General features: G+C 47.6%; 5 protein-coding genes and 2 long non-coding RNA genes across 22 annotated transcripts; 2 read left to right on the top strand and 5 right to left on the bottom strand.

The window, feature by feature from the left end:
- Nucleotides 1–4,158: 4,158 nt before the first annotated feature.
- On the bottom strand, nt 4,159–292,769 carry PDE4B (phosphodiesterase 4B). Of its 8 annotated transcripts, XM_068140841.1 has the most exons (17): nt 292,703–292,769; nt 257,906–258,017; nt 256,590–256,825; nt 96,210–96,404; nt 93,932–93,968; nt 93,761–93,831; nt 89,275–89,324; nt 46,465–46,577; nt 22,874–22,967; nt 17,570–17,748; nt 16,245–16,343; nt 15,938–16,102; nt 14,860–14,959; nt 13,177–13,331; nt 12,958–13,080; nt 10,656–10,838; nt 4,159–6,466 (listed from the first exon to the last, which is right to left on the bottom strand). In XM_068140841.1, the coding sequence occupies exons 2-17, from the start codon at nt 257,948–257,950 to the stop codon at nt 6,101–6,103; spliced, it is 2,211 nt and encodes a 736-aa protein (XP_067996942.1). In that variant the 5' UTR covers nt 257,951–258,017; nt 292,703–292,769; the 3' UTR covers nt 4,159–6,100. The 8 variants fall into 8 exon arrangements, with proteins under 8 accessions (XP_067996942.1, XP_067996943.1, XP_067996950.1 ...); XM_068140842.1 differs by lacking the exons at nt 256,590–256,825; nt 257,906–258,017; nt 292,703–292,769 and adding an exon at nt 237,132–237,367; XM_068140849.1 differs by lacking the exons at nt 89,275–89,324; nt 256,590–256,825; nt 257,906–258,017; nt 292,703–292,769 and adding exons at nt 69,607–69,622; nt 237,132–237,309 and having other exon boundaries at nt 46,465–46,608.
- LOC137442302 (uncharacterized) lies at nt 124,470–147,828 on the top strand. Of its 2 annotated transcripts, none has more exons than XR_010987625.1 (3): nt 124,470–124,925; nt 143,984–144,412; nt 145,243–147,828. It is a non-coding gene; the product is annotated as an uncharacterized lncRNA (long non-coding RNA). The 2 variants fall into 2 exon arrangements; XR_010987626.1 differs by having other exon boundaries at nt 143,984–144,117; nt 145,243–147,826.
- A 16,340-nt stretch (nt 292,770–309,109) lies between the features above and the next one.
- Nucleotides 309,110–355,341, bottom strand: LEPR (leptin receptor). Its single transcript, XM_068140840.1, has 19 exons — nt 355,274–355,341; nt 347,611–347,669; nt 343,298–343,606; nt 342,270–342,387; nt 334,801–335,006; nt 334,285–334,430; nt 333,455–333,599; nt 330,629–330,925; nt 329,133–329,250; nt 323,359–323,558; nt 320,575–320,720; nt 320,222–320,378; nt 319,712–319,794; nt 317,366–317,582; nt 315,305–315,487; nt 314,301–314,396; nt 313,730–313,832; nt 312,959–313,034; nt 309,110–311,590 (listed from the first exon to the last, which is right to left on the bottom strand). The coding sequence occupies exons 1-19, from the start codon at nt 355,285–355,287 to the stop codon at nt 310,778–310,780; spliced, it is 3,486 nt and encodes a 1,161-aa protein (XP_067996941.1). The 5' UTR covers nt 355,288–355,341; the 3' UTR covers nt 309,110–310,777.
- Nucleotides 355,342–377,887: 22,546 nt separating this feature from the next.
- Nucleotides 377,888–384,010, bottom strand: LEPROT (leptin receptor overlapping transcript). Of its 3 annotated transcripts, XM_068140838.1 has the most exons (5): nt 383,944–384,010; nt 383,694–383,769; nt 382,772–382,958; nt 381,434–381,597; nt 377,888–378,358 (listed from the first exon to the last, which is right to left on the bottom strand). In XM_068140838.1, the coding sequence occupies exons 1-4, from the start codon at nt 383,957–383,959 to the stop codon at nt 381,481–381,483; spliced, it is 396 nt and encodes a 131-aa protein (XP_067996939.1). In that variant the 5' UTR covers nt 383,960–384,010; the 3' UTR covers nt 377,888–378,358; nt 381,434–381,480. The 3 variants fall into 3 exon arrangements, with proteins under 3 accessions (XP_067996939.1, XP_067996938.1, XP_067996940.1); XM_068140837.1 differs by having other exon boundaries at nt 377,888–381,597; XM_068140839.1 differs by lacking the exons at nt 377,888–378,358; nt 381,434–381,597 and adding an exon at nt 381,611–381,907.
- Nucleotides 384,011–385,699: 1,689 nt separating this feature from the next.
- Nucleotides 385,700–445,649, bottom strand: DNAJC6 (DnaJ heat shock protein family (Hsp40) member C6). Of its 3 annotated transcripts, XM_068140832.1 has the most exons (20): nt 445,237–445,649; nt 430,303–430,441; nt 414,667–414,817; nt 414,048–414,097; nt 413,813–413,961; nt 407,692–407,814; nt 405,600–405,733; nt 404,184–404,378; nt 403,689–403,806; nt 402,792–402,871; nt 402,414–402,607; nt 402,239–402,319; nt 399,480–399,926; nt 396,495–396,647; nt 394,672–394,740; nt 393,857–393,991; nt 392,068–392,328; nt 391,248–391,393; nt 389,009–389,185; nt 385,700–387,963 (listed from the first exon to the last, which is right to left on the bottom strand). In XM_068140832.1, the coding sequence occupies exons 2-20, from the start codon at nt 430,313–430,315 to the stop codon at nt 387,862–387,864; spliced, it is 2,778 nt and encodes a 925-aa protein (XP_067996933.1). In that variant the 5' UTR covers nt 430,316–430,441; nt 445,237–445,649; the 3' UTR covers nt 385,700–387,861. The 3 variants fall into 3 exon arrangements, with proteins under 3 accessions (XP_067996933.1, XP_067996932.1, XP_067996931.1); XM_068140831.1 differs by lacking the exon at nt 430,303–430,441; XM_068140830.1 differs by lacking the exon at nt 445,237–445,649 and having other exon boundaries at nt 430,303–430,501.
- Nucleotides 443,598–452,183, top strand: LOC137442299 (uncharacterized). 2 transcript variants are annotated; one of them, XR_010987623.1, is made up of 3 exons: nt 443,598–443,803; nt 444,864–445,001; nt 451,936–452,183. It is a non-coding gene; the product is annotated as an uncharacterized lncRNA (long non-coding RNA). The 2 variants fall into 2 exon arrangements; XR_010987624.1 differs by having other exon boundaries at nt 451,869–452,183.
- On the bottom strand, nt 447,871–466,587 carry AK4 (adenylate kinase 4). Of its 3 annotated transcripts, XM_068140833.1 has the most exons (5): nt 466,134–466,431; nt 455,786–455,905; nt 452,568–452,740; nt 451,577–451,695; nt 447,871–450,577 (listed from the first exon to the last, which is right to left on the bottom strand). In XM_068140833.1, the coding sequence occupies exons 1-5, from the start codon at nt 466,276–466,278 to the stop codon at nt 450,463–450,465; spliced, it is 672 nt and encodes a 223-aa protein (XP_067996934.1). In that variant the 5' UTR covers nt 466,279–466,431; the 3' UTR covers nt 447,871–450,462. The 3 variants fall into 3 exon arrangements, with proteins under 3 accessions (XP_067996934.1, XP_067996936.1, XP_067996935.1); XM_068140835.1 differs by lacking the exon at nt 451,577–451,695 and having other exon boundaries at nt 466,134–466,587; XM_068140834.1 differs by lacking the exon at nt 455,786–455,905 and having other exon boundaries at nt 466,134–466,430.
- Between the last annotated feature and the right edge of the window lie 855 nt (nt 466,588–467,442).

Raw genomic sequence — 467,442 nt, 5'->3', positions numbered from 1 at the left:
GCAGGACCCTTGTCCCCATGACCTAGGCAGCTACGAAGGGCTGGCGCTGCTCCCAGCACAGAGCAACCAGGATGAGCTGGTGGGAATCCCCCCTGCAAAACCAGCTCTGTTGCCTCAGTGGGACACTATGTCCTCAAGGTGTTTTCAGAAGAGGGTGGCCAGCAGGCCAAGGGGAGCTTCTCCCTACTTTGCCTAGTGGAGTACTGAGACTGGTCCTGGGCTCCCCAGTTCAAGGGAGGCTGGAAACTACTGGAGAGAGTCCATTGGAGGCTCCAAAGAAGCTGAGGGGCCTGGAGCATCACTGTGAGGAGGGAAGGCTGAGAGACCTGGGGCTGTTGAGCCTGCAGAAGAGCAGCCTGAGAGAGAGGGGATCTGATCAATGCTCAGCAAGAGATATAGGACCTGGGAGAAACAAGAGGATGGGGCCAGTCTCTTTCCAGTGGTTCCCAGTGACAGGACAAGGGGCAAAAGGCACAAAGTGGAACTCAAGAGGATCCATCTGAACAAGAAACTTGTTTGGTGTGAGGGTGCTGGAGCCCTGGAGCAGGCTGCCCAGAGAGGTTGTGGAGTCTACTCTGGATAGTTTCCAAACCCAGCTGGCCATTGTGATGCTGGGCAAGCTGCTGTGGGTGCCCCTGCTTTAGCAGAGGGTTTAACTGGATGATCCCCAGACGTCCCTTCCAACTCCCACCATGCTGGGATTCTGGATTCTCACTCAGCCACTGCTGAGTGAGAGGCTGTTGGTAAGATCCATCACCACTGTCAGCAGTAAGGAGGGGACAGCAGCTGCTCCCCCTCATCCCATGGCCCCAAGACTGGAGGTCCTGAACCACTCTGACTGTATTGAGGTCCTGCACCATTGACCCCACACAGAGATCCTCCTGGATCTGGGCTGCACAGCCCATTTGTGGTACAGTTAATGGTTGGACTTGATGATCTTCAAGGTCTCCTCCAAATCAAACAATGCTACCCCCTGTTGCATGTTGCACTCACACACCATGCTTGCACAGCTGGTTGCATACTGTAGTCGCACAGCTGGTTGCACACTGTAGTTGCAGACTTGGTTGCAAGCCCCAGTTGCAGAGCTGGGGGCCACCTCTCTCCAGAAAGCCATTTTCTGCACCCTGTTTTCCTGCAGGTTTTAATCTTCATCCTGCTTACCCACCCCCCAAATCTGAGGGGTGGTGATTTCCAGTCCCTCTGGACCTGCTGGTGTTTGCACCCATGGAGGACCACCAGCAGGCACCCATCAGCACCCAACAAGTGAGGAGGAAGCAGGAGCAAGGAGGGAGCACCACACTGACGTGCTTCTGACGCAGAAGGAAACCATGCAAACCCAAAACCTCCTGCAGTGCTGGGGGCCAGCAGAGTTTTGCATGTGAAGATGGTAAAGCAGAGCTGAGCCACATCCTCAGACTTGGTGTGGCCCTGGGCAGCCTGTTCTACTTGAAGACATCCCTGCTGAGTGCAGGGGGGTTGGGCAAGATGGCCTTTGAGGGTCCCTTCCCACTCAATGCAATCAGTGAATCCTGATCCTCTGAGGAAAGGGGAAAAACTGAGCCTGCAAGCACCTGCAAGTGGGATTTCCCAACCCCAAAATGGAAGGAAACCAGAAGGGATTTGGGTTTGTTTTGCAAGGTGGCTGCAAAAGGAGCATTTTCTCTGCTCTACTGAGAAGGAGAAGTGACAGGAGGCTGTTATTTCAGTGCTGGAGCAGCAGTGTTTGGATGAGAGGTGATGAAGCTGCTTCCTGGCAGAATTAGGTCATGGGAAGGGAAAGAAACAAAGCGAGCAAAGGCTGGCGGAGGGGAGGGGCACAGGGCAGAGCACCCTCTGCACCCGAGCACAATGCCTCCCTCTGGCCTGCCCCATGGGCTGTGGGGTTGGGGGTTCACCTACAGCTTCAGCTCTTTTCTGCCTGTCCTGGTTGGCCACTGTCTCCACCCAGAACTGTCAATGCTTTATTTGCCTGCTAACTCAATGTCAGCTGCCAAGCCCCAGGTAAGCTAAGGTTGAAGCCCCTTTCCATCTGGCCAGGAGGTGTTTGTGTGAAGGTGGAGGGTTCTGTTCAGCCTGGAGAGAAGGAGGCTGAGGGGAGACCTTCGGGCTCTCTACAGCTCCCTGAAAGGAGGTTGGAGCAAGGTGGGGGTCTTTCTCTTCTCCCAAGGAACAAGTGATAGGACAAGAGGAAATGTCCTCAAGCTGCCCCAGGGGAGGTTTAGGTTGAACATGAGGAACAATTTCTTTCTGCTGAGGACTGTCAAGGCCTGGCCTAGGCTGCCCAGGCGCCATGGTGGAATCTAGTGCTGGCCTCTCTCCCAAGAAGCTAAGAACAGGGTAAGAGAGAACGGCCTCAGGCTGCACGAGGGGAGATTCAGGTTGGATATTAGGAAGAATTTTTTTCCTGCAGAAGTGGTCAGGCAGTGGCTCAGGCTGCCCAGGGCAGTGGTGGAGTCTGCATCGCTGGAGAGGTTTCAAAGCCACGTTAGATGTGGTGCCGCCGAGGGCCATGGCTTAGCAGTGACCTGGCAGTGCTGGGTTAACAGTTGGACTCCAAGACCTGAAAGGTTGCCTCCAACCCAAACGACCCTGTGATCCCCTGATAACCCACAGCCAGGCTGGCGCAGGGGCCCTGCCATGCCCTCACCTCCCGCCGCCTGCCGGCAGGATGTTTTTTGACTCTGAAGTTGGTTGTTTTGGGTCAGGCTGAGACATGAAAGCGGTGTGGGAGGCGCGGTGCCGCCCTGCAGCAGGCACAGGCCTCGCTGCGGCCCGCGGCCATCACCTTCCTGTCTGCAGTGCCTTCCTGTCCTGACGCCCGCCCCAGGAAGGCCGAGGCCTCGCACCAGCCCTGCTCTTCCCGTTCGTAAGCTGCGGGCTCCAGCCGTCTGCTGGGCTTTGGCCATGGGAGGGGGCAGCTCTGCCCTGCCTCTGGGGACAGCTGGGTCCTACCTGCACCTGTGGTTGAGAAGCTGCTCTAGGTGAGCCTCCTCTGGTGGGGCGTTTGGAGAGCAGGTCCTGTGAGGAAAGGCTGAGGGAGCTGAGACTGGTTAGCCTAAAGAAGAGGAGGCTGAGGGGAGACCTCATTTCTCTCTACAGCTACCTGAAAGGAGGTTAGAGTAAGGCTGGGGCTGGCCTCTTCTCCCAAGTAGCTCACGACAGGGTAAGAGGAACTGGCTTCAAACTGCACCAGGGGAGGTTTAGGCCGGAGGTTAGGAACAATTTCTTTCCCACAAAAGTGGTCAGGCATCGGAACAGGCTGCCCAGGGAGGTGGTGGAGTCACCATCCCTGGAGGTGTTCAAGAAATGAGTAAGATGTGTCACTTTAGGACATGGTATTAATGGTCATGGAGGTGCTGGATAGAAGGTTGCACTTGATGATCTTAGAGGGGGGGGGGCGTTTTGTGATTCAGCGCTTCTAATCAATTCTTTGTTTCCTTCCAGGATGGAAGACTTGATGTGGCTCTGGGCAACCTGATCTAGTTGGAGGTGTCCCTTCTGATTGGAGTAGGGTTAGACAAGACGAGCTTGGAGAGTCCCTTCCAGCCTGATGCAGTCTATGAATCTGTGACATGCCAGCTCCCAATCTACTCAGCTACACATTGGGACTTCTGTGGTAAGCCATTTCATGCAATTCCTGCTCTTCCAGCAGAGCAAAAAGAATATTTTGAACCTCCATGAAGTGCACACACAGAACAACAAAAAAATGGAGCTCACATGTGGAGCACATTTGCAGACTTTCAAAACCTACCTGAATGTGTTCCTGTCTCACCTGCCCTAGGTGATTGCTTTGGCAAGGGGCAATCTCCAGAGGTCCCTTCCAACTCCTATTACTCTGTGATTTAGTGAAGTGAGGGTGTGAGACACCAAGAGGTTGCCTAGGGAGGTTGTGGATGGCCCCTCCCTGGAAGTGTTCAAGGCCACTTTGGATGAGGCCTTGAGCAACCTGCTCTAGGGGGTGGTGTCTCTGCCCATGGCAGGAGGGTTTGGAACTAGATGTTCTTTAAGGCCCCTAGAAACCCAAACCATTCTATGATTCTATGAATCTATGAATCCACAAATCTATGAATTTATGAATCCATGAATCTATGAATCCACAAATCCATGGATCCATGAATCTATGAATCACCTATGAATGAAGGAGCACAGAGCTGTGGGGGCAGGGTCATGCTTTCATTTATTCACTTCATATAAAAATCTCTTAAGAATGCATCTGAAACACAATATATAATAATAATTAATAATAATAATACTATAACATACATTGTGTGAAACTTTTTGTTGGAAACAATAAAATAACCACCCAGAACAACGCAGCGTTCAACAGACGTACGAACCCATGGAATCATGCACAACTGTGCTATTTGTCATTAACTAGTTAAAAGTCACAAAGTTTGGACCAAAAAAAATAGAAAAGAAAAGAAAGAAAAAAGAAGAAGGAAAATAAAAAAAACCAACAAAGTAAAAACAAAAAAATAGAAAAAGCTTGGAACAGTTATTTCACAAACTGAGGTTTGACACCGCTCATGATGCCGGACAAGCTTTGTCAAGAAGAAGGTTCACAGCACAATTTTTACATCAGTTCACTTTTTGTTTTTAAAGATATATATATTTTTACTTTTTTTTTTTTTTTCCCCCTTAGCTTTTCTGACAGAAATTCACATTGGTTTGTTCAGAAATTGGGAGGGTGACATTAAAAAACCAACCCTGCTGGTGGTGGGTTCTTTATTTTTGGGGGGTTCTTCCCTGTAAGGTTTTGAGCATTTCTTGCTGCCCTGCGGTCTCGTCTCTCTCACCCTGAAGATGAACCCCACCATGGGTGGTGACTGCCACTCAAAATGCCCTTCCTGGGTTGTGTCTGTTTCTTCAGCTATGTTCAGGTTTTGGTATTTTATCTCAATATAAAAGGTTAGGAGAAAAAAACAAAACAAAACAAAACAAAACAAAGGCAACTCTTATCCCAAGTTTTCTACACTGTTAACGTCGCCGCCGCCAGGCGATGCTAACTCATATAAATTAATAACTTACAAAACATTACAGTATGTACAGTAGGTAATAAATACACTGTTATAAACAGTAATGGAGGTGTTAGAGCTCGAGGCAGTGCAGGAGGAAGAGGAGGAGGAGGAAGGTGGACCTAAACCTAAGGAACAATAGGCAGGAGAAACACAAATTACCCGAGCGTGCAAATTCCACTGAGCCGAGGAGCTGCTGAGGTGGGGATGGGATGGGGGACGACGACACGAGCGTGTCACACGCTGCCTCACCACGCTGACTTCAGACAGGGAGCAAACTACCCTCTATCCTGCACACCACAGAAACAAAACCCCACAGAGGAGAGAAAACACTGGTGGTTATTCCTAGCAAGCAGGGATGGCATGAAGTGACCCAAAATGGGGAAGTGTTGAGAAGAACGATGGAAGCGATGCCGACCAGAGATGATGATTACAGGTGCAGTGACATGAACCAGAGGGTTTCCCTCCCACTGAGGCTGTCAAAAGTGAGTAACTGCAGTAAAGTGACAAGGTATTGCCCATGAAAAAAAGGAAGACTGCTTCTCATTAACAGGAAGAATCAAAAGAAGGTTGTCAGTCAACTCTCGGAGACACTTCTGTTGTACTAAACCCCGTGTAGAGAAATTTACGAGACTCCTGAAAAAAGGACATGAAAGTGTTTACAAAGAAGGCACACAGGTCTGCAGACAGGTGGTCGGGTGGACAGGTTGTACATGGAGAGTTGTTCATCAGTAGTTTCTATCAGTTTAAACCAGTACAAATTCCAAAACTAACAGTAGAAAAAAAAAAATCTCTCAGTTGTGTGTCGGCCACTGTTCAGTCACCACCCCCAAAGCCAGCTACAGGCCCACGCCACGCTCTCAGCGGGCTCGAACCTCAACTCAAATCACCTGTTAATTTCCTGAGCAATCGTCAAGCGTTCACCACTAACACCATCTTCAACCCTGACTCCAATCTCAAGTAGCTGGGAAGATCTGGCAGCCGGTGTCAGGACACAGGCCTCAGACCCAGGCTGCGGGTGAGCCTGCGAGACCGCCTGCAACGCTCACGAAGTGTTGAAAAGCCACTCACACGGGGACAGGACATTATGTGTCCACAGGAGATGTATCTTCTGTCACAATCTCTATGTTTGCCTCCCTCTGGGCATCCTCTTCCCCTGGGTCGGCCACACAGAGTGTCTTTGTATTGCTGAAGTAGCCGAGGCTCTCGCTGTCCTTCTCTGGCCCATCCGAATCCTCCTCCTCCAATGTCAGTTCAAACTGGAATTTCTCCATCAGGTTCTGACAGTCCCTGCCCCGCTCCTCAAGTGGAGGAGATGGGCTCTGAGGTATCATGCTCTGGTACCAGTTCCTGTTGTCCTCCAACGTGTCCAGGATGTCCTGGGCGTCAGGTTGCACCAGGTCAGCCCACGTCTCCCATAGCGGGTGGACAATATAGTCAATGAATCCCACCTGTGAAACACAGAAACAAACACACTTAGGAGAAAGGAATAGCCAGGAGCAGACAGGCTCTCAAAAGTTCTAATGCTATTAATTCATGGTTGTTACAAGTAAAACATGCTCCCAGACCAAGCCCCCAAGCCAGCACAGTCCAACTGCAGACATAAACATCTGATACCCAAATCTGCTCCCGCAATGTTGGGCTAGGCTGACATCACATCCAAAACCCAGTCTTGGACGGAAGTTTAACTAAAAAAGATAAGACAAGAGGAAATGGCCTCAAGTTGCACCACTAGAGGTTGAGATTGGACATGAGGAACAATTTCTTTCCCTAAAGGGTTGTCAACACCTGGAAGAGGCTGCCCAGGGCAGTGGTAGAGTCCCCATTCCTGGAAGGGTTTCAAAGCCATGTAGATGTGCTGAGGACTGTGGTTTAGTGGTGACCTGGCAGTGCTGGCTTAATGGTTGAACTTGGTGATCTTAAAAGTCTTTTCTAATCAAACCAATTCTATGAATCTATATCCAGTCTTGACTAGCAGCTCAAGCCCTGGCCCACAGAAGACAGGGTAAGTCATCACTCTGAAGACAGAACATTGCACCAAGGGGACCTTTTGGTGCAGAGAAGCATTTAGATGATCACTGCCTATACCGTAAGCACTGAGAACATTTGCTGTGTCCTAAGTGTATTTTACCAGGCTGTGTAGTTTGTACCAATTCTGAACTGTTTCATGGTCCTGCACCCTCAAAGTCCAACACTGTGTCCAGCCCTGGGGTCCCCACCACAAGATAGACCTGGACCTGCTGGAGTAGATCCAGAGGAGGCCACGAAAATGGAGCACCTCTCCTACAAAGACAGGTTGAAAGAATTGGGTCTGTTCAGCCTGGAGAAGAGAAGGCTCCAGGAAGACCACAGAGCAGCATTTCAGTATCTGAAGGGGACCACCAGGAATGCTTGTAAGGGACTTTTTAGAAGGGCCTGTAGTGATAGGACAAAAGGCAAACTGGAGCAGGGGAGATTTAGGCTGGACATCAGGAGGAAGTTCTTCACAATGAGGATGGTGAAATACTAGAACAGATTGTCCAGAGATGTGGCTGAGGACCCATCCCTGAAGGCATTCAAGATCAGACTTGATGGGGTCCTGAGCAGCCTGATCCAGTTGGAAGTATCCCTGCTGACTGCATGGGGGCTGCACAAGATCACCTTTGAGGGCTCCCTCCAACCCGATGCCATCTGTGAGTCTTGAAAGTTCAGCATTTCTCCTCTACTCTGCCAAAGCAGCCACCACATTCCTCTGTGGAGCCAGCCCAGACAGAGCTTTTCTTTCCTTTCAGTTTGTGTTGGAAAGAGGTCAGCTCATCCCAAGAAGCACTTCTCGTGCTCAGAGGTGGACAGCCCACTGCTGGGAGTGACGTGCCCATGGTGGAAACAGCGAGGGTTGTGGCCTAGCCCGTCAGCCTTTCCGCTGGCTGGCGCGTAAGCTCTCAGCTAAGTCGTTTTTCAATTGTCTGACTAAGAGGACGTACGTCCAGGATGGAGAAAACTAAATGGCCATAAAGAGGGTTGAAATTCTTCCTCCTTGGCTGAATGTGTCACTTCTCTGCTTGCTCTGCTGGACAGCATTTCAGCGTGGCAGGAAAATGGCTCTCATGAGGGGCCAGACTCAATGTGCAGATGTTTGCTTTGGAAATCACACATGGCCTCCTTCAGACACAACAGGATGTCAATAGAACCATTAACATTCAATTGTAACATACTGGGGAGGCAGCTGAAACAAAAAGGTGATGAAAATTTCCTGCGAGCACATGTTCCGGAGTGCTGTTAAAGTGAAAAATACTCTCATGGTGAGCTGATGACTTCTCCACCACCCAAAATGCTCAAGGGCTGCACAACACCGATGCTTGGAGATCAGTCACTCCATAACCACGTCAGCTCTTCTTTAAATAAACTTCCTAAATCATGGAATACCTGGCCAGATGGCTGAGCACTGAGCTTAAAATATTCTGATGTCTCTGGAGACTTTCAAGGGCTGCCTGGATGTGTTCATAGAATCACAGAATGGTTTGGGTTGGAAGGGTCCTTAAACATTATCTAGTTCCAAGTCCCCTGGCACTGGCAGGGACACCTTCCACTAGACCAGGTTGATCAAGGCCCCATCCATCTTGGCCTTGAACACCTCCAGGGAGGGGGCATGAACTCAATAATCTTTAGAGGTCCCTTCCAACACCACCATTCTGTCAGTCTGGTACTGTGTGATGTAAAGAGCCAACATCTACATGCAATGCTTACAGGACAAGAGGAAATAGCCTCAAGCAGCACCAGGGGACGTTTAGGTTGGATATTAGGAAGAGCTTCTTTCCTGCAAGAGTGGTCAGGCATTGGAACAGGCTGCCCAGAGAGGTGGTGGGGCCACCATCCCTGGAGGTGTTCAACAGATGAGTAAGGTGTGGCACTTTGGGAGATTGTGTAAGTGGCCATGAAGATGTTGGGTAGAAGGTTGGACTTGATGATCTTAGAGATCTTTTCCAACCTTAGTGATTCTGCGATTCAATGCTTCCAATCAATTCCTTGTTCCCCTTGAGGGTGGAGATCGAGGGTGGTCTGTTTGGCCATTGGGATTTCCATGGTAGCCATTTTGTGCCATTCCTGACCTTCCTGCGCAGCAGAAAGACCATTCTGAACCTCCATGAAGTGCACAAAACAAAAGAATTAACTGGAGCTCGCGTGTGGAGCACATGGACATTTGCTGGCCAAGCCTGGCTGAAGGACTCATTCCTTGTTAGGTTAACAAATCAGAGAGAATTTTCCAACAAAATCACCACGTGGTTGAGTGAATAATTTTGAAACCACTTGGCTTTGCCTAGAGGACATTTGGAAATAATTATCATCAATTTTGGTACTTATTCAAGCTGAAAAAGCCTTCATGAAGACTTGCTGGAGTCATTTGAAAACAACAATCAAGACACCATTAAAGACTGGAATATGTTTGGGCAGACAGAAATCACCGGCTTTGTTACAGCCTAACCCAGGGAAATTTTATGGCCTTTTTTCAACACAGGTCAGAACAAAAGCTGACCTTGAAATCATTTCATCTGTGAATCAGGAGAAGGGATGAACCACTTAATCTCCAAAAAAGACCCCGCACAGCCAGCTCCTTTTAAGGTTTGATCTGCTGGAGCAGGTCCAAAGAAGGGTAATGAAGCTGGTGAAGGGTCTTAAGAACAAGTCCCATGAGGAGCAGCTGAGGGAGCTGGGGTTCTTTAGTCTGGAGAAGAGGAGGATGAGAGAGACCTCATTGTTCCCTACAACTACCTGAAAGGAGGTTGGAGTGAGGTGGGTGTTGGCCTCTTCTCCCTAGAAACAAGCAATAGGATGAGAGGAAATGGCCTTAAGTTCCACCAAGGGAGATGCTGGACATTAGAAGAAACTTCTCCACAGGGTTGTCAAGCCCTGGAAGAGGCTCCCCAGGGAAGTGGTGAAATCATTGTCCCTGGAAGTATTAAAAAACCTTGTAGATGTGGTGCTGAGGGACATGATTTAAGGATGGACTTGGCACTGTTAGGTTAATGGTTGGACTCAATGATCTTGGAGGTCTCTTACAACTAAAACATTTCAATGACTCTACTGACTAAATATTTCTTTGAGTTCAGCAGCACACAGCAGCTCCACCAGCCCCCTAACTTAACCAGCCATATCATGCACTGGACAAGGTTGAACAATGAATCACATCTAGATTCTTCCAGCATCCTCAAGTGGATCTCAGCTTGGAGAAGTTCCTAACCCTGCAGCTTAATGGGGCTGGCACGGCTATAAATCTAACATGGGCTAGGATGTCAATGGGTTTTGGAGGTGCTAATTAAGGAAGCTGGAGGGTGTGAAGGCAGAGGAGGCCTGACAGAAGGAAGGGAGATCAAAATTGCACTTTTCAACCCTGGGGACCCAACTTGCTCTGGAAACTGGGACACCAAGAAGGCAAGAGAAGCAGGTGCTTGGAGGTGAGGAGACACCAAGGGGTACACAAAGGAGTCTGAGCAGCTTTGCCAGTCTAGATGAGGTACAGGCACAGCTGGATGTCAGGGCTGATCAGAAGAGCCCTCTGAACTGCTGTCTGCTTGCCTAATGGTGCTGGAGAGAGCAGCTGAAGTTTGTCTCCGCACTAACAGGAGCTTAGACTGCAGCGAAAAGCAGCTCCTGGCCAGTTACCTGTGATTTCTCCACCGATGCTGTGTGTTTGTCACACATGGGGCTGATTTCCATTCCTCTTTCCCTCTCCTTGTCTCCCTGCTGGAAGAACTCCTCCATGATCCGGTCCGTCCACTGCCGGTACAGCTCCAGAGACTTGGTGGGGTTGCTCAGGTCCGCACAGTGCACCATATTGCGGAGAACCTGCAATTAGAGTCATCAAAACTTCAGGGAAATCCAGTGGGAAAGGAAGGAGGTTTCAAGATGTAGCTGCATGCTCACTCTGGAACATTTCCCCACAAAACTCTTCAACTATGCAGCACAGAGTCATAGAATGTTTTGGGTTGGAACAGACCTCCAAGATCATTGAGTCCACCCATCCACTCAACACCACCATGGCCATTAAACCACGTCCCCAGGTGCTGTGTCCACAGGTTTCTTGAACACCTCCAGGGATGGTGACTCCACCACCTCCCTGGGCAGCCTGCTCCATTGCCTGACCACTCCTGCAGGAAAGAAATTCTTCCTAATCTCCAACCTAAACCTCCTCTGGCACATAAAAATATTCTAACATAAAACAATAACAACCCCTAGAAATATTGGCAACCCAACATCTCCATGGATGAGCCCAGCAGCTGCTGTCTGCTCCAGGAGCAAAATGTTCTGTACGTGTGTCAGACAATTCCATATTTGTAAGGGGGTGCAGTTGTGCTGATGTCAATGACATCATGCAGGGTTGTTTTTGCATGCAGGTGCTTCCCACCATTCACATTGCATTTCCATGCTCTCAGATGGTTAAATGCTCCTGCTTCATTCCATGAGACCCCACCTGGAGTTCTGGTGCCCCCTGACACAAGAAGGACATGGAAATATTGGAGCAGGTCCAGAGGAGGTCACAAAGATGACCAAGGGCTGGAGCACCTCCCCTGTGGCTGAAAGAGTTGGGGCTGTTCAGCCTGGAGAAAGGAAGGCTCCAGGGAGACCTTATAGCCACCTTCCAGTACCTGAAGGGGGACACAGGAATGCTAGGCAGGGACTTTTTACAAGGGCTTGTAGTGATCGAATGAGGGGCAATGGCTTTGAGCTGGAAGAGGGGGGATTGAGACTGGAGATCAGGAAGAAATTCTTTACACTGAGGGTGGTGAGATGCTGGAACAGGTTGCCCAGGGAGGTTGTGAATGACCCTGGAGGTGTGCAAGGACAGGCTGACTGAGGCCTTGAGCAACCTGGGCTAGTGGAAGGTGTCCCTGCCCATGGCAGGGGGGTTGGAACTGGATGGTCTTTAAGGTGCCTTCCAATCCAAACCATTCTGTGATTCTACACATGCCAGCAGCTGACTGGCTGTAGCTGCATTGATATAGACAGCAAGGAGGTGACCTGTTTTGACATCAGGAGTCTTAAATAAAAATGTTAAGGGGGTTTCTCCCAGGAGTCTGCTCTGAAGAAGGTGGCCAGGAGGGTGGAGAGAAGATCAGGATGTATCTTGTCCTACTAACTGCATAACCCTGTTCCAGTTTGCTTTTTGATTTCTGTAACTCAAGGATTAGATTACAGAGTGAACAGGTTGTACCTCACTCACTGCAGCTCAGCCTCCGAGTTGCATTAAACTCTTGCAACCTCACAATCCTGTAGCAACCTCACTGTGTTTCACCAAGAGGAGAAACACATGGGGGAAAGCAACAAACAAATTCAGGAGCCCTCAAAACCTCAGCCTCAGAGATGAAGGTCAGAGGGCTGTGTATGCTTGCAGCTTTGTGATGTTAACATCATCCCCTGTACCTAAAAGGTATGGGACCACCTTGTACCTTTTAAAAACAGATTGAGTTGGGTTGGATCTTTAAAGGTCATCTATTCCAACCCCCCTGCAGTCATCAGGGATATCTGCAACTAGAGCAGGTTGCTCACAGCCCCAAACAACATAAACTGGAAGGGTTTCTGGAATGGGGCATCTCTTACCTCTCTGGGCAACATGGGACAGGGTCCCACCTCCCTCATCATAAAAAACTTTCTCCCTTCTCTCCAGTCTGAATCTCCCTCTTTGAGTTCAAACCATCACCCCTTGTCCTGTCACAACAGGGTCTAATCAGCTTGCTGATCAGCCCCTTTAAGCACTGAAAGGCCATCAGAAGCCTTTCCTTCTCCAGGCTGAACAACCCCATCTCTCTCAGCCTTTCTTCATATGAGAGGTGTTGCAAATCACTGCTGAAAATTTAGGTCAGCAGCTTCTATTTATGGTCCCTGTAAATGCCACAGTGAAAACAGGACTGTGGCTTCCTCAGTCCTGAACAAAACACACAGAGTGCAGGAACCACAGCTGACCTACCTGTATTCTGTCTGTGTAGTTGTCGAGAAGGAGGACTCCTGAACTGGTCACCTTCTTGGTTTCCACCATAGTCTTCAGGTCAGCTAACAAGCTCATATGCTTGGACATATCTGTTGCCAATACCTTCAGAGAAGAGAAAACAGGATCTCAGTATGGACAACCAGACAGAGAAGCTGGGTTTTTGTTTAAAAAGAGGAGCAGCCTGTGTGCAGCTCATACCATGTCAATCACCATCTTCCTGAGTGTCTGACGCTGCTTCTTGGTCAGATTCTGGAAGATGTCACAGTGCTCCTCTTGAAGCAGTTTGAAGCCCACAGCCAGATGGTGGTTCTCCAAGACAGACTCATCATTGTACATCAGGGCTAGTTCGGAATCTAGCAAAGAAACACAGATATGTGACTCCATCAGGTGGGCTGACATAGAGAAACATAGAATTGTTTGGGTTGGAAAGCCCTCTGAGATCACTGAATCCAACCATAAATCCATCACTACCACCGCCATTAAACCATGTCCCAAAGTGCCAGGTCCACACGTTTCTTGACTCCACCACCTCCCTGGGCAGCCTGTTCCAATGCATGACCACTCCTGTAGCAAAGAAACTTGTCCCAATATCCAACCTAAACCTCACCTGGCACAATTTCAGGCCATCTCCTCTTGTACTGTCATCTGATACTAGGAAGAAGAGACCAACCCCCACCAGGCTCCAACCCCCTTTCAGGAAGCTGTAGAGAGCCAGAAGGTCTACCCTCAGCCTCCTTTTCCCCAGGCAGAACAACCCCAGTTCCCTCAAATGCTCCTCACCAGATCTTCTCTGTAGATCCTTCACTGCTTCATTGCCCTTCTCTGGACCTGCTCCAGCCCCTCAATGTCCTTCTTGGGGCAAGGGGCCCAAAACTGAATCCAGAACTCAAGGTGTGGCCTCAGCACTGCCCAGTACAGATGGGCAATCCTTTCCCTGCTCCTGCTGGTCACACTATTGCTGATCCAAGCCAGAATGCTGGTGGCCTTCTTGGTCACCTCAGCACACTGTAGGCTCATATTCAGTCACTGTCAAACAACACCCCCAGGTCTTTCTGTGCTGGGCAGTTCCCAACCACTCTGCCCCACACTTGGCACATTTATGGGGTTGTTGTAACCCATAACTTGGCTTTGTTAAGCATGATACAAATGACCTCAGCCCCTCAGTACAGCCTGGCCAGATCCCTCTGTAGAATCTTCCTACCCTCAAGCAGATCAACTCTCCCACCCAATTTAGTGTCATCATGGGCTTCAGAATCAGTGACAAGAGAAGAGCATGAATCCTCAAAACACTCCCCCAGAAAAAACAATGAAATATTTTGGAATCAAGACCAGTCCCAGCCTGTTGCAGAGCACAGTGTAAACCACAACATTCAGGTTTGTCGTTATCAATGGCATTACTTATCTTACAGTAAGGATGCAATTTGCAATCAGGAGTAGAAATAGGAGGAACAGTGACAGGTTTCAAGGGCTCTTTGCAAGTTCATAGATTCACAGAATGGTTTGTGTTAGAAAGGCCTTAAAGATCATCTAGTTCTTACCCCCCTGCCATGGGCAGGGGCACCTTCTACTAGCCTAGGTTGCTCAAGGCCTCCTCCAGCCTGGCCTTGAACACCTCCAGGGAGGGGGCATCCATAACCTCCCTGGGCAACCTGTGCCAGTGTCTCACACACCCTCACCATAAATTGTGCTGCAGCAGCTTCCTTTGTGAGGAATTTCACTTCATTTACTGCTTTATTGCAAATCACCCAACTGGTTTACTGCAGAATATTCTGAGAAACCAATGCAGGCACAACCTGCGACCTTGCTGTCACGGAAAATGCATTTCCATGAGTTGCCCAAGCTTGCAGCTGAAGTTATTACTGTATGAGAAGCAAAACTCACTTGTATTAATGAGAAATTGATTGGAGACCCCAGGGTGATCCACGTCATGGATTGCAGCTGCAAAAATGGCAGCAAGGATTTCCAAATCAGTGAAGACAGCCTAGGAAGGAGCAAAGGGATTTGTCAGAAACATTTTCTCCCTCAACAGTTTGGGAGGCTAATTTAGAGAAACAAACTCTGCTTTGTAAACTGCATTCTGAGGACAAGGCATTTATTCAGAGGCAATGTCTATGAGCAGTATGTGCTCTTTGAGATTGCAGACTCCCATCATGGTGGGGGTTGGAAGGAACCTCTGGGGATCATCCAGTCTAACCCTTTTACTAAAGCAGGGGCACCCTGAGCAGCTTGCCCAGCATCACAGTGGCCAGCTGGGTTTGGAAGCTCTCCAGAGAAGAGTCCACAACCTCCAGCACCCTCACACCAAAGAAGTTTCTCCTCCTGCTCACAGCCTCCTGGTTTCCAGTTTGTGCCCATTACTCCTTGATCTGTCCCTAGGCACCACTCAGAAAGGTCTGGTCCCATCCTCTTGCCCGCCATAGGTCCTCTAGACCTTGGAGATCTAAAGATGCCCTCTCAGGACACTCTCTTCCAGACTCAATAGCCCCAGGTCTCTCAGCCGTTCCTCCTCACAGAGGTGTTTCAGGCCCTTCAGTATCTTTGTAGCTTCCACTGGACTCTTTTCAGTAGTTCCCTGTCTCTCTTGAACTGGGGAGCCCAGAACTGGACCCAGTACTCCAGATGAGGCCTGCACCAGGGCAGAGTACAATGGGAGGAGAACCTCTCTCAAACTGCTGGTCACACTTTTCTCCGTGTACCCTGGGCGACTACTTGCCTTCTTACCCATGAGGGCACATTGGTGGCTCCAAATGAAAACACAAGATAACACAGAGACTCTACAGGCAAGGCTGCTGCTTGAACTTCTTCATGTTGATTTCCTTGGCAGTAAACGGAGCCCTCAGAAGAGCTAACAGCACTGTACTGGATACCAGCTCAGCTAGGTGTTTTCTCCTGTGTGCTCAGGGGTTCTGTGGTGCTTTCAAGCATGACAACTGCCCTTAGCTCAAACTAGCTAACTCACATCTAGTGCAGGAGTAGAGAGCAGAACATGGGTGGACTGGGCAACGTCAGCAGCATGGAGACTGTTGTGGTAAGCCACGTCCGAGTGGTAATGGTCTTCCAGCGTCATCATGTATGTCACGAACGTGTCTGATGAGATCTTGAAGGTTTTTAGCAGATCTCGCTCCTGAATAACAAATGACACAAGCACATCAGTAGAGATCAGGTAAGGATGGGCTGCTATAGAAGGTGACACACCAAACAATAGTGCAAACTTGAACAAGTGCTGTAAAAGGAAAGTCATCATATGTGAGCAGGAGAAGACGGACCTGAAATATGGCGTACATGATGCAGGTGAGCGGCCTGTTGTGGGAGTACCTTGCCACGTTGAAGATGTTGAGACCCCACTTATTCAGATCTTCCAGTTCCTTTGGAAAAGAGAAAAAGACAGCAGTTACATTTTATTCCAGACAGTTCTGCATCCCTGGAGGGATTTCCAAGTTGTGTGGAGGGCCATGGGTTAGTGGCAGTGCCTTAGCAGTAGCGAGTGGTGTGATGGTGAGCTGTAGGTGAGCAATTGGGCTTGATGATCATAGGATCACAGCATGTTAGGGGTTGGAAGGGACCTTCAAAGATCACCAAGACCAACCCCGCAGCCAGAGCAGGGCCATAGAATCTAGCACAGATCACACAGGAACACATCCAGATAGGTTTTGAAGGAAAACTCCACAACCCTAGGCAGTCTGTTCCAGTGCTTTGTGACCCTCACAGAGAAGAATTTCCTCCTCATGTTGAGGTGGAACTCCTGTGCTGTAGTTTATATTCATTACCCCTCCCAAAGGTCTCTTCCAACCTCAACAGTTCTATGTTTCTGTGATTTATCTCTTCCAGCTTGTCCTCTGCCCTTCCCCAAGCAGTTGAAAAGATGTAAATTTAATCTTCATCATTGTAATTATGTACTTAACAAATTACATGAACACAGAGTAACTATGAGGGGCTGAAGCCAAAGCACTTGTATGAGGAGATGACATTTCTCTGTGTGGCTGGGGAACGATTTGTGATGAGTGTTTCCAGGTTGCTCTGTGATAGAGACCAAGGCCCCACAACCAGTTTTCCAGGTACAGTATTGTTACAGATCTTTGATAATTATTTTACTCAGCCTTCACCACATTCAAACTCATTGAATGGTTTGGATTGGAAGGGACCTTAAAGATCGTCCAGTTCCAACCCCCCTGCCATGGGCAGGGACACCTTCCCCTAGCCCAGGTTGCTCAAGGCCTCCTCCAACCTGGCCTTGAACTCCTCCAGGGAGGGGGCATCCACAACCTCCCTGGGCAACCTGTGCCAGTGTCTCACCACCCTCATGGAGAAGAATTTCTTCCTCACTGCCAGTCTGAATCTCCCCTCCTCCAGCTTCAATCCATTCCCCCTCATCCTATCACTACGAGCCCTTGAAAGAAGTCCTCCCTCTCCTTCCTGTAACCCCTTTCAGGAATTTATGAACATAATATATCCTCTTGGGGTCTGATACCATTAACTACAGCATTTGGCATGGCTACACCACTTCAGGAATACGAATTCCAGTCCACCCAACCAGTCCAAGCTGTCTTCCAGGTAATACCAATTCTCCCAGAAGAGCAAGCAGCTGTCATACCTTGGCCAGATGGTCCTCCTTTTCTGTTTTCACACCAAACCGTGAGATGCTGGTGTTATTTAAGCTTGAACTGTGCATTAGTTTTTTCACTCCACTGATCTGTGTCATGAGCTGCTGCTTTTTCTTCTTCTCTCTGTCTTTCTGGGTGGGAGAAGGAATCTCCACATCATTCTGCTTGTCTGTAACAAATAAAGGTGAAATGAGTCAACATCATTTGTAGGATGAGCAGCCACCACAACCCTCCAAATCCAACCCTTGGCTTTGCTGATTGCATGGCACTGCACACCAGTTCAAACCCTTGTGCTTCTGCGGGGTCACAGAATGGTTTGGGTGGGAAGGGACCTTTAAGGTCATCTAGCTCCAGCCCCCCTTGCCATGGGCAGGGACTTCCACTAGACCATGGCCCAGTCCAATCTGGCCATGAACACCTCCAGGGAAGAGGTCTTCTCTTAATTTTGGGACCAAACTGAACCAAAATCCAAGCAGAACAGTCACACAACCTCTGTGTGCCCTCTGCAAAAACCTTCCCACTGAGCCCTGCTGGGGTATGAAGCACCACACTGCTTTCACTGCAGTCACTGTTAAGATGCATCACCTGGGACAGGGCACGTGTCCAGGAGCTACTTCTCCATGCCTGAAGGGCATGAAGTTCTGCTTATGGCTACATCTCAGTTGACTTTTATTACCTATTTTCAGGAAATTTAGATTAGACCTAAGGAAGAAATTCTTTCCAGTGAGGGTGGTGAAACACTGGAAGAGGTTGCCCAGGGAGGTTGTAACAAACTGGTGTCAGTGACTATTAGCAAAGATTTGCCCTTTACCAGTATGTCTAGAGAAATCCCCAGTGCACAGCCCAAACTCAGGGACAGCAAGAATGTTCCTGCATGTTAAGTAGGCACCTCATGGGGCACAAACATGGCTGTGGAGATGTGGCAGATAAATGTCTCCACACATCCTGCTGACTGCCTTTCCAACTGCTGCATTGGCTGCATTAAAACAGATACAGTAGCTCATTACTTTCATCCTACCCATTTTTGAATGAACTTTTATCAGAGGTCACTGCAACCTCCTTGTACCTTTGAATTTCTGAGGACCTCTGAAGTGCCCAGACATGGAGGCATTAGTTACTTTTGCCTTGGCTTAAATAAAAATATCTGAAATCAGAATTAGCAGCTTGCCTACAACACAGCAATTAAGGAAGAAGGCATTATTCACAGGCACAGTCGGGCTGACATCAGTGGGTGTTTCCCTAGTGTGTTTTTGCTGAACAACAGAAGGATTTTCCCCTCCGTAATCTCCTTAGCCATGACTAACGTGAAGGCAGCGTCAAAGGGACATTCTGGAGCAGAGAATATCTGATTTGTTAACTCATGGCCCTGTGGTGGTGGCAGTGGCAACATGCCTCACCCCTTAGGAAAGGGCATGTGCTGAAAGGTCAGAGAATCAGAGAACTGTAGAATTGTTTGGGCTGGAAAAGATCTCTAAGATCATCAAGTCCAACCATCAACCCAACACCACCATGGCCACTACACCATGACAAAAATTGCCATGTCCCCAGGTTTCTTGAATGCCTCCAGGGATGGTGACTCCACCACCTCCCTGGGCATCCTGTTCCACTGCCTGACCACTCTTGCAGGGAAGAAATTGTTCCTAATCTCCAACCTAAACCTCCCCTGGCACCATTTCAGACCATTTCCTTTCATTCTATTACCCAATACTAGAGAGAAGAGACCAATCCCCACCTCACTCCAACCTCCTGTCAGGGAGTTGTAGAGAGAGAATCATGATCCTTCCCATTTGTGTAATGTGGCCAGGGGTAAACCCACTGCTCTTTAGTTCTGTCCTTTATATGGATCTAAAGCTGGTGTCCTTGCTCTCACCGATCAAAATGTGACTGCAGGGCTGGTTTCTCTGCAGAGGACATTACTTCTTCCTGCCTTCGTCTGCTTAGTTAGTGAAGCCGTAGAATCCCAGAATCCCAGCATATTGGGGGTTGGAAGGGACGTCTGGAGATCATCCAGTCCAACCCCACTACTAAAGCAGGGGCACCCCCAGCAGCTTGCCCAGCATCACAATGCCCAGCTGGGTTTGGAAGCTCTCCAGAGACAGAGACTCCACAACATCTCTGGGCAGCCTCACAATATTTTTCCATCTATCCAGATGGAACCTCCTGGGTTCCAGTTTGTGCCCATTGCCTCTTGTCCTGTCACTGGGCACCACTGACAAGAGTCTGCCCCACTCTGTCCTCCTGCCCCCTACAGGCCCTTTAGCTCTGGCTGAGCATTGAACGGGTCCCCTCTCAGGCTGCTCTTCTGCAGGCTCAACAGCCCCAGGTCTGTCAGCTTTTCCTCCTCACAGAGATGCTCCAGGCTCCTTGTTCCTTTTGAACTGGGGAGCACAGAACTGTACTCAGTACTCCAGAGGTAGTCTCACTGGGTCATAGTAGAGGGAGAGAACCTTCCTCAATCTGCTGGCCACTCTTCTTCATGCACCCCAGGAAGTCAAGAGATTGAATGAAGTCACATGCTCTGGTTTTAATATCTGCAAGATATCTCCATTGTTAGGAGCTCAATAAATGTCCTATCCTTGCATTTCCTTTTGTTTCTTCAGCTTCCTTAGCTGTAGACTGAGTTTGTTTAATTTTGTGTTGATTTAATTTTAAACTGAGTTTTAGAGGGGGGAAAATAATTCACAGAAATGTAACTGCACAACTTTGCAAAAAGCTTCAGTGTCCTGTGAAAAACTTGGCTCATTTCTACTTCTTCTTCATGGGAGCAATCAAGTGACAATCTGGAGAGCCTGCATCACTCTGCATTGCAAGATGGCCTTACGTGGATGAGTGGCCCTCACAGCACAGTGAGGATGTCACCGCCACAGAGCATATGAGGAGCAGCAGAAGAGGAATGAACAAGACCATTATAAATATCTAAAGGACAGGAATCGAGAGGATGGGGCCAGACTCTTCTCAGTGGTGCCCAGTGACAGGACAAGGGGCAATGGGGACAAACTGGAACCTAGGAGGTTCCACCTGAACAGCAGGAGAAAAAAATCCATTGGTGTGAGGGTGCTGAGGCAGGCTGCCCAGAGAGGTTGTGGAGTCTCTTTGTCTGGAGAGTTTCCAAACCCAGCTGTGATCCTGGGCAACCTGCTGTGGGTGCCCCTGCTTTAGCAGGGGGGGTGGACTGGATGATCTCCAGAGGTCCCTTCCAACACCCACCATGCTGGGATACATGGAAGTGCAGTTATCTTACCCAAGCGCAGTACAGGGGATCACACAAAAACCATTAGCACCAGCTGATGAGTCCCTGCTGAGACACTCCAGAAACAGGAGAGTATTTATGGGGTTATAGCCTTCTGTGAGGTCCATTAGGTATCATATTGGGCACTTCTGCTGCAGGGCTTCCTGCTCCAGAGCCATATGCAAGAGCCACTGGCAAGAGCTGATGAGGCTTTGTGCAACCTGATCTAGTGGAAGGTGTCCCTGCCCATGGCAGAGAGGTTGCAACTAGATGATCTTTAAAGTCCCTTTCCAACCCAAAGCATTCTGTGATTCAATGAATCTATGAAAAACAAACACCCCAAAGATGCCCTGGTGATCACACTCCCTGGTATGCTGTGTATGGTCCAGGCTCCTCAGCTGCCTGCTAGGCAGCCTTCCTTCTCTTGCCTTGATTATTTTATGCCCTGGATGTCATGGTTAAGCTTAGCAACCAGAGAGGGCCAGTGAATTCCCACAAAGCAGCTACAGATTTCAATGGATTAGTAATGATGGGATGTGGCCTACATGCAGGCAGAGCTTCCAGCTGCAGCTGGCTATGGAAATGTCTTTAACATTCCTTCATGGGAATAACTATGTCACACAGGGAATGCCTTCTAGGTCATCTTCACTGCAGGGGATGAGTTCTCCCTGAGCTCCAGCATTCCACATTTGAAGCTGTTGGACTCAGAGGTATGTGGTGGCCTTGGGTTGATGGTTGGACTCCATGATCTTGGAGGTCTTTTCCAACTGAAACAATTCTATGACTCTATGTGTAGGAAGGTCCTGTGCTAAGCTTTGATTTATATATGCAAATGGTCACAAAGTTTAGAATTTAGAACGAGAATTAGGATGGTTGCTTGAAAACACAGAAAATGACATTTTCATAACAGGGACTGGAACCCCTCTGCTGTGAGGCCAGGCTGAGAAAGTTGGGGTTGTTCAGCCTGGAGAAGTCTCCAGGGAGACTTCCTGGTGGCCTTTCAGGACTTAAAGAAGCCAAGAAGAAAGCTTTGTCTTCATGAAGGATATGAAGGATTCATTCATGCAGTAGTCCTATGAGCTCAAACAAACCCCTAACATGTAAAATAGAGCAGAACTGGGAATTCTTAGCACAAAAAGGACATTAACCTCTTGGAGCAGGGCTAGAGGAGTCTACAAAAACGATCTGAGGGCTGGAACCACTTTTCTGTGAGGCCAGGCTGGAACTGCTGGGTTTATTCAGCCTGGAGAAGAAGAGACCCCAGGGAGACCTTCTAATGGCCTTTCAGTGCTTAAAGAGGTCAAAAAGAAAGCTGGGGACATACTTTTGAGCAGGGCCCCTTGTGACAGGACAAGGGGTGATGGTTTGAACTAAAAGAGGCTAGAGAGAAGGAAAAGATTTTTAATTGAGGGTAGTGACACCCTGTCCCAGGTTGCCCAGAGAGCTGGCAGATGCCCCATTCCTGGCGCATTTCAGGTCAGGTTGTTTGGGGCTCTGAGCAACCTGCTCTAGTTGCAGATGTCTCTGCTGACTGTAGGAAGTTGGGCAAGGTGACCTTTCAAAGTCCTTTCTAACTCAAACCAGTCTGTGATGCTATGAAAATACGCTCTTTATTCTAACTTGTAGAGCAAAAGGAGCAACCAGATAACATCTGAAATGTCTGGGCTGATCCTGCTTATCTGCAGCCTGTCTCTGAAGGGGGAGTCTGCAGCTGGCTGAGGCAGTAGTTGCAAAGAAGAGAGCATGCAGCTGGGCTCGTGTGACTTTGTCCTTTACGTAAGGTCAACACAAACCTCAAATATTGCATAACACAGCTACCAGGAGCTTCCCTCAGTCCACCACAGCAGCACAAGCTTTTGATCTGGAGCAGGCATTCTGTGGACAGCCTTATTCAGTCACTGTCTGATTTTCCTCCCCACATCCATTTTGAAAGTGAAAAATGGCAACATGTAAACGATTTTCTGCCGCAAAGGAAAACGGAGCACAACTATTCACTTGGTAGGTATTAGGCTGCTCTGAATCCTTCTCTTTGAGTCAACCAAAAGCTCGGGATGGGATTCCTTACCCAGGAAGGTGTTGGAAATGTACTCAGACACCTGGTTGCCGGAGCGGCTCATCTCGGAGAGGTGTGTCAGCTCCCGGTTCAGCATCCTCTTGAACTGGGAGGGGAAGAGCAGAGAGACAAAGATGGCATTTTTCTGAATGCTGTTCCATGCTCAGGCAGCTTTATCACCACAGACAGGATGTGAAAAAAAGCAGAATTCTGGAGACATTTGGAATGGAGTCAGTCACATGTGGTTTCATTTAGATACTGCTCAGCCACTAGCACAACCAGATATTTCTTTCCACTACCATTAAACTCTTTAAGGTTCATCTCCTCTAAAGATGCATTTTTACTTTTCACCGTCACAAATAAGAAGGCAACATCCCAGCTCCTCTCTCAGATACTTATATTGCTTTTTACATCCCCACATCCTGCAACCTTTTGTTCTCAATTGCCCAAGTTTGCTCCATTTTGAATTATGTAAGGAAAAGACAATTCCTTATGCCCAGAACAGAGGGGAAATATGCCATCCATCTAAAAATCTGGCAGAAAAAAACCATGTAGGATTTGACCATCCCCCCACCCCCCCCAGATACACACTCTATGAACCTTCCTGATTTCATTGCTGCATCATTTCATCCCAAGGAGAAAAGGAAAAATAAAAAGGGCACATACATGCACACCCCATGCACAGGACATGTTTTGTCTCTTAGCACACAGAAATAAGCATTTTAAAAACAAGTTTTTCTTGGGAGATGTTTTACCCAAGCAATACAGCACCAAAAAGAAGTAATTTATAAGCTTTAGCACCAAAACCAAACAAACAAACAAAAGGCAGCAATTTATAAGCCTTAGCACAAAATTTAAGTCATTTACAAATCTTAGCACAAAAATTAAGTAATTTATAAACCTTAGCAGAAAAATTAAGTCATTTATAAGCCTTAGCACAAAAACAAAGTCATGTAGCACGCACACACACCAAAGGAGTAATTTATAAGCCTCAGCACAAAAATGAAGTAATTTATAAACCTTCAGGATTGAAAACCCACCTTAATATAACCCCAAGATACAGACAGCAAATAGTTTGCTTCAGGCATTTTGGAAACCTCCACGCCACTGTTCTCTGCAAATCCTCACGGAGAAATCACCGGGCAAGCTCCTGGGACACACCGACACCCCCACCCCCCACCCCCCACCCCTTCCCTTGTCCAGAAAGGAACAAAAAAACCAAACAACCCCAAAACCCAGCCTTCCTCAAAGCCTGAGATCGCCCAAAGCCCAGCAGTTGCTAATCCTAGACAAAGCCAAGCCTGGCAAGAGCATCTTTGCAGAAGAGCTGCCCGTGGGTGTTATTTGCTGGCCGGAGTGAAGACTGCAAGCAGGGATTGCATGAAGAAACCAGAACTAATCCCAACGTGTCCTGCTCGGCTGGCTGGAAGCACTTATGAATTATGGATCCTCCTGCTTGCTTCGTTGGCTGAAGGGGGGACCCCTCTCTGCAGCAGCTTTGCTCAGCTGAGCTGCAGCGCACAAAAATGCTGCTGCTGCTGCTGCTATCGGAGGGGATGCCAGCTTCAGGAACACAGCCATCTTTTGATGGAGGAAGATTAAAATGGAGGAAGAAGCTCTGTGCATATTTAAATAAGGGGGGGGGGGGGGGGGGGAAGGCAGCAGGCTGGGTTTGGGTTTTTTTTGCCTTTTTTTTGTTTTAAATCCCTTGCTGCTTTGTTTTAACCCTTTCCACTGCAGAGACTGAGTGTTTTCGAAGCAAGAATTCATGGATGGCTTTTTAAAAGCCTCGGATTTCAATTTCTTCAGGGTGACCATAATTTTTTTTCCCCCTCCCCTTAAAGGGCAAAATGGAGCCATGGAGCAAAATATACCTTCACACAAAGTAGAACTATTTTTCAGGCATAAACCTTAAATCTGTAAATCAGCCTGCAATTCATGCTTTAGTTTTTTCTTACAAGAGCATATTTCAAGACTTAATCCTTGATTTGTGTCTCCAATAGAAATTAGGAAGCAGTTGCTGTTCTTTGAGCCAAGATTTAGTCCTTGATTTGTATTTGAAGCTGAAATTCAGAAGCTGTAGCTGTCCTTTAGGCCCAGATTTAATCCTTGGTTTGTGTTTTAAACTGAAATTAGGAAGCTGTAGCTGCCCTTTTAGCATCAAATCAGAAGGAGAGCTCCTTGTGCTATGAGTGTCACACAGATGCCAGTAAGGAACCACCACTCATGTCCAGCATCTACCCAGCCTTAAGATGTCCTTGGTGACTGCTGGCTGCAATATGCCAAAGGACAGCAGCCAGGGCTCCTAAAACCAAATGATCTCAATGGTCTCAAATGATTTTCTTCCTCCAGCAGCCTCATTTGGTGTGACATCATGGGGCTGGGAGGCACAGGGCATGGGGGGCAGCTTGTGCTGCATCACAGCCCTGTCCCAGCTGCAAGAGGTGATGGGCAGGGACCCGCAGAGCCCACATATGGCATGGTCCAGCCACTGCTCAGCACCAGCCAGGTGGGACTCCTGACTTCTGCTCAGCCTTCTGCCAGAAGAATCACACAGAGCAAATGAGGTTGTGAACCAACCTTCTTCTCTCCTTAAATTCATAATTATCAGAGGTGGAAACCTGATGTCACCTCACTTATACCACCTGTATGCACCAAAGATGGGTGCTACCTGCTTGGGCTCTGCCACCACCATCTCTGAAGTTTCCTCCTGCAGGAACCTGCCAGTGTGAATGTCACACAGCAAGGCCTCGTGCTCTGGCTTACTCAATCAGTTTAAATTTGGTCTCATGGAACACGGGCAGGATGGGAAGGATTCCATCTCAAGGGATATGGTCAGGAGACAGATGGGAAGGATGCCTTCTCATGGGATACAAGCAGAAGCAGGATGCAAAGGATGCTGGCTGCCCAGGAGGGCATCCCACAGCGCTGGGTCGTGGGCTAGGTCTCCACTGAACTTCATGCCAACCAAGAGAGACAAAAGCCTTTCTGACACTCCTAAGAGAACCCCTAGCAACAGGGAACGGGTGGCAGCGAGACTGAAAGGCAGGAGGAAAGCTGTGGGAGGAGGAGAGGAGAGGTCTGACCCACTCATTCCTCACAGTGACGTATTCCACTGGTCACGAGCAGCAGCCACCAACACGTGAGCACTCCCACAGCCTGAAAGTGAAGCATGTGCTGAAACATCTCCCTGGATCGAGGCCTTTATGCTTCCAAGGAAAACACCACCACCAGATGATCATGCAAAGAGCTTTTCAGCGAGGCTGAATCAGTCAGGTTCTCTATACAATTGCCCCTTTCAGACACATGATGCCAAGTGGAGGACAAACAGCTGTGGCAAAATGTCCTTCCCTCACAATTGGCTTCACAAAGTAGCAAGGGTGCCTGCTGCCTTGCCACAGAGGCACGAATCACTGACATGATCTGAAAATTATGCCAGGGGAGGCTTAAGTTCGATATGTCTTTCCTGCAAGAGTGGTCAGGCATTGGAACAGGCTGCCCAGGGAGGTGGTGGAGTCACCATCCCTGGAGGCGTTCAAGAAACCTGTGGACATAGCACCTGGGGACGTGGTTTAATGGCCATGGTGGTGTTGAGTGGATGGGTGGACTCAATGATCTTGGAGGTCTTTTCCACCACAAACTGTTCCACAATTCTGTGACCTATCTGAAGACATACATATATTTATTTTATGATACCTCTAACTGGTGGGTGTCAAGAAGACGGTGCTAAGTTTCTTTTCAGTGGTGTCCTGTGATAGGACAGGGAGCAACAGACACAAAATGGAACACAGAAAATTCCACCTCAACACAAGGGAAAACTTCTTTACTGTAAAGGTGACAGAGCCCTGGAGCAGGCTGCCAGAGGTTGTGAAGTCTCCTTCTCTGGAGACTTTAATCCCAAATCTGTCCTCATCACGTCTTCCAACCAGCCTTAATCTTGTTCGCTCCTCATCACCAACCTTTTATAGAGCAGACAGCAGCACTGCAGCACTGCTAAAAGGACTCTTAGGGCCAAACTCAGCCAAGACACCCACGGTGCTCTGAGAATACCCACATGCTTTGCAAAATTGATTGCACTTTACCATCTGAGTGATGCTGGCATCTAAGTAAGGGTTCACTTAACAGCCTGATGGCCTTTGAAGAACACCACAGAGTGAAGCATGCTGATGGTACAGACAATAATTGCCTCTTCACAGTGGGTATTTTGGGTGTATCCTGAGCTTCCCCTGACACCAAGTACTCTGTAGTGACACCACTTTCCCTGAACTGCTTTGCCCCTTGCCTTGGCGAGGGGTTGAAGCAGGAAGCCTATCACTGCCTCTCTGCACAGATCAATGACTGATGTCATCTGCAAACCTCTGTAACCATCCCTCTGTTAAATCGATCTGACAGCAAAGGGTAAAGCAACCAGATGGCAGGGCTAGCACTGAGAATGCCAACTGCTCTGCTGAGGAGCACACACAAGTGTGGCTGCTCTAAGAAGCTCGTGCACCAGCCCAGCATGGCTCTCAAGCTTGGCCATCATGAGAATGTTATTTGCATCATTAATAATCACCTCCCTGCCTTTGACAAGGGGAATGAGCACCGAGAACCTCACTGAACAGATGGGAACTGGGGTGGGCATAAGGCAACACATGTGCACATATGAAGATGCACAGGAGAGATGTCTTCCCAAACTCCCTGACCCAGAGCAAGCCCCCAAATCAGCACAGTCTAACTGCAGATACAACCTTCTGATACCCAAAGCTGCACCTATAATGTTGGATTAGGCTCACATCTTGTCCAAAACCAAAGCCTGGACGAAGCAGGAGCCACCAGGAAGCTCAGTGGTGGAGCTGCCCATCCCACCCCTGGCTGCAGGTGTGGTTTTAAATATTCCTGAGGATGGGGGAAGTCCTTCTGTACTTAGCACTGGGTGGCCACACCTCCAATATTTGGTTCAGTTTTGGGACCCTCACCCCAAAAGGACCTTGAGGGTCTGGAGTGGGCGCAGAGAAGGGCAAGGAAGCTAGCAAAGGGTCTACAGAACAGGTCTGGTGAGGAGCAGCTGAGGAAACTGGGGCTGTTCATCCTAGAGAAAAAGAGGCTGAGGAGAGACCTTCTGGATTCCTAAAAGTCCCTGAAAGAAGGTTGAAGTGAGGTGAGGGTCTGTCTCTTCTTCCAAGTAATAGAAGAGAAAATGCCAGGAATGTTTTGTTCACTGGAAGAGTGGTTAAGCCTTGGAAGTGTCTGCCCAGGGAATTAGTGGCATCATTCAAAAAATGTGTAGATGTGATGCTGAGGGACATGGTTCAGTGGTGGACTTAGCACTGCTGGGTAAAGGGTTGGACTCAATGATCTTAAAGGTCTCTTCCAACCGAAATGATTCTGTGATTTCACAATAACCCACAGCAAGAGTGGCCATTCCCGGAGGTGTTCGAGCTAACATTTGGACATGGCATTTTGGGACATGGGTTAATGGCCATCGTGTTGGTTTGACAGTTGGACTTAATGACCTTGGAGGTCTTTTCCAACCCTAATGATTCTATGAAAGTCAGGAAATGGGCCTGAGGTTCCCTCCTCTCTAACCCAAACTCAGATCACAGGACCTAACACATTCACGCAATAAGATGTCAAAGAGATAAAGCCCTGACTGAAACTGTTACTAACCAAAGACACATGATGGGAGAGTTGACCTTCCCAGTAAGTCACTGGGGTCTGAAACCATCTGGAGGGTTGTGTGAGAGAAAAAAAAATTAAGAAATCATCTCATCATGTGAAGCTTTCCTGTTTTGCAGGCTCTGAAGTCACTGCAGAAGTCATCTGAAGCAAATTAAGCCTCCCAGAAATTGAATCACTCTTTGATTACCAGCAGTGACCCTTTCCCATGAGCTCCATGGTAGAGGGAATCACATCTTCTTTCCAGCTTCCCAGTCGTGTGTGTGAGTGCTGATTTCCTTGATTACCACTGGGAAAGTTCACTCACAGTTCCTCTCTTCACTGCCCACGTTTTCCTCAGCACTTTTTCACAGAACCATAGAAATGTTGAGGTTGGAAGAGACTTCTGAGATCACCAAGGCCAACCGCTTGCCTACAGCTCACAATCCCACCACTGCTGATAAGCCACTGCCAGTCAACCACAGCCCTCAGCACCACATCCATGTGTCTTTCTTTTAAATACCTCCAGGGATAGGGACTGCACCACCTCCCTAGGCAGCCTGTTCCAGTGCCTGAGAACCCTTGCTGTGAAGAAATCTTTCCTAATATTCAACCTGAACCTGGCACAACTTGATGCTGTTTCCTCTTGTCCTGTCACTAGTTGCATGTGAGGAGACACCGAGCCCCCACCTGGCTCCAACCTGTTTTCAGGGAGTTGTAGAGAGCAATGAGATCTCCCCTCAGCATCCTTTTCTGAAGACTAAACACCACCAGATCCCTCAGCTGCTCCAGACCATCTTAGTTGCTCTTCTTTGGACATGCTTCAGCACCTGTGTCCTTCTTACCATGAGAGGCCTAAAACTGAACCTAGTATTCAAGGTGTGGCCTCACCAGTGCCAAGTAGAGTACAACTTCTGGACACACTATCCTTGATACAGGCCAGGATGCTGGTGGCCTTCTTGGCCACCGGAGCACACTGCTGGCTCATATTCAGATGGCCATCAATCCACACCCACACTGCCTGTTTCAGAAGCTAGAATTAAGCTTTTGCTTCCTCAGCTGCAGTAAGGGGCTGAGTGCTGGCTCTGCATCTACACCACATCTACAATGCATGGGAGATTGGTGTCAGCAACAGTGACTGCATGGGAGCTCCTTCAACCACTTAGCCGCTGGTCCTTCAGCCCATCCTAAGCAAAAGCTCTGCAGGCAAAGGTTGCTTGCCTCCATTTTCATCAGAGAATCACAGAATGGTTTGAGTTGTAAGAGATCTGAAAGATCACTCAATTCCATTTCCCCTGCCATGGGCATGGACACCTTCCACTAGAGCAGGCTGCTCAAAGCCTCATCCAACCTGGCCTGGAACACCTCCAAGGAGGCAGCATCCACAGCCTCCCTGGGCAACCTGTTCCAGTGTGCCACTACCCTCACTGTCAAGAATTTCTTCCTAATCTCTGGTTTAAATCTCCCCTCTTGCAGCTTCAATCCATTGCCTGTCATCCCATCACTACAAGCCCTTGTAAAAAGTCCCTCCCCAGCATTTCTGTAGCCCCTTCAGGGACTGGAAGGCTGCTCCCTGGAGCCTTCTCTAGGCTAATCAGCCCCAACTCTCTCAGCCTGTCCCCATAGGGGAGGTGCTCCAACCCTCTGATCTTCTTTGTAGCCCTCTTCTGGACCTACTCCAACAATGCAGAGTAGGAAATTTTTGCCTAACTTATGACAAGATTTGGCAGATTTAGGAGCCCAAGAATGCTGGAAGCATGCTGGCTTTGGGGCCACTGCCGGTGATACAGGGTGTAGTCCATGGGAGCATCCAGCCACACATGGGACATCTCCCTGGGCCTTCAGCATGGAAAATCCCACCCTTCTGGCTCTTTAGGACAGAAAAGCCTCCTCCTTTCCAAGGAAGGTTAGGGAAAGCCATGCAGAGGCACACAGAGTTCTCAGCATTTCCAACCCCACAGCAGCTCCAGCTATGGTCCTGCTGTTATTCCTGTTCCAGTTCCCCCTTGGAGCACAGCATCAGAGGTGTTCCTGCTGCTTTAGCGGGAGAAGAAAGACAGAAGGATGTATCTGCTGCTGATGTAAAGCCTTTGAAGTCGATTTCTACCAGCTGGGCTTCCCTCAGGCCAAGAGTCCTTATGCAAAGAGGCTGCTGAAAAAAAACAACTTGTAGTCATTTGCAGGAGCTGAGGGCAATTTCAAGATAAAAGAGCTGTTGAGATGCTGTGGGGCTCCAGCCTGGAGTAGCAAGGGAGAGTGGGGTCCCACCCCACACTTTGATGGAGGAAGAATCTCAGTGCAGATCTGCAGTGTGTAAAACTGTTTATAAACTCTGTTCCCGGTGATCCACCCTTCTGACGCAAACCTCACAACCCTCGCTCTGCCACTGCTCCTAGAAAGCCCCAGAACAAAAGGATTTGTGGTAGGAGGGTGACTTTCCCCTTTGATTTCCACCCCAAGGCAGCTGGGATGAATCCTGCTTAGTTTAATTGCCCCAGTAAATTACTCCTGGTCCAGAGGTGCAATTAAACTTTGGTGTAACTCCATTAATTTCAACAGCCTTAAGTACAGGTGACGGCAGGGGGGTGACCTGCTGGGAAGCAGCTCCAAGGAGAAGGACCTGGGAGTACTGGTGGATAACAAGTTCACCATCAGGCAGTGATGGGCCCTTGTGGGCAAGAAGGCAAATTGTCTCCCGGGGTGTATAAAGAGTGTGGCCAGTATGTTGAGGGAGGCTTTCTTTCCCCTCTACTTTTCCTTAGTGAGGCCATATCTGGAGTATTGAGTCCAGGTCTGGGCTCACCAGTTGAAGAGAGACAGGAAACTACTGGAGAGAGTCCAGTGGAGGCTGCAAAGATGCTGAGTGGCCTGGAGTATCTCTGTGAGGAGGAAAGGCTGAGAGACCTGGGGCTGTTGAGCCTGCAGCCTGAGAGGGCATCTGATCAACATTCAGCAAGAGCAAAAGGACCTGTGGGGGGCAAGAGGATGGGGCCAGACTCTTCTCAGTGGTGGCCAATGACAGAACAAGGGGCAATAGGCACAAACTGGAACCCAGGAGGTTCCATCTGGATAAGAGGAGAAATTTCTTTGGTGCAAGACTGCCAGAGCCTTGGAGCAGGCTGCCCAGAGAGTCTGTGGAGTCTCCTTGTCTGGAGAGCTTCCAAAGCCCCCTGGCCATTGTGATGCTGGGCAGGCTGCTGTGGGTGCCCCTGCTTTAGCAGAGGGGTTGAACTGGTTGGACTCCAGAGGTTCTTTCCAATTGCTACCATGCTGGGATTCTCATGGGAATAACTGGGTGGCCAGCAGTGGGAGGTGGGAAGAGCTGACACTCACCTGCCCACATGACAGAGCCAGAGCAAGAGACCAGCCGGAAATTATTTAGAAGCAGGAGGGAAATTACTCATGGGTGCATACGGCACCAGCTCGTGTGTAATGCTTTTGTCTAGACCTCTGGTCGCTGGAAGGGGATGGATGTGACGCTCATGGGCTGCTGCTGATTTAAAGAGAATGAGATTCATCTCACTGCCTGTTTGAGAAGGTGGAAGGAGTATCTGTGAATACCCATGTCTCGCTTCCTGACACGGATACCTCATTCCTGTGTGGCGCAGAGATGCCAAACTCTTCAGGCAGGCAAAATCCTTGGAACTGGGATTTTGCCTGAGCATAGGCAGAACGAGGTCAGTACCAAACCTGGACACCCCTTGCCTGCTCCCCTGACAGGCAGGGATGCAGAACTCTGGCACACAGAATGGGTCAAGTTGGAAAAGACCTTAAAAATAATCTAGTTGCAACCCCCTGCCATGGGCAGGGACACCTCCCACTAGATCAAGTTGCTCAAGGCCCCACCCAACCTGGCCTTGAACACCTCCAGGGATAGGGGCATCCATGACCTCCCTGGGCAGCCTGTTCCAGTGTCTCACCACCCTTATTCCAAAGATTTCTTCCTCATCTCCAGTCTAAATCTCCCCTCTTCCAGCTCAAACCACTGTCCCTTGTCCTATTGCAACAAGCCCTTGTAAAAAGTCCCTCCCCAGCTTCCTTGTAGGTCCCCTTCACTGAAGGCTATTTACCATTATTCTGTGGTTTTTTTCCCCCAAACTACATTTGGTAAACCTGCTGATCTTGGAGCACTGGAGTGTTTCTTTCATTGTTTCTTCAAGTGAAAAGAATCAAAGAGTTAAGAGCTTAGATTATATGAGCAATAACTCCACTTTTTCTGTGCTTTCATGATGTTACATCAGTTACAGAAAGGGCTGTGCCAAGAAATCTGCAGCTTTCCTTGTTACTTCATAATTTCTACTGACTTCCCTCTCTCAGCATTCACATGAAGGGTGATGGGAAGGTTTAAAGAAAAAAAAGCCCAACCACATTTCACACCAATCTAAATCTCCTTTTATAAAGGAGAAGGTCTGCAGACACATTTCAGTGTGTGAAGAACAGTGGAATGGGTGCACTACATCATTAGTGTGGCCAGCGGGAGCAGGGAAACAACTGTTCCCCTATACTGGGCACTGATGAGACCACACTTTGAATAATGGGTTTAGTTTTGGGCCCCTCACTATAAGAAGGACATTGAGGTGCTGGAGGGGGTCCAGAGAAGGGCAAAGAAGCTGAGGAAGAGTCTGGAGAACAGCAGCTGAGGGAACTGGGGTTGTTCAGCCTGGAGAAAAGGAGGCTGAGAGGAGACCTCATTGCTTGCTACAGCTCCCTGAGGAGAGGAGGTTGGAACCAGGTGGGCTTTGGTCTCTTCTCCCTCATATCAGTTGACAGGACAAAAGGAGATGGCCTGAAATTGTGCCAGGGGAGGTTTAGGTTGGAGATTAGGAAAAATTTCTTTCCTGCAAGAGTGGTCAGGGTCTGGAACAGGCTGTCCAGGGAGGTGGTGGAATCACCATCCCTGGAGGCGTTCAATAGATCTGTGGACATGATGCTTTGGGACATGGTGGTGTTGGGTTGATGGTTGGACTCAATGATCTTAGAGGGCTTTTCCACCAAAACAATTCTTTCAGTCATTAGAACACTCAAAATGCTCTGGCTTCCTAAAACAATCTAGTTTTTAATGGGTTAGAAACGGCTTTTAATGAGATACAAAGTACTGTTTGGTTTGGGGTGGGGTTTTTTGGTGTTTGTTTTTCCCTTCAGCTGGTTTTTCTTTTGCAAACCCGAAAGTAAATAGAATGTTATGAAATCTCCAATTTCACATCAAAGGGAAGCTGATTTATATATGTATGTTCAAAGGCAAGACTTTAAAGGAGCAACAACATGACCAACTTGTTGGCCTGACGTTATTAGAATAATTGGAAAATCCACAATGTAAATGTTGATAAACAAACAGCACACTGCCATAAATCAGCATGTGGCTGCTCATGAAAGCCAGGAGATATATCTGATGCAGACAGCCCAATATACAGATTTTACCCTGAAAGGTTTAGCATTTCTGAGTGCAGAACCTCCCTTGGGTGGGACCTATTTACACAACATGGGGCTTCAAAAATGATTTAGTGGAAGCTGGAGCCTTATCACCAGTACATTTCCAGCTTGTTTCCAGACAAATGAGACTTGAAATATGCAAATTGCAGTCAAATGGAGGAAAGGAGAAAGCTCCCCATCAGATCCTGCCCGAGGAAAGTGCAGAGAATTAGTGCTCCTTAGAAATAAGGCTGAATTTCCTCATCTCCAAGCAGGCTCGGGGCATGTTACACACTTGCTGAGAACTGGGAAGGCAGCAGAAAAATTCCCCTCCACCTGATATTGGGGAATTGGTATGGCCATAAAGAAACCACCCCCTCTACTTTCCTGAAAATGAATGTGCCATGTATTTCTAAGGTGTGCCTGCCTGAGTTTTTGTTGGCAGACAGAGAAAATCCCTGCCATGCCCTGCAGGGCCAATTCTACTTCCCACCTCCTCGACCACGCCACTCCTCCAGCATCTGCTACCAATGCACTCATCTTGGTGTACTCCACACCATTATGTGGTGGCCTTGGGTTAAGTTTACATTTGTTTGCATATCAGGATGGAGAGAGTTGAAGATTTCATGTGACAGAGCACACATCCTGTGTCTTCTTGGGTGGAAAAACCTTGGCAGCAGGGTATGAATCAGTCTGCAACTTGAACTGAAGCTTTGGGCTCCTTTGGAAGGGGCTCAGGCTGGTTTCTGTTTCATCCAAAATGCTCCTCCTGTATTTAAGTCTCTTATACCCAATTAACACAAGCAATTATATCTGAAGTCTCCATGTCAGCTTGCTAGACTTTGGGTGGATTTGATGGGTGATGAGAAGCTCAAAATGAGCCAGCAATGTGCAATCACAGCCCAGAGCCAGCACTGTACTGTGCTGATCCCCTGCAGAGTGGGCTTCAGTGGGAGGGAGGGGATTCTGCCTCTCTGCTCTGCTGAGACCCTACCTGCAGTGCTAGAGTCCTCGGCACAGAACAGACATGGACCTGTTCGAGTGGGGTCAGAGGAGACCACAGCAATGATGGGAAGGCTGGAAGTTGAGAGGCCAGGCTGAGGGTTGGGGTTGTTCAGCCTAAAGAAGAGAAGGCTCAAGGGAGACCTTAGAGCAGCCTTCCTGGATTTGAAAGGTATCTACAGAAGAGCTGGAGAGGGACTTTTGACAAAGGCATAGAGTGACAGGACAAGCAGTGATGGCTTCAAACTGGAAGTTGTATTTAGATCAGACATTAATAAAAAATTCTTCTCCACGAGGGTGGCAAGGCACTGGAACAGGCTGCCCAGAGCTGTGGAGGCTCCAAGCCTGGAAGTGTTCAAAGCCAGGTTGGATGAGGCCTTGAGCAACCTGGTCTCTAGGAATGTTTCTGCCCATGGATGGGAGATTGGAACTAGATGGTCTTCAAGATCCCTTCCAACCCAAACTATTCTATGATTGTAAGGTTTCCTCACCAGTAAGTACCAAATGCACACAGCAAGAGCTCCCAACCAGTATCTCATACCTGTGCTGCTGTTATTCTTGACGCAGACCAGAGCCCCGTCCATAAAACCAGGAACAAGCATGAACACTTGTTCTGCAAAATCATTTTTATGGAGTTTTACCAGATGGAAAAATGTTTGTCCTGTTAAACTGCAAAAGGAAAACTCAGGATGAGGAGATGAGCACCACCAGCCCAAGCTGAAGGCCAGGAAGCAGCAGCCAAATTGAAACCTAGAGCAGCTTGTTTGTTGACATCGAGTTGATTAAAAGAAAGCCCTGATGCAGCTGACAACATCTGTGGCCTCCAGAGCAGAGAGAGATGCAGAAAGGCTGCAGATCTCAGACCAAAATCTTCTGTCAGTCACACCCATGCAAACCACACTGCTAAAGCCTCCAGTGCTAGAGGAAGCAGAACGGCCATGTAAAGAGAAGGCCACAAACCAGAGAGCCTCCTCTGCTGCTCAGCCCTGCCAGGGTAGGCAGGGAGCAGGCAGGGAGCAGGCAGGGACATTCCTCTTCCTTCCTGCAGGACTCAGGGATTAATCTTAAGGAGACATGCCAGAATCATAGAATTGTTTTGGTTGGGAAAGATCTCCAAGATCAAGTCCAACCTAAGACCACCAGGGCCGTTAAACCATGTCCCTCAGTGCCATGTCCACAGGTTTCTTGAACACCTCCAGGGATGGTGACTCCCCCACCTCCCTGGGCAGCCTGTTCTAACACCTGACCACTCTTGCAGGTACTATTTTTTTTCCTAATCTCCAACCTACAGGTACCCTTATGCCATTTCAGGCCACTTTCTCTCATCCTATCAACTGATACGAGGGAGAAGAGACCAACCCCTACCTCACTCCAACCTCCTCTCAGGGAGCTGTAGAGAGCAATGAGGTCTCCCCTCAGTCTCTTCTTAGGGATGCAGGACATTTGGATCAATATGCCTGGATTACATTCTCAATCTTCAGCAAAAAAAAGCCAAGCAACAAAGAGGGCAGAGAAATTGTCACTTAATGAGAGAGCAGTGCAATTAAAGATGGGATTTTGCTAATCACATGAAGCAGCAATTTAAATATCATTTAAATTCAAGGCAGGCTTCTGCAGTCATCATTTAGGCAAATCCACCTGGGGTTTTACCTGAGTTGGAGAACAGGCTTTGGAAAATTCAAATTACTTTGTGCCCTGAGATGACTTTTCCAAGATGCCCACGAGGAGAAAAAGTCCTTAATCAACAAATTTTAATCAGCAGATTTTGCTTCTGAAAACACAGGTTAAAGAGTTAAGTACCAGGAGAAGTCAGTGTAGCTCTAGGATTCAGTAAGCCCCAAAATGAGGCAGTTGGTCCTGCCAAAATGACAATCACAGAGTCACAGAATGGTTTGGGGTTGGAAAAGACCTTAAAGACCATCTAGTTGCAACCTCTCCCACAGGCAGCGACACCTCCTACCACACCAGGTTTCTCAAAGACCCATCCGACCTTGCTCCGAACACTTCCAGGCATAAAGCCTCCAGGACTTCTCCAGACAACCTGTTCCAGTGCCTCACCACCTTCATAGGGAAGAATTTCTTCCTAAATCTAATCTAAATCCAGCTTCTTCCAGTTTGAAACCTAATGCAAGCATCAAAACCCTACGGAAGACACTAATGAATGTAAATACAATTCAATGAAAAATGCTTCTCACACAGAGATAGGCAAATGATTCCCAGAGGAACTTTTACGTAGCTTTAGCCCAGCTGAGCTACAGCAGCAGCAAGGTGAGGCCCTCCTGGTTTGTTTGCTTTGAACACAGAGCAAAGGCTCTAATCAGGGAGAATCTCTCTCTCCAAGAGCTCTGATGGATGAGCCTTCAAACCAACGTATCTCCACAACATCTTCTGGCTTTGATAACACAATGTCTTACAATTAAGTTGCACTTACTGCAAATAGCAGCAGCTGCCCCTTGAAACCTGCTGCTCTGCAGTGGGGTCAAGAAACAGGAGTTTGGGGTCAGGTTGTGCAAAACACCCTGGTTCCCAAAAATCAGGCACTGCTCCCAGGATCCCTAGTAGGTGGTAGAACAAGAAGAAATGGCTTGAAATTGCACCAGAAGAGGTTTAGGTTGGATATCAGGAACAATTTCTTTCCTGCAAGAGTGGTCAGGCACTGGAACAGGCTGCCCAGGGAGGTGCTGGTGTCACCATCCCTGGAGGTGTTAAAAAAATGTGTGGATAGCACTTTGGGACATGTTTTAATGGCCATGGTGGCGTTAGATTGATGATTGGACTTGATGATCTTGGAGATCATCCCAACCCAAACAACTCTGTGATTCTATGAAATCCTGCTCCCCTCAGTTCAGGTAGGACAGGGAACTGCTTGAACGAGTCCAGTGCAGAGCCACAAAAATGATTAAGATAGCGGAACATCTGCTTTATGGAGAGAGACTGAGGGAGCTGGGGGTCTTTAGCCTGGAGAAAATGAGACCAAGGGGTGACCTTATTCATGTTTATAAATATGTAAAGGCTGAGTTCTGAGAGGATGCAGCCAGGCTCTTCTCAGTGATGCCCAATGACAGGACAAGGGGCAATGGGTGGAAGCTGAGGCATAGGAAGTTCCATGGAAATATGAGGAAATTTTTTTTCACTGTGAAGGTGATGGAACACTGGAAGAGGCTGCCCAGGGGAGTTGTGGAGTCTTCCTCTCTGGAGACATTCAAAACCTGCCTAGATGCATTCCTGTGTGACCTGGTATAGGTGATCTTGCTCTGGCAGGGAGGTTGGACTAGATGATCTTTTGAGGTCCCTTCCAGCCCCTAACGTTCTGTGCCTTTGCTCTGAAACCCTTCAGAGTTTGCCCTCATCCTAAGAGATGCTCCTCCTCCGTGATGCCATGGGTCTCTAGCATTCTCACTTCACTTCCAGGGAGGTCACTGCTCCAAAGAGTTAGTCACTCTGTAGTCCTGCCCTCAAATCATGATTCATTTTGAACCTGCCTCTGAGCTATTATTTATTTAGGCCCCACCCTGATGTCTTATAACGTAAAAGTCTGAGAATGCAGAACTTTTAAACCCATCACAAGCAGAAGGGTTTAAAGGACATGATAGAAGGTCCTGGGCACCGCTGTGTCCCAGAGGATGCCAGCTGCCCAGAAAGACTCCTACAATCTATATAAAATCTATTTTATAACACCCCAAAGTGTTCATCTGTGGCTACCTCAATGTGCACCAGCAGCACCCATGGTGTGGGCTGTGGGATTTCCCTTGTGTGGGCTTTCCCCACCCATTTACCACAACAGTCCCAGAAAGATGAGAAAGCATCGACCAAAGTCACTGTGCTGTAAGAGGGTGTCTCAAATGGTAGCACCAGACCACAATACCAATACTTCCCACACACAGTAGTGCAGCTTTCTAAGAGTTAATCATTTTAATAATCTAAGATATCTGGAAACAGACAGCCCAGAGGGCTTGCAAGACCAAAGAAGCCCAGGTATAGCCCTACTATTCCACTCCAATCCTGTGATGGATGCAGTCAGGTGATTTACTTTAGAACCCAAAGAGCAAGGGAGGAGGAATAGGATGGATACAATGCATACAGAGACAGATACCCCAGTCACAGAATCTCAGAACAGTAGAGATCAAAAGAAACCTCTGGAGATCATCCAGTCCAACCCCTCTGCTAAAGCAGGGGCACCCACAGCAGCTTGTCCAGCATCACAATGGCCAGCTGGGTTTGGAATCTCTCCAGACAAGGAGACTCCACAACCTCTTTGGGCAGCCTGCTCCAGGGCTCCTGCACCCTCACACCGAACAAGTTTCTCCTTTTCTTCAGATGGAACCTCTTGGGTTCCAGTTTGTGCCCACTGCCACTTGCCCTGTCCCTGGGCATCACTGAGAAAAGTCTGGCTACATCCTCTTGTCCCCCACAGGTCCTTTAGCTCTTGTTGAGCATTGATCAGATCCCCTCTCAGGCTGCTCTTCTGCAGGCTCAGCAACCCCAGGTCTCTCAGCCTTTCCTCCTCACAAAGAGGCTCCAGGCCCCTCAGCATCTTTGTAGCCTCCACTGGACTCTCTCCAGTAGGTCTCTCTCTGTTTGGAACTGGTGAGCCCAGAACTGGACTCAGTACTCCAGAATGCCCTCAGTAGACTAGAGGGGCAGGAGAACCTCCCTTGATCCACTGGCTACACTCTTCTTCATACACCCCAGGAGACCATTTGCCTTTTTGTGCCCAAGAACACACTGCTTGCTCAAAAGCCCATTTATGAGAGCAATGAGAACTGATACACAGGAGCTAAGCTGGACCCAGCTTCCCAAGTCTTGAACACCCATGAAAAGCTTTGAGGGTTTTCAGAGTCTGAGTCACAGCCCCCATTCTCTTTCTCACCTAGCAGGCTTCACTTGAGCCTCACATTCACCACTGCCAAGTGTGTCTGCTAACCTGGCTTCCTGTATCAGGAGTAGCTTTGCCTAAAGAGACACAGGGCTCTGTCCTCTAGAACAAGGACATCCTCAACAGACATGAAAAGATAAAAGCAGGAGCGAATAGAACCACAGAATCGTTTTGGTTGGAAAAGCCCTCTAAGATCATTGAGTCTAATACCACCATGGCCATTCAACCATGTCCCCAGGTGCCATGTCCACAGGTTTTCTGAACAGCTCCAGGGATGGTGACTCCAACACCTCCCTGGGCAGCCTGTTCCAATGCCTGACCATTCTTGCAGCAAAGACATTGTTCCTAATCTCCAACCTAAACCTCCGCCGGCACAGTTTCAGGCCATGAACATTCCCAGTCTCAGCCAGAAAAAGCTCCTACCGCAGTTCTCAGCGCGCATAACGACCGTCTGGCGTCCTGCTCTGCAGCCGGCAGCTCCACGTCCAGCAAACAGTTAAGCACCGACGTCAAACCCTCCACCACGAGGCTTGCAGCTAGGGCTCCGCAGGGACCGACTCTGCAGGGACCTCCGTGGTGGAGCACCGCCAGGGGCTGCTCCGCCGCTCGGTGGCCGTTTCGCCTTTCCGCCAGGCGAGTCCCCTTGGCAGGGGGAACGGCGGCGTGCGGCCGGGGGAACCGCGAGCGGCGCAGCTCAGTGATTCATCCCAGCTTGTAAAAACAGGAGACGTGGAAGTCTCTTTGTCTGGCTGGCTGCTGCAGAGGCGAACAAGCCTCTCTTTGTGCGGCGCTCGGCTATTTTAAAGCACATTAAACAAAGGAAGTTACAGCAAAAGGCAAGAGAAAAGACTAAACAGCTCGGCACCACTCAAGGGAAACATCACGTAGGAATCATAGAAGGGGTTGGCTTGGAAGGGACCTTCAAGATTAGCTAATTGCAACCACCACCTCCTCCCCAGCCCTGCCATGGGCAGGGATACCTTCCACTAGACCAGGGTGCTTGAGGTGTTGCTCAGCTTGGTCTTGAACAGATACAGGGAGGGGGCATCCACAACAGAATCAGAGAATGCCAGGTTGGAAAGGACCCCAAGGATCATCTGGTCCAACCTTTCTAGGTGATGGTGTAGTTGAAATGAGCTGGCCCAGCACCCTGGCAAGCTGAGTCTCAAAAGTGACCAGTGTAGGAGAATATACTGCTTCACTTATATGCCCAACTGTTCTCATAGTGAAAAAATCCTTCTGCATTCCTATGGGAATCTCCCCAGAAGTAATTTGTCCCCATCATCCCTTCTCTTTACCATGGGACATCTTGTAGAAAGACAACCTCCATCCTCCTGGTAGCCTTCATGTTGCTGGTACATGGTAACAAGGTATCCTCTAAGCCTTCTCTTCTCAAGGCTGAACAAACCCAGACCGCTCAAGCCTTTCCTCATACAGCAAGAACCTCCCTGGGCAACCTGTTCCAGTGTCTCACCACCCTCACTGTAAAGAATTTCTTCCTGGTTTCCAGTCTAAGTCTCCCCTCTTACAGCTACAAGCCATTGCCCCTCATCTTATCACTACAAGCCACTGTAAAAAGTCCCTCCACAAGCAGTGGAGGTTTGTGCAGCCTGGCACATACGCTGTTGGCACTCGGCCCTGCACCGTGCTCGACCCCCAGTGTGGACCTCAGGAGTTTACATTAACGTCCAGATGTTTATTTAGTTGCTGTCTCCTAAAGGCTAGGTGTGGCCTTGCTCCTCTTTTCTGACCAAAATGCCCTTTGAAATACAAGCAAAATGAAATCACTTCTGTTTATCTTAGTGGCTTCTGGCTTGCAAGCAACCAAGATAGGAGCATGGAGCCCCACTGTAATACTGCACTGAGTTTCTGGCTGGAGAGGGCCTTGGGTGGCAAGAGCTAAGCTGTGTTACTCAGCTCCTGGAGTAAAGGAGACACCTTAAAGAGCTAAAATAAGGGAGTTTAAGGACTTACATATGGATTTTAAGGATATATGGAACTTAAGGGTATATGGAACTTCAGGTTGCCTGGGGAGGTGATGGAGTCACTATCCCTGGAAGTGTTCAAGGAACAAGTGGACATGGCATTTTGGGACATGGCTTGATGGCCATGGTGGGGTTGGGTTGAAGGTTGGACTCAATGATCTCAGAGGTCTTTTCCAACCCAAATAATTCCATGATTGTGTAAGGATTTATTTATACATGCTGGATGGGCAGAGCTGGCAGGGAAAGGTCCCACAGGGAACAATCCCTGGATTGCTGGACTTGATGTCCATAGAGGTCTTTTCCAACCTTAATGATTCTATGATTCTATGATCTGGGAAAAGAACTGGGTTTTGAAAGTTTCACCCTGACAACACTACTCAAAATTAGAACATCCCCACAGACCACTAATTACATTATCAGTCCATTTACTTGCTCAGTAGCCTGCACAAAGCTCTAAGCAAGCTCTGTGTTAAAGAGATGGAAAGGTGCTGCTTGGGTCCATTCAGAGACACCCATTTTAGGTGTGATCTGCCTCAGTCCTGCACGGACAAGCAGATAGCTCTTCAGAAATGATACATTCTCTCCAACACTCATTTCTATGTTATTAAGGTCCCATAAAAACTTGGAGCTGGCCAAGACCAGCATTTCAGCTGGGAAAAATACTTGCTCTTGTGATTCAGGGCATGCACTGAGCATGTCCTCCCCCACATCCCAAATGCTATAGTAGGTAAGAGAGCCGAGGGGGTCCTGATGTCTGCAGGAGAACTGAGGCTGAGGACAGCTGCCTAATGCCAAATGCAGCATTACAGGTCAGCCACCAAGAGAGAAAATGCCCCTTCTTTATCAGCAGGCTCACGACTCACAAATCCTGCCAAGACACTGAGCTGGAAGCTGGACACAGTGATAAAAGCAGGATGAAAAGGATACAGAATCACAGAACCAACAGTCAACCTAACACCTCCGTGGCCATTAAACCATGTCCCCAAGAGCCATGTCCACACATTTCTTGGATACCTCCAGGGATGGCGACTTCACCACTTCCCTGGGCAGCCTGTTCCAATTCGTGACCACTCTTCCAGTGAAGAAATTTTTCCTAATCTCCAACCTAAACCTCCCCTGGCACAATTTCAGGCCATCTCCTCTCATTCTATCAACTGATACTAGGGAGAAGAAACCAACTCTCACCTGGCTCCAACCTCCTTTCAGGGAGTTGTAGAGAGCCAGAAGGTCTCCCCTCAGCTTCTTTTTCTCCAGACTAAGCAATCCCAGTTCCCTCAGACACTCCTTTTAAGACCTCTCCAAACCTTTCACCAGCTTCATTGCCCTTCTCTGGACATGCTCCAACAACTCAGTGTCTTGGACTAGATGATCCCCAGAGGTTTCTTCCAAGCCCCACCACTCTGTGATGTATGTTAAATCATGTAAATAAGCATGGCCTACTGCTGCAGGCAGCACCAAGTGCCTGAAGAGCTTCCCAGGTAATGTTGTTCGGCTGCAGAGCCGCAGTGGCACAGCAAAAGGTTAGGATGATATTAGGAAAATCAATTCCCACCATACCAGCTGCATTTCCTGCAACCAGGTAGGTAACTGGAAAGTTCTGAGCACTGTGCATGGCCAGCTCTGCATCAGAAGCTTGCAGTTGGGTTCTGTGAGGGCTTCATGCTGGTTTGAGGATCCAGCACTGATCTGGGAATGCATCAAGGCTCAAGGAGACCTATGACATCACATCCAGGGAACAGAATTCCCCTCTTTGTGCCAGCCTGATGTCTGATCCCCACTGGTAGGACCGTAGGGTCCCGCTCTGGAAGCAGCAAACCCCTCCCTTGGCTCAGGCTGCTGCCAGAAAAACCTGGCTCAGTAGCTCAGGGTAAGATGAGCTGCTCATTTCCTCGCTTCTCCTGCAATTAACTCACACCTTCCAAAAAGTCTATGCACAGGTCTGAGCTGCTGCCTTCCCCAAACCATCAGCTCAATGCCAGGATGCCAGCTGGCACGGTGCTTGCCTCCCCCACCCAGAGATTCCTTTTTGGTGCAGGGCTTCTGAGAATGGCCCCACCAACACGTATGCGGCGAGATCCTCCTCCTCCCTCTCTCTGCCTGCTGTTGTTGCAACTCTGGATTTTCTAAACTACGTCTGTCAGGAAGGAGACAGGAAATTCGAGTCACACTTGCAACAGCTGTGCCATGCCTACTATCAGCCTCAACTGACGTAGTTTGGCTTGGGTGGCGTGGGGCCAGGAACTCAGGGAGAGTGGAGGTCAGGAAGATAGGTCATTGTTGATACTGCTCCAGCGTTGGGAGCATGCTGAGTCCGTTTGCTTTCTTCCTATCTCTGCTGGTTCTCTTTCCGTTTTTCTTTAATAACGTGGAGCCCCAGCATCCTGTTTTCAAAACATCTGACTGGCCTGCCATTTACCCCTGAAAAATTCAAATGCCTTTGGCCCAGGCAGGCAGCTGAATGGCGTGCTTGGTGAAAAAAATGACCAGTTCAGGACCTACTGGAAAGAGTCCAGCAGAGAGCCACTAAGAAGTTGAGGGGACTGGAATGTCTGCCTTAGGAGGAAAGGCTGAGAGCTGGGTCTGTCAGCCTGCAGAAGAGCAGCCTGAGAGGGGATCATCTCAATGCTCAGCAAGAGCTAAAGGGAAAGTGTCAGAAGGATGGAGCTAGACTCTTCGCAGTGGTGTCCATGATAAGGAGCAACAGGCACAAATTTCAACACGGGAGGTTCCACGTAAACACAAGGAAAAATTTCTTCCCTTTGAGGGCAGCAGCACTGGAATGGGCTGCCCTGAGAGGCTGCAGAGTTTCCTTCTCTGGAAAGATTCCAAAGCCACCTGGACATTGTGATTCTGGGTGATTTACTCTAGCAGGGGGATTGCAGTAGGTGATCTTCATAGGTCTGTGTTTCTGTGGCCGATGCAGCCTTCTCAAGACGCACATTTGCAACCCAGTGCCTCCTCAGCACTGCAAGATCACCCTGCAGACTGCACCTCTGCCACCAATACGTGAAAGCCACAAACCCCCAGATTAATTTGTGTCAGTATTTACTGCTGAAGAGGAAAGGGAAGCAATGTGTGAGGCTATTTCATGCTTTTCTTTCACGGCTGAGAACGATACTGGAAGTTGCCCCAAAACCATGCCGACAGCTCAGAAAGCGGTTGTGAAAGAACAAAGTTTCAGGAACCTTTTGCTCAACTCAGCTGTAAGCCATCTGCACGCAGAGATCACCGCTTTCAATTGCATCAATAAGCCATTTAGTCATTTTTTCACCTTCACAAATCCACATTTGGCACTCAGGAGACAACATAAAACAAGCTCAAGGGAAGGGTACCAACATCCACCTCGGAGTTAGAGTCTAAACCTTCCTCAACTTTCACCCTGCTTTCCCCTCAACACAAACACGTAAAAAAAAATTTATCTCTTTCTTGCAAGCTGGGGCTATAAAACTTTTTTATTGCTTCCTTTGCCCCTGCATGCTGTGGCGCTCACTACCAGAGGAGGAAGCTGAAACAACACGGCGCTTCTTCACCCAACTCTTTCTGGGAGATCAGGTTCAGCATTTCTGATTTCACTGATTTCCAATTAGCAAAACAATAACAACACTGGGTTCGTGCACTGCACAAAGTAATTACATGGGTTTGTGCTGCACAGCTCAGAAGTGGGTTTAACCACAACAACCAGGGTATGGATACGGTGGACACAGCCCTCTCACCCCAGAGATGGAGCAGCTCAGTCTGAGGCTGTCTGACCTACTCCATCCCACAAGACAGGGCTCTGAACCCTGCATAAAAGCCTGGGTACAGAAATTCGGCTTCCAAACAGCCAGGCAGAGAGCTGGGGAGGCGGGCAGCCTGTCCCGGAGGTGTGAAGGCTCTGCTGGCAGCCAAGCGGTGCCCGGGGCAGCGGCTGGGATCAGAGCTGGGGAGAAGGCCCCAGCCCCGGGGCAGGGAGAGTCCCCATCCAGCAGCAGCCACCCTGGGAGTGAAGGGCTGACTCGGCGAGATGCTGAAGCCGAATTTAGCAAGGATGCTGTGGCTCGGCAGGACACAGACGTGGAGTCCGGCTCCAGCACTGAGAGAGGAGGGGGCAGGAAGATCAGCTTCCAAAAGCTGCACAAAGTTGTTCAGAACTTGCTTTCCTCGCTGCTGCTTCTCAGCATGCTCCTGGGACCTTCTCCTTCCTCTGACTCTAAGCATAGCGTAAATTTCTGACCTTACACCTTACAGAAAAACTCCAAATTCCCCTTTTGGCTCAGAATGCAATAAAATCGCACAGAGACCAAGGGAGAGCAGCTCCCTCTTGGAGCTCATTCTTTATGCACTATCTCTGACTTCGCACCCTCACTCTGTGCTGGCAAGCGGTGCCGAGCCAGCCCCACCACATTAAAAACCAAAATTAAAGACTCCCCGAAAGACAAAAGAGCAATAAAACAACGTACCGCAAGGTTCCGCGTTTGCCATGATTACGGAAGGGCAGATTAATTGACTTGGGAAGCGATCATCTGCTAAACGCGGGTGTTTTTTCCCCAGTGCTACTGGGGAACTGGTTTTGAAGGGACCCGGCGCTAATCGAAGCCTCTTCTCCGAAAGGATCCCGGAGCAGCTTAGCTCGGGAGAAGGCTGGAAGCTGCTCTCCCGGAGAGGAGGCGGGCAGCAGGCTGCCTTCTCCCGCATCCCCCCGCAGCCCGGCTCACCTTGTTGGATGCCATCTCGCTGACAGAGCGGTAGGTCTGGATGGTCTCCAGCTGATCCAAACACCAGTCGAGCTCCTCCAAAGTCTCCATGGCCAGCTTCTGGTAGGGCTCCTCTGCGAAGAGGCAGACGGACATATAGTCGGGCTGGGGCGGCGGGAGCCTTTCCATCGCGGGGCCGCCCGCCCCGCCGCCAGCACCGCCGGAGGTACCGCACCGCTCCCTCATCATGCGCCCGCCGCTGCGCTCCCTTCGCCGCCGGCGAGCAAATCCCCGCCCGCCGCTGGCACCCGGCACTGCCCCGGCCCCGGCCCCGGCCCCGGCCCGCCCCGGCCCTGCCCCGCCCCGCGCAGGGGATGGGGGAACCGAGAGCCCCCCGGGAAGGGCCGCGGCAGCCTCAGAGGCAGCGGCCCCCCTGGCCCTGGCGGCGGCTGCTGCTGCGAGGGGCCTGCGGTACTGGTTCTGTGCCAGCCCCGCTCCCTGCGCCCCGCTGGAGCCTGCTCCCCGGGACGGTTCCTCAGTGCCAGCAGCTCAACTTCCCGCCCCTAGCTCCCCAGCAGTCCTGTGCCCCACCAGCTCTGGTCCCCACCAGCCCAGCTCCCCAACAACTGGGATCTCAACAGCCAAGCTGTTCACCAACTTCGATTCCCAACAGCCCAGCTGCCCACCAGCTCTGCTCCCCCACAGCCCCACTCCCCAGCTCCATCTGGTCCTACTCCCCAGCAGACCTGCTCCCCAACCTTGCCAGCCTCGTCCTGCTCCCCGCTAATACTCGTTCCCCAGCCCCACCTGTACTGCTCCCCAGCCCCACCTAGTCCTCCTCCCTAACCCCACCAAACCCTTCCTCCTTGCAGGACCCTGCTTCCCAACCCAGCCACTGCTACTCCCTGTCAGTCCTATCTCCCCAGCTCTGCTGATCGTGCTCCCCACCACCCATGACCCTCAAACTCCACCAACCCTGCATCCCAGTGGTCCCACACTCCGGTGCCATTTGCTGGTCCTCCTCAGTGGGGCCTTGCTCCCCACCAGCTCCTGCTTCTGCTCCCACTGAGCTCAGCTCCCGGACCCTGCCAGTAGCACAATGTGCTCCTGCGTGGCTCTCGGAGTCCAAGCTGAGGTTTACACAAGCGGATAGAGTGAATCATAAAATCTCCCCACGAATGTGGCTGCTTCTCCTCACACCAGTGACACTCGCTTACCCATCCATCTGTCAGCTCATGGTTCAGCGTTTCTCATGGCCCTGGCTGAGCAGGTAGCAGTGACATCACAACTCAGGATTGCTGCGACAGACGCTCAGCAAACTAGCTGCTGTGGAGCGCGTAGATGGGGTATGTGTGTGGCCCATATGTGTGGATGCTAATGTCCTCCCTAACAAAAGTGGGATGTGCTCCCCACAAGAGCTGCACCTAGTGCTGGTTATCTGCCTCCTCTTCAGCATTCAAGCATCAACATCATCAGTCAGTATGGAATAGAGTCACAGGGCCACAGAAACAGAATTGTTTTGGTTGGAAGAGACCTCGAAGATCATGGAGTCCAACCATTCTCTAACTCTACTGAGGCTGGTGCTAAACCATCTCCCTCAGCACCACATCTCTGCCTCTTTAAAACACCTCCAGGGATGGGGATTCAGCCACCTACTGGGGAGCCTGTTCCACTTCTTGGGAACCCTTTCAGGAAGAAGTTTCTTCTAATGTCCAACTTAAACCTCCTGTGATGCAACTTGAGGCCATTTCCTCTTGTCCTAGCACTTCTACTACAGAGGAGAAACGGACCCCCACATCACTCCAACCTCCTTTCAGGGAGCTGTAGATAGCCAGAAGGTCTTCCCTGAGTCTAATTTTCTCCAGACTAAGCAACTTCAGTTCCTTCAGTTGCTCCTCACAAGCCTTGTGCTCTAGACCCTCCACCAGCTTTGTTGCTCTACTCAATGTTTTGGCCTGGAAGGCACCTTAAAGATTATCTACTTCCAACCTCCCTGCTATGGACATGGACACTTCCTGCTAGACCAGGTTGCTCAAGACCCCATCCATCCTGGCTCTGAACATTTCCAGTGTTAGAGCCTCCACAACCTGTCTGGGCAATGTAGAGACTATATGTCCAGCATGTGAAGCTACTGGGCAGAAAATCAACACTGCCAAAGAGCAATTCAACAATAAACTCACAGGGAGCACTTGGAACAGACACATTTCAGACTCAATAATTATCTGAATCTTTGTGGCAGAGAATGTTCATGTTTTCTCTGTGCCTGCAGAGCAACATGGCAAGCAACCATATTCCCGCATACTTCTGTGATGCATACATCAAAAATCAGGTGGAAATGGCCAAAACCCACAGAACCTGGGCATGTTTTCCTTTCTAACACACTTACTCCCCACCAGCTGCTTTATCATGTGTGACCTGGCAGGGCTCAAATTCTTTGTAAAAGAAATTGTTTGCATGGATAAGGCTACCACTGGCTAGATCCTGATTCTAGGTGTAGGAAAACATCATCTCCTCAGACAAACCAAAGAGGAGCTGACCATATACTTCAGTAATGAATGGAGTTATTGTGACGTGTTCTCCTGCTCCAGGACTCTTCAGTAAGCAGGAGCAGGGCACACAAGCACAGTGTGAGCTACAAGTGCATTCCTGGAGCAGAAGGAATGTGGCACTAGACTAACTGAAGCCACTTGGGGATTTCCAGCCTTGCCCAGGGTTGGGGTTGTAGGACCTGGTGCCTCTATCACTTCACAGAATGATAAGAGTCATAAAGGTAGGAGAGTACCACTGAGATCATGGAGCCTAACCATTAACCCAGCACTGCAAGGTCACCACTAAACCATAGCCCTCAGCATCATATCTGCACAGCTTTAAAACCCCTCCAGGGATGGGGACTCCACATGAGCAGTGTGGCCTAGGCCTTAACAACCCTTTTAAGGTTGAAATTGTTCCTCATGCCCAACCTTAACCTCCCCATGGGGCAACTTGAGGCCGTTTCTCTCTGTACTACAGTTTGTTCCTTCAGACAGAAGGGACCAACCCCCACCTGGCTTCAACCTCTTTTCAGGGAGCTGTAAAGAGCCAGAAGTTCTCCCCTCACCCTCCTTTTCTCCAGGCTCAACAATCCCAGTTCCCTCAGCTACTCCTCACCAGACCTGTTGTCCAGACCCTTCACCAGATTTGTTGCCCTTCTCTGGACCTGCTCCACCACCTCAATGTCCTTCTTGCAGTGAGGTGCCCATAACTAAACCCAGTATTTGAGGTATGGCCTCACCAGTGCTGAATACAGGGGAATAATCCCTGCCCTGGTCCTGCTGGCCACAGGTCAAGTCTTCACCTCCAAAAGAACCTATGGGGGCAATGCACAACCAAGAAGACAAGTCTACACTTGATACTTAATTTTCCTCAGAGCTGAGGAAGTGTCCAGGCTATTTCCTTTCTTTGTAACGTGATTTTTGTGTAATGTAAAAGAAAACCAAGAACAAACCTCCAAAACCAAGGAAAGATTTTACATATGGAGAAAAACATGAATTAGGAAACTTCAGGGCAAGAAGTTTTGACACTGGCATCTCTAAAATCATGAAAATCTTAGTTTTCACAAGATGAGATAAATATACAATGAATAATACACTCCACATGTTTTCCAGAACTTTTAGCAGACTATAGTTGGACACTTGTGCCAAAGGAGCCTTCCCACCAGTGTCCTGCAGCCTCCTGCAGCCTATGGGCTCCATTTCAGTGAGGGATGGATGATCCCGTCAAGCTGGAGCTTGTATTACTCAGGTAAAATTGGGGCATTGGCACTTCCTTTGCCCTGTCCAACCATAACAGTTAGAGGACAATAGATTAACCATTTAAATAAAAACACTTTGATATTTACCACTTAAAATATCTCCACTTATTTCAGTGGCAAAGAGACAGCAAAGTGCTAATCAAGACTTCTTGCTAAGTATTATTTTAAGGGTAGAAAAGGTGACTTTTCCCCAGGTTCAAAATCTGTTTGGTGTCCAGCCTGAAAGAAGTAATTTTTGTATAAACCCACTGTCAGTTTTCTCTCAGAACTTGCTTCCTCTGACACCAGACCAGCCTTCATATTTCCACTGCCCTGCCCCACAGCCCCAGCTGGATCTTCAAACCCATGGAAAGAAGAGTCGTTCCCCATCCGTGGGCAGCTCCTCTAAAATTCCTAAATGTTTGTGGGATTTTTATTATTTTTTTACTAATCAAAACATCTTTTCACTCCTTTTCTTAAGGAAATGAGTCTTGTGAAATGCCTCCCTCCAGGTGTCTTCAAGTCTTGCTGCTTCTCCACCCTCCCTGCCCTCCGTCCTCAGTCATCTCTGAACATGCTGCAGGCTTTTAGATCAGGGTTTGCTTGACCACTAAGTACGTCAAAGCCACCACATTCCTACCAGTTTCAGGAAATTAGATAGCTGAGCAGGAGACAAGACACTATCCTCCTCAGCAGAAGGAACAGCCGAAGCTCAGCCCTTCTTGGAAACTCAATAACTGTCTCCTCAGCCACTTTCTAAGTCCCTAATGCAATGTTGTAAGATATTCAGCTCTCCAAAAATAAGTCAGAGTTAAAGCCAATTAGAATAGAATCATAGAATCACTTTGGTTGGAAAAGACCTTTATGATCATCAACTACAAACATTCTCTAACTCTCCCAAGTCTGGTGCTAAACCACGTCCCTCAGCACCACATCTACACAGCTTTTAAAACCTTCCAGGGATAGTGATTCAACCACCTCCCTGGGGAGCCTGTTCCAGTGTTTGAGAACGCTCTCTGAAAAAGTTTCCTCTCCTATCCAATGTAAACCTCCCCTGGTACAACCTGAGGCTATTTCCTCTCTTTCTATCACTTGTTACTAGGTAGACTGACCCCCACCTGGCTCCAACCTCTATTCAGGGAGTTGTAGAGAGCCTGAAGGTCTCCCCTTAGCTTCCTTTTCTCCAAGCTGAACAACCCCAGTTGCCTCAGCTGCTCCTCATAAGACTTGTGCTCTAGACCCTTCACCAGCTTCATTACCTTTCTCTGGACCTACTCCATCCCCTCAACATCCTTCTTCCAGAGAGGGCCAAAGAAGCTGCTCTTCTAAGAATGTAATTTCTGTGGGAATGATCTTAAAAGGGAAGAACATGGATTTTCTAACTGCCTCTATAGTCTGTCATGGATCTAGACCACATTAATCACATAAAAATTAACTGTGTTTTGATATAGGTAAAGGAAAACATTGTAGAAGAACCTGACACACAGAAGGAGCAGCTTGTCCCTTCCTGACACACTGTGCCTTGTACTCTACTCCCTGCTCCATGGTCCCCCAGTACCCAGTGTGGCCAGTGCTCTGTTTGATAAAGGAGGACACACAAGACCATGACATACTCTTGATGGCCAGTGACAAGATGCTTCATGATGCTTTGGTGCTGGCACAGCCTGCAGCAGCCTTTGTTTCTTCAGGAGTGGCCTGGGACACTGGCAGCAGGGCTGCAATGGTAGGGTTGAAATGGTAGGTCCATGGGAGGACCAAGAAAGGCAACAACTCTGTTCAAAGAAGGATAAAGAAGATGGTGAAGAGATCGGAGCACAGGTCTTGTAAGGAGCAACTGAGAGAACTGGGGTTGTTTCAGCCTGGAGAAGAGGAAGCTGAAGGGAGACTTTCTGGCTCTCTACAACTCCCTGAAAGGATGTTGGAGCCAGGTGAGGGTTGGTCTGTTCTCCCAAGAAACAAGGGGCAAGAGGAAATGGCCTCAAGCTGCCCCAGGGGAGGTTGAAGCTGGACATGAGGAGCAATTTCTTCCCCAAAATGGTTATCAAGGCCTGGCCCAGGCTGCCCAGGGCAGTGGTGAGTGCCCATCCCTGGAAGGGTTTCAGAGCCATGTAGATGTGGTGCTGAGGGCCATGGTTTAGTGGTGAGCTGGCAGTGCTGGGGTAATGGTTGGACTTGACGATCTGAAAGGTCTCTTCCAACCAAAACAATTCTGTGATTCTGTGGGAGAACAGAAGAACTCTATAAAAGCAAGGAGAAAGAAAACAGTGTCAGAGGAGAAGACCCATTAGGATTCTCTAGCTGAGTGGTACCTAGTGTCACTATGGAGATTCAAATAAACAGTAAACAGAAGTTTAGATGCTACATGACACCTGCTCTCCCTGGCTCCAACATGAGGATCCCACTGACATCAGGAGTGTGACATCCTCTGCCAGAAACACTCCTCAACCTTCTCCACACAGAGCCTTCGATAACCTTCCCGGCAGGGCCGATGCACGTGGTCGCTTACGGAAACAGCGCTGCCATTTCTGGGTCTGATCTTCTGCATCACCTTCAACAGGATCCTGTTTCAGTTTATATTTGGGTGTTGCATAACCAAGCCCTTACCAGTAAAATGCAAACTGACATTTCTGTCCTTTCCCCCTGTACCCCATGTGCAATCATGTCCAAGACAAAGAAGTGATGAACAAGAGGAGCTAGTTTCAGTTTTCCACACTTACATGGGCTTTGTGCATGGCTTTTGATGCTGCTGGCAGCCGAGCAGGAACTGAGGTGACATTTCATCACAAGACCTGATCTGCTGCCAGTCCATCAGAGGACAGCCTGGTCAAGCCCTCGGGAGCAGTACACTGTTTAGTATGTCTCTGTTGGCACTGAAGAAGCTCTAAGGTACTGAAATGTGATTGATTTCTGTGCCAGCATTTCGCAACAATGACATTTTGGGGTATTTTTTGCCACCTATTTCTTTTTCATCTCTGTAAGATGGTGGAACATCCAGTGTCTCTCCCTGCAGAAGTGACTTAAGAGCCCATAGAATCATAGAATTGTTTTGGTTAAAACAGTCTTCTAAGATGATCAAATCCAACAATCGACCCAGCACCACCATGGCCATTAAGCCATGTCCCAGAGTGCCATGTCCACAGGTTTCTTCAATACCTTCAGGGATGGTGCCTCCACCACCTCCCAGGGTAACCTATTCTAATGCCTGCTCCATTTTTAGATGCTGACTTGGTCCTGCTATCATTTTCTCACAGTGAGAGCTACTCATGGATGTGGATGTGAGGCTTGTTTTCTTCATGGAATACTTGAAAAGTGAAAGGTTTTGGAGATCATTCTCTTCTCTGGGAGAGATTCAGTGTAAGATCAACTACACAGATCATCAGAAAGTCCATGAAGCATTGAAGATGAGAATGAAGATTCGCAGAATGGTTTTGGTTGGAAGGGACCTTAAAGATCAACCCCTTGCCATAGGCAGGGGCACCTTCCACTAAACCAGGTTGCTCAATTCCTCATCGAACCTGGCCTTGAATAGACTAGAACAGAACATCTCCACTGGGGGAGCAGCCACGACCTCCCTGGACACCGTGTTTCAGACGTTAATTCTCCCAGGATGAGAGAAAATGGCTGCACCAGGGGGAGGTTTAGTTTGAATGTTAGGAGAAAGTTCTTCACTGAAAGAATGGTTAAGTGTTGGAACAGGCTGCCCAGGGAAGTGGTGGAACCACTATCCCTGAAAGTATTCAAAAAACATGTAGATGTGGTGCTTAGGGACATGGTTCAGTGGTGGACTTGGCAGTGGATTCAGTGACCTTGCAGGTCTATTCCAACCTGAATAATTCTATGATTCTGGAAGAGGGCTTAATATGAGGAACTCTCCCTGATGCTCCCTCACCAGCCCCATCTGTACCTGGCTTCTCTGCAGCCCCTTGCTGCTGCATGGTTCTCCCTCACTGCTGGCCAGGAGATCTGTGAGCATAAAGCCAACGTTATCTACAGCTGCAGTTGTGCTGCCTGGTTCCTCTCCTAACCCACAAACCGCTGTCCCCATCCTGTTACCCAAAGGCACCCAGCCCCCACTGAGGCAGCAAGGTGGAGTGCTGGGGCTGAGATCCTCAGCCCCAAGCTGTAGCACTGAGCAATGGCTTTGCCCTCAACTGACACAGGAGATGAACTGTGTCAGGAAGCATTTTGAAAGTAGCTCCAAAGGCCAAAAGTCAGAGGTTTTCTCTCTCCTGATTCCCTCATGACTCCTTCTTGCCACTCTAGTGCCTTTTAAATAAATACATCAGAATCTTGGAATTGTTTTGTTTGGAAAAGACCGTTAACCCAGCACTGCCAGGCCACCACTAAACCATGTCCCTCAGCACCACATCTCCATGGCTTTGAAACCCCTCCAGGGATGGGGACTTTACTACTTCCCTGGGCAGCCTGGGCCAGGCCTTGATAACCTTTTTGGGGAAAAAACTGTTCCTCATGTCCAACCTAAACTTCCCTTGGTGCATTCTTGGCCCATTTCTTCTTGTCCCTTGTTTCTTGGGAGAAGAGACTGACTCCCACCTGGCTCCAGCCTCCTTTCAGGGAGTTGTAGAGAGCCAGGAGGTCTCCCCTCAGCCTCCTCTTCTCCAGGCTGAACTACTCTAATTCCCTCAGCTGCTCATCACAAGACTTGTGTTCTAGACCCTTCACCAGCTTCATTGCCCTCCTCTGGATCTGCTCTAGCACCTCAATGTCCTTTTTGGAGTGAGGAACCCAAAAACTGAACCCAGTATTCATTAAGAATGAATTAAGTCAGAGCATGTCCTGCATCTGGCAGGAAGTGTAAAGGCTAAAGAGTCTTAGAAGTGGCCAAAACAGCCACCAGCTCCCACACAGGTTGGTTAAGAAAGCTGGAAAAGAACTGCAGCATATTCAACTGAATATTCCAGGTGCCACACAATGAAGTTCTCCATGATCTAGCAGGCTAGCTTGTGAACAGATTGACCAGTCTGGCAGGCCAGAAATACTGGATACAAATATTTGCAGACATCTTTATGATCTCTGCTCTCCTCAACTCTTAAAGGGACCGAATTATGAACTGAGTGGAGAAAGACTCTAATGGGGCAAAGAAAAGAATTTAGTAACTGCTATGGGCTTTGACTTCCCTACTTCAACACAGTCTGTTACACTCCACATGTGAGCCACTTGTTTATACCACCAGTAAGCCATCCTCTGGGTTATTTACTTCTAATTGCATCCTGGCTGCAATAAATTACAGCTCTTTATAATTACTTCTTCAACACTCGGGGCCATCCTTCCCACAAGCTCTCTGAGGTCAGCTCCAGCCTCCCTTGGTAGCAACAACTCCTCTAAGAGTCAAGGGACAGCCACCAAGTTACCAAAGTGCCCCTTTCCCAGGTATTCCAGTTGAGTTAATAAAAAACATTATCCCTCTTCTCTAACAACTCAGAGTCAGGATCAAATCTGCTCATTCAAAAGTGAAATCAATCAGAGCAGTTGCTCACTTTTGGCTTGGAAATGTTTTAATACTGTGTGTACAATGCGGCACTGAAATGGTCCCCTGAATGCTTAACCAACTGACAAAACACAATAAACCCTCAAGTGGGCAAACACTCCTAACAAATAAAAGATTAAAACTGAAGTGCTACTGAAGAAAATGCTTCCTAATCCCCACTGGTGGCAGGGAAACAAATGGTCAATAAGGAGGAGATTTGGTGAACTGAGCTTCCTGAGGACTCCTAGGTGAGCTGGGGCTTTGGAAGTCCTCATGTCCTTGTATGGGAAGGAGGAGATGTTTATCCTGGTGCAGGCACTGAAAGCGCTGCTTTAGGAAATGTCTGAGAGCAGGCTGCCAGGCTCCTCGCTTGAGAACAACACTAAGGGTGCAATCTTCAAGTGTCAAATGGTTTAAGATTCACCAGAGGGCTTTAAACCAACCCATTTTAAACTATAGAACAAATGATATTCATTATGGATTGTCACGCTTCTTGTCAGTATTAGAGATGACAAAAGAGATTAGAAGAGAAAGGAGATCCTCCAGTTAACCATGTGAATGACAGATCATCATTTTGTGAGATATCATCAATACATACTGAGGGCTTTGTTTCCATTTCTCAGTTCTTGACTGCTGATGCACAAGAGCTTAGATCTAAACCAGATGGTGGAAGCCCTCTCTGTGGGATTCTCACATACCATCTGATCCACAGAAGACAGATCCACCAGCTAAACTCATCTGCTTCGGGTAAGATGTTTGGTTTGAAATTGTGAGGCAGGTCAGAGGAAAAGAAAAGAAAGAGGAGAAGTAAAGAAAGCAGAGGCAGGAGGAGAAAGAAGGAAGAGAAGGAGGAGGAGGAGAATGAGGAAAAGGAGGAGAATGAGGAAAAGGAGGAAAAGGAGGAAAAGGAGGAAAAGAAGTAAGGGTGGACTGCATGGTTTCATAAGGTGCTTATGTGGTCATGGCTTAGCTAAGCCACCAGATGCAGACCACCAGAGGTGCTCCTTCCCATTCCCCCCCGAAAAGACCAGGACTGCTCTAACTGCAGTGAGTGTAGCTGGTTCCGTGCCCTGCAATAAGGCACAGGATGGTGGCCAGCATCATCCTCCAACCCTGGAGCACCTTCAGTCAAACAGGTTTATCAACACAGGATGTGCCAAGACTTGATGTAGCCAGGAGCTGTGCAGGCCCTTTGCCTCCCCTGATGTATCTGTGGTTGCTTACAGATTGTGTGGCCATGTTTACATATTTACCCCTGACAATGCTGAGTGAATAACTGACACCAGAGAATTTATTTAAGGCATCCTGCCAGCACGCTCCTGATGACCCAGGAGCTGTTTCCTTCCATTAAACCATTGTTTGAACAGAACTGACAAAGAGAGGGGAGAGAAATTGTTATGTAGAGGGAGTTTGGAAAGTCACAGGAAACAAAGCCAAAGGCACAGAGCAATGTGTGCTGGATGAGACCACAGCTAGAGTGTTGTGTCCAGTTCTGGGCTCCCCAGCTCAAGAGGGACAGGGATAGAGTGTCCAACAGAGGCTATTGGGGTGATGAAGGAACTGCAACATCTGTCTGACAAGGAAAGGCTGAATCATAGAATGGTCTGGGTTCGAAGGGACCTCCAAAGGTCATCTAGTCCATCCTCCTGTGCATTAAGCAGGGGCATCTTCAACTGGATCAGGCTGCCCAGAGCCCTGTCAAGCTTCACCTTGAATATCTCCAGGGATGAGGCCTCAACTACCTCCCGGGGCAACCTGTTCCAGTATTCCACCACCCTCATGCTAAAGAAACTGTTCCTAACATCCAATCTCAATCTGCTCTTCTCTAGCTTGAAGCCATTGCCCCTCATTCTATCACCACAGGCCTTTGTAAACAGTCTCTTTCCATCCTTATTGTAGGCCCTCTTCAGGTACTGGAAGGTTGTTATTAGGTTTCCCCAGCGCCTTCTCTTCTGCAGGCTGAGAGACTTGGGACAGTTTAGTCGGGAGAAGAGGTGGCTAAGAGGGGATTTTATGAATGTTTATAAATCACAGAATCATAGAACTGTTTTGGTTGGAAAAGTCCTATTAGCCCATTGAGTCCAACCATTGATATCTGAAGGGTGGGTGTCGAGAAGAAAGGGCCAGCCTCCTTTCAGTGGTGTCCTGTGGTAGGACAAGGGACAATGGATACAAACTGGAACACAGGAAATTCCACCTCAACAGGAGGAGAAGCTTCTTTGCTGTAGTAGTGCTAGCCTGGAGCAGGCTGCCCAGAGAAGCTGTGGGGTCTCCTTGTCTGGACACTTTTGAGACCCATCTAGATGTGTTCCTGTGCAGCCTTCCCTAGGTGATCCTGCTCTGGCAGGGGGGTTGGACTGAATGATCTCTGGAGGTCACTTCCAACGCTCACCATTCTATGATTCTATGACTGCAGCGATTCATTTAAACTCTGCAATGAAAATGCCCAAGTCTGACAGCACCATCCTACAAACATCAAGCACCGCAACCACCCTCCATCCCATAATTATAGGTTTCTTTTATAGATGCTCTGTATTTTTGCCAATATTCAAAGGGTCCAAGGACCAGATTTCTACTTTTTCATCCAAGCCCAAAAGCTAGCCATGTACCTAAAAGAAGGATTACTCCAAACACGACACATCCAGCAGAACCACAGAATGCATCAGGTTGGAAGGGACCCTCAAAGGCCATCCTGTCCAACCCCCTGTAGTCAGCAGGGATACCTCCAACCAGATCAGGTTGTCCAGGGCCACATCAAGTTCAACCTTGAATGTAGCCAGGGATGGGGCCACAACCACTGAAGCCCTGTACCCAAATGAGTTCCCTCTTGTAGAGGCTGATGGACACTGGGGTGGAATGACAGAGAGATCCAAAGCCATGGGAATGCTGGAGCGCTCCTGTGTGCTTCCCCTCCTCCCCAGCAGCTCAGCACTGCAGTGAAACTAATTATATCTCCTGCAAAGATAAGTGCAGATGTGCTAAGAAAGGCACAAAGCCCCAGCACCTGTGGAACAGGTGGAGCCAGTAGGCTCTTAAGCAACTCCCTGAACAAATGGACGATCCTGCCCTTCTCCCCCCTTCCCTGAGCATATTTTTGGGACTCCAGTTTGACCAGTAACTCCAGCTGGCCCCTCTCACATTTCTCACACCTGCAGCCTTACTGCATGCAGCCTCTCTGCAGTTTGTGAGGGAGGTGGGAGGATGAGCAAAAGGTTCTTGGGTCGCTCCACTACACTGCCAGGAGAGCTGTGGAGTAGGGCCAGGAGCTGCTGGAGCTCAGCTGGAGACAGGTAGGCTGCAGACAGTGTGGGCATGGGCACTGCATGCAGATGGACAGGGAGCAACGTGTCTCAAAGTAAAGCTTTTAGTACAAAGATATCTTGGAAATGGGGATTTTTTGTGTCAGGCAGCATTAGTGCGTCATACAATCACTGAATAGCTTTGGTAAGAAAAGACCTTTTAGATCATTGAGTCCAACCATTATCTAACTCTACTAAGGCTGGTGCCACATCCCTCAGCACCACATCTACACAGCTCTGAGGACAGGGATGAGGACTCCACCACTGCCCTGTGCAGCCTGGGCCAGGCCTTGACAACCCTTTGGGGAAAGAAATTGTTCTTCTTGTCCAACCTAAACCTCCCCTGGGGCAACTTGAGGCCACTTCCTCTTGTCCTGTCATTTGTTCCTTGGGAGAAGAGACCAACCCCCCACCTGGCTCCAGCCTCCTTTCAGAAGTTGTAAAGAGCAATGAGATCTCCCTCAGCCTCCTTTTCTCCAGGCTCTAAACAATGAAAAGTGGTGAGACGGGCCAGAGTAACAAAATCCCTGCAAAGAGAGACAATGGGATGTGCTGGCAAAGCCAGGGATGATGAACTGGAAAAGCGATGGCAAGGTGGCACTGGAGGAGTGCTGGTGAAAGGTCTAGAGAACAAGTCCTCTGAGGAGAAGCTGAGGGAACTGGGATTGTTCAGCCTGGAGAAAAGGAGGCTGAGAGGAGACCGCCTGGCTCTCTACTGTTCCCTGAATGGAGGTAGGAGTTAGGTGAGGGTTGGTCTCTTCTCTGTAGTATCAGGTGATAGAAGGAGACGAAATAGCCTGAAATTGTGCCAGGGGAGGTTTAGGTTGGACATGAGGAACAATTTCTTACCTGCAAGAGTGGTCAGGCATCAGAACAGGCTGCCCAAGGACCTGGTGGAGTCACCATCCCTGGAGGTGTTCAAGAAACCTGTGAATATGGCACTTTGGACATGGTTTAATGGCCATGGTGGTGTTGGGTTGTTGGTTGGAGTAAACGATCTTAGAGGTGTTTTCCAGTTGAGGCAATTTTACAGTAATGCAGACAAAATTTTCACAGAGGCTGAAGAGCAGCACAAACCATGGAGTCAGTTTGCAGAGGTGACAGAGGAAGAGAGGAGACAAAAAAAAAGCCAAAAAAAGAAGTGAAAGCGTTCTACTGCTGCTTGCGAAAAATGCCAGGAAATGAGCAAGATGCTGCTGCCAGGAATAACATTTGTGATACCAAAATGGTTCATCAAAGTGTTTGACATGCAAAACCAGGCCAAGATTTTGGGGGACTTTTTGCCCTTTTTTTGGGTGTATTTTTCTTTCAAAACGACCAGGAGCAGAAGAACTGAACTCTGGCGCTGCGCTGCCAAGGAGTCTGGCATTGCAAATTCCCTAATTAAAGACAGGTCCTTTCTGGGACGCGCCACTTCAGCTGCTGGGAAAACTAAGGTCCTAGGAAAATGGCTTCAGAACTTCTGGAGACACCAAGGCCGTGATTAAAACAAGAACGTTGGGGACACATCCAAGTTCAAACTGGAAGACTCCAGGGAGCAAGCAGAGATGCCTCATCAAGGAAAGGCTGGAGGACCGCAGAATGCCATATGAAAGGAGAAGGAAAAACCTCCTGCTTGTGGGCAATGACACAAACCCAAACCACATCACAGCCCCATACTGCAGCCACAGAATCACAGCATTGTTTCAGCTGGAAAAGACCTCTAAGATCATCGAGTCCAACCATCGACCCAACACCACCCTGGCCATTCAACCATGGCCCAAAGTCCCATATCCACGTTTCCTGAACACCCCCAGGGATAAGGACTCTACCACCTCCGTGAGCAGCCTGGGCTAGGCCTTGACAACCCTTCTGAGGCAGAAGTTATTTCTCATGTCCAACCTAAACCTCCCCTGGTACAGCTGGAGGTCATTTTGTCACCCTATTGGTTATTAATAGAGAAAAGAGACCCCCACCTGGCTCCAACCTCCTTTCAGGAAGTTGTAGAGCCAGAAGTTCTCCATTTCAGCCTCCCTGTGTCCAGGCTGAACAACCCCAGTTCCCTCAGCAGCTCCTCACCAGACCTGTGCTCCAGACCCTTTACCAGCTCAATTGCCTCCCTTAAAGTGATGCAAAGCCACAAGAAATAATCTCTTTAAGAGAAAGCTCCCACCCCAGCATCTAGACTAGTGACCAGTGACCCTGCCCTAGTGAGCAGTGAACCTCAAAGCTAACACACCCCAGACCTGCTGCACCATGCTCAAAGGCTCTGCTCCATCAACTAACACATTTCAGAAATGCAGCATCCTTCTGCTTCACTTTTCAACCCCATGTCTGAAAATGACTAAAAGCCATCCCAAGAAGAGGAGAAGCTACAGCTCATGTAACCACCAAAGAGGAGGTTTCCAGTGATGGGAGGAATGCCTGCAGCATGACTTGGCCACACCATGAAGTGCTGGAGATGTCTCCTCATCACTCAACTGCCATAGTAGCAGCGATGTTTCTGAGTCAACAGGCAAGGCACTCACTGGCTGACCACCGAGCCACCTGCGCTGTAACCCAAGCAAGGCCAAGAAGCAGTAACATGAGCCTGGAGAAATGTCAGCAGGGTGCTGCTGGAGGCTCATCTGAGCTATCTTTAGCCAGCTCAAACTTAATCGCCTTAAGCTCCCCGCACAGTCAGTGGAAAGTGGCTGGGACCTCCAAGGGGTGATCCTGGTCTATTCTCAGCACCACTGCTGTGATGGACTGAATCACCCCCAGCAGGTGCCTGCCCTTCTCCATCCTTAGGACGGAAGAGGGGAGATTGAGACTGGAAACTAGGAAGAAATTCTTTACCATGAGGGTGGTGAGACACTGGAACAGGTTGCTCAAGGAGGCTGTAGATTGCCCCTCTCTGGAGGTGTTCAGGGCCAAGATGGACAACACCTTGAGCAATCTGGTCTAGTGGGAGGTGTCCCTGCCCATGGAAGAGGGCTGGAACTAGATGATCTTTAAGGTCCCTTCCAACGTAAACTGTTCTGTGATTCTATGTCTCCTACACCTCTCTACCATAGTCACAGAAACTGAAAGGGATGTCCAGAGTTCACCTGCTCCAGCCTCCTACACACATCAGGACCATCCCCAGCTAATTATCAACATCAGCTCCAGTAGCTGTAGGGCACTGTTTGACACCCCACGCCTTTCCTGTCATCAACCACCAACTGCACATGCAGCCTTCATTACCATCCTTGGAGCCTGGTGGGTCCAGCAAGATCCAACCCTGTCAACAGTTCATCTATCTGGGCAATGTCACTTCACTTTCCATGTGGGAATGCTGTGGGAATGCTGTGGGAAATGGTGTCAAAGTGCTTGTTGCAGTTTGTGTAGTCACCCATGGAAGTCCATGACCATGCCCACAGGAGACTAGGGCTTTCAAGCCCAACTTGCTCTTGGCAAATCTGTGTCTATCAATCTCAATTTACTTTCTTGTCCATCATGTGTTTGGAAACTGACGCCAGTGGCAGGGACTAGTCCATAGCTCCCCAGAACATAAAATCATGGAATAGTTTGGGTTTGAAGGGACCTTAAAGATCATCTATCTCCAACCTCCTGTCATAGGCAAGAACACCTTTCACTAGACCAGGTTCCTCAAAGCCCCATCCCACCTGGCCTTGAACACCTCCAGTGAGGGGGCATCCACAACCTTTCTGAGTGACCTGCTCCAGTGTCTCACCACCCTCACAATGAATAATCTCTTCCTAATACTTAATCTAGGTCTCCCCTCTTTCAGTTCAAACTGTCACCCCTCATATTATTGCCACAATCCCTGATAAAGAGCCCCTCCCTGCTTTACCTTTCTCAAAGATGTCCCCTTATCCTGTTGTCACAGACCTTCCTAAGCACCACAGTTCTTCATGAATGACACACATTGGACCCTACAGTCACATCAGCCAGATTTTCCAGACTGAATTTTATCCAACACCATGGATTTGAACACATCTACCTCCTTGAGGTTGCTGTTAACCTACTGTTCTCTCATTGCTCTCCTTCCCAAGCAGGCTGGAGGGTGCTGGGGCCTGGGTAAAGGCTTTGTATGTGAAGATCGAGAACTCTCTCTGGTTTTGGACCCCTCATTCATTTGGCATCCTGGGTTAGGAACTGGCTGGAGGGGCGAGCCCAGAGAGTGGTGGTGAATGGTGCCACATACAGCTGGCAGCCAGTCACTAGTGGTGTCCCCCAGGGATCAGTGCTGGGCCCCAGCCTGTTCAATATCATTATTAATGATCTGGATGAGGGTATGGAGTCCATCATCAGTAGATTTGCAGATGACACCAAGCTGGGGGCAGGTGTTGATCTGTTAGAGGATAGGAGACCTCTGCAGAGGGACCTTAACAGACTGGACAGATGGGCAGAGCCCAACGGCATGAGATTTGACACATTTAAGTGCTGGGTTCTACACATTGGCCACAACAACCCCATGTAGTGCTACAGGCTGGGGTCCAGGTCAGTGTCTTGTCAGGATTTGTGAGTCATGGGCCTGCTAATAAAGAAGGGGCATTTTCTCTTTTGGTGGCCAACCTGTAATGCTGCAGTTGCCATTAGGCAGCTGTCCTCAGCCTCGCTTGTCCTGCAGGCACCAAGAGACTGTGTCCAGTTCTGGGACCCTCAGATCAGGAAAGATGTTGACTTGCTGGAATGTGTCCAGAGATGGGCAACAAAGCTGGTGAGGGGTTTGGACCACAAGCCCTATAAGGAGAGGCTGAAGGAGCTGGGGTTGCTTAGCCTGGAGAAGAGGAGGCTCACGGGAGACCTTCTTGCTGTCTACAACTACCTGAAGGGAGGTTGCAGCCAGGTGGGGGTTGGTCTCTTCTCCCAGGCAACCAGCACCAGAACAAGAGGACACAGTCTCAAGCTGCACCAGGGAAGGTTTAAGCTGGATGTTAGGAAGAAGTTCTTCATAGAAAGAGTTATTTGCCATTGGAATGGGCTGCCCAGGGAGGTGGTGGAGTCACCATCACTGGAGGTATTTAGGAAGAGACTGGATGGGGTGCTTGGTGCCATGGTTTAGTTGATTAGATAGTGTTGGATGATAGGTTGGACTCGCTGATCTCAGCAGTCTCTTCCAACCTGGTTAATTCTTCTATTCTATTCTATTCTATTCTATTCTATTCTATTCTATTCTATTCTATTCTATTCTATTCTATGAAGAACATTGAGGTGCTGGAGGTATTTAAAAGACACATGGATGTGGTCCTGAGGGACATGGTTTAGTGGTGGCAGCTTAGCAATAGTGGTGGGATTGTGAGCTGTAGGTGAGAGGTTGGCCTTGGTGATGTCAATGGTCTCTTCTAACCTCAGCAGTTCTATGGTTCTGTGACTCTATGAAAGAAAGACATGGAGTACTTCAGCCTTTCATGTACCAGTTATCACTAGGCTGTTTCTGAACTGTCCTTTCCTATTTCATACCCATGTTGGAATCTCCTTGCTAGTCACAGCTCCATCAGCCTTTGTTCTGCCCAACTTCACCCCACACACCCAAGCAGCACTTTTAGATCCCTCCCTTGTCACCAGCCCTTTGCACCCTTTGCCTGCTCTGCTTTTGCACTTGGGACTCCTTGAGAAGCTCCTTGCTTAACCAAGTTGCCTGCTGCTGAAATTCCTGATCTTCCTGCACAACAGGAAGGTTTGCTTCCAAGCACACAATAGGTTTTCTTCAAAAACCAGCCACTACTTAAGCTTAGTCTGTAATTTTTAGGTGGCTGAAGTCAGGTGAAATTAATCTCATGACAATGACAGTCTTGAGACCAAGCAGTAAATGGAAGCCCTCAAGAGTTTTTGCAGAGCCCTGGTGCTGGGCAGCCCATCCTCTCAGTCTTGCTTTGATGCAAATTCCTGCAACGCACCCCAAGGCAAGCAGCAAGAGATCAATCATGAGGACCCAGCCACCATTTTGAGGCAAAATGAAAAATCTCAAGGAAACTCACACCAGGAGGTCAGCCTGGAGCGAGGGCCAAGCCCTGATGAAGCCTCTTAAGGCAGAACTGGACAAACCTGTAAAAGTCCTGATTGTACCCACCAGTACATGTGTGCAGGCTGGTTGGGGTGGATCACCACCCAGGTCATGAGAATCAGGTCATCAAGGTCCCACATGGGCTGGCAGTTCACTGAGCAGACCACTGGCTGTTAGCAGTGACTAGGCAATTCCTTAGCAATTAGTCAAGCAGGGCGCCTGAAGTTTATTATCGCAGGAGCTGGATAAGTCACCAGGCGTTGTGGCAATAGCTGTGGGTGTCCACAAGCAGCACTGACCATCAGTCAGTCCTCTGATGTCAACTGTCCAGTGTCCCCTGGGTTGGGCAGCAGCATATGGAGAGTACCAAGAGCATCACTGCTTCTAGGAAAGGATGATGACATGGAGGAGGCAACCAAAAGCCAAGATATCTGCCTGGGACAATCTCGGCAGTTCAGCCTGGGTGTAGTCTCCAGCTGAGCACAAGCAGCTGAAACTCTGACCTAAAGGAGGCAGCTTGGGGGTAGAGCTACAGTTCTTCAGGGGCTGCTGATAGGAGACCCTCTGTATCCCACAGGCATCTTAGAAAAAGAAAGAAGGAAATGGGAAGAGGACACTAGTCAAGCATGGCCTTAGGAAGAACTGCATTAACCAAATGTTGCTCAGACATAAGGACCAGAGTGGCAGGAGGCATTTTTGCAGTGGAGTGCAGAAGACGCTTCATTGGTTGGAAAAGCCATTAACCCAGCAGCCTGGGCAGCCTGGGCCAGGCCTTGACAACCCTTTTGGGAAGAAATTGGTCCTTGTGTCCAACCTAAACCTCCCTTGGGGCAACTTGAGACTATCACTTATTCTTTGGGAAAAGAGACCAATCTTTACCGGGCTCCAACCTCCTTGCAGGAAGTTACAGTGAGCCAGAAGGTCTCCCCTCAGCTTCCTTTTATCCAGGCTGAACAATCCCAGTTCCCTCAGCTGCTCCTCACAAGACTTGTGCTCTAGACCTTTCACCAGCTTCACTGCTCTTCCCTGGACCTGCTCCAACACCTCAGGACCAAGAATCTTCATTCCTGCAGAATAAATAATACCAGCATGGCTCTTCATCTGAGATGGGAGCACTGGAAACCACTAGGAAACCACTAAGAAACCAAAGCCAGTCTCCTGACTGAAACTCAAGAGGTTCTCTTACCTTTCTGTTGTGGGTTTACCTGTGTCAGGTAGGCAGGCACTCTAAAAACAGCCAGGGAAACCTCAACTTGCAAACTGCTGCAGTATAAAGATGAAAGATGAAGATTCCCCAAGTCAACAACTGCACCTTTTGCATGACAATGAGGTGCAAAAATGAGGCATAAACACCAAGAACACCTCGAGGTGGTTGATAGAAGCTTCCCAGAGAGGTAATTTCTGATCTGAAGATAAGCTTAAAGGTTTAATCTGAAATGCTAACGAGCAAGGAAAGCCAGGGAAGTTCTGAAGGACTTGAGAGTGGAGATACCATCTCATCATCTCTCATTGTAGGGTGGGATGGAGTCTTTTGCCACAGGGCAGGCAGTCCCCAGTTTCTGCCGTACTTCCCCAGCCCCATGGAGGGAACAATGCAAGGTAGCTGCCACAAATCACAAGGGTTAAGTGACAGGGCTTTTACAGTGCCAAATGGAAGTAACAAAATGCAGGAAGCATCCTGTCAGATGTCACTTAGCAGCCACATCATGGGGGAATCTGGGAGTGGGATTTGCCTACATAGTAGGAATTCCTCAGCCCATGAGGAAGCAGAAATGGCAAGAGGGGCAGAATCTAATCTTGGCCTGGAATGAAGGGGAAAGATTGCTCAGCTCCAGCTTTATCTTGGGGAGCAAACACACACTTTGGCACTTCATTGTTTTACTGAGCAGCCTCTGCTCCTCCTTGTCCCATAGGATTCTTGCCTTAGGCACAAGATGGGAAAGAAAACATAGTGCAGGAGAGCACCTCTGCTACAGGGGGTCTAACAAAGCAAGTACAAAAGCCCCATCGTGTATTAGAGAGCTGCAAGGAGAAAAATGAAAATTGGTTCTCCTCCCCCTATACTCTGCCCTGGCTGAGGCCACAGCTGGAGTCCTGGGTCTAGTTCTGAGCTCCCCAGTTCGTGAAGGATGGGGACTTGCTGGAAGGCTACAAAGGTGCAGAGGGGACTGGAACATCTCTGTGATGAGGAAAGACTGAGAGAATTGGGGCTTTTTAGTCTGGAAAAGAGAAGACTGAGGGGGGAATCTCACCAAGGATGATCAATACTTCAATAGTGGGTGTCAGGAGGATGGAAAGAGGCTTTTTCTAGTGGTGCCCAGTGACAGGAGAAGGGGGAACAGGTATGAACTAGATTGTAAGTTCCATCTAAACATAAGGAAGAACTTCTTTAAGGGTGATGGAGCACTGGAACAGGCTGTCTAGAGAGGTGGTAGAGTCTTTATCTCTGGAGAGATTCAAAACTCACCAGGATGTGTTTATGTGTGACCCTGCCTTGGAAGGGAGGTTGGACTGGAAGATCTCCAGAGGTCCATTCCAATTCTCACCATGCTGGGATGCATAAAACTGCATTCCCAGGGCCTCCTTGACTGCAGCTACAAGGAAGCCCCTAACTTAGTCTGTTTGCATTGTGTTTTCTCTCTGAGCACATGGCAGGGATGGGAACAGCATGAGAACAGCACCAAAAACTCAGGAGATGATGATGATGATGAAATTACCCAGCTGTCCACTTAAGACCTACCTCTGCTCTGCAATGGATTATCTCATGTGGGTTGGCTCAGAGAAGGCTGCTGAGCTTCCACGTGCAGGGAAACCAACTTGGATCCTAGAAGCAACATCCTTGTGCTAACAAGGAGCTCCACCTATACTAATTAGCCCTGCCTTTCAACAGGCTTAATTAGGTGGGGCACCATCCTGGGCTGTTGTGGCGAGACAGCTTCCGGTTCTGAAGCTGGCTTGTGCCTGCACTGAGGACTTGGGCACTGTGCTACCTGGTGTCACACACAAGGGACCTGTGTGTTGGACTGGGGGCTCCTCCTGTGCCTTTAATTCAACTGGATTATAACCTGCAGATATTGAAACTTAGGGTCTAAACATTCTGTCAAGAGGGAAAATCCTTTGACTGTGGTGAAACAAATCCCAGAATCCCAGCATGGTGGATTGGAAGGGATCTCTGGAGATCATCCGGTCCAACCCCCCTGCTAAAGCAGAGGCACCCACAGCAGCTTGCCCAGCATCACAGTGGCCAGCTGGGTTTGGAAGCTCTCCAGAGGAGACTCCTCAACCTCTCTGGGCAGCCTGCTCCAACATTCTCACATGAAAGAAATTTCTCCTCATGATCAGGTGGAACCTCCTGGGTTCCAGTTTGTGCCCACTGCCACTTGTCCTGTCACTGGGCACCACTGAGGAGAGTCTGGCCCCATCCTCTTGTTCCCCACAGGTCCTTTATCTCTTGCTGATGATCAGATCCCTTCTCAGGCTGCTCTTCTGCAGGATCAACAGCCCCAGGTCTCTCAGCCTTTTCTCCTCACAGAGATACTCCAGGCCCCTCAGCATCTCTGTAGCCTCCACTGGGCTCTCTCCAGTAGTTCCCTGTCTCTCCTGGACTGGGAAGACCCGAACTGGACCCAATACTCCAGTTGTGGCCTCACCAGGGCAGAGTAGAGGAGAAGAACCTTGATCTGCTGGCCATGCTCTTCTCCATGCACCCTAAGAGACCACTGGCCTTCTTGGCCATGGGGGCCCATTGATGGGGAACTTGCCCACTAGCACTCCCAGGTCCTCCTCCATGGATCTGCTTCCCAGCAGGTGACCCCTCACCTGTACTGCTGCAGGGAGTTCTTCCTCCCCAGGTGCAGGACCCTACACTTGCCCTTGTTGAACTTCATGAGGTTCCCCTCTATTCATCTCTCCAGCCTGTCCAGATCTGGCTGAATGGCAGCACAGCCTGCCAGGGTGTCAGCCAGTCAAATACTGCAAATGGAAGAAGAACCTCAGGAACAAACCCTGGAAATCTGAAGCACAGTTCAGATCTGCCTGAAAAGCTCCACCTGGCCACTGGTATTAGATGTAAAGACAATCCTTTGGTCTTCCTGAGGAAAATTAATCAGATAATCTAAATGAGGGTCAGGGTCCCCATATGTCCCACAGCAATCATAGAATCATTTAGACTGGAAAAGTCCTTTAAAATGGAGTCCAACCATTAACCCAACACTACCAAGCCCACTGCTATATTATATCCCAGTGTAGAACAAGCTGCTGGTAAAACCTTAGACCTGCTCAAATCAGCTTCCTTGGCCCCTGGAAGGGTTTCAGTCTAACACCAGCTTGTCTTCTGCTTCCTCCCCATTTAATTTCCTTCAGGTCTTCAACAGGAAAGTTAAAATGTGGCTCCTGGAAGCATCCCAACCTGAATTAATGGGAATTCTTGAAGGCATGCATCAACCTTTGTGTCTGTACACCTTGGAAAGATGGGCACACAGCCCATGGGTTTAGTTTTATAGTTTTTTTTCATGGCTAAATGTAATTTCTTGAAAGCATTATCCTTTGGGATGGAAGCTAAAAAATCTGATTTGGTTTGGAATGTTAATCTGTGTTCCTACAACAGACATTTTACTACTAAAAGGGTAACAAAGACAACCTGGCTGCTCGACCTTAGCTGAACCTTCTGCCCTAATTTGACCTCTCAGAAGGAATGGCCGTGGCTGTCACCCCACAGCAGAAACCCAGAGATCTTGCTGAGCACAGCCACTCCAGTATGCTGCCTGTTGCAAAAAAAATGACCTGTTTGGACAGATTTGGTGCTCAAGTGAGACTCTGAGTAAGCCCTATCACCTGATCTGGAATTGTACCAGAGGACACTGTGGGAAGTCAGAGCATTGCTCATTTTAAGATCGTGGGCCTGTCAGGGAGCAGAACCAGCCCAAAGAGCTTCAGCAATCTGAAAGCACATGAATAATGTTGCTTCTTCATCCACAGAATCACAGAACTGTTTGGGTTGGAAAACACTTCTAAGATCATCAAGTCCAATCATCAACCAACATGACCATGGCCATTAAACCATGTCCAAAGTGCCACGGCCACAGGTTTATCGAACACCTCCAGGGATGGTGACTCCACCACTTCCCTGGGCAGCCTGTCACTCTCGCAGCAAAGAAATTGTTTCTCATCTCCAACCTAAACCTCCCCTGGCCCTATTTCAGGCCATTTCCTCTCATTCTATCGCCTGATACTACAGAGAAGAGACCAAACCCCACCTGGCTCCAACCTCCTTTCAGAGAGTTGTAGAGAGCAAAGAAGTCTCCCCTCAGCCGCCTCTCCTCCATGATCCTCCAGTTTTTGAAAAAGCAAACTGTGTTTGTGTTAAGCTAGTGCCAGCTCACTCCTCGAGCTTTCTGGATCCACTTCCCTCACATCCACACTCTCTAACTCTGAACATTCAGAGTGAGCCTCAAGTCACAAACCTAAAACTCTGCAGACCTACAGTAGGTGACAGCAGAGATAAAATATTCCCTTGTGCTAATCATCTGTATTAATCTAGCCCAGGGAACAATTTGAGCTGCTCATGGCAGTGACTCAGTCTGCTCTCTGTTTACCAAACCCTTTCAGAACGATCTGTTTAAAATCACCCAGCGAGTCCCACAGGGACAAAGGGTGGGGAGGAAGAGGGAGATGTCAGGATCCTACAAACCTCCATCACTTGTTTTGACAGCTTGTAATATTCCATATTAATCCTCTCACGTGCTGAGCTCCACTGTACCTCTGTGTCACCTTCATCACACCCCAGTCAACAGCTTTTTCAAAGGTGTGTTGGGGACACAGGGCAGAACTGGACCAAGTCTTCCTCAGCACTGCCAGGGATACAGCACCAGAGTCACTATGTGGTTGTCCATAGTCAGAAACAGGTAAGACAGAACACGAGATAAAATATATTTGTGGGGTCTTTTCTTCTACCTGGAGCATTTTAGCCAGGTGCTGATTAAACCTGGAGGTCTGAGCCCTGTAGGACTTAAATATGAGGCCTCAGTCCTGACCCAAATCAGACCCTGTTGCTAGAGCCAAGCAAATGGAGAGCCTCCCTGAAGGGGTAGATGGAGGATAAACCCAACAATGACAGGTAGGCTTGGAAGTGTAAGTGCTTGTCAAATCCTGGAGTCCCAGCATGGTAGGGGTTGGAAGGGACCTCTGGAAATCATCTGGTCCAACCCTCTGCTAAAGCAGAGGCACCCACAGCAGCTTGTCCAGCATCACTATGGCCAGGGGGCTTTGGAAGCTCTCAAGACATGGAGACTCTGCAACCTCTCTGGGCAGCCTGCTCCAGGGCTCCAGCACTCTCACACAAAACAAGTTTCTCCTCCCGCTCAGATGGAACCTTCTGGGTTCCAGTTTATGCCTATTGCCCCTTGTCCTGTCACTGGGCACCACTGACGAGAGTCTAGCCCCATTCTCTTGTCCCCCACAGGTCCTTCAGTTCTTGCTGAGCATTGATCAGCTCCCCTCTCAGGCTGCTCTTCTGCAGGCTCAACACCCCCTCTCAGCCTTTCCTCCTCACAGAAACGCTCCAGGCCCCTTAGTATCTTTGCAGCTTCCACTGGACTCTCTCCAGTAGTTCCCTGTCTCTCTTGAACTGGGAATCCCAGAACTGGACCCAGTACTCCCGATTTGGCCTCCCTAGGACAGAGTAGATGGGTAGAAGAATCTCTCTTGACCTTCTGGCCAGACTCTTCTTCATGCACCCCAGTAGGCCATTTGCCTCTTGGGCATGAAGGCCATCTTGTACTTTCCACCAGACTCCCTCCAGTAGCTCCCTGCCTCTCTTGAACTGGAGAGCCCAGAACTGGACCCAGTTCTCTAGCTATGGCTTCCCTAGGACAGAGTAGATGGGGAGGAGACAGACTCTTTCCAGTAGCTCCCTGTCTTGAACCGGAGAGCCCTGAAGTGGACCCAGTCCTCCAGAGGTACTGCCTACAGCCAACACAGGTAAGAGCAGCTTTTCACTCTCAGAAGACATTTAGTGAAGGTCCTCAAAATGTATTTCTTTAAGCACTTCAAACCAACTTCAAGGAAACCCAAATGTCAGCTCTCCTACAGGCACACTAATGATCAATCTTGGTTAAAATACCAGATTAAATGGGCATGGAGGTGGAAGTGCTCCTCACTGAAGGTCAAATATGGGTTGGCCTAATGGAGATGCGCCCCGTGATTACTTTTAAAGCTTTGAGTTTTATGCTGTGGCCACCTTTCGGAATCCCTCACATTTAGCAGCAGAACAGAAGCACCTTGGCCAAGGTCTTTGTGCTGCCATTCTCCAAAGCAATTAATTCTGTGAAAGAAGCTGAGTGAAATTCATCCCATTTCTGTGAAACATCTGATTTGCAGCTGCAGAGGACTTTCCATTTCAGGCAATTTGCAGGAAGAGGCATTCTAGCAGCAGGCTAAATTGACCACATTTGGCCACCTTACAAGGGCAGGCTCAGAATGAGCAGCTGCTGCTGCTGCAAAATGTGGTGGGGACATCATCCCCTCTTGAGTTTCAGTTTTTTGTTGTGTGCCGGGTCTCTCAAGTGTGAGAAACAGAGTTTTGGCTCTCACCTGGACTGTGTGTTCCCACTGCAAGTGGGTGGAAAGACTGAATTGTTTCAAGCAGTCCAGCTGAAACCCAGGAAGCTGCAAAGTTTGTGACATTTCAGTCACAGCAATGTTGGGAAATACCCTGACCAGAGAACTTGAATCAAGATGAAGGCCCAGTACTCTTAGCAGACTGGGATCTGGATGTGGACCATGTCCCATAAAATATTACTGCTAAAACAGAGACTACTCCAGCTAGGCTGGAAACTTGTGTCTGGATTTCTTCTCAAGAAGGACCTTGGGGAAGAAAGGGAGGAAAGTATTTCACAACTGTCCTACACCAGCCGGTCTGTTATGGATAAGTCCTGCACGTGTGCTTGCTGACCTGGGAATGGTGACTTGGAATTTTTGCCAGTAGGGTTGGCCCCATGCCCATAGGGGAACAGGCCCTGAAGAGCAGATGGTGATACCACATCATCCTGGGCTGTCCAGCACCAGTGTTAGTGCTCCCAGTGCTGATCCAATTGTCCTGCACGTGGGGAGGAACAATGCCCTGCAGCAGTACAGCTGAGGGGTAACCTGCTGGAAAGCAGCTCCACAGGGAAGGACCTGAGGCTGCTGGTGGACAAGTTCACCATCAGCCAGAAATGGGTCCTTGTGGCCAAGAAGGGTGCATGAAGAATGTGGTCAGCAGGTTGAGGGAAGTGCTCCCTGACCTCTACTCTGCCCTAGTGAGGCCACATCTGGAGTACTGGGTCCAGTCATTTCTGGGCTTCCCAGTTCAAGAGAGACAGCAAACTATTGGAAAGAGTCCAGAGGAGGCTACTAAAATGCTGAGGGGTCTGGAGCATCTCTGTGAGAAGGACAGGCTGAATGACCTGGGGCTGTTGAGCCTGAAAGGGGACTTTCTCAATGCTCAGCAAGAGCTAAAGACCTGTAGGGAGCAACAAAATGGGGCCAGACTCTTCTCAGAGGTGCCCAGTGACAGGACAAGAGGCAACGTGCACAAAGTGGAACCCAGGAGATTCCACCTGAACAGGAGGAGAAACTCTGGTGTGAGGGTGTTGGAACCCTGGAGCAGACTGCCCAGAGAGGTTGTGGAGTCTCCTCTGGCTTCCAAAACCAGCTGGGCATTGTGATCCTGGGCAAGTTGCTGTGGGTGCCTCTGCTTTAGCAGTGGGCTTGGACTGGATAACCTCCAGAGGTCCTTACCAAATCCCACCATGCTGAGATTCTGGGATTCTGTAAGAGCATGGCCACAATTTCAGGTCACTCCTCATAAAACTGGGAGAGAGAAAGAGTCAGGGAGGGAGGGAAGGGAGCAGGAGGACAGGCTGGCTTTTCCAGTTCTCAGAATATGCTGGTTTTCTGGAAAACACAGCAACTGCTCCAACCATGCCCTGCTTTGGTCACCCTCATAGCTGGTATTTAAGGAAAAATGCCTCACTTTTCACACGTGACATTTTAGAATCACCTTGGTCTGAAGTGCTAAGCTTGTCAAACCTCCCTTAAGACATGTTTGCACCATCAAAGGCTTGACTGGATTCAACCCCTTTGATATAAAAACCTGGGGATGTCTGGAATATGCTTGGAGAGGCCTGGCAAGCTGGACCCAAAGCTCTGAATCCCTGTGACCTGGAGCCTTTCTGGTGCAATGCAAAAAAAACCCCAAAACAACAAACAAAAAAAACCCAAAACTATTTCAGAAAGGTTTTTAAGAGCGAAGAGATGTGCTAGAGGAGTTTTCATACGCAGAGGTGTTCCATATCCCCTTGGGAAGGTGTCTCTATGACAGCAGGACATTTAGACCGAAGTGTCTACCTCAGGAAGTGTAGCTCTTAAAATGAAGTCAAAGCATCTAGTGCTGAGTAACAGCCACTGAGCAGCTCTTAGCAAACAGCAAACCACAGCATCTAACCTCAGGTCAGGCCACGCTCCTCTGCTGGCTGACCAAAGGCTGTTTGTCACTGGCCTTTGATGTGCACAGGGCTGGACATGAAATCGAAAGATACTCACTGTCCTATCAACACCCTGCTAGAGTCTGGAAGAGTTTTGAGGTTGTTTTTTTCCATTCTGAATTCCTAAAATTATTAAGTGCCTGAGCATACAACAAAGTCAATCAGTCAGAGATTTGGTTGGAAAAGAACTTTAAGATCATTGAGTCCAGCCATTCTCTAACTCTACCAAGTCTGGTGCTAAACCGTGTCCCTCAGCACTCCATCTCTGCCTCTTCTAAAATCCTCCAGGGATGGGCATCTGACCGCCTTCCTGGGCAGCCTGTTCCAGTCTTTGAGAGCCCTTCAAGCGAAGAAGTTTCTTTTCATGTTCTACCTGAACCTCCCATGGCGTAACTTGAGGCCATTTCCTCTCATCCTGTCACTTGTCCCTTGGGAGGAGACCAACCCCCACCTGGCTCCAACCTCTTTTCAGGGAGTTGTAGAGAACAAGGTCTGTCCTCAGTTATTACAAACATAACTAACAAAGACTCTCTTTCACCAAGCTCTCACAACGATCCAGCACTCAGGACTGTTGTGTGCAGCCTCTTCTTGCAAAGAACACAAGATGACAATAAAAGGTTTAATTATCTATTAGCATCACACTCTCCAGCAGTTACTCAGTGGTGTTGTGCTGACATCAGCAAGCACACCAAACTTCACTACAGGCACTTTTTTCAAGTCCATCAGGAGATGACAAGATCATAGAGTCATGGAATTGTTTCAGCTGGAAAGACCTCTAAGATCATTGAGTCCAACCATCAACCCAACACCACCATGGCCATCAAACCATGTCCAAAGTGCCATGTCCACAGGTTTCTTGAACACCTCCAGGGATAGTGACTCCACCACCTCCCTGGGCAGCCTGTCCCAATGCCTGACCACTCTTGCGGCAAAGACATTGTTCCTCATGTCCAACCTAACCCTCCCCTGGCCCTATTTCAGGCCCCTTCCTCTCATTCTATCACCTGATATGACAGAGAAGAGACCAAGCCCCACCTGACTCCAGCCCCCTTTCAGGGAGTTGCAGAAAGCAATAAAGTCTCCCCTCAGCCTCCCTTTCTCCAGGCTGAACAACCCCCATTCCCTCAGCTGCTCCTCACCAGGCCTCTTCTCCAGTCCCTTCACCAGCTTTGCTGCTCTTCTCTGGACATGCTCCAGAACCTCATAGGTTGTGATAATGAACCCAAAGAGTTTCATGGATTTACAGAACCATCAAATCATAGAATCATTTCAGCTGGAAAAGACCTTTAAGATCATCAAATCCAACCATTAACATTTCTGGGTGATTTAAACATTAAAGACAATCGACACATTCATTGTTCAGTTTAGAATCACCATTTAGAAACTGGTGGGTCCAAACTGTATCCCAGATGGCTGCAATTCCCCAGATGAATGGAGGGAAAAGTGCTCTGACAATTCTTTGCTCCCTCTTTTAATTCCACCTGGCTTACAGACCAATTTTAGAAGCTCTTCAAGTTTTAATCTACAATTGATAGCCTAGAATTGCAGAGTGAATTTTGGTGGGCAAAATGTCAGCTCTGCAGAGGACAACAGGTGAACTCAAATCCATCAAGGCCAGTGCTTGAACTTCTCTATATGCTCCTACAAATCTGAATCAGAGTTCCCATCAAGACTAATAAATACAGAACAGTCAAGGGGAATTCCTGCCCAGTGACACACAGATTTGGCTGCTGACAGTCAACACAGAATCACAGAATGGTAGGGATTGGAAGGGGCCTCTGGAGATGAGCAAGTCTAACCCCCCTGCCAAGGCAGGGTCACCTAGAGAAGGTCACACAAGGACACATCCAGAGGGTTTTTGAATGTCTCCAGAGATGGAGAATCCACCACCTCTGTGGGCAGGCCCTTCCATAGCTCCATCACCCTTAAGTTAAACAAGTTCCTCCTCAACATTGTCATGTTTAGATGGAACTTCTTGTGTTCAACACCCAGAGTCAGAAACACTCTGGGAAACACAGCAAGAAAGCAACTTACACTTGGAATCAGATCCTGCAGAGGGACAAAATTTGGACCATTGGGGCTGCCTGAGGACTGGCTGATGGCTGGGATCTGACTGAGGACAGGTTGATGGCTTTGGGAGCTCTGTGAGGACAGGCTGATGACTCTGGGATCTGCTCCAGGACAGGCTGATGGCTCTGGGAGCTCTGTGAGGACAGGCTGAAGGTTCTGGGAGCTGTGCAGGGCATTTCCCTGGGAAAGTGTGCACACAGATCCTTGGATGCAGCATCTCACACTCCCATGGCCAGCTGTGTCCAGGACACAATACTGCAGCAGTGAGCTCATCCTCGGGGGAGGAAGGAGAAACTTATCTATAGCTGCTGCAGGGCTGAGCTGATGGGTGCTTTCAGGAGTCTCTTCCAGTTCCCACTGGCTGGAAAATGTTGATGACATGGAAGCTGAAGGGGTTCAAGTAAATGGGACAATGAAGAACCCTACTCATCACTAAGGCATGCACAAACTGTGGCCCATGACCTAACAAAAAAAGTAGCTCAGCCTGCCAGAAGTTTGGTTTGGGTGGGTGGGGTTCTTTTGGTTGTTTTTAGTTGTTTTTTCTGTTCTTCTTCTTTTTCCTCAGATCAAGCACACATTTCTCAAGCTCATCTGGAACTGATTCAGTGCACTGAAGACTAAGATGTCTAAACCTCACCCACAGCCACTAATATCATTCTATGCAGGAAACAAAAGAAACACAGATTTTATCAACTCTGATATTAGCAACTGCAAAGTCTCATTGTCCTCACAGAGGCCTTAAGCAACCCAGGCTGAGTGGGAGCTGACTAAAGCAATATGGAGTTCTCAGGGCTTGACCTGGGCTTGAAGAGCAAAGTGAATACAGGGACATGATGGGAGCATGCCACCACCAAGATATCCTCACTGCCACCTTGGGTTTGTAGTTGTCTGGATCACTCAGAAAGAAATAAGCCATCAAGTGGAAGCTCTTTAATAACCTTTTGCTACTGAGGGAAGTGGGGTTGGTCAGCTTGGAAAGAAAGGAGGCTGAGGGGAGACCTTCTGGCTCTCTACAGCTCCCTGAAAGGAAGCTGGAGCCAGGTTGGGGTCCATCACTTTTCCCAAGGAGTAAGTAATAAGCTAAGAGGAAATGGCCTCAAGCTGCATCAGGGAGGTTGAGGTTGGACAGGAAGAACAATTTCTTCCCCAAAAGGCTTGTCAAGTCCTGGAGCAGGCTGCCCAGCACAGTGGTGGAATCCCCATCCCTGGAAGGATTGAAAAGCTGTGTAGATGTGAAGCTGAGAGACATGGTTTGACACCACATTTGGTTGGACTTGATGACCTTAAAGCATCTTAAAGGTCTTTCCCAAGCAAAATGATCCTATGATTCTATAACCTCTGCAACATTCAATGGTTTATCCTATGGAGCAGTGTGGTGTCACAAGTGAAATGACAACCTTGACACATAAAGCAGTGGCTTGGCTCCTCAAATGCTCTTCAAAACCACACTGCTGCTGTGCATTACAACATACCTGCTTATCTTGTCAAGGAAAAGGTGCAGCTCCACCTGGGTGAGGATGCCATCGCCACGTATCCTTAGGTTTTCAGCCTGCAGTCCCTTCGGAGCTTCTGTCTGCCAGCCAGAGCCATCCCTGACTCCAGGCAAGGAGAACTGCACAACGCAGAGCTGCCTTCAGCAAGGAGCAGGACAGCAGCTCCAGGAGGGAGGCATCTCCTTGGCTAATGAATGGATGTCTTGGTCAGCTCAGGAGAGCCCAGCCCAGCTCAGAAACACAGCAGAACAGCGTGAGTGCACGCGGGGAGTCCCACTGGCACTGCGGCCGCCCTCCCCACCACCGCAGATGGCAGCTGGGCCCCGGGGAATGACAGGCTCCTGATGGCAGCAGCACGTGTAGCATCTTCATGTGACATCCACAGGTGGGGTGGAGGGGGAAAACAGTTTTCCTGTGTTGCTATGGAGCCGTGATTAGCTTGTGTGTCTTCAGAGCCTGCCGAGGAGAACTGAAGGCTATTTTCTTATATAGATGTCATGAAATCAATCCTGGCAGCATTTCTGGAGTCAAAGGCTAAGCAGGTTTGCCTGAATACCTTCTGCTACTTGAGACACAAATAAATCTACCCGGGGCTGGGGGGACCTCAAGTTAGTGTTGCTTTTCAGCATGGCAAAAGAGATCACTTTTAGAGTTGCTTATGCTCACAGGAAGAGAACAAAAAAGGGTGTTAAATAAAACTCAGCAATTACCAGGGGAGAAAACTTAGAAAATGAAGCCTTAGAAAATGCAGCAGCAACAAAAAAAAGTACCCCACCCCCCTTGCTGCAAAGCTCCATGACTCCAGAAGAAAATTTTTTTTTGTTCCCCCCTTATTCTCTCCAAAGGCTGAAAGAAAACCTGATGTTCTCCTTTTAAAATGTGTCTGCCTCTAGGTCTTTGGCACAGGTTTGCTGATGGGAGGGCCTGCAATCTATTTAATGACTGCATTGACGTCAATAGCATAACTGAAATACTTACTAAGATGCATGAGTCCAACTTGCAGGGGGGGTGTGTTCCCAGGCAGGCGCAACACACGGAATGGACTCTGCTGAGGGAATGAACTACACCCAGAAAAAGCAGCAAGGAACAGCCCTGCTGGGGCTTGGGACAGCTACTGCTGCTTCTTCTCCAGGTGACTTTTTTAAAGTTCATTTTGACTTAAGGAATAGGGCTGACGGGATCTTAGAATAGAATTAACCAGGTTGGAAGAGACTGCTGAGATCAGCGAGTCCAACCTATCATCCAACACTATCTAATCAACTAAACCATAGCACCAAGCACCCCATCCAGTCTCTTCCTAAACACCTCCAGTGATGGTGACTCCACCACCTCCCTGGGCAGCCCATTCCAATGGCAAATAACTCTTTTCTGTGAAAAACTTCTTCCTAACATCCAGCTTAAACCTCCCCTGGTGCAGCTTGAGACTGTGTCCTCTTGTTTCGGTGCTGGTTGCCTGGGAGAAGAGAACAACCCCCACCTGGCTGCAACCTCCCTTCAGGTAGTTGTAGACAGCAAGAAGGTCTCCCCTGAGCCTCCTCTTCTCCAGGCTAAGCAATCCCAGCTCCCTCAGCCTCTCCTTATAGGGCTTGTGGTCCAAACCCCTCACCAGCTTTGTTGCCCATCTCTGGACACATTCCAGCAAGTCAACATCTTTCCTGATCTGAGGGTCCCAGAATTGGACACAGTCTCTTGGTGCCTGCAGGACAAGCGAGGCTGAGGACAGCTGCCTAATGGCAACTGCAGCATTACAGGTTGGCCACCAAAAGAGAAAATGCCCCTTCTTTATTAGCAGGCCCATGACTCACAAATCCTGACAAGACACTGACCTGGAAGCTGGGCAGGGTGATAAAAGCAGGGAAAAAAGGATATAGAATCATAGAATCATAGAATTCCTTGGGTGGGAAAAGCCCTCTAAGATCATAGAGTCCAACCATCAACCTAGCACCACCATGGCCACTAAAGTGCCATGTCCACAGGTTTCCTGAACACCACCAGGGATGGTGACTCCACCACCTCCCTGGGCAGCCTGTCCCAATGCCTGACCACTCTTACAGGAAAGGAATTGTTCTTAATATCCAACTTGTACCCACACTTTTCATTTCTCCAGGCAGTAAGAACCACTTCACCACTCACAGATTGCACCAGGTTGGAAAGGAAAGTCACATCAAGTCTGATCTTCAATGTCTCTACACTTGCACACATCCCTGGGCAACATATTCCAGGGTTTCACCATTCTCACTGTAAAGAACTTTCTCCTCATGTCCAGCTTAAATCTCCCCTGATTCAGTTTCAAACCACTGCCCCTCGCCCTACCACCACAAGCCTTTCTAAACAGTCCCTCCCAAGCATTGCTGGTGGTCCCCCTCAGATGTTGAAATGCAGCTCTAAGGTCTCCCCAGAGCCTTCTCTTCTCCTGGACAAATAACCCAAACTCTCTCAGCCTATTCTCATAGCAGAGGTGCTCCAGCCCTCTGATCATCTTTGTGCCTTCTCTAGAACTGCTCCAGCAGGTCTATTCAACAGGCTCAGCTCTACTTAATGATGTCACTGAGCTGACATCAAGCTGGCTTCTTCCACAGCTTTGTGTAGTTTCTAAATGATCTGCACTGGCCACATGGGCACTGGGATCAAGGCACCCTCAGCAGCTTTCCTGATGACACCAAGCTGTGTGGTGCTGTTGACATGCTAGAGGGAAGGGATCCAACAGAAGGATCTGGACAGGCTGGAGAGGTGGGCCAGTGCCAGCCTCACAAAGTTCAACAAAGCCAAGTGCAAGGTCCTGCATCTGGTTGGGGCAATCCCAAGCACACATAAAGGCTAGGTGAAGAATGGCTGGAAAGCAGCCCCGAGAAGGACTTGGGGTGCTGCTGGGTGGAAAGCTGGATGAAACAGCACTGAGCACTGCCAGATCAGAGCCAGCTGTGCCCTGGCTGATCCCCAGCAGCATGGGAAGCAGGGGCATGGAGAGGATTCTGCCCCTCTGCTGCACTCTGCTGAGACCCCACCTGCAGTGCTGGGGTCATCTCTGGAGTCCTTCACAGAAGAAGGATGTGGAACTGTTGGAGCAGGGCCAGAAAAGGCCATAAAGATGATCAGAGGGCTGGAGCACCTCCCCTATGAAGACAGACTGAGAGAGCTGAGGTTTTTCAGCCTGGAGAATAGAAGGCTCTGGGGAGACGTTAGAGGAGCCTTCCAGGATTTCAAGGCAGCTGCAGGAGAGCTGGAGAGGGACTTGTAACAAAGGCATGGAGTGACAGGACAAAGGATGATGGCTTCAAACTGGAAGAAGCTGGATTTAGATCAGACATCAGGAATAAATTCTTCCCCATGAGGGCGGTGAGGCACTGGAACAGGTTGCCCAGAGCTGTAGAGGCTCCAAGGCTGGAAGTGTTGAAAGCCTGGTTGGATGAGGCCTTGAGCACCCTGGTCTAGTAGGAGATTTCCCTGCCCATGTCAGGGGGGTGGAACTAGATGATCTTTAAGGTCCCTTCCAACCCAGACCAGTCTGTGATCCTACGATTACAGCATGCTTTAAAAATCTCACTTGTAGCTAATAACATCTCCAGGTGAGTCTCCAGCATGGCTGAATTCACTGTGCACAACCAGCTAGCTGAGACCTCAGCTGCCTGGTACCACACAGCTCCTCTTTCACACTCATTACAAGCCCAAACCACCATGTCTACTTGGCTTGTACATTCTGTCTCCAAACTAAAAGACTTTCAGCCAAACTCACAGCAGACCCAGAGCTTCAAAGTGAATCCTCTGTTTTATACATGCCCAGAGCCATTCTCCAGACGTCAAGAAGCAGCAGCAGCACGGTGCAAGCTCCATCCTAATTACTTGGGATTCACAGATATTTGTGGAGTTGGAGGGCTTGTTAACTCCTACCAAAAGCTCTCCTTAGCACAAGCAGCAGCATCAGCCAGCCTTTTGTTTATGCTTCATCCAACTGTTCGTGCACCGGGCTGCGTACATCTTACACCCACATAAGAAATGAAAGAGTCCAAGGGCTGAGTTCGTGTAAAGGCATGTGAGAAGTGCAGGCAAACGTGCAGATGGACAGGAAAGCAGAGGCTAAGGCACAAGCAAGAAAAACACCAACTCTTCACTCCCATCCCCAGAGAGCAATCTCAACACAGCTTGAATCCCATCAGCCCTCAAAAGCTGCTGTGGGACATATCCCAACACTCTGCACCCCCCTCTCCCCCCACCCAAAGCCTCGGGTTGCAAAGCAGATCAGCTGTGTTCCACAGCTAGGTAGGTCCTCCTGGGTAGGGACAGGCTGTAATTGCTCAGTGTTGGAAGTATCCAAGGGGCCTGCTCTTCAGATAGGTTTCTGCAAACCTCTCACAGCTGCAGCGCAACACTGTCTGACCCTTAACACCATGCTCAGCTCTTCTCAGCCACCAGGGACAGTTAAAGGCAGCAGACTCTCAAATGAACCAGTATGGAAAAATACTGTCCATCTGGGTACCAACCATCTGGCAGAAATGTGCCACCTCTCTCCTATCCCCCTGTTCATCTAAACAGACTTCTTGTTCCACGTCATGTCACAACTATAACGATAATCCCTGCAATGTGCTCTTGTGACCAAGAAGGCCAATGGTATCTCGGGGGGCATGAAGAAGAGTGTGGCCAGCAGGTCTAGGGAGGTTCTCCTCCCCCTCTACTCTGCCCTAGTTAGGCCACAGCTGGAACACAGTTCTGGGCTCCCCTGTTCAGTGGAGACTGGAAACTACTGGAGAAAGTTCAGCAGAGGCTACAGAGATGTGGAGGGGCCTGGAGCACCTCTGTGTGGAGGAAAGACTGAGAGACCTGGGGCTGTTGAACCTGCAGAAGAGCAGCCTGACAAGGGATCTGCTCAATGTTCAGCAAGAGCTAAAGGACCTGTGGGGGCAAGAGGATGGGGCCAGATTCTTGTCCTCACCCAGGGACAGGACAAGGGGAAATGGGCACAAAAAGGAACCCCAAAGGTTCAATCTGAACAAGAAGAGAAACTTCTTTGGTGTGAGGGTGCTGGAGCCCTGGAGCAGGCTGCCCAGAGAGGTTGTGGAGTCTCCTTGTCTGGAGAGCTTCCAAAACTGCCTGGCCATTGTGATCCTGGGCAAGCTGCTGGGGGTGCCCCTGCTTTAGCAGGGGGGTTGGACTGAATGGTCTTCAGAGGTCTCTTCCAACCCCCACCATGCTGGGACTGTGTGACTGCTGCAGTGCTTTCTCTACAAACTCTGTGATAGGATCTGGGGCTTCAGGTCCCGCATGGCCCACAGGTAACACCCAGGCTTTCACACATACATGGGAAAGGTGATGGCACAAAAAGAGACTGTGCTCATCCAGAAAAAAACATGAGGACCAGGTACACAACCACTGCCAAGCAGCAAGGGACAAGCCTTGCTATGCGGAATCTAACAAACAGCACTGCTTCTGTGCCGAGAGGAAGAATGTGATAAAAGATTAAGAAGTCCTGGGAAAAATACAAAGGAAACAAAACAGATGGAGAAAAGGTTACACCAAAATGGGTGGAAGAATGAGAGGCTTTGACTGAATGTGGCAGCCAGAGAGAGATGATTTAATTCAGAGGGGATTAGTAAAGTAAATAAATGTGGAGGAAGGAACGAGACTAAGCAGGAACCGCCAGGCTTGTCGCTGGTTAAAGACTTTATGAATTGAATTAATTGGGTAAGAACACAGACCTTCGAGTGATGGCAGAGGAGGGCAGGGCTGAAGGGAGAAAATAAGGTGCTGATGGATTCACTGAGCTCAAGGTAGCAAAAGGGTCAACGAAAATAGCTGTGACAGAGGCTCTGTTTTGACCTCAAAACCAAACCAAACCAAACCAAACCCAAACAAAAAACCCAAACAAAACAAAGCACACACACAAAGAAACATCAGAGGCACTTGTGTGACAGTATCCCTGCATCATGGCAATCCACAGAAGGCAGTTGGGTAGCACCCCTCAATCACCCTGGCCCTTCTGCTTTGGAACCTTCTGGTCTGGAGCATTCCCAGCTCGTTAAGGTTTATGCACTGTCTGCTATGGCTTCACATTTCCATGTTACGGTTTCTCAGCTAATTCATAAAAGCCATTCTGTTCGTTCCTGTGATCTGCTCTTATAACCAAATAACAGGAAAAACCTGCCAGATTTACTTAAGCTGATACCAAGGACAAAACACAGGATGTTCAATACATGTTCCTCTTCCTTTTATGGACCTGGTTAGAAGGTTAAGAAAGCTCTGAATCTCACAGAGACAACATTATGAGCTTTGAGAGCACTTTGTCCCACAAAATGCTGCCCACAATTTCTCACCCTTTCAGGAACATAAAAGCAAAAAAAGAATTTCATGATTTCCACACTGCTCAAGCATTTCACCACAGGCTCTGCAGAGAAGGACTTTGGAGTGCTGGTGGACAAGTTCCCCATGAGACAGCAATGGGCCTCTGTGGTCTCCTGACGGGTGCTTGGAACCTGGCCAGCAGGTCAAGGGAGGTTCTCCTGCCTCTCTACACTGCCCTAGAGAGGCCACGTCTGGAGTGCTGGGTCCTGCAGTTCAACAGAGACAGGAAACTACTGGAGAGAGGCCAGTGTGAGCTACAAGGATGCTGAGGGGCCCAGAGCATCTCTGTGAAGAGGAAAGCCTGAGAGACCTGGGGCTGAGGAGCCTGCAGAAGAGCAGCCTGAGAGGGCATCTCATCAATGCTCAGCAAGAGATAAAAGACATGTGTGGGGCAAGAGGATGGGGACAGATTCTTCTCAGTGGTGCCCAGGGACAGGACAAGGGGCAATGGGCACAAAGTGGAACCCAGGAGGTTATCTCTAAGCAGGAGGAGAAATTTCTTTGATGTGAAGGTGCTGGAGCAGTGGAGCAGGCTGCTCAGAGAGGCTGTGGAATCTCCTTGTCTGGAGAGCTTCCAAACCCAGCTGGCCACTGTGATGCTGGGCAAGCTGCTGTGGGTGCCCCTGCTTTAGCAGGGGGGTTGGACTAGATGATCTTTAGAGATCACTTCCAACCCTCACCATGCCGGGATTCTGTGATTCCATGTCCTTGGTGATGCAACATCTTGGGAGGACACAAGCAGCAGATTTGGCTCCTCTCAGTTTAAACCAACTGACAAATCCTGTAATTCCCAGCTGGAGTAAACAGCTGGCAGGTCTGACTTCCAGAGCAAATGCTGAGCGCAGTTTGTCTCCCTCCAGGCTAATTTCATTAACGTTTGCCAGTTCCCTTTAAACCCCCAGTCCTCTACTTTTCATAACAGGATATAAATCACTCCCCTCATGGCCAACTGAAAGGAGACACAGTGGAGGTGCTCCTGTTGGCTGTGGTAAATGCATGAATCAATGTGTGACATGAAATTCCACGCTTTGCCGACGAACCCACCTAGGGAACACAAACACATTTCATTCCCAAACGCAGTCTTTTATCTAGAGGGATGTAGCACAGCCCAGTCCCAATCAAAACATCACTGTTTCCTTCTCCAAAACTTTCAGGAAAAACACTCTGTGGCCCTTCAGACGCACAGGAGCTGTTGGCACTCAAGTGTGTTCTGAGAGGAAAAATCTCTCCTTCCTTTCAGAATTTCCAAATTAGAAATCACCAAGGGGAAAGAAAACCCTGCAAAGACTGGAAGGAAAAAGCCCCTGAAAATCCTTGCTGTCACTGCTTTTAAATGGAAACTTCCTTAGAAAGTAAAGGGAAGGGACTTTACCTCTGCACTGTCTAGAGCAAGGACTGTCTCCCTCCTCTCAGCATGGTGAGGCCACACTTCGAATACCAAGTGCAGTTTTGGACCCGTCACTCCAAGAAGGGCATCGAGGTGCTAGAGTGGGCCCAGAGAATGGCAATGAAACTGCTGAAGGGTCTGGAGAACAGGTCTGGTGAGCAGCAGCTGAACTGGGATTGTTAAGCCTGGAGAAAAGGAGGCTGAGGGGAGACCTTCTGGCTCTCTACAACTCCCTGAGAGAAGGCTGGAGCCAGGTGGGGGTTGGTCTTTTCTCCCAAGGAGCAAGTGATAGGAAACAGCCTCAAGATTCCCCATGGGGAGGTTTAGGTTGGACAAGAGGAACAATTTCTTCCCCAAAAGTGTTGTCACAGGTTGGCCCAGGCTGCCCAGGGCAGTGGTGGAGTCCCCATCCCTGGAGAGGTTTCACAGCCATGTAGATGTGGTACTGAGGGACATGGTTTAGTGGTGACCTGGCAGTGGTGGGTTAATGGTTGGACTTGATCTAGGAGGCCTCTTCCAACCAAAATGATTCTGTGACTCTATGATTTTATACTGAAAATGCATCTGGCAGGGCTCATTTCCACATTTGGCCAGTTTCCTTTTTCACAGAACAGGTAAGATGTCAATATCATTAATTTTAGATCTCTTCACTTATCCACATACAATCAGTAGAAGTGAAACATTAAGAGCTGTGAGTCAGGATCACAAGGGTAGAGATGCCAGAAGTTGGACTTGTCTTGGTTGCTTTCTCTTCTTCAACTTTGCTACTCTGTAATTATCTTTGTCAAAAAGGAAGCTGAAATTTTCATGTATTCAAGCATTAGAAGCTGGGGTCAGCTAAACACAGGCAGAGGCATGAAGTGCTGGAGAGCAGCCCTGAGAAGGACTTGGGATGCTGGTGGATGAAAAGCTGAACGTGAGCCAGCACTGAGTGCTGCCAGCCCAGAGCCAGCCCTGTGCTGGGCTGATCCACAGCCGCATGGGCAGCAGGGGCAGGGAGGGGATTCTGCCCCTCTACTCTGCTGAGACCCCACCTGCAGTGCTGGGGCCAGCTCTGGAGTCCGCAGCACAGCAGAGACATGGACCTATTGGAGTGCAGCCAGAGGAGGTCACAGCAATGATGGAAGGACTGGAAGCCCTCTGCTTTAAGACCAGGCTGAAAGAGTTGGGGTTGTTGAACCTGGAGAAGTGAAGGCTCCAGGGAGACCTTCAGGTGGCTTTTCAAAGTTTCAAGGGGCCATAAAGAAAGCTGGGGACAGACTTTTAAGCAGGGCCCCTTGTGACAGGACAAGGAGTCCTGGTTTGAACGAAAAGAGGGAGATTCAGATTAGAGAGAAGGAAGAAATGCTTGATACCGAGGATTGCGAGAGCCTGGCCCAGGTTTCCCAGAGAGGTAGGAGATGCCTCATCCCTGGAACCATTGCAGGTCAGGTTGTTTGGAGCTCTGAGTGACCTGCTCTAGTTGCAGCTGTCTCTGCTAACTGCAGGGGGGTTGGACTAGATGGACCTTTAAAGGTCCCTTGCAGCCCACACCAGTCTGTGATTTGATGGCTGCACAGGTATCCTAAGTATCTCTAAGTATTCCATCTCATGCTGGAAATGCTGTAGAAAAACATCCACAGTGCTCAGAAGTTGCAAGCCAGGCTTTTCACAGAAAGTGTTAAGCAAATTAACCTGAAAATTCCTGGAAGGGATTTCTCTCCTTGTTTGTAACTTCTGGAGCTTACATAAACAGATCTATGGAAAGCTTAGGAAATTTTCCATGATTTTTTCCAGCCCGGGCCACAAAATTAACGTCTTGTTAGGACGGATTTTTACATCAGGTTACGTGCTGCATTCCTGCTGGCCCTGACTCAATGCTGCTCACAGAGAGGGAGGGAAGGAGAAGGGAGTTGAAGATCATGATGTCCAATTTTCTTTCTGCATCAGAGGTTTCCACATCCTCTTAACAAGGTCTGAGGAACCAAATCTGGAAGCCTCCAGGACTGTCCCTGTCCCCAGACAGTAAATAATGCACAGTGTGAAAGGAAGTGATAGTTGGTTATCCAGCCTTCACACACTATAAAAATTAAGCTCTAATAGTCCCTCCTAGCACATAATGATTGGAAAGGCTGCAATTAAACCTTACAAATGGGCACTCCTCCAAATCTTATCTCCCTCTCTGAGGGAGGAACCTTTAATTTAGCGCAAGCAGGGCCAGCTCTGTTCCTGAAAGGGGTCCCACAAGCCTTCAGCACTGCATGGCTAAACCCAGGTGTAAAAATAAACTTAGAATCATAGAATCCTAGAAATGCTTTGGTTAAAAAAGACTTGCAAGATCACTGAGACCAGCCATTATCTAACTTTACCAAGTGTGTTGCTAAACCATGTCCCTCAGCACCATGTCTCTGTCTCTTTTAAACACCTCCAGGGACGGGGAGCTTGCTCCCTGGGAAGCCTGTTCCAGTATCTGAGAGGCCTTTCAGTGAAGAAGTTACTTTAAGTGTTCAACCCAAACCCCTCCTGGTGCAACTTGAGGCCTTTTCATCTCATTCTATCACTTGTTCCTAGGGAGAAGAGATTCACCCACACCTGGCTCCAGCCTCCTTCCATGGAGCTGTAGAGGGCAAGAAGGTCTCCCCTCGGCCTCCTTTTCCTCACTTGTCCTAACTACAGAGCAGGCTGCCTCTGTTCCCTCCTGTAGTGCCTCACCCTACTCTAACAGCCCCCTTCTCCCACCACAGCTACTCCCCACCTCTGCTTGCTGCACACCCCACCTTGCTTTTGCATTCTCAAAGGTCCCTCACTGCCCAGACTCTAGCACAAGCCCCAAGGCTTTGCTCAGGGTTATTCCCCTCTGATTATAGTCAAAACTCTTTCTGTTTGCTGTGGTCTCTGACCTCACAGTGGGGTGACAGCAAGGTGACTGAGGGACAGGAGTGGGGGAGCAAGCAGGAAAGGAGATGCAGTGAGACACACTCGCTGACTTCTGCTCTCATTCGATTGCCAAATGTGCATTTCAAAAGACCGTGAGCAAACAAGAAAACACAGAAATGCTGTTCCAGGGCAGCCTCATCGAGGCAGAGGAAGTTTCACCTGAGGAAGGTTTTAGAGATCGCAATTTTGACAGGGATCACATGGAAACAAACTGAAATAAACAGGATAAAAACCCCATCCAGCTGTGTCTGAGCCTGTTCGAGGCTTGTAGGCTGGGGCTTGTCCAGGCCTGTGCAGCACCAGGGACTCAGTCACTGTGGCCATGACTATCAAACCAAAATCATGTTCATCTTCTATGCTGACATACAAGGATAAACCCAAACCCCAAACTACTCAAATAACAACATTTTGGCTCTGATGCTTCTCTTGTGGCTGGTTTTGCACGAGTAACTCAGAAGAAGCAACCCAAGCCCAGAATTGCACCGGGGGAGGGGGAAAAGAAGCAGCTGTTAGTAAAATGATGTGCAACAAGAGCTGTCTGCACTTGACCTTGCAGGTGATTACTGAAGTCACACACATACCTTGCAGGTTGACTCTGGAGACAGGCGGCTGACTCGTTGCTGGAGATCTCCTAAGAGTGATAAAGAACGAACAGGGATTATTTACCATTTCAAACCTTCTTGGCAGGTCAAACTGCCAACTGCTACAGTCAAAAAATTATTTCTCCCCTATCCCCCATTTCCAAAGAAGTTCAAAACACTTCACAATTGTTTGGCAGTTAATGAGCATCACCAACAGATCAGTTAGGGGAATCCAGAGCTCTGTGTCCCCTGGCTGAAAAGGAGGCTTACAGGAAAGAAGTGCCATCATCACACACCACCTTTTGCAACTTTCTGCTCAAAATCATAGAATCATGGAACTGTTTAGGTTGGAAAAGACCTTTTAAGATCATCAAGCCCAAACATGAACCCAGAACTGTGAGGTCACCACTAAACTATATCCCTCAGCACCACATCTCCACAGCTGTTCAATCCTTCCAGGGATGGGCATTTCACCCCTGACCTGGGCAGCCTTGTAAGGTTGGTCTTGGTGGCTTGAAGAGGTCAGTGGGCCCCTCAGAAGCAAGGCCTTCTCTTGAAAAGCTCTTCACTACAAGGTCTGGACTCAACCCTGAAGTGATGTCAAATGCTACACCAACTGCAAGGCAACTTCACAGGTAAAGTGAGAAATGCACCACTTTAAACCCTACGGTCAACAGTTTGGATTGCACCTGGATGCCAGCAAGATGAGGCTGCAGTCACTACAGCTCAGAAACAGCTGGAAGACATTTTTTTGGGCAAGGAGTAACAATTTAATCTGCAAAGTCTGGAGTTTAGAAGGACCAAAAGTTATTTGATGAATTGGTTGGAGTGGAGCAAACAGGATCTGACTGAAAGAAGGGTTGCAGTATTTCTCCAAACGTCAAAATACTTCACTGTGAGCCTTGCCAAATCAAACTGTTAATTTTTCAAGTTGAAACCATCATTTACCCAAGGAGGAAGAAACTTCTCTTTCAGAGAAGTTAAAATGAGTTGACACCAAAATCAGGATCCTCCATTTCGCATCGAATGCAGTACTCCAGGCCGACCCAACCCCAAACTTTGGGTTTTCGCTTCCCTAAGAAGTTTCTGATACGCTTGAACTGAAGCTGTATTTCCCCCCACTCTCTCCTAGCCAACCTTCTAACCCCAATTTTTTTCGGAGTCAGCCACTGAACTGAAACCTCCATTATTCGCCAGCTCTCCTTTGAAGCTGAAATCAAAGCAAGTGAGCGGCTCAATTGGGCTGCGATGGTAGCTGCGGGGGGTTCTCCAGGAAGACCTGGCTGAGCAGGTGAGATCTCCCGTCCTGCTCAAACCTCGGCCCCAGCCTCCCCCGCTGCCAGCAGTGCGTGGGCACCAAAGCTGCTCCTCAGCAGAAAGGCTGCCCTGGGTGCAGCGCCCGTTTGCCACGTGGGATTTCAAAGGCTTGGCTTTTCTGGAGGGAGCTGCAGGACCCAGATTCTTCGAAGGGTTCAGCACAGGGTGCGCGTGTTGGATGCCTGCTGCTCTGCAAATGTGCCTCAACCTGCCTCTGCTGAGCCTTTGAAAAGCCAAATCTCAAAATCTCTAAAAAACAGAAACTCCCCAACAGGGACACCACGCTGTGGCTCCAGTATCTGGGGAGACATGCTCCAGGTATCTCCAAACCCTGTGCTGAGTTGCACAGACATGTCTTTGGGGGGGTGGGGAAGGATGAGCTACTATTCCACAGGGTATTCCCCACTGCAGAGCCCGAACAGGGAATGGCACCGCTTCCAGCACCCTGGAATTAGGTCGCCCATCCTAGTTTCTGCAAGAGAGTCCCTGAGAGCTGGATTTCGACACCACTGCCCCTTCTTAGGCACCACCACTATGCTCATGTGGCCATGGCTACTGCTTCCTGCTCCTTCCCTCCTGCCAGCGGGCAGTAAGAGGAGCAGGCGCCGGATGCTTTCTGACCGTGTCCTGGTCCTCATCTGCCAAAGTCAGGCTCTCCGAAACCATTAATCATACTCTCCACTTTTCCAATCAGGAAACTGCCTTAAAATCACTGACGTTAAAGTCCAAAAAAATATGACTACCAGTTGTTTTTTTTTTCCCCTCCAGCCCTTAACATTCATATTTTCCAGCATTTTCTGTAACTATGTGGACAGCATCCTCTTTTTTCTTTCTCGGGCCAGGAGGGGTGGAGGAGGAGGAGGGAAAAAAATAAAAAGAGAGAGATGGAGAGGAGGGACTAAAGAAAAGCTGAGATTCTCATGATCCCCCCGGAGCAGAAGCTTAAGTAAAATGCCACATATCATGAGACATATGATAAAATCATGAGTTGGCAGGGGGGCTGTAACCCAGCAGAGCTGTTTGGAAACTGTGAGGGAAGCTCCACAGTGCCTGGAAGCACATTCTGCCACGGACTTGGATCTTTGGGATATAATGGTTTAAACACTTCAATGGCTTTGGCTGGGCAAACAACTTCAGACCTCAATCAAATCTGGGAATGTTTTCAAAAGGACACTGCAAGATGCCTGTGTGTCCTACAGGTTACGCCCTCATTTCCTTCCGGCCCTGTCCAATTTCAGATTCTCCTCATTAGGAACTGGTGAAAGGCTTGAGTTGGTCAAGAATAATAATGAAAAAGATCTTAAAAAAGCTTAAAAAAAAAAAAAGGAATCTCTTTTAGCCATCTGGTTTTCTATTAACCTCCATCTTGGAATGCGGTGGTTCCTTCCCATCAACATTTGCAAAAAGAAATCAGCAGCAGGAAAAACTCAGGCCTGGATAAAATGCTGGGCTTTACGTAAAAGGCAAGACTGTGCTGGCAGGCAGAAAGCAGAGTCCATGGTGGGCACCCAGGAGATGCCATTCCTCCATGTGGCAGTGAAGCAAGCTCAGGGTGTCCCAATGGAGCCCACTTTTGCAGCTCATCTTTCTGTCGGGAGACAGCTTTGAGCAAGCGGAGCTTGGCAGTCCCAGGGAGGGATGGGTGGGTGCACAGCCATCCCTGCCAGGAATGAATGATGCTGGCTCCACGCAATACAGCTCTCTTGGGGCAAACCAGGCCAGAAAATGATGAGGACTTTGCTCATTATAAATAGCTGAGGGGAAATGGTGATTCCGGACAAAGGTGTAAAAAGGACTTTGTTTGGTTTCTCCTGTTCAGCAGGTAGGAAAATTACATCCTCCTCTTGTGTGCACCACCTTCCCCATTCACTGCAACTACAGCAGCAAAGGAAGTGACATAGGATCCTTGGTCTGCAGGCAGCATGGGGCAGCTTTCTAAGTCACCCCCTTGAACCTGACCAGATGGGGAAATCCTCACCATCCCTACACTCTCATGATTGGGGTTTCCTTCCTTGGTGTCTACCCTGTGGCTGTGAACAGCCCTCTCATGAAGAAATCACAGCAGTGCAGGACAGCACCACAGGTTGACTGACCTGAAAATCAGTGACATCTCCATCCAGAGCTGGGCACCTATGAATCTACTGAAAATAGAGTCACCAGTTGGACCAGGGCAGGGATTGTTCCTTGTACTGGCAGTGGTGAGGCCACATCTCAAACACTGGGTTCAGTTTTGGGCCCCTCACTCTAAGAAGGACATTGAGGTACTGGAGCAGGTTGGGTGAGGAGCAGCTGAGGGTTGAGGAGAGCAGGTCTGGTGAGGAGCAGCTGAGGGTTGTTCAGCCTGGAGAAAAGGAGGCTGAGGGGAACCCTTCTGGCTCTCTACACTCCCTGAAAGGCCATTAAAGAGCATGTTCAGAGAAGGGCAACAAAGATGGTGAATGGTCTGGAAACAGGACTGTTGAGGAGCAGCTGAGGAAACTGGGGTTGTTCAGCCCGTACACAAGGAGGCTGAGGGGACACCTTCTGGCTTTCCACAACTCCCTGAAAGGAGGTAGGAGCCAAGTGGAGGTTGGTATTTTCTCCCAAGGAACAACTGATAGGACAAGAGGAAACGAATTCAAGTTGCACCAGAGGTGTTTAGGCTGGACATGAGGGCCAATTTCTTCACTGAAAGAGTTGTTAGACAATGGAAGAGGCTACCCAGGGCAGTGGTGGAGTCCTCATCCCTGAAGAGGTTTCAGAGCTGTGTAGATGTGGTGCTGAGGGTCATGGTTTAGTGTTGACCTGGCAGTGCTGGATTGATGGTCAGACTTGACGACATTACAAGTCTTTTCCAATAAAACTGATTCTGCGGTTCTATGAGTTCATGATTCTATGAACACCGTGAACAGCCAAGGTGCCAAACCGAGTGAAGGTCCCACACCGCAAGCATTCGCCATGCCCCCCAAAAACACAATACAGCGGCCGGGACAAGGCAGCGGGCTGCGTTTTGGCGCCCCCTGGCGCCTAGCGCATGGCGCGGCAGGAACTTGAGGCACCGCAATCTGGAGCCCGAGGCCGGCGGGGGAGGAGGGCCGGAGAACAGCGGCCGCGGTTCCTCGGTTCCCCCCCACCCCGCCGCCCCTTCCTGCATGCCAGCCGTACAGAGAAGGAAAAATACCAGCCTTACTTGTTGGAGGTGCCATGCAAATTGGTGAGGAGTGTGAAGTTGTTCCTCACACTTCGTAGACTTGCCAGCACCTATGAGGAGAGGGAACACCAGGGACGTTATCTTCTCTGTGTCAAGGTTCTTTTGTGAGTTTGTTTTTAACATGGGAAGCCAAAGCAGCTGCCAACTCACCTGGGCAAAAGGTGTGACAATCAGGTCGTCCCCATGCCTAAGGAGAAATGGGAGAACATGAGACAACTGACCTCAAAAACTGGCGTCATTTGCCCCAAAATAGCATTTTACTGAGGGGAGGTTCCCCCAGGCAGCACCCACGACCCAAAGAAAATAGTACATGAACCCACGTAGCGTTGATTTAACACCTCATAAAGTCTTGTTCCTGATGGAAAAAGGTTTCACAGTGTACATCCAAAACAACCCAGCTGGAGCCACTGTTCACATCGGTAAGACCACACCATAAAAGCCAGGAAATCCAAAAGTTAAGGCAGCACGCTTAAAGTGCTGTGGAAAAAAAACCATAACAGCCCAGGGGAAAGGTCAGCTTTGAATTTCCTGGCTTTTGTTGATCTCTGCCACGGTCTGGGATGTTATTCAGACGCTGGGGTTTAGCTGGCCCGTTTTATCTTGGAAGGCTGGACAAAAATGCGGGGAGGCAGTCAGCAAGAAGGGGTTTTGTTGTGATATTACCTACAGGAGAAGAGGCACAGTGCAGGCAGGAGACAAGGAATGACTATGAGCAGAAGAGGCACAGCTGCAGGCAGGGGAAGAAGAATGGCTGCAGGCAGAAGAGACATGGCTGCAGACAGGAGAAGAGGCATGGTTGCAGATGGAACACAGATGAATGCAGGCAGCAGAAGAGGCATGGCTCTGCATGGTTCTGGGGAGAGCACAGATGGCTGCAAGCATCTCTCAAGAGGTGTCCCCCAAGGTTGGACCCCTTCAAAGGGGATCAGTCTCTGGCTGTGCCACCACAGAGCATGACCAGGTTCAGGTATCAGTGCTGCTAAATCTGCATTTTAATTGAAGTTGTCTCAACAGTGATGTCAAAACCAGGTCAGCATGGAGATGTCAGCTCTCCTGAGTGTGGCACAAACCTTGATGCCTGCAGTAAATGAACACCTCTACCTGCAGGCAGACATGAAGCTGGAGGAGATGAGGGTGGTGAGCACAGCTGGATAGAGTTGTCCCTCCCCCATTTCCACAAAATACACTATTTGCATAATTTGGAGTGGGTACTTTGGTAAGTATCTACTAGATGTTAACTGACAGGGAGGGATGTTCTCTTTCAGAATTCTCCTCCTGGATCTTGCAAATATTTAAATGTGTCTTTCAGGACAAGACTTGCAGGGCTTTCACAACAGTTAAGCCTTTTGTTTAGGTAACAGTTTAACGGCTGCTTTGAAACATTAAATGATGCCTTTAAAATAAAGGGCAATTGCAGGACATTCATTTGAGCTCCCTCTTGTATTGATCTCTCAAGCTTGACCATCTGTCTCAGCTTTCTGCTGTATTTTCAACAACCCATGACAGAAAACAGGATGGAGAAGAGGAACAGTATAAATACAAGTAGAGTCATATGTCTGCCGTCCAGGCTTATGGAGCATTACCAACTTAAGAAAAAGCAGACACGATGTTAACCAGACTCTGAGAACACAGGGTGAGAGTTTTAACAGAGAAAAAAGGAGTCCAGAAAACCACCAAGCTGGAGCAACTGGCTTCTCCTGCTGGAAGGTCCAGTGTGGACACAGAATCATCACTGAATCACAGAATGGTATGGGTTGGAAGGGACCTTAAAGATCATCCAGTTCCAAAACTCTCTGCCACGGAGAGAGTCCAGTGGAGGCTACCAAGATGCTGAGGGGCCTGGAGCATCTCTGTGAGGAGGAAAGGCTGAGATCTGGGGCTGTTGAGCCTGCAGAAGAGCAGCCTGAGAAGGGATCTGATTATCAGCAAGAGATAAAGGACCTGTTGGAGGGGCAAGAGGATGGGGCCAGATTCTTCTCAGTGGTGCCCAGTGACAGAACAAGGGGCAATGGGCACAAACTGGAACCCAGGAGGTTCCATCTGAACAGGAAGAGATAATTCTTCATTGTGAGGGTGCTGGAGCCCTGCAGCAGGCTGCCCAGAGAGGTTGAGGAGTCTCCTCTGGAGAGCTTCCAAACCCAGCTGGGCATTGTGATCCTGGGCAAGCTGCTGTGGGTGCCCCTGCTTAAGCAGGGGGTTGGACTGGATGATCTCCAGAGGTCCCTCCCAACCCCCATCATTCTATGATTTCAAGGATGGGATGGGGAGAAGGAAGTCATGCCCTGGCAGAACATGAAAGTACCCGTCTTGGGCTATGAAATGTGAGCACCATCTGTGCTCTCCTCCTAGCAGAGCTCTGAGGATTACAGGAGGTGATGCAAAGCGCTCAGTTACTGTAGAGCATGATGTGAGCTGAGTTGGTGCTTACTGTTCACTCGGGAGAGAGGAGTTCCTGGACATGGTCTTTGGTGACAAGTCGTAGTCGCTGTCGGATCTGTAGAGGAAGGACTCCCGGCGCTGGCTGTGGCCCGGGAAGGTCGTGTGCAGGACGAGCCCCGAGGAGGAGCTGGCCTGCGGGTCCAGCGGGCTGCGGCCTGGAGAAGGGCCATTTTCCACGTCAAAGCTGTGAACAGAACACAGACTGGGGTCACACACACCTGACAAAAGCTGCCTTTCAGTCCTTGCGTCGCATTTGTGTCGCCCACACCGCATCGTTTGCTCGGGAGAACCAGGAATACGTTTCCTGCAGCCTCTTGCTGGCCAGGAGCTATTGTATGCAGCAGTGAGGGGATGCTGCCCCTCTGCTCTGCTCTGCTGAGACCCCACCTGGAGCACTGTGTCCAGTTCTGGTGTCCCAAACACATGAGGGACATCAAACTGTTGGAGAAGGTCCAGAGGAGGCTATGAAGGCCTGGAGCACCTCCCTGATGAGGACAGGCTGAGAAATTCGGGGCTGTTCAGCTGGAAAAGAGAAGACTCCAGGGAGACCTCAGAGCAGCCTTCTAGTACCTGAAGGAGGCTACAGGAGAGCTGGGGAGGGATTTTTGACAAGGGCTTGCAGTGACAGGACAAGGAGCAATGGCTTTGAGCTGGAAGAGGGGAGATTGAGACTGGAAACCAGGAAGAAACTCTTTACAGTGAGGGTGGTGAGACACTGAAACAGGTTGCTGAGGGAAGCCGTGGTTGGCCCCCAAGTTGGGGGGGCCAAGTTGGACAACACCTTGAGCAACCAAGTGGAAGGCATCCCTGCCCATGGCAGGAGATTGGAGCTAGATGATCTTTAAGATTCCTTCCACCCCAAACTATTCTATGATTCTATGACTCTGCATTATGATAAAAGATGTACCCCTGAGGCTTCTTTCCTGACTACACCTGCTCAAACTTCCCTGAGCCTGAAGGTCTCTAAGCTTAGCACAGCTCCTGTCACTCCTGGCATGAACATGCAGCACCTAAACACCATCACCAAGCTCTGCGGCTCTCCTCACATCACCCCCGTGGCTCAGTGTCTGCACAAGTTTGATGTGCCAAACCCCACTCTGAGCCTTACACACAGCAGGGACTAAAAGAACTTGATGTGGCCCTGGGCAGTCTGATCTAGTTAGAGGTGTCCCTGCTCATGGCAGGGGGTTGGACAAGATGATCTCTGAGGGTCCCTTCCAACTTGATGCAGCCTGTGAATCTGTAAAGATGTGTGACACACCACCATCCTCCAGCCAAGTCCTGTCCCCATGCGCTCTGGAAGCAAGCTTTTGACATGCCACCATCCTCCAGCCAAGTCCTGTCCCCATGCGCTCTGGAAGCAAGCTTTTGAAGTCCTGTGAGGACTCGGCAGTTGTACAGCCTGGATGCCCAATTCCTCTTGCAGCCTTAGCTCATGTCTTAGCCCTTCAGGAGATGAGTTCAGCAAGTTTCCAACAGTCCAGCTGCAAGATGGAGGACTGCTTAAAAAGCCAAGCCCCAAGCCCTCCTTCTGTCACCATTTCCATCATACACCCTGCTTAACAGCTTCATAATTTGGCTGCTGCAACCTGTGACTGAAGTCACCCTGGACACTTGAGCAAGTGACACCCCTCATAAACCCTGAAAATAAGCAGGTTGGCCTCCTCTGCTGGGGCAGTTAGAGCTGATATAAACACCAGCTGTGTGACCATGTTCCAGCTGTACCAAGTGAAGTACGGCTGCAGTCAGCATCCATTTCCTTGCCTTTGGAAGTCTGAGGTTTCTTCTCACTTGCAGTGAGAGCCAAGTCTTCCCTCCTACCACTCTTACTACTCCTCACCTAATTTCCTTGCCTTTGGAAGTCTGAGGCTTCATCTTATTTGCAGTGGGAGCTGAGTCCTCCCTCCTACCACTCCTACCAGGGAGTGCCTCTTCCTGTTCCTGATGTTCTCCCAGTTTATTGTGCCTGATGACTGCCCTTAACTGCACCACCCAGCTGGGCATGCACTCAGACAGCAGCCACAACACTGAGCCATGAGCCCTGACACACATTTCTCCATCCTTCCTCATTGCTATATGCCCCCACTCACAATGTTAACTTAAAAGATCCCCCTAAGCATTTTAGCAGGGAGGACCTCCTAGAATATACTGGAAGGTGTCCCTGCCAATGCCAGAGTGGTTGGAACTGGATGATTTCCAAGGTCTCTTCCAACCCAAACCATTCTGTGATTCTATGAATCATAAAATATCCCAGGTTGGAAGGGACTCATAAGGATCATCAAGTCCAACTCTGCAGAGCACACAATGTGCTTTGCACTGCTGCAGAGGGAGGCAAATGAAGTATCTAGGTAGAAAAAAATCAGCAAAACTTCATGAAAGTCTGTGTCCAGTTGCAAAATGTACCTCATCTTAGCCTTCTTCCTTCCTGTAGGACCACACATACAAACAGAGGTTCCACCAAGAGAGAAGTGTGAGAGGGAAAACAAACACCAGACACTGCAGAAGGAAAACAGAGGGAGAGGTGGTCATGGAGAAAACCACTGATGTGAAGATGCCACCACTGAGTTGTACACTGAATGCAAGTGCCAACACCTGTGTTATTTAGACCTGAGGCCACAGAGAACAAAAGAACAAACTGGCTCAGAACACAGGCAGCTTCACCCTTGCTTGGACAGTGACCTGACACTTGAAGCATTAAGGTCTTCTACCTCCTAACCAAGAAATTGGATTTAAACCCAAATTTTATGGCCTAGCCTGTTCATTGTTCTTCAGGTACTGGCAGAGGCACAAAGAGGGCACAAACTCTCCCATCATTCAAAGCCCAAGTACAAACTTCAACCTCAGTTTTGGTTCTGCAGAAGCATTTCAAGTTCCTCTAAAATGAAACAAAGAAGGGTTCAGACAAGGGCAATGAAGCTGGTGAAGGGTCTGGAGAGCAGATCTAGTGAGGAGCAGCTGAGGGATTTGGGGTCGTTCAGCCTGGAAAAAGAAGACTGAGCAGAAACCTTCTGGCTCTCTACAGCCGCCTCAAAGGAGGTTGGAGTGAGGTGTGGGTTGGTCTCTTCTCACAAGGAACAAGTGATAGGACAAGAAGAAATGGCCTCAAGTTGCACTAGGAGAGGTTTAGGTTGGACGAGAGGAACACTTTCTTCCCCCAAAGGGTTGTCAAGGCCTGCAAGAAACTGCCCAGGGCAGTGGTGGTGTTCCCCTCCCTGGAAGGGCTTCAAAGCTGTGTAGATGTGGTACTGAGGGGCATGGTTTAATGGTGCCCTGGCAGTGCTGGGTTAACAGTTGGACCCCACAATCTGAAAGGTCTTTTCCAACCAAACCTCTTCTGTGATTCTATGCCTCTGCTTCTACTTTGTGCAAACAGCAACCAATGAATGACTGAAATTCATCAAATCTTCAGCAATAACACCATGTGCACCCCTGCACAGACTGCTGGGTTCTTTGGAACTCCAGAGCACAGCACACACTGAAGGAGATTCCTACATCTACCATGGCTTGCTGGAGCATTTAGCTACCCAACTCCATAATGAGATACTGAAACTGGTAATTGCTCCATTAATATTCTTTCCTTCCACTCTTTATTACCTGCTTTTTACCAGTGACAGCTTGAGTACACTTGATTTGTAGCCACAAAGCAGCAGCTCAGCTCTGTAACTATGGCATCTACCAACAACAGTCACCTGAGAATTACTCCATACCTATTCCAAAGATTAACTCTGATTACTCAAAACATTTTACTGCAAACCCTTCAATTGAGAACTCTCAGTTTGCTGTCAGGAATACAGCAATTAACTCCATCTGAGCATTTAGGTGAGCAGAGTTTCTCCCGGCTGGTTGACACCGTACCTGCTGCTAGCTGGTAGACATCAGTTTGGGAGAAGAAGTTAACACCCATGGTTTAAGAATCAAGAGGTTAAGGGAGAGAGGGAGAGCAAGGCTGATGAGGAGATCTTTTGCAAAGAAGATCACCCAGCAGCAAAAGACGTAAGGTTAGGAACAGAGGAACCATCCACCAAAGACCTGGATTTGCTTGGCTTGATGTAGCACAGCTTCTACGTCTTGCGGTAGGTGGAAGATCACAGTATCACCAAGGTTGGAAGAGACCTCAAAGATCATCCAGTCCAACCTGTCACCACAGACCTCATGACTAGACCATGGCACCAAGTGCCACGTCTTGAACACCTCCAGGGACGGTGATTCCACCACCTCCCTGGGCAGCACGTTCCAATGACGAATGACTCTCTCGGTGAAGAACTTTTTCCTCACCTTGAGCCTAAACTTCCCCTGGTGCAGCTTGAGACTATGTCCCCTTGTCTGATCACAGAACCCCAGACTTTGGGTGGCAAGAGACCTTTAAAGGTCATCTAGTCCAATCCTCCCTGAAGTCAGCAGGGACATCTGCAACTGCTCGGAGCCCCAAACAACCTGATCTGGAATAGTCCAGAGGTAAGGCTTCTACCACCTCTCTCGGCAACCTGGGCCAGTGATTCATCACCCTCAGTGTCAAACATTTTTTCCTTCTCTCCAGTCTGAATCTCTCTTTGCTAGTTCAAACCATCACCCCTTGTCCTGTCACAACAGGCCCTGCTCAAATTCCCATTCCTTTCCCTCTTTTAACATACAAAAATCCCCTCTCAGTTAGCCTAGGCCTTCTCTGAGTCACTCCTGCAGAAATTCCCACCTAAGTCCCAGGGATTTCAACACTTAGGAAGGATATGAGCAGTTTTGTAGTTGGCAAGCTAAGACAGACCCTGGTGCTCTGTGACCTGGGTCAGTGTGGAGGTTAAACCTTGGCAAAGGCAGAGCTCCCCAGGAACCAGTTGTCCTGAACTGTCCAAGTTCTCCAGATTACTACAGCACTTGCAGGTCAGGCTGGGATGAGCTGGAGACGCTCAGGCTGTGCTGGCAAGGAGCCCTGAGCTTGCAGTGCCATAGCTGCTTCCATACATCCCAGCAGGCAGCTCCTGGCTGCACGCTGCCTGTGCTCCCCATGCCAGCATCTGGGACACTGAAGCATGGATCTCATGCTTATTCCAGCTGGAAAGGTGGGGTTTTTTGCTTTCCACAACTCCAGCTTGCAGCTATCATAGAATCATAGAGTTGTTTCAGTTAGAAAAGACCTTCAAGATCGCTGAGTCCAACCTTTAACCCACTACAGCCACTAAAACGATGTCCCCAAGTGCCATGTCCACACATTTCTTGAACACCTCCAGGGATCATGAATCCACCATCTCCCTGGGCAGCTTGTTCCAGTGCCTGACCACTCTTGCAGGAAAGAAATTGTTCCTAATTTCCAAACTAAACCTCCCCTGGCACAGTTTTGGGTCATTTCCTCTTGTTCTATCAGCTGATATTAGGCAGAAGAGACCAACCCCCACCTGGCTCCTACCTGCTTTCAGGGAGTTATAGAGAGCCAGAAGGTGTCCCCTCAGCCTCCTTGTGTTCTGGCTGAACAATCCCAGTTCCCTCCACTGCTCCTTGACAGCCCTGTTTCCAGACCCTTCACCAGCTTTGTTGCCCTTCTCTGGACGTGCTCCACCTCTTTAATGTCTTTTCAAGGAGTGTACAGAGTCAGAAGGTTTCCTCTCAGTCTCCTTTCTCCAGGCTGAACAACCCCAGTTCCTTTAGCTGCTCATCACCAGACCTGTTTTCCAGACCCTTCACCAGCTTCATTGACCTTCTCTGGACCTGCTCCAGCATCTCAGTGTCCTTCTTAGAGTGAGGGGCCCAAAAGTGAATCCAGTGTTCAAGGCCTGGCCTCGCCAGTGCCAAGTACACAGGCACAATCACTGCCCTAGTCCTGCTGGCCACACTACTGCTGATGCAGGCCAGGATGCTGTTGGCTGTCTTGGCCAGTGGAGTGCATCCCCTCCTCTGGCTCCCCTTCCTTGAGCCTGATCTAGCACTCAGTAAACCATGTTCTTTGTCATTAAATTAACAGAAGATCCCCCAAAAGAGTATGTGTTAATCAAGAGTTTGTGATTACCTCTATTAAGAGAGTCGTATTTTGTGCACCCAGCAGTACAACTGGGTGGCCTAGGTCTTCACCAGGATTGTCAAAACCCAGGTCTAAGTTTCTGCTGCCATGGCTTTTTAATCATAGCATCACAGAATGATATAATTCCAGTAAGTCAAATATGAGGAACTATTTCTGCCACATGACCCAGGATTAGGAGAATGTGGACTGAGATCAAAGAATTGTTTTAGTTGGAAAAGACCTTGCAGGTCATTGAGTCTAGTTGTTAACCCAGCACTGCCAGGTCACCACTAAACCATGTCTCTCAGCACTACATTTCCATGGCTTTGAAATCTCTCCACAGATGGGAACTCCACCACTGCCCTGGGCAGACTCTTATAGGCTTGGACAACCCTTTTGGGGAAGAAATTGTTCCTCATGTCCAGCCTAAACCTCCCCTGGGGCAAGTTGAGGCTGTTTCCTATTGTCCTATCACTTGTTCTTTGGGAGAACAGACCAACTCCCACCTGGCTTCAACCAGGGAAGTGTGATGTCAGGGGAAATATCACATCCTAACAAGTTCCTGCTCTCAGAGTTCTGAAGGAAGGTGGCATGTCCTCTAAGGGGGCCTTTCCTCTGGCCTTCCCTCCAGAGCCTCCATTTGAATTCAACACCTTCTCTTAGTTGGCTGAGAGGAGTGGTGGTGGAGGAGAGGAGGTGGCAGAGTCAGCAGCACGAGTAGCAGGATGGTTGCTGGCACGGGGACAGTGTAAGACATGGGGCAGCCACAGCTTCATCTCCTGCATTTTTAAATAGGCCAGGCTCTTAAGAAAGTGAAGAGAGAAGAGGACAGCAGGTGGCAGGAGTTAGCTGCAGTTCCCTCTGCCAAGCAGCTAAAGGGCCACTTGCTTTGGACCTGTGGAGAGATGCAAGAGAAGAAACACAGCACGGCAAGCCAGGAGGTAGCCTGCTCTGGGATGAAACACAGGCAGGAACTCATAAAAGCAAGTCCCAGCTGGCCACATGCTGCAGTCTGGCACCAACTACTCCAATTTCCCCACATCAAAAACTACCATAGCCCCTTACCAGAGAGGGATAGTCCAACCAAGCCTCCCACCACCCTCCAACCATCTTTGCCCCCAACCAGCAATGAGGCCAGCTCACTGCAGCATGCACAAGGACCTGTCCCCATCAAACAACTCCCAGATCAATCCTAAACCAGCCCTGCTCTTTCCCACAGCACAGCAACAACCTGACATGAAAACAGGGCAGCTGCCAAGGTGTCTTGACAGAAGAAACAACCTCCAACTTACTCAGCAATTCAGGCTCTCAAGTTCTTTGATGTTTTATCAGCAGTGGTGTGGCCAGCAGGACAAGGACAGGGACTGTCCCCCTGGACTGGGCACTGGTGACACCATACCTCAAATCCTGGGTTCAGTTTTGGTTCCCTCACTCCAAGAAGAACATTGAGGTGATGGAGCAGGTCTAGAGAAGGGCAACAAAGCTGGGGAAGGGTCTGGAGTGGAACAGCTGAGGGACCTGGGGTTGTTTAGTCTGGGTAAAAGGAGGCTGAGGAGAGACCTTCTGGCTCTCTACAACTCCCCAAAAGGAGGCTGTAGACAGGCGAGGGTCACTCTTTTCTTCCAAGGAACAAACAGCAGGACAAGAGGAAATGGCCTCAAGCTGTCCTAGGGGAGGTTTAGGTTGGACATGAGGAACAATTTCTTCCCTTTGAAGGTTGTCAAGGCCTGTCAAGCTTCCCAGGGCAGTGGTGGAGTCACCATCCCTGGAGGGGTTTCAAGGCCTTGTAGATGTGGTGCTGAGGGCCATCGTTTAGGATAGGATAGGATAGGATAGGATAGGATAGGATAGGATAGGATAGGATAGGATAGGATAGGATAGGATAGGATAGGATAGGATAGGATAGGATAGGATAGACCAGGTTGGAAAAGACTTTTGAGATCATCGAGTCCAACCTATCATCCAACACTATCTAATCAACTAAACCATGGCACCAAGCACCCCATCCAGTCTCTTCCACCATACCTCCAGTGATGGTGACTCCATCACCTCCCTGGGCAGCCCATTCCAATGGCCAATAACTCTTTCTGTGAACAACTTCTTCCTAACATTCAGTCTAAACTTCCCCTAGCTGCAGCTAGTGGTGACCTGGCAGTGCTGGGTTAATGGTTGGGCTTGATGGTCTTAAAGGTCTGTTCCAACCAAACAATTCTGTGATCCTATCTCTGCAAGGATGTCCTGGCACAAAGCCTTTTGTGGCAAAAGCAATAAGGGAACACATTGTCCCTGGCTGAGTGTCGCCTGCCGGCAGCCCTGGGACATGGCAAGATTTGACATAAAAAGTGAAAAATAGGATTGTGGCACAATTTTGATCTAAGTAAGAGTCATCTGAGCAGTCACTGCAAGTCAAATGGTTACCGTGAGAGCTCTGGAGCCCCACAGTTTGTCTCTAGATCTGCAGTATAAAACACAAAGACAGACACATTTAAGTCTATCAAGCCAGCCAGGCTGCTGTGCTTTCTGTTTATGTTAGGAATTTACACTTTTCCTGAGGATGACAGCACTGACTCCAGAAGATGCCTTCACCATCTGCTTTGCCTTCCCAGATTCATTCCTGAGGGCACTACTCCTGATCTACTTTAGTAGAACCTTTACTACAGTATCAAATATGACAGAGGGCCACAAAAGTGATGGAAGGGCTCAAAAACCTCTGTGCTGAGCAAGTTGGGACTGTTCAGCCCCGAGAAGAGAAGGCTCCAGGGAGACCTTCTGATGGCCTTTCAATACTCAAAGGGGCTGATCAGAAAGCTGGGGACAGACTTGAGCAGGGCCTGTTGTGACAGGACAAGGGGTGATGGGTTGAACTGATAGAGGGAGATTCAGAATGGAGAGAAGGAAGAAATTGTTTAGTATGAAGACAGTGAAACCCTGGCTCAGGTTTCCCAGAGAAGTGGGAGATGCCCCATCCCTGGAATGGTTCCAGTTCAGGTTGTCTGGGGCTCTGAGCAACCTGCTGTAGTTGCAGATATCCCTGCTGACTGCAGGGAGGCTGGACTAGGTGAGCTTTAAAGGTCCCTTCCAACCCAAGCCATGCCATGCCTCAAGGACTCTGTTTCCAAATTACAGTATTTCAGGAAGTTTGAACAGACCCCAATTACCAAGCAGACCCTCATTACCAAGCAGACCCTCATTACCAAGCTCCTCTCACAATTGGAGTTTCTCACCAAGACCGTCAGCTGGATTTTTAACACCATTAGCAACACCGAATGCTGTTTCCTTACACCTCCAGATCCATGCAGGCAACTGCTGCTGGTTGCTGTCTCATTTGTGCACCTGCTTCCTTCCCATTATCAGCACAGCTTGCTATCTTTGCTAAATAACCTTCCAGGCAAAGGTCTGTGCTTCATCAGCACTCAGGGAATGAGGATGGGACACACCGTGGGCATGCCAGAACACCAATGGCCAATGAAACACCCCAGGATGGCCACGAGGCTCTGCGAGGCTGACCATGCTCAGCACTGCAGCTATTAGTGCCTTTTCATCCCCTTTTGACCTTCTGCCATCAAGGAGAAAATACTGTTGCTCTCAAGGACCTCTCTGAAGTGTTCAAAGCCCTCTTTGCCAGGTCTGTTCCTCATGTGGCTCCTAACTCTTTTCAATTTCCAGAGCCTAAAGACTTACTTCTGAAATCTTCCTTGCAGTCCCTCCCCAGCTCCATGTCACAGCTGCCTGGCACAGAACATCCTGCAGCACTGAAGTGTTTGCACTATAAACTGTCAGCTGCTGCTAAACATGTTATTAAAGCCTCTGCATGGGTCACAAGGCATTAGAAATCCATGGTGATGTGGCTTTGTTATCTCTGGGTAGAGGAGTTCACCCCTCCCCTCAGCTCTCTTCTTCAAGGGGTACAAATCAGGCATTAAAAGCCAAGAGCACTGTGCTGGAAGATGGGGCCAAGAACTGCTCTGCTCTAGAGAGGCCACATCTACAGCACTGGGTCCAGTCAGAATCAAAGAATTGTTTGGCTTGGAAAAGATCTTTAAGATCATTGACTCCAACCTTCAGCCTAACACCACCATGGATATTAAACCATGTCCCCAGGTGGCATGTTCACATGTTCTTGAACACCTACCACCTCCCTGGGCAAATGTTCCAGAGCTCAGTTCTGGGCTCCCCAGTTCAAGAGAGAACTACTGGAGGGAATCAAGCGGAGACTCCAAAGATGCTGAGAGGCCTGGAGCATCTCTGTGAGGAGAAAAGACTGAGAGACCTGGGGCTGCTGAGCCTGGAGAAGAGCAGGCTGAGAGGGGATCTGATCAATGCTCAGAAAGAGCTAAAGGACTTGTGGAGGGTAAGAGGTTGGGGTCAGACTCTTGTCAGTGGTGCCCAGTGACAGGATCAGGGGAAACAGGCACAAACTGGAACCCAGGAGGTTCCATCTGAACAGGAAGAGAAACTCATTTGGTGTGAGGGTGCTGAAGCCCTGGAGCAGGCTGCCCAGAGAGGTTGTGGAGTTTCCTCCTCTGGAGAGCTTCCAAACCCATCTGGCCATTGTGATGCTGGGCAAGCTGCTGTGGGTGCCTCTGTTCTAGCCAAGGGTTTGACTGGATGATCTCCAGAGGTCTCTTCCAAACCCCCACCATGCTGGGTGAATTAGCTTCTAACTTGCCTGGTTTTTAGAAACAGCTTTGAATCAGTTTGCCAGAGCCCAAGGCAGAGATGAGATCCAGAACCCTTAAGCTTTAAATGAGCACCTGGTGACATGCCCGAAAACCCAGCAGTGCTTGTGCACCAGTTCAGCTGCCAGCTGGGCACAACCACTGCTGGGTTTTCAGGCATGTCACCAGGTGCTCATTTAGTTTTATAAAGCCTCTGAAGAAGCCAATGACTGCCTGAAACTCACAGTGTCTTGCACATCAGGTCCCTGAGCTGTTACTTCTCCCCAAGGACACCCACTCACTGGCACTGGTGAAAGCCAGCAGGCTGAGGAGCTGCTGCATGTCTAGAGAACAAGTCTTATGAGCAGCTGAGGGAGCTGGGATTTAGTCTGGTGAAGAGGATGCTGAGGGAGACCTCACACTCTCTACAGGTCTCTGAAGGAAGACTGGAGTCAGGTGGGGGTTGGTTTCCTCTTCCTAGTATCAGTTAACAGAACAAAAGGAAATGCCCTGAAATTGTGCCAGGGGAGGTTTAGGTTGGAGGTTAGGAAACATTTTTTGGCTGCAAGAGTGGTCAGGGATTGGAACAGGCTGCCCAGGGAGGTGGTGGAGTCACCATCTCTGGAGGTGTTCAAGAAATGTATAGACATGGCACTTGGGTACATGGCTTAATGTCCATGGTGGTGTTGGGTTGATGGTTGGTCTCGATGGTTTCAGAGTTTTTTTCCAACCTATACAGTTCTGTGATTCTGCATGCCCAAGGACAGCATGTAGCACCATGCCACACCAGCTGCAGCCACTGGGAGACAGTTGGAAATGTACAGGAGAGAGGGAAAAATTACTTTAGTTTCTTTTTTTTAGCATGGAGCGTTCAAAAAACCCCTAATCCTTTTAATGTTTCCTACAGATAAGTAGCTTGACGCTCTCCTGTGACAAGCTAACATCATGTGGTTGGTTAAGTCCCCCAGCACAGGAATCCTGAATTCTATAAAGCAGTTGTTATCTTTCCAAATGTACATCCTGGGGTATTTTATCATCTTCCTGTGGTTCTCATCTGTGGAAAAGGCAAGGCACAGCCAAACACAGCAAGTCCAACTGTTAACCCAGCACTGCTGGGTCACCGCTGAACCACATCTCCATGGCTTGAAACCCTTCCAGGGATGGGGACACCAACACTGCCCTGGGCTGCCTCTGACACGGCTTGACAACCATTTAGGGGAAGAAATTGTTCCTCATGTCCACCCTAAACCTTCCCTGGTGCAATGAGAAACCATTTCCTCTCACTCTATCACCTGATACTAGGGAGAAGAGACCAAGCCCCACCTCGCTCCAACCTCCTTTCAGGGAGTTGTAGAAAGCCAGAAGGTCTCCCCTCAACCTCCTTTTCTCCAGGCTCTCAACAACCCCAGTTCCCTCAGCTGTTCCTCATCAGACCCTTTACCAACTTCACTGCCCTTCTCTGTACACTCTCCAGCCCCTCAGTATCCTTCTTGTGGCGAGTGGCTCAAAACTGAAGCCAGGACTCACTTTGCTGAAGGTGCTCAACATTTACCACAGGCAGCAATGCCACTCCCCAAGGGCTTTACCTGCTGCTTCTCCTCCCTCCCACTGATGCCCAAGCTGGGGTATCAGTGAGGTACCACCATCATGTGCAGCATTTACAAAACTTCTCCTCACCTTGTGCATGTTTCAGCCCAGCAGCCCCCATCTGCTCATGGCCCATCAGAACCAAAGCTGCTCTGGCACACAAGCTGTGCTTCTGCTGCATTTGTGGATGTGGCTGGATCTTGTTAAAGGGCTGACTGCCACCTTTTTCCTGCTGGAAAGCTGCTGGCCATGCAGTTACACTTTTGTGGCTGGTGACATGGGTGGCAGGGGGACAGCATGGCACTCCTCAGCAGACACTCACTGGATTTTGGCCTCACCTGCTCTGTGGAATGGTGATGTGCTGCAGCACAGGTGTTTGCATTCATCTCATGGGACAGTGTTTACCCCAGCCTGGCCCAGATCTTCTGCTCTGGTCAGTGTCAGTTCAGGTTTGACAGCTCTTCCAAGCACTCCATACCATTTTACAGGCTCTTTCCCAGCACTCGAGGAATAGACATTGCCTCCTCTGGAGAAGGCTGCATGTGGGGGCCTGGCTTGTGTGATGGGGACTCTAGTGTAGGACTCTAGCTGATCTCACACAATCCCAGAATCCCAGCATGGTGGGGTTGGAAGTGACCTCTGGAGATCATCCAGTCCAAACCCCTGCTAAAACAGAGGCACCCACAGCAGCTTGCCCAGGATCACAGTGGCCAGCTGCCACAGTGGCCAATCTCTTCAGAGAAGGAGACTTCACAACCTCTCTGGGCAGCCTGCTCCAGGGCTCCAGCAACCTCACACTAAAGAAGTTTCTCCTCCTGTTCAAATGGAACCTCCTGGGGTCCAGTTTGTGCTCATTGCCACTTGTGCTGCCACTGGGCACCACTGACAAGAGTCTGACCCCATCCACTTGCCTCCACAGGTCCTTTAGCTCTTGCTGAGCATTGAGCAGATCCTCTCTCAGGCTGCTCTTCTGCAGGCTGAACAGTCCCAGGTCTCTCAGCCTTTCCTCCTCACAGAGATGCTCCAGGCCTCCCAGCATCTTTGGAGCTTCCACTGGACTCTCCCCAGTAGTTCCCTGTCTCTCTTGAACTGGGGAGCCCAGAACTGGACCCATCACAGATGTGGCCTCACTAAGGCAGAGTAGCTCAAGTTGTCATTGCTTTTTTAGTGGGCCTCCAGAGCTCCTTACAGTATTTCTGCCTATGGAGAACCCTGACTCCCTCCCCAGAGCCAGCTTGGGTTGGAGAATTTAATCCAGAAAGTGGGGACACAGGGTCCAGCCTTGCCCCTTCCCCACCAGGATATTACTGGTAACAGAAGAGGAATTACAGTCACATATTGCACCTCTTACCAATGCATCCTCAAGCCTCTCATACAAGTGCAATCTGCTCTTAACCCTCTCCTCACAGCACACAGATCACTGACAGCAGCAGCATGAGTCCCAGGGGTCACAGACACAGGGCAAATGTCTCTGCTTCCAATCCTCAGGAAAAGTGTTCCTGTATCTGCTGGGAAGCGGCGCAGGAGGCTGCTGGCCAGAGCCGTGGTTTATTTCATCCTGACCTTCACAAGAGGCTCTCCTGGCACCACTCCAAGAGGCACTTTTGCCTTTCTACACAGGCCAAGGGAGTTGCTTTGCTCTGCTGTGACACCAGCCAGCTGTGGGAAGGCATCAGCTACAAATCAACCAACTGTCCTGATCCATCAGACAGAGAGGAGACTGAGATGAGGTGACACCAACACTTGACAAGCTGCAGAACCCACAGCTTTTTCCATTTTACCTGAACAATCCCAGAGGACAGAAAGCTTCTGAGTCAGAAAATCATAGAGACAAAGGATCATTAAAGTTGGAAAAGACCTCTAAGATCAAGTCCAACCTTCTACCCAACACCTCCATGACCACTAGACCATGTCCTGAAATGTCACATCTACTTGTTTTTTGAACACCTCCAGGGACGGTGACTCACTCCACCATCTCCCCCGGCAGCCTGTTCCAATGCCTGACCACTCTTGCAGAAAAGAAATTACTCCTAATATCCAACCTAAACCTCCCCTGGTGCAGCCCGAGGCCATTTCCTCTTGACCTGTTGTTAGTTACATGGGAGAAGAGACCAGCACCAGCCTCCCTACAACCTCATCTCAGGTAGTTGTAGAGCACAATGAGGTCACCTTTCTTCTTTTCTTCAGGCTAAACAATTCCAGCTCCTTCAGCCTCTCCTCCTAAGACCTGTTCTTCAGACTCCTCACCAGATCTACAGGTTCTCTGAATAATGTTTTAAATCACCCTCAGCCAATCTACATCCTGGCCTGCATTAGGAATAGTGTGGCCAGCAGGTGCAGGGAAGTCATTGTGCCCCTGTACTCAGCACTGGTTAGGCCACACCTTGAGTCCTGTGTCCAGTTCTGGGCCCCTCAGTTTAAGAAGGACATTAAGACACTTGAATGTGTCCAGAGAAGGGCAACGAAGCTGGGGAGAGGCCTCGAGCACAAGACCTAGGAGGAGAGGATGAGGGAGCTGGGATTGTTTAGCCTGGAGAGGAGAAGGCTGAGGGGAGACCTCATTGCCCTCTACAACTACCTGAAAGGTGGTTGTAGCCAGGAAGGGGTTGGTCTCTTCTCCCAGGCAACCAGCACCAGAACAAGGGGACACAGTCTCAAGCTGTGCCAGGGGAAGTTTAGGCTCGAGGTGAGGAGAAAGTTCTTCACCAAGTGAGTAATTTGTCATTGGAATGTGCTGCCTGGGGAGGTGGTGGAGTCACCATCCCTGGAGGTGTTCAAGAGGGGATTGGATGTGGCACTTGGTGCCATGGTTTAGTCATGAGGTCTGTGGTGACAGGTTGGACTTTATGATCTTTGAGGTCTCTTCCAACCTTGGTGATACTGTGATACAACACCCAAGAGTCCAACATCTATTAAATGCACTCCACAGGGGATCTTACCAAACATACCCTAAATCTGGTGCCAAACCATGTCCCTCAGCATCACATGTACACAGCTTTTCAATCCCATGGATGGAGACTTCACTACTGCCCTTGGCAACCCTTCTGGGGAAGAAATTGTTCCTCATGTCCAACCTAAACCTCCCCTGAGGCAACTGGAACCCTTTCCTTTTATGCTATTACTTGTTCCTTGGGAGAAGAGACCAACCCCTACAGCTTCAGCCTCCTTTGAGGGAGTTGAAGAGAGCCAGGTGGTCTCCTCTCAGCCTTTTTCTCCAGGCTGAACAACCCCAGTTCTCTCAGTTGCTCCTCACCAGACCTGTTCCCAGACCCTTCACCTGCATCTTTTGTAAGCAGGCACAGACACAGTGCACAGCCAGCAGCAAAGGGTGCAGCTGTGAGTTCAAGGGCAGTCATTTTTACAGTTTTTATTGATCTTTTCAGGCCCACTAGAAGCTTAATGCAAAAGCAGCTTTATCCAAACAACAAGAAGCTGCCAACTATCTGAGGACAAAATATTATGGAAGGAAAAACAACCTGTCCTTTTGGCAGAAAGTCTTGTGGTTGCTCTAAGCATTTTGGCTCAAGAATGGAATGGATGGTGGGAAACAGAAACCTCTTCCAATGCAGAGAAAGGACTCCCAGGTATGGTTTTAAACCCTTCTGATCAATCACAGCCACAGACATCACTATGTTTTGAACTCTTCACCACAAGATGGACATTAAAGTGATGGAGTATGTCCAGAGAAGGGCAACAAAGTTGGTGAAGGGTCTGGAAACAGGACTGGCAAGGAGCAGCTGAGGGAACTGGGGTTATTCAGTCTGGAGAAAAGGAAGCTGAGGGGAGACATTCTGGCTCTCTACAACTCCCTGAAAAGAGGCTGGACCCAGGTGGGGGTTGGTCTCTTCTCCCTAATATCAGGTGACAGAATGAGAAGAAATGGCCTGAAATTGTGCCAGGTTGGAGATTAGGAACAATTTCTTTGCTGCAAGAGTGGTCAGGCATTGGAACAGGCTGCCCGGGGAGGTGGTGGAGTCACCATCCCTGGAGGTGTTCAAGAAACCTGTGGAGGTGGCACTTTGGGACATAGTTTAATGGCCATGGAGGTGCTAGGTTTAGACTTTGGGTTGAACTTGACATCTTAGAGGTCTTTTCCAACTGAAACAATTCTGCTCATTTCTTTTATCACCATTAAGATACCAGGGACTAGACAGTAAGCCAGAGGGGCTAAGGTCATTCCTCCTGCTTCCATACGTGTACCAGGCACAAAGGAAAGAGAGGAGAGCAGATCTTCATGCTCAAGGACAATGCTAGCATGAGAAGAACTCAGTATAAAACAGAGAGGAATTAATTGAGGTTGGGAATGGGAGATAAATGTTTTGCCTTGAGAGCAGACAGATCACTGAACAGCTTTGCTGTAGGAGTGCTGGGGGTAAACACCAACTTGACGTTATTGCTGGTGGGATTAGCAGCATAATTGACTACAACATTGCAGGATGGAGCCTGGTGCAGTTGGAAGCTCATTCACAGTTGGCACTAGGGCTTTGCCCTTGATGGACATGGCAGGGAGGGGAACCCACATCCCAGCTTGCTTGGAGGGAGCTGAGTCCTGTGCTGCCCACATTTCCCCAACACGAATGAGCCACATCCCACTGAACATACATAGAATCACAGAATAGAGTCACAGGCTGGTTGGGGTTGGAAGTGAGCTCATTCAGTCCAACTCCCCTGCAGTCAGCGGCACATCTGCACCTACAGCAGGCTGCTGAGAGCCCCAAACAACCTGACCTGCAACGCTTCCAGGGATGAGGCAACTACCACCTCTCTGGGCAACCTGGGACAGGCTCTCACCACCCTGTGTCAAACATTCTTCCTTTTCTCAAAAGAACCTTCTCAGAAGCCTATTCCCAGCTTTCTGCTTCAGCCCTTTAAGAACTGAAAGGCCACCAGAAGGTCTCCCTGAAGTTTTCTCCAGACTGAACAGGCCCAATTCTCTCAGCCTGGCCTCACAGCAGAGGTCTTCCATCCCCACCCACTCTTTAGAAGCAAACTTACTTGGAAGATGTAGCCAAGCCCTTTGTGGGCACCTCACTGAGATGGTGCAGGAATCTCCACTCCATTCCTGGCTCCCATCACACAGCTGAAACTGCCAGCCCCCACTTCCTCTCCACAGAGTTTCACAACCATCCTGTGACTCTGCTACATCAAGTTTGTGCTTGCAACAGGCTGCATACTCTTATCGCCAAATCATCTTCTTGCTCAAGTCCCATCTCAGATCATCATCTTGCCATGAAGCCCTTCAGAAAAGCCCCTGCCAGCCTCCTACACTGCCTCCTCAACCAGCTCCTCTCTGCTGCCTTTCTGGAAACACTCTTGGGAGGGAATGATTTCTGTGATGTGAAAGCAGATAGTGCACTGCTGGCACCCAAATGATCAGTTAATAGCACTGTTCCCTAGACCTGCAAAGCTCCCCAAGACCTGCTTCAGGGCTCATTTTAATCTTCCTTAATTAGTAATCTCTTAGAAGTTCTGCTTCATGTTGAAAATCATTTACTGGAATCAGTTATTTTGGACTCACCTACTACAAATTATCAAGGTGCACTGTTGTAAAGAAACAGAGACAAGGAAGGACAGAGTGAAAGACCTTGCAGAGCCCACCCAGGAATAGATTAAATGCAGCCCTAAGTCACCAACTCCACTTCTGGGCTCCCAAGATCAAGTGAAACAGGGTACTGCTGGAGAGAGTCCAGGGGCCCAGAGCATTTCTGTGAAGAGAAAAGGCTGACAGACTTGGGGCTGTTCAGCCTGCAGAAGAGCAGCCTGAGAGGGCATCTACTCAATGCTCAGCAAGAGCTAAAGGTCAAGAAGATGGGGCCAGACTTTTCTCAGTGGTGCCCAGAGACAGGACAAGGGGCAATGGGCACAAAGTGGAACCCAGAAGGTTCCATCTGAACAGGAGGAGGAGAAGCTTCTTTGGTGTGAAGGTGCTGGAGCCCTAGAGCAGGCTGCCCACAGAGGTTGCGGAGTCTCTTTCTGCAGAGAGTTTCCAAACCCAGCTGGCCATTGTGATGCTGGACAAGCTGCTGTGGGTGCCCCTGCTTTAGCAGAGGGGTTTGACTGGATGATCTCCAGAGGTCCCTTCCAACCCCCACCATGCTGAGATTCTGTGAAGTTCAGTAACAGCAAATTACACAGCAGTACAGTCACAAATAGCTGGATATTAGGAAGAAACATGTGCAGAACTGCCATTGATTGTGGTTTCAGACCACAGAAGGTGAAGGTTTCAGTGTGAAGAAGCAGAAATGTGCAGGCTTGGCACAAAGTCTCTGGATCTGATCACGGTTTCAGTCTTGTGTCATCATTGGAAAAGCTTCACTCTGCAGCTAATGCACTTCAGGCATGCTGAGGACTGTGTTGGATTGATAAAGGTTTGTACTGAGCTAAGCAAGAGTGAAGGGGCAGGGGGAATCAACCTCCACAAAAGGACCAGTTAGAAAATATTAACTAATGACATGAAAACATTGAATGGTGGAAAGCTTGACCACAGCTTCTGCATATATCTTACTGCAAGCAGGAGACTGCTGGAGTTCATTGATGAAAAAATAGTTTGCTGATGGCTTTGTCCCCCTCATTCCAAGAACACAGAGGGATTAGAGCAGGTCTAAAGAAGGGCAATAAAGCTGATGAAGGGTCTAGAGAACAGGTCTGAGCAGAGGCTGAGGGAACTGGGGTTATTCATTCTGGAGTAGAGGAAGCTGAGAGGGCACCTTCTGGCTCTCCACAACTCTCTGAGACCAGGTCTGAGTGAGGTGAGTGTTTATCTCTTTTCCCTACCAACAAGTGACAGGACAAGAAGTGGTCTCAAGTTGCACCAGGGGAGGTTTAGGTTGGACAAGAGAAGAAACTTCGTCACTTAAACACTTCTCAAACACTGAAACAGGCCCTCCAGGGAGATGGTTGAATCTCCATCCCTGGAAGTGTTTAAAAGAGGCAGAGATGTGGTGCTGAGGGAGATGCTTAAGCATCAGACTTGGCGGAGTTAAAGAATAGGTGGACTCAATGATCTTAAAGGTCTTTTTCAACTAAAGCAATTCTACTAGTCTCTCACTGGTAGCCATATCATCTAAACTGGAAATCTGCGCTAAAATTAGCCTGCTCAAGATCAGATTAAATCACAGCAGGAGACTGGAAGGAGCCTTAGCACCAACCTACACTGTCCCACCCCAGCTCAGGTATCTGCCTTCTCCAGGCCAAGCAGTTTATGAAACTTCTCCCTTTGCTCTCTGGGCTTTTGCTCTCGGGTTAGAAAACCTTTTTTATTGCAAATGTGTTGATGTAGTTGGAACTGGATGGTGGCCAAGAAGCCAATCAGTCCTGGGGAGAGCAGGACTGCAGGCTGTCTGTCTGCCAGTTGCCGCGGGCATCTGGAAAAGCTCAGGGGCTTGGAGACAAACAACGGGCATTCCCTTCAGCCCACGCAGCCAGCAGAAAAGGTGACATGAGGTATTAATAACCTGGGGTCACCCAGCACAACATCTGACCAAGGGGGACAGAAAATGCCACTCAGATAGTGAGGGCCTGATGGCAAATCATGTGAAGAGCAAACAAGATAGCTGGGTGGCATGAGAAGTAACCAGGGAACAGAACCCTCATGTCAAGCCCTTCTGTTCCCAGCAGTCAACCCTAAATGGGTATGATTTGTGCGTTCTGCCAAGCTGCTGCTTCAGTTGGGCAAGAGAGGCTCTTCAGTGTGCTCAAATATTGGGCTGAGGTTTGGGGCCCTCACTCCAAGAAGGCCAGAGACATGCCAGAGCGAGTCCCGAAAAGGCAGCAAAGCTGGTGAAGGGTCTGGAGAATAGTTCTGGTGAGCAGCAGCTAAGGGAACTGGGGTTGCTCAGTCTGGAGAAAAGGGGGCTTGAGGGGAGACCTCCTGGCTCTCTACAACTCCCTAAAAGGAGGTTGGAGTGAGGTGGGGGTTGGTCTTTTCTCCCAAGGAACAAGTGATAGGACAATAGGAAACAGCCTCAAAGTTGCCCCGGGGGAGGTTTAGGCTGGACATGAGGTACAATTTCTTCCCCAAAAGGGTTGTTAAGCCCTGTAATAGGCTGCCCAGGGCAGTGGTGGAGTCCTCCATCCCTGGAGGAGTTACAAAGCCATGGAGACGTGCTGCTGAGGGACATGGTTCAGTGGTGACCTGTCAGGGATAGGTTAATGGTTGGACTGGATGATCTCAAAGGTATCTTTCAATCAAATCAATTCTATGATTCCATGATTAACTCTGGCAAGGGCTGACAAACCAAAGTTTTCTCCAGGTGGAAGGGCTGAAACCTTGTGGGTGCCTTCAAGACATCAAAAGTTTGCCTCCTACATTATAGTGGCAACCCATGGAAGGATGTAGCTTCTCCAGCAAATTCCTGATGTAGAAAATGTCAGTGACCATAACCAAGCTGCTTTATGACTTGAGTTTAACAAGTTAGAATCACAGAGTCTTTCTGGTGGAAAAATACCTTTGAGTCCAACCATTCTCTAACTCTACCAAGTATGGTGCTAAACCATGTTCCTCACCACCACATCTCTCTTGTCTTTTAAACCCCTCCAGGGATGGCGATTCAACCACCTCCTTGGGGAATCTGCTCCTAGTACCTCCTCACAGAAGTAACATCCTAGCGGTGCTCCTTCCTGGACTCTTGCAGCAGCTCCCTCAACATCTGAATCACATCTTTAGTATTTGAACCTCTTTCAGCACAAAGGCAATTCAACAGCAGCATTCAAACCTAGAGGAGCTGGACTGGCTGCGCTCCATCTTCACAAGACTGTGAAATTCCTGCAGCAGTCTAAGCAGGAAAGATCACTCAGCACAAATAAGGTCTTTTTAATTTTTAATTTTTTTTTATTCCTAAACCCACTGATTAAATAGATCTTCACAAGCTAGAGCACAATGGTTTTGATGGAGCCACTGCAACCCGTTATATAAATCCTCATTCATGCCCATGAGAGCTTTTTGCTTTTGTAATAACTGAAGAGAAAATGCAGGCATGTAAAAGATAACACGTGGAATCACAAAGGGGGGCTGGTATCATCCTCATTTCAACTCAGAGCAGAAAAGAGAGGGAGAGCTGGGGCTGGAAATCACAGAATGGTTTGGGTTTGAAAAGGCCTCTAAGATCATCGAGTCCAACCTAAGGTCAACCTAACACCACCATTAAACCATGTCCCAGAGTCCATACAATACTTAACACCTCCAGGGATGGTCACTCCACCACCTCCCTGGGCAGCCTATTCCAATGCCTGACCACTCTTGCAGCGAAGAAATTGTTCCTCATGTCCAACCTAAAACTTTCCTGGAACAATTTCAGGCCATTTCCTCCTGTTCTATCACCTGATACTGGAGAGAAGAGACCAACCCCCACCTGGCTCCAACTTTCTTTCAGGGAGTTGTAGAGAGCCAGAAGGTCTCCCCTCAGCCTCTTTTTCTCCAGACTGAACAACCCCAGTTCCCTCAACTGCTCCTTCAAGTACTGGAAAGACACTCTAAGGTCTCCCTGGTGTCTCTTCTCCTCCAGGCTGAACAATCCCAACTCACTCAGACCATCCCCTGGAGGAGGTGCTTCAGCCCTCTGATCATCTTTGCAGCCTTCTTGCTCCAGCAGTTCTATGTCCTTCTTGTGTTGGGGCTCCCAGAACTGGAGACAGTGCTGCAGGTGGGGTCTCACAGGAGCAGAGCAGAGGGGGCAGAATCACCTCCCTTGACCTGCTGGCCACACAGCCCAAGATCCTGAGGGTAAACCCACCACAGTCCCAGCACCTTCCAGCCCTGCCTTAAGTACCACGTTAGCAGGACACTCTTTCCTCTTGCACAGGCTCTGTCCTAACACATCAGAGTTGACTGAGTTGACAGAGTTTTTCTACAGCTTTGGCAGTTTTCTCTGTGTCCTCCTGATGATGGATTTGATTTATTTTGGGGGTGGGTTGTTTCTGTGGTGGGTGGTTTGTTGTTTTTTCTGCCAGAATCCATTTCTTTCTTAATCTTGACTAAAGATGTAAGATTGCATCAGGCATCAGCTGCCCTCATTAGCTGGGCTCGCTCTACCAGAGCTAACCAAAGGACTGCAGAGTTTAATAAAATGGTTTTAAATCCACTGTCCAATTTGCTTGCAGTAAAGCAAAAGGGGGTCAGCTTCTCCTCCCAGCCTCTGCTCCAAACACTCCACTGTCTTGAGAGATGACGAGCAAAAATGTATAGGCAGCCTTTTGTGATCTGAGTGAAGTGAGGACATTCAGTGCAGATCCACCTCGACACCTCACTCACCAGTGCCTGCTCCTCCAGCTAATATTTGTTCTCCAGATCTTCAAGACAGCCCTTTCATGCACACACACAGCAGCTCCTTCACTGACACTCTCCTCCAGGAAATCTCTGCTCTCCTAAGTGCCTCCAACTGCAAACAGACAAAAATCAAGCTGCAACCAGGCAGACTCACTCTCTCCAGAGTTGTGTCAACACTAGGAGCTTGATGGCCCTGCCAAGATGGGTATGTGGGACCTGACAACTTGTCCCAACACCACAAGTCAGTACCCTCATGGAGACAGCATCCAGAAGCACCTTGATCTCAAGAGATCTGTAATTCCAGGAGCAGACAATGTGTAATGAAGAAGTTCTTTTACCCTGCCTCTCTTGTCTTGGCTGGACAGCAGAGCTCTGCAGCCTTATGGGTAGTGGAGCGCCACAGAGCTATAGAATGGTTTGAGTCAGAAAGGACCTTAAAGATCACCTAGTTCCAACCCCCTGCCATGGGCACGGATGCCTCCCACTAGACCACGATGATCAAGGCTTCATCCAACCTGGCCTCGAACACCTCCAAGGAGAGGGAAATCAGACTTTGATCTGCATGTGGCAGAGTGGCTTGGTGAGACAGAGTGACCAAGCACAATGGTCCCTGGACCTCTGGGGCACCCTCTCTATCTTGCTCCTTGCAAGAAGGGGACTTGTTTGTGCTTGCTATGGATCGTGGACGTCTTTCCAAATGCTATGCAGTCTGTATGTGTCTGCACCGTGGTTCTTCACAACCAGGCAGGACGCAGCTTCTTCTGGATTTTCTGACCTGTGCCACTCCACTGATGTAGGCTGTGGTCCCCACTTCACCCTCACTGACTGTTGATGTGGACAGCACACAGAATTAAACACTTCTTTTCTGCTGCTCACCATCAGAAAGGGTTAATAAACTTTTGTTTAGGAGACCATGGGGCTCTTGGTGCCAAAACTGGACTCAGATCACCAGGCACACACAAGTTGAACCTCAATGGGTGCTTTGCTTTGCCCTGCTTCACAACTCCTGGCAAGCCCAGGAACTGAGCTCAGTGGTGTGAGTCTGTGTGAATCCATTCCTTCTCCTGATGTCATCCAGCTCCAACGCCCCCGGGCCCTTGGCCGGAGTGGGAACTGCTGACGCGTTAGGGATTCTCGCTGTACTGGAGGAGGGATGATTTATAGGAGCTCCCTGACTGCACTTCCTCCAGCTGCCTTCCATATCTTTCCCTTGGTGGTTTTACAGTAAAGCCTCTCCAGGGCTCAGTCCGGGGCTGGTCCCATTCCTCCCACTTGGCACAATGCTCACCAGAGGCAAAGCAACACAAGTTTTCCATGGGTTTATTGAGCTGAGCTGGCCCTCTACTGGGTCACAGGCAAGTAGGTGACACTGAGTCATTAATCCCATGGATGGACTCTCTATGTTGGGTAAGGGCTTGCAGCTAGGATGGCTCCCAAAAGAGCAAAAGCCAGGAACTCTTGACACCATCAGGACTGGGACAAGCTGCAGCACTTCAGGGGGAAGTTCTCCTCAGACAGTATGGAAATCACTCCCACCCGAGGCCATACCCTGCCTCATATAACAGCATGGAAGCAATTACACAGGAGAGTAAGAGCTAGGACAGAATGCTGGAAGAAACCTTGTGGTTCCCTGTGTCCATTTCTTTGCTACTGCAGACTACACACCACACAACCTCCTCAATAAAACTACCATGCTTTCTCCTGAGTACTTGGTCTCTTTGAACCTCCAGCATGCCTGCCCAGATGCTCTGGAGTGCTGCACAGCAGTGGGCACTACTCCACTATAAGGGCCCACCACCACCTCAGCTGAACTGCTGCCACTCATCAGGGAGACCCCACATCCACTGTAAGGCTCACAGTGCACAACCCTGGAATCCCAGCATGGTTAGAAGGGACCTCTGGAGATTAGCCAGTCCAAACCCCTGCTAAAGTAGGGGCACCCACAGCAGCTTGCCCAGGATCACAATGGCTAGGTGGCTTGGAAGCTCTCCAGAGAAGGAGACTCTACCAACTCCCAGGTCCTTCTCCACCTTCCAGTAGGTCAGCCCCTAACCTGCACTGATGCACAGGGTCATTATCCCACAGACCAGACACTGGTTCTCCTCCTTAGCTGTGCTGAACTTCACCAAGGCCAGGCAATCCTACCACTCCACTACTGTACCACAATGTGCAGCAGCAGGTGTAGAGAAGATTAAAAGATGGAATCAACACAAACATAGCAATGAAGATACTACAGAAGTTCAGACATAGGATCTGTTCCTGAGAAACCCCACTGCTAAAGTCCTCTAGTCTATGAGCTGCCCCTGCACACCACCAATTCCAGCACAGAATCACGGAATGGGAGAGGCTGGAAGAGACCTCTGGAGATCATCAATTCCAACCCCCCTGGCCAAGGCAGCGCCACCTAGAGAAGGTCACAGAGCAACACATCCAGGTGGGTTTTGAATGTCTGCAGAGATGGAGAATCCACCATCTCTCTAGGCAGCCTGCTAAAGTGCTCTGTCACCCTCACATTAAAGAAGTTCCTCCTCATGTTTAGGTGGAAGTTCTGATGTTCAAGTTTGTGCCCGTCCCCTGCAGCTTAGTTCATTCTTATCCACTTTACAGCACTGGTGGCAATCCACACCTCCAGCTTCCATCCCACCTCATCATGTACACACCACACTGAACTCTTTAGGAAAGAGATCTGATGCACTGACTTGACTGGGGGGGAGGGGAAACCAACTGGTTGTCTAATTAGCAACACCCATTAGAGCTACCTAAGACAGACCCATTTCACCACCGCCTCCGTGTTTTTAACCTCACCTTCCAAATTAATTGCTAAAGCATCTTTAAACATCAATTCCTATGCTAAGGCAGTGATAAAAATTGAACAGAAATGTCAAAATACAGCATTTAATAAAGATTGAACCCAAATTAGCTATGAAGAGGGTAAAAATAATAGACTTGCAGAAGATAAATTGACTTGGCAGTGCTGGTTTAACAGTTGGACTAGATGATCTTAAAGGTCTCTTCCAACCAAAAGGATTCTTTGGAGCCTGCCCAAAAAGAAGGGCAACAAACCTGGTAACAGGGTCTAGAGAACAACCACATGAAAAAAGGGGAGCTGGCAAGGTGTCCTGACAGAAGATACCACCTCAAATTTACCCAACAACTCAGGATCTCAAGCCCTTTGATGTGTGGCCTAAGGATCAGGGCAGGATTGTCCCTTTCTGCTGGGCACTGCTGAGGCCACAACTCCCATACTGGGTTCAGTTGTGGGCTCCTCACTCCAAGAAGGACATTGAGGTGCTGGAATGGGTCCAGAGAAAGGCCACAAAGCTGATGAAGGATCTGGAGAACAGGTCTGGTGAGGAGAAGCTGAGGGAAATGAGGTTGGTTAGTCTGGAGAGAAGGAGGCTAAGGGGAGACCTCACTGCTCACTACAACTCCCTAAAAGGAGGCTGGAGTGAGATGGTGTTGGTTTCTTCTCCTTGTTGGAGGTGATAGAACAAGAGATCCCTGAAAATGTGCCAGAGGAGGTTTAGGTTGGACATGAGGAACAATTTCTCCCCCAAAAGGGTTGTCAAGGTGTGGCCCATGCTACCCAGGGCAGTGGTGGAGTCCCCATTCTTGAAGGGGATTGAAAATCCATGGAGATGTGGTGCTGAGTGCCATGGTTCAGTGGTGACTTGGCAGTGCTGGGTTAATGGTTGGACTGGATGATCTTAAAGGCCTCTTCCAGCAAAAACAATTCAGTGATTCCCCTTTATAATGATTTTATAAGTGAACAGTACAACGTGATTTAGAGCTTCTCAAGAGTCCTGCTAGTTTGCTCTTCATCCACCTTTTGGAATTCCCAGGCTGTGCTGAGTTTATAGTTCACTTGTGAAGCAGAGATTATAAATAGAAGGCCATCACTTTTTGTCTCTTTCTAAACAGAGATTAAATCTAAGAAATTATTACCTAACTCCTCAGCACACCAATAGAACCTAGTGTCTGAGGAGTGAGGAGCTCAGCAGTTCAGACCAGAGCAGAAGCTGCATCACAGCTCCTCCTCTCTCCTCTGAAAGGCAAATCTGGGGCCAAATTCTGCAGCCGCATTGACTCAGTGCCCTGACCTGCTGCCTCTGGCTCCCCACAGCACTCCTGGCAAGACACAACAGGTTTATTTCTTTGGTTTTTCAATCTACAACCCTTGAATCACTGAAAAAACATCTCCAGGACCTAATACACCAACTCCATGTGGAAGCTGCTTCATGCTCTATCTTGTTTCCCATGAAGATTACACTAAAATGCCCCAGAACTGCTTCTGTGAGGGACAAAACTGCCAGTAAAATCTGGCCTGGGAATGTCCCTGTCTGCACACCAGCAGAAGGCTGGAACCCCTCTGCTGTTAGGCCAGGTTGAGAGAGTTTGAGTTATTCAACCAAGAGAAGGCTCCAAGGAGACCTTCTGATGGCCTTTTAGTACTTCAGGGGCCAAGAAGAAAGCTGGGGACTGACTTTTGAGCAGGGCCTGTTTTAACAGGACAAGAGGCGATGGTTTGAACTAAAAGGTGGTGAGACCCTGTCCCAGATTGCCCAGGGAGGTGGTACTTGCCTCATCCCTGGAACCATTGCAGGTCAGGTTGTCTGGGGCTCTGAGCAACCTGCTATAGTTGCAGATGTCCCTGCTGATTGCAGTGAGGTGGGAGTAGATGACCTTTAGGGTCCCTTCCAACCCAACCCAGCCTGTGGTTCTAGGATTCTCTGTGCTTCTCAGCTGTGCTGCGGCTCAGCTCACAACGGGATTTCAACTGGGGACAAACATGAAATCATCTCCATAAGCTCCCATAAGTACCCACAAGAACATGTGCTGCTTTGAAGTCTACCACATGGCTTTTCTTTTTCTTTTCCTTTTTCTTTTCTTTTTTCAGCTCTAGGCAAAGAAAAAAAAACACGCTATGGTAACTTTCCACAGGCAAACTTGACACCTACCTACAAATTAGTGTTCCTCAACCTCTCAGGTAGGCAGAAACAGGAATGGGAATGTGACACACTTGTAAGGGCTCAAGATCTTTGGACTCTGACACTGCACCCTGTGTATGACAACAATCACAGAATCATTTTGGTTGGAAAAGACCTTTGAGATCATTGAGTCCAACCGTTAACCCAGCGCTGCCAGCTCAACATTAAACTATGTCCCTCAGCATCACATCTACTCATCTTTGAAACCTCCCCAAGGACGGGGAGTCCCAACACTACCCTGGGTAGCCCAGGCCAGGGTTTTCCCTGGTGATCCAGGGCCACAAGTGCAGCAAAGTATTCAGGCGTGTTCAGGTAGGAGATGAAGGAGCCACATGAGGCTAAACCTATTTTTGCACCTAGGATAGGGGAACATCTAGACAAGCCAATGTTGTGATGGACTAAGACCTTAAGGAGGTGAACTCCTAGAACATGTATGTGGCTCCCCATAATTTCTGGTGACACAGAATAGGAAAACAAACACTAGATATATCTAAAAAGGAAGCAGAAGCAGGGTGCAAGCTGGTGTAAACCAGCGAGTCGAACCAGCACTCACAGACTGCCAGAAGAGATACTCCAGGCTGGAAATGCTGCTCAAGAGCTCCACATCAGGTCCAAGGGCTGCATCTAGGGCCAGCAGCATCTCCAAGGGCTCTGTGCCAGGCTCCCACAACACCCAGCTCATGCCAAGGTCCTCTGAGAGGGCTTAACACCTACTTTCTTGAGGGTTTTTTTAGGAAAAGGCTCTTGCCAGCAACCTGCCTCTCACTTCTGCAGAGCATGGGTGCTGCTTTTTCGTGGATAAACATGTAGGGACCAGCACCTGGCAACAAAGGCTGTTTATGAAAACAAGAACCAGTTGGGGGAGGACTTGGGTGGCTGCTCACGCTCCCTAAAAACTTTTGGATCTTCTCATCCCTCTCGGGGGAGAGCCAGCAGTTCAGAGGCAATGAGGACAACTCCTCCACCACTTACATCTTCAGCTCTTCTCCCACCCAAGAAACAACGAGTCATGGAGCGAAGCGATTCTATGGGCTCCTACGTGGAATTTCCCCGCCTACTGGTTTCCAGGAGCAGATGATTCTACCCCAGTGAACAAGCAAATGATGCAATAAAGAGTTTTACAACAACAGCAGCAGCAAAAAAAAAAAAAAAAAAGGGGTGAAGTTTCTGCAACGACATCCAGAAAGCTGCAATATTGATACACAAAATGAACACAAACAAGGTAAGATTTAATCTCCTAAATCCTTCTTGCATTAAGACATCCTGAGGACTTAATTTTGAAGCCCAGAAGTGTTCCGAGAATATTTTGTAATTACAAACCAATAAGGGGGGGGGGAATCATCCAGGAGGAATAATTACATAATTTGGAGATGAACTCACTGCTTAGAAGAACTCACAGCTCAGAAGAGCTGTAATAAATAGATCCTCATATCATTACTGTTGCTGAGGCTGATGACTCACCACTGTTACTGGGATCATATCCCAGAATAGTCATGCTACTCTGTGTACTGCATACAAAATTAGCCATGAGGGACTTACTATTAAATGGAACAGATTTGGGGGGTTTTAGGATTCATGTGGTCAGACCATAAAAACAAAAGCTGTTAAATATTTCATTTTGACTGCAGTGCATTTCAGATACCGAAGCTGGAGGTATCTGATCTCCATCAGACAGAATTAGCAGCTGTGTGTACCCACTGCCTGTGGGAACCAGCTCAGCTCAGCTCATCCCCTTCTGGTTCTGGCAGCACTGGAAGGTCCTCACACACACAGTAGCTAAAACCTGCCATGGTGAGAGAAAACACACCTAGTTGTGGGCAAACATAAGGGAACTTACAAGGAACTTCCAAGAACCATAAGGGAGCTCTACTCTGCCCTAGGGAGGCCACATCTGGAGTTGAGGATGCTGGAACCCTGCAGCAGGCTGCCCAGAAAGGTTGTGAAGTCTCCTTTTCTAGAGAGATTCCAAACCCAGCTGGCCACTGTGATCCTGGGCAAGGTGCTGTGGGTACCCCTGCTTTAGCGAGGTGGGCGGACTGGATGATCTCCGGTGGTCCCTTCCAACCCCTGCCATGATGGGATCCTGCAATTCTGTGAACAAGTATCTCATGCACTTTATCAAAAAGAAAGACAACATCTGGGGGTTGGACTAGATGACCTTTAAAGGTCTCTTCAACCCAAACCATCCTATGTGCCTTACCATGTATGTCAGTTTGATAGAGCTTAATTTAAAACACTTAACCAAGTGGGATGAAACATTATGGAAACATGGTTTAGTGGCCATGGTGCTCTCAGGTTGATGGTTGGAATTGATCTTAGAGGCCTTTTTCAACCAAAACAATTCTATGATTAGATGCATTCTGCTATTAGACTATGCCATTAGCCTCCAAAACAATTGGTAGAAACACCAAAGTTTGCTCTGAGGAATAGCTAGTCACATCATACAGGTGTTGTCCATGCCTATGTGCCACACCTAAGAAGGGGTTTGGTTTATTTTTCATTTTCAGTGAATACCAAAATTCTTTGGGAATCGTAAGGCAGATCCCTCCATAAGCCATGTAAGAGAATCATACAATCATAGAAGGCTTTAGACTGGAAGAGACCTTTAAAGATCATCTAGTCCAACCCTCCTGCACTCAGCAGGGACAGCTACAACTAGATCAGGTTGTTCAGAGCCCCAGTCAACCTGACCTGCAATGGATCCAGGGATGAGGCATCTACCACCTCTCTGGGAAACCTGGGCCAGGGTCTCACCACCCTTGGTATCAACACACTTCTGCCTTCTCTCCAGTCTCAATCTCCCTCTTTTAGTTTCATCACCCTTTGTCCTGTCACAACAGGTCCTGCTCAAAAGCCTATCCCCAGCTTTCTTACAACCCCTTTGAAGTCCTGAAAGATCACAAAGTCAATTGAATCAGCAGGCAGCAACACAAGCACCTTGTCCATCCATCTCCTGCAGGTCACCCACAGCCTGCTCCACTGCTGTGCTGTGCTGAATCTGCCTCTTTTTCTGCTTCAAGCCCTGAATTCCTAATACCTGCTGTGACTTCCTTGGAACGACGTCAGCTCTGCCCTAGATTCCAAGCCTGCTATGCCAAACGGTCTTTTCCAGGATGCTCGGTGACTACCAGCTTCTTCCTCCTCTTTTTATCAGCATCTTTTAGTTCATCCTCATTTCACCTTCCCTGCCAGCCTACCCAGAGAACCACCATGCTGTTCTCCACCCTTCCCTGCTCTTTCACTAAAAATGCAGGGAAACAAGTATTTATTGCTCTTTTTTTCCCCTCCAGCCTCTAGACCATAAGCACTTTGCTGGTTTCCCTGCAGATATTGATTAGAATCATGGAACTATTTCAGTTGGAAGTGACCTGTAAGATCATTAAGCCATCAACCTAAGACCACCATGGCCATTAAACCATGTCCCAAAGGGCCAAGACCACAACATAGATGATAAGAGGGTGAGAAGTTGAGACATCTCCCAGAAGCTGAGGCACCTTTCCTGAAGATAGGTGCACATCTCACATGCAGGTTAATTCACAACATTTACTTCTGGTCTGTACTAGTAAGTATTAATGACAGCACAAAGCCCACAGTGGAGTAGGAGCTCTGCAAAATCTTAGAATCATAGAATTGTTTTGGTTAAAAAAGCCCTCTGAGATCATTGAGTCTAATACCACCATGGCCACTACATCGTATGCCCAAGTGCCACGTCCACAGGTTTCTTGAACACCTCCAGGGATGGTGACTCCACCACCTCCCTGGGCAGCCTGTTTCAATGCCTGACCACTCTAGCAGCAAAGAACTCTTTCCTAATCTCCACCCTAAACCTTCCCTGGCACAATTCCAGGCCATTTCCTCTCATTCTATCAACCGATACTAGGAAGAAAAGACCAACCTCACCTCACTCCAACCTCCTTTCAGGGAGCTGCAGAGAGCAAAGAGGTCTCCCCTCCAGGCCAGGTAATAAGAGGCTCCCTAAAGCAGCCTATCCTTGCAGGAGCTTTGTGATGCTCCCTGGTCCACTCACTGCCATCTCCAGCTAGCAGATACTTTTCTGACCATGTCACATCTCTCCCCACATGAGAGTCAACTCAAATCCTCCAAGCTGTATTTCATGCTCTCCTAAAAGCCAAATATATACTGTCTATCAAATTCAGTTCCTCTCCTAATTCTCTTACTTCTATAAACAAACCCACCAATGGCATATGCTGTGTTTTGCTCATGTTTGTGCTTTTGACAGTGGGCCAAACCACTGAAACCAAAAGAGCTGCTGAGCCACAGGAGACACCACAAATGCACTGCTTCAGATCATAAAATCATAGAACATTTTGGGTTGGAAAGGACCTTCAAAGTTCATCTAGTCCAACCCTCCTGCAGAAAGCAGGGACATTCTCCACTACATCGGGTTGCTCAGGGCCTTGTCAAGCCTCACTTTGAATGGATGGGGCCTCAACTACCTCCCTGGGCAACCTGTTCCAGTCTTCCACCACCCTCATGGTAAACAACTTATTCCCAACATCCAACTTAAATCTCCAATTCTCTAATTTCAAATCACTGCCCCTTGTCTTATCACTGCAGGCCATTGGAAGGCCCTCTGCAGCCTTCTCCTAGCCCCCTTCAGGTACTGGAAGGTCACTATTACATGGGCAAACATTCAGCTGGCTCACTGCTTGCCTTCAGGAGGGAAAACAATCACATTTAAACTACCATTCCATTAGGTGTGAGAGGCTGGGTGGTCACTAAGAATGAAAGACTCAGGACCCAATCTGGGCAACTTCCTTTGGCACACAATTGTTTTTAAATTACCTGGCCACAGAAGTTTCTGGGCCACAAAACAGAGCTTTAAAAGAAGTAAAAGAATTGCAGTGGGTGGGTTTTGCCCCCCCTTGTGCTTATTCCTGCTCTGTCTCTACACAGACATGCTTGCACAGGGGCTACACAACCTGTTTCTGAGCCTGTGATTTCTACGATTCCAGAACTGTTTGAGGCTGTAAATGTCAAACAGCTGCTCAGGAGTTGTTTTGAAACAGTCTGAGGAATGATCAGGCTGTGCTGTTCCATAATTTGGCTAAGTAATTGTGGTGGGTTAGCCCATCCTTGGGGGGGGAAAGGGGTTGTGAGAGCCCTGCTCTCCCTGGGGATTAAGGAAACCTGATCCAGGTGGACTTGGTTCCTTCCTTCCCCCCCACCCGGGGAAACCAAGTCTAGCAAAAGTTCCTGCCTAGCAAAACTATAAAGGGGAGGGCATGGCAACCTTTTTCTCTCTCTGTTGCCCCTGCCTCACCTGGACAAGAGCACCAAGAGTTGCTGCTGGCTTCCTGGTTCTGCACATGGTCAGGCCTGGTCTTCTCCCTGCTGCATCCACGTTTCCTCAAAGGACTGTTGGTTTTGTACATCTCCCTATCCATCCTTGTTCCTTACCCCTGTGGACCCTTTCCTGTTATTGTTTTATATATACATATACATCTATACATCTATATATTTTGTTTAAAGGACAAAAATTTTACCTCTCTACTTCCAAACCAACTCCAAATTATTTCTTTGTAGATTTGCCTCCTCCTCTTTTTCCTTACCCCCCTTTCTTTCCCCTTTTTTTCCTCCCTTCCCTTATATTTCCCCCCCTATTTTTTCCCTTTCCCTTTTTCTTTCTATCAGGAAAGAGGAAGGAGGAGTGGGGGAGGGGTTCTCAGTCCTGCCCCCATCTGAGCTCTTAAATTCCAGTTAAGGCTCAAAGCACAACAGTAGTTCAGTATGCAGAGGGTTTCTTACTTACTTTTACCCATTTCAATCCAACTATTCTTTAAAATCCTCCTCCTTTAAGAATTTTGGATACCAAAATTGTAGATGTGGCAAACTGTCTCTTGATGGGCTCCTAATCATGGCAAGTGTCAATCCTACTATCCAAACTGCTGACTGTGCTCTTCTACAAGCACATCCTGCATTGGCTTTTCCCAGTCCTCTGCTTTTTCTGTACTCCTGTCCCAAAACTCTATGATGATTGAATCTGTATGAAATGAACTCTGATGATGACATCATCAAATGATTTCATGACTAGAGGAACATGGTTAAGCTTGAGAAGTGATTGTGTGAATCTCATGAGGTTCAACAAGGCCAAGTGCAAGGTCCTACACAAAGCTCAAGGCAGTGCCTGGTATCAATCCAGGGAATGAAAGGCTGGAGAGCAGCCCTGTGGAGAAGGACTTGGGGTACTGCTGGGTGAAAAGCTGGACATGAGCTGGCACTGAGCGCTGCCAGCCCACAGCCAGCCCAACCCTGGTCTGATCCCCAGCAGCATGGGCAGCAGGGGCAGAGAGGGGATTCTGCCCCTCTACTGTGCTCTGCTGAGACCCCATCTGCAGAGCTAGAGACAGCTCTGGAGTCCTCAGCATAGCAGAGACCTGTCCAGCTCTCTGGACAGCAAACTGAGAAGTAAAGGGAAGCTTCTTGGTTTCTCATTCCAAGAAGAACATTCAAGGAAGAGCAACTAAGCTGGTGAAGGGCCTTGAACACAAATCTTGTAAGGAATGGCTGAGGGAACTGGAGTTGTTTAGTCTTCAGAAGAGGAGGCTGAGGGGAGACCTCATAACCTCCCACAATTCCCTGGAGAGAGGTTGGAGCTGGGTGGGGTTTAGTCTCTTCTCACATGCAACAAGTGACTGGACAAGAGGAAATGGCCTCAGGTTGTACCAGGGAAGGTTCAGGTTGGATATTAGGAATAATTTCTTCACAGAAGGGGTTCTCAGGCTGCCCAAGGAGGTGGTGGAGTCCAGATCCCTGGAGGTATTTAGAAGACACATGGATGTGGTGTTTAGGGACATGGTTTAATGCCAGTGGCTTAGCAGTAGTGGTGGGATTGTGAGCTGCAGATGAGCGGTTGGGCTTGATGATCTCAAAGGTCTCTTCCAACCTCAATAGTTCTATGGTTCTGTGAGCTGAACAGCAAAGTCCAGATTTGACACTTGTATTGCAAATACAAGATCCATGCTGTTCAAGGCAAAGGCATAAATAGAAAGAAGAAGGAAAGCTAGGAGTCTGCCATCATAAAAGAGGCATTGGGACAGTCCTTGTAAAGCTCTTCTAAAGCTTCAGAATTACCTTGACCACCAGAGAGTTACCCAGCTCATTATGTTGCTGCTGCTGCTCACAGGAACTATTAAACTCGGAGTCAGCACTGACTCCCTGTAGGTGCAAAGACCTTGGAAGGGGACACATGGCAAAAACTGCTCAAACCTTGTGGCAAAGCCCTGGTGCTCAGCAGGATGCCGCAGCCTCGCCAAGCTCCACTTGCTCAGGATGAGAATTGCCTGGAAAGTTCCTGTGACAAAGGCTGACCTGTTTTCAAGAACAAAATCATGGAAAACATGGGCTGGCCACAATAACAACTGGTCTCTCAGAGGCTGCCTGGAGGTTGCTGGGCTGGATTTTATTTTTCCTTCCCTTTCCTTTCACTTTCAAGCAGTTGCTTTAAAAGGTTTCATGTCAAACTTGGCAAGAGTGCCCCACCAGTGTTAGTCAGGGAGCAGCCTCTCCCCGAGACAAACACTCACAGCTGACTCACCAATGGCAACCTGGTCTAGTGAAAGGTGACCCTGCCCATGGTGGGGGGGTTGGAACTAGATGATCTGCAGGGACCCTTCCAACCCAAACTGTTTTAGGATTCTGTGACATCTTAGAACACAGGCACTAATTGGAGCCCTTTTAGTGCTCAGCTGTGAAGCAGCCCCAAAGGTGACAGCGTGGGAGCCATGCAACTCCTGCCTCCAGCACCAGGCCAGTTAGATCGGGAGTCAGACACCCTCCTAAAGCAAACCAGGTGGAAACTAGGATAAAAAATAGGTGGGAACATAAGCAAGGACTGTTATAGCATATGCACATGGTGAGGTCTTGACTTTCAGCACAGGATAGACACAGATCTGTCTGATGTCCAGAGGAGGTCACAGAAATTATAGGAGGGCTGGAAGCCCTCTGCTGTGAGGTCAGGCTGAGAGAGTTGGGGTTATTTAGCCTGGAGAAGGCTCCAGGGAGACCTTCTGGTGGCCTTTCAGTGCTTAAAGGGGCTGATCAGAAAGCTGGGGACAGACTTTTGAGCAGGGTCTGTTGCGACAGGACAAAGGGTGATGGCTGGAAACTAAAAGACGGAGATTCAGGTTGGAGAGAAGGAAGAAATGTTTGACACTGAGGGTGGTGAGAGCCTGGACCAGGCTGCCCAGAGAGGTAGGAGATGCCCCATCCCTGAAACCATTGAAGGTCAGGTTGTTTGGGGCTCTGAGCAACCTGCTCTAGTTGCAAATGTCCCTGCTGACTACAGAGGCATTGAACTAGATGAGCTTTAAAGGTCCCTTTCAATCCAAACCAGCCTCTGGTTCTGTGATTCTTGGCCCAGGCTGTTACAGGTTCTCACTGTGTGAATATTGCTGCAGAGCTCTGGGCATCTGAGCCACTGCTCCCTGTGCCATGGCACCACACAGCAGCAGAATCACAGAATTGTTTTGGTTGGAAAATACCTCTAAGATCATCAGAGCATGCAGAAACAGGCCTCAGCATTTCTAGAGAAGTCCTAGGGCTTTTCCCACTCTTGTTTCTTAGCAAGCTTAGGATTGCAGATTCTTGTTTCAAAAGCTTTATCAGGATTTCCTTCATAAACCTCTTTTGGAGAGGTTAATAACTGGGATAAAGATTTCTGTTAGCTACAAACCTGCTGGCACACAAGGCAATCTCTGGGCAGTTAGCTGCTATAGGGAACCGCACAAGGATAAACAGGTTTGAAATCTGGATCCTGAAGAAGGAAGGAGTGAAAGTTTGGGTTCCTCCTCACCTGGATTTTGTTTCATACAAAGAATTCCAGATGCTGAGAGAGTTGGTTTTTTAAACACATCCTCCTATAGCTTCTGATTTACACTTCTGCTACCCAGAGAATTGCTCCACATTAGCAAAGAGCCAATCCCCTACAACTTACCCCCTTTGCTGATGGGAAGAATGAACCTGCTCTTCCAGGGAACATGGAAGCTCCTCTCAGATTACTTCTGCTCAGAATGAAGTCAGATACATCTTGTGTAGAATCACAGAATCATAGAACAAGTTGGGTTGGAAGGGTCCTTAAAGATCATCTAGTTCCAAGCCCCCTGGCACTGTCAGGGACACCTTCTACTAGCCCAGGTTGCTCAAGGCCTCATCTAACCTGGCCTTGAACACCTCCAGGAAAAGGGCATGACCTCCCTGGGCAACCTGTTCCAGTAAAGCACTCTTGTATAGGAACACCCTGGCCAACATGATACCCAGAGCAGGATGGGCAGCTCTTGGACAGCTGTCTCCATGTTTAAAGTTCAACCTGAATTTAACCCTGAGAACTAAACAAAGTAATTTCCATGGCCATGCTGGTCAGCACTGGGTAGCACAGGTTTGCAAGTAACTGCTATGGGTTTATTTCTCATTTTGAGGAGGTTCCTCAGAAGAACTTGTTAAAGGAAATAAGGTGAGATCAAACATCTTTCCACACAGAATCACAGAACAGGTTGGAAGGGACCTCAAAGATCATCTAGCCCAAACACTGAGAAAACACTGCAAAACCAAACCTGTACTCATTACCCAACCCCTGCTTTCCACCAATTCTGTCACTTACGGTGGATTTATGTCAGTGGCCACCTGCCACAAGAGGAGAGCTGTCTCCAACCATGCACTGGTTACACCCCAGTTCACAGTGAGCCACCTTAGCCTTGCAATTTTAATAGACTCTTAGCACTGTTTTGCTTGGAAAAGACCTTCACGAACATCCAGTCCAACTGCTAACCCAGCACTGCCACTCTGAGGGCAACCACGCACAAAAGAAGGATTCTGAGCCTTATAATGCAGAGCACAAGAACATACCAGTCCATGGCATGTAACAATGACAGCAGCATGCTTATTTTTTAGGAGTGTTGTAAAATTATGTTCTAAACTGCCTGGTCTGCAATAAAAAAGCCATTCAAAAGACCAGAGAGGATCCATCTGAGCAGAAGTGCTGGCACTTCGCAGCAGGGCAATGTTCTAATGAGCTACGCTCCATTTCAGCTGATCTATCTGACACAACCAGAGCATCACAGACCTCAAGGAGCTAGAGATGGCTTCTGCAGGCATCAGCACCGTCACTGAAAATGCTGCATAATGGCAGCACTCACAGAATTACTAAGACACAGAGCCCCAGCATGCTCACCCAGGACCAGAATAGCCAGGGGGGTTTGGAATCTCTCCAGACAAGGAGACTCCACAATCTCTCTGGGCAGCCTGCTCCAGGGCTCCAGCACCCTCACACCAAACAAGATTCTCCTCCTCTTCAGACAGGTTCCAGTTTGTGTTGCCACTTGTCCTGTCACTGGGCACCACTGACAAGACTCTGGCCCCATCCTCTTGCCCCACACAGATTCTAGAGCTCTTGCTGAGCATTGATCAGATCCCCTCTCAGGCTGCTCTTCTGCTGGCTCAACAGTCCCAGGTCTCTCAGCCTTTCCTCCTTACAGAGATGCTCCAGGCCCCTCATCATCTTTGGAGCCTCCACTGGCCTCTCTCCAGTAGTTTCCTGTCTCTCTTGAACTGGGGAGCTCAGAACTGGAACCAATGCCCCATATGTGGCCTCACAAGGGCAGACTAGAGCAAAAGGAAAGCTTCCCTTGACCTGCTGGCCACACTCCTCCTTATGCACCCCAGAAGACCATTTGCCTTCTTGGCCATGAGGGCACATTGCTGGGTTATGGTCAGAGATATGACACAAGAGGGAGCAAAAAGCCTCTCTGGATGAACAGGGGGACAGGAGAGAGGTGGCACATGGATAACAATTACCATCATTAACTATTACTGCTAATAAGCAGTTTGGGCAGACTAGGTTGTGTGCAGCAGGTGAGCAGCAGCAGCAGCCAGTCTTTCTCCTGCAGCCCCTCCTCCAGCCTTTGTTTGATTTATGTGAATGCTGACTGTCCTAGCATTTCTTCATTTAAATACTAACTGGATAAAGGGGGTGGGGGGTGGGGGGGGAGGGAGGGGAAGAGAGAGAAGAAACTAGGAAAGGTTTCCCCACAGGAAAAATAACTTTCTTTTTTTTTTTTTACTGGTGTGAATTTAGCTCCCAGGGCTGCATCCCCACAAAACAGAGCTGTGCTGGTCTGAGAGCACACACATCCATCTTCACGCAGCCTGCGTCCCACGCTGGCCTCAGGACACAGCAGCAAAGCCTTCTCAGACATCTGATGCTTTTTCATCACACAACCTCTGCTTGGGCATATTCAGCATTGATTTGAAATGAAGCTGCTGCTTTCTTCAAGCTTTTTAACAACCACCCCAAAATGTTCTTGAAAGGAGCAGGATTTGTGCTGCTGAGAGAAACCCCCAGCAGCTCGAGCCGCCCGCGCCCGCCAGCGCCAGCAGCCAGCCTTTCATTATGTCATTTCTCTGCAACTTTACCAGACACACTGGGCTGCTTTGAAAGCTCCCAGTGACGTCAATGGGCCAGCAGAAGGAGAGCTCTGTGAGCCAGCAGCCCCTCACCCAGCCTGCCCAGCTCTGCCGCTCCTGGCAAGGTGACAGCTCCCACACCAGCAAGCTCCCAGAGCTGTAGCACAGCAAGCGCTGCTTCAGCACCCACAGCTGCAGATGCTGCCCCATACCTGGAGGGTGGTGAGCTTGTTTTCAGATTGTTCAGCACAGTTAAAAATGCAAATGGTTGTTAAAAACTGCAGAGGGGAAGCAGGTTAAAGAGCTAGAGTTCTTTGTTCAGATCTGGAAGTTTGATTTTTTTTTTTAGGGAAGAAAAGGTAAAATTCTGAAGTAAAAATAGTGTTGCTTGGCTTACAAAGGGATTGACTAATGATTGCACGGGATTTAGTGCCCCCCTCTTCTGATCCACAGATTGCATTGGGTTGGAAGGGACACTCTAAAAGGTCATCTTGTCCAACCCCCTCCAGTCAGCAGGGACATGAACTGGAGCAGGTGGCTCAGGGCCACACCAAGTTTGACCTTCAATGTCTCCAGGGATGGGGCCTCAGTTACAGAATGAGAGACTGCCAGGTTGGAAGGGACCCCAAGGATCATTTTCTCCAACCTTTCCAGGTGATAGTGTGGTTGAAATGAGATGGCCCAGCACTCTGGCAAGATGGGTATGAAAACTGACCAGTGTAGAGGAATCCACCTCTTCTGTGGGCAACTTGTTTCACCACTCTCACTGTAAAAAGCTTCCTCCTTAAAGTCCAACCTACATCTACCCTGCTCCAGTCTTAAACTATTGCCCTGGTCCTATCACCACAGCCCCTTCTAAACAGCCCCTCCCCGGCCTTCCTGTAGATCCCCATCAGATATTGAAACATAGCTCTAAGGTCACCCTGACCTTGTGTGTCACTCATTCCTTGTTGTGACTCTGTTGCTCTTTTCTTTAGTGCTCACTATAAATTGGTTAGACTCATTGATCTTAAAGATCTTTTCCAATCAAAACCATTCTGTGGTTCTGAGATTCTAAATCCTAGAAGATAAAATTCAAGGCTTTAATAGCAGTTTCTCTTTTTTAGCTTTCTTTTTAAGGACAGCATATGAAAATGTGTTAATTCTCTCAATCTAACTGTTAAACATGAAATCAAGCTCCATAGGAAATCAGCTGGTGATGCTGTTTGATCTGATGAGTTCCTGCTGATGCTGTAGGCCACGTGGGCTCATTTCACAGCACCTTTGGTTCACCGAGTCATTATCAAGGAATTAAATCTGGCACCTTGCATGGCTCTGCACAGCTCTGGCCTGTAAAGCCAGACAGCATCTCCTAAGTCACCACAGAGAACACAATGAGGAGGTGCTGGGAGGAACAACTGTCAGTGTTGGAATCATCGAATCACAGAATGATAGAACTGTTTTGGTTGGAAAAGACCTCTAAGGTCATCTAGGCCAACCGTCAACCCAACACCACCATGGCCATTAGATCCTGTGCCCAAGTGCCATGTCCACTCATTTCTTGAACTCCTCCAAGGATGGTGACTCCACCACCTCCCTGGGCAGCCTGTTCCAACATCTGACCATTCTTGCAGAAAAGAAATTGTTCCTAACATCCAATCTAAACCTCTTCTGGCACAATTTCAGGCTGTTTCCTCTCGTTCTATCACCTGATTCAAGATCAGACTTGCTGATCAGACTGCCTGATCTATTTGGAGGTTTCCCTGCTCACTGCAGGAGTGCTGGACAAGATCACCTTTGAGCCTCCCTCACAACCCAATGCAATCTGTGAGTCTGTGACATAGTGCGGGGTGTCTGCAGCAAGGAAGAACTTAGAGAAGTCAACAAGGAAGAGGAGGAAAAAACTGAGAGAATAACTTCATTGCATGACAGATAAAGGTACACATGAACTAAACTAAGAAGAGTTTCCCCTCCAAAAGAAATAAATGACAAAGATGATTTCACTGCAGGTTCAGATACTCTTGATACAATTCACAGATTGCACCAGGTTGGAAGAAACCCTCAAAGGTCATCTTGACCAACCCCCCTGCAGTCAGCAGACACTTCCAACCAGATCAGGCTGCCCAGGTGAGGCCACATCTGGGGCACTGGGTCTAGTTCTGAGCTCCCCAGTTCGAAAGAGACAGGAAACTACTGGAGAGAGGCCAGTGGAGGCTCCAAACATGTCTGGTCTGAATGTCTTCAGGGACAGAGCCTCCACCACATCCCTGGGCAACCTGTTCCAACGTTTCTCCACTCTCATTGTGAAGAGCTTCCTCCTTGAATGGTCAGATAAATATGGTAAGAGCAGCCCCCAATGCTCTGACTCTTATCTTCTGCCCTACAAGTCCAGCACAAAAATATAGCCAGCAACAGCTTGAACAATTACAGCATGGAGAGAAAAGAAAGGTTACTAAATACCAAGCGTCTTTCCTCCACCAGAACCCCCCTCTTCCAACCAGTTTCTCAACCACTGGAAGTGAACCCTGCCCAATTCAGTCCCTGTGACTGAATTGCTAAAAGCCCCGTGCCAGTCAGGCACTGTCTTCTCCGCAGACACATCTCCGCAGCCTTGCCTTGATGCTGCCTACAGCCATTGTGAGCACAGGGAAATATTTGCCCTTCCCTTTCTGAATTATGCCTACAGATGTCTGAGTTGTGCCTCTCAAACATACCCTCAGCAGAGAAATCATGTCTTTGTCAAAGACACTTCCTATTTATAGAAGGAATTAATGCAAGAATACAACCAAGATGCTTTAAGTACATCTCAAGTTAGAGCTAAGCCCCAAGAAAAGATGATAACTTGAAGGTAGAGAGGATTTTTACCATGCTGCTGAAGATTATTAACTCCCAGACCAAAACTTGAGTGCTTCAAAACTCCATTTAAAAGCCAGACTCTACTGACACGCCATGAAAGTCACTTCCAGCCTCATATCCAACCCCAAACACCTAACCTTGAATCAAGTGTTCAAGAAATGCATGGGCATGGCACTTGGGGACATGGTTAGTGGCCATGGTGGTGTTGGGTTGATGGTTGGACCAGATGACCTTAGAGGTCTTTTCCAACCAAAACAATTCTATGATCCTGTGATTCTCTAAAAGAATTGATGCCAGAATGGCTGCTTTGCATGTAGTGGTTATGAACAAGTGCTGACCAAGAAGTTCTCCATTTCTCCACCATACATTTCTAAGAACTGACATGCTGGTACACTCCCTGATAACTGTTTTCTATCTCCCCAAAACAGCTTCCAAAGCCCCAAGCCAGCCAGAGTATCCCTCAACACAGCATAAACCCCTGCCCTCTCTCCCCAGTGCCCCATAACATCCACATATGGTTGGAAATCATCTGCTTCTTTCTTGATCTTGATGGAGAACATGGTGCTCCAAACCTCAAGGCCAACCAGGCTGGCTCCAGGCTGCACTGTTTATACATCTTCTCTGAAACCACAGATCCCAGAATCCCAGCATGGAAGGGACCTCTGGAGATCATCTTGTCAACCAGGCTGCTAAAGCAGGGTCACCCACAGCAGGCTGCACAGGATCACAATGTTCAGGTGGGTTTGGAAGCTCTCCAGAAAAGGAGACTCCACCAAAAAAGGCAGTGTTAGTGTCTGGTTTTAATGACCCCTTTGCAATCTGGAGTTGGGTTTTTGTCCACCTGCATATCCACCTGGCAGGGAATGGCCACTTGGTTATTTGTGTGATTTAATGAATACATTTTGAATAGTTAAGATCCATGAACGGCCACACCTCCACCAACATCTCCAATGCTCTAAAGGAAAAGGCTCAGAAGAGTTTCCTTATGCATGATGGGACCCAGGAAAGAGAATCATAGAATGGTTTGGGTTGCAAAGGACCTTAAAGATCATCTGGTTCCAATTCCACTACCATGGGCAGGGCCAACTTCCACCAGACCAGATTGCTCAAGGAAGCTCAGAAGAGGACCAAAAGTGCATTCAGGAGGAACAAAATGCCTGTAGAAATGGTGAAAACAATTAATGGTGATTAATGAATCTCATCCCTGATGCAACCATGTATCTACAAAGGTCATGATGAGCAAGTCTCAGTCTGAAGCTGCAACTAGTCCAGCACTGAGTGAAGAACATGTTTTATTTCCAGAGGTTGCATGAATTCTTGCAGTCTAACCTCTATGCCTGCTTTAAATCTATATCCTGACAGGGCTCCCTTCCAGCTGAGAGCTTCTAAACCCCCTGAAACTCTGCTGATTGATCAGCAAAGATCAACAGATGGACTCTGGTGGCCCCACTTACCTCTAAGGCCCACTTCTGACACCTCTTAGGATCATGGTTCTGCTGAGCATTTATTTCAGTTCCAACTACAGAAATGTTTTTGTCCTTTCTCCTCATGAAGCATTCTATCTTGTGACACCCTGTGCTTTGCACAGGGCACTGTCCATAGCTAATGACATGGTGGCCCCACTTGATGGCATTTGTCATCTCAACAAATCAGTTAACATTTGCCACCCTCTTTCTCCTGATCCTAGGTCACAGATATCCCTGGAGGTGTTCACTGCCAGGCTAGATGAGACCTTGAACAACCTGGTCTAGTGGAAGGTGTCCTGTGCATGGCAGGGCAGATGGAACTGGATGATCTACAAGTTCCCTTCCTACCTAAATCATCCGAAGAATCTATGAATACTCCTCTGTCTCAGCTTACTAATGTTCCTCTTCAAGAGGAACATGTTCAACCCAACCAACAAGTCCTCCAGCCCAAAGGTCAAGGTGAAGCCGTGGCAATGATGCCAAGACTGGTCTAACATGGGCTCTGCTAACCCACAGCAACACCTGCTGCTGCGTCAGCCACACAATTCCTCACTTATCTCTGTCCTTCAGATCTGGCACATTGCTGGGTGCTGGCAGCAAAGGAACATCTTCCATCCCAAGCTCACCCAGCCCAATCTGCTGGTGTTGGATCACATCCCCTGTGGTTGGATGCCTTCAGAGTGCAAAAACAACTTTGCAAGGGCACTGTTACACAGATTTTGATGCTAGTGTAGACACTGCTTGTGGAGATCCTGCTAGGATCTTCAAAACCTCTGTCTAGATGACACACCTGAGATCTCCTCTGCCACTGCAGACAAATGGGCATGTGAAAGCTGAAGTGTTTTGCTACCAGGATGAGGAATGCTGGTAACATACTTATAGAATCCTGGATTCATTTAGTTTGCAAAAAACTTTGAAGATTGTTGAGTCCAACCATTAACCCACCATTGCCAGGTCATCCCTAAACCATGGCACTCAGCACCACATCTCCATGGCGTTGAAACCCCTCCAGGGATGGGGACTCCCCCACTGCGCTGGGCAGTCTGTTCCACCACTGTGTCTGGTGTCTTTCTGGGTGTCTGGGCAGCTGCCAGGGAGAATGACCTCACCATCCATCCCAGTGCAGCAGACAAAGAGCAACCTTTCTCACCTCAGCTGTCAATGAAGTCATCATGGATTAAAGGAAGTGGTGGCGTCCCCAGGCTTGGAGGGATTGAAAAGCCAGGTATATGTGGTACTGAAGGACATGCTTTAGCGGTGACCTGGCAGTGCTGGGTTAATGGTTGGACTTGATGATCTTAAAGGCCTCTTCCAACCAAAACCATTCTGTGATTCCATGAACACCTCAGTGAGTACAGAAGACACAGCCCCACTGCCTATGCAAAGACAGATACTGTTGGGTTTCTAACTAAGAAAAGCTCACCCTGATGTGAATGAGTCCTTGGGAAGGGAGGCCACACAGCACCTTGCAAAGAGCATTCAAGCAACCAGTGGGACCCTCCTTCCTTCCTTCCCCTTCTTGTTGCCTCCTTGTCTCTAGGGTCCTTGTTTCTTCCTTTCTTAACACCTGCTGTAACCACAAGTTCTCCAATCACATCACAGAGCATTTCCCCTCTTCTCTAAATATTTACTTGCCCCTCTCCTGTTCCTGAAACACCACACAGGGCTCCTCCCAATGAGCAACCCTAAGTGTGGATTTTTACAGCACCATTTAAAGACTCAGAGCCCCAACACTTGCACTAAACATAGACAAACCACACAAGATGGTCAAGGACCTGCTGGAGTGGGTCCAGAGGAAGGCCCTGAAGAGACCTAGAGCACCTCTCCTACAGGGACAGGCTGAGAAAGCTGGAGCTGTTCAGAATGGAGAAGAGAAGGCTCCAGGGCGACCTACAGGAAGGCTGAGGAGGGACTGTTTAGAAGGGCTTGTGGTGACAGGACAAGGGGCAATGGTTTGAAACTGGAGCGGGGCAGATTTAAGTTGGACATCAGGAGGAAGTTCTGCACAATGAGAGTGGTGAACTACTGGAACAGGTTGCTCAGAGATGTGGTTGAGCCCCCATCCCTGGAGACATTCAAGATCAGACTTGATGTGGCCCTGGGCAGCCTGGTCTAACTGGAGGTGTCCCTGATGACTGCAGGAGAGTTGGACAAGATGACCTTTGAGAGTCTCTTCCAACCCAAAGCAACCTGTGAAATACTAAGCTGTCGGTTCACCTCAGAACCCAGTGCAGAGAGGAAGACATGGTGACAAGATTATAAGCAATAATAAGATGACACAGACCAAATCCTATGTTGGAATACTATATAGGAATTATTCTAGGTAGGCTATTCTGTGCAAAGCCCCCCTGTGTAGAATCATCTAGTCTATGGAGAATTAACTGTATTTCAAGAATGTATGGCCAGTTCTGGGCTCCCCAGTTCAAGGACAGGGACTTGCTGGAGAGGGTACAGCAAAGGGATACAAAGATGCTGAGGGGACCAGAACATCTCTCTTATGAGGAAAGACTGAGAGAACCGGGGCTTTTATTCTGGAAAAGAGCAGCCTGAGGAGGGATCTCATCAATGCTGATCAATATTCCAAGGATGACTGTCAGGAGGATGGGACCAGGTTTTTGTCAGTGGTGCCCAGTGACAGGACAAGGGGTAATGCACAAACCGGACTATAAGAAGTTCCATCTAAACAGGAGGAGAAACTTCTTTAAGGATGGTGGAGCACTGGAGCAGGCTGCTCAGAGAGGTGGTGGAGTCTCCATCGCTGGAGATATTCCAAACCCACCTGCACGTGTTCCTGTGTGACCTTGGCAGGAGGATTGGACTGGATGATCTCCAGAAATCCCTTCCAACCCCTCACATTCTGAGATTCTCCAAGTTCCATGAAAGAGCAGGATTTACATGTGCATAGGTCAGACAACAGAGCGAAGCATTTGAGTGTCTAAAACGATACAATTCTCTATTCTGTGTTCTTACAGGACGCTATATAGGCCACACTGAATATCTGCACCTGTAAGACCATGGACTCACAGAATGGGCTGGGTTGGAAGTGCCCTTTCAAAGGTCATCTACTCCAACTCTAGAATCATACAATCACCATCCGGGGTTGGAAGGGACCTTTCAAGGTCATCTAGTCCAACACTAGAATCATGTAATCATAAGCCAGTTTTGGTTAGAGAAGACCTCTCAGATCATCAGCTCCAACCATTATCTAACTCTGCCAAGCCTGTTGCTTAACCATGTCCCTCAGCACCACATCTACAACTTCATACCTCAACTCCAACAGCAAGCCTTTACCTCTAGAAAGGGAACCCACTTAAGCACAGTCTATCAGACACAAATCCATGGTAGCCATTGTGGGACGTGCCTCTGAAGTTCCCTCACATCTCCCTCTGCCCTGACACAACAGGATCAGAGCAGAGACAGCTCCATCTCCTTATTAAAATGCACTAGTAGCTGACAACAGACTTGAGAAGGTGTGGAGGTAACACCACGAGACCACCCGAGTGAGAAGCTGCTTCAGTGACTCATTACTTTTAAATGAAAATCAATGTTCACACACACCTCGTAACAGAAATAATTAAGCACAACATGAATTTTTCCATCCTTTGCCCCCTTTTTTCACACATACCCAGTTCCTAGGTGTCATGAGGGTGCATTTGTGCAATCATAATCTGATCAAGAAAGGGAGGAAAAGAAAATATTCAGCAGGCACTGAGAATTTACAGCTCACAGAATCACAGAATGCCAGGGGTCAGAAGGGACCTCCAGAGATCCTTGAGTCCAACCCCCCTGCAAAGCAGGACCACATAGGGCAGGTCACACAGGAATGGGTCCAGGTGGGTTTTGAAGAGCTCCAGAGAAGGAGACTCCAGAACCTCTCTGGGCAGCTCGAGGAACGTGCGTGTCCTCAGTGTCTCCCTTCAGCAGCTGCTTTCTGCAGAGGTGAAGTCCCCCACGTTCAAGCTCTTCTGCCCACCAGAACTCCTCTGAGCAGGACAAAAGCCAGGTGGCACTTACCAAATCCACGAGTGACGGCGGTTGGGTAAAAAATTCACATTTAACATCTTTCCCAGATGATTCTTCTCTTCTGCTCACAAAAAAAACCCCAAAAACCCCCAAACCCCAAACCAAGCCCCACCACACTCAGAGCATTTTCTGCTCGCTCCAAACTTCTGTCTTTGGGAAGTTGTCTCAGCGGCAGCTCGCTGGCTTCCAGGAGTTTTTTGATTCTTTGTGATTACATGTCAACTCCCATGGCAGGGTGGATGTCACTTCAGAGAAGACAGATGCAAATGACTTGGCAATCAAAGTGTGAAGGGTGCATGTGGAACAGCCTCTACGGACTCGCATATTTCTTCATTTATAGCAGAAGAAGAAGGAAGGAGAAAAAAAAAAAAGCAAACCAAACCCATAAATCTATTTCTGGCAAAGCCCTGACTGCAGTTTCCTGCTCTCATTTGTATAATCCCTTCCAGTGATCCTGAGACGGGAGGGGGGGGAAAAACCCAGCCTTTTTTCCAAGCTGAAGAAACATCCCCATCTTCCTGTTTATCCTTTCCAGGTCACATCCCTCCTTCATTCACCACCTTCGCAGATGAATCAAAGTTTTCTGACGCTGCAGAAACTCCGCTCCCAGGGTCCCTCCTGCGGAACCGGCTCCGCACCACGCGGGATGACGTTCCCGGAGTGACACAGGTGAAGGCAGCTATGAGGGGACCCAGGTCCCCGTCCCGGGTGACAGGCAGAAGGGAGCACGTTCCCCTACAACGAAAGGCCTGGCTTAGCCATCCCACCGAACTAGGAGGAGCAGCAAAGCTTGGGGAGGGCTGCCGGCTCCCTGCCAGGGGTCGTCCTGCAGCACCACGGGTGGTGCTCCGCGCTTTTCCTGCCACTCGGGGCCGGGTCTGTGCTTCTGGATGGGATCCCTAGCACATCTCCAACTCTCTGGCTGGCAGAGATGCTCTGTCTGCAGGAGAATCCTTCCCAGCAGGTACGTCGGCAGCTGCGACTCCAGCCGCAGCCTTTGAGCGCGGGCAGATTTGCGCGGCTCTGCAGAAAATGGAATTTTACAAGATTTACATCTAAATCCCGCCGCTCAACATCAAACCCAGCGCAGCTCCCTGGTGCATCCAGACGTCAGGCGGGGTGGGTGGTGGGAAGACAGCCACCACGGAGCCCTGTGAGGAGCAGCTCGCAAAATAAGGGCTTTCGGCAGCGGTGCAGCCCGCCCGGGGCAGGGCTGCCAGCCCCCCGCCACTGCCGGAGTCGGCGAGGGGACACGGAGCTGGTGAGGGGATCTGGGGACAAGAAGGGGGGAGGGCTGGAGAAATAACGAGTAATTTAAACAGCTTCCAGCAGTGACAGTGGGATGGTTTGGGAATGCTGGAAGGGGACTCTGCCCACGCATCCCCTGCCCAAGCAGCACCTCCGCCCACCCGAAGGCGGGGGCAAGCAAGGGGGTTAAGCTAATGAGGCTGGGGGGGCTGCAGAGCTTCATTCTGTTTGGGAAATCAAAAGTTCAGCCGCAAGAAATGAGCAGCATGTAGCAGCAAATTTTCCCTTGACTGGGTTGTTGGGTTTTTTTCTCCTGCTGGTGAAGTCTCCAGACATTTCACCTTGACAACCAAAAGGAAGGGATTTTGTCATTGGCTAAAGTCCAGTGCAGAAGCAAACCTGGATAAATCAGCCTTAAGGCCCCTTCCAACTCAAGCCATTCCATGATTCTGTGATTCTATGAAATGTGCTCGCTCCAGGGGATGGATAAATGGCCTTCAGATGTCATCAGAGTCATAAGTGATGCATAACAACTCCTGCCCACAGGTAGAGCAAGGTATCCACAGCAGCAAGAGAACCCAGCTAGGAGCCCAGTAGCCCAGAGCAGTGAGGAGTCTCGACCCTGCACCAAGACCTGAACCCTGCCAGACCACCGCACCCTGCAGTTAAGTTGGAACTGGAAAGAGCAACAAGTAACTGGTTTGTTAATTAAGATCTTAGGCCAATTTCAATATACACAGGAAAGGGAAGATGGGAAATGTCATTACAGCAAAGTCACAACTCAACAGCTGGCAATGACATGGACAAAGATAAGGAAAAAGCCAGCCTGGAAGATCTATCAGCTTCTGCTCTGCAACTGCTGGAAGAAACATTAAACCACATTTTAGTCAACTGACACTCTATTTTATGAAACTGTAGTGGGCAGCAGTGGGAGGGAGGGGATTCTGCCCCTCTGTTCTGCTGAGATCCCACCTGCAGTGCTGGGGCCAGCTCTGAAGTCCTCAGCACAGCACAGACATGGACCTGCTACAGTGGGGCCAGAGGAGGCCACAGCAATGATCGGAGGGCTGGAAGCCCTCTGCTGTGAAGCCAGGCTGAGAGAGTTGGGCTATTAGCAGAGGAGCTAGAAAGGAGGCAGGCTTGATTGTGGTTTGTTCTTTTTTTTCTGGTTTGTGGCTTGTGTCTTCAACATCAGCCTATTTGAGAAGAGCTTAGTTACGATCTGGTGGTGGCCCATCAGTCAAGGGAGGGGAGCTGACAGGACATGAACCTGATGGAATGGGTCTAGAGGAGACCACAAAGTTGATCAGAGCACTGGAACCTGTCTGTCATGAGGCCAGGCTGAGAGTTGGGGTTGTTCAGCCTGGAGAAGAGAAGGCTCCAGGGAGACCTTCTGGTGGCCTTTCAGAACTTAAAGGGGCCAAGCAGAAAGCTGGGGACAGACTTCTGAGCAGGGCCTGTTGTGACAGGACAAGGGGGGACGGCTGCAAACTAGAAGAGGGAAATTCAGACTGGAGAGAAGGGAGAAATGTTTGGCACTGAGGGTGGTGAGAGCCTGGCCCATGCTGCCCAGAGAGCTGGGAGATGTCCCATCCCTGGAACCATTGCAGGTCAGGTTGTCTGGGGCTCTGAGCAACCTGATCTAGCTGCAATGTCCCTGCTGAGTGCAGGGGGTTGGACTGGATGAGCTTTAAAGGTGCCTTCCAACCCAAACCAGCCTGTGATTCCATGAACTTAAAACTTCAATGAAGAGGTGAACCTGGAAAGATAGAGTGTGGACACTCAGTACAAAACACTAAAAGCACGTCTCCTTTGCTTGCTGCATCTCCCCTTTTCCCAACTTGTTCTGCAAGGAGCCAGGGCTACACCCAGAGATGTATAATTCTGCTTTCAAATCAGTGCAGACCAGAGACTGATGCCTCTACTACATGAACAAAGCCCACCAATACATATGGATGTTTGTTTTGTACACAGTTGAAAACGGCTCAGAAGGTATCTCAGATGGGACTTTTTGAGCACTGTGCTCTCTGAGGCTTTTTTGTGTAAAGTCCAGCACCATCACAGGCTTCTTCTCAACTTTCCTGGCACTGACAGAGTCAAGCTGGCAAAGCCCAGCATCCCAAAACCACTGACACATCTCATACGGTTTTCATAAATGAAAATCACTGCATGAGAGAGCTAAATTAAGCAATTTCCCCCCGTGGGGCAGGCTGAAATTCAATTTGCAGTCAAATAAGAGAAATCCAGCTCACAGAATGAGCTTAACCCAAGCCTCTGGGCCATTCCAAACAACCAAGACAACATTGTGGGCTTGGGGAGCAACAAACCTTTGTCACCACCATAAACCTTCCACCACTGGCTTCTTGTCCAGTCTGCACCCAACAGGCTGAAAACTCTCATGACTTCATGTAGCACAAAGAAATTCCTTTTGAATGTCTTCCTCAAATCCTCCACTTGTCCTACCTGATCTTGCCCTGTTAGCTTTTCCCCAGTTCTCAGGTACATTACAGTATCACCAGGTTTAAATCAGTCATGCCCTCCACACTCCATGTCCCTCTCAAATGCAAAGTCTGCCACAGAATCCCAGCATGGCAGGGGTTGGAAGGAACTTCTGGAGATCATCCAGTCCAAATCCTCTGCTGAAGCAGGGGTACCCACAGCAACTTGCACAGGAGCATAATGTCCAGCTGGGTTTGGAATCTCCCCAGAGAAGGAGACTCCACAACCTCTCTGGGCAGCCTGCTCCAGGGCTCCAGCACCCTCACACCAACGAAGTTTCTCCTCCTGTTCAGATGGAACCTCCTGGGTTCCAGTTTGTGCCTGTTTCCCCTGATCCTGTCACTGGGCACCAATGACAAGAGTCTGGCCCCATCCTATTGCCCACAACCTTTAGCTCTTGCTGAGCATTGACTGGATCCCCACAGTGGCCTTCAAGACAATTCTCAGGCTTCTTGGTGAAACAGATAAAGCTAATTCACTGGTAACAGACATTGTTATGTGCTTCTGCTTCTTTTCTATCCAACCTCACTCAGGTTCTGCACCTTCTTTCCCTGCTCCCATCCTGAACTTGATGTGGATAATTGTAGGGCACATGGCAGTAATGAAATGGTGGTTGGGTGAGAAGGATAATAACTTATTCTCCTGTTTTTTTTCTCCTACAGCTTCTCAGACAGTTGAATAATTACCCTCCACTAAAGACCCAAGTGCAAGACTAGCAATTGCAGCATCAACATGACACAAATGAATATAACTCTGAAGGCCATGATCAGAACTCACTTCTACCTCACTTCTAGGTTTAAGGACCATTGAGTGCCCTGCCTCCTCCTCCTACATACTTCAAACAATCATCACATTTTTCATTTTGATCTTTGTCCACAGAATCATAGCATCATTGAATTGTTTTGTTCGGAATAGACCCTTAAGAACATGGAGTCTAACCATTAACCCAGCACTGCCTAGTCCAGCACTAAACCATGGCACCCAGCACCACATCTCCACAGCTTTTCAATCCCTCCAGGGACAGGGACTCCACCACTGCCCTGGGCAGCCTGGGCCAGGCCTTGACAACCCTTTTGTGAAAGAAATAATTTCTCATGTCCAACCTAAACCTCCCCTGGTACAACTTGAGGTCATTTCCTCTTGTCCTGTCACTTGTTCTTTGGGGGAAAAGACCCCCAGATCTTTTTCTACTGGGCAGTTTCAGCAACCCTGCCCCAAGCCTGGACCATTCCTGGGGTTGTTGTGACCCAAGCTGAGGACCCAGCACTTGGCCTTATTGAATTTCGCCCCATTGGCCTTAGCCCATTGATCCAAGCTGGCCAGGTCCCTCTGCAGAGCCTCCCTACCTTCCAGCAGGTCAATACTTCCACCCAACTTAGTGCCATCTGCAAACTGACCACAGGTGCCTCAATCCCCTCATCCAGATCATTGGTAAAGACATTAAAGAGATCTGGCCCCAGCACTCAGCCCTGGAGAAACCACTTGTGACCAGCAGCCAACTGGGGCTATCTCCATTCCCCACCAATCTTTGGCCCTGGTCATTCAGCCAGTTTGGGGTGTTTGCACAATTAGATGCCACATCTACATATTTAATATGCTATTAATTAGAGGAAAAATGGCTTTGCAAGTCCTATTAATCACAGAATCATAGAATGGTTAGGTGTGGACAGCACCTTAAAGCTTAACTAATTCCAAATCCCCTGGCAGGGACATCTCCCAGCAGATCAGGTTGCTCAAAGCCTCATCCAGCTTGGGCTTAAACACTTCCAGAGATGAGGCATCCACAGCTTCCCTGGGCAACCTATTCCAGTGTCTCACCACCTTCATAGTAAAGAGCTTCCTCCTCATGCCCAATCTAAATCTCCCCTGCTCTAGTTTCAAACCATTGCCCCTCGTCCTATCACCACAAGGCCTTGTGATGAGTCCTGGTCCACTGACCCACCCTGGCAGTCCCAATATCAGCTCCAGGAGGAAAACTTTGACTGTTTTGTGATAAATTGCTCAGACTCCAAATCCATTTGCTAGAAAAACAGCTTTTTTTTCCCCACATCTTTCAGAAGTTATATAATGAAGCTCTTGCGTAGCCAGCCTGTTATGGTGATGGCTTGAAACACTCCAGACCCCTCAGCACTTCACTACCTTTATCCCTTCAGTCAAAGGAAGGTCTCTGTGAAGGCTCAGGAATGTTTTCTGTCCTCGAAAGGCACAGATAGAGCAGCCTGAAAAAAATAATCAGCTGATGGTTTGAGGCTGTTGAGACAAAAAAGCAGCACAGCATATTGGCACAGATCTGGACAGTGGATGTTCTTTTCAGACTGAAGATGATGCAGAAGGATATTGAGGTCTTCACCCCAGGTACATAAATACAACACAAAATATGTTTAGACGAGTTTTAATTCCTCCTAGCTCTTGGGTGCTGCACCTGGGTTGGGGCAATTCTCAATATTAATCCAGGCTGAGGGATGATGAGATGGAGAGCAGCCCTGCAGAAAAAGACTTGGGGGTGCTGGTGGATGAGAAGTTGGACATGAGCCAGCAATGGGCACTTGCAGCCCAGAAGGCCAACGGCATCCTGGGCTGCCTCAAAAGCATCTTGCCCAGCAGATAGAGAGGTGATTCTGCCACTCTGCTCTGGTGAGACCTCACCTGCAGTGCTGTGTCCACCTCTGGGGTGCTCAACACAGGAAGGACATGGAGCTGCTGGAGTGGGTCCTGAGGAGAGGCACAAAGATGATCAGAGGGCTGGAGCACCTACACTACAAGGACAGGCTGAGAGAGTTGAGGTTGTTCAGCCTGGCGATGACAAGGCTCCACGGAGATCTTAGAGCAACATTTCACTATCTGAAGGGGACCTACAGGAAGGCTGGGGAGGGACTGTTTAGAAGGGTCTGTGGTGATAGGCTGAGGGGCAATGGTTTGGAAATGGAGCAGGGGAGATTTAGGAAGTTCTTTGCAATGAATGGTAAAATACTGGACCAAGTTGCCCAGAGAAGTGGTTGAGGTCCCATCCTCAGAGACATTCAAGGTCAAACTTGATGTAGCTCTGAGCAAACTGATCTAGTTGCAGATGACCCTGCTGACTGCAGGAGGGCTGGACAAGATGACCTCAGAGGGTCCCTTCCAACCTGATGCATTCTGTGATTAATAGTGGAAAGCTGAGGATAACACACAAACATCCTTCCACTCCAAAAGCATGAAACACACTCAGAAAGCATCTTCTCCAACGTTGCTCCTGGTATTTGATTCACAGTTGTGCAGAGCAGTATAAACCCTTTCCCAAACATTGATCACATTGAGGGTGTTTTGGTCACATGCCCCAGCCACCAGCTGCTCTGTGGAGCACACAGCTGGTTAATGATTCAGAAAGGATGTGACTGCTCCTGCACCAAACCAGCCACACAGCCAGGCACAAGCATCTCATTCATTCTCATTCCAGTACCTGAAGAGGCCTACAAGAAAGCTGGGCAGGGACTTATTACAAGGGACATGTAGTGATAGGGTGAGGGAGAATGGATTGAAGCTGTAAGAGGGGAGACTTAGACTGGAGATCAGGAAGAAATTCTGTAGAGTGAGGGTGGTGAGACACTGGAACAGGCTGCTGAGGGAGGTCATTAATGCCCCCTCCCTGGAGCTTTTCAAGGCCAGGCTGGATGAGGCCTTGACCAACCTGCTCTAGTGAAAGGCCCATGGCAGGGGTCCCTTCAACCCAAACCATACTATGATTATAGAATCTATGATCATGAAGAAATGAGTGACTTGCAGTCCTCATGTCCTGCTTTCCCTTAACTAGGCTGCCCAAAGAGTGACCCAAGAGCTCCAGGAACATCACCTTGCCAAGCCTTACATTAAATACCAGCATACTGAAAAATATCTAAGAAATGCAATCAGAAAACACTCACTTACTGAAAAGAATTCCTTCATCAAACACTATTTTTAAGGTGATCTAAAAGGAGGATGAAGGGAGACCTCCTCACTCTCTACAACTACCTGAAAGATGGTTGTGTCTACAGTCTGGCTGTAACCACCTCCCTTGTGAAGCAATGGTGGAAATGCAACGCAGCAAGCAACACATCTTGGCCAAACACCACCACCACCTCAGCTCCAAGATGGGCACATACAAACCTATCAGCACTAGTGTGGCCAGGAGTAGTGCAGGGATTGTCCCCCTGGATTCAGCACTGGCAAAGCCACACCTCAAATACTGGCTTCACTTTTTAGTCCCTCACTACAAGAAGGCCACTATGGTGCTGGAGTAGGTCCAGAGAAGCTGGTGATGGGTCTGGAGAACAGGGCTGGTGAGGAGCAGCTGAGGGAACTGGGGTTGCTCAGCCTGGAGAAAAGGAGGCTGAGGAGAGACCTTCTGGCTCTCTACAACTCCCTGAAAGGAGGTTGGATCCAGCTGGGGTTTGGTCTCTTCTCCCAAGGAACTAGTGACAGGACAAGAGGAAATTACCTCAAGCTGCACCAGGGGAAGTACAGGCTGGACATGAGGAACAATTTCTTTTACAAAAGGGTTGTCAAGGCCTGGCCCAGGCTTCGCAGTGGTGGAATCCCCATCCCTAGAAGGATTGAAAAGCCATGGAGATGTGGTGCTGAGGGACATGGTTTAGTGGTGACCTGGCAGGGATGGGTTAATGGTTGGACTCAATCTTAAAGCTGTTTTCCAACCAGCACAATTCCATTATTCTATGACTCTATTTTCTCTTGACTTTTGGAATTCTATTCACCAAACAATAAGCTCCACCTGCTGTAACCTGATTTCAAACCTGCAGGTAGTTTGGTTGTGCCAAGAAGTGACTGGCTCCAAAACCCAGCCTGGATCTCCCACAGACTCATCTGCACAATGCACAAGTCAAAGACCTCTCATGGCTAGGAGAAGCTGCACGCTGGACTGCAGAGGGTGAGAAGGATGGTTAGAAGTAGGTGTTCAGCAGGGACAGGCTCACTGAAACCTCTTGCCAGAGCAGACTCTGTAACTCAAGTGTTCACAGCTGATTCTTCCCCTGCTCTGCACCTGAGTTCTGGGTGTTTCAGTGGTGCAGAGCATGAATGATGGGCTCCCTCACACTGTCTCACACTCCTGTTGAACTCCTTCCACAGAGCTCTGGATAAATCTAGGCAGGAGATGGCACAAGCTCTTAATGTGTTCCAAAAATGGTACCACCAAAAGTCATTTGGCAGCAGGAAACTGCAGTTTCTGGAGCGCTACTATCACTATACCCTTGTGTCTCCTCCAGAAATGCTAAACTAAAGGTCCCTCCAGGACAATTCATCTTTTCAAGGCAGACACATCACCTCCAGCTTTCCCACCAACACCTTCCCTCCCCTCTTCCCATAAATAAAACAGGATTTTCCAACAGGTGGCATTCAAGCCAAGTAACTTAAGGTGGAAGAGGAGGTGTTTTGAAGCAAACCGTTCACACAAAGGGGGCCAAATCCAAGAGGTGCTGGTTGCCTTCAGAACACACCACAGCCTTTTCCCTTGGAGAAACCCCCAAACCTCTCTGCCCACACATGGAGAACTGCACACTGGGTGCAGAGTGATTTGCAGGCATCATCTACTGCACTACAGTAACAAGTGGTCATCTGATGGAGGGTAGGAAGGCTCTACAGAGGGACCTGGCCTGGCTGGATCAATGGATCAAGGCCAATAGGATGAGGTTCAATGAGACCAAGTACCAGGTCCCACACTTGGGTCCCAACAACCCCATGAAGGCTCCAGGCATGGGGCAGAGTTGTTGAAACTGGAGAAGGCCCAGAGAAGGGCAACAAAGCTGGTGAAGGGTCTGCAGAACAGGGCTGGTGAGGAGCAGATGAAGGAACTGGGACTGCTCAGCCTGGAGAAGAGGCTGCAAGGAGACCTTCTGGCTCTCTACAACTCCCTGACAGAAGGCTGGAGCCAAGTGGGGGTTGGTCTCTTCTCCCAAGGAACAAGTGATAGGACAAGAGGAAATGGCCTTACGTTGCCCCAGGGGAGGTTTAGTTTGGACATGAGGAACAATTTCTTCCCCATAAGGGCTGTCAAGGCCTGGCCCAAGCTGCCCAGGGCCGTGGGGATTGAGAAGCCATGGAGATGTGGTGCCAAGACACATGCTTTAGTGGTGACCTGGCAGCGCTGGGTTAAACATTGAACTCAATGACCTTGGAGACCTTTTCCAGTCTTACTGATTTGATGACACATAGAACCTGGCTCTCACATTGTAGCACAGCACAGTGAGTCACTGGTGTAGCAGACTGGTGGGGGTAAGATGGACTCAGACAGAGCCTGTACCAGAAAAAGATAAAACTAAGAAAAGAGATTAAAAAGGCAGGAAAATGAGCTCTGTGGTGCTCGATCTGCTCAGTGAATGGCTCTGAAAAGCCTCCAACAACACACAACATGATGAATCAACAACAGCAGCTGGTTGGTGACTACTGAGCACCAACATTCTTCAGAACCATCTCCAAGGGGTCTTAGCACTGCCTGAGCTTGCAATTAATTAGTGGGAGAGTTTTCCTCTATTTTATGTCAACAGCATATCCAATGACATCTTCAGAATGTACATTTTTGGTGCTAGCACACCAAAATCTCCCAGCTGGGAACGTGCTGCACACAGCTGGGCACGCTCTGAACAGGTTTCCACCTGCACTATGTTTTGATCTACAATTTTATTGAGTCTTTAGGGAGCTTTGATTTTCTCTTCCACTTTGGCTACTTCCAAGCTCTAAAGCTTTTGCAAACGCATTTGTGGAAGAGATGCTGAAGGGGATCTGAGCTCCCATCACAGCCTGAGAAGGGACAAAAGCAAAACCAAGCATAGTTTATCTGATGGAAACAGGAATGACTCCAGACTTAGGCTTTATGCTCAAGGTGAAATTTGTTTCCTCTCAATGCCCAGCTTCTATGGAGAGACCTTCTTGTGGCTTTTCAGTGCTTAAAGGGGCCAAGAAGAACGATAAGGACAGATTTCTGAGCAGGGCCTGTTGTGACAGGACAAGGGGTGATGGTTTGAAACTAAAAGAGGGAGTTTTAGACTGGAGAGAAGGAAGAAATGTTTGACACTGAGGGTGGTGAGACCCTGGCCCATGTTGCCCAGAGAGGTGAGGAACCATTGCAAGTCAGGTTGTCCGGGGCTCTGAGGAGCATGCTCTAGTTGCAGATGTCCCTGCTGACTGCAAGAGGGGGTGGAATGGACGACTTTGAAAGGTCCTTTCCAGCCCAAACCAGTCTGTGGTGCTACAATATTAAAAGAAATATTTGGGCATTAGAAGAAACTTCTTCCCTGAAAGGGTCCTCAAACACTGGAACAGGCTCCCCAGGGAGGTGGCTGAATCCCCATCCCTGGAGGATTTTAGAAGAGGCAGAGATGTGGTGCTGAGGGACATGGCTTAGCACCAGCCTTGGTAGAGCTAGAGAACGGTTGGACTTGAAGGTCTTCCAAGCAAAAGGGTTCTGTGATTCTTTTCTTCCATGATCAAGTTCTTCTGTCTTTCTGGAGTTTCCTCCCTGTCACAAAATCAGCTGTAACAGAAAATATTGTACAATGTTTTCATGCAGATGGATTTGCACTCTGAGGAAATGGGGAGCGTGACAGGAGCTAACATTACAGCAGAGAGAGCAGAAAGGAGCAGTCTGAGTGCCTGAGGAAACTGCTGCTTTCCCCCCATCTCCTGTCAGGAAATCGCTCCTTAAGTACTGCACTCCCAAACTGTCAGCTGCTGCTTCTCACACTGAATGCCATTGGGTAAAAATACCCCTTCTCCACTCCAGGAGATAGAAAAGACAATGTTCTCCAAAGCTACAGCTTAAGATGGCTGAAGACAGGAAGTAAAAAAGACGAACAAAGTGTCAAGGGGTACAAGCCACAATATTATGACCTGTGTTAAAGGGGCAACTATGAGCAGAGGCCTGGCAGACCTACCACATGGGGCCAGGCTGGAGGACTGGGTTTGTTCAGCCTGCAGAAGAGAATGTTTAGGGGAGACCTTGTTACCATGTGCAGAAAAGGTGACTACCAGGAGGATGAACTCACTTTTTAGGAGTCTCATGGGAAAGACAAGGGGTGATGGAGACAAGTTACTGCTGAGGAGATTCCTATTGGAATCCAGAAGAAAATTTTTCACTGTGAGAACAGCTGGAATCATAGAATAGCTTAGGCTGGAAGAGACCTCAGAGATCATCTACTCTAACCTCCCTGCCATCAGCAGAGACACCTCTTAACTAGACTTGGTTGCTCAGACCTCATTCAACCCAGCCCTGAACACCTCCAATAAGGAGGCACCCACAACTACCCTATTCAACTTATTCCTCAGTCTCACTACCCTCATACTGGAGAACTTCTTCCTAAGACTGAGTCCAAACCTACTCTCCCTCAGTTTCAAACCATTCCTCCTTGTCCTGTCACTGGATACCCTTATGAAAAGTCCCTCTGCAGCCTTCCCTGTGGTTTCCTTCAGGTACTGGCACACAGCTATGAGGTCCTCCTGAAGTCTTCTCTTCTCCAGGCTGAAAAACCCCAGCTCCCTGAGCCTATTCTCACAGCAGAGGTGCTCCAGCCTTTGGATCATCCCTCTGGCCCTCCTCTGGACTAGCTCAATAGTTCCATGTCCTTCTTATGCTGGGAACACCAGAACTGGATGCAGTGTTCAATGTAGGGTCTCAGCAGAGCAGAGTAAAGGCAGAATCAGCTCTCTTGACCTGCTGACCACAGTTCTCTCAATGCAGCCAAGGATATGGGCTCGTCTCCCAAAGGGAACAGTGGATTGTCATTGGTCACTTTTAAGACTCACCTTGCCAGGGTGCTGGGCCAGCTCATTTCAGCTACAACATCACCTAGAAATGTTTGGACCTGCCCTTGGGGTCCCTTCCAACCTGGCACTCTGTGGCTCTGATTCTGTTTCTCACCTATAAAGCAGTGCTGTAGGTGAGCCCAGGGCTGTGTTTAGGAGGGTTTGTTCCTCATCCAGAATCCCAACATAGTAGGAATTGGAAGTGTCCTATGAAGATCATCCAGTCCAAGCCCCCTGCTAAAGGGTCACCTAGAACAAGTAAGAAGGTTGAAGAAGGAACTAGATGATCCTTGTGGTCCCTTCCAACCCTGAATGAAACTATGAAACTAAGACATGCAGCCTGGTGTGGGCCTCTGATTTTCTCCCAGGCCTGCAGCAGGGGGTGGAAAGATGGCAGAATGCACCTATATCAGGTACCCATCAGGTACCCATTGAGCTTCTGCTTTTCCAGATGGCTCCACTAATGGAGGAAGAGCCAGAGTCACGGCTTGGAGAGCTTGGAAAGCCTCACAATGCTTGACACATCAGCACCTAATGACTTTGAGATGTCTCATCTCTAATTATTAGTCTCCTTAAAGATGATGACAGCCTGATGTGCAAGGAATTACAGCCCTTTGTCTCTGTCACTTCAACCAGCTTCATCCTGAAAACAGCTATCAGGGTTGCTTTTCTAACCAGGGAACACAACAATTGCATTTCCAAAGGATCACAGCATCAGACTGGTTTGGGTGAGAAGGGACCTTTTAAAGTTAATTAAGTCCAACCCCTCTGCAGTCAGCAGGGACATCTGCAACTACAGCAGGTTGCTCAGAGCTTGACCTGAAACGGTTCCAGGAACAGAGCATCTACCACCTCTCTGGGCAACCTGAAGCAATGTCTCAACATCTTCAGTGTAAAAAATGTATTCCTGTATCTAGTCTAAATCTCCCTCTTTTAGTTCAAACCATCACCTCTTGTCCTGTCACATCAGGCCCTGCTCCATCTCCAGCTTTCCTCTTAGCCTCTTGAAGTCCTGAAAGGCCACTAGAAAGTCTCCCTGGAGCCACCTTTACTTCAGGCTGAACAACCCTAACTCTCTCAGCCTGACTTCACAGCAGAGGGCTTCCAGACCCCTGATAATCTTCATGGCCTCCTCTGGACCTTCTCCAAGAGGTTTATGTCTTCCCTGTGCTGAGCTTCTTCATGTGCTTCCTCCCTTGAAATCAAGCATATTACTCCTACCACTGGCCATGGCCATAGCAATTCCAACTGAACCACACAATGAAAAGCTTCCAAATCTTTGCAGATTTACCACTTAGCACCTGCTTGCTCAAAAACTTGACCATGCAGTTAACACTAGAAGCAGGAAGACATAGTTTGTCCAGGAAGGTTGTGGATGCCCCTACCTGGAGGTGTTCCCTGGAGTTATTTCAGCCCTATCTAGTCCTGGAGCTTGTAAAAGGAGAGTCCTGTCCTGCAAAAGTCATCATAGAATGGCTTAGATTGGAGATCTCCCAACCATCAGCAGGGATGCCTCTCAACTAGAGTCAGCTGGTCAAGGTCTCATCCAATCTCGTCTTGAACATCCCTAGGGAGGAGGCATCCACAACCTTCCTGGGCAACCCATTCCAGAGGCGCACCGCCATCATACTGAAGAACTCCTTCCTAAGATCTAGTCTAAACCTACTGTCCCTCAGCTTCAAACCATTCCCCTTGCCCTATTGCTAGACACACTTAAGAAAACTTCCTCTCTAGTCTTTCTCAGTAGAGGTGCCCCTCAGAAGAAGCTTTCCCACCATCCTCACCAATGTTTTCTATGGCCTGCTCTTGCCAGTCTTTGGGAAGGGCCTGTAGTAAATGATGAAAAAAATATTATTCTCAGAACAGATTTCCTGAAGATGCTGAAGCCCTTCGAGACACTTACTCATGCATCTCAGAATAGTCCAAGCTGCAGCCCAGCACCGTCACTTTGTATATTTAACCATTACTCCTTATCACTTACACTCCCTACCCTCTAAACGTCACAGGAACAGGAAGAAGCCACCTTCTTCCTAAATGTTCCCACCTTAGGGGGAAAAACCCCAACCTCCACAAATGAAAATAATAAAAATAATAAACCAGCAAAACACACCACCAAGCTTTTAAACACTGGCATCTTAGAATCACTGAATTTCTTTCTAGTGCATATTTGTTGCATTCCATTGTAGATTGTAGTTTTGCCTGGAAATACAGCTCTAAGATCATGGAGTCCAACCCTCAAACCAACACCACTATGGCTATCAAACCATGTCCCAAAGTGCCACGGCCAGCTGAGGGAACTGGCAGTGTCTAGCCTGGAGAAAAGGAGGCTGAGGGGGAGACCTTCTGGCTCTCCACAACTCCCTGAAAGGAGGTTGGAGCCAGGTGGGGGTTGGTCTCTTCTCCCAAGGAACAAGTGGCAGGACAAGAGGAAATGGCCTCAAGTTGCACCAGTGGAGGTGTAGTTTAAACATGAGGAACAATTTCTTCCCCAAAAGGGTAGTCAAGGCCTGTCCCAGGCTGTCCAGGGCAGCAGTGGAGTCTCCATCCCTGGAGGTGTTTCAGAATGGAGATGTGGTGCTGAAGGACATGCTCTAGTGGTGACCTGTCAGTGCTGGATTAATGGTTAGAGCTTGATAATGGGAGAAGTCTCTTCCAACCAAAACAAGTCTAAGCTTCTATGACTCATAGAATCATTATATGATCTCTAAGCTCCCTTCCAACCTAGGCCATTCTTTCAAGAGTGCTTCTGCCACCTGCACAACAGAAACCCCACCGAGCTGGGCTGACAAAGACAGAGCCACTACCATTCAGATGCTGACACTTCTTCACACCCCGCAAACAGCAGCTTGAGACACACACTCCCAGTTTCAAGCGAGCACAAGCCCAGCTGTTTTTCTAGGAAGGCTCCTCACACAGCACCGTTACCTCCTGACGCTCCTCTCTCCCAGGAGCCTGGTTATGGCATTTTCTTACAGGAAATGTTTGCTGCAAGCCAAGTGCGGTGCATTTGTTTCCTTGGAAACAAACCCTTTCAACCTCCACTGCACACAATCCTAAGGAGAGGAAAACTCAGTAATTAGGCCCAAGGTCTGGCTATTTTTAGGCAGCAAGATGTTAAATCACAACTGTTTTGTTTTTTTTAGCACGAAGGCACAATCAAAACCTGCTTCTCTCAATTATTGGAGCAGGGAGGCTTCACACCAACCAAAACAATAAACCCCCTGAATTAGGCTAGGAAATATAATTACCATTGAAAAGGATTTGGGAGATTTGGATTGAGCTCCACAACAGGGTTCAAAGAAAATCCTGAAGTGACAAAAATGAAACAATCAGGAGGTGACAATTATTCATTTAACAGACTTCAAAACCCTGAATAACCATCAAAACCTTGAATAAGCATCAAAGTGCCACTGGCAGCGCCAGTTGGAAACAACATTTCATAGAGTCACAGAATGGTTTGGGTTGGAGGACCCTTAAAGATCATCCAATTCCAATCCCCTGCCGTGGGCAGGGACACCATCCTCACCCAAGCTGGCCTTCAACACCTCCAAGGAGGCACCAATCACAGCCTCTCTGGGCAATCTGATTCAGTGTCTCACCGCCCTCACTGTGAAGAATTTCTTCCTAATCTCCAGTCTAAATCCCTCCTCTTCCAGCTTCAATCCATTTCCCCTCATCCTATCACTTCAAACCCTCATAAAAAGTCCCTCTCCCAGCTTTCCTTGTAGCCCTTTTTTAGGCGCTGGAAGTCCAATATAAGGTCTCCCCAGAGCCTTCCATTTGGCCACAAAGGCTGAAGCACCATCAGGTACCACCACCATCTTGTCAATAACATACTCAGGTTCAAGTATGAAGCATGGTTACAGGCACCAACTTTCAGGCAAACACTGTTTGTACTACAACAAACCACTGCACAAAGCTCAAGAAACAGAGCTTTGTGGTTAGGAGCAAATTCTTTTCCCACAGTCCAGGAAGGTGCTGGGAATCTACTTGTACAAGTTGGAATAGTATGCCAAGAAGGCCCAGGGAAGCAATTGTCTTCCTTGACTCAGCACCGGTGAGACCAAACCTAAGTACTGGGTTTACTTTTGGGGACATCACTACAAGGACATTGAGCAAGTCCAGAGAAGGGCAAAAAAGCTGGTGGAGAGTCTGGAGCACAAGTCTTGTGAGGAGTGACTGAGGGACCTGGGGTTGTTCAGCCTGGAGAAACAGAGGCTGAGGGGAGACCTGGCTCTCTACAACCCCTGAAAGGAGGCTGGAGCCAGGTGGGTGTTGGTCTCTTCTTCCAACAAACACGTGACATGGTATAAGGAAATGGCCTTAAGTTGTGCCAGGGGAGGTTGGACATGAGGAACAATTTCTTCCCCAAATGGACTGTCAAGCCCTGGAAATGGCTGGACCAGTGGTGGAATTCCCTTTGCTGGAGCAACTGAAAAGCCATGGAGATGTGGTGCTGAGCAACATGGTTTAGTGGTGACCTGGCAGTGCTGGGTTAATGGTTGGGCTTCACGGTCTTCAAGGTCTCTTCCAGCCTTGATGATTCTATTCTATGACACAGTTGACTAGAAGGCAGAGCACAGAATGGCCCAAAGAGTGAACTGCTCTGGATTTTCCCCAGCGCCACTTTTCCCAGCAGAACCAAAGCTGAAAGCTATTTGCCACTACAGCCCCTTCAAGGGCTGCACTCTTCACAAACACATCCACAACAACAAAACAGTTCAGGAAACAAAGTCCTGTAGGCACAGAGTGTAGAAATATAGCTGTGGCCTGAGGAGCTTGGGCAAAGAGGAACTGGGTTGCTGAGTGTAAAATACATTGTTCAGTTCTCCTCTCCTTATGATTCCTGGGTGATTTGACTGGAGAAAACCTCTGTGCCATTCCAGTTTAAAGGCTGCCACTTGAATTCTACAAATGATCACCTGAAAAGATAAATGAAAAGGAACTCTCTATCCAATTCTACTCTAAATGTGACATGGTTTTCCTAAGCAGTTGTTTATGGACTTATTTATTCCCTATATCCATAATATTATATCATTCTTTATTTCTTTTGTTAATTTTTATATTGATATAAATTAAGGAATGCTTTTGCCATATACTGACAAGAACATGGCAGCCTGATCTAGCTGGAGGTGACAGCCTGATCTAATTGGAGGTGTCCCTGCTCACTGCAGGGGTGTTGGACAAGACAACCCTTGAGGGTCCCTTCCAACCCAATGCAATCTGTGAATCCTACTTGGGGAAAGGGATGGTTAAATCCAAGAGTTACCAAACTCTAACTTCATGTTTCAGGCAGAAAACTGAACACAGGGGTGAAACTCTTTCACAGAATCATAGAATTGTTTCAGCTGGGAATGACTCCTAATGTCCAATCTATACCTACCCTGCTCTAGTTTCAAATCATTTGCCCTCAACTTATCCCCACAGGCCCTCATAAGAAATTGCTCTCCAGCTTTCCCATAGGCCTTCTTCAGGTCCTGGAAGGAGCTACATGGGTCTTCATGGCTGACTCCCACACACTGCCACAACCAGCAATAAATCTGCTACTTACTAGCCAGGAATTAGTTCTTGCATGTATTTAGGGCAATATATAAACAAACCTTTTGGGCAGAAAACATCACTATGGGGAAAATAAGATGATGATTCCCTTTTGAAGATCCTACTACAGTCTACATAGAAAAGTTATGGAGTCTACTGTTTCTGTAAGAAGCTGCTTCAGATGGCTAGAACTACCGTAACATGCACTTGAACACAGCCAGCCTTGAAAGAGATCTGCTCATCTTTGTGATAGTGAACTGAGAGATCATCTTCTCTTCCTTCTACAGAACCACATTCTATTAAAGACCAGGAGTTAGTTATACTGACATTACAAATACAATAGGTAGGGGCAGCCTGAGCTAGGTTTCCCACCTGGTGGACTGAAGTAACTCCCTGCAAGCTAAGCATTCTTTGCCTTCCCATTTGAGCTGAGAAGAATACCTTCTCCTTTCCCTTCTTCACTGAGCTGTACTTTGTACCTTCCTGTAGAGTTAGAACAGCTAGACTAAATGATCTTAAAGGTCTTTTCTAACAGAAATGATTCTATCATTCAAAAGAAAGGGCTGAAGGACTCCAACAGAGCCTAAAGGCAACTCAGCCTCTTCTGTATTTTGGTGTCTCTGTTACTCATACAATGAGTGAAGGATAAGGTATCACTGCAGAACTGTCACCAGTGTTGGCATGATCAATGGCAAATAGAAATCCCAGGACTCCAAGAAAGCTACACAGATTCAGCAAATCCTGAAGTCACTACAAAGAGGCATTAGTGAAACACTCCTCTCTGGTCATCTTACAACCTTCTGTATGGTGTGTTGGGATTTCACTGGTGGAAGCACAAAGTGGTGGTGAACTCAGAAGTGATGACCTTGGGTCACAACCCCCTGAACGCTCCAGGCTGGGAACAGAGTGTCTGGAAAGTTGCCCAGTGGAAAAGGATCTGGGTATGTTAGTTGACAGCTGGTTGAACATGAGCCAGCATGTGCCTAGGCAGCCAAGAAGGCCACCAGCATCCTGGCTTGGCTCAGCAATAATGTGGCCAGCAGGACCAGGGGGACTCAGCACTGATGAGGCCACACCTCAAATACTGGGTTCAGTTTGGGGCCCCTCACTAACAGGAAAGACACTGAGGTGCTGAAGAGGGTCCAGAGAACAGCAATGAAGCTGGTGAAGGGTCTGGAGATCAGATCTCATGAGGAGCAGCTGAGGGAACTAGGGTTCAGCCTGGTGAAAAGTAGGCTGAGGGGAGACCTTCTGGCTCTCTACACTACAATTCTGTGAAAGGAGGCTTGGAGCCAGGTGGGGGTTGGTCTTTTCTCCCTAGTATCAGGTGATAAGACAAGAGGATATGTCCTCAAGTTGCACCAGCGAAGATCTAGGTTGGATCTTGAAAGAAACTTCTTCACTGAAAGGTTTGTCAAGGCCTGGAACAGGCTGCCCAGGATGGTGGTGGAGTCACCATCCCTGGAGATGTTCAGGAAACATGTGAACATGGCACTTTGGGACGTAGTTTAATGGCCATGGTGGCGTTAGGTTGACGGTTGGACGCAATGATCTTGGAGGTCTTTTCCAACCAATTCTATGATCCTATGATTCTGTGACCTCTTCAACAGTCAAGGTGTGACCACAGAGATGTTCTCATACCCTCTCAACCTTGCACTCCAGAGCAGGAAGACCAGCTGGCTGAAATTACTGCTGCAGCATGCGCGATATTGCTCCTTCTCCCCAAAGAGCAGGGTAGATATTAAATTGTCTCTCTGTTCTGAAAGCAACCAACACACCAGCAGAAAACTGAGAGATGGATCTGGTCCCCTAAATGAGGCAATTCATGGCTGATAAATGACACTGCTCTGCCTGCTGAAGAAATGCTTCATTAGAAGCACAGCTCAGCCTCTGCTACTCAGAATGAAAAGATCCACTTGGAGATGTGCTGGATCCTAATATCATGCCTCTGTCTCATCATCTCCTAAGCAATGGCTGTATGCTGCTCTACATGCTGCAAAGAGCCAACCTACCTGCTGAGACAGAAAATTGCCCCAGTTGTCACAGAAAAAAACGTACTGGGAAGCAGCTGGTGTGAGAACTACCTTGTTTTGAGTGATAGGAAGCTGTCTTCCTAATGTTCTTCATTCCTCCCATCTCTAGTTCATAACAAATTCTGCTCTGCAACAGAGGACTTCACAGTACAGGAGACACAGAAGGTAGGTCAGGTTGTATGTAAAACAAAGTCATCAATATACATAAATGTAGTGGGGGGCAATATAGACCACAGAACCAAGTGGTGACACTACAGCTGCAGGGCTGTGTCCAGTTCAGAGACCTCACTCGAAGACCTGGAGAGAATCTGAAAGAAAACAGCAAAAAGGAAATGGCAGAGGGAGGGGATTCTGCCCCTCTGCTGCACTCTGCTGACACCCCACCTGCAGTGCTGGGGCCAGCTCTGGAGTCCTCAGCGCAACAGAGACAAGGAGCTGTGGGAGCAGGGATGGAGGAGGCCACAGCAATGCTGGGAGGGCTGGAAGCCCTCTGCAGTGAGGCCAGGCTGGGGTTGTTCAGCCTGCGGAATGCCTGAGGGAGACCCTATGGTGATGGCCTTTCAGGAATTCAAGGGGCCAAGAAAAAAAGCTGGGGATAGACTCTTAAGTAGGGCCTGTTGTGACAGGACAACATATGATGGTTTGAACTAAAAGAGGGAAAAAAAGAAATGTTTGATGCTGAGGATGGTGATCCCCTGTCCCAGGTTGCCCAGAGAGGTGGGAGATGTCTCATCTCTAGAACCATTCCAGGTCAGGCTGTGAGGGAATATCTTAGAGTGGCCTTGCTGTACCTAAAAGGAGCCTACAAGAAAGCTGGGAGAGATTTTTACAAGGGCTGGTAGTGATGGGATAAGAGGGAATGGATTGAAGCCAGAAGGGGGAAGATTTAAACTGGAGATGAGGAAGAAATTCTTGACAGTAAGGGTGGTGAGACACTGGAACAGGCTGCCCAGGGAGCCTGTGGGATGCCCCCTCCCTGGAGGTCTTCAAGGCCAGGCTGGATGAGGCCTTGAGCAACATGGGCTAGTGGAAGGTGTCCCTGTCCATGACATGGGGTTGGAACATAGTTGATCCTTAAGGTTCCTTCCAACCCAAACCATTCTATGATTTTAGGTTGGTGTGTTTAAAGATAAGAATTGGACAAGATCATTTCTAGGCCAGTGATTTTTAATTTATTGCAAGAGCAGCTAAAACTGTTATATCTGGTATCAGCCCAAAACTGTACCTAGTAAATGGAATCAGAAACAAACAAGCTGAATGTCATTTCTGCTAAGGAAAACAGGAGCAGATTGATTAATATTTGTCTAATTGTACATGACAGGAATTCTACCAAGGGGGCTTCAAGTGACAGGGAGGAGGCTGTGCAGGTTATTAATCTCCCAGTAGCCCCTCCGTGGGATTCCAGCTTCGCATGAATAATTCATCTTGTTGGGAAAAAAACCTCAACAAACCCAAACAGCCCAAGATCTATTTTACTGCAGATTTTCATTATGAATCTTCTCCTCCCTGAGAAACTGTAGAGTAATGTTATTGTACATTCAGCTCTGTTCTCCTCATGGCACACCGATGTTTAACTCTTTCTTTGCCTAAGGGAAATCAATGTGTCTAACTGACCTAGCAATGAGGTCTTGTTAGAATAACTGAAATCTGTCCCCAAAAGAGAGACAAATTAGAGACTGATCTACCAACAACAGGTGGGAAATCTGGCTGCAGGTAACCACGAAGATAAACTCTTATTTTACTAACAAATAATTAAACACAGAATCCTAAAATTGTTTTGGTTTCATAAGACTTTCCAGATCATTAAGTCCAACCATTCTCTAACTTGACCAAGGCTGGTGCTAAACCGCGTCCCTCAGCCCCACATCTCTGCCTCCTTTCAACACTTCCGAAGATGGGGACTCAACCCCCAACGGAGAGCCCGTTCCAGTCTTTGACAAACCTTTCAGTCAAGTCCATCAAGACCTACTTTCCTCACACACAGCCTGCACACATCTCCCTGTCATGTGGCAGAACCAAGGCAGAGCTCATCTTGCCCATGCCACCATCCCAGGCTCCAAAACCAGGATGATTTCAGTGCATTCAAACCAGATAATCCCTGAAAGCTCGAGAGGTAACTTGCTACAGTCACAACTTAAGGACATGAAAAGGCATTTTAAGTTAAATCTTAATAAAATCTCCAGACAAACAAATGAAGTAATCAAAGGTAACCTTTCCTATGATTTGTTTGTGACAATTTGTTGGCATTACAAGTCATCAATCCAGACCTGAGGAATAGAATACATAGGAAAATCACACAGTAGGAAAGCATCAAAATGACAGCAGCAGTAAATACACAACTCTTGAAAATCAGATTTTCTATCATAAAGCAGAGTTCTCTGCCACTGCAGCAGAGCAATAGGAAACCAATAATTTAATGTGAGCTGGAAAGTGTGAGAGAAAAAAAACAATCAAGCAACATTTCCATGCTTAGAATAAACCTCACAAGTTACGTGTGAGGATCAATGTAACAGAACATCTGGAACTGCATGAGGATGGGAGCTGATGGAAGGTGTGGAGATGGTTTATTGGAATAAAACCAAACCATTCTAGTATCTGCTGCTTGTAAGAGTCACTGAGTGTCTCTACAATCATAGAATTGTTTCAGTTCAGAAAGACCTTCAAGATCATTGAGTCCAACTGTCAACCCAACACCACCGTGGCCATTAAACCATGGCCCAAAGTGCCATGTCCACAGGTCTCTTGAACACCTCCAGGGATGGTGACTCCACCACCGCCCTGGGCAGCCTGCTCCAAGGCCTGCCCACTCTTGCAGCAAAGAAATTGTTCCTAATATTCAACCTAAACTTCCCCTGGCATAATTTCAAACCATTTCCTGTTATCCTTTCACTCGTTCCATGGCAGAAGAGACCAACCCCCACCTGGCTCAAACCTCCTTTCAGGGAGCTGTAGAATGCCAGAAGGCCTTCCCTCAGCCTCCTTTTCTCTTGGCTCAACAATCCCAGTTCCCTCAGCTGTATCTCACCAGACCTGTTCTCCAGACCCTTCACCAGCTTTGTTGCCATTCTCTGGACACACTCCAGCACCCAAATGTCCTTTTTGGCATGAGGGGCCCAAAACTGAAGGTTTTCAAGGTGCAGCTTCACCAGCACTGAGTCCCATGAAGGGACAGAGACAGAACTTTTAGCAATCCCACGTAACTGCAGCTAAGGAATACCGGAGAGTTCACAGAATCAGAGCAGTTTGGGTTGGAAGGGACCTTTCAGGCTCATCTAGTCCAACCCCCCTGAAGTCAGCAGGGACTTCTGCAACTAGATCAGGGAGCTTTAACAAGATTAGTTAACAAGGGTACTTAATTATACCACCTAGTTCTAACCCCCCTGCCATGGGCAGAGACACCTCATACTAGCCCAGCTTGCCAAAGTCCCATCCAACCTGGTTCTGAACACTTCCACAGATGAAGCCTCCATAACATCTCTGAGCAACCTGTTCCAGTGCTTAATCAGCTTCACAGTGAATAACTTCTTCTTAATACCTAATCATAAGTTCTTCGGACGTTAATGTTAGACTAGAAGATCTTGGGGCTTGGACTGCAGTTGGTCTCTGGAGATGCCTTCTAACCCAAACCATTCTGTTATTCTGTGACACTAGTTAAGAGAGATGAAAAAGGAGTGGTGGAAATTCACCTGCCTTTGCCCCATCAAACAAAGTGTTCTTCAAGTTGGCAGGGAACAAAGCTCTTCTGTGGTTGTTCACAGGATTTCAGCTTGAACAAGACCAACCTCTGTATAGCCTTGACCAGAGGTTAGAGATCAGAGCCACGATATACAGAAGCACAGAAAGATTTTTGTGAACACAGGGAGTTTGCCTTTCTCTCTCCCTGCCAAGAGCTGCAGCAGGCAGCAGGACCTGAGCTCCATTTAGATGCTGGGTAGAGGAGCCAGAGATCCACCATCACAGAGCACAGCCTGAGCTACTGATGCCATATTACTCTGAAAGTATCAATTAGCAAGCACAGAATTCCAAAGGAACTTCATTCCTGGAGAGTTCAATGACCAAGTGAGTCACATAAAACCAATTGAGACTGAGGAGGGCAGATTTAGACTGGAGATTAGAGAAAAATTCTTTACAGTGAGGGTGGTGAGACACTGCAACAGATTGCCCAGAGAGGGTGGTGATGCTCCCTCCCTGGAGGTGTTCAAGGCCAGGCTGGATGAGGCCTTGAGCAACCTTGGCTAGTGGAATGTGTCCCGGAATATGGCAGGGCAGTTGGAACTAGATCATCATGTCCAACCACTATCCAACTCTACCAGGGTAACTACTACACCATATCCTCATACAGATACAGACACTAGGGGGAAGTTCTTCACAGTGAGTGCAGTGAAGTACTGGAACACTTGCCCAGAGAGGCAATGAGGACCCATCCCTGGAGATACTCAAAGTCAAACTTGATGGAACCATGGGCAACCTGATCTCACTAAAGATGTTCCTGCTGACTGCAGGGATGTTGAATAAGATGACCTTTGAGGCTCCTTTCCAAGCCAATGTATTCTCTGATTCTGTGTTGAATATTTTATCTTCTATCAATGGAACACCTTTCAAATCAGAACCTAATGAGAGTTATAAGATGTAAAACTAAAGAATTTATCAATTAATAGTGAACATATGTAATCCAGTGATTTTGTGGAAAACCATCTATGTATCCTGCTTTCATTGGAACTGAATTCCCAGTATCTGCTTGCATACTAAAGCAATCTACATCAGCATCCTTAAACTTTTCCTAATGTCCTTGCTGATTACTCTGAGCAAGATGCTGACAACAATCCAGAGCTCATTTGCTCTTCACATTTATTTTTCATGAGCATAGACAGATGACATAAGAAGAAAGTGGACTTGACGTGAGCAAGGATTCCACAGTCTGAGCCAATTCAGAAGGGAATCAAATTAAAGCTTACAGACCTCTGAAACAATTTCTTCTGAATGATACAGTTGGTGCTTAAATCAGTAAATTCTGAGGTCAGAACACTATGGGCTTTTGTAAGAGAAGGATTCTCTCTGTAGAACCATGTCCTTTTCATTTCTGCTACTGCAACAAAAGCACAGCAGCAGAAAACATCAATAAGGAGCATAAGGCCAGGCTGGTACCTGGACACGTTCAGGTCAAAGCAAATTCTGATTTCTGTACTCCGCTGCTTTTCAGAAAGGAACAATGATCAGTGTCCTTAGGAGTTTTAATTTCATACGATCATAGAATGGTTTGGGTTGGAAGGAGCTTTTAAAGCCATCTAGTCCAACCCACTTGCAGTCAGCAGAGACACCTGCAGCTAGAGCAGGTCGCTCTAAGGCTCATCCCAATCTGACCTGAAATGTTTTCAGGGATGGGCAATCTACCACCTTTCTGAGTAACCAGACAGTACTGCCAGTAATGCTGAGCAATGTCCAGTAGTGGTCTTTGACTCAGTCTTCAACAGCAATAAATCAAAGGAAGCTTTTGGGAAGAGCATGAGGGAAATAAGAAGCTGTCATAAGTCTGTACTTCTAAGAGAATGATAGAAACATAGAATGCTGTGGTTGAATTACTTTGGGAGAAGCAACAAGCAAAGCAGTGGTTGGAAAATCTCTACCTCCCAACTGCCAGGAGAACCAACAACCCACTGGACTCGACTGGAGACACCAGAAGTGAGGATGGTGGCACTCACTGCCTGAAAGCCATCAACTGCAGATGCTCATCTGACAGCCACAGCAGGACAGGGCACACAGGAGATGTTACAGGGTGGACACCACACCCTGAAGCACCTTTAGGCTGTGGGCAATCACAGCTCCTACCCAATGATGATGCCATTGCAGACAGCAAACCTAGGGATGACAGTCTCCTGATTTGCCTATGGAAGCTACTTTATCATGAAGATAGTCTTCATATTGAGTCCCAAGAGCTCTTCTACCTCTTGACCTCTCTGCCAAAACCAACACCAGAATAAGCACCAACTCTTACACACATGCACAGCCATCAGTGTTAGGCCACACAGTTCAGCATCTCCTTTCAAATGACATTTCAGTCCATCAATTATTGCAGTTTAAAAGAGATTCATCACCGCTCAGCATTATGGCCCAGAACTATTCTCATTAGATTAGGTACAGTTGACAGCTCTTGTCAGCAGCAATGATCATTTTGTGTGTCCATCACATCCCCTAACAAAGCCACCAAGTGGAGAGAGCAGTTAGATCCACCCTATGAAACCATCAATACAATCACAGAACCTCAGGTTGGAAGTGTCCTCAAGAACCATCTGGTCCAATCTTCCATGGGAAAAACATGGTCTAGATAAGATGGCTCAGAAACCTGGCCTGATTAATTTTAAATGTTAGGGACAATATTTGCACCTTGGGATACAATCTTGGGATGCAATCTTTCCCTACTACCTCACCTTCAGAAGGTGACTGGTACAATCTAAGCCATAGAAATAACAGCTGGAGATGAGCCATTTCCACCCCATCAAGTCAAGCACTACAGTCTAAACATTTTAAATACAGTGTTCACTGAGAAGCCCACAGTGACATCTGTGTGGGTGTTTTAATGCTCTTGGTAAATAAAACATGTTCAAAAGATCTCTGCAGTGGAGACGGCTGAGCAGGGGATTTGCTGACGGGACGCTCGTGAGTTGTGGTAGGATTCCACCAGGAGACCACAAAAATCTGCCAAACAGTGTCCACCCTAGTGGCTACCTGCAAGGACAGAGCTCTCAGACAAAATCATAGAACTGTGGAATTGTTCAGTTTGGAAAAGGCCTTCAAGTTCATCAAGCCCAACCAGTAACCCAGCACTGCCAGGTCATCAGCACCACATCTCCACAGGTTTAAAACCCTCCAGGGACAGTGACTCCACTACAGCCATGGGCAGCCTGGGCCAGGCCTTGACAGCCCTTTTGGGGAAGACATTGTCCCTAAACACCAACCTAAAACTCTTCTGGGGCAACTTGAGGCCATTTCCTCTTGTCCTATTGCTTGTTCCTTGGGAGAAGAGACCAACTTTCCACCCAGGAGTCTCCAGTGAAAACCTGAATTGGGTTTTTTGGTTGCATTTTTAAGAAATCCTTCAGAGCTGATCTCTGGTTTCCTCTCATTCAAATCCAAAGAAATGCAAAACAAAACAATGAACTGGCACCTATGGAATTAACACTACCAGTCTGTTAACTCTATGCTGTGCTCTCTTCTAGCTCTCCTGCCCATCAAGACTACATTAGCAAGGCTTCTTGGCAAGGATGGGATCCCGGCTAATGCTCTTGCCTACTGAGGCTAATGCAAGAAGGTAAACTAACTGCCTTGGATGAAGAGGATATGGTGCAGCTCCAGCATCAGATTATTGAAGGATTCATAAAGAATACCGATTCACTCCACCAACCTGCCTGCCACACATGCCATCAGCTAACACAGTATCACAGAATCATTTCAGTTGAAAAAGATCTCCAAGATCATTGAGTGCAACTGTCAACCCAACAGCACCATGGCCATTAAACCATGGCCCAAAGTGCCATGTCCATGCATTCCTTGAGCACCTCCAGGAATGGTGAGTCCACTACCTCCCTGGGCAGCCTGTTTCAATGCCTGCCCACTCTTGCAAGAAAATAAATTGTTCCTAACCTCCAACCTAGTCCTCCCCTGGCACAATTTCAAGGCATTTCTTCTCATTCTATGAGAGAACCTCCACCTGGCTCAATTCTCCTTTCAGGGAGTTGAAGAGAGCAACAAGGTCTCCCCTCAGCCTCCTTTTGTCCATATTAAACAACCTCATTTCCTTCACCTGCTCCTCACCAGACTTGTTCTCCAGGCCCTTCACCAGCCTCATTATCCTGAACAGTTTTGGTTGGAAGATATCTTTCAGATCATGGAGTCCAGCCATTAACCCAGCACTGCCAGGTCACCACTAAACCATGGCCCTCAGCACCACATCTTCACACTTTTTAAAGCTCTCCAGGGATGGGGACTTTGAACTAAAAAGTTGTTGGGTAAACTTACAGGTTAGAAATCATTAAAATGCTGTTGCCAAGAGCTACAGAAGTTCTTTTCACCTAGACTTCAACTCAGGCAGCAGAAAGGTGGCTTTTAAGAAGATATTAATTTCTAGGAACCAACATTTCAAATGTATTTATATCTCTTTAGTAGAGAGAAATCTAATACAAAAGCCAAGAGGCAGTAGAAGACATTCTGATATCCTGGCTGGCAACCTCAGATAACAGCATTAAGTCTGAAGCAAAACAAAATGTTTGCTGCTTTTTGTTCTTCTTCCAGCCTGATTTGCTGCAGGTTACACATTAACCTGCTGCATCCAGCCACCAGTGCCGTGCCATGTGGGAGGCAGCAAATTAGATTGGAAAGCTCCTCTCACTACTGTCTTCTCCTGAAGAACACAAAGAAATTAAAATAACAGATATCATTAAAAAGGAGGAGATTTTGCTGTGTTTTTCCATGGAGGTTTCAGTTATCACCTGGAGAAAGGGCTCGTTGATAGCATTTTCCTTAAACATGAGGAGAAAACAGAAGGTTCCATCTGAACAGGAGGAGAAACTTCATTGTGAAGGTGCTGGAGCCCTGGAGCAGGCTGCCCAGGGACTTTGTGGAGTCTCTTTCTCTGGAGAGATTCCAAACCCACCTGGCCATTGTGATCCTGGGCAAGCTGCAAGCTCCTTGCTTTAGTAGAGGGGTTGGACTGGATGATCTCCAGAGGTCCCTTCCAACCTCCACCATGCTGGGATTCTGGGCATTTTAGTTTGGAAAGATCATCCAAATAATTCCATTTTCTTACATTAGATGGCAATTTTAATATAAAATTTAACTTCAGATGTAAGAAGAGCCCTTTTGTGTTAAAAAAAAATCAGTAGATGTGGCACTTAGGGACATGGTTTTGTGGTCACAGAGGTGTCGGGTAGAAGATTGGACTCAGTGATCTGAAAGATCTTTTCCAGCCCTAAAGATTCCATGAGGAACACATTCTTCATCTTGAATTTAATGAGTAAGGTGAAACTATTGGGATTTCCTCTGCTTTGCCTCCCAGATTTCAGTTGGAAGCAAGAGTGGGACACGTTATCCCATAGCCCAGGGGTTCCAGGACACGACAAAACATCTTGGATGGGGGAAGGAAGCCCCAAGAAGCCTACCTGAATGGATTACTATGGAAATGGATCAATTACTGGGCTACTTTTTACCAAGATTACTCCACTGCTACTGAAAACCTTGCATTTGGCACACATCCAATGGAATGGTTCCAAACAATGAATAAAGCTGGTTAGAGCTGAGATGGAGAACATGGACATGGACATCCTTATCACCTGCTTTCTGCTTTCTCATCCTACTTCCTTCTTTCTTCCACTCTTTTTACAGTGGTCTTGTAAGAAGATTTTCCCCAGCAGCAATATACAGGAACCTGCCAGTGTTAGCATTGCTCTTGACTAAGAAATTGGATTATTCCATAGCTGCAAGGTATCAATATGTGTTCCAGAGCTGGCCAATATGCCTAATCCATCCAAACAACAGAAAGCATAGACTCATGGAAGAGTTTAGATTAGAAAGAACCTCTGAAAAGTTTCAGAAACCCAGCATGGTGAGGGCTGGAAGGGACCTCTGGAGATCATCCAGTCCACCCCCCAGCTAAAGCAGGGGCACCCCCAGCAGCTTGCCCAGGATCACAATGGCCAGCTCCTGCTCTCTGGAGGAGACTCCACAGCCTCTCTGGGCAGCCGGCTGCAGGGCTCCAGCACCCTAACAGTAAAGACATTTTTCTCATCCAAACCCTGTTACAAGCAAGTCAGAGCTTTGCCTTGTCAAATTTTGAGTATTCCCAAGGCTGCTGATCCCACAGCTGCTCTGGTTCCTCTCCCAGAATTTGACCACCCTGCCAGCCAAACAATTTTTTCCTTACAGCAAGTCAGAATTCCCCACGTTGTAAGAAGAGGTTGGCTCTTACTCTACACCCTCCTGTCAGACATCTAGAGGCAGGAATGAGCTCTCACCTTCCCCTTCTCTCCCCAAGGCAGAAGGAAGCCAGTTTTCTCAGCCTCTGCTGACACGCTGTGTCAACCTAGCAGCTACATCATCGACAACCAAACCTGAGGTTTGAGCTGGCCTCCCTCACTCCAAGGGCAGGCTGTTAAGATCAACTTCTTAACCTTCTCAACCCTATCCTGCTAAGTTGCTTCCTACCCACTCAGCACCCAGCCACAACTGTTGCACCTCAGCATTGCTACATTAGAGTCTTAGAATCATTTTGGTTAGAAAAGATCTTTAGGATCACCCAGTCAAACCATTCTCTTTCTAATTCTAGCAAGTCTGCTGCTAGCCCACGTCCCTCAGCACCACACCTCTGCCTCTTTGAAACACCTTCAGGGACAGGGATTCTACCACCTCCCTGGGCAGCCTGTTCCAGTCCTTCACCTTTTCAGTCAAGGAGTTTCTTTTGATAGCTAACCTAAACCTTTCCTGGTGCACCTTGAGGCCGTTTCCTGTTGTCCTATCACTTGTTACTAGAAGAGACCAACCCTCACCCAGCTCCAACCTCTTTTCAGGGAACTGTAGAGAGCCAGAAGGAGCCTCAGCCTCCTGTTCTCCAGGCTCACATTAATTAGCCTAGATGTCCTTTATTGTTGCCGCCTTCTAGCTGTAGATTAAACCTCTGTTATTTTGCCTTAGCTTGGAATTTGGTTTCCATTCCAGAAACTGTTGTTGTTTTAAAGGCCACTCATCATTCCCATCAGATTTTTATGAACAAACAGCAGACTTTTTTAAACATTCCTACTGCCATCAGGATTGATTTTCATCTGAACTGAAGCAGAGAGATGATTTATGGTATCAAAACACATGCATTTTTCATGAAGAAAGGCTGCATCTTGAAAAACACCGACCTGGAAAAGCACCAATGCCTTTAGTGACCATCTATGTAAGCCAGCAAAACCACATCCCCTGCCAAAACACCACTGCAAGAGTTTGGTTTAAAGCATGGAATTGACTCCTCTAGTACCACCACCGGCTGTCTCCCAGAAGGATGGATGAATAATGCATCAAGTGTACTGGGAAGAGGTTATAGAACCATACAATTGTTTCAGATGGGAAAGACCTCTAAGAGCGTTGAGTCCAATCATCAAACTAAGACCACCACGGCTGTTAAATCATGACTCTCTCAGTGTGCACTTGCAGCCCGCAAAGCCAATCAGATCCTGGGCTGCAGCAAGAGAAGTGTGGCTAGCAGGTCGAGGGAGGTGATTCTCCTCCTCTACTCAGCTCTGGTGAGACCCCACCTGGAGTACTGTGTCCAGTTCTGGAGCCCCTATTACAAGAGGGATATGGAGGTGCTGGAAGGTGTCCAGAGAAGGGCCACAAGGATGATCAGAGGGCTGGAGCACCTCTCCTGTGAGGACAGACTGAAGGAGTTGGGGCTGTTCAGTCTGGAGAAGAGAAGGCTCCGAGGTGACCTAATTGTGGCCTTCTAGTATCTGAAAGGGGCCTACAGGAAGGCTGGGGAGGGACTTCTCAGAATATCAGGTAGTGATAGGACAAGGGGAATGGAATGAAGCTGGCGGTGGGGAGATTCAGGCTAGATGTGAGGAGGAGGTTCTTCACCATGAGAGTGGTGAAGCCCTGGAATGGGTTGTCCAGGGAGGTGGTTGAGGCCCCATCCCTGGAAGCGTTTAAGCCCAGGCTGGATGAGGCTCTGGCCAGCCTGATCTAGTGTGGGGTGTCCCTGCCCATGGCAGGGGGGTTGGAACTAAATGATCCTTGTGGTCCCTTCCAACCCTGACTGATACTATGTTTCCTGAACACCTCCAGGGAAGGTGACTCCACCACCTCCCTGGGCAGCCTGTTCCAATGCTCCTTATCCCTTCAATACAGCAAATAATTAGGTTGACACAAAGCATTAAACTTTTAAGGCCTACCATGCACACATCACTTACAGCATCACTGAGAGACACAATCCATGAGACAACCCTACACACAGGTTGCAGTAGCTGCCCTTATCTCTACACTTTCCATATTCCCTTCCTCGCTTTCTTTGACACTTCACCATCAGAGGAAATCCAGACTGGGCAGTTAACGAATGTGTCTCCATGTACATGACTTGAACCATGATTCCATGTCAATAATGTCACTTTTGGGCAAAAGTCACCTGTTCATCCTGCTTTTATAAAACACCTGGAATTCTTTCTGATGTAGATAAACACCATGTATGTATTAAAAAACCCAACCAGATGGTTGGAGAGACCTTCTGGTGACCTTTCAAGGATTTAAAGGGGCCCAAAAGAAATCTAGGGACAGACTTTTGAGCAGGGCCTGTTGTGATAGAACAAGGGGAGATGGTTTGAACTAAAAGAGGGAGATTCAGAATGCAGATAAGGAAGAAATGTTTCCCACTGTGGGTGGCAAGAGCCTGTTCCAGGTTGCCCAGAGAAATGGGAGATGCCCCATCCCTGGAATCATTGCAGGACAGGTTGTCTGGGGCTCTGAGCAACCTGCTCTAGTTGCAGATATCCCTGCTGACTGCAGAGGGGTTGGACTAGATGAGCTTTATATGTCCCTTCCAAGCCAAACCCCTGGGGCTATCAAACATCTGGGTGACTCAATACCCACATTCTCCCTAACATGTGTTGCTGCTCTTCAGATGTAAATGTGCAGAAGACAAAAGAGAAGAATTTATATTTTAGAAAACCAAGACCAAGTGGTGGATGCCTGGAAACCTCTCTTATTTGACATGCACAGAATGAAAACTCTCCTCTTCCTCTTAGTCCAGCATTTGTTAACAACAGAGAAAATCTGGACAATGCTTGGTCACAGGAGATGCTTCTCCTTCCTCCCAGTTTAAGGGACAGGCAAAGAGAGACTCCATCAAAGCTGCCCTCATTTCTGTGTGAGAATGTGTGTGATTCATGCCTGAACTGATGTCAGAGGAATACATATTTATTAATCTGTTCAGAAGTATGAGCCAGGAGCAGTGCTAATGAGACGGGGTAAGCAGAGTCGATCACAATGCCTGAAGAGCTGATGGACAAACCAGCAAAACTACCCAGAAGCAACAAATTAAACCCTGAGATTCAGACTTCTAATATTACTTCTAAAAAGAGATGAAAGTGTTTCTTCTAGAAGAGGAATTTTGTTTGGAATAATAAATTAGAATAATATCTGTAGATGGAGAGGGACGTTTTTTATCAAGGCATGGAGTGACAAGCCAAGGAGTGATGGCTTCAAACTGGAAGAAGCTGGACTGAGATGAGACATTCAGGAAGGAATTCTTCTCCATCAGGGTGGTGAGGCACTGGAACAGGCTGCTCAGAGAAGTGGTGGAGGCTCCAAGCCTAGAAACGTTTAAAGCCAGATTGGATGGGGCCTTGAGCAACGTGGTCTAGTAGGAGGTGCCCCTGACCGTCGCAGGGGTTGGAACTAGATGGTCTTTAAGGTCCTTTCCAACCCAAACCAGTCTTTGATTCTATGATTCTGTGATCATAGAATCACAGAATCATTAAGGTTGGAAAAGACCTCTAAGATCATCAAGTCCAGCCTTCTACCCAACACCTCCATGACCACTAGACCATCTACATAAGTGCCACACCTACTCATTTCTGAAACACCTCCAGGGAGGGTGACTCCATCAATTCCCTAGGCAGCTTGTTCCAACACCTGGCCACTCTTGCAGGAAAGAAATTGTTCCTCCTGTGCAACTTAAACCTCTGCTGTCACAATTTCAGGCCATTTTCCCTTGCCCTGTTGTTAGGTACTTGGGAGTAAGATCAACTATAATACAAAGGTAGCACATTTTCAGTTGTAAGAGCAAGGAGAAAAGAAAACCTTCAAAGAAGGTGTTCTGGTTGATTCAGATGATAACAAGGATCAGGCATGAACACTTTTCAGTCTGATTTCTCCCTTACACATTACAGCTCAGGAATTCTTACTCCTTTCTCCTGGTTTTTCCTCTCTACAAATCTACCCCCATCCACCCCCTGGCTTTTTGATAGGGCCACCAGAATCCAGTGCATAAAAAAGAGGAATTTCTTCATAAACAGATTTTGCCTCAACCTGCTGAACATTTCAGATTATAAAGTATGTCCTGAAAAACACTGGAAAATTAGCATAAAACCAGTCCCTGAGGAGCAGCATTCATTTTTTTTTGTCATGTAACCCACGTCATCCTCCACCAGCAGCAAGAGCTCAGCACCGATGCTGACGCTGCCCATCAGGGACGTGGATATATTGATGGGCTCCTCCAGGCCATTTCTTCTATCAGATTTATAAAACCCATCCAAAAATTCATGTAAACTATCCAGGGTTAACAATGCTTCATGCCATCAACTGAAAATCTGATTTACAGGCTGTCAGTTGATGTGGATTTGTTTGTTCTTTCTGGATTTCAGAGGTGAATTTAAGATGGGTGAGGACACGAGATGTCATAAACAGTCCGAAGGTGCTGGATTTCCTGGGCTTTCTCAGTGTTCTGCTGTGGATGGGGAACAGCCTGTCATAATTAAAGTATTGTGAGAGGATGAGAGGGAATGGATTGAAGCTGGAAGAGGAGACATTTAAACTGGAGATCAGGAAGAAATTCTTGACAGTGAGGGTGATGAGAAACTGAAACAGGTTGCCCAGGGATGTCATGGATGCCCCATCCCTAGGGGTGTGCAAGGCCAGGTTTGATGAGGCTTTGTGCAACCTGGTCTAGTAAAGGTGTCCCTGCCCATGGAAGGAAATGATCTTTCAGGTCCCTTCCAACCCAAACTAGTCTATGATTCCTGAAGTAGAACAAAAATAACCCCTCAATCTCCCCTAAAGCCCCAGCATGAATTGGTTCACTTAAGTTCTTTACCATGAGGGTGGTAGAACACTGGAACAGGTTGCCCAGGGAGAAGGTTGAAGCCCCATCCCCAAAGATATTCAAGGTGAAGCCCAATAGGGCTCTGGGCAACCTGATCTAATTGAGAATGCCCCTGCTGACTGCAAAGGGGGTTGGACTGGATGACCTTTGGAAGTCCCTTCCAACCCAGACTATTCTATGATTCTAAGACATGAAAGGTTTGGCTTTGAATTCCCCCAAAAGTTCCAGGTGGGCTCCTCAGCAGTGAGGGACTTGTGGGGAGGAGGCTGGATTTAGAGCTTGAGGAACTGCTGGGGTGGAGTGGAGACAAACAGAGGTTTGCTCTGCAGCTTGCAGTGATATCTAATAACATCTGTTTCATAAAGATGAAAGCATTGCAGCTGGAGATTAAAACCTGAAAGCCTCAGTAATAATAATGATCAAAAAAAAAGGTTATTTTCTATCTAAGGTTTCTAAACCACAGCATTCTGCTAAACCTGCTAATGCATCAGTTTCATTTTTCAACAGAAAGTAGGTTAATTCTCCATATATTGCAATATTCACCCCAGAATCATTCAGAACAGACAACATGAAGATGCTTAACCTTGTAAAACACTGATTTCCAGGGGCAATGTAGCTACAGTCATGAAAACAACAATTCTGCTGCACCCTCATTGGGTCTGGATGGCACCAAAATGATGTCTACAACAAGAAAAACCCAGGAATGACAACCCAGCTGCACTGCATTGTCTTGTTCTGATGGCAAAGCAGTACCACACATTGACCTTCTCAATGCTGATCAAGAGCTAAAGGGTGGGGGGCAAGAGGATGGGGACAGACTCTTCTCAGCGGTGCCAACTGAGAGGACAAGGGGCTAGAGCACAAGCTGGAACACAGAAGGTTCCATCTGAACAGCAGGAGAAATTTCTTTGGTGTGAGGGTGCTGGAGCCCTGGACCAGGCTGCCCTGAGAGGCTGTGGAGTCTCCCCCTCTGGAGAGATTCCAAGCCCAGCTGGGCCTCGTGAACTTGGGCAAGCTGCTGTGGGTGCCTGTGCTTTAGCAGGCATTGAAGGGGCTCCCATTACAAATGCAACATCAATACTTCTTCACTTCCAAAAGGCTAATTATTTCAGGACCTCACTTTTCTGAGATGCTATTCAGTCTTCTAGAATAACCATGGAGGAGAAACGTGCTGAGAGCATCCAATGTGACTGATAGGTCCTGCCCAAGCACTGCCAGATTCAACAACTGATACTGGAAAGGGTAATGCCACCTTCTCTCCGTGGTTGTGGTGGTCAGAGGTTCAGTTCCCTCTGCCCTTGTTTTGACACCAGAAGAAAACACATTAACATGGATCGAGGATGGGGCATCAAGGGCTGAACTCATTATCTGCAGTGAGAGCCACACAAGCAAGCAGAAGGCATACAGGCTCACAGAATTGTTTTGCCTGGGAGAGACCTTCAAGACCTTCAAGCCCAGCCATTAACCCAGCACTGCCAGGTCACTACTAAATCATGTCCCTCATCCTACTTTTTAAGGCTGATGCCTTCACTGACTCTCACATTCACAGATGGCACTGGGTTGGAAGGGACCCTCAAAGGTCATCTTGTCCAACACCCCTGCAGTCAGCAGGGACACCTCCAACTAGATCAGGCTACCCAGTGCCACATTAAGTCTGATCTTAAATGCCTCCAGGAATGGAGCCTCAACCACATCTCTGGGCAACCTCTTCCAGTATTCCACCACTCTCACTCTTAAGGATTTCCTCCTTGTGTCTAACCCAAATCTACCCTGCTCCCCTCATCCTATCACTGCAAGCTCTTCTTGACAGTCCTTCCCCAGCCTTCCTGTAGGTCCTCTTCAGACTGAACATGATCTAACTCCTTAGCCCAAACCCATCTTACGTTCCACTACAGAAAACCTTTTGGGTCATTCCCATGAAACATTTGGACACTTTCTTCTGGAAGGAACTTGAAACTGTGGTGTTTGACCCATTATTATATTTTCTGCTCATCTCCAAGTACTGCACCTCATGTTCTCAGGTTCCCATCACAAACTTCCCCATTTTTCTGCTGAAGCAGTGCTGATTTTTGCCTGGAATGGTTCCAGCATTGGGTATCTCACACCCCTTTGGGCAACCTGGGCCAGAGTCTCACCACCCTCAGAGTCAACCATAGCTTCTCTCCTACCTGAATCTCCCTCTTTTAGTTCAAACCATCACTCCTTGTCCTGTCACAACAGGCCCTGCTCAGAAGTCTGTCCCCAGCTTTCTTTTAGACCCCTCTAAGTCCTAAAAGGCCACCAGAAGGTCTCCTTGGAGCCTTCTCTTCTTCAGGCTGAACAACCCCAATTCTCTCAGCCTGGCTTTACAGCAGCAGGGTTTGGAGCTCTGCTTTCAGCCACACCCCAGCAACTCTTCTTTTTGATGCCAACTGTCTACTAAAACAAGGAACTGGGAAGAAAACTTCTACATGAGTCTCATCTTTCAGCTTTAAATACCTGCCTTGTCATCCTGCCACCTCTGCCCCAGACGACAGTGTTCTGTCTCCTGTGAATATATATCTTCTAGCAGCCCACACACTCACGTAGCTTCTGTCTTCTTCTGTGCTCATCTCTACGCCCATCTTGGCTTTCATCAGTTATTACATATTCAGCTTTTTCCTCTCTCCTCTCACTGCTCCCTTCCTCTGGCTCCATCAGATCACTCTGCTGTGTAATATCCGCTTGCTCTCCTCAGTTCCAAAATTAACCTCGCAGCCGGAACCGTTTCTGGTTCTGCTCTGGTGATGGGTGCCAAGCACTGCGCAGCTATCTGAAGAGAACTTCAGATCTACAACTAGATACAGCAGAATTAATCTCCATACAACAAGAGTTATGGATGAGGGCAAATTGACGGTGTTTTCACCTCTGAACACTCTACCACACCCCTCATGGTAGGTTCAAAGACCACCCAGCCCTCACCACAAGATCTTCCTTGTTCCCATGTCAAGGACGGGAAAAGCAAACTTTTGCTCTGAACACTTATCTCCTCCAAAATGATTTGCAGAATGAAGCTTAATATTAAGAACCATTGTTGGCCAAGCAGGCCACCAGCATCCTGGCCTGTATAAACAATACTGTGACCAGCAGAACCAGGGCTGAGATTGTCCACCCGTACTGGTCACTGGTGAGGCCACACCTGGAATATTGAGTTCAGTTTTGGGCCTCTTACTCCAAGAAGGACACTGAGGGGCTGGAGTGGGTGCAGAGAAGAGTGGTGAAGGATCTGGAAAAGAAATCTAGTGAGGAGCAGCTGAGGGAACTGGGCCTGTTCAGCCTGGACACTCAGAGGCTAAGAGGAGACCTTCCGGTTCTCTACAACTCCCTGAAAGGCGGTTGGAGCCAGGTGGGGGTTGGTCTCTTCTCCTTAGTATTGGTGATAGAACAAGAAGAAATGGCCTCAAGTTGTACCAGGGGACATTTAGGTTGGACATGAGGAACGATTTCTTTCCTGCAAGAGTGGTCAGGCATTGGAACAGGCTGCCCAGGGAGATGGTGGAGTTACCATCCCTGGAGGTGTTCGAGAAATGTGTGGACATGGCACTTGGGGACATGGTTTAATGGCCACGGTGGTGTTTGGTTGATGGTTGAACTCCATGGTCTGAGAATTCTTTTCCAAGTGAAACAATTCTTTGATCTATTCAATTAGCATGACATTTATTCAATGAATGCTTAAGGTGCCATCAAGGTACTGATCTATGGACCACTAAATACTGACCATCTCTTGAGTTAAGGAAGGGAACCAGGCCGCCAAAAGACAGAGAACAGAAAGCAAATGTTTCTGTGACAGAGCAGACAGGACTAACATCATGTCTGTGTGGAGCTGCTAGAAGGAACTGAGATGTAAACATAATGAACAAGGCAGAGCAGAATGGGAAATGGCATCTGGCAGGCAAGTCAGCTCTGGACTATGTTCTGTTGGATTTTGAAAGGGAGAGATGAAAGCATCACTGAATTCTATATTTTAAAACCAGACAAAGTTACAAGAAAGAAAAACAAATAACCTTTTAAGAGCATTTAGCTAAATATAAAAATTCATTTCTATGCAACATTTTCAGGGTAAATTATTAGCTTTGCAGTTAAGAGGCATTCATTTAATCAGAGGTGAGCACTGTGACTTTATAAGGACACATCTGTCACCAGCCCAAGCTGTTGAAAGCTACAGCACAGATTCCAGTGGTGAATGTGAGAAGAGCTCCCAGCTGGCTTCTGAAACCATTCTTTAGAAATATTAATGGGGGAAAGCCATGGTGACAGGGGCAATGGAGGTCATTTGCAGAGAAAACTGAGGTTTGCCACAACTAATTTGTATTAGAAGCTTCTGGTGCCTTCATCTGGTGCCCCTCATCTCCTGAGAGCCAGGGGATGTGAGCAGAATTTGGTGATCCCATTAGCGGGCTCATAGAATCACAGACTGGTTTGTGTTGGAAAGGACCTTTAAAGCTCATCTAGTCCAACCTCCTGCAATCAGCAAGGACATCCCCAACTCATGCAGGTTGCTCAGGACCCCAAACAACCTGACCTAGAACAGTTCCAGGAATGGGGCATCTACTATCTCTCTGGGCAACCTGGGCCAGGCTCTCACCATCCTTAGTGTAAAACATTTCTTCTTTCTCTTCAGTCTGAACCTCCCTCTTTTAGTTCAAACCATCACCCCTTATCCTGTCACAACAGGCCCTGCTCAGAAGTTTGGCCCCAGCCTTCTGATTGACCCCTTTAAGTCCTCAAAGGATACTAGAAGGTCTCCCTGGAGCCTTCTCTTCTCCAGGCTGAACAACCCCAACTCTCAGCCTGGCCTCATGACAGACAGGTTCCAGTGCTCTGATCAACTTTGTGGTCTCCTCTAGACCCATTCCATCAGGTTCATGTCCTGAGAGTTCCCCTCCCTTGACTAATGGGCCACCACCAGATCGTAACTAAGCTCCTCTCAAATAGGCTGATGTTGAAGACACAAGCCACAAACCAGAAAAAAAAGAACAAACCACAATCAAGCCTGCCTCCTTTCTAGCTCCTCTGCTAATACTTAAACAAATCATTTCTGTCTTCCACATTCTGTTTTCCAGAGTGCTCTGTAGACACAGAGGAGGAAAGGTTTATACTTTGTTCAAGGTCAAGGTCTCCAACATCTTGGCAGCAGAAGGAGCCAGAACATGCAACTCCATCTACCTAGTGATGTGCAATTTAAACTAAAGTCACTTCTTCCATTCTTCAGTTTACATTTGAAGGTCTTAATAATTCATTGTCTCTTGGATTAAATCAGTTGTTTTCTTAGCTTTGGACCTCAGGAAGCATGGAGCTCCAGTTCACTTCATAGCAGCTCAGCCTTCTCCTTCTTGTCCAACAAACCTCTTTGTACTTATGTCCTTCTTGTGATTTTCTAAGGCAATGTCCCTTTTGTCACTGTTATCACAGAACCATAAATTGGCTTGGGTGGGAAAAGACCTATTTAAAGCTCATCTAGTCTAAGCCTCTTGCAGTCAGCAGGAAAACCTGCAACTAGATCAGGTTGCTCAGAGCCCAAATCAACCTGACCTGCAATGGCTTCAGGGTTGGGGCATCTACCACCTCTCTGGGCAACCTGGGACAGGGTCTCACCACCCTCAGTGTAAAACATTTCTCCCTTTTCTCCATTCTGAATCTCCCTCTTCTAGTTCAAACCATCTCCCCTTGTCCTATCACAACAGGCCCTGCTCAAAAGTCTGTCCCCAGCTTTCTTGTTGGCCCCTTGAAGCACTGAAATGACACCAGAAAGTCTTTCTGGAGCCTTCTTGTCTCTAGGTTCAACAACCTCAACTCTCTCAGCCTGGCCTCACAGCAGAGGGCTTCCAACCCTCTTATCACTGCTGTGGCCGCCTCTGGCCCAACTGGAACAACTCCCTGTCTCTGCAGCGCCGAGGACTTCAGAGCTGGCCCCAGCACTGCAGGTGCAGTCCCAACAGAGTGGAGCAGAGCGGCAGAATCCCCTCCCTCCCTAATGCCCATGCTATAATTCTATGACTCATTTCTTACTCCACTCAACCTCCGTACCCTGCACAAAGCTGGCTACTTGTTGGGGATTTTTTGGGGTCACATTTTCACTTTCTCTGTGTTTCAGGCTTTAGCAAATTCTAGTAATTCACCTCTAGATGACAGAGGGAATTTCTCCCGAAGAAAGGTTCTCCATATACATTTACATTTTTATTCTGAAGCTTAAAACCACTCAACCTCCCCCTGAAAGGACATAAAGATTACATATAGCTGTTGAATTGTAACCCTACACAAACAGCTGGGGGGAAAAAAGGGAATTCAAGCGATACTTTATGGCAAAAACCATCCCAAATCACTTCTGCTGCTGAGAGCAGCTATTTGTAAACACCCTGACACACAACTCAATCTCTCATGCTTTCAACTCCATCATTTGTAAAGAAGGTTCAACCAGGTGCAAGCAGAGGATGACATGGTTTTGTCAATTAGAGCTGCTAGGATGCAGAAGGAGATGTTCTACATCCCACATCAAAAGATGCGTTGCCAGCAGGTCAAGAGAGGTGATTCTGCCACTTTGCTCTGGTAAGACCTCACCTGGAGTACTGTGTACAGGTCTACAGCCCTCAATACAGGAACGACACAGACCTCCTGGAGTGGGTCCAGCGAGGGCCACAAAAATGCTCAGGGGCTTGGAGCACCTCTGCTATGAAGACAGGCTGAGGTCCCTGAAGGGGGCCTACAGGAAAGATGGAGAGAGACTGTTTACAAAAGCCTGAAGTGATAGGACAAGGGGCAGTGGCTTCAAACTAGAGAAGAGCAGATTTAGATTGGGTGTTAGGAACAAGTTCTGCACCATGAGGGTGCTGGAAGACTGGAACAGGTTGCCCAGGGAGGTAGTTGAGGCCCCATCCCTAGAGATATTCAAGGTGAGGCTCATCAGGGCTCTGGGCAATCTGATCTACTTGAGGATGCCCCTGCTTACTGCAAATCACCCTTGGATGTCCCTTCCAACCCAGACCATTCCATGATTCCATATTTTCCCATAGAAGCTCCTTTTCTTCTATTTTATGAATGAATTTAGTGCTTATGAGAAAGGGGAAGAGCTGAATGCTAGACTCAGCAGCCACTGCAGGGCAGTGGGAACACACAATAAGCACAGTGTTGTTGTTTCATTCAGTCTGTGGAACAAGCTGTTGCTGTTTTCTGCTGTGAGACAAACTTACTGGTAAAGAGAAACCCTGGTAAAGAGAAACTTGGACTGATTGGTGACAACAGATGGTGTGACAGGAGTGAAACCAACCTCCTCGGTTCCAGGATCACAGAGTTACCCTTGTCCATCTTTCCTGCTGGTCAGTTATAGAATGGTTTGGGTTGGAAGAGACCATAAAGATCAACTAGTTCCAATTCCCTGCCATGGGCAGGGACACCTTCCACTAGACCAGGTTGATCAAGGCCTCATCCAACCTGGCCTTGAACACCTCCAGGGAGGGGGCATCCACAGCCTCCCTAGTCAACCTGTTTCAGTGTCTCACCACTCTCACAGTAAAGAAGTTTCTCGTGTTGAAGTGGAACCTCCTGTGTTCCAACTCATACCCCTTATTCCTTGTCCTACCACTGGGCACCACTGAAAAGAGCCTGGCACCTTCATCTTGACACCCACTCCTCAGATATTTACAGACATTGATAAGATTCCCTCTCAGGCTTCTATTCTCCAGCCACAGGTCTCTCAGTCCTTACTCATCAGAGAGATGTTCCAGTCCCCCATTCATCCCTGTAGCTCTCTATAAGACTCTCTGATGTATATCCTTGTCTTACTTGAACTGGGGCCCACACAGCAGACTCCCCTTGGTGCCAAACCCAAAACACAGGGAGCTGAAGGGAGCCCTCAGAAGGAATACAACCAGCTTCTGCTAGGAGAAGACAATGAGGCTCTGCTCCTGAGTGATGAAGTATTTGAATTCAACATGCCTGTGAACTGGCTATGGATGCTCACCTGGATGTAACAGCAGGAGCTGGAATGATCAACAGCTCCTCAACACTGAACTCCTTGTGCCACTCCAAGTAATGACAGGTTCATTCTTCCTGTGTTAATCCATTAACACCAAACCCTACTAAGCTGGACTAGAACCTTGCTCAACAAGAAGAAATAACAGTCATTTTCTGAAGGAAAGGCTCTACATGTCCATGTTTCCATAGAGACAACCTCTCTCCTGTGGTGCTTACTAATCTGTCTTGGCTGATCAATACTTTATGGTAATTGTTTCCATGGTAATTGCAACTATAATAATCCCCCTTTTCAGGATAAAAGGAAGGAATAAAAGCAAAACCACAACAACTGGGGAAGCACAGCCAGTGTCTGTGGCAGTGGCAGTGGAACAAACTCCCTTGTCCTGAGGAAAAGAATTGACATTTCTGCTTCATTAACCAGACTGCAGTTCACAGCTTAGCTTAGGAGATGGCTTGTAGAGAAGCTGAGGATGAGGGTGGAAAGTTGGTTCTGCCCCATGCTGGGCTCAGCTGAGTTCAGCAAGCCAAGAAAATCAAATCAGAGAGGCTCTGGGGCTGGACCCCCACAGTGTGAAGACTGCACAAGGCATCTCTGAGAACCGTCATCATTCCCTTCTTATCCTGGAACCTTGCTGACTTTGGAAGGGACAAGAATGAGCTGGCATCACTATCAGGCTATGCTACTATTCAGTGATATCTAGACAGGCTGGAGAATTGGGCAGAGGGAATTGCATGAATTTCAACAAGGGCAAGTGTAGGGTCCTGTCCCTGGGGAGGAATAACCCCCTGCACCAGTAGGGGTGGGGGGTGACATGCTGGGAAGCAGCTCCTAGAAGGACCTGGCAGTGCTAATGGACAAGTTCCACATGAGACTGCAATGTGCCCTTGCAGCCCAGAAGGCACATGATCACCTGGGGTGCATGAAGAAGAGTTTGGCTAGCAGGTCAAGGGAGGTTCTCCTTCACATCTATCAGTTCCTCAGGAGGCCACACCTGGAGTACTGGGTCCAGTTCTGGGATCCTCAGTTTAAGAGAAGACTGGGAAATACTGGTGAAAGTCCAGCAGAAGATACAAAAATGCTGAGGGACCTGGAGCATCTCTGTGAGGAGACAAGGCTGAGACCTGAGGATGTTGAGCATGGAGAAGAGCAGCCCAAGACGGGATCTGAATAATGCTCAGCAAGAGATAAAGGACCTGTGGGGGACAAGGGGATGAGGCCAGACTCTTCTCAATGGTGCCCAGTGACAAGATAAGGGGCAACAGAACCCAGAAGGTTCCACCTGAACAGAAGAACAAAATTCTTTGTTGTGAGGGTGCTGGACCAGGCTGTCCAGAGAGGCTGTGGAATCTCCTTATCTGAAGAGATTCCAAACCCAGCTGGCGATTGGGATCCTGGGTAAGCTGTGTGGGTGCCCCTGCTTCAGTAAAGGGGTTGGACCAGATGACCTTCAGGGGACCCTTCCAACCCCTACCATGCTGGGATTCTGTGATCATCTATGAGACACTGCAGAGAACAGCCCTGAGTTCTTTATCTCAGTCATTAGCTCCCAGCAATGATAATTTAAATAATTATCATCCTACAACAAACAATAAGAGGAATTTACTTCCTGCTTTGTCCAAGTCAGGATTTCACCTCCAATGGTTCCTCAACACAGCCACATAAAATCAGATCTTCAGTAAAATTATCTTCTGAGTTGAAATCTTTGAAAAGAAAGAGGAATCCCTCCCAAAGCCCAATTTCCACACAGTTCCATCTCAAAGCAGGAGGCTGAAGGTTAACACCAGGTAAAAGAAATGTCATCAATGTAACGATTAGCAATTAGCAGCTGACTCAGAAGGAAATTACCTGGGATACTTAAAGGAAAAAACTCCCCCTGAATTAGGAACAATTTAGCAATTTCTGATAGTTTCCCATGTGAACACAGGGGAGCAACAGTATAGAAATTAATTATGTTGATTATGCACTTGATTACAGTGGATTTAAAAGCCTTCTCCAAACGGTGTTCCCATGGCAGTGTGAGCGGCGCTTGCTTCAAGAAATGCCACCACAGAAACACAGCAGCTCTGAAGCTCCAGCTTGGTTGGATCCTTCTCTGCCTGATTTAGCAGTCAACTTGATTTTCCAGTTAAAAAAATATAGAAAAAGAGAAGGTGTGGCACTCAGCTGAGCTCACTGCTTCAGCTGGGCAAAAGGTGCACTCTATCTCTTCAAAAAGGGCAAGACAGAGGAACCAGGAAATTACAGATCAGGCAGCCTCAGCTCCATCCAGGGAAAGGTGATGGAAGAGCTCATTCTAGAGGTCAGCTCTAAGAATGTGGCAAAAAGAAGATTATCAGGAGTAGTCAGCACGGATTCACAAAGGGGGAATCATGCTTGCACTTTTCTGGAGGAATGGAGGCTGAGGAGAGACCTTCTTACTCTCTACAATTACCTGAAAGGAGGTTGGAGCCAGGTGGGGGTTGGCCTGTTCTGCCTAGTAACCAGAGACAGGACAAGAAGAAACAGCCTCAGATTGCACTTATGTTGGACATTAGAAGAAAATTATTCCCTGAAAGAGTTGCCAAACACTGGAAGAGGCAGCCCAGGGAGTTGGCTGAATCCCCATCCCTAGAGGTGATTCAAAGAGGCAGATGTGGTGCTGAGGAACATAATTTAGCACGAGATTCAGTAGAGTTAGAGAATGGTTGGACTCCATGATCTTTAAAGTCTTTTCCAACCAAAACAACTGTATGATTTTATGATACATCTAATAGCTTTCTCTGATGGTATGACCAGCTAGGTACACAAAAGAAGAGCAGTGGACAGCATCTACCTCAACCTCAGCAAGGCTTTTGGCACTGTCTCCCATAATATTCTCAAGAGGTAAGCTCAGGAAGTGTGGATTGGATGAGAGGAAGTGAGATGGGTTGAGAACTGGCTGAATGACAGAGCTCAGAGGGTTTTAATCAGCAGTGCAGAGTCTGCCTGGAGGCTTCTGGCTCATGGTGTTGCGGTCAGGACTGGGTCCAGTCCTGTTCAACATCTTCATCAGCAACCTGGATGGAGTGGACTCTCAGCAGGCTTTCTGACGATACAAAACTGGTTGGAGTGGCCACCTGCTCTGGGCAAATCTGCTTTAGCAGGCGGTTGGACATGATCTCCAGAGGTTCCTTCCACTGCTCACCATGCTGGGATTCTGAGATTTAAATAAGTTACCAGGCAGAGCAGAGAAGGCCAGGAGGGAGCACTCAGACAGCATTTACACCCAAATCTGAACCACAAGCCCCACGTGAATCACAGGTCAGCTACCTCTGAGTAAAGTGCGTTAGAAGAAAGTCAAAAATAGATGAGCCAAAGGAGCCTTCAGTGCCACCTCTCCAAGTGTTGGTAGGTAGAGCCAAGGGTATGTCTGACCTCCCAAAGTTGCTTTGCATTTTACATCACTTTCAAATGGTGATGAATGTTTTAAACAACCTGTAAAAATGCAAAGGCAAGGCAAGCTTCAGGGGCAAATCCTGAAGGCATACAAAAGGCTAATCCTGCTTTAACAACAGGTCACCTGCTCCAGCAACCAAGTTGCCAAGGAACCCCTAAAGACAAGGAGCTGCCAAGTCCGATCCATCAGCCAGCACCATCTGACGGTGGAGCCTGCTGTAAGGGTTTACCCTCCTGAACTCCTGCTGTGAAGTGCAGAACACAACACTCTGACCCAAAACCACATGAGTCATTTGGTGACGAGCATCATGCACATTTCATGAGGCCTTCTCCTGGGACCACCTGCTAAAAACGAAACCAAATCTGCTTTCTCGACTGCCTCTGTGAGCGAGAGGCATTTTGCTGTAGGAGTTGGAACCTGGTTGTGGGGCAGGGTGGAAATCTTGGAATTGTCTGCCAGTTTAGTATTTCATATGGCAATGGCTTGAAACTAGAGCAGGGGAGACTTAGTTTGGGCATCAGACAGAAGTTCTTCACTATGAGGGTGGTGAGGCACTGGAATAGGTTGTCCAGAGAAGCTGGGAATGCCTCATGCCTGGAAGTATTAAAGACCAGGCTCAGATGAGGCTTTGAGCAACCTGGTGTAGTGGGAGGTGTCCCTAGCCATGGCACAAGGGCTGGAATCACATGACCTTTAAGGTCCACTCCAACTCAAGCCATTCTATGATTCTGTATCTTACAAATAGAGCTATTTTGATGCACAGACAGAGAGACACCACGTGTCTATTTTACATACACACATATATATGAAAAAACCTACCTACCTACCTACCTACTTACTAGCCCATAGCTCTATGGAATTCTTTGGGAAGGAGCTCCTCATCACACAGGCACAAGGAAGGGAACAACCAAGCCCCATGGTTGGCAAATAGAAACTGTTCCATAAATGTGAAGAGGTTGTGAAAATAACTATGTACAAACATAACAAAGCATCAAAACCAAGCTCTTCATGAAAACACAAAATCTGTATGCGACCAACTACTTGAACTGCTATGGCAAAGCTCTTTGGTGTCCAGCTGGACTAGATCAGTGATTGTCCACCTGTACTTGGCACTGATGAGGCCACAATTCAAATATTGGGTTCAGTTTTGGGCTCCTCAAGCTAAGAAGAGCATTGAGGTGCTGGAGAAGGCCCAGAGAAGGGCAACAAGGCTGGTGAAGGGTCTGGAGAACAGAGGTGGTGAGGAGCAGCTGAGGGAATTGGGGATGTTCAGCCTGGAGAAAAGGAGGCTGAGGGGAGACCTTCTGTCTCTCTACAACTCCCTGAAAGGAGGTTGGAGCCAGGTAGGGGTTGGTGTCTCCTCCCAAAGAATAAGAAGTAGAACAAGAGGGAACAGCCTCAAGTTGCACCAGGGGAGGTTTAGGTTGGACACGAGAAACAGTTTCTTCCCCTTGAGGGTTGACAAGGCCTGGCCCAGGCTGCCTAGGGCAGTGGTGGAGTCCCAATCCCTGGAGGGGTTTCAAAGCTGTGGAGATGTGGTGCTGAGGGGCATAGTTTAGTGGTGACCTGGCAGTGCTGGTTAAGAGCTGGACTTGATGATCCTAAAGATCTTTCCCAACCTAAATCATTCTCTGATTTCTGTGATGTATTTTTAACACCAAGTTAATTTTAAAAGCTTCAAAAACCTCAGAAGTTTCATATGAAATCCAAAGAAGGGAAGCAAACCCCAGGAAGCTTTTAGGAGGAAATCACTATTTCTTTGATGAGATTAATCAAGACCCACTCCAGAAGGAAGAAGACAGCTTGGGTGTGTCAAGATGCAACTTCGCGTGCGTGCAGCCTGCCATCCAAAGGGGATTTTGAAGGGGGAGGAATAGTGGAAAGCAAAGGAAAATCTACAGCTACAAATGACAATAAAAGTGCCTGGTGGGTCTGTTCCATAACACACAAGCCCTGGCTGTAGCTGCAGCCTCACTCCACTTGGAAATGCGATGAAACAGCACAGTGTGATCATTTTGTCACCATGCTGGAAGCCCTCAGCTCTTCCAGCTTTACAGATCCATACAGTCACATGGCACTTTAAAAAGGCAGCCAAGAAATTGCATGGGGTTTTATCTTAAATTGTTGTTTTAAGAGGGAAAGACTACACTGAGGTGATGGAGAATCTATCAGGAGAAACTATTTGAGCATGTCCTGGTTTCTATTAGCATTATCTTCTTCAGGTCCAATTAGAGGGATGCTCTCCATGCCTTTGTACTAGGAACTGTGATGCTTTCAGCCCCACTTTGAGAGCCTGAAACTAATAAAAAACCAAGAACCCGACCAAATTCTGAACTACATATGCTTGTCCTCTGAAAGTGATCATTAAAGTGCATTTCTTTTCCTCCTCCTCAGGTAGCAGATGGAGTAGTACAAATCACACTTCAACACATCCTTGGGAAAGAATTTCAATAAAAATAGTTCATTTTTAACACTGTGGATACCAGAAACCAGAGGAGACAAATGGCTTAGTAGTCCTGCACCTGGGGGAGGAAGAGCTCCCTGCACCAGAACAGGTGAGGGATCACCTGCTGGAAAGCAGCTTCAGGGAGAAGGACCTGGGAGTGCTGGTAGAGAACAACTTCCCCATGAGCCAGCAATGGGCCCTCATGACCAAGAAGACCAATGGTGTTCTAGATGGGGCATAAAGAACAATGTGACAAGTAGGTTGAGGGAGAATCTTCTTCCCCTCTACTCTAGTCAGGCCACAGATAAGAGTCCTGGGACCAGTTCTGGGCTCCCCAGTTCAAGACAGACAGGGAACTACTGGAGAGAGTTCAGTAGAGGATTATGAAGATCATTAGAGGCCTGGAGCATCTCTGTGAGGAAGAAAGGCTGAGAGACCTGGGGCTGTCAAGCCTAAGGAAGAGCAGCCTGAGAGGGGATCTGATCAATGCTCAGCAAGAGATAAAGGGGTAAGAGGATGGGACCAGACTCTTCTCAGTGATGCTCAGTGACAGGACAAGGGACAATGGGCACAAACTGGAAGCCAGGAAATCCTACCTGAACAAGAGGAAAAACTACTTTGGTGCAAATGTACTGGAGCCCTGGAGCAGGCTGCCCACAGAGGTTGTGGAGTCTCCTTCTCTGGAGAGATTCCAAACCTGCCTGGCCATTGTGATCCGGGGCAAGCTGCTGTTGGTGCCCCTGCTTTACCAGGGGGGTTGGACTAGATGATCTCCAGAGGTCCCTTCCAACCCCCACCATGCGGGGATTCTGTGGTACATGTACCACCCTAGCAGCCACGCAGCAGTGAGAATGTAATTGAAGAGCTGATGACAGCCAGCACACAGCTCTCTGCATACACAATTGCAATAAATACTTTTCCTATCCCACTGGAAAATCAGCCTTTGTGTGAAGACGGTCAGCACAAGAAGTGTTGACAGAGGAAGGTGAAGATTCAGTAATCTTCACTTTGCCACCACACTTGAAGTCAATGATATTTCCTTGTTCTTTACAACTACCTGAAGAGAGGTTAGAGTGAGGTGAGGGTCAAACTTGAACATAAGAGGTTCCATCTAAACATGAGGAACATCCAGGCTGGACGTGGCTCTGAGCAACCTGATCTAGTGTGAGGTGTCCCTGACCGTGGCAGGGGGGTTGGAACTGGAGGTCCCTTCCAAACCTAACAATTCTCTGATTCTATGATTCTTCAATTTAAGGGTGTGTTCCTGTGTGACCTCCTCTAGGTGAATCTGCTTTGGCAGGGGGGTTGGAGTTAAACCCTAGAGGTGCCCTCCAACCCCTACCATTCTGTGATGAGAAATGCTCAGCATTGTAAAATACCTACTACATTTTAGTGAAGTTTGTCCTAGCTGAAAACCAAACTGGAATACACAATCTTGATAGAAAATAAGAGAACTTTCTAACTTTTAGATGTCTATCTAAAAGCTAAATATGAAGAGCTGCTATCTTTATTAAATACCATACTTCACCTAGGTACACCTAGAACAATACTGACAGCTCAGAAAGCTTCTGTGGTCTGCACTTGCTTCCCATGCTGGCCACCAAGTGGCCATCAAGGCACTTCTACCGTTTTACATCCTGTTGCTCAGCACAAGGGCCTCAAGCAACTTCAGGTTGCACTGAGGATGTTCCTTACTCCAAGGGTCTCCTGCTGGGTTGCAGCAGGACTGGAAGTAATCCATTTGGACAACAACATAGAATAGAAACACCAGGATGCATTAGGGCAACTCACAGAAGAGAATCAATGAACCAGACACTTTGCTCTTCAGAAAGTTGCTCAGTGGGCTTATTTCTCCCATGTTCTTCTCCCACTTCCTTCTTTCCTCCTGTCTTCTCTTCCTGCTTCTTTCTTTGACCTCTCTCCTCCTCCTGCTTCCTTCCCTGAGGCTCACCCCAAACATCACCTTCAGGATCTTGCAGTGGGCACAGGAGTTGATGAAAAGCTCATCAACCATTTCTACTGAAGGTAATTTATGGATAGACAACACAGGACAAGAACACCGGCAGTGCCTTTGATGAAGATGATCAACTGTTTCTGGCAATGATGTCTTGGTTCTGCTGTAGTGAAGGGATCTACCTTTCTTCTCAGGTTGAAATGTCTTTTGCCAAACAGAATTTTCATGCCTTTTATGTCAACTATTTTGTGTTGAATACATTGACTCAAGCCTTTGTTGTGGGGGTTGCCAGGAGTGAAAAGCTTTTCTAGATCTCCTTCCTTTGAAGAAAACTTCAATATTAAGTATGAGTAAGCTGAAGAGGAAGATGAGTCAGACCTATCACTCAGTGAAGAGGGAGTGAGAAGGACTTTGAACTATTGGAGATGATATAGAAGCCCTCAAGTGCACTGGGGAAAAAGTCACATTCACAACAGTCTCATGGAATATGGGCTACAAGTCCTCATGATCAATGGGATTTCCTCAATACACATTCAATGAAGAACACATTCCTTTAGCTTAGGAGTGAGCATGCAAGTCATCACACACAGCCATAGAGTGGTAAAGGGTTGGAAAGGACCTCAGGAGATCATCCCGTCCCAATCCCACTGCTAAAGCAGGGGCACCCACAGCAGCTTGCCCAGGATCACAATGACCAGCCTGGTTTGGAAGCTCTCCAGAGGACACTCCACCACCTCTCTGGGCAGCCTGCTCCAAAGCTCAAACACCCTCACACCGAAGGCATTTTTGCTTATGCAACCCTGCACATCTAACACAAAATTGATATCCAGTTTCTAGACTTAAAAAGCCCACAGGAATTAAAAGAAATCTCAATTTCTCTGGCAGATCTACTGAATTTATTCCCTGAAGTCAAGTATATTTTTCCTCAACTCTTCTGAGTAGTTCAAAAAACCCAAAAATAATTTTGCAAATGATTCCAAAATTGCAGTTCACTTTTCCCTCACTACAAGCTAGAGACAAAAATGCTGAACATCAACGTTACTATCTGACAATTCATTCCAAGCAGGAAGAGAGCTCAATTAATGATATTTAGCTAGAAACATAAACAACTCATCCTTCTTGACAAGGAGCTCAGATGACCACCACAACAATTCATCTTTCTCTTCATTGAATTTGTTGATTATTGATGAATTGCAAATTTTCACAGAGAAAACCCACCCCTGGCAGGAGGGTTGCAGACCCTGCAACATCTCCTGGTAGCACACTTGGTATTCCCTTGCAATGTTCTACCTCCTTCTCATGCCTTGGTGCATCTGACCTCCTGTCAACTCCATTACAGACAAAGGAGGATTTACTTCTGGAGCATAACAAATGTGATGATTCCCTTATAATCCCGGATCTTTTTTCACGCTGCTCCAGGGAAAGTGGAACAGAACTTGACAGGTTTTGGTATAAACAACAACAGAAAAAAAATACAACCCAAACCAATTCAATTGTGAGTGTTCTTGTGACAGACTCTAACAGGTCTCCACACTAAGACACGTTCAAGCCCTACAATACAATCTCTGTTATACTCTCCCAGGTGGAAAACACCACAATGGTGGCATAGATATGGCCAGGGAGGAAGATGGAGAGCATGCTTTAAGCCCTAGTCTGCCTTGACAGGCAACAGCAGCACCCACAGTGCACAATGCCAAACTTCCTGACAGAACCCCAGAATGGTTTGGGTTGGAAGGTACCTCTGGAGATCATCCAGTCCAACCCCCCTGTTAAGGCAGTGGCACCCACAGCAGCTTGCCCAGGATCACAATGACCAGCTAGGTTTAGAAGCTCTCCAGAGAGGGAGACTCCAAAACCTCTGTGGGCAGCCTGCTCCAGGGGTCCAGCACCCTCACACCAAAAAGACTGCACAAGGAGGGGAGTGCATCCACATGGGCCTCTCCCGTATGGTGTAACTCAGACAGGACCATGCCTTCAGGTGCTCTTTGGGACCTTCATTCCAGCTTTTAGACTCCAAACCATGCAGAAACTCTGCCGCAGTACAAACAGGGACAGGATGAGGACAGAGGAGGTTTGTCAGGCCAGCAGCAGCCGAGCTTGGTGCCAGCAGCTGCAGCAGAGCCGGCGCCTGACGTCAGCCCTGCTGACCCCCTGCCCTGCTTTGTCTCCTTCCTTCCTGGCTCCTCCTCCAGCCTTCATCCCTTTTGTCCTTCCCCTGTTTGCTGGCATGACTTCATCCCTTTCTTTCACCTTCAGGCTGTTTTTACATCTGTGGCACTCCCTTCCCCAGTGTTTTTATTTACTGGTCTGCACTGGGCTCAGCACAGACACTTTAATGGTGTTCCCAGTGCTCCTCCATCACACCACAACCACCTCTGCTTTCCATCACTTCTATTCAGCACAGCCTAGGACCAAATAAGTGCAAGAATCAGTGGAACTGCCACTCAAAGCAACGCTGAGAAGTATCTTGCCTGGTCCCCATCCCACCCACCACCACCCCCCTCCTCCTGGGCAGCTCTTGGAGGAGCCTGCACTGCAGGATGTTTCTCTGCAAGTAGAAGAATCCCCTTCATGAAAACTAGAAGGGTTCCTGCAAGCTGTGGATGGCTTTTCAAGTCCAATTAGAATTCATAGGGTAGGGTTTTGGTGGGGGTTTTTTGCTGTTGTTTTGCTTGGTTTTGTTGTTTAGTTTGCTGTGTTGTTTTTTTTTTCCCAGAAGCCAGCAAAGTAGCTGGGAATGGATCATTAATCTATATGTAAATGAACACCCTGCATATGGTATGGCTCTGCTCAGGCCCCTCTCGCACGCCGAGTGGCTCCAGCTTTGTTCCACAAATGTTCCCACTGCTATTTTCACGGGATGACGTCCTTAGTGTCATGGTTACAACAATGCTGCAGAAAGCAGCGCTCACGCCTCTCCCCCCTCAGCTATCATCTCGCTGCGAAGAGCTGAGACACACCACCACCACCACCTCACTTCTCCCCCCATGCAATCATGTGGGGCTGAAGCCCTTGCCCAAAGGGCAAAACCCTGTTGCTGTGGGCTTGGAGGGATGTGGAAGAAGGGTGAAGGATCTCCAGCCCCAGTTATAGACAGGCATTAAAGGTCAATGTGTAGTTAGAAGAGAAGAGCTGGGAGGTGCATTTCAATATCTGAAGGGGACCTATGAGAAGGCTGGGGAGGGACTGTCTAGAACAGTTTGTAATGATAGGGTGAGGGGCAGTGGTTTGAATCTAGAGGAGGGTAGATTGAGGTTGGATATCAGGAGAAAGTTCTGCACAACGAGGGTGGTGAGGCACAGGAGCAGCTTGCTCAGAGATGTGGTGAAGGCCTGTCCCTGAAGACACTGAAGATCAGACTTCATGTGGCCCTGGGCAGCCTGATCTAGTTGGAAGTGCCCCTGCTGACTGCAGGGGATTGCACAAGATGACCTTTGAGGCTCCCTTCCAACCTGATGCAGTCTCTGAATCTGCAAACCTAGCAGTGGTGCTCAGTAGAGCAGGATTCAGCCAAGGGGTGTACTGGTGCACAGCCCTCATCTCCTCATTATATTTTAATGGGCTTTGTTTATTAAAGAAGTCTGTCAGCACTTGGGAAGGCTCCTCAGCTGACTCCAAGCTATGCTTATTACTCTGCACTCTCTTCTCTGGAGGCTTTCCAAATCCACCTGGATAGTGTGATCCTGGGCAACCTGCTGTGGGTGACCCTAATTTAGAAAGGGAGGGGGAGTAGATGATCTCCAGAGGTACCTTCCCATCCCCATCATGCTGGGATTCTGTGGTTTTTCAGACTCCCTATTTCATGCAACAGAAAATAAGCAAGAAATATTTAGAATCATGGAATGGTTTGTGTTGGAAGGGACCTAGGGACCTTAAAGATCATCTAGTTCCAACCCCCCCTTGCCTTGGGCAGGGACACCTTCCACTACACCAGGTTGCTCAAGGAACCAACCTGGCTTTGAAAACCTCCTCCAGGCAGCGCGCTTATGTAGGAACACCCTTGCCAACACAATACCCAGAGAAGAAGGGGCAGATACTGGACACTGCCCTTTGCTCTCTAGGTTTAAAGCTCAGCCTAAATTTAACCCTGAGAACTGAACAAAGTCTTTTCCACGGTCATGCAGTTCAGCACTGGGTAGCACAGGTCTCACTACCTTCACTGTAAAGAATTTCTTTCTCATCTCCTGTCTGAAATGGACACTCCACAATCTCCATGAGCTCCAGGTGAGGTCTGTGAAGGCTCTTTTCCCTTGAGAGCTGTGATTTAAGCCTGTCCTCCATCCCATTTTCCTCCATTTAGAAACACAAAGGAACTCATTTTTCATCTCGCCAAAACATCACCAAGCTTAATAACCAAATAATGGATTTTGAGCACAGCTCAGTAAACCTTATTCAGGCATAAATCTCATCAGCTGGGCTTCAGAGCAATTTCCACCCCTCCCCCCCACAATATTTGCTTAGATCTCAACTCTTGTAGGCAATTTTACATCTTCATTTGAATTTCAAAAGATCTCTCCTTTCCTGTTACCTGTTGGTCCTTCCTGAGAAGAAGATTACTCTAGTCAATCTTTCTTTTATTATGCAATTTTCTCATCTTCAGCAGCACCAAATTCTGCTGTAATTTCACTATTATCTGTTTTCAAATCCAAACTGATGGTTCAAACAGGTTGGGTTTGGGGTGGGTTGTTTCTTGGGGATGGTTATTTTTGAGTTAATGACTCCCACCGGTGTCTTTCATGGTAGAAGGCAATAATTAAAAGGCAGAATTTCAAACGTTTTTCTTGACAGAACATTGCTTCCCTATTATCAAAACCACCACTTCTCCCTGTTTTAACAGTGATGAGCAGCTGACAGCTACTAAACATCACCACAGAGAGCTGGCAGATGGATGGTGAAGGACTGAAGATACTTTGGTAGGCCTGGCCACCTTCTCTCACGAAGTTAAACTCAATGAGTTCTCAAATTCCCATAGCAGTTTGGTTTCTGCTGGGGTTTGCCCTTTCTCTTGTTTATGTGGTGTTTAGTCCATCAGCTGAATGCCTGGCATAAGTTAGGGCTCAAAGCTGCTCATTCTTTGACAGGATTTGAAGGGGGCCACAGGAGAGCTGGAGAGGACCTTTAGACAAAAGCATGGAGTGACAGGACAAGGGGTGATGGCTTCAAGCTGGAAGAAGCTGGATTTAGGTAAAGCATTAGGAAGAAATGCTTCCCCATGAGGGTGGTAAGGTATTGGAGGAGGTTGCCAAGAGAAGTGGTGGAGACCCTAAGCCTGAAAGCATTCAAAGGCAGGTTGGATGAGGACTTGGGTGTCACGAGAGCTCCCACTTATAAATGCACCAGGTCATCTCATCACAAATATGCGATCATGAAGCTGATCATGGCCAAACAGGGCACCTGTGCAGAGATGAGCCTGCCTTCCCCTGGACTGCAGGCACCTGAAGCCCACTCAAGTTGCCATAAGCAGGTACAGTCCCATGGCAAATAAAATTGCAGAAATAAAGCAATCAAGAAATTCACCACTGAGGCTGGTAACAAACTGGTGACATCCATGCAGGCTGGCAAGAACCACAGGAGATGTTTTATAAGCAAAATAAAAGCTTATTAGGGCTGTAATGGTGCTGTGTGTCAACCCCTGGGTAAGATAGGGCCCATTCTGTCTGGAACAGCTGGCACTGGAGAAAGGGATTATCCACAAAATGCTCATTAACCTTGTACAAAGTGTTCCTGGCTATCATCAAGAGCTGCCTTTTAGTCCCTTCTGTAGGACACGACTTGAGAATTAGATTAAAGATACAAAGATTTACACCACAGTCAGAAAGACAACTACGAAATGAAATCCTGCCATGGAAATGGTGGTGGTTCTGAGACCAGAGGGCTGGACTCTCAGCCCTGTGTAGGTCCCTGACCACCTGCAGCATTCTCTGGAACAACAGCGGGGGGGGAAGAATGAGAATAGATCTGTCTTCTGGCACGGATGGCAAGCAGAATACAAATTGGTGTTATTTAACCCCGCAATGAGATCACACAGAAACAGTCCCTGTGCTCTGAACAGGGTTTTCAGCTCTGCAGCCAGCAACCCTTTCAGTCTCATGGCACTGGGGCATCTCCTCCTCTTTATGGGCCTTCTACAGACACCTACACTGGCCACCTGACACTGCTCATCCTCACTCCTCCTGAGACAGTCTAAGGGTGGTACTTACAGCATCAGCCGTGATCTAAGGGCTGGAAGTCCTCTACTGTGAAGCCAGGCTGAGAGAGTTGGGGTTGTTCAACCTAGAGAAGAGAAGGCTCCTGGGAGACCTTCTGGTGGCCTTTAAGGACTTCATGGGGTTGGATCAGAAAGCTGGGGACAGACTTTTGAGCAGGGCCTGTTGTGACAGGACAAGGAGTGACAGTCTGAAACTAGAAGGAGATTCAGACTGGAGAGAAAGGAGAAATGTTTGATTCTGAGGGTGGTGAGACTCTGGCCCAGGTTGCCCAGAGAGATGGTAGAAGCCTCATCCCTGGAATCATTCCAGATCAGGTTGTTTTGGGCTCTGAGCAACCTGCTTTATTTGCAGATGTCCCTGCTGACTGCAGGGAGGCTGAAACTAGATGACATTTAAAGGTCCCTTCCCACCTAAACCAGTCTGTGATGCTATGAGTCTATGAAATACAGGCTGTATTGTTTCCATGGTCCCTTGACTCACTGCCATAGTAACCAGGTAGTAGTGGATTTGTAGCCAAATAGCTCATCCTATTATTTCAGTTGTTACTCTTAAGAGAGTATAAAGGCAAGCCATGACTCTGGAGCATGTCAAAAAAAATCTTCAATTGTAAGCAAGGAAGAAGAAACACAGATGCTGGACACCACCATGGAAGGCACACAGATGCTCACTGACCCCACTTGGAGAAACCAGTGCCATGGTTTCCAGCACTGCTGCCTGAAGCAGAAGATAGTGTATCTCCTACTGGAAAGGACCGTGGTCAACATCCACCGACTGGTGTCACCAGGTTTATCCCTGTATTCCTGCTCTTGTTCACAATGGAAACTGCCTTGGGAAGCAACTCTTCCAGTTGTCCCTGTTAATGGTAATTTGGTTGCAGGCTGGGGTAGGCTTGAGGGTCACAAGGTGGAGCCTCTTAGAAGTCACTGAACTGGAAGGTGCACCCTAGAAGCACACAGGGCTCTCCATCCCTTTTCAGCTACTCATCCTAAGGAACCACCTCAAAGCAAAACCCTGAGAATAGTTCACTGTGGATACCAGCTCCTCACCACTGGTTTCCTCTCCCGATCTGCTCCTCCTGTTACCATTATTTGCTGACATGGACAAAATTTGACTAAAGCAGCAAGAAGTCTTCCTACCATCATCAAGGTGGCAGACCTTAAAGACCGCACTATGTCACCCTCTGTAGCTCTGCCTGCTGCAGAGGAATAATAGTTTCTTCTTCCAGGGAAACCTAAAAAGCTGGGAACAGTTTCACTGCTGTCAGTCCACAGTAGATCTTGCACTTCACATTCAAGTTTGCCTCTTTTTCCCATCCCTCTCTCTAATTAAAGATCTACACTTAGAAAAGTATTTCACCAATCATCTCCTTCCACTGGAGAGAACTTTGGACTCACGAGGGAGTGGGGATGCACACAGTAGAGGGGCTACTAACAGACCCAGATTTTCCAACAACACAGATGATAAAGAATTGGAGAAGGGAGGCAGGAGAGATCACAGCTGCATTTCTGTCTGAGAAGAGAAAAAAAAATACAACAAAACAACAGCAAAAAAACTGAGTCCACTGAAATTAGCTGCAGGATTTGCATCTGTGTGGTTTGGAGCTCCACAAATGCTCTGCAATAACTAAAGGGTGTGGGTCAAGAGAATGGGGCCTGACTCGACTCAGTGGTGCCCAGAGACAGGACAAGGGGCAATGGGCACAAAGTGGAATCCAGGAGGTTCCATCTGAAGAGGAGGAGAAAGTTCTTTGGTGTGAGGGTGCTGGAGCCCTGGAGCAGGCTGCCCAGAGAGGTAGTAGAGTTTCCTTCTCTGGACAAATTCCAAATCCAACTGGGCACTGTGAAGCTGGGCAAAGCTGCTGTGGGTGCCCCTGCTTTAGCAGGGGCCTTGAACTAGATGATCTCCAAAGGTCCCTTCCAGCCCCCACTATGGTGGAACTCTGTGGAGCTCAGTAAATGTGCCTGGGGAAGAGTCACATTGAAGAGGGGAAGGTTATCCTGGCAACATCTCTGACACATTTAACACCACCACAGTGTGTCTGTAGGGGTGACTAAAATGGGAAGCATGACCTGTGCTGCCTTACATAACTGCAATCATCAATCTTTCCAGCAATTATTTTCCACTCTGACCTAGGGGTCAAACCAGCAGATGCACTGGTAGGTGACTTCGCCTTCATAGTGAGTACAAAGGGATCTGCTTCCATTAAAATTAGCAAAAAGCCACTGCCCTGTGCACAGAGAAACTGCCAGACCAGTCATGGAATGCTACCAACTTTCCTTCTCCCTGCACCATCCACCCCTGCCAGGTCCATCTCAGCACAGATACAGCCCTTGTGTCTTACACTCATTGGTACCAACACACACCCAGCAGGGATCTGCTCAATGCTCAGCAAGAACTAAAGGATGGGGTGCAAGAAGATGGGGCCAGACTCTTCTCAGTGGTGCCCAGTGACAGGACAAGGGGCAGTGGACACAAACTGGAACCTAGGAGGTTCCACCTGAACAGGAGGAGAAACTTCTTTGGTGCTGGAGTCCTGGAGCAGGCTGTCCACAGAGGCTGTGGAGCCTCCTTCTCTGGAGAGCTTCCAAACCCAGTTGGCCATTGTGACCCTGGGCAAGCTGCTGTGGGTGCCCCTGCTTTAGTAGGTGGGATGGACTGGATGATCTCCAGGAGTCCCTTCCAACTCCTGCCATGCTGGGTTTCTATGAAAAGGTGGGAAGCTCAGTACCACAACTTCTGGTGCAGAACACTGTTACACAGCAGTGGTGTTACCAGAAGTCTCGTTTCTCTTGTTTTTCTGTAGTGGAATGAGATCTGTCCTCACTGCTGCACAGAAAAAGGACTTTAGTAGATGAGTAACATTTTTTTTGAGATAAATGGTTTCTCCTTTTATTTTACTACACATGTTACATTGTCACAGAAGATCTCTGCCAGTGCTGTCACAGCAGTTCCTTTCACTGTCTACAATCCCTCTTTCATGAACAGTAAGACATCCCTCCGAAGGATTTCAAGCAGTCATCTGGTCTCTTCCTACAGTCCACAATAGGTTCAACTAAATCCAAAACCTCCTAGCTTCACTAGCAGGAATCAGGTTAAAGACTTTTCAGCCATGCAATGGAGCTCGGTTCTCCATCATATAATCATAGAAATGTTTCAGTTGGAAAAGACCATTGAATCCAACCATCAGCCCTATACCACCACAGCCATTAAACCATGGCCCAAAGTGCCATGTCCACAGGTTTCTTGAACACCTCCAGGGAGCGTGACTCCACCACCTCCCTGGGCAGCCTGTTGCATTGTCTCATCACTCCTGCAGGAAAGAAATTGTTCAATTGTTCCTAACCTCCAACCTAAACCTCCCCAGCACAATTTCAGGCCATTTCCTCTCATTCTATCACCTAATACTAGAGAGAAAACTGGAACCCAGGAGGTTGCATCTGAACAGGGGGAGAAAATTCTTTGGCATAAGGGTGCTGGAGCCTGCAGCAGGCTGCCCAGAGTGGTTGTGGAGTCTCCTTCTCTGGAGAGATTCCAAATCCACCTGGACATTGTGATCCTGGGCAAGCTGCTGTAGGGGCCCCTGCTTTAACAGAGGGGTTGGACTGGGTGATTCCCAAGAGTCTCTTCCACCTATGCTGAGATTCCGTGACGTGCCTTCCTGGATATGGAGGCTACAGATAAAACTCTCACTCAGGCAAACAGAGATGTGTCGCATGAAGAAGAAAACACTTCCTGTAACAGATTACAGCACAGAAGACAACTCTACTAGTGCTTCAGGCAAAGCATCTCTCCACCCTGTTGGCCCAGTATCAGTAATTCCATATTCACTCAGCACAAGCACAGACCTTTCACTGAAAGCATTCTTCGAGCGCGATGCCTCCACACAGCCCTGACATGCAGCTCACAGCCATGAAATTGGCTACAAAGATCCCTCAATGCACTGAACAATTAAGAGTTTAGGGGAAGCGCAGGGATTAATGAATTACCACTTGTGTGGTGAATACTTTCTGCAGTAAACAAGCTGCAAACGTGGCCCACTGTGATGCCACCTTCTGCGGCACTGAAAACCCGACCAGAAAGCAACTGTGAATCATCTGAACAGTCATGCCTCCCAAAGGGGAAAAAATAATAACCCATGGACAGGCTTCAACAAAGGAAAAGAAACCTCTCATGACTCTGCTTCCAGAATACCTCACTGCTTTGGGGTGAGCAATGAAGGCTCATCAGGATCCACCAGCATTTCCCCTTCTTCCTTGCCCATAGCAGGGGACGTTGGGTGGCGTTGGGTGTTCCACACAATCAGCTTCACCCAGCTGCTGGGTTTGCAGCAAGGCAACACTTTCCTCACCTTAGTGTGATCACCAAATACCACAGTGCCAAGGCAGCCATGAAAACTAACAACAACAGGATGGATGGTCGCTCTGCCAAGATGAGGAAATTCTCTACACTGAATATCAGCAGGACAAGACAGAAGTCTCCAATACACTGACTCGCAGCCTCTACCTCTCTTTTCTCATCATGGACAGGGAGGCTCTACAAGAGGATTTGGACAGGCTGGATCCATGGATCAAGGCCACTGGGATGAGGTTCAACAAGGCCAAGAGCTTGGTCCTGCACTTGGGTCACACCAACCCCATGAATGCTCCAGGCTTGGGAAAGAGTGGCTGGAAACGGTCCAGCAGAAAAGGACCTAGGTGTGGTGGTTGACAGTTGTATGATCATGAGTCACTGTGCACCCAGGCAGCCAAGAAGGCCACCAGCATCCTGGCCTGGATCAGCAATAGTGTAGCCAACAGGACCGGGACAGTGATTGTGCCCCTGTGCTGGGCACTGGTGAGACCACACCTCCAAGAACAATGAGGTGCTGGAGAAGGCCCAGAGAAGAGCAACAAAGGTGGTGAAGGGTCTGGAGAACAGGGCTGGGGAGGAGCAGCTGAGGGAACTGGAGCTGTTCAGCCTGGAGAAAAGGAAGCTGAGGTGAGACCTTTTGGCTCTCTACAACTTCCTGAAAGGAGGCTGGAGCCAGGTGGGGGGACAGGGTCTTCTCCCAAGGAACAAAAGCATAAGACGAAACAGTTGCCCCAGGGGAAATACTGTTTGGACACAAGGAACAATTTAATTACTGAAAGGGTTGTCAAGGCCTGTCCCAGGCTGCCCAGGGCAGTGGTGGACTCTTCATCCTTGGAGGTATTGAAAAGCTGTGTAGATGTGCTGCTGAGGTTTAATGGTGGCCTGGCACTGCTAGGTTAACAGTTGGATTCTGTGATTGCATGAACTCATTTACACTGGAGCCTCATGGGATTTGTTAGTTGTGGTTATGTCAAAGAGAGCTTCCATCAAATCTTTTTTCCTATGGTTTTGACTGGAAATCACCAAACTCCGAACACTTGACTCCCATAAATCCTGGCCACAACATTCACTAGACCAAGTCATCCGGATCTGATTAAGTTTTATCTGTAACCTGTATGAATTCTATTACCTAAAAACTACTAAAACCTTAGGAAAGAATTTCTGGAGCTCCAAAAGAACAAAACTCTACAATTTAAATCCATTATAGTGCCTGTCACCTCCTGTGATAAATAGGCACCAAACCAGCCCTTACAAAATGAGGCAGCACTTTGCTTAACTCCTGTTGGAAGCAGAGCAAAGCTTTGTGGTTTGTGGTGCAGCCTTCTGGTTTTCACCCTCATTTTTGGCAGAGGTCAACTGCCCACAATCGCACAGTGACTCAAATTGTGGGACTGCCAAATTTCCAACTCTAAGTTCAATAAGAATCACAGAATGGACTGGAGATCATCCAGTCCAATCCTCTTGCCAAGGTAGGTTCACCTAGAAAAGGGTGGATTTGGTTGTCTCCAGACATGGAGACTCCACCATCTCTCTGGGCAGCGTGATGCAGTGATCCAGCACCATTAAAGAAGTTCCTCCTCATGTTTAGAGGGAACTTCTGATGTTCAAGTTTCTGCCTATTACCCCTTTTCCTGTCACTGGGCACCAGTGAAAAAAGCCTGGTCCCCTCCCCCTGACACCCACCCTTGAAACACTGATCAGCATTGATGAGATCCCCCTTCAGGCTGCTCTTTTCAGACTCAGAAGCCCCAATTCTCTCAGTCTTTCCGCATCACAGAGATGTTCTGCAGCCCTTTGCTATACCCTCTCCAGCAAGTCCCTGTCCTTGAACCAACGAAGTTACTCTACCATCGGTGTTAACTGAAGGACAACCTCTGCTGAAGACCAAATTGTTTTCCACAGCTCATAAGATCCAGCTGCCCAAACTCCAGTGGTGCTCTGTGTCAAGGGCTGTGGTTTTAACCATGGTTCTTCTAGACACAGATATTTTGAGGATGGAGAAATGAAGCAGACACCCTGCACTACTGCACAGTGTGATCCACAGGACACAGACAGATTATTAAGGGACAAAAGACCAATTAAAAATAGTAGATGAACCTCAACAGCAATTGGTATAACTACTGGATTAGGTCTACTGCTGGTTCAGTCACATGTGGTGTGCTGCCCTCAAACTCCAGGCCACTGTTAAAGGGAAAATCAAATCCACAGACAACAGCTGGGATGAATTCAGCTGGAAACCAGACATAGATTTAGTCTCTTCTCATGGATCTGGTTCATAATTTGGGAACGCCAGAAGTGCTCAAAGCCAGCTTGCATGGGCCCTTGAGCAACCCCTAATAGATGTCCCTGCCCATGGCTGGAGGTTGGAACTATATGATCTTTAAAGTCCCTTCCTACCTAAATCAGTTTGTGATAATCTTTTGGTTACAGTCAAATCACTGAATGGCCTCACTGGAAAAGACCTTAAGATCATCAAGTCCAACCATAACCTCACATCTTTCTGTACGCAACTGCTAAACCATGTCCCTCAGTGCCTCATCTAAATGTCTTTTAAACCCCTATAGGGACTCCACCAGTGCCCTGGGCACCCTCTTCCAGTGCCCAATGACCCTCAGTGAAAAAAGTCTTTCCTAATATCCAACCTGAATGTCCTCTGCAACTTCAGGCTGTTTCCTCTCACCCCATCATTCCTTGGGAGAAGAGACTGACCCCCACCTGGCACCAGCCTCCTTTCAATGAGTTGTGGAGAGTGATGAGGTCTCTCCTCAGCCTCCTTGCATCCAGGCTGAACAACCCAGTTTCCTCAGCTGCTCTTCCCAAGCCTTGTTTTCTAAACCCCTCACCATCTTCATTGCCCTTCTCAGGACATGCTTCAGTGTGAACAAAACCTTTAGTTACAGCTGGACTTGATGATCTTAAAGGTCTTTTCCAACCTTAATGATTCCATGATTCAGTTCAGGAGAAGGGGATGGAAGAAGAGACACCATGCCTCAGGTACTCCCAAAGGGGGGGCTCTTGCTTTCCAAAGAATCTCCCCACAACAGACCTTCCCAAAGCCCCTGTCCAACACACTGCAGCTGGAAAATGGATGTGGTGCTGGTGGATGAGCAAGAGCAGAGACTTCCGTGCGGTAAATGTATCTCCAGACCCAAGAAATGATAGGACAGAGCTGGAAGGATGGTGTCTGAAGTGGTGGAAGATTGGTCGACAGCGAAATGCCTTGAGAAACATCAGCGTTCACGCTGAGGCAGGATTGAGGCTGATGAGGCAGAAATTACATTTCCTTCTGGGGGTGGCAACATATGGGAGTTGTCAAAACACATGCTCCTGCAGATGCACACGTCCCACAGCAATGCTGCCTCGCAGAGTCAGGACTTACCCTGGCTTCAGGGGGATTTGTACCTTAATGGCTGGAACCTCCACAAAGATGTTGCAGCAGATTCCGGGGGAGGGTCCCTCTGTGCTGTGCAGAGCCAGCTCAGCTCCTCAGCAGCGCAGGAGAGCCTGTGTTCCACCACACACCACAAATTATCTGAAAGACATAGAACTGTAGGAGTGGATCCAGAAGAGGGCTACGAAGATGAGGGGCTGGAGAACCTCCTCTGTGAGAACAGGCTGAGAGTTGGGGTTGTTCAGCCTGAAGTAGAAAAGGCTCCAGGGAGACCTTAGAGCAGCCTTCCAGTACCTGGAGGGGGATACAGGGGGCCTACAGGAAGGCTGGGGAAGGACTTCTCAGGATCTCAAGTAGTGATAGGACTAGGGGGAATGGAATGAAGCTGGAGGTGGGGAGATTCAGGCTAGATGTGAGGAAGAGGTTCTTCACCATGAGAGTGGTGAAACCCTGGAATGGGTTGTCCAGGGAGGTGGTCGAGGCCCCGTCCCTGGAGGTGTTTAAGCCCAGGCTGGATGAGGCTCTGGGCAGCCTGATCTAGTGTGGGGTGTCCCTGCCCATGGCAGGGGGGTTGGAACTAGATGATCCTTGTGGTCCCTTCCAACCCTGAATGATACTATGATACTTTTTACAAGGACTTGTTGGGATAGGACACAGGACAGGAGAGGGTACAGCTTTGAGCTAGAAGAGGGGAGATTTAGACTGGAGATTAGGAAGAAATTCTTTACAGTCAGGGTGGTGAGACACTGGAACAGGTTGCTGAGGGAGGCTGTGGATGTCCCCTCCCTGAAGGTGTTCAAGGCCAGCCTGGAAGAAGCCTTGACCAACCTGGTCCAATGGAAGGTGTCCTTGCCCATGGCAGGGAGGTTGGAACTAGATGACCCTTATGGTCCCTTCCAATATAAATCATTCTGTGATTCTACAATGGGGAGCAACAATGCTGCTGGGGTTGATGTGAACATAAGGGCAGTGGGAGGGAGAAGGATGTTTCTTATTTCCATCTTCTGGCATGACCCACAAGAGAATCTCTCCTATTCCAGCACACAGCACACCAAAGTGCTTTTCCTGATAGTGGTGGCAGGGACTGCGCTGCACCTCCAGACCCTGAACTCTCTGGGGGATGTAGAATCATGGACTGGGTATGGATTGGAATGGCCTTTAAAGCTCATGCAGTCCATTCCCCCTGCAATCAGCAGGGACATCTGGAACTAGAGCAGGTTGCTCAGAGCCCCAGACAACCTGACCTGCAGTGGTTCCAGGGACAGGGCTCCTACCACCTCACTGGGCAGCTTAAGCCAGGGTTTCAGACTGGAGAAAAGGAAGCTGAAGGAAGACTTTCTCACTCTCTACGACTCCCTGAAAGGAGGTTGGAGCAAGGAGGGTGTTGGTCTCTTTTCCTGAGGATAATGAGATAGAATGACAGAAAACAGCCTCAAGTCACCCCAGGGAGGTTTAGGTTGGACGCGAGGAACAATTTCTTCCCTAGAAGGTTTGTCAAGCCCTGGAACAGTCTGCTCAGGGTGGAGTACCCATCCCTGCAGGAGTTTTAATGCCATGGAGATGTGGAGATGAGCAGCATGGTTTAGTGCAGCTCTGGCAGTGCTGGGTTAATGGCTGGACTCGATGATTTTAAATGTCCTTTACAGCCTAAATGATTCTCTGATTCTAGGAGGAAGAAACCACTGTCTTAATGCTGCTACAGCACTTTCTGCACAAACAGCAACTCGGAAACATTCAGCACAGAAAATCCCTCTTGGCCTGTCCTCAGAAGACTCAAACTCGATGACCTGGAGATTAATCTTTTGCATAGAACGTAAATCCAACTATAGCAGCAAGAAGCCCACACATGTCACACCAATCAAAACAGCTCAAACCAACCAGTTCAGGAAAGGATTAGTGCAGTGAAATGAGGAAAGGGAGGTGGAGGGTGGGAAAAGGGTTTAAAAGCTAAACAGGCTTTCAAATAAGTATCTTAAAAATATTTAAAGATGTGAAGAAGTCCCCATGTTATTAAAAATGAAATGGAAGACTAGAACCATTAAGTCAGTATGTTCCACCTCATCCAGAAGGTTGATTCCTACACTTTCTACAAGGTACAGGCTGGCAAAAGCAAGAACAAACAACAACAAAGAGATGCCACAGCTGATTAAAACCTCAGCTAAACAAATTGTCTGCAGGAAAACCCATTAGCCAGAGAAATGCAAGAACAGCAGGACACTGAAATGGAATTGGATTCTTTAGATCAAATGTCTAAAGCAGTAGAAATTCCCTTGTTTATCAGTCAAAATTAGTATGATTGGGATACAGCAGGCAGAAGAAAACAGCCACGATGCTGACACCCGAAATGACAACCTGAGCTAGGGACAAATGAGAGGGGTTTGAAAGGAAATAGCAAACAGGCATAAAAAGCCCCACGGGATTGACATAAAGACAGCTGAAAACAAGAAAACAGTCATCTTTTGGGCATGTTCCAGCTAATAGAGTTATGCTGATTGCCAACATTTGTTTCCAGGTATTAATATTAGAAGGAAAAAACATATTAGAGTGGTGAAAGAGACAAGCACTGCTAGGAATAATGGGATGAAATCTATAGGCTAGGCTATTAGGAGAAGCTTCTAGACAGCACTATTTACTAAATATGAAGTCCCACAAGGAGCTTAATCTCTGACAAGGGCAATTTATTCTTGCCCCACAGGAATACTCTTCTAATCTGCCCCTCTACTCTGCCTTGATGAGGGCACATCTAGAGTATTGTGTCCGGTTCTGGGCTCCCCAGTACAAGGGACACGGATAGACTAGAGAGAGTTCGATAAAGGCTACGAGGATGATAGGCTGAGACATCTGTCTGATAAGGAAAGGCTGAGAGACCTGGGGCTGTTTAGTCTGGAGAAGAGCAGCCTGAGAGGGAATCTTCCCAATGTTTATACAAATACCTGAAGGTGGTTGTCAAGAAGAAGGGGCCAGGCTCTTTTTAGTCATGTCCTGTGATAGGACATGAGGCAAGGGACACAAACTGGAAGACAGGAACTTCCATCTCAACATGAGGAGAAACTTCTTTGCTGTAAAGGTGCTGGAGTCCTGGAGCAGGGTGCCTAGAGAGGTTGCAGAGTCTCCTTCACTAGAGACTTTCAAGGCCCATCCGGGCACATTCCTGCATTACCTGCCTGAGCTGATCCTGCTTTGGCAGAGGCTGGACACAATGATCTCTAGAGGTCACTTCCAACCCCTACCATTCTATGATCCTCACTCTACCTCCCAGATGAAAGGGTTGCCAGAACAGGAAAGTGTGCAGCTTTTGGGTAGGACCTGTGTTGGACAAGGAGTTCCCCTTGCTTGCCTGTAAAGTGGGAGCTCAGAGTACACCAAATGCATCATCACAGTGTCATTAGCATGTGGGGAACAGAATGCTGGAGAGCAAAAGGATGAGCCTTGGCTACATCCAAAACACAATTAAGCATGAGCCAAACATTCAGAAATATGATAAATAAATGTTATTATGCTAAACCCTTCAGTATCTATTCTGCTCATGTGCTCTATGAGCTAAAGGAACTCCTCATTAGGCTTCACAGACTGTGGGGGTGAGGGCAAGGGAGACCTCATCAGTGGCGTGACTAAACAAATTGAGTTCCTTCAGAGTTTGTCAATTCTTTCATTTGTACTAGCTCCATACACTCTGTTTAATGTTAACACCAAGCTGTAGAGAAGGCTAGTGGTTTGTTTTCAGAAAATGAAATTTTCTGATCTTGAAAAGGTGACTAAAAATAAAACAGCCTTAAAATGAATATGGGATCTCAATCCCACAAGACCAGCATAATTGTTCAGTAAAGGAATTATCTCATGGACAATGTATGTCTCAATTCTTTTACAGCACTGGTTGCATTAGGTACCTATTCTTCATATGTTCTCACATCATAGGATGATTCAGGTTGGAAAAGACCTTTAAGATCATCAAGTCCAACCAATAATCCAACACTACCAAGGCCACAGCTAAACCATGTCCCTCAGCACCACATCTACATAGCTTCCCAATCCCTCCAGGGATGGGGTCTCCACCACAGCCCTGAGCAGCCTGTTCCAGGGCTTGAAAACAAATTGGTCTCCATGTCCAAACTAAACCTCCCCTGGCACAATCTGAGGCTGTTTCCTCTCACCTCACCACTTGTTACTTAGGAGAACAGACCAGCACATGTCCACCTTCCTACCGTATTGAGAAGGGTCTCAACATGCAGAAGGTTGTATCTGAGATTTCTGTTCCAGCTGCAGCTGTCTCTGCTGGCTGCAGGTGGGTTGGACTCAAGGACCTTTAAAGGTCCCTTCTCACCCAAATCAGTCTGTGATTCTTTGAGTCTAAGTGTCCCACTTCACTCAAACTGCAGTCACTGGGAGCTTCACAGCTCCTCAGAATCAAGCTCAACTACAAACGCCTATCACAGCAAACACCTCTGAAACATGAGGAATCCAAAATCTGATCCAAGATCTCATACAAAATCAATTGTGGCTGTCAGCCAAAAAAAAAAAACAACAAACCTCTTAAGTCCAAATAAACTCCAAAAATGGTATTTTTTCAGCTATACAACATGGTTAGTTGGACACCTTTATCAGAAGGGTTGACAGCATGATTTAATCAAAGCAAACAGCTGCACACACTTGCACCCAGTAGTCTTCCCAGGTTGCCCAGAGAGGTGGCGGATGCCACATCCCTGGAACCATTGCAGGTCAGGTTGTCTGGGGCTCTCAGCAACCTGCTCTAATTGCAGCTGTCCCAGCTGACTTCAGGGGAGCAGGACTAGATGACCTTTAAAGGTCCCTTCCAACCTAAAGCATTCCACGATTCTCCGAGCACCTCCCTTCAGCATGCCCCCTTACATCTCACTTATTAAGCACAAAGAATTTTTAATATCTTGGTTACTCCTTTCTGTTGAGTCATTACTGGAATATTTTATTCCCTTCCTGAAATGATTAACAGTGGTGACCTTTTCAGAATTTGGAGGCATCTTTCCTGCATGCTAAGTAATGCTACGATGGCTTCATTTCAACTACAGCACACAAACCCAATCTACCCAAACAAGCTCTTCCAACAATTAATTGCACATTAAGACAGTCAAATAAGAATACGTGGTCAGTAGCAGTTCTGCTTTTCATTCCTTTGTCCTTCTTAATATCCAGCTCAAGGCAAGAATTATTGGTGACAAAACCAGCTATGGTTATCACATCCATTTAATTTCGTTCAGTGCATGAAGCCCAACTGACTTCAGCTGAAAGAGGCTGGTGGAACACTAGAACAGGTTGCTCAGGGAAGTGGTTGGGGCTTCATCCCTGGAGATATTCAAAGTTAGGCTCAACAGAGCTCTGGGCAACCTGATCTGCTTACTGCAGAAGAGGTTGGACTGAATGACCTTTGGAGGTCCCTTCCAATCCAGACCCTTCTATGATTCTAAGAAGCTGCAGAGATCCAGTTCTCAACACCACATCACAGCTTCCTGGCTCCTAGATCCTAAGGGACACAGTGAATCACATTATGAACCCAAGACATCTTTGTTGCCTATTTGAAACAAATCAAGACATAAAATTGCACCTCAAAACCACAACTGTCCCAGCACATGTCAGCTAAGAAGTTGATTGAAGGAGCTGTCTGCCAGGAGAAGAGGCCAACTAAAGGGAAGTAAACAGCTCTGGAACTTTAAGTGATCATTTGCCATTTCTTTTCACTCAGCTAAAAGGGCCTGTGATTTCTTGGGAGCAGTTCTCCCATGGAGGAGAATTGTTACAAGCTCTAGCAATCCCAACTGAGGGCCTGGATGACAGCTGGGGAATATCAGGTAATTGCCTGTGCTGGGGTCAAACTGAAATGAAAAATCAAAAGTTATTTCCAATTGTGACACACTGCTGGTTTGAGACATTATTGTATTACTTTGAACTCAAACTACCTTCGAAATGTGCCTGCTTGGAAAGATGACATAACACACTGTGGGGTAACTCTGAAATTTGGAATTTGGCTTTAAAACCCAACATCTCAACTTCTGGAAACTCAGACCAAGAGACCCGGGATGAAAACAGGCCATTTTCAGCTATGGAAATTGTTTCTGTCAACATCTTATGTCCTCGGTGGAGGCAAAATACTCTTGAACATGAAAATCTGCTTTAATAGTGGAATCCCAGCATGGTGGGGGTTAGACAGCACCTCTGCAGGGGCACCCACAGCAGCTTGTCCAGCATCACAATGCCCAGCAGGGTTTGGAAGCTCTCCAGACAAGGAGACTCCACAACCTCTCTGGGCAGCCTGCTCCAGGGCTCCAGCACCCTTACAACAAAGAAGTTTCTCCTCCTGTTCAGATGGAACCTCCTGGGTTCCAGTCTGTGCCCATTGCCCCTTGTCCTGCCACTGGGCACCACTGAAAAGAGTCTGGCCCCATCCTTTTGACCCTCTTCTCTTGCAGTGCATTGATCAGATCCCCTCTCAGGCTGCTCTTCTCCAGGCTCAACAGCTCCAGGTCTTTCAGCCTTTCATTAGCTTTTCAGCTAATTCTTGTCCCTGTCTGAGATTTACTTTTATCTCTATCTTTTTTAACCTTTATCTGTGGTAATTCTTTTAGTTAAGTCTTGTTAATTAAGACTGTAAGCTCATCAGGGAATCATCCTCCCCTTTGTTTTCCATTTCCATATCAGGCCTGGCAGTAACACAGCATCAAACATCCATCAGATACTTGGCTCAGCACAAGTATTTTACAGAGTACAGACAGCAAAGTCTGAAGTCCACTTAAGTGCTTCTGGAAAATGCTTCTGTTTCTGAGTGTGGTGTTTTATTCATCTAATAAGCATCTGGGGAGAGACTTTAATGCTGCCTGCAGAAAAAATACCAGAAGTAAATAATTTCCTGTTTCAGCCAAGAGCTGATGCCCTTTCAATGGTTCATAGGCTTATCAAAGCATACCCTAACTTCCCAGTTTGGTTTATATAATCCTAGAACCCCAACATGGTTGGCGTTAGAAGGGACCTCTGGAAATCATCCAGCCCAACCCCCCTGATAAAGCCTCTCTGGGAAGCCTGCTCCAGGGCTCCAGCACCCTCACACCAAAGACATTTCTCGTCCTGTTCAGAAGGAACCCCCTGGTCTCCAGTGTGTGCCTGCTGTCCAGTCACTGGGCACCACTGAGGAGAGTCTGACCCCACCCTTTTGAGCTTCAGCTCTTTCTGAGCATTGAGAAGATCCCCCCTTCAGTCTTCTCCAGGTTCAACAGCCCCAGGTCTCTCAGCTGAGAGTTAAACCCAAGTTTAGCTGTGTATTTATTCTCTTTGTTGAAGGCCCTGAAAGTTGGCTTTTACTCTGGAATACAGGGTTCATAAATTAGCCATCCTGAATTATTCATTTAACCACATGCTCTACCAACCCCCCCAGCTGCTGTAAATCTAACAACTATATAGCAGATAACCTATTTTGCTCCATGCAGCACTAAATACTATGTTTTTCACCCAAAGAGTCCTACAGGCATGGCTGGCTTTAACCTCAAGTGATAACCAGGAGAAGGCAGATTTAATAATCTGTTGCAGTTTGCTATCTTCTCTTTTTCCTTAAACCATTAATGGAAGTGAAAGCAAAAATGTAGCTCAGCTTGTTAGCTTTGCACAATCAAAGCCATCAGACAGGGGATTATTTGCCTCAGGCGATGCCATTTCAAGTCTGGATCACCACCACCCAGCACCATTCAGTTTACCAAGCAAAGAACTGTCGATGTGACAATGACTGCTGCCACTCATCTACAACCAGCAATTGCTCACTCACCAAGAAATCATTTTCCACCTCACTACATGTGAATGAGGGAACCTGGAGAAGATGGGGGGTGGGTGGGTTATTGTAGAGGAAATATTATACCCTAAGGTCTTGAAATAATTTGCATTTCTCTCTCTTTACCTTGGTAAAATGTTGAGAATAGAGAACAGAAATTAAACCAGACCTTTCTTGGAACACAAATTCTATCTGCAACACCAGGAAATCACAGAATTCCAGCATCATGGGGGTTGGAAGGGACCCCTGGAGATGATCCAGTCCACCATCCCTGCTACAGCAGGGGCACCCACAGCAGCTTGCCCAGCATTACAATGGCCAGCTCCTGCTCTCCAGAGGAGACTCCACAGCCTCTCTGGGCAGCCTGCTCCAGGGCTCCAGCACCCCCACAACAAAGTTGTTTCTCCTCCTGGTCAGATGGAAACTCCTGGGTTCCAGTTTGTGCCCATGTCCCCTTGTCCTGTCACTGGGCACCACTTGGTATGACCCCATCCTCTTGCTCCCTACAGATCCTTTAGCTCTTGCTGAGCATTGAGCAGATTCCCTCTCAGGCTGCTCTTTTCCAGGCTCAATAGTCTCAGGTCTCTCAGCCTTTCCTCCTCAGAGAGATGCTCCAGGTCCCCCTGCATCTTTGGAGCTTTCACTGAACCCTCCAGTAGTTCCCTGTCTCTCTTAAACTGGGGAGACCAGAACTTGTAACTCTTCATAAGAGAAATGCTCCAGTCCCCTGCTCATGTTCCTAGCCTCTGTCAGATTGTTAGCAATGAGATCTGGTGTTTGGATGTGAATAACAAACCCAAACAACTCAATGCCTAACACACAGACCTTTCACCCTGCTCCACCAGAGTGGGAGGTTCCTGCTGACAGCTTTTTCCAATGTCCTGTCACTCATCTCAGAAAGGACTTACAAACATGATGCTGGATTGGTGAGCTCTGATAAATTACATTCCTTGAAGGTCTGTCAATATTTGCTTTCTAAGGTCCTGCACACAACTTCGGAAGCCCTAAATGGTTTTGAGCTCGCTCCCATAGTTATGATTTACACAGTTAATAACACAGCTGCCAAGATTGTGCTTGACTATCTACTGCCATGACCTCCCGCTTCATCTCCCATCCTTTTGCCCAGAGAAGTTGTGGACAACTCATGCCTGGAAGTGTTTAAGACCAGGCGGGATGAGGCTTTGAGCCGCCTGCTCTTGTAGAAGGTGTCCCTGCCCATGACAGTGGAGTTAGAACTAGATGATCTTTAAAGTCTCTTCCAAATCAAGCCATTCTATGACTCAGCACAGAAGCAGATCACAGCTCCCCAGTGCTCTGTACCTAACAAGTAAGACTAAGGGAGAAGCCAGAAGTGTTTGAACCTGTGCCCTGAGAGATGCAGTGGTGACAATAGTGAGCAAGTATGTGATCTAGATCAGGATGGACAGGAGTGCTCTGACACAGAAACACAACTGTCACCTAGGGCCACAGGATGAATGTGTTCTTTCTACCACCTCTACCATCACAGAATAGATCCATGATCTTAAGTCAGAATCTTTTTCAGACTTACCTTTATGAATTAACATTCATTTAGATCCTTTTAATTCATCCTCAATTAATTTATGCAACCGTTACAGCCAAAGCCATTGCTCAAGTCCATCTTGAGGCTGTTTGGAATGAGTGCTCTGCAGAGGGAGCACGCTGTCAAAAATTGTTAGTGCTTAATAATCTGTGAATCCTGAACAATACAAATATGCTCTGAATACAATACAACAACCTGGCAGAAAATATTTCTGTCCTACAGAGCAGAGGCCTGACATTTTTTCCTTAGCTCACAGAATCTGAGTAAATGAAATTCCAAGCCAAAAGATGAAAAACAGTCTCAAAAAGCCTCCAATGCTTCCCAAGGGGAAGAAAAAAAAACCAAACAAACAGAAAATTGCCATTCAGTGAATGAGGATCTGAAGAAGATTCACATTCAGATCAAAACAGTGTCAAGGGTCAGGGCTGGGCTGGTCACTTAAGGAGTGACAGAGGCTCTCTGAACCCCTCTGCTTCCCAAAGGTAAGAGAAAGGGATAAAAGTAGAGAGATTGATGGGGTGGGAAAGAAACTCAACCAACTGGGATAGAAAGAAAAACAATGCCATGGAATAGAGACACAGAGACACAAGCCAATATGGAAGCCAACCCCTGATGGCAATGATGGCTCCACTGAACAACTGATAGAATCATGGAACCATTTTGAATGGGAAAGACCTCCAAGATCATTGAGTCCAACCATTCTCTAACACTACCTTGTCTGGTGCTAAACCATATCCCCAAGCATCACATTTCTGCCTATTTCAAACCCCTCCAGGGATGGGGATTCAGCCACCTCTGTGGGGAGCCTGTTCCAGTGTTTAAGAACCCTTTCAGTCAAGAATTTTCTGCTAATATCCAACCTAAATAAACTAAAACCAAAGTCAACCCCAGATGGCAATCACATCACCCATCACCACTGATGATGAGGTCAGGCAGTGGGCAAGTCCCAGCCTAGACTCAGCAGCAGATGGGAATCAGATTCAGGAGCTGTATTCTGGAATCTGATTCAAGAACACATGGCATTGAAGAACAAGCTCGACCCCAGTGCTCCCTCAGCTGTCCTCTGCAGATGCCATCCATGGGCTGCAATGCCTTGTTGGGCAGTTGAGGGTCCCCTGTCCTGGCTGTTCCTCCCCACAGGTGCCACCTCTGCCTTCCTGCCCCCAGCATGTAACACAAGCTGTGGCAGTGCCCTCGGTGTGGGCAGGAGCAAGTCCAAGGCAGAGGCTTTGTGCAGCCCAGCCCAGGCAGCGCTTGTCCCCATCAGGTTCTCACTGCTGGCAGCAGCCCCTGGCTGCAGAAATCCACCCTGAGCCCCACACAGTGCCAGCCCTGAGCAGGGGCTGAGCTCAGCAGCCACAGCTCTGAGAAAAATTAGTTCTGCTCTAGCTCAAACCATGACACACAGAGTGGCCAACTGAAAGCATTTACAACTTGTTCCACAATATTTTTTGGTGGTAAAATAACAACTGACAAGTAGAAGACAAACAGCAATGATCATCCACGGCAGGCATGCAGCGCATTGCAATTCCAACGCCCGCAGGAGCCCCACAGCTCCTTTCTGGGCTGTGCTGAAAAAATAGCAAAGGCTGACATTTAAAGATGTGTCTTGTGCAGTATGGAGGCAGCATTTAGCCACAGAAGTGCAGATCTCATCAACCCCTGCTTGAAAACAGGGCAAAGCCTTCAGTCTTGGTGGTAAAGGAAGATGGGTTTGTTGTAGACTGTGAAAAAATATCCAGGTGTCTATGGAGATGATAAAGGCCATGAAGATGTTCCAGGAGATAGGAACATCTTTGTGAGGAGAGAAGGCTAAGCAAGCTGTGGCTGATGAGCCTGGAGAAGAGCAGCCTGAAAAGGGATCTGATCAATGCTCAGCAAGAGCTAAAGGGGTAAGAAGATGGGGCCAGAATCTTTTCAATGGTACCCAACAACAGGACAAGGGGTGACAGGCACAAACTGGAACCCTGAAAGTTCCATCTGAACAGGAGGAGAAACTTTCTTGGCGTGAGGGTGCTGGAGCCCTGGAGTAGGCTGCCCACAGAGGTTGTGGAGTCTTCCATGGAGAGATTCCAAACCCAGCTGGCCATTGTGATCCTGGGCAAGCTGCTGTGGGTGACCCTGCTTTAGCAAGGGGTTTGGACTAGACAGCCTCCAGAGGTCCCTTCCAACCCCAACCATGCTGGGATTCTATGACAGCACAACACTTCTGTTAGCCAGGAGAAAAGGCAGCAGAGGACTATGGGTCCCAGACTTGCAGGGCTAACTTCTCCGTAAATATGCATCTTCCAGTGCTACCTTCCCTCTCCATGATGTATCAGCTCCTCTCTGTTGGTCTTTCTTTGCCATTATGCCCACACAATCACCCTGTTTTCATTGTTTTCATTGTTTCAGAAGAATGTATGAGGAACACTCCTACTGTTACAAGAGATCTTTTCACCATCATAATGGTGGTGAGATCTCTTGAGACAGTAGGGTTCTTCTTCATACATTCTTCTCAACACTGAAGGACATTTGTCTTGCATCAGTTAAATAATGGAGTGATCTGGGGGTGGGTTTGGGAGTGAGGTGTAGGGTTGTTTTTTTTTGTGGTAAGGACATCATCTCCATTTGTTACCAGCTGTCTTTGAGAGCCAAGAGATAAATAATGCCTTGGTGGCTCTGATTCAGAAACAAGCAACATTTGCAGCTTCCATCAATTCCATCTGGAGCTGAAGGAGCTCAGTATCAAATAAAAAAGAGCTGCCTTGGAATAATTTATGAGTGCACTGTGACCTCTTGATGATGTTTACTGGATGTATACATTGGTTTCATCTAACAGCAAACTGCTGGGAAAGCAAGTAGCCAGCCCAACCAGGGCTGGAGGCAGCCAGGCTGCAGGCACCAGAGGGACAACACAAGAGCCATTTATTTTCATGCTCCACCTCTAACCCTAGCAGCTCCACGAAATAGTTTAAGGAGATCCAGCCTGACAATGCAGACCTTGACTAGATTTAAAAAGACATGTTCCTTAAGGGGGAAGAGAAAGCTTTGGAAAACAGACCAATACTCAGCTCTCCCCACGTTAAGGGTGTCCGTGGCTTGTCATCGTCAATTTACAGTGATCATCGTTGTGTGTAACAGCTTTTGCTTTGAAAACTTCTGTGCTTTAGTCAACCACTAAACAAATACATCCAGGATGCTACCTCTGACAACCACAAGCAAACCCAGTTCATCTCCAGTGCACTGCAGTCCACCTATGCAACGAGATAACCCAAAGCTCTCTGCCTCAAACTGAAAAGCTAATGTCTCCCAGCTAGAACACCTCCTGATTCCACACTCTTCCATCCCAAAACCAGCACTCATGCAATGGGGATAAGGACAGAGCCACAGACATGATCACAGACTGAAATCCCACACTAGGAGCACTGGGGGAAGGCTGGAGAGGCACAGCACCCAGGTAGCCCCAGCCTGGTCTGCCGGATGGGACACAAAGACATCACTGCCTTAGGTGCCATGAAGGATGCTACAAGCTCTACTGTGGTGACAACCCTCAGGAAATCCAGCCCTTGTGCATAGCCTGAAAGTACATACGATGAGAATGCTCATGATGGTAAGAACTGAATGCTTCAGGAGCGTGAGCCTCCCTAGGACTACCTGCTCCATCTGGTTTTCACACAAATGTTTCTATTTCCTACCCATCTAGCTTGCTTGAGAGGGGCCAGAACAAGCCAGATGGGCTGAGAACCTCTGAAATGAGCAATCACAAGTTAACATGCAGAAATTAGATCCTCAGCTGATCACAAACCTGCGTATGAACTCCCTACAGTGGGACTCCGAGTCGCTCCCAGCCATTAACAGAAACCCTGCACATCTCCCACTGATCACCATGCCATGGATCCATCAGCACAGAGGTGTCTCCATCTGTGGTGCCTAGGAACAGCTTTGATTTTATGACAGAGGAAACACAACTCTAACTCAGTCTACCCATACTGATGGTCATTTTGCTGCTTTCTGCTCCTGTGAGAATTGCAGGATCAAGTCCTTGGTAGAAATAAGAACACAGCCTGAGGTTTGAGGTGAGGGAATACCACAGCAAGGTGTATGCTCAGAGGAGTAAAATCTCCTAAGCTAAGGTTACCTGGAGCTGGAAGAAGAGATAGCAATACACAGAGAGAGATCTAAGTCATAGAATCCTAGAAAAACAGAAGTCCTTTGGTTGGAAGAGACCTTTAACATCCAACCACTTACCCAGTATTGCCAGGTCACCACTAAACCATGTCCCTCAGCACATCTCTGTGGTTTTTAAGTCTCTCCAGGGATAGAGATTCTACCACTGGCCTGAGCAGCCCAGGACAGGCCTTGACAACCCTCAAAGGGAAGAAATTATTCCTCATGTCCAACCTAAACTTCCCCTGAGCTATTTCCTCTTGTCCTGTCACTGGTTTCTTGGGAGAAGAGACCAACCCCCACCTGGCTCCAAACTCCTTTCAGGAAGTTGTAAAGAGCCAGAAGGTCTCCCCTCAACCTCCTTTTCTCCAGGCTGAACAACCCCAGTTCCCTCAACCGCTCCCTCACCAGACCTGTCCTCCAGACCCTTCACCAGCTTTGTTGCCCTTCTCTGGGCATGCTCCAGCACCTCAATCTGACCATCATTCCAGAAACTCCATTTGGATTCAGGCTTTGGAGGAAGTTTTGCCCCTCTCAGGTGAGGACCTGAGGTTAGTAACCTGCACACTTACTTCGTCCAGGGTCTTCCTATCTGCCAGGGTTTATGAACACCTAACAAACTGCCTGTCAGCCTAAGCAACACAGCATCTGCTTCTCTGTTAGGCTTCAGTGCCAGCTATCACATCTCTGTAAAACCACCCTTCAGAGATTCAAATGCCTATTTCCCCAAGAGCTGCAAACATACAGGCAGACTATCACTGTTCAAGTGTCACAAAAAGCAAGATGGGGATTAATTTGTCCAGCTATGAAAATGAAATGGAGTAAATGCAGGTTCTGATGCTCTCCTTTCAGCCTTGCATGAATTCCAGGGGAAATAAGCAATGTTCACAGCAGGAGGCACTTCTGTTATAGCCCTACCTTCTCTTCAGAAACCAAAATTGTATCCTGAAAAATCAAGTTCCCGTGGATTTGCATAACAATAGGATTTGCTGTGAAGAGGCTTGGGTAGTGTGCTCTGGCAGAAGTGTTTTACAAGCCCATGCTGTTGAGGACCTGTGCTGGAAAGCCGTATGTAAAAGTATCTGCTTCTGGTGGCTCAGCGCTGGAGCTCTCCTCAGGCATTTTGGAGTTCCTTCCCTGCCCAGTGTTGTAGATGTGTGTCACAGAATCACAGAATTGTTTGGCTTGGAAAAAACCTCTAAGATCACTGAGTCCAACCATCAACCCAACACCACCATGGCCACTAAACCATGTCCCCAAGTGCCATGGCCACACATTTCTTGAACGCCTTGGATGGCGACTCCACCACCTCCCTGGGCAGCCTGTTCCAACACCTGAGATGTCGAATCACTGACCAGAATGGGTGTTTTCCTATGGACATGCTAGAAGCACAGAGCAGACAATATACTTTTTCTGACTTGCCCAGCTGGCCATGCCAAACAGCACCCTGTCTTGGATCAACAATACTGTGGCCAGCAGGACCAGGACAGTCATTGTCCCCCCCCCGGACTGAGCACTGGTGAGTCCACAGCTTGAATACTAGGTTCAGATTTGGGCCCCTCATTCCAAAGACAGTGATAAGTCTTTCAAGAATTGTCTCTTCCAACCACACTGCTCTTGAATTCCAGAGCTGGAACTGCTAAAGAACAGCCTGGCATGCTAGTGACAAACAGTGAGATTACTGTGGTGTCCAACTCCTCCTGTCCCAGTCTGTTTTTTGCCATGGCTCTGTGTTCCTTGCCAACCTCTTCTTGAGTTTCCACATGTCTAGTTTTTTGACTAGTTTTCCTTCCCCATCCCATCCAGAAAAAAGAAAGAAGAAAAGCTACTCAAGATGATTGATCATCTAAGCAATGCAGGGCACGATGCTTTTATCCTGTTCATTTTGTTAACTCTTCCCCCACATCTTGTCTTGTCTGCTTAAAAAAGGGAAGCTCTCTGCAGAACCTAGCACCAAAAAACAGAAATTCAATCATGGAATCACAGAATCCTATGTGGGAAAAGACATCAAGGACTTTAAAGTGTCCAGTGTTGGGGACTCTACCACTTCCTCGGGGAGATGATTCCAGTAGCCAATTATTCTTGTGAAAAACGTTCCTCTTGTGTCCAATTAGAACCTTCCCAGAAGGAACTTCTATCCATTACCTCTCATCTTTTCATAGGACTCCTTGTGAAAAGGGAGTCTCTATCTTTGCAGCCATAATTTGTAGCTCTACGATAAGCATTAACTTGAACAACAATTCATCACCATTTTAAGGAACAGAGACCTGAAAGCATCCTTCAACCTACAAAGACCTTCTGATGACAGCTAATGACAAGACAAGAGGTTAAGGCCTCAAGTTGCCCCAGAGGGGGTTTAAGTTGGATATTAGGATGATTTTCTGTACTGCAAGAGTGGTCAGGCATTGGAACAGGCTGCCTAGGGAGGTGGTGGAGTTACCATCCCTGGAGGCATTCAAGAAACCCATGGACATGGCACTTGGGGACATGGATTAGTGCTCATGAAGCCATTGGGCAGAAGGTTGGACTTGATGATCTTCGAGGTCTTTTCACAGAATCACAGAATCACCAAGGTTGGAAGAGACCTCGAAGATCATCAAGTCCAACCTGTCACCACAGACCCCATGACTATACCATGGCACCAAGTGCCACGTCCAATCCCCTCTTGAACACCTCCAGGGATGGTGATTCCACCACCTCCCTGGGCAGCACATTCCAATGGCTAATGACACTCTCGGTGAAGAACTTTCTCCTCATCTCAAGCCTAAACTTCCCCTGGCACAGCTTGAGACTTTGTCCTCTTGTTCTGGTGCTGGCTGCTTGAGAGAAGAGACCAACTCCCTCCTGGCTACATCCACCCTTCAGGTAGTTGTAGAGAGCAATAAGGTCTCCCCTGAGCCTCCTCTTCTCCAGGCTCAACAATCCCAGCTCCCACAGCCTCTCCATGTGGGGCTTGTGCCCAAGGACTCTCAGCAGCCTCATTGCCCTTCTCTGGACACGTTCAAGTGTCTCATTCCAACCTGCAATGATTCTATAACATTGCCAGTTCTCCTCAGACCTCATTGCTGTGGCAGGAGCTCCAGAGCACACCAGGCTCAGCACAGTTTCAGACTCCCCAATTACCTTTGCAATAATGAATCCAATAAAACCCCAAGAGCTAATTTTGCATTATTGCTCTGAAGGAAAACTTTCCCTCTCACCTAATGAAGTTGTCCATCACTGTGCAATCATTACCTGCCTATGCACAATGTCAGCAGGTTCATTAAAGCTTTGTGAAACCAAGTAGCAGCACAAAATGTTTCTAATTATCACAGAGCTCTTGATATGGGTCTTGATAGATTGAAAAGACAGCAAGCAACCCTTAATTTACAAACTATATTCTGCAGGCTCGAACAAGAACACACAACAAGTAGAATGATCCTAGGGTAAAAACAACACTGGAGAGCAGTTCGTCAACATTTTGGTTGTTCTTGCACTTTGTGAACCTGTGCCTGTGTAAAAGTCCTTCCTGAGCTGAGAGAGAAAATAAATTAAAAACCTAACAGATTTCTGTTTTCTTTGACTGATAAAATGAGATTTATGTCTCCTTATGTTTCCTTTCAGGAGGTATGTGTTCAGATGTACAGCATGCTCACTTTACCATGCCAACGTCTAGACAGCGAGCTGTATCCCAAATCAACAAAACAGGAATCCACAAAGCTACTGAACCAAGACAATTTCCCCTAATGAGGGGCCTGGAGCATCTCTGTGAGGAGGAAAGGCTGAGAGACCTGGGGCTGTTGAGCCTGGAGAAGAGCAGCCTCAGAGGGGATCTACTCAACACTCAGCAAGAGCTAGAGAGAGGATGGGTCCAGACGCTTGTCAGAAGTGCCCAGTGACAGGACAGGAGGCAACAGGCACAAACTGGAACCCAGGAGGTTCCATCTGAACAGGAGGAGAAAATTCTTAGCTGTAAGTGTGCTGTAGCCCTGGAGCAGGCTGCCCAGAGAGGAATCTCTGGAGGGATTCCAAACCTGCCTGGCCATTGTGATCCTGTGCAAGCTGCTGTGGGTGCCCCTGCTTTAGCAGCGGGGGGTTGAACTGAATGATCTCCAGAGGTTACTTCCAAATCCCACAATGCTGGGATTCTGTGATTCTGTAAATTATTCAGGGTGTGCATATCTGAGAGTCTACCTGCAACATTTTTATTCATTTATTTTATCCTTTTCTAGCTCTGCATCACGATGCACCACACACAACCACATAGCAAAAAGAAATCACATTCCTAGCAAAGACTGAACCGCGTCATGCTGGAAGCACATGGAGCGGTGGAAAGAGCCACAAAAAACCTCTTTCCCCACATGAGCACAGATTGATTCAGGGCAAAGTGATAAAATGGTTGCCATTTAATTCAGTTCACCACCATGCAGATATTTTGCCTTCACAGCATTTACATCTGGTGTGGAGAAAACTGCAATAAATTGGTCCAACATGAGAAAATGCAACTTGTTGGCTTAGGAAAGAAAAAAGCAAAAAGAGGCAGAAGGTCTCTATACAATGTTAGGTTGAACATATAAAGGTAATATTCAGATCCAGAGAGGGCAGACAATAGCTCTTCTTCTCCAGTCCAAATAAGTTGTAGGCAGCATCAAAACAGGCAGCTTCCTTAAGCAGCAGATTCTTACGGCAATAACATTAAAAAAATAATAATTAAAGAATAAAATCCACGTCCTCACTGCTTTCTTTGCCAAGGACAGCAAAGCCAGCTGGCTGCTGCTGCTTCTACAGAGAGAGAAGCTGCTGAGATGAAGAGGCTGCTGGATCCATCTGGCAGCAGGGTCAGTTAGTCCAGCCCTTCAGTTGTTACCCCCTTGGCTCCCTCTGGCCACCTCAGCTCCACCATTCATCCCTTGGCTCCCTCTGGCAACCTCAGCTCCACCATTCATCCCTTGGCTCCCTCTGGACACCTCAGCTCCACCATTCATCCCTTGGCTCCCTCTGGACACCTCAGCTCCACCATTCATCCCTTGGCTCCCTCTGGACACCTCAGCTCCACCATTCATCCCTTGGCTCACTCTGGCCACCTCAGCTCTACCATTCATCCCTTGGCTCACTCTGGCCATCCATATCAGCTCTACTATTTGTGGTAGGGTCCCATCTCTGAAGCAACAGAAGGTTTGAAAGTTCTTTTCCTACTCTGATGTTTGAGATGTTGAAACACAACTCAAACTGTATATTTTTGGTTTCTCAGAGCTGCCCCCTCCTCTTATCTGGATGTCTTTCCTCTCTCCTTAACTCATTTAATGACTGAATTGAAACTACTCACTCTTGTCAGCCTTCTTGCTCCAAGTTCTTCATACTTTGGTCAATTAATTTTATTGGAAGTAGAACTAAAAGCAATCTGTAGTCCTATTTAAGTGCACCACCCCAGTGACATGGAAAATGGGAGAATAGAATCATAGAACTGTTTTGGTTTGGGAAGTTACAATGTGGAAATTAGAGCTGCTCTTTGTTTGCTATTGGACTGCCTGAATGGCAGTGGTCAACAGCTTGCTGTCCAGATGGAGATAGGGGACAAGTGGTGTCCCTTCTGGGTCTGTACTGGGACCAGTGCTGTTCAATATCTCAGTCAATGATATTGACTGCAAGATTGAGTGCACCCTCAGAAGGTTTCACAGAACCACAGGAAACATCCAGTTGGAAGAGACCTCAAAGATCATCCAGTCCAACCTTTGACCCAGTACTGAAGGGTGAACACTAAACCACGTCCCTAAGTACCAGGTCCACAAGCTGCTTAAACACCTCCAGGGACAATGACTATACTATCATAGGCACACCATTCCAATGTCTGCTAACCCTCTCTGTGAAGAAGTATTTCTCAGCATGCAGCCTGAACCTCCATGGTACAGCCTGAAACCATTTCCTCCGGTCCTGTCACTTGCCACCCGGGAGAAAAAGCTGCCCTCTCCTTGCTTCAACCTCCCTTCATGTAGTTGTAGAGAGCAATGAGGTCTTCCCTCAGCCTCCTCTTCTCCAGACTGAACAACCCCAGCTCCCTCAGAGTGTTCCTCACCTGTTCTCCAGACCCTTCACCAGCCTCATTGTCCTTCTCTAGATGCAGTCCAGCACCTCAATGCCTCTCTTGTAGTGAGGGGCCCAGAACCAAACACAATACTCAAAGTGTGGCCTCACCAGTGCTGAGCACAGGGGGATCACAGAATCAACCAGGATGGAAAAGAGCACAGAGATCAAAGTCCAACCTATGATCAATTCCCTGTTCCTGCTGGCCACCATGTTTCTAATTCAAGCCAGGATGCCGTTGGCTTTCCTGGGCACCCTGCTGACTCACACTTAATCAGCCGTCAAACAGACGCCCCAAGTGCCTCTCTGACTCGCAGCCTTCCATCCCGAGGCGATCTGCAAAGGGGCATGACACACAAAATGTCCACCTCCAACCTGAGCCCAGCTGGTGGCTCGCTGTGATGTCACCAAGCTCCTGATTCAACAGGCAGCACTGCCCAGCAGGCCTGAGCACCGCAGCACAACAGACGGCTGCAGCTGGTAATCAATAATAGACGTTTCTCTCGTGTACTCAAACAGTGACACACAGGCATCGTGCTAAAGCAAAGCCAGACTGCTGCAAAAGCAGCTGGTCGTGTTCTGGGGGTAAAATATTGTCATAGCTACCCACAGAAAAAAATATATTAATTCAAGTGAAATACGGGTTTGTTTTCCAAGGGATGCATGCACAGATTCAGTTTCTTCTCTCAGATAAACCTCCAGCACTGCAACAAATCTTGAAGTTTTTAAGTTTCTCAACTATTGTTTGGTCTCTCAAGACTACAGGGAGGTATTGCTGAGGGGCAGAGCAGGTATTAAGCAATGTAAGACTAAGGCTCTAGAGAAACAACAATGTATTAGCTGATTTTTTTTTTCTTCTTATGGTAAAAAAAAAAAAAAAAAAAAAAAAATTAAATTTTTAAACAAAGAAAAAAAAACCAACTATGCTTTGGTGTATGTTAGACAAACACTTGATTGATCTACTGCTATCCCCTGATAAAGAAATCAAGGCCAGGTTGGACAGGCCTGGAGCAACCTGGTTTAGAGGAAGGTGTCCTGCCTGTGGCAGAAGGGTTGGAACAAGAGGGCAGATTTAGACTGGAGATTAGGAAGAAATTCTTGACAGTGAGGGTGGTGAGACACTGGAACAGGTTGCCCAAGAGGGTGTGGATGCCCCTATCCTGCAGGTGTTCAAGGCCAGGTTGGATGAGACCTTGAGCAACTTGGTGTGGTACCAAATACCTCCACTGTGCTGGGGTTCTGGGGTTCTGTGAAATCCACTCACCAGGGAGTGAGCAGAGCATTTGCTGTGACACTCGGTCCATGTTTTATGCTGAACGGAGTTTTTTACTACAATAGAATGCCCATACGATGATCATTATGGAAGAACCTACAAACCCAACTGGCCAAACCACAGATTCACAGATTGCACTGGGTTGGGATGGGGCCTGAACCACATCTGAGCAATTTGTTCCAGTATTTCACCACCCTCACATGTGTGCAGAACTTCCTCCTGATGTCCAACCTAAATCTCCCCTGCTCCAGTTTCAAACCATTGCCTCTCATTCTATCACCACAGGCCCTTCTAAACAGTCCCTCCCCAGCTTTCCTCTAGGTCCCCTTCAGATATTGAAAAGCAGCTCTAAGACCTCTCCAGAGCCTCCTCTTTTCCAGGCTGAACAGTTCAAATTCTTTCAGCCTGTCTTCATAGGACACCTCTAAACCTTCACCATGTGACATCAAACCATCCCATCATTGTGATGTTCTCCTAAGGTAATGCCAGACAATACAAGTCAAACATGGAGATACTTGAGGAGTGCTGGCTGTGCTTATTTACAACTCAAAAAGCTGAAAATCATTGAAACCCCACAATGCTGGACCAGAGACTGTAGAGCTCTGCAGTGAAGCTAATCTACACTGCATAAATTATGTGGCAGACATACTCCTGGTGTATCAGTCTGTCCTGGCAACCAACTCGAGCACGTAAAGAGCCAACTGTACCTCCTGGAAACACACAGCACCAATCTGTAGATGCTATCACAAAGGCAACTTTCACACATCAACACAAGCTTTCCACAAAGCTCAATTCAACAGCAAAGCCTGCCTAAGAAACCATCTTGGCACAGAAATCACTAACTTTGTAATTAAGCCTGGGTATGAGAGTCGGAGGGTAGGGATTCTCCAGGCAGGTCTCAGCCACCACAGTAAGTCATGAAACCTCTCTGAATCTATATTCATAGAATGCTTTAGGTTGGAAGGGACCTTTAAAGGTCAACTAGTCCAACCTCCCTGCAGTGAGCAGAGACATAAACTGGAGCAGGGTAAAATTAGGTTGGACATCAGGAGGAAATTCTTTACAATGACAGTGGTAAAACTCTAGAATAGGTTACCCAGAGATGTGGCTGAGGCCCTATCACTGGAGACATTCAAGATCAGACTTGATGTGGCCCTGGGCAGCCTGATCTAGCTGGAGGTGTCCCTGCTGACAGCAGGTGAGTTGGACAGCATGGCTTTTGAGGGTCCCTTCCAACCCAAAGCAATCTGTGAATCTCCAATGAGAGCAGGTTGATTCCTGCACACATCAAAATCTACTTCAAGATATCACCAACTCCAGCAACAGTGTGGATTTCTCCAAGAAGGGATGCACTCTCTTCATCCCTCTGACAAAGGTCTGAATCTGTCACAATCAAACGATCATAAATACAATTATCTGTTGCACTTAGCTGGAATCATTAACAGCTGCTGAGTATTTTAATACCACATTTTCCTACATAAGTGGTTAAGGGCTGGCAGAAGTTTCTCCTTGCTGTCCTCTGTGGTTACAGAGAGAGTTTGGAGACACTCCTTGCAGTCAGAGCAGATGTAAAGCCTGCACAGCAGGTTGTGCATTTGTTGTGTGTGCTTATTTCTGCTGTCTGAAGAGCTCCATCCTCCTCACCCTCCTGTCCTTTGGAATCCTTCCTGCCACTCACTGCTAGCACTCAGGAACTCTCCTCAGGACAGATGGGAGAACATACTCAGCAGAGGAAAACAGAAGAACCTTCTGGTTTTTCCCCACCCTTTTCCCTACTCCCTTCATCTTGTTTCTCCTAGGACTTCCCATAGATAACTGAGCAATGCAGAGTGTCCAATACCAGTCCCACTCCTAAAGAGAAACTCCAGAAAGCAAGAGAATCATCTTATTTCTCAAAAATAAACTTGAAATTACACGAATAGGCAGTGAGAAACCAGGCAGATCAGCTCAAAGCACAGACAGGGGTGTTGTTCAATCCTGAAGTACGGAAATGTGTGCTGCTACATAAATACAGCGAAGCTGAAACAGGTCCAAAAGCAAATCATGCAGTACTGCCAGAGAGGTAACTGCCCAAGCACTGACAAGAGACGGCCAGGAGACCTCAGATCAGGAGCTCTGGTGCAGGGGATGCCAGCACAGGGTAGAGGCTACAGCATTGCAGTTGGAGGGGGTAGGGCTTGGTCCTGAAATGGACTCCAGGAGGGGTAATTGTTTCAGTATAAAAAGACCTCTAAGAATGTTCAGTCCAACCTAACACCGCTATGATCATTAAGCCATGTTCAAAGTGCCACATCCATGTGCTTCTGGAACACCTCCAGGGATGGTGAATCCACCACCTCCCTCCCTGGACAGCTTGTTCTGATGCCCAGGAACCCACTCTGTGAAGAATTTTTTCCTAATCTCCAATCTAAACATCCCTGGCACAATTTCAGGCCTTCTCCTCTCATTCTATCACCTGCTACTAGGGAGAAGAAACCAACCGCCACCTAACACCAGCCTCCTCTCTGGGAGTTGTCGAGAACAATGATATCTCCCCTCAGCCTTCTCTTCTCCAGGCTAAACAACCCCAGATCCCTCAGCTGCTCCTCACCAGCCCTGTTCACCAGATCCTTCATCAGCTTTGTTGCCCATGTCTGGACATGCTCCAGCACCTCAGTATCCTACCAGGAGCTCCACTCCACCACATGAGCTCTGTCCTGCAAGTTGTGCACAGCACTATAACATGACCAGATCACTGGGGAAATTTATGGACCTTCCAAATGCTTCAGGAATTCCAAGGACATACTCTCCAAATGTGAATTTCCTGAAGCACTATTCAATTGTGAGCTGCCACTAGGTCAAGCCTTTCTTATTTGGTTCTAGAAGCACAAGGATCAGAAAGAAAACTAAACTGTGATATCTTTTGATAGCTTTGATTTGTCTCTAGTGTATTTTACATCTCCAAGCCATTAAATCCCTCAGTTGCTATTCACCAGGCTTAGAAACAACTCAAATGCTGCCCCTCAGAGTGGACTGTGCCCTCCTATTGAACCCCTTGGATTCTACCACTGGGGATAAATGTATAATGAAAACTGATCATGCTTTCAACCAATTAAGGCTGGCATCTGAGGTACATTAGACATTGTGTGGTAGAAAGCAAATGCACGTCTGTGTTTCAGCTGCACTTAAGGATAAGCAAAAGAAAAGTCAGAGCAAAATGTTCTGCTGGACCCTCTCTGTCCTCGATTTTCTTTATAACAGGTCTAAAGCAAAAAAATTCAAAAAAGGGAAAAAAGTCAGGCTTAAAATGATGACAGCTAAATGGGAATTAATTTGAAAAGAGCCATGTCATGGCGTAGGGCTGGGCCAGCCACTAGACAAGTGACAGACGTTTAAACGCCTCTGCTTCCTAAAGGGAAGAGCAAGGGAAGAAGGCAGCGAGACTGATGGGGTGTGAAACAAACTAATCCAGCTGGGATGGAAAGAGCAATGCCATGGAATAGAGACACAGAGACACCAATCCATATGGAACCCAACACATGATGGCAATGATGGCACCATGGGCACCACTGATGCTGGGGGCAGGCACTGGGCAAGTCCCAGCCTCAACTCAGCAGCAGATGGGAACCAGACTCTGGAGCTGGATTCAGGAACACAGGGATGGGAATGGAAATCAGAAGGGACAGAGGCCTCCTGGGACATCAGCCAGGGAAAAAGAGGCTTGACCCTGGTGCTTCCTCAGCTATCTCCTACAGATGCCATCCATGGGCTGCAATCCCTTGTTGGGCAGTTGAGGGTTCCCTGTCCTGGCTGTTCCTCCCCACAGGTGCCACATCTGCCTTCCTGCCCCCAGCATGGGGCATGAACTGTGGCAGTACCCTTGGTGTGGGCAGGAGCAAGTCCAAGGCAGAGGCTTTGTGCAGCCCAGCCCAGGCAGTGCCTGTCCCCATCAGGTTCTCACTGCTAGCAGCAGCCCCTGGCTGCAGAAATCCACCCTGAGCCCCACACAGTGCCAGCCCTGAGCAGGGGCTGAGCTCAGCAGCCACAGCTCTGAGCAGAACCTGCTCTACCATGGCACTGATCAGGACACACCACAAAATCTTAGTTAAGAACAGCCACTAAACATCACAGTCTAGAAATCAGTGCACCCCACACCACCATGGCCATTAAACCATGTCCCCACCTTCCACTTCCACATGCTCCTTGAACACCTCCAGGGATGGTGACTCCACCACCTCCCTAGGCATCCTGTTCCAGCACCTGTAGCCTGTGTGTTAGAAGTCGAACAAGGTTCGAACAAGCTGTATGAATACTGAATAATTATTTATAATCTTGAGGATAAATATTGCAAGTAAAACTGATAAGCAGCAGAGTGCTCTTAGAAAATACTTTCTTTTAGAAGACATTGAGGATCTTCCAAGACATAGCTGAGCAGGACCTTTCTTTGAGTATAATCCCAAGGAAATTAACAGCATTGATGATACAAGACCTGTAGAAACTAAAAGCTATTTTTAAAGCCATTGCTTTGGAAGTCCTCAGGATAAGGCCAGGGTGAGGGAGAACAAACCTTGAACAGCAAAGAGGGAACCTGCCATTTCTTGCTTACATGAGACAGCTCCTTGGTAGGTCCTTGTCTTTTACAGATGAAGTCCTCTCTCTGGTGACCACAGAGGAAAACTCTGCAACTAGGGTGCACTGCATGAGCAAAATTTAGATAGCTGCTAACAGGTACTGCCTGCTCTTTCCCTCACAGGAGTCCCAAAATTCAAATGATAGGAGGAGACTGTCAGAAAGGAAGAAAAAGGATGTGGGCTTTCCCAGGCCAAAAATGCCAGAGGTAAACAAACAGGAATGACACTTGTGGCTTCTGGTGACCATTTTAAGACCAAAGGCTTAAGATGAGGCATCTGAAGACTGGACACAGCAACACCAGCCACTCTTAAAGGGTTTGGAGAAGGATCAGCCTGACAGACGCTTGAGGACAACTCTGCTGACACACTGGTCATGAGAACTGGATCTTGAGGAAAATAGAGATTCAGAGTGCAGAAGTATTTGAGTCATGGCTTTGTTTTTTAAAGGCAATCTGAAATTTGTGATGAGAAATATTTCAGCAGCAGCAGAGAGAAGTTGAAAATGCATTCCATTAGAATAGAAGGATAATGCCTAGAAAAGGGAATTAGTTAGAGAAAGAAGAGGAAGGAAAGACAGCAAAGTGAAAGTAAGCAGCAGAGAAGAGGGAGTAGAAGACTCATCAAGCAACATTAACAACAATGATAAAGGTGGTGAAAGATCATTTACCACACCACCAACCCCAAAAGTGAGGAATTTCACTGCTTATTAGGCTATGGAAGTTACAGATTCTATGCTATCAGCAAAATTTCATTTCCTTGCTTCATATTACTGTGTTGATGATATTTCCTCTACATTTACTCCTGAAGCAATTCCTTTGCTACCCAGACACTACCTCCCAGCTCAACACAAAAGAGCACCTTACGTAAGTGGCATTTGTGCTCAGCACAGGTGATGATGTCTCCATGCACTGCACAATGAAATCACAGCTCAGAAGCAAATTCGGTTGCAGAGCTGGAAGCACCATCTACTACACACAGGCAGGAGTCAGACAGGCATGAAATGGGAAGAGTGTAATTTCCCTCCTGGTTTATAACATGCTAAAGCAAGCTGGAAATACTCTGGGTGTGTTTTCTGTGTGGACTGCATTAAACATGTCCTCACACTCACCTGGCCTTGCAAGGTTGATTTCTTTCACTTCCACAGGAGTTTGCTTCTTAACTAAAGTTAAAACACTTAAGTGCAGTTCAGAACCTGGTATTACAAACTTTAGACAGTGGGAAGAATATGGAAACCTTTCAGCATTTCACTAAAAAATGAACCCCAAGTAATCCCACCTCCTCTGCAAGCTGAGTAAGTGGAGATGATCAATTGCATCTATAAATATGTGTGTGTGCAGCTGTATATAAATACACATCTACCTAAGCACATAGCTGTGAGTGTGGGTCAGCATTTTGCAGTAGGGGCAGCAGCAGCTGCAGAGTTGATCTCTGGGACTAGCTGTGTTCTGTGGATGAAGCAGGACCATGCACTCGACCTCTCTAGGAGGTGAGCAAGCAGGAATGGCAGCCATCAAGGTGTGAAGTGGCAGAGACACAAGCAAGTGATGTGGTCAGATTCACTTTGTGCCATTTTCAGACCCACAGAGCAACCAGGGGCTCCAAACAGGTGGCTGAGCTAGGAGGAGCAGGGCACAAGGCAGCCTGGGCAAAACCTGGTAAAACAGGAGTGTCATCTGTGATCCTTCCCAGTCTGAGGGAGCCAAGTGAGGAGAAAGGGTAAGAATGAAGGATCTGACTGGGGAGGGTTGGGTGCAGTCAGCACAAACAAGGCTGGAGGAAACCAGTGGAGAAAGAGGCTGAGATGAATCTCAGGTTGCCCAGGGAAGCTGTAGATGCCCCCTCCCTGGAGGTCTTCAAGGCCAGGTTGGATGGAGCCTTGAACAAGCTGGTCTAGGTGTCTCTGCCCACGGCAGGGGGTTGGAACCAGATCTTTAAGATCCCTTCCAAACCAAACCATTCTATGATTCTATGAATCTTAGGGACAAACTGAAACGATGCAGGAGGGACTCAGGAGCAGAAGCTGCTTCCCTTCAACAGTTGGGCCTGATAATCTCAAAGGTCTCTTACAACCTAAACAATTCCGTGATTATTTTTGTCACCAAACAATACAGACACCCTGTGCTGAGCCTGACCACACTGTGTGCTCTACAAATTCCCAGCAGCACCATCTCCCCATATCACAGATCTCTCCCAACATGCTAGCGGAGCAGCATCCCACTGTTTAAACATTAAGAGGTACGACAGATGTTGGAGGGAATTAACGTGCATAAACCTAAACACTACCGACTGCAACCAATTAAGATGCTGGAGGAAGCTAAATACCATACTGAAGCCCTGACAGCACCAGTTTGGGTAGCTGGTATTACTGCCTGGATTAAAAGGAATAATAATAATTAAAAAAAAAAAAAAAGGGGCAGAAAGTCTGCATGATGCTAGAATTCTGATTGGAATTGAATGCTGCTACCCCCCCAAATTCATTTCAAGCTGTGCTGAAAAATAATTTAGAAGGCAGTTAGTTCTCCCAGCTCTACTCAGTACAATCTCCTGCTATCAAAGTTTAGCTTTTCCTCTTATTTTTCCTACTGATCAACGGCACCAGTTGAATGCAGGAGTCACTAATCCACTCTGAGCCATTAGCAATTCGCCTCAGGAGTAAAAACACCTCTGAAATATTTCAGCATTATTCAAACCATTTTAAAAGCATCTTCTGTCTGAAAAAGTAGCAGGTAAGGATGGGTGTTTGAGAGACCCTCAAACCCCTGGCCTGTGCAGAGAGAAATGGGACAGCTTCATCCTCTCCTCTGATTCCATCTATGGATGAGCAAGGGTTTAACATTCACCTTACTCAAAGTTCTCTGCTTTAATTCCTACAGTCAACTGGTGCATACTGATACAGACTTTTGGAATGTAAAATGTGAACAGTGGCAGACCCAGAAAAAGAAGATTTCCCTGCTTGTGGCACGGTGTATCCAGGATAACTGACAGGCAGAGCCGTAACTGTGTGCAAATGGACTGTTTGGGGCTTAGCAATTTAAAGGGAGGGAAAAGATGATTCTTAGCTGGAGTTGCCTTGAAAAAATGGCTGAAAGAAGGGCTATTTGCAGCAGCAAAACAATTTAAAAGCCCCTTACGGTGAAGTTAAAGCCCTTTACCAGCATTTAACTCCCTACCCACATCACCCTGTCTGCACTGTGCTGTCATCCACAGCCGGAGCTGACACGGGGTGAGGGGGAAAGAAAACAACACGCCTTGAAGGCTCTGAAATGAATTCATGTGTTGTCCCTCCAACAACATAACAACCTGGGAAAGTTAGGGGCTGCTGCCTTTGTTTGACAGAGATTAACCACAGCACACGGGAATAACAGGGCTGAGTTTCTCCCCCAGGGCACAGAAGCTGAATGACGATTGTCAAGACACTGCATTATACATACTGGGGGCTGCCTTCTGCTCCCTTCATTCAGCACTCACAAGGAGGACCCTGAGTGAATCTCAGCTGCCTTTTTTCTCCCCACGTTAAAAGGCAGCTGGGCAACCCCAGGCCGATCCCCAGCAGAGCTTACCAGGTATGTGCCACGGTGAAGCGCCGGCGCTGGCGGATGCTTTTGTTCACCAGCAACTTTCTGAAAAAGCAGGGAGAGTTCCTCGGGGAGCTGCGAGGAGAAATTTTGGGAGACGTAGGTCTGTTCCCAGGCAGCTTGGGAAGCTCAAGCTCTAAATGCATTTGTTCTTTGAAAGTCCTGATGTAAATCTCGGACTCTGGAGTAGCAAGTTCCTTAGAAGAATCTTTTGCTGTCATAGCTCAGGCGTTCTGCGAGCTCTCACCATTCAGAGAAGGTACCAAAAATGCATCGCGCCGGCAGCGCCGCAGATGAAAACTGCTGATAAATGAGCAGAGCTTGCCCCTGCTCATTCAACCAGGCTGGGCTCCAAATGGCAAGGCTGCCCGAAGCAACGGCAGCAGAAATCGAAGGGTGATAAGCCGGGGCTGTCAGAAAACCCTTTATCAGCCCAGCTCTCCCTCTGAAAATGCGCCAAAGTGTTTCTGTGTCAGCAGGCTCCCTGTGGATGCAGCTTTGCCTGCCAGCTACACACCGACGCGCGCCGGAGCCATTCAGCCCCGCACACCAGCTCATGAAAAATTCATAACAGCCAGCTCCTGATCAATCCCTTTCCTATAATGCTGGGGCTTCACAGGCTTCATAGAAAAGAAAGCTGGATATTTTTTCAGGGTGCACTAATAAAGCTAAGGAATTCCCTGCTCTTGTCACCAGCCAAGTAACCCAGTTCATTCAGCGTGCTTAATAAAAGGGTCTTCATTCAGAATTACTTAGGTGCTGCAGTAGCTCCACCCATGCCATGCTTATTGGCTCGATATTATTTTGATAACTGGACTCTCTTCAGCTCTGCCTTGTGAGAGGAGCGTGTCAGGTTCTCATGAAATATTCAAGACCTGTCTGACACCATGACATCGTTCCTGGGCATCGCCCTGCGCAGCCCAGGCACACCCAGAGCAACCCCCGGGATGGCAGCAGCAATGGCTGGGCTTAGAGAGGTGCACAGCACTCGGGGTGGGCCAGGATGGTCTGGCAGGGAAAAAACAAACCACACCACAAAGCAAGGAACAATGTTCTGCAAGAACAAAGCATGCAAGTATGCAGGGATGAGCTGAATGCTGGCAGAGCAGCCCTCAGTGCTTTGCTGTCTGACGGTCAAAGGGCAGAACCACCTCCAGACGCTGCACAGCCCTGAGCCAGCAACCAAACAAGAGGGAAACACCAAAGGATGGGGAAATCTGGCACTTCCCTCCATGCAAATTAATGCAAATTCATTTCAGTGATGTATGTATTTAGAAACACAAAACTCAAGATTATTTTTTTTCTGGACATAAACAACATTAAACCAACTTCTACACTTGCAAGGCTTGGAAAAAAATATGCAGGAAGTTAAAGCCTGGGTTTGATGCTGATAGTAAGAATATAATACATCTAACAGGGAGTGGCAGTGCAGCTTGTTAAAGCAGGTGACATTAAATATAAATACAAATTCTTTTTAAAGGAGAAGGAGCCAGGGAAGGGTGTCCCCAACCAGCACTCTGATCTAGGTGACTGCATGGTAGAGGCATCACTTACACAACAAATTCCCATCAGTCCCTGTCCATTCCAGACTTCTTTTCACTCATATCTCAAAACACTTCCCCAAACCATTAGTGTGCCTTCCTCAACTTCCAGCAGAAGGCTAGCTACAGAGAGCTCCCCTATAGCGGAGACTATGGAGGAGTTACAGACATCCTACCCAAACTGCTACCAGGTTATTCACCAGCCCTATATATTTAAAAACAGAAAAACAATCCCAAAAGAGGAAGACCTGCCTGAGCCCAACCTAAGGGCCCTGGCAATGCAGTGCTATTTAACACCAAGAGGTTAAGATAGTAGCAGAAAAGGAACATTTGATGACACCCTGGTAGGCTGTGATCTGTTACCCTCCATCTCCACTGCACTGACAGCCAGTGAGAAAACAAAGGGAAGCTTCAGAGCTATGATAAGCCATTTAAAAAATCCACACAGATGCTTAGAGTCTGGAATTCTAAATGGGAAAAACTAAGCTTGTAAATGACCAGGAAGCAAAATGGGATATTGGATGCAGCTTACTGAGAATCCACCTAGGATTAGAGAGGGCATTTCCATGCCTGTTCACAAAGCTATTGAAATGGTGACGAGAACAAAGGGAAACTCACCTTCGAAAAGCACTCTGCAATAAAACAGGCTGCACAAAGGCTCCTCAGGCTGAGTGTGTCCTTTCCTTACCTGAAGTCAGAGAGATTTTACCAGCAGCATCCATTAAGGAAGTGCTTCGCGTTATTTGGGACACTCATAAATTAGCAATGAGATGTCAACCCCACAGCCTGCAGAAGGAAGCCTGGTGAAATGTGCACAAGCTGCTGATGGAGCAAAGAAATGCAAGACTAAGCTAATGAGATGGGAAAAGAAGGCTGGGGAGGGGCAGGGGGAGGCAAGCCTCCATGATCCCCTGAAGCATAAAGAATAAAAAGAGAGCTGACGGAGTGTCCATCCCTGGGGACACTCCAAACCCTCCTGTGTGACCTTCTCTAGGTGAACCTCCCTCGGCAGAGGGGTATACTCAATGATCTTCAGAAGTCCCTTCCAACCCCACAATTCTGTGATTCTCTGAAAAGACAAAGTGCCACCTGCTGTTCTGGGTAGCCAAATGTAGGTGCTTCTCCGAGCTGCTCTCTGGGACAACATCTGCTCAGTACACACAACCTGAGAGTACTTTGAAGGCTGATGCTTAGCACCTGGCATTTCTTCTGTTAAAGATCCCTCAGTTCTTGGTGGGAACAGGAGCTAATGGCTACCTGAAAAGGCTGTAGGACAGCTCTTCCTTGCTTCAGTGACCATCTTTCGTGCTGCCAGCTTCTGATGTCATACAGACAGAGGACCACACAGCCAACATCCATATAGCCTCTACTGATTTGCAGCACTGGAATTCTGTTCAGACACGCTGCTTGGCTCCAGGATAAGCCAAGGTGAGGTGGGAACAAGAACATCTCAAGAGTGCCCTTCTCTGGAAGCTTTCAAAACCACCCTGGATGCATTCCTATCACCCTGCTTTAGCAGGAGGGTTGGACCAGATAATCCCCAGAGATCTCTTCCAACCCAAACCATGCTGGGATTCTGTGACTCTGGGATTCTGTGACCTGAGCTAACTGGCATGAAGCTTGGAATTAGAATGAATTTAGAAATCATTGTGACAAATGGATTTTGCTGGTTCTACTTCTACTTCTTTTTCAAAGGAGAAATTCTATCATCCCAGTATCAGTTGACAGAATGAGAATAAATGGCCTGAAATTCTGCCAGGGGAGGTTGAGGTTGGATCTCAAGGAAAATTTTTCCTTCATTGGAACAGGCTGCCCAGGGAACTGGTGGAGTCACCATTCCTGGAAACGTTCAAGAAGTGTGTGAACCTGGCACTTTGGGACACAGTTTAATGGCCATGGTGGTGTTGGGTTGGACTAGAAGATCTCAGAGGGCTTTTCCAACCAAAACAACTCTATGAAGTACCAATGGTGAGACACTGCAACAGGTTGCCCTGGGAGGTTGTGAATGCCCCCTCCCTGGAGGTGTTCAAGGCCAGGTTGAATGAGGCCTTGAGCAACATGTTCTAGTGAAAGGTGTCCCTGCCCATGGCAGGGAGGTTGGAACAAGATATCTTTAAGGTTCCTTCAAAGCCAGGCCATTCCATTAATCTATGAAGTTTGGGAAAAGAAGAAAACTGAAGGGAAAGAGGGTTTTAATCAAGTACAGAGCTTCCTTTTCAGAAATTCTGGATTTTTGTTGTCTGCTCTCAGAAGGAAAATAAAGATCTTTTGGAAAATGAAGCCTCTTACTTTTGCCAAATGCATAAAACAGATTCCCCCTCCTGCACAGCTTTAGTTGCTCTTCAAGCAATTTGCTGTCTAAATGCATCCCATAATGTGTGCTCCTGAAGCAATCAAGAGTCTGTTCCTTTGTGCTCCTTAGTCCTGGAAAGACTTCATGGGCCCTCACGCACATCAGCATTTGCTTGGTTCAAGCAAGCATCTGTGCAAACACAGCACTGTAAAGGTCACTTGGGACAGACAGCCATCTCTAGAATCCTGATTAGTAGTTGAGGAAGCGCAAGAGAAGGACTTCATCTGACTCTTAAAAGCCAGATTCCTTCTTTTAGAATATCTTTGATGTAAGAAATCCTATTGGGGCAGCAACATTATGGAATCTTATGGCACTGTCACTATTTAACAGCTGGATTTCTGCCAAATGATGGCAGAAGATGGGCTGGGAGAGGATCAGCAATGGGCTTCCAGGACAGAAACTCTAGAAGCCAACTAGCTTCATTAGCTCTAAGAGAGATGAACAATGTGATCTGAAGTAGGAGTCAGAAAAATCACTGTCCCACTCCAACAGAATCACAGAATGGTAGGGGTTGGAAGAGATTAAGTTCAACCCCCTGCCAAGGCAGAGTCACCGAGAGAAGGTCACACAGGAACGTGACCAGGTGGGTTTTGAATGTCTCCAGAGATGGAAACTACACCACCTCCCTGGGCAGCCTGCTCCAGTTTTCTAGCACTCTTAAATTAAAAGTTCCTCCTCATGTTTAAATAGAGCTTCTGATGTTCAAGCTTGTGCCCATTACCTGGTTTGTGCCCTTGTCCTGTCACTGGTCACAGCTGAAAAAAGCCTGACTCCATCTTCCTGACACCCACCCTTGAAGTACTGATCCACTCTGATGAGATTCCCCCCCACAAGTCTTCTCTTTTCCACACTGAAAAACCCTATTCTCTCAGTTTTGCTCCTAAGAGAGATGTTCCAGTCCCCTCAGCATCTTCTAGTCCCCTCATCAACAGGTCAGCTAAACCTTATTTCCATTTTAAAAGGAGTGATCATGGCAACTGGAATTAGAATTGGGTCACTGAAGGAACTGATGAGCTTAGAGGAACAGAGGAGTGAGAAAGATCTAGTTTTGTGAAAGATGACAAGTTTTTGAGGAACAAGAGAAAAGTAAACCCAAGGAGGTGGAGGATGGGGGGCGGGGCAGCAAGGCTATAAAATTACATTCTTCTCTTGGTCTAAACCAAGATGTGTAAATAGAGAAAACAGAGAAAATTAATCATAAAACCATTTTGGTTGGGAAAGACCTTCAAGATGATCAAGTCCAACCATTCTCTAATTTGACCAAGTCTGGTGCTAAACCATGTCCCTCAGCACCACATCTCTGCCTCTTCTAAATACCTCCAGGGATGGGGATTCAACCACCTCCCTGGACAGCCTGTTCCAGTCTTCAAGAACCCTTTCAGTCAAGAAGTTTCTTCTAATGTCCAACCTAAATGTCCTCTGATGCAATTTGAGGCCATTTCCTCTTGTCCTATTCACTTGTTCCTTGGGAGAAAAGACCAACCCCCACCTGGCTCCAACCTCCTTTCAGGGAGTTGTAGAGAGCCAGAAGGTCCCCTGCTTCAGCCTCTTTATCTCCAGGCTGAAGAATTCCAGTTCCCTCACCAGATCTCTTCTCCAGACTCTTTAACAGCTTCATTGCCCTCTCTGGACACAGTTACAGCTCAGGGTCACACTGCACGCCAGGCCCTACAAGCTTTGATCCTTTTACCCTCCTTGCCTCTGCCCAGACCATAGAAAGTAGAAGAGAGTCAAGAATATGGGAACAGTCACTTGTACTGGAAAAGAAGTCAGGTAAAAAGCCTGCAGTAGAGGAGGGAATGCATTTGTGGTGGAAATGTCACAGGCCTGACACGGATGTGATCTTCAGTTTGATGCCTAAGGCAGAAGATGTAATTTCCAGGATGAGCCTGCACTGGGAATAAATCAGAGCAACCCAGGGAATGGGAGACAGGCAAAGATGTGAGGGGGAGGCAAGTGAAACAAAGAGAAGAGAGATGTCTAGGAGGGAACCTAGAGCAAGAAAAAAAAACACAACAAAACAAAACAAAAAAAAAATTATCTGGAAGCTGCAGACAGGTAAGCTGGCCAGGAAAACAGATGCCAAGGAACTGCTTCCACATGAAAAGAGAAGTTGCAGTGGGTGAAAATGTAAGGATAGGAAGTGACTGCCAAGGCTTCAAGCCAAGAGCAATGGGTGGTAAGAAAGAGTTGTGAAGGTGACAGTGATGTGAGAAGAAGAGCTGAATACAGCATCACTAAAACCTGGAGAAGATGCCAAGACAATAAAGCCAAAAAAAGCTGTACAGGCAGTGTGATGGTTAAGGATGTGTTTGTGGTGGAGAACTGAAACCTTTCCAGTAATAGAGTGAGTTCAGTAGACACAACGGAAGTGGAGAGAAAAGGGAAAAGAAAGGTGAAGTGTACAAGTTAAAGAGATTGACACAAGAGGAAACCTTAAGAGGTGTATATAATGTCTTCTTTATTCCCTTTCTATCGTGGCCAAGCAGCACACAAAGTCCATCCCATCAACGATGTCATCAGAATCACTATTAGTTAATTCTACTCCATCCTAGCTCTAATTTTACTTTTGGCTCCCCAGAGCAGCAGCAAACCTGATGATAGCCTCTACTTAAACACATACCCATTTTAAGCCATCACACCAAATCCTGATGCTCTATGGTAGTCATTTTGCCTGAATAAGAAGTGGTAATTGTTCTAATTTGAGATGCATTTGATCAGCCTCTTCATCCTGCAATAGGGTAAAGCCACAACACAGCTCAGGGAGCAAACTTCCAGAACACACAACACAAACTCAGTGCTGAAAAATGTAACAGCAAAGAAATATTACCAGGAAGCTGTGAAGAGATCTTCATGTAGTCAACTTCTTCAGGCCTGTCTGAATGGCTTCATTAATAAGAGGCTGAGCAAAGTCCAATGCAGGAAAGTCTCTTTGGGTCAGAAGTGGGGTTGCTAAGAACCTGGGGGTATCGGCTGATAGCTGCCTGAAGATGAGCCACTGTGTGCCCAGGTGGCCAAGAAGGCCACCAGCATCCTGGCCTGGATAAGGAATGATGTAGCCAGCAGGACTGGGAAAGGGATTGTCCCCTATAGTCGGCACTGGGGAGGCCACACCATGAGTACTGGGCTCTGTTTTAGGCCTCTCATTCCAAGAAGGACATTGAGGGGCTGGCACAGGCCCAGAGAAGAAAATGAGTAATTCTGCAGAGGCCTTTGAAACAACATTTTGGAGCACTATAAATGGTCACAGCACAGCGAACCACAGCACCTAGCAACCCTCTAGCTGACAGAGACAGAGCTGAGCCAACTGCACAAGAAAGAAGCAACTGAAAACACCTGTCCTTCTTTATTTTAGGGAGTCAGGAGACCAGCACAGAGATATGACCCACATCTGTGAGCTTAGCAAAGGTTGAGCAGGATCCACCCCATAAAAATGGGACCTCTTGAGCTCTTCCCACCCCAACTGCACCCAACTGCTCTCAAAGAGACCGTCCCTTGTTCAGTAAGCAGCCTGTATATTAGTTTCTGGCTTAACTCCCAACAATTGCAGCCTCTGTATAGGAATTCATAAGTTGTTAGGTCTTCAAAGCATGCAGCACTTCAAGTTCAAGAAGATCCAAAAGACTTCTCAGCCCAGTCATAACTAAATGGACATCTTTAAGAAAGATGCCTCAAGAACTTTGAGTGGCTTCAGTGCTCCTGTGTTCCCAGTGCACTACATCAACCAGGTCATTGCATCATTTGAGTTGAGCGCTGCAAGGTGGCATAGAAAAACTACTTGCATTCAGAACATGGATAGAGAAGTCACCAGTGTCCTGGTGTGAGCTAGAGCAGAAGCAATTCTGCTCAGAGCTGTGGGTGCTGAGCTCAGCCCCTGCTCAGGGTGGATTTCTGCAGCCAGGGGCTGCTGCTAGCAGTGAGAACCTGATAGGGACAGGCACTGCCTGGGCTGGGCTGCACAAAGCCTCTGCCTTGGACTTGCTCCTGCCCACACCAAGGGTACTGCCACAGTTCATGCCCCATGCTGGGGGCAGGAAGGCAGAGGTGGCACCTGTGGGGAGGAACAGCCAGGACAGGGAACCCTCAACTGCCCAACAAGGGATTGCAGCCCATGGATGGCATCTGTAGGAGATAGCTGAGGAAGCACTAGGGTCAAGCCTCTTCTTCTCTGGCTGATGTCCCAGGAGGCCTCTGTCCCTTCTGATTTCCATTCCCATCCCTGTGTTCCTGAATCCAGCTCCCGAATCCAGATATGCTCCAGTACCTCAATATCCTTCTTGGACTGAACCCAGCAGCCTCACTGGTGCCCAGTACCACAGGACAATCCTTTCTGCAGTCCTGCTGGCCACATCAGTCCTTATCCTAGCCAGGCTGCCAGTGGCCTTTTTGGCCACCCAGGCACACACTGGTTCAAGTTCAGCTGTTGCCAACAAGCACCTCCAGGTCCTTTTCTGCCAGGCAGCTTTCCAGCCACTCTGCTCCAAGCCTGGAGCATTCATGGGGTCGTTGTGACCCGAGTGCAGGATCCAGCAGTCAGCTTTGTTAAACCTCACCCTACTGACCTCAGCCCTTCAATCTGGCCTGTCGAGACCTCTCTGTAGAGCCTCCCCCTACCCTCAAGCAGATCAACACTCCTACTCAATTTAGTATCATCTGCAAACTTACTGAGAGTGGAGACAAGGCTTTCTGCTACTAGTAGGAAGGAAGCTCTACAGAGCTACTTGTCTAGGCAGGCTGGCTGCCTCTTCTCAGGCTGTTGTTTTATTCCTTAGGTGCTGTGTTATCTGCCTGTGAGCAGCATGAGCTGCACCTGCCTCTGCAATGAATTTGCCTGTGACTAATCACCTCATCTCACATGAGTCACCAGCACCGAACAGCCAGGATCAGGGCTCTGCTCACCACTGTGCACAGAAGCCTCTGCATCCATGTCCAGACACTTTGGCATGTCCAGAGCCAACTACAGGCTCCATAACCACTGCCCACTATTACAGAATTCAAGCATGGTGGAAGTTGGAAGGGACCTCTGGGGATCATCCAGTCCAACCCCACTTCTAAAGCAGGGGCCCTCACAGCAGGTTGCCCAGGATCACAGCCAGAAAGGTTGAAGATATGGACCTGTTGGAAGGGGTCCAGATGAGACCACAAAAATAATCCGAGGGCTGGAAGTCCTCTGCTCTGAGGCCAGGCTGAGAGAGTTGGGGTTGTTCAACCTGGAGAAGAGAAGGCTTCAGGGAGACCTTCTGCTGGCAGTTTCAGTGCTCCAAGAGGCTGATCAGAAAGCTGAGAACAGACTTGAGCAGAGCCTGTTGTGACAAGACAAGGAGTGATGGTTTGAACTAAAGGCAGAAGATTCAGACTGGAGAGAAGGGAGAGATGATTGACACTGAGGGTGGTGAGAGCCTGGCCCAGGTTGCCTAGACAGCTGGGAGATGCCCCCTCCCTGGAATCATTCTAGATCAGGTTGTCTGGGGCTCTGAGCAACCTGCTCTAATTGCAGATGTCCCTGCTGACTGCAAGGGGGGTGGGACTGGATGACCTTTAGAGTTCCCTTCCAACCTAAAGCATTCTATGATTGTAGATGTTGGTGTGCAGGACACATGGCACAGCCAAACCGGTTTGCTGGCACCAGGAGTCACACTTTCTCCAGCATCACATTCCAGCATCAATGGTAGTTTGGGAGCTGCTGAACATCCACATAGACACACACAACCCTGTCACTGTGCTGTGGGGTGAGGACTCTGCCTGGTCCCAGCAAATATCCACATCAAGAAAGCTGGGCCAGAACCTAAAAAGGGCCTACAAGAAAGTTGGGGAGGAACTTTTTACAAAGGCTTGTAGTGACAGAATGAGGAGGAATGGATTTAAGCTGGAGAAGGGAGCATTTAGACTGGAGATAAGGAAGAAATTCTTGACAGTGAGGGTGGTGAGACACTGGAACAGGTTGCCCAGGGAGGCTGTGGATGCCCCCTCCCTGGAAGTGTTCAAGGCCAGGTTGGATGAGGCCTTGAGCAACCTGCTCTAGTGGAAGGTGTCCCGGCCCATGGCAGGGGGTTGGAACTAGATGATCTTGAAGGCCCCTTCCAACTCAAACCATTCTAGGATTCTGTGAATCTATGACCAAAAAACACAAACCATTTTGATGCACATCACATCTCCTGTGATTCTGCTGTGGGGTTTCAAGCTACACACACCTATACAGCAAAATTTAAAGCAACTTCTGTGCAACAAACCAGACCACCACCAGAACCTTCATGTGCAACACTAACATACACCTAATGCCACAGACAGGCTGAGGAGCAGCAGGTAGCTCTCCATTATCAGAGCGAATGGAGTTTGATCTTTCAGAAGAAGCTATCATTAGTCAGTATATTAAAAGACAAAAGAAAGTTGTGTCAAATTCTTGTCTGATTCAGCTTTTGTATCAACTCTATTTCCATCATCTCCATTTATTTTCCATTCTTGGGAAGATGAAGTTTGAACATAATATTTCTGAAGCTTCATTGTCTTTAAGGAATTCACAGTGACTCACTTTTTGCCGTACGCAGACAGCTCAAAATGTCTTATTTCACTTTGGATCAAGGTATATAATTATTATTGAATCATTAAAAACTGCTCTTGTGTGCCTACAGCTACCTCTGTTTTGAGCAACTGGCATTTCAGAAACCTAGCATGGTGGGAATTGGAAAGGACCTCTGGATACCACCAATTGCTGTTCTACAGCCATAGCCACTCACAAAAGGTAAGTGTCTGCTGAAATCTTTTGCAGAGTCTGCCTGAGCTGTGTTGGTATTTCATCAACTTATAAAGGAATCCCTGAACACCAGCATGGTGAAATTAGAAAGGGCCTTTGTGGATCACCCAGTCCAGCCCCACTGCTGTATCAGGGGCACCCACAGCAGCTTGCCCAGCATCACAACAGCCATGCAGTTTTGGAATCACCCCAGAGAGACTCCACAGACGCTCTGGGCAGCCTGCTCCAGGGCTCCAGCACCATGACACCAAAGAGGTTTCTTCTCCTATTCAGATGGAGCCTCCTGGGTTCCAGTTTGTGCCCATCGCCCCTTGTTCTGTCACTGAGCACCACTGACAAGAGTCTGACCCCAACCTCTTGCCCTCCACAGATCCTTTAGCTCTTGCTGAGCATTGAGCAGATTCTCTCTCAGGCTGCTCTTCTGCAGGTTCAACAGCCCCAGGGGTCTCAGCCTTTCCTCCTCACAGAGATGCTCCAGCTCCCTCAGCATCTTTGTAGCCCCCACTGGACTCTTTCCAGCAGTTCTCTGTCTTGACCTGGGGAGCCCAGAACTGAACCCAGTACTCCAGGTGAGGTCAGTGTAGAAGGGGAAAAGAACCTCCCTTGACCTGCTGACCACATTCTTCTTCATGCACCCCAGGAGACCATTAGCCTTCTTGGCCACAAGGGCCCATTGCTGGCTCATGGGGAACATGCTGTCTACCAGCACTGCCAGGTTCTTCTCTGCAGAGCTGCTTTCCAGCAGGTCACTCCTAATCTCTAAGTAAACAGAATGATGTTCAACACTGTCTTCACCTTGTTATTCATGCAAATAGGAGATGTGTGACCATGTAAGCAGATTTAAATCTATCAAATCAAATAAATGCAAACTAGGAAAAGGATTTATTGTATTTAGACATTTAAAGAAAAGCTGTGTACAAAACACCTTGAGAAGATACTGACATTTTTAATTCAAAACCTAGGACAAATCCGTCATTTCTTCCAACTCCTCTGTACCAACTACACCACAGGTAAGTCTTAGCTATTCTGTTTGGATCTTCCAGAAAACAGAAAAACAAAGAAATATTCCAACTGAGCAGAAGATCCAAGAGTTCAAAACATCATAGCAACAGACAATACCTAAATATAGGCAGTCAAAACACTTCTCTGTGTGTTTTTATCTGAGAAAATCACTTCAGTGATAACTCAGCGACAGTCAAATCATTTCCAGTGCAGCTTCGTTTCAGATAGGTTTACCTTTGGACTGCATAAACTGACCAAGCAATGGATTTGTTGTGTGACATCAGATGGAGACAGGGGTTCATCAGTGAACCCCACAAACCAGCCTTAGAATCACAGAATAATTTAGGCTGGAAAAAACCTTCAAGTTCATCAAGTCTAACTGATAGCCCAGCATTGCCAGATCACCACTAAACCATGGGCCTCAGGACTGCGCATACACAGCTTTTCAATCCCTCCAAGGATGGGGACTCCAACACTGCCACAGACAGCCTGCACCAGGCCTTGATAACCTTCACATCCAACTTAAACCTTCCCTGGCACTTGTTACTACAGAGAAGAAACCAACCCAAATATGGCTCCAAACTCCTTTCAGGGATTTGCAGAGAGCCAGAAGGTCTCCCCTCAGCCTCCTTTTCTCTAGGCTAAACCTCAGTTCCCTCAGCTGCTCCTCACCAGACCTGTTCTCCAGATCCTTCACCAGCTTCATTGCCCTTCTCTGGACAGGTTCCAGCCCCTCCGTGTCATTCTTGGGAGAGTGGCCCTCAACTCAACCCAGGATTCAAGGTGTGGCCTCACAAGTGCCAAGTACAGCAGGGCAATCCCTACCCTGGCCCTACCACATTCCTGCAAATCCAGACCAGGAGGTTGGTGGCCTTCTTTGCCACCTGGGCACACACGGGCTCATTCCAGCCACTCTGCCCCAAGCCTGGAGCACTCATGGGGTTCTGGTGATCCAAGTGCAGGACCCAGCCCCTGACCTTTTGAACTTCATTCCACTGGCCTCAGCCCATACATCCAGCCTGTCCAGATCCCTCTGCAATGTCTTCCTACCCTGATGCAGCTCCTACCTAACTTGGTGTCACCTGCAAGTTTACTGAGGGTGCCTCTATCCCCTCAATTTTACCCATCCTGTGACTGAAATAATTCTACAGAGAGGCATAAAAATTAAAAAAAAAGTTCTCTAAGGGTTTTTTTCCCCCCCACTTAGGTCCCATTTTTCACATCATGAGAAGCCAGCTCATACAGTTTTTCTTCTTTTTTTTTCTTTCCAATCCAAAGCTTGCAGCAGATTTTTTTTCCTGTTCTGATCTAGTTGAATTTGAAATGATCTAAGCAATAAGACTTCAGCCCGTTTCAACAGAGTGTTATCCCACAGTCTGAAATATTACAAACAAAAATAGAAGCCCCACACATCTCCACAACAGCCTTACCTCCTCTGAACTTGTGGGTTTCCATCTCCCTGCTCCTGCTTAAGCTTCCCATTAGAGGAAATATTTTCGTTCCATGGGATTTACAGATTTCTAATAGATGAGGAGTCACTGAGCACCACCAGCCTGACTACAGCCTCATGATCCTTTTTAATCCTCTATGCACATCTCCATCCCATTTATCATTCCAACCTCCCACCTCTATTCCTCCCTCAGTTAATTACCACCAGCCTAAGAGCCTTACAGTGGTCAGCCCTAGCTGAAGTCAGCGTCTCTGCGCTGAAGCTTTGGCCTCAGACTCAATTCCCCAAAATCATCCTGAATTCGATTTGGCTTGGGTTTTAAGGCTGTATTTAATCTGTTGCCCACCATCACCATCTGGAGAACAAGCTGCAGTACTACAAGCACAGAGTTGACACTACATAGAACAACCCCTGCCGTGCACACAGGATTCAGAATGAGGAATGCACTCACAAACTCCTGTTGGCACATTCCAATTTCAAAAAGATCTTCAGATTGGCAATGAAAAAATGACATCAATCAATCCCTTAATACCTTCTGGAGTGCAGGAAGAAGAGTGTGGTCAGCAGGTCAAAGGAGGGTCTCCTCCCACTCTATTCTGCACTAGTGAGGCCATATCTGGAGTCCTGGGTTCAGTTCTGGGCTGAGAGACAGGGATCCACTGGAGGGAATCCAGGGGAGGCTCCAAAGATGCTGAGGGGCGTGGAGCATCTCTGTGAGGAGGAAAGGCTGAGAGACCTGAGGCTGCTGAGCCTGCAGAAGAGCAGCCTGAGAGGGGATCTGACCAATGCTTAGCAAGAGCTAAAGGACCTGTGTGGGGCAAGAGGAGGGAGACAGACTCTTTCCAGTGGTGCCCAGCAACAGGACAAGTGGCAACAGGCACAAAAAGGAACCCAGAAGATTCCAATGGAACAGGAGGAGAAACTACTTTGTTGTGAGGGTGCTGGAGCCCTGGAGCTGGCTGCCCAGAGAGGTTGTGGAGTCTCCTCCTCTGGAGAGATTACAAACCCACACCCAGCTGGCCATCGTGATGCTGGGCAAGCTGCTGTGGGTACCCCTGCTTTAGCAGTGGGCTTGGACTGAATGATGTCCAGAGGTCCCTTCCAACCCCCACCATGTTGAGATTATCATACATAAACTCTCATCCAGGGTTTCAGTTTAGAACTCTCATTTGGTATTTGCTATTTTCCCTAGTATAGAGCTCAAACAGTTAAATGCTTTGGAACAACAGAGGTGAGAGTGAGCCTACCTAAACCAGCCAGAAGAAAGCAAAACATCGTTCCAGCACCAGAACATTAAAAAGATAAATAATGAGTACAGAGCAGAGCCACTGTGCTAACAGTAAATGGAGAATGGCTCAGCAGAACACAGAGCCCAGATACATGCAGCAAGAGTTTCCCCAGGGATGTGATCAACTTAACAGGAGAGCAGTAAAATAACACCAGCAGAGGTGAAACTGCACCTTACAGTTAAGAGCAGGCCTCTAGTGACCAGATTTAATTTATCCCCAGCTCTGCAGAAACTTCATTATTGTATTTGTGGTTAGGATGGTAAATTTCTACAAAGACTACAGTGGTTTGCACAAACAGGAGCTGACAACAGAACTGAAGAGGAACTCTTCAGGAACTCTGGTGATCATAGAATGACTTAGGTTGGAAGGGACCTTAGAGATTATCTAGTCCAACCTCCCTGACATGGGCAGGGACACCTTTCACTAGACCAGGTTGCTCAAGGCTTCATTCAACCTGGCCTTCAACACCTCCAGGGAGGAGGCATCCACAACCTCCCTGGGCAACCTGTTCCAGAGTCTCACCACCCTCATACTAAAAAACTTCTTCCTAAGATCCAGTCTAAAGCTATTCTCCCTCAGCTTCAAACCATTCCCCCTTGTCCTGTCACTGGACACCCTTTTGAAAAGCCCCTCTCCAGCCTTCCTGCAGGTTCCCTTCTGGTATTGGAAGGCAGCTATAAAGCCCCCTCAGAGTCTCTTTTTTCCTCCAAGCTGAACAAACTGATAAGATGAGAGTAATGGCTTCAAACTGAAATACAGTAGGTTTAGATTAGATCTAAGGAATAAATTCTTCACTGTGAGGGTGGTGAGGTAGTTGAATAGGTGTGGATGCCCCCCTCCCTGAAGGTGTTCAAGGCCAGGCTAGACAGGGCTTGAGCAATCTGGTCTAGTGAGAGGTGTCCCTGCCCATGGCAGAGGGGTTGGAACTAAATGATCTTTAAGGTCCCTTCCCTTTAAGGTCCCTTTAAAGTGTATGATCCTGTAACAAGACATAAAACCCTAAATGACTACTTTGCTCAGGATAAAATGCCCAGGGAAAAACCTCACTCCCAGCCTCCCTGCCCTAGTTGAAGGGATCATGTGCCCTATACAAGGTTCACCTGCGTTTCTGAGTAAAAACACTGTAATGAGGAACTCGTGTACCGGCAAGAAAAGCTACCTGTCACCATGATACCTTGAGGAAGCTCTTTAACAACCTTGCAGCTATTACAAAAGGAGCTGTTAGCTCCTGCACACAGCAGACAAATGAAATCAAGACATTCTTTCTGGGACTCATGTTTCATGTCACAATAACGAGGCGTTCCACGTCTGTCTCTGGGCTTTCACAGGCACAGAAAGAGCTTACAGAAAGCTCAGGTAAACCTACACACTTCTCAATTGGTCCTGTGGGAAGTGCCTCTCCAAGCTACAGCTCTCGAGTCCTCAGGTAAAAAACCCAAACACCATGGGAATCTTAAACAGTTAATATCAGACACTGAAGAGCTGGGATGATTTATCTTACTGAACACTAACACTGAGGATGGGGGAGGTGATTCTGCCCCTCTGATCTGCTCTTGTGTGACTCCCCTGCAGCACTGTGTTCAGTTCTGCTGCCCCCAGCACAAGAAGAACAAGGAACTGTTGGAAAGGGGCCACAAAGGTGATCCAAAGGCTGAAGCACCTCCCCTATGGGGACAGGCTGTGAAAGTTGGGGTTGTTCAGCCTGGAGAAGAGAAGGCTCTGGGGAAACCTGGCAGGCTTCCAGTACCCAGCCTTCTAAGAGGAGAGCTGGGGAGTGACTTTTTACAAGGGCTTGTAGTGACAGGCTGAGAGGGACTGGATTGAAGCTGGAAGAGGGGAGATGTGGCCAGTCAGGTGATCGAACAAGAGGAAATGGCCTGAAATTGTGCCAGGGGAACAATTTCTGTACTGTAAGAGTGGTCAGGCATTGGAACAGGCTGCCCAGGGAGGTGGGGGAATCACCATTCAAGAAATGTGTGGACATAGCACTGTGGGACATGGTTTCATGACCACAATGGTGTGAAGTTGATGGTTGGACTCAATCTTAAAGGTCTTTTCCAAGCCCAAAAACTCCATGATTCTGTGTTTGATTCAGTATTCCTCTCCTGCAAATCTTTAACGATTTGGGGTTTTCAGCATTAGTAAGAAATGACCTTGCAGCTATATTGGACATCCATCCTATATTTAGGATCTTGCCTCCAAGCAGCAGCGCTGCTTTGCAGCTCTAATTCTTTCATGCTCAGATATATCACTTTGTATTTATCTACACTGAAATTTTCCTATCACTTTATTGCCAACTCACTGGGTCTCCTAATGCTCATATCATTCCAAAGCTGCTTCCACACAGTGGCGTCTATCAGCCTTACACAAACACAACCTGCATCTGGGGTATCTTTCATGAAGAACTGAACCAAGATACAGAAACCCAAAATAAGCTTGGGGACCATATCCTGCTTAGACCACCTACACCAAAACAAATCTCCATCGTTAAATGAGGCCTGTGAGAAAGATGAGGACAGACATTTAGCAGGGCTGTCTGTGACAGGACATGGGGTGATGGTTTAAACTAAAAAAGAGAGATTAAAACTGCAGAGAAGGAAGGATACTTGATACTGAGGGTGGAAAGATCCTGCCCCAGGGTGCCCAGAGAGGTGGCAGATGCCCCATCCCTGAAACCATTCTAGGTCAGGTTGTTTGGGGCTCTAAGCTCTAGTTGCAAATGCCCCTGCTGACTGCAAGGGGTTGGACTTTAAAGGTCCCTTCCCACCCTAATCACGCTACAATTCTATGACTGTGCTGTCCATGCGTGGTCAGGCCCTCAAGAATTTGAAATTGTGAGATAAGGGATTGTGTGGCATAGGGTGGAGGACAGTGCTGATCAATCAAAAGCGCTTAGTGACTACAACTTAAATAGATAATGAAAAGATGAGGCCACTTTTTTGTGCCCAGTCTAGCTGATGCCCAAGTCAGAAAGGTGAGGGGGGTGCAAAGACTCCTATAACAACATGTTGGAACAGCATTGCACCACAGTCACATCAAACAGTAACTCCCAACTCGCTGTGTGGCTGTATATAGATTCAAGCGAAAGAGATCTTAGAATGGTTTGGGTTGGAAGGGACTTTCAAAGGTCATCTAGTTCAATCCCCCTGCAGTCAGCAGGGACATCCTCCATTAGATCAGGTTGCTCAGAGCCTTGTCCAGCCTCATCTTGAATACCTCCAGGGATGGAGCCTCAAATACCTCCCTGGGCAACCTGTTCCAGCGTTCCACTACCCTCATGGTAAAGAGCTTGTTCCTAACATTCAATCTAAATCTACTCTTCTCTAAGTTCAAAACACTGGTCGCATGCTATCACCACAGGCCTTTGGAAACAGGCCCTCTGCAGCCTTCTTGTACCCCTTTTCAGGTACTGGAAGGCTGCTATGAGGTCTCTTTGGAGCCTTCTCTTCTCCAGGCTGACCAGCCCTGGCTCCCTCAGCCTGTCCTCATAGGAGAAGCATCCAACCCCTGACCATCTTCATGGCCTTCCTCTGGACTTGCTCCATCAGGTCCATGTCCTTCCTGTGTCCAGAGCTCCAGAGCTGGTCACAGTATTCCAGGTGAGGTCGCACGAGAGCAGACTAAAGTGGCAGAATCACCTCTCTCCATCTACTGGCTTCTTTTGATGCAGCCCAGGATGCTACTGGCCTTCTGGACTGCAAATGCATACTGCTGGAAGCTATCTGCTCACTTGAGAAGACGAGCAGCAGAAAGCATAGTATGAGTGGCACACCATCAGAGCAAAACACGTTCAGTGACACAACAGGTAGAGATTGCATCTGCTGTAATGAAGAGCGGAGCAGCAATGCCCTCTTGTGTTACAAGGGAAACTAAGGAGAAATCCATTGTAACTCCTCCCCATTTTCCCACATCCTTTATGTGCATTCAAAGAGCAGAACCAATTCATTTTTAGAAGCACACCACCAGAACAGGCTCCTGAGCACCTTGCAGGAATACAAATTGCTGCAAAGGGGAACACTCCTAAAATACTCATCACAGTAAAGCAACCCTTTTATTGTCAAAACTCACAATCCATCCCAAATTAGCTAACTCATTCTGCTCCATTTATCCACAGCAATTAAATGCAAATATTGAACAAAAGCCCCTGCTGCTTTCTCTTTGATTTCTGTGTCTCATCTATTCAAGTGCAGAGTTTAAAAATCCTATTTTCAAGAGAAAAACTGCTTTTAAATTGCTCTGACACATTAATTTAGGATGTCCTCTCATATTGTTCTAATGCAAACTGAAATGCCAGCTCTGAAAAGTGCTGAGCTTCAGAGAAGCTAAAAGAAGATTCAGACTTGGAAACAACAATGTGAACACGTTTCATACCCAGCAAATGAAACAGAGTGGAGCATTTGAAAACCAGAATCCAAAGCATATTTGAAATCTGAAGGGGACAGTACAAGTTTCAAGGTGGCATTGGAATGACATTTCATGTGCAAGCTGGACATCTAACCTCATTTCACCAGTGAAATCTACCTTTGTGATTCCAACACTAGAGTACGCAGGGCTTTATCATCTTCTCCTCTCTCTGGAGGAATTTCCTTGATTTGGCACCTAACATTCAGTTTCTGTTTTGGAGCTCACCTCTTCACAAACCCCTTTTAGCCAGCTCCCTGATAGTTCTTTGGGACTTTTCCTGAGCTTAACATCAAACACTTTTCCAAGCCTTTCTTCAAACACTTGGACAAGAACTAGCCAGAAAGATAAAGCCTTTTACTTCCATCCTCTCTAGAATAGTCAACCACCATGCTGAATTATTCTGTCAGTACAAAGCTAGCAACACAAACCCTATGGCCAAGATCAGAAGGTACAACAGAGAATTTCCATGAAGATGCATGAAAAGGTGGACAGAAGAAGTCTTAATAGCAGTAGAATTTCAGAAGGTGGCAATTCCTGTGTAAACGATGTCCATGACACAGCAGCTGATTGACATCAACAACAACACTCATCCAAAACCACAAAACAACAAAAAGCCAACCATGTGGGATTCATAACAAAGAGAAACAACTTACCAGTCGTGGTAAGTGGTGATGGCAATACTTGGAGGTGTCAACAGAGGCAGAGTTGTTGGTCTGCAGATAACATCCCTGTCTGGTGTCTTGGCTTTTTCTGTTTGTCTTTGGGACAGCGGTGGTAACTGCAGATTACCAGAACAACACCTTCTTCCCCTCCAGAGGTCTATGCCCAGGGCATGGCTGGAGGTACTGTAGGACTTACTCAGCCCACACTCCAGATAATCCAGAGAATTCTGCAAAGACAGAAAAAGCCACTGAAGTGCTGCATGTGTTTTCTTCCATAAGGATAAAACACATTCAATTGTTGTTCTACAGCCATAGCTACTCACAAAAAAGGGAGGTGTGTGCTGAAATCTTGGCAGAATCTGCCTGAGATGCCTTGGTATTTTATTAAGTTATAAATGAATCCCAGAATAAATGAATCCCAGAATGGGGCACTCACAGCAGCTTGCACAGGATCACAATGCCCAGCTGGGCTTGGAAGCTCTCCACAGGAGACTCCACAACCTCTCTGGGCAGCCTGTTCCAGGGCTCCAGCTCTCTCACACCAAAGAAGTTTCTCCTCCTGTTCAGATGGAACCTCCTGGGTTCCTGTTCATGCCCACTGCCCCTTGTCATGTCACTGGGCACCACTGACAAGAGATTGGCCCCATCTTCTTGTCCCCCACCCTTTATATCTTGAGAATTTCCCTGCTACCTCTCAGTATTACACTGACCAAGCTCTGCACCACTCATCTAAACTTCTCATGTTTGGGGGGGTGTGTGTTGGTTTGGTTGGTTTTAAGTGCACAGGGTGTAATTATCTACATTTTATATGAGTAGCAAAAAACTCTAAGGAAATCAGTGAGTAACCAAACCAAAACCAGTTGATACTTACAAAATAAGGCAAGAGTAGCTTTGTTATTTTTTTACATAAAGTACTAGAGAAAATCACAGAAGGGGTTGGGTTGGAAAGGACCTTAAAGATCATCTAGTTTCAACCCCTGTGCCACAGGCAGGGAAACTCCTACTAAACCAGGTTGCCCCAACCTGGCATCCAACCTGGCTTTGAATGCTTCCAGGCTTAAGTACTCCACAACTTCCCTGGGCAAAATGTTCCAGTGCCCCACCATACTCCTGGGGGACAATTTCTTTCTAATGTCTGATCTAAATCCATCTTCTTCCAGTTTGGAGCCATCCCCCCTCATCCTGTCACTACATGCTTTGACAGAAGTCCCTCTCCAGCAATCCTGTATCTCCCTTCAAATCCTGCAAGGTTGAAAACGTGCCTAAAAAGAAATAAATATATAAAGGTGCCTTTAGAAGAAACTCACCTCATCTGCAGTTACTGTCATGACACTTCTGCTTTTCTTCATCATCAAGATTCCAATGCACCTCGTTATAAAAAACTCTTGTTGGTAAATCCAACTTCTTCAGAGAGGCAACCTGAAAGAAAAAGACAAAGCAAACTATTTTTTACTAATCAACTGGTTTTAATAATAAACTGCAGAGCTAACTGGTATCACCACAGCTGACTGGTAACTTACTGCCCATTTCATCCACACTTGGCTAGGTATGGTGGGCAAGTGTCACTCTCCTTTAGCAAAAGGACAATCCAGTATTTAGTAAAATCATGTTAAAAGTAACCAGCATTCACAATCAAGCCCTGAAACATGGGATCAAAGCCAATGGGTTCTACTTGCAGAAGATTTTCCTTCAAACAAGCCCTTTTTCAGAGGTCCAGCACAGAAGGTCTCCAAGAACAGCTTGAGTTGGCTCTCAGAGGAGAAAGGAATTAGGTTTGTATATGACAGAATTAATCCTGACTCCCACACATTTATTGTTACTTCCTCAGGCACACACCACTTCAGCCACTAAATTACAGCCTTCTGTAGAGGGGGACACGGCAGCCACTTGGAACTACACCAAAGCGTTTGAGAACAAATCCCTTTGGATCATTCCCAGCCCTCCTATGCTTTCTTGCTGTGGATTCAGTGCTCACAAGAAGCTACATTCTTGATTATAGAGACAGAACACTAAGGGTTGTGGGGTTTGTCTTTCCCCAAAGAGCAGGTAGAGCTGGAGTGCCACTTTCTTATGGTGCTCAAGGATAGAGTGTAGTAGTGGCCCTGGCAGAATCATAGAATCGTGAATGGTCTGGGTTGGAAGACACCTCCAATCATCCAGTCCAACCCCTTCTGCACTCAGCAGGGGCATCCTCAACTAGATCAAGTTACCCAGAGCCCTGCTGAACCTCACCTTGAGTATCTCTAGGGATGGGGCCCCAAACACCTCCCTGGGCAACTTGTTCCAGTGTTCCACCACCCTCATGGTACAGAACTTGCTCCTAACATCCAACATAAATCTACTCTTCTCTAGTTTGAAACCATTGCCCCTCATCCTGTCACTGCAGGCCTTTGTAAACTGTCCCTATGAAGCCTTCTTCTAGGCCCACTTCAGGTACTGGCAGGCTACTATTAGATCTCACTAGAGTCTTCTTTTCTCCAGGCTGAACAATCCCAGCTCCCGCAGCCTCCTCACAGCAGATCATTTTCCCCCTGATCATTTTCACAGCCCTCCTCTGGACCCACTCCATCAGGTCCATGTCCTTCCTTTATCGAGGGCTCCACACCTGGACACAGTACTCCAGGTGAGGTCTCACCAGAGCAGAGTAAAGTGGCAGAATCACTAATAGTTGGACTTGATGATCTTGAAGGTCTTTCCTAGCCATAGTGATTTTACCCCATTTGGAAGGATCAGTTTTGAGACAGAAGAGTACTGAAAGGGCAGTGCTCATGAACTTCAGTGCTGATGCCAGCACAAAAAGCTGTACAATAGCTTCAGCCTTGGTGATGTTAGACACTACATAATGTTCACTCCGAGACATCAGGGGTTTGGAACTGTGCTCAGATCACCTGCCCCTGCAGGGCCAACTCAGGAGAGCAACAAGCAATTCAGACAGCCTGCAAAAAAGGCTGGGGGATCCTGGCAAACTACCCAGCCAAAGGGCATCTCATTCTCTTCCCTGCCACTGCCAACATCTGGGGTCCCTGACAGAAGGCAGTCTGCACTACTCACTTGGATTGTGAGGCTCAAAGCCTCACAATCTTGGATGGCAACTGCTGCACATACAAACCTGTTCTCTGGTTCCTACCACAAAGAATTCAGGATTCTACATACTCAAGCATGGCATCTGAGTCTGGTCTGCAGCCACCACACAACTGTGCCATTATAGAATCACTTTGGTTTGGAAAAGACCTCAAGATCATTGAGTCCAACCATTAACCCAGCACTGCCAGGTCACCACTAAACCATGGCCCTCAGCACCACATCTAAACAGCTCTGAAACCCTTCCAGGCATAGGGACTCCATCACTGCCCCAGGCAGCCTAGGCCAGGCCTTGACAACCCTCAAGGGGAAGAAATTGTTCCTCATGTCCAACCTAAACCTCCCCTGGGGTGACTCGAGGCTGTTTTCCTTTTTTTTTGTCACTTGTTCCCTGGGAGAAAAGGCTAACCTCCATCTTACTCCAACCTCCTTTCAGGGAAGTATAGAGAGACAGAAAGTCTCTCCTCAACCTCTTTTTCTCCAGACTGAACAACCCCAGTTCACTCAGCTGCCCCTCACCAAACCTGTTCTCCAGACCCTTCACCATCTTCGTTGTCTTTCTCTGGACCTGTTCCAGCCACTCTGAGGGTTCAGATTCAGCTTCATATCATCATACCAGGGTTAAATTCTATTTAGCTTGCACCTCTACCTGTCTAAATCAAAAAAAGCTTAAAGAAAAATCCCCCACACTAACTCTCAAGCATAGCAACTGAATCCACAGTGATGTCTCTGAACACAGAGGCCTAAGAACATGGCAGTCTCGGGGGGTCAGCTGCTCATCTGCTCTTCCATGCATAAGATCTCCTGATCACTGGGGGCGGAGGGGAGGGGGGAAGGAAAGAAAGGGAACAAAACAAACTCAAAGGAAAGACAAACATCTCCAGCCTGCAGTTCTGGCTGTGGCAGAGGCACCTGCAGTTGTTTTCCCTTCCTTGGGGTTCATACATCCAACACAGACACATCCCTTCATTGCCAGCCAAAGCCTTCACAGCACTCACATCCATGCCAGACATAACTCACTGCCATTCCACCACAAGTGCTGAAGGCTTCATCCTGTATGAAGCAGCACAGGAGGAAAGCACCTAAAAAGCTTCTCTCCAGGAAAGATGAAAGGGAGATGATCTCCCTCTCTTCAGTTCCCTGAAAGGAGCTTCTTTTGAAGTGGGAGTCACAGAATGTTAGAAGCAGGAAGGGACCTCTAGAGATCACTGAGTTCAACCCCACTGCCAAAGCAGGATCACCTAGGGCAGGCTGCACAGGTAGGCTTTGAAAGTCTCCAGAGGAGACTCCACAACCTCTCTAAGCAGCTAGTTCCACTGCTCTGTCAATCTCTTTCCCCAAATAAAAAGGGATAGGAAAGAAGCAAATGGCCTCAAGTGACACTGTGGGAGGTTTAGGTTGGATGTGAGGAAAACTTTCTTCCCCAAGAGGGTTGTTCAGGCCAGGCCCAGGCTGCCTAGGGAGTGCCCATCCCTGGAAGGGTTTCAAAGCCATGGAGATGTGATACTGAAGGGAATGGTTTAATGGTGACCTGGCAGTGCTGGGTTAATGGTTGGACCTGATGATCTTTCTCTTCCAACCAAAACAATTCAGTGATTCTCTGATTACAGCCGTGGCAGTGCTATTAAAAACCTGACATGTGGCTGCAGAGTTGTGTGGCAATATCCCTTCTCTCTGCAATCCTTATCTAGCTTTTGAGCCACATTACAATGAATGATCAGGCTCGACACAAGAGAAGTTATTACCCTACAGCAAGCAGAAAAGTAAAACTGCAGAGTCAGAAAAAAACCCTCTGGATTAACAGTTTTATCAGTCTTCAACATGAGGGAGAAACTAAAAAGCTGTTATAAAAAGAATCCCAAATTGCCAGCAGACAGCAAATTAGATGATCCTGGCTCAGATATCAGGCAGGTAGGGATGAACATGACAGGGAAATGTAAGCACAGACTGGGAATAATACGGCATGGCCGAAATAAACACATACTCCTGGAACAGAGGCGTAGAGTTGCCTGGCTGGGAAAAGACCTAACAGATGTACAGTAAATAAATACACACATAAATAAGTGTCCAGGAAAACACCTTTGAAGAAAAAGAAAAAAGGGAAAAAAAAGGCATGAGAGGCTTAAAGTGTCTCCTAAATGCTGCTGGAGCATTAGTCTGGAGAAAAGGAGGCTGAGGGAGACCTCATTGCTCTGCAACTCCCTGAAAGTAGATAGGAGTGAGCTCAGGCTTGGTCTTTCCCCCCTAGTATGAGGTGAGAGAGCAAGAGGAAGTGGTCTCAAGTTGCATCAGGGAAGGTTCAGGTTGGATGTTAGGAACTTCTTGACTGGAAGAGTGGTCAGGTGCTGGAACAGGCTGACCAGAGCTGTGGTGGAGGTTTTCAAGAAACGTTTGGAAATGGCACTTTGGGCCATGGTTTAATGACCATGATGGTGCTAGATTAACAGTTGAATCTGATGATCTTGCAAGTCTTTTCCAACCAAAACAACTCTGTGATTCTGTAAACATTAAGACCGGAACCTACACTAGGAGACAAGACATGAAGAGATGGACCACCAACGAGCAGAACATGTCTCTGGAAGCACGAGTCCTCTTCCACAATAATTTCCTTTCCTTTATAAGCATTTCTCCATTTTTCCAAGTCCATTTAACCAGAACATGAATAATTATCAAAAGCTCACATATTTTGTTCACTGTGCACTGCATTGCTGCAGAGCCTACCAGGAAAATCTAAGACTTCCGTTAGTCATGACTAAACCACTGTTAAACTCTGACTCATCCTCTTCCTCTGTCTTTACATAAAAGAGCTGACACCTGAGAACATCTAGGGGGTGGGGAACCACCAAAAACACCCCAAAAAGGCTCAGTGGAGAATGTTCCCCATGCACATTTTCTCAGTCACACAATGTTCCAATGCAGACAAAGAGTTTCTTTCCACTACCCAAATTCTCCATCAAGAAATCATCTCCCAATGGAGTGGTTAAGCGTGGGCACCAAGGAATGCCTGGAAGCAACAAGGCTTTGAGTTTGATATTTGACTATGAAGAAGAGAACTCTTCCAGCACTGCAGTGAGGTCCAACACAGTTTGCTGGAAAATGAGGTAGGGTATGAAATTTTTCATCATGCCAAGCTGACCCAGTTCTTCCACCTGAAGATTTTTGTGTTCAGTGAACATGTTTTTCAAAAATGACAGTAAATGTTCCAGCAATCTCAGAGTGGCAAAGCCCTATGGAGATGGAATTGATGCTGAGGGGCCTGGAGAAGCACTGTGAGGAGGAAAGGCTGAGAGACCTGGGGCTCTTGAGCCTGCAGAAGAGCAGCCTGAGAGGGGATCTACTCACTGCTCAGCAAGAGATAAAGGGCCTGTAGGGAGCAAGAGGATGGGGCCAGACTCTACTCAGTGGTGACCAGGGACAGGACAAGGGATAAGGAGGACAAAGTGGAATCCAGGAGATTCCATCTGAACAGGAGGAGAAACTTTGTTAATGTGAGGGTGCTGGAGCCCTGGAGCAGGCTGCCCAGAGAGGCTGTGGAGTCTCCTTCTCTGAAGAGATTCCAAACCCAGCTGGCCATTCTGGTCCTGGGCAAGCTTCTGTGGGTGTCCCTGCTTTAGCAAGGAAGTTCGGACTGGATGATCTCCAGAGCTGCCTTCTAATTGCCCCCATGTTGGGATTCAGTATGAATTAAGCAGGTTCCAAAGTGGTGACTGACAGCAGTGAGGACAAAACTACACGCCCGCGTGTGACAACGCCTGCTTGTCCTACACAAGGGTTTTAAATAGCTGCTTAACTCACCCAGTGTGAAATCCACTATTTAAAGCATTTCCTAAAATGCATCTCAACCTGCAGGTTCTGGTGTGACTTGGAAAACAAGACAGACATCTCAGCCCAGCACTGTTTTCCCAGACAGTTTGGCTTCTGCATGGGCAGCTTTAAAGCCACAGGGGAAACGTGACAAGCAGATCAATCCTCACACCCCCAACGGAGATGCTGCCCTCCCCGGGGATGCACAGACAAGGCAGGGCCAGGAGGATTAAATTTTGCTGCTGCTGTGGTCCTAGTTCTTTGGATTAACAAAAGGTTTTGGCAAGCAGAGCTGTTTATCTTTCTATAGTCTAAATTCATTGCCTCCCACTTTGCAAGACAGCAACACAGAAAGAGCTAGAGAGAAACAAAACAAAGCAAAACTCAGTGAGACTCAGAACATCAGAGAATCCCACATTGCCCAGTCACCAGAGAATCCCACAGCCACAGGACCAGAAAGATCAAGTCCAACCATTGACCCAGCACTGCCAGGTCACCACCAAACCATGGCTCTCAGCAACAAATCTCCATAGCTTTGAAACCCCTCCAGGGACAGGGACTCCACCACTGCCCTGAGCAGTCTGGGACAGACCATGACAACATTCAAGGAGAAGAAATTGTTCCTCATGTCCAACCTAAACATACCCTGGGGCAACTTGAGGCTGTTTCCTCTTGTTCCTTGGGAGAAGAGATCAACCCCCATCTGCCTCCAACCTCCTTTCAGGGAGTTGTAGAGAGCCAGAAGGTCTCCCCTCAGCCTCCTTTTCTCCAGGCTAAACAATCCCAGTTCCCTCAGCTGCTCCTCACCAGACCTATTCTCCAGACCCTCTACCAGCTTTGTGGCCCTTCTCTGGGCATGCTCCAGCACCTCAATGTCCTTCTTGGCATGAGGGGCCCTAAACTGAACCCAGGATTTGAGGTGTGACCTCACCAGTGCCAGATACAGGAGGACCCTGTCCTTGTCCTGCTGTCCACATTATTGCTGATCCAAGCCAGGATGCTGGTGGCCCTCTTAACCACCTGAGCACACTGCTGGCTCATCTTCAGTCACTGTGGACCAACACCCCTAGGTCCTTTTCTGATGTGCAGTTTCCAGCCACTCTCCTCCAAGCCTGGAGCATTCATGGGGCTGTTGTGACCCAAGTGCAGGATTTGACGCTTGGCCTTGTTGAACCTCATCCCATCAATCCAGCCTGTCCAGCTCTCTCTGCAGAGCCTTCCTAGCCTCCAGCAGATGAACACTTGCACTTTACTTGGTATCACCTGCAAACCTACTGAGGGTGCCTCAATGCCCTTTTCTACATCAGTGATAAAGACATTAAAGAAAAGATCCCCAACTCTGAGCCCCAAGCCACACAATACAGCTGTTCTGCAGTACCACACCTCCCCAACTGCCAGCAGCATTGCCAGGGCCATGACACACATTACTGGGACAATATTTACTCTAGCAACAAAATGCTGATCCTCACAGGTTCAGCAGAACCTGAAGATGATCAGTGTTAAAAATAAAAACCTGAATGTTCAACTTAGAGAGAGGCTGTGGCGAGAACAGGGTTGGGAGGAAGGGGATTTACCTGATCACACAGGGAGTTACAGCATGTGTGAGCTGGGATTCAAACAGCTCTACTCTCCTAAAGTTCATCAAAACTTCACAGGGAGAAGTACATCCTCAGACAAGGTGACAGTCACTAAAGAAAAAAAGAGGGGAAAAAAGTTGCTAATCTCATGTCTGCCTCTACCAGGCAGAACACATGGGCTCTGACTTCAGGCTGGGAAAGTGAACATAAGTTCCTCTACGAAAAAGAAACCCCATGTGGATTTAACATTGCTGAAAGGCAAGTTGGGGGATAAATAGCAACTGGAACCTGAAATGTGATGGGCTTGTGTTTTACCTGAAACAAACCCAGCAAGATCAAGGTAGGAGAGCAGCACTTTACCCTCAGATTGCAAAGAAGGTCACAACCTGCCCAAAGAAAAGGTCACAGACAACTGGTTGTCCAGCATGACAGCAGCAATACAGGCTACTGGAGCCATCCACCTACAGCAGGAACAAGCATGCAAGATGTTCACAAGCTGTGCATACAACACATAAAACTTCAAATACATGCCTGTCAAAACTTGCTGCAGAAATCAGCCCTGAAAAATCAGCTTCAGGATTTTTGCCATTTCATTGGTGCATGACACACATATCAGGAAGCACTGCAGTACTGAGACACTGCAGCAGGTTACCCAGGGAAATTATGGGAGCACCTGGAGGTGTTCAAGGCCAGGCTGGATGGGGACTTGAGCAACCTGGTCTAGTGGTGAGTGTCCCTGCCCATGGTGGGGGCTGGAACTAGATTATTTTTAACATCCCTTCCAACCCAAACCATTCCATGATTCTATGACTGTGCCTTTTTCCCCTCCCACTGATTTAGGTACCAAGTTATTTTATTCCATTGGTGAGACTTAAATTTTTAGGTCTGTGACTCCATTAGTACTCAGACACAACCTCTCAGCAATATACACAGAAGGGTTCCCCAAATGGTCCTTTCCAGCTCTTCTTAGAGTAAAAATGGGGTTTTCAATGATTCAGTGAATAGAATCATATCATAGAATTATAGAGTGGTTTGGGTTTCAAGGGAACCTTAAAGATCATCTAGTTCCAAACCCTCCTGCCATGGGCAGGGACACCTTCCACTGTGTCTGCACAGCTTATGGCAGCTCCAAGAAACTCCCTCCCCCTTCTCAGAAAACTCAATCTATTAGAATTTTCATAAATTGATAAGATTTCATTACACAACACAAAATAAACACTGCCAGGGGTATCTATTAATAAGGATGGTGAGACATGAAACAGGTTGCCCAGGGGAGTTGTGGATGCCCCCTCCTTGGAAGTGTTCAAGGCCAGGTTGGATGAGACCTTGAGCAACCTGGTCTAGTAGAAGGTGTGCCTGCCCAAGACAGGGAGGTTGGAACTCTCTCCTCCCAGGCAACCAGCACCAGAACAAGAGGACACAGTCTGAGGCTGCACCAGGGGAGGTTCAGGTTGGAGGTTAGGAGGAAGTTCTACACAGAGAGAATGACTGCCCATTGGAATGGGCTGCCTGAGGAGGTGGTGGAGTCACCATCACTGGAGGTGTTCAGGAGGAGACTTGATAGGGTGCTTGGTTGCATGGGTTAGTTGATTAGGTGGTGTTGGATGATAGGTTGGACATGATGATCTTGAAGGTCTCCTCCAACCTGGTTTATTCTATTCTATTCTAACTAAGGTCTTTAAGGTCCTTCCCAATCCAAACCATTCCATGATGCTATGATTAACCTGTAACAAAGAGATTCAGAAAAGAAGGATTTACCCCAAGAGGTCCAGTTGGATTTCTTATCACTGCAGTTCTCACAAACTGCTGTGGAAGCATTAACACCTACCAGCATCACCCAACTAGAGAAGTCATTACTCCAGTCTGTCCTCTTCCAAAGCTGCTGGAAACTTTCTCCTAACTGCCAGCCTGTGAATTACCACAAACCAAGCCTATTTATAAGTTCCTTTGTGACCTTCATTAAGTGACCCTGTCTTGGCAAGGGGGTTGGACTCAATGATCTCCAGAGGTCCCTTCCAACCCCTACCATTCTGTGATTGCATTTTTGGTGGGTTTAAGCTATCAGGTACCTGTGTGATGTGATGTGATAAACTTGCAAATGTATCTACAATATAAATTAAACCAATTATTTAATTATAAAAAGGGAATGCTACACACAGGATACTCCTTGTACATCACTGAGACAGTTTGGTCATAGCTGTGCAGGGCCAAAAAACTCCTTTCTAAAAGCCCTCTCCCTTCCCTCGTTACCACTGGGTAAATTATCTTTATTAAAGCTGTGTCTTAACTTCCATTAAGAGGTTTCTTACTGAGATATCACCAAGGTTAAGAGGATTGCAGTCTCATCTTTTCTCTGGCAACCTAATAATTAAAGCTGAGAATAATCAGATCTGTCAACTCCAGAAATGCCAGTAACTCTTTGATTCCCAGTAGAGGTTGTGGTTGTCGTTGCTCTTCACTTGCTCCACTTATCAACAAAAAGTTTCTCCTCCTGGTCAGATGAAACCTCCTGGGTGCCCAATGCCCCTTGTCCCATCTCTGGGCACCACTAAGAAGAGTCTGACGCCATCCTCTTGCTCCAATCTTTAGCTTTTGCTGAGCATTAATATCATCCCCTATTAGTCTGTTCTTCTGCAGGCTCAACAGCCCCAGGTCTCTCAGTCTTTCTTCTTCACAGAGATGCTCCAGACCCCTCAACATCTCTGTGCCTCCACTGGACTCTCCAGTAGTTCCCTGTCTCTCTTCAACTAGGAAGCCCACAACTCTATCTAGGACTCCAGACATGGCCTCACCAGGGCAGAGCAGACTGGGAGAAGAACCTCCCTCAACCTGCTGGCCACACTCTTCTTCATGCCCCCCAGGAGACCATTTGCCTTCTTAGCCACAAGAGCACATTGCTGGCTTATGGGGAACTTGTTCACCAGCCCTTCCAGATCCACCTCCACAGAGCTGCTTCCCAGCAGGTGCCCTCTCACCTGTACTGCTGCAGGGGGTTATTTCTGCCCAGGTGCAGGACCCTACACTTGCCCTGACTGAAATTCACAAGGTTCCCCTTCACCTAACTCTCCAGCCTGTTCAAGTCTCCCTGAATGGCAGCACAGCCTGAGGGTGCGTCAGCCACTCCTCCCATTCTTGTATCATCAGGAAACTTGCTGAGAGTACACTCCATCCCCTCATCCAGACTGTTGAAAATCCAGTATTAATTTGAATCTATCATCACATTGTTTAATGCCATCAGGTCTGACGTGCTCTGCAGAAGCCCCATGAAACAGCAGCAGTGTTTTTGCCATTACTCATGTAGAAAACAGAACCATCCTTTTTGCAGGAAACGTTCAGGCCGATGTCAATAGGCTTGGTGTCCTGGTTTGGGCTGGAGCAGAACCAGTTCTGCCCAGAGCTGTGGCTGTTGAGCTCAGCCTCTGCTCAGGGCTGGCACTGTGTGAGGCTCAGGGTGGATTTCTGCAGCCAGGGGCTGCTGCTAGCAGTGAGAACCTGATGGAGACAAGCACTGCCTGGGCTGGGCTGCACAAAGCCTCTGCCCTGGACTCGCTCCTGCCCACACCAAGGGCACTGCCACAGTTCATGCCCTATGCTGAGGGGCAGGAAGGCAAAGGTGGCACCTGTGGGGAGGAACAGCCAGAAGAGGGGCTCCTCAACTGCCCAACAAGGGATTGCAGCCTATGGATGGCATCTATAGCTGAAAGGGCACCAGGGTCAAGCTGCTTCTTCCCTGGCCAATGTCCCAGGAGGACTCTGTTTATATTACCTTTGATCCCAATCCCTGGGTTCCTGAATCCAGCTCCCGAACTCAGTTCCCATCTGCTGCTGAGTTGAGGCTGGGACTTGCCCAGTGCCTGCCCCCAGCATCAGTGGTGCTCATGGTGCCATCATTTTCATCAGGGGTTGGGTTCCATATTGATTGGTGTCTCTGGGTCTCTATTCCATGGCATTGCTCTTCTTTCCATCCTGGCTGGGTTAGCTCCTTTCATACCCCATCAGTCTCTCTGCCTTCTTCCCTTTGATGAGCAGAGGGGTTCAGACTGTGCCCCTGGCACTCATCTAGTGGTGAGACCATCCCCAGCCTTTGACTCCTGGGCAGCAGAAAGAATTGTAGCAATACTGTTCTATCTCATTTAATGATTTTTAAACCTTTTATTTCTAACCCAATTTGTCTGCTCTTGCAGTCAAATGCAATTAATGCAAAGCTCAGCTCTGACAGCAACAAGGGATAGGGTTCAATAGTGCTACCCACCAGCACACACAGGATTTTCAAGGTAATTACTTAGGAAAATGAAGGGTACTATTAAAAGATGCAATTTATACCTTCCTTGTTCCCTCTGCAAATGACTAGCAGAGCCTCCCACTCCTTGGAGCAGAGCTGAACAGGGAGAGTGCACTGAAGAATTATTGATTAAGCTTTCCCAAAAACCCAAACCCACAACAAAATCCAGACCATGTCAGTTTAGAGGCACAAGAAACTCCAGGGTGACACAAAAGGCACAGAACTCAGGCTTCTCCCCTTTAGGTGGGCAGGTGGGGGGCAATTAAAAAAAAAAAAAATAATCAGACCTGGTGCTCCCCCAGGGTTTTTACTGGGGAAGGAGCATCAAGAACTAAGCCTTAGTGGTCTCCATCAATAACAGGAGCAGTGCAGATCAGGCAGGATTAGCATGAGCTGGATGAACAGCACAAGGTAAGTCAGCAGCTGGGTCCCTGACAGCTACTTGACTCACACCACTCATTTCTTACCTTCCTAAACTCCAAATATTCACAGAATGCATCAGGTTGCAAGGGACACTCAAAGGTCATCTTGTCCAAGCTTCCTGCAGTCAGCAGGGATAGCTCCAGCTACATCAAGTTGCTCAAAGCCCCACTAAGTTTGACCTTGAATGTCTCCAGGGATGGGGCCTCAACTACATCTCTGGGCAACCTGTTCCAGGGTTTCACCACCCTCATTGTGAAGAGCTTCATCCTGATGTCTAACCTAAATCTCTCCTGCTCCAGTTTCAAACCACTGCCCCTCATCCTGTCACCACAGGCCCTTCTGAACAGTCCCTCCCCAGCTTTCCTGCAGATCCCCTTCAGATACCAAAATGCTGCTCTAAAGTCTCCCTGAAGCCTTCTCTTCTCCAGGCTGAAAAACCCCAACTCCCTCAGCCTGCCCCCATAGCAGAGGTGCTCCAGCCCTCTGATCATCTTTGTGGCCTCATCTAGACCCCCTCCAGCAGGTCATGTCCTGTACCTGTGTCCACCAGAACTCTTGAACAGAGGAATATTCCCAACCTTGCCATTTTCCCCTTTGAAAAAAAACCAAAACAAAACAACAAACCAAAAACCCCACCAAAACCCACTCAAGAATAGCATGGAAAGATGAAAAGGAAAAATCAGAACAGCAAGAGGTGCCTAGAGAAATTAAATAAAGCCAGCTGAGACCAGAAAAGGAAGAGAAACATAGAAGTGAGAAGAAGCCTTAACTGTACGCAAGCTGCACAGCAAGAGGCTGAAAGAGAAAGTTCAAAGCATCTACAAGAAATGCCAAAGCACTGTGAAGAGCTGGCCCCTCAAACCCTGCCTGTTATGCAAGGGATGGGCTTAGCTACTCCATTTTGTCACTGCTACATCTGTATCCCAGGACAGAGGCTCACCCCACACACTGGAGCTGGTGCTGTGGGGAATGATCTGAGGGCTGGAAGCCATCTGCTGTAAGGCCAGGCTGAGAGGGTTGGGGTTGTTCAGCCTGGAGTAGAGGGGACAGTTTCTGATGGCCTTTCAGGACTTAAAGGGGCCAGTCAGAAAGCTCAAGAAATATTCTGAGCAGGGCCTGTTGTGACAGGACATGGGGTGATGGTTTGAACTAAAAGAGGGAGACTCAGACTGAAGAGAAGGAAGAAATGTTTGATACTGAGGGTGGTGAGAGCCTGGCTTTGGTTGTCCAGACAGGCGGTAGATGTCCCATCCCTGGAACCATTGCAGGTCTGGTTGTTCAGGGCTCTGAGCAACCTGCTCTAGCTGCAGATGTCCTTCCTGACTGCAAGGCATTGGACTAGATGGACCTTAAAAGGTCCCTTCCAACCCAAACCAGTCTATGACCCCATGATCTCTGACCTGCTCACCTGCTCCTCCCATGACCCTTCCCGCTGTTCTATCTAATTAGCACATGGCTTGTTAAAGGGGAGATAAGGGGCTGAACAACCACGATGAGATTGCCAGCAGCATCTTCAGACCTGAGAAGGCACTAGGCCAACACCTGGGACAGAGCTCTCCATGCTGCATGGTGGTTTCCTATACCAGGCAGTCAAGCTCAGGCAGGTCCTGCTCAAACAGCCCAGCCTCAAAATCCCACAAAGCACCACCTTACAAAACAATTTAATTGCTTAAGGTGAAGCTTATTCCATGGCCAATCTAAGTAGATGCTTCTGTGGTAGGAAAAGGGAGATCAGGTAAAAAGGTCTTCTGACCATAGCCACACATGAAATATAAACTAAAAGGAGAAACACTGCTCCATGCCAAGGCAAAGAGCTAATGCCATCTTTCCCCTGCTCCCCACCCCATGTCCTCCCTTCACCGGGAAGAAGGATTCTGCAGCTGATAAATTCAATTTCCATAAACTCTCCATCCTGGAGCACTCATAAAATACAAGCCTGTATGGAGCCCAGTAGGGCAAGGAGCAAGGGGGAACCCTGCAAGGAAATGAGCCAAGGGGAGCCCTGCAGAGACCTCCCCTTGCTGCTAAATGAGTACAAAATGAGGTAACTTCCAGGGTAACACACACAATGAATAGTTTCTCACAACACTGCCTGTCTGCAGTACCAATTTTGTTAGTGAAATACAGGGAATTTGGGGGTTTGGATCATAGATTGTGTGCAGCAGTAGCAGCTGTTATGACTCTTGTTTAGCACAGGAATAATCATTCTGTGCTACCCTGCATGGTCTCCAAACTGGCATAGAACTACTGGAACATGAACGTTATCTCCTAAGAAAAACCAGCCAGACATCACCAGTGAAGCTGTGTCACCTCACCATCTCCCACCTGAGCTCTGGATACCATCCCCACAATACTTTTCAACCACAGACCTCCAAATGTTTGAATAAAAAAATAAAAAAGCCACTGGCTCATAAATCAAAGCAGAGCCAGGAATCAGAGAAGCAGCTACACTTGCATGGTACAGGAGCACTCAGCAAGATGCATGTGCATGGATTAGGAAACAGAAGCTATTTTCAGCCCATGCTCTTTGTGAAGGGATCTTCTCAATGCTAATCAATATCCAGACACTCAGGGGCCTGGAGCATCTCTGAGGAGAAAAGGCTGAGAGGCCTGGGGCTGTTGAGCCTGCAGAAGAGCAGCCTGAGAGGGGATCTGATCAATGCTTAGCAAGAGCTAAAGGACCTGTGTGGGGCAAGAGGAGGGAGACAGACTCTTGTCAGTGGTGCCCAGTGACAGGATAAGTGGCAATAGGCACAAAAAGGAATCCAGAAGATTCCAACTGAACAGGAGAAACCTCTTCAGTGTGAGGGTGCTGGAGCCCTGAAGCAGGCTGCCCAGAAAAGTTGCGAGTCTCTTTCTCTGGACGGATTCCAAACCCAGCTGGGCACTGTGATCCTGAGCAAGCTGCTGTGAGTGCCCCTGCTTTTGCAGGGGAGTTAGACTGGATGATCTCCAGAGCTCCCTTCCTACCCCCAACACCCTGGCATTCTGGGATTCTTTGCCTAAGTCCCCTATTTACTAAAAAACAGTATTACAAAAAGAAGAAGGGAAAAAAAAAAAAAACAACCCAACCACTACCAAAAAAAACCCCACCCCTGAAGTGTTCACTTAGAGCAAAGTAAATTCTTTAGATGAAGGATTCGCTGTCTGTCAGGAAAAGCCATCCCCATCCCAAAATCCATGCCTGAACTTGTCTGTTGTAACACTCACGCTGGAGGACAAATGGTTCATGAACCAGCTCCACTTTTCAGCAAGTCCCCTTTTTCATACAGAAACAGAGTAATTAAAATTCCATTTCCCATCTCCCCAAGAAAGGCAGAGCTCAGCATTCAGACTGTTAAGGAGCAGAAGACTGTATTAGCTTACCACCATCAGCTACAAGCCTGACGTACCCCAGTTTTTCATCCATATTCACCATGTCCTGCATGAGATTCCTCTTTGTCCATCAAGCAAGACTAAAGGAAAAGCCTTTGGTGTTCTCCAAACACAGAGAATTTTTCTGTCAACCCTGAGCTGAGACCACTGGCATTAAAATAGTTCACTTTATATATTTTAAGAGGAATCTACAGCTATGATTTTGCATCTGGAACAAACTAATTTGTGACAAGAGGATCAGAAAAAGCCCGATTTCGAAGAACGTTTCAGCTTTCTTGTTCCAGCATTTTTCCTTCAACCAAAGCAGATGTTACTGCTGCTTTCTACTCCTGCTATTTTAGTTTCTGCAGTATCTGGTATCTTGCTTGTTGGGAAAATATTTGCATTATTTGAGACTCCAGGCTGAAATTATCAGCAATTTCCATTCAAAAATAAAACCCCCAAACCCAACCAACCATGAAAGACAACTTTAGATCACTCTGCAGTTTTCTAAGGAATCAAGTGCTATTATTTGAGGTGAAAATAGGTTCTCTCTAACCTTAAGACAATGAAAAACTGGAGGAAAATTCTGGGTTGTCTTTTTTCCCCCTGGTTATTTAAAACCTTTAATTACGTGGGGTGAGACTTCCAACACCCCCTGTCTGCCTCATGCTGAATACTTCAGAGATTCATAGAATGGTTTGGGTTGGAAGGGACCTTAAAGATCACCTAGTCCCAACACCCCTGTCATGGGCAGGGACACCTTCCACTAGACCAGATTGCTCAAGGCCCCACTTCACAAAGCCCCCACTTCATAAAGTTTGGATCAAATTCCATCACTTCAAAGGGTGCAATTAATGAGGAGCACACTGCACAGCATCCTCCACTTGCAGCAAGCCCATCCCAGGGACAAGCTCTGTGCCACTGTTCTTTTGTGTGCCACCACAAAAATCTTGGCTCTTCACTCCCAGTTATTCAAACCTGGAATTACTGCAAATTACTGCAAACCTGGAAATTCCCAAACTGCTGTTCAATGTCTTTGTCAATAATCTAAGACAGTGAGATCACAGAATCATCATAGAATGGCTCATGTTGGAAGGGACCTCAGAGATCATCTACCCCAACCTCCCTTCCTTTCAACTAGATTTAGTTTCCCAAGGCCTCATTCAACCTGGCTTTCAACACCTCCAGGAAGGAGGCATCCACAACCTCCCTGGGTAACCCATTCCAGTCTCACCACCCTCATACTGAAGAGTTTCTTCCTAAGGTCCATTCTAAACCTACTCTCTCTCAGCTTAAAACTTCCCCTTTGTCCTGTCACTAGACACCCTTATGAAAAGTCTCTCTCCAGCTCTCCTGTAGGATCCCTTCAGGTACTGGAAGGCAGCTATAAGGTTCCCCTGGGGTATTCTCTTCTCCAGGCTGAATAACCCCAGCCTCTTCAGGCTATCCTCATAGCAGAGGTTTTCCAGCCCTCTAGGACTCCTCAGAAAGTTTGCAGATGACATCAAGCTGATTGGTGCAGTTGACATGCCTGAAGCACATGATCTATCTAAAGCAACCTGGACAAGCTTGAGGAGCAGACCTATGTGAACCTCATGAAGTTCAACAAGTACAAGGTCCTGCACCTGGATGAGGCCAGTCCCCAATATCAATCCAGGCTGGGGGAGGAAGGACTGGAGAGCAGCCCTGAGAAGGACTTGGGGTGCTGGTGGGTGAAAAGCTGGACATGAGCTGGCACTGTGCACTGCCAGCCCAGAGCCAGCCCTGTCCTGGGCTGATCCCTGGCAGCAGGGGCTCAGCTGAGGGGCTCTCAGCAGGGGCTGAGAGCAGAGGCTCTCCTGAGACACCACCTGCACTGCTGGGGCCAGTTCTGGAGTCCTCAGCACAGCAGAGACATGGACCTGTTGGAGTGGGGCCAGAGGAGGCCACAGCAATGATCTAGAGATGATGTTACTCTGCAGACCACACGAACCCAGATTCCTTACTACCCATCCTTTTTGGAAGCAGGCAGGATGGACAGAATAAACTTGTCCTTCCTGCTGACAAAGAAGCTCAGGATCTGGTGAGAGCCTTACCCATGCAACATGCCTCCTGCAGAGACTCCTGGGGCATGGACACAGGAGAGACCAGGAAAGGAGATGCTGCCAGTTCTCCATATGTGGGCTTTCAGATCCCTTCCCCCAAGAGCTGAGTCACTCAGATCATACATTTTAAACCTGAGCTTCCCAGTTACTATAACAACTTAATGGATTTCTTCTTGCTGTTATTAGTTATATTTAATCTGTTCACACAGGATCTGGGAGGAGAAACTACGGGACAGTTTGTCTTCTTTCAAAAGGCTTTTACATCCCTAACTCACTCCAACACTCAGGTGCTCACTCTCATGAAATCTTCCACTGAGAAGGAAATGCTCATATTCTTTCCTTTGAGAACTCAGAATAGAAGGAAATGCTTGGGATTGTTTGATTGTGAAATCAAACAAGATGCCCAAAATGAAACTGCAAAAGATGTCTCCTCAGCTGTTTCTCTACAGTAAACATGGTGCACAGAACAGCTTATAACCTGGCTGAAAGCAGTACTGAGACCTCATCCCAGAAGAAAAAGACTGAGCACTTTGCAAGCTACTGAGAGCATGAGCAAAGAAGCAATCAGAATCTCATTTACTAGGTCTATGTTTCACAGCCTCAGGGTATGAACAGCAGACTTCTGCTGCTGGAAACGGCAACAAAATGCAGGGAAATGCAAGAAACTCCAGGCAAGACCCAAAGTCCAGCAGTGTTGCATTGAGCAGGGTTAGACCACTTTGTTTTCACTTCTCTCAGCATCAGAGACAGAGATCAGAACTGCCACCTCTACCCAACAGCACAGACACAGAGGAGAAAAGAGATTTTGCTCGCCTTGGCAGCATCACAGGACAGGAAGGACAAACAAGTGTCACAGAACCACAGAATGTTAGGGGTTGGAAGTGACCTCCAAAGATATCAAGTTCAACTCCACTGCCAAAACAGCATCACCTTGGGCAGGCCACACAGTAATCCATCCAGGTGAGTTTTGAAAGTCTCTAGAGAAGGAGACTCCACAACCTCTCTGGGCAATCTGCTCCAGGGCTCCAGCATCCTCACTGCAAAAAAAGTTTCTCCTCATTTTGAGGTGGAACCTCTTCTATCCCATCTTGTACCTGTTGTTCCTCATTCTGTCACTGGGCACCACCAAAAAGAGCCTGGCACCTTCATCTTGACTCCCAGCCCTCCGGTATTTATAGATGTTGATAAGATCCCCTCTCAGCCTTCTCCCAGGTCTCTCCATCTTTCTTCATAGTAGAGATGTTCCAGTCTGCCAACCATCCTCATAGCTCTCTGTTGGACTCCCTCCAGCAGATGCATCTCTCTCTTGAACTGTCCTCAGCCTGGCTGCTTGAGGTGGGCAGGGAGTCACAGAATCATAGAACTGGTAAGGTTGGAAGAAGCCTTTGAGATCATTGAGTCCAAGCGCTCACCTAGAGTTCACAATCCCACCACAACTGCTAAGCCACTGCCACTAAAACACATTCCTCAGCACTTGCTGCTCCACTCATGAGGAAATTAAAAAGTGCTGACCTCCTGTCATCTCAGGTCTGCACAGCTTTTAACTAGCATAGAATGGCTGCAAACACCAAATCTCTTCCAGTTTCTAAGGATGGTGGGACCCTGGCATGCCACAAGATGGCTGCCACCCATTTGAGGGGTGACGGGCTGGAAGAAAATGCAAAACCAGTCAGTCAAGATGCTTGCAGCATGTCACAGAATCATGGACTGGTCGGGGTTGGAAGAGACCTCCAGACATCACCCAGACTAACCCCCTTGCTAAAGCAGGGGCACCCACAGCAGCTTGCCCAGGATCACAACGTCCAGCTGGGTTTGGAAGCTCTCCAGAGAAGGAGATTCCACAACCTCTCTGGACAGCATGATCCAGGCTCCAGGACCCTCACAGCAAAGGACCCTCCTGTTCACATGGGGCCTCCTGGGTTCCAGTCTGTGCCCAATGTCCCTTCTCCTGTTGCTGAGCACCACTGAAAATAGTTTGACCCCATCCTCTTTCCCTGACCTCTGCATATTGCTGAGCATTGAGAAGATCTCCACATTGCTCTATGTCCATCCAGGGACAGACAATAGCTGCTGGCTATTTTCCTGCCTCCAGAGCCTGAAGCAAGGGGAACCATTCTGCTGCATCCCTCCTGGAGGTAAAGCCTCCCAGCTGAGTTAATGTGGCCTGAGAGGCAGCTTCTGTCCTTACAAATGACTGCAAGTCTCTGCTAGAGACATTTTGGCCGATATCCAGAGAGTTAATAAACGAAAACTACAATAAAGGAACATTACAATGCCCCTTGAAACATTTATTTTTGGAAATGTGTCTACTGCTTATTACAGAAAAAAATCCTACTTCAAAGGGCCAAATCATAAGCATGTGGACAATGAGGGGCAACGGAGAAACTGAACTTCCCACAGCCTGAAGGAGTCAAGCACCTCACTCCAAGAAGGACACTGAGGTGCTGGAGCAGCTCCAGAGAAGAGTAATAAAGCTGGTGAAGGGTCTGGAGAACAGGGCTGGTGAGGAGCAGCTGAGGGAACTGGGGCTGTTTAGCCTGGAGAAAAGAAGGCTGAGAGGAGACCTCATTGCTCTCTACAATTCCCTGAAAGGAGGCTGAAGCCAGGTGGGGGTCAATCTCTTCTCCCAAGGAACAAGTGATAGGATGAGAGGAAACAGTCACAAGTTATGGCAGGGGAGGTTTAGGTTGGACATGAGGAACAATGTATTCCCCAAAAGGGTTGTCCAGGCCTGGAACAGGTTGCCCAGGGCAGTGGTTGGAGTCCCCATTCCTGGAGGTGTGGTGTTGAGGGACACATTTTAGTTGTGAACTGCCATTGCTGGACTCAATGATCATAAAGGTCTATTCTACCCTAAATGATTCCTTGATTCCATTACTCAGGAATGCAGCACTGCTGCTACTTTCTCCATGCAGATGCATCCATGTTAACTGTGGAGCAAAGAGCTGCACTTGCCTGCAGAACCAGAGCCACACATCCCTCAGGATAATTTTAACCCCACCAACATATGGAGAAGACTCCTTCCACCCTCTTCTGCAGAAAAAGGGAAGATGATCTGAGCCTACAGACTCCAGCAGGGAATAAAATTTTTTTCCAGGTGTTTTAACTCAAAAAATCATCATGGAAAACTGTAATAACAGTTGCTTATATTTACAGCATAAAAACATGCTCTGCACTTGAGTCACCAAATGATAAATGCAAGATCACAGGGGGAACAATTTTATGCTGTTTGCAATGGGGTTTTTATTTCAAGCAACTCATTTCTGTGAATTTCATTTCTCTGATTATAAAACAGACACCTACAAGTACCCTTTTCAAGCCTATCATTACAACTAGACTTTGAAAATACTGAAAGTCTGAAGCAAAACCCAGCACGAAGCAGCTCTGCCTGCACTTCCCAGAGTTAATCCAGGTGCTTCCAAAGCCACAAGATCAATAATGAAGGCCAAAAGAGGTTTGGTTTCCTCAAAGGTCTATGTTTTCCTTAAAGAAAATCTGGTTTACATGACCATAGAGTTTCTGGGGCAAATCACAGAATCATAGTTTCAGTTGAAGACGACCTTAAGACCAAGTCCAACCATCAACCCAACACCACCACGGCCATTAAACCATGTGCCAAAGCGTCATGTCCACACATTTCTTGGACACCTCCAGGGACAGTGACTCCACCACCTTGCCGAAAGATAATGAATGTGCTCTGGATTAACAGTGCTGGGTTAACAGACTCAATGATCTTAAAGGTCTTCTACAACCTCAACCTCTCCATAATTTTATGAACTATTACAAATAGGTATGTGTTTGTCCTGAACTACTGGAAGTGGGGCTGCCATGGCTCTGGGAAGAAGCAGGTGGACCTTAAGATGATGGGTTTATAATTGTCACTTGTGATTGTCCAAATGCACAGCTGATCTGCAGGCTGGAAAGATCCCCTGCACTGCTCAGGGAACTCCAAAGGTACTGAAATTCTACAGTGCTACAGACAGCAGCAAACCCCTGTCTCCAGAATCAGGTATCATAGAATGGTTTGGATTGGAAGGGACCTCCAAGATCATCTAATTCCATGGGTAGGGACACTTTCCACTAAATCAGGCTGCTAAAGGCAGGCCCCATCCAACCTGGCCTTCAACACCTCCAGGGAAAGAGCATCTACAACCTCCCTGGGCAACCTGTTTGAGTGTCTCACCACCCTCACTGTAAAGAATTTCTTCCTAATTTCCCCTCTTCCGGCTCAAAGCCATTGCCCCTCATCCTGCCCTTGTAAAAACCCCTTCCCAGATTCTATCTGATGATACTGCCTCTGTGTGTCAATCACCCACTTCCACTGTCATATCATAGAATTGTTTAGCTTGGAAAAGACCTCCAGGATCATGAGTTCTGACCATTAACCCAGTATTACCTGGTCCACTGCTAAGTCATGCCGCTCAGCCCATCTACTCAGCTTTGAAAACCCTCCAAAGATGGGGACTCCACCACTGCTCTGGGCAGCCTGTTCCATAACTTGACAATCTTTTTGGTGAAGTCATTTGTTTCCCCTATAAATCCACTTATTTTAGCTGGCTGGGATCCACATTTTCAAGAGAGACTTGAAAAATCAAATTCAAAGCCTACTCCATGCAAGTGACCAAAAAGAATTACAAAGATGAGCCCAGACACACCACCACTGCAGCTCTGAGGCTTCCATTTTAATTCCCTTCACTGCTTTTACATTGTTATACTGGGAAGGAGTGCCAGAGCCCTCCAACATGCAGGTCTTTGATCCATTAGCTACAAGACCCTACCAAATAAAGAAGCCATTACACATCTCTGCAGGGTAAAATGGAAAAGAAAAATATGCCTACTCCAGGGACTGCACCATTCTGCAATCTAAGCATATAGTGCAGGCTAATCATATAGCAAATTAGAAGAAGGGCACATAGTGAATTTATGGACAGTTTTTTCTTGGGTGCTGGTGAAAAAAGCTCTCTCTGATGCATTCAACCCAGGCACACTAAAGGAGCTTCCTACAAGGTGAGTGCTACAGGAGGAACATCACTAAGATGAAGCAGAAGAAGAACACATGCTCTTCTGCTGGTGAAGAGGCACATGGTGAACAGGGGATTGGAAGGCATCTCCTGCTTGTTCTTTATTTTAGAAACAAAACAATGGTGCTCACAGAAAATAAATAAATAAAAGAATGCAGCTAGCATCAACTCCTCCTGGGAATAAAAGCAACAAGCAGTAAACTCTTCAAGAGCAACAAGCTCCCCAAGAGTAGCAACACCTCAGGTCACAGAAGAGAAGCAATATTTAGTGGAGCAAACCCCATCAAAGCTTTCTACTGATGTGCACAAAGTCAATGGGAGTTTGTTCCAGGCTAAGATGCTCCTTTTCTTTATCAGGCTTCTCTGTTTTCACAGGAGTCTAACCAAGCATGCTATCTTTTGCATAGCAAGTACTTCCTTTTAGTACACGCAACTAAACTGAGGAATTAATTTCTTTACAACAGGAGTCTTTCACGAGAGCAGTACTGGGCTTGTAGAGACTAGGAGGCTTCTAGACCAGTACTGGCACAAAGTATTTTTTCCCACTGACAGCAGATGATTAAGAAAGGAGGAAAAATGCCAAAGTATCTTTCTGCTTCCTTCTAGTCAGCTACTTGCCTGTGACCTGATTCTTTTTCCTCTTTCAGAAACTTATGTTTTCCTGTGAATCACAGAATTACTTTGGTTGGAAGAGACCTCCAATATCATCAAGCCCAACCATGAACCCAATACCACCATAGCCATTAAATCATGTCCCAGAGTGCCACATCCACACATTTCTTGAACACCTCCAGGGATGGTGACTCCACCACTTTCCTGGGCAGTCTGTTCCAATGCCTGACCACTCTTGTAGGAAAGAAATTGTTCCTCATGTACAACCTAAACCTCCCCAGCACAATTTCAGGCCTTTTCCTCTCATTTTATTACCTGATAACTAGGGTGAAAAGACCAATCCCCACCTCACTCCAACCTCCTTTTATGGAGTTGCAGAGAGCAATGAGGTTTAGAAGCTCCAGAAGAAAATGAAGCATTAGATAAGCAAGTATTTATTTGTATAGTGTTTACTCATGACTACATTCGACCACTGCCATGCTCTTTCCCTTCTGAGAAAAGGCATTTGAAGTCTCCAATTGATGTTTGAATTGAGTCATCAGCAACCCACAAGCAAACACCAAAAACTACAGAAATCAGTAAAAATGTATGAAAAGGATAAAAAAAGCATGAAGGCCAAAATCACCTGGAGAGCAGGGGGAACATTGGCACTAACTCATCAAACCTTTAACAGCGTAGGCAGGGGATTGAGGGCACCGAAACATAGAAACAGAATCATTTTGGCTGGAAAAGACCTCCAAGATCATTGAATCCAACCATTCTCTAAGCCCATCATGTCTGGTGCTAAACCATCTCCTCAGCAGCACATCTCTGTCTCTTTTAAACACCTGCAGGGATAGGGATTTAATCAGTTCCACAGGGAGCCAGTTTCAGTGTGTTAGAAGATCCAGCTCTGTTGTTCTTGCACTGTATCATGTCATTAAGGCTCCCTGGAGAAGTCTCAACAACTTTCCAGGATAACAATGCCAGGGTAACTTTGCTGCTCTCCTTTCAAGATTCCAAAAGATACACTCCAGATACCTGGGGAGTTTTCTCTAGTGGGAACAAGAGCACTTCTGGAAGAAGCAGCAATGTGAATCCAGGCTCTCAGAATAACTTAACATTCTGTTTCTAATCTTCACAGAATCCCAGCATGGTGTGGGCTGGAAAGGACCTCCGGACCTCACCCAGTCCAACCCCTCTGTTAAAGAAGAGGCACTCACAGCAGCTTGCTCACCATCACAATATCCAGGCAGGTCTGGAATCTCTCCAGAAAGGAGATTCCACAACCTCTCCAGGCAGCGTGCTTTGGGACACCAGCACCCTCACACCAAAGAACTTTCTCCTCTTCTTCAGATGGAACCTCCTGGCCTCTAGTTTATGCCCATTGTCCCTTGTCCTGTCACTGGGCACCACTGACACCATGCTCTTGACCTGTGCCTTTTAGATAATTGATAAGAACTGAGAAGATGTCACTTTGGGACATAGTTTAGTGGGCATGGTGGTGTTGGGTTGACAGTCAGACTTGATGATCTCAGTAGCCTTTTCCAACCTTAATGATTCTGTGATAAAATCCCCTCTCAGGCTGCTCTTCCCCAGGCTCAACAGCCCTAGGTCTCTCAGCCTTTCCTCCTCAGAGATGGCTCCAGGCCCCTCAGCATCTTTGGAGCCACCACTCAACTCTCTCCACTAGTTCCCTGTGTCTCTTGACCTGGTTCCAGTTCTGGGCTCCCCAGTACCCCATTTTCTTTGTCCCCTGCCTAATGTTACTGTGAACCTGAAACACCAGAGGCCATCCTTAGATGAAAACCAGAGACTCTTGTGCTATGTCAGTGCCAGTTTTTCAAGCTGATGCCTACGGCATCCACAAATGTTAAACATCTTCAAGCGGCACGACCAAAATAGGCAGCAGTGGGTTCAGCTCTTTGCACCACATACAGGCACTCTGATATTTATGATCAGTACTCCTGAGCACACTGAGCATCCTGAGAACATGATTTTCTTTGCACACAACCCCATCAGACAGAGCAGCCTCACCCTGAAGCTTTCCATATGTTTCAGACTTATTTTCAAGAGCTCTTGTGAGGTTGGATCATTTTCTGTTTCCTATTTGGGCTTCCAGTTTCAGAAATGGTTACTACAGAGGATTAATCATTTTGGATTCCTCTCTTCCTGAAATTTCTGGTTTCACTATTTATAAGCAGCCTAGAAAATACCCCTGTCGCAAGGAGCTCCTCTCCAGATTTATCTTTCACATTTAACCAGTGCTCATTCAACTTCAGAAGGTTCATTGGGTACTGTTTATTCAGTCTATTGCTTCCTCAAGCAATTACTGAATTACAAAAGCATGAATGAAAAAACATAAAATATCAATTGCCAAGACTTTATTTCTCACTCTGAGCATAGAACTGTTCCTTCAATCTTCAATCAATGCTCTGAAGTCATTTTTCACTTGCAGGCAGAAAGTCTTCAGCTCACATCAATCCACACTGAAAAGTATCATAGTATCATTCAGGGTTGGAAGGGACCACAAGGATCATCTAGTTCCAACCCCCCTGCCATGGGCAGGGGCACCCCACACTAGATCAGGCTGGACAGAGCCTCATCCAGCCTGGGCTTAAACACCTCCAGGGATGGGGCCTTGACCACCTCCCTGGACAACCCATTCCAGGGTTTCACCACTCTCATGGTGAAGAACCTCCTCCTCACATCCAGCCTGAATCTCCCCACCTCCAGCTTCATTCCATTCCCCCTAAGTCCCATCACTACCTGAGATCCTGAGAAGTCCTTCCCCAGCCTTCCTGTAGGCCCCCTTCAGATACTGGAAGGCCACAATTAGGTCACCTCAGAGCCTTCTCTTCTCCAGACTGAACAGCCCCAACTCCTTCAGTCTGTCCTCATAGGAGAGGTGCTCCAGCCCTCTGATCATCCTTGTGGCCCTTCTCTGGACACGTTCCAGCACCTCCACATCCCTCTTGTAATAGGGGCTCCAGAACTGGACACAGTACTCCAGGTGGGGTCTCACCAGGGCTGAGTAGAGGGGGAGGATCACCTCCCTCGACCTGCTGGCCACACTTCTCTTGCTGCAGCCCAGGATCTGATTGGCTTTGCGGGCTGCAAGTGCACACTGAGAGCTCATGTTGAGCTTCTTGTCCACCAGCACCCCCAAGTCCCTCTCCTCAGGGCTGCTTTCCAGCCAGTTACTGCCTGTATTTGTGCCTGGGAAGTAAGCTGGGGAGGGACTTTTTTCAAGGGCTGGTAGTGATACAAGAGGAAATGGATTGCAGCTGGAAGAGGGGAGATTTTGACTGGAGATTAGGAAGAAACTCTTTACAGTGAGGGTGGTGAGACACTGGAATAGGTTGCCCAGGGAGGCTGCGGATATCCCATCCCTGGAGATGTTCAGCAACAGGCTGGATGGGGCCTTGGGCAAATTGGGCTAGTGGGAGGTGCCCCTGCCCATGGAACTAGATGATCTTCAAGGTCCCTTCTGACCCAAACCATTCTATGACTGAGATGTCAATCTTTGTTTAGCAACAAGAAGGCTGGAGAAGGTTGTCTCCCATTAAGGAAAATTTCTCACCATTTTCTTGGCATTGCAGAGGCTATGTCTCAAAAGTGACTCTTAGACTCATCTATGCTGCAAAAGACCTTTAAGATCATTGAGTCCAACCATTAGCCCAGCACTGCCAGACCACCGTCAAACCATGTCCCTCCGCACCACATCTACACATCAGTGAGTAACCACTGCAGCTCCATCCCCCCAGACAGTCACTTTCTTTGGGTTAGTTTTGAGAAGAAACACTAGGGTTTGCGTGTCTCAGTGGCACTTGAGTTCACCAAGGAAAGAAACAAAAAATTAAAATTCATTGTTATTTATTCCAGCAAAGCAAAGGGTCAGCTCCTTGTTTACAAGTTTCAAAACACTGTTCAAAAAGAAAAATGGCTGAAATATCACTGAAGAGAAAATCTGGGCATGAAGGCCTCACTCTAGCTACCCTCACTCCAAGAAGGACATTGAGGGGCTTCAGAGGGTCCAGAAAAGAGCAACAAAACTGGTTCAGGGTCTGGGGAACAGGTCTGGTGAGGAGCAGCTGAGGGAACTGGGGTTGTTCAGCCTGGAGAAAAGGAGGATGAAAGGGAGACCTTCCGTCTCTTCATAATTCCCTGAAAGGAGGTTGGAGTGAGCTGGGGGTTGGTATCTCCAGCCCTGTAGGACATGAGAGGACAAGAAGAAATGGCCAAAGTTGCACCAAGGAAGGTTTAGGTTGGACATGACAAACAATTTCTTCCCCAAAAGAGTTGTCAAGCCCTGGAACAGACTGATCAGGGAAGTGGTTGAATCATCATCCCTGGAGGGGTTTCAAAGCCATGTATATGTGGTGCTGAAGGACATGGTTTAGTGGCAAGCTGGCAGTGCTGGGTTAATGGTTGAATTCCATGACCTCAGAGGTCTCTTCCAGCCTAAACAAATCTATGATTCTGTCTCACACAGCTTCCCTGAGGCTACCGTTATCTGTGAAAAAGCCACCCAACTTCCGAAGTGTACTCTCTAAAGCATTGTGAGTTTCCCTTCTGGGTTTAAGAGAGCAGAGATAACTTTTCCCCCAGACAAGCCACCCTATGGCAACAGCTGATTCATTACTCCCTACTCTGCCCTGCTTGACCAGCTCTCTGTAGTCTTCAAGACCATAGAGTTTCCTTTTCTTTCTTCCTATCTCTCTACTTAGAATCACAGAATTTATTTGGTTTGAAAAGCCTCCAAGATCACTGAGTCCAACTATCAACCCAAAACCACCATGACCATTAAGCCATTCTCCAAAGTCCCATGTCCACACATTTTCTGAACACCTCCAGGAATAGTGACTCCACCATCTCCCTGGTCAGCCTGTTCCAATGCCTGACCAGACATATGCACCTGCAGCAAGATGCTTAGAGCACCAAACATCATGACCTGCAAAGGTTCCAGGGATGGGGCATCTCCCACCTCTCTGGGCAACCTGGGCTCACCACCCTAAGAGTAAATGGTTTCTTCCTTGTATCCAGTCTGCCCTGCAGATGTAGCAGCTTGAACACCTCCAGAAACAGTGACACCACCACCTCCCCAGGCAGCCTTGTAGGAAAGAAATTGTTCCTAGTGTCCAACCTAAATTTCCCATGGCACAATTTTGGGGCATTTCCTCTCATTCTGTCACCTGATACTACAGGGAAGAGACCAACCCCTACTTCACTAGAGCTTCTTGCAGGGCAGAGCTTTCATGAAAAAATTCTTAGTGCCTGCTGCCTGCTTACCCGTTTAGTCCACTTTTTATCACCTGCTGTCTTTTTGACTCTCTTCACTCTGCTTCTGTGCTGCACCCTAAAACATCCTGCTTGCAAGGCAAACATTTCACCACCTGTAACTGCTGCTCCCTGCAAAATCTACTCCTTATAACCAGGGCAAAAATAGGGGATTATCAGCTGGGCTGCAAATAGAGAGCAAATGAGCACATATTAACAGTTTAGCAGCTTTGAGAACATCGGTTTGATGTTCTCAGCAGGCAGCTGGTTGCAAATTAAGTCTATTGCAGTAAATAATGTTCAAAGTCTTTCTCAAATATGGCTTCTAATAGATCCCAGGCTGCCCAAGGAGGTGGTGGAGTCACCGTCCCTGGAGGTGTTCAAGAAATGTGTGGACATGGCACTTTGGGAGCGTGGTTTAATGGTTGAAGGTTGGACTCAATGACCTTGCAGAACTTTTCCAACAGAAATGGTTCCATGATTCTGTGATCTAAACATAGTCTAGACCTTCAACACAACACAAAAATCACTGAGGAGGTTTCCCATCCTCTTTTGGGCATCACTCACAACACTCCAAAGAGAATATCATCCACCTCAACTTATCTGATGCACTGCAAAGGATGCTGGTAGCTTCCACTGCATTTCACGGAATCACAGAATGTTAGGGTCAGGAAAGGGTCCAACCCCCTGCCAGAGCAGGATCACCTCTACCAGATCACACAGGAACACATCCTGGCAGGTTTTGATTATCTCCAGAGAGGGACACTTCACAACCCCTTGGGCAGCCTGTTCCAGTGTTCTGTCACCCTCACAGGGAAAAATTTTTTCCTCATGTTTCCATGGAACTTCCCATGCCTAAACTTCCACCCATTGCCCCTTGTCCTGTCACTGGGCATCACTGAGAGGAGCCTGGCTGCATCCTCTCAGCATTCACCCTTTCACATTATTAGTGTCTTACCCACACATGATAGAGCCTCCCACCACAACAGGATGCCCACCTTCCCCCTCTCTGCCACCTCTCAGCAGGTGAAAGAGAAGGCAGGAGGTTGAAGGAGACAGTTAAATGCCATCACATCCATGAAGCACTACCCAGACCATGACACAGCTTTTGGTTCCCCTTGCCTCCTCATTCCCCATTAGCAATCTTATACATAACACTCTGCTTGGCTTCCAAAGAGCCGAGAACATTCAGGAGAGAGATGGATGGAGAGGAGGAAAAAAACCCACAAACCAGACACACAAAACCCACACAGAGAGACAGAAAAAAGGGAGAGGCAAAGACAACTTGGGGGGGTGGAAATTTTGTGGATTTTCTTCTCCTGATTGATTAATAAACTGAAGTGTGTTCAGTGCAGTGACATGAGAAAGTGCCAAGCTGGGAGCACACATCTGCACTTAGGGAATTACACTTTTTAAGCATCTGAATAGCCACTGATCTAATCCATCATCATCATCCCCTAATCTATTTTCTCATCACCAACAGCAACGCCAGATGCTTCAACAGAAAGTGCAAGAAATTCCACTGTAGGCAGACACAGAATAATCTGCTCTCCTAGACAGTTTCCTCCGAGCCTGACTTCCCAGAGCCTGCCTTCAGCTATTAAGGATAAACATTTACATCTTTTCCACAGCTCTCCAAAAATGGTCTTTATTAGGATTTCCAAAATGAGGTGGTTTTTTTGGTACTTCTGGATACTTCTGTGATGTCAGAGATTATTTTAAATCTAGCCAAGTTTTGGGCTTCAAGAATGCTCTGGCAACTAGGCCCTCAGTCCAATTATACATCTAATGAAAGAGAAAACTGACAGTCTTGAATTTTTCAATTTCACTGCATTTCTACTTATTGTGATACTGTAGGACCAGGAAAAATATTTTTCATTTACCTTCTCTGTACCATTCATCATACACTCTGTTAAACTGAATAAAGGATATTGGAGGCCACACCTGCCATACTGGATTCTGTTTTGGGCCCCTTGCTCCAAGAAGGACACTGAGGGGCTGGAGTGGGCCCAGAGAAGGGCAATGTAGCTGCTGAAGGGTCTAGAGCACATGTGAGGAGCACCGGAAGGAACTGGGGTTTTTGAGACTGGAGAAGGGGAGGCTGAGGGGAGACATTCTGGCCCTCTAGAACTCCCTGAAAGAAGGTTGGAGGCAGGTAGGAGTTGGTCTCTTTCCCTAGTGACAAGCAATAGGACAAGAGGATTGCACCAGAGGTTTATTGTTGGACATTAGAAGAAACTTCTTCCCTGAAGGGTTCTCAAAGACCAGAAAAGACTCCCCAGGGAGGTGGTTGAATCCCCATCACTGGAGGCGTTAAAAAGATGCTGAGATGTGGTGCTGAGGGACATGGTTTAGCAGCAGCCTTGGAAGAGTTCGAGAATGGTTGGACTCAATGGTCTTAAAGGTCTTTTTCCACCAAAGCCAATCTGTGATTCTGTGATATACACTGAAGCTAAGAGGAGCAACCAGCATTTTACACTCACAGAACAGCACTAACACTAAACAGAACCACGTCTGCCTTCAGCAAGCAACCTGATCCCACCCATTCATTCTCCTCCTGTAAATACAAGTTTTTAAAGCTGAAAACTATTTCCATAATTAAGGAAATCCAGCTAAAATATTTTACCTCAACCAGCTCAATAAACCATTGCTCTGCATTGCCCGAAACCAAAACACTGCAGCAGCAAGAAGCCAAAAGTGAAGCTGATGAATTATTTTAATTCCCTAAACTGAGGGAAACACAAGAGGAGCACAGGGGGGAAGCAAAAGCAACCCCAACATACCATGAGTGACAGCATCTTTTGCGTCAGAAGCAATATTTAATGTATGTAGACACAGATTTTTTTGCAATAGCCGCTGAGATTTGGGGAGTTCTTTCACAGTCATTTGTTCTACACATTTCTAAGATATTTTTTTTTTTCCATCTGCTAAGGCTATATTTGTCCTGCTGCCAGAATTACACAATTTCATTTGGTGATGGAACAAGTGTAAAGACTTACATGCTTTAGTTGCTGCATAATAGGCATTTAATTTATACAAATAAAGGTGTCTCTGTGCACTGTTTTGTCGTCGTTTTCTTAATGGCAGAATCGTTTAGGCTGGAAGAGATCTTTAAGGTCATCCAGTTAAAGCATTAACCCACCACTAAACCATGGCCCTCACCACCACATCTGCACAGCTCTGAAACCCCTCCAGGGATGAGGTCTCTACCACTGCCCTGGGCTTCCAGGGCTTCACAACACTTTCAGTGATTAAACTGTTCCCAATGTCCAATCTAAACCTTTCCTGGTGCAATTTGAGGCCTTTCCTCTTGTTCTATCACTTGCTACTTGGGAGAAGAGAACAATCCCCGCCTGGCTCAAGTCTCTACTTATAGAGAGCATAGATGTGTATGAACTACCCACATCTATATTGGGACAGCTTGCACCACGTGGATCCCTCAAGAGTAGGGCTGTATCATAGACTTATGGTTTGGGTTGGAAGGGACCTTAAAGTCTAGTTCCAACCCCCTGCCATGGGCAAGTTGATAAAGGCCTCATCCATCATGGCCTTGAACACCTCCAGGGATGGGGCGAATAGAATAGAATAGACCAGACCTTCAAGATCATTGTGTCCAACCTATCATCCAACACCACCTGATCAACTAATGCAACCAAGCACCCTATCAAGTCTCCTCCTGAACACCTCCAGTGATGGTGACACCTCCTTCCAGGGCAACCTGTTCCAGTGTCTCACCATCCTTACTGTCAAGAATCACCCCAATAGGCCCCAAAATTGCCCTATCTGGAAGGATTTTACAAATCTATCCATGTTTACGCATTTCAAACGTGGGAATTTAAGACAGCTGGTTGTGGTGACTTTTTAAACAAGTCTACTCTGTACAGAGACAATTACTCAGCTAATCTGTTATAAGCTGCCTGACAGAGAAGTGAGATTCTTGAGTAAGGACTTGAATCCATGTGAGGTGGAAAGAGCTGGGAATTAAGTACAGAAGGATTGGGAAAGAATAGGAGTCTGGGACACAAAGCTGCCAGTGCTGGGCAAACAAAAGGGCTGATGAGCACAGGGAAAACCCAGAGGAAAGATGATGAATGAAGCTGCTTAACTCTCTCTGGCACTTTCATGGTACTTCAAAGCAGCAAAATAAGAAGCAGCAGAAGGATCTAATGATTATGAACAGCATGGCCAGGCCAACAGGTATGGAAAAGGGTTTGGAAAGTGAGATTTTTGCTAAATATAGACAGGGTACAGAGTAGTGCCAAGGAGGAAACTGTAGTAATCAGAAGGTGCAAAAAAATCAATGAAGAGTTTTTGCATCCTAGCTAGAGTCACATAATCATAGAATGGTTGGGATAGAAAGGGACCATTAAAGGTCATCTAGGCCAACCCCCTGCACTCAATCAGGGACATCTGCAACAAGGACAGACTGCACAGAGCCCCAGTCATGACCCAGAACAGTTCCAGGGATGGGGCATTTACCACCTCTCTAGGAAACAAAAGCCAGGCTCTCACTATTCTCAGCATCAAAAATTTCTTCCTTTTCTCCAGTCTGAATCTCCCTCTTTTACTTTAAACCATTACTCTTGGTCTCCTCACAACAGGCCCTGCTCAAAAGTCTGTCCCCAGTTTTCTGGCCACTCTTTAAGCACTGAAAGGCCACCAGAAGGTCTCAATGGAGCCTTCTCTTCTCCACGCTGAACTACCCCAACTCTCTCAGCCTGGCCTCAGAGCAGAGAGCTTCCAGCTCAGGAAGGGGAGAGCCTGCATTTGCAGAAGATAGCACCCCATTTACTACCAGAAAATGAGAGAGAGGCTTCTACCAAAGTTCAGGATTTGGCATAGCACTTATTTCCACGACACAGAGTAGACTACACTTGATTTTTTTGCCTGCATGCAAATACAACCTGAATATATTTTTGGAAGAAGCAGACAAGGCTGAATTGTATTTTACCCCATGTTTGTGTTTAAGCATTACATTAAAGAGTTTAGTAGAATCTAAAACACCTAAAGATGAGGATAAAGTGAGATATAGGTGCACCTGAAGCCTTGGAAACATATTAAAACAGATTAAATGGGAAGAGAAAGGGATAATTACAATGAATAATCTGCCATAGGCAGCCAGTATACTTAACAGTGTGCTAGAAAAGCACTCTTTGGACTAAAGAGCTTTAGATTCTGGATGATTTGTAAAACAGAGATTTGTTTACAATCTGGCCACCATCTCTGGAATCAAGAGTGAGGGATGCAGCAAACAAGCATCTCTCTCAAAGTGGCATGAAAAGTTCTCTGATTCATGGATTCAAGACGTGCAGACACTCAGCTTTTTCCCAGCTGCTTCTTCTGGACATCAGAATATCTGAGGTAAACTTTAGAAAGCAGCATTAGATGAACTCTGTTGTTAAGAGAACTTGTAAATCTATCAGGAATTCTCTCTTCATTGTAGAATCCATAGAATTGTTTTGGTTGGAAAACACCTCGAAGATAATTAAATCCAACTGTCAACCTAAGTCCACCACAGCCATAAACCATGTCCCCATACCTAATCTAGACATCTTGGGATGCTTCCTCCTGTGGCAGGTGCCGAGTGTCACACAAAACAACTCCTTCCCTTCATGGCTACATCCCACCTCAGGAGATGTACAGTAAACAGCTGTACCTTTCAATTTGTCACTCCTCAATCTTCACCCAAGGAGGTGAAAGGCACACCCCTCTCTGCCCCACTGCACAGCTCCCCATGTGCTTGCAGGGCAGCTCATGTGGAGCTACACAGGTGGAGGCAACTTTCAGATATTCTCAAAACTCACAGCTCCCACCAGGCACCAAACTGAGAAAAGGAGAACCGTTAAAAAACAAACTGACTCAAACCACATGGTAGTGAACATGATGCATAGCTGGAAAGCCTGGAAAGGAAAATGTCACCCAGAAATGAACGCTGGGAGGGCTGACCCGACCACAAGCTACAGGACAGAAGGGTGCAGATGGCTTTGGAGATCCAGTCGATGGCTGACCCAATTCAGAGGCAGGGGGCACGGCACAGCATCCCCCAGGTCATGGCACAGGGAGAATACAACTCCTGGGCACCTCAAAATGGGATGTGATGATGCAACAAGCCAGGTCCAAAATAAAACGAGTAATTCCAACAGAAAACTGGAAAAAACCGGGGTGGGGGGGATTAATTTTAAACCCCAACAATTAAAGTGCATCTTGCCTTGCCGGGAAACCTTTTCGTTTGCTCGTTTGTTTTTTAAACTATGGGCTCTTCCTGCCATGTGATTCAACGTGACAAAACTTACCGAAGCCACCGAAACACCCCATAAGTGACTAAGATGTTTTCCTCGATGGCACCCGCTGCGCGCAGGTGCCCCTGCCGCACACCCTGCCTGACCCCGCGGCCACCTTAACAGGTCGCAGCCGGCCGCTGCCACCCCAACGCTCTCCAACACAGGCACCCCGGGGCAGGGCGCTTAACCGACCCCCGAGATTCCTCCTGTCCCCGGGGAGCTGACCGAGAGCCGGCCTCGGACGGCGGCCAGCCGCAGGCAGCCCAGCGCCGCTGACCGTTGCCGGCCCGGAGCGGCGGGCAGGCAGCGGGGGAACCGTTTACCTTCCCCCGGCGGCGTCTCCGCCGGCTCTGCCGCTCTCCCCGCTGCGGGCGCCGGTTCGCCGTCAGCCCCGCTCGCCGCCGCTCCTCAGCGCTCCATGGCTCCGCCGCTCTCTTTGCAGCCAGCACCGGCAATGGCAGCGGCTTAGCGCGGTGGAGCTATCGGGGCCACCACCTGCCAGGGCTGCGCCGGCGGCTGGGCTCCGTTCCCTCCCCTTCCCGCGCTGCCGGGAGGGAGCGGCGCCTTCCCCTGCGGGCACGGGGCGGGCTCGCCTCACAGCCCCGCTTCCCGCCGCCGGGCGGGGGCGGACCGGGCCGGCCGTGGGGCGGGGAGCTGCGGCCCTGCGAGCAGAGCCGCAGTGGACGCGGTGAAAGGGGCGGCCCTGCGGGGGGGGTCCTGCAGAGCCTCCCGCCCTTGCCCTGCGTGGGAGAGCGGGCCCAGCACCGCCCGCTGCGGGAGCTGTGAGGGGTTTCCCCTCTGACCGCTTCAGTTCCCAGCTCAGCCTCCCTGTTACTGCCTCAACCTGCCTCATTTACCCCGCCTGGGTTCCCCGCTCAGCCTGCCTCTTACGCGTCCTAACCTACCTCACTGCCGCCTCAGCTACCCCACCTGAGTTCCCTCTCAACCTGCCACGTGCCCCAGCCCGCCTCAGCTCCCGTCCTGTTCCCGCCTCAGCCCCTCCGGGGCAGCCCTCAGGCCTCAGTAGTGAGGCTTCCTGGGCACAAGTGAGATTTGAGAGAAGGTCTGCAAATGACCCAGGAATAAAGCAAAAGGCCATTTGTTGTTGCAGCCATAGGGACAGAGCAGGAGAGGAAGCAGTTTATGGTGCCTTCAGGATTTCACAGAATCCCAGCATGGTGGAGGGTGGAAGGGACCTCTGGAGATCAGCTGCCCACAGCAGCTTGCCCAGGATCACAACGGACAGCTGGGTTTGGAAGCTCTCCACAGAAGAAGACCCTGCAACATCTTCTGGGCAGTCAGACTTGACGTAGGAAACATTGCCCTCAGCACCCAGCAGCCCAAGGCATGAGGCAGAAGACATCCCAGCACAGCCATGGCAGAGGAACCAGCACTCCCAGGGATGGTACACACCATTTTACATGTGTGGGAAGCCATGGCAGAGGAACCAGCACTCCCAGGGATGGTACACACCATTTTACATGTGTGGGAAGCCATGGCAGAGGAACCACTGCTCCCAGGGATGGTACACACCATTTTACATGTGTGGGAAGCCATGGCAGAGGAACCAGCACTCCCAGGGATGGTACACACCATTTTACATGTGTGGGAAGCCATGGCAGAGGAACCACTGCTCCCAGGGATGGTACACACCATTTTACATGTGTGGGAAGCCATGGCAGAGGAACCAGCACTCCCAGGGATGGTACACACCATTTTCCATGTGTGGGAAGCCATGGCAGTACAGCCATGGCAGAGGAACCAGCACTCCCAGGGCAGGTACCCCCCATTTTCCATGTGTGGGAAGCCACAGCTTGGCCAGGCTGACAGACAAGCAGCTGCTTACCCTAGAGGTGCAAAGTATCTCCTATCTGTATGATAATGCCACTGGATGGTCACACCACCTGCAAACACCCATGATGTGGGAGATAAGGATAGCTCATTTTGTACAGTTTCATTACAGTAGAAACTTCTGTTTGATCCTAACAGTGGTGCAGGATCTTGGGGTGTTTGATGTCTTTATCAAAGGCCAAGTTTTCTAGAGTAACAATGTGAAGATCTTAGCCCACATTTTAAAAGAGGCAGTTTCTAATCTCCATGGCTGACGAGCAGCACTTAAGAGGCTTAAAGAACCCACTCCGGCTCCCCAAGCTCCAAAATATAAAAGTAAAATGTATTCATTAGAAAACCTTTTGAATTAAAACTCACTATTTGTGGGTGACACAGTCCCTTGATTTTTTTTTCCAGAGATTAATCATAGAATCAGTAAGGTTGGAAAAGACCTCAAAGATCACCAAGTCCAACCTGTCACCACAGACCTCATGACTAAACCATGGCACCAAGTGCCACATCCAGTCCCCTCTTGAACACCTCCAGGGATGGTGACTCCACCACCTCCCTGGGCAGCCCATTCCAAGGGCTAACAACTCTCTCTGTGAAGAACTTGGAGAAGAGACCAATCCCCTCCTGGCTATAACCACCCTTCAGGTAGTTGTAGACAGCTATAAGGTCTCCCCTGAGCCTCCTCCAGGCTAAACAACCCCAGCTCATTCAGCCTCTCCTCATAGGGCTTGTGCTCAAGGCCTCTCCCCAGCCTCGTTGCCCTTCTCTGGACACGTTCAAGTGTCTCAATGTCCTTCTTAAACTGAGGGGCCCAGAACTGGACACAGTACTCAAGGTGTGGCCTGACCAATGCTGAGTACAGGGGCACAATGACTTTCCTTCTCCTCCTGGCCACACTATTCTTGATGGAGGCTAGGATGCCATTGGCCTTCTTTGCCACCTGGGCACACTGCTGGCTCATGCTTAGGCAGCTGTCAATCAGCACCCCCAGGTCCCTTTCTGTTTGGCAGCTCTAATGATTCCAGCTTCTCAAGAACTGTGCCATGGTGCATCCCACAGTGCAGACCATACCAGATCTTGAGAAACCAGTCTTTCTTTATGCAGTGCAATCTACAAGAACAATACTGAATGAAAGCTTTATATCACGTAATCATAAAGAGATCAAAAAACCTGTTGGCAGTGTAGCTGTTCAGTTGCACTGTGGTTAAAACTAAGAGTTGAAAACTGCTGGAGAGATTTCTGTAATATACAGAAGGGGTTTTTTGCATACACAAAATATGAAACTTAATTATCAACCAAAGTTCCATTTTGCCTTCCCCTCTGGAGGCTCTTGAGAGACCTAGCAGCCTTCCAGTATTTGAAGGGGGCTACAGGAGAGCTGGAGAGGGGCTTTTGACAAAGGCATGGAGTGACAGGACAAGGGATGATGGCCTCAAACATGAGACATTAAGAAGAAATTCTGCCCCATGAGGGTGGTGTGGCACTGGAACAGGTTGCCCAGAGAAGATGTGGAAGCTCCAAGCCTGGAAGAGTTCCAAGCCTGGAAGAGTTCCAAGCCAGATTGCAAGCTGGTCTAGTAGATGCCCCGGCCCATGGCACAGGGGTGGAACTAGATGATCTTTAAGGTTCCTTTCAGTGTAAACCACTCTGTGATTCTGTAAGTTATGGCAGGACACAAAATTCTCTCATGGCTAAAAGAAACCCTTACCTTCTCAACTGTAAGGCCAGGAGAGTTAAAATCTTCCTCTTAGTCCCCACAGGTAGCACATCCTATCTTTTAACTCCCTGGCAACAAGGAATATCAGTAATCCTGATTCAGTCCACGATTCACCAACACTGACAAAGTTCCAAACCTAATATCAGACAGCAGCACTTCTCCCTGATGGGAGGAGGACCTGGTTGTTACTGCTGCATATTAGCTGCAGCAGCAGCTGCCTCACATGATCTTCCTCTCTTCACAGCTCTCCAGCTTCCTGATGTCCTGTTGGAAGCTCAAATGCTGGTAGCAAAGGCTGATATGAGGAGGATGAAATGAAGAAGCTCCTTGGAGCTCATGCTGTGATCTTATCACAGGCTGTGTTATTCTTATCTTCCCCCCTGAATCTGCCAAGACAACTTCAAGAAGTCATCCAAGGCATTAAGATATTCTACTGACCCTGGGCACTAGAACTGAATGCTGAAAGCTCTGCTGGTATTTATTTACCAAACACCAGGCAGCAGCACAAATTCTTTATTATCCAGAAGCTCTAAACATCTTAATAGACTTAATAAACCCAGCTGACACTCTGCCAGCCTTGGGGAAAGGTTCTAAGAGACTGAAAGTGACTAGCACTCTGGTCAATGCCTTGGTCATTCCCCAGAAATCAACAGACATCTCAGACATGAAGCATTGAGGAAAATCCTGAAGATTGCTTCTTGTGGCACATCAGGTTATAGACTCAAAGAATTTTTTAGGCTGGGAAAGCTCATCAAATCTAACCATTAACCCAGCACTGCCAGGTCACCACTAAACCACATCCCTCAACACCACAGCTAATACAGCTTTGAAATCCCTCCAGAGATGAGGTCTCCACCACTGCCCTGGGCAGCCTGGTCCTGGCCTTGACAACCCTTGTTGGGAAGAAATTGTTCCTCATGTCCAACCTAAACCTCCCCTGGTGTAACTTGAGGCTGTTTCCTCTCATCCTTGTTCATGGTCAAGCCTCCCCAATTCTGTGAGAATTCCCAGAGAAGCTGCCCAAAGGCCACCTCCAAGCACATTTGTCTGAAGTTCATATTCACAGCTCAGCCCAAATTTAGGCCAAGGCTCACAGACAAAGCCTGGATCAGAGGTCTTGACTCAGAAGTCTTTTCCAACCCCAACAATTCTATGAAAGCAGTTCTGGCAATGACAACTTGGTCTCCTCCTCTCAGTAGGTAGGAGGGAGGCATCTGTTCTCATTCTCCAGAGGTACTTCATGCTTCAACTTTTAACCCTGGGATCCCACCACCTTCCATGTTGGAAATTGCAGGATAATACACCACAGGGCTTTGAACACTTCTGCATCAGAAATAGCGTAGTCAGCAGGAGAAAGGAGGTCATTGTGTACTTGAAAGTGTCCAGAGAAGAGCAATGAGGCTGGGGAGAGGCCTCGAGCACAAGCCCTATGAGGAGAGGCTGAGGGAGCTGGGATTGTTTAGCCTGGAGAAGAGGAGGCTCAGAGGAGACCTTGCTGTCTACAACTACCTGAAGGGAGGTTGTAGCCAGGTGGGGGTTGGTCTCCTCCTACACAACCAGCACCAGAACAAGAGGACACAGTCTCAAGCTGCGCCAGGGGAAGCTTAGGCTTGAGGTGAGGAGAAAGTTCTTCACAGAGAGAGTTGTTAGCCCTTGGAATGTGCTGCCCAGGGAGATGGTGGAGTCACCATCCCTGGTGGTGTTCAGGAGGGGATTGGATGTGGCACTGGGTGCCATGGTTTAGTAGTCATGAGGTCTGTGGTGACAGGTTGGACTTGATGATCTTTGAGGTCTTTTCCAACCTTACTGATTCTATGAAGGGGGACATCACCCTAATGGGATCATGTCCCTCCACTGCTGGACCTTTCTTTTCTAAGGTACCAGACCAGCCTGATACTAAACACTGAAGTGTCAACAATGTAGAGACAGGCACAAGTGGTCAGCTGAAGCAACAACTTGAGAGTATTTCTGGATGCATTGTTGACAGGGAGCTCCCACCAACCTGATGAATGTTTCCCATCATCTCCAGGTGACTTCTAATAATTTCTGTCCCATTCAGGTCTATGACTTGGCTGCAATTATTCACAACTTAGTCAACTCTCAGCTGAAGTACAGCAATGTGATGCAGCTGGAAAGGAGGCAGAACATCACCAGGGACCATCCTGGATTCTACACAGGTTCCCCCAAAATCAAAATCAAGTGCAGGGTTCTCACCATCCTAATCCTCCATGCTGCAAGCCCACTGTAGCAAAAAGGCTGCCTGTTTGGATGAGGTGGGTCAGTCTTGTCTCCCAAGGAACAAGTGATAGAACAAGAGGAAATGGCCTCCAGTTGTGCCAGGGGAGGTTTAGGCTGGACATTAGGAACAATTTAATTACTGAAAGGGTTATGAAACCCTGGCCCAGATTGCCCAGGGCACTGGTGGAGCCACTATGCCTGAAGAGTTTCACAGCCATGTAGATGTGGTGCTGAGGGACATGGTTTAGTGGTGACCTGGCAGTGTTGGACTTGATATTAAAGGTCTCTTCCAACCAAACCAATTCTATGATTCTAAGACACCTTCATCACTACTGATGAGTGGAAGGATGGTACAACTTTGTGGGCAGAAAGTAGAACTGTCCCAGAATCAAATCTGAGGCTCTGGAATGAACCACACCACTGACAAATGCCTCCCCAGTTCTTGCTCCAAGTCAAGTGCACATTTCCAGGGCAATGCTCTCTCTACTACAGAAAACCAGTGCAATTAGATGTATGAGAGAGGATGGGCAAAGGCCCCTTCCCAAAACAGGACATTATTGCACCCAGGGCTTTTTCCCTTCAGAGGAAAGTGAAAGGAAAAAGGAAAAAAAAAAAAGACAAAAACCCAACACAAAAAGGCTGGCACATGTTAATTATTTTGCTTAATGCAGTGAGATACTTTGGTGATCAAAGTGGTAGGACAGCTTGTGCAGAACAGAATAAATGGCTTTGGTGAGGTACTGTCAAAACAGTAGCAAGAAGGTAGGTTTCCTGTGACAATAGAAAAGGAGCAGCATCAGAGGTGTTCTGGAAGAGGACAGTTGGTGTCAGCCGTGCTAAAAATAAGGAGAAGGAGAACCCAGCCCTTACTCCACTGCCAAGAGCGAAATCTTGTCTGCCAGGTGAAATGGCTTCCTTACCCAGTCTCTTTTGCTGGGGAGCACCATGAAGGACATCACTGGCAGAAAGGTTTTCTGGTTCCTCAACCTCTTCCCCAACAGGTAGCACAGCCACAGAACTTCCACTGAGAAGACAGTTCCCATTTTGCAGTGTTTTCCACAATCCTAGAATCACAGACTGGTTTGGGCTGGAAGGGACATTAATGATCATCTAGTTCCAACTTCCTGCCATGGGCAGGGACACCTTACTAGATGAGCTCGCTCAAGGCCCCATCCAGCCTGGCTTAGAACACTTCCAGGCTTGGAGCCCCCACAACTTCTCTGGGCAACCTGTTCCAGTGCCTCACCACCCTCATAAGGAAGAATTTCTTCCTATACAGGATCTAAATCCAGCTTCTCCCAGTCTGAAGCCATTATCACTCATCCTGTCACTCCATGCCTTTGTACAAAGTCTCTCTCCAGCTCTCCTATAGGCCTCTTCAAGTACTGGAAGGCTGCTCTAGGGTCCCCTGGAGCCTTCTCTTTTCCAGGCTGAACAACCCCAGCTCTAATTTCTAATTGCACCACACAGAAGCTAAGCAAATATGAAGTGCCTGCCCTGCAGGCTGCTCTAGCAGGAGGTGTCCCTGCCTATGGCAGGGGGGTTGGAACTGTATGATCTTTAAGGTCCCTTCGAACCCGAACCAGTCTGTGATTTTTATGAACTATAAGTGATGGCTTCCTGTGTGTCTTTGTCATGGACAAACTGTTGGACTCAGAAGGAAAACATTCCTAAAGCATGCTGCCAGCCCTGGGGCATCTTCACTGTCATGAGCTGGGAAGCCCTGTGAGATACATGTGACAGAGCAGAAAACTATCAGGGGGAAGGTGGATTATTTTGTGCCGTGTTTTGGAAAAGCTGGCTGCTCACAGAATCTCAGCGTGGTGGGGTTGGAAGGGACCTCTGGACATCATCCACTCCAACTCCCCTGCTAAAGCAGGGGCACCCACAGCTGGATGCCCAGTATCACAACGGCCACAGTGGTTTGTAAGCTCTTCACAGGAGACTCCACAACCTCTTTGGGCAGCCTGCTCCAGGACTCCAGCACCCTCACACCAAAGAATTTTCTCCTCCTGTTCAGATGGAACCTCCTGCGTTCCACTTTGTGCCCCTTGCCCCCGTCTTGTCACTGGGCACCACTGAGAAAAGTCTGGGCTCATCCTTTTGGCCTTTTTCTCTTGCTGAGCATTGATCAGATCCCCTCCCAGGCTGCTCTTCTCCAGGCTCAACAGCCCCAGGTCTCTCAGCCTTTCCCATTGATTCAGTTCAAAGTTCAACAGCTTTCATCTCTAGATCCAATCCCAAGGGATCAGGGATGGGTTTTAGCAGGGAGAACAGGACAAGACTGTTTCTCTAGGGAAAATGCTGAGAAAGGAAGCAGCTTACATCACTGTGTCAGTGTGCTGTAGCTTCTCCCAAGCTTTGTTTGTGTGGATGCACCACACTCCTCTTCCTCCCCCTCAGGCAGCCAGGATTAACTGACAGGGCTGTCAGAGCTGATTCATTCCACCCAGCCTTTTATGAATATCTAAATCCCCAAGAGGGTCAAAGAGGAGAATGGTGGTCAGGGTCACAGCTGAAACTTGCAGAGAAACCTGCTGGTGAATAATTCTAATCCTCCCAGTGAGGACCTGCTGGCTGCCAGCCTGAAACCTGAGTGTTGATGCATCCAGCCCAGTTGATAAAACTGGAGGAGGGAGGGCTGCTCTGTTGGCTACATATTGATGAATTCTGTGAGAAAATAGCCACTAACAAGATTTCTCAGCTCCTAGCTTGCATAACAGTGAAGGCTGGAAGGTCCTGGTATGTTCTGAAGGATCCAGCTAAAGTTCATGTGTTCTTGATAATGCAAAATTAAGAGCTATTTGGGAAATGTTAGCATGGCAGTGCAAGAAACAGCCTCAGGTTGGACTGGGGGAGGTTTAGGTTGGACATGAGGAACAATTTCTTCCCTCAAGGGCTGTCAAGGCCTGGCCCACAATGCCCAGGCAGTGGTGGAGTCCCCATCCCTGGAGGTGTTTCAAAGCTGTGGAGATGTGTTGCTGAGGGCCATGGTTTAGTGGTGACCTGGCAGTGCTGGGTTAATGGTTGGACTCCATGACCTTAAAGGTCTCTTCCAGCCCAAATGATTCCGTGATAGAAGACATGAAGTGCTACATTAAAGCTGGCAGCATTCTTCATCTGTGGGGAAACACTGGATTTTGTGAAGTGCCACTAATCCAGCCACTTAATTAAACATCAACTTTGTGCATGAGATTGGAAACCAAGGTTACCTTGAAACAACTACTAAAGGCTTGACACACCTGTGAAACACAGGCTTGAGGTCATTTCATCCTTAACAGACAACTACAACCACCCATCTCAGTGATGGTCCAAGCTGTCCTCTTGGTGGGCCCTCCTCTTCCTACATCATTTGTGGAAATGCCAGTGGAAGGTTCTTTCACACCCAGTTTTCCATGGTTTAGAGTGCTTGTGCAGATTATATCCTGATCTTTGTGAACGTGGCACTTTGGGCAGTGGTTTAGCGGCCATGGCGGTGTTAGCTTGATGGTTGGACTTGATGATCTTAGAGGCCTTTTCCAACCAAAACAATTCTATGGTTCTATGATTCTATGAAACTTGTTCAGCTCTTAAACGCCAGCTGGACACAGTCCCAGGCAGCGTGCCCTAGCTGACCTTGCTTTGAGCAGGAGGTTGGAGCAGACAATCTCCAGAGGTCCCTTCTCACCACCCTTATTACATCATTCTGTTCATGCAGCAGTTTTTTCTGGCAGGGTATTTGCCAGATACTCCGCTCTGCATCCCGTTTCTTTACAGCTGCTTAGGAGAAGGCATTTTAAGTCATCTAAAAAAAAAAAAACAACCTCTAGCTATTGAATTTTATAGATTTATGCCCATTTTGTTCCAAGACAGGCCTCACTACATCACCATTCCTCCAGGCACCTTTCCAAGACTCCATCTCAAGGTTCTGGGAGCAGTGGTAATCCGGCCAGTGAGGAACACACATCCCAGTGATTGCTAGCTAGGTCCATAGTGATGAGACAGGGTTGAGATGAAGCCATCCCACAGGCTGGGATCAACATGGTTCAAGGCCCATGTGAAAGAGCCACAGACAAGAGCTCCTCCAGCATCGCCCAGGCAGGGCTGGGGGCCCAGGCTGAGCTGAAATCTATCACTTGTGCAGGGGTGTGAGTCAAGGCCCCAGGTGAAGCTGGTCAGTGTGAGGAGCAGCTGAGGGAACTGGGGTTGTTCAGCCTGGAGAAAAGCAGGCTGAGGGGAGACCTTCTGGCTCTCTACAACTCCTTGAAAGGAGGTTGGAGCCAGCTAGGGGTTGGTCTCTTCTAAGGAAGGAGCAATAGGACAAGAGGAAACAGCCTCAAATTGCACCAAGGGAAGTTTAGGTTGGACATTGGAAGAAAATTCTTCCTTGAAAGGGTACTCAAACACTGAAACAGGCTCCCCAGGGAGGTGGTTGAATGCCCATTGCTGGAGGTGTTTAATGGACACTGATATGTGGTGCTGAGCACCAGCCTTGGTAGAGTTAGAGAATGGTTTGGCTTGATGATCTTAAAGGTCTTTTCCAACCAAAGCATTCCATGACTACAATAACTCACTGAGATTTCAGCCCTTGACCCCATGGCCAGGTGCTGCTGCTCACAAAGTCTCCCTGACCACACTGTGGCTCTCTCCATGGAGCAGCACATGGAACTCTGCTGGCTTGCAGCCCCAGGAGCACCAAAAGAACCCACTACCTTTCAAGAAGAGCCAAACTGGAAAGAGGCAGCAGCCTGGTGGATTCAAAAGGCTTGGTTCTGGCAGATGTCATTCGGCTCCCTCATTATGCTAAACAAAAGAGGAGGGAATTTGCTCTGCGAGACTGTCAGTGATTGTGACCCATCAGGAGGTGCTTATGCCAGAGCTGTCAGTCAGCAAAGGCAGGGAGAAACTCACCCTGGGAGAGCTGCAAATCGCTCTGGATGGTTTCTGAAGGCATGCGGTGTCCTGCTGCTAGGGAATGAATGCAAAAACACACGATGGAGAGGGCGGAAAGGAGATCCTGCGGGGCTTTGCATGTGGTGGAGAGCAGTGTGTGGGCTGGGAGGAGCCTGGGGCTGAGAAAGGTCAGGGCAGAGCACCTCTGTATTTCATCTGCAATTAATGTGTCTTGCAGAGCCGTGCTTCCCACCAGCAATGCACATCCCCTCTATGAGAGTCCTAGGTGGGTTCCTTCGGCATAGAAATGAAACTGATTTCCTGTCCCTGAAAATTACTGTCAAAATACCCATCTTTGTCTTAAAACCTGAGGGCAGCATTAAGGACCTATAGCAAACACAGAACTTTGAGTCCAGTGGCAGCTTCGGAGCATCTCTGTGAGGAGAAAAGGCTGAGATCCCTGGGGCTGTTGAGAAGAGCAGCCTGAGAGGGGATCTGCTTAATGCTCAGCAAGAGCTAAAGGATCTATGGAGGGGGGGAGCAGATTCTCCTCAGTGATGCCTGGGGACAGGACAAGGGGCAATGGGCACAAACTGGAAACCCATGAGGTTCCATCTGAAGAGGAGGAGAACGTTCTTTGATGTGAGGGTGCTGGAGCCCTGGAGTAGGCTGCCCAGAGAGGTTGTGGAGTCTCCTCTGGAGAGCTTCCAAACCCAGCTGGGCATTGTGATCCTGGGCAAGCTGCTGTGGGTGCCCCTGCTTTAGCAGGGGAGTTGGACTGGATGATCTCCAGAGGTCCCTTCTGACCCCATCATGCTGGGATTCTGGTGCTACTTTTGCAGAGCTGCTTCTGAGCAGAGAAACTCACTTCAATATTGAAAGCAGCAGCTTGTCAGTGGTGTCACTGTGTGAGGAAGGATGGATGTGATGGGAAAGCCAGGGAACAGACTCACTGTTAGTCCCTCCAAATCAAAGCTGGCAGAGCCAGGAGGCTGATAAAGAGGTGACCAGGGAACACAGGACAGGCCCCAACATGGACTCTCACCCAAGAAGGACATAGAAGTGTTCGAACATGTCCAGAGAAGGTCAACAAAGCTGGTGAAGGATCTGGAGAAGCGATCTTGTGGGGAGCAGCTGAGGGGACTGGGGTTGTCCAACCTGGAGACAAGGAGGCGGAGAGGCGACCTGGCTTTCTACAACTCCCTGAAATAAGGTTGGAGCCAGATGGGGATTGGTCTCTTCTCCTAAGGAACATGTGATAGGATGAGAAGAAACAGCCTCAAGATGCATCAGGGGAGGTTTAGATTGGACATGAGGAACAGTTTCTTCTGTCAAGGCCTGATCCAGGCTGCCCAGGACAGTGGTAGAGTCCCCACGCCTGGAGGGGTTCCAAAGCTGTGTAGATGTGCTGAGGGACATGGTTTAGTGATGAACTGGCATTGCTGGAATAATGGTTGGATCTTAAAGTTCTCTTTCAGCCAAAACAATTCCATGATTCTAACTTGTGCAGGAAAAAAACACCACTCAGAGACTTATTTCAGACTTCAAATGATGATTAACATGTTGTGGCCAGAAGAGCCTGGCAGAGAAATAATTATTTAGCCTCCTGCCTGCCTAATGTCAGAAGCACACTGCAGAGAGCTGCTGCTGCTTTGGTTGAACAGCTTGTCATCCCTCTGCTTTCCCTGGTGTGGTCAGGAAAACACCATCTGAAGAGCTGGGCTGCTGCTGCTCCTAAATGGAATGTGGAACTGTCTCACTCCTCTGCTCTGGGTCTGGGAGAGTGCCCACTGAGGAGGCCCAGCCCCTTTTCTGCACTGCGCAGTGTCCTCCACACCCTGGCTACTGCTTCTGGCTGGAGCAAAAGGGAAGGTGGCTACAGGGAGATTTCTTCCTGCAAGTCTATCTAACATGAGGGATGGTTGCTGGGGTTCTTCCTGTTTTCACAGAATTCCAGAATCCAGCTGCTGCTCCTCACTCTCAACAGCTGCTGCTTATTTGGTCTTGTTTTCTCAGTTGTCTCAGTTGTTGTCAGGCTAAAACACTGACGGTTTTGTTGTTGCTTTTTTTTTTTGGTAGGTAAAGTGCAGTGTGAGAGATACTGGATTTTTTTTTTCTTGCGATTTGAGATCTTTTTGCACACTCTCAAAAAAAATCACAGCATTAGGGTCTAGATGTGGCTGCTCCTCTGGTGTGCTTTTAGAGAGCTGATGGTAATTAGCTGAGCCTACTAATTAATTACTTGCAACATTTGTTACGTTAGTTGAGGTGTAGCCTGTCTGAAGGAGACACAGCTTTAGGACATGAGCCAGCAGTGTCCCCAGGTGGCCAAGAAGGCCACCAGCATCCTGATTTGGATCAGCAATAGTGTGGCCAGCAGGACTGGGGCAGGAATTGTTCCCCTGGACTCAACACTGGTGAGGCCACACCTTGAATGCTGGGTTCAGTTTTGTGCTCTTTACTCCAAGAAAGACACTGAGCTGCTGGAGCAGGTCCAGAGAAAGGCAACAAAGCTGCTGAAGGTCACTTGATCACAGAGTGGCTGACTGTTGCACATCTGAAAAAAACCTGTAGGCACAGCAGGGCCCAGAGCACTCAGTGGCATTCTGGGGTACTTTAGAGCCTTGTGTGGCCATTTCTGTCCTGAATCAGCCTGAACCCTGCTCCTGCAGGGCGAGGGAGCTGCTCACCAGCTGCTCACAGCGATGCCTTTGCCAGATTGCTTAGAATAGCACAGACACCTTGCAGAGAAGATTTCACTGAAAGCAGGGAGGGGAAATGCCAAAAAACAGAGCAGACAGTGAGGAGGTTCCACACACTGTGCCTGTTCAGAGAACTGTTGAGTCATTTAGCTTGGAAAGGACCTTGAGGTTCATCTGTCCCAGAGAGAGCATGGACACACCTCCCCTGATCCCAGCTGCACCATGTGGGAGCCTGCAGGACAAGACCAGGGCTCCTTTCAACAACCAGCTCACATCCAGCAGCTCTCATCTTTCCAACATCCAGTCCAGCAAACTGCAAAGGGAAACTAAAGATATTCCCAGTTTAAAACCCACATCAGTAGGAAGGCTCTGGGGACACCTTAGAGCAGCCTTCCAGTACCTGAAGGAGGCTACAAGAAAGCTGGGAGGAACTTTTTACAAGGGCTTGTAGTGATAGGATGAGAAGGAATAGATTGAAGCTGGAAGAGGGCAGATACAGACTGGAGATTAAGAAGAAATACTTGACAGTGAGGGTGGTGAGACACTGGAACAGGTTGCCCAGGGAGGTCATGGATGTCTCTTCCTGGAGGTGTTCAACACTCTTAGAGGTCTTTTCCAGCCAAAACAATTCTGTGATGATGAAAGTTATCAGCTGAAACCCTCTTTGCCCCCAACTGTTCCCCTGACACTGACCACAGCCTGACCCCATTCCCTACTTTCTCCCTGTTTCTTGGCAGGGACATCCCAGGTTCCCTGCCAAGAAAGGGCCAAAGCCCAGGAGAAGACCAAGTGTGGACTTGTGAGCTCTGTTCTCTTTCAGACAGCTCTGAGTACACAGCTCATGGAACGAGGCTCTCCTTGCAGCCCTTTGTGGGGTGAAGAGAGCTATATCCCCTGGCACCTGCTGCCAGAGCAGTTGAAGTGAGCAGGACCTGCTCTTCTGGCTACAACAATCCAGCCGTCAGAAGAAGTCTTCCTTGGGGGATTAACACAGGAGATGAGTTTCCTCTGCAGCTTTTCAGCTCTGGTAACTTCAACTCTAAATGTGTAATAGCAAATTTAAACTTTTTCTGGACAAAATGTGTTTGAAATGGGGCTGTGCTTGAGCTATGATTTCTGCACAGCATTTAGAGGCCTTCTATACTTCAGAATAAAGGTTTTTCTCTCAGAGAGGTTTGGGTTGGAAGAAACCTTAAATATCATCTAGTTCCAACCCCCTGCCATGGGCAGGGACACCTTCCAGTAGAGTAGGTTTAAAATCAAGACTCAACCTCACTGCAGGCACAAGTAAAATTCTGTTGCTGCAGGTGAAGCACGTCTCCAGTACACAGAGTGGAAATTGAGCCTCCAACAACCAACATACAACCCTTGCAGAAGACCAGCTCCTCAGCACAGCCAGCCAGGCACCCACCAGCCCAGCCCTTCTCCTGACACAGAGCACTAGGCATGATGCCACAGTGAAAAGGCAAGGAGGGCTGTTTGCCCTGTGAAGCTGCCAGCAGACAGCCCTCCAAAAGCACCTGCTGAAACGTCTTTGCCAAACCTGCTCAGCTCTGGCTCACTCAGGAACCAGGACACGAGATCTTGCTCCTCACCGAGCACATGCATCAGGTGGCCTGTGAGAGAGGAGTGCACTGCAAGCATGGCCTAAGATACTCTTCTCCGAGGTGGTATGGAAGTGATCAGTTTTGCTCAACAAACTGACCTAAGCCTGAGGGGAAAAAACAATGGTGAGGAACAGATGTGGAAATGGAGCCCAGCTCTTCAGTTCCCCTCCATAAAGCAGATGCTTCCACAGGAGCAACCAGAGCTGGAAGCATAACCAGAGAGGCAGGGCAGAGGCTGACAGCAGCAGATGGTGTACTAAGGAGGTCTGGGCTTTGTAGAAAGGTGAAGAGCAGGGCTGAATTTGCTCAGGATGGAAGTGCCAGACCCAGAGCTGGGTTTAGAGAGTGTTTATTGGATAAACTCCCACAGCTGAGTCCTGCCCTTCAAGATGGGGCAGGATCTGGGTTTATCTGCACCAGAAGGAATCTGAGGATTTGGGAAATGGTGTAGATATTGCTTCAGAAAAGGCACACCTGCATCAAGGGCCTCAGGTGCTTGGTTCTACAGGCATGCCCCTGAAAATGCTTTCTTTTGGCTGAAGCAGAAGAGATCAGTCAATATTTGCAGTAGTTCCTAGGCTCACAGCAGGGATTTGTTTGACTAAGGAGCACCACTTGCTCTGGCCATTAGGAGAAAACCATAGTTGGGATGTCAGAGAGGCACCCAGCAGGACAAGGCTGGACTCCTAGAGGTGGTAACATCTGGATATCTACCACCTTCCATCCAGAGATGTTCTGCACCTCTGTTTTAACATTATAACCCTCAAGCACAGCTGCAGGCACTGCAGCAAGCCCAGGCTGCAAATGCTCTCCTGCCATCAGCTCTGAGGCACCTCAGAGTCCAGCCTGACAGAGGACAGAAGATTAACTCCCAGGTTTTCCCACGTTCCCAGAAAAGCCTCCACTGCCTTACTCAGCTGATGGCTCCCACAGTTAGTGGCACTCCCAGCCTCACAGATTTACTGAATAAGGGCTCTGTGAGCTAAAAATCAAAGGGAGCTTTTAATGACCCTGAGAAAGATGATCTTCAAAGGCAACCAAACAATTCCTCTGGGCACTGTAATGAAAAAACTCCAGACCTCATGATGAGCCATGAGGGTGAACAAGAGGAGAGAGCTGATGTGCAGGAATGTCCAGCTTTGGTGCCAACCAGCATAGGAATGACATGGAGCAGCTGGAGGCCACAAAGATGACCAGAGGACTGGAGAACCTCCCCTATGGGCACAGGCTGAGAGAGTTGGGGCTGTTCAGCCTGGAGAAGGGAAAGCTCCAGGAAGAACTTGGAGCAGCCTTCCAAGGGGGTTACAGGAGAGCTGGGGAAGGACTTTTTACAAGGGCTTGTAGTAATAGGATGAGAGGGAATGGATTGAAGCTAGAAGAGAGGAGATTTAGACTGGAGATTAGGAAGACATTCTTGACAGTGAGGGTGGTGAGACACTGGAACAGGTTGCCCAGGGAGGTTGTGTAAGCTCCAATCCTGGAGGTGTTCAAAGCCAAGTTAGATAAGGCTTTGAGCAACCTTCTCTAGTGGAAGGTGTCCCTGCCCATGGAAGGGGTTCTGGAACTAGATGATCTTAAAGGTCTTTTCCAAACTAAACCATTCTATGAACCTAGGTGCTCCACTCCAAATTCAGTTGAAGCATGTGAGGGATACCTGTGGTATTAGCTGAGGTGGGTTTGGTGGGGTAGCTGACCTACAGCAGACTTCTCACTTCTTCAACTACAGCAGATGTTGGGTCTGGTGGATAACCCATCAGGAGAGGCAGAATCCAATATCTGAGTCCAAGCCTGGAGGTTGTGCTACATGAAGTTCATGTGCTGGTGGGAGGGATTTTTTTATTTCACATTAATTCTAAGTTTAGCTTTCACCCAAGTGCTACTCATGGATTTACTGCTAGAACTACAGGACAGACTGCATAGAAGGAAGATATTATTTACTCTGAGGGTGGTGAGAACCTGACCAGGTTGCCCAGAGAGGTGGTAGATGCCCCATCCCTGAAACCATTACAAGGTAGGTTGTTTGGCTCTGAGCAATCTGCTGTAAGTGCAGATGTCTGGTCAGGCATTGGAACAGGCTGCCCAGGGAGGTGGTGGAGTCACCATCCCTGGAGGTGTTCAAGAAATGTATAAGCGTGGCACTGGGGGCCGTGGTGGTGTTAGGTGAAGGTTGGACTCAATGATCTTAGAGGTCTTTTCCAACCAAAACAGTTCTATGATTCTGTGTCCCAGCTGACAGCAGAAGGTCGGACTGAATGACCATTAAATGTCCCTTCCCACCCAAACTAGTCCATGATTCATTCAGCTCTACAGGAGCCTCCAGGTTTGTCCCTGTCACCTCTAACCACACTTCTAAGTGACAAGAAGCTTTGTTTACTAGCACAAACAACATTTTAATTCCACACATAATACTTTTGAAGCAAGTCCATTACATTTATGTCACATTCAACATCCAGAAGATGCCCAGCAAGAGATGCTCAGCAGCTTCTTTGAGGAAAAGCAGTGGGGTTTTGGTCAAGCTTGTGTGAAATTCCAAAGTGCAGGCTCTTTGGTCCCTTGTGCTCCAAAGGATTGCTCAGCACTAATATCAAAGCTTTCCCACACCTCTCTCAGCACTGATTTATCACTGCTGGCTTTTGCCCTTTTTGGTTTTCATTGCACCTGTGAGTTTTACATCAATTTAGCTTTGGAAGAGACTATTTATTTATTTATTTTTAGTTCCTCAAAATAGGTCTTTGGGAAAGGTATCAAAAATATTTGCTATGGTGTAGAAAAAAAATATTTGGCTTGCAAGAAGTGCGGGTTTCTTTCCCTGCTTCTCCCAGCACACACAGCTGAGGTGCACCATCTGAGTTTCCTCCCTCTGAAGCTCTTCAGACTGAAGATCAAAACCACAGGATCTTTGGGTCAAATTTCCTACTGTGGGCTCTTGGGAAGGGGGGTTGGAAGAGATGTTACTTTTAAAGCAGGACCATTGGTACTAGAGCCTCAGGTTCAACAACAAAATGTGGACATTCAAAAGCTTCAAAAGAGGAAAGCTCCCAATAGAAGTCATGTAAACCCCCAGAATCCCAGCATGGTGGGGGTTGGAAGTGACCACTGGAGATCACCCAGTCCAACCTCCCTGCTAAAGCAGGGGCACCCACAGCAGCTTGCCCAGCATCACAATGGCCAGCTGGGCTTGGAAGCTCTCCAGACAAGGAGACTCCACAACCTCTCTGGGCAGCCTGCTCCAGGGCTCCAGCACCATCACAACAAAGAAGTTTTTCTCTCCTGTTCAAGTGGATCCTCCTGGGTTCCCCTTTGTGCCCATTGCCACTTGTCTTGTCTCTGGGCAGCAGTGAGAAGAGGTCAGGAGAGGAAACAACAGGGGAACATGTCAACACCTAAAAAACCATCAAGAAAATTATTTAAGAGGTCATCTTAAGGCTCTGTGGTCTCTTGCACCTTGGCAGCAGTCATCTGAAACTGCGGCACGTAGGGCACGCTGGCTGTATACTTAAGGCTACTCTGGATCAGAGCATTTAAATCAGGTGATGTATGCTGAAGGAACCCCCCATCTTTGAGCAGATCAACTCTATGAACCCCATACATCACCCCAGAACCTTCTGTTACAAAAATGTCATCTTCTCTTTTGTCCAGGGATGTTAACCCCAGGTAACAGAGGCTCTGCTCAGGACTGTCTCCATCTGTGAAAGTCTCATCCTGGTCTGAAGGCTCTGAAAAACCCTCTGAAGAGATGAGGGAAAGAGACAGAGTCTTGCTGGGCTGCCTGCCAGGATAGTCAGGCAACAGGAGGAAGGCCCCATTCCCCTCCTTCCAGGAGCTACTGGAGAAGGTGCCTGTAGCTATAGAATCTCCAGGTACAAAGCATCTACCCAAAGAACCTGTTGGATTAGTTTTCTGTTCATAAAGCCCACTTGATCCAGAACTGCTGCTGATAGTAGCATATTTGATATCACTCTGCCTTGGCATTTCTCCACTGCTGTGGCCATCCTGGGAGCACTCAGAGAAGGTGATGCTATTGAAATGGCTGCTAGAGCAAGCAGAGTCACCTTCAGAGTCTGGAGTTGTTGTAAACATTGAATCAATGACTAAAAAACCTCCTTGGGTGTCTTCTGGTTTCAGTGCCTGACTAATGCTGAAGTCTTCCAGCACTATTTCCGGTTCCAGAAGAAGAGGCTCAAATGACATCACTTCAGGGTGCTTGACGAAGAGATGCTCAAAAGTTTCAGGCTAGAAGAAAAGGTAAATTTTAGTGTCCACCTATTGCTTAGTAGCTTCATTTCAGTAAGGTTTGAACAACCACAGAAAAAAACAACCCATAGCTTTAATAACAGTTTATAGTTGAAACCACATAAGCCACATTTCCTCTGCTCTTTACGTCTTTGTGTAGGTGAAGGTTGAAGGACAAGACAACAAAGAGCCAGACTCTTTGTATATCAGGTCCTGCAAAGCCAGCCTTCTGGGAAGTGCTCAGGATTCCAACCAAGAGAGCACATCACTCAAGGTGAAATGGAAGTAGCTGAATGGCCCCAATCCTTTCACCATTAATAAATACACACATCCAGTTAAAACCATGGAATGGCAGAATCCCAGCATGGTGGATGTTGGAAGTGACCTCTGGAGACCATCCAGTCCAACCCCCCTGCTAAAGTAGGGGCACCCACAGCAGCTTGCCCAGCATCACAATTGCCAGCTGGGTTTGGAATCTCTCCACAGAAGGAGACTCCACAACCTCTCTGGGCAGCCTGTTCCAGGACTCCAGCACCCTCACAACAAAGAAGTTTCTCCTCCTGTTCAGATGGATCCTCCTGGGTTCCCCTTTGTGCCCATTGCCCCTTGTCCTGTCACTGGGCACCACTGACAAGAGTCTGGCCCCATCCTCTTGCCCTGCACGGGTCCTTTATCTCTTGCTGAGCATTGCTCAGATGCCCTCTCAGGCTGCTCTTCTGCAGGCTCAACAGGCCTAGGTCTCTCAGCCTTTCCTCTTCACAGTGATGCTCCAGGCCCCTCAGCACCTTTTTAGCCCTTTGCTGGACACTTTCCAGTAGTTCCCTGTCTCTCTTGAACTGGGAAGCCCAGAACTGGACTCAGTGCACCAAATTTGGCCTCAGTAGGGCAGAGTAGAGGGGCAGAAGAGCTTCCCTTGACCTGCTGGTCACACTCTTCTTCATGGACTCCAGGATGCCATTGGCCTTCTTGGTCATGAGGGCACATTGCTGGCTCATGGGGAACTTGTCCACCAGCACTCCCAGGTCCTTCTCCATAGAGCTGCTTTCCTGGAAGCCAACTCCTAACCTGCACTGGTGCAGGGAGTCAGTTATTCCTCCCCAGGTGCAGGACCCTACACTTGCCCTAGATGAACTTCATGAGGTTCTACCCAGGTCTCCAGCTTGTCCAGGTCTCATTGAATGGCAGCACAGCCTGACAGGGTGTCAGCCACTCCTCCCAGCATTGTATCATCTGCAAACTGGCTGCTGATCACAACCCTTCCTTCAGTTGCCCAGAGCCCCATCTAACCAACAGGTAGAGTTCAGTCCTGAGCAAAGAGCAGCCAGACCCATGGGGTGGGGGAATAGGCACCACCAGGAAAATACTGACCTTCTGAAAATTAACTCCTCGTGCCCAGGAGCAATTCTTGGGGTTTGGAACATCTTCCCAGAACAGCTTTTTCATTCTGAAAGAACAGGTAAATTCTGGAGTTGGTACTGGACATTCTGCGCTGCTGAAGTTACCTCTGCTGTGTCACCATCTCTGCCATTTCCTTTAGCCAGAGCTCTACAGCAGTGGAGCAGTCATTGAAATCTTACAGATGGACAAAATTTAATGGGAAAATAAAGAATTACAAAATGGTTTGAGTTAGAAAAGACCTTGAAGATCATTGAGTCCAACCATTATTTAACTCCACCAAGTCTGGTGCTAAACCATGTTCCTCAGCACCACATCTACACAGCTTTTAATACTTTCCAGGGATGGGGATTCAACCACCTCCATGGGCAGCCTATTCTGGTGGTTGAGAACCCTTTCAGTAAAGAAGTTTCTTCTAATGTCCAACCCAAACCTTCCCTGGTGCAACCTGAGGCCATTTCCTCTTGTTCCATCCCTTGTTACGAGGGAGAAGAGACCAACAGTCATCTCATTTCAACCTCCTTTCAGGGAGTTGTAGAGAGCCAGAAGGTCTCCCCTCAGCCTCCTCTTCTCCAGGCTGTATAACCTCAGGTGCTCCTCACAAGGCTTGTGCTCCAGACCCTTCACCAGCCTTCATTGTCCTAGCTGTTTCCAGAGTGTCCTTTTCCACCAGTTCATCATCTAAGTTGCACCACCTTCATTTCAACACCTTTTTAGGGTTTCACATAACAATGAGCAAGTTACCTTTGGTGTGAAACCAGCAATGCTCCAAGCAAGAGAGCTGAGGTTGAAATCACTATCGGCAGGACCACAGAGAGGTTGGCATTCTTCTCATCCTCATATCCACCTGGAAAGGAGGAATTCAGCTCATAATGCAGTGAAACAATTAGTCTGTGATCAAAGAGTTTGCAGCAGGAAAACACCAAGTGGTAGAAAGAGCAGCTTGAACACAAAACCCCTTCAGAAACAGCTTTCTTTGTACATCAACAAACCTTTATCTTGAGAAAAGAGAAAAAGGAGATATTTTAAATATTGAAGTGATTCCTCTAGCCCCATGGGAGGTGTCCACTGCTCCCTGGCTATGAAAATTCAACTGGAGCATGTGAAGCAGAATTGTCCCACAACTGGAGAAGGAAGAATCACAGGGACCTTGGATCTCAGATATCAAGTTAGATCCAAAGGGTTTCAGGTCTGTCACTTAACTCATCCCCCAGTTCGAGCAACTGTTTTTAGTTACATTGCAATTACTTTACTACAGACTTCTCCTGCATTTAAAGTTTATTTTGACAAGCTCCTATTACATAAAAGATCCTACCTTTGGCAAACTGCTCTGTTGCTCTGGATTTGCCAACTCCTTCAGCAAACACAGGGTACAGGCTGAAGCGGTACTTCTCAACTAGGACGAAGTGATCTGGGAAGAAATCAAAACCATCATCCTGCTTTTCACCAATCATCTCCACAGAGGCTCTGGTCACACATCAGAGCCCAGATCAGCCCACAGAGAGCAAAAATGAAAGCCACCTCTAATGTACACTGGGTAACCTAACACTGTTATGGTGGGATCAGGGCACCCTTGAGTTTGTGGGTGACACCAAGCTGCTTCCTATGAAGACAGACTGAGAAAGTTGGGGTTGTTCACAGCCTGGAGAAGAGAAAATTCCAAGGAAACCTCCTAGCAGCCTTCCAGTATTTGAAAGGGACTAGAGAGCTGGGAAGGACTTTTTTTACAAGACATGGGGTGACAAGATATGGGGTGATGGCTTCAGACTGCAAGAAGCTCAATTTTGATTTAGACATTAGGAAGAAATTAATCTTCATGATGGTTGTTAGGCACTGGAACAGGTTGCCCAGAGAAGCTCTGGAGGCTCCAAGCTTGGAAGTATTCAAAGCCAGGTTGGATGTGGCCTTGAGCAGCCTGGTCTAGTGGAAGCTGCCCCTGCCCAGTGCAGGAGCAGGCGGAACTGGATGATCTTTAAGGTCCCTTCAAACCCAAACCATTCCATGGAATTACCCTTTAGGAAGCCAATGTGAAAGTGTCTCAGATTAGAGCCAAAATGCAGATGGAATGTGACTATTACTGTAGATAAGTAGCTGATGCACTCAGCATTGCCAACAAAAGAACACATTCCTGAGCTTCATTCTGTGTCAGCCTTTACAGTCAGTCCTCTAAGGCAATCAAAAATGGCTCTACTGTTCCTTACTGTAACAGCCACCAGAAACAGAGAGGAGAGGGCAAAAAGGACTATGAGAACTCATCAATGCTGCATTTTGCTGTTCCATGAAAAGAGAATAAATCCTGGTCCTTAAGTGCACACTCACCATAAATGTAATATTTCGTGGTGTTTGGAGGGACTCGCACCCACTGCAGCTCCTCCTCTTTGTTGAGGTTCTTCCACTCGATGACAAAAGATGTTACCACATGGAGCTGAGCTGACAGCGTCCACACCAGGATGACACAGGTGCTGTTCACTGGGTAAGCGCTGAGCGACCGCACCACGGACACTGCCACGACAAGGAGAAAGCAGCCCAGAATTCCATCAGCCCAGAGCTGGGATCAGGGCTGGGGTAGCAGGAGAGCTCTGCACTATCAGCGGCATGAATGGCTGCTACGCTTTCAGCAGGTTAGCATCTACTTGGTTAATTATCTTCTAGTTCACGAAAGCAAACACGTCTCTGGAATGTGGCAGTTTTAGGCTATGCCTTTAAAAGTCAGCTGCAGGTTTCGAGCAGAAAAGTAGAAAAATATAAACAATTCACAGCTGGGTGTAAAAAGGAAAAGAAAAGAGTATTCTAAATGAATTTCATTGGACAGGGTATCTGGTGTAGAAGCAAGCGTTCTATAAACATCTCACACATTTTACCCTCATTCCTTCTTCTTCTCCAGCTGCTTGGCTGTTCTGCTGGGCTGGGGAGGATAACGCTTTTGACCTTGCAGATAAGGACACTAACACCGCTCCTTTGAACTAACATTTTCTCCTAAGGGCTTCTCTTTTCTTCTAATTATAGGGGGAAAGGAGGTGGCTTTGGGGGGAGTGGGGCAGCTTGCCCTGGTGGTTTTGACCAGGGGGGTTTCCATGCTATTTTCTGACTGTAAATACCTGTACAATATTGTAAATACTGTATGTTTTGTACATATTAATTGCATTCCGTTGTAGAGTGTAGTTTGTGCTTTGTAAATACAGCTTCCATTTGCTTCCAACTGAGCTGGTTGTGCTTGGTTAATGTAGTGAGAAATTCTAACCTACCACATGGAACAAGTCACCCAGAGAAGTTGTGGAGGCTCCAAGCCCAGAAGTGTTCAAAGCCAGGTTGGATGGGGTCTTGAGCAATCTGGTCTAGTAGGCGGTGTCCCTGCCTGTGGCAGGGGGGTTGGAACTGGATGGTGTTTAAAGTCTCTCCCAGTCCAAACAAGTCTCTAATCCTATGATATATTTCATAGAACACAGAATTGTTTCAGTTGGAAGAGGCCTCCAAGATTGAGTCCAACCATCAACCCAACACCACCATGGCCATTAAACCATGTCTCGAAGTGCTATGTCCATACATTTCCTGAACACCCCCAGGGATGGTGACTCCACCACCTTCCTTGGGCAGCCTGTTCCAATGCCTGACCACTCTTGCAGGAAAGAAATTGTTCCTCATGTCCAACCTGAACCTCCCCTAGCACAATTTCAGGCCATTTTCTCTCATCTTACCACCTGATACTAGGAAGAAGAGACCAACCCCCACCTCATGCCTTTCAGGGAGTTGTAGAGAGACAGAAGGTCTCCCCTCAGCTTTCTTTTCTCCAGTTCCCACAGCTGCTCCTCACCAGACCTGTTCTCCAGACCCTTCACCATCCAGTCATTTGCACAGGAGCATGACACCACTGAAGCACCTCAGAGCATCAGCCTCTATTTAATGAGCCAAGCTGAGTGCAGCCGAGTTAGTGAGGAAGCTGCTTCAGTAGGAAAGCCAAACCTCTGAGAGCTATGTACCCTGGCAGCCCATCAGGTGAGCAGCCAGACAAACAAGACTGTATTTCAGTTTGGAAACATTAAAACATTCCCCAGCAGGAATGCTGGGTGTTCCCAGGAGATGAAAGATCAGCTCTACAGGCAGAATTTCCTCTCTGTTGATTAATTACTTCATGTTCTGCTAGTGGAGAGAAGGCAGCCCAGTGCAAGACAACGCTTTTCCTAACCCAAAGATCATGAAGCTTTTTCAGTTTATTTTTCCATGAGACACAGAATCTGTTTCTGTTTCAGAGCTGAACTTCTCATCACAACACATTTTTGCTTCCAACTAAGAGAATTTTATTACAAAGCTGTGTCCAAAAGCATTCAGGAGGATTCTTAGCATGCTCCACACCTCACCATAGTTACTAACTGGTGTCCTTACCTGTGCTCATGTGCTGTGAGAGAGTTAAATTAAAGTTGAGTGAAGAAACTCCAAGTGAATTCATGGCTAGAATTGTCACAGTGTGTGTGCCTTCAGTCCATGGAAAGGAGCAGGTGGTGCCATTCTCAACGTGCTCTGACCAGGAGGTGTTCCCTGATGTTTGATGCTTGACCACATATCTGCTCACGCTGCACAGCGAGCGGTTCTTCGGCAGCGGCTGCAGCAAACGGTGGCATTACATTAATTCCCCAGCCTTGGAGTTCCAAAGCAAATGGTCTTTGGGCAGAAGGCACTGTTCCAGCCTTAAGAAAACATGACCCAGTAAAGATATTCTGTAGGCTGGCCACTGTCCATTTAAAGACTTCATTTCTTCCCTCTGTGAGCTGGCACACTTCTTGATGGGCCTAGAGAACATGTCTGGTGAGGAGCAGCTGAGGGAACTGGGGTTGTTCAGCCTGGAGGAGGCTGAGGGGAGACATTCTGTCTCTCTACGACTCCCTGAAGTGAGTGAGGTGGGGGGCAGTCTCTTCTCCCTAGCATCAGCTGATAGGATGAGAAGAAATGGCCTGAAATTGTACCAGGGAAGGTTTAGGTTGGACATGAGGAATAATTTCTTTCTTTCAAGAGTGGTCAGGCATTGGCACAGGCTGCCCAGGGAGGAGGTGGCAGACTTACCATGCCTGGAGGTATTTAAGAAATGTGTGGACATGGCATAAAGGGCAGGGTGGTGTTGGGTCAAGGGTTGGACTCAGTCTTGGAGGTCTGTTCCAACCCAAACAATTCTATGATTCCAGTGAAGGAGGGCTGGGGGGAACAAGGAAACAAACTTTCAGCTTCCTCTAATAACTCACTGCTTTATGTGAGAGTTTTTCAGGGCTGAAAAGCCAGGAGAGATGACTGTTTGCACACTAAACATGGGCAAATAGGAGCAGGCAGGCATTGCTGTGCTTTTTTCCTCTGTCCTGCAGTAACCTTCTAAGGTAGCTTTGCCCAGCTGACATACAGTCAGGGTGGTGTTTACACAGGCAGCAGTTTAGGAGTCAGTAGCAGCACATTTTGCTCAGAGATCTTGGTCAGCAGAACTTGGCAGGTGAAGACTGAACCTCATTCTAGCTTAGAGTCTGTGACTCCAGGCTGCTCTTTTTTTTGTCTGAGCGTTATAACAAATTGTGGTATAAGTCTGTTCCACCGCATCTGTGTAGCTAACACTGAAAATGTAGACTCATAGAAGCATTAAGGTTGGAAAAGGCCTCTAGGATCATCAAGTCCAACCTTCAAAATATTAACTGCAGACAGGGAGAGAGCAGAGAAAGGGTCAGTGTAGCTCCAATACAGCACTGACCCTTGCGCTGGCCCAGCACAACCCAGGCAGCAGCTCTGTCTGCTCACAGGCAAGGAGGCCTGCAGCCAGCCCAGGGGTCTGAGTGCTTTCCTAAAATAGTGAGGACTGTCAGGTTTCAGGAGCAATGGAACGTTCCAAACAGGTGTGATGCATCCCCACACAGCATGGCTGTAGTGCACAAAACTGTGTCTGTGAAAGAACAACTTGACTGCAAGGTCAGAGGGGCTCACTGTACAAAGATCAGCTCAGTCTGGAAGGCTGCTCTAGGAGCTTCCCAGCTCTGGAAACATGCCTCTGCACACTGGGCTGAGCACACCTACCACCAGCCATCCACAGCAAGCACAGAAAATCACACAACTGCTTTGGTTGGAAGAGAACTTTAAGACCATCGAGTTCAGTCATTAACCTAGCACTGCCAGCTGGCCCTCAGTACCACATCTACACAGCTTTGAAACCCCTCCAGGGATGGCAACTCCACCACTGCCCTGGGCAGCCTGGGCCAGGCTTTGACAATCATTTTGGTGAAGAAACTGTTTCTCGTGTCCAGTCTAGACCTTCCTTGGTGCAACTTGAGGTCACTTCCTTGTATCCTATCACTTGTTACTTGAGAGAAGAGACAGAGAGCCAGGTCTCCCCTCAGCCTCCCCTCTCCAGGCTGAACAACCCCAGTTTCCCTCAGCTGCTCTTCACAAGACTTGTGCTCTAAACTCTTCACCAGCTTTGTTGCCCTTCTCTGGACCTGCTTCAGCACCTCAGTGTCCTTCTGGGAGTAAAAGGGCCCTAAAGTGAACCCAGGATTTGAGGTGCAACATCAGGCAAGCTTTTGTCCTACCACATTACTAGTCATAGTGATTAGGGTACAAAACCAGGTCGTTGTGTGACAGCTGCAGGGGAGATTAGAGAGTAGAAGCAGAAAGGGGAGAGGTGGTAGAAATGACAGCAACAGAAGGGAGCGAGGTACAGGAGAGGATCAAATTGGAAGACTAAAATGTCACAGTTCTCACCTTCCATAGGAGAGTAACATTCTTCTGCCTCCTTGCTGGATCCTCAATAATAACTCTCCAAAATTCAGGGCCTTGTGAGGGAGCTGCAAGGTCACAGGACAGTTTGGGTTGGAAGGGAACTTAAAGATTGTGGGCTCGCAACACCCTGACATGGGCAGGGACACCTCCTGCTAGAGCAGGTTGCTCAAAGCCCTGTCCAAGCTGGCCTTTAACACTTCCAAGAATGGGGCACTCACAAGCATAGAACCATAGAATTGTTTTGGTTGGAAAAGACATCAAAGATCATTGACGACAATGTCTCTGGGCAACCTGTTTCAGTGCTTCTCCACCCCCACAGTGAATAATTTCTTCCTTCCATCTAGTCTAAATCTCCCCTCTTCCAGCTTGAAGCCACTACCCTTGTCCTGTGCCTAGACTCCTTGACAGAGTTCCTCACCACCTCTCCTGTAAGGTGAGAAGTGTCAAACTTCAGACTGAATCTAGACAGAGCAGGGTGCACCCTGAAAGTACCTTTGATATCTTTCACAAGTGTGTGAGCTGGTCTGCTCCAGTCGCTCCAGAAACCTGACCCATCCAGTTCTCTGCAGCGGATCTGAACCACATACTCAACACAAAGCTTCTGAACTTTGATCACAGCTGATTCTGGAGCATTTGAAACTTCATAATGCTGCAACAGAAGTGAAAACAGCAAGGAAAAAAAGAGTAAGAAAGAAAAGAGTAAGAAAAAAAGAGTCAGAATTCCTGCAAGTGAACCCCATGAGAAAGGAATTTGAATGGAATTTCCCTTCACTGCACACCACAACTTCCACAAAACCCAGCTAAGGCACAAGCCACCCTTCAGTCTGGATGAAAAGGGACAGTACCTCCCAGGTGATGTCTTCCCTGCTCACACCATACTGGATCTGAAACTCCAGGTCGTGTGCGAATATGGGGTTTGTCCAGCTCACCTTCAGCAGCCCAGTGTTCCTGGTGACTTCTGCTGTAATGTTGGAAGGGGGAAGTGGCTTCACTAGATGATTGAAAGGGAAAAAAATAAATGGCTGTAATGTCTGCACAGACATTTCTCATTAAATCCTTCATAGAATCATGCAATTGTTTGAGTTGGAAAAAAACCCCTAAGATCATTGAGTCCAACCATCAACCCAACACCACCATGGCCATTAAATCACGGCCCAAAGTGCTATGGCCACAGGTTTCTCCAACACCTCCAGGGATGACAACTCCACCACTCCACCACCTCTCTGGACAACCTGTTCTGATGCCTGACCACTCTTGCAGGAAAAGAAATTGTTCCTCATGTCCAACCTAAACCTCCCTGGCACAATTTCAGGACATTTCCTCTTGTTCTATCATCATGGTTTAATTTCTGCCCTGAGGGTGACAGGTAACACATCATGGCCTCTGCTACTCCAAGCAATGCTGAACCAGAATGCAGACAGTGCTGAGCCAGGCAATGCACACACCAATCCGAGCTGCCTACCCCCTCCTCCACTGCAGACAGAATCATTCCTGACTGACACAAGCAATGTTTGTCTAGTGGAAAAGTCATTCTAATTTTGACCCAAACTAAAAATCACCAAAGAAAATCTTACCTTCACATACAAAAAATCACAGAATTGCAGAATGGGAGGGGCTTGAAGGGACTTCTGGAGATCACTGAGTCCAACCTCCCTACATCCCTGCTAATGCACGGTCAACTAGAGAAGGCCACACAGGAACACATCCAGCTGAGTTTGGAATCTCCCTAGAGAAGGAGACTCCAGCACCTCTCTGGGCAGCCTGCTCCCAGGGCTCCAGCACCCTTAAATTAAAGGAGTTCCACCTCATGTGGTCCTGGGCAAACTGCTGTGGGTGCCCTTCCTGATCTCCAGAGGTTCCTTTCAGACCTCTCCACGCTGGGATTCTGTGAAAATTAGAAAAAACTTCTTGTGCCTAATCAGGTGGTGAGGGAGGAGAAAAACAATAAACTTGAAGTATGCTGTAAATTGTGGGCAGTGCTCAGAGGAGCATGTTTTGCTTTGCTGTGATGCAGAGCACCTTTCATCCAGTGTAGCTTAATTCTGTTCATGGCTTTTTACTTAAGTAATGCCCACTCTCCTTTCTGATACCCAAAGCTCCCAAGAGGTCTCTGATTATCAGGCAACTTGCTAATCCAAAACGCATGAACAGCCCTGTGTGAACCAGAGAGAAACAACTCCCCAAACCCACAAGGCCATCACATTAACAGCAATAACAGCAATAATTAATTGCCATACCCCACTTACTCTAATGCATTGAACTCTGCCTTCCCTCCCTGTGACACATAATGGATCTGTTTTACCCACAGACATAATAGATGTGCTTGATTGTTCTGCTTTATTTCATGCAGCACTGCTGTGCTCTATCTGCAGGCTTTTCTCCCTACATATGCTCAGTTTGGTGTCCAAACCCCTGTGAACGCTGAGTCACAGACCAGAGATGTGCTTTGCACATTCTGCTCTTTGCAGGCACCCAAACACTGATCCTGCCTCTTGCTTTGACGCAAATGTGTGTTTTGTATGTGTCACAACTGCAAAAGCATGAACAGTTGGGTCATTTTCAACTAACAAAGACAGTGCTGCACTGAATCCATGGATAAATTTAACAGCTAATTGAAGACCTCAGAAAAATTAGGTAACCAAGAACCTTAAAAATTAGATGATATTTAATGTCCTTTCCACCCCAGACCATTCTATACAGCTATGAAATTAAATTGTCTTTATAAATATGATTTTTGCACCTTCTGTAGATGTCTCTGCAAAACACCCAAAAGGACAAGCATACAAAAGTGGGGTTTAATTTTATAGGTGTTAGCTGCAGCTACAGGATCCCACAATCTCAGCATGGAGGGGGTTGGAAGGGACCTCAGGAGATCATCCAGTCCAACCCCCCTGCTAAAGCAGGGGCACCCACAGCAGCTTGCCCAGCATCACAGTGGCCAGCTGGGTTTGGAATCTCTCCACAGAAGGAAACTCTGGGCAATCTTCTCCAGGGCTCCAGCACCCTCACAACAAAGTTTCTCCTCCTGTTCAGATGGAACCTCCTAGGTTCCCCCTTGTGCCCACTGCCCCTTGTCCTGTCACTGGGCATCACTGACAAGAGTCTGGCCCCATCATCTTTTCCCCACCATCTTTTAGCTCTTGCTGAGCATTGATCAGATCCCCTCTCAGGATGCTCTTCTGCAGGCTCAACAGCCCCAGGTCTCTCAGCCTTTCCTCCTCACAGAGATACTTCGGTCCCCTCAGCATATTTTCAGCCCTCACTGGACTCTCTCCAGTAGTTCCCTGTCTCTCCTGAACTGGGGAGCCCAGAACTGGACCCAGTACTTCAGCTGTCACTTCCCTAGGGCATAGCAGAGGGGCACGAGAACCCTCTTTGACCTGCTGGTTCTTCATGTGCTCCAGGAGATCATTGGCCTTCTTGGCCTCAAGATCACTTTGGTGGCCCAAACCTGCTCCTGTGCCAAGAACATTTAATGCAACATCTTTTAAAAAACACTCCCAAAGCTCTTTGTCCTTTCCCCAACTCAATGTATTTATGATGCTATGAAGAAGCACTTTACCTGCACCTCCTGAGGAATGAAATCCAAGGTGACAAGTGAAGACAGACATGCATGAATCTTGACCTACCCACATCAGCTGGCACCACACAGCTTGGTGAGGACTGGAGTGTTCCTAGGGAGTGCTTAAACTCTACCCACATGGTATATCCAGACAAAAGAAAAATGGGCTGGAATGTGCACTCATAAGAATGATTCTGCTGTGAGTGGCATTCTTTCACCTCTGAGTTTGGAGAAATACTTGGGAAGTCAGCACAATAAAGTTTGCTCCTGATAAGAGGAAAAAGAAAACCATCCAGTTACTGCATTGCAAAGATAAAGTGCTCATGGCATCAGCAGAATCCAGCTCTGATGGTAATGAAAAGCAATGGTGACACTGGGACCATCTAGGGGGTTGTGACGACTATTTGGATGGATCTTGAACTTGAATCTACATTAAATGGCTAAATAACAGCACAGTATTAGTGCTCAAAGATCTGGCTCTTTGCCTGAGAAAAGCAGGACATGAATCATAGCACAGAATCACAGAGTTGTCTAGGTTGGAGGAGACCTTTAAGATCATGGAGTCCAACCATTGGCCCAGCACTGCCAGGTCACTGCTAAACCATGTCCCTCAACACCACATCTACACAGCTTTGACACCACTCCAGGATTGGGGACTCCACCAATGTCCTGGGCAGCCTGGGCCAGGGCTCAACTAATCCTTTTGGGGAAGAAATTGAATTGTTCCTCATGTCCAACCTAAACTTTCCCTATTCCAACTAGAGGCCAGTTCATCCTGTCCTTGTTCCTTGGGAGAAGAGACCAACCCCTACCTAGCTCCAGTCTCCTTTCAGGGAATTGGAGAGGGAATTTCTCCAGGCTCAGCAAGCCCAGTTCCCTCAGCTGCTCCTCATTAGACCTGCTCTCCAACCTCTTCACCAGCTTCACTGCCCTTCTTTGGACCTGCTCCAGCACTTCAATGTCCTCCCTGAAGTGAGAGGCCCAAAATTGTTCCCAGTATTTGAGGTGCGGCCTCACCAGTGACCAGTACAGGTCAGTCTTGCTCTTGCTCTGCTGGCCACACTATTGCTGATCCAGGCCAGAATGCCGTCAGTGTTCTTGGCCACCTTGGTACACAGTGGCTCATCCTCACCCAGCTGTCAACCAGCACCCCCAGGTCCTCTTCCACCAGGAAGCTTTCCAGCCATGAAAGCTCTCCTCAATACAAAATATTTTGGTAAGAGACTAAAAACAGGGAAAAACAGGTGTGACAAGAAGAGGCATCTCCAAACACTCATAAATCATGTCCCTTGAGTGGTAGGTGTTAGCAATAATCATAGCAAGGCAGATCTCCAGCCAGGAATTTCCTCCAGCTGGGAATACAACCTTCATAGTACCAACTGGTGTCCAGGAGAAAAGCTGCCACATGGGACACCTACAGTGAAGTCTCCGGGACATGGAAATCCCATAAAAATACTAATTCTGGAGGATGGATTTAAAATCCCACATGGAGTCAGTATGTCAACAGAAGAGATGAGACCCAGACTCTGGATCAAAGAGCAGTGACATCTTAGCAGAGATGGAAAGTTTTCACTTTTCTCTTAAGCTTGTGCACAGCTCAGAGGTGAGGTTTGAGGAGCCAGACAGGGTGTTAGTTACTCAGCTGAACCACACAAGTTACACTTAGCTGGAGCTTCCCTCTCCCTGTCCACATGGCTAACACTGATGAAACTGACACCTTGTGCTTGGAAGCTTTGGCTTGGTGCTCTCTGCTGATCATTTCTGTGCTGTTTCTGTTGGCAGCCAAATCAGAACACCAACAGCAAAGTCATCACACCATGCTACTGGGGAGTGCTGGATTTCACCTGAAACATGGAATTGTTTCGGAGTCGCTGCATGCTGCTCCAAAACCTGATGGCTCTGACATCGATGCAACACATTTAACCTCCAGCTTTCATCACGAGGACTTGCCTATGCCTAAGCAAACCCCAACATATTTATGGTGCCTCTTTGCAATCAAGCCTGGGCAAGCAAAGGACCTAATTGTTTCACTTGGTTAGAAGCCTGCAACCATTCAAGTTCTCATTGCAATTTTGTTCAAAATATGTAACAAAATGTTTGCAGCCCGTGCTACTGTTCAGTGTTTGATCTAGCAGCAATGCTGTCACAAATCCCCAGATTATCACCTCCTCCTAGAAAAATAACATTTTTAGTTAAACCTGAGCAGTGAAGAAGTGGGCATAAAAAGCATAGCAAGAGCAGCATGGGTTTTATTTCAAGCTCCCTGCCCAGCAGTGCACTCATTATATTCATATTTGTGAAGACAGTTAAAATCTACCTCAGCAGTCAGCTAGTCACTAATCCTGCCCTAAAAGCCTCCACTTGAGATTCCCAGCATTCCAGCTATGATTTTAGGGCACAAAATTCTGAGAAATATTTGCCTGGGTACTATGAGAGCTCAAAACTTCAGTCCACCTCTAACAGAGAAGACAGAGAGCTTTCCAAAAGGATTAAGGCCCTCAAGGCTGTTTTAAGCTTGTTTGCCAAAACTTTTGCAGATCCAGTCCAGCAGAGCAGCAAAGTTAAAGATTTTTTTTTCTTTCCTCAGAAATGGTTGTCTGTCTGTCTGTCTTGTTTATATAAAGACTGACACAGTTCTAGGAAACTCTCCAACTCAAAATAGTTGTAATTCAAAGGGGTTTTTGAGTTTCATGGTGTAAGAATGGTGTCAGAGGCAATACTAGAATAAACCTTTACCTTTATTAGAATAAATCAAACCAGGTTGGAAGAGACCTTCAAGATCATCGTGTCCAACCCATCAACCAATCCAACCCACCCAAACAGCTAACCCATGGCACCAAGCACCCCATCAAGTCTCCTTCTGAACGCCTTCAATGACGGCGACTCCACCACCTCCCCGGGCAACCCATTCCATAGCGCAATCACTCTTTCTGTATAGAACTTCTTCCTAACATCCAACCTAAACCTCCCCTGGCGCAGCCTGAGACTGTGTCCTCTTGTTCTGGTACTGGCTGCCTGGGAGAAGAGACCAACCTCTGCCTGTCTACAACCCCCCTTCAGGTAGTTGTAGAGAGCAATAAGGTCACCCCTGAGTCTCCTCCTCTCCAGGCTAAGCAGCCCCAGCTCCCTCAGTCTCTCCTCATAGGGCTTGTGTTCCAAGCCCCTCACTAACTTCGTTGCCCTTCTCTGGACTCGTTCCAGCAAGTCAACATCCTTCCTAAACTGAGGGGCCCAGAACTGGACACAGTACTCGAGGTGTGGCCTAACCAGTGCAGTGTACAGGGGCAGAATGACCTCCCTGCTCCTGCTGGCCACACTGTTCTTAATGCAGGCCAGGATGCCATTGGCCTTCCTGGCCACCTGGGCACACTGCAGGCTCATGTTCATCCTACCATCAACCAGCACCCCCAGGTCCCTCTCTGCCTGGCTGCTCTCCAGCCACTCTGACCCCAGCCTGTAGCACTGCATGGGGTTGTTGTGGCCAATGTGCAGAACCCGGCACTTGGATGTGTTAAATCTCATGCCGTTGGACTGCCTATCTGTCCAGCCTGTCGAGGTCCCTCTGCAGAGCCTCTCTACCCTCCAGCAGATCAACTCCTGCCCCCAGCTTGGTGTCGTCAGCAAATTTACTGATGATGGACTCAATGCCCTCATCCAGATCATCAATAAAGATGTTAAAGAGCACAGGGCCCAGCACTGATCCTTGGGGCACACCACTAGTGACTGGCTGCCAGCTGGATGTGGCACCATTCACCACCACTCTCTGGGCTCAGGCATCCAGCCAGTTCCTAACCCATCGCAGTTTGCTCCCGTCCAAGCCATGGGCTGACAGCTTGGCCAGCAGTTTGCTATGGGGGACGGTGTCAAAGGCCTTGCTGAGGTCCAGGTAGACTACATCCACAGGCCTCCCCACATCCACCAGGCGGGTCACCTGATCATAGAAGGAGATCAGGTTGGTCAGGCAGGACCTGCCCTTCCTAAATCCATGCTGGCTAGGCCTGATCCCTTGGCCATCCTGTAAGTGCTGTGTTATTGCACTCAGGATGACCTGTTCCATGATCTTGCCTGGCACTGAGGTCAGGCTGACAGGCCTGTAATTCCCTGGCTCATCCAACCGGCCCTTCTTATGGATGGGCACCACGTTGGCCAGCTTCCAGTCCTCTGGGACCTCTCCAGTGAGCCAGGACTGCTGGAAAATTATGGAGAGTGGCTTGGCCAGCTCATCTGCCAGCTCTCTCAGCACCCTAGGATGAATCCCATCTGGTCCTATGGACTTGTGGGGATCCAAGCTGCTAAGGAGAGTTCCAACCACCTCCTCATGGAACATTGGGAAACTATGCAGCTCCCTGGCTCCTTCTGCCAGCTCTGCAGGCCAGCTGTCAGGAAGACGTTCTGCCCTTCTAGTAAAAATTGAGGCAAAGAAGGTGTTAAGTATCTCTGCCTTTTCCTCATCCTTTGTTACAATGTTCCCCTCCGTATCCACCAAGGAGTGGAGGTTGTCCTTTCCCTTCCTCTTACTAATGCACATGAATGAAGATCACACCACTGAGTTAATAATCAGGTTTGTATTTTGCAATCATGTGTTTGCTTTACACTCCACTTGTGCTGCTCTAGCCGAAAGACAAAGTTAAGCCAACTACCTGAAAACAAAACTAGGCCAAAACACTTGACCAAAAGCACAGAAACCTAGGAGTGCTCTATTCACCAAAGATGCCACCTTCAGAAAACAATATTTCCTTTATGACCCAAGATTTGATTCTCCCTTTATAAGCAACACTTTTTCTCTCCAAGGTGAATTAAATTCCATCCCTGTATTTGTATCTATGGTCTGTAGATAGAAAAAAAATATGTGCAGAATCATATAAAAATTGAAGATTGAATGGAGGCTTCAAGAGGTCTACCACAAGACCTCTGGAGGAGACCTCAAGAATCCTACCTCTGACTCAAAGAAGGATTCATAGAATCCTGTAACAGTTTGGGTTGGAAGGCACCTGAAAGATCATGTAGTTCCAAATTGCCAGCCATGGGCAGGGACACCTTTCACTAGAGCAGGTTGCTCAAGGCCCTGTCCAGCCTGGCCTTGAACACCTCCAGGGAGGGGGCATCCACAACCTCCCTGGGCAACCTGTTCCAGTGTCTCACCACCCTCACTGTAAAGAATTTCTTCCTCATCTCCAGTCTAAATCTCCCCTCTTCCAGCTTCAATCTATTCCCCCTTATCTTACAAGCCCTCATAGAAAGTCCCTTCTCAGCTTTCTTGTAGCCTCCTTCAGGTACTGCTGTAAGGTCTCCCCGGAGCCTTCTCTTCAAACTCAGATGAAATTGCCCAGGGTCCTATCCAACTGACATCTGAAATTTCTGAGGACAGAGATTCTACAGCCTCTATGGGTCTCAGTCTCAGGTCTCAGTCTCACCGTGGATGGGTTTTTCCCTGACTTCCTTGCAATTTCTAGATACAAGCAACTGGAAGAATAATTTTTCTAACTGGTACAAGCAAAGCCATCTGCTTTAGGAGAAGTGGCTTCCAAACTGCATCCAGAGGTTTTACAGCTGCTGAAGAACACTGTAGAGAGAATCCATGCTACATACTTCAGGCATTAGGGGCATGGTTTAGTTGTGGATTAGGCAGTGATGAGTTAACAGCTGGACTCAATGATCTTCAAGGTCTTGTTCAACCTGAGTGATTCTGAGATTCCATCTCTAGTCTCCTTTCTGCACAGGTAGTTAATATTTCTGGAATTCCTTTTGGGATGAAGTCCAGCTTACAGAAACTTTGTTGTAATAGCACTTTCCAGAACAATGCTTTCCAAACCTAAAGAGTGCATGAAAAGCTCTACATACCTGTAGTATCTTAACTGCAAGGAACTTCCCAGGAGCATTGTGTTTGGGTTTACAGACCACCTGCAGGTCATTTGAGTTAAGTACCCATCCGTTTGACAGGTGATGTTGACATTCACATCTAATTAAACACACCAAAAGTGCATTAAGAAAGAGAGAATTGTTTATTCAAAAGAACATGCATGACACAATCCCAGCATGGTGGGGTTGGAAAGGACATCTGGAAATCACCCAGTCCAACCCCCCTGCTAAAGCAGGGGCACACACAGCAGCTTGCCCAGGATCACAATGGTCAGATGGGTGTGGAATCGCTCCAGAGAAGGAGACTCCCCAACCTCTCTGGGCAGCCTGCTCCAGGGCTCCAACACCCCCACACCAAAAAATTTTCTCCTGTTCAGATGGAACCTCCTGGTTCCACTTTGTGCCCACTGCCCCTTGTCCTGTCACTGGGCACCACTGTCTGTCCCCATCCTTTATCTCTTGCTGAGCATTGATCAGATCCCCTCTCAGGCTGCCCTTCTGCAGGCTCAACAGGCCCAGGTCTCTCAGCCTTTCCTCCCCAGAGATGCTTTGGGCCCCTGAGCAACTTTGAAGCCTCCTCTGGACTCTCTCCAGTACTTCCCTGTCCCTCTTGAAATGGGGACCCCAGAACTAGACTCAGTGCTCCAGGTAAGGCCTCACTAGGGCAAAGTAGAGGGGGCGTAGTTGCTGGAGACCACTGAAGAGTCTGGCCCCTCAATAAAACTGACGTTTAACATGGAAATATTCACAGAATCACAGAATGCTAGGGGTTGGAATGCACCTCTGAAGATCATTGGATCCAACCCCCCCGCCCAAGCAAGATCACCTAGGGCAGGTGACAGGAACTCATCTGTATTCTGACCTTACTATTAATTATTTAGCAAGTTGAGGGACGTTCTCCCCCCCACTCTACTCTGCCCTGGTGAGGCTGCATCTGGAATATTGTGTCCAGTTCTGGACCCCTCAGTTCAAGAAGGGCTTCAGGAAACTGCTTGAAAGAGTCCAGTGACAGCCACAAAGATGATGAAGAGAATGGAACCTCTCCCTTGTGAGAAAAGGCTGAGGGAGCTGGGGCTTTTTAAGTTGAAGAGGAGAGTGAGGGGTGACCTCATTCATGTGTATAAAGATGTGAAGGGCAGTGTCAGGAGGATGAAGTCAGGCTCTGCTCAGTCATGTTCAGTGATAGGACAAGGGCAACAGCTGCAAACTGGAGCAAAGGATGTTCCACATGAACATAAGGCAAAACTTTTTCACTGCGAGGGAGACAGAGCACCTGAACAGGCTGCCCAGGAAGGTTGTGGAGTCTCCTTCTCTGCAGACATTCAGAATCTGCCTGGGCGTGTTCCTGTGTGACCTGCGCTAGGTGATCCTGCTCTGACAGGGGGGTTGTACTGGATGATCTTTTGGGGTCCCTTCCAACCCCTAACATTCTGTGAAAATGCACCAAAATGGAAATTGAAAAGCATGTGGACTCTTACCTACTACATAAAGTTCAGCGTATGTCTGGTGGCATTCCCCGCTGTGGTGGCAACAGTACAAGGCATTATAGAAGAAACTCCCTCTAGGTTTGGTGGCTTTCAAGTTGGAAAGAGTCACTTTGCTTACATGAGCATTCACCAGCCTGTACTGACTTGCTGGGATTTCTTCTGCCAAATTCAGCCACCACACAATCTCCTTGGAGTCTACAGGCTTGGTTTGGTTTTTATAGATGCAGTGAAAGGAAACGTTGGAACCAACGCTGGTCAGCAGCTTAGGAGGGAAGTAGAGGACTTCAGCTGCATAGAAAGGAGAAATGAAAAAAAAAGGGGGGGGGTAATCCTTTGAGATTAGAAGCTGAACTAAAAAGCATAAAAGCACCACAATAGAAAATATAATAATGCAGGGAATCATAGAATGGCTTAAGTTTGAAAGGGCTTTAGAGATCATATACTTCAGTCCCCCTGCCGTGGGCAGGGACACCTCTCAACTAGACTTGGTTGCACAAGGCCTCATCCAGCCTGGCCTTGAACACCTCCAGGGAGGGGGTATCCACAACCTCCACTGGCAACCTGTTCCAGTGTCTCCCACCCTTGTACTGATGAACTTCTTCCCAAGACCCAGTCTAAACCTACTCTCCCTTACCTTCTATTTCCCTTTCTCCTGTTGCTAGACACCCTTATGGAAAGCCTTTCTCCAGCCCTCCTGTAGGATCCTTTCAGGTACTGGAAGTCATCCTGAAGGTCCCCCCCGACTCTTCTCTGGGGTGAACAATCTCAGCTCCCTCAAGCTATCCTCACAGCAGAGGTGCTCCAGCCTTTGGATCATCCTAGTGGCCCTCCTCTGGACTCACTCCAATAGTTTTATGTCCTTCTTATGATGGGACACCAGAAGTAGATGCAGTATTCAAGGTGAAGTCTAAATTTCCTACTTCTTAATTACTATTCATAACTACACAGGAGAAGGGTAGAAATGAGCCTTTGACTGTTTCCCTTCGTAAGTGCTGTTTGTAAATTCAAATCAAAATAATCAAAATTATTATTGTTTAATCAGAATTATTATGGGTTTCATATCCCTCAGGGAAACAAAACCAAAAGATAATCAATGAGCAGAAAAATCACCACCAATGAGGAGGAAAAGCTCTGTGTGTGCTTTCAGTACAGTGAAAGCAGCATACAGCAGCACAAGGGAAAGAAGGAACCTGAAAGGGGCCTACAAGAAAGCTGGGGAGGGACTCTACAAAGGCTTGTAGCGATAGAATGAGGGGGGATGGATTGAAGCTGGAAGAGGGGAGATTTAGACTGGAGAGTAGGAAGACATTCTTTGCAGTGAAGGTAGTGATACACCAGAACAGGCTGCCCGGGGGGTTGTGGATGCCCCCTCCTTGGAGGTGTTCAAGGCCAGGCTGGACAGCCTTGACCAACCTGCTCTTGCAGGAGGTGTCCCTGCCCATGACAAGGGGGTTGTAACTTTATGATCTTTCAGGTCCATTCCAACCCAAACCATTCTATGAATTTAAGCCTTCTTTGAATCAGAGGTAGAACTCTTGAGGTCTCATCAATTAGTCTTGAGGTAGACCTCCTGAAGGCTCCATTCAATCTCCAATTGTTTGGGGTTTTTTGCATTGTTATTTCTATCTACAGACAGCAGATAAAAGTACAGGCATGGAATTTAATTTACCCAGACAGAAAAGGTCTTGCTTATAAAGTGAGAATCAAATCATGGGTCATTCTATGAATCTTATGGGCTGCTGTAAATTAAATCTTGAGGAACCAGAACGCTTGTGCTTTTCACTCAGCACACATTCTGAAGGCAGCAGATCAGCTCATTTCAGTACTGCAACAAGTACCTACAACCTGGAAAGGGGAGGCTTCTGTAACTCATACCACAGACATATACACCACAGCTTTTAGTGTCACAAAATGGTCCTCAGGTGGAAGTGAAAGATCCCAATCATAAAAGCAATGTTTGTGTTTGGAAAATCAAAATCTAACTCTTTCAACCCTGCAAGGCTGCTGAAATCATGCTGGGTGAAGCTTTACTGTAAGACTGGGACACAGATTTGGAGAGAATTGCTAATCACTAGTTGGGGAGAGAGGACTGAAAAAGAATAAATGAAATAAAATGTAAGAGTCAGGCTTTCCAGCACTTACTAATCCTGCTCCTATCAAAGTCAGCAGGAGATTAATGTCTCAAAACCCCATTTTTAGCATCTCAGCAGTGGAGTTAATGCCAAGTCATAGCAGTGACACATTAAATAATTCATCTGGGCACAAAGGCACTGAATTTGCACAGTGTGTAAACACACATAAGCTCAGTCCCAATCACTCAGGCACTTATGGGAGCTACAGGTGTTAGCCACTTGCTGAAGAGGGACAGTTGGCCCAAGATCAGTCCAAAGCCAACCAAAAAATTCTTAACAGGTCAGCTTTGCTTTCCAGAGCATTCAAGTTGCAAGATGGACTTTCATGCTCAAACCAAGCCATAGTTTTGCACCATGTGCTTCTCTCCAAGGTGTTTCTGCTGACCCTCCTTCTCCAACTGCTCAGATTCTAGAGGGTCAGGTCCTCTAGATGTGCCGCATCAGCAGATGTAGCAATCAAGAGGAGAGAAAAAATGTAGAATCACAGCATGGTTTGGGTTGCAACAGACCTGAAAGATTATCTAGATCATTCTATGATCTAGTTCAAATCCCTTTGCAATGGCCAGGGACACCTCCTACTAGAGCAGGTGGCTCAAGGCTCCATCTAGAACTTTGTTCTTGAGGAAACTAAACTGGAATTCTGAAAAGCCTACTCACTGCCCATAAGCAGCTGCAGGTGACCTACCTCCCAAGCTGAGGTTATATGATGTGCTCCACTCACTCCAGAACCCTGGACCATGACGGTTCTTGCTCCGCACTTGAACCAAGTAAGAGGAATCAAGTAGCAAGTTGTCTACAACCAGGGAAGTTTCTAGAGCAGCTCGAACCATCTGTTGGATCACCAGAAGTCATTATTGTGGTATTATGAAAGAGGGAAAAAGAAAGAGACAGAGAGAACCAAAGCAAATCATCTGGAGAGTGGGGTTTAGGTAGAAGGTTGGGTAGAAAAAGGTTTTTTTCTTGAAATTTACTGTAAATACGAACATGGTCAAGATTGTGAAAACTAACTTACTTCATTATGGACTACTAATTAATAGCCATATTCCAGAGCCAGCTGCATGGCAACAACAGCAACAAACCAATTCACTAATAAAAGCTAGAAGTATTACGTATGTCTGGTAGTGTCATGGAGTTTGGGGGTTGATGAAAGAGGAGAGCTTTGCCTTTACAGATAGATGGGAGTTCCTTTGTAAGGCCCAATAAGGAGATGGCTTTTTCATCATTGCATAGTGTAACAGGTGTCAAGTCCAGCACACTGATGATGTTTACCAGGGTCTACTGAACACACCAGCTCAGGAGAAACCAGTGTGCCACACCTAGCTCCACTAGACTAGCCATGATGCTCAACCCACCAGAGCCACTGCCCAAGGACAAGGAGTATGGTAAGAGATCCTGGGTTCTGGATTGGGTTGACAACATCTTAGGTCCTGGATTGGACTGGTATGAGATCCCAGGTTCTGGACCCACTGACCTGCACTGCTCTGTCATAAAACCAAGCAAAAGGAGCTGACTCACCTGCCAACCACTTTGACCTGAATTTGTAGAGATCTTCACTTCATACTGAAGCAGGTATGGCATCAGAACGGGATCAGACCAGCAGATCTTCACTTGACCTTTCTCTGTCATTTCTAGATGCAGGTTCAGAGGAGGCTCAGGCTTTACTGTGGAAAAAATGACAAGCTTACCACTACCCTTACAGCCTGTGGCTGCTGATGGTGATAGCTTGTTGCTGTTTCAGAGGTCTCCTTCACACATTCTCTTTGAATTCTGTGCTTAGGAGCTGCTCTAAAGGCAGTGTGTGACAGAGTAACCTTGTGTGAGGTCACTGGGAAAGCACACCCTGGCACTGTCGTATTTTAGTTATCAGGATCTGCCATTTGACCTAAAGTTTGCCTTAAAACCACATGAATTTATTGCCATGATGGACTAGATGACCCTTAAAGGTCCCTTCCAACTCAAACCAGTCTGTGGTTCTATGATCCTGCTGCTGTTCTCCACTAAAAAAAGCTTTAAAACACAGGTCACACATACCTATGTCTAGGGGCTTAACTGACATCAAAGGTGACCACAGAGGTGTCACACCAACTGTCATCTCCAGCCACATGATGTAGGTGTAGTTGAGTCTCAGAGAAGGCACACAGCACTTGCAGTTGTCAGACCCACTGCAGTCACACTGAGCAACTAGCACAGGCCCCTTCAGAGAACTTGTAGAGGCATCTTCCAGTGACAGCTCTGATCTACAAAGGGAAAAGGAAACAAACCATAAAGCAGTTCTTTCTCGAGTCTGTCAATAGGGGAGGTTTGGCCATCTGGGTAAGGTTTATTTACCAAAGCAGTGATAATCAATAAATACATGAAAAAAGTTTTAAAAGCCATTAATTATAACCAATTGATTTGACTTTGCTGCTTCTCCCATTTTAAGTGGTTTCCAAGTTATTTCATAGGTTTGGCTTTAAAACAAATGTTCTACCTGTAGTTTACTCATCCTGGTTGACTAGTTTCTGTCCCTGATGGTCACCATTACTAGATACTTCCTCAGCAGACAGAGCTAGTTTACCTTACAGTGGCCTAATTCCAGCTCTCTGCCACCCACCCCAGAGATCAAGTTCTAATTAATTCCCATTCTCAAGGCACTGAAACAAAATCTAAACAATTCAGCATTCCCTTCAGCTTCTCCCACAGTCAAACATTACAAGAAAGATAACCATAGAATGCTAGGGGTTGGAAGGGACCTTCAGAGATCGAGTCCCTGACCCCACAAAGCAGGACCACTTAGGGCAGGTCACACAGGAACACATCCAGCTAGGTTTTGAAACTCTCCAGAGAAGGAGACTCCACAACCTCTCTGGGCAGCCTGCCCCAGGGCTCCAGCACCTTCACACCAAAGGTTTTTCTCATGCTGAGATGGAATTTCCTGTGACTGTGTCTATGTCCACTGCCCCTCATCTTATCACTGGGTATCACTGAAGAGAGACCAGCTGCATCCTCCTGACAGCCACCCTTCAGATATTTGTAGACACTGATAAGGTCTCCCCTCACAGCCTTCTCTTCTGCAGGCTCAACAGCCCCTGGTCTCTCAGCCTTTCCTCCTCACAGAGATGCTCCAGGCCCTTAACCATCCTCATAGCTCTCCAGTGAACTCTCTCCAGCAGTTCCCTGTCCCTCTTGAACCAAGGAGCCCAGAACCTTAAACAATGTTCTGGATTTGGTCTTACCTAGGACTGAATAGAGGGGGAGAAGAACCTCCCCAAACCTGCTGGACACACTCTTAACGCACCCAAGCATACTATTGGCCTTCCTGGCCACCAGGGCACATTGCTGTCCCATGGATAGCTTACAATTATCAAAAACAACTACTCAAGGGATTAAAACAAGTTTGGGAATAACTGAAGGCTGAAGAACTCCACCTTGCAGAACAGATCTCATTGATCATTTTCAACAGCTTAGAATATTTGAAATGAGAAGACACCTGCTTCCTCCAGAAGTCTTTACACTTGAATTATCTGCCTGCATGGGACATTTGTCTGTGAGGTGATCTGGTGTCTCCTGGAAAGGAAATTATTTACTCACACATTACTACAATTGTCTTAGGCAGGCTCACAGGAAGGATTTAGTAACTCATAACATTTTGCTTACAGTGCTTTGCAGGGCAAAGCTCCTGGGACTATTTTTGACTGGATGTTCAGATTTAGCTTCAAGCTATTTTTTTCCCTCCCTTTTTTGTTTTTCTTTTTATTAACACTGCTTCCTTGAGAGCTTAACACACACAGGTTTGGATTGCATAATCCACTGCCAAAGCTGCACACTCTAAGATAACAAGCCCATGGATGCTCCAGGCTTGGGGAACACTGGCTGGAAAGCTGCCCAGTAGAAAGAACCTGGGGGTATTGATCAACAGCAGCTGAAAATGAGCCAGTGTGTGCCTAGGTGCCCAAGAAGGCCACCAGCAACCTGGCCTCATCAGCAATGGTGTGAGCAGCAGAACCAGGGCAGGGATTGTCTCCCAGTACTCAGCACTGCTGAGGCCACACCTCAAATACTGGGTGCAGTTTTGCATCCCTTACTCCACAAAGGACACTGAGGTGCTGGAGTGGGTCCAGAAAAGGGCAAAGCTGGTGAAGGGTCTGGAGAACAGGTGAGGAGCAGCTGAGGGAACTGGGTTTGTTCAGCCTGGGTACAAGGAGGCTGAGGGGAGACCTGCTGGGTCTCTACAACTCCCCAAAAGGAGGCTGGAGCCAGGTGGGTGTTGGTCTCTTCTCCCAAAGAACAAGACGTAGGACAAGAGGAAATGGCCACAAGCTGCACCAGGAGAGGTTTAGGTTGGGCGTTAGAAGAAACTTCACTGAAAGGGTTTCCAGTGGAACAGGTTTCCCAGGGAGGTGGTTGAATCTCCATCCTTGGAAGTGTTGAAAAGAGGCAGAGATGTGGTGCTGAGGGACATGATTTTGCACCAGCCTTGGCAAAGTTAGAGAATGGTTGGACTCAATGAGCTCAAAGGTCTCTTCCAACCAGAAGATGAACTTGAAGCTTCAAACAACTACCAGCTGCATGGTTTAATCCATGTTTCCTGATTAGCTTAATCAGATTTTCTAATGATGATTTTGATAGATTTCAAATCAAATAAATGCCAGGTTTTCAATCTCCAGGGACTCTATCCAAACTATTCTCCACTTATGAATTACATTCAGCACAAGGAGGCACAAAACTGCTTCTATTTTCAGAGTAGTAAGAAGTTGCCCAAGTGTTCTTCATTCTCATTTCTACTCCACAGTTACTCTCTGGGCTCCTTCAGTCACAGACACATTTCTGGTACACTGCAGGTATCCAGTGACCCAGGCCTCCTTCAGGGAGTGGATTTAACAGTGTGAACACTTCATGGGCAAAATTCTCACAGCAGGAAAGCCAAGGCAAATACTGACAGTTCAACCATCCTGGATTCCTTCCTGTTCCAGACATCTCATCCTTACCAAAAAAAGAGCTTGTTTTGAAATGTTCTGAAGTAATTTTAGCATTATTGCTGTATATTAAGGGTTTGTTTCATTAATTCATAGAAAGAACTTCAAGTTAATGGAATAAGAACTTTTCTGTAAATGGTTTAAATAGTTTTAGAGTTGGCATGACTCATGTTACTGTGAATCCAGAGGGCACAAAACTCTACATTTGGAGAAGAGCTAGGGGATAGAAGGGACCTCTGGAGATCATCCAGTCCACCCCCCCTGCTAGAGCAGGGGCACCCACAGCAGCTTGCCCAGCATCACAATGCCCAGCTGGGTTTGGAAGCTCTCCAGAGGAGAATTCACAACGTCTCTGGGCAGCCCGCTCCAGGACTCCAGCACCTTCACACCAAAGGATTTTCTCCTCCTCTTCAGGTGGAACCTCTTGGGTTCCAGTTTGTGCCCATTGCCCCTTATCCTGTCTTTGAGCACCATTGAGAAGCGTCTGGCCTCACCCTCTTGCCCCTCTCCCTTTAGGTATATTAAGGAGCTCTTGCTGAGCATTGAGCAGATCCTCTCTCAGGCTGCTCTTCTGCAGGCTCAACAGCCCCAGGTCTCTCAGCCTTTCCTCCTCATAGAGATGCTCCAGGCTTCTCAGCATCTCTTTCCTTGTGTTAAACCTGGTACATTTAATCAGCTGTAGAACACATGGGAAATGGGCATAATTCACTGATGCTGGTATTACAACCTGCCCTACTTACAAAACAAAAGGTCAAAACCTGAAGAGAAGCTGGAAGTGAACAAAGTGCTGATGGATTCTGGGGATGAGCTCAGGCAAATCACCCCGACTGGGACTGAAGGGCACACACAATGCACAGACATTGATCTCCTTTAATCAGGGCCCCACTCCTCTCATCATTCTCTGATCAACACACACATCATGCATGCATCTTACTTCTAGGATACTATTTGAGTATTTTCAATAACACTGTGACCTCACAGCATCTGCACTCTGCAGCTGTGACCCCAAGAGCCCTGTGGGTTCCTATCCAGATGTAGTGCTGCAGTCAGTCAAGACTGACATTCCTGAAGTAATTTTTACCAGGACTCACAGACTTCTTTAGGACAGGAGAATTATGGAACTTTCTGCTGATGGTATCTGGCAGACATACAGCTTTCAAAGTACTTGGAACAGTTCTGTTTGTATAGTTGTGGTTCCATTGTTTTCTCCTGAATTTGCTTTCAAAGACTTCACAGAATTCTCTTTTAAGTTTCCCTGCTTTCTAGTGTTGCTCACAGATTGTGTTAGTCTCAAAAACCCCACAATTAGTCCATACAAATGTGGGCTTTGCATCAAACTCTTGTCTTCAGTCTGGTCTCTCTGGAAAGCAGTTACTACCACACATCTTTCTCCTATCATTCCTAATAATTATCTCAATTTCTAACCATCAAACTGAGCTTAGTTGCACCCAGGTAACCACCTGTGTACAGGGGGGAAAAAACAAACAACATGCTGTGTTGTGTGGATGGAACCTTCTAGCTCTCTACTACTCCCTGAAAGGAGGCTGGAGCCAGGTGGGGGTTGGTCTCTTCTCCCAAGAAACAAGTGATAGGACTCAACTTGTGTCAGGAGAGGTTTAGGTTGGATATTAGGAAAAATTGCTTCACAGTAAATGTTTTCAGGCAGTGGAACAGGCTGCCCAGGGAGGTGTTAGAGTCACCATTCCTGGAGGTATTTAAAAGACTCATCATGTGGTGCTGAGGGACATGGTTTAGTGGCTGTGGCTTAGCAGCAGTGGTGAGATTGTGAGCTCTTGGCAAGCAGTTGGACTTGATCTAAAAGGTCTCTTTCAACCTCAATAGTTCTATGATTCTACAACAAGAGGAAATGTCTTCAAGTTGTAGTAGAGGAGGTTTAGGTTGGACATGAGGAACAATTTCTTCCCCAAAAGGGTTGTAAAGGCCTAGACCAGGCTGCCCAGGGCAGTGGTGGAGTCTCTATCCTTAGAGGAATTGAAAAGCCATGGAGATATGGTGCTGACGGATGTGATTTTAGTGGTGACCTGGCAGTGCTGGGATAATATTTGAACTCAATGATCTCTAAGGCCTCTTCCATTCCAAATCATTCTATGATTCTCTCACAAATAAGGTCACCATTGCAATTTTGCTTTCAATCTCTCTATATAGTGTTGTTGCAGTGGTACCTCTGCTAGGAGCAGACAGAGCAAATCTGTCTGGGGTTCTAAGGACTGTCAATAATCATCTCTCAACACTTTCCTGAACAAGCCGCCCTGTTAGACTGCAGAACATCTAATGGTTGCCAAATTCATGAGAGGATAAGTCTCTAACACAAGGGTTTCCAGCTGAAGGCTGAAGGCAGCTCCACGTGTAACTGATGCACTCAACTGAGGCAAATTGCATGATTTATCCTTAAAAACACAGGAACCTAGGACAGAAATAGGAGCACATCCCATTCCTCACCATCAGCTGGAAGGGCAAATTATCATCAGTGCTCACAATCACACTGGGAGCATTCAACTATGTCACCACAAATGGATTCTTCAGGCTAAGCGATTCCAGTTCATGTAATTAACCATCACAGAATGGTTTGGTTTGGAATGCACCTGAAAGATCATCTAGTTCCAACCCCTCTGCCATGGGCAGGGACACCTTCCACTGGACCAGGTCGCTCAAGGCCCTGTCCAGCCTGGCCCTGAACACTTCTAGGGAGGGGCATCCACAACCTCCCTGGGCAACCTGTTCCAGTGTCTCACCAGCCTCACTAAAGAATTTCTTCCTCACCTCCAGTCTAAATCTCCCCTCTTCCAGCTTCAATCCATTCTCCCTCATCCTAGCACTACATGTCTTCGTAAAAAGTCCCTCCCCAGCTCTCTTGTAGGCCCCTTTAAGTACTGGGAACAAAGATTAGATGGAGGGAGGGAGGGATGGATGGATGGATAATCAATTCTTCCATAGGGTTTACAGCATTCCTAGAATCACACACAATAAACAATCCATCCATCCTTTCATAGGGTTTATAGCACTCCTAGAGTCACAAGCAATCACAGAATGCCAGGTGTCTCCTCCCAAGGACATGCTGCTAGAGAAAACAAAACCCCCATCACAACCTTTGTTTGAGCCTCTTACTGAATACTGGCACAGAACTGGTTTGAAACAAACCATTTTGTAGCATAACCATAACACTGGTTTGGTGAGAACAAATCACTTTCTACTCAAAGTCACTTGATATCATTTACAAGCAGGCAAAGTGTGGACATGTAAAGTAAGAGGACACTTCTTCAACACTGAGAAAAATAGCAAAAGCTGTTGAGCACCCAAGCCTTTTTGGTGTAGATTCTTCTAGGTCATTATTTTTGTACCTTGCCTGTCCTATCTGTGAGAACTCTGGCTTCATCCCCAGGCTCCCAAGGAGTAACACATGCCAGGAATGCATATTTTTAAAACTGGGAATGTTGTCAAGGCATTTTGGCTCATGCAAATAGAATGTTAAGGTATCAGCAAGCCAGCAGGGAAAGCTGTCACCTCACCAAAAATCTGAAGGGCTTTGCTAGCTCTTCTGGAACATAGGGACCCAAAAAGAGACATATTAATATGAAGTGAGGCAGTGAAACAAGTCCTCCAATGTCAGGGACTGCACTTGGCCTTTGCACCAGAAAGTAACTGAATCCAGAAATGCCACCAGCACTCGGGGGAGGCTGTAGGGCCTGCTGTCACAAATACAACCAGTTTGGATTGGAAGGGACCTCATCTAATCCAAGCCCCCTGCAGGCAGCAGGGACATCTGCAATTAGAGCAGGTTGCTCAGGTCCTCAAACAGCCTGACCTGCAATGATTCCAGGGATGGGGCTTCTACCACCTCTCTGGGCAGCCTGGGACAGGCTCTCAACACCCTCAGGGTCAAACATTTCTTCCTTCTCTCCAGTCTGAATCTCCTTCTAGTTTCAAACCATCCCCCCTTATCCTGTCACAACAGGCCCTGCTCAAAGGTCTGTCCCCAGACTTCTGATGGGCCCCTTGAAGCACTGAAAGGCCACCAGAAGGTCTCCCTGGAACCTTCTCTTCTCCAGACTGAACAAGCCCAACTCTCTCAGCCTGGCCTCACAGCAGAGGGCTTCCAACCTTCCCATCATTGCTGTGGCCTCTTCCACTACAATAGGTCCATGCCTCTGCTGTCTGAGGGCTCCAGAGCTGGCCCCAGAACTGCAGGTGGGGTCTCAGCAGAGGGAAGCAGAGGGGTAGAATCCCCTCCCTCCACCTGCTGCCAATGCATGCATTGTGACACTGAATTCCCTTCATAATACAATGAACTTCTTCACCCCAGCTGGGACTCAAACTGGAATCCAGGAGCTTCCATCTGAACATGAGAAGAAACTTCTTTGCTGTGAGGGTGCTGACTAAGATAAGAAAAAGCTGCATAAAATGTCATCTGCTTGCAAAGCCAACACTGCCACTGTGCTACAAACTTGAGAGGCCAATGTTGATGTTTCAGAAGATGCTTTCAGACTTCTAACACTACCAGTGCCAAATTTAACAGTCTGTACTTACACAGCATAGAAAAGATTAACCTTCAAGTCAGCTCTCAAGTACGACTTCAAAACCCACAGGCTACAAACTAAGAGGTCCAGCTTGCCTGTAATCCAACACTCCACGTTCCAGCTGGAATCTGAACAAAAGGAAAGGATTAAACATTGTGAGCTGTGTTAAAACCAACAAAACCAGGACAGAACTGACTCACAGAGAGAGGACAAGCAGCAGATATTCATGAAGGTGAGCCTGGACCACAAGTGTGCAGATGCTTCTGAGTAATCCTTGCCGAAATGGGCAGCTGTTATTAAGAGAAGGAATACATTTTGCCTGGTTTTGTGGACAAGGCCACTAGGGGAAGAAGGAAATCAAGCTGCTGGCTGAAGGTTTTGCTGCTGTTAACTGGTACAGCCTCGATGTGGCTGTACTGGGTACACTTTGTGGACACACAGGCAGCTGTACTGCAGACACAACACAGCAAACTGAGTGTGGCAACCTTTAAGAGATTTGTTCCATGGGACTGCTCTTGTAAAATGAAAGTCTCCTCTTCTGAGGTCAAAGAGATTCTTGCCACTGATACTAGTTGGCCAACAGGCCAGAGACTGTGATTTACAGGAGAAAAACAGGCTAGGAAAAAAGAATTCAACCTAAACCACGTACAGATCCTTACTAAGGCAAAAAAGATGGCATTTGCTCTCCATCTTCCGCTCTCCTGAAAGAGTGTAAAGCCCATATCCAGCAAAATATTTCAAATATTTCTCATAGTGCCTAAACCCCTTTGAAGCTCTGGCCTTACCTCCTCATCTGCAGTACTACATATTTTATTTAGCCAGCCAACATTTTTTAACTCCCCTCTTTGAAACTGTGCTATACAAATTCCTTCATCTTACACTACAGACTTTTTAGGAAGGATTTCACCCTGTGATGTTGTCTGCTCTGCATAAAATAATAATTAATGCAATCCAGCCCCTGTCCTCCCAAATAACAACAGCCCCCAACCACTCTTGGAAGAAGTAGTAACTAATTACATCTTCAAATGGAAAACTTACCCATTTCCTGAGAAGCAGAGACACTTATTTCAGAAGGGATAAACCTCCTTGCCTGCATGCTTGCTCTGTACAAAGAACAATCGATGTTGCTGTCACTCCAAAGGCAACACAGAAACCTTTCTTCATTCATTAGCAAGGGAAGCTTAGTTGTGGATGTTCCATGCTCTCTCCTCAAACCAGACCAGCTCTGGACAACTCCAGCAGAGAAAGGACTCAGAAATGTCTCATTCAGCAGCATAAAGGGCAATGTGAAGTCCCAGGAGGGAATCTGATGGATCATACAATGGGCAACTGCCACTGGAAGGAAGTCTGCAAATATAAAGGCAAATTGATTTGAGACAGAAAGAAAAAGTTCATCTGACTTGACAGTGAAAAGGAGTGGTTGATGTTATGCGGAAACACATTCATGGCAGAAAATCAGGCTGCTTCCAGGGGCTGTTCTCTCAGCTGCAGACAAAATAAATACAAACATCCCCTCTGAATGGGTGTCACAAGTGACAGATGCTGTAGTGGGCACAGAGGGTGCCTGACCCGTGGGGTGGAAGGACATCCTTGCCTTCCTGCACCCCAGTGTGCGGCACAAGCAGTGGCAGTGCCCTTGGCATGGCCAGGAGCAAGTCCAAGGCAGAGCCTTTCTGCAGCCCAGCCCTTGGCAGTGTCTCTCCCCATCACATTCTCACTGCTAGCAGCAGCCCCTGGCTGTGCAAACCTGCCCTGAACTGCAGAAAGTGCCTCACTGAGCAGTAACTGAGGTCAGCAGCCAGAACTCTGAGCAGAATTAGTTCTGTTCTAGCTCAAACCAGGACATTCCTACATCTCATTTCCCAGAGAGTGCCCTGAAGTGACACAGTCACACCCAGCCACATATTCTTGTAATACTATTTTCTGGTGTTTGTTACAGTGAGACATGGGATCATAGAATTGTTTGGATTGGAAAAGACCTCTAAGATCATTGAGTTCAACCATTGACCCAATACCACCATGGCCATTAAACCATGTCCCGAAGTGCCATGTCCACACATTTCTTCTATACCTCTACCACCTCCCTGGGCAGACTATTCCAATGCCTGAGCACTCTTTCAGGAGAGACATTTTTCCTAATCTCCAACCCAAACATCCCCTGGCACAATTTCAGGTCATTTCCTCTTGTTCTGTCACCTGACACTAGTGAAAAGAGACCAACCCCCACCTCATTCCAACATCCTTGTAGGGAGTTTTAGAGAGCAATGAGGTCCCCCCTCAGCCTCCATTTCTCCAGGGTGAACAACCCCAGTTGCCTCAGCTGCTCCCCACCAGACGTGTTCTCCAGACCCTTCACCAGCTTCTTTGACCTTCTCTGGACACACCCCAGCCTCTCAATGTCTTTCTTGTAGTAAGGGGCCCAAATCCCAAAACAACAGGACTGGTTTTTTCTACAGCAATGGAGCTGTGTTATATGAACCTGGATTGCCTTGTAGGAGAAGGCTGTTTTCGGATAGCTTTGGAAGGCTATGGGGAAGATTTGCCTTTGTTCGAATTAGAGAAGGCTATGTTTAGTCTGTGACTCAGAAAAGAATGTGAACATCTTGAAACTGAAAGAGAGAAACTAGGCACAATTTGGTTGGATGTGTTAAAATATTGTTTTCTTATTTTGACCTACTGCATGCCTTAAATACATGCATGCCAGTAGAAAATAAGCCATTCAGATGTGACACCTGTGCCTTCTGATAGACTGTATAACTTTGCTATATAACGTAACAAACATCTTCGCCTGCTTACATCTTGTCCTGGAAGCTTTGCTCAGGGTGAATAGAACATCTGTATTACAACAATATCTGTAGAGTGTCTGAACTTAGGTTTAGGGTTCATTTTATTTTTAATTAATATAAGCTGGTTTACCTCAAAGAGATGCTTCCCCAACACTCTGGGTCTTGACCCATTACAAGAGCTTAAGAAAACAAGTCTAGTGACTTTGGGGAAGAATGGCATAGAATCACTGCATGGTTTAGGTTGGAATGGACCTTTAAAGGTCATCCAATGCAGCCTTCCTGCAGCGAGCAGGGACATCTGCAACTAGACCAGGCTACCTTAGGAGCAGACAGTGTCATTACACAGTGTGTATGAGGGCTTCATTTTCTCTTGATGCAGATTTTGTGTTGCCAGACCCCTGATGGGTTCTGCTCTTTCCTCCCTGCTCATTTCCCAGAGTTTGTGCTTCTGTAAATATCAGCTTCATTAGAGCCTCCTGGCTGCATGCAGAGGATTCAGTTGACTCAATGGGCTTTTAGTCCATAATTCATGATTTAAAAAGGACAATGAGTAGGTGACATGATTGCCTATGAAGCAGAGCAGATAAATAACATACTGCTCAAATTACAGAGTCAGCTAGGGCGTGGGAAGAGATTCCTACCACTTCCCAATAATGCCTATCCCTTCACATATCCCACCACAGAATCACAGGAATTGTTTTGGTTCAAAAAGACCTTTAAGATCATTGAGTCCAACCTTTAACCCAGCACTACCAGGTCACCACTAAACCATGTCCTTCAGCAACACATCTCCACAACTCTGAAGCCCCTCCAGGCATGGGGACTCTGCCACTGCCCTGAGTAGCCTTGACAATCCTTTTGCAGGAAAAAAAAATTGTACTTTGTGTCCAACCTAACCCTCCTCTGGCACAACTTGAGGCCATTTCCTCTTGTCCCATCACTTGTTCATTGAGAAATCAACCTTGGTGTCTTTATGGTAAGCCAAGGGGGTTCACCATTTGCATATTAGAGTAAAAAAAAGCAAGACAAGACCTGACAATATGAGCAAATTGGTGGAAGCACCCAAGGATATAGCAAAGTCTCTTCACCTACTATCATTTCATAGTTATCAGAAATCCATGTAATTAAAGAATTTATAATTCCATAACCTAATGGCAAAGACCACAGCTGAGTGGCACCTCTAAGCCCACACCCAGAAGTGATAAACTGCACAAATCCAATAATCCAGAGTGGTAAAGCCACCCACAGCTTCGAAAGCAAGTCAAGAATTAAATACCAGAGGATTGTACCCAATGGCCACCCTATCCACATCACCAGTACAAGGAATGCTTTTTAGAGTTTATCCAAACCCATTCAAACTTCAGCTCAACTCTCAAATTCAAGGTCTATAACTCTAAGGCAAGATATTTAAATCAGATCCCAGAGAGATGTCAGGGGCCAAATCAACTGTCTACATTTAGCCTATAGCTGGGGCTCAAATATAGCAGCTACATCACCCACCCTTCCCAGAAGAGAAAGGGGAATTGGGAAAAGGAGACAAGACCCACAGGATGAAATCATAGAATGGCTCAGGTTGGAAGGGACATCTGCTCCAACCTCTCCACCATGGGCAGAAATGTCTCTCAACTAGACTAGTTTGCTCAAGGACTCATCCAAGCTGGCCTAGGGAGGGAGCATCCACAACCTCCCTGGGTAACCTGTTTCAGAGTCCCAACACCCCTGTACTGAAGAAATTCTTCCTAAGATCCAGTCTAAACCTACTCTCCCGCAGCCTCAAACCATTCCCCCTTGTTCTGTCACTGGACACCCTCCCTCCCTCTCCAGCCTTCCTGTAGGCTCCCTTCAGGTAGTGGAAGGCAGCTATAAGGTCCCCCAGGAGTCTTCTCTTCTCCAGGCTGAAAAACCCCAGCTCCCTCAGCCTATGCTCATACCAGAGGTGAGCCAGCCCTTTGACCATCCTTGTGGCCCTTCTCTGGACTCACTCCAACAGTTCTAAGTCCTTCTTATGATGGGGACACCAGAACTGTATGCAGCATTCAAGGAATGAAAATGGATTTTGTGAAACAGACAAATTACTACCAAAGTCAACACAAGAGATACAAAATTATAGTCAGTCTAGCAAAAATGCAGCAGTCACAACATCCAGGAAGGCAGTCCTCAAGAGTAGGAGGGGGAAGAGGAGCGAGATGAGCCAGAGCAAGGAGTCCCAGATTGAGCAAGAACTTCTCCTCAGCAAATCTCCACCTTTATATCAAGAGTGATGCTGATGGTCTGAGATACACCTGAAGCCAACTCAAGTCACCTGTCCTGGCTGGCTCCAACCTGCTAATGTCCTGCAGCCCATGGCTGGTCTGGGATTAAGTCCCAGCAGAACCAGACCAAACACACAGGCACAACTCTGAGAGTGTCACCCTTTCATGTCAGCATCAGGTTCTTTGTTCTAGATGAATGTTGTGCTGAGATGCTAATCCAGTAGCATGGCTTGAAACACCACTGCAAAGCAGAAATGGTGATGACCTTTCATTCAGCATCATTCCCAACAAACTTATGTCTGTAGTAACTTACCCAAGAGCACAAACATGGTCAGAATGATTTGCCCACACATCTTGGTTTGTAGAGGTGATCTGAAAAATGCAAAGAAGATTACTGAGAGATGAGCAGGTTCAGTCTGTGATTTCATCAGGGTTTCATTTTGGTGCACTTCAGTTGGTTTGATATCCACATCTTTGTGAACAAAACCAGAAGGTCATTTGAGAAAGAAAGCATTGCTTAGAATAGCAATGAAATATCAATCCAGCTCTTCCTTCATCAGCAGAGCTGTACAGTAAACTTCAGAAGGAGCTTCTTTGCTGTGAGGGTGCTGGAGCCCTGGAGCAGGCTGCCCAGAGAGGTTGTGGAGTCTTCTTGTCTGGAGAGATTCCAAACCCAGTTGGCCATTGTGATGCTGGGCAAGCTGCTGTGGGTGCCCCCGCTTTAGCAGGGGGGTTGGACTGGGTGATCTCCAGAGGTCCCTTCCAACCCTCATCATGCTTGGGATTTGGTGATTCTCTGATAGTATCTCATTTCTCCAGGCTTTTGTTGATCAGTATTCACCTTCTGGGTTTGGTCATGTGCAAGGCACTACAAATCCAACCAAAAAGCCCAAGAGATGGGCAATTTTCAACATGCAACAAAAGCACTCAGCACCCATTCCAACAGTAAAGACCTTACTAAACTTCACCATAATATTGCAATACTGTTCCTTCATTTCAGGTACTTTGTGATGGTTGTGTTGTGTAGAAGGTTGGACTTGATGATCTTAGAGGTCTTTTCCAACCTTAATGATTCTATAATTTTCAACCTGTGCAGATTACTGTGGTGGGACAGTCTCCATCCTGGCTATGCAGCAGTTGGCTCTGCAGCCTGGAAGGAAGGTGTGTGTGGACATGGAGGACCAGAAGGAGAGAAAAAGGTTGATTCCTTCCTGGGTTTTACTACTCTTGACATTGCACACTGAACACATCCCAGGGCAGCCCCCTCAGGCTGGAGGGTCAGCCCCAGTGAGGAACTGGTGACTGCTAATAAAACCAGTAAATTGGGTTACAATAAGGCAATCCACCCTCTGCTTACAGCTATGCCTGCTCTCCCTTTTGCCCTCACCAGCCTTCCAGATGACCATCCAGTGACCCTGACATGATTTAAGCCTTGACCATGGCTTTAAGCAGAGGTGATTCAAAGCTGCCTGCCTGAAGCAGCATCAAATTGAACCACAGAATCATAGAATGGTCTGGGTTGGAAGGGACCTTAAAGATAACGACCAGTCAAGTGACAATATTTCAGTATCCTTGTCTCCATGCAAGCTCTCTCACAAGGAAAACCATCTCAAACTGAGCTGGAGCCAAGCCATTTCTTCAGCACAGACCATCTCCATTTTGCTCTGTGAGATGAATCAGACCCATCCACTTTTCTCCCCATTCACCCATGTTAGAATCACACTCTGTTTAAGCTACACTTTGAGCAATTAAAGAGGAAAGCTCCAAATTTCAAAGGCAGTGCTTCACAACCCCTACTTGAGAGGAAAATGTGGCTCTCAGCACAGCTGTTAGGATGCCAGCCTCACCTGTACCTCTTCCATTAGTCTGTTGCCTAATAGGTGAGCTGTGAAGGCCACAAGAATTATCTAGCTGCAACCCCCCATTAAGTCATTTCACAAAGATCCAGGCAAGGATTATTTCCAAAAGCCCATGATCTAGTTTTGTCCTAAGTTTCTGAAAGGAAAAAAAACCCTTTTAAACTAATTTACCTGATGTAAGTGCATGCTATTCATCCATCATCCCATCACCCAAATGAAGCCAGGTTAAACATGCCCCAGATGGACCCAGTCTTGCACATTTCTTCTTTTTCTGAGAAGAGGAAAGTCCTGCTAAGGGTGGTACACATCCCTCATACATCAGGGACCTGCTCAGTGACTTCCTTGGGGGCACTTTAGTACCCTTTGGTAATTCCTCCAGTTGCTACCCGTAGGCAGCAGTGGAGTTGGTGGAAGTGTCACCACTTCTCCCTCGTGCAGAAAGGCCTTCTGCAGAAAGAGTCAGGAGCTTGAACCACCTTCTGATCATAAATGAGTTTCTTGCGTAGCAAATGCTTTGAAAATGGAATAGCAGCTGTTGGATGTTTCCAATTATTTATGAGCCTGATGGTAACAGTGTCTTGGCTGGAGTATGGCCCCTCCCTGGCTCTCCTGGTGGAAGAGCAGATGGTGGAAAAATGGGGTTTAGAAGGAGTGACCAGTATTGGGGGTTCTGAATCACCCAGTCCCATGCTGTGGAAGGGAGTCAGAAGGTTACCCATAGAGATGGTAGAGTTTCTGTCCCTGAAGGTGTTCAAGAAATGTGTGGACATGGTGGTTCAATGGCCATAGTGGTGTTGGGTTGATGGTTGGACTTGATGATCTTAGAAGGCTTTTCCAGCCCAAACAATTCCATTATTCTGTTAAAGGTATGGTTTAATGAAAACCAGCCCATGTTCCTCTTTCACAGGTGCAAAATTTGCTGTTCATAGCTCAACCACTTCTCAGTAAGAAAATGCAGAGGTGACTTTATATTGTACAAGAAAATCAGACATATTTCAAAAGCTCATCAAGTTATCAATGGTATAATTGGATGTTGTTGCAAGTGCTTTAAAGCTCTCACATTCAAAGCAAGTTTAAAAAAATAACACCCTCAAGAGGTCAAAATAATCCATAAAGTTATGGTCCATCACTTGTTCTCCCATCATAGAATGGTTTGGTCAGAGGTCATCTAGTCCACCCACCCTGCAGTCAGCAGGGACATCTGCAACTAGATCAGGTTGGTCAGAGCCCCAAACAACCTGTTCCAGGGATGGGACGTCTACCACCTCTCAAGGCAACCCGGGCCAGGGTCTCACCAGCCTCACTGTATAAAAATTCTTCCTTCTATCCAGTCTGAATCTCTCCTGTTGCACTGCAAGAAGCAAAAGCTGTCTCCCAGGTATCTTATCCCTAGATGTCTAAGGCAAATGATCACTGTTTTGGTAAATGCACATTGTGCCATTTCAAAGCAGAATATGAAACATCAGCTCTCATTTGTTCCTGGAAGGAAGAGGGCAAACAATTAATTGCATTGACAGCAGCTGCTGTGTTAGTTTCACCTATGCAATACCTGCTGCACCCTGAAAAGAAACCAACCACAGCTCCCCAGAACCACAAACACCTCAAGAAGGGAAGTCAACTTATGTAGTCTACTGAAGGTAAAGCATTTTCATTCCCTGCTGCCATGAAATTGACCAGTTAAAGCAATCAAAGAGATTCTGATATCAGCACTGATTTAACCATAATTAACAATACTTGGAGCAGAAAGAACAAACACAGCTCAGAACATCTTGAGACAGTCTCCTGCTACTACTTCTACTTCTACAGGGGTGATGGCTCCAAACCGGAAGGAGCTAGATTTAGATTGGACATTAGGAAGAAATTCTTCTCCGTGAAGGTGGTGAGGCACTGAACAGGCTGTGGAGACTCCAAGCCTGGAAGCATTCAAAACCAGCTTGGACAAGACCTGGTCTCCCTGCCCATGGTAGGGGAGTTGGAACTACATGATCTTTCAAGTCCCTTCCAACCCAAACCAGTCTGTGATTTTCTATTTGTATGACACCACTTCCACTGCATCAATCCAAGTGTTACTTCCCAATCCTGGTTGCAACAAGATCTGTGAGCAAAAATTAGTGCTGTACATGATCAAACAGCAAGTCAGAAGCGTGCCACCAGCAGTAGCTCCTTTCCTGTCCAAAGTCCAGTATCTCTTGTGTAAACGTTACACAGGAATTGGGTAAAGAGAGATAGCTACAGATAAGTCCCATGACAAGATGATTGCACTGTTAGGCCAGACAGGACCACCCAGGATCTTTTCTAGAATGAATATTGAGCTTACCAGAATTTCTAACTTCATTGTAAGAAATTATCTAAGTTTCACAAGAGTGGGTAGTTAAAAACAGGAGAATGATTAAAACTTGTAACTGGAGCTCAGTCCCAGAGAAAGTTAATACAGCAAGGAAAAAATGGTTTCTGCAAGGCTGGGGAAGTCATGGAAGGAATCAGAGCTCATTTTAACACATCTACCTTAAGATACAGCACTGTGAAACCACCAGCTTTGCTGCTGCTCTGGACAAGGAAGTTTCCAGTTTCACATGTAAATAATATGGTCCTCTCCATGCTGACCCCAGTACAAAAAGGTAAGTCCCTGCCTGATTCAATAAACCCAAAACATAGCTAGCCATCAGGACAACAATGAAACTAAGATCCTGGTTATTAGAGGCTGGCTGAGAAGTCAAAGAATCACAGAACTGTTTTGGTTGGCAACAACCTCTAAGATTGAATCCAATTGTCAACCCAACACCACCATGGCCATTAAACCCTGTTCCAAAGTGCCATGTCCACACATTTCTTGAACACATCCAGGCATGGTGACTCCACCACCTCCCTGGGCAGCCTGTTCCAATGCCTGACCACTCCTGTAAGAATTTTTTCCTAATGTCGAACCTAAGCCTCCCCTGGCACAATTTCAGGTCATTTCCTCTTGTTCTATCACCTGATACTAGGGGGAAAAGACCAACCTCTGCCTCGCCCCAACCTCCCTTCAGATGCTTCTAGAGAGCAATGAGGTCTTCCCTCAGCCTCTTTCTCAGACTAAATAACACCAGTTCCCTCAACTGCTCCTCATACGTTGTACAACCATTGACACATCCGCATGGGAAACAGTTTCAGCACAATCTGAAACAAGTACAACTGGGGACCCACATATACCCACATTTTGTGTGGGACACAAAACCCACACTGGAAGTTTTCCTTTCCCTACTGGAGCCGCCTTTGTCCCCCAGCTTCTTGTCTTGACATGTCTGCATGTCTCTTTTCTGAACCACAAAAAACAGGCGTTGATGTGAAAAAGGCTGCAGTATGAGGCAGGGCTACCTGAACATCAGTGAACAGAGGGTGGCACTGGTGACTAAGAGAGCCAAGCCGCCACGACCCAGCAGAGCAGCAGAACCCTGACACCACTAAACTCAGCTGTAAAACTCTCACCAACTTTTGCAAGGACAAAGGGACTCAGATGAGCAAACCACAAGATCAGAGCCTTACTTATTAGTGGTTTTCAACAAGAAATTTCAAAGCTTAAAGACATTTATGGAGTCTCAGCTGCCAGGGTGTCCTCTTTTTTTCCCCAAGTCAGGTACCACACACACACAGACAGGGGCTGGAGGCCCTTTTTTTTTTTGCTTATTCCCACAACAACAGCTGCTAGTTAATAGGAAGCAGGAACATAATCCTGCAAGCACACAAACTGACCCTCTGCTACAGCTGGATTTAAATATTTAAAAGATCTCTCGAACACATAAAAATATTTAGCAATAATGCCTACACACAGCAGCTTCTGGGCAGCTCTCCAAGACTGCCAAGGGCTTTCCAGTCCTGGTGGTTTTGGCAAGACCAGTGCAATGGTTTGCCCAGAGAAGTTGTGGGTTCCTCGTCCCTGCAAGTGTTGAAAACCAGGTTGGATGAGGCTTTAAGCAACATGGGCTAGAGGGGGGTGTCCCTGCCCATGGCAGGGGGGTTGGAACTAGATGATCTGTAAGGTTCCTTCAAACCCAAAGCATTCTGTGATTCTTGGTCAGACTTCCTGGGCATGGAATTTCATGGCTTTTGCTTTTTTTTTTTCCTTCTTTTTTGCCTTTTTTTTTTTTTTTTTTAATGTCATTTGCTCAGAATCATAGAATGGCTCAGGTTAGAAGGGACCTTAGAGATCATCTATTCCAACCTCCCCGCCATGGGCAGGGACACCTCTTCACTAGACTTGGTTGTCCCAGGCCTCATCCAACCTGGCCTTGAAAACCTCCAAGGAGGAGGAATCCACAACCACTCTGAGCAGCCTATTGCAGCGTCTCACCACCCTTGTACTGAAGAACTTCTCCCTAAGATCCAGTCTAAACCTACTCTCCCAAAGCCTCAAACCATTCCCCATTGTCCCATCACTGGACACCCTTTTGAAAAGTCCCTCTCCAGCCTTCCTGCAGGATCCCTTCAGGTAGTGGAAGGCAGCTACAAGGTCCTCCTGGAGTCTTCTCTAGGCTGAACAACCACAGCTCCCTCAGCCTATGCTCATACCAGAGGTGCTCCAGCCCTTAGACCATTCTTGTGGCCCTTCTCTGGACTCACTCCAACAGTTCTATGTCCTTCTTATGATGGGGACATCAGAAGTGGACACAGTGGGGTCTCATAAGAGCAGAGTAAACATATAAGTAAATGATCTTAATAAAGAGTTTCAGAGCAAACTGCATATACAAGATAGCAATGTACATGACTTGCTTTGAATAATTTTGCTTTCTGATACTGAAGCTTTAACCAAAGTAACCCAAGTTACATGTCACCCCACAAATTACAGAACTAGCAGCAGAGCTCCTCATCCATGCACACAGGGACCTGCTCCAAGGCTGCTGATAAAGCCTCTCTTCTGAAATTCAATAGCAAAATGTCCCATAGAATCATAGAATGGCTTGGGCCAGAAGGGACCTTAAAGATCATCTGCTCCAGGTTGGAAAGGACCTTCAAGATCATCTGTCCAACCCCCTGCAGTGAGCAGGAACATCTTCAACTAGACCAGGTTGCTCAAAGCCCCATCCAACCTGGCTTTGAACAGTTCCAGGCTTGGAGCCTCTACAGCTTCTCTGGGCAACCAGTTCCAGTGTTACCATCACCCTCTCAATGAAGACTTTCATCCTTATATCTAATCTACATCTCCCCTCTTTCCGTTTAAAGCCATCACCCCTTGTCCTACATTCTCTTGTAAAAAGTCCCTCCCCATCCTTCCTGTAGATCTCCTTTACATACTGGAAAGCTGCTATAAGGTCTCTCTGGAGCCTTCTCTTCTCCAGACTGATCCACAATAAATTTCCAAAGAGCTCCTCTATCAGAAAGGACTTTAAAGGCTTCTGAAGCATCAGCAACTCACAACCCACATCCATGCAGACTTAGTTCTTTCTTCATGCTTCAGACATGAAGCCTCAAAGGCAAAAATAAAAAACAACAGCCAGATATGGGTGCACAATGCCAACCTCAGAAAAAAAACATGGTCTGGTTTGGCTGCACCATGCTATCCTCCAAAAAGCCCAAGGTCTCATTTGGGTGCACCATGCTATCCTCCAAAAAGCCCAAGGTCTCATTTGGGTGCACCATGCCAACCTCTAAAAGCCCAAGGTCTCATTTGGGTGTACCATGCCAACCTCTAAAAGCCCAAGGTCTCATTTGGGTGTACCATGCCACCTTCCAAAAACCCAGGGTCTCATTTGGGTGCACCATGCCACCTTCCAAAAACCCAAGGTTGGATTTGGTTGCACAATGCCAACCTCCAAACTCATTAAGTCCTTTCCTGAGCTATCTGTGAGGCAAAAGCCCACACCCCCCCCCACCTTGCTCACCGTGTGTTTGGGTGAAATCCAGCTGGTTTTGGCCATGCGGCAGCCTCAACCTGCCCACCCTTCCCCTCACCCCTCAGGAAGGAGCCGTCCCGCCGGGCTCAAGCTTCACCCCCAGGGCAGACCGGGAGTGAGCTGGGCAAAGAGGTGGGCAGAGCCTCCAGCCCCACATGGGGAGATCCGCAAATTAAAGAAAGAAGAAGAAAAAGAAAAGAAGACGAGAAAATAAAAATAAAGACAGGAAAAGAAAAGTGAAGTCACCGACCTACTTCGTGTCATTGCCGGCGCCGAAGTCGCCCCGCCGGGGCCATGTCTCGCCCACCGCCCAGCGCCACCACCCGCGGCAGCAGGCGGGCTCCCGCGCCCCGCTCCCCTCAGCAGCCCCGGCGCTACCCGCGCCGCTGCAGGACGGTGCTGGCCGCCGCCCCGCCTCGTCCCAACGCCCCGCCCGCCCTACCTCACTGCTCGGCGGCGGCGGCGGGAGAGGCTGGTTCAGCCCTACACACACGGCCCGAGGCTCCCCGCGGCTGAGCCCGGCCCCGAGCCCTCACCCACGGGATGCCAGCAGCGGAGCGGGGGAGGAGGGGGGGAACGTGTCAGAGCGCGGGTCTGCCTCAGAACCCCCCTCCCAGCGCAGGGACGCGGTGGTGCTGTCCCTTGTGTGCTTAAATGTCTTACAGATTCGACATCGCTAAAGAAAATTAAGTTTAAGCCTTTAAAAAAGGACTAGAGAAGTGGTTGACCAGGGAGGTGGTGGAGTCGCTAACCCTGGAGGGTGTTCAAGAAATGTGCGGACATGGCACTTGGGGACATGCTTTAGTGGCCATGGGTGGTGGGTGGATCGTTGGACCTGATCTTGGGGGTCTTTTCCAATTGAAACAATTCCATGATTGTAAGCAATTGCCACTGTCCTCCTGACACTCGCCCTTCACACCTTTACAAAGATGAATGTAGTCACCCCTCAGGCTCCTCCAAGCTAAAGAGCCCCAGCTCTCTCAGCCTTTCCTCACAAGGATGATGTTCCATTTCCTTCATTATCTTTGTGGCTCTGCGCTGGACTCTTTCAAGCAGTTCCCTGACATCCTTCTTGAACTGAGGGGCCCAGAACTGGACACAATATTACAGATGCAGCCACACCACGGCAGAGTCGTAACACAGTGTTATTACTCATAACACAAATGTGCCTCCTTGTCAGCAAAATGACAAAGAGTGGTTCTTGAGAAAATAATCTGATTCAGATACACTTCTAAATGATGCATTCAACAGTGCTCTGCAGTTTGGTTTGGATGATGTCTTGACACAGATAATTATTTCCCATTATTTTAAAGGCACATTTCTGTGAACAACCTGGGTGCAGAGAGACTACTTCCATCTCTTTGATGTGGTTCAACAAGAGTAAGTGTAGAATCCTGCACCTGGGGAGGAGCAAAACCACGCACCAGTACAGATTAGGGGTTGACCTGCTCAAAAGCAGCTCAGTGGAGAAGGACCTTGAAGTTGTGATGGACAATGAGTTATCCATGGGAAAGCAATGTGCCCTCAAGGCCAAGAAGGCAAATGGTCTCCAGGGCTGCATGAAGAAGAGTAGAGCCAGCAGGTCAAGGATGGTTCTCCTTCCCTTCTGTTTTCCTCTACTCTGCTTTGATGGGATCATATCTGGAGTATTGTTTCCAGTTCTGTACTGCCCAGTTCTGTACTGCCTAAATGAGCTCTCTGCAGTGAGTCTCAACAGACTGCAGCAGAGGAATGGAAGCATTTCAGTTTGTCATGAAATGAGGCCTGAACGTGCCACAGATTCTGTAGCTTTAACTGTCGCTGTGTGGTGTTGGGTAATAGGTGGACTTGATGATCTCAAAGGTCTTTTCCAACCTGGTTAATTCTGTGACTCTGTTCAAGAGGGACAGGGATATACTAGAGAGTGTCCAACAGAGACTATAAGGATGATTAGGCATCTGGAATGTCTGTCTGAGGATAAAAGGCTGAGAGACCTGGGGCTCTTGAGCCTGGAGAAAAGCAGCCTCAGAGGAATTTTCTCAATGTTCAGCAAGAGCTAAAGGGTGACTCTACTTTAGCAGGGGAGGTTGGAATAGATGATCTCCAGAGGTCCTTTCCAGCCCCCACCATTCTCTGATACTACTACTCTTCTATAGCTAATGATGTTTTAATACCAATTATATATGGATTATTATCTCAAAGATTTCTTTAACTTAAAAATCCTGAGCCAGACCAAAGAAATTAACAGCGAAAATCAATGACTAGAATTAAGTTTAAATCCTGGCCTTGAATTGTTAAAATGAGTTTTCTCAGGCACTAAGTTTGTGAGGACCAGGTCCAAGGCTGGAAAATTGAACACGATCAGGCTGTACAATGTGATTCTGCAGTGAACACTAAAAACACTGTGGCAATGCCAGCGACAAGCAGTGTGAGCAATCTGGCAGTGCAGGCCTAGAGCCTGACATGGTGGTAGGCCATGCTCAGCATAAATGCAGAGCCAGCTAGCAGTGTAGCAAAACAGTGCTGTGCCTGCAGCATGTAACTAAAACAGGACACTGGTAGCTATAAACATGGACAGTTATCTTGGGACAACAGGACATGCACCTGCATCAACAAACCTTGTGTGTCATCAGTAGTTGGACCAATAATCTATAATAGTGCAATGTGTGGTCATCATAGGGAACCAATGAAGCCATGCCAACAAGGCACTCCGAGTTTATATAAGTTGTAGCAGTTCCCTTGCTATGCACTTCTGCCTTTCCTGACTCTTCTTCTTCCACACTTTACTTTACTGTGCTATACTTGCGCTACAGGCCTGCACCCTATGCCTGCAGCTCAGGCCTGCACCACTGGCCTGCAACACTGGAACAATAAAGGAACAATACTCGATTATATTGGTCAGCCGTATTGATTCCAATCTCCGTCGCCCATAAAACACCACAGCAATCTAGGCTTCTCCAAAAAGCTAGACTGTTTATAGTTTGGAAACTACTTTTCCATGGATGTCAGAAGTCCATCCTACACTGCAAGGAGCAGAGAAGGCCTTGATGGCAAGCACTGCTCAGTGATTAAAAAAAGCACTTCTGGATTATCAAAACTATTTCCAACACAAATCCAAAACACAGCCTCATACTAGCTAGAAGAAAATTATGTCAGCCAAAACCAGCACATGCCAGGTTTGATTTGAAGACATGGCAAGAACCCCAACCAAAGGAGACCTGGAAGAAACCCTAATGCAAACAGTGAAAGTAGAGATTAAGTTACAAATTAGAGATAACACCCTGAAAACAAACAGAAAAAGTAGAGGTTACAGATTTGCTCTAACCCTACATTAGATAGCAAATCCCCTCATCTTGCCATGCAGATAACAATGTTGGTCTCCCAAGGAACAAGTGATAGAACAAGAGGAAGCAGCCTCAGGTTGTGCCAGAGGAGGTTTAGGTTGGACATGAGGAGTAATTCCTTCCCCAAAAGGGTTGTTAAACCCTGGAAAAGGCTGCTCAGGGCAGTAGTGGAGTCCCCATCCCTGGAGGGATTGAAAAACTGGGTAGATGTAGTGCTGAGGGACATGGTTTAGGGGTGACCTGGCACTGCTGGGTAACGGTTGGCATTGATGATCTGAACAGCCTCTTCCAGCCAAAACATTTCAATGCTTCTATCATGTCTTGCTGACCATACAGACTTGTCAGCCAGTACTTGCACCGTGTTTGTGTAGATTTGATTGGACCTAATGATCTTAACGGTCTCTTCCAACCAAAGCAATTCTGTGACCACTAGCAAATAATCTTCTGTTCAGGTTAGAAGATCTTAAGATAAACATTTGATAGAGCAAGTTTTGTGTCACCTCCCCACGTAGCACTGGTGTCCAGTGAGGAAAACAACCAGGCCTATAGGTAAGCTACAAGCTACACTCGTGTGCATTTATTTTTATTTTTCCTCCCTTAATACCTAAACTAAACCTTCCTGCAGCTTACTTGTGTTCCTTTTTCGCATACTTGAGAAAACCAGGTAGTTCCTCCTTGCAGAAGTCCTTTGATGTATGTTACGTTGTTGTCTCAGCCTGATCATCCTTTGTGTAAACTACAGCTCCAGTTCTCTACAGCTCTCTACAACTGCCTGAAAGGAGGTTGTAGGGAGGCTGGTGTTGGTCTCTTCTCCCAAGTAACTAGTGATGAGAAGAAATGGGTTTAAGTAATGCCACAGGAGGTTTATTGCACATTAGGAAAAACTTCTTTACTGAGAGAGTGGTGAGGTGTTGGAACAGGCTGCCCAGGGAGGTGGTGGAGTCACCATCCCTGGAGGTGTTCAAGATGTGGCATGGTTTAGTGGTTATGGTAGTTGGGTTGTGGTTGGACCCAATGATCTTAAAGGTCTTTTCCAGCCTTAGTGGTTCTATGATTCTGTTACTCTTTCAGTCTGCTTCTCTAGACCATCTTGCTGAGGACTGCTAGGGCTGACTCATCTCCTTTAGTCCTCCTGTTGTTCCCTTTTCTGAAGAGCAATGTCTCAAGTACTCCAACTAAGGTCTTTGTAGTGTTTAGGGGGAAGAAATATCTCACCTTTCACATGCCAGTATCCTGTTTACACATCCCATAAGGATGTTTGCTTTTTCTCTTCCCACAGCATGCCTGTGTTGACTCAGGCTTGGCTTGCACATCTCCATAGCCCTCAGACCCTTCCTGCAGAACTTTCATGTGTGTAATTGATTATTTCTATGTCTTGCACTTTATTGAATTACAGCCTATTTATCTCTGACTGCTTCAGCCATTTGTCAAGATCACTTGGAATTCTAATCACAGAATTCCCACATGGTGGGGCTTGGAAGGGACCTCTGGGGTTCATCTAGTCCAACCACACCTGCTAAAGCAGGGACTGAAAAGCAGTGGAGATGTGGTGCTGAAGGATATGGTTTAGTGGTGACTGGGCAGTGCTGAGTTAACAGCAGGACTCAATGATCTTAAAGGTCTCTTCCAGCCAAAACAATTCTATGATTCTATGGTGTGCTGCTGGTCATACAGACTTGTCAGCCAAGGCCTCCAGTACTTGCACCATGTTTGTGTAGATGGGATTAGTTTGACCATAAATGAGTCACTGGAACTGTTCTCAGCCCATCAAGTATTCTCTGGTAATACTGGCAATGCTCGCTTCTCATCTTGCTTATTAAAGTATCATGTCCTCAGGGCAAGTGATTTCCCCTGGAAACACTCATTCATTGCCCATCATGGTGAGGTCTGCTCTCAGCTAATCAGGAACATCAGAACAAAGCTGATGAAGACTACCATTGGCAGCAAGTGAGACTTAGGCTGCACCTACATCATAGCCCCAGATACTGTGTTGCATGGTCCCATTGATTTCCCTGTGGGCTAGCTCACATTGCAGATACCATCCATACAATGTCTCTCCTAGCCAGGATCTAACCAAGATCTAACCAGGCAGCACAGTGCACTGTACCTTGCTCTGTTCCCTGTGGAGAAGCACCTCAGTCTTTCCTCATCCCATCACAAGAGCCTTTCTTTCCCTCTCTGTCCTGGCCAGGCAAGCTGTATCCAGATTCTCCAGTTTTCTGTTTGCTGTTGCCCCCCTCTCCAGAGGTGAGAGCCTTACAATATTTATGAATCTCCTTCCCTAGCTTCAATATAGTTCTTTCCATTTATAAACAGGCTTTGCACCATTTTCTCTTCCCTTGTGACTCTCAGTCTTTCACGGACTTTACTAGGACTTTTCCTTCAGCCTTCCTAGAGGTTCATAGAGGGATGGCAACCATTCTAAAAGCTTATCTGGGAGGCTTGCTCCCTCCACATCTCCTTCCCCAAATACCACTCTTCCCAGAAGACAGGAATCTGCAGACATACCCCACATGTTTCAAGCCTGAAGTGTGCCAACATCCCTCTGAGAGCTTAGAGCTGACTGATGTTAAGGTTGTATCCCAACCTGTTTGCAAGAACCTGATAAGCTTGTGGTGTCACCAAATGCTTCTGAGCATGATCTCATAGGAAACAAGCTGTGTTTCCTCCTGGCAATCAACATTAAACACATCAATGGTCCAGTCACAAAAGCCTCACTGTCCAAGACAATGTGATGTGAGGAGGAGGTTCTTCACCATGAGAGTGGTGAAACCCTGGAATGTGTTGTCCAGGGAGGTGGTCGAGGCCCCGTCCCTGGAGGTGTTTAAGAGCAGGCTGGATGAGGCTCTGTCCAGCCTGATCTAGTGTGGGGTGTCCCTGCCCATGGCAGGGGGGTTGGAACTAGATGATCCGTGTGGTCCCTTCCAACCCTGAATGAAACTATGAAACTATGAAACTATGAAACAAACTAACACACCCCAACAGGTTAAGAAGCAAAGACCTACTCTTACCATAGAATGCTTTGGGTTGGAAGGGACCTTAAAGATCATCTAGTTCCAGTCCTCTTGCAGTGAGCAGGGACATCTTCAGCTAGAGCAGGTTGCTCAAAACCACGTCCAACCTGGCCTCAAACAGTTCCAGGGATGAGACATCCACAGCCTCTCTGGGCAACTTATTTCAGTGTCTCACCACCCAGACAGTGAAGAATTTCTTCCTAATATCTTATCTAAATCTCCCCTCTTTCCGTTTAAAACCATCACTGCTCATCCTGTCGCTACATTCCCTGATGCAAAGTCCATCTCCAGCTTTCCTCTAAGCCTCTTTGAGCACTGGAAGGCCACAAAAAGGTCTCCCATCTTACTCGTCTTTCAGGCCAACAACTAACATGTCTCAATCCTAGCAAGCATGAGGAAGTTTTCAAAACAGGAAAGATGGACACACACATAAAAACCCAGAATACAGCCTCAGTGTTCCTAAGATATGACCCGTCTTTTATGCAGAATCATAGAATCATGGAATCATAGAACCGTAGAGTGCACTGGGTTGGAAGGGACCTCTAGAGGTCATCTTGTCAAACCCCTCTGCAGTTAGCAGGGGCATACCCAACAAGATCAGATTGCTCAGAGCACCATCAAACCTGTTTCCAGCCATAGGGCTTCCATCACCTCTCTGGGCAAGCTGTTCCAGTGTTCCCCCACCCCCACAATAAAGAACTTCTTCCTAATATGCAGTCTAAATCTACCCTGCTCTAGTTTCAGAGATCTGTAATTTCTTTATAATCCAAGCACACAATGCAAATCTGGGAGAGCAGAGCTGACACCTCAGGGGACAGCCAGCTCCAATGGCAGCCCAGGTTGTGGCCAACCCATGGCAGGAGGGACAGAGGGTCATCCTGGTGCTTAATTGGAGCAGTAGGAAGGGAGAGAGGACAATAGTGAGATGCTAAGCACACTTGGCTTCTCAATGGACACCTCTCTTGTTCAGTGGAGGGAGGAACATAGAATATTTCATTACATACTCGTAGAGTCATAGAATGGTTTGGGTTGGAAGGGACCTTAAAGATCATCAACCTCCCTGCCATGGGGGACACCTCCTATTAGACCAGTGGTCAGTGGCCTTGAACACCTCCAGAGAGGGGGCATCCACATCCTCCCTGGGTTATAGCCAGGCAGGTTGAGCTCTTAGGAATAACCTTTCGAGGCAGGCAGAAGGTCTACAGAAAGTTCACTAGATGGAAATTTCATCCCTTTTTAAGCCTCTTGAGAGGTCCCAGGCATTCAGTGCCATCACCATTAGTGAAGCCTCTTCCCTGTGTGCCAAAATGCAATTTGGCAAGAAGAAAATACTGAGTGCATTTGAGGGGGGATGAAACTGCAGCAAAAATGTAAATTTGGCATAAGAAAAATGCTCCTTCAACTAGCAGGCTCTGCAGTTGAACTTACATTTTGACAAGTTCTCTGAGTTTGATATGCCTCTTTACTGGGCTTTTAAATAAAAACAGGAGTTACTATAGCAACATTTACATCATCAGTTGCACTTATGCTCCCTCAGAGATACAGGGAACCAGTCAGCTCTGTTAACCTTTGTACTTCTCCATATTTGAAGCAAATGTGGTTTCTAATAAATTGTCTTTTGCTCTATTTATTTGAATTCTCAGATTATAAATTAAAATAAATGTGTTCTAATTTTCTTTGAAGTGACTAAGCCCTGTGTGTGGGAACAGGAAACCTGGTTCCAGGGAGGACAAGAAAACTGTATGTAGAATGAAAACTGTAGTATGGGGAAATGAGACGAATCTTGCTTTCTAGTCATAGAATCATAGAACAGTTTGGGTTGGAGGGGGCCTTAAAGATCATACAGTTCCAGAGCCCCCTGCCATGGGTAGGGACACCTTCCACTAGACCAGTCTGCTCAAGAACTCATTTAGCCTGGCCTTGGACACGTCCAAGGAGGGGGCATCCACAACCTCCCTGTCTAACCTGTTCCAGTGTCTCACCACCCTCACTTCCTCATCTCCAGTCTAAATCTCCCCTCCCCAAGTTTCAATCCCTTCCTACCACTACAAGTCCTTGTAAAAGGACTTTCTTGTAGCCCCTTTCATGTACTGGAAAGCTGCTCTAAGGTCTCCTTGGAGCCTTCTCCAGGCTGAGCAGCCCCAAATCTCTCAGCCCATCCCTATAGGGGAGGTGCTCCAGCTCTCTGATCATCTTCATGGCCTACTCTGGTCAAGGTTTTGAGCAATCCAGTTTAGTAGAAGGTGCCCATGGCAGAGGGGCTGGAACTAGATGATTTGACAAGCTGAGGGAGCTGGGGTTGTGCAGCCTGAAGAAGAGAACACTCTGGGGAGACCTAATAGTGACCTTCCAGTACCTGAAAGATGCCTACAAGAAGGCTGCAGAGGTACTGTTTACAAACACCTGCAGTGACAGGACAAAGGGCAATGGCTTGAAATTAGAGAAGAGCAGATTTAGATTGGATGTTAGGAACAAGTTCTTTACCATCAGGGTGGTGGAACACTGGAACAGGTTGCCCAGGGAGGTAGTTGAGACCCCATCACTAGAGATATTCAAGGTGAGGTTGGACAAAGCTCTGAGGAACCTATCTAATGGAGGATGTCCCTGATGACTGCAGGTGGTTTGGACTAGATGACCTTTGGAGGTCCTTTCCAACCCAAACCATTCTATGATTCTATGATTTTATGACTTACAGAGAGCTATCAGACACCACTCCAAAGTGTTTGCTTGCTTTTTCCTTCTATTTTGCTTCCCGGTGTAGATATACTCAGCTCAGACTGCAGTGGAAACATGCATGAATGGGGCTGTTGCACAGCCAAAACACTCCTGGCCATGAAAAGTTACGCTTTGCTAATGCCATAACCATTGAAAAAGCACAGATTGCTTTTGGTTCAGGACAGAAGAATTGTCTAGTCTGCAATCCCCATAATCCCTGCCAGGATGAGAGCACCACACAACTCCACTGCAGTGAAAAGAAAGTAAATACCACTACTTCTTTCCTGAGGGGGTGGTGGTGGAAATCTATCTGCAGAAGCTCTTTATGAAACCTGGCACTAGTATGAGCTTCTCAAGTCTGTCATCTAGCACAGAGGACACAAATTCACAGAACAGAACTGGCAGGAGAAATAAATGGGGGGGAGGGGGGAGAAAACAATTTTTTTTTTAATAAATACCATCATAAAAAAAATTCTAGGCCTCTTAGCAACTTAGACATTTCTAAACCTGGAAGGAAATCAGAAAAACAACAAAAAAGAAAAAAAGAAAGAAAGAAAAAAAAGGCCTAAAAAAAAGTGGGGAATGGGTGGACCCCTCTGTCTGTTCTGAGATGTTGACATTCTGTGTGACTTGTTTTTTTGACAAATAATAAAGGGTGAGAAGGAAGGCACAGTATGGGAAACCAGCATGAGAAATAAAACAAACAAGGGTATAGAAGGAGCTTGTGGTGGGAAAAAGGGGAAACAGCCAAGGAGCAAGGACAACAAGCAGATGGACTCTGCTGGGGTGGAAATGATGTGTACAGATAGCCCTGGCATGGAGGAGGTGTGAGAGAAGGGAAGATCATGGGACTCAGATATGAGGGGAAGGGCCAACAGACAGAGCCCCAAAGTAGAGGGTGGAGTCCTTGTGAAGAGGCTCCAGGAACCATCTACCCACCACTGGCATGAAAGGTGCTATGTCCTCAGACTTAGGGGTTGGTGAGCGCATTTCTGACTGTGACACTGGATGTTGAAAGTGTTGCCCTCTATACTTGGCAGCAAAACTTGGAGCAGCAAGGCATGGGCACCAAACCAACAAGCACTGCCTGGGATAGCTGTGTCCCACTGTAGTGTGCAGTGCCATGTGGATGAGGCACAGAGCAAGATGACAAATGGAGGGGGGCTTGTGGGGAGGGAGGTGATCTCTATGGTGTGGTTTGTCTCCATATGGGAAATGTCCCCTCAGACAGTACTACTTCCCTTTGCTCTTGCTTCTGCTCAAGGAGATATGGACTGAGCCTTCTCATGCTGGAGAGGACAAGAAGAACGCTCAGGAATGGAGTCAGTGTTCTCAAGCTGGTTTCTGTTGGCAAGGAGCCACACAAACACCAGTGAATCTCAAATCTGAATAGAAGGATCATGTATTTCAGTCCTTCCACACACAGGCAAAAAGGCTGTGCTGTATGCAGACCAGCACCATCAATATTGGTTCTGTTTTGAGCCACTCACTACCAGAAGGACATTAATGTGCTGAAGTGGGTCCAAAGAAGGTCAGTGAAGCTGGTGAAGAGCCTGGAAAATAGGTCTCATGAGGAGCAGCTGAGGGAACTGGGGCTGTTTAGTCTGGAGAAGAGGCTGAGGGGAGACCTCATTGCTCTCTACAACTCCCTGAAAGGAGGTTGGAGCCAGGTGGGGGTTAGTCTCTTCTCCCAAGGAACAAGTGATAGGACAAGAGGAAAAAGCCTCAGGTTGCACCAGGGGAAGTTTGGATTGGACATGAGAAACAATTTCTTCCCCAAAAGGCTTGTCAAGGCCTGGACCAGACTGCCAAGGACAGTGGTGGAGTCCCCAGCCCTGGAGTGAGCCGAATAGAATAGAATAGAATAGAATAGAATAGAATAGAATAGAATAGAATAGAATAGAATAGAATAGAATAGAATAGAATAGAATAGAATAGAATAGAATAGAATAGAATAGAATAGAATAGACCAGGTTGGAAGAGACCTTCAAGATCATCGCGTCCAACCTATCACCCAACACCACCTAATCAACTAACCCATGCAACCAAGCACCCTATCAAGTCTCCTCCTGAACACCTCCAGTGACGGCGACTCCACCACCTCCCCGGGCAGCCCATTCCAATGGGCAATCACTCTCTCTGTGTAAAACTTCCTCCTGACCTCCAGCCTGAACTTCCCCTGGCGCAGCCTGAGCCTGTGTCCTCTTGTTCTGGTGCTGGCTGCCTGGGAGAAGAGACCAACCTCTGCCTGTCTACAACCGCCCTTCAGGTAGTTGTAGAGAGCAATAAGGTCTCCCCTGAGTCTCCTCCTCTCCAGGCTAAGCAGCCCCAGCTCCCTCAGTCTCTCCTCATAGGGCTTGTGTTCCAAACCCCTCACTAACTTCGTTGCCCTTCTCTGGACTCATTCCAGCAAGTCAACATCCTTCCTAAACTGAGAGGCCCAGAACTGGACACAGTACTCGAGGTGTGGCCTAACCAGTGCAGTGTACAGGGGCAGAATGACCTCCCTGCTCCTGCTGGCCACACTGTTCTTAATGCAGGCCAGGATGCCATTGGCCCTCCTGGCCGCCTGGGCACACTGCAGGCTCATGTTCATCCTACCATCAACCAGCACCCCCAGGTCCCTCTCTGCCTGGCTGCTCTCCAGCCACTCTGACCCCAGCCTGTAGCACTGCATGGGGTTGTTGTGGCCAATGTGCAGAACCCGGCACTTGGATGTGTTAAATCTCATGCCGTTGGATTCTGCCCATCTGTCCAGTCTGTCGAGGTCTCTCTGCAAAGCCTCTCCACCCTCTAGCAGATCAACTCCTGTCCCCAGCTTGGTGTCATCAGCAAATTTACTGATGATAGACTCAATGCCCTCATCCAGATCATCAATAAAGATGTTAAAGAGGATGGGGCCCAGCACTGATCCCTGGGGGACTCCACTAGTGACTGGCTGCCAGCTGGATGTGACACCATTCACCACCACTCTCTGGGTTCGGCCATCCAGCCAGTTCCTAATCCAGCTCAGAGTGCTGCTGTCCAAGCCATGGGCTGACAGCTTGGCCAGCAGTTTGCTGTGGGGGATGGTGTCAAAGGCCTTGCTGAAGTCCAGGTAAACTACATCCACAGGCCTCCCCACATCCACCAGGCGGGTCACCTGATCATAGAAGGAGATCAGGTTGGTCAGGCAGGACCTGCCCTTCCTAAATCCATGCTGGCTAGGCCTGATCCCTTGGCCATCCTCTAAGTGCTGTGTTAATGCACTCAGGATAACCTGTTCCATGATCTTGCCTGGCACTGAGGTCAGGCTGACAGGCCTAAAACTCCCTGGCTCATCCAACCAGCCCTTCTTGTGGATGGGCACCACGTTGGCCAGCTTCCAGTCCTCTGGGACATCTCCAGTGAGCCAGGACTGCTGAAAAATGATGGAGAGCGGCTTGGCCAGCTCCTCTGACAGCTCCCTCAACACCCTAGGATGGATCCCATCTGGTCCCATGGACTTGTGGGGATCCAGGCGGCTGAGCAGATCACCAACTACCCCATTTTAGAACAGTGGAAAACTATGCTGCTCCCTGGCTCCTTCTGCCAGCTGTCTGGAAGACATTCTGTCCTGCTAGTAAAAATTGAGGCAAAGAAGGTGTTAAGTATCTCTGCCTTTTCCTCATCCCTTATCACAACGTTCCCCTCCGTGTCCACCAAGGAGTGGAGGTTGTCTCTGCCCTTCCTCTTGCTATTAATGTATTTATAGAAGGACTTTTTGTTGTCCTTCACAGCAGAGGCCAGACTAAGCTCCAAGTGCGCTTTTGCCTCCCTAATTTTCTTCCTGCAAGACCTAGCAACATCCTTAATTTTTTCATGGGTTGCCTCCCCTCTCTTCCAAAGGTGATACACCCTCTTTTTTTCCCTTAGTTCCATTAAAAGTTCTTTAACCATCCAGGCTGGCCGTCTGCCCCGGCGGCTCATCTTCCAGCACATTGGCACAGCCTGTCCCTGAGCCTTCAACAGTTCTTCCTTGAAGTAGGACCAGCTCTCCTGGACCCCTTTGTTTTTAAGGGCTTTATCCCAAGGAACCCTCTGAATTAGTTCCTTGAGTAGCCTGAAGTCCGCCCTCCGGAAATCCAGAGTGGAGGTCTTCTTGCTGCCCCTCTTAGCTTGACCAAATAATGAGAATTCAATTATCTCGTGGTCACTGGCCCCTAAGCACCCTCCGACCACCACATCACCCACCAACCCTTTCCTATTGGTGAAGAGGAGGTCAAGCATAGCCTTGCCCCTGGTAGGTTCTCGCAGCACCTGGGATAAGAAGCTGTCCTCCATGCATTCTAAGAACCTCCTAGATTGCCACTTCTCTGCTATGTTAAGATCCCAGCAGATATCAGGCAAGTTGAAGTCACCCATGAGAACAAGGTCAGGCGATCTTGAGACAGCCTTAAGCTGCCTGTAGAATGACTCATCAACATCCTCCTCCTGGCTGGGTGGTCTATAACAAACTCCAACCAGGATGTCAGCCCTGTTGGCCTTCCCTCTAATTCTTACCCACAGGCACTCAATCCGATTGTCCCTAATCTCCGTCTCAATGGCATCTAGTGCCTCCCTGATGTACACAGTGAAATGCTGTGGAGATGTGGAGCTGAGGGACATGGTTTAGTGGTGACCTGGCAGTGCTGGGTTAATGGTTGGACTCCATGATCTTAAAGGTCTCCTCCAAAGAAAATGATTCTTTGATTCTATTCAGAGAAGATTGAGGTACAGAGCACATTCTCATTTTCCACTTGTATCCAATCCCTTGCATTCCACTTACAATGTGACAGTCCTTTGGTTTTCACACTTAGAGAACTCCGCACCACTCCAATGAGGGAGAATCTTGATTTTTTGCGAGATGCAGAGTAGGTTAGGTATTTTGGCTGAAAGGTCTTCACTTGAAGGATGTCAAACACAAGTCTCATTTGATTACCCAGTTCAGACAAGTTTTCCCTTGAGAAAGGCCATTTGGAATAAAGCATTATTCCATGGGAATGACTGGTCAAGCTGTGGCACACATGGATAACTCCAGCCAAGCACTGGTTGCCTTTCCCTCCACCATGGCACTTCTTACAGGTTGCATTGGGTTGGAAGGGACCCTCAAAGGTCATCTTGCCCAATGCCCCTGCAGTCAGCAGGGACACCTCCAGCTAGATCAGGCTCCCCAGGACCACATCAAGTTTGTTCTTGAACATCTCCAGAGATGGAACCTCAACCACATCCCTGGGCAACCTGTTCCAGTATTTCACCACCCTCATTGTGCAGAGCTTTCTCCTGATGTCCAACCTAAATCTCCCCTGCTCCAGCTTCAAACCCTTGCCCCTCATCCTATTGCTACAAGCCCTTCTAAACAGTCCTTTCCCACCACTCAAGTTTCTTTCTATGTGGGTTAAAGAGATAAAATTGACTCTTGAGCATGTGCTCTGTACCTGAATCTTCTCTGATCTAGTCTTAGATCAAACAATCATTTTGGTTGGAAAAGACCTTTAAGATCATTGAAGTTGAAAAAGTTTTCATTTTGGGCAGGAGCTTTTGATGCTTAATTGGCAACAAACTAGCCTCAATCCTGTTCCCACACTCAGTCTGCAAAGAAAAATAAGAGTAATAAGGAATGGCCCATCTGTGACATTTAGAAGTTTTCTGAGGGCCATGGAAATGCTATCAGGTTAACCTGATTATTTCAAGTGCTACAGGAAAACAGGTATTGACACATCCTCATAATGAGTTTACCTACAGGCTTCCTCATTACATGCATGTTACAGCAGAGATTGAATGAAGAGAATGCAATTAGTTTCAGTAACTTAGAATATCTGAAACCTTCACTGGGAAGAGCAGTGAGCAATAAAAACAGCACTTAAATGTCAGGCAAATACATGGAAGAATGATGAGTTCACCCTTTGACTTACTTCCCTAAAGCCTTTTACAAAGAATCATAAAGTTTGGGATCTATTTGTTAACAAGACACCAAACTGAAGTTCATGTTAACTTCAGACTGATGGAGTTGGGGTTGTTCAGCATGGAGAAGAAAAGGCTGCAAGGAGAACATTTGTTGGCCTTTCAGGAACTAAAAGAGGCAAGAAGAAAGCTGAGGACAGACTTTTAAGCAGGGCCTGTTGTGACAGGACAAGGGGTGATGGTTTGAACTGAAAGAGGGAGATTTAGACTAGATACAGTGATACATTTTTTACACTGAAGATATTGAGACATTGCTTCAAGTTGCCCAGAGAGGTGGTAGATTCCCCATCCCTGGATCTATTGCAGGTTCTTTGGGGGTCTGAGCAACCTGCTCTAGTTGCAGATGTCCCTGCTTACTGCAGTGGGGTTTGAATAAGTAACCTTGAAAGGTCCTTTTTAACCTAAAGCATACTATGATTCCATGGTCCCATGTTTATTTCTGTCTCTCAGGTTATTCCTTCTTGTCACTAAAGAAACAGGAGAATGTATAGACATCACTGCTGTCAGTAACTATGACAGCCATCACTTATCAGAGCATTCATTGTCTAAGAAAATTAAACCATAATTAAGTTAATAGGGCCATTTTTGCTACCAAATCAGAAGTATACGTGTCAAAAACACTTTCCAGCCTGAAAAGTTTGAGAAACCATTTTTGAACAAACTTTGCAAAGTGAGACATAGCAAATCATAAAAACTACCTGAGTAGGAATATTTGCAAGAAAGCCAGGAGAGGATTTTTTACAAGGGCTTGTAGGGATAGGACAAGAGGGAATGGATTGAAGCTGGAAGAGGGGAGATTTAGTCTGAAGATGAGGAAGAAATTCTTTTCAGTTAGGGTGGTGAGACACTGGAACAGGTTGCCCAGGGAGGTTGTGGATGCCCCCTCCCTGGAAGTGTTCAAGGGCAGGCTGGATGAGGCCTTGAGCAACCTGGTCCAATGAAAGATGTCCCTGCCCATGGCAGGAGAGTTGGAACCAGATGATTTTTAAGGTCCAGCCCAACTTCAACCATTCTAGGATTCTATGAATTATAAATCAGGTTTTTGTATTTCATAAAGACCTCAAAAGCCACCACACACAACATTAATGTGAATAATGAGCTAGTGAGCCTGAATAATGATCATGTGAACCTGAGCTGGCTGAAGATGTCCCTGCTGACTGCACTAGATGACTTTTAAAGGTCTCTTCCAACCCAAACTGTGATTCTGTGATATAACCTAGACACTTCTGCTGCACGAGTTGTACTCTAGAAAGGCTAATGATACAGTGATTCCCAGCCCTGCCTGGTATTGGAAAAGGTTGCCCAGAGAGGTGGTGGAGTCTCCATACCCGGAGGTATTCAAGAAATGTGTGGACATGGCACTTTTGGGACATGGTTTAATAGCCATAGTGGTGTTGGGTTGAAGGTTGGACATGATGGTCTTGGAGGTCTTTTCCAACCAAAAGAATTCTGCAAGTCTGTGATTCTAATGCTGGATTTATGGCAGGCATTATTAATATATTAATATGGCACATTCTTTAAGAGATGTGCTAATTTCTGTTGAAATAAGGACTTAATCTCAAGGTATATTTGTTTTGCCTAGTTTTACCACATCTAAAAAGAGATTCTGGACAATCCTTATTTTATCCCAATGGATCTTCTGGGTAATAAACTGTGTCTTCTACCCACGCCTTGTGGTTCCTTAGTCTCTGACAGAAAAGTGACCACAACAACAGGACTCAGCATTCAGCACCTCAACACAGACTCCTGTGCAGCTCTCAAATCCAAGGCCAAGCTAAAAAAAAAGGTAACTGTAGGGATTTTTATATCCACATGGCTATAACAAGCTACACAACAAATCCTGGGTTTTAATAGCAAAAACACCAAAAGGCAAATGAGTAAAAATGAGGCAAAGACAATCAAGAGAGTAGCAGACAAAAGGAGGAACTATAAAAGCCCAAGCTGGTTCTGGTTAAAGAAAGTGTCATCTCAGAATGGTTTCTTGGTGCATTTGAGAAAGTCAGTGCTTACAGGAAAACATGCAGTATTTTTAGTCTCTTTCTGTTAAACAAAAGAAGCAAGTAACTACAAATTGTAAGTTGGAGCCACCAATTCACATCCAGAACAAGTCAAGTTTTATGACACAGTTTTTTCTAAATTGCCACTTGCTTGCCTCTCTTTCCAGCCTGTTAATACTATCCATAAATCAATATTTCTTAAGTTGTTTTGAACATGTGTCTTGCTTTTGGCACAACTGACAGAGCTGACAGTAGCTCAGTCCCACCAGGGCAGAGAAAGAAGGACTGGTTGCAATTACCAGCTGTGGGAGCTTGGCATTCACTCTCTTATTCTGGAGAACTTGGAACTGCCAGCAGCTGGGAGAGGGTTGCTTTGGGTTGGTTCTGTTCTGAATGGAACTGCAACTAAAACCATAGAATAGAATCATAGAATTGATTCAGTTGGAAGAGACCTTTAGGACCACCATGGCCATTAAACCATGTCCCAAAGTGCCATCTCCACATATTTCTTGAACACCTTTAGGGATGGTGATTTCACCACCTCCCTGGGCAGCCTGTTCAATGCCTGACCACTCTTTAAGTAAAGATATTCTTCTTAATATCCAATCTAAACCTCCCTCTGCACATGTGGAGCAGGGAGGGGACCTCCTATGTGGCTGGAGTTATGCAAGTGAGGTGATAGTCTTCTGAGCCACACCAAGAGTTAGGATGAGGGCTGGAGTCAGGGCAGAACTGCAGCTCAACAAGTTTTTGGAGTTAGGACCTTCTGTGCTTTCCTTGGAGGGCTGGGCCCTGGGGGGAAAGGACTAAGAACTGACGAAGAGAATAGATTAATGATGGAGCACAAGCACTGAAAAAGAGGGGACACCTGCACGAATCTAAAGGGATCTAAAGAGGTTTGAACAATCTGAATAGAGGACATTTGCTGAATCTCAATTAATTTTTCACTTAGGAGACTTGCAGGTAATGACTGTTCATTGGGAAATTGTTTCTCGTGAGGATCTGTTTAGCGATTAAGAGATTTATTAAGCAATATCATGCTCTGGCTTGCCTAAGATATTATGACTTTGTATTATCTGCTTCAAAAGGTAAAATTCACTCTATATATGCACATGGGAAACACTTCACACTTCTCCCTAATTTAAAATTAAACTAAGAGTAGAGTTCTCTCTTTTATCAGCATGGAGTTGTTTGAAACATCCTAATGTCTCATCACAATAATTAGCAATTATTTAGTTAGAAAAAAATAAAAAGACAGGCTACCAAGGAAACTTGGCCCTGCAGGGTGACACTGAGCCTTGTTACTAGAAACAAGGACAAGCTGTTGAATCCTCTCCTGGAGTAAAGTGCCTGCTGTTGGGAGTACAGGCAGATGGATCTCTGTGGCCAACACCATCCTCCCTCGCCCCCCTGCATCCTGCACAGCAGAGCCAGAAGAAACAGAGGCTGAGACAAGAGGGACAGTCTGTGGCACACAAGTGACTCATGAGCACGCTCACACACTGCCCTCAGACACTGAGGATTTCAGCATCTAATGGGATCAGGCCTCTATCCTCTCTCCTTCCCAACTAGCTTCAAAAAGAGAGAACTTGATCCCTAGCCAGTAAGTCACAACTATTGCAGCTTTTGTTTCTGTGTTGTGCAAAGACTTTTTTTCTTTTTGAAGATGGGAGATTGGTCACAAAAGCTCCCATTGTGTTGTGAAATACCAGTTTGAGGCTGGAATGAAATGAATAACACAATCACAAGCCCAGATCAAAGAGTCACAAACCGGGTAAGTGACACATTTAAATGTCATGATCAATCCTTTCATTCCAAGCACGATAAAGACTGTTTAACTTCTCCCCAGGTCCTCAAGCAAACCAAAACATCCAAGCAGCAGCTGTCATTTATTCACACTGGCCAAAAAGCTGAAAGCAGCTTAGCCACTATACTGGAAAATCATGGAATCATTAAGGTTAGAAAAGACCTCCAACATGATCCAGTCCACCAATGCTCAAAGCAGATGATAAACCCACAGTTCATACACATATGAATAGCCTCAGCTAACCTCCTGAACCTACTGAGGCAAGTAGGCTTGCAGCCCAGGTCACCAACCATGTCCTGGGCTGAATCAAAAGAATTGTGACCAGCAGGATGAGGGAAGTGATTCTGCCCCTCTGCTCTGCTCCCATGAGACCTTGCCTGGAATACTGTGCCCAGTTCTGGTGATCCCAACACAGGGACGTTGAACTGATGGAGCGGGTCCAGAGAAGGGACACAAAAATGATCAGAGAGTTGGAGCACCTCTCCTATAGGGACAGGCTGAGAGAGTTGGGATTGTTCAGCCTGGAGAAGGCTCCAGAAAGACCTTGTGGCCTTCCAGTACCTGAAGGGGGCCTTCATGAAATCTGGGGAGGGACTTCATTTCCAGGCTTGTAGTGACAGGATGAGAGGGAATGGATTCAAACTGGAAGAGGGGAGATTTAACCTGAAGATGAGGAAGAAATTCTTTTCAGTTAGGGTAGTGAGACATTGGAACAGGTTGCTCAGGGAGGTTTGGATGCCTCCTCCCTGGAAGTGTTCAAGGGCAGGCTGGATGAGGCCTTGAGCAACCTGGGCTAGTGGAAGGTGTCCCTGCCCATATCAGAGGAGCTGGAACCAGGTGATCTTTAAGGTCCCTTCTGACCCAAACCATTCCATGATTCTATGAACTTCCCTTTTTGCCTCGAGCTCAGAGAACAAAGATTCCCCACTTATGAGTTTCATATGATTTTGGGGGCCTTTATGTATGTTTGGGGTGCAGTTTTTCAAACTCCACAGCCAGCAGCTGTTTTATCAGCATTCCCCAGGGAAGCATGCAATCAGAAATACAGTGTAACACAGGCAGCTTCCACCACTGAACCAGGCAGGTCAGCTGTTACAGGTCACAACCCATCAGGGATTCAGATCAGGACACCTGGAGAACTACTGGAAAAATACATACTTGGAATTCTTCATATTAATAGGTAATGTTATAAAGTGTTACCTTGAAGTCTTACCTTGAAAACACACTTCCTCCTGTGGCCAAAGGATTTTCTGGGGAAAAATAGCACATTTTTATAATCCCTGTGCTCTCCCCAGCGTATCTGCTTCACAGATGACTGGAAGAACCTCCAAGTGTTGAGTGACAGCAGGAAGAAAGCCACCTGCACATGCAGACATGGGAGAGACAGCAGGGAACAAGCAACCACTCCATTTAGAAGGAGCCATTAGAAAGAAGCAGGATTCAGAATATTTGTTAAAATCTAGAAGTGGTAACTCTACAAAAAGAAGTGAAGTAGTGAAACTCTACAAAAAGAAGTGAAGTGAAGTACCTCCAGATGAAGTGCTCCTCATGGGGCAAAACCAACAGTAACCAACTTCTGGAAATAACCCAGAGACACAGCTGAAATAAACCTCAACATAAAGAATAAAAAGAGGTGAATAAAGAAACAGGCTGTATTGGCTTAAGGTGACTGGCCCCAGAGTGAGCTGTGTTAACTTAGGACACAAGCCACTGCAGAAAATGTTCCTCTTCAAGCGTCCACTGTCTTTAAAATTTGATGACAATTTACCAGTCACTGCTTCCTTCCATAGAATTATTGTTTAGACATTAGGAAGAAATTCTTTCCCATGAGAGTGGTGAGGCACCCAGAGGTTATCCAGAGAAGTTGTGGAGGTCCCAGCCCTGGAAGTGTCAAGCCGGGTGGGATGAGGCCTTGAGAAACCTGGTCTAGTAGGAGGTGTTCCTGCTTGTGGCAGGGGCATTGGAACTAGTTGACCTTTAAAGTCTCTTCCAAAGCAAACTATTCTCTATTTTATCAAGAAACACATCCCTGTGAAGCCCTCCAGTACATACTGGTCATGTATTTGCAGGGGCCACTTGAACAAATCAGTTAGTCATTAGCACTTTGGCTGCATCTAGCTTAATGAAATAAACTTTTTGTCCATTATCACAGACCAGAAACAAACCCTGCAGAGTCAATGATGTAGTGCCTTACAAGTCACGCTGTGCTAACAACTGAGATGAGGGTTAGAAAGAACATCTTGGAGCTTTGCATAATTTTCTGTTTAACAATAAAAAATCTGCATGTGGCTTACGAGGACAAGTTTGTTTGGTTAACTCCTGGGTATTAATGAGCTCGACAATCCTTTCATGGGATTAAAGTCTCTTCAAAGTTTTCAGAAAGTCACCCAAGGTTGTGACTAAGAAGGTTACAGGCTTCTAAAGGACTGAAGACACCAGAGGAGCTTTAGAGTGGATATGAGAAGAAACTTCTTCACTGAAAGGGTTCTCAAAGATTGGAACAGGCTGGCCAGGGAGATCATAGAATCAATAAGGTTGGAAAAGACCCTAGAGATCATCAAGTCCAACCTATCACCCAACATCTCATGACTAACTAAACCATAGCTTCAAGTGCCACATCCAATCCCCTCTTGAACACCTCCAGAAACAGTGACTCCACCACTTCCCTGGGCAGCACATTCCAATGGCCAATCACTCTTTCTGGGAAGAACTTTCTCCTCATCTCCAGCCTAAACTTCCCCTGCTACAGTTTGACACTGTGTCCTCTTATTCTGGTGCTGGTTGCCTGGGAGAAGAGACCAACACCCACCTGGCTACAACCTCCCTTCAGGTAGCTGTAGACAGCAATAAGGTCTCCCCTGAGCCTCCCCTTCTCCAGGCTAAGCAACCCCAGCTCCCTCAGCCTCTCCTCATAGGGCTTGTGCTCGAGGCCTCTCCCCAGCCTCGTTGCCCTTCTCTGGACATGTTCAAGTGTCTCAATATCCTTTTTAAATTGAGGGGCCCAGAACTGGACACAGGACTCAAGGTGTGGCCTAACCAATGCTGAGTACAGGGGCACAATGACTTTCCTGCTCCTGCTGGCCACACTATTTCTGATGCAGGCCAGGATGCCATTGGACTTCTTGGCTGCCTGGGCACACTGTTGGCTCATGTTCAGCCAGCTGTCAATCAGTACCCCCAGGTCCCTTTCTTCCTGGCTGATCTCCAGCCACTCTGACCCCAGTCTGTAGCTCTGCATGGGGTTGTTGTGGGCAAAGTGCAGCACCTGGCACTTGGACTTGTTGAATGCCATCATGTTGGACTCTGCCCATCTGTCCAGCCTGTCAAGGTCCCTCTGCAGAGCTCTCCTACCCTCTAACCAATCCACACCTGCTCCCAACTTGCTGTTGTCTGCAAACTTACTAGTGGTGGACTCAATCCCCTTGTCCAGATCGTAAATAAAGATATTGAATAGGATTGGGCCTAACACTGATCCCTGGGGGACACCACTAGTGACTGGCTGCCAGCTGGATGTGGCACCATTCACCACCACTCTCTGGGCTCAGCCCTCCAGCCAGTTCCTGACCCAGCACAGAGTGCTGCTGTCCAAGCCATGGGCTGACAGCTTGGCCAGGAGTTTGCTGTGGGGGATGGTGTCAGAGGCCTTGTGAACTCCAGGTAGACTACATCCACAGCTTTCCCCACATCCATCAGGTGGGTCACCTGATCATAGAAGGAGATCAGGCTGGTCAGGCAGGACCTGCACCTCCTAAATCCATGTTGGCTTGGCCTGATCCCTTAGCCATCCTGCAGGTGCACTGTGATTGCCCCCAAGATGATCTGCTCCATAATCTTGCCTGGCACTGAGGTCAGACTGACAGGCCTGTAGTTTGCAGGTTCATCCACCCAGCCCTTCTTGTGGATGGGCATCACATCGGCCAGTTTCCAGTCATCTGGGACCTCTCTGGCGAGCCAGGACTGGTGGTAAATGATGGAGAGCATGTGTTTTACTTTCCCTCTCACACCAAAGCATGTTGTCACCTCTTGAAATTTAAGACAGACAAATACTTGAGCATGGGATGTGTTTATTAGACACTTCAAAAAGTCACTTTCATTAGACACTTCAAAAAGAAAAGTAGAATACATTTTAATGTCCATGTTTTAACACTCCATCATCTCAAGAACCTGGCAGTCACAGCAAATAAAAACCAGTGTTTACAAAAGCTGCACTGCATCCGAGTTACAGCAAACATGGTTAGTTGAGAAGGAAGCTTTATAAAAGGCAGTGGCAGATTCTCAGCTCACAGGACATAGTGATATTGCCATGTAGCTGCATTCCCCAGATCAGCACGCTCTCAAAATTAAGGCACTTTTGGATACACAGTATTCACTTCCAGAGAGGAAAACCATTTCAGAGAAACCACACAGGCAGTTGCTACTGGTAGGCAGGGGCAGTATGCCCAGCACTGGCCATCAAAGCACCAGCTTTGTGTGAATGAGTGAAGTTCTTGATACCGAAGCCTCATTCAAGAGAATTTACTTTTAAAGAGGTCAAGGAAAATTTCCGTGATTTGAACATGATTTTTGAAGTTCAACATTTCAAAGTAAAAGCCTGCATGAAGTTCACCTTAAAGATTAGTGCATAGAGCTCCTTCAAAAGAAATAAAAAGCACTGACTCTCCATCTGCTGTTTCATGAGGTACCCACCAACAACAGCAATATCAAAGGAGATCAAAGTACAAAAGAGTAACTTGTTCAAGAAGTAACTTCAAGACTGCAGCTCAATCCTCCTTTTTAGATTGTCATGGATTCACTGCCTGTAGCTCAACCTGCCACACACACACACAGAGTTTACTACCATTCTACAAACAAGGATTCTCTATTTAGAGGAAAAAATCATCTCTGCTGGTTTTCACCATTGTCTTGAAAGCAAAATTTCATCAGTCATTGAGTAGTGTTGCAGCCTTTGGTATTTCTGAGGAGTAAAGAAACTCATTAATCTAACCCTGCAAGCACAGGAGTATTTTAACAGGGGATAAATAGGCATTTACAGGATCAGACACTTGAACAGTGTATTATTGATGAAGGTTTACTTCACTAACTTGAGTGAAGAATGTCCTTGTACAGGAAGAAAAAGCAACTTCTTCAAAAATCAAAGCATGTGGAAACTGCCTTGCCTCTAAACAACCTGCTTCATAATGAGCTGCACTTCACAAATTAGCAGGGCCCAACAGATTTCACCTGAAGTCAGGAAGAAGACATGGTAAGAGAATTTTACTTAAAATGCACATTCCTGCCATGTCTTTAAAGAGGATTAACAACTGGTGAATCTTCTCTTACAGCCTAGACATACTGCAGTACAAAATACAGCTACTCAGCATTCCTCAGCACTGTTCTGAGCTGTTCACCTTACACATACCTAGAGCTGAAATTTAAAACAAGTCATTAACCTTCCTGAAACCTGCTATACTTCAATGATATTACATCACTTGGACCACAGAATGATTTCTATACCCACTATCAGAGCACTCACGTAACATTTTTTTTGCTCTGCCCAGCAACCCACAGGACACCATTTTGTGGTACAAGAGTACTGAGAGGATTTTGGAGAGCAACACAAGTAGCTTAGGGGGCCAAAAACACTGCATTGGTGAAGCTGCTGCATCCTGTAGGGTGGATTCTGTTACCTCCTGACACAGTTCTGAACTAACTCACACAACTACTTCCTGATCTAAGGAACTTACGATAGTAAAACAAACCCTATGCAGGAATTCAGTTTCCTACTTCATGGAGCAAACACCTCTGTATGTCTTATTTTTCTATGAGAGAATAAACTCAAGTGTCTCTTCCTTTACTCCCTGCAGATGACTGACATCTTCTAGGGTTAGGGCTGCATCAAAATGCATTTTACCAAACCACAATTTGCAGGATTAAGTCAGTTATGACAACAGTAAAATTTACTTTTGTAAATGTGATTATGTGAATGTTTACTCATGATCATGTGAATGCTTACTAGGATATTGCTGTGTAAAAACACAGTGATTTAGTACAATAACCTTTTCTTACAGACAAAAAAAAAGATAGGAGTTGGAAAGTATGTTTTAAAAGCAATTTAAACTGAAGAAATAAAATGTCCTACCCAGCAGAACACTCAGTTCTTTGCAATTCAGGCATTTCATATCAAGAACACCAAGGTGCACACTACACTACACTGTGTAGTAGATTTGTGTGTGTCCTGAGCATAGTTTATCCATCTGTGAACCTTCACAAGGCAATCATATCAGCTCTAAGCATTAAAGGGGCATTAAAATAATTACTTCCAAAAATATATCCACTGGTCTTGAGTGGAGACAAAGCCTGAGTATCTTTGGAGGGAAATTATTTATTAAATGAACATTTTAAGTGGAAGGATTCCTACCCAGCACAAGCTGGAGCATAGAAGGTTCCTTGTAAATGTAAGGAAGAACTTTTTCCCTGTCAAATGACAGCACCCTGGAGCAGTCTGCTCAGAGAGGTTGTGGAGTCTCCTTCTCTGGAGACATTCAAAATCCACCTGGACATCTTCCTGTGTGACCTACTCTAGGTGATCCTGCTCTGGCAGGGGGGTTGGACTGGATGATCTTTCAAGGTCCTATCCAACCCTTACCATTCTGTTGTTCTGTGTGATAACTCACTGCATTTATCTTTATAATTTTGTGACAAATGCTGAACAATATTAAGTAGGTTAATCTTTATATTGATGGCCTGTTCTCTTCTCCCCTATCTCCACTCTGGTGACACTCCACCTGCGGTGCTGTGTCCCACTCTGGAGCCCCTAACACAAAACGGATATGGACCTGTTGGAGCAGGTCCAGAGGAAGCCACAAAGATGATCCAAGGGCTGAAGCACCTTCCCTTTGAAGACAGACTGAAAGAATTGGGTTTGTTCAGCCTGGTGATGGCTCTAAAGAGACCTTAGAGCAGCCTTCTAGTACTTGAAGGGGGCTTTTGACAAGGGCATGGAGTGACAGGATGAGGGGTGGTGGCTTCAAACTGGAAGAAGATGGATTTTTCATTAGACATTAAGAAGAAATTCTTCCCCATGAAGGTGGTGAAGCACCGGAACAAGTTTTCCAGAAAAGATGTGGAGACTCCTAGCCTGGAATTGTTCAAAGACAGGTTGGATGGGGCCTTGAGCAACCTGGTCAAATTGGAGGCCTCCCTGCCCATGGCACAAGGATTGGAACTAGATGATCTTGTTTGGATGTTTAACCGTCTCAAATAGAATCCCACGAGGCATGCTCACCAGTATCACATGTATCACTGACACTACTGTGTTTAAACCAAAACTTAATGTATATATAGTGAACAAAAAAACACAAACAAACACCACAACAAACTCCACCAGCTTCTTTGCAAACTGATTTGGAGACAATTTGCTGGCGAGTCCAACTTTTACTGAATACATCAGAGAGGTGTCACAAGGGCCTTTTCCCATTGACTGAAATGCACTTTCACAAAGCATGTTGTTATGATCTGACAATGCAAAACTACATGCAGAGGCACAGACATCCATCTCAGCATGCAGACACATAAGTGGTATCATATAGACAAATACAGACACACAGAGGATACATATGGTGATACATGCTGTGAAGTATTACCAGCACCAGAGCGATGTCCTACCACTGCTCCCAGCTAAAGTCATCTCCTCTACCAAACACAAGAAAAAAGCCTAAAATAGTAAGGAAAATGACTGCATTGCCAGCCAGCACCAGACCACAGGCTCCCCATTTGATCTGAAACGCAAGGAAATAAAACAATCAAAGCAGGTTTTATGAGACAGGTTCAAGCCACTTATTTAAATGCATTAGATAAACTATAAGAAATACTACAGAAAGGTGCTAAAAGCATAAAATAAAAAGATAAACAATAAACAATTCCATTTATGCAACTAACTATTCAATTAGCAACCACTCAGATTATTATTTCAACAGACAGGCTAATAATGCTGTGGTTTAGAACAAAATAATTACCTTGCCATCATTAAAACTTTTTTTTTTTCCTATGACTGAAGTATGTGGTGAAATTCGTGCTCTCCTTTAATAGCTATGCAACAAAATATAAAGATCACCTTTCAGATAGTAACAAGGATGGAAAACAGAACGTGGTCTTAAAGGTAAACAGCTTTAATGGTCTGCCCAAGTTTACTCAAATCAGCAATGTTTACTCTTAAACCATAGAGTTATGAATTCGAGGTCCCCCCCGTGGCCATTTCTGGTTCTGCTGGGGCCACAACTTCAAACTAAAAACTGCAGTGTCAGGGAAACTGTGCATCACAAACAAACCAAACCACACAAAGTCTTAAGCAAAGCTGAAAGATTTAAGAGGAAAATAACGCAACACATCAAACCATCAGAGGGTAGTTTGGGAGACGGGATGAGAGTTGTTTGCCTTGCAAAACAAATATGACCAAAGTCTCACCAGGGAAGAGCAGTTCAGAAAGCAAAGAGAAAAGAAGCCAGCAGGATTTGCTCTGACTTTCAGGGGTTAAAGTGTGAGCTTGAAAAATGCTTTGAAAACAAGAAGGGCAGCTCTGGAAGTTTGGCCTTTTATCTTTTAACTGCTAATACACTCCAGTCACCAAGTTTTCAGCATCCTACATGGAGAAAGCAAACATTCTGAGAGAAAAATATGGAAGGGTGGTGTGACAAAGAAATGTGAGATGCAGGAGGAGATCATATCCTGTATCAAACCAAAACAAATATGGAATATAGCCCAGCTGAGAAGTTTTCAGTCATGCAAGTCAGGTGAAAAAGCAGCACTAACAGACAGAAAGTGAGCAGGAGTTGTGATCATTTTCATCAGAATCTTGAAACAGCATGATAACGACATGAAAGGCAAACAGCAACAGTGCACTTGAAGATAATACTTCAGTAATTGACATCTTAAAAACTAGCAAGCAGAACTTACCGCTTCCACTCGTGCAAGGATTATAGGAAATCCAAAAGCAGAAACAACAATTCCAGTTGTGAAGAAATATGCCAGTTCCCTGCAGGCACTGCTGGCTGCATCACTGTCATCACTTACTCTTTTTGCAATGAAGTGAGGAATGGGGCAGATGAAGTAAAATATTAAGACAAACAGAGGCCAATACACACTGGGAAAGGGGCAGAAAAGAAATACATAGTCTGTTTAGATTGATGTTTCAATAAAATGCATATTCTATATAGAAAAAAATCATTAGTTCAAGTTTTGAAAAGTGGCTTATATGATTGGACCACCTCGTTTTCCCTGCACAAGCAACCACAAAGCCTGGTATAGAGCAAGATCCACTCTCTCACGCACTACCAAGAGTTAATGTAATTTACACTTACATCACTCCACTGATTCGATTCCCACCACTGCCTCACAAAACCAAGTCACCACAGAGGGAACAGGAAACTAAGGCAAGCGGGACAGGAACCACGAGTTTTCCCAAATTAGAGGGATCCCGAAGTATAAACAAGCTAATTGTGAAGGCACACCCTTGCATGCTCATCTGTGAGCTCTCTCGATAGCTTCATCTGGATTTTTAAGTGTAATAAACATCCCAACTGGAGTCTTCTGGTGGAAAGGTTGGGTAAAGAAACAGGGAAGTAAGGGAAAGAGCCGTGTGAGGTTAAAAACGACTGTTTAGCAATGACACTGCTTTTCCTGAGAAGGCATAGAGCTATTTCCAGTCATTTTCTAAAAGGAAATAGCTAAGGAGGTGATATTTAATCACAACCAACTACCACGTTCCAAGGAAAGTGGGTGACTACTGGAAGGTAACCAGAGCCAAACAGCTCAATTAAACGAGATTAACACCTCAATTAATAAATACTAAGAAGGGGAACGAAGCCAACCCGCTCACCCGTAGTACTCCAGGGCGCAACCCAGCATGAGGAACGTCAACCCGATGGCTCCGCTGAAGGAGAGCCCCACGAGAGCTGCAACGGCACAAGTGAGGCGGGAGGGTAAGGTGGGAGCTGCCCTCACCCATTACCGCTTATCCCCCACCCCACTGAGGCTCTGCTCCTCAAAAGGCCCCCGTCCGCGGTGGGCAGCTGCCGCGCGGCAGCTCCGAGCCCGTTGCCCACCCGCGGGCCGGGAGCGCTCGGTACCTTTGACGCCAGCCATGTTCTGGGAGCTGAACCGAGCTGAGGTGGCGGCGCCCAACTTCCGGTTCAGGGAGCCCGCCCTTTTCCTGCAACACGTCAGGGGCGCGGAGGCGCCGCCTCAGGACGGGGCGGCCCGGTCGCCATGGTGACAGGCCCTGCCGATAGGCCTCAGGGAGCGTGCTGAGCATCTCTACAGACAAACCCGCACTTACCTGTGTTTATATATGCTATATATATGTGTGTGTGTACAGTCACAACTTAAATGCATAGACATAGTTTTTAGACAGTCCCCACCCATCAATCTCTGACTTTTTTTTTTCCCCTGAAAAATTTCTCTTCATACCCCCCCCAAAAAGGAACCCAAGTGCCAGTTTGTCTCAGGGGCTGCATCATCTTCCACACTCTGCTAATCCACAGCCAGAAGGAGACAGCTGAGTTTTTCAAGTTTTGCGAGGAGTGGCTGAGGGAATCGAGGTTGTTGAGCCTGGAGAAAAGGAGGCTGAGGGAAGACCTTCTGGCTATCTGCAGCTCCCCAAAAGGAGGTTGGTGTCAGAGGGGTGGTGATCTCTTCTCACAAGGAACGAGAGATAGGACAAGGAAATGGCCTCAAGCTGCACCAGGGGAGGTGTAAGGATATAAGAAACTTCTTCAATGAAAGGGTTGTCAAAGAGGGGAAGAGGCTGCCCAGAGAGACAGTTGAATCCCCATCCTTGGAGATGCTGAAGAGAGGCAGAGGATTAGTGTTGGGAGGGTGGTTTCGCACCAGACTTGGTAGAATTAATAATCATTGAACTTGAAAAAAAATCTTCAAAGTCTTCTCAAACCAAAGTGATTCTGTGATTCTCTATGCCTTAGACTTTTAAGAGCCCATTTTTTGGCCCAAGAATTACCTTTTTGAGGGAGAAGTTGCAGAGTCCCTTTAGCTATCTGCCCACTCATATCTCCCCTGATACAGATTGTTTTTCCTCAATTTTCATTATTAAATTTAAGCAATTTAGAGCCAAAGCAACTGCCTAATAGCAAGCTTAGTACCTAAATGATTCAAGTAAAAATCACTGCTATGTTCACCAACTTGCTCGACTTGTGGGTGTCCAAAATGTAGTAGCATAAGAGTAACAAGTGAGAAGCTGTTTCTAAAATGCCTTAATTTGGAAAACCCACCATTAGTAAGCACTACATATATCATCAGAGCAGATGTAAGCAATAAAACCACACATCTTAGTACAGCTGCTAATAATGTGTACCTCTTGTAGGTCCAAAGCCACTTACAAGTGTGAATTTAACTCGTCTACAAAATAAACATGAGAACATAGGTGCAAGTTAAGTTACCATCTTCTGCACTTAACTGGGTTGAAGAGCTTTTCTCTTATGCACAAAAAGCTCCATCTTTTTGCATTGCAGATTTTCTCTAAATTAAGTTCTTATAGGTAGGGGGACTGGCTTCTGCATGTAACTTGTTTGCTCTTGAATAAATAAAATCTCTAGGAGAAAAAAAAAATAATCTCTAGAGCAAGTTATTTATGGCTACTTTTATATCTATCATAGGTCCCACCCAACTCTGCACTAGAGCAAGGCAATAGATGGAAGATGTTGTAGACAAAAAGAAAAGAAGCTTTCATTTACCATAGATGAATTTGGTGTTGCTTATCCAGTGTTTCAGAGGAGCGATGCTGAACTGCGTTCAAAGCAAGAAGGTAAAAGATTGTTTCCCCCCTCTCCCCCCAAAGCAGAAAACATACCTGAATGTTAATTTGAGCTTTTTAATGTATATACAAATGTTTTAGACCAGTCACAATTTCATTGAGTATATACTGTATTTACAAAAATTACAATAATTTAGTCAAACAGTAAACCTGAACATTGATAACCTCTGTCACTACCAGATATGACAAGATTTTTTTAAATTTATTTTTTTAATTAGCTATTTTGATATACATATGTCCTAATACTTTCATGCATCCATAAAAACATTAGGGATGGAAGTAATCAAAGCTTAAGTGGGGTTAGGGTTTCTTTTGGTAAAGTTTAGTGATGATTTGGATCTTGTGAATGGATGAGTATCCAGAGTTATGTGCCATGACAACTTGATACAAAGCTAATGTAGTTTTCATCATTTAAAAAAAGTACATTGTAGTAATGAGATCCTTTTTATTATATAGGCATAGGTCACAATATCTACAAATGTTGAATGAGAAACAATAAACCAACAAATCACAGGAACATGATTCACATTCCAGTTATCTCTTTTAAATAAGACAAGCACGTACTGGATCAAAACATTAATAAATAACATCCAGTTTGTTACTATTATCTTAAGGTCTTTTATATAAAAGGAGACCTATGTGTTGGTTTCACATTTCAATTAATGGTAGTAAGTAATGAACTGATACAACAAAAGGATGACTTTTATACAGAAAGCAATGGACCTTGACACACTGTCTTTGCAGTAAAAGTTTTGCCACTTGCAAAACATGAGTGCAACAAAGTGGATTGTCTTTAAAAACCACCAGCTTTAAAGACTCACATTAGATGGCAACATGTTCCTTAAGCAGTAAATACAGATGATTTCCTGCCCACCTTCTGAACACACCTGCCCTTTCCAAGCTCAAATACAGATACAACATGCTGGTAAATAAACTGCTAGTTGTGATTACTCTACAAAAGGAGAATGTCAGAATTTGGGGTACAGAGTGTAACTTGTTTTTTTAACTGGGAAAGATGCTTCAGCTTTAGCATCAGAGATATTTCCTCATGATATTATTGCTTTGGTCCAATATAAACTTCTAAGATAATCAATTTGCACTGTATTTACTTCAAAAATCAGACCCGGCCTACAGATGTCTACATGACAGATTGTACTCCATGATCTGAAAAGTGAAGTTCCAACAGGTTGCATACTGCCAAGAGCCTTTGAGAAGTGCTCTGGAGCTTATAAAGGCATAGAGGTGAATACAAGTGGACTGGCAAAAGTCTTGTGAATCCTCAGGAGAGGAATTGTTACCTACAGACGGGGATGATTTCTAAGACTTTGCAGCAGAGTTTTGGTTTGTTGATACTTCTTTTGTTTGATGATTTCAAGCTATTGGTGAGAACTTCAACAGAAATGCAGTACATGCCCATTCCTGACTTCTACAAACATGGACTCACCCTACCCCCCAGTTCCCTATTCCCCCAAAATACCTGCTGCTTAGCAAACCAACAAGATCTATTCAACATCAATTACTTGTTGTTTGTTTTAAAAGACACTTGCTCTATAATGCTGAGGAATTTCTTCTGTGCATTTCACTGTTGGACCATGAGGTGAAGTACAGAATTAATGCATCAAGCAGCAGTCAGCTGCCACACTGATCTAACCCAGAATTTGGCTTTGCCTCTATTCAGACATCATACTACACTAAATGAGCAATTAAGCAGCAAATGGTGACTGTTAGAAGTGTGCCTAAACCACAGCTGAGCACTTCAGTTCGATAAAGTTTGATCCAAACATAGGAAGAAAGCACATCAAAGCCGGGGCTTTACCCCCAGATATTGAACTCGAGTGTTGCCATATCACATATTACCAAAACAAAACAAGGTAGAAAATCCACCAGCTACATTATGTCAGAGAGAGAACAACTCCACCTTTTCCCAGGATGTGTTCTCTCTCTTGCCCCACCTGAATCCAAAGAAAAATACAAAAGTTACAAGAAACTGTAACCCCATGGCTCTCACACAGCTGGCCAGGGGGATAAAGTTCCTCTGAGCTCAGGATTCATGATACAGGTATAAAGAAACCTCTCTCTCGTTCTTCATGATAAGTATTAGGCTCTTAGTTGTCTGAAACTTCAGAATTTCCAGGCAGAGTTTGGTTGATCTGTGACATTTGAGACAAGAGACTATATAAGGACTAGCACATGTCTGTAGTGGAGACAGAGAAAGTACCTAATACAAGGGTTTTTGTCCTTGGTTTTCAAATTCTGACCAAGCATCATTTAGCTCCATAAATATCATCTTTGCATATTGTTCATATGGCTGCCCAGTAGCCTGGAATAAAAACAGAAAGAGGCATGTCACATCTATAAAATCAGACCACAACAATCTGATGTAGCTGCTGCACTATTCTTAAACAGAAAAGGGAAGAAGCTGCCACCTGACAGTTCCTTGATAAAAGCAGTGGGGCTGCCTACAGGCTTGCAGGAACACATCTTCCCAAGCCTTGCCCACTGCAGCTCTTCATTTTATTAAAAGTAGAGGTGGCTCATCATCACCATAGGCTTTTTCCAGATGGTGTTGGCAAGCTTAAGCAGCAAGACCTCAGGCCAAAAGATGACAATCAAATAACCTGATTCTTCCACTTTAGAAGTTTGATTTTAAGAGCCCTGTCCTTTCATATCAGACCCTGATCATCTTCAGCAGGCACAATACTACTGTGGACTCTTGTTCACCATCAGTATGGCTTAGAATCAAAGTGAGGGTGACAAAAGCTGCTAAATGAATGGTTGGACTTGATGATCTTAAAGGTCTCTTGTGATTCTATGAACCAAGCAGCCTTGGGGCTAGGAGTGCTTAGACTTCTCACCTTTCGGAAACTGACAAATATCTTATTAGTACTTTCTACAAAGCTTTTTAAAGCTTTTAAAGCACCAGTAAATGAAGTGATAACATTCAGCACTTTAAGAGAACAGTGACAACTTCAGCATGGAGAATAGGGTATTGAGGGAGACCTTACAGTGGCTTTCCAGTACCTGAAGGGGGCTATAAGAAAGCTGGGGACAGACTGTTTACAAGGGCTTTCAGTGATAGGATAAGGGGGGATGGGTTGAAGCCGGAAGAGGGAGACAGACTGGAGATTAGGAAGAAATTCTTTACAGTGAGGTTAACAAGACACTTGAAGAGGTTGCCCAGGGAGGTGGTGGATGCCCCCTCCCTGGAGGTGCTCAAGGCCAGTGTGGATGAGGTCTTGAGCAACCTGGTGCAGTGGAAGGTGTCTCTGTCCATGGCAGGGGGGGTTGGAACTATATGATCTTTCAGGTTTCTTCCAATCAAAACCATTCTGTGATTCTCAACACTGAAACTGGGAGAGCCTTACCTTGTCAGGATGAACAACAAGCACTGCCCGCCGGTAGACTTTCTTCACCTGCTCTGGTGTGACAAGATCTGCCATACTAACAGGTTTCCACTTGGTCTCTCCTGCCCATAGGACTGTATGCATTGTGGACAGCAGAGCTCTTATATTTCTCTCTTTCCCTTCAATCCATTCCAGGATCTGGAAAGAAAAAATACAAGTATAAATTAGATACCTCAGAAGAAAGAGATCGCCATCTGAATAAATTACTTGGAGCATCTTACATTTATTTCCAAGGTTTAGAAGATATTTGGAAGATATTGATCACTCTCTGATTTGTCATTTCTATATCACTGCTTGAAATTTAAGACCCACCTTGAGCAATATTTCTGTTAAAAATACTGAGTTGATAACACTTAAGAACAGTCATGACAGAATAGCTAAAAGATAAAATGTTTATTTGTGAAGCTCTATAGCAAGCTTAATTACACACCTAAAGTAAGCTCAACTAGAACTCTGATATAGATGTGTATCTTCTGTCCACATCTAGTTTTAAGTCTTCTAAAGACTCATGTTGAAGTTTGTTTTAAGATAAATCTTTTCAGCTCTAAGTCAGGAGCCTCAATTCCCTCCACGTGTCTATATACTACCTGCAGTTCAGCAAATAAAGCACTAGATGTAGTCCCCCCTTTGTGGCTGCCATCTTAGCTTACAGCTGAGGAAGGAAAGGAGGAGAGGGAAGCAAACATGAATACTAAAACACCAATAGATTCATCAGTTGCAGGCTGAAGTGACTCAATGAAATAAAACACAAAGCAAAGGGAATTGTACTGGGAAAGGAGAATCAGCTGGGTGCTCCAGCAATTTGGCAGCTTGCTGGAGGAAAGATACTGCACACATCAAAAACCCCATGAATCACTGAAGTTGTACAGCTCATGGATTGGGAAAGCTGCTGGCCACTTGGTGGCCTGACAGCTGTCCAGCTGGGTTACAAGTGGCTGACATTGATGTTCAGCGTGGTTGCTGGCACATAATTTACAAAAGTTAAAGCCTTTCCACAAGGTTAAAGAAAATTCTTTTAAAAATTCACTTGTTCTGTTTTCTAGATGCATGCCTGGCTTTTGTTCTCCATTCTCCATCCTTCTATAATTTTAAGTTGTGGTTTCATACTTCAGATGTTAAGTGGGACAGGCTGAATCTCCTTCCCTTCATCACAGATCTGTAGTTTGGCACTTTCAGGAGATGAGAGAATTCCAGAGCAGGCGAGATTAATGAGTCAGAGGATTAGATCAATTAGCTGTGCCTGCTAATCAGGGCTGGAGTGGTGTGGAAGACCAGCAGCCCTGGGGGTAACACTGAGGAAGTCACTGTTTGCCGCAGTGGTTTAGGAGAAAACATAATCATGGAGTTTTAAATCTGTTCCAAAGGATGTTCACATCTATAGGGAAGGTATGAGAATTTATTACAGGAAGAAGAAGGAGGAAGGTCTCGCTTTCTGCCCCAAGGCAATTTCACCATGGGGAGAACATCCCTCATTTCACCAAACCCTGGGTTTGGCAGAAGGATTGGCAGAGACAGTCACTGCTCTCATGTGGTTAATTTCACAGAATCCCAGCATGATGGGGGTTGGAAGGGACCTCTGGAAATCATCTAGTCCAACTCTCCTGCTAAAGTCACCCACAGCAGCTTGCCCAGAATCACTGTGTCCAGGTGGGTTTGGAATCTCTCCAGAAAAGGAGACTCCACAACCTCCCTGGGCAGCCTGTTCCAGGGCTCCAGCACCCTCACAAAAAAAAAGCAAAAAGCTTCTCACAAATAATAAAACATCTCAGAACAGAGGTTTTCACAAGCTTAACACTTTCTCATTCTGATGAGATGGGAAATGTCTGGAAGAATCTGCACTACCACCTGCAGCTTATGACTTTGCCTTTCTGGTGACACTAGCTCATTGCTGTCTATCATGTGACTAAGGAGCACAGCAGTTTATGGTGCTATCAAGTCTAGGCATGCACTTTATAGAAAGCAAGCAGGAAAGACAGCACTGGGGCTTTGGGATCCAACAATGCTGTAGAGGTTGCACCTTTAAAGCAAGTGCTAAAGCAAGAGAAGAGTTTCTGGCATTTAATGAGCTGAAAGATTTGCTCAGCTGTCTCACATGCAGGACAGCTGGCAACTTACTGTCCCCTCCACCTTTCAGTGTTCCAAGCATGAGAATTAAAGACACATTGAATAACTGTAAGATCACAAGAACAGCATTGCTTACTTTTAGCTTTTCAGGGTCCATCTCCTTAGCCATTTCTTCTTTTCTCATCTCTGCTATTGTTTTGGGACCCTTCTTATCCTTGTGAGCATTAAAACCTTGACCAGATAATAGATCTTCAAAATCTGCAGACACTTTTGGTTTTGCATCTTGGGGAAAAAAAACCAAAGGATTTGAAGTTATCACAATCCAGGTTTATTTATACTCTTCTCTTCCACCCAGGCCACCCCTGATGCATCACAACCACAATCTCCCAGTGCTAATGAGTGTGCAGGTGCTCACAGAAGAGGCACAGGCTAATTGTAACTTGTGAATTATTATTATTGAAACCCACTGGGCATAGAGAATCTCCTAAATACTATGAGGCCAGGCCGAGAGAGTTGGGGTTCATCCTGGAGAAGAGAAGGCTCCAGAGATACCTTTTTGTGGCCTTTCAGTATTTAGCAGGGGTCTAGAAGAAAGATGGGGACAAACTTTTGAGCAGGCCCTGTTGTGGCAGGACAAGGGGTAATGGATTTAAACTAAAAAGAAGGGGATTTAGACTAAATAGATGGAACATGGGTTTTTGCCCTGGAGGTGGTAAGACCCTGGCCCAGGTTGACCAGAGAGGTGGTAGAAGCCCCATCCCTGGAATCATTCCAGGTGAGATTGGACAGGGCATTGACCAACCTGCTCTAGTTGCAGATGCCCTTGCTGACTACAGGAGGTTTGGATTAGATGACCTCTAGAGGTCTCTTTCAATCCAAACCATTCTATGATTGCCTAGACCATACTCTGTTAAGGTGTTTGAGTACTGCCAACCTTCTGGATGCTGGACTCTTACCCACATTAGCCGGTCCTTTTCCACGCTCGTTTTGTGCTCCTGGCATTGCTGAGAAGCTCACATTGTAATTGGGCTTGTTCTGAGGAGAAGCATGAGGCATGGTTGGCTGGGCCTTGGGTTGTGTCTGCTGCCAGCCATAGCCAGATCCTTGCTGCCAACCGCTGCCACCCATGGGCTGGGGAGAGGGTTTCTGTGGTGAGGGAGGGAATCCTCCGCCCATGCCTGTTGGGGTGGTTGGTTTGCTGGCAAATGAAGAGCCGCCTGCAGAGTAGGGGGAAAGGAGTAATGTCAGACATGAGCAAATTGTCCATTTTGCCTTCCCAAAAAGGAACCTAAACAACATCCCCACAGGCAGCTGGCTTCTATTTTCACCTCTGCCACAAACTTATCTTTGCAGCATCAAGCAAAGCCCTTCAACTTACAAGCAGCTTATAGGGCAGCAAAAGGAAAGACAAGCACTTGAGCTGGAGTGGTACTGGGGGAACACAGGGAAAGCTACATGCAGCAAACTGGGCACCACAGCTGCTGTGTATCATGGTGGCAATATCAGGCTGATGTGTGTTGAGATAACATCTGCTTTGCCCATCCTTATGTAATACTATCCTACAGAGTTGTGTGTATTTCAGCACCTTAGAACTTCAGGGGATGCTCCTCTGGCTCAGCTTGTGGTGGGAGGTTTGCAGTGTTCTTGTTTTACTAATGAAGACTAACATCCACACTCAACTTTGAGCTCTGAAATGTGTCATGGGGTGGTGGATTGAGTGCTTTTGACTTAATCATGGACAACAAAAATGTGGTTGAATATGCTGTGGTTGCCAAGTAGGTTGTTTTTCAAACTAAACTTTGCTGCAGAACACTTGTTTTAAAAGCACCTCGATATCTCTGACATGGGTCTTGGCAGGCTTTCTATTTTGCTCCTGCAGAGCAGCTAGTAATCCAGCAGAGGGAACTGGGAAACCTAATTCCAGAACCATGCTGGTGCTGACGCAAAGGAGAAAACAAACATCAGATCAAACCACAACGGCTTGCAAGGAGCCAAGGGCAGTGACAAAGGGGGGAAAAAATATTCTATTTACCAGAGTCAGAGAAGCCAACATGCTGGGTTTTAAGGAAAATTTAGATTCATGCTGGGTTTTCAGAAAAAAAAATTAGCTAATTTGACAAAACTGCCTTTTCCAGATCCAGTATTGAGGCTGTCCTGATTGTTGTCTGAGGTAGAACAACAAGAAAATGCTTGTCTAAGCAGTCAGGCAAAAAGGGTGGTTTTTTTGTAGCCAGGTGCAAAAGACAATGGGTTCAGGCTCCACCTTTAAAGGGTCTGACAAATTGGAGGCAGATTAGTGATGTTTCACAGGTTTCCTCACAAAGGACAAAAATGAGTCAAGTCTAGAAGGAACCAATTCCTCAAGGACCCCAGGAGGTTTGAAGAGCCAGTCTCCTCCAAGGCACCGCTCTAAGCTCTGTTAGCAACGATTCTGCAGTTGGAGTTAAACACAGAGCATCCTTAGCCAGAGACTGTTTAGGATTAGGAGACAGAGGTTACACTTTACAATCCAGGTACCCTACAAGGTCTCAACAAGCTGTTAGCAGATTTTTGATGAAGATTCAGTAAAAGCGCAGATTTGTGAGAGCTTACAGAGAAACAGGCAGGAGGGAGAGCCTTAAAGAAGCACTGGCATGCAGGAAGGCTGAGAGGACCCATAGAGATCTTTGCTACATGCCAGGCTGCTGATCCTATTTCTCCAAAACAGTAATTTTTTTTTTTTTTTTTTAAATAAGGAATGCAAACCTGCTAAACTTGCTCCAAGAGTCCCCAGATCAGCAAATGGATCCAGTGTTTGGGGTTTAGGCTGATGAGTGGGAGTGCTGTGGAGGGATCCTGTAGGACTGGTGGCAGCTGACTTACTTCCCATTCCTATGCCACCTTAAAAGGAAAAAAAAAAATCTATGAAAGAAAAAATAACTCCATTTTTATCCCTATTTCACTTCCCCAGTGGGAAGACTGCTATTAAAATGAAGTGTACTATTGTCAGGTTCCTCAGCAGTCTCAACTCAGCGTTGGCCTAGACAAGTTGCACACCCACTCACAATTAGGCTTAGCAACAAGAGTGTTCCCTAGACTGTCTGTGATAAAGTAATTATGACAAACTGGTGCATTTTAAGAACTAGAAGCTTTTGGAAAGTAACTGTTGCTAGGACCTTCTTCCCAGGGTCAGAAAGAATCACATTGCTATTTAGCAGCATCCCAGGAACACCTAGAGCTTACCAGGTCCTTCTCATGGCTCTATATTGGAATGTACAAAAATGTACATCCTCACAAACCACCTGTCCTGCTTCAGAACCTGCTTTCTTGAGGTTAAAGCCCATATTTTCCCTTTTGATGGAAAGTGTTTAACCAGATCCTCACCTGGATGGCTAGGAGACCAAGTACAGCAAACTGGCTGCAGTACAGGTAAGACAAATCCTGAGATTTTGTGCTACTAGTCAAAGTACTAAGCAGTAGAAAGAGGGAACCTGTTCTCCCCAGTCATTTCCTCTCTGTCTCTCCACTCTCAAGGCTCCTTAAGGGTTTTTTTAAGTGTCCTGAATTTTTATGACACATACCTGTTTTGTTGGGCCACTCCCAACCACTGGAAACATCTGGTTGTATGGAAACTGTTGGTGTGCTAGAAGCTAAAGCAGAAAGATTATGTGTAAATATCTCAAAGTATTACAGTAAAAACAACTTAGACCAACATCTAGGAAGAGGAGATGACAAAGAGTAGGAGAGAGTGTGGTGCCCATCTACCACAAAAGTTCAAAGTGAACTTCTCCACCCTCTGGGCCCCTCAGCTCATGAAGGACCTCAGACAACTGCTTGAAAGAGTTCAGCAGAGTCACAAAGATGAAGGGACTGGAACCTCTTCTTTATGAGGAATGGCTGAGGAAACTGGGTCTCTTTAGCTTGGAGAAGAGGAGACTGAGGGGTGACCTCATTCATGTTTATAAAGACATGAAGGGCAAGTGTCAGGAGAATGGAGCCAGGCCGTGCTCAGGGATGTGCAATGACAGGATCAGGGGCAATGTGTACAAGCTGGAGCAGAAGAGCTTCCACATGAACATAAGGAAACACTTTTTCACTGTGAGGGTGACAGAGCACTGGAACAAGCTGCACAGAGGTTGTGGAGTCTCCTTCTCTGGACACATTCAAAACCCACCTTGATGCCTTCCTGAGTGACCTGCTCTAGGTGATCCTGCTCTAGCTAGGGTGGGTGGACTGGATGATCTTTAGAGGTCCCTTCCAACCCCTAACATTCTGTGATTCTGATCTCATACAATACAGAGGTGAGGGGGAAAGGACACAGATTTAGTGTTCCTTTTATGGATGCTTGGGGTCAGAGGCTTTATGTACTTGTAAAAACCTCACCACCAGAGTAACACATGGAGGCTTGTGTTTCTGAAACCCAAGCAAATATCCTACATGCAAAGGGCAAAGATGGAGCAAACCAGTAAAGAAAACCAGCCCACTGATGTAAGCCAGAAAGAACAGAGTCCTTCCTTCAACCCTGTATCAAATGCAGTCTGTAGGTCTATGCAGCTCACCCTGCCAGCATTTCATTATCTGTAGGCACTAGCAGGGTAATTTAATACCTCATCATGCTGGGACACCATTTAAATTCTCTGAATTAGTGCAGCCAGCTCCAAGTGTGACCCAGCCTTCTTAATTCACAGAGTTAATATCCAACACCTGAGCTTGGCAAAGCAAGGACACAAGCAGTGCCAGCAGCACACTACTCCTCTCCTTTGTCATTTTGGCTTTCCACAGAGACTGCTGCACTCAAGAGATCTATGTTGGATGATCAGGGAAACAAATGTTTTTACATGTTTCAGAGAGAGTTAAAAGAAATTTCAGCATGGGGGAGAAGGGAATAACTAAGGAATATTTCAAACAGAAAAGAAAAAGTCCAATAAAGAAAAAAAAAAAAATCCTTCTTTTCAAATAAGAGTCACATTCAGCTGGGATTTTGGCAAGTGTTGCTATCAGAACTAAAGAAAACAGCTGCCTGTATCTAAAAATCACCAAAGGATGTGTGTTTTCTCTAGCAGGCTTAGCATGCCATGCTCTATTTAGCTCAATTAATGGTAGTTTGGTTCAAATGAGATCTCCTCACCACAGGAATATGCAAGCAGACATTCTTCGTGGTCTCATTTTTCATGTATACAAATAGCTTATTAATTAAGTAAAAGACTTGAGCAAAAGTTAGCCTCATCCTACCACACTTCAAGCAATGAATAAAAGCTTTAAGTCTGGAGACAAAAAGCTCTTTCCTGTGTAGTGGGGTTTCTGTGGTTTAGAGTCATTTTATGGTGAGTATCAGTTTGTCCTTAATGGCTCCATCACTACTTCACATTTATTCAAATACACCAGAAGGGCCTTGCTTTCTTACCCATGTGAAAAGGATCACTGTGCACAGTTGGTGAAGGGCTTCTTGTTGCTTGAAGGAAAGGATCACCAGGGACAGATGATGAACCAAGAAAGGAACCCAGGAGGTCTGGACCAGTTTGCTTAGGGCTACTTCCAAATGGATCAAAGGCAGTGGCTGTAAAAACATATTTGAGAAAACTAAATAATTAACTTGTACAATGAACATGCTTCAGGGAAAAGGCACTGGTGTGGGGAGAAGAAAACCTACTACCTGCAGATACTGAACAGGGGACAGGATCCAACTGTGGGAGAGCAACTGGGAGAACTGGAGCTATTCTTACAGAAGGACATAGAACTGCTGGAGCGGATCTAGAAAAGGCCACAAAGATGATCAGAGGGCTGAAGAACCTTTTTGTGGGGACAGGCTGAGAGAATTGGGGCTGTTCAGCCTGGAGAAAAGAAGGCTCCAGGGAGACCTTAGAGCAGCTTTTCAGTACTTGAAGGGAACTGCAGGAGAGCTGGGAAGGGACTTTTCAGAACCACTTGTAGTGATAGGATGAGGGAATGGATTGAAGCTAGAGGAAGGCAGATTTAGATTGGAGATGAAGAAATTCTTGACAGTTAGGGTGGTGAGATACTGCAACAGGTTGACTAGAGAGGTTGTGGATGTCCCCTCCCTGGAGGTGTTCATGGCCAGGTTGGATAAGACCTTCAGCAATCCAATCTTTTCTCACAAGCTCATTTCCTGGTTAAGACTAAGTAGTAAAATCACTGAACAGAATTAATTCCATTCCAACTCAAACCAGGACACTGAGATATTTATCTTTTCTCTTTCAAGCACCACAGTCTGGATTGGCAAGACTTAACATCCAGAAATCTTTCTCCAGTACTGGTGCTGCACCCCCATCTTGTAAGATGTTTGTCTGCACATCCTTCCCACGCCCTAGGCCAAAGCTCTCAGGCTAAGCATATTACAGCCACAGCAAGATGAACGTTCTCTATATACGAGCAGCCCAATTTCTTCACCTGAAATTTGTATTTTTCTCCCCTTTCGCCCCCCCTCAGTCCAACCTCCAGCCCTCAGGCTCCATCTCTTCCCTCCTTTCTGAGTCTCAGTACAAGTAGATTGTGTTTGTAAGGTAATATTACATCAGCACAACCTGGAGAATAGAAATCTCCAGGGAGCACTTCAAGCAGCTTTCCAATACTTAAAGGAGGTGATTAGAAAGCAGGGGACAGATTCTTGAGCAGGACAAGGGGGTGATGGTTTCAACTAAAAGAGGGACATTTATACTGGAGAGGAGGAAGAAATGTTTGACACCAAGTTTGGTGAGATACTGGTTCAGGTTTTCCAAAGAGGTGGTAGATGCTGCATCCCTGGAACTATTCCAAGTCAGGTTGTTTGGGTCTCTAAGCAACCTGCTCTCATTGGGGATGTCCCTGCTGATGGCAGGGACCTTTAAAGGTCCCTTCCGACCCCAACCACTCTATAATTCCATAACTACCCATATCCTCTTTGTATCCTTTGAGTGCACCATCAGACAAACCTCCCCATGACCACTGAAATTTTCTTATTCCAGATTGGAAAGGAAGATTCAGAAATTGGCCACACATCCATTCTGTGGCAGATGCTACCAGTGTGAGCTTCAGCATCTCCTATATGTCCTTAAAATGAAAATCCACTGTTCCTGTACCAGAATGTTTGCTGGTTCTGCAAATGCTTTAAGTTACCAGTTGCTGAGAAAGAGTTAAGCCAGCATACTGTACTCTTGGAATCAGGGACATGTTGACAACCTCAGATCTTAAACTGTAATGTTAAGTCTTAAGCCAAATCAAACATGGGGAGAACTGTGCAGCTCAGTGTGCTGCAGAAAGACCCGCTGCCAGGTCCCACCACTTTGCCTTTAGCAAAACTGACAGTCTACTCCAGAGGCCCTCAGTGATTCTGAGCAACTTGGATTGAATTCTTCACCTGTTCACTTACAAATGATTTTCACTTCCTCTCCTCTGGTCACTTAAACCTTCAAAAGGTCCCTTCTCTAATATAGGCCCACAGACAGAATCATAAAAAAGTTCGAGTTGGAAAGAACCTCTAAAGGTCCTCTGGTCCAACACCCCCTGAAGTCAGCAGGGACATGCAACTAGAGCAGGTTGCTCAGAGCCCTAAACAACCTGACCTAGAATGGTTTCAGGGATAGGGGATCCACCACCTCTGTGAACAACCTGGGACAGAGTTTCACCACCCTCAGCACAAAATCTCTTAGTTCAGACCATCTCCTCTTACCCTGTCACAACAGGCCCTGCTCAAAAGTCTGTCACCAGCTTTTCTATGGACCCCTTTAAAGTCCTGAAAGGCCACCAGAATGTCTCCCTGGAGCCTTCTCCAGGCTGAATCCCAATATCTATCCAACCATTCCTTCTGCCAGCCTGATCTCAATCTGTCCTTGAAGCAACAAAAGATCTCTCATCTCCTTCTTGTATCAGCTATCTTTTCTGCAAAAAAAGCAGAAACAGCAGATCTGTGGAGCCATACCTCACAATCCAGGATCAGTATACCATAGATCCAAACCTCCTAACGTTCAAAGACAAATTAGAGTCAAACTACTTTGGGTCTACCCAAAACCTGAGAGGGAGATTGTACATTATTGGACATAGAACAAAACTGATAATTTCCAGTCACTGTTAGTGTAAGGATGCATAGATTCATAGAAGAGTTTATGTTGGAAGATGATCTTCAAGGTCCCTTGTTCCAAACCCCCCACCATGGGCCAACCAAACACTTGGATCAGCTCCAGCAGAAACTTCAGGGAATAAACTAGATAATCTGATTTGTGTTTCTGAGCGTGAAGAGGCACCAACTCCTGTCTCAGAGCAGAGGAGCTGGCTGGCTTCTTGGGACCTCTCAACAGCAGTTCCCAAGAGGAATCCAACATGCCACAGATTACCCCGATGGAGTTCTCAAAGTGTGCCTCCCACCAAATCATACATTAGGCATAGCCACTATTACCTTCTCCTACCCTTGCAGATGGGGATGGGGATGCTGAAGCTGCAGAACGCCGAGGAGTTGACTGCAGAGATCCAGGTCCCCCCACGTGGAAGACCTCCTCAGCAGCAGGCTGTCCACTTTGACTCTGAGAACTTGGCCCACCAACCCCAAACAAATCATTCAGCAAGTCTGAGTTAGAAGGGGCAGCAGTGGGCTGTGAGGGAAAACTCTTGCTCATAGGGCTACCATCCAGGCCCAGTAGGTCCACATCTTCAGGTGGAGGTGGTGCTGGAGGCTCTTGCTGCTTTTTGCTGTGTTTTGGTGTCCCATGAGGCTTGTCACCACTGGCATTACTGTGCTGACTAGAAAGGGACAAGAGTTCGTCATCTGACTGTTCGCTTTCCTCATGCACCAATGCTGCTCGATCCTCTGAGGTGGGGTGAGAGCTACTTTTGTCAGATTTCTGATCTAAATGATGATTAAAAATAAAATTAGGTAGCTGTTAGTTTTGTCATCACAGAAAGGTCCCATCCAAAGCAGCTTACAAGCAGAACAAAAAGCTACTGAGAACATCACAGCAGCATTTGACTGGATTTGAAAAGGAGAGTGCTCTGCAAAGATTCAAGTCTCCACTGATCTGTATTTCAAGGAGCCAGATTTATAGATCAAAAGCAGTGGATCATTGCCTGGCCTGAAAGCAAATGTAACACCTAGAGATACAAACTAAATGAGTTCCTAGGTCAGAACCAAGCATTCAGGATGCTCTCCAACCATACCTCAAAATGAAGGCAAAACAAGGCTCATTGTAAAGGCATAAGGACATCAACCACCCTATTAATTGTGCCTACAAGCAACTCTTACACCAGGTTCCTATCTAATGTGGCACTGCTGCCAGAGGAGGAATGCTGCATTCAGCAGTACTGGATCATCTTCATGGCACTGAGCATTTTTAAACACAACAACATCCCCACTTGGGATCAGCAATGGTGTGAATGGCAGGAGGTGAGCAGTGATTGCTCCCCTACACTGGGCACTGATGAGGCCACAGATTGAGCAATGAGTTCAGTTTTGGGCCCCCCAAAGGACATTGAGGTGCAGGGGTGGGTCCAGAGAAAGGCAACAAAGCTGGTGAAGGGTCTGAAGAACAATTCCTGTGAAGAGCAGCTGATAGACCTGGGGTTGTTCAGCCTGGAGAAAAGGAGGCTGAGGGGAGACCTGGCTCTCTACAACTCCCTGAAAGGAGGTTGAAGCCAGATAGGGGTTAGTTTCTTCTCCCAAGGAAGAAGCAATAGGAAAGAGGAAACAGCCTCAAATTGCAGCAGGGGGGGTTTAGGTTGGACATGAGGAACCATTGCTTTCTGGAGAGAGTTGCCAAGGTGCGGGCCCAGCTACCCAGGACAGTGGTTGAGTCCCCATCCCTGGAGGGGTTTCAAAGCCATGCAGATATGGTGCTGAAGGACATGGTTTAGTGGTGACCTGGCAGTGCTGGGCTAACAGTTGGACATTAAAGGTCTCCTCCAACTAAAATGATGCTGCTATTCTATGATTACTGAATGCCTCTGAGGGTAACACTCTCAGTGCTACCTTCTTACAGTATTGTGTAAGAAGCACAACATGAGGAAAAAGCAGCATCAAGGAGGCCTCATGTGAAGCTCCACACTAGAACAATGTCAATAATTGTCACATACAGCACAGAGTCAAAGTCTGAGTATCACAGTATCACAGTATCACTTAGGTTGGAAAGGACCTCGAGGATCATCGAGTCCAACCTGACACCGCAGACCCCATGACTAGACCATGGCACCAAGTGCCACGTCCAATCTCCCCTTGAACGCCTCCAGGGTCGATGACTCAACCACCTCCCTGGGCAACCCATTCCAATGCCGAATGACTCGCTCGGTGAAGAACTTCCTCCTCACCTCGAGTCTGAACCTCCCCTGGCGCAGCTTGAGACTGTGTCCCCTTGTTCTGGTGCTGGTTGCCTGGGAGAAGAGGCCAACTCCCTCCTGGCTACAACCACCCTTCAGGTAGTTGTAGAGGGCAATAAGGTCACCCCTGAGCCTCCTCTTCTCCAGGCTAAACAATCCCAGCTCCCTCAGCCTCTCCTCATAGGGCTTGTGTTCAAGGCCTCTCACCAGCCTTGTTGCCCTTCTCTGGACACGCTCAAGTGTCTCAATGTCCTTCTTAAACTGAGGAGCCCAGAACTGGACACAGTACTCAAGGTGCGGCCTAACCAGAGCAGAGTACAGGGGCACTATGACCTCCCTGCTCCTGCTGGCCACACTATTCCTAATGCAGGCCAGAATGCTATTGGCCCTCCTGGCCACCTGAGCACACTGCTGGCTCATATTCAGGTGGCTGTCGATCAGCACACCCAGGTCCCTCTCTGTCTGGGAGCTCTCCAGCCACTCCGACCCCAGCCTATAGCTCTGCATGGGATTGCCATAGCCAAAGTGCAGCACTCGGCACTTGGACTTGTTGAAAGCCATCCCATTGGACTCTGCCCATCTTTCCAGTCGGTCGAGGTCCCTCTGCAGAGCCTTTCTACCCTCTATTTGACTAACATCTGCCCCTAACTTTGTGTAGAATGTTGAAGGAAATTAATTGCCACTCCATTGCAACACAAGGGTGTCACCAGCAATACCCTGTGATCTAATGGGGAAGACACATTACAATCAGATCCTTCTGCATAACTCTGCTCCAGGAAGAACAGGAAACAAAATAAAAAGTTGTTTCTCTTGTTTGGAGCAGATTTTACTTTGAAGATCAACTCTGCATACCTTGCCAGCTGAGAGATGAGAAGAATGCACTCTGTCCAACATTTCTTAGGTTATCCTGGGGTGAATCTGTGGGACCTCTACCTGCAGCACACAGCACCACATCAATAAAATCCAACAAAATGACATTCAGCAAGCAGCTAAGCACAGGAGTTGAGTACATGTCTGCAGCTCTTACCTGCCAAAGCTAGAGTGTCCTGATGCTCCTGATGAGAGGAGAAGAGAATGCTTGGATTGATGTCTTTTGTGGTGAAGTTCTCCCATGGGGGAGTTAATTCAGTTTGCCTGTCAGCAGACTGTATTTCTATGTCCAGTATAACATGAAAGAGCTGAGGGTATTTGTCTGGAGAGTCACAGGCATCCAGTTCAGGCCTTAAAATGGAGGCAAATGAAACAGTTAACAAGGAAAGGATATTTCTGCAAAGGTGTATCAAATCCCTCAATACATGCACACAGACTTTTCCCCATTTCATCTGGGATTCCCTTTTCATCCCCTTCAGCCTTCTTAAGGCTTTTACACTTCAGGTTTGACTAATGTTCAGCTTGAAATACTTACTTGGTGAATTTTAGTGTGGTTGTTCCCAGGGCTATGAATCCAGTATGAAATTGAATTTGGAATATTTGTGTGTTGGTCATCTGAAAACAACACAGAGCATCAGACTGAGGAAGAGCTTAAATGTGATATTAAAATAATTGTTCCTAGCACACACAGACAGTTAGCTAAGTCTACCTTAAGGGTGCAGGTGAAGGGTCTGCACAACAGGTCTGTGAGAAGCAGCTGAGAAAAACTAGGTTAGGGTTGTTCTGCCAGGAGAAAAGGAGGCTGAGGGGAGACTTTCTGGCTCTCCACAATTCCCTCAGAGGAAGTTAGAGCCAGGATGGTGTTGGTCTCTTCTCCCAAGGAGCAAGTGATAGGATGAGAGGAAATGGCCTCAAGTTGCCTGAGGAGAGGTTTAGATTGGACGTGAGGAACAATTTCTTCCCCAAAAGGGTTGTCACAGTCTGGAATGAGCTGCCCAAATGACTGACCAAGCCACACAAATTGCACTTTTTCTCCCCTGGTGACCAAAAAAAGGTGAAGGCCATGCATGAGTGATGGCTCAGTAAGTCACTAATCCAAGCAGCAAAAATAAAAATCTCCTTCCATCTCCTTAGAGACTTTGGTGGCAGTTTGCCCTGAGCTAGTTACTGATGGACAGTTTCTCTCTCCTACATCAGCTGGAAGGATCCTATATGCTACAGTAGACACCATCTCCATAAGGAGATATCATAGGCATCATGGACTTCTTCATATGCAGGCCTTCATTTTCAGTTTGCATTGATCAAATTTGTGTTGTATCTACTGCTAAGGATGGAAGCTCTCATCACAAGTGCCACAAGCATGCTTAGAGCCCATCTTTAGCCATCTCTTAGTTATGTTGCCTCTGCCATGCAAGAGAAATTAAACTCCTACTTTTGCTTGAAGGCGTCCCCCAATGGTTGACCTCATATGGTAGACAGAAACAACAACATCTCCATGGACAGTGGCTCCCAGTGGAATTAGGACTTTCCCTTCTTGCACACGGTATTCTCTTTGAGGGGAAAAGAAGGAAATCCACAGTTAAGCTCCCTTCCACAATGCCATAACCATGACAACATAAAAGCTCTCATCTCATCCAGGCCATGCAAGGCAAAACACCAAGAAGGTCCATTGAGTGCTTTTCTGAGGGTTAGACTTAGTTGAAACAAACAGTTCACAGGAGAAACCAACACAGCACTGAACCATCTCTGTGAAAGTCTCTCACTATGTGACAACTTCAGACTAACTTTGGCACTATGTGTCAACGTTAGACATGAAATTTCAATTAATAAATGCACCCCCTTTGCAGCACAGATATTGGACATACAGCAAAATGAAAGCCTCCTTGAACAGATCTTCTAAGGATGGTAGGAGACCACAGTAACTCACTTCATTCTTTCATACTCCTGGGCAGTGGTGAGGATTCTGGTTTCTCCACTGAGAATGTCACAGAAAGGCCGGCAGCCATTCCGCTGCTTGTTGAAACAGGGGACTGGACTGAGGGTGACAGACTTGATAGTAAGTGGTTTGCAGTGAGGAACAATGGGTTTGTCTGCTATTAGATCACAAATGTATCCTATGTACCTGCAGAGAGAAAAAGCCATTACTGAAGGCTCCATCTTGTTCCATACCTGAAGTCTACCTTGAAATGCAAGTGAAAGTCTGATTCTATCACAATTCCAGGACTGGAGTTTCCATGTACTCAAGCATCCTCATAGCTGGCACTAAATCTACACATCTATTTCTGGAGCTCATATAGGTAGAGGTTGGAAGGGGCCCCTGGAAATCATTCAGTCCTTGTTAATGCAGGCACACCTAGATCAGGTTGCACTGGAATGCACCCAGGTGGGTTTTGAAAGTCTCTAGAGAAGGAGACTCCACAACCTTTCTGGGCATTCTGCTGCTCCAGGGCTCAAGCACCCTTACAAGAAACAAGTTTCTCCAAAAGTTGAAGTGAACCTTTGTGCATTCTAGTTCGTACCCATTGCCTTTTGTCCTATCCCTAAGCACCACTGAAAAGAGCGCAGTTTCATCCTCATGACCTCCATCCTGTAGATAGCTATGTGTTTTGATAAGATCTCTCAATCTCTGAGAAGGAAGCTGGACTTCAGCTTTGAGATGAGGATCATCTCTCCTCACCTTTAAAGATAAGTTGCTGAGCAATTGTTCTTCTAGCTCATCAGTAGAATCTTTTACTTTACACACAGAGAGAAATTGACTTAGAGTCATGTCCAGAAGGATCATTATTATTACACACATTGCATCTTTGGTTTGCTCTGACAGGCAGTTTTTCCTCTGCTAATGGAAGTTGTTAAGATGACAGTTTTACATTGAAAACTCCTGTAAGGATGAAGGACATGGAGAAAGTGGTTCACCCAGATCCTGTTAACTACAGGTCCATCAGCTTTTCCACACTAGAGAGCAAAGCTATAGTAGTATTTGACTTTTTTTCCCCTGCTCCATTATTACACAGGACAAGAGGAAATGGCCTCAAGTTGCACCAGAGAAGGTTTACATTGGATGTTATAAGAAATTTCTCTCCTGCAAGAATACACCTGTAGGCATGGCACTTCAGGACATGGATTAGTGGCCATGGGTTGATGGTTGCACTTCATGATCTTAGGAGTCTTTTCCAGCCTTAATGACTATGATTCTGTATTGATGTGGGTAAGATGGAAGTGGCCACAAACATCAGTTAAAACCCATCACACCTAAGTGCCATGGCTGATGCATGAGTTCTGCTCTGGCAGTTTGCAGCACAAGGACCATAGCTTGCTTCCACAACCTTTAGCCAGCATACTCTACCTCCTGTGAGATGGCCACAGTACAATTCCAGGTCTCTTTGTGTTCAGCAACTGCATAGCAGGGCCTGGATTAGAGAAGAGGTGACAGAAACAGAACATCGCGCTGACCAGAACTGCTGAGGCTGCACGGCCATCCTGTTAATGAAAAGGGCAGGGGAAGAGAAACAAGCGTCAGCATCAGAGACATCATTTAAATTTCAGCAGAACACTCTCCACTCCTCCTTCAGTCACAGGGAATTTCTCCAGAAAGACCAGGATTGAGAATGCAAGATGAGGAATCTCCAGTGTTGTGTTATTTGATACCTAGGACTCCAGAGAGCAGCACTGGCCTGCATCAAAGCTAAGTTAATATCCTATAAGCAGCCAAAGCTGTGCTTTAGACTTAGGTTTGTACATTTTTCTCTACAAATGTTGGTGTTTCATGGCTGCTCCCAAGCTGTAAATATTTCAAACATGGGTCTGGAACTGGCCACAAGGGTCAGAGTTCACCTGTCCCATAGCAGTTGTCTAATAGAAATTTCACCTACAAAGAATGGTTCAACAAAAAGAGAATAGCAATCCAAGGCTCCCATGCCCGACACCTCCACAGCCCTCAACCTACAGATCACTCCTGGACAAGTCTATGTCATTTTTAGGTTGGTTATTGGGTAAGATATGTTGCTGAGTTAGGTTGGCAAGACCAAAAGTACAGGAGGGAGTCAAAAGCATCCCCAGTGCCCTGGACCCCTGCCATACCCAGGAACATGAGGTGATGAGCCATATGGACCATGCCCCAGCTCCAGCAAGCCAACCAAAGAGAAAGCCCTTCCATCAGCTTATACCAGAATCCAGATCTGATGCCTGCTTAGTTTTAGATTCACACTTATGGTGCAGTGATAGGTACAAGAATCTGGTCAGTGTTCCTGGAGTACCATGCACTCAGCTCATCTCCTGCTTAGCAGAGTGGGACAGCAGATTCTAAAAGTTAAGACTCATTTATGAGGAAAAAGTGGGAAACCTACTGCCCCACCAGGCAGGTGGTCACCCTCAAAGTCTGAAATACAACATAAAAGTTATACAGACTTCTTGCAGTTACTTATTTTTGATACCATTTAGGCACTCTAGTCATACTGGGCCATCCCACCTCAGTGGGCTCCTGCAGATTTCATAGGAACTGCTGAAAAGGACTCCCTGTTGTTTACAGCATCATCTTGATATCCATTGCTCAAAGACCCCTTGTCCTTCACATCTCCAAGGACAGTAAAAGAACTGGATTCTTGAGCTAGATTTCTAGGATGGGAAACATGAAGTGGATCTTTATTTCTGTTTGAATGGAACTTACATCCCACAGCCACTGGCTGTGCTACACAAGGCAGAAATGCCAGATTCATCTGTGAGGTCTACACAATTTGGGATCAGTCATTTCCTCTATGCCTTTCACTTTATGCTGATCAGGGCTGACAGCCTCCCAGATTTAATTTGGGCTCCAGGAGCAGAACAGAACTCTCCTTTGGGGCATTACTGTCAATATGAAAGGTTGTATGGAGAAAATTACAAGTTAGTCATGCAGAATCACACACTCATGCATCCCATCTACAGCCCAACAACCACTCCAGCTGTGGTGCACAAAGAGGACCAGAAGGTAACTGGATTTCTCCAGACAAGTGGTGACTGCAAGAGACTTACAATGTCAGTTTCAGGGTATGACTGAATTCCCAACTGTCTTTGCTCACTAACTTTCATTAGTAACCCTCAGCCTACAGACTGCTTTCGTTCTACAACAACTTTAAGCCACAGCACGCTGACAACTCTCATGGTTGGGTCTTGGGTGAAGATCAAACCCTTTTACTATTCATCACCTTTAGTAGGTCAGTTCTAGAATGATTGTGACCTCCTTTGTTCTGTATTCCTGCTTCTCCTCTAGTGCCAGGTCTTCCAGCTTAGATATGTAACTGCACATGGAAGATGAAGGCCCCTTCTGTAGGGACCCATTTTGTGACATTTCATTTTCTTTCAAAACCCATCACCGTCCTTGCACACAGACTCCAGGCAAGCAATGTACAATATGACTTAGGACTCAAGTCACCAAATGTGGCTCTTCTTGGTGTACTCACCATGCAGTGGATGACACACACATTTTTGGGGTTCTGCTGAAGCCAGTTGTGCATGTTCTTACAGACAGCATAGAGGTTGTGCAGACTGGGCGCTTGTCGGACGGGCCAGCTACATTCAGATACCTACAGAAATGGCAAAATGAGAAGAGAAAGCTCTGGGGAGACCTTAGAGCAGCCTTCCAGTACCTGAAGAAGCCTACAAGAAAGCTGGGAAAGGACTTTTTACAAGGGCTTGTAGTGAAAGGACAACAGGGAATGAACTAAAGCTGGAAGAGGGGAGATAAGGAAGAAATTCTTTACAGTGGAGGCTGGGGGGGAGATGGGGTGTGAGACATTGGAACAGGTAGCCCAGGGAGATTGCAGATGCCCCCATCTTGGAGGTGGTTCAAGGCAGGGCTGGATGAGGCTTTGACTAACCTGGGAGGTGTCCCTGCCCGTGGCAAGGGGGCTGGAACTAGAAGATCTTTAATGTCCCTTCTAACCCAACCTGATTCTATGCAAACCAGTTTCATAAAAGCATGAAGCAGGTCATTCTTTGAAGAATGCTTTCTGCCATGAAACCTACTTCTCTTTTACAACCTAGAGTTATGTGCTCAAAACCTCCTCCTCTTCTCATGAATAATTTTGCTTTGTGACTCTCATGAATTACGAGACCAACAAACAAGAACTCACAATTAAATAGCCTAGTGTTGATGTATTGTCATTGACCATACATTTAAAATCTACACTCCAAGTCAGATTATCTTGAGAGGCCTTTCAGAACACTCCAGCCTCTCAGCAGCATATTGATTTGTGCTGTGTCTAAAGCCTTAGTACAACTTGTCCCTTAAAACCTACAGCTCTGATTTTCAAAGGACACTGAGCATCTGTTGTTCTCCACCATTGTGTGTCACAGGATTTTTCAAGCCCTATTTGACAGAAGAAAGAGAAACTTCTGTCTAAATAAAAAGTTAGGCATATCTGAACAAGTCTAGTTAAGACATGAGCCAGGAAAATGAATTACTTAGAGCTGAAAAGCCACAAATCCTGAAGTATGTCTAGTTACTATTCATCAAGTCCTAGTTCTGAGTCATCACACTTATCTCAGGAACAGGCCTTGCAGTCTCCAAGAGCACATCAAATACCCCTCTGCAGACATCTCCCTGATTCATCTGGTTTTGATCAAAATCTCTTTTAAAAAACAAGGCATTTTTGGCTAGAAGAAATTTAGAGGAGAAATGTCATGAGGCTTTTCCTCAAAGAATTAATTGTCTCTCTCAGCTGAAGTTCAAATCCTGCTTAATGAGAACCAGGAGCAGGAAGGAGATGGCTTGCCCAGCTGTTCTTAAATTGCCACATGATTTCCATACCTGTGTTATCCCTCAGAGGGAGGAAGTGCTCCAGGTTTCATAAAACCTCTATTTAAAGTTCTCTCACATACACCTGCACAACATCTTACAGGAGAAACAGGAATCTGGACTCAAACAGGAGAAATCCCAAGCTGTATTTGGCCTAGGGGACAGGGAGATTTTTGTCTAATCTAATATCTAATTAGATACTTGTCTAATTGCTTTTTAGACTCATGAAAGTTTTTTGGTCGGCACAATACCCTGAAATTCAGCTGCGCATTTGGCAAGCAAGGAGAAACTACTCCAACAAGTGAATCACAGAATATACCTGGCTGGAAGAGACCTTAAAGATCACTCAAGTCCAACCTCTTCATCCATGCTGCAGCTTTGGAAGGCAGTGAATGACTACTCCCCTATTTACCTTCTCTACAGCATTATCACAGAATCAGTTTGGTTGGAAGAGACCCTTAAGATCAAGTCCAATTGTTAACCCAGCATTGCCAGGTCACCACTAAACCACGAGCCTCAGCACCATATCTAACATGGCTGTGAAACTCTTCCAGGGATGGGGAGTCCACCACTGCCCTGAGCAGCCTGGGCCAGGGCTTGACAACCATCAGGGGGGAAGAAATTGTTCCTCATGTCACACCTAAACCTCCCCTGTTGCAGACTGAAGGTGTTTTCTCTTGTCTTAACATTTGTTCCTTGGGAGAAGAGACCAACCCCTACCTGGCACTAACCTCCTTTCAGGGAATTGTGGAGAGCCAGAAGGTCTCCCCTCAGCCTCATTTTCTCCAGGCTGAATAACCCCAGTTCCCTCAGCTGCTCCCCACAAGTCTTCTGTTCTAGACCCCTACACCAGCTTTGCTGACCTTCTTTGGACACTCTCCAGCATCTCAGTGTCATTCTTTGAGTGAGTCACCCAATCCCAAATGCAGTCAGTTCTCATTCCCCATCATCTTCTCCTTGTCTCAAGAGCTGTAGTTTATTTCATTCCCTGTGTTGTATATCCTCAATTTTCCCTTTTCTCCACTTTTTCTGTGCATTTCCAGGAAGGGCTGAAGGGGCATGTAACACCCAGAGGTTCACTGTGCAGCACCCCCCATGCAGGAACAACCAGCGCAATCATAAATATTTATTCAGTTCTTTAAGGCAGAGTGATGATGCCATAAATAAAATTTTATAGTCTCTATTTTATATTACCACAGTAATTATTTTATATCAAGCAGAAGTCATCTTCTCCCAACCCCAACCATTTCTGCAGCAGGCTTCTGGAGACATAGGACCACTAAAACACAAATCAGATTCCCAGTATCTGATTAACAGGGCCAGTGACCCTCTCACTGACAAATTTGAGCAGACCTCTCAGCAATGCACTGTCAAGCATCTGGCAAAGCCATCACTGAGTAAATATACATTTTCCAACAGTCCATAATTATATATTTATGTTGTCTATAATTAGGCATCTGCCTGCTGCCTCATGGACAACCTTATAGAAAAGTACCAGGAATTCTTCTAGAGCTGTGGAAATAAGCAACTAGAACTCATTTAGTAGGTTGCTGCTGCCCTACAAGAACTATGAAGTTTGGGGTGGTTGTTTATTTGAGAGACACATTTTCAAACTGCTCCCACTCCTGCCAGGGAGGAAGAGATCATCACAACCACATCTGAGCAGTAGGCTTGGATGTTCACAGCCCTCTCTTATCCTCAGACTGGGTGCTTGGGGCTTTGTGCCCTGTACAGCCATGCCAGGGGAAGAAAATAAACCTTAGAAAAAGACTTTATAGAGGCATTCCAGTACCTGAATGGCAACTACAGGAAAGCTAGGGGGCAACTTCTTACAAGGGCTTGTAGTGACAGGATGAGAGGGAATAGATTGAAGCTGGAAAAGGGGAAAATTAAAGTGGGTATTAGGAATAAATTATTTAATAGTGAGAGTGGTGAGACACTGGAAGAGGTTGCCCAGGGAGGTCATGGATGCCCCCTCCCTGGAGGTGTTCCAAGCCAGGCTGGATGAGGCTTTAAGCAACCTGATATAGTGAAAGGTGTCCCTGCCTATAGCAGGGGGGTTGGAACTAGGTGATCTTAAGGCCCCTTCAAACCCAAACCATTCTGTGATTCTCTGAAAATGGACCAGCAAGATATTAACTGTGGGAAACATCTATACTTGGACAATTAACTGTCATCTCTCTTCTGTGCCACTACTCAACATGACCTACTTTGACCTTAGGAAAAAAACCCACATTTTAGAGATAGGAATTAAAAAGTCTCTCACTGCAAAGACCATGTGTGAGTCTCAAACCTTCAGCTCATCTGGCTTCCTCACCCAGGGAATATTCTTACTGTGATTTCACCTCCTTGATATCCCATTAGTAGTTTTGTTTCAATATATATCAAGTTCAACCTGTTTCATGTTTCATCTGATCTCATTTATGGTGCAGTGCATATTTCATCTTCCTGAAAGGCACTTGGAACCACTATTTCCTAGCCCATGAACTGAAAGTACAATGTGTACTACAAGATTCATAATTTCCTTCCTGTGTGAGTTAAAGCAACACTAAGTTAGCACCAGACTTGGTTGGACTCAATGAGTTTAGAGGTCTTTCCCAACCAGAAGGATTCTATGGTTCAAAGGTTCTTAGGCAGCCAATCATGCTTTAGGGCCCTACAAAGTCATTTGCTAAGCTGTTGGCTAGGGTAGGAGATGAAACACAGGGGATGGAGGAGTTACAGGATCACAAAATACCTTTGGTTGGAAAAGACCTTCAAGATCATCCAGTCCAACTTTTGCCCCAGCACTGCAAGGTCACCACTAAGCACCCTAAGCACCAGGTTCAGATGCTGTTTAAATACCCTCCAGGGATGGTGACTCCACCACTGCCCTGGGTAGACTATTCCAATGCTTTCAGTGAAGAAATATTTCCTAATATGCAGCTTAAACCTAAACCAACTGATGTTTAGTTCTGGGCTTTCAAAAGCAGATGCTTCTCTTCCCAGCAACAGCAGGAATGATGCACCAGAACCAAGCAAGGCTGAAAGTTCTGAGCTTTGGAACTCTTTCCATTAGTCTTTCTCATTCATTTACTCATATTTGAAGTCATGGCTTGTTACTGATTGCCACTAAGAAATGTGTTTCAAGTGTGAGTGATGGAAGCCATTGCTGAAGTTGGATTCAGCTACACATGTAATGAGGCTCATGCAGCTTGAGATCTGCTTACCCTGACCAAGGGATAAGTTTGGCAAATGCTGTCACCTTTTCTATTGAAGGCAACAAAAATAATTTTACAGAAAACCTGACAACATCATCACTCCCTTGTGGGAGAAAGCAAGAACAAGAGGTTTCCAGAAAGATCAGACAATCTTAATTTCTAATCTTATCCTCTTCCTGTAGGTGTTCAAGGTCAGGTTGGAGGAAGCCTTGAGCAATCTGGTCCAGTGGAAGGTGTCCCTGCCCATGGCAAGGGGGTTGGACCTAGATGATATTTAAGGTCTCCTCCAACCCAAACCATTCTATGATTTTGTTATTTCAACTGCAGTATTTCATAGATATTTACTTCAAGAACCATTAATGAACCAGAGATTCACAATGTTGGTCTGTTCACCCAAGTAGCAAGAGACAAGACAAGAGGAAACAGCCTCAAGCTGTGTCAGGAGAGGTTTAGGCTTGCAGCTAAATTTAAAAGGCATAGCCTGAAACTACCACAAGGTTACACATAAGGAACAATTTCTTCCCCTTGTGGATTGTCAAGCCCTGGAACAGGCTGCCCAGGGCAGTAGTGGAGTCACCATACCTGGAAGGATTGTAAAACTGTGTAGATATGGTGCTGAGGGACATGGTTAGTGGTCACCTAGCAGCTAATGGTTGCACTTGATTTTTAAAGGTCTCTTCCAGCCAAAATGATCCTATGGTTCTGTGCTGCTCTGGTTTTAGAAGAGGACACAGGAGCAGAGAGTGGATGTGGGATTTTAAAGATTACCACAGTATCACCAAGGTTGGAAGAGACCTCAAAGATCTAGTAGAAGAGCCAAAATACCCCTTAGAGTCAGTTTCCAGTGCTGTACTTCACACACCAAGAGCTCCTGCATGATTTAAGCACAACAGGATTGCTCAATGTGAAAATAACCACCCTTATTTTATTGGTAATTTCTTTTAAAAAGTTATTTCTCTTTATCCCTTGTTTCTTTGCAGCAGCTTCTAACAGCTGTGTAGGAACCAAGAGCAGCACAGGCCCATGCAATGCCCCATACTGTCACAGGCTCCTGACAAGAATTCTTCAGATTCTTGTGACTGCATCAGGTTGGAAGGGACCCTCAAAGGTCACCTTGTCCAACCCCCTGTAGTCAGCAGGGACATCTCCAGCTAGCTCAGGATGCCCAGAGCCACACCTAGTCTGATTTTGAATATCTCAAAGGACAGGACCTAAGCCACATCCCTGGGCAACTAGTTCCAGTATTGCACCACCCTCAGGAGAAAGAGCTTCCTCCTGATGTCCAACCTAAATCTACCCTAATCCAGTTTGAAACCATTGCCCCTCATCCTATTGCTACAAGTCCTTCTAAACAGTTTCTCCCCTTCAGATGCTTAATTATGCCCTTAGCCTTCCAGCTCTTTAATCCCCATGGTCCCAGGCATCAGCTACAGCCCAGGAATGACCACAGCAGCTTAGCAATACCTAAAATTCTTTCTTCACCTTCTTATGTCCTGCCATGTTCAGATCAAAACAGGCCTTGGTGCCCCTTCTCCTAAGAAGTTCCACACCCCTGCTCTTGTGAATCTCTTGGAAAACACTCACCCGGTTGTGAAACTTGGCACTGCGATAGTACTTGGGTGACAAGTTGAAGACTGTGTAGTGGTCAGGATGTCTGGAGTCCAAAAACGTCCGAACATCTTCAATGTGATTCCTGAATCCCAGCTCAACCCCTTCAGCCGGAAAGGACATCACTAGAAACAGAAGGAGGCAAGCTGAGCATGTCTCAGAAGGTGAACCCTGGGAGAGAAGTTTTATTTATCCCACAAGCAGTACTTACCGATGATTCTTGAGGTAATATATGAAATATCTAGCTCTCCCTTGGTGTAACTACAAGAAAACAAAGCAGGAGACACGTTTAGAGAAAACAGCACATTAGAACCACCACAAGAGTGTTTTCCCCTCAAAGATTTGCCTTTGACAAGGAAAAAATTACCTTCAGACCAATTCTTTGTCCTTTATCATTATGCCTTAAGAACAGGGTACAAATAGTTTCCTGCAGATAGTGACCCAGCCTTCTCTTCTGCACACACAATTAACTGGAGGCAGGAGCTCTCAGAAGTCCCTTTTCCCTTTTGTCATTACTTTTCAGTGCCACTTTTCAAGAGAAATCTAATAGTTTGCCACTTAGCACATCTCTCAAACCCTCTGAGGTCTTCCTTTGTGTTGCCTTTAATTTATTGCAGCCCCATATTGCTCAGAGGCAGGCAGGCAGACTCACAAGCACAGGGGACAATGCCAGCACAGGCAACAGAAGCGACTTCAGTTTGCTATTCCGCTCTAATGGTGGCTTTAGTGAACAGTGACACCAGCAAGTAGAACCTCCTTGAAGAGCAAGGGAACCAGCACTTTGCAGCCAGTGATTTTACCTGCATTAAGCAGCTTCAGCTGTACTGTACCTGGCAACAGACTGCATGACCTTTGAAGATGTATCTTTCAGAGTATCCTTTAGGTTATCCTTCAAATTGCTGAAGAGTCTTCCGGCTCCTCCTTTCACCATATCTAACAAGCCTCCCCCATAGCTGGGCTCCATGTCTGGTGATGAGGCACCTTCAAACACAAAAAAGACAAAACAAACATTACTTATTTGGAACAAATCTGCAGAGCCAACAAACCCAATGCTCTATTAAGACCAAACATGTTCACATGCACTGCTGCACATCAAGAGTAAAACAAAAGTAGCTTTAAAGTCATGATTTCCCAGAGATGAGAAAGCACATTCAGAGTTCCAAAATCCAAGCATGTTGGAAGGGACCTCTGGAGATCATCCAGTCCAACACCCCTGCTAAAGCAGGGGCACCCACAGCAGCTTGCCCAGGATCACAATGGCCAGGTGCCTTTGGAATCTCTCCAGAGAAGGAGACTCCACTACCTCTCTGGGCAGCCTGCTCCAGGGCTCCAAAACCTTCAGACTAAAGAAGTTTCTCCTCCTGTTCAGATGGCACCTCATGGGTTCCAGTTTGTGCCCATTGCCCCTTGTCCTGTCACTGGGCACCACTGGGAACAGTCTGGCCCCATCCTCTTGCTCTCCACCCTTTATATATTGATGAGCACTGAAGATTCTCACAGAAGTAACTATTCCACTGTCTTAAGCAAGAACCAATTTGTTGCAGCCTTTTTTATTCTGGCAGTGCTGTGTTAGTGGAATTCTTGGAAAAGCAGAAATCTAATAAATTAGCCACAGACTTGAGTAAATGTGAGTTTGTTTTCCTGCAGAATTGAGTTGTTACACACAAACCTAGCAAAATGATATTTTAACTGCTTATTACCCACAAATCAGCTCTTGACTACTTAAAATTTCCTTTCTTTCAATATTTTGATCTGAACAAACTAGCTACATACTTATATATTTGATACCTCATTATGTCAGATTAGTTAGAACATGTAGATCCTCCAGCACAGCAAATTAAGCAACATTCATTACTGAGGTGGCATCTGCTGAAGGTTGTCTTTCCCCAAGGCACCCACAAAGGCTGAAAACATTTCATAGAATTAAGGCTGGAAAAGACCTCCAAGACTGAGTCTGACCTCCTACTCAGCACCTTCATGACACTCAACCATGTCCTGAAGTGCCATGTCTCCTCATTTTTTAACACCTTCAGGGATGGTGATTCCACCTCTTTGGGCAGCCTGTTCCAATGCCTGACCACTCTTGCAGGAGAGAAATTGTTCCTAATATCCAGCCTAAACCTTCACTGGTGCAGCTTGAAACTATTTCCTCTTGCTCCGTCCTTAGTTGCATGGGAGAAGAGGCCAATACTAGCCTCACTCTAGCCTCCTTTCAAGCAGCTGTCAAGAGCAACAAGGTCTCTTCTCAGTCTCCTCCTCCTCAGGCTAAAAAATCCCAGCTCCCTCAGCCTCTCCTCATAAGACCTGCTCTCCAATTTTGTTCTGCTGTAGAGCCATAGGTCCTGCTGCTTTGTAAAATGGACAAGCTGGTCATTATTAATTATTCCAACACCCAGGAATAGGGAAAATTTATCATGGTCAAGCCAAGCTGGTGGCATTGCCAGGTGTATGTATAGATATATCACAAAGAGACCTTAAAGCTATCACTTCTCTGCTTCTAGAGTGTTGTTAGCTACATGCCACTGAAATATTCCTCATGTATTCATCATTACTAAAAGAAGTGTCCTACAGGCATTCAGACACATGAAAAAAAGCCCACATCTAAAAAGCTCCTGACTTACTCTATAGATTAGCAAGTCAATTTAAATGGGTGGGCTATCAATAAATAGTGTTAAACTGGAGACTCCATTTGTAAAGTGATGCAGTTTATTCCCCTGTGCACAGAGGGTGCTTAATGCACTGATGTGCTCATGATCTATGTGCTAGGCCTATAAAATGAGAGACTCTGTCTTCTCTTCTGCACTCTGCCAGCTTCAGAACAGCATCAGAGAATGGTTTGGGTTGGAAGGGAATCTAAAACCCACATACTTCCAAGCCCCTGCCATAAGCAGAGACACCTTCCACTAGACCAGGCTGCTCAAGGCCTCATCTGTCCTGGTCTTGAACACCTCCAGAAAGGGGATGTCCACAACCTCTCTGGGCAACCAGTGTCTCACCACCCTCACTGGAAAGAATTTCTTCCTGATCTCAAATCTAAATCTCCCCTCTTCCAGCTTCAATTCATTCTCCCTTATCCTAGTACAACACACTCTTTCAAAAGGTCCCTCCCCAGCTTTCTTCAAAAAGGCTTCAAGGGTACAGAAAGAATAAAATCCATTAGAAACCAACTGTGAGAAAGTAAAAAGAGAAAGAAAGAGAATGAATGAGTTTCACTATTTCTAAAATCAGCAGCAGCAGTTAAGTCCAAGTTTACTACCTACACTAAAGCAGAGACAAAAAGGATGGCTGATAAGGACACATGAGCTGTGCTACAGAACCAAGAGCATAGAATGAGTATTTAAAATGAGGCAAGTATTGCTTAGCTACTGTGAAGCCATGTCCCAGCAGGGGTGGGGGTCGGAAAAGACTTCTGAAGATCATCCAGTGCAACATCCCCTGCTTAGCAGGGGAACCCACAGCAGCTTGCCCAGCATCACAATGGCCAGGGAAGCTTGGAATCTCTCCAGAGAAAGAGACTCCACAACCTCTCTAGGCAGCCTGCTCCAGGGCTCCAGCACCCTCACAACAAAGATTTCTCTTCCTGGTCAGGTGGAACTTCCTGAGTTCCAGTTTGTGCCTGCTGCCTCTTGTCCTGTCTCTGGGCACCACTGACAAGAGTCTGGCCCCATCGTCTTGACCCATACAGGTCCTTTAGCTCTTGCTGTGCATTGATCAGCTCCCCTCTCAGGCTGCTCTTCTCCAGGCTCACCAGCTCCAGGTCTCTCAGCCTTTCCTTCTCAGAGAGATGCTCCAGGCCCCTCAGCATCTTTGGAGCCTCCACTGGACTCTCTCTTGTTGGTCCCTGTCTCCCTTGAACTGGGGAGCCCAGTATTGGACCCATTACTCCAGATGTGGCCTCACTGCTATGTGGTACTCTACCAGGTGAAGCATTTGCTCTGGTACATTTTAGTCTCTGGATGAGAACAGCATCTTCAGTGCTGACAGTCTCAGTTACTAGGAATGATACAGTCAACAAATGTCACAGAAAAACAAAATTAATACATTCAAAGCCTCCTCTGCTAGGCAGCACCTCCTACAAAGCATGGAGATGTGTGAAGGAGCAGAAGGGGTTAATGCATCAACACACAAAGCTGCCAATAGACACAGAAACCCACAAAAACAGCAAAAAAAAAAAAATCTGATTAAAAAAGTAGCTTGCCTCTGCATTTCTTGATGAATAAAACATTCCTCTGTGAAGTCCCTCTTGTAAATGGAGACCTTCAGAGCTGCAGCAGAGCTTTCCAAATGACAGCTCTAGCTCCCTGGGCCACATGCAGCAGCTGTGAGAATGGGACACTGGGATAGGGAAGGCTCCTGTGGAAATCAGTCACCTCTATTGGAGAGATGTCTAGTGAGGTGACTGATTTCCCTGAACCATGCTTGGAGACACCTGCGTTCAGAGGGTTGCTTTTCTTGACCATAAGTGTGCTGAGGATTTCCCTCAAGCACACTGGTCAACCTGCAGAGGACTATGACCCATTCTGTGGTAAAAGAAAGACCAAGGGTGGTTAGTGAATCTGAATGGATGGAACCCTTCATTGCTCCCTCTCAGAACCTGACAAGAGGGAGGCTCAGGTTTCACCTTACAGATATGGTGATCTCCACCAGCTTGGGCAGGATAATGAGATAGAGGTATAACAGTATTTTCCTGCTCAGAAAGATGTTCCTACCAGAGGTGGGTGGCAAACCCAGGAGAGAGAACCAGTTGTCTCCCTTAGGACAAAGGCAAAAGGCACCCAGAGTGCCTTTTGGGTTTGGGTGGGAAGAGACCTACAAAGGTCACCTAGTCCAACCCACCCGCAGTCAGCCAGGACATCTGCAACTAGAGCAGGTTGCTCAGAGCCCCAAACAACCCAGCCTGGAATGGTTCCAGGGATGAAGGATCTACCACCATTCTGGACAACCTGGAACAGGGTCTCACCACCCTCAGCATCAACCACTTCTTCCTTCTCCCCAGTCTGAATCTCCCGCTATTAGTTCAAGCCATCACCCCTTGTCCTGCCACAACAGGCCCTGCTCAAAATCCTGTCCCTAGCTTTCTGAGCAGTCCCTTTAAGCACTGAAAGGATACCAGATCTCTCTGAAGCCTTCCCTTCTTCAGGCTGAACAACCCCAACTCTCTCAGCATGGCCTCACATCATTGTTATGGCATCCTCTGGCCCCACTCCAACAGGTCCATGTCTCTGCTGTGCTGAGGGCTCCAGAGCTGGCCCTAGCACTGTAGGTAGGGTCTCAGCAGAGCAGAGGGGCAGAATCCCCTCCTTCAACCTTCTGACCATACTTCCCTTGATGTAGCCCAGGATGAAGTTGACCCAATGTTGCAGTGAGTGCCAAAATGAACACTCAGACCCTACAATCTCCAAAAACATGTTCTGCTACAGTAGAAACAGGAGCTCACAAGCTTGCCTGCACTGATATAGTTTGCTTCAAGTAAGCAACATGGCTCAGATTCCTGGGTTTGGCACCTTGTAACACAGGTCAGGTAACATTGGGTGACCATGGGTTGGAGCTGCTGTCTGGAAGTTTCATTATGGAGAATCAGTCTCTCTGTATGCAAGATGCATCCTGCTCCTCCCATGGCAAGAACTCCAGTAACCCAGTTCTTGGACAGTTCCCAAAGGCTCAGTGAGCTTCAGAGCCACACTTCTGACCTGTACTTGTAGCATTGCTTTCAGAGGCATCACAGCAGCATTTAATTTCGCAGTAAAGGGATTTCTCATGTAGCAAAGCATGGTGAGATGCCAGGACAGTTCTACCTGAGTAGCAATGTCAGTGATGATCTCCTCCCTGAAGCACTTCAGATCAATGGAGCATCATGGAACAGACAACTTCATCCATTCAGTTGACAAGTTGAAGTTTGTTTTGGTTGTGGGTGAAGGTACTTGCTCCAAGTTAATACCTGCTCTGAGAAGAGCTTATTCTGCCTTCAGAATAAACCTCCAGCAGCCATCAAATGCAGTGAGAACCTGCTGCATCTCCTTACAAGATTAAAACATGCCCTAGAAGAGTGTTCTCTGTCATCATCAGCCAATGGGTGGGATTTCTCTGGGCACATTACAAGAGAGGGAGCCTCTGCTGACAGCACCAGCCTCGTGCTGCACAGCATGGCACCTGGACAGTGTAGAAGTCTTAATTAAAAGCACTTAAGCTCTCTCCTTGCTGATTTGATAGAATATCAGAAGGCTGTTCAGTGCAGAAGGAGAACTACTCATCTCAGGGCAGAGAGACTGCAAAGGCAGCTTAGCAAGTGCCATGTTCCTACAGACATATCCCACCACAGGTACTTAGCTTCAGAGGAGAACCAGGGAAGTTGGGAAGGCTACACTCCAGTACAGGAAGAGCTGAGTATGGTTCACCTGCCTTCTTTCCCACCTGATCACCAAAGGCACAGGAGTTGCACCAGAACAACACAAAATGCTTTAGCAAGGCAGCTTTAAGGTTTTTGGAGCTTAAGAAGAGACTAATGGGTATGTCTCCAAAGAAGGTCAGTTAAGCTAGTGGAGGGTCTAGAGCAGAAGTCATGTGAGGAGCAGCTGAAGGAACTGGGGTTTTTCAGCCTGGGGAAAAGGAGGCTGAAAGGAAACCTTCTGGCTCTCTGCAACTCCCTGAAAGGAGTTTGGAGCCAGATGGAGGCTGGTCTCTCCTCCCAAGGGACAAACAATAGGACAAGAGGAAACGGCCTTATGTTGCACCCTGGGAGGTTTAGGTTGGACATAAGGAACAATTTTTTCCCCTGGTGGGGTGTCAAGCCCTGGCCCAGGCCAGTGGTGGAGTCCCCATTCCTGGAGGGGTTACAAAGCTGTGCAGATGTGGTGCTGAGGGACATGGTTTAGTTGTGGCCTGGCAGCGGTAGGTTAACAGACTCAGTGATCTTAAAGGTCTCCTATGACACTGCCAAAAGAAACCCACTGCCATCTGTCTTCTCTTGGTAGAGCAAAACCACCCAAATGTATCAGCCAAACTAGGAAACTCACCTTCTGCACCTGGACAGAAAAAGAAGCTGTGCTGTATCCAGGAGGGAAATCCCTCCCTCATCCTGTACCCCAGTGAAGGACCATATCACCTCAACTCCTCTTGCTGCAGTGCCACAAGTATTTGTGCTTAGACTCAAAAAAACAAATAAAAACCAACAACAAAAACCACCACTGCAAAAACAAAAACCTTAAACCAGTCCAACTTTGAAGACTGGGTTTGGGGCTAGAAATGGGTGAATGAAGCAAGTGTAACCCTGTGTGGCAAGGGCAGCAGCCACCATCTATAGCCAGAGGTTTCATGTGGCCACAGAAGAGCCAACAACAGAGGCTTCCGCACTACCACCACCTGATAGAGATGCTTGGGACAAGCATGAAACACCCATTTTGGTAGCTTTTCCCTGCAAGATCTGCACATCATGGCCCTTTTCTGAGCACACATTTCCCCCCTCCGCCCCCCCATACTCCCAGCAACCCACAAGCCCTACAAGTCATGGGCATGAATTCCAGCTCTCTGGAGAGCCAAGAGGGAGATGAGCCAGTGTTTAAGAGTCATTTAAGACCCTGTCAGTCTGACTGTTGATGCTGATGAAGCAAAACTGAGCTGGAGAGCAGGGAGGTGAAAGCAAGACAACTATAAACTGAAGATGGGCAGCAAAGTACCACATTTTGTGGGCTACTTAGCAAGAGTATATAGACCCCCTTTTTGTCAAAGGACAGACAAAATGCAGACATGAAACCATAGAAAAGGAGGCAGGTTTAGCTCAGCCTGTCCAGACCACATGCAATATCATCTTCAGTGTCAAACTGGTTTCTTTTTGCTCAGAGAGCTTCTGCCTGTGCTTTCTTTAGAGATGGAATGAGGAAGGACACAAATTTTCATTGTTTCTCACAATGGTTCTTCTCCACAAGAGCATTAAAGCCCTCACCTCCCACCCTCCCAAAAGAAGAGGGATTGTTAAATGCTTTTCTGTACTCTCTTCCTACAGTACCCTGAGAGCCTGACACTGTAATGAGAAAAGCCTTGTTAGCTGCTGTGTACATGTCCCACATTGCACAGTTCTGCAGGTTTTCAGCCACTCCTCACAGTCTCCCCCCTCCCCACAAAGTATTTCTGGGGTGGGGACTTTGTTTGCTTGTCTTTGCCCCCTCCAGCCTATAACCAGGTCATGGCACAAAAGGGAAGCAAAAGGATGTCAGAAGCTGCCCCATGCCTGGGCAGAAAGGGCCCTTTTAGAGGTCCCTGAACTGAAAGAAGCCAAGCTGCTGTTGTTGTGGCTTCAGCAACAAAGGCCAATTTGTTTTTTTAGGAACACTCAGCAAAAAAAAACAGATTGATTGTGCTCCTGCCTCCCGCCAGCCCTGCCAGCCAGAGGTGGAGCTGCCGCAGCTCACGTTCCTCCCACATTCAGCTCTCCCAGCAAAGCTAACATATATGATTTCCCGCCAGCAGGAAAGGACCTAAAGCCAGGGTACAGTGGTCCTATCATCATGTTTATGGGCTTCACCTCAGCATTGCACATGAGCCCATGCAGTGTGTGGAGAGGATGAGGAGCAGCCCTGCCATGGGCACCCCTGCCACAACACAATTAGAGCATCCTCATATAGGTACCTCATGCATGGAGTGATATACAATCAAAGAACTGTTTGGGTTGGAAAAGGTCTCTAAGGTCAAGTCCAATCATCAACCTAAGATCACCATGCCACATCCACACATTCTTTGAACACCTCCAGGGATGGGGATTCCACCACCTCCCTAGGCAGCCTGTTCCAGTGCCTGACCACTCCTTCAGGAAAGAAATTTTTCCTAATATCCAACCTAAATCTCCCCTGGCACAATTTCAGGCCATTTCTTCTCACTCTATCACGTGACACTAGAGAAAAAGACCAATCCTCACCTCACGCCACCCTCCTTTCAGGGAGCTGTAAAGAGCAACTAGGTCTCCCCTCCTGTGTGCCAAAAAAACAGCCAACCAAAGTAACCCAGGCAGAGAGGAGACTCAGAGCCACAGTCTGCTTTGAGCTGGGACTTTTAAAGGTCCAACCTCTCTGCAGTCTGCAGGGACATCTGCAACTACAGAAGGTTGCTGAAAGCCCTAAATAACCTCACCTGAAATGGTTCCAGGGATGGGACATCTACCACCTCTCTGGGCAATGTCTCATCACCTTCAGCATAAGAATTCATTCTTCTCTCCAGTCTGAATCTTCCTCTTCTAGTTCAAACTATCACCCCCTGTCCTGTGACAACAGGCTCCTGTCTGTCCCCACATCCCTAGCTACATTTGGCATCCCCAGCTCCTGCCATTCCCCACACAGAGTCTATCTTCCATGCTCAGCATTTCATGTGACTGTAAATCAATCTGCAGATATTACTGGAAGAGTTTAAACTCCCATTTGAAGGGGGAGGATAGCAGCTATTTCTGAATGAGAATCTCTGGACGAGTGGCCCGTTGCACCTAGTGACAATCAATAGCATTTAGATCATGGAATCTTAGAATGGTTTCAGCTGGAAGAAACCCTAAATATTATCTAGTTCAAATCCCCTCCTGTGGGTAGAGACACCTTCCACTAGAGCGGGTTGCTCAAGGGCTCATCAAACCTGGCCTTGACACCTCCAAGAAGGGGGCATCCACAACTTCCCCAGGCAACCTGTTCCCATGTCTCACCACCCTCACTCAAGAATTTCTTCCTACCATCCAGTCAATCTCCCCTAGTAGACTAAAAGTGTTTCAGTTGTCAGCTACATTTTAAGAGACCAATCTCAGCACCCTGAAGCCCAAATCCTCCCTGACCTTTCCTTCCAGCACAGAGCTCTCTTCTAGAGAGCTGATCTTCATCACACTTAAGCAAAGACTCTAGAACCCCTATGCCATTATAGGCACTTACATCCTCTCTTAGGTCAGAGGTAGCCCAAGTCTCATAATTACATCAACATCCCTTTGTGGTGACTTCCAAAGGGACTGGGGAAATAGCAGTGACAAAAGAAGCAGCTAAAACAGAAATGGCTGCAAAAATGGCTTGGGAAGGTCTTCAGGCACACTCAGACCCTGAAACTGTGAGGTGGGTTTTTTGGTGGGTTTTTTTTGCTGCCCATTTGATCTGTCCCCTCCTCCACCAGTGTCCCAGATTCCCGGTAAAGTTTGACTCCCTACAAGGCTGAGCACAGATATCTTAAAGTGCAACAATAAACAGCAAGGCCTGTACAGAGTACAAGTGTAGGACAACAGCAGCAGGACAAGTTCCTGCTGTTTGATAGCATTATCCCCAAGACCCCCAAACCTGGGCTTCACTCATGCTGACGCCTCCAAACACACACTGCAGGCAGGCAAACAGCAAGCTGCTTTAGCAAGTGCAGTTCCTAAGGAAAAAAGCTTACATCCTGTGAGAAAGACTTCCCTTGGGCCACAATGAAGCTAAAGAGAAGGCCATAAAGTCGTTTGGACTCTAAGGACACAAGGAAGCAGGAAAAACAGTATGAGCCAAGGAGTCTAATGCAAGACAAGGGCTCATCAGATCACTGGGTACCACTGACAGGAGTCTGGCCTCATCCTCTTCCCTGCTTCTCTTCACTGAGAAGATCCCCCCCTTAGGATGCTCTTCTCCAGGCTCAATAGCCCCAGTCTCTCAGCCTTTCCTCCTCATAGAGCTGCTCCAGGCCCTTCAGCATCTTTAGAGCCTCCACTGGACCCCTCCCAGTAGTTTCCTGTCTCAAACTGGGGAGCCCAGAACTGGACAAAGTACTCCAGATTCAGTCTTACTAGGGAAGAATAGAGAGGATGGAAAACCTCCCTCAACCTGCTGGACATACCCTTCTTCATGTACCTCAGAAGTCCATTTGCCTTCTTGGCTACATGAGCATATTGCTGGCTCATAGTGAGCTTCTTGTCCACCAGCATTGCCAGGTCCTTCTCCTCCAAAGAGCTGCCTTCCAGCAGGTCAGTCCCTCACCTGTACTGGTGCAGGAAGGTAGTACAATATATTACTAGGGCTAATATTGTATGAGCCCAAGGCTTTGCATCTGAAGGTTCATTTGATACTGCCTGAATGTAAACTTCATGGAAATGGGGAAAATTAAGATATTTCTACTTCAGAAACAGGAGCTAAAGAATGCTGCCTGCACCAGTAACCAATTATTAGAGAACCCTTAACCTCCCAAAGTTCAACCAGGGCAAGTGTAGGGTCCTACTCCAGGGAAGGAACAACCCCTGCCCCAGAACAGGTCAAAGGTTCTGATAGGAAGCAGTGTTGTGGAGAAGGACCTGACAGTGGATAAGAGGATGGGGCCAGTTTGTTTTCAGTGTTACTCAGTGACAGGACAAGGGGCAATGGACACAAACTGGAACCCAGGAGGTTCCATCTGCACAGGAGGAGAAAATTCTTTGGTGTGAGGGTGCTGGAGCCATGGAGCTGGCTGCCCAAAGAGGTTGTGGAGCCTCCTTCTCTGGAGACTTTCAAAACCCACCTGGCCATTATGATACTGGGCATCCAGCTGTGGGTGCCCCTGCTTTAGCAGGAGGATTGGACTAGATGATCACCAGAGGTCCCTTCTCAACCCCTACCATTCTATGATAATATGGAGGATTTCCATCAAGACAGGTTTTCACTTACTTTTTTTTAGTGATGTTGAGGGGGTAAAAACCACTATCCCCCAGTACTGTACCAAATCTGTTTCATTTGTTGTCTATCTCCCCTTATAAAGGTCATACTACATCGAGCAAAATGAATGTGAGGCTGGAATGCTGAACTACCAGCATACACCATGAAATTAGTTTTTAAAGTTGATTGACATTCTCTCTGCTTCTCCTCCCTGTCAAAACAACAGAGAAAAAAAATAGCACTGCTGCCAACACCAAATGATTCAAGTGTCCAAAAAAACACCAACCAAACAAAAGGGTTATTAAACAGAACCTCCCCGCTTGAAAATGCAGCTTGAAGAGAATACAAGACAACATTGTCAGCCACAGTCTTTGTCCCCATGCCAGTGACATGGAGATGTCTCTCTTCTGACTCAGTGAAAAGGAATTGCCAGAGGACAAGAAGATATGTTTGCAAGTCTACAGGAGTTGAAGAAATCTCAACTTCTGCATTTGCAGTGCATTCAAAAGGCTTTTCTTTCGTGGTTGCCCTGCCTGAAGCAGCAGGTAGCACAAGCAAGTCTAGTCCTTGAGTGTTTAAAAGCGGTTTTGTGGATTAACTAGTTTATAAACATTACAGAAGAGCACAGAAAAGAGGGTTTATTTCCTTTCATAACATCTACCCCTGCTGCCACTTTTACATCTTATTTCCTAGAACCTCTTCTTTTTTCAGTGCTCAGCCAGTTGTTCACAAAGCATCATTGAACACCACATCAACAACCACCAAGATAAACTGCTTCTTCTCTTCTGCTTCTCCTCTTGTGAGCACCTCCAGAAGAGACAAAAGGAGACTACATAGATGCTGTTCTTGGGATTTGGGGTTTGAACTCCCCATGTTGTGTCCTGACAGCTTCAGCTCAAGTCTTCTTATCTCCCCACCCCACCATCCTCAAACTTCCAACCCAAGCCCAGTACATGATCTGGACATGCTGGCCATCAGCAGTAACGTGTACGGCCCATTAGAGTTATGCACTGTGATCATGCTTACTGTATGGCATTTAGGAGATGTTTCAGAAGATTTCAGATAGCCTGAAATTGCAATTAGGGGAGGTTCAGGTTGGATGTTATGAAAATTTTCTATCCTGTAAGAATGGCCAGGCATTGGAACAGGCTGCCCAGGGAGGTGGAGGAGTTACTGCCCCTGGACATCTTCAGGAAACATATGGACCCAGCTCTTGGGGACATGGTTTAATAACTGTGGTGGTGTTAGGTCAATGGTTAAACTCAATCTTAGAGGTCTTTTCCAACCAAAACAATTCTGTGATTCTATCATTCTAAAACATTACTCCAGGAACTGGACATTCAGCATTTCAGGATATGGGATATGTGCTGAAGTTGCACAGAGCTTTAATGTCCACCTGAAGCACAACCTTGTGTGAACAGACCACACTGCAAGATGTAAGCCTGAGGTTTAAACCACATATTGACCAATAGCTCATCCTGAAGAGTATAGGTTTGGCAAAGTTTAAAGCAATCAAAGATGAGGTCACCACACAAACATCATCAGATACCAGAAATAAAGGTTCTGCTTTTGGCTCTAATGAGCTAAACCCAAGCCTTTTGGGGAAGCACTCATCATCATGGGCAGGAGTTTTCATTCATGCTGCCTGTGAGCACACAGGTACTCCAAGCTATACTTTGAGTCACTGAAATTGTCAGTACATCAGTTACACAGCTCATGTCAGTGCTCTTCTGCATAGTATGGGTGATGGTGGCAGAAAAATTTTCAACCAGAACCAAAAAGCACTTTCCAGGCCAAGAGACTTAGACATATTTCATTTTCCCAGGCTCAGCCACTGGACACAGCCTGGCCAGACTCCATCCCAGAGGCATGGTAGAGTCAAACAGCTCCTGGAAAGCCCTTCTTCACCAGCTCCCTTTCCAGCCACGATCAGATCTTGCCTGCCTTCCAAGAGCAACCCCCTGCCCCCTACCAGTACTCTTGGTTCCTGGCTCATTTTTCTTTTCTCTTTTGACACTAAGCAATATGAGCCACCAAAGTATTAAGCCAATAATCATAAGTCCTCAGAAGCTACTGCTGATTATTTCCATTGCAAGAAGCTGTTTAGAAGATTGAAAGCCCACATTCAGGGGTGACACTTTAAGATCTAATACTCTGAATCAGTCCTAAAGAAATTAATAGAAAAAACCAACAGGGTTCCACTTTCTCAGATTGTATGAGTTTAGTGCCCTTGCAAAAGAGCCACATTAGCTAAAACAATGGCAATTTGCCCCAGAATTACCAGCACTGTGCCTTCAGCATGAATCCTCACCTGAGGAGGAATACGGGAGAGCTGGAGAGGGACTTTTACAAGAGCTTGCAGTGATTGGATGAGTGGGAATAGATTGAAGCTGGAAGAGGGGAGATGGAGACTGAAGATTAGGAAGAAATTCTTGAGAGTGAGTGGTGAGACACCAGAACAGGTTGCCCAGGGAGGTGGTGGATGCCCACTTCCTGGAGGTGTTTAAGGGCAGGTTGAATGAGGCCTTGAACAACTTGGAAAGTGTCCCTGCCCATGGCAAGGGGGTGGAACTAGATGATCTTTAAGGTCCCTTCCAACCCCAAACATTGTATGATTTCATGCACAAGACAGACCCAGGTATGGAGTTCAGATTTGGAACAAAGCATCACAGCCAATGCAGGCTTTCATCATTTCATGTGAAGGCTTAGAAGAACCCACCCCAAAGCCCTTCCTAAACAGATAAATTAATTTTTAAAGCCCTATAAACTCAAGGGCCATACTGAGATTCAGGGTTTGTTGCTGCTTATGTGTCAGGTGTGTGATTTATAGAGCCTGGAAAATCTAGGCAGTGACAGTACCAAAGTGAGCTGAAGGAAGCAAACTGGTGAACACAAATCCCCTAACCATTAGCTTTCAAACCCCAGAGACATCCCTGGAGCAGACCCACGTGTTTAGGGGGAGAATATCCTAAGAACTGATAGAGGGCACCAATTCAATTAGTGCTCTGGGACAGCTTGAGGGTTGAAGCTGTGAAATGGCTGAAGATTGCACAAATCCTGTCAATTAAGGTATCTATGAGGACTTTTCCCCCCCACTTGGCAGGGAGCAGAGGGCTTGAGGAAACAGAACTGCAACAGCAACACTCAAACCACACAGCAAGCTGGTGCTAGACAAAAGCTATGACTTGTCATGAGCTGCAGCACACTCCCACACCTGGCTAGAGTCAAATGCCACCTTCCAAAGCACTAACACCTTCAGGTCTTACAGCTGGAGGAAACTCATTCAAGATAATTGCTTTAATGACCACAACACCCAACCGTCTGGGCTGCTGCTGATGTAAGAATCCAAATAACTGTAACGCAGCAGCCTGCTGTGAGCAAGGATCTACTGACACGCACAGTGGTTACAAGCCAGCCTAGCAGAGGTGGCTCAGCAGCAGATCCCAATACATTTCTGAAGTAAAACAAGCTCTAAACCAAAGCCAACCCTCAAAAGATCTCTCAGAAATAAATTCAGGTGGCAATGGGGAACAAGAAAATACGACCCTTATTATAGCAGAGAAAGCATGAAAAGAAATCAGTGCAAGACTCTTCCCACCCAAGCCCAGACATAGGTCATTAGTAGGGGTTTCCTCCTCAAGAAGAGGGTTACCACATTAAAACAAAGATACTCTAAGCCACCCCTTTCTATCATGGAACACTACAGGTACTGCTGCAAGATGCCACTACTGCAATGAATGGACATAAATTTTGGTGTCCCTCAAGTAAGACAGGTATTTCCCTGGACAAGGTGGATTTTTAGAAGTGCTCTGTAAAATTGTAGATGTTCACTGCAATGGGCACATCCAACCCACCAGACCCAGAGCTAGTTCGTTTGGAAAGATCTCTTAAACACCCTCATAGGAGTACTCTTGATTACTGATACATCTGAAGCTGGGATTTCAGGTGTGAAGGACTCTCTATTCCCATTATCACCCAAAGACCAGGTGGGCCCCTACTCCCGGATTAAAATATCATAGAATCATTAAGGTTAGAAAAGGCCTCCAAAATCCAGTATCAAGTGATAGAAGAAGGGGGAAAGGCCTCAAGTTCTACCAGAAGGTGTTTAAGGTTGGGCATGAGGAACAATTTCTTTCCTGCAAGAGTGGTCAGGCATTGGAACAGGCTGCCCAGGTAGGTGGAGTCACCAATCCCTGGAGGTGTTCAAGAAACACATGGACATGGCACTTGGGAACATGGTTTAGAGGCCATGGTGGGTTTGGGTCAATTGTTGGTCCCTATCTTAGAGGTCTTGGAAAAGATCAAAATAATTCTGTGATTCTATGATCATCAATCAAGGCCAACCATCAACAATAAGGGTACATGCAGCACATCATCTACCAGAATTAACCCAACTCAGTTCCTCGAGGAGAATAAACCCCAAAATGGAATGCTGATGGGTCTAGCAGAAGGTGTCCCTGCCTTTGGCAGGAGGTTGGAATTAGATGATCTTTAAAGTCCCTTCCAACTCAAAACATTCCATGATTCTGTGGTCCTGATCCTGGGACATAAATCATAGAATTGTTTCAGCTGGAAAAGACCCCCCAAAAATCTTTGTGGGGGGAAAGTCCCTTAACCCTCCATCCATTTTATCTTCACAACCACCTTTTTGTTTGACTCCTGGGGTGGCAGCAGGGGGGTGAAGAGAGGACCCAACCCAGATGACTGATTAGATGCTGATTCCCACTGTGCTTTCCTCCTTCCACCCTTCCGCCCTCCCTTGGACAAAGAGCCGCTATTGTCCCCAGCTCTGGGCACGCTGAGGCCCCCCCCCCCCCCATCCCCGTGTCTGCGACCCCCGTGGGGGCAGAGCGGCCCTACCTGAGCTGTCCATGGTGCTGCCGGCCTCGGCCCGGGGCTGGGGCTGCTGCAGCTGCCGTGCCGGGCTCCGGCCGCCCCCCGCCGCGCTGCCCCCGGGCTTCTCTCCGCCGCCGCCCTCAGCGCCGCCGCTCTCCACCAGCTGCAAAGATTCATACCCGTCACTACCGGGCTTTTTCCGGTAGCTCCCGAGCAGGCTCATGGAGGGTAGAAAGGCTGGCTGAAGCTCCCTCCGCTTCTCAGAGCGCCGCGGGCAGCAGGGGATGGCGGAGCGCTGCCGGCCGCCCCGAGGGGAGGGGATGGGCGGGACGGCACCGGGAAACGCCTTCCTCCTCCCCCTCCCCCCCCCCCCCCGCCGCCCAGATCCCCGCAGCCGGGACCGCCCCGTCCCGCCCCTACGGGGCCCGGAAGCAGTCGCGGTGGAGGCAGCGTGGCCCCGGTGGGAGCGGTTGGGGTTGGCGTAGGGGTGGGAATAGCGCGGAGGGAACGCGGAGAGCACGCAGGGTCCCCCCAATGACTTCCAACCCCAATGTCCCTTCCTCCCTCCCTGCCCCAGCTCTCGTCCATCATCTCAGACTGGTTCGGGTAGGAAGGGACCTCTAAAGGTCATCTAGTCCAACGCCCCTGCAGACAGCAGGGACATCTGCAACTAGAGCAGGTTGCTCAGAGCCCCAAACAACCTGACTGTTCCAGGGATGGGGCATCTACAGCCTCTCCGGAAAACGTGGGCCAGGATCTCACCACCCTCAATATTAAAAATTTATTCTTGTATTTAGTCTGAATCTCCCTCCTTTAGTTCAAACCATCACCCCTTGGCCCTGTCACAAGAGGCTCTGCTCAAAAGTCTGTCCCCAGCTTTCTGATTGGCACTGAGAGGCCACCAGAAGGTCTCCCTGGAGCATTCTCTTTTCCAGGCAGAAAAACCCCAACTCTCTCAGCCTGGCCTCACACGAGAGGGCTTCCAGCTCTTACATTCTTGTGGCAACCTCTGGCCCTGCTCCAACAGGTCCCTGTCTCTCTTGTGCTGAGGACTCCAGAGCTAGCCCCAGCACTGCAGGTGGGTCCTCAGCAGAGTGGATTAGTTAGGAAATAAGCACTGGATCTACATAACTTCCTTCTCTGGAGCTATTTTTTTCCATGAATTCTGACAAATGCATCCCTGTCCTAAAAGAGGTCCTTCAGCTTGGAGGGTGAAGCTGTACAGCTGGTGTGAAGAGGTCCTTAAAATAGCAGTCACAGAATGGGTTGGGATGGAAGGGACCTTAAAGATCATCTAGTTCCAACCACCTGCCATGGGCAGGAACAATTTCCACTAGACTGGCAAATCACAGAATCATTGACCACCACTAAGATATATCATGCCAGTGACAGGCACATTCCTTAGGGACAGGCCAAGGTCAGCAAGCTATAGGCTGACATAGCAAATTCTGCAGACTAAAGGAAGAGGTATGGCATGGCTGTTCTGCACCAAGCCTCCAAAATCCTAAAGAGCATCTCTGCTTTGGTGTGATACCACATCTGTGAGGAAGTCACAAATCACAGGCACCCAGCTGAAGAACTGGTACCACCAATTGCTAAGCCATTGTTGTTGGGTCTTCCTGATATATTTCAGCTGTTCACAGATTTTAGGCCAACACAAAGTGTGTCCTCGAACAACTGATGAGCCATCTCTCAGCTCCACACATTTTGCAGCCATGGCTAGTAGATCATAATTTCATTTGATGTAGAGCCAAGGAACTGGGGGATGCTCCAAAGAAAATTAATTTGAAGTTGTTCAGTAGTGGTAATTTCTTTTTAAATTATGGTAAAACAAAAGCAAAGAGAAGCCATAGCATCCAGACACAGGTATGCTTGGAGTCATAGAATTACAGAACTGAAGAGGCTGGAAGAGTCATTTGAGATCATCAAGTCCAACCATTCACCTAGAGAGGTCACAATCCCATCACAGAAACATTCAGGTTTGAAAAGACCCTGAGGATCACTAAGTCCAACCAATAACCCTACTCTACAAGGTTCACCCCCAAGCACCTTTAAACACATCCAGGGCTGGTGACTCAACCACCTCCCTGGGCAGCACATTCCAATGCCTGACCACTCTTGCTGGGAATTTTTTTTTCTCCCTAATGTCCAGTCTAAACCTGCCCAGTCACAGCTGACTACTACTAAGCCACTACCACTAAACCATGTCCCTCAGCACCACATCCACATGTCTTTTAAATACCTCCAGAGATGGCAACTCCTCCTCCTCCCTGAGCAGTTGCTGATAGAAGGGAAAGTCCACTGCTCAGAAAAATAGTGTGGTTTGCTTCTGAAGCCATAACATCAATAAGCACTTGGGTAGCAATAACCATAGCTTGAAATATCACTGGCATGTGACCTCAACTTTCCTACTCAGCACACCAGGGCAGTGGGCAGCTGCTCTGACCATACCTCCTCATGTGCTATTGTTTATATAACTCCTGCAATTGTATATTGCAGTGTGGACAGAGTCCATCTGTGACCCAGAATATTCTTGGAAAAATACAAGCAGATTTGCAAGCAGCAATGACAATGAACTAACCTGACATAAACAATTTGCAGTTGGCAGCAGTAACAGCTTGAACTTCAGGTTAGAGTTGTGTATGTTCTACCACCTCACTACTGAATCAAAGCATCCCAGCATGGTGGAGGTTGGAAGGGACTTATGGAAATTATCCAGTCCAACCCCCCTGCTAAAGCAGGGGTACCCACAGCAGCTTGCCCAGGATCACAATAGCCAGTTGGATTTGGAATCTCTCCACAGGAGGAGACTCCACTACCTCTCTGGGCAGCCTGCTCCAGGGCTCCAGCACCCTCACACCAAGGAATTTTCTCCTCCTGCTCAGATGGAATCTCCTAGGTTCTATTCTTCACCCAGTGCCCCTTGTCCTGTCACTAGACACCACTGAGCAGAGTCTGGCCCTATCCTCTTGCCCCCCACAGGTCCTTTGGCTCTTGCTGAGCATTGATCAGATCCCTTCTCAGGCTGCTCTTCCCCAGGCTCAACAGCCCCAGGTCTCGCAGCCTTTCTTCCTCACAGTGATGCTCCAGGCCCCTCAGCATCTTTAGAGCCTCCAATGGACTCTCTCCAGTAGTTCCCTGTCTCTCTTGAACTGGAGAGCCCAGAACTGCCCTCAGTACTCCAGCTATGGCTTTATCAGAACAGAGTGGAGGGGGGAGGAACCTCCCTTGGCCTGCTGGTCTCCTAATATCTCAGTCTGCAGAGAGCAAAACATGGGTTGCTGCACTCACTAGCAGAAATATATCCCACTTCCTCTTGTCACCTGTTTGCAGGAACTCAATACAGAAAAGTTAAAAACATAGGTATTTTTACAGGGGATCATGTCCCTTAGTATCTTCTAGGCAGCCTAGAAATTCCTATGGCCTAGGATAAAAATGGGAATTCTGGGGGGGAGGTCAAGGTGGTTTTAAACTTGGGCAGGGTAGATTTAGATTGGATATTAGTAAGAAGTTCTTTACTGTGAGAGTGGTGAGACACTGTTGCCCAGAGAAGCTGTAAGTGTTTAAGACCAGGCTGGATAAGGCTTTGAGCAACCTGGTCTAGTGAAAGGGGTCCCTGCTCATGGTAGTGGGCTTGGAATTAGATGATCTTGAAGGTTCCTTCCAAATCAAGTCCTTCTATGATTTCCATCTACTTTGTGTGCTCAAAGCTTTAATAAAACCCTCCATATAGTTGAGTGATGGGGGCGCATTAAAGCTGTGCAGTGTTTCCACCAGCACTCACAGTGAGGGCCACTGTCAGAGGACAAGGTGGGGAACCTGTCACAACAGCCGGTATAGTATATCATAACCATCACTGGTGGTCTCTAGCCTGCTCTTTTGCCTTCATCCATCAGCTCAAGAAGCTCACCTTAGACAAAATTTTATATCTAAATCCAGAAGTCACCTCTCACTGGTGAGGAGCAAGAGTCTGTCTGCATCTGGCAGCAAAAGGAAAGTCCTGCAGAAAATGTTCTTGTGGGAGAAGAGCACGAGCACTGGGAAAGTTTCAGTCCAACAGGAATAACATCTTGTCCTTCTCCAAGTACCAGAGCAGGTCCAGGATTTATCCTTCCTCTGCCCACTGGAGTCTCAGAGCACATCTTTTGTTCAACATCTCCTACCCAGATTTGTCCACATCTGTCTCAGAGTTTGGGGGATCATAGCTTGCTCCACCTCCGAGGACTCACAAAGGGGAGTCACCAACATGGCCTGAAGCTCCAGGGCTCTGCAAAACCTCAGCACAAACACCAAGTAGGGACCAAGCAGCCTCTCCATGGGGTCCTGGGGCAGAGGAGGGAGGAGAAGGAAACAGGCCTCAGAGTCCCAACCCTGCTTGTAATTACCATAAATGCATGTTGTGTGGAATTCAATTGAAGCTACACTTATCCATGAATTTTCTAGCCCTATGGGAGATTTAGCTGAAGAGAACATATGAAGTGATATTCCTGTCTCCCCTAGGTCTCCCTTTGGGTTCAGCTAATGAAAGATTACATGATTTCTCTCTTTTGGAGGGCTACAGTATAAAGAATACAACACACAAAAACCCGAACCAAATAACATGCTAAATTGCACATGACCCTCACAAGAAGGGAGCACAGAAAGAATGATCCAAGGAATCAGCTACTGAGAAAAGCTCATTAGCATCCCTGTGGTTTTACTGAGCAGTGGCTAACGATCCTAAAGAATGTAGATGGGTTCTGTCAGAGTGGTGAGGCTGGCAGGTGCCACCAAGGCTGTGGGAGATGTTAATAACATGCTAAAGAGGATTGTATGTTGCTTAAGACTCAAGAGACACTCTCTCCCTGTTACTGACCTTGGAAATGGCAATTGATTTGCCAGCCTATAAGGCTCTGTCTAGGTTGAGGCTCTCCTGGGTAAAGTCTCTTTTCATTGCTGTAATCAAGCACCAACTACACTGAGGTGCAATTCTATTTTTTCTTCCACCTCTCCTCCAACTAAATGAACAGTTAAGGTGAAATATCACACTCTGAATTCATCATTAATTCATTTGAACCATGGAGTGTTGCAAGAACTACAAATAGAACTTGAAAATTAATTGAATACCTAGAGCAGCACTTTTAGGACTCAATAAACTAAACCTTTTTCCCAAAGTTACTCTGCTGTGAGCAATAAACTCTTCTTACACCAAGTGTTTCTCCAAGGAGTCTAAACCCAGGTGTGTGTGCATAGAGGTGTGTATATAGGAAGTATCAGCTGTGCTGGGTCCTGGGATTGTTCATCTTGGAGCAAAGGAGGCTGAGGGGAGACCTTCTTACTCTCCACAGCTCCCTGAAAGAGCGTCGGAGCCAGGCGGGGGTCAGTCTCTTCTCCCAAGGAAGAAGCAATAGGGCCAGAGAAAATAGGCTCAAGTTGCACCAGGGGAGGTTTAGGTTGGATGTGAGGAACAGTTTGTTCCCCAAAAGGGTTGTTAAGGCCTGGCCCAGGCTGCTCGGGGCACTGGTGGAGTCCGTATCCTTGGGGATGTTTCAAAGCCATGGGGATGTGGTGCTGAGGGATATGGTTTAGTAGGGACCTGGCAGTGCTGGGTTAATGGTTGGACTCAATGATTTTGAAGGTCTTTTCCACCCTAAATGATTCTATGACTCTACAATTCAAGCAGCTTTCTTTTTCCTCAAGCACAATTCATCTTTCCAGTCCATACTGCTGCACAGGGCAGCTCCTCCTCTCTGCAATCCAAGGTACAATGATTTCTTTCATCTTGCCCATCTCCTCACACTTACACACACCTTGTTCCTTGCAGGGGGACAATGAGTCACTAAAACACACTCTAGAGAATTAACATTTTTGTCTTTTCCCTCTTCAAAGCACTCAAATCCTTAAATTATCTTAATGCAGAGACCCCTGAGCTCAGACTACCTTCAGCATTCTGTTAACAAACAGGCTTCAAAAAAACCCAGACCACACAAGCTCTTTGCCTCTGCTCACCTTCCTTCAAGCCTTGCAAGGTGGCATTTAGCCATGGTTACATTCTGGAGAACCCTTTAGGAACCAAGTACCCCCACCCCATCACACACTGCCACATCACCAAGGATCTGAGCTGTGCTAGGAACCATCTTGCTACCAGAAGGCAGCTCTAACACATGAAGGAATTTGAGGAACTACCAATGGTCTGAAAAAAAAAAAAATCATCCACCACTTTCTTATGTTGTTTAGTACCCAGACCTACAGCATGGCCATTGTTGGACACATTAGACAGCAAAGCATCAAGATTTTTGATGCTGCATCTACCTAGCAAACCAAAGTTTGGTGTAGAACAGGCACCTTCCTTGCCCCAAAACTTAGTTGGCTGTAGAGCTGACAGGACTGAGCATTGTGTCTATCTCAGCACGATGCTTACCCCCCCAAAGCCCCAGCTCCTAATAAAAACAGACCAATTGTAAAACCAATCTTTTCCTCAGTTACTCCACTATGAGCCAGGGGGCCAGAGAAGAGCATGCCCCATGGGTTTTAGCTTTGTCCACAGTTCTTACAGCACTCTTCTAGCAGAAAAAGTAAAAGTACCACCCCATGTGTCCATTGGCTCTTTCCTCCTGGACCTGCCCCATATCAATTTTACTCTAACAAGTACTCATTCATTACACTGGATGATCTCTGATGGTCCCTTCCCACCCAAACCATTCCATGATACACTTCAGAAAAGAGTCCATCCCACTGCTCACCTCCTCAGAGAGCACTAACACAAGCATCTCCACTCCCTGGAAGTTCAAGACTGTCAGAACTGCCAGCATTTCAAAGAAGGGCCACTTCTTTGACTCTGGTTAAGTAAAAGCAATGGAACTGATTACATCCACTAAGCCCTTCTTCTGAGCACCATTTAAATTAGCTTTGAGAAGGTGTTGCCTCCTAATTGCATCTGCTGCTCTCCACTTAAATCACCTGGTTCTTGTCAACTTTGAGTATTGCTTTTCACTCATGGTGAGGAACAAAAGCAAAGCCATGGTGAGAGCCAAAACAATTCAACCTTAAAAGGGGGTTGGCCTTTTCTTTAATTTTTTGGTACCTTTTGGTGTCTTTTTTTCCAAGACCCACTTCAGGAGTCCCAATATCTAACTAAGGCTATGTCATACAATCCAAACAACCTGGAATGGTTCTAGGGATGGGGCATCTCCCACTTCTCTGGTCAGTGTGGGCCAGGACCTCACCACCATCAAAGTAAAAAAAATTCTTCTTGTATCTGGTCTAAATTTCCCCCTCTTAGTTCAAACCATCACTCCTTGTCCTGTCACAACAGGCTCTGATCAAGAGTCTGTCCCCAGCATTCTGATCATCCCCTTTAAGCACTGAAAGGCCACCAGAAGGTCTCCCTAGACCCTTCTCCAGGGTGAACAACCCCAGCTCTCTCAGCCTTGCCTCACAGCAGAGGGCTTCCAGCCTTCCCATCATTGCTATGGCCTCTGGTCCTGCTCCAACAAGGCTCTGTCTCTGCTGTGTTGAGGACTCCAGAGCTGGCCTAAGCACTGCAGATGGGGTCTCACCATGTTTCACTGTGTGCTGTCAGAAACCTAGATGAGATTTATCTTGCCTTGCTCATCTGCCAAGTCATTTGGGGCACATCAGAGACCCTGCATGCCTGCATAGCATGATTTTGGTTTCCACTGACTTAGTATGTGCCTCATCTTTGACTGCCTTCTTATCTTCTTTCCCATCTTCTCCTCTCCATGACAGCATACACCATGAAGTGCATTGCTGTGTCTGCAGATTTTTTACTTCTTGCCTTTTAGTCCTGTTAGCTGTCAGGGATGAGACACAACTTACTGTGGCTCAAGACTTGTGTCAGAGTACTCAAAGATTTTGCTGGCTCCTCAGCAGTGTTGAGCTGTGGAGACACTTGCCAAGGGCTGTTGTAGATACTGAAAATGTCCATGATTCAGAAAGAGAGTGGAGAAATATATGGGAAAACTAAATCTGTAAGGGGCCATTAAATAGCTATGTGTCACTGGTCACTCAGGAAGTTCTCAGACTGTTGGAAAATTGGAGGCTCTACAGCCATTCACACAATTCCTCAGGCCAAAATCAGATAAAAAGGTAAGAATCAGGTATTTTCACAGAACCACAGAATCCCAGCATAGTAGAGGCTGGAAGGAACCTCTGGAGATCTAGTCCAAACCACCTGCTAAAGCAGGGGCACACACATCAGCTTGCCCGGGATCACAATGGCCAGGGGAGTTTGGAATCTCTCCAGAGAAGGAGACTCCACAACCTCTCTGGGCAGCCTGCTCCAGAGCTCCAGCATCCTCACACCAATGAAGTTTCTCCTCCTGTTCAGATGGCACTTCATGGGTTCCAGTTTGTGCACATTGCCCATTGTCCTGTCACTGACAAGAGTCTGGGTCCATCCTCTTTCCCCTCACTCTTTAGCTCTCGCTGATCATATCCCCTCTCAGGCTGCTCTTCTGCAGGCTCAACAGTCCCAGGTCTCTCAGCTTTTCCTCCTCACAGAGATGCTCCAGGACCCTCAGCATCTTTGGAGCCTCCCCTGGACCCTTTCCAGTAGTTCCCTGTCTCTTGAATTGGGGAGCCCAGAACTGGAAAATATACTCCAGATGTGACCTCAATAGGGCAGAGTAGAAGAAGAGGATAACCTCCCTCAACCTGCTGTCCACACTCTTCTGTGTGCACCTCAGGAGACCATTTGCCACCTTTGCCATGAGAGCCCATATCTGGCTCATGGTGCCCACCAGCACTCCCAGGCCTCACTAGGGCAGAGGAACTGGTGCCCAGGTACCATTCATTCATCATTGCCCATTCACTGGGTTGTAAGTGGCTTACACCAGGAGAGATCTGGGTACACCCCTCCGTGCCAGCCTGGAGATATGTGTGTGACCCTTGCTAGAAGAGAAACACCAGGGCAGAAGCACACAGATGCTGGAAAAATCTCATCCCTGCTAAACCTGGCTGCTTGCAACTTAGGAGTTGCAGAGCTCAGTTGCTAACTCCTGCACTTATGGGCTGCAGCTTGCATTAGGATTTATGTTTCAAACAATCTGTTGCCCAAATCTTTGCTTTTTTAGAGGGAAAAAAATAAGTCCAAGGTGTAATTTGGGATTTATTTTCAGCACATGATTGTTTGCTGTGGAAAATGGGTGGTGGGAAGACAAGGGGGAAAATCATTACACTAGCGAGTCACGAAAGAGACGAGATATAGATGAGATGTAAGGATGAAGTTCTTCACTGTGAGGGTGGTGGTGCAGTGGAACAGTTTTTCCAGAGAGATTGTGGATGTTTCATACCTGGAACCATTCCAGGTCTGAGAAACCCCAGGTCTGGGTTTCTGTGAAACCTGCTCTAGTTGCAGATGTTCCTGCTCAGTGCAGAGATGTTGGAACTAGATCTTGAACGTTCATTCTAACCCAAACCTTTTTATAATTCTGTGTATTATGGAGTAAATCCAACTACTGCTGTTGAGGTCAGGGTCAGACTCCTGCAAACAATATGATATAAATAGTCAAATCATTGCTCTCAGGTAGCTCCAACCAAGGATATCTCCACACAGTGAGTCCATAAAAACAGAAGGGAAATTACAGGTGGCACTGCCAGCCCATGCCATGCTAGCCCACCTCTCCCACTCCTGCCACTACCTCCATTTTAGGATGCATTGGATGAGAGTTTCCCTTGAGGGAACAGGCCAAAGAATGCTATTCTCACTCCAAGCTTCAAAGGAATGGTTTCTCATGGATATATAACTGAGAACCAGCTGAGAAATGATAGGAAGATAGAGGTGGGTCTGACAGCACAGGAAGGTTTGCCAGAAACCCAGCACATCTCACAGAATCACAGATTGCATTGGGTTGGAAGGGACTCTCAAAGGTCATCTTGTCCAGTTTCCCTGCAGTCAGCAGAGACACCTCCAGCTAGATCATGTTGCTCAGGACCTCATCAGGTGGTGGTGGCACATTAAAGTGGTTCTACCTTCTTACAGATTTTAGTAGTATGTTTTTTTTAAATCTAATATTAGTAGGAAAACTTCTATTATCAGAGGTTTATTGTTCTGGCTGGTGTACAGAGCAGTACAAAATGGTGTCTGTCTCAGTGTACAATATCTAGACTGGATCTAAGGAAGACATTTTTTACACTGAGGGTGGTGAGACCCTGGCCCAGGTTGCCCAGAGAGGTGGGAGATGCCCCATCCATGGAACTATTGCAGGTGAGATTGTCTGGGGCGCTGAGCAGCCTGCTCTAGTTGCAGATGTCCCTGCTGAGTGCAGAGGGGTTAGATTAAATTACCTTTAAAGTCCCTTCCAATCCCAGCCAGTCCGTGATTCCATGATCTTCTGATTTACAGGTCCTGCACCACACCAACTGATGCAGTTTGGGATCAGATTTGCACCTGCTCCTAATTTCCACAGCAGACCCTACATATGCTGTCTCCCCCGCTGCTGCTTTCAATCCACGCTGTGCTCTGCAGCTTTGAGAGAACAGCTTGGACTTGATTCAAGGGCATAGACACACAGTTGCATTGGCATGGGAATTGCTTGCAGCAGATCATCATGACTTTGGATGCAGGCTGTAAATTCAGTCATGCATGAGCCAGGAGTCTGGTTCTCAGTGATGTCACAGCCCCTTTAAGCCAGGCTGGATGTGAATGCCCTCATCCTTCTCCTCATTTACACCATAAAAGATACCGATCCCTCCCTTTACTATTTCCTACACCACTAACTGAATCAGCCTCTTGTGAATCAACCTCTTCTTGTGGATCCCACAGCTTGGTGGCTTTGTCTGGGAGTGCATTGCTGGGATGCCTTCAAGACATCAAGCAATAGAAAAGCTCTGTCAAGAACGAGCTGAAGCTGTGCTTGACTCAGCAAAAAAGGCTTTAAAGCAATTTTCCTCTCCCAGCGATCCCTCCTGCACTGCTGTAAGAGCTCGATTAGAGATGCTCCATGCCATGGGATGCTCTCCGGGAGGCTGCAAAGAGCCTTGTGCCAGGAATAGTGGGGAGTACTGGGTTTGGGTTTGTGTCTCTCATGACAAGAAGGACATTGAGGTGCTGGAGTGGGTCCAAAGGAGAATGAAGCCGGTGAAAGGTCTGGAGAACAGGTCTGGTGAGGAGCAGCTGAGGGAACTGGGGTTGTTCAGCCTGGAGAAAAGGGGGCTGAGGGGAGATCTGGTGGCTCTCTACAATTTCTTGAAAGGAGGCTGGAGAGAGGTGGGGCTTTGTTTCTTCTCCCAAGTAAGAAGTGATAGGATGAGAGGAAATGGCCTGAAATTTTGCCAGGGGAGGTTTAGGTTGGGTATTAGGAAAAAAATTCTTTCCTGCAGAAGTGGTCAGGCATTGGAAGAGGATGCCCAGGGAGGTGGTGGAATCACCATCCCAGGAGGTGTTCAAAAATCCTGCATGTGTAGACACGGCAATTTGGGAGATGGTTTAAGGGTCATAGTGGTGTTAGGTTGTTGGTTGGGCTCAGTGACCTTAGAGGTCTTTTCCAACTGAAATTATTCTGTGATTCTGTGATAGAGCTGGAGGAAACTCACAGTCTCACCCAGATCCAGCTTGGAATTTCATTTAGGGCAAGAAAGAATTTATGATCACATACATTAAAGTAATATCACAAGGCCTAGTCTGCACCATGTGGCTTTAAAATAATTATACCTTGTGGCTCCCAGGCTGGGAAGCATGAATGTGCTTCAATTTAAATACCTTCAGTAGTCTCTTGGGGTGAAAAATGGTTGGATCTGATGATCTTAAAGGTCTCTTCCAACCAAAATGATTCTATGAAAACAAATGCCAGGAGTAAAGATATGCAGAGTCAGAGAACCTCCCCACATCCTACTCTGTGGTGCCTTGAGGAGGACCCACACACAGCCACCATACTGCTGAGGAACCTTTCCTAGCTAGAAAGCAAACTGCTCTTTCTGCAAAGTTTTCTGTTAAAACTAGTCCTTGGAAAAGGAATTCAAGTATTTGGGTCTTTTAGTTTTCCTTTAAAAGGTGGTCTAGAGAAGGGAATAAACTTCACAAGTTTCCTGCATGCCAAAGCTCCCATTTCAGAGGATTTGGAGAAAATCCTGTCCTTGCCTCAGCTTCCCTACAGGGAACTGAACTGGTTACTGAAGACAATTCCTTCAGGAGAAGGAATTCTCTCTGTTATTTACAGTGCCTACCAAAACAGAAACTCATGTAGTATTACAGTATCACAGTATAACTAAGGTTGGAAGAGACCTCGAGGATCATAAAAATCACCACAGAGTTCATAATACAGTAGAACTATTATGGTTTTTTTTTTTTTTTAAAGCAGTATTTATAGCATTTTAATCTGCAGAGCTTCCCATGGCTGCTTTATCCACCCCTGGAAAAACATCTATAATCCAGTTTTTACGGTGGATGGCAGTGAGAGTGTTTGGGTCTGGTACAGTCCCAGCTGGAATTGCCAGACCATGTTCACTACAAGGGATATTTCTCCTCCAAATCTGAGGGCTGTGTAATGCCACACACCCAACAATGACCGGCATGCCTATGAGCAGCTCCACAGTGGTTTCAGACATGTCCCATCCCTGGAGGAGAGCATCCATCTCTTTGGCTCCAGCTGTTTGCTACAGATGCTTGAGTTATACCCTTTGCTGCATCCCTCACGTGCTGATGATGCTCACTGCCTTAGCAAGGCAAATACTAGCCACCCAAGCAGAGCTGGGGACATGGTAAAACAGCCCTGTGGTGTCAGCACCGAGGCCATGAGCCATGATACCCCAATTTTGATCCCAAAACCTGAGCAGCACAACTCTATACCAAACTCTCCACTGCTATGATCCCTCAGTCCTCTTTCCCACACATGCCCCGGGTCTACCACACTAATTTTGCAGTGCAGGAGGATGGATTTTAGCAAATCCTACCGTGTCCCCCTGCCCACCCTGGGGATGGGTGCAAAGCAGATGCAGCAGGACACCCTGCCCCATGATATCAAAACCTAAGCAGCACATCTGTGTGACAAACTCTCCACCACATGCTTCTGGAACCCCCTTTCCCACACATCCCCCAGGGCTACCACCCTAATTTTGCAGTGAAGCAGGATGGATTTTAGGGAATCCTACCCCCCAAATGCAGCTTTTGGGATGGGTGCAGAGAGGGTGCAGCAGGAGGCCCCAGCCTTAATCTGCAGCAGGGTAGGATCAGTGGGGTCAGCAATGAAAGGTTGGTGCTTAGGCTGCCGGTGGGCATGAAGGCAAAACCCAGCGCTCAAGGACAGCACACAGCTCCTCCTTAAAGGCTGCTCCTATATGCTGCATCCAACAGCTCCAGGAAGCATTTTCTGGGATCATAAACAAGCTGGCTGTGTCATGGCCAGCTAAATATAGTGCAGCCCGGGTTGTCTCCATGCTGCCTGAGCCATCTCGATTACTCGGCGCGATGATTAATCTTTTTTTTATATGATTTATTATTTATTTTTCCTCGGGGAAGGCTGTGACTAAGAGAAATCCATGCTTGAAGGGACATCAGAAGATGGAGGCCTAGTCCAAAAAGGCAGAGGTGAATAAATGGAGTTTGCAGAGCTTGGGGCAGAGGGGGGCCTCTCCAAAATATTCCTCCCCCTCCTCCTTCTCCCCCTCCTCCTTCTCCTGCTTTGCTTGGTAGTATCCAAAATAAAACTATAGTAACATCAAGCCACAAATACATCAGCAAGACGTTAATGTATGGCCTGATTTAAAGTGGGGTGGAGCTCCCGGGGTGTTGTCAAGGGGGATAAACACCTACCTGTATCAGCAGTGGGGAGTGGGCTTTCCCTGCTGTCCCCTCCCAGAGCACCCTGGCTGGGGCTGGCTCAGCAAGATCGTGGCTCAGGCAATGATGTATGCATGTAACTAGCTTTTTTTCCTCCTCTTTTCTGGCCTGAAGTAGGGATTTTAAAGGGAAAGCAGCTCTGTGACTGCCTCTGCATTATAAAATTGGGGAGAGGGGGGTGGAGTGGGGGTGTTGAAGGTCAGCCTCACAGTGGCTCTGCTGCAAAAGGCTGGATGTCAGTACTTTATAGCAGCTCTTAAATGCTTCAATACATCAAACTACCCCTTCTTGTAGGAAGTATAGTTATGTTCAGATATAAGCTGCAAGATGCAAGCTCCAAGATATAAACTACAAGACGTAAGCTAGAAAATATAAGCTACAAAACACAAGCTCCAAGATGCAAGCTCCAGGATCTAAGCTCCAAAATGTAAGCTAGGAAAAAACCCTGCGAGATCTAAGCTCCGAGATATAAGCTCCAAGATATAATTAACAAAATACAATGCTACAAGGTGTAAGCTACAAAATATAAGACCCAGGATGCAAACCACAAAACATAAACTACAAGATCTAAGATACAAAATATAAGTAAGCAAATAGAAGGTATAAGACCCAAGATGCAAACTACAAAATATAAGCTACAAAATACAAGCTACAAGATCTAAACCACAAAATATAAGCTACAAGATCTAAACAAGACCTAAGCTACGGGATATAAACTACAAACTGTAAGCTACCAAATCTGAGCTACAAGATATAAGCTACAGTGCAGATGTAAGCCTGAAAATCACTTTATTTTTGATTCCTATAGGTACCATGCCCAGCTGGCTTTACCCAGCCCTGCCATACACAACCCCCTGTTTTGGGGTGCAAGAAGAGATGCCGATGGAGTTCTTGAGGCAGCACAGTGCAGGAGGAAGCTGGAGGTTTGCCACGTCTATAAGCCCAGGTAGACATCCCCCAAATTCAGCCCCCTACCAGCCCGATGTGCTACCCTGGCAGGAGCAGCAGCTTGCAGCGCGGTCCCCTCCGAGGTATTGCATAACGCGGCGTTGGGGCAGGATTTGTCTCTTCACCCCAGTGATTACTCAGCACAAACCTGCCATAAACAGCAGCCCTTTTGTCGGTGGGGCACCCTCTGGCTCTCCCTCCATCGTGCCCCACTCATGGCAAAGCTCTCTCACCTGGCTCTTCAGAGGTGTGCATCCTTCTCCTCCTCTCCCAATTCCTGCGGCAGAGCGATGGGGAGCCCGGCTGCGATCCCTAACGCCCTCCACTCGCCGCTCGTCATCGGTCCCGGGTCACGGGGTGACAACAGCCATGGGCTGGGAGGCTGCTGCCTGGGAACTGCTGCCGGGTGCTATTTGGGATTAGGGAGACTCAGGGAAGGACGAGGATGGAGGCAGACATATCACATCTTCTAAAATGTGGCATGGAGTGGGATCCGGAGTCGGCAGGGCTGATCCAGCGAGTGCAAACCAAATCTTTGTTCTTTCCGGTTTATTTTTTGCTTTTTGGAGAAGGTTCAATTCTTGGGATGGATTCAGCAGGGATGTGACGTGTCTGAGCTTTGCAGAGCTGGGGATGGGGTGAGATGCTGGTTGAGACACTTCCCTGGGTAGTCAGGCAGCCAGCACTACCTGAGGCTGCACATTGGCTATTAATTGTCTCCAAATCTTTATCACAGCATAACTACAGATCTAGTGGGGTGACAAACTAGCAGTGACATTCATTCCAAGCAGACATTCGTGGTTAGAGACCTGGGGCTGTTTAGCCTGGGGAAGAGCAGAATGAGGAGGGATCTTCTCAATACTGATCAATACCTGAAAGGTGAAGGGCAAGAGGATGGGGCCAGAATCTTTTTCACTGATGCCCAGCAACAGGACAAGGGGCAATGGGCACAAACTGGAACCCAGGAGGTTCCATCTGAACAGGAAGAGAAAATTCTTTGTTGTGAGGGTGCTGGAGCCCTGGAGCAGGCTGCCCAGAGAGGTTGCAGAGTCTCCTTCTATGGAGAGCTTCCAAACCCAGCTGGGCATTGTGATGCTGGGCAAGCTGCTGTGGGTGCCCCTGCTTTAGCATGGGGGTTGGACTGGATTATCTCCAGAGGTCTCTTCCAACTCCCATCATGCTGGGGTACTGGGATTGTGTCATTCCAGTTATCCTCCTTGGTTATGCCTCATCTCTACTGTACCAGAGCAGCCCAGAAGCTTTAATCTCTACACAATACCCAGGGGAAGCAGAGCAGGATAATGACTGATGGGTAAATGATGGAGGAGTCCAAGGCACAAAGCCCAAGGGCAGAGAGATGAAGACACAATTGAAAGTAACTGGGCTATAAATAAGCAGACTGGAAGGCAGAAGGCATGTCAAGAAGAACATACCCCAAACCATAGCTGAAGGGGTGAGCATTGCACAGTATACACAAATGTCAGAGAGAAGTGGTGATTTTGATGCTTTCAGTGTTGCTCTGAAATGCCCTGCAGGGACACACTGCTGTGCTAGTGCCAGGGTGGTTTGTTTGCATCCCTGGCCATGCCAGGTTTGTGTGCCTGTCCCCTGGGGAGACCCACCCCCGCACCTGGTATGTCTGGAGGCATCCTGGCATGTGAAGGGAAGGGGACACTGAGCCTTGTGCCACCTCAGCTGCCCTGACAGCATTTGGGGAAAGCCAAGGCTTTGGCCTCAGCTTGATTTTGGCACTTGTCACTTACTTCTAAGCTTTTTAACCTCCAGACTTTTGGGTTTAGATCATTTTCTAGCTTACATAGCTTTTTCCTCCTTGTGTTTATCTGCCCTTGAACCCTCAGATGAAGTTGCATGGAGGCATTCATCCGTTCTCTGCCTCTGGACTGCCATGACTCTGACCCCCAGGCATCACCCACATCGCTCCTACCAGACTCAGCTCCTTCACCCATGAATGCCAAGTCCAAGCCTTGGCTCTGCCACTGCTTTTGCTGCTTATCACCCTTGTTTTTATTCCTCCTAATCATTTCTGAGTCTGCTTACTCCAAACAAGGAGCCTGAAGGCCCCAAGCTGCTATTTGGGAATTAAAAAGGAAAAAAAAAAAAAATTAGAAAGAAAAAAAAAAGTAGAAAGGAAAAAAAAGCCTTGGATCTGCAAACCAGCACCGATGGGCGGGGGCACTTCAGCTTAGGGCTTTTAATTCCCTCTTCCCAAATACATGTGAGGGATTACACAGGGCACAGGCAACAGCCAGAGCCGTGCTGTGCCTCATGCTCTCCCATGTTTCCACTGGGGGAATTTAAATGGGAGAATAAAAACCACTTCATGTGTAGCAAGGATGCAACTTCAGAGCACTGCAACTGGGCCTTTTTATTGATGGGTTTGGGTTATTAAAAAAAAAAAAAAAAGTTGGTTATAAGATAGTACCCAAAGAGCAGCATTTTGCCCAAGCCCAACAAAGCCGGTGAAGGGCCTGGAGAACAGCTCTGGTGAGGAAGTGAGGTTGTTCATCCTGGAGAAAAGGACGCTGAGGGGGAGACCTTATGGCTCTCTACAACTCCCTGAAATGAGGTTGGAGCCAGGTGGGGATCAGTCCATTCTCCCAAGGAACAAGTGACAGTACAAGACATAGCCTCAAGTTCCAACCCCCCTGGCAGTGTTAGGGACACCTTCCGCTAGACCAAGTTACTCTGACTCCTACCCCGCTTCACCTCTTCATTGTCTCCCACAAAGAAACCCCAGGTCGAAAATGACCTGCTACCTTCAGGCAGAACCCTGGGCGAGGGCTGGTGCAGAGCCTTGAGCAGAGCCAGGTTCTCGCTCCCACACAGACACTGCCAGCACACAGATAAGCAGGAGAAAAAAAATTTATTTACATCTTTCAGGCAGTAACACAGCTGCAGTGAGTCACTGGGAAGGAACTACGAGAAGAAAATTCAGCCTGATGTGCCAGGGGTGCCCCAGTAGCAGGGAGCCCCTCCTCCCAGCACACAGTATCTTGGGTCGGTACAAAATTGCTGTGGCTTTAGAAAAGGAGTGAGATTCACAGTAAAAATGAGAACACAGCAGGGAGGACAGGCCAGGGACACAAGTCTCTCTGGGACCTCATCCCTGCTGGCATTTGGTCTCTGAAAATGCACCCTATAACAACTCTTGTAGAAAAATCTATCCCAAGGGTTTGATGCATGCACAGTCAAGGGACTTCTATACACACCATAGGGCTCAAAGCCTTTAGAACAAGCTCTTGGGTGGTTCTCCTAGGGCAAAGCCATCTGCAGGCCCCGTCTGCTGCTGGGCACTGCAGGCGGCAAGCTTCTCTGCAAGGAAGGATGAAAATACAAGAGGTAGGCAAGGGAAAGCAGGGAGCAGCCCTCCTCTGCCTGGCACTCAGCTCCAACAGAGCCACCCACTGTGGCCAGGCTGCTTTTATAGCCTGAAAACCCCTCCCATCACCTCCTCCCATCCTGTCCCAAGGCTGTTAGAAAGCAAAGAGCACACACATTTGGGCTATTTCTAGCTGTGTGTTTAAAAACAGCCCAGACCTTTGTCTGAGGGTCGTGGGAAAACCTAAAGTCTTTCTTAAATAGGATTTTCATTGCAGGGTGGAAGATTTGAGTCTGATAGCATGCTGAGACCAGGAGCTCTGGTGGGGGGGATGGAAAGGCCCCCAGGGACAGCAGTGAAATGTGATTGTCCCTCTGTCCCCACCTGGGAAACTCCCATCCAGAGTGGGACGCTCCTGCTGCATCATGGCTTTCACCCATGCAGGCAGCACATGGGCAGAGAGCTCACCCAGAAGATGCCTGATGGCTTCTGGCTCTGTTCTCAGGAGAACACCATGGAAAAAATGCCTCTAACAACAACAGCAAACATGAGGGGCTCCTCTGACAGCACCACGATGTGGGTGGCTAAGCAGGGAGAAAAGATTCCCGAGGATGTGCTGAAGTTTGGTACAGGGAGCCCATGCATTCCTCCAAAAGCCAGTCAGATCTCCATTCTCTTGCCACAGGGCCACTCTCCAAGCAAAAATAAATCCAGCCACATTTCAAAGACAGAAACTTGCCCAGGCTGCTCTGATAAATCAAAGGAAGTGACAGCATTTCTGCCCTCCACCTATGGCAGACCAGAGCATGCTCTGTGAACACAAGCAGCTTTGTTTCCAGCTCCCAAAAATCAGTGCTAAAATTTAGCACTTCTTTTGTTTTGAAACCTTTAAAAATACAAATTTGCTTTTTTTTCCCTCTTAAATATATAGTGTATAAAATAAGGCAACTCAAGGAGACAAGAAGAATGTCCCCATTGCTTAGGTACTGCATCCTACCACCGAAGAGGGTTACAGTACTTCCAGTTCAGAAAAGCCACCCAGCCAAAAAGCTCCTGAACATGAGGAGAGGAACAAGATGCTGAGGGCATGCTGGAAATCTGGGTGATACACCTGGGCACAACTCTCAGCAGCCCCTGCTCATGTCCCAAGGAAAGGAAGACTCTCATCCCTCTGAGGGCTCCCTCCTGAGCTCCCTCAGGAGCTGCTTCTGCTAGGGATGATGCGGCCACAGCAGGAACCACTTATGGAACCATGTCCATGTCTTTCCAAGGGACAAAGGCAGCACACAACATGGAGTGACTTGATTTCTCCCCCAAATCTGAAGCACATATTAAAATACATCTTTGGGAGAAACTCCTAGCTTGTAGCATTAAAAGCTATAAACAAGGTAAGCACAAAGAGGTGCAACTCATCCCCAGCAGAGATCCTGCTCAGGGTCACAGCATCTCATGAAAACCAGACTGTACAGCAGCTTTTCCTAACAGGGGTTTCATGGAAGAAGCCCAGGTGAGTGCTTCAGCTCACAGATTTTCCCTCTTTTGTATCTACTAATACTGGAAACATGATCTTCACACCTCTGAGCATCATGGTGTAAGCATTTTCCATGTTGCTCACCAGTTCCCACTGGACTAAATCTGGCTTTTTAGAGTTTTATTTCTCTGAGAAATAAATTTAATAGAAAGTAGTGTCTGGAAAATAAACAAACAACAACAACCCCACCCTAACCTAGAGCGTAGCCTGCAGTAAACAGGATTGTGGAGCAGCAGGATGGCACGTTGTTGGCTCAGCCAGGACTGGGGTGGCAAGGACATCAGGACAAGCTGTGAAAGCCTGGTATGATCATGAGCCAGGTTTGCATCACTGATCAGAGTGTTGAACCATAGGCAGGAATACTTTCTAGCCTTAAAAGAGGGAGAAAAACCCTTATTCTAGCAAGCTTGACCTTATAAGCAAAGATCTTTTCACTGTGATGCTGGATATAATCATGTATCCATTGATGTCACCCAGCACATGTTGGGAGGAGACTTTAGATGCCACACAATCTGACCACAGCCCCAGCACTGTGCAGAGAACCCAAATCTGTAGTCGAATGAAGTCTTGGTCCTTGGCACAAGCTGTTTAGTTCTCCTCATCTGAGAGGATGGGTGGGATCTTGCTGGAAAGCAGAGTGTATACGTATGGCCAGATCTTGTTGGTCTCTGTCCCCGAGAAGGAGTGAAGGATGCCCCTGCTCCTGGAAGAGAGGTGGGGAAAAAAGGTCACCATCAGCCCTTCCTGGGTATTTACAGGCAGGTTGACTATCAGCAGAGAACAGTCCTGTCAGCCTGGAAGGTCACCAATGGCTTTTTGGGTGAAAGTAGAGGACAAAGGTAGGTCCTGCTTGACTAACCTGATATCCTTCTGAGACAAGGTGACTCACTTAGGATGAGGGGAAGGTTGTGGTTGTTGTCTACCTGGACTTCAGTTTTGATGCTGTCTCTCACAGCATCCTTCTAGGAAACCTGGCTGCTCATGGCTTGGATGGGAGGACACTTTGCTGGGTAAAAACCTGGCTGGATGGTTGAGCCCAAAGTACGGTGGGGAACAGAGCTAAATCCAGTTAGTGGCCACTGACAAGTGGCGCTCCTCAGGGCTTAGTTTTGGGGCCTGTTCTTATTAATATCTTTATCAATGATCTAGACAAGGTGATTGAGGCAGCCTCAGCAGATTTGCAGATGACACTAAGTTGGGTGGGAGTGTTGACCTGCCTGCAGGTAGGAAGGTTATACAGAGGGACCTGGTTGGGCTGGATCAGTGGGCTAAGGTCAGTAGGATGAGATTCAACAAGGCCAAATGATGGGTCTAGCACTGGGCTCAGGACAACCACATCAAAGCTACAGGCTTGGGGCAGGGTGGCTGGGAACTACGTAGTTGAGGAAGACCTTGGGGTGTTGGTTGACAGTGGCTGAAGATGAGCCAGTGTGTGCCCTGGTGGCCACGAAGGCCACCAGGATCCTGGCTTGGATCAGCAAGAGTGTGGTCAGTGAGGCCAGGAAAGTGATTGTCCCCCTGTACTGGGCACACACCAGGTGAGGCCATACCTGAAGTACTGGGTTCAGTTTTGGGGCCCTCACTACAAGAAGGACATTGAGGTACTGGAGTAGGTCCAGAGGAGCTCCTTGGGATGGGGAGCATGGGCCTTGCTGGTGGAAACAGCACCCGTGCCTTTTTCTACAGGCATGGTCCAACTCACTTGTACAACTCTATCACTGGCTTTGCAGCATCTTTGTATTTTCTGAGCCTGGCAGCCACAGCCTCAGGTCTGTCGTCCTCACTCTGGACCAGCGGCTCACCTGTCAGGTCATCAACACCCTGGAGAACAGCAAACACCATCAAGGGGATGCAGCCACCATCTCCACTGCCCACTGTAGCTCCCTGCCATGCAGCTGCTGCCCAATGCCTCATCCTGCTCCACATCAATCGAGCATCCTTAGAAGGCGTTTAACACAAAGCCCATTTTACTAATTGACATTTAACACCTCCAGGCTGGCTCCTGAGGGCAAAGCCTTTGATTTCAGTGCTTACAACCTGGGATTTCTTCTCCTGACACAGAACCATGGAATGGTTTCAGTTGGAAGGCACCTTCAAAGGTCATCTAGTCCAGCCCCGCTGCAGCCAGCAGGGACATCTGCAACTAGAGCAGGTTGCTCAGAGCCCCAAACAAGCTGACAGCGATGATTCTAGAGATGAAGCTTCTCCCACCTCTCTGGCCAACCAAAGCCAGGGTCTCACCACCCTCAGCATTAAAAATTTCCTCCATATGGTCTGAATCTTCCTCTTTAATTTCAAACCATCACCCCTTGTCCTGTCACAACAGGCCTTGCTCAAAAGTCTGTCCCCAGCTTTCTGATCAGCCACTTTAAGCACTGAAAGGCCATCAGAAGGTCTCCCTGAAGCTTTCTCTTCTCCCAACTGAACAACTCTAATTCTCTCATCCCGGCTTCACAGCAGAGGGCTTCCAGCTCTCACAGCGCTGCTGTGACCTCTTCTGGCCTCACTCCAACAGGTCCCTGTCTCTGCCGTGCTGAGGACTGCAGAGCTGGTCCCAGCGCTGCAGGTGGGCTCTCAGCAGAGGGCCAGAATACTTTATTCTGGTGTTGCCTCACACAAAGCAAGGCTTCTCTGATCTTTACCTTCTGTGAGTTGCCCCCAGCTGGCACCACCACGATGCTGTGGACCCTTACCTGGATGTGGGGTGGGTTGAAGTCCATGTTGTAGACCCTTCCACTGGCAGGGTGGACCCAGCGGGCACTCAAGCGATCCTTCAGCGTCTCGAAGGGGATGTTCAAGATGATCACCAGGTCCAGCTCACAGATCCTGTCCAGTGCCTCCGCCTGCCCCAGTGTCCGAGGGAAACCTGTGTGGGTGCCACAAGAGAAAGGGGCCGTCATGAGAGGCAGGAAAGCAGTGATGGAACCAAACCCACCCACCCTAGAGCTGCAAAACCAGTGTGGCTCCTCGCTACAGCACAAGCTCTGGTGTGAAAGACAAGCTTTCACCATATGGTTGCAAGAAAAAATAGCTCCTACAGCAGCAGCTCTCAGAATACAACACATGGGTCACCCTGGGCTCACGTCTTCCTACAAAGTCGTGTCTGGTGGAGGGCTGGAGGCAAGGAAGAGGGCACAAGCAATGACAGAACAGGGATAAATGATGGAATGCCAAACAAAAACCCAAAGGAAACAACATGCTGTGTAGAGATGAGTAACTCACTACTGCTTTACATGGAGTACATGAAGGATACTGTGATAACATGGTTTGTAGAGCCATCACCCATTTCTGAAACCTCCATCTTTTGAACATACTGGTGGCATCCAGCACACAGGTGGGAGAATCAACTCTTGTCACCAGACCATAACCAGGGGTGACTCTGAGCCTGTCCTCTCAACAGTTTTCCTTCCTGACACCACCTCTTTTTTTCATGCTTTAAAGTTTTTTACATCCATAAAACCCTCTGCGACCTCCCAGGCCTTTCCAAGCAGAGAGTTATTAGCCAAGATCTTGTCAGGACATTGGCACGTGGAATGAATTTGCCATTGTCATGGGAAAATGCATTTACTCTTTCAACCAAGTGAAGGCCAGGCTGCTGGGTGGTGGTAAACCAAAATCCTCAGCTGCTGGAGAGCAGCTCTGAGGAGAAGGACCTGTGGACAATAAGCTGACCATGAACCAGCAATGTGCCCTCATGGCAAAGAAGGCAGATGGTTTCCTGGGGTGTATTAAAAAGTGTGACCAGCAGGTCAAAGGAGTTCTCTTTCCCCTCTATTCTGCCCTGGTGAGGCCACAGCTGGATGACGAGCTCCAGTTCTGGGCTCCCCAGTTCAAGAGAGACAGGGAACTACTGGAGACAGTCCAGTGGAGGTTCCAAAGATGCTGAGGGTCCTGAAGCATCTCTGTGAGGAGGAGAGGTTGAGAGACCTGGGGCTCTTGAGCCTGGAGAAGAGCAAAGTGAAGGGGGAATCTCATTTATTTGTACCAATATCTAAAGGGTAGGAGATAAGAGGATGGGGCCAGACTCTTCTCAGTGGTGTCCAATGAGTGGAAAAGGTAGTAGACACAATCTGGAACCCAGGAGGTTCCAAGTAGACATAAGGAACAAATTATCCAGGGTGCTGGAGCCCTGGAGCAGGCTGCCCAGAGGGGTTGTGGAGTCATCTTCTCTGAAGACATTCAAAACCAACCTGGACATGTTTCTGAGTGATTTACTCTTGGTGATAGCATAATCATAAAATGGTAATGGTTGGAAGTGACCTCTGGAGATCATACAGTCCAACCCCCCTGCTAATGCAGTGGCAACCACAGAATCTCGCCCAGGATCACAGTATCACAGTATCGCCAAGGTTGGAAGAGACCTCAAAGATCAAAGATCCCCTTGTTCTGGTGCTGGTTGCTAGAGGGAAGAGACCAACCCCTTCCTGGCTACAACCACCTTTCAGGTAGTTGTAGAAAGCAATGAGGTCACCCCTGAACCTTCTCTTCTCCAGGCTAAACAATCCCAGCTCCCTCATCCTCTCCTCATAGGGCTTGTGCTCAAGGCCTCTCCCCAGCCTCGTTGCCCTTCTCTGGACATGTTCAAATGTCTCGATGTCCTTCTTAAATTGAGGGGCCCAGAACTGGACACAGGACTCAAGGTGTGGCCTAACCAATGCAGAGTACAGGGGCACAATGACTTCCCTGCTCCTGCTGGCCACACTGTTCCTAATGCAGGCCAGGATGCCATTGGCCCTCTTGGCCACCTGGGCACACTGCTGGCTCATGTTTAGGTGGCTGTCAATCAGCACCCCCAGGTCCCTCTCTGGCTGCTCTCCAGCCACTCCAACCCCAGCCTGTAGCTCTGTATGGGGTTGCTGTGGCCAAAGTGCAGCACCCGGCACTTGGACTTGTTGAATGCCATCCCGTTGGACTCCACCCATCTGTCCAGTCAGTCTAGGTCCCTCTGCAGAGCCCTTCAACCCTCTAACTGACCAACATCTGCTCCCAACTTCATGTCATCTGCAAATTTGCTGATGACTGACTCAATGTCCTCATCCAGATCATCAATGAAGATGTTAAAGAAGATGGGGCCCAGCACTGATCCCTGGGGGAGACCACTGGTGACTGGCCTCCAGCCTGATGTGGCACCATTCACCACCACTCTCTGGGCTCGGCCCTCCAGCCAGTTCCTAACCCACAGCATTCAGGATGGTTTCAAGCCCAAATCTATTATAAATCAACTGCCTGAGTCTTATTTCCATATTCTCTGACCCTCTCAAAGAGCTCTAGAAGATTGCCAAGGGAGGTTTTCTCCCCCTGCAACAGCCATGGCTGCCCATCCCATGTCGCACCACAGAGAAGTGCAACCTGCTGAGCCCTGTTCTGTCCCCAGTGCAGTTCCCAGAGCTGCCATCAGCGCTTGCCAGCTCCCAGGCCACCAGCAGTGATGCACCACAGCTGTTGCCACAGTCTGAGGGCTGCAGGAGCTCCTGGTGAACCCTCTGCTGCTCGCCACACCGCTTGCTTTGCTGGTTTGCTCTCAGCATCTTCTCCACCCACACCTCAGGTGGCTTTAGGCTTGGGATGAACACCTTCTTCACACACGTGTGGAGGCGTAAGAGGCTTTTCTTGGCTAGCCTGCAGCCCTGCTCTGATTTGTGAAACATCCACCTCCTTTCCCTGCCTTTCCCTTTCCCAGACGCGTGCCAAGGGTTCAGCTGGACACGCACGTGCTGCTGCTGAGGACAGAGGAAAGAAACACAGCCAGTGGGTCAGTTCCTGCCTCTCCTCCCACAACCAGCAAAAGCTTCCAATCAGCTGGCTCTCATAGTTTCTCTCTCAGCTGGCTCTGCCAAACCATGAGCAGCACAAGGATGTTTTAGAGGGGCCTGGGATTTTCCCTTCCAGAGGGAATGCCAGCAGCGCTCACCGTCCAGCAGCCAGTGCTGCTCTCGACGCTTCTCCAGCTCTGTCATCATCACGCGGGTGATGACGTGGTCTGGCACCAGAAGGCCCCGCTCAAGGTACTGCTTTGCCAAGATGCCAACTTCTGTTCAAGAGAAGAAAAAAGAACACAAAAGCCAAAATGACAAAAAAACCCACCATGACATTTCTGCTTGAAAAAGATTGCTCCCCCTCAAATTCTGCCTGTCCTGCCAAATTGCTCATCCAGGAGCAGCATCCCCCTGCTCGTAGCTGCTGCTCCTGGTAGCCAGGTGCCATGTGGTCCTTTTGGAGCTGGAGTAATGGAAATGCCTGAAATATCTGAGAGTAGGAACAACAGTTAGGGGTACTGGCACCATCACTGCCATGCTGGACACATAGAGCTCCTCTGGTTTTGGAAATGGCACTTGTGTGGTTGACAAGAGGGCCTGTGTGAACAGCGTCCTTCATACAGGTTGGGGCACTCTCTGGTATCAATCCAGCCTGGGAATGAAGGGCTGAAGAACAGCCCTAAGAAGGATTTGGGGGACTGAGGGGTGAATAGCTGACATGAGCTGGCACCAAGTGCTGCCAGCCCAGAGCCAGCCCTGTCCAGAGCTGATCCCCGGCAGTGTGGGCAGCAGGGGCAGGGAGTGGATTCTGCCCCTCCGATGTGGTCTGCTGAGACCCCATCTGCAGTGCTGGGGTCATCTCTGGAGTCCTCAGCACACCAGAGACATGGACCTGTTGGAGTGGGGCCAGAGGAGGCCACAGCAATGATGGGGGAGCTGGAAGCCGCCTGCTGTCAGGTCAGGCTGAGAGTTACAGTATCACAGTATCACAGTATCACCAAGGTTGGAAGAGACCTCAAAGATCATCGAGTCCAACCTGTCACCACAGACCTCATGACTAGACCATGGCACCAAGTGCCACGTCAAATCTCCTCTTGAACACCTCTAGGGATGGTGACTCCACCACCTCCCCAGGCAGCCCATTCCAATGACTAATGACTCTCTTGGTGAAGAACTTGCTCTTCACCTCGAGCCTAAACTTCCCCTGGCGCAGCTTGAGACTGTGTCCCCTTGTTCTGGTGCTGGTTGCTAGAGGGAAGAGACCAACCCCTTCCTGGCTACAACCACCTTTCAGGTAGTTGTAGAAAGCAATGAGGTCACCCCTGAACCTTCTCTTCTCCAGGCTAAACAATCCCAGCTCCCTCATCCTCTCCTCATAGGGCTTGTGCTCAAGGCCTCTCACCAGCCTCATTGCCCTTCTCTGGACATGTTCAAATGTCTCGATGTCCTAAACTGAGGGGCCCAGAACTGGACACAGTACTCAAGGTGTGGCCTAACCAATGCAGAGTACAGGGGCACAATGACTTCCCTGCTCCTGCTGGCCACACTGTTCCTAATGCAGGCCAGGATGCCATTGGCCCTCTTGGCCACCTGGGCACACTGCTGGCTCATGTTTAGGTGGCTGTCAATCAGCACCCCCAGGTCCCTCTCTGGCTGCTCTCCAGCCACTCCAACCCCAGCCTGTAGCTCTGTATGGGGTTGCTGTGGCCAAAGTGCAGCACCCGGCACTTGGACTTGTTGAATGCCATCCCGTTGGACTCCACCCATCTGTCCAGTCAGTCTAGGTCCCTCTGCAGAGCCCTTCAACCCTCTAACTGACCAACATCTGCTCCCAACTTCATGTCATCTGCAAATTTGCTGATGACTGACTCAATGTCCTCATCCAGATCATCAATGAAGATGTTAAAGAAGATGGGGCCCAGCACTGATCCCTGGGGGAGACCACTGGTGACTGGCCTCCAGCCTGATGTGGCACCATTCACCACCACTCTCTGGGCTCGGCCCTCCAGCCAGTTCCTAACCCAGCACAGAGTGTTGCGGTCCAAGCCACGAGCTGACAGCTTAGACAGCAGTTTGCTGTGGGGGACGGTGTCAAAGGCCTTGCTGAAGTCCAAGTAATGCTTTATTTATTTAGAATAAACCAAACCAGGTTGGAAGAGACCTTCAAGATCACCGTGTCCAACCCACCAACCAATCCAACCCACCAAACAGCTAACCCATGGCACCAAGCACCCCATCAAGTCTCCTCCTGAACACCTCCAGTGACGGTGACTCCACCACTTCCTTGGGCAGCCCATTCCAATGGGCAATCACTCTTTCTGTATAGAATTTCTTCCTAACATCCAACCTGAACCTCCCCTGGTGCAGCCTGAGACTGTGTCCTCTTGTTCTGGTACTGGCTGCCTGGGAGAAGAGACCATCATCCACCTGTCTACAACCTCCCTTCAGGTAGTTGTAGAGAGTGATAAGGTCACCCCTGAGTCTCCTCTTCTCCAGGCTGAGCAATCCTAGCTCCCTCAGTCTTTCCTCATAGGGCTTGTGTTCCAAGCCCCTCACTAACTTTGTTGCTCTTCTCTGGACTCGTTCCAGCAAGTCAACATCTTTCCTAAACTGAGGGGCACAGACCACATCCACAGGCCTCCCCACGTCCACCAGGTGGGTCACCTGATCATAGAAGGAGATCACGTTGGAGAGGCAGGACCTGCCCCTCTTAAATCCATGTTGGCTGGACCCGAGCCCTTGGCCATCCTTCAGGTGTGCAGAGTTGGGGTTATTCAGCCTGGAGAAGGCTCTAGGGAGACCTTCTTGTAGCCTTCCCATACTTAAAGGGGCTCATAAGAAAACTGTGGACAGGGGAAACAGCCTCAAGTTGCATCAGAGGAAATTTAGGTTGGACATGAGGAACAAAATCTTCCCCAAAAGGGTTGTCAAGGCCTGGCCCAGGCTGCCCAAGGCAGTGGTGGAGTCCCCATCCCTGGAGCAGTTTCGAAGCCATGGAGATGTAGTGCTGAGGGCCATGGTTTAGTGGTGACCTGGCAGTGCTGGGCTAACAGATGGGACTTAAAGGTCTTTTCTAATGTCTTGGGTTGAGTGGACAGAAAGCTATTTTACCCCTCCACAGTGCTCCACAGAATTGGAGAGAATTGGTCATCTGAATGGAAATACTATTCACAAATATATACAAAAATGCAAAATACACAAAGTCATATTCAGTCTCAGCCCAGTTCTCCAACCTGGGCTTTCTTCAAAAGCCTCACTAGGTCAACACCTTCCAAAACCTTTCCCCCCAACCAGGCCAAACACCAAACCTCAGTGTCCCCCCATACCTCCCTGCTTCCCACCCCCAGCAGGCCTGAATTGCACAGCAAAAATCAGCCAGGCTACCCAAGGCCAAAAGCCTCCCCTGAAATACCAAACAAGAGATCACAGCCCGACGTGCTGGGAACAGAGAGGAGGAGGGAAAAAGTGCAGAACAAACTGTGAACTCCCTTTATATAGGGAAGATGTAGCATGATGGGAATGAAACAACAAAAAATCACACTTTCCTGTGTCCACCCCTGAAAGACTGTATTCTATGGCTAAGACACCCAGTCTTAAACCCACAATATCCAACCAAAACAATTCTATGATCCTTTATAAACCATCGGAAAAGGAGCAAATTCACCATTTCATGTGCAAATAGTGACAGGAAATGGGCATCACCAGCAAGTTCCCGTGAAAGACAAACCTCAAAGGGTTTGGTAAATCACTGCTGGAAGCAGAAGACAGCTTCATACCCAAAGGGCTTTCAGACTTCAGAGCCTCAACTTAAGATATGCTCAGAGAAGAAAATTATCTCCACAATCAACTCCTTAAGAAAATAATTGCAGTGTTACTGAAAGGTAAATACACCTTACCCACACCACCCAGCTGGAGGAGAAGTCAGTGGTGGTTCCTGCACCAGTAACACCATGTCTGGATCCACCTTGGCAGCAGCCAATGTAATAAGGGTTTTTTCTGCTTATACTTTTACTGCGGCCAGAGTAGAGCAGATGCTACTTCAAGGACAAATCACTTTTGTTGCTTTTTACGTTACCAGTTTTCTTGTAGCCGCTCAGAGACACAAAGAAACTGGAAAATGCAACTACTCCTTGCATCTCATGTGACAAGTCCTGCTGTTGCCACCAGAAGAAGTCCAGCCTCTTGGACCAGGACCCAGCTGACACCTCTTCTGCTTTCTTCCCACATCAGCTGAGATAGCATTTGTCACCAGAAATGAACAATTTTGCAAACAATTTCTGCTCAGTTGCTGGTGAGGGCAGCACATTTTAGCTCTCCTCTCTAAAAAAATCCCCAAAGCATCCTGCAGTTGGAGGCAGGCTCTGGTTTTCCAGACCACAGCAAGATGTCAAAGCAGGCAGGCACGTGCACTTGGCCAAGGGCTGAATTCCTGAGCTGCAGGAGGGTGGATTTGTTTTGTTTTGGGTTTTGTGGGGTTTGTTTGGTTGGTTTTGGTTTTTCATTTTTTGGTGTTTTGCTTTTCTTCTTTTTTTGTTTTATTTTGGTTTTGTTTTTTCTCCCAAGATACTCAGTTTTTGCAGAGAGTTCATCTGATCTAACAGGGGAACATGATGCAGCCTGCACAGATCATGGAATCACAGAATGGTAGGGGTTGGAAAGAACCTCTGAAGATCATCCAGTCCAATCCCCCTGCCAAAGCAGGGTCACCTAGGGCAGGTCACACAGGAACACATCCAGATGGGTCTTGAAAGTCTCTAGAGAAGGAGACTCCACAACCTCTCTAGGCAGCCTGCTCCAGGGCTCCTTCACCCTTACACTAAAGAAGTGTCTCCTCATGTTGAGGTGGAACTTCTTGGGTTCCACTTTGTATCCATTGCTACTATCACAGGACAGAGGCTGGCCCCTTATTCTTGATACACACCCTTCAGATATTTATAAACATTAATAAGTTCTCCTCTCACTCTACCGTTCTCCAGACTAAACAGCCCCAGGTCTCTCAGCTTTTCCTTATCAGATAGATGTCCTAATCCCTTTGTCATCCTCATAGCCTTCCTTGGACGCTCTCAAGTATATCCTTGTCCCTCTTGAACTGGGGGATCCCAGAACTGAACACAGACTCGCCCCCTGGAACCCACCCTCCAAGCCAGGGCACATACAGGAAGCCTAACAAGAAAACTCATAGGCTGCCAAAAGGCTCCAAAGATGCCTCACAGGAGATGCCTGGCAGGGAAGCTGAGCAGTCTGGGGCTGTCAGCCCAGCCACGCTCCCCAGCTGGAAACCTGGCTGTGGAATGGGGCAGGCAGCAGGCGCTGACTCACCAGCCTGCGAGGCTGAGTCACTGCAGGGATGGGGGGACCACATCCTCCTCCCTTCTCTCCATAAAGGCTTTCAGCTCACCCTGCTGAGCAGCTCTTTGCTGGGAGCCAAGGTGGCTGCCAGGAGCAGAGAGCAGAAAATACCTTCTTTCAGTGACAGGTTTTATTGCTGTCCCTATGTTGCCAGCACTGCTGGCAGCTCTCCTGCTTGGGGAGGCAAAGGACATGGGGATGGAAAAGATACACCACCTCTTATGCAACCAGCACAGAGACCTGTGAGGGCATAAATATTATTGTAAATCCTACATATTTTAATATTTATTCACATGGCCTGCACATTGCCACAGCCTCACAGGGACTGCACTCACTGGCAGGGTGGGCTGCTCCCAGGGCAGAGCCTGGTGGCCATGGAGGCTGGAGCTGCAGCAGGAGGTCCTGCTGTCACCCTGAGAAGAGCTGGCTATCCAAGGGACCAGCTGCTGCTCGGTGGGGATGCTGGAGCCATGCTGCAAACCAAAAATACCCTGAGCTGCAGCTGTGAAGTCTGAAGTTGTGAAGTCTGGAAGTACAGCACTGGCCAACTGCTCAGCATCACGGAGGCTACAGCTTTCCCACGCATCTGATTTGGGTGGGTGGTTCTCCACCGCTCCTCCACATCCTCTGTACATGTCAGACGGGATGGGACACCAGCATGCAGGACATGCACCATCATGGAGTGCCAGCACAGGCATGGGGTGCACATAGGCCATCCACCACCACAGGAGCAATACACTGTCACAGAGGTCCATGCACCACCACAGTCTGCACCTCCCTCTTCTGGTTCAAACCACCACTCCTTGACCTGTCACAACAGGCCTTGCTCAAAAATCTGTCCCCAGCTTTCTGGTTGTACCCTTTAAGGACTGAGAAGCCACCAGAAGGCCTCCCTGAAGCCTTCTCTTCTCCCAGCTGAATAACCCAAACTCTCAGCCTAGCCTCACAGCAGAGGGCTTCCAAGCCTCCCATCCTTGCTGTGGCATCCTCTGGATCCCCTCCAACAGGTCTATGTCTCTTCTGTGCTGATCCAGACTCCCAACAGTCAGGATGCTCCAGAGCACATCTTCCCTGGGGCACAGCCCTGGTCCTGTGGGCTCTCCTCAAGATAAGACTTTATCTCCAGTTTTTACTTTTGTGTCTCCTTCCCAGCTGCACCAGCCCCAACCTGCCCCATGTCAGGCCCCCCTGTGCAGCTCTCCCCAAGCCAAAGGGGAGCAAGGTTTGGATAAGTCCATCCTGAGCAGGGTGGAACTTCCTGGTTCCTCTGCATGAGGAAGTAGGGTTCAGCCCTATCGCGCTGCACAGCACCTCTGCAAGCAACACAGTCCCCATTGCTATGACCAAGTGCAGAGAGGGGTTGCTCTGCAGTGACTCCATATAACAAGGTTCTCCTTAGCCCCTACTTGTGCTGCCTAAACTGGGCTGGCCAGTGCTCCCAGCAGTGCTGAGCTCTGTGTAAAACAGTCTCTTGACTCATGGGTTTAATCTCATTAATCTAATGACCATGGCTTTAATCTGCCCTTTAGCACACAGGACTCAGTTCTCTGTGGCTACCCCCACACGACCCTGATCTACAGCCATCCCTCCTTATCTAAGCAACACCAAGTTGCAGTTCTAAGGGACTTCTCCCATTTCCAAGGCCACAGGCAACAAAACAGCCACCCAGAACCAGGCAGGCCAGAAGAAGCTGTTCCCAGACAAGGCACTTGACAGCCTCCAAACCTGTCCAGATAACCCTGGGCTTTCTGCCCAGCAGCACAACCTTTCACATGACTTTTCTTTAGGCCACAGCAACACAACCTGGAGTGGATGAAGGGGAAAAAAACTTTGGGTGGTTCACAGGACACCTACTGCAGCCACCTGTGCACCAGCACAGCTAAGCTGCAACAACTCTGGCTTGCTGGGGTTGGATCTCACCCTGTTTCAGGACCCCAAGAGCTCTTCCCAACATGGATGATGAAACCAAAGACCTCATTCCCACTCCATTTCTGCCAGCAGGAGATCATTTTGAGAGCTGGAGCCTGATGCAGCCCCAAATTTGGGCCATAACCTGCTGGCTGGCTGGACAGTGGAATCCATTCCTGAGGAGACACCTGTGGCCATGTACAGCCCCATGGTCCCTTTTTTTGGTGTGCTTCCTTTGGTCAAGACTAACAAATGAAATTCATTTCAAGGAGGAGACAGGAGCCACTTCTGCCCCCAGTGAAACACATCAAAGGGGGCAGTGGGATGGGCACAAGACCCATGTGTCTCTCAGGAGACGCAGTTCCTCAGCCAAAGCCACTTGGAAAAGAAATGAAGTTGTACTACAAATGAACTGCTGAGTCCTGATAAGACCCCGGGATGCTGCCAACACCAGAAACAACCGCCTGGGCGCCAGGGCAAGGAAATGGATCACCACCTTCCAGCACCCCTGCCTACCACCAAACCCATGGTGTCTAAGTCTTCCAAGATCTTTAAAAGGCCTTCTCTTATGGCAGAGCAGCTGCTCATTAAGCCAGACACTAATGAACAGACAAGTCTACCATGGCGGGTGTACTGTAAGGTCACTGTAGCAGAACTTCAAGCATCTCAGCAGCAGCAGCCAGGCTGCAAAGTGAAGTCCTGGGTCCCTTGAACCGCTGATACACTGGCAGCATCTCGGGCATGCTCCCCATGCCAGGCATCTTGGGCTTCCTCTAGTGTCTGGAGCCCTTGTCCAAACCTAAACCCTGCAGCCATGGCTAGCTGATGTCTTGCAAGGGCAAGCAGGAAAATCCCCTGAGCATCACCTGCCTGCTGTCCTCAGATCAAGACTATTCTAAAACCTTTTGGGATGAGGATTCTGTACTTCCCTGAAAGCACTCACAAACACTGGAACAAGTGCCCCAGGGAGGTGGTTGAATCCCCATTCCTGGAGGGGTTTAAAAGCCACAGTGATGAGGTGCTGAGGGACATAGTTTAGCACCAGACTAGTTAGTTAGAGAATGGTTGGACTCGATGATCCTGAATGTCTTTTCCAACTGAAACAATTCTACAGTTCTGTGAAGGGCTCCAGCTCCCCTCACATACAGAGCCAGTGGTGCAGCTGATAAAGTCAGGAGGAGTTCCACCTAGTTTCCCCCAGAGCTGGCACACCACAGCGGGGTCATGTAACAGCTTGTCCAAAGCAAACAGCATAAAAGCCTCCTAGCAAACAGCTGCAGCTCGCTGAGAGCTCTAACCGGAGGCTGTCAAAGGTGGGACCTGAACATCACATCATCTGAACCCAACTAAGACAGAGTTACTGCTGCGTAATTTTACCTGCATTTCACCCCCTTGTTTACTTTGGGAAAGTGAATTTACCTGATGGACTTTGGGAAACATCTTCAGCTAACTCCCTTCACAGCCCTTTCTCCAGTGTCCCCAGAGAAGCTCTACAACAAGAGTATGAACTGAAATGTAACACTCAATGCAAGGCAGTCACTTAGGGAGTCTTGACTGTGCAAGCTCCCGTCTGGGCACGTAGTCTCACCACACCGCTCCACTCCCACACGCTGCACCTCTGCTTGCTCCTCACCCAGGTCTTTCTGTCCTTCAGCCAAAGCAGTCATCAGGATTCTCCTCATTTTTGAGCCTCCCTCCAAAAGAAATATTACTGTACTTTTTATTTGTAGAAGGAAACTGGGATATTTTTTAATGGGTGACCATGCACAGGGCTGCGATTGACGCCCTTGCTGGAGTACACGGCTCTCCAAAACCCTCCCTTTTTTCCTCCCCTCCTCCCCTCCTCTAAAAATGCGAATCACTTCTAGGTTTTCTCTGCTTGTTTTGTAGCAGTGTCATTTTAGTTTCTCTGCCTGGTGAGTCAGTTTCCCCTCTGGGCTGGTCTTTCACATGTTAACAGAGGAGAGAAGGAACTGCTGGAAAAAGAAATACTCCAGGATTGCAGCTGTGGAGGAACCTGAGTGCAAGCCAGGGTGCAGCACGTCCACTCTCAAACATCACCTGGTAGCATCTCACCAGCCAACAGCATAGCCCGGCAAACAAACACAGCAGACACCATCAGCTCTCCTGGGGGCTTTGGACCTTCCTAATACAATGACCATCAGCTCTCCCAAGGGCTTTGGATGTCACAAACACAGCAATGACTACCAGGACTTCCAAGGGCTTTGGACCTCACAAGCACAACAATGACCATCAGCTCTCCCAAGGGCTTTGGACCTGGATGTCCAGCATGGGACAGGCAGGAGCAGAGAGACCTAGTGAGGCTGTGCTCCAGCAGGCAGGAATTGTCCTGCCCAGGGACTGCCCACTGCTCTCTGCTGAAAGCCCCAAAAAGCTGTCTTGGAGGCACCTGTGCTGTGCTGCCCTCCACCTCCTTGCTGTCTGGAAGGGAGGTTGATAAGGAGAGTGGGACACAGCCTGGCACCCTGTAACAGCCCACAGCACATCCCAGCACCTGACCACAGCACCCCATGACCAGCAGTGATTTTCCCAGTAGGTTTTTCCCTGTGGATAAACATTCCCATTCCCAATCCATCCCTCCCACCGTGGGTGTCACACAGGCACAGTGTGCACCAGCCTTTCAGCCATCTGCTGTCCACTGCTTTGCAGATTTCTATCCCATTCCTGTGCAACCACCTGAGGCAGGACGAAGTTATTAATAACACAGGATCTGTGTGCCCGGGCGCTGCTGTTGAGCATTGGTGACAAGCAGGTTGGTTATTCATACCAGCGTCTCCGAAGAGGGGAAGGAAAACTATCCCTGGGGATGAAACTATTGTGCACACACAGAGCTTCCCATGGTATCATATCCCACTTATATTAATAGGGCAGCTCCATGAGCTCAGGATGGAAGTTGATGAATGAGCTGAGCCAACACCACGGAGAGAAAACAACCTGTGGCGTATCCAGGGTGGGGGTTTCCAATCCCATCCCTATCCTGATTCTCATTCCCATTCCCATCCTCATTCCTATCGCATCACCACCCTCGTTCCCGTCGCATCACCATCCTCATTCCCATCCCAATCCCATCGCCATCTCCATCCCGACGGGACATGCTCATCCCCATCTCATCCCCATCTCATCCCCGTTGCTGCCGTGTCCAAGATGTGCGAGGATGGAGGTTCCCTCGGTCTCCGGTTCCCGGTCCCCGCCGTTCTGCCGACGGGGCAGCCCCCGAGCACTCACCGCCGTCCCCGCGGAGACTCTCCCGCAGGAATTGACCGCTGGAAAGATGCTGGAGCCCAAAACTACGGGCGATCCTCTCGCACACGGTCCCCTTCCCCGAGCCGGGGGGTCCCAGCACCACCGCCCGCAACAGTTTGGAGGCCATGGCCAGTTACCGGAGCCCGTCTCGGCTCCCCAGCGCGTCAGACAGACCCGGTGTGATTCCGCTCCACGACGTGCCGAGTCGAGCCGCGCCGCTCCGCTCCCCCCCGCATCCAGCCGCCGAAGCCCGTACACATCAGCAGGGCGGAGGGAAACCCGGCGGGCCCCGCCGCCCGCCCGCCCCTTCGGGCCGCGGCACCCTGGGACTTGTAGTCCCGGAGCCTGGAGGCGCCGGGCCGCGGCCCGACGGGGCCCCCGCATGGCACAGCACGGCACGGCACGGCTCCGGGGGACCCCGAAAGGAGGGGGAATTTGGGTCAGACAACCACAGCGGCGCTGCCTGAGTGCAGAGATGAATGATAGCCCCCAGTGCCCACAGGTGATGGCCCCATGAGTGATAACCCTAAATACCCATGGGTGATGGACCCAGCACCCATGGATGATGATCCTACTGCCCAGGAGTGATGATCCCAAGTGCCCACAGGTTCCCATGAGTGATAGCCCCAAACACCCATGGGTGATGGCTCCAAGTGCCCATAAGTGATCGGCCCAGCACCTGAGTGATGAGTCCAAGTGTCAATAGGTGATGGTCCCAAGTGCCCATACCAAGCCAGGGTGGCCATGCAGGGCTACAGCCATAGCTACAAACACCTGGGCAGAGAATGCAGGCTGCTGAGGCAGTCAGCAATCGTACAGTTTGCAAACATACAGCATGCAAGTGTACAGCCTGCAAACATGCAGTCAGAAAAATGCACAACCTGGAATCATTTTGGTTGGAAAAGACCCTTAAGATCACCGAGTTCAACCATCCTCTAATGCTACAAAAGCTGGTGCTAACCCATGATGCTCAGCACCACATGTGTTCCAGTGTTTGAGAATCCTTTCAGTGCAGAAGTTTGAAAACACAAAGCCCATAGACACACACATCCTGCCCATAGCTGGTGAAAATGTGGAGGGGACACATTCCTTGCCCTGTCCCTGTGGCAGCTGCCACATGCATGCCTGTGTCTGATGTGGGGAGGCGTGGAGCATCCCTGAGAGGAGGAAAAGCTGAGAGACCTGGGGCTGTTGAGCCTGCAGAAGAGCAGCCTGAGAGGGGATCTGATCAGCAAGAGCTAAAGAGTGGGGGGAAAGAGGATGGACCCAGACTCTTGTCAGTGACAGGACA

The sequence above is a fragment of the Melanerpes formicivorus genome, unplaced genomic scaffold (genome assembly GCF_026170545.1).
Source record: "Melanerpes formicivorus ecotype bairdi unplaced genomic scaffold, bMelFor1.0.p_v2 SCAF_7, whole genome shotgun sequence".
In the NCBI taxonomy this organism is placed as follows: domain Eukaryota; kingdom Metazoa; phylum Chordata; class Aves; order Piciformes; family Picidae; genus Melanerpes; species Melanerpes formicivorus.
This window is presented reverse-complemented; position numbering and strand designations above follow the sequence as displayed.

Coding starts and splice junctions, on each gene's coding strand:
- DNAJC6 (XM_068140830.1), bottom strand. CDS start 430,501: ATGAGCCTGCTCGGGAGCTACCGGAAAAAGCCCGGTAGTGACGGGTAT. Junction 402,320..402,413: donor GGACACTCTAGCTTTGGCAG/GTAAGAGCTGCA, acceptor TGTGTGCTGCAG/GTAGAGGTCCCACAGATTCA. Junction 399,927..402,238: donor CTCATCTCTCAGCTGGCAAG/GTATGCAGAGTT, acceptor ATCATCATTTAG/ATCAGAAATCTGACAAAAGT.
- LEPROT (XM_068140837.1), bottom strand. Junction 382,959..383,693: donor TGCGCCCTGGAGTACTACGG/GTGAGCGGGTTG, acceptor CCCCTTTCCCAG/TGTGTATTGGCCTCTGTTTG. Junction 381,598..382,771: donor TCCTTGCACGAGTGGAAGCG/GTAAGTTCTGCT, acceptor CTTGCGTTTCAG/ATCAAATGGGGAGCCTGTGG.
- LEPR (XM_068140840.1), bottom strand. Junction 330,926..333,454: donor ATATAACCTCAGCTTGGGAG/GTAGGTCACCTG, acceptor CTTTCTATGCAG/CTGAAGTCCTCTACTTCCCT. Junction 320,379..320,574: donor GGGAAGACATCACCTGGGAG/GTACTGTCCCTT, acceptor CTTCTGTTGCAG/CATTATGAAGTTTCAAATGC.
- AK4 (XM_068140833.1), bottom strand. CDS start 466,278: ATGGCCTCCAAACTGTTGCGGGCGGTGGTGCTGGGACCCCCCGGCTCG. Junction 452,741..455,785: donor GCAGCACTGGCTGCTGGACG/GTGAGCGCTGCT, acceptor GCACCCACACAG/GTTTCCCTCGGACACTGGGG. Junction 451,696..452,567: donor TCAACCCACCCCACATCCAG/GTAAGGGTCCAC, acceptor GCTGTTCTCCAG/GGTGTTGATGACCTGACAGG.
- PDE4B (XM_068140841.1), bottom strand. CDS start 257,950: ATGATGAAGAAAAGCAGAAGTGTCATGACAGTAACTGCAGATGAG. Junction 14,960..15,937: donor TCTCTACTCCTGCACTAGAT/GTGAGTTAGCTA, acceptor GCTCCTTCCTAG/GCTGTCTTCACTGATTTGGA. Junction 10,839..12,957: donor ACTACACAGACAGAATACAG/GTAGGTCAGCTG, acceptor CTCTAATTGCAG/GTTCTCCGCAATATGGTGCA.